General features: G+C 46.2%; 1 protein-coding gene, 2 long non-coding RNA genes and 2 pseudogenes across 6 annotated transcripts; 2 read left to right on the plus strand and 3 right to left on the minus strand.

Annotated features, from left to right (window-relative positions):
* Positions 1-3,276: 3,276 nt before the first annotated feature.
* Git (ARF GTPase-activating protein GIT1) lies at positions 3,277-363,187 on the minus strand. 4 transcript variants are annotated; one of them, XM_077664586.1, is made up of 18 exons: positions 362,786-363,061; positions 362,473-362,606; positions 358,858-358,973; positions 348,741-348,843; positions 317,640-317,726; positions 304,758-304,888; positions 287,980-288,074; positions 252,473-252,518; positions 223,925-223,973; positions 220,181-220,348; positions 160,512-160,614; positions 134,373-134,446; positions 122,799-122,955; positions 107,055-107,164; positions 72,799-72,857; positions 51,030-51,177; positions 6,397-6,637; positions 3,277-6,299 (listed from the first exon to the last, which is right to left on the minus strand). In XM_077664586.1, exons 1-17 carry the CDS (start codon positions 362,841-362,843, stop codon positions 6,419-6,421), a joined length of 1,857 nt encoding a protein of 618 aa, XP_077520712.1. In that variant the 5' UTR covers positions 362,844-363,061; the 3' UTR covers positions 3,277-6,299; positions 6,397-6,418. The 4 variants fall into 4 exon arrangements, with proteins under 4 accessions (XP_077520712.1, XP_077520711.1, XP_077520714.1 ...); XM_077664587.1 differs by lacking the exon at positions 3,277-6,299 and adding an exon at positions 36,330-36,395 and having other exon boundaries at positions 6,502-6,637; positions 362,786-363,063; XM_077664585.1 differs by having other exon boundaries at positions 3,277-6,637; positions 362,786-363,187.
* LOC144132276 (uncharacterized) lies at positions 18,502-33,788 on the plus strand. Its single transcript, XR_013314749.1, has 3 exons — positions 18,502-18,711; positions 27,523-27,658; positions 27,756-33,788. It is a non-coding gene; the product is annotated as an uncharacterized LOC144132276 (long non-coding RNA).
* On the minus strand, positions 167,243-169,385 carry LOC144133400 (uncharacterized; annotated as a pseudogene).
* LOC144133406 (uncharacterized) lies at positions 178,262-200,358 on the minus strand (annotated as a pseudogene).
* LOC144134568 (uncharacterized) lies at positions 336,147-339,609 on the plus strand. Its single transcript, XR_013315150.1, has 3 exons — positions 336,147-336,431; positions 337,183-337,276; positions 338,535-339,609. It is a non-coding gene; the product is annotated as an uncharacterized LOC144134568 (long non-coding RNA).
* Positions 363,188-562,701: the final 199,514 nt, after the last annotated feature.

A 562,701-nucleotide genomic window follows, 5' to 3' on the forward strand; every position in this document is an offset into this window, starting at 1 on the left:
CCTTGGCCACCTCGTAGGCACCCTGGATGAGCTGGCCACCTTCGAGACCACCGGACGCCCAGCGCTGCAGCTGACGGGCACTCGCCACCAGCCGAGAGAGGGCGACACCCAGTGTGCTGCTGCCACCTGCTGGCTGACCTCCAAACAGCGAGCTCATGCACAGCACCGCCTGCACAATCAGTCAGTACTACTGTAAACAACTCTGGCAAGATGAACCCGAAGGTGCGCTGGTCTATGCAGAGTGGGTTGTCCACTGTGCTTTCTTTTCGATTCAGAGCACTCCTTTCTCTTAACTCACAGCATGATCGTAGCAGCAGCGTAGTGGCAACAAAAGTCGAAACTTGCTTCCATAAACCACATGGAAATACCACTCAAGATTATTGACCAATTCAGATCCTTTTTCAAGTCTATTGGAAATATTTTTTCGCGTACATTACCAATCTCCTACGGAGCACTCCCACGTCTCAGCATGACCGGCCTGCCTTTATTTGTACAGATCAAAGACATTCAACATCTCAGCAACCATTCTAAATGAGCACGGTCCTTTCAAGGTGTCCGGAATCGTGGACAGCGCTTAATACAGAGATTCTGATAAGATGTGTGGTTGGTAGCCATGTTTTCGCCTCTTGCTTTAAATTACCCTTTTTGAACTCATCCTCAAATGCATACTCCTCATGGTGGGTGGAACAGCGCGAACAGACGAAGATGAGAAGAGAAGACACAGACAAGCGCTGACTCGCAACTAATGATTTTATTAAGAAGAACATACATTTTATATTAAAAAAACAAGTGATATATCAGGCATATAGCAATAGCATTGGCACTTTTCAATGGTTATCTCGCTGAATTCAATGGTTACATCATGAATTATCTAAAAAAGAAACTTCCTTATCAACAAGAACCAAGGAAGGCTGGCTCACACACTCCGCTTGTCTTTTCCGAATGAAATATGCCTCCATTATTTCCCTGGTTGTTTTTTCTTTATGACGAAACCAAATCTTTGTTTTGGTGACCAGGGGGCGGCATTTTTTCTTTTTCTCCTGTTTTCCACACTTTTGGCAGTGATCTTTCAGATGGGAATAACTCGAATCCGAGAGCAAATTCAAGTGTTCTCGCAACCGAATATTAATGCAACGGCCGGTTTGGCCTATGTAAACTTTCTTGCAAGAGAGTGGAAGCTCATAAACGACTGAACATGCGCAATCGACCAACCGTGACCTGTGCGCCACTTGGCAATGGAACGGGCTAGCTCTTTTTATATGTTCGTGGCGATTGCTAATGGCTCGGCATAGCCCACTCAACTTATACAGCGCCGAAAAAACGTCTACTTCGAAACGACCAGCCACATTTTTCAAAGTGTGCGCTATCTTGTGTGCATATGGAATAACAGCTAGATTCTTACGTGACCTTTCATTTTTTGGTTTCACAAATTCTGCCCTTACCAATCGCAAAAGTTTTTCACAAGTTGATGAAATAACAATGTCTGGAAAACCTGCGCCTTTTAGCCTACGTACTTGTGACAGCACACTATCTGTAACGCAATGGTGACATGAATGCTGAAGGCTAGAGCGAATGCAAGACATAGCAATTCCATTTTTTACAATCTTCGAGTGCCTAGATGAATAGTTTAAAACAGGTTTTTGGGACCTTGGTGAATACTCCCAACACACGTGGTCATTTTTGAAAAACAATTTGAGGCTTAAAAACATATTGAAGCTCTTTCGCGAGAATGCTAAGGGGTTGTCATTCACTTTTGAGGTTCCATCAAACGATGCTCTCCAGTTTTTAAGCCTCAAATGTGTGAGCCAGCCTTCCTTGATTCTTGTTGATAAGGAAGTTTCTTTTTTAGATAATTCATGATGTAACCATTGAATTCAGCGAGATAACCATTGAAAAGTGCCAATGCAATTGCTATGTGCCTGATATATCACGTGTTTTTTGAATATAAAATGTATGTTCTTCTTAATAAAATCATTAGTTGCGAGTCAGCGCTTGTCTGTGTCCTCTCTTCTCGTCTTCGTCTGTTCGCGCTGTTCCACCCACCATGAACTGTTACCAACTAGCCCAACTTTCCATCCTTCTTCAGTGCATACTCCTCATAAAAACGAGTGCCAAAAGAGGCTTAAGATTCCCAACACCTCTCTGGAACAAGCACGAGACATCATGTCTCAGCATGACCGGCCTGCCTTTATTTGTACAGATCAAAGACATTCAACATCTCAGTAACCAATTGCTTTCCCGTGATGCACCCTCACTAGTTAGTTACTTCAACTAACAATGGAATACGCCAGTGTCGCAGTGACGCGAGCACCACAGACGGTGTGATTGCTGAGCGTGCGTACAGGGAAGATGACTATCTTCAGCTGGGAAACTTGGCGGGAGCTGACCATCGAGTTTCTTACTGTACACCAGAGGGAAAGCTGGCAGCTCTTCACTTCATGCACCATGGACGTCCGAGGCATGCAGGGAAGACAGCATACCGAAATGACATCTAGTGGCTTGTTGGATTTTTTGTTCAATTTTGTTTTCATACTTTGTGCATGTGTAGTGCAGCTACGCAGGCAGTTCATTTGAGATCCGAAGCATCCCTAGGTGCTTGACTCAAAGTGAGCTGAGCAGTGTCTGGCACCTGCTAGGCCTAAATTCCGTTTGCCCCCTCACTGGGAGCCATTTAAGGAGCAAACTGGGTTTTGCTCATTGGGAACCTGTGCATTGAAATGTGAAGAGAACAAGGTTTTTTGTGAACTGAGAACTTAGGAGTCTGCTGCTGTGACCACTCTGCACGTATCTCATACCAGTCTCCGAGATATATTAAAAGCGCAAAGTACTTTGACAAGCGCAACTTACGTTAGCCGTACTCGCCAAGGATTGCGTTTGGTTCATTTCGAAGACTGGTGGCGGGCACACATTGCATGCAGGAATGACTTCCACTTCATAAATTAATTCACGCAAATACCTGCATGTTCCACTTATGAACACGGCCGTCACTTACTCGTGGTAGGAGAGGTTTGCGCTTCCAAATTGATGTTTTTTTTGGCAAAATTTGTAAACAAAGCACCAGGACATGCCGAGAGCCGGCACATAGTGCACACAAACTAGTTTCGCACAGAAAAGTGGGGGCTCGTACAAGTTTCTCATGGCACGAACCTATCCTATGCACGAACATAAAGCGCGTCCTGCTATAGCTGACTACACCAATGAAATGAAACGTTTGTTTTTCACAATATCAAAACAGAAGCTTAGTATTTTAAGAACTAACAATTTTTTGCAAGAATATTTCATCATCATCATCATTTATTATTCCTTAAGGGCCCTGGGTTGGGCATTACATAAGGGGGGGTAACAAGTACAGTAATCACGTGGTCATATAATTTTAAAGCGAAATAAAAACCAGAGAGGCAAGCAACGTTATACATTTTTATGAAACCATGGTTATTGAAAGAGAAAAATGAAAAAAAAAAAGACGAAAAGAACACCCATGCGATTGATTTTCGCATATCTTTACAAATCAATACAAAGGTTTACATGCACAATTATTACAAACACAGAAAAAAAAACATACAAGACAGAGCAGAAAATATGACATATACATGGGCGTAGGGAACAGCTACAAAGCAAAATTCGAGTTTGGTATCTGAGTAAACCTGGAAATGTTTGCTGATAAAAAGATTATTTGGCAAAGTGAGCTGATGTTAGCTGCCTGAATTTAGAGTTGTCACGTTCATGGACTACTGGTTCAGGAATCGAGTTCCATTCTTCAATGGCCAAAAGTAAGAAAGTCTTATTAAATGCGTTTGTCGAACCAGTAGAATTGAAAAGACGACGTGATGTTCGTACAGGTGGCACTAAAAGGAAGGTTTTCAGGTCAGGGCGATTATAATATAGATTTTGGAATAGGCACAGCCGTGAAATCTTCCTTCGATGCGCTAATGATTCAAGGTTAATGGATGATTTAATGGCACTAACACTAACCTGTCTATCATATTCGGAACAGATGAAGCGAGTCGCCCGATTCTGGATGCTTTCAAGTGATTCAATTAGATATTGCTGGCGAGGACTCCATGTTGCCTTGGCATATTCAAGTTTCGGTCTAATGTACAGCTCATAGGCAAGTTTTCTTATGGAACTGGAGAATAAAGAGAGGGAACGCTTAATGAAACCGAGTGTTTTGGATGTCTCTGCCGCTAATTTCGTGATGCGTTCAGGCCAGTTGAGTTTGTCGGTGATAACAGCACCTAAGTATCGGTATGATTCAACACGTGAAATGGCAGTCGAGTTTAACGAGTATGAATAGTTAAAGGTGGAATTCTTTCAGGATATTTGCATGCATTTGGATATGTTTAGATTCATCACCAGGGGGCCTATTCTCGACACGCATGGCCGCCGTTCGGTGCCATATTGTCTCTCTGGTTGGCTCATAGGGCGATCACACGCAAGTCACGAGTTTTGAAATATGTGGCGCGAAACCGTCGGGCTTCGAAATCGCTTTCTGCTGTGACGTCAAAATGACGTGTCCTTGAAGCACAGTTATACTTGGTGCCGGGTTGGTAAATTTAAGTGTCTGTGGAAGGGAAACGAAGCTACAGCTGGCAGAGAAGAAAGCACTTGGCTCGTTTTAGCAATTTTGAGAAAAAAAACTTCGTGCTGTGAAGGGTTGCTTCCTTGTATGTGATTGGCTGGAGGAATGTCACGCGAATCACGTGATACGCAAGCATAATTCAGTGAAGTCAAAATGACGTTTCGCGACGCAAAGGAAATGCTGCCATTGCTGAAAAATACTGCGTTTGGCCGCCGTAATTTGGGACGGCCGCAAGGTCGAATTATGACCACACTGATCACCGTAGTTTGGTAGGCGCTTATTTGAAGTAATAAACTGTTCAGAAGCATCTTTGTTTTGAATGTAGAAGCACTGAAACGGCGTTATAATGGTACCTCTAAAATAAGCAACCTTTTAGAGCATTAATTATCAGAGCGTAAATTTACACCCGCGCGAGGGCTCTAGCTGCTCTCCCGTTTCAAACACCTCTCTTGCCAAGAAATTATCGGCCCGCGCGGTCGCGGTTGCTACATTGCAGATATGGCGGCGTCCGTAGCTGTCGTTTGTTAGCGTGGACTGCGAGAAGCGAGGAATTTGTGAGTGCGCCTCAGTGTTTTCGAAGGACTGCACACGGTTTGTGAGTGTGACGGCCTGGCCAGTGATATATGGTGTGGTGGCTGTGCAAGAATCTTTGCGGCAAGAGGAAGCGCGTGAGCACCTTGGTCTGCCTTAAACATGGGATTGTAGGTGCTCCGGCCGTTAATCTGATCCAGTGTGTTTCAAGGCGCGATCGGTAGCTGTGGACGTCTGGTCACCAATTAGTTCAGTGTTTGCCTCTATTTACACACTGTCACTGACCTGTTATTCAATTGCGTGAGTGATGAGAGGGTAGCACAAAAGGTTGTCTGCCGGTTGATCAACATGCTTCCAGAATGTGTTCGGCTTGTCGGCAGCACTGTGCTCACCAGTGCATCAGTGTCTGTGTGCATAAGGGCAGTTTCTGAAGACAGCGGTGTCAGCAAGGCAGCGTACATGTGCTGGGTACATCGTCTCGAGCATCGATGAGGTAAGGGAAACAGCAACGAAAAATTGCTGTTGACTTTCTTCAGATGGCTGCATGCAAAGTTTATATTGATGGCAAAGTGGCAAAAACGACATTCTCCACCTCTTGCGACATACGATTTTTTTCCGAGAAAACTACGAAGTTTTTTGCAAAACTAAGGTTCATTTCTTTGTGTGGACACATTTGCCCATCACATATAAAAATTTCATTGAAAACAAAAAATGGTCATGGGACCTCGATTACAGTTCTTATCTGGACACGCCCATATGTATGTTGTTTCTGAAAAATAAACCATTTGTGAGTGGCACTCTGTCTCATTATCTTCTCTTATGTGTGTGTGTGTGGTTTTTGGTGCCTTTAAACTACAATGATCAATTAGCAACTAGCCCAACAAGAAGTTCTCTTTTCCTAAAGCACAGTAAAAGCAGCAGAGGCTAATGTCGAAACCAGATTGCTGTGCAGGGTGCCAACTAATATAATGTAATGCATCTCCACCACATGGCAGACGTATGATATACAGAGCATGATCAGAGGCGTTTCCTGACGTGATGCACCGCAGCAGCGCAGCCACTCCATGGTGGTGTGACTGGCGGGAAGAGCAGTTCACTGCCTGTGGACAGAGGCGCCGTCGCAGCCCCTTGGAGATTCTGCACATTGTACTGGATGCACTTCAGCCACAACTGCATCACCAAGATTCCACTGAAAAAATGAACGTATAAGCCCCCTGTTTGCGATCTTATATTTTGAAAAAAGTTTTAAAGTACAGAGGTTACATGCATCTCTATCTCGGCTCAACTAAGCTTCCAGCACTGGTGGTGCTACACGGGTGGAGGCGTGGCTGGGTATGCCTGGACCAGCTCCTTGGCTCCCTTGGCCACCTCGTAGGCACCCTGGATGAGCTGGCCACCTTCGAGACCACCGGACGCCCAGCGCTGCAGCTGACGGGCACTCGCCACCAGCCGAGAGAGGGCGACACCCAGTGTGCTGCTGCCACCTGCTGGCTGACCTCCAAACAGCGAGCTCATGCACAGCACCGCCTGCACAATCAGTCAGTACTACTGTAAACAACTCTGGCAAGATGAACCCGAAGGTGCGCTGGTCTATGCAGAGTGGGTTGTCCACTGTGCTTTCTTTTCGATTCAGAGCACTCCTTTCTCTTAACTCACAGCATGATCGTAGCAGCAGCGTAGTGGCAACAAAAGTCGAAACTTGCTTCCATAAACCACATGGAAATACCACTCAAAATTATTGACCAATTCAGATCCTTTTTCAAGTCTATTGGAAATATTTTTTCGCGTACATTACCAATCTCCTACGGAGCACTCCCACGTCTCAGCATGACCGGCCTGCCTTTATTTGTACAGATCTAAGACATTCAACATCTCAGCAACCATTCTAAATGAGCACGGTCCTTTCAAGGTGTCCGGAATCGTGGACAGCGCTTAATACAGAGATTCCGATAAGATGTGTGGTCGGTAGCCATGTTTTGGCCTCTTGCTTTAAATTACCCTTTCATACTCCTCATAAAAATGTCAAAAGAGGCTTAAGATTCCCAGTTGACCGTAGACACCTCTCTGGAACAAGCACGAGACATCACGTCTCAGCATGACCGGCCTGCCTTTATTTGTACAGATCAAAGATATCCAACATCTCAGCGACCATTTTAAACGAGCACGGTCCTTGGATCAGGGTGTCCTGAATCGTGGATAGCGCTTAATACAGAGATTCTGATAAGATGTGTGGTTGGTAGCCATGTTTTCGCCTCTTGCTTTAAATTACCCTTTTTGAACTCATCCTCAAATGCATACTCCTCATGGTGGGTGGAACAGCGCGAACAGACGAAGATGAGAAGAGAAGACACAGACAAGCGCTGACTCGCAACTAATGATTTTATTAAGAAGAACATACATTTTATATTAAAAAAACACGTGATATATCAGGCATATAGCAATAGCATTGGCACTTTTCAATGGTTATCTCGCTGAATTCAATGGTTACATCATGAATTATCTAAAAAAGAAACTTCCTTATCAACAAGAACCAAGGAAGGCTGGCTCACACACTCCGCTTGTCTTTTCCGAATGAAATATGCCTCCATTATTTCCCTGGTTGTTTTTTCTTTATGACGAAACCAAATCTTTGTTTTGGTGACCAGGGGGCGGCATTTTTTCTTTTTCTCCTGTTTTCCACACTTTTGGCAGTGATCTTTCAGATGGGAATAACTCGAATCCGAGAGCGAATTCAAGTGTTCTCGCAACCGAATATTAATGCAACGGCCAGTTTGGCCTATGTAAACTTTCTTGCAAGAGAGTGGAAGCTCATAAATGACTGAACATGCGCAATCGACCAACCGTGACCTGTGCGCCACTTGGCAATGGAACGGGCTAGCTCTTTTTATATGTTCGTGGCGATTGCTAATGGCTCGGCATAGCCCACTCAACTTATACAGCGCCGAAAAAACGTCTACTTCGAAACAACCAGCCACATTTTTCAAAGTGTGCGCTATCTTGTGTGCATATGGAATAACAGCTTCATCACCAGGGGGCCTATTCTCGACACGCATGGCCGCCGTTCGGTGCCATATTGTCTCTCTGGTTGGCTCATAGGGCGATCACACGCAAGTCACGAGTTTCAAATATGTGGCGCGAAACCGTCGGGCTTCGAAATCGCTTTCTGCTGTGACGTCAAAATGACGTGTCCTTGAAGCACAGTTATACTTGGTGCCGGGTTGGTAAATTTAAGTGTCTGTGGAAGGGAAACGAAGCTACAGCTGGCAGAGAAGAAAGCACTTGGCTTGTTTTAGCAATTTTGAGAAAAAAAACTTCGTGCTGTGAAGGGTTGCTTCCTTGTATGTGATTGGCTGGAGGAATGTCACGCGAATCACGTGATACGCAAGCATAATTCAGTGAAGTCAAAATGACGTTTCGCGACGCAAAGGAAATGCTGCCATTGCTGAAAAATACTGCGTTTGGCCGCCGTAATTTGGGACGGCCGCAAGGTCGAATTATGACCACACTGATCACCGTAGTTTGGTAGGCGCTTATTTGAAGTAATAAACTGTTCAGAAGCATCTTTGTTTTGAATGTAGAAGCACTGAAACGGCGTTATAATGGTACCTCTAAAATAAGCAACCTTTTAGAGCATTAATTATCAGAGCGTAAATTTACACCCGCGTGAGGGCTCTAGCTGCTCTCCCGTTTCAAACACCTCTCTTGCCAAAAAATTATCGGTCCGCGCGGTCGCGGTTGCTACATTGCAGATATGGCGGCGTCCGTAGCTGTCGTTTGTTAGCGTGGACTGCGAGAAGCGAGGAATTTGTGAGTGCGCCTCAGTGTTTTCGAAGGACTGCACACGGTTTGTGAGTGTGACGGCCTGGCCAGTGATATATGGTGTGGTGGCTGTGCAAGAATCTTTGCGGCAAGAGGAAGCGCGTGAGCACCTTGGTCTGCCTTAAACATGGGATTGTAGGTGCTCCGGCCGTTAATCTGATCCTGTGTGTTTCAAGGCGCGATCGGTAGCTGTGGACGTCTGGTCACCAATTAGTTCAGTGTTTGCCTCTATTTACACACTGTCACTGACCTGTTATTCAATTGCGTGAGTGATGAGAGGGTAGCACAAAAGGTTGTCTGCCGGTTGATCAACATGCTTCCAGAATGTGTTCGGCTTGTCGGCAGCACTGTGCTCACCAGTGCATCAGTGTCTGTGTGCATAAGGGCAGTTTCTGAAGACAGCGGTGTCAGCAAGGCAGCGTACATGTGCTGGGTACATCGTCTCGAGCATCGATGAGGTAAGGGAAACAGCAACGAAAAATTGCTGTTGACTTTCTTCAGATGGCTGCATGCAAAGTTTATATTGATGGCTGGTGGCTTTCTTCGGGTGTGTAATAACAAGTCTCTTATGTTCCTATCCCTTTTTGGTCACATGAAAATAGCTATGAATCTCATGGCACATTTATTTGTAGCCTATTAAGCGAGGAAGCCTTGTGCAAATAAAAACAGCATTTCACAATAGTCCTGTCTGTGAAGTAAAACACAGAACGAGTTTTCAGATTACTACAATATGCGGATGTCGGTGACTCGTAGGGCGTCTGCATGTCTATGGTTTTCTTTCGTTGCACACAAACACAATGGCTTGGCATCCGCATTTTGATAAATGCAGTTGCAAAAGCATTCGTGTAGTGAGATTTTAATGCAGTTAAATATTTTGAGGTAAAGTTAAGCTTGGGCCTTCCCCTACAATGTGCCTTGTAGCAGTTGCCTTCACTGCAACACAAGAAAAATAAATATGTAATAATTATTTATACCCATCAGTCTGGCCGTAGTCAAGCTGTTTTCACAGTTCTGTTTTACTTCCTCCATCATTTTGATAGAGATGACCAATAAAATATAACTGTTACATAAGCAGTTTCTATGGGTAGTAGTTTTACAGTCATAAGTTAAACTTTAGTTTGATAATTACAGCCCTGTGATGTCACGTATTTGAAAGTCTTTTCTCTTGTGTGTATGAAACTTGCATTGCACTCAAGCTCACGCACTAAAGACAGTGTTGATTGCCTTCCAGGTGACAGTGCGTATATTGTGCCTCTTCAATGCATCACTCCTATCCTAGGAAGTCATGTGCTGAGGAATGCTGCTGCAAGGTTCAACATCGTTCACCTCTCAGCTAGAGTGCTTCTCAAGCAAAGAATCATTCTTTGGAAGGGTTGCATTGGATGTCTTCACAGGTGTCAAGTGCTATACATATAGAACAAGATTCTTTTCAAAGGTAATCACAACTTGCGCTGTGCGACACAGTGCATGAATCCGCACTTGGCTGCAGGACTCACTGCCATAGTTTTCACATGTAGTCATGCTATGATCAGCCTATGTGAAAATTTTTTATGCTTCAAGTTTCATTGCACACAGCAAGAAAGCTGTTCAAGTCTATGATTTTTGTGCTGGTCTTTAAACAGGACCAAATTTTACTTTCAGTTTGTCACTAGATTGTGTAATGACAGGTGCGTTTGATGTGTAGACTAGGCTTTTCTCTAGTGCTGCAGTTCTTCACGTGACAGGAAGCGTCCAAGGAACTTTTCTCCTACCATTTGCAAACTGGCCGGATGTGTGCTTAAACACATGCTTTAACGCTACTGAAGAGTTGCCAATTCTTGACGTGCTGCATTGCTGTGTGCTCTCTTTATGCACAATGTGCATGTTGGTGCTTTAGTGCAGTGAAACAAAGGAAGTCACCAAAATGTTTTTCTCCTGCCACCAGAGCTTTGAACCAGTACTTCTCTTTGATTTCTGTTAAAAGTTTGTGCTCCATGACGTGATTACTGCTTCAGTGAAATTTCTTGAGATGCACAAAACATTGGGATGAGTATGCAGTCATTTATCACATCTTGCTGAGGGCGCAGTCTGATTTTGTAGGCAACTGTTCGTCCGATAGGAGGTCCCTAATGTGTCATTTGTGTGTGCTCACAGAGCAAAGCAAGCTTTGTCTCCCGACATTTCTTTGCCTCTGTGCCTGTTTTCTACTGTTGCCTTTAAATGCTATGTGTAGTGATACAGCAATCCACTAGTTTTCCTATGAGCAAAAAGTGAGGCAACTCTCTCATGTTTGCCATCTGCCAAGCTTGTATGAATAAAAGACAAGGCAGCCGTCTGCTGGTTCGACCAGTTTCGCTGTGTAACGCCCCGCTTTTACCAACCTTGTTGCTGGCACTTTGCTTCTTGGCTGCTGCTAATGCTGTTAGGCGAATTTGACAAAAATTCCAGACAATCTGTTCACCTTATGTTCCTTTGGTATGACTGGGGCATCAATGGACGCATTGCTATTTTTTGGTTCAACACAGGAATCTACTGGATTTGGCACTTCGTGAAATGGGCATTATCAATGCGCATATATACCACATCACACTTCTTTCACTCGTTGCAACTTGTCTGGTTGCCGGAGAAATCTGCCTCTGTGACCCTGATGTGTGCGGGCTTTTACCACTTTTGCTGTGTGGCAGCAGCAATTGGCTCATTACTGTCATTGCCATCACATGTCCTGCAGCAGTCATGAAATTTTCTCGTGTAACAAAAACAAATGTGTTTGTTGTGATACTTTGCAGAAAGGAAGTTTGTTCTACAGCTGACTTGCTCCGAAATTTTGCTTGAGCTTCAAAAGAAAATTGGCAGCAAAGCAATTATTTTTTTTTTTAGAACAAGCTAATATATCAGGGGGCTCAAATTTTGTGCAATATAACTTCCAGTGCACTCAATTTCCTCCAACATATTGCAGTTTTCTCTGCTTTTGTATTACAGATGATTTGTTTAGTCAATAAAATGCACCAGTTTCACTTACATCTATCCTGATCACCAGTTTATCGTCTACTTTACCCAGTACTCGAGCCTTCCCTTGCGATTAACTGTGTCAGTGTCATCAATGTCTAATCCAACCTCTGCATAAAATTATCTGTATATGTGTGGCTATGCTGATGTTCGGCAAAAAAAGATGCGAATGACTAAATGCACAAGAAAATTGAATTCAACCCTTTAGGGCACTTTGTACACAACTCATTTTTCTCAGGGTTTGCTTTAGTTGTCACTGATTTATTCATTTCAATCCAATTTAGCATCCATCAATTGGGTGCTTTTTATGGTTGCAGCACATTCTTTTCTGGCAGAATACAACAGCATAGCAACTGCTCCAGTATGTATGTTTGTAAACAATGCCTAGATCAAAATTGGAATGCTTGTTCTGCTTCGTATTTGGCATTTCTGTTTTGGTTTTTAATGGTGCGCCAGCTGTCTTCAATTGTAATGAATTGCAGGGTTGTAGTCAAAAGTCTTCAGGCCACATGGTCTGCTTTTGATCCCCGAAGTGCAACACTCATTGTCCTTGAAGCTTAAAGGGCCTTGAAAGGCTAATACAAGGGTTTTCCTCACCTTGGAGAAGTTAACAGCATGATGGGTGCCTTGAATACTTCACTACACAGCTAAAAAGTGAACCCTGTGGCGTAAAGTCTTCACGTAGGGGTGTACATGCACCGTATCGTTGCAATTCCTACTGCCGACTTCTCCTTTTAGCTGTGTATTGTATGGTGCTGCGAGGATAATTTATTTCGTGTTGAACAATGTCCCGTGTTTTATTAATTATCATGAATACATCCTATGTGGTGCACACATTTTTTAAAACACATCGAAAGCATTGGAAGTCAGTGGCTACCGTCACTGCCTAGATTGCTTTTTGTGCATCCTGGAGACTTTTATCTTAATAGTAACCTAACCACAACACTACCACTGGCTGTATTGGTGCCTCCCATATGTTGTCCTGTGGGCCACATCAAACTTGAATGTCTTGCCTATTTTCTGTCTAATCTTATGCTTGTGCTTTTCCTGCCTCCATTGCCGCAATCTCTGGCTGTATTAAATTCGAAAAAGCGGTTACCAATTTTATATGTTCCCCCACTCTTCTTTGTATGCCTTAAGGCATTCAGAGTATGGAAATAAATTAATTTCCTCCTTGTCTGTAGTGCTCGTAAGTTTACTGTCATGTTTTTGTTCTCCTTCAGCTCTTCGGCTCATGGTGCCACTTAGTTGTCTCTTTAAACACTGCGTGCAAGACCAGCTGGAATGCTTGACCCCAAAACACATGTTCAGGCTTTGTGTGACGTGTACTAGGTAATGAGTGTGCAGACATGCCCATTAAATTAACAGTTTCTTGCATGACACAAATGAAGCTGCCGCGGTGGCTCAGTGGTTATGGTGGTTGGCCGCTGACCCAAAAGACGCGGGTTCAATCCCGGCCGTAGCGGTAGAGGCACGTGTACTGTGTGATGCCAGTTCACGGCAAAGAACCAGAGGGGGTCGAAATTATCGAGGGCTCTCTACTACAGCATCTCTCATAGCTTGAGTCGCTTTGGGATCATAAACCCCATAAAACCAAGCAAATAAAGCAAGCATCTTGCACAGTGCATGTGTCTCATTGTAATATGGCGTCACCACAGATCTTTACTCTCTTCCTCTATGTTCCTCCCCTGCCCCTAATAACAGGTGAAGGAACTTTTCTGTATCCGACCTCTCCACCTTTTCTGGCATATATCTTTCTCTCTTACACAGAAGCTTGCTGTACTGTACTTGATCAGGCATCGAAAGGAGCTGCTTGATTTTATGGTAGGTGCACTGTAACTGTTATTCGACAACGAAGAAACTTCAAGACGGTGCATGCCTGACTCGTGTTGCTTGTGTGGATAGCAAGGGAGGTCAGGTGGCCTGTGAGTGCTTAAGAAAACAATTTTGCCCCACCTCACAGAATGTTGTGTGCACTTGCATCGCACATATAGTGTAGCTGCCTCTATGTGGTTGTGGTAAGTGCTACGCATTCAATTGAACAAGCCGAAAAATTTATGCCTTTCTAGGAAGGGAAAAGCAAGCAAAATTGCTGACAGCATATGTCATTTTTATGAAGTAATATATGTGCCACTTACAACACAAAAGTACAGTGGGCCAATTCTTTAACAGTACCGTGCGAGCGCCGACCAAACTGCTTGTCAGCGCCTTATCGCGGCGCGGAGCGGCAAAGCCAGCGAGAATAATCGCGCGCGCACAAGTTTGCCCACACAGTGATTGTCGTCTGCTGGGCTCTTCCCGTGATGGCGACACAACCCCGGCCGTGTTGTTCTCCTCCCCCCGGTTGATGACAGCGGCGTGATGAAGCAGTAAACGACAGGCTGGGCAAATCTTTGTTAACGTTTTAGGCATGCCGCTAGCTTTTACTCAGCCGCAAAATGCGCTACGAAGGCATCCTTGGTGACAACGCAACTACGGTTGTGCATAAAGTGTGGTCGCCCCGTCGAATGTTTTTTACTCGCTGTCTAGGAGCAAGAAGAATGCTCCCACGCATCCCGGAAGAAACGCGGCTGTGTATTGTTGCACTGGCGACAGCGAAAAAATCTCAAAGGGAGATAGCTAGGGAAGTTGGTGTGAGGAAGGCAACAGTTAATAGGATTATTCAGGCCTTCCGTGATGAAGGCCGCATTGGAGACGCACCCAGATGTTTAAACCGGAAGACAACACGAGAGCAAGATATGGCCATCGTTGCTGTAGCTGCTGCAGATCCTTTCATGACGGCGGGCCAGACAAAGGACATTGTCGGCTTGGACACAAGTGACGAGCTTGTGCGAAAACGGCTACGTGAAGCAGGCCTCACGAACAGATGTGCGGCCCAAAAACCATTGCTTTCGGCCACCAGCAAGGCAGAAAGGCTGCGGTTTGCGCACGGGCATCTGCAGTGGACAGTGGACGACTGGGGTCAAGTAGCATTCACTGACGAGTCGACGTTCTGCACTCAGTGGAACCAGAAGCAGAGAGTCTACCGTCCAGCCCTGTCAATGTATGCAGAGCTCAGTTTGTGTGTGATTGTAAACGATGCCCATGGTGGACCTTCTACTCAGTTTCATGTTATCTTCAAATGCGCAAAAACGCTTACTGCCTTTGCCACAAATGAATTGAGCAGCTTTGTTTCTCCGATGTAGCCTACGTTATGCCTTGAAATTGCACCGACAATATGGTATTACATTCAGATATTAAAACTGGCTGTTTTTGTTTTTGTAGGTATGACCCGTGCTACACCCAAGCCATAAAATCCAGCGGTCGCACGAGTGTCAACGTCTGGGGAGTCGTTACCAAGGACGGACTCGGGCCCATTTGTTGGATTGCCGGTCGTTTCTGCTCGGAGGCATATATTGAAATTATTGACAACATACTCCTTCCCCACGTGCTTGATGGACCTTTTAAGGACGGATGTTTTTACCTTCAACAAGACCTTTCTCCTATCCACACTTCCCGGTCTGTGAAGGCTCACCTAGAGCAAGTTGGTGTCATGACACTGCCATGGCCGCCGCAAGGGGCCGACCTCAACATAATAAAGAATGTGTGGGGAATAATGAAAAGAAACTTGTCAAGAATGGGCCTGCACCATGCGACTTCCGACGAGCTCCGGGAAGCCGTCAAGGGGGAATGGGAATTGCTGGAAGCCGACACGGACCTCGTACCAGCTCTATATGAGTCCCTACCTCGACGCATGGCTGGGGTTGTTCAGTCGGATGGAGCTTGCCTGGCTTACTGACCACGCACGAGTGCGCACATGAGCGCTGGAACGCACACGGCCGCCATCACATGGATGATGATGTGCCTCAATAAACAGTGGTTGTGCGTCAACATCCAACGAGGCGTCTTTATTCTTTATCGTAAAACGAAGCATTTGTCCTGTTTTGCTAGTTTTGTTCATGTTTTTCCAGGGTATGCGCAATCATGCGATAAATTCTGGCAAAAAAAAAAAAATGCAATATAGTTACTCGTGCCCCTGCTATTTCGGTTCGGTCAAGAATATGCGCACTCAGCAAACCATGAGAGGGGTTGTGTCCCATTAGTGGGAAGAGCCTAGTCGATGACCGTCGCGACGGAAGAAACGTTGTGCGCAATCGGTTATTCTCGCTGGTTTCGTCGCTCTGTGCCGTGATAAGGCGCTGACAAGCAGTTTGGTCGACGCTCGCGCGGTACTGTTAAAGAATTGGCGAGGTGTACATGCGTGCATACATGCATGCAGGCTTACGAAGCAAAATATGAGTACATCACTGAATGTTGTGAGGGTACACTCTATTCAATTTATGTTGTGTGTGTGTGTGTGTGTGGGGGGGGTTTCGCTTTGCTTAATGTTGTTTTTTATTAATGCCAGAAATGAGTCTTTTTTTTTTTCCCCCTGGCTTTGCACATTTAAGTTGATAATAAGGGATGCGCACTCGGTGCATTCTCCTTGACGAGATTTACTCCGATATTCCGCAATTTGCAGTTTTGTTTCATGCACGGGTGCATGCAAACCTGACGAACAACAGAGTCTGGGGCACCGCGTTGCCTAAAATGTACACACCGGCTTGCCTTGCCAAGCATGCATTTCAGCACTAAACACATCGTGGAGGCCTTTAAAGCGCACACAAATACAACTCCGCTGCACCCCGCTCTCCGTTAAAGCCGATACGTAGCGATTAAAACCTTTGGCACTCTTGCTGACCTGACGGTAGCTGACGTGGCGCCTAGGAAACAGTGGGTTTCCGCAGAGTTTACAACGCTAAGAAGAATGCGAGCGTTGTCCTCGGACAGGGACTCGTCATGTTTTAGGTCCAAGCGAAGTACTACATGCTGTCTTCCCGGCATTTCCACGGTGGATGAAGTGTGTCACATATAATAGGGAGTCTGAAATAAAAGTATCAACGAAAGAGGCTTGAAGACGACGAGGATGGCGATAAGAATGATGTGGACTAACCGAAGAATAAAGAAGATGAACTATTCGGCGAGGTGGGAAGAGATGATTGGCGGAGAAGAGAAGAAGAAGAGGACGACGACAAGGATTACTTAGACTAATGCCAAGGCTATAAAAGCGCGAGGGAGAGCGAGGCACGGGGGGAAGAACAGAGAAGCGGAGGCTCCGGCAGGTCAGGAACGCTTCAGCTGGAAGAGAGCGACGCCGACTACTGCTCCGGTGAGCTCGCGTTCTACAGCTTCGCACCGTGGACTTCCTGCCACTCCTGAGCCCGTTCCGGAGAGTCAACGGAAGATGCTACCATCTGCTACGGCCATGGGTGTCTCCAGCGCTGTTGCCACCTATTTGGGTGGTGCTCCCAATGCCAACATCACCAGCATCACTTCCACGGGCGCTTGGACCAGGAGCTTATACGACACAGCCAACGATGCCAGCTCGAGCACGTCAAACGCCACCTCGACGCCGGCTACTGGACACATGCAACGCCGCATCCGCATCGAACCAACCGTGAGCACGACACATGACACGAACGTACGACACACAGCGCCTGTGTCATACGTTCCTCTCTTCGTCCTGTGTTCGCGCTGTTCCCTTTTTAGTAGCAGTGTTCCCACGTCGTGTGTATTGATAGTCTTTGTGTTTTGTGTTAGTTTCGCTAGTTAGTTTTTGTGCTAGTGTTTGTGTCACGTAGGGTGTATTAAATGTGCGTCTGGGTGGGTGCACCTGTCGCGTAGTCCATTCTTTCGGTCCGGGTGTTCTCCGGTGAGATCCGTGACAAAGTTAGGTGGCGAGCCTGTGCCAGGATTCATTTCCTTTTTTCTTTGTCTCGGATCTTGCCGATCTCTCGACAGCAGAAAGTATGGATGTGGCAAAAACGTTAAAACTGGCTCTCAAGCTAGGGTAAAGCAAGGAAGAGGCGATGTGTCTCTATGAAGGAAAGGCAAAAAGGCAGAGAGAGGAAAGAGCGCAAACATGCGCAGACGCTCGCGAAGCAGAAGAGCGGGAGGAAAAAAGAGCTCGCGAGGCAGAAGAGTGAGAAGATAAAAGAGCTAGCAAGGCAGAAGAACAGGAGAAAAGAAGGACAGAACGGGAGAAGGAGTTTCTTTTGTGGAGACAGGCGCATGTCGCAGGAGGTCATGAGATCACGGACAATGACCAGCGTTCCTTAGCGGGTACAGAATCTCTTAGACTGTCAGAGTTTGTCCAAGAAAGCTGATGGCTCCTTTTGATGACAAAAAGAGATGATTTGGACGCATATCTGCAACGATTCGAGCTGATAGCTTTGGGGCAAGGCTGGGAGCATAGTGAATGGGCCACAGCATTGAGCATGTGTTTAGTCGGGGAGGCGCTGAATGTGTTTGGAAGGATGCCTGCCGCTGAATCCATGGGCTACGAAAAAGTCAAGAAGCCACTCCTCCAAAGATTCAGGCTTATGGCAGAGGGCTTTTGGGAGAGATTTCGCACCGCGAAACCTGAGAATTCTGAAACCGCTAAGCAGTTTTCCTGCAGGCTGACCAACTATTTCAACAGGTGGCTTGATTATTGCACGCAGCAGCAGCGGTAGGCAGTGGCTGGTCGACGCACAGCTAACTTCTTGTCCCCTGCTTTGCAGATCTGCAATCTGATCAACAGCCTGAAACAAGCATCACGTGGAAGTACCCCAGCCCTGCCCAACAGCACATCAGTCTACCGGACAATCAGCGACTACGTCACCGGACTGCCACTATAAGAAGAGGCACCATGTCAAGCCTGGCATTATTGCACGCAGCAGCAGCGGTAGGCAGTGGTTGATCGATGCACAGCTAACTTCTCGTCCCCTGCTTTGCAGGTTAGTATCGTGTGATTTCTTTTTGTGCGCTTGAGCTATTTCATACTACTGCTCCCGTTGCAGCCATTTGTGCTTTTGCCTTACACTATTTAAATGGAGAAGACATTTGCTTAGCATGCCAGGAAGCAATCACGGAAGATGCCCTTGTCCTGACTTGTTCCGAATGTGGATTCTCCTATCATGCTGGTAGTTTCTCGAAAGTGAGAGAGGCAGCGGTAAAAGCCAAACAGAGATTGAAAAAAAATGGCTGTGTCCTACTTGTAAAGCCTCTAATCTCAGAGGAGGTCAGAGCTCCGGGAAAACTAAGCCTGAGCAAGTACTGATGTGGGAGCCGACTATTATGAACAAGCGGATTGCCTTCCTCCTACCACTTCTTGGCAAAATAGAGGACCTGTTGTCTATGAAAGAAACTGTGAAAAACACTGAAAAAACAGTAGAGTTTTTATCCTCTAAGTATGATACCTTACTTACACTGGTGACTACCCAGGGACAGGAAATCTCCGAGTTAAAAGATAGAGTGCAGAAAGTTGAAACAGAAACATCAATCGAAGAAGTTAAAAAACTGAGGAAGGAACTTAATGACCTTGACCAATACAGCCGCCAACAAAACTTGGAGGTCCACGGTATTAAAACAAGTCAGGGCGAAAACTTGCTCGTGAAACTAAATAACGTAGCATGGAAGCTCAACATCGCAGAGCTAACCGCAAAAGATGTAGAAGCAGCACATAGGCTTCCTGCAAGGCACGAAAAAACTCCCACAATCATGATACGCTTTTCTTCGCATGCAACCAAGGAGCAGTGGACCGAGCAAAAGACAAATCTGGTAACTAAGGTTACCGGCGTTCGTTTCCTTCACAACCTAACTCCTCTGAATAAGAAATTGCTGTGGGTGACGAAATCGAAGGCACTCAAGCGTTCATTTAAGTTTGTCTGGCAAAATAATGGCAGAATCCTTGTGCGCAAGAAAGAAGGCGACAGCGCTATCCAGATCAGAAGTGAAGATGACCTAGTAAAAATGGTGTAAGCAGAGCGCATGCGCTCTGATTCTGTCTTTTCTTTTTCATGGCTGCTTACACCTCAAAGTGCTGTTATCACTGCGCTATCACTTTGCCAACATACTCAGGGAAACACAAGTGCAGAAAAAAACTGCATTGTTTTTTCATCTTAACACGAGAAGCTTGAGAAGCAAATATCCTGATGTTTGTGCGTACCTGGCAACGTTAAATCATGAATTTATGGTACTTGCATTTTCAGAAACTTGGTTCAATGATCAACAAGATGCGGTGAAGCTTGATTGCTATAATTATGAATCACTTGGTCGATGTAACCGACGCGGTGGTGGCGTGGCGCTTTACATTAGTAAACATCATAAGTACAGTATCATCCAAGAGTACTCTGCTATTACGGACAACTATGAATCTCTTGCAGTCAAGTGTCAAGCGTTTGCGAATAGCGGTTGTATACCGGCCATCTTCGGGATCCTTGTCTGCATTTTTTAATTTTTTCGAAGACCTTAGTGAGCACTTGTTATCCTTTAAGTCTGCAGTTGTCATTATGGGCGATTTTAATATTAATTTGCTTTTCTCTGATTTGTGTTCCAGTAAGTTTCAGGATTTAATACACTCAAACGGTCTAATTAATGTTATTAGCATACCCACTCGTGTAACTGAAGATAACCAGACACTAAATGATTTGTGTTTGACAAGCTGTCATGACAATGGCGTGCGCTCTGGAGTTCTGACAACAGACAGGCATCAGTGACCACATGCTTATATATTGCTTCCTGCCGGTGACATCACAAACTCAGCTACAGAAGGAGACTCCGCCCTGTAGACATGTCAGTGCAGCTGGAATAGCACGTTTTCATGATCGTTAAGTAGTTAAACTTGGGAAAATGTTTTAAATGTTGCACATCCTAACGATGCATACTGCCTGCATGCTTTCTGCATGTGTACTGCATACTGAATGCATGCTTTCTGACTGCGGTAACTCAACAATATTATGATGCTTTCCCTGCGAGAATTCTGAAAAAGCCTAGGCATGCAAGAAAGCCTTGGATCACTAACTATTTATTAAATAAGATAAATGCACGAAATGACTTGTTCAACTCGTTTATTAGGACTAGAGATATAAAAGCACTGTTAGAATATAAAAACTGCGAAATAAGTTAAGTGGTGAACTAAAAACGCTCGCATAGCGTATTACATGAACAAGTTTATGGCAGTGAATATTGCCCTCAAAAGGCATGGGCCTTGTTCAACTCAATTCTTTCACAGAAAAATGACACTATGGACCTCCTGCATGTTTGTAAACAAACGAGGTGGCGCTGCAGTCGCTAGCGAGCTCGTGGTAGGCAAAAGGTCGGGGAGTGGCGTCGCGTATAGGTGTTGAGCGCGGGTTTTCAAGGCTTGTAGGCGCGTTTACAGTTTCTGCGAATCATAGCAATGGTCGATACTTCCAACTTGGTAATTCGTTGAAGTACACGAGCTCGCGTTGGCCACGTGCGGCCTATAAAGAGAAATAGTTTGCCACTCTATTGTATATATGGTTAGTAGTAAACATGTAGAAAGCGTTCCTGCCATTTATTTATGCGCTAGGCATTGAATAAAACAAGTTTTGACACTCTGCACTATCCGGAATGATTTTACTTCGGGACAATAGTGAGGGAAAGTGCTGGCGTTGTTTCGTCAGAGCAGACGTGCGCTCATCATCTGTTGGCATGCGTGTCGCGCTGTGCGAAAAGTGGGGACAGCGTCGTGTCTCTGATCTCCTGTCTCGCTTAGCGCTGTTTTTAGCCGCATGACCACGCACCAGCCCAGCCGACTTGTCCTCTTGTTAAGCTGGTCGATTTGGTGAAAATTTTTTATTTCTAGAATTATTTCTTTCCTAGCCCTGAAGTCTAGTTTCGTGACGAGAAATTATAGCAAAATATTGAGTACAAATTTATAAATTACGCTTTTTAGAAGTGTGGTCGTCCAAAATTGTGAGGTAATTTATTTGATTTCAGTGCCGCATTTCTTTGACCAAAGCGAAAGCGAAGATGCCATAAACTTTAAGGTATGTTTTGTGACCTCTCACATTTTCTGCGACTGGATCACTCACCTTCTTAATTCGCATGAAAATCAAACGATTCCATTTGTCGCAAACTATTCCTGAGACGTTGAGGAGCGTAATAAATCTCGATTTTTTTCCCTACACGTGCAGTACTGTGTTAGTTATTTCTTGTAAGAAACGCTTTCATGTAACTATGCATGCATAAGTACTGTAATAGAAATAGAACTAATCGCGTCATCGTACAGAACAGGGCTTTATGTACATGCTGGCATAAAAAAACTGCCGCGCTATCTACTCAATTATTTGAGACCTTGGGGGGACTTGACGACGGTGTTAATTATAATTACCCAGAACTGCACCAGGTATAGCTATAAATAAAAGGAATTACTGAAACTAGCGTAGGAATTTCATATTTGCACCAAGTTTAGTTACATATCGCATGCATGAATAACGAAAACACTTTTCATTGTCACGTCCCCTCTCAATCTTGCCACGTGTCTGTTAGTAGCACGCCTGCGGCTGCTTCTTTCCAAACAAGCTTCACGATCATGTACTACCTCATGAAACATGACACATGCATGATGCAATGAAAAAGCATATGGCGTTTAGCACACTTAAGGTACGCTATTCTAAGCACACCAACGCGACCACGCAAGATTGACACAACTTACCAGGCTTCTTTCTACTCGAATGAAATAATTACGTCGTCATATCAAGAAACAGTTTCAAGTAGATATTAAATGTCATAAAACGCGCCATTAAAACATAGGGTGCTATTAACAAAAAAAAAACGCATTCCTTGGGTGTGAGTGAACCTGTCGGCGCCCCGTGCACTCCGGCTCAAGGTGATAAGTACGTGTGCAGCTGCATATGTCTTTTTTTTCTTTGAGCAATTATCAGCCTACTATCCTGAATGAACGCAGTAACTTACATGCCATTAAGTGCATTGAGTGGCAGGGCGTATCGACTCACAGACTTCGTGCTTTACTACCGTGGCCCAATGTCTGTTAGCCAGTTTCCGAATGCGGCATTTATGCGCGAGAAACCTATCGAGGCTAATTTAATATTTTTTATGCTACTGCGCGGATCCAGCAGTGACGCAGCTGGTCAATACATGCTGCTTCAGCAGTGCACAGGCTTGAAGCAGCCACCGGTAGCTGCGGCAGCTGCGGTAGGCACGGGCAAGCGGAACCTGTTTTGCCTACCATGCGAAAGTCGCTGCTAACATCAGCGCCACCGCATCTTCGTGACGTCGCGGGGTGAAGGAGGTCCATACCCCATGAGTTAGTAGTAGATGGCACAAGTCACGCCGGTGAGTCACTAGCAAATCTATTTAACAATCATTTTCTTACGGCTGGTGCATCTCGTAGCAGCGCGGTCACAGTTCATACTCAAATCTAAGTAATACTGAAAAGATTCAATTTTTTTGACCCGAACTATACCAGATGAAATTGAAGGAGTGATAAAACATATGAAAGATTCTTCTGCTTGTGGTTATGATGACATTGCTGTCCGACCAGTGAAAGCAGCATCTGACATTCATTGCGTGCCCCTGTCCCATATTTGCAACAACATAATGCGGCATGGTTTATTCCCAGACAGAATGAAAATTGCCCGCGTCTGCACAATACATAAGGGTGGAGCTAAGAACGTTCTCGCAAACTACAGCCCTATATCTGTATTACCTGTTTTTGCAAAGATACCCGAGTATGTAATAAATAATAGACTTTACAGATTCTTATCAAAGAAAAACATAATAGCGAAACAACAGTATGGTTTTCACAAACGAAGAAGAGTTCAATCTGCCTTGCTGAACATCGAAGAAAAAATAATAACTAACATAGAGAATAAGATGTACATGGTAGGCATATTTTTAGATTTTAGGGAAGCCTTTGACTCGATTAAACATGATATATTATATAATAAATTTTATAACTATGGCATTCATGGAATAGCGCTTGACTTAATTAAAAGTTATTTGCATAACCGTTACCAGTTTGTAAAAATCAATAGCTTCACATCAACGTCTAAACTGATACAGTATGGTGTCCCGCACGGATCTATCTTAGGCCCCCTTTTATTTATTCTCTATATTAATGACATTGTATGTATTTCTCGAACTCCCAATATTATTTTATATGCTGATGACGCAAATATCTTTTTTCTAGGAATTGACGTAACGAGCATATTAACAGAGGCAAATACAAGGCTTGAACAATTATCTATCTGGTTATATCATAATCAGCTAGTCCTCAAAAAAAAAAAACAATCTGGTATTTCGACCAAAAAGTAAGGCAGCAGATTGTTATCTAAAGCTGGAACTTCAGGAAGAAGTGATAATGAAAGTAAGCAAGCAGAAATTTCTAGGCATGACCTTTCACGAAAACCTTAACTGGACACCACACATGGATAGCATCTGCCCAATACATCGAAAAACTTGGGTATCTAAACACATTCAGGTACATACCGCCCACGTGGTTCAAACGGCAGTTATACTATCTACTCACGACTACACTGCTGCATATTGGTATGGGGCACGACTTCAAAGGGCAAACTTGAATGGCTTCATATCATGCAGAAGAAAGCGATTCGATTTATTGAAAAACTACCAGCACAAGACCATACTCAAGATTTTTTCAATGAAAACAAGATTCTTACATTTACTAACATATTTCGCCAGGAACTAGCACTAAGAATACCAAATAACGAAATCAAACGTGATCAACCAGGTTTTTTTCGCAACATATGAACACACTGACTGTGGCTACGAGTTCAGAAATGTAATGTTTACTTCAAACCTGAACAGAACATCTTATGGGAAGCAGTCGGTTAACTTTCAAATCCCTGCACTTTTAAACATGTTTCAGGAAATAGTTCAAATACATGGCTTGCACTGACGTCGTAGCTGGGAACCCTGGGATACTGTTCCGCCATGTTGGAGCAGTCGCAGCGGCCGTGGTTATAGTGAACTAGAATACTGGTCTAGTGGCGCGAACGGAGGCGCGTGGCAGCGGAGTGGCTGAAGCAAGACTCCTCTCCTCGCCGCAAGCGGCGCTGCCACGCCTTTTACTAGCTCCGCGCCTCTGCCGCCATGCTGGCCCGGCAGTAGGCACGGCTCAACACTTGCTTTTTCGCGCCTCACTGCTGGTGTCCTAGGTCCAAATTCTGCATCTGTTGACAAGCTTCATTTATTTCTGTCGCACCTAGCTATGTGCGTGGGAAAACCAGACTAATGGAATGAGAGGCTTTTATAAGCTAGTCGACAGCTACAGGAGTGCGTGTGACACTGTCTATAGCGTACGTTTTATAGTGTACGTGTTGTCACTGTTGGAGCACCTAATAGAACGTGTAAGTTTCAGTTACCTGATGACAAGTAGAGTGAGCCAGGATCCGGCTAGGCATCTTATCAGAATTGTGCGCCACTCTTTGTTCTGGCTGCAATACCCATGGATCCATGCGCCTGAGAAGACGTTCGTAGTTATACTGGAATCTGCCTTGCACTTAAGAACCTTTCCCACTCAGTTTCTAGGGGAGACCTCGAGCCTGGTACCCTCATTGCCATTTTGTACGCAGATGCTGGCCAGAAAATTAGCTGTCTCAGTGGCACGCAGGAGCTTGACGATAAATTCTAGATGCAGGCAACATGCAGATGCAGCAGGCGCAGCACTTAATAATAATAATAATAATAATAATAATAATAATAATAATAATAATAATAATAATAATAATAATAATAATAATAATAATAATAATAACGTTTTTGGGGAAAGGAAATGGCGCAGGCAGTATCCATCTCATATCGTTGGACACCTGAACCGCGTGTTGGATAAAGGAGGGAGTGAAAGAAGAAAGGAAGAAGGTGCGTAGTGGAGGGCTCCGGAATAATTTCGACCACCTGGGGATCTTTAACGTGCACACGGGCGTCTTAGCGTTTTGCCTCCATAAAAATGCACCCGCCGCGGTCTGGTTCGAACCCAGGAACTCTGGATCAGTAGCCGAGCGCCCTAACCACTGAGCCACCGCGGGGGGTAAAGCGCAGCACTTAAGTCTGAAAAATACCGCCGTACCATTCCACTTGCACTGTAGCATCAAGTGACAGGCGGCAAATATTCTAATGGAGAAGCTTGGGCGTGTTGGTGGTGGATCATCCTTAAAACACAGCGCTAACAATTCGAGGGCGCAGAGACAATGGGGCGATCGAAAGAAACGCGAACAGAGCGGAGCCTATATGCGCTCCGCGGTTCGCATTTCTTTTGATCGCGCTTTTATTTCGGTGGTATAGCTAAAGGACGCCAGACTCGTCCGTAATGTTTTCTAGGATGACTCTAATGTCTTTTTCTTACCACCGAGGTATAAGGGCGATCAAAATAAATTCTGACAGCGGAGCGTGTAGGTGCCGGGTTCTTCGCGTTTCTTTCCATCGCGATCGATAGTACACACGAGCACTCATGTGTGCGTCTCGTCTATGTGCGCTCGTATTGTTAGCGCTGCTTCGTATTGTTAGCTGCACGGTTATGTAGCAAAAAAAAAGATGGCGTCTTGAAGACCGGCTGTGAAGGCTGTCTGAATTTGCTTCTAATGACTAAAGAAGCGACAGCGAACCCAAGCCAGCCGAGTTCACTCGCATGAACGACAAGGGTGACTTTCGTCCCTCTGCAGGGCCCCCTCTACAAAGTGTAGCTGACCTGGAAAATACTTGCATGCATGGCATGCTTTAGCCTCCTGTAAAGCTACATGCAGGCAGTACCCTTGGTATTGTACAGGTGTTTAAGGCAAAAACAGAGCCTCTGGCTCGATCTCTGGCCCCTGTGAAAATTTGGCAGCCAAGCTCACTGCTGTTGTGCCTAGCTATCACTACTTTTTACATAACAAAACCGCCTTAACGACCGGAAGTAAAAAAGATTCTGAGTATCAGAAAATTAGTCGGTGCGTTTAAACCTGGAAAGGACCTTAGGGTGAAAGTCCATTGCACATAATTTCGGTTGGTTGCCCGAAGAATGTGCCTGCCAGGAAGCCAAGATTTGCTATAATTTTTATTTTACAAATATTTGCACTTACAGGCAAGCCTTGCCTAAAATTGGGGTGAAAATGTTTTTAACCGTGGGTAAATTTTTGTGAATAAAATGTGTTTCTGAAGCCGCTGAACCGCTTCAGGAAAAGTTATTTAGGAGATCACTCGTACAGTGCCCTCACAGATGAATCACTAGGGTAGCTCAATAGTTGCATGTAAACAAAATCAGCTCAGTAAGATATGCACCTAAGCAAATTACATCCACCAGCAAACTATTTCGCATTGCCCTTTGTCGGTAGCAGACGACATAGAGCGACGCGATTTTACATCATCGCCAAAATGCGCAAAGGGGAACGGTGAGGAAAAAAAAGGTGCCTAGGAGGTTACGTTGAAGTTAGTTGAAGCCAATGGCATGCAGGTTTCTTAACTAGGAGCGCATTATGCACCCTATCGTTATGACGATGCGGAGAAACATACACAAGCTCCTGAAGCAGCAGCGACGGCGCCGCTAGAAAAAGTTGCAGTGGCGTCATCTGGTGGCTTCTACGCCAAAGAGCACTCCTGCGCCCTCCCGTTCGCGCCACTAGACCAGTATTCTAGTTCACTATAGCCGTGGTGCACTTGATGCAATTCGCGCGTACGGTGTACTTCGACGGCGTTGCGATGGTTATCTGCGCTGTTGTTGGATGCTCCAACCGCACTTGTTGGGCGAAATCAACAAACACAAACTTTTTTCGTTTTTAAAGGTCATCGAGCATCAAGGTGACCGTACGAAAGCTTTATGCGCGAAGCGACGGGAGGTGTGGCTGGCTCGTATAAAACGTGCCGATCTCAACACCGAAGGGACGGGCATACGTGTTTGCGGCGCCCACTTCGTAAAAGGTAAGTCCGTTGCATATGCACAATGTTTATTTAGGTGCATGACGTACAAGCATAGCGGAAAATCTCATTTTAAACAAATTTTTCTTGCATTTTGTAGGCAGACCATCAAAACTGTGGGAGGAGACGGACCCGGACTGGGCCCCTACGCTTTTGCTTGGCCACAGCGCAAAACATGGTGATCCCGGTCGCCACGCTCGCGCGGCAAGACGACGGACCCAGAAACGCGCGGCTCAAGCGGAGTGTCAGGCTGAGGAGTCGGGAACAATGGAGGCTACGAATCCAAATTAACATTGGGCACATCTCTGCACAGGCGCACGTCACTGTCGATCTTGTCGCGCTACCGGACCGTCGAAAACGGCAACAGCGATGAGCTTGATCAGTTAATGCGGGCCATAATGCGCGACGCGACAGGCGAGACCTAAATTGTTGGTCGACAAATCTGTAGCGGGCGATAACAATCACTCCACGCATGACCGTTTCTTTTTTGCGCAATAACTTGTTGGGTTTCTAAACTAAGATAAACCAGCAACGGTTCCTTTCATATGCCCATAAAAATAGAATAACTCGTGATTTAATCTGAAGTCGTCCAGGTTCAGTACATATGAAGAAATGAATCACTAGCCTGACAGTTTGTAAACAGTTCTTTTTAAAACTTTACTGAGTGATTGCTTACACTCAGTCACTTGTGGATTTAATAACCGTTATTTCTTTACTCTAATCCTTACAAAGATCAATGTCCTGCGGCTTACCTCTCCAAGTAGAAGCACCTTGTCCCCTTGCAGCTGTTTTGCCGACAGTCCCTTCACAAAGCCGCTAGTGAAATAATTATGCGCCTCGGTGGACTTAAACGCCTACATTTCTTCAAGGGTCAGAAAGCTTGCAGAAAAAACAAGGTAATTGATGATGTCACCGTAACAAATCTCTGGAAATATGTCGACATCGCTTGTTGTGTCCGTTCCCGGCCGCAGCATGAACGGGTCGATATTATTGCTGAGACGCACTTTTTCCGCATACTGAACGCGCTCCGACCCCGTAAGATCTAAGCGGTAGGTAGCGTCTAAAGGGTGCTTACTGAGAAGCGGCAGCATGCCACACAAAAGGCAACAAAATTGCACGTGTTACCACTAGCGAGGAAACGCGTGCGACCCGCACTCCACCGACTCCGCACAGACTGCACCAACATGTCCGCCGCAGCGCGTGCCGCCGGACGTGACGTCACATGCAAACCATGTATAGTTTGTAATTCCACCTCAGTAAATAGTGTTAAAAGACATGTTAAAAATTTTTTATTAGATAAAACATAATTAACTACCCTGTTGAGATGTATGAGATGTATGACGCATTAATCATGACACACTAAATCACTTTAGGGCAGCCCTATCAAATTTTGACTGGAGTGTTGTGCAAAACAAGGACCCAGAAGATGCTTACAATGTCTTTATTACCATATTTAAATCCATATATGAACAAAGCTTTCCTCTCATAACCTCAAAGAAACCCCGCAAAGCTCGCAAACCATGGATAACCGCCGAATGCCTCAAAATGATAAAAACAAAAACAGACCTTTACAACCGTTTTATCCAAACCAGGTCACTAGATGACCTTCAACAATTTAAAACATACCGGAACAAAGTTACGTATGTTCTTCGACAGGCGAAAAAAGAGTACACGGAAAATCTTTTCAACCAAGACTTATTAAAAAGGAGCGATCTTGTGTGGAAAAACATCAACAAAATTTTAAATCGAGGTACAACTGTTCCTAGTGCACATGAAATTTTAGTCAACAATGAAACAGTGAGTGGGAAACGACTAGCAGATGATTATGTCTCAGGCAGACGTGAGCTACAATTTTATGAACATGAAGTGTCTTGACTCGCGGGTTGTTTGCAGTGCTTTCTTGTCTCCAACTGATGCGAACGAAATCAAAAATTGTCTTCTAGCTTTGCGTAGCAGCAAGTCGTGTGATATTGATGACCTAAAAATTTCACCAGTAAAATATGTCGCTGATGTAATTAGTCCTGTGTTAGAATGTATTTTCAATAGCTGTATTGAACACGCAGTGTTCCCTAAGAAAATGCAGTTTGCCAAGGTCACAGTTATTCACAAAGGTGGAGACAAAAACAGTCTGTCAAATTATCGTCCAATATCTATTCTACCTGTTTTTTCAAAGTGCTTTGAAAAGATCTTGTTCAAGCAGATATCTAGTTTTTGTGACAAAAATAACATAATAACGCCCAGTCAGCATGGGTTTAGGAAGAACCTTTCGATGGAAACCGCGCTGCTGACACAAAAAGAGCTAATTTTAGAGTCCTTCAAACAGAAACTTCTCACTCTTGGCATATTCATCGATTTTTAAAAAGCGTTTGACCGCATTAACCACAAAATAATGTTAACTAAGCTCGAGCATTACGGTTTCCACGGACAGTTTCTTGACATAATTCAGTCTTACTTAAGTGCTCGATTGCAACAAGTAAAAATAAACAATGATTTATCTGATATTAGACACATCATTTCTGGTGTCCCGCAAGGTAGCATCTTGGGACCATTGCTGTTTCTTCTTTATGTTAATGACATCGTCTGGATTAGTAATCTTCCAACCTTTGTGATTTACGCTGATGACACCACTTTATTCTTTAGAGCTGCACAGCTGCCAGATCTTGAGAAACAAGCCACAAAATGTTTACAGTCACTCCAAGAATGGTCTCAAAATAATTCATTAAACATAAACACTGCAAAATCGAAGGCCGTGCTTTTCCGGCCTCGTAACAAGTTGACAAATATGCCACCACTCTGTTTAAGGATCGGTAAGTCGCTCATCGAAACGGTCCCTGCGGTCAAAAGTTTAGGTGTTATTTTTAATGAGCATTTGAGTTGGAATGATCACGTTGACATGGTGATGAACAAGCTGTCAAAGGTTGTTGGTATTTTGTGTCGACTGAGATATTTCATGCCGAAGAGTATCAAGAAAATGTTGTACAGTGCACTTTTTTCCTCTGTTGTAAATTATTGTTTTTTGGTGTGGGGTACCACGTCTTTTACAAATATTAACCGCTTGTATCTTCTTCAAAAGAAAGCTGTTCGAAATATTATGAATGCTCCTCGACTAGAACACACCGAACCGTTTTTCAATGAACTTCGAATCATCCGTTTGCCACAGCTGTACGAAGTTTTACTTCTACAACGGTATAAAACCGGTGTTAATCACAATAATTGCAATATGCTAAATCTGTCAGGATTACAATGCAATGAGCCAAAGTACACTACACGTGCGACGCCCAAATGGTATGTGCCTAGGATGCGAACAAATTATGGTTATCAAATGTTGAGCTACACTCTCCCACATCAACTAAATAAGGAGTCCGAATTGATGTACAGCTAATCCCAAATATGTTACTTTTGTTCATTTTCTTTTTATCCCTGGAAGTGCTACCATGTTGTGTACCACTGCAATGCCCTTGTGGGGTGCGTCGGCCTCGTCAAGCCTTCCCAATGGCTTTTTGTCGGCGCACCCAACATCGTCATGATGTTAAATAAACATGATTGATTGATTGATTTGTTTTTTATTTGGTATTGTATTGTATCTTGTATTGTACCTTTGTATTGTATTCTACCTGCTCAGTGATTGATGTTTTAATAATGGTATCTTGTACCGCATCGCTCTATTTGTTTTGTAACTGTACAGTTATTGCTGCCTCATTATTCTTTCTTGTTCTTGGTGCGACCAGCCACTGTCTGTACAGATGCAATATTCCGTAGACGAGGCCTAGTCAGGCATGCAATAAACGCCTTTTGCTTTGTCGACCTTGGCAGTGCTTTATACCCATCTGTGATATTCGGTCCTGTACTGCACACTCAGTTCTGTCAAAATAAAATGAACAAACAAACAAAAAAGAGTTTTGAAGGGGTGCGTGACAAGCTGGTGACCGAGATGCTTTTAGCATGTTGCAGTCCAAAGCTAGCGCTATTCCTGAAAGAAAGTTGTGTTCATTGGAAGAGTTCGCCGACACTGCAGACCAATTCCTCTAGGCTCGAGGGCTAAAAAATTTGAGTAAGGCAAAGGAGGAAACCCAAAAGATCCTAGAGACAGATGCGGCAAAACCAAGAGCATATGACGGTGCGTCTAGGGCACCAGTAAGGTGTTTTCTCTGCGGCAAGGTGGGACACCGTGCAGTTGACTGTCGGACCAGTAGCGTTGCCCAAAAGACACAGGTTGTGTGTCAAGGTTGTAAGAGGAGGAGACACGATGTGGATGAGTGCCGATACAGAGCGCAGGACCGAGCTGCATGCACTGCCGACTCTCGGGCAGAACTTGACACACCACCTGAAGTTCCACAGCTAAAAGGGCAGCAAACACTGCTGGAAAATGAGGCGATGAGTGCAACACCCAAGTCGAAAGCAGCAATGCCGATGGTGGTTGGGCAAATAGGGGACCGTCCTATACTGATGCTTAGAGACAGCGGAGCCAACACAGTTTTGGTTCGGAGAAGCCTGGTGAAGGACGAGGATCTTACAGGGGAAGCGTCGGCCGTCACTCTTGTAGATAGTACAGTGAGGTACCTTCCTGAAGCCAGGATTGTAGTGTCCACGCCATATTATACTGAACAGGAAGTGGCGAAATGCGTACAGCAACCCATCTACGATCTCACCTTGGGAAACATTACGGGTGCAAGAAGTGTCGAAGAATCCGATCCCGAGTGGAGGATGCTCGGCGTTGAAGAACACCCAAAGGAGGAAAGGCCCTCGACAGCTCAGGCGGGTGATGGGGCAGTCAGTTTCTCGTCGGCAGTGGAGACAAGAGCTCAAAGGGCCGCCTGAGCAATGCCGCGTCCACTCTCTATTCCCGTTACGATGTGTCTGAGCGTAACACCGGGCAAAATTGCAATTAGGCAAAGAGAAGAACCAAGCTTGAAAGCCTGCTTCGAAAGAGTCGGGGAAAAAGTGAAAACAATGAGTCGTACGTCATTCAAATATCAATTGGTAAAGGGTCTTCTGCACAGGGAATGCATATTTAGCTCGGGAAGACGGGTCCAACAGCTGGTGTTATCGAAAGGTATACAGTAAAATCTCGTTACTACGAACATCAAATTAACGAAATTTTCAGATTTACGAATTTTTTTAAAATCCCCGCCAAAATGCCTATACTTTCAATGTAAAAAACTTTCAGTACTACGAATTTCAAATTACCGAATATTTCAGAATAACGTATGTAATTTAATCTCGCATTCGTCGCAAAACGCTTCGTTATTACGAAGTTTCGTACCAAATCCCTGAAGCTGACGCCTGTCATCATCATCCGAAGCAGCAGCTATGCACTGGGGAACCCGTTGCAACGGATACAGCCCCAGCGGCATCGGGATCAACGGTAGTGTCGCGTTGAATGAATATAGGCTAGGCGACGCAAGCTGCCGCCATTATCATCCATCCAGCGTGTGGTCGCATACTGCGCCGTAGTCTTAAGCCTATTCAGTGCAGTGTCACCACATCGACAGTGAACGGTAGGATCTGCAAAGTTATCGGCGCTGTGATTGTGTTGTGCATTAGCTTTGCTGACAATGAGTTCTCCTGGCCCCCGCGTTAAAAAGAAGCGACACCAGTTTTCGCTTAAAGAAAAAGCGGACATTCTGTCGCAGCTGCTGGAAAAAAGCAAGCGGACTTGTGCAGGGAGCTTGGCATTACACCGTCAACAATAGCAACGATGTTCCAAGATCGGGACAAGATCGTAAAACTACATCGAGTGTCGCAGCTGGCTCCCTCAAGAAAACGTCTGCGGCTGGGCAACTACCGTGGACAGCGACTTTCGAATTATGTGGATAGCGACAGCGCGGCGGCTACATCCGCGGAGCTCACCACCGAAGACATCGTGAATCAAGTGCGTGAGCAAGAAGAATGTAGTAGTGACAAAGACGATGCCAACACTGGATCAGCGCACGAAGAGGAAGAGATTGTTTCCAGCTCGGATGTCCTAGTCTTTCTAGAGAAGACCCAATCATTCCTCGGGCGCTGCAAAGATGTCCCCGATGACGTGCACAGGAAGGTCGAGGATGTGGAGACGTTCGTCCTGCAGCGTTTGTCGTCTACTCGCCAGAAGAAGATAAGACTTTTTCAAGCAATAAATTGTAGTTAAACTGTGCCCAGCGTTATCGTTTGTTATTTACTTACCAACACATAAATCTGCTGCAAAGGTACCTAATTTTAGTTCTTGTGATGCATTACTGACATGAAAATAATGGTTTTTCAGTACTACGATATTTCAAAATAACGATTGAAATTCGGCGGTCCCGTGAAGTTCGTTGTAACGAGATTCTACTGTATGAGAGATCGTGTTATGCTCAGGAAATGACGCCATTATGGCCGGACTCCAGGGTGTTCAAAAAACGGTGTCTAGGATCACTGAGGAGTTCTTCTGGCCAGGTGTCCAGAGTGACGTAAATGCTTTGTTTGCTCATGTGATGTGTGCCAGCGCACAGTTCCGAAGGGAAGAGTTGGTCCCGTACCTCTGGGCAAGATGCCAGCCATTGACCTACCATTGCAAAGAGTGGCTATTGACATTGTGGGGCCAATCTCTCCAATATACAGTATGTTAGGCGAGTTGGTTTTTAACTTCCATATCTACAGCGCTAAAGACGGGTATCCACCAGACCAGTATCTGCCAGAGGTGATAGATATGTGCTTACTCTGGTTGACGTTGCCACTTGTTATCCTGATGCTATTCCATTGAGGACTATTGACAGTATCCAAGTGGCGGAGGGTCTTGTGGAAATGTTCTCGCGTTATGGGTTCCCGAGGAAAATTTTGAGTGAGCGGTGCTCAAACTTCACGTCTGAACTAATGAATAGGTCAACCGGCTTTTGTCAGTAAGGCAGTTACTAACAACGCCGTACCATCCCATGTGTAATGGGCTTATCGAGCGGTTCAAAAGCACCCTCAAAAAATGATCAAGAAAATGTGCCAGAAGAGACCTATGATTGGGATAGATATCTCCCAGCTCTTTTGTTCGCTTACCGCGAAGTACCGCAAATCATCATCATCATTTATTGATCCCTTAAGGACCCTTCACAGGGTATTACATAACATGGGGGGGGGGGGGGGGGGGGGGGGGGCAACATACGTAGGAAAATACAAGAACAAAGTCATAGAGGTTGAAAAGAAAAGAACAAATCTAGTAAAACATATATATAAACATACAATGAGGGCAATTAGGACAACGAATACAATCAGTGACATCAAATGAGAACACCATTAAAACAGTTACAAAAAAAAAATCAATCGATCAGAGAAGGGGATTTACAAATGAGTGGCTCAAGCACATCAAACTATGGGCGAGAAAAGAAATATAGACTGTGGGGGTTGAATGGGGAGATAAGTACATTCTCCCCACTCAATCGCGGCTGACACGGTTCAAAGCCGCCCGGACCCCACCCCGTGATCGCGTACGCTACCGAGCGCACGCCAACCACGGTGGGCCTTGCTCTGAGGGAACAAAGGAACGACACATTGGCTGACACAAACAGACATTTATTGCTACAGAAACAATAACGCCAGCTAGCAACAAGGTATGCTAATGAATCGAGGTCGTCCGACTCACCAGCAAGGTTCCGAGCGAATGTTCGCCCGCGCTAGGGCAAGGGATATAAACTCCGCAGGCCGGACGGGATGAGTACGGGAGCCTGTCTCCCCGTCGCTTCTTCGCCCCGCCGGCGAAGAGCGGAGCCGCGAGCGACGCGTCCGCTCGCGGCGACCATCCCTGCCGAAACCCCTCTCTCCCGCGCGCGGGCTTTGGCAGTCTCCGCGCAGCGATGCTGGCGCCCTCTCTTGCCAGTTAATGTAACTCACAAGGAATTGCGCTCAGCCTCGAGGTGAGACCGCCGCTGCACGGTGCCTCGCGGGAAAGCAAACTCGGGGCTGCAGGGCAGGTCCCCACAAGACATATTTAATGTTCAAAGAAAGACAGTAACCGGTCTTTAAATTTGACAGGGTCACTTTCCATGACAGTAGAATCTGGCAATTCATTCCATTCCTGTACTGCGATTGGTAGAAATGACTTATTAAAAGCAGATCTTGATCCATGCAGGCGCTGTATACTTAAGCTATTGAATAAGCATCGAGATGAACATGCTGGTGGATGAAGAAAAGATTGGTGCAAATGCGTGAAATGATAGAACACCTTGTGAAAGAGGCATAGTCGTGATATCTTGCTGCGAAAGACCAATGAGGGGAGATCCAGTGATAATTTTATACTGCTGATACTGATTTTGTAGTCGTATTTTGAAGATATAAAGCGAGTGGCGCGGTTCTGCACAGATTCTAAAGAGTTGATGAGATAAGTCTGATGTGGACACCAGATTGCGCATGCCTATTCGAGTTTGGATCGCACGAAGGTTTCATATGCCAGTTTACGGACGGCCGGGGGCGACAACGATAATGTTCTTCGAATAAAGCCCAGTGTTATGGAGCACTCCGCGACCAGTTTAATTATATGCTCGGACCAATTTAGATTGCTTGAGATTAGGATACCGAGGTAACGATACGTTAGTACTTGTGAAATATTGACTGAGTTTAAAGAGTACACGTGGGTGATGTTAGAGCATTTGCGCGAAACTTGCATAAACTTGCATTTCGAGATATTAAGCTGCATCAGCCACTTATTGCACCAGTCATCTATTAAAATTACCTAAGTCATCCTGAAGCGTGGTCTGGTCGGTTTGAGATGAAATTCGGCAGTAGAGGACACAGTCATCTGCAAAGAGACGTATTGATGATGAAATTCCACAAGGAAGTTCGTTAATATAGATGAGAAAAAGAAGCGGGCCAAGGACTGAGCCCTGTGGAACACCAGAAAAAAACTTGGTTGAGGCCGAAGGATGCCCTCCTATGACGGTGAACTGAAAGCGGTCGGTGAGGAAGCATTTGATCATGATAAGATTAATGGGTCTAGGCTGAGAGAAGAAAGTTTACAGATGAGTCGCAAGTGAGGAACACGATCAAAAGCCTTAAAAAAGTCTAAGAATATAACATCAGTTTGAAAAAATGAATCAAGGTTTAAATGAAGATCAGTCGTGAATTCAAAAAGCTGCGACTCACAAGAAAGAGCACAGCGGAAACCGTGCTGATTAGCGAACAAGAATGTGTTGTTATCAAGGTGTACGGCAACATGAGAATAAATGATGTGTTCCATTAGTTTGCAGGCGATGCATGTTAAGATATTGGGCGATAATTTGATGGATCCGACCGGTTGCCACACTTAAATACAGGAGCTACTTTGATAATTTTCCAATCTGTTGGAAGAGCGCTTCGAGCGAGGGTCTGGGCAAATATTATCTGCAATATACGGCTGGTTGGGACATTGGTGGCTTTAAGTATTTTGGCAGAAATGCTATCAGGATCGGGGCTACTTGATAATTTCAGCTTGTTGATAAGCTTTTCTATACCTTCCGCAGTGACTATAATGGGTGGCATCCGTGAAAAACTGGTACCAGGAAATTTGGGAATATTATCTTTCGGCTCATGGGTAAAAACTGAAGAAAAGTACGAGTTCAGTACATCGGATCGATCGTCTGGCAGCACATGTGAACCATCCGAGTTAGAAAGTGATATGTTGTGCGTATGATGACTAATTTGGGAAAGAAGATTCCAAAACTTTTGGGGATTTTTGTTCATTATGTGCAGAAGATCCTCGTGGAAGAACTTCCTTTTGGACTGCTTCAGTAGGTGTGCATAGTCTTTAAGACACATGAAATATTTTTCCCACCTGACGACTGAGTTGGATTGCTTAGCAATGCGAAAAAGGCGTTTTTTCTTACGTGAAAGCCTCTTTAGGGAACCACTGAACCATGGCTTACCTGCATCGCCACGAATGGAAATGACTAGGACATGTGTTTCAATTAATGTCAAAAGTTAACGCTTGAATAATAACCAATTTTGGTTGACAGTTCTTAAAGATGCAAGCTGTTGGAAAATGTGGAAGAAGTTGTCCAGTTCGGCGTTTATAAGAGGGAAATTTGCCCTCTTATAATCACGGATAACTTTAGTGGAAGGGTAGCGAAGCCGCTTCGGCACTGCTACATTAAATAACATTAGGTTGTGATCGCTGAGACCGTTTATTGAAGACATTGAGTGGATCATTTCTGGATTCGAGACAAAAACCAGGTCAAGCGTGTTGCTGATCCTAGTTGGCATGTTAACTGTCTGGGTGAGATTAAACAAAAGTGCAAAATAAATGCATTCTTTGGATTGGGGATTTATCCCAAACAATGTCTGGGTAATTGAAATTGCCACAAAGTATAAAATTTGCTCTGGGAAAGCGGCTGTTTAAGTCAAGAAGTACCGAGTGCAGTTCATTGACGAAGGAAAGATCACAATCAGGTGCTCGATAGCACGCGATGAGTAAGATAGAGCTTCCGGGAAGGGATAAGTTTACGCTGAGGATTTCATGACGACTTTCAATATCAATAGTAAATGAAGGCATGGCTCGATTAACGAAAACTAGGATGCCACTGCCTTTCCGTCCCACCCTGTCACGCCTGTGTATTGTGAATGAGACACTATTCAGCAGCTTTTCGGATGAGATTTCAGGGGTTCGCCAAGTTTCCGTAAAAATAGCAATATCAGTGAGTTTATCTTCGAGGATGGCTTCGATGGAGTCCTTTTTGGGTAAGTAGCTACGGATGTTTGTGAGAACAGCTAATATTTCGTGGTGCGCAGCTGCGTGGACGCGGGATTGTACCAGCTGATACGATGCAGATTGAGGAGGCTTTGAACTATTCAGTGAACGCTATGATTTCAACTTGAGGACAGAATCTGACTCCGCATTGTAGGTGTACTGCTTTTTTCCCATGATCAACTTATCGAAGCGTATCTTAAAAGGTAAGCTGCTATCAAGGCCATACGAGTGTAGTTTTTCTCGAGCTGTATGTACACGGCCTGAATAATCTTCCCGAATTGAAAAAGTGGTTTCCTTTAGTTTAGATCCGGCGGAAAGAATGTTTGACTTGGTTTTAAAGCTGGATAGTTTAACAATAATGGGACGTTTTCTATCTTCGCGGAAGCGGCCAAGTCGGTGAGCTCGCTCAATATCTGAGCTCTGGATAGGTACTTCAAGGTGCTCAGAGCAGAAAGATATGACTTCCGATTCGGACTTTGCCCACGTTTCGTCACTGGAGTCAGGGATTCCGAAAAAAAGCAGATTGTTGCGGCGAAGGCAGTTCTCGGAATCGTCGCATTTCCCTGCGAGCACATTAACTTCGGCGGTCAGCTTTTCAATGACTGTGCTAGCAGTAGGTTGGTCGTCAGAATGGCCAGCTTCCACTTTTTTTTCTAGTATGTCAACACGGCTGGAAAGACTGCTTACAACAGATTCGATATTTATTTGGGCAGAACGTATGGGTTTTTCGCCCTTTGAGATGTTGTATGAGAGAACCATTAGAGGTCCACTTACAATACTCAAGGAGCTGTGGGCCAATAAAGAGATTGCGTCAGATCTCAAGACAACATACACATACGTTCTTGAGTTGCGGGGCAAGTTGGAGGAAACATGCAGGCTTGCTCATCAAGGCCTGGAAAGGGCGCGCGAACGCTATAAGGGCTACTATGACAAGAAAGCCACTCACAGAAATCTGAATCCGGGTGACAAGGTTCTCATCCTGCTACCCACGGATCATAATAAGTTACTGATGCAATGGAAGGGCCCGTACCTTGTGATGAGGAAGAAAAATGACATGGATAATGAATTATTGATAAATAACACTAAGAAGATTTTCCATGTAAATATGTTGAAAAAATGCGAAGAAAGAGGTCCTGTATGGTACGCACCCAAGGTAGCATGCTCGATAGTGGCTGAGGAGACGGATGATGTTGCCGAGGTGCCCAAATGCAGAGGGAAGGAATGTGTAGGACGGAATAAGGTACTAAAACCCCAATTTGAATGAAGACAGATGATCACAGCGTTACTCCAAATAAAGGGGGATGTGCTTTCGGATGTTCCAGGCAAAACGGAGGTCATATGTTGCAAATTAGATCTCTATACAGATAGAGTAAACTAAACAGCTTTAGCTATATCTGTGATGTATCTTTTTGTTGTTGTTGTTATTGTCGTTGTTGTTGTGATGTCCTTACATAAGGGAGTGTGTTGTAGACATTAAAATGTTTATTAAGGACGTCGTACGAACAACGGCAGTGGTGTGTTAATGTTCTGAATATGCAGTTTGGTGTGCTTTTGGTGTGCGCTGGACATCTGCGGTGTGTTGGGTGCCGGGCCCAGAATCGCCACAGAAGAAAGTCAGTTGGCTGGAAGGCTTGAAGATGAGGATGATGTGAGCAGTTTTTCATGGAAAATTTCTTGAGAGAGGGTGGTCCTCGTCACATATAATAGGGAGTCTGAAATAAAAGTATCAACGAAAGAGGTTTGAAGAAGACGAGGAGGGCAATAAGAATTACATGTATTAACCGAAGAATAAAGAAGGCGAAGAAGAAGCATTCATTGAGGTGGGAAGAGATGGTTGGTGGAGAAGAGAAGAAGAAGAGGACGACGACAAGGATTACGTGGACTAACGCCAAGGCTATAAAAGCACGAGGGAGAGCGAGGCACGGGGGGAAGAACAAAGAAGCGGAGGCTCCGGCAGGTCAGGAACACTTCGGCTGGAAGAGAGCAACGCCAGGTGCTGCTCCGGAGAGCTCGAGTTCTATGGCTTCGCATCGTGGACTTCCTGCCATTCCTGAGCCCGTTCCAGGGAGTCAACGGAGGACGCTACCACCTGCTACGGCCAGGGCTGTCTCCAGCGCTGTTGCCACCCATCCAGGTGGTGCCCCCGACGCCAACATCACTGGCATCACCTCCACGGGCGCTTGGTCCGGAAGCTTGTACGACGCAGCCAACGACGCCACCAGCGACGCCAACCCGAGAACGTCGAACGCCACCTCGACGCCGGCTACTGGACCCATGCAACGGCGCACCCGCACCGAACCAACCATGAACACAAATGCTGAGCGCTAACAGTAGAACGCTAGTAGTAGACGCTAGTAGCAGTGTTTCCGGGTCGTGCGTATTGATAGTCTGTGTTTTGTGTTAGTTTTGTTAGTTTTATGCGCTAGTGTTTGTGTTACGTAGGGTGTATTAAATGAGTGTCTGTCTGGGTGCACCTGCCGCCTAGTCCATTCTTTCGGTCCGAGTGTTCTCCGGGGAGATCCGTGACAAAGTGCCCTTCAAGAAACTTGCATAGACGGTGGCGCCAGCTTTCCCTCTAGGTAATATTTAGAAACTCTATGCTGATGACGTTTCGACGCGACGCTCTGCTCCTAACCATTGGGGCAAGGCCGTGGGGGAGAATGTTCTCTTGCATCTCGTCCTGTCAGGCCGTGGAGTATCTTCCCTGCCCTAGCGTGGGAGAACGTCCGCTCGTAACTGTGCCGGTGAATCGGATGACCTCGATTCGTTAGTGCATTTTCCTACTAGCTGGCGTTATTGCTGTAGCAATATATGCCTGTTTGTGTCAGCCAGAGTGTCATGCCATTGTTTCCCCAAGAGCAAGGTCCGCTGTGGTCGGCATGTGTTCGGTAGCGTATGCGATCATGGGTGGGGTCTGGTGGCATTGAACTGTGTCAGCTGCTTTTAAGTGGGGAGAACTTATTTATCACCCCTATTACAACGCCCCCAAGTTATGATACAAGGATTAAGTGTTTATGTGATAGCACGATGCTGTGTTGTGACGTCATCGCGGTCTTGGAAGAACCACGATTCCGTGCTGCGTTATCACGCCTCTCAGGCCTATATATTCCTGCGTGCTGTTGAATAAACGTTCTTTGTTCGTCGTCCACGTCTGGCGTCAGTCACATCATCTGGCGACGAGGCACTTCGGCCGAGAGCGGAACTGGCTCAGCACTGCGGAAGCAACGTTCTACGCGGAAAGACCAGGCAGAGCAGCCGGCATGTTCGTCGACCGTCGACTAAGCTGTACATGTTCAAGGAGCACGAAAGCGAACGGAGGTGTCAACTGAAGTCCAGTGGGAGTGCCGACAGAGGGAAGTGACTACATAGAACCCAACGTGTGATGACTACTGTCAAAATGCCTTCTTACGGGAAGATAGCGGAGTTTGATGCTAAAACTCAGAACTTGGAATCATATGTGGAACGTTTTAACTTTTTGTCGGCGCAAACGAAATCGCTGAGGGAAAAAAACTGTCTGTTATTCGCGCAGAAGCTTATGAGGTGCTGAAAAATCTGAGGGTTCCGAAAACGCCTGCCGAACAAACGTATGCTGAGGTAAAGCGGTTGCTTCAAACCCATTACTTTTCAAAAACCTCTGTTATTGCTGAACGTTGCAAGTTCAATCGCCGCATACAACTAGAACATGAAGTATGAACATGAAGGTGTGGAAGAGTTTATTAAACACTTGGCCAGGAAGTGCGAGTTTGGCACATTCTTGCAAGATGCGTTACGAGACAGATTGGTTGCAGGCTTTTGGAATGAGGAAAGCCAGCGCGCATTGTTCGCTGCAGAGAACTTAACACTTGAGGGGGCGTGCAAAATTGCATTGGACCGGGAACTGGTGGCAAAAGACGCCGCTGTAATGCAAACAAGAGAAACAAACTTATCATTGCATTCCTTGCAGGCTAAGAGTAAAAGAGCAAGGAACGAAAGAATGGCGAAGTCTCCTGACCAAGTGTCAGTGAAAGCCTCTTGCGAAAGATGTGGCAGGAAGCATGAATCGCAGAAGTGCTGGTACAAAAATTTTAAGTGCCATAAGTGTTTAAAAATCGGAAACTTGCAGAAAATGTGCCCTAAGCAAAGCTCCTGAATACAGTGGATGACACTGAGGACGAGGTAGAAGAGTTAGACATGTACCATTTTAAAAACTTGACGCGATCGAGTTACGAAGTAAATGTTCAAGTGGAAGGCAAGCCATTGAAATGCAGATTGACACTGGCGCGGCTGTTTCAATTGTTTTTGAGAGTGTGTACAATTCTGTCTCTCCGCACGTGAAGTGTGTGCCCACTAGCATGTCACTGCGCACATACACGGGAGAGCAGTTGTCTTTGAAAGGCCAGTGTGATGTATCAGTCGTCTACGGCAATCAGAACACGAATCTGCCCGTTTTCGTAGCGCACGATAATGGGAGGTGGCTGCCAGCATTGCTAGGTCACAACTGGCTTGAACGCCTTCAGTTAGAGTGGCAGCAGACCGGCCACATTTTGGGAGAAAGCCGCGTTGAAGCACTGCGCGAAAAATTTCCTTCGGTGTTCTCGGGCATCTTGGGGGAAGTACGTAATTTCGAGGCAAAGATGCTGCTAAAACAGAATGCTGCTCCGGTTTTCAGTCGCGCACGGTCAGTTCCCTTCGCACTGCGTGAAAGAGTAGAAAAACAACTCGGCCAAATGGTAGTGATGGGCAACGCCACTTGTAGTGGTGCAGAAGAAAGATGGCAGCCTGCGGTTATGCGGAGATTATAAAGTTACAGTAAACCCAGTGTTGAAAACCGAACACTACCCGCTACCAAGACCAGAGGACTTGTATTCAACACTAGCAGGTGGAAAGGTATTTTGTGTGCTCGACCTTTCTGCTGCATACCACTGCAGAAAGTGCTGCTCGCTCTAGAATTTGGAAAAAATAGCGCACCTTTAGACACGGACAGAGGCAGATATAAAGATACAGCGCTGACTTCAACTAGTGCTTTATTGCAGAGTGACACAGTATATATACGAAAAGTGGGCGGGAATACATGGGAAGCAGCTGCTATGTTTGCACGTGACAGAAAGATAACTGAGGTGAAAAGACACGAGGTGATAAAGTGCAACTGGGAGTGTATAAAAGGTAAGGGCTGGTAGAGGATGGCACCGAAAGGCAGTAACAGAATAACAAATGACAATGTGATAACAACATGAAAAAATAAGGAAAAAAATAGTAAAAGCCAAAAGGGCATTACAGGCAGAATGAAGATAAAATGCATTAAAAGGTCCAAACCAGACCGTTAAAAACAAAGACAATTAAAATTGACTAAAAGAGCCAAAAAAAGGGCATAAAACAGGAGGAAAATTCGATGCCAAAAGGGCCAATAAGATCAAAAGGTTGAACTCAGAACCCATCCAATAAAAACGTCGAGGATAGGATTCAGAACCCACCCAAAAAGACATCGTGGTTAGGGAAAGACTGCCTAATTACTCCAAGGAAACGTGGTTCAAATAATCTAATTCCCGTTTGGTTAGAGCTATCGATGGTGTGCTCGGCTGCTGCTGTTTGCCGTGCTCGGACTTTAGCTTACTGTATTCGTGTCAAGTTACTTCCTGATTGGATCAAGGCCCTCCTCGGAGGCTTTCAACCATCCCTTCAACATGGAACAAGAATATGAAGATCCTTCGGTCTGAGTGGCAACGACAAGCCCGCTTCTACCGCGAAGCTCTGTACCTGCAGCTTCACCGCCTCGACAGTTCCCCAAGAAAGAAGATGAAGTGGCGTGAGCTTTCAGCACTTGCCGACAGAACTGCAGAAGCCTTATGTCAGTACGAGCTCTGCTATCTACGAGCCAACACAGAGAAGCAGCGCTCCAGCTTCAACAACAAGGTGCACACGCTTGGAAACGTGGTGCCGCCGGACAAAGTGACCCGTGTTCTCAGCCTGGGCCCGAAATATGCTGTTGAACCCAAGAAGTCGCCCACAGAACTTCTAAGCATGGTGAGGCAAGTGGCAAATCGTGCTCCTGACTCTGAGACTTCTAACTGCTTGTCTGAAGGCGCTCAAGTTTTGCTGCGCTAAAGGCAAAAGGAAAAAACTGGACCTATTAATTATGTCGCTTCATTTCTAAGTAAGACTTTCTGACGGGCTAGTTGGCACATGTTCATTTCTGGAGGCTGTGCGCTAAAAAAGACGTTCACAGGAAAAAGGAGACAACAGGAAAGAAGCGCAATTTCAACTTTAATGACGACAAAGGAAGCCAGGTGCACTTATATATCACCTGTTACCCATAGATATGCTGCATGGGAGAGCGTCAACCTAATCACCAAACACGAGAAAGAGCAAAGGGGCATTTCTTAGTGAGATTAAAAACCTATGAAGGTGAACATATCAACACGTGCCGAGGTATGGGCTAACAACAATGCATTACAACATGAGAATACAGATCTGCATGAAAGATTATTATTTTTTTATTCACATTACTCCCAAAGGCCCTCCAGAGGAGGGTATTACATAAGGGGGGGGGGGGTGGGGTAATACACAGCACATTTTAGCAAGAAATGCAACAAAAAATGTTAATTAAAACATAAGGAATAACATAGGAAAAATGAACACAAAAATAGACAGCAAATTCTTACGCAATTCAGTCACAGCAAAAAAGCTCTCGGAATTTTTTAATGTCAGTTTCTGTGGGGATGACTGATGGCAAACTATTCCATTTAATGATAGTGCGGGGAATGAATAAATTGGCATAAGACGATGAATGACACTTTATGCGTTTAACTTTGAAAGAATGATCACGACGTGGAAAGGTGGCATGAGGTGACTGAAAAAAATCACTCAGAAGGGATGGGTGGTGATAAAGCTTATGAAAAAGCATTAAACGAGCAAGTTTACGGCAATGTAACAAATCTTCCAGTTCAGCACGTTTTTTTAATGCTGAAACGCTTGTGAAGGTTGAGTAGTCTGAAAATATGAAGTGAATAGCATGGTTCTGCAAGGATTCGATAATAGTGTTAATGTAGGCCTGATCAGGGCCCCAAATTATTAGAGTGCGTATAGAGGCGTGTCAGGCTGCGTATAAGGAGACCAAGTGAGCGGACGCTAGGGTGAGGTCGTATGGTGATGCCATGTTAAATCAAACTGAAGGTGCGCCCCAAGGTATGTTGTTGTTAGTTCTACAGTACTGTCATTAAGAATACAAGTGGCTGGAATGCAAGCTGTACGATGGGTGAAAGATATCTGTTTGGTTTAGAAACGTTTAATGGCATTAACCAAGATGAGCGCCATAAGCTTACTGCATTCAGGTCAGATTATGTTACGGTAAATTACGCAGTCATCAGCGAAAAGTCAGACTCTAGATGTTACACAGGCAGGTACATCAGAGGTTGTGAAGTGTTTTCTGAAAATTCTGAACGATGTGTGTGTTTGGACTTCTGACCCTTCATTCTAAAGTATACCTTAACTCTTTCGCTACCACGCCATAGGCGATCGTTCACATTTGGACGATCAAATCGCCTGCGCAAAAATTCGCATTCGGGAGTGTCGCGGACGTGCTGCGCCATCTAGTTTGTGTGCTCAGCAACTGTTCTTTTGATTGCAGTTTTGGTTTCAGTGTTTCGACATGAGGGGGCGCCATGAAAAATGAAACTTCGAACAGCCGCATCAGCTTCAGCCGGTGAACATGGTGTCTGCATCGCCGCGTGCTCCTCGAGAACGAAATCCGATACCAAGCACTTTGGCAGCTTCTGAGGCCATTTTTTTGCGACAGAAGCAGTGGTGAGGAGTCGAACAACGATGTACAAACATTGGATTCTAGTTCCTACAGCGAGACTTCACCGCAGAGGCCTAGAACATCAGCGCACACTTGCACCTAAGTTTAGCTTTCGTTCGCTCTGTGTTTTCTGCGCTGCATGTGGTTTGTAATTAATGACAGTGGTTTGTGTTTGTGCTTCGGGGTTTTCACGACATAAAGCCAAGACAGTTTACCAGATGCTCAAGATTGTGTCACGTTTCGACCAAGACGACAGCCAGGTGTCCATATTGGTGCATCGCTGTGGAGCTGCGCTCAGACATTAGCTCGACCTCTTGACTTCTTGATGTTCTTCACGGCAGAGGTGATGAAGACCCCGTGTAAAAACACTTATAAGTACGCATGGATGAAGGTTTTGGACAGACAAACTTATGCTCGGTGTGACGGCTTATGGGAAGAAGTGAATTCATTGGAGATGCTTAAGTTCATTGAAATCATCATATACATGGGAATTGTTGATGTGCCATGACTACATTTCTATTGGAATATAAGAATGATCTACTCTGGCCTTCTGCCATCAAAAATAATTTCCCGAAATCGGTTTTTCGCGTTGCTGGCTATTTTGCACGTAGCGGACCCGGAGGATTCAGTGGCGGCTACATCTATTATTGGAAAGACTTGGAAAGTGCCCTGGCTTTTGAAGTACATCAATGAAATGCCAGTAAATTTTTTTCAAGCAAAACGTGACCTCTCTGTTGATGAACGAATGGTGAAGTCCAAAGGAAGATCGGGAATTCGGCCGTGTATGAGAGATAAAGTGACGAAATGAGCTTATAAATTGTGGGTATTGGCAATGTTGGCGCTAACACGTTACAAGTAACGACGTTACCGGTAATGCGTTACTTTGTTCGGTAACTCTGTAACGTACTTGTTACCATTTCGGAACTGTAATGGGTAACGTACTTACATTAACATTTTTCGGTAACGTGAAGTGTCATGTTACTAGTTACTTTTTGTTCTAATTGTAACCCACTCTGCCCACTTTTTTTTAGAAAAAATGTGCAGAGCACCTAAAGTGATATGGTAAATAAAAAAATGTACAGGTGCTCTCGACGACGGAAACACCTGCCCTTGACGACGCACCCAGCTAACAAAAAAAGAAAAAAAAACAGAATGCCCATAAAGCACGAAACACGTGCACAAACACGCATTCACACACTTGCCTTCACCTACCTCACCTTCCCAAACCACTCACACACACAACTCTCTACAGAGTGGAAGCATGCAGAGCATTTTGAAACATCACATTTTTCAGAATTACCTTAAATTTGTTGAGAGTTAGCAATGTTTTCTTTGTGAAGTTAGAGTTGATGATGGAGTGTCATTTTGTGTTTAATGTCACGTTCAGAAAATGGCTTCACCACGTGCCATAGTACGGTGGAAACACTAGAGCACCTGCTTCTTCACTGTGCCGCTTAAGCCGCTCCTAGTCGCGATATGCTTGAGGTCTATAGGGCGCTGGGCATACTAGCAGACTCCCTCAAGATGCTATTGTGGCCCCAGGGCAGTGCGTGCACCCATGAGCGAACCTTGGTGAGCCTGTGTGCATTCCTCGAACAGACGAGCTTGACGTCCCGTCTGTTCTCTGCCAGGTAGTTACACGCAGTGACCGAACGTTTCGCGAGTGCTACCTTGGACGATTAACAACTGGATGCCCCACTCCAGTTGTACTCAATATAATGTTGTAAGGGTGTGTTGTTATTACTCCACCATGAACTAATCACGCGCACAACCTAGACACATTTCTTATTGTGTAAAGAGTTTGTGTATATTACCTCTCACCCTATCCTTTTTTTCTGTCCCCTCACCTCTTTCATTTCATTTCTCCATTCTGCCTGCTATGCTTTATTTCCACTGCCCCAGCTCAGGTGCTTCAGTATCAATGGCAGATGCCGGGGCTAGCAAAAATCTTTTCCTTCCTTTTAATTATTATTTTAATAAAAACCACTTACTTACCATGTGCCATAAAGTCAGAAGCCACAACATGTGTCTATACAGGGGCCTTTAGGCCACTATAACATCTGTTCCCGTGTTTTTTTGGGTGCCGTTTGTAGATGGCGTTTTAACATTGCTAAGCTCCTGCATATTTGTTCAAGGTATTCTCGTTAAATCAGGATTTTGCCTAAAATTTTGTTTGGGCTAGAAGTTTTATGTGAAATGCGAGCTTTATAAAATTGCTATCATAAGTTCTTAATTCAAAGACTAATTAAAATTAATGGCCATGAAGTAACGGCAAAGTAACGTGCGGTACTTTATTTCGGTAATGGTAACGATAACGTGTTACCTTTTTTTGTAGGTAACGTAGGGCGGTGACGCATTCCTTTTTTTTAGCGTAACGAGTAACGTATTTAGTTACTTTTTTTCGGTAACGCCTACAACACTCGGTATTGGCCGACTTTGAAACAGGGTACAGCCTTCAGTTTTCTGTCTACAATGGCAAACGTGAGGTAGCAGGACCGCATGGTCTATCTTTTGATGTAGTTAGCAAACTATGCGCAGAGAACCTTGACCAGGGCTATCATGTTTACATGGACAATTTTTACACGTCAACCAAACTCTTCGAGCACGTTGAGTGCAAAACTCTTGCGTGTGGCACAGCCCATAAAGATTGTTGCTGCTTCTCAACCGAGTTGAAGGACATCACGTAGGAGAGGACAGCCCAGCACGGAGACGTCCGGTTGCTTCGGGATGGCAACATTCTCTACATGCAATGGAAGGACCGGCGTGCTGTGAACCTTATGAGAACCAATTACACAGCCAACCAGTATGTTCCGGCCAAATGAAGGCAGAAAGAAGGAAACACGTGAACTGTGACAAAGCACACCGAAGAGACCATCCTGATGTTCCAAAGCACCTAATTTGATCACCTGGCTTCCAGGAAGCAGCTCATTCAACAAATCCCCAATGCTCCCATAGGATCCATTCGTGACCAACCGAAAAAAATGAAAAACATAGGAACTGCAAGCTCTGCTATCAAAGGAGGAAACATCAACAAAAATCAGACGTTATGTGCAGCACCTGTCAAGTCTACCTCTAATTCACATCACCACGTGATTGCTTTTTACAGTGGCACCACAGTCATGACCCCTGACTTGTACGGCCATGGAAAGTGCAATTATTTTTTTCTCAGAGCTGAAACTGGCAGGAATGACAGCTATAAACATGTCCTACGACCTACACTATGTATAGGAAGGATCGCAATGCAGGCGGTGGTGGTGTGTTCATACTTGTTCATAGCAGTTTAAGAAGTACGCTGGCTAACTTAGAGATCTGTGAAGCTGTCTGGTGCAGAATTCTGCTGGGCGATGATATCTCATTAGCAGTTGGCTCTTTTTCCAGGCCTCTGGGTTCTGCCAGTGCAGAGCCATTTTTTCAACTTAGTAACGACTTATTAGCTTTACACGCAACATACATTATTCTTGGTGGAGACCTTAATATGCCTAGTGTAGAATGGCCTTCTTTGCAATCAGTAATTCACAATACATCCCTATTATATACCGCTTTCCGTGAAGTGGTCAATGCCCACTCATTATTCCAGTTTGTTCAAACACCTACGAGACTTAGCTGGACCTCCTTTTCAGCACATGACCCCAGCCTAGTTTCATCTGCCATAACGCTGCCAGGCATAAGCGATCATGACGTCGTTCTAGCAAAATTATCTTGTAATGCAATGAAGCGGGGTTTTGGAGGGATATATGTATCGAGTGCTTCCACCTCGCTAGACAGTTGAAGTGAGCGCCTGTGGCGTCATCCTTCTTGTGTGTGCTCTTCTTGGCACAAAAATCTGTTTAGAAATACAGGTTTCCGCTCGCACCGACCACCCAGTAAAACAATTCCATAATAAACACATTCAAATATAGTTTTTCCCCAAGAATGATTGGAACAGTCTGCCTGCACAAATTGCTGCTTCCCCTCCCACATCTTTTTACAGTGCTTTGCAAAGCTCTGTTAATATGATTGTATTATGTTCAAATGACCATTAGTTAAAATCAGTGTGGCCATTTCTTGTCCTAGTGCATTGTGCTGTTTTTTTTTTCCTTCCCAAAGTAGCTGTGTTGCCAAAACAGTGCTGTATTTTGAGATGTTATTTTCTCCACGTCGGTCGTGTGTATGTTTGTCTTTCTGCAACGTTATTTTCATTTTTTAATTCATTTCAACAGAAAAAAAGGCAGACGCCGACCAAAGGTTTTTGTCATAACAGACGTTTCGGCTTCCATACGGTAGCCTTGTTCACTAAATTTTTATTGTGGAACCGCGACAATTAAATAGGTTTCAATAACTGTCCCAGGCATCTTGTGTATGTTGGCGGGAGATTGCCGATGTTACGATTAAGTCTTTTTTTCAGTGGTCTGGATCACCCAAGGACTCGATACTGGCGTGAAAGCCAGTTCATTTCCTTGGTGATGATAGAAGCCCCTTCCCAGCAGTTATCCTGACCTGCTGATGGCGATTCAGATGGTCTGATGGCCCTTGGCGATTCAGACTACTGAAAAAAAGAGTTAATCATAACGCTGGCAATCACCCGCCAACATACACAAGATGCCTGGGACGGTTATTGAAGCGTATTTAAGCGTCGCTCTTCTAGAATAAACTTCAGTGAACAAGACTTCCGTATGGAAGCCGAAACGTCTTGTTTTGACACAAACCTTTGGTCGGCGTCTTATTTTTTTTCTGTTGAAATGAATTACTTACTACCCGATCAGACGATATTTCGTCAGATCTTAGATTTCTTTTCATTTTTGCCTTTCGTCCCGTACTCTATAGGTTCTCTCAGTATATTGCATCATTTGTCTAAGTTACTGTATTCCGTCTGTTGCTTTTATGATGTTTTCCCCAGCAACAATGCCCAGTGGGGGTGCTGCAGGTATTTTGTATAAATAAATATAAATAAAAAATACCTGCAGGATGCCGTGGGTGCAGGGAAGAAAGGCGGCCTGTTTGCCCTCCTGGGCGCACGCCAGCAGCTCCTGGATGCAGCGGGTGATCCGTTCCGTCTGTGCCAGCACCTCCTGGTAGGTGGGCAGGCCTGGCTGCTGCTGCTGGGAGCTGCACAACAAATTTCCCACAATAACAATTTCCCATCCTGCAAATGATCAGCTGAAGCAGAAACAGCAGCTGCGTCAACCGAATCACGTACCCAAACAGCCTTCTTAACATCACACCAAGATTATTCCAGACCAGTTCCCACCGACATGTCGCAATTTTGCAGTGGATCAACAAACTATTTAAAGAACTCCGCACTGCCAGAGGCAGTGGGCAACAAAGCGCAAGAGCACATGATTTCTCAGAGATATTACAAGAGATAGCCCGACAGATGGTTCAGCTATCTATCACTTCTTACAAGTAAGTTTGCAACCATTCTCAGGCTGAAGCTTCAACCACTTCCTAACCCCGTGTGAGGCCTCCTTCCCACAAATTATGGATGCAGGAAGCCAGCATACGAGGGTGGAAGTACCTGCTCAAGGTAACGTGAAGGGAGAACAGGACACACTTCCCTTTTGTAACGTCGTTTTCACGCTGTGACCACGTTAATTCACCGCATTGGAAGGAAAAATCCAGAAAAACATAGACCTATCATAATGAAATTCTATGACAGCAGGGAAAAGGATAGCATTCTCAAGAATTGCAAGAAACTTAAGGGAAAATCTGTTCATGTCAGCAATGATTATGCAAAAGAAACTACCGACGTTCGAAAGAAATTATGGGAATCTGCCATTGTAGAAAGGGACAACAAGCAAAAGGTGTCTCTGGTCCATGATAGGCTTAAGATGGATGACTGTCTATATGCCTGGGATCACAGTCGGAACGAGCGTGTTCTTTGCCAAGAACGCCGTGATAAGGGCCGCCATAGCAATTGCAAAGTGTCAGGGGAAGCTTGCCATGACAAGGAGGGCATACGTTCTTGCTCTGCAAATACAGCATAGCTCAGAATCGTTTCGCTAAATGCCCGCAGTATTCTTAACAAGGTTTCTGAATTAGAATGTCTGTTGCTATCCGAGTGACCACACATCGTTTGCATTACAAAAACATGGCTCAACAGTGCTATTTCTTGTGACTGCATTATCCCTCCTAGCTACACAATGTTCAGGTGGGATCGGGACTCTCGTGGTGGTGGTGTGGCCATTATTGTTAAATCATCGCTGACAGCCTGTACGGTTACGTGTGACATGTCGGAATCGGTGTGGTGTAAAATCATGTTTTCTGGCATGTATTACCTCATAGGAGTCGTTTATAGGCCGCCAACTACTTCACCTGATTTTCTAGATGTGTTAAATACGTTTCTTTGCTCACATGTAAATAGGAACACCCGGCTAATAATGACTGGCGACATTAACTTGCCACATATTGATTGGGAACTTATTTCGCCTGGAAATACAGAAATTTCTAATGCGGAAAAATTATTGGGTATCACTGACAACACAGGCGCTAACTTCCGACTGAAAGAAACCTAGGCGACCAAGACGAACGTGGACCGTGAGGGGAACCAGGCGCATGCGCTCGGAAAGATAAAGAAAACCAGGTGAACGAGGAACAACGGACATGCACGACTCAGTTAATCTTTAAGAAGGCCAGCTCTCTTTTCGACAGGCCTTGTGCCGTTTTTGCGCTCCTCATATACCATGGATCATCGTTAATGACTCGCCCAAGTTTCCACCCTTGTGAATTGGGTATCACATTTTTTTCATAATTTAAGGCAAATAGTGAAAGAAAACATGCGTATAACGTCTCAATCGCAGTCATTGCTTGACCTGGTGTTCCTTTCCCATAAAGTAGGCGATTATGAAATGGCAGTCACAGATGGTATATCCGATCACAAGATGATTTTGCTGAATGTGCTTACTTGTAAACCACCACCTACAAAACCTGCTGTACGTGTTGAAATCAAAAACTATAAGGCCGATGATACATCTATTCTAGATTATTTAGAAAAGTGTCTCAACAAATTTGAAAATGTCTCTGAGGTCGAAACAGTTGAAGAATTGTGGCAGCGCTTTAAAACCATTATTAAGGTCTGCATAGATCAGTTTGTTCCAACCCGACTCAAGAACAAGAAAATGCGGAGTAATCCATGGATAACAAGAGATATTGTTCACGCGAAACGCGAATTAGAAAGGCTGCGCAGAGGAAAAGCAGATCCTAGGGACATACAGACAGTACGTCAGAGAATAAAGGCTTTGTTACTCAGTTCGAAGCAAACATTTTTTAACCGCACTCTAAGTGACTTTCTTAAGACTTCCCCAGAAAAGTTTTGGCATTTAGACCACAGAAAGGAAACAATAAAGCAAATGACGGTAGGAAACGATCTAGTAGAAGAAAAATGTGTTATCGCTGATGGATTCAATAAGTATTTTCAATCAGTATTCACGCAAAGTGATTGACCATTTCTGGTAGATGATGGGGTATCTTTCAGCGCAAGTTCCATGGACACTATCAACTTTACTCAGAAAGGCGTATTCCAGCAGTTGCTACAGTTAGATGATAAGAAGGCTACAGGGCCCGACGGGATACCTACTGGCTCTTTGAAAAGGTATGCCGAGTGGATATCATTTTATTTGGTAATTATTTTTCAGAAATCACTAAGCACCCATTCCATACCACAGGACCGGCGTTGTGCTGTAGTTATCCCCATATTTAAAAGTGGCAATCATACTCTAATGAACAACTACCATCCTGTATCCGTTACGTCAGTTTGCTGCAAGGTTATGGAACACGTCATAGCGAAACATATTATTTTCCTAGAATCAAATGGCCTCCTTGCTCATGCCAGCATGAGTTCCGACAGGGACTGGCACAATCACGTAGAAAATGGCACAATGGGGGAAAATGGCACAATCACGTAGAAAAAGTGTGTCCAGCGGCACAGAAGAAACTGGGTTTTTTAAGAGCGAAACTGGGAAGGGCGACAAAAAATGTTAAACTGCTGGCATACAGATCTCTTATACGACCATGCCTAGAATATGCGTTAGTAGCATGGGTGCCCCATCAAAAAGTAATGTGGGCCAAAATAGAGAAGGTGCAACGCCGGGCGGCGCGCTTTATTTGTTTGAAATATAGAAGGACAGACTCAGTTTCGGCGATGTTAAAGTCTTGCGGTCTTGAATTATTGGAAGATCGGTGCAAGAAGCAGAGACTAAAAATGTTATTTCAAATAATTCACGGTGAACTAAAAATTAATAAAGATTTGTACTTAAAACCTCCAGGCAGACTGAGCTCCTGATTAAATCATAGTGAAGCGATTCGACCGTACTTGTCCTGAACCAATGCCTTTTGTTGTTCGTTCTTCCCAGAGGCAATAGAGCTGTGGAACAAGCTGCCTGCAGCAATTGTTCGCAGTTCTGATGCCGCATTGTTTTCAGGTGCAATCAAGGACTTTTACTAAAATCTGTACTATATGGAATTGCACAGCTTATTTTGTGGGTGTGCGTGCGGCAGACGGCTGAACATTTGAATACGTGTCTTATAGTCTGTATATCCTATGCTGTGTTGTATCTGTAGGCCACTGTATTGCATGCACATATTTCTTTTTATATCTGGCTGCTTATTCTTGTATGAACGTGTTAATGTGTAACATCCCTCCCTGTAATGACCCTCAACTGAGGGTTGACAGTATTCCTAAATAAATAAAAAATAAATAAGCCAGCATACTCTGAAAACTATCCTCACCTGTCCTCACACCTCTGGGTTCGAGGACTTTAACACTCAGACCTGCAAAATTTCACTCTAGCAATTGAACAACATCACCTTGAAGCCATTTCTACCACTGAGTTTGTAGAAAACAGGAGTACACAGCCTTGCCAACGACTTCGTAAAAGGTTCCAATACACTGTAGCGCAGCAAAAGACGAGGACACAAGAGACGAACACCACGAGCGCTAACTTCCAACAAATTTTATTCTCCTGAAGCATCACATTTATACACCAGAAAACAGTAATCACACGTGCGAACAGTATCGATTTCTTAGAAAAACAAGCTCTTTATCTGAGAGGAGAATGGAAGGTGTGCTTACACACGAGCATCCTGACCTATTTATCTTTTCGGCTTCAATGATTTCGCACGTTAACCTTTCTCTACTTTTTCCTATTACAAGACTTTTATCAAAGAAAGGCTTACAGGGTTTTGACTTGCATGCGAGAATGTGGTCAACCAGCGATCCGCCTTGCCCGTTTCTGACGTTGCGAGCGTGTTCCATTAGGCGCTCGTTCAGACATCTCCCCGTCTGCCCGATATAGTGTTTCCTGCACGACAAGGGAATTTGATATACAACACCTTCATCGCACGTGACGTAGGGCTTCTGGTGCCTAGTTGCGTATCCGCGCGCTTTGTTGGGGTTGGTTTTTCCCAGTTTGCACAACGTTGCAAGTTTTTTCGGTGCCGAGAACACGACGGTCGCATTCGCTCGTTGACCAATTCTTTTTAAATTGTGGGAAATCTTGTGTAGATAAGGTAATACAACAAGGTTTTTCCGTTCACGAGGAACTGGGAAAAGGACGCAAAATGTGGCTCGTATCCTTACTTCAGCCTTTTAGACATATTAAATATCTTGTGTTAGAACTGAAAACTGCTCCAAGATGTATTATGAGGCAGTTTACAGTCTGGAAAACGCTCAGAAGCTCAACAGTTAAAAATTTTTTTTTCTTCCCACCAAGATGATTGTTGAACTGTACACCCACACTAGTGAAAACACCCAGAACACCAAGGAGGCTTGGTCTTGCTTTTACGGGGGTTTAACATACCAAAGCGAATCAGGCTATGAGGGACGCCGTAGTGAAGGACTCCGGAAATTTCAACCACCAGGGGTTCTGCAACGTGCACTGACATCAAACATTACATAGGCCTCTAGAGTTTTGCCTCCATTGAAATTTGACCACCGTAGCCGGGATTGAACCTGCGCCTTTCAGGTCGGCAGCTGAGCGCCATAACCATTGAGCCACTGCGGCACCACCAAAAAGTGCAATTAGCGAAAAATAAAAACATGCTGAATGGTTTTGTTTGAACGTCACCATCAGCCTGACTACACCCACTGCAGGGCTCTCTCCCACCTAACTTTCTGCCGCCCCCCTGCTATGCTTTGGCAATATTCAGCATTAAAAAATATGGTATGTAGGTTCGCCGTGTTCAAGTGGGACACATGTCCTGCTGCTGTACAAAGGGTTAATCAATAAACTTTTAAACTCCACTGCTAATATCCACTCTCTCTTCCAATTTCCTTTTGCGAACATGAAGAATTGAAACAGACAAGATAAATTGGTTAGCAACACATCAATGTGCTGATGCCACGCACGAGTCGAGTCACCTGCCAGCAACAAGTGACAGCACGCATGTGCAAGCGAGCATCATGTAGGGCAGGAGAGACAGCGCTCGTGATGAAAGGAAGCTTGAGGGTAGAAACCACCAAGTCATAAGGTTATTGACGACATTGCATGCTTCATAGACAGGTTTGCATGTTGATTTGCATTTGCACATCAAGAAAACAACCATCTTTCTTTTCTTTGACATACATATTTCTTTCCGCTAGTCAATAGTATGCTATACAGCAAGGCCCGTAGAATTGCAGCCTGCGGCCCACCAGCACTCAAAAGTTTCATCTTTCATTCTGAAAGCTCGTGCCACCATCACGAGCCACCTTCACCATCAGCCTTGTTGAAACCGGCCAAAAAGTTATGTCCTCTGACATTCTTTGCAGAAAGGAAAAAAGGCCTTAATATGTGCTACCTTCACAAGCGCACAAGGAACGAGGACAACCCTAGCTCTCTCTTTTTTGCCCTCCACACCTCCCCTTTCCTGCGCAACCTTCACTGCAGATCCACAGAAAGTTGTGTACAATTTCCACACCGGAGTGAAAATCTCTCGTGCGGGGATTGAAAGGCGATTACTCCTGACTGTGAGTCACTAAATTTCGTCTCGTACAAGGCACAAGCATTGAGGTGGTAATAAAAGGCACAGATGATGCATTTGCCAGTAGCCACAGCACATGTTGTTGTGGATTGCACTGCCGCAAGCACAAACCACACAATCCGGCTCCATGCGAGCAAAGACCCCCACAGCTTTTATTCGACAACATGGCACCATCTCAAGGGCGTAACACACACTACATTCTTCCTTGTACTATCCAAGAATCACAAGTCCGGATGCATTCTTTGTGGAAAACGAAGAATCAAGATAGCCCCCAGACTGCTGTTGAAAGAGTACAATGGCACAGCATAGAAAAGGGGATCGCAGTCAACCTTTTGTATACTCGGATACAACTTATGTCAGCAAGAGTGGCAGATCGGGCTAGTTGGTAATTCATTATACGATACAGCGCGAACAGAGACAAGGACGAAGAAAGACAAGACACCACAGCGCTGTGCTGTCTTGTCGTTCTTCGTCCTTGTCTCTGTTCGCTCTGTGTCGCATAACTTAAGTCAGTAGTGAAGCTCTGCCCACATTCAGGACCGGCACAGAATTCATCCATGACAAAAATGTAGTCCGTTGTTAAAACTTCTCATCACTTAAAAAGGAAGCTAATCACAAAAAAAAAGTTATAAGCTCTAGAATTTTGATACCTGGCTTGTTTAACAAAATCAAACATTGAAAAGCTGACTTCGTTCGCTTTTGTAGCAGAGTAATACAGTACGCCACGAACCGAACAGTGTTTACAACTAGTGCTTTTTAAGTTGTATCCTGCACTGCAGTAGAAGCTAGGCAGGAAATAGAAAGAAATGGGTGGCAGCAGTGGGCTACGTCATACTCCAAAAATTTTTTGCTGAACAAATTAGACAGAGTCCGCATCATTGCTACAATCCTTTTCCTGCCTAGCCTCTGCTCCGGAAAATCCAAAATTTTCATTCCCTCTTAGATCGAGACCTTTTGGTTAGAAAACAAGCCTTGGGGAGAAGACACAGATGTCCATCATCATGATCATCGGCCTGACTACGCCCACTGCAGGGCAAAGGCCTCTCCCATGTCTCTCCAATCAACCCTGTCCTTTGCCAGCTGCGCTCAACCAATTCCTCCAAACTTCCTAATCTCATCCGCCCAGCTAACCTTCTGCCGCCCCCTGCTACGCTTACTTTCTCTTGGAATCCACTCCGTTACCCTTGAGGACCAGCGGTTATCTTGCCTTCGCATTACATGCCCTGCCCAAGCCCATCTCTTCCTCTTGATTTCGATTAGGATGTCATTTACCCGTGTTTGTTGCCTCATCCACTTGGCCCGCTTCTGGTCTCTTAACGTTACACCTATCATTTTTCTTTCCATGGCTCGCTGCGTTGTCTTTTACTTAAAGGGACACTTAGGAGTATTTGAAGTTGGCTTGCATCGTTAGAATACCAGCTCCTGATCACAAAAACGCCACTCTTACTGGAAACAAAGCTCTTGTAAGGTAGAAAATAGCAAGAAACAAAATACAGGTATCGCCGCCACAGGCCAATCTCGCAAGTACAAGCGTCATGACGTCATAGGACAAGAGACGCCACCTTAAAGGAATTTTCCTTCCTACATGGATTTCACGAATCTCTGAGGCTGACAAAGGAAGGTTGCGTGGTTCCATATTGAAATAAGTTTTGTTTTGAAATCGATAGTGCCCTTTTATTACACAAGGAAGACAGACAAAAGACAACCTGACTGTTAGAAGCAAAGAAAACCGATGCTTGGTGGCGCCACAGGCGGCTAGGAGTTTCGTTTTTTTCTTGCGCTTCGCGTCTATGAGCTTTGCGTGCCCCCGGTTTTGTTATTGACGTGCCTCGATTTACAAGCGCTGAACAGCAGAGGAACTGCAAGTGCCTCTTCAAGTGCTAGTTAACCTTTGAAGAAGCCTGTTAAAGCTGGTCAGATGATTGCCACGGTCGATGAAAAACTATGATGGCACGATGGTCGGTGATCGTACAAGGCAGTTAGCAGTGTAAAGAGCCCTTGTGTCTTCGTACGCTTGCCCGACGAAACGTTCCCAGCTGTGTCAGTCAGCTTTGAACTACTTAACGGAAATCTTCAAGTGCTAGTTAACCTTTGAAGAAGCCTGTTAAAGCTGGTCAGATGATTGCCACAGTCGATGAAAAACTATGATGGCACGATGGTCGGTGATCGTACAAGGCAGTTAGCAGTGTAAAGAGCCCTTGTGTCTTCGTACGCTTGCCCGACGAAACGTTCCCAGCTGTGTCAGTCAGCTTCGAACTACTTAACGGAAATCGTTTATTTGGGATGGGAGACAAGGTACAAGGCAGTTAAGAAAAATTGCTGATGGCCTAGCTCTGTTAGGCCAGGATATACGAAGCGAAAGCGCGGAGACTTCTGCATTGGAAGAGTGCATTCACAAGATGCGCCTTTATTCATGGTTAATGCTTGAGCCGACGTGACGGAGTGGTAGCGTCTCTGCCTCAAACACCAAAGGCCCTGGTTCGATTCCGAGCCTCGGCACAGGTTTTTTTTTCTTTATTCAGTGAGTGTGCGGGGGGGTTTCAGTGGCTCCCATAGATGCCGCCACCGAATACATTGGTTAGCGGTTAAGCGCAGGCTCTGTTAAGGCGCGTTTATACTCCGGCGCAACGCGTGCGCTGCATGGCGACGTCACGTTGGCCAAAGCGAGACCCTCTATACTCCAACTGCGCTTGACCGCCGACGCGTTCGGCGGCTTCGGCGTACTCTGGCCGCACTGGCGGAGACTTGGAGCACGTTTCTATTTCACGCCGAGTGCACCAGCCGCTGCCGGCCCGGCCAGACCGGTTCGGCTGCACGGCGAGGTGCGCGTTGTGACCTCACGTGCCTCCTCGGAGCACCGCCACGGCGAAATCGCAAGGTCGCGGCCCTTAAAGCTTTCGCTTTAAAAGAGACTTGGAACATGCAGAGACCGTGACTCCGCTCTCCTCCAACTCGTTTGTTTGCGGCTCCATTTAATAGCTTCGGCAGTTGGGCGGAGCTGTTTTCTTCAAGCTCTCAGCTAATTTAATCCATTCACAGTACACATCTGAAGATGCATGCAAGTGGGCATGAGAACCCGATCTAGTGGACCCCGTACCTCCAGAAACGCGCGGAACCAGTTGAAGTGTCGTGCATCAGTTTCACTTTCAAGCCGCCAACTTTAAACGCAAGTGCCCTTGAACACCCATCCGTTTTTTGTGGCAAAAAAAAAAAAAATAACCTGGCCCTTGCAACCGTGAGAAACCTCCTCGATGCCGCCTGCCGCACCGTGCAACAGCACCTTTCAAGGAATCACAATCCATTGGCCCCAAAGCCTCGGCCAGCCTCCGATGGGCGCGACATGCCGACCTTGTCCTCTTCCCTCGCGACCCCCCGCACTGGGGTTAAGATATTAGCAACGGCTGCTCACTGAGGAAGGAAGAAACGACCCGCCGGCGCCTGACCTAACTGTGCTCCCTCAAAAGCATCGCACGCTCTGAGGGGCTGAGGTCGCTAAAATGCAGGCGGGAGCTTTTGCGAGAACTTCGTTGGCGGGTTTGGGAACGGGATTCATCGTAATGCTGGCAAGATGCGGTGCAAACGTAAACGAAGTGATGGTAGCGACCCCTGATAGATGCCTTCAACGTGCGGCGGTGGTAGCTTTAATTTCGGCTGCTGCTAGACCGCACCGCAAGGTGTCAGAAATCACGGAGTCTGCGTTTACGTCACGTTTCACGTCACTCTGTCCTGTGACGTCATAAGAGTCGCTGTTTTATCATAAGAGTGCGCCGAGTTTGAAGCGGAGGGCGGGAAAAACTTTTTAAACTTCGAATCCAAATTTATTTGAAATAAATGCATCTTTCACTCCCGGACAAGCGGCAAAAAAGCCATGAAATGCCGAACTATCAGATATTGCTAACGAAAAAAAAATTGGTAGAGCTCTCCTCACTGTCCCTTTAAGCTGACCTCTTCGAAATGACCAGCGCGGAAACAGACAAAGAGACAAGAAGAAAAAAACACTGACTAACAACCTGTTTACGCGAGCGCAGACCACAAGGACTGTGTCTGCTGGTCGCTATCAAGCGCCCCAAGGGAAGCATACAGCTGGCCTAAATCGCACAGCCAGCTGCTGCATCACTGCCCTGTCACATTTCAAGCGGCAGCGGCAGCGAGCGAAAAACGGCGTTACATAATAGATGGACAGTTAAAAGCTGTTCAATTGGACGTTTTGCGAACCAATCTACAACTTTCTCATTGGACTTTTTCGTCTATCTTTGTTCCTTGCGAAGTTGGTTAATTAATCTTGACTAATTATGCAATTAAACACAATACAAAAATAGTGTGAGTTGCTTCATACAATAGCCAGGAACATGAATTTGGTCGCGTCATCTTAGAGTGCCGTGGCATAGTTCAAAACCCTGGCTAAAGTTAGCTAGGACACCCTGTATATCTTCCAGTATTTTGACATAAGGCTCTTCTGCACCCTTTTTCAGCATGCCTGCATGACTGCTGAGGTTTCCACTGAGTCAAATGCTTTCTTGTAATCAATGAAGGCTATAAACAGGGATTGGTTATATTCTTTGCATATCTCTATCACCTGATTGATAGTGTGAATATGATCTATCGTGGAATATCTTTTACGAAAGCCTGCCTGAGCATTTGGCGATTACTTTAGTAAATAACCTTGTAGGCAACGGACAGACAGTAAGCTGATCAGTCTAATTTTTCAAGTCCTTCAGCAAAACTTGTTGTTGGGCTAGTTGGTAAGCCATGATCTCAGAAGAACCAGTGCAAAAAATAACAACGGACAAGAAACAAGGAGGCCGACCCGCTTCTGTCCGTGTCGGCCACCTTGTCTCTTGTCTGTTGTTCTTTTTTTGCGCTCGTTCTTCTGAGTTCAAATCCTCGGAGTCGCCTTTCTTATGAATTAAGATTTTGTTTGCATTCTTCCAAACTTCTGGTACACTCGAGGTCCCAAGGCATTGCGTATACAGGGTGGCTAGTTTTTCGAGTACAATCTCCCCTCCATCCTATAACAGATCTGCTGTTACCTGATCCTCACCAGCTGCTTTTCCCTTTTGCATTGCACAGGTATCCACAAATGGTCAATTAGATATCAAGGAATTTCAGGGGAGTGTTAAGGCATGCAGAATGAAGACAAAATTAAGCTTTGCTTGTTTCCTACAGCACATTCAGTGAGTAGCAATAATCGCAGTGTCATGCAAGGCATGCAGTTGGCCAGAAGTACTTGTTGCATTCCTCATCGCCACTTGAAGACGTTGAAATTCACAAACTGCATACACTCACTTTTATGGGAGGGTTTCACAATTTTCTCAACCTTTGTGACATTATTTGAGAAGCTATATAAGGCACGTCACCATACCGAACGCCACTTGGCCTGATCTATCATGTGTTTCACTTCTGCCACATATATTTCAATATTTTCTACGGTCCTTGTGGCAGTAGAAAATTCAGTGAAAGTTCAGTGCTGGAATGTCACTATCGACAGCTTCTAGGAAAGAAAATTTGAAGATAAAAAGCAGTGTTTTCAACCTCGATGGGAACAGCTGTATTTCTTCGCTGAGTCACGGGACAATGCGACGCGTTTAATCTGCCGTCAGGCTGCATCTGTGCCGAAGGAGTACATGTGACACCACTTCATGTCCTGTGCATTAACTGAAAAGATGCTTGATGACAAAGTAGATCAGTTAAAGGCACCATTCAGAAAACAGCAAGAACTTTCCAACCGTCCGGCAAAATAGCAAAAGAAACGTGAGAGCAAAGTTCATTATTTCCCATTAATTGCAAAATTTTCAGAACTGTTCAACAATGGGTTACATGTGAAAAACTGCTCATTTAAACTCACAGGCGTTGTCTGCCCCAGCATGAAAATAGACTACGAAATTGAAAAAGAACTCATGAACTTCGAAGCCTTTTCTCTCAGTATTGACGAAAGCGCTGACATTCTTCATTAGGGGTGTAGAAAAAAGAACTACTAGACATTGCCCCTATGAAAGGCACCACTGTATGAACTGATATCATTTCGGTGCTTGAAAGAGCTATTGCAGCGGGAGCGGCAACCGACAGCGCTCGATTACTCGCCAGAAGCAGGAGCGGTCTTGTGGAACGTTTGCGATGAAGCTTACACCAAGCACTGCCCAGCAAGACATTGATTATGGAGTCTGTCACAGACATTGTGCAGGGAACTTCATTCTTCCAGTAGCACTCAAGCGCCATCTGTTTACCTTTCTGTAACAAAAGGAAGAATATAATCACAAGGAGATAAACGTGCTGAGGAGATTTTTTTGACCTGCTTTTGTAGAAGAGAAATAAAAAAACTGCTGAGCTGTCAAATGAGAGGTGGTTTCGTTCACTTGCATTTCGCACAGGCATATGTGATCACTCACCTGAACATTTTGAATGTAACACTTAAGGGAGAACAAAAAATCGTAACGAAAATGAGTGAGAGTGTTACTCTGGCAGTGCCAGCTAGATAAGAGGTACTAGGACACATTGCCCAAGAATCTTGCGATGTTTCACAGATTTGCTCCACAATCCCGAGGAACAATCCAAACTTTGGTGTCAAGACATCCGCAGCCTCTCCAAACAATTTGAAATTTTCGCTGTACCCTTTGCTGATCGAGTCGATGATGTTCAGCCCAAGTTGAAAAGGGAGCTTATTGAACTTGAAGCAAGCACGACAGAAGTTTTACATGTTTTGATATAGGACAATTTTTCCAACTCTGCAGCACCAAGCAGCAAGAATCACTGCCATGTTCGGGAGCACATACTTTTGCGAGCACCTCTTCTTTTTATTCAAAGTGAACAGTTCTGTATTCTGTTTGTGTCACAGTCAAAACCATCATAATCGGCCTCACCTGATAGGTCAAAACACTGGAAGCGGATGTCAGTTCAGTCGAGATTGTGAGCAGCAGCAGGATGTCACTGCGTAGCGGTTGCTGCAGCGGAACGTCTATCAGCGCTATTGCTCTTTGCCAAGAAATGAAACGCGATCAGCACAAAAGAACAAACATTCAGCCGCAATTTTAGTTGGACATCGGGTCCCACTGCAAAGGGCTAATCAAAAGCTGCCTCATTTACCAAGTGGACTTTAATAAATACAAACAATAATTAACATACTCTTTTCTGCACTGTAAAGGCCGGAGGTGTACTTAAAAATAAAATAATGTACACAACAACGCATAGCTTTGCAGTGACAGAAGGCGGCCACTACAGCCGCTGATCACCAATGATAAATAAAAGGCAGCTAGCTTGTTCGCACAACACGCCGCTTTTCATTTATCTTGAGAAAAAGAAGCAGAGAGCAAAATTTCCTATGGCGTGCTGATGTTTCAGCACTGCCGTGCTGAAATATCAAGACGCCGTGACAACTTGTTATCTGCAACATCGCTGAACGTAAGTTGCTGCTGTGATCACACCATTGTGCAGATGGTAATTTATGTTTTTCGTTCCTTCTATGCAGACAATGCAAGTACCACAAGATGTTGCTGCTAGGTTTTTCATTTTCTTGATGTGTGTCTCTTCATGTATATATTAGGAGACTTCACACACGAAGTTTTCAGAGGTTTACCATGGTGTGAAGTTCACGCATGCCCACCGATGCCGAAAAACTGACTACCCAGCTAACTCGCGAACTTGGTGCATAGCTACACCACTGCAGCTATCGAGAACTATAAGGGATGCCGGAAAACCACGTCTGGCAGGCCAAACGTGTCGGTGTAGTGAGATGTTGGTGGCGAGTGACCATCCGTGCACATGATGAGTGGTTTCACGCTGCCAGACATTGCACATGATCACGATGCAGGACAGCTGAACAGCTAATAAGGAGTTCTAGAATAGGAAATGCATGCTTGCGCACAGTAAACACATGCATTTTGCATGACATTGTGTCTCGTCTGCACATACAACCGCAGACGAGACGAGACGATAACTCTGGTGCAATCTGGTTTGGATGAAGTGAACAATATGTGCAACAAACCAGTGCTCGTTAGGCCTAGGAGCTATGGTATCGTCCAACGAAATAAATAGGCCAAATTTATCGTGCACACAATTTTTTATAGGTAAGATAAGACGAAGTGAAAGCCCTGTACCCAGTTCATAGCGAGTTGACGTGCCCAAAAATGCAGTACCACCGGCAAGTTCACTCCAAGACGAGAGGCTCCGCTTTACACCGCTCTGCCATGTTGGCTGTTATCTCACTGGGGTCTTTAAGCATCTGCTATGGAGCGTACGCTATGTGTGTGATGCCACTGTTGTTTTTTTCGACAGTTCTCGCTGCATCCGAACCAGCACATCAGCTTCCAGCATTCCTGTCTGCCGTGGCAGATTGTGATGGTTTCGATTATGACAGAAACTCGGGCTCGGTAGCTGTGTGAAAGCACAGTTTACTAATTCGTTCCTCTGTGCAATGCAGGCACTTTCCGTCACCGTACAACTGATCTTTGCCGTTTTGCTGGCTGCTTCCACTGGATCTTCATCACACGTGTTCATGACCGACGATAAACATTGCACCAATCTCGGAATAACATCGTCACCGATACTGGATTTGCCTGCGCCGCCGCTGGAATATCGCCTCCCGGACATTGGATGGCTACCATCATCAACGACTTCGCCGGTTATAAAAGGGCCGCATCTGTCGCCGCCGCTCCATGGGCTCGGTAGCTGTGTGAAAACACAGTCTACTAATCCGTACTTCTTTGCAATGCAGGTTGGTAATAAGTTTTCGCTTTATGCTAAGAAAACCAGCAATTACTTGCTAATGCAGCTGCCGAGCCCGCAGTGCTGGCCAGTGTTGTTGTTGAATGCTTACGCACGATCTGTATACTTATACTCCTATCGGGTGATGTGGAGACGAATCCTGGGCCGAACAATTCAGAAACCATAATTTCCGAACTGCAGAAATTAACAGCTGGCCAAACTACTTTAATCTCCGACTTGCCGGACATTAAGACATAGCTCAGAACAACTGATTCAACTCTGGCCGATTTAAACAAGCACATGATTGCTCTGGAATCTCACTACGCTACTCTTTATGCAATTAATTCTGAAATGGACAGCCTTAAAACTTTAACTACCCAACTAAGCCAACAGATCGTGAGACTGGAAGCGTGTGTAGACGATGCTGAAAACCGCTCTCGCCGTAATAACCTAATATTTTACAATATTCCCGACACTAATCCATCTGAAAGTTTTGCAGATTCAGAGGAAACAGTCATTAGCCATTGTTCTCCGCATCTAGATTTCACCATGCTTCCTAATCAAATCGAGCGTGCTCATCGCCTTGGGCGGCACTCGACAGATCGCAACCGGCCAATCATCGTAAAATTCACGTCGTTCAAAACTAAAGACAGCATCCTCTCTAATGGAAAAAAACTTAAAGGGACAGACTACACCACTGGCGAATACTTTTCTCCTCTTGTTCGTCATGTTCGCAAACAGATAGTTCCCGTAACTTACTAATCCTGACTGAAACGTAGCTCAACACTGACATATCTGACAGCGAACTCCTCGTTGACTTGCCAAATTTCCGTGTTTATTGCAATGACTGCAAAGATAGGAGGGGAGGAGGCATACTTATTGCAACCAGGCAAGAACTGTCATGCATGCCCATCAACCTTTCATTAGACATCAAAATATTGTGGATTCTATTCAACTCTTCACCAAAGTCAGTTGTTGTTGGCGTTTGCTGTATACCCCCTAATAAAAGTTCAAATTTTGCGCACAAATTTAATAATGCATTAAATGAAATCAAAACTAAGCATCCTAACGCCGGCATTTTCGTCTTTGGTGACTTCAACTTTCCTAGCATTGATCCGTGTCCGTGTTCGTCTTGCACTGTGAATGTTAGCATGAAGTACCAACTCGCCCAGCAACTGATTTTAAGCAAATTGATTGGCAGAACCTAACTGCTACAGGTTTTCTTGAATTTGTTGATGTCTGCCTTAATTTCAATCTGGTACAAGTAATATCGGAGCCAACGCGTGTAACAGAAGACAGCGCTAATACCCTTGATCTAATATTAACCGATCATCCAGAATGTGTTCATTCCATCACGTATCATCCAGGTGTTAGCGATCACAAAATAATACATGCATGCCTCTCCATTAAACCGTTGCCCCGCACAACCAATAGATAAACCGTCCGATTATATGATCAGGGAAACCATGCTACTATTAATAACGAACTTCGCGCCTCCCTAGCCCTTGTTGAACCCAACTTTCATCAAAGAACGATTCATAAAAACTGGTTATTATTCAAAAGGGAAATTGAAGAATTGGTAGACAAATTTATTCCAAAAGTAGTCATACGAAACAGCCCGCGAAACCCATGGTTCAACAGTTGTCTAAAATGTCTGGAAAACAAAAAGAAACGCCTCTTCCGCTCAGCAAAATTGCATCCCAGTGAGAACGCTTGGAATAAATACTATGTGGCAGAAAAAGCGTACCTAAAAAAAAACTCGTGAAATCAAGCTTGCTTTCTTTCAGTCCGATTTGCCTAAAATGCTGACAGCTAACCCCCATAAATTCTGGCAAGTCATCAACCCACAGCACACGTGTAACATTTCCCTTGCCGATGCATCAGGTGAACCCATCTCAGATACAGATTGCGCCAATCTATTTAATCAGGCCTTTCCATCTGTGTTTACGAAAGAAGCTAGCATGTCACTTCCTTCAGAACCGACATATATTATGAAACCTATGCCTCCGCTTATATTCTCTCCAACAGGAATCTCATCATTAATAGAAAAAATGAAGCTTTCATCCTCCACCGGCATCGACAACATCAACACCAAAATACTAAAAAACACAAAAGATACACGTGCGTCTTTCTTGTCGTTATTCACGCAGTCACTCCTCACTGGCCAACTGCCCAAGGATTGGAAACATGGGAAGGTCGTTCCAGTCTACAAATCAGGTGACAAAAATTCACCCTTAAATTACCGCCCCATTTGCCTAACCACCGTACCCTGCAAAATCATGGAGCACGTCATCTATACCTATATCATGGCCTTCCTTGACTCTAACAACATTTTTCACCTGGCACAGCATGGATTTCGCTGGGGCTACTCCTGCGAGACCCAAATGGCAACTTTCTTATATGATCTGCACATAAACCTTGATTCCAATCAACAAACCGACGTCATATTTTTGGATTTTGCTAAAGCCTTCGATAAAGTACCCCATAAACGCTTACTGACAAAACTTTCCAGATTAAATTTGCACCCCTACATAATGAAATGAATTGAAGCCTTCCTATCTAATCGCTCCCAATTTGTTTCTGTTAACAATAAGAACTTTAACTCTCTTCCAGTAACTTCAGGTGTACCTCAGGGATCTGTACTTGGCCCGCTGCTTTTCCTAATATACATTAATGATTTGCCATCACAAGTCACCTCTAATATACGCATGTTTGCTGACAACTGTGCAATTTATTGTGCAGTTACTAAACCCGCTAACCAAGCATCTCTTCAAAGTGATCTTAATGCTGTCTAGAACTGGTGTAACCGATGGCTAATGGAACTCAACCCTCATAAGTGCAAGCTTTTATCTGTCCACTGCCATCATAATCCTCTTATTCGTTCCTATATAATCTCTGCTGTGTCCATAGAACCAGTTCAGTCCTAGAAGTATTTAGGCACTTCTAGTGATCTTTCTTGGAGTTCGTATGTCACTAACCCAATATCATCAGCTAACAGGACGTTAGGATTCTTAAGACGTCATCTTCATCACGTTCCTCAACATGCAAAGTTACTAGCATATAAATCGTTCTTTAGGTCAAAGTTGGAATTCGCATCACCAGTCTGGAATCCCCATCAAGCTTATCTCATTAATCCTCTTGAGTCCGTGCAAAATCGCGCGGCCAGGTTTATTACGCATCGTATGCTTATGACATTAGCGTTTCCGCCTTGAAAACGGCATCCGGTTTAGCGCCCTTATCACTCCGTCTTGGCACTTCCAGCTTATCTTTATTTGATAAGATCTTCAATAGCCCTATGCACACCGCTCCTTATATTCTCCCTCCCCCAGCACGCATTTCACTCCGCGCCAGTCATCATTTTCATGCGGCCCGTCCACTCTCGCGCACTGTGACCTTCGCCAATTCCTTTTTTCCCAGCACAGCTGCAGACTGGAACGGCCTTCCAGGCGACATTGCAACCATCACCTGTTCATCCAGTTCATTGAAAATGTAAAAAATTATGTACAATTGTAAGAATGCTTTTTTTATTATTAGTTCCCACCCCTTATGTAATACCCCAGTCATGCAGCCTTTAAGGAAATAAAATGAAATGAAATATGGACCCTGCTCTGCAGTCAGGGATGACACATGACCACCTCGGAGTGAATCGCCTATGCACAAGACCAAACACCGGGTATTGCATCCTTTGTCGAGCTAACATGCTTAGAACTGAAGGGCAATTGCTGCGAATAAAATCTCTTCTTGACAAGGCCAAATATCTTTGTTACCACACCACACGCATCCATCACCGTAATTTCACACCCACCAGAGATGTTGCACCATCCAATGGGTTGTTTCAACACTCTACTCTAGTTTTTCACGCAAGATGGCAATTCTTGAAGCACCACTGAAGTTAAGGTTCTGGCATAGTGCGCTCGCAGGATGCCGTTAGCCACAGGAACAGTGTATGCTAAAAAAAATACCACTTTGCATGGTTCTGCTGCATCTGTGGCAGATTTTTTTCAATAGGAGTGGCTCTGACGATATTGCATCGTTGGATTTTGATTCCGATGAAGCCATAGGATTCATTTTCTGTTTCTTGACTGTTTGCGTGTTCCTGGAGCCTGATGTCATGAATGATATAGCTCTGTAGTGCCTCGAAATCATATGAGTGAGATTTTCTGCCATCTGCCCAAAATAGAACACACTTCAGGCCATGTAGAAATCAGGGTACCTACCTTGGATTCATGCTCCGTAATAGCATAAAGCTGGTCGTGAAGGATGTGGATGTGCTCCGATTGGTCCTAAATCATTTGAAATGTCTTCCGAAATAGTTTACTATTGCAGAGAATTTCAAGCAATTTACTCTCAAACCTGTGTAGGGATATAATGAATTAGTGGCTATATCAAATGTTCCCAAATATCTTCAACAAACACATGCATATTTTAATTTATATATCGAGCGTGGTTTGCCATAAAACGTATATAGTGATCAGCCGAGCACCAAGCTGTGCTCGCTTGGATGGCAGGCTTTGCCTCATTACACGGGTGACTAGTGGTGATGCGGCAAGCGTTCACACCACGGTTCCTGCTTTGTGTCACATTTGCCAATAGCCCCCCAGAAGCTTCAGTGTCCCGGATCGGAGGTAGCGAAAACAACAATAGCTTTCTTCCTGGTATCTGGTTTTCTACGCAACATGGCCGTAATGCTAGGAAGCCACACTAACTGACGTTTGATCAGCCACCGCTGCATGCTGTGCTGCCTTGCATAGAAACCAACCTATCTGACCACTTGTTTTTATTTGTGGCCTCCGCAATCACGGCGAGTGGCTTCAAAAGAGGCTTTGAAAGGTATCTCCCAGTTGCCGTTCTTTCACTGATGAAATTTGACTTCTCCAACTTAGTTTTTGGTCAAATTTTAAATTATGGCTATATTGAGCTATTTCACAATTTTTTACCAACTTACAATGACGAGGTTTCACTACATTACCTTTTTGTCTTCATGTGAGCACATCACAAATGGTGTGGCGAATATACTTGTTGTGTTTCTGCAATTTTTTTTGCCGTCTTCAAAAATTTTCCAAGGTAAAACTGATAATTTCAAAAAGTCCATTTATCAAGCTATATTTTAATAAATTACATTTTACTTTGAAAATTTTTGCTCAGAGTAAAAATTTTTTTTATCAAAGTCAGTCTAAAAAACCACCCTTTTTCATGTAGTGTCAGAAAAAATTTCCAGCCCAAAAAATTTCTGAATTATAATTTCAAGCATTTTGGCTAGCTTGTAAACAAATTTGAAACATCTTGTAGATTCCAGAATGTTCTTAATATTTTCCTCCAAAAGATATTGTCTTGTCAATGCAATGTTATTCTTAATTTAAAACTTTTTTTGTTTGCCAAATTTTTTTTCAATAGTGACACGCAGAATTCGTGTTGAAACATTTTACTGCTATCGTTTTGATGCATATTGCATTTTTTACACCTCACATCATCTGCAGAAAAAAAATTGTCTGGAAGCCTGTCAAAACTGGTAACAATACACAGTGCAAGATTGATGCCATTAGTATGATTAGCCTCCCTTCCCCTCTTCCTTTTCTGACTTGATAGCAATACGAAATGGAGAGTTTTCTCGTACAACCACGCAGGGCCTGGTCCTGTCAATCTGCATAGTTTTGTCTGTTCTTCAAAAATGAGAGGAACAAACTTTTTTAAAGGATTTTGGCAACATGCACAAGAACCCCAGCTTCAATTGTCTTTTTTTTGCTGCATACAGCAAAGACAAGTTTGGAGAGTGTAGAATCATACCTGCAGTAAAGCTCATCATCCCGAGATAAAACTGTCCTTTGATGACATCTCACGAGGAATGAGCGTAACAAGTGTTAGTGGCTAGTGATTAGAAAGGACCAGAATCGCACTCAAGAAATATCTGAAAGCTTCGGTTACTTCAAAGACAGCAAGGCAGCAGCAAAGCGCTCAGTACAAATCCCTCAGAATAGGGGCGATGCAGAGGCCTATACAAGTCCCCTCTTTTGCAGTACTTGGAAGTACTAAAAGACCACTTTTAGAACTGCCCAATGCATTCTGGAAGGATACCCCTCCTTGTCCTTGTTAATGCTGTTCTGAACAGCGCTAATGAATAAAACATATCCTTAATACCTATTGAAAAAGGGCTTAAGCTTGGTGAAGGCCTTACATAATCTAAGATCGCAAAGGACTTCTTTAAAACAGCAACTGACTTTTGCCACGTGCAGCTTTCAGAGACAACTGCCCTCAAATGAATGCCCACCTTGTGCTTTTTTGCACTGAAGAAGACTCGAAGGTGGCCCCGCTTAGAAGATTCTATGCCCTTTCATTCCCAGCTTGAGATTTTATCTTAGAAGTTGTAGGCAAAGCTGACTACCTTAACCAATTTGTGTTTGATGCTTGGCCCCGGTGCTTTGCCGCTGTTCAAGGCACCCTCCATATATGGTGTTTGTGTGTCCTTTCTCATCCTATGTCATGTTGAGTACAGACCCCATTCTCCTGCTCCTGCCGCCGCCCCAACAATGTCACAGGATGGCAATGGTGTTCGACCACAGTTGCAAAAACTTTAGTTGGAGCTGACCATCAAAATGCTGCTCCATCTGCTCCACTGCAGAGTTGTGAAAGCACCCATCACGAGAGCAGCAAAAATTGTTGAGTGCATTGTCCATTTCTTTTGCCACTGTCAAGAAGCATGGCTGGCCATCATCGCAGCAGAAATCAGGGATGTGCCAGAAAAAGGAGAGAAGACTAATTCTCAGTCAGTAATTCTGCCTCATCACAACATTTTGGAAACGAGAAAAGGATCATCAAGTGGCACGAGATGCCCATAGACACAAGTGGCCTTGATGCGAAGCAAGTGCCAAACATAGTGAGCGACTATTGTGCTGGTCCTAGCTGGTAAAAGACCCAAACTGGACCAAGAACTGGACAGTGCTGAGGTAAAGGCATTGTGCAACCGTAAGGTTGGAACATGTGGTTTTCCATGTCCTGTGCCCAGTCTCCCTGTGACAGTTTAGCATGCCTAGGCTATCATACCCACCCGATTCACTTCAACAGCCACGCCAGACTCACCTGAAAATGCCCTCTCCATCCTGGTCCCTATGTGGATGGCCTGTTGTCACATGCCGGCTCTGCAAGAACAAACGCATCTTTCAAGCGGCTTCCACGCCAACTTTGCTCAAAATGGAGCTTCTCGCTCACAACTTTCTTCCCTCCATGCTACCATAAGGAGAATTAATGTTCACTTTTTTTTTATTCCTACAGTAAATACCAAATAAAATTAGACAATATCTTGCACTGAAACGAAAAAATAATGAGGGTATCCGGAACTCAGCAGTCTTGGCTTGATGGTTGAACGCTTCTGAAACAAGATGCAGGCAAGTTGTGCCGAGAGCGGTTTTGAAAGGCAGAAGTGGTTTGTTGGTGCACGATTCATAGCACCTTTAAAAGGTGCTATGAATCGTTTTAAACCTTTAAACCAGCAGACACAGCCACATTTAAAACAAGTTCGAATGTCTAAAGATCTTTGGCCATCGACTCGGGAGTTCGTGAAATCTAATGTGGTTTCTCTGTGTGAAAGTATTGGCTTGGACAGAATTGCTAAGGGTATTGGGCTTTGTAAAGGAAATAGCTTAAATGCGTTTTTTACCGCCAAAACATATAAGGAAGGAATACCGTCCAGATGTATCGTCAGTGAAAGAGGGGCTTGGCAGAGCCATTTTAGTTGTTTCCTGCTAAGACATCTTAATAGTTTAAAAGTCGAAGACCAATTTTCTTGCAGGAACTCTCTTGATGTTGTTAAATTTTTGCATGACAATAAGTCTTCAGGCTATATGTTTTCTATTGACGTTGTTGATCTGTTCTATTCTATCTCACGGAGTGAGTTGTTAGCAGCTGTACAGTTGTGCATTGAAAAGAATGGGGCGGTTCCCTTCCAGAACGATGCCGGTGTATCTGTTGCGAATTTCTTGGTAATGTTACAGTACTCCTTGTCTTGCACTGTGGTATCAATTGAAGACCATCTGTTGGTTCAGAAAAAAGGAATTTGCATTGGTTCTTGCGAGGCTCCTGTGCTATGTAACATCTTCCTTGCGCAGATACACAGGTCATTGGCGGAGACTTTTGACGAAGCCAAAGTGCTGAAAACCTTTAGATATGTTGACGATTTTTTAATTATTTTAAAGAACTTAACGAAGGGAATTGCGCTAAAAAAGACACGGACGAGAAAAGACAAGGACGGGCCGTGTCTTTCTTAGCGCAATTCCCTTCGTTAAGTATGTACGACCGACTCGCCCAACAACGTGCTCTCCTATGGAAGAAGTTTTATCTGGTTTTAAACCACTTGGAAAAGGTTTGGAATTCACCCATGAGCTTGCAGTTTTTAGACATTGACATTACCCTTAAAGACCAGAGCTTTTGCTGGATGTATCGCCCTTGCGCACAAAAAGAATTAGTGCCCTATGATTCCTCCCATTCAAAGACAGTAAAGCGTGCCACTGCTCAGATGTGCCTGGAAGCGTCGCTGAAGAAATCATGTTGTCATAAAGCAGAGGAAAGCTTTCAAACCCAGATTCGGAAGTTGGAAAAAGCAGGCTTTCCAACGTCGATTTTAAGCGGAGTAGCTGAAGCTTTGCTGCGAAAATTGAAGAAAGAACGTAGTAAAAAGGGTGACCAAGATGAGGGCACCAAAACCAAAAGTAGACCGGTTGTCATCCCGTGCACCTATAAGGTGGTGCGCAATTTGTAGCATGTGGCAACAAAATATAAGGTTCCTGTGGTTTTTTTGCCCCAAAGAAACTGGCTGCCTTGTGCGTTAAAGCTGATCACAACAAGGTAAACAAAAGTGAATGTAAAAAGAGACATGCAGCTCCACTTGTTAAATGTGCCGTGGGAGTCTTCTATCAGATTCCTCTCGCGTGCAGAAAGAAGTACATCGGACATGCCGGACATACCGATTAGCAGAACATAATCGGGATTTACAAAATGGCCCTTGTTCTCATCTGCCTCTTCATTGTAAAGCCTGCGGAGATGAAAGAAAGATTAAGTGTGTAGCAAGGGTGGAAGAAACGAAGGTTTTAAACAGAAGTAAGGACCAGACAGCCCGTGAACTGTTGGAGGCCTTCTATATAAAAAGCAACTGTAGTGATTGTGTTAGTGCCCCATCTATCACTATTTATAAGAACGAAACTGCTTTTTTAGATACACGGGGGTGAGATACCTGTGTGCCTCACCTATCTTTGTCCACTTTTTTTGTAAAACCCTCGCGTGCATGTTTGGTTTTTGCTACCGATCTTGAATGTTGTCCTTATATTCATTCATATTTGCGGTGAATAAACAGTTGAAAGTTGCGCCTGTCTCGTCTCACTTGGTGTGTGTCTTTTTCGGCGTTACAACCCATTTCTGGAAACATGCACCAACTAGCCCCCCAACAAGTATTATGCTGAGGATGAAAGCATCTTAGACTATTTGGAAATGTATTTAGACTCATTTGATGTGCAGGATGACGTCAACACATTGTGGACAAAGTTTAAACGCATTGTCAACTTTTGCCTGAAAAATTTCTTTCCCCATCGAATTAAAACTGTCACAAAGCAGAATCCTTGGATAAGTCGTGAAATTATCCAACTAAAGCGCGAGGTAAAACATAGAAAACGCAATCGATAAAAAAATCAAAATGAAATTTCGCGCCTTTCCTTGATGCTTAAACAGATGTTGATGACAGCGAAAGAACAGTACTTTTAAAAAAAACTAACAGAATTTATGAAAACTTCCCCACAGCGTTTTTGGCGTCACCTTTCACCCTCGTATAAACAAATGAGGTTTACTGAAGTGGATGGTCATGTTATTACTGATCAATCAGAAATTGCTAACAGGAGCAACACTTATTTGCATTCTGTGTTCAGCCAACCTACATCTTCGCCTGAGAATTCCCGTAGCGAAAACTGCATACTGCCGTCAGACATGGCAGACGTTACTTTGTCTGAGCAAGGCATATTTTCCCTCCTGCTTAATTTAGACACGAAAAAGTCTTCTGGTCCTGATTCTATTCCAAATGAGTTTCTTAGACGATATGCCGAATGGGTAGCTAAATATTTGCTCATCATAGTTAAGGCATCTCTAGAGTAGCATTCTTTACCAAATGATTGGCTGCAGGCTAGGATACTACCAATACACAAATCTGGAAACAAGCACATTTCCGGTAATTACAGGCCTATTTCTATCACTTGCGCCTGTTGCAAGATACTCGAGCATGTCTTGGCAAACTGCTTATCCGACTATCTTTAGGGCAACAACAAGCTAAATCCCAACCACCATGGTTTCAGACGGAGGTTGTCTACTGTTACCCAGCTTGTAGAAATGGTGCATGATTTTTCTAAAGTGACAAACAACAGGGATCAAGTGGATGCAGTTTGGCTGGACATGTCTAAAGCATTCGACCGTGTCCCACATGAAGAACTTATTGATAGGCTGTTCGAGCTTAGTATAAACAGGAATATTGTACGGTGGATACAGGCTTATCTAACAGAACCCAGTTCGTGGAATTAGATGGCGCTAAATCAGACGTCCTGTGGGTACCCTCGGGAGTCCCTCAGGGGTCTGTGCTGGGTCCCTTGTTATTTTTATGCTACGTCAATGATACTGCAGTTCCTATTCCGCCCCATGTTACAGTCCGGCTTTTTGTGGATGATTGTTTAATTTACTCTGTCATTTGAAACAAAGAAAGCCAGTTACTACTAAATTCGGCATTGAGCGCTATCGATCAATGGTGCACATTATCCAAAATGGAAATCAATTATGCAAAAACTTCATCTGTTACAATTTCCTATAAAACCAAAAATATATTTTCTTTTGATTATGAAATAGATGGGCACCATATAACTCGAGCCAACCATTTCAGATATCTAGGCGTCACTATAACTTCAAATCTAAACTGGCACACACACATCAATAACATATGCTCAAAGGTCGAAACCAAACCGTGGTTGATAGAAGAAAACTGACGCTTGCTTCCACAAAAGCAAAACTAACAGCCTATCTCACGCTGGTATGACCGACACTGGAATATGCGAGCGTCATATGGGATCCACATCAGAAAAACCAAATGGACAGGATCGAAAAGTTCAGAGAAGGGCGGCTGGGTTCATTTTGTTAAATGATAATACAGATTTACAGATTCAGTGACTGACATGCTTCGTGAACTAAACTGGCCTCAGCTTTCAAAGCGAAGGAAAGTTGCCAGGCTAAAAATGTTTTATTTGTTATATAATAGCCACTTCAACTTGCACACAGGCATCTACTTGAGACAGCGTTCCTCTAGAACTGTGAGACCTTTCACAAAGATCAGGTTACACCCATGACGGCCCGAATCAATTCCTTTAAATACTCCTTCTTCCCCAGAACCATAGCTGAATGGAATTCCTTGACCCAGGACTTTTTACAAGCAGACAATCTAAACCAATTTGAAACTTATCTGTCCCATTACTTAAACCTACAGAAACCATTTGCCATTGCTGTCACTCATTATGGCCTTCACCTGCGGTTCCGATCCTCGGTGGTCTGAAACCGAGCGTATCCTTATGAACACTTACCTATCTGACGCAGTTATGGCTTTATCTGCTGGCAAGATGATTGATGATTTCATATAAGCTTGTGTAAATTTTGTACTTGAGGCTGTGTGTACTTGTTGAGTTGTATGCATCCACCCTGTAACAGCCTTACAGCTGACAGTATCAATAAATAAAATAAATCAATCACCCCGGCCTGATGCTGATTGGTGCGACAAATGTATGTTGGTCGGACTAGGAGATGCATGAATGACAGGTTAAGACAGCACGCCATCAACACATCAAAAAATGCACGTGAGGGGAAAGATTTTGAAGGTAGTACGGAAAGCTGAGCAAGTTGGTTACTGTTATCCATGGTAAAACAGCGCGGAAAAAACACAAGGACGGAACAAACACGACGACACGAGCGCTGACTTTCAACTGGTGATTTATTACACACGTGTGTACATATACTATTCCCGCCAAACACTACACAGAACAAAAAATGTTCAAGAAACACTGCGTCATCACTGAACACATTAAATCTACCTTGCTGCAAATGCATGCTCCAAGCAGGTGATTTCGTGGTTAGCCAATGATAATGAGGGCTTGCTAATGCATGCTGCACCCCCCTTGTCAATATGATATGCCTCTACTAGTTCCCTTACTATCTGATCTTTATGTTTGAAGATGACGGATGTCTGATGAAGCAATGGAGCGCACGTGTGCTTAGGTTGCCTGCAGTGCAGCGCCAAATTCGAACTGGCTGCCCTGTCCAAAGAATTGTAATGCTCCCTCAGCCGTTCGTTAAGACATCGCCCAGTCTGGCCAACATATCACCCACCGCATGAAAGAGGGATCTTGTATACTACACCTTTGACACACTCAACCCTCCTCTCTGTTTGTGCTGTGGTACAACCACCACCAATCGTCCTTCCTAGTAGGGACTCTCGCTTCCGCTGCACAGCTCGGCAAATGTTGCTTAATTTTCTGCGAGACGAAAATACAACATCAACTAGAAATTTTCGCCCCACTTTCTTCAGACGATGTGATAATGCATGGACATAAGGGATGACAGCAATCTTCCGGCGATTCGTGACCTCATCTTCCTGAGGAGCACGCTTATGCTCCGATTTGATTTTGGCCAACAGCCTTTCACTGAGGAAGGTGTGCAAGGCCAGATTTCTAGGCTTAAGGACGCTGGTTTTCCTGAGGCAACTATCGGAAGGTTATGCGAAAGGCTGTTGGCCAAAATCAAACCGGAGCATAAGCGTGCTCCTCAGGAAAATGAGGTTACGAATCGCCGGAAGATTGCTGTCATCCCTTATGTCCGTGCATTTTCACACCGTCTGAAGAAAGTGGGGCGAAAATTTCTAGTTGATGTTGTATTTTCGTCTCGCAGAAAATTAAGCAACATTTGCCGAGCTGTGCAGCGGAAGCGAGAGTCCCTACTAGGAAGGACGATTGGTGGTGGTTGTACCACAGCACACACAGAGAGGAGGGTTGAGTGTGTCGAAGGTGTAGTATACAAGATCCCTCTTTCATGCGGTGGGTGATATGTTGGCCAGACTGGGCGATGTCTTAACGAACGGCTGAGGGAGCATTACAATTCTTTGGACAGGGCAGCCAGTTCGAATTTGGCGCTGCACTGCAGGCAACCTAAGCACACGTGCGCCCCATTGCTTCATCAGACATCCGTCATCTTCAAACATAAAGATCAGATAGTAAGGGAACTAGTAGAGGCATATCATATTGACAAGGGGGGTGCAGCATGCATTAGCAAGCCCTCATTATCATTGGCTAACCACGAAATCACCTGCTTGGAGCATGCATTTGCAGCAAGGTAGATTTAATGTGTTCAGTGATGACGCAGTGTTTCTTGAATATTTTTTGTTCTGTGTAGTGTTTGGCGGGAATAGTATATGTACACACGTGTGTAATAAATCACCAGTTGAAAGTCAGCGCTCGTGTCGTCGTGTTTGTTCCGTCCTTGTGTTTTTTCCGCGCTGTTTTACCATGTAATTTGAAGGTCTTCAGGCAAATCATTGTCTCACTTGCAAGGAGGATTGTTCCCCAGGGCTTGAGTGCACTGCTGTTACCAAGAGAAGCAAAGATTGCATCACAACGTGAAATCATAGAATCAGAACTGATATGTAGTCTGGGGGAGGCCTGCATTAGCTGTGCCTCAATTGCTCTTTCAAAAAAAAAAAGACACCTATTTACGAACGCGTACATGATGGCCACGGCTCGATCGGCATGCATAAAGTGTGGAAATGTTTGCAATAAAGAATTGTTGGAAGTTCAGCGCTCGTCCTTGTCTGTCTACTCCGTCCCCATCTTTTGTGCGCTGCTGTGCCTGTAATTATGTACCAACACACCCACTTTAATCAAGATGTCCACAGCAACTGCACAGCTACCATAGTCCTCCATAAAGTTAGCAATAAAATTCCTATAAGGAAGGGTGTCAGGCAGGGAGATATGACCTTGCCAATGCTATTCACCGCCTGTTTAGGAGAGGTATTCTGAGGGCTGAGTTGGGAACAGGTGGGGATAAGAGTTAATGAAGAATACCTAAATAATCTGCAATTAGCTGAAGACACTGCCTTGCTTAGGCACTCAGGAGATCAACTGCAAAGCATGATCATTGAGTTAGATGGGCACAGCAGAACGCTGGGTCTAAAAATTAACATGCAGAAAACCAAAGTAATGATCACAATTAATGTTCAGAGTTCACAATTGGTAGCGAGGTGCTAGAAACGGTAAATAACTACTCCTTAGGGCAGGTAGTGACCGCTGATCCGGATCACGAGAGGGAAATGTGTTGTGTTGGGTTTAATGATGCATAAGCAGCTAAGGCTATCATGTGCCAAGAAAATTGTTTTCTGCAGATTTTTACAAATACGTGAAAAAAATATGGTGGTGTAGTAAGCTTAAAAAGTTATTTCTTTCTACCTAGTACTGGCAGCAAAAAGATTTATAAATGGCTAACATTAAAAGTTTCAAAGAAGGTCCAGTAACCTCATCAGAAGTCCTTAGCTGGGCAAAGAACTGGAGGCTCCCAACCAATCAAATAAAAACCTCAGCCCTTTTCTCAGGAATGAGAAAGTGGCTGAGATGGATCAGGCGAAGCACTGGGTCATGATTTGCATATTTTCAAGAAAACCTGCTTCTGTTAGAAATCTAAAAACACAAGACATGTCCACAATTGCATTATCACCCATGAGCAGTGCTGGCTGAAAAAGGATGCATTGATTATAAAGTGGAGAAAAGCAATTTTTCCTTAGCTTTCCCAGTTTTGAGCATGAAAATAAAATGTGATTAACTGTAAGTTCACCTCCGCATGTACAAACTGGTTTGTCTCATGTTGCCAGAAGAAAGTTGTGTTTAATATGTGTGTGGCCTTATATGAAGATGGCAGATAATGACTTCCTTGGAACGTTTCTGGTGCACACGACTTCCAATGACCTAAAACTGGTTTTATTATATGTAGTTTATTATTTCATTGTTCCAAGCAGACTGCCATTTTTTTCTTGTCGTACAATGTACCATGTTCATGCAATCTTTATAGGGTATAATTACATTTTTAATTTGCTTGCCACAAGCTTGAGCAGCGCAGACATCTGCTCTCTCGTTTGCTTTTATTTGAAAATGACTCGGGGCCCAGGAGAGTTCAATGTTTTGTCCTAGAGTTATGGCTGTTATTATGTTGGGTATGAAGCAGCGGAAAGATTGCATTTCTAGAGTTAAGGATTGTAAGCACACTTAGCGAGTCTGTGCAAACAGCACTGTTTGCGAGGTTCTCATTTACAATTTTTTCTAAAGCTGCACAGATGGCGTAACAAACGACAGTGAAGATTGATGCACACCATGGTGGTGGTGGTAAACATTTATAATTTACAAGGAGGTGTTTGGGCAAAGGCCTCTCCCATGTCTCTCCAATTAACCCGGTCCTTTGCCAGCTATGACCACCGTATGCCCGCAAACTTCCCCCCACCTAACCTTCTGCCACCCCCTGCTACGCTTACTTTCTCTTGGAATCCACTCCGTAACCCTTAAGGTTATCTTGCCTTCACATTACATCCCGTGCCCAATCCCATTTCTTCCTCTTGATTTCGACTAGGATGTCATTAACCCGCGTTTGTTCCCTCACCCGCTCTGCCCGCTTCCAATCTCTTAACGTTACACCCATCATTTTTCTTTCCATGGCTCGCTGCGCTGTCCTTAACTTAAGCTGAACCCTTTTCGTTAGCCCCCATGTTTCTGCCCCGTAGGTGAGTGCCAGTAAGATACAGCTGTTGTACACTTGCCATAAATGCTCCACCCCATTCTTATTCTTCTTGTTATTTCCCTCTCACAAGCCCTAAGTAGACACATTCCTTTACCACTTCCAGCACCTCACCACCAATTGTGAACCGTTTAGAGCTCGAGAGGCTTCGACTTTCAAATTATTTATGTGTGGCAGGAATGTGAGTTTTTTTTGTCGAATGTTCCCAATTCTCTTGTACCACAGCGCTTCAAACGTAAGCATCTGTTTTTGAACCATCTGTATAAAAAGCTGTGAAAGTACCGTATTTATCCTCGCCATTGAAGCCCATGTATTTTCGACCTTGATGTAACGAACGCGTTGTGGCGGTTAACCTTGATGTAACGAACTTGCAAAGCTGATCAGTCATTACTTTTTGCACTTCTAAAAAAAATTCGGCCGAAGAAATGCACTAGATTAGCAACACTTGCTGTTGGGCTAGTTGGTTATCCATGAAGTCCGAAGGACCAGCGCACAAAAACAACGGACAGAGTAGAAGAAGGACGACGTAGACAGGTAGACAGAAGCGCTGAAATAACAACTTTTATTTCAGGAGAAGCAGGAAAAACTTTCCTATTTGTCACTGAGTTCCGGATTTTAGTCATGCTTCTCTGCCTTCTTTCCCAGCTCTTGGCTTTTTCCAAGGTTTTTGTATAAAGTTTGTCTACTTTCCCTTCTCGTCTTATGATCGCAACATAACACTTGGTTTTCATGGTACCTTTTAGTGTTTTTAGTGTTTTTAACTTTTTGCCGTGTTATCTGTTGGCCCTTCAACGTTTTATTATGTTTACGAGTTTTTCCCTTCCGGACTGTGTTCTTATCGACACGTTTTTGCCTGGTTCTTGTTGGCTGTTCTTCTTGGTAACCCTTTGGCGCTTGCGCCTGAATGAATGGCAGATAACAGTTGTGCAGGCAAACTTAATTCACCTGTTACGCCTTTACCTCTGTGATATCATTTGACTCATGTTTTTCTTAGATATGTAGATGACTGCTTCTGACTCATTCGGAAAGATGATTTGCTGGCCTTTTCGTCCCATTTAAATTCCATTGAAGAAGCGATTGATTTCACCGTCGAAGAAGAAATTAATGGCACGTTGCCCTTCCTGGACGTATTGGTAAAACGAAACAGTGGAAAGCTATCATTTAGCGTCTACAGGAAACCCACCCACACCGGAAGATACCTTAACTTCAAATCTGTGCACCCGGCTAATCAAAAGAAATCTGTTGCCACAACCTTGTTCAAACGCGCAGAACGCATATGCAGTTTTCCTGAAGATCGGGCAGTCGACTTTGGTACTGTACGGCAAGAACTCGCGCGAAACGAGTGCCCAGCTGCTTTTGTGGCACCCGTTGAAAAGCAGTTATCTTGCCCGACACGTGAAACTCCCGTGTTGTCCCCTCTGAAACGTGCCGCTGTTCCCTACACACCTGGAATAAGCGAAGCATTGGCGCGTATTCTGCGCACATTCCAAGTTCACGTTGCCCATGTCCCCACAAGAAAACTTCGGCATGCGCTGGTTAAAGTCAAAGACGTTCTCCCCAAAGAAAAGTACCGTGGCGTTGTTAACAGCGGCCCGTGTTCCGATTGTGACAGCGTCTACATCAGCGAGACTGGTGATTTTAATAGACGCCTAAAAGAACATTGTAATGATGTTAAAAACAAAAAAGTGAACTCTAATGCTATCGCCGAACACTCCGTATCAACTGGCCACGATATTGACTGGGGTAGGGCACACGTGCTGGCAACTGAAAAGAATCTGTACCGTCGCCTTCACCTCGAATCATTATTCATTCAAACGATTAATCGCACCCTCAATCGCAACACTGGAAATCTAACTCTTGTATACGCACGCTCCCTGCGCCCTCTCTTCAAACGTATTTAATCCTGATGCACTTTCTAATCCTTCTCATTGTGAACAAGGCTCCCAAACGGGAGCCGAAACGTCATTTTGTTGTTTTTGTTTTTTACTTTTGGTCGGCGTCCTCCTCCTTTTAAGTTTTATTATGACTCATGTTTATCACTTTGAAAATTCGTTCTTGTCTTGCTTTCTATGTCATGGAGCCTGATAAAGGCTTTATATATATGTACTTCCTGCTTCTCCTGAAATAAAAGTTGTTAGTTCAGCGCTTCTGTCTACGTCGTCCTTCTTCTACTCTGTCCGTTGTTTTTGTGCGCTGGTCCTTCGGACTAGATTAGCGAGCATTAGTACTGTAAGGAGCCAGCAGCTACGCAAACGGCTGAGATCGCCGCGACCTAGCAAAGTTAGTGATGATGATGATGATGGTGGCAGCTAGCGCCGCTCTGTGCCTAACGTAGCAGTCTTTTAAGGCTTTGCTTGTCTAGCATGACACCAGGTGGCATTTGTAGCGGCAGTTGATTTCTTTTGCAGCATTTTTTTTGGTATAGATTTGAGGACAAGCATTCTAATTTTCTTGATTTTCGCTTGTTTCAACGGCTTAGACACTTTCTGTGTTAGAATTAACTTTGAGAGCAAACGCTGATGGCCGGTTCTTTCAATGCCATGGTGGGGGAAGGGAGACGGACGCCGAGACGCCGCCGCGGCGTTGTATTTGCCATTTTGCATGTGTGTAGTCCTTCGTCTGCACGTGTGCGTGTGTCAACTGTTTTCTGGTGCTGGTTCGTCTGACTTGTGGAGGTGCTAAGCCAGCCTGTCTAGAGATGGGCAAAACGGCTCACTTGAGTGAGCGGCTCGGAACGGCTCAGCTCACTGAAATGAACCGGCTCATTTGAACGGCTCACTGGCTCACTCAAATCAGTAACGGTTATTGGGTTGCTGGGCGCTCGGCTACTGAGCTGGAGTTCCCGGGTTCGAACCCGACCGCGGCGGCTGCGTTTTTATGGAGGAAAAACGCTAAGGCGCCCGTGTGCTGTGCGATGTCAGTGCACGTTAAAGATCCCCAGGTGGTCAAAATTATTCCGGAGCCCTCCACTACGGCACCTATTCTTCCTTTCTTCTTTCACTCCCTCCTTTATCCCTTCCCTTACGGTGTTGTTCAGGTGTCCAACGATATATGAGACAGATACTGCGCCATTTCCTTTCACCCCAAAACCAATTATTATTATTATTATTGGGTCCCTCAGGAGCGAGCCGGATCTTTTGAGCCACTCCTGAACGAGTGAGCCGCGGTTCTTTCCTTTCCACTCCCTCTCCCCAGGCGCGGCGCAGAACGAGTGGTTCTGTAAAAGTGAGCGGCGGTTCTTTTGGGGAGCCGGCTCTCTCTCTTTCAGTGAGCCGTGCCGAGAACCGTTCAGTCAGAGTCAGGTCTTCCGGCAAAGTGCGTATTGCTGGGCGAGTTGGTTTAGAGCCGGCTCTTTTGGAGAGCCGGTTCCCTCTCGTTCACTGAGCCATGCCGAACCGTTCAGTCAGAGCCGGGTCTTCTGGCAAAGTGCGTATTGCTGGGCGAGTTGGTTGAGAGCCGGCTCTTTTGGAGAGCCGGTTCTCTCTCGTTCAGTGAGCCGTGCCGAACCGATCAGTCAGAGCCGGGCCTTCTGGCAAAGTGCACATTGCTGGGCAATTTGGCTGAGATATATTCTGCGCAAAACAGCGTTTGCAGAGTGCTGTATGTGTTGTCCGCCCTTTGTGTCCTACACTGTTGTGTCTTCCTTGTTCTCGTTCGTTGTCTGCGAGCGCTGTTTTCCTCATAACGTGTCTTCTGGCAAATCATTGGCAAAGGATGGCGCCGTTCGTTGACAGCTGCTGTTCGAGCGACGTCTCACGACTTACACCGATCATGCATCGTGAGCTGGTGCAACACTTCGAAGGTATTAGTAAAAATACCTATAACACGGTTTATATCGGTTTTTTCAAAGCCAAATAACTTAACTGCATAACAGAGGTTACAATGTAACCTGTGTTATGCAGTCTAGTTATTTGGCTTTGAAATAAAACTATATATATGCATTAGTAAAATAGCTGTGTAGTAAACTTAGGCATGGTCTTTTCCTTTTCTTCGTAGGGGCACAGGACCTCCCCAGGCAGTCTATGAAGATGGGTATGATTGAAGAATGTAGATCATAAGAGAGGAAATATATTTACATAAATGTACAAGGGCAAGCCAAGTTAGAGAAGTAGAGTCACACAGGCGGTCGAACTAACTAACTAAAAAAAAAAAAGAATTCTCACACAGAGAACACGCTCTACAAGACCTTACTTATCGACCCACAGGTTAAAGCCAGGTACTTGTAGAATTGCAAGCCACTGCAAGGAGCTAAACTAGACAAGACTGACTTGGGACTTCTAATGCATTTGCTAGCGTTTTTGTAGGTTTTACAAACAAAGAAGTCAGGGCGGTCATATTTCGAGGCCCGCCTTAAGCTTCATTAACCAATGAAGGTAGCCACAACCACTGAAGTTTGCAACCACCTCAAGCCCAGGGCTTGGCAAAAAGAAAAACTAACACATATCGAAAACATTCTGAAAGCCCTCTCCTAACGGGAACCCTTGCCCTTAACGCGTGATGCTCTTTTCCTTCCCCGCCGCTCCTGCACGTCACCTCTCGAAGGATGACGAGATTTTTTTCAGCTAACTGGCAAGACCACTAACCCACTGGCTCGTCGAGGAAATGTCAGATGGCGCAGGCCCACGACGCTTCGGTGCCATCAAGAATGCCAACAAAGGAAAGGGCCCTTCGCGGACCACGTGGCAGTTCGCATATTTCCACACAAGCGGCATCGAGATTCGCTGCCGTGGGATTGGAGCACTGGAACGAGCGGCGCCACGTGCTCATTGTGTGCACCACGCTTGCTTTCTTGGCGCGCTGGCGGATGTGTGCGCTTAACAAAGCTAGGAGCCTTCGGCCGTCAGAGCAATGCTGTCAACCTTTGTCAATGTTTGCGGGGGACAAGGGGGGACGGCACACCGTACCGTACACAGCCGAGGGACTGAGGGGCTGGTTGTGACTCTTGGGAGGAAGAGCGGGAATGCAGTTGCTTTCTCGCACTGCTAATAGATGGTGCGCAAATCGCACCTGGTCGAAGACTGGCTCTGATGGAACAGTTCGGCACGGCTCATTGAACTAGAGAGAACGGGCTCTCCAAAACAACCGCCTCTCACTTTTGCTGAGCCACGGCTCATTCGCTCTTTAAAAAGAGCGGCTCAAAAGATCCGGCTCGCTCTTGAGCATCCCATCTCTATGCTTGTCGGCGCGTACTCGTATGTCTCTGCTTGTAGCTGCGTCGTCGGTTGATCGTGATGGGTTCTACTGCCAGAAAACGAAAAGTTCTGTCTTTTGAAGACAAACTCGCAATTTTAAATGCAGTCTCCGCGGGCGAGAAGAAGGACATTGCCGACCGTTTCAGCATTCCAGTGAGCACCCTATCAACAATTTTGAGTGCAGAACACAGCATCAGAAACGTAGTGGCGTCCGGAACAAGCTCGAAGAAAAAAAGACTGAAGCTGTCCACATAAGCTGATGTGGACAAGGCAGTGTTCACGTGGTTTTTGGACACGCGAGCCAGAAATGTGCCCATTAGTGGCGCAATTTTACAACAGAAGGCAAAGGATTTTGCGTGTATCTTGGGCCATGACGATTTCAAGGCAAGCAACGGGTGGCTGCAGGGATTCAAGAGCCGGCATGGTGTCGTCAGAAGAGTAATCAGCGGCGAATCTGCCTCTGCAGACAGCGATGCTGCTGCTTCGTGGGTGGCTGACAAGCTGCCAGGAATTCTGAGTCGCTTCGAGGCGGCTGAAATCGACAATGCCGACGAGACAGCTCTATTTTATCAAATGCTTCCGGGCCGCACGCTAGCGTTAAAAGGCGATGAGCTGTGGCCGAAAGGAGAACAAGCTCCGCATAGCGATTCTGCTGTGCGCCAATCTTGACGGCACAGACGAGCGAGTCCCGCTACTTGTCGGCAAAAGTGCCCGTCCCAGGTGTTTTAAGGGAACGAAGCGTATGCCCGTGAAGTAAGTGGCAAATTCCAAAACGTAAATGACTCGGCCAATATTTTCAGAGTGCTTAAAGGAATTTAACCAGGACGTCAGGCGGCAAGGCCGTCAAGTTTGCCTACTGCTGGATATTTGCTCAACGCACCACGTCGAAGGCCTGCAGCTGTCGAACATCGAACTGCATTACTTCCCGGCCAACTGCCCGTCCCTAATACAACCCATAGACAAAGGGGTCATTAACAGTTTTAAATGCTGTTACCGGCGCCGACTAATCCTGAAGATACTTCTTGACATCTGTCTGGAACGGGAGATGAAGATTGACATTTATCAAGCAGTCGAGATGCTTGCTGCCTCCTGGCAAGAGGTCAGGGCAGAGGTTATCGCGAATTGCTTTTTAAAGACCAGAATAGCCAAAAACGCACAGGCTGGTGCCGACGACGAGGAGGAGGAAGACCTTTCTACTCCGTCCGATGTGGCCAAAGCGTGGGACGAGCTACACACTAACGGTGGTGTACCCGACGACGTTGAACTGAGTGACTTCTTGTTTGCCGACAACGTCACCGTGGCTACAGAAGAAATGACGGATGCAGCATTAGCTGAAAGCGTGCAAGATCCTGGCGGTGGTGATGATGGCGCCTGTGAGGCAGATCCGTGTGACGTGCCTACTGCAAAGAAGGTGATGAATGCAATGGACGTTTTGCGCCGTTTCATCAGCTCGTGCGACGATAAAGAAGCTTTACACGATTTAGCTTCCTCAGAGCGGCGTGTTGTGCCTTCACTCGTGCAGAAGAAGCAAGCGGAAATTACCTAAAAATTTATGTTCTTGTTTCATTGGGAGAACGGCTTCCTTTAAGTGCCGGTGGGATTCGGCTGCAGGCCTCTCCTGAGAGAGAAAAGGACGGCAACTGTTTTTTGTGGGGAAAACCTAAAACCATTTTTGTCTGCCCAACTACTAAGTTTGTTTAATATGAGTTGTACTTGTCTTTCACATGTTGATAAGCTGGATGATGTGCATGCAATTTGGAGGTCATCGACGTAAACCGAGTACATAATAGACTTTGGGATTACTTTGGCTAAGGAATTCATTTTTATGATGAAAGTAAGGCAGAAACTTGGGCTAGTTGGATATTGTTTGAACTCATATTTTCTAGCGCTTAGTGAACACAAGGGACAAGAACACAAATACACAGGACGTACGCTAGTCTTCAACTGTCGTTTAATCGAAAAAACATTCAATATAAGACATCTCAAATGCTGATATTCACACACGCGCAGTAGCAACGCCACGTTTCAAGAACAACAATTCTTTTTTTGATAGATAAACAGATGGGGTGCTGACACATTTTGAACCTTCTTTATCAATGCACATAGCTTCGAAAATTTCCCGTTCCGCTTGCGTTTTTAGTGTTCCTAGAATGCTTGTTTCATGCAAGATTGGTGTGCAGGGTACAGGGTCAGTGTCGCCAGGGTACCGTTCGATGAGACAGCGTTTGCAGTGCACCGCCAGATTCCCCCCCGCCGATATGGATTCTGTTGCCAAGCGGTGCTCTCTCAGCCTTTCATTAACGCATCTTCCTGATTGCCCGATATATGCTTTGCCACAAGTGAGCGGGATTTTATAGACAACACCCATTTTGCATGGTACGAACTTCCTTTGGTGGTTCTTAGTGCACATTGGCTTCCTTGCCTCGCTGTTCACGAGTGGGCACAAGCGCACTAGTTTCTTTGGGGCAGTCAAAACAAGATCGACGCCACACTTTTTTGCCACCTTTTTTAGACGGTGCGACATGTGATCATACGGCATAGCCACAAGCTGAGTCCGCCGCTGGGGATCGTCACGGTTATGTTGCTTCCCAGTTCTCACTTCCTTCAGCAGCTTTTCCGCAACAGATGTCAGAGTTTCCTCTGGAAACCCGGCGTTCTCTAGGCGAAGCTTTTGCAGTCTCACACTTTCTGTGATGCACTGCTCGCACGACTTATTGAGAGCAGCGCGGAAGGCATTCATGGCAATACCCCTTTTTACAAGTTTAGAGTGTGCCGATTGAACAGAATCCATATCGGTGGGGGGGAATCTCGCGGTGCACTGCAAACGCTGTCTCATCGAACGGCACCCTGGCGACCCTGACCCTGTACCCTGCACACCAATCTTGCATGAAACAAGCATTCTAGGAACACTAAAAACGCAATCGGAACGGGAAATTTTCGAAGCTATGTGCATTGATAAAGAAGGTTCAAAATGTGTCAGCACCCCATCTGTTCATCTATCAAAAAAAGAATTGTTGTTCTTGAAACGTGGCGTTGCTACTGCGCGTGTGTGAATATCAGCATTTGAGATGTCTTATATTGAATGTTTTTTCGATTAAACGACAGTTGAAGACTAGCGTACGTCCTGTGTATTTGTGTTCTTGTCCCTTGTGTTCACTAAGCGCTAGAAAATATGACTTACGATGAAAGGTGTAGCGCTTACAATGCATCCCTGAGGTACGCCGTTCTCCAGAGTGAAATTCTTCGAGAGGGTTGAACCAAGACGGACTTGAAATGTGCTGTACGACAAAAAATCTTTCAGGCAGTTTAACATTCTGCTGCGGATGCCCAAATCTGTCAGGTCGCGGAGAATCCCAATCCTCCAGGTGGTATCATAAGCTTTTTCCGTATCAAAGAAAACAGCCAGAAAGTGACGCCTATGTATGAATGCTTCTCGGACAGTGTTTTCAAGCCGAACAAGATGGTCCATTGTTGAACAAGCTTTTCTGAAGCAGCACTGGCGGAAGTCGAGCATTTCATGAGATTCAAGAATAAACATTAACCTAACGTTTGCAATGCTTTCGAAGGATTTGGAAAGGCAGCTGGTAAGGGCTATTGGCCTGTAACTAGTAGGAGAGATTGGGAGTTTTCCAGGTTTCAGGGATGGTACGATGACTGCCTTTTTCCGAGCCTCGGGCATTTTCCCCAACACCCAGATTTTGTTAAAATATTTCAAGACAGCTTTTATTGCAGGTTCAGACAAATAGGCTAGCATTTGATAATGTATCTTGTCAGGGCCTGGTGCAGTCTGTTTACCATTAGTGAGTACTGTGCAAACCTCATGAAGTGTAATGAAACTATTGTAGGGTTCGTTAGTGTAATCACTCGGAAGTCGTATTTCTGCTACGTATTTGTACTTTAAGAAAGAGTCAGTGTAATGTAGTGACCTAGAAACATGGGGGAAGTGCTTCCCAAGTACAGTAGCCAACGGGTAATTCGGACTTGTAGGATATTTCCAACTTCGATGAGGCACCGTCAGTCACCCCATAAAAGCGCATACATATTCGCGACGGATATTTCGAACTTTAAAGGTTCGAAAGTTCGATTTTTCAGACTAATTTCAGTCGCCTGCGGGCCAAAATCGGCCATCTTATCGGCTTTTTGCCGGTGCAAAAGGCGCCGTCTTGGATTGAGGTGGATTTACTCTGCCGTTGGATTGGCTTGACATACTTTCGGTACCTCATTTTTGCCAGTAGAGGTCCCTGCGATCTCTGACACTTTGAGGTAGCAGTCGTATTGTCATCGCCGTCAACTTGCTTTTGTCACCAACGTTGCCGCGGGCATTTATCGCTTGTCTCACACGTTGAAAATTGGTTGTTGGGGCTCGGTGGACACCTGAACCGCGCATTAAGGGGAGGGATAAAGGAGGGGCTGAGAGAGGAAAGTTAAAAAGAGGTACCGTAGTGAAGCTACGGTACCTCTTTCTAACTTCCAGAATAATTTTAACCACCAGGAGATCTTTAATGTGCACTGACACCGCACAGTCCACGGGCACCTTTGCGTTTTGCCTCCATCGAAACGCGGCCGCCGTGGTCTGGTTCGAACCCAGGTACTCCGGATCGGTAGCCGAGCGCCCTAACCACTGAGCCACCGCGGCGGGTCTCATACGTTCGTCATTAGTCGTTTCGTCACTTGTATTTCTCCAACCGCGTCAACCGAGTGGCGTCCGTCTTCACGAAGTTACATCCGTTTACCGTTTTGTGATTGCGTCCGGTGGTTCCCCCACTTTGAACGAAAAGTGCCTTGTCTTTGCGTGTGTTTGACAAGCGGTGTGGTGCGCACTCGGGCTGTGGACAACATGACCCCGCCAGTGCCGCCTGGTCCATCAAAGAAGCGTGTGAAGTATTCAACTAAACGCCGTGATCTTGCTGTCTAGCGTGTACAGTGAAAGCACAACTTAGGAGAAAATACAGGCGCAAATCATCACCAGCAAGAGAAATTTGGCGCAAGGTAAAATCAGTGACTTTTGCAAGGCGACTTCATCTCTATAAAGTGATTTTTTTTTGTACTTCACGGATTTTTCGGACTGCTCGATTATTCGGACCCTTTTTCAGGTCCCTTCGTGTCCGAAAAATTGGTGGGCGACTGTATGTCAGCCTGTTCATGAATACTTGTTTGCACATCAGGGGCTGTCAGGAAACGAACCGCAAAAAGGGAGAACTTGCCATCAAGTGTGCGGACTTGCTCCCACATAATTTTTGATGTAGTGGAACTGTTTATGGAAGATACATTAGCTTGTCATGAGGTTTTTTCGGCATTACGATACATCGAGCGTTGGCCCTCACCTTTTTAAAATTTGTTAGGTTTTCCTGTGTGAGGTATTGATAAAAATTCCCCAGGCTTTGTTTTGCTTCTTTTTTTGCTTCTCTACATTCCCGAGCATTGCATACCAGACCTTTTGATTCTTTTGCACCACTGCAAAAGTCTGGGGAATGGCTAGGTGAGCAGTGGCAATGATACATTTTTGTAGCATCTCATTTAATTTGTCAACATAAAGGCCGTCCGAAAATATTACCTCCAAAGCGGCGTTTTGTAGGAAGAGTGCCCAGTTGGCCATGGCAAACTTCCAATGCCGTGGTTTGGTTAAGGTGATTGATGGTGAGGATGTTAAGACTGATAATGACAGGAAGATCGGTCCACACAAACAGTATCAGTCCACACGAACTAAAAAGGGTTACAGAATATAATTATTTAGGATTAATATTCACTTCGGATTTGAGGTGGAACACGCACATCAATGAAGTATGTAGTAAGGCAAATAAAGTTCTGTGGGGACTCCGGCGCGGACTGTATAATGCAACTCCTGAAGTGAAAACCATAGCCTATGAGATGCTAATAAGGCCAATTATTGAATATTCTAAAATAATATGGGACGCACACACTGCAATTAACAGACATAAAATGGACAGCATTCAACGACTGGATTCAAGATTCATATTTAATAAATACCAGCGCAGGCAATCTCCTACTGAACTATGCAGGCGTGCAAACCTTCCACCCTTAGAACTAAGGACGAAGTTTGACCGATTAAAATTTTTATTTCTAATTATTCATAACCAGGTTAAGATTAGCTTACCTGAATTTTGTGTAATTTCTCCAGACCAACGCTCCAGACACAGGCACAGTTTATACATACAGCCACCGGTTACACGCAATGATACTTTCAAATACAGCTTTTTCCCAAGGGCGATTAGAGAATGGAATGAACTACCAGATTCAGTTGCCATATCATCATCTCTCAGTGCATTTACAGCTGGGTTCCCTTCCCTGACAAGATTGCGTCTATGTAGATTCTGTTTTCGGTGCGTATAATACGAGTGTCTTTTTTCCCTCACTTGTTCACTGTGTGCCACTTTTTTTTCATTTACTACCTCTGCTTTGCACTGTCGTTGTCTTTTTGTTGTTGACTTGGAGCGGGACTTTCCTTTTCTTTGTTGTATATATTTTTTCTCCACTCCTGTAAAAGCCCTTCTTGGGCTGACAGTATCAATAAACAAACAAACAAACAAACAAACAAACAAACAAACAAACAAACAAACAAGATGATCACTCCCATAAGGGTTGTAGTTGTATTAAAAGTGTTTCTAAACTGTGAAGTGTGACAGTTAGGTGAAGTTGGGTGTACATGAAACATACTGTTATGGTTTTAAAACGAAGGATGGTGACAGCAACTGCAGTGAAAGACTTGGTACTTTTTAAGAATGCTTGTTTTCTGTGGTCCTAGGTTATTCTCATTGAGACACAGTGCTACCGGAGAGAATGAGTTTAAAATATCTGTTACGCCAGTGTAGTTGTTTAAAAGTCTACGACAGTTCCAGTGAACTAGAAATGCCATTATTATAGACTAGTTGGGGATAAAGTTTAAAAACTAGGTTGGTGGTCTTTTGGACCTGTTATTATCCCTTCTTTTGCGCTTGACAGAGCTATGTCACCGCTGCAGCGGGGGCGAGGGAGGAGTTGTGTCCATCACCTCACGAGAGGTGCTGGAGGTGTGTGCGCTTCAGACCTCCCCTGACGGGGGGAAGTCCTGCGGGATGCCAACCCATGGACTCCTCTCTTTGGAGGTGGCAGAGCAGCCTTTGCTGTTCCTGCCTGGGGTGTGGATGGCCCTGCCATCGGCTCCGTGAAAGCGAAGTTGGATTTTGCTGTGAAGGAGAATGTGTTGGTAAGAGCAACTTGCCTTCTCACTTCTTTAAATGAAATGTTTTCCTTGGTCCTTATGCTGATTATTTCTTTTCCCTTTTTCTAGGACAGACACGCCCTGGAGTATGCAGCGTGGTCTCCTTCGCAGTTTGCACAGCGCAGGACTGCGTCACATTCCTCAGAATGGTGGTCCTTTGAAGCGCATTTTATGCAAGCTTTGAGCAGTTCTGTGAGCTGTGACCAAACCTCTGACAATTGAAGCATCTTCGTGCCTGACATTTCCTTTAACGCATCCTACTTCAATGCTTTCAGGTAATGTACTTGTGTCGAATGTGAGAACCAAGTGTTTTGTATCTATTTTTTTGTTGTCTTTCCGGATTCTTGATTCGGTACACATCTGTGACATTTTGGTACAAAGGCCTTCCAGCATTTCTTTTTCAGTTAGGTGTATGAAATCATTTTCAGATATGATGCCACAGACGGTGTTTAGGAGATTTGGATTTCTCCAATGAATACAATGTTTGTGATTTTTGAGTTCTGGACATTTTGTGATTTTGTTTGTGATTTTTGAGTTCTGGGCAGCAGCGGCAGCGACGGAAGGACGTGTGTTAATCTGCTGAATTTCTGCAACTTTGCAGTGTCCAAGGAACGCCGCTGTATTTTGCAAGCTCGTCTTCTGCAAGCAACTGCTGCAAATCAAGCTGAGGCGGGCTACAAGCGCATACGCAAGCCTTCTGATAGCTGGGTACAGCTGCACTTGGATTCACCGCCCCCAAGCCCGACGCCTTCTGACTGAACTTTCCTCTGGTGGTGTGCCGAGTGTCTCGCATCATTTTGGCAGCAGCGGCAGCGACGGAAGGACGTGTGTTAATCTGCTGAATTTCTGCAACTTTGCAGGTTGCTCAAAACTTTCTTGCTTTTATTAGCCTTGACCGAGCAGCTGTCGCTGCCTCGCTGCTGCCACTGTTCTCTGTAGTGTTGTGAAGTTCTTGATACGTTTCATGTAAACATGCCCCCAAATAATGAAAAAGAATGTTTGGCTTGCCATGGCGCTCTGCCTAGCACTGGTTTCTTGAGTTGTACCGAATGTGAGAACGACTATCATGTAGGGAAATGCTCCGGTGTAACTGCAGCTTTCTTCAAAACGAAGGAAGAATCGCTTCAGACAACATGGAAATGTCCAACATGCTCAACCGCAAGGCTGAGAGGAGCTAACGGCAGAAAATTGAGTACCGACTCTGACATTCTAATAGCTCTCGCCAGCATCAGTGCAAAGCTCGAGGCCTTAGGCCCACTGTCTGAAAAGGTTGATGGAATTGAATCCTCTGTTAATATGATGTCTTCAAAGTATGATGAAGTCCTTGAGGCACTGAAACGGCAAGATGAGGATATAAAGAAATTGAATAAGCGGGTTGACATGCTCGAGGAAAAAGACCACAGTGAAGAGGTGGCAAAGCTCCGCGAGGATTTAAATGAGCTAGAGTGGAGAAATAGGCGCCTCAACCTCGAAATTCATGGTCTTCCCGAGAAAGATGATGAAAACCTGCTCAATACTGTCAATGAAATTGCCCAGCAGATAAAGGTACCTGAGCTTACCGCAGAATCAATCGGGGCACTGCACTGGCTGCCCGCCAAACAAGGTAAAGCACCTGGAATAATTGTTCGTTTCCTCCGACAGAAAGACCGAGACTATTGGCTTTCACAGAGTAAAGCAGTGAAAAACATAAAAGATTCTGTGTTCATCACAGAAAATCTGACAAAGGGGAACAGAGAACTGTTGTACAAGACGAAACAATGGGCCAAAGTCTACAACTATAAGTTTGCCTGGCATCACAACGGCAAGATTTTGCTTCGCAAGGCAGAAGGTCTTTCCGCACAGGTCATACGGAGCGTAGACGATCTCTCAGAGCTTGAGTAATTCTTTTCCTCCATTCATAAAGAGTATTTAGAGGACCCTTATGCGTCATGTTTGAGCAATGTTTTAAACCAAATGACTTGTGTTCGCTTATCAAAGGAAGACCTGCATCAACCCTTACCTTCTTGCACCTGAATATGCAATCAGCCCGAAATAAGAGTGATGAATTTTGTGCATTTCTAGAACAATTTGACTTTGATTTCACAGTCATCATGATGACTGAAACGTGGTACAGTGACACCAGTGATGTGATGCATCTCAGTGGTTACAACCCATTAGTTATGAACCGTGAATGTAAGCGCGGCGGTGGTGTTTGTCTATATCTTAAATGTGGAAATGGCTATGAAATTATGAGTGACTTATCACTGTCTACTGATCATTATGAAGCTATTTGTGTAAAGAGTGGTAATTTTGTGTTCTCTGTCATGTATAGGCCACCCGAAGGTGACCTAAACAAGTTCTTTAGTTATTTAGATTTGGTGTTTTCCTCTGTAAATCAGTGTAACTACACAATGGTTCTTGGTGGTGACCTTAACATCGACATTCTCTCTTGCACCGTGAAACAAAAAGAGTTTTTAATGATCCTTGAGTCGCATTCATTTTACAACGTTGTAGGAACCCCTACACGCGTTACTGCAAATAGTGCAACGGCAATTGACTTATTTATTACTAATATTCTTGATAATAATATACTTAGTGGTACTATAACAGCAGCAATTAGTGATCATTTACCTATATTTCTGGTTGCCGATCAGAAACTTATACCCGCAAAAAATTGCATGCAAAGTTTTATCATTCAGGATGTTACAGAAAATACACTTCAGCTGTTTCGAAACGAAATAGCTATCACACGCTGGCATGACTTGCTATGTTACTCTTCGCCCAATGACGCATATGACCATTTTATTTCACTGTTTTCTTCCATATACAAGAAGTATTTTCCATATAAAGTAGTAAAGAAACCCAAACGTGCACGAAAGCCCTGGATGACTAATAAATTACTAAAAATGATAAAAGTTAAAACAAGGATGTATCACAATTTTCTTGAGAGTCGTGACCCTGAATTTCTAGAAGATTTTAGAAAATACCGGAACTTGTTAAATAAGTGTTTGAAGCGTGCAAAACGCGACTATTATGCACATCTATTTGACGGAATTACGGATTCTAGACAAGCAAGGAAGAAACTGAGTTCAATTCTACCTTCCAGGAATCAGACGAGAACTTTGGAATTAAAAATAGATGGCCAACAGTACGAGGGAAAAGCACTAGCAGAAAAATTCAATGATTATTTTCTCTCATTAGTCGAGAGTACTTACAACACTGACGCCCAGCGATATCTATCTGCCCCATTAGAACATTCCGTTTTTTTTAATCCTACTGACAAGTGTGAAGTCCTGAATTTATTCCATGCTTTGAAGAGAAGCAAATGCGAGGATATAGATGGAATAAAAATGCAGCCGGTTAGCTTTGTCATTGACCTTATTGCCCCATACCTAACCCATATTTACAACCTAGTTTTGTATACCGGTGTATTTCCAGAGAAACTTAAGACTGCTAAAGTGACAGTAGTGTACAAAAGTGGAGAATAAGATAACTTAGGGAATTATAGGCCAATATCAATATTACCAATATTTTCAAAACCACTAGAGAAAATCATCTTTATAAGACTCACAGGTTTCTTTGATGCTAACTCTGTTATTACATCATCGCAACATGGCTTCCGGACAGGTAGATCTATCTACTGAGACAGCTCTACTTCACCAAAAAGAATTAATTTTAGATAATATTGAAAGGAAGCTACTAACACTAGGACTATTTGTGGATTTCTCCAAGGCTTTTGACAGAATCAATCATAATATCCTACTAGACAAACTGTCTTGCTATGGTGTTCGTGGTATTTCTTTTAATTTGGTTCAAAGTTACTTGACAAATCGACATCAAGCAATATGTATAGGAAATGAAATGTCCTCATTACAAAAAAATTGGCATGGCGTACCTCAGGGGAGTATTCTCGGCCCACTGTTTTTCAATGCTTATATCAATGACCTTGTATCTCTAGATAGCACCATAAATTATGTTATATACGCCGACGACACCAGTACATTTTTTACAGGAAGCAATGCAAATGACCTTGTCAAATCCGCCAACCTATTCTTGGACAAACTATGTAAATGGTCAAGCGCTAATAACCTAAAGATAAACTGTTCCAAAACAAAAGCAGTTCTCTTTCAAGCTAAACAAACAAATGTTCGCATTAATCCACTGAAGTTCGATAATACTGAAATAGAATTTTCTTCATCAGCAAAATCCCTGGGTGTCGTTTTTGATGAAAACATGCTATGGGATTTTCACGCCGAAAACATACAAACTAAACTGTGCAAAGCATTAGGTATAATGAGAAAAGTACATTTTTTACCTGTCCCCCAAAAACTAATGCTTTATAACACGCTTTTTGCACCTCATCTATTATATTGTCATCTTGTTTGGGGTACTGGCACCAAGAAATCACTAAATAGATTGGTTACATTACAAAAAAATGCAGTTAGAGCCATTTCAAACTCTCCATATAATGCCCACACTTCCGACCTATTCCTTAAATACAAGATTACTAAAATTTCCACGCTTTATGAGCGCCAGTTGCTGGCATCTTTGAAATCTGAAATCCATAAAAATATAACAACATTACGAGCCGTTGCAAACTTGCAGATTAACATATCATCTCGCTCCACCCGCCACCATGAACATTGGCACGTTCCGCGATCACGTACTAACTACGGTCTCCAGATGATTCGAAACAGGCTGCCTAGTACACTTAACAAATATAAGCTAACGGAAGAGCAGCTGCGGGTTCTAAACAAGAAAAAATTATTCGATATTATTAACTAACCTGTACTGTTTAGATTTGAATGTATTTTTTAACTTATGCACTCATTCACTGTTTTTGCACTTATCTTGTTCGTATATTTTTTTCCATTTGTTCCTTGTTATTCTTCCCATCATATATATTTTATGTCCTTCTAAACTGTCGTGCTTGCTGCAATGTGGTTCGGGGAGACGGGGCCAGTCAAGCTGCCCTTGATGCAGCTTTTATCCAGTCACCCTCGCCACACATCGTACATGCCCTGTACTTGTTGTGGGAAATAAACTGAAACTGAACTGAAACTGAGTTCTAACAGCAAGTCTCCACTGGCCATTTTGGATATTTGTAGTCAGGGCCCAAGTTATCTGTTAGACATTTCGACACAAGGAATGGGGATAGAATTCTAGCTTGCCTTTCAGCTATTTAGCTGTGGAGTACATAGAATTTGGTGAATGCTGGCTTTTTTTTTTTTTCGGAAAAAAGTCTTCTACCCCGTTCTGCACTCTTTTCAATGTGTGATCGTGTTCGGATAGGAGTGGAGCCATAAAGATTATATATTTTCCGGCCATGGTGCCAGCCACCCACCATGGAGCCCTACAATGGGATGGGACAGGAACTTGCAAGCAAGTCCTGCCCACGCCAGCTGTACACCCCAACTATAACCCAATATGACGCAACTCAGGGTGGTTGGCCACACAAGGTTAACCCTCACCGCCAGGAAAACGGAAAAACCAAGAAGTGAGAAGGGGACAGGAGAGTTGTGAGAAAGGGGTAGGAAAGTGAAAGATAGAGGGGAGGACAGGAAAAGGCGACTGCCCATTTCCCCTGGTCGGGTCAGGCCAGACGTGCCGTGTACAGCTACAAAGCTGGGACCAAAGTGGTGCGTTGCCTTTGCCAAGGGGTCTTAAAGGTCCAAACACTTGGCATTGGCTCAACCACCAGGATCCCCTTTTCCCCAGACATGGCGATGCCAGGCACGGCTAGACGCAAGTGCTCGGGTCCGTGGTGACGCACTGTTCACCATCATCCCCCTGCGGGGATGTCCCTGCGGATGCTCGGGAACCCATGGTGTTGCCACTCACCAACGTCTGCAAGCTGCAGAATAACCAGAAGAGTAAGAATAGGGCGGAGTGCATATGGCACATTCTCTCAGATCATGAACGGCAGTTCAGTTCACCAATATCCCTCAAGAGAAAAGTGTACAACAGCAGTATCTTACCGGTACTCACCTATGGGGCAGAAACGTTGAGGCTAACAAAAAGGGCTCAGCTCAAGTTAAGAACAATGCAGCGAGCTATAGAAAGAAAATTATAGGGAGACCGGAAGCGGGCGGAGTGGGTGAGTGAAGAAATGCGGGTCAATGACACCCTAGTTGAAATCGAGAGAAAGAAATGGGCTCCGGCAATGCTTATACTGCGAAGGCAAGATAACTGCTGGTCTTTAAGGGTAATGGAGTGGATTCCAAGAGAAGGCAAACGTAGCAGGGGGCAGCAGAAAGTTAGCTGGGCGGATGAGATTAAGAAGTTTGCTGGCATACGGTGGGCATAGCTGGCAAAGGAGAGGGTTAATTGGATAGACCTGGGAGAGGCCTTTGCTCTGCAGTGGGCGTAGTCAGGTTGTTGATGATGATGACAACGACTATGCCACAGTCGCCTGCCTCTCTACCGATCTTCTTCCATCATTCACTTGAGCCAGCGGAGTTCGCAACCACACGTATTGCTCATCGCTATTGCACCTTCATTTGCATACACACATTTCCAATGCAGCGTGATTTTTCTTTGTCTTCATGCATGTCGGAGGACCCGTCAACAGCCTCCTTTCTCGGTGAATGTTCTCGGAGCGCAACCAACATCGCTCTATGGTCTGTGAAACAGCATGAAATGTACCTGACATGCGCACTTGTGAAAAGTTATGGATCCATTCCAAAAACTGGTGCTGCGGCTACCATGCCTTGATTCCCCTTTCCCGTCCAAAGTGGCCACACTTTCCAATTTTTGGACTGGCTTGCACATGGATGGAAGATGACGAAGAAAATCACATCGAAAGCATAGTGCAAGCGACTAGCAGTTCTACATGTGGGATATTAGGCTGCAGCGATGGCATAGTGACTTAATGCAGTGGCCAGCAGATCTGTTCGCGCCGCCGCAGGTTTGAATCCTACTTGTGGCCATAAAGTGTTTCATTTATTTTGTTCTTTATTTTATGTGTTGCATGGCCATGTCAAGTGGTTCCATAATGTCACACACACACACCAGTGACGAATCAGTGCCTGGCCATGTCATGTGACCCTGTGACATCGTCATCGTCACAACCATGAGTGAATTTTATGACCAACCAACCCATGTTTTTCCAGTGCACCTGCCAACTTCGCTATCTCATGTGGTCTCATGATGTCACACACACCCTGTTGACCAATCAGCACTCTGCCATGTCACGCGACCCTCTCAAGTCAACACTTCCTCAACCAATCAAGTCTCCATTAAAAAAGACTCAAGACCTGTACGTGCCTACTGATGGGGAGGCGGTTGAGGACTAAGCTTCCCGTCACTTCCGGAATGCCGGTTCCCCGCTTGCCAGACGCCACCAAACTCCGGAATTTTGAAGAAGAATACCGTGCGCAGCAGCGTTGAGACTACGACAAGCGACATGGCGTGCGTCAGCTTCCAATTTTTCTCAAGGGGGATGAAGTCTGGGGCACGGACCTGAAGAGCAAAGGGAATGTGCAGAGGCCCGCAGACGAGCCTCGGTCCTACATCGTGGACACTGGAGACGGCACAGTGTGGCTCAATCGGACGCACCTTGTTCCTTTTCCCAAGTCTGGGAGAGGAGGTGAAGACAACGAGGCATCAGGAGATGAAGACAGCGATTCATCTGTGCATACAGATGCAAGACAGATGTAGACGAGAAGTTCTCTGGGAGAATCACATGCAGCATGTGTGGACACCTCTTCGCACCATCACACAAGGAGTGGATGCTGTGTAATTCCGCCCAAGAGACTCTCATATATGTTTCAGGGGAGATGTTGTAGGCAGTAGCCTAGCCACTGCATGTGGCTAGGCCGAGAACGCGCCTGACTGCGCGATCATGTGAGGCACGCTGTGTCTGTCGCACGAGCTCGTTCTGGTCCCGGGCCAGTGTTCGCCTGCCCGGGCAATAAACTGGTCACTGGTCCGGCTTTCCTCAACTCAACACTCATGGCAGACTTTATTCAGAAAAAACACACATTTATACCTTTATGAATGCCAAATCATTGTCTAAAGCGCACATGCCAGCTACCTTCTTTCTTTTTTATACAACTTGATTGATATATCTCTTAGGCAGTCATCCCCTGAACCCTCAATGAAAAAATCCTCTGCCAGCTCACGTGCTGTCTGGTCACAACTACGCCTTAAGATTTTGGTTCTAGCCAGCAAAGGCCGGCATGGCTTACCAGACGTCACCAAAGAGCATGCGCCGCAATGTAAGGGCAAATGGGACCCTTTCAGATTCTTCATCGAAAGCTGGTGGTCCCCCAGTCGATTGTTTATACGACGGCCCGTTTGGCCCATGTATAGTTTTCCGCATGTCAGGGGGATCTCATATGCAACCCCCACTGAACACCCGCCAAACTTAGTGGCGTGATGCTTTGTGCATCTCGCACGCATCTTTCCACGGCGACAACCTGGGGGTACACAGAGGCCAACTTGCGCGGTGCAGGAAAAACCACCGGCCCACCGTAGCGATTGGCTGCATTCTTGAGGTTGTGGGACACCCTATGAATATAGGGGACAACCGCCGGTCTGATCATTGGTCGACCACCACCTTCATGGGGTGTTCCAGCCTTCAATCTTTGCAGAAGCTTCTCTGCCACAGCGACCATGACCGACAAAGGAAAGCCATCCTTCAGGAACCTACCAACCTGATTGTTGAGGCTGTCATTGACCGGGCGAACACGACTTTTGCAAGGCTTCCTTCAGGCACAACATGCCAATGGCATGTTTTACCACCTTAGAAACATCTTCATTCTCATCAGCCCGACTACACCCACTGCAGGGCACAGGCCTCTCTCATGCCTCTCCAATTAACCCTGTCCTTTGCCAGCTGCGCCCACCGTATGCCCGCAGACTTCGCAATCTAATCCGCCCACCTAACCTTCTGCCACCCCCTGCTACGCTTGCCTTCTCTTGGAGTCCTTGATACTAGTGAGTCGCACCGACCAAAAATTAAGATGAAATGACGTTTCGGCTCCCACATGGGAGCCTTGTTCACAATGAGGCAAAACGTTGCGGTGGTGCCTTTTTTATGCGGCGTATATGCGATCCCAGGCATCTCGCGTAGACAGGTGGCAAATTCCCGTCATTTCGATTGATAGTATGCGCTGTTGTTTGGATGATCAGCGACTCAAGATAGAGCCGTGATTTCCTGTCTCTTTCTTTGGCGACCACACGTGCCTTTGCCCAGTTGATAATGTGGCTTGCAGATACTGAATGCTCGGCAAGCGCATTTTGTTCTGCGCGCCGGTTCTTCACGTCATTCTTATGTTAACGTAATCTGCGTGCAAAATCTCCTGTTTCGCCTATGTATACTGATGGGCAGTCGGCACATGGAACCTGATAAACAACGCCAGGGAATCTTTCTTTCTTAAGCTCGTCCTTGACATTGACAAGTTGGCTTCTCAGTTTTTGAGATGGCACATGAGCAGTGTGCACACCATATGAACGTAAGATACGCGCAAGTGCACCACTGATGCCTGGGACGTATGGGAGAGCCGTTCGCTTTTCTGTGCTTTCGGCTGGCTGCATCCTAGGGCGGTCAAGTTTTCGCTGCATGGAGTCGATGATGTGCACCAGGCAACCACAGGTCGTCAAATCACGTCGTATGTGTTTTGATTCAGCCGCTTGGTCTTCCCGCCTGGAACATACTTTCATGCGTCGGAGGAGCGATGAAACAACCGAACGTTTTTGGCAATCTGGGTGAATTGACCTGTAACTGAGGTAACGGCCGGTATGTGTAGGTTTCCGGTAAACGCTGAAATGTAATCTAGAGGAATCTCTTGTGACAAAGAGATCCAAAAATGGGAGACGGCCATCGATTTCTTCTTCCACGGTGAACTGTATGGCTGGCTCTATGCTGTTCAGTTGTACAATAAAATCTTTCAATGCTTCCCTCTTCATCACGCAAAAGCAGTCATCCACGTACCTTAGGAAAACTTTGGGGGCAGGCGTGAATGCAGCGAGCGCGCGGCCTTCGATTTCTTCCATGGTCAGATTTGCGACTGTGACGGAGATGGAAGCTCCCATCGCAGCACCGTGGATCTGCTAGTAAGGGACGTTCTCAAAGGTGAAATAGGTGTTTGTCAGGCAAAAACGGAGAAGTCGAGTCAGGTCTGGAACGTCGATAAGGGTCCTTTCAGGTAGCGTTGGGTCGGATTCAAGGGCAGCAGTGCAGACTTTCACGAAAAGGTCCACTGGAACACTTGTGAAAAGGAATTTTACGTCGAAAGATACCATTATTTCACCGGTTTCCACTACCAGGTGTCGAACTTTTTCGATGAAGTCCATCCCGACCAGACGGGATTCCGTCAGACCCTTGACTACAAGCATTCTCTTGGAGTCCACTCCGTTGTCCTTAAGGACGAGCGGTTGTCTTGCCTTCGCATTGCATGCCCTGCCCAAGCACATTTCTTCTTCTTGATTTCGACTATGATCTCAAGAACCCGCGTTTCTTCCCTCGCCAACTCTGTTCGCATCTGGTCTCTTAACATCTTGGAATGTGCAGATCCGAATGGCAACTGGTTTTTTCGGGCTCATAGTGGGTAGATCCAACACGTGTTATCTGGTGTTCAGGTGAGGTTAATATCTAAAAACTGCAATTTATTATGACCAGGTAGTTCGTAGGTGAAGATTAAACCCATGCCGTGCTGTTTAAAGACCTATATAGTCTCTTGCACGGAGTCCGTGTGTGTCAAACCGGGTTGCTCTTTAAAAAAAATCAAATAGTCGTCCAGCTACCTAAAAACCTAAGAACTATCTTATCGTCTAAATAGCACACCAGAACATGATCAATATTGGCCAAGAAAATGTCAGTCGGAGTAGGTGCTGCACAAAACACGATAAAAATGTAATACCCCGCGAGGGGTCTTTAAGGTAATAAAATGAAATGAAATGAAATGAAAATGCCCTGACATTGAACATGTCCCTGGTTGTCAAACGTTACAAAAGTTGACTGAAGATAAAATTCAAAGAGCGTCATGAAATTGGCCTGGGTTAACCCGCTTCTGTTCTGAAATTCTATGACACCGTTATCTTCGATGCAAGACATAACGGCCCGAAATAGGGCATCGTGCGGTATAGAAAAGAATAGGTTTTCTATGTCAAACGAGACTGCGTAATCCAGAGATGAGGAACCCTGTAGGAATGAGACCACATCACTTGAGCTCTTTAGTATAAATGGGTCTTTTATAACCAAAGTCTTGAAACACTTCTGGAGAAAAGTGCATTTCACTTTGCCATGTACCCCTTCCGCTCCCAATGCGCCATAAGGGCTTATCATTTTTTTGCGCCTTCACAGTAAAAAAACAGTTCTAAGCTATTACACTTAGAGCTATTGAAAGATCTCGACAGTCTACCCAAAGCCTAGTCCTTACACAGTTCTGTTGCTTGAGCCTTTACCTTGGATATCTTCACCTTCTTGGGAATAAAGTTCTTTCTGACAGCTTCCGTAGCCTTGCCGTGATATATCCCCGATGGCAGAACGGCAAATCCTCCCTCTATGTCTGCCTGCAGAAGCACCAGCTCATGTTCTCTGAAAAAAGAGACAACTTCTTCGACGGCCCTTTCCAAATTTAACAATCTTCGGCCCGAGAAAACTTGAGGCCTGGTGGCAGTCCACAGCAGGCAGTCAACACCATCAAGTAAACACCTTTCACGGTCACTTGCTTTGCGCGCCACTTGCCGATTCAACGACAGCAACTCGTGTGCTGGCACGAGTTTGCTGTTTACTGTATCGATCTGCACATTCTAAACGGTAAAACGCGCCATAGGCATGTTGTACCTGAAGGAAGCCTTGCAAAAGTCGTGTTCGCCCGGTCAATGACAGCCTCAACAATCAGGTTGGTAGATTACTGAAGGATGGCTTTCCTTTGTCGGTCATGGTCGCTGTGGCAGAAAAGCTTCTGCAAAGATTGAAGGCTGGAACACCCCATGAAGGTGGTGGTCGACCAATGATCAGACCGGCGGTTGTCCCCTATATTCATAGGGTGTCCCACAACCTCAAGAATGCAGCCAATCGCTACGGTGTGCCGGTGGTTTTTTCTGCATCGCGCTGAGTACCCCCAGATCGTCACCATGGAAAGATGCGTGCGAGATGCACAAAGCATCACGCCACTAAGTTTGGCAGGTGTTCGGTGGGGGTTGTGTATGAGATCCCCCTGACATGCGGAAAAGTATACATGGGCCAAACGGGCCGTCGTATAAACGATCGACTGGGGGAGCACCAGCTTTCGATAAAGAATGGGAAAGGGTCCCATTTGCCCTTACATTGCGGTGCATGCTCTTTGGTGATGTCTGGTAATCCATGCCGCCCTTTGCTGGCTAGAACCAAAATCTTGAGGCGTAGTTGTGACCAGACAGCACGTGAGCTGGCAGAGGATTTTTTCGTTGAGGGTTCAGGGGATGACTGCCTAAGAGATATATCAATCAAGTTGTATAAAAAAGAAAAAAGGTTGCTGGCATGTGCGCTTTAGGCAATGATTTGGCACTCATAAAGGTGTTTTTTTTTTTTAATGAAGTCAGTCGCGAGTATGCGCCTGTCCTTGTGCTCTTCTCGTCCGTGTCTTTTCTATCGCATTTCCCTCGCTTAAGTGGTAAAACTTTACAGGTCCGAAGAGTGCTCGTGCATTCATATAACGTAAAAAGTTTGCCACGGAAGTTCACATTGCGACGTTCATTCTTGTCTATTTACTGCAAACTTCGGGACATAGGAATGAATGCAGAGCGATAGTCACGTTCGTTATAAGTGGACTTCAATGGACCTTAACCTTTTGAAACGGCAGCAACATCTAAGGCTATGTCTGCCTCGATAGTCGGCGCACAGCACTGTCCAATTCGAAAGCAGCAAGTTTAGAGAAATTTGGCGCTATTTTCAAGATGTTTATCAGGGTGGCACAGCTTATTTGGTTTGGTGCAGCTTGGCGTAATGGTGGGGTCACTGCCAATTAAGTGTCCTGTGCTAGCTGCGGCCACACTATCCTCACGAAATTCTTAATCTCATCCGCCCCCTTCTCTTGGAATCCACTCTGCTACCATTAAGGGCCATCTTGCCTTCACATTACATGCCCTGCCCACTGCTACTATAAGTGATGAGCACTGACCGGAAAGTCATAGATGCTAGTCTTGGCAGTTGCTGATGCCTTGGCCAGGTGGCGCCACTCACACATGGATTGTGGTCTTGGGCTGCGCTGCGCCTGGGGGGACGATGACCCTGCACACAGTGCGCAGCTTTGATTTGGTAACACTCCCGTTGACTAATCGGACAGCTAAACCAAGGGTGTTTGAAGCTGCTCTCATTGCATCCAGAAACTGACACATGAAACCCAGATAATGATACCAGTTGGAAATCTTGGCTCCAAAATGTCGCAGTGGCCACTTTATGGGGATGGATGGAAGAGAGGAGCTTTCCCTTTGAAGGTGGTAGTCGCTCCTTTTTTGTGCCAAAGCACTATTCCAATGGGGTAAGCCTTGTGATGTCTGTGCCAAGTGAAATAAATAAATAAAAAGAAATTAAATAAATATTGCTGTGTCTGGGAGCCCATGGTGGCGTGAACAGTTCAGCAGCGTTGGCCGCTGCGTGATGGTACTAGGCTGTTGCCACAGGTGATCACGCCTCGGGTTAACACACTCTCACAAAGCACCTCCTTCATCAACTAATACTGCTACCAAGCTGATATTCATGCTTTGAGCTATGTGGTGGTAGCGACAGAGAGGTATGCACTGCGTGCATTGGCATGGGCAACACTGTGGCAGAAACATGGACTACAGTAATAATGCGTTGGCGTTAGCTGTGGAAACCCGGCACTGGAGCATAGCCCGCCGGCGGACATTGGGGAACATGGCATTGACGATGAAAAAGTTGCAAGTTTGAGCTTGGCGCATGACAGTCTTAGCTGCTTATGTGCCGTTAAACCCAACACAACACACAAAAAGTTGGAAGACACACATAACTGGCTCCCTGGGTCGGTGGACACCTCAACTGCACTTTCAGGTAAGCGGTCCACATGCAAAAAACAGTGCTTTTGCACAATATTTCCTGCTTAGCAATGCTAAACTGCCAGCCATATTTTTAATATTTTGTTAATAGTCATATAAATCGGTCTATAAATAAGCCACTAAATTTGCCACATCAGCTCTTAGGAACGCACTTCAAAGATTGTGCACCCATTGTGTCCCTACCAGCTTCCAGATGCAATTCGAACGGTTGACCCAAACTAGGTTCCCCAAGTCGCTCCTCGCTAGCTTGGTGGAAAAATTTATGCGAGAGCTGTGCCAAATCCATTGCACTAACATCACCTCAGATCGGCCCAGAATAGCAGTCATTTCGTACATCCACAAAGTCAGCCATCGACTCGAGAAAACTGGGAGTTCGGGTAGCCTTTTTGGTGCCCAACAAATAAGGAGGCATCTGCAAGAAAGTTAATCAAGATGATCAGCCCCCCAAAAAAATGCATGATAGAGCACAGACTTCCTTTTTTTGAACCCAGGCATGACCTCGGTCGTCTACGAGATACTGCTATCATGTGGAGCATCCCATAATGGACAGACGGGAAGATGCATCAACATTGCAACTCGCTTGAGACTGGCACAGGCAGCAACCTGCCTGCTCACTGTAAGAAATGCTCCTGCCTGCCAGCCTTTGATAGGATAAAGATTTTAAGGTGATATCCCGAAAAACGCACACGAGAAATACATGAAGCATACCTGTCAGCAGTCTGTCCATAGACGTAATAACCAAAGAGAAAGCCTATCTTGAAAAGAAGAGATCTTTCTTCCTTAGAACATTTTTAGCCTGTAACCTAAACTTCTAACCACTTCTCTCTTTTACTTGACCTGCACTTCCGCATCATCATCTTCAGTGGTTGGTGCTGCTCCTGCTGCGTAAGGCCACCGCTGCTGCTACAGTAGGCCCCCCGCTAGTGAAGGAGTCCGCTGAAGCTGGGAGCCGGAAAGATGCTTTCCGCTTCTGAGGAGTGGCAGGGAAAGATGGCAGAGAAGGGCAGCCGACCGGTTGGGGCAGAGGAAGCACACCTGAAGGTCCAGTGGGCGGGGCATCCTCTGTGAAGGCTGGCTTCAAGCGGTCGATTGAAATGGTGTCAGTGCGCCCATGAATGTCGACGATGAAGAACTTCTATGTTCTTTCGAGTACACGGAAGGGGCCATCGTAGGGGTGCTGAAGCGACTTGCAGACAGTCTCGGTGAACAAAGACGTGCGTGCAAGTCGTGAGTTTAGATGAAACATGTGAAGATGGTCGAGACTGGCGTCGGAGATGTGGCGCTCTGAGATGCCGGCAAAAATAGTGGAGCTGCGTCACGTAATCGGTAGGGTAGGGACTTGTAGACGAATCGGGAGATTAGAAAAATTCAGCAGGAAGACGCAGGGGTGAGCCGAAGACAAGTTCTGCCGGAGTGCAACGAAGATCTTGTTTCAGTGTAGCACGGAGGCTGAGCAGAATCAGTGGTAGGGAGGCAGTGCAGTGGGTGGTGTCGTTGGGCTTTGAGGGATGTTTTTAGCGAACGAGGGAAGCGTTCGATCATACCGTTGGCGATGGGATGGTAAGCAGTAGTTCTAATTCGGGAAGTTCCAAGCCATAAGGTTATTAAAAAGTGAAGATTCAAACTGGGCGCCATGGTCAGTGGTGATGGTCGAGGGAACCCCGCACCGGGAGACCCAGCCGGTGACGAAGGTTCTGGCGATGGTGTCACTGGTGGCATCAGGCAGAGGGAACACTTCATGCCAGCGAGTAAACCGATCGATGCAAGTTAAGAAGATATGACTGTCCAGCAGAATGTGGCCAGGGACCCAAGATGTCGATGTGGATGCTGTCAAAACAGACTGACGGCGGAGGGAACGAGCCGAAGGGAGAGGTCGTGTGCCGCTGAGTTTTAGACTGCTGGCAAGCCAGGCAGGCACGGACCCAGGCGCGCGTGTCCTTGCTGATGCCGGGCCAGACGTAACGTTATGTGAGAAGATACTGCGTGGCACGAATTCCAGGATGGGACAGGCCGTGAAGGGCATCGAAGAGATGATGACGAAAGGCAGAGGGCACCAAAGGGCGTGGAGTGGTGGCTGAAGTGTTGCAGATGATGGGGACGGGGCATGAAGGAAGGAGAATTTCATGGAGAACCAGCGAACCAGGGTCCTTGCGAAGGTCCATAACTTCCGAGTCATGTTGCTGTGCTTTTGCAAGGGCGGCAAAATTGGATTCGGTGATGGAGCAGCAGAGGCAAGGGAAGCAGTAACACGTGACAGAGCATCCGCCGGGGCATTGTGACGAATTTCAAGGGGCGAGAATTTACCGCTCGCCGATTTGATGGCAAAAATAAGTGGTTTGTGGTCGGTGAATATGTGGAACTGCCAACATTCTAAGAGGTGCTTGAAATGCCGCAGTGACATGCACATGGCAAGAAGTTCATGGCCGAAAGTACTGTAGCGGCTTTCGGCAGCGGAAAGCTTGCGGGAGAGAAAAGATAGAGGGCTCCAGGGTGTAGCACAGCTCCAACGCCGGAGTCGAAGGCGTGGGTCATGAAGCGTAGGGGTGCATCAGGGCGCGGATGGGCAAGGAAAGTGAGGTCGGCTAGTTTCGCTTTGGTGGCCTGGAAAGAATCCAGAGCAGCTGAAGACCATGTCAGCTGTGCGGAGTTTGTCTTCTTGCCTTGAAGCATGTCCATCAGTGGTTTGAGGAGTGCAGTACAGTGAGGGATGAAGCGGCGATAAAAATTGATAAGGCCGAGAAATTCACGGAGCTTGCGGATAGAGGCAGGCTGAGGAGTCTTGAATGGCCTGGACTTTTGATGGGAGAGGCCGGATGCCGAAACTGTTGACACGGTGGCCAAGGAAGTCGAGCTCGGACTTGCCAAATTCATATTTTTTCTCTGTTGATGATCATGCCATAATCAGAGAAACATTAAAAAAGCTGCCGGAGGTGTTGCAAGTGCTGCTCCGTGTCACGGCTGAATACAAGGAGGTCATCGATGTAGGCCATGCAGAAAGGTAGACCCCGTATAACTGTATCCACGAAGCGTTGAAATGTCTGGCCAGAGTTACGGAGGCCAAATGGCATGCAGAGGTATTCGAAGAGGCCGAATGGCGTAATGATTGCAGTTTTGGGTACATCGGATGGTTCTACAAGGATTTGGTGGTAGGTCTTGACAAGATCGATTTTATAGAAAATTGTGGCGCCAATCCGCGATGTGAGGTAGGGGATAGTGGTCCGGAACAGTAGCATTGTTGAGGGCGCGGTAATCGCCACAGGGTCGCCAGTCCCGTGGTGATTTCTTCAGTACCATGTGTAGAGGGGACGCCCATGGGCTAGATGAAGGTCGGATAATGACGAGCTCCAGCATGTGTTCGAATTTGTTGCGGGCGATCTGTAAACGGTCTGGAGCAAGGCGACGGGCTCTAGCGTGTGTGGGAGGGCCAGTGGTCACAATGTGATCCGTGACCTGGTGTTTGACGGGCAATAAGAAGTCGGAAGAACAGAGCAGGGGAGGGTATTAATCCAGGAGGATCTCGTAGGCCAACTGGTGTGGGCTGGGTATACTGGCAAGCGGTTCTCAAAGACGGAGACCCTGAACAGACAGGTTTGTCGCAGTGTCAACGAGACACTTGCTGAGCATGTTGACCAGCAGGTTGTAGTGGCGCAAAAAATCAGCTCCAAGGATTGGGAAATGTACATCCGCGATGAGGAAAACCCATCGGAACACACGACGGAGGCCAAAATTGCGGGTGAGGTTTGCGGCTTGCAGTGACGGGCCAGTGCGGCGAGAAGGTGATGATGTAATGCTGCAGGGGAGGACGCTCATCTCTGCTCCAGTGTCGACGAGAAAACGGAGGCCTGAGATGTGGTCGCGAATGAAGAATAAGCGGCTGGTCTCCGGGGTGACACTACTTGCCGTTTCTAGTGGTGCCGTGAGAAGTTTCCCTGGAAGCGACAGGGAGGGGTACACCGGCAGCATTGCGGTGATAACAGCACTTGCTGGTTTGAAGAGGTGGATAGCACTACGTCGGCAAGGTGAGGTTTGGTGACGGGAAGGTGAGAGAGAGCGGGAGGTCGAAAGGGCGGTGATTTAGTCGGAGAGACGTGCGATCTGGGCATGGAAGTCGTCATGGAGGCTCTGAGGGTCCATGCGGGAGGGAAGAGATGATGGCGGTGTGGGAGGCTGCGAGACTGCGCCGAGAGAAATTGTGGAGTAGGAAAAGTCCATGATGGAGTCCGCCAGCTCAATGAGCTTCTCCAAAGACAACCCCTGGGCGGGCACAAGCACCAGGTGGACCGACGACAGCAAGCGCTAAAGAAGAAACTCATGCAGGAAGGCTTGGTCGAAGGTGGCAGCCTTGTTGCACACGAGCTGCTGGAGCCGCCGTAGCAACTGTGTTGGTTTTGTAGTCCCCCGGTTCTTCGGAGGAGATGAGCTGCTGCAGGCGGCGATGTTCCGAGACGGCTGTTCGCTTGATGAGCTCAGCAGCCAACGTGTCAAATGGGGCCGAGGCGGGCGGAGTTATGAGGAGGTCGCAGACTTCGGCGGCAATCTCAGGTGGTAGCGACGTAGCTACGTGATGAAATTTCTGCGCCTGGGTAGTGATGCGGCCAATAGTGAACTGGCTGTTGACTTGAGTGAGCCAGAGTTGAGGATTGGCCATCGAGAACTGGGGAAGGCGAAGGGACAGCGCAGTGACTGCGCTGGAGGGTCCGCCACCGGGCATGGCGGAGGCGTCGTCGGCGTTGGCCATGTTGGGAGCAGGTGTTCGGGCGGACATCTGGAGTCACCAGTTTGTCGCACCAATCAGTATGAGGCCGGCATGATGAAGGAAATGATTGATTTACTGGCTGAAATGCTAGAATGTATGACGGCATGAAGTCGAACAGTGCATGGCCCCGGCACAAGAGCGCTCAATTCGGCGTCATCATTTTCGGCGGCTGGTGCTGCTCCTGCTGCGTAAGGCTGCTGCTGCTGCTAAACACTCACTCAAAGACATCGCCACTGGGCGCACCGAAGATGATTGCTTGTTGCGGCAACCTAGGCAGGAGAAATGACGGATGCGTTCCCCCTGCAAAATGGCCATGCAGGGAAGAAAGTAGGCAACAAGGTAGGGACGGCCAATCAGCGCCCGAAACGGTGCTGATTCGCGTGATCAGATTCGTTTGTGTGGTTCTTCCAGTGCACCAAAACTGCGCGCTCATGACGTGCCGTTCGTTGTTTGTGCAGTGAAGCCTCCTCACACGCGATGCTGTCGCTTGTAAGGGGTGTGACGCAGTAGTGGTAGAGCTCCAGCGCTTGCCCACCTTGAACATTGCCGGGGAGGCCCTCACCAGTTTTGTTTGAGCAGTTCTGCTTCGATGCTCCCGACAGTATGGATGCAATAAAGCATATATGAAAATGTAAAAAAAAATAATGATCACTGTCAAGCCGCTCTGATCTCAAAAGCAAGTGACCGTTGTCCAGCCTTTCACCAAACAAATATACAGTGATGCAATTGGTTCTTGTTAGTTTTTCGGGATCATTTGTTAATTTGAACAATTTTTCAGTCCCCTCAAATTCAAATTAATGAGCTCTTACGGGCATTAGAAGATAGCCCGTTATACTTCGTGGCACGGACCAGGACATCTTTTTTTCCCAATTCTTGTTCTTAGTCCCACCATAGTATTAGGCATTAGAACAATCAATCCCTTCCAAGTCTTTCTAAAGTTGGTGATCTTTTTTTTTTCAGCAGAGCCCGGTGATAAGAATTATCGGTTACCCTATAACAATGGCATTTCCATGGTGCTTCAATATTGTTGTAAGTGCGTTTGACTCTACATCTTTAGCAATTCCTAAATAGTTCTTTCCAGCTTTGCCAGAGGCAGGATTGGCACTTGTTAAACACCCACACCCAAAATTCAGGGTAGAGCTTCGGTGGGTGCTGGCTCACTCTTGGAGGCTGCTGATTTGATTTGCTGGGCTCAGGACAGTTTCAATCCGGGCTTCGAGGGAGCAGGCGCCCACCTTTGCACAGCTCACGCAAATGCTCCGTTGGACTTACCCCACCCCTCCCTTACCCTCCCTGATCCCGCCATCCTGCTCTCCTCTATGCGCTGCCATCAACAAAGGGGACCAAACTCACTGTCTGTCCTCTGCTCTCTTCAAAAGATAAACGTTATTGGTGCACAGCATCTTGGCACACTGCATCTGAGGAACGCACAATGAAAAGCTAATGCTTTATAGAATAAGTTAATTCTCAATGACAAATTGAGAATTAACTTTTTTAGTTAGTTAAATGACAAAATAGATGCAGCGATGGCGTAGAGGTAGAGCATCCGCCTCACAAGCAAGAGGACCGGGGTTTGAATCCTGGTGCCATGCAATTCTCCACTGGGTTTCAAAAAAAAAATAATAAATCCGCGTGTCGACGGAATTGTATAACCAGGCCTGGAGTGCGGCCTGATCTCGGTGACCAGAACCGACAACGCACTCTCTCACCAGAGCAGGATTTGGCCACCCTGGTGTAGCACTTGGCCACAACCTTCTATGATCAAACCAATTAACCCTCGGCCCTCAGTCCCCAGCGGCTGCGGAGCAACTGACCACGGCGGCGGTCAGACCTGTGACGCAGTGGAGGGTGCTAAGAATCTCTGGCCATTGGAATCTGAACCTGGCAGTGTTTAACGCTAGAACTTTATCTAGTGAGGCTAGCCTAGCAGTGCTGTTCGAGGAACTAGCGGGAATTAAATGGGATGTGATAGGGCTTAGCGAAGTTAGGAGGACAGGTGAGGCGTATACAGTACTAAAGGACGGGCACATACTGTGCTATCACGGATTAGAGGATAGACGAGAACTAGGTGTGCGATTCCTCATTAATAAGGATATAGCTGGCAACGTAGAGGAGTTCTATAGTATTAACGAGAGGGTAGCAGCTATAGTAATTAGGCTGAATAGGAGGTACAAGCTGAAAGCGGTGCAGGCCTACGCACCCACATCCAGCCATGATGACCAGACCGTTGAAAGTTTCTATGAGGACATAGAATCGGCAATGAATAAAGTAAAATCACAGTACACTGTACTGATGGGCGACTTCAATGCGAAGGTGGGCAAGAAACAGGCTGACGACCACGCGGTAGGTGACTATGGGATAGGTTCTAGAAATAGCAGGGGAGAGTTATTAGTCGAATTCGCAGATAGAAATAATTTACAGATCATGAATACCTTCTTCCGCAAATAAGAAAACAGGAAGTGGACCTGGAAGAGCCCCAATGGTGAAACTAAAAATGAAATCGACTTCATACTATGTGCTAAACCTGGCATCATTCAGGATGTGGCCGTCCTCGGAAAGGTGCGTTGCAGCGACCACAAAATGGTAAGGTCTCGAATTAGATTAGACTTGAAGAGGAAACGGAAGAAGCTAGTGAAGAGGAAGACCTAATATTAATGAGTTAGCCGTAAGAGGGAAAGCACAGGAGTTTAGGATAGCGCTGCAAAACAGATATTCGGCTTTGAATGAGGAAGACGACCTTGATGTTCATAAAATGCACGATAATCTGACATTATAGATTACGGAGTGCGCAGTAGAAGTAGGCGGTAGGACAGTTCGACAAGATACCGGAAAGCATGAGGGCGTCTAACCCTACCGACAGAATAGAACTAACAGCGCTATCAAAGTTAATAAATAAGCGCAAGGTAGCCGACATAAGGAAGTTTAATATGGAGAGAATTGAGCATGCTCTAAAGAACGGAGGTAGCCTAAAAGCAGTGAAGAGGAAACTAGGCATAGGTAAAAACCAGATGTATGCATTAAGACACAAGCAGGGCAATGTCATTAGCAATATGGATAAGATAGTTAACGTAGCCAAAGAGTTCTACACAGACCTGTACTATAGCCAATGTAATCAGAGTGTTATTGAGAAAGAGAGTAGTGCACAGCAATGCGTCATCTCGCCAGTAACGAAAGATGAAGTAAAGAGAGCCTTAGGAGCAATGGAAAGGGGAAAAGCAGCTGGGGAGGATCAGTTAACAGCAGATCTGTTGAAGGATGGAGAGGACATCATGCTAGAAAAACTAGCCATCCTGTATACGCAATTGCTTATGACCTCGACTGTACCAGAAGCTTGGAAGAATGTAAACATTATCTTAATTCATAAGAAGGGAGACGCCAAGGACTTGAAAAATTACAGGCCGATCAGCTTACTATCCGTTGCCTACAAAGTATTCACTAAGGTAATCGCTAATAGAGTCGGGGCAACGTTAGACTTTAATCAACCAAATGAACAGGCAGGCTTTCGTAAAAGATATTCCACAATAGACCATATTCACACTATCAATCAGGTGATAGAGAAATGCACAGAATATAACCAACCTCTATATATAGCTTTCATTGATTACGAGAAAGCATTCGACTCAGTGGAAACCTCAGCAGTCACGCAGGCATTGAGGAAACAGGGTGTAGAAGAGCCTCATGTCAAAATACTGGAAGATACATATAGCAACTGCACAGCTACATAGTCCTTCATAAAGTCGGCAATAAAATTCCAATAAGGAAGGGCGTCAGGCAAGGAGACACGATCTCGCCAATGCTGTTCACCGCATGTTTACAGGAGGTATTCCGAGGCCTCCCAATTCCGAGGCCTGAATTGGGAACAGTTGGGAATAAGAATAAATGGAGAACACCTAAATAATCTGCGATTCGCTGATGACATTGCCTTGCTGAGTCACTCAGGAGGTGAACTGCAAATCATGATCAATGAGTTAGACAGGCAGAGCAGAACGATGGGTCTAAAAATTAACATGCAGAAAACCAAGGTAATGTTCAACAGCCTAGCAAGGGAACAACAGTTCACAATTGGCAGCGAGAGCCTGGAAGTTGTGGACGGAATACGTCTACTTAGGGCAGGTAGTGACAGCTGATCCGGATCATTAGAGGGAGATAACTAGAAGGTTAAGAATGGGGTGGATATGGCAAGTTCGCATATGGCAGGTTCTCGCAGATCATAAGTGGCAGTTTACCAATTTCCCTCAAGAGAAAAGTGTACAACAGCTTTATCTTACCGGTACTCACCTACGCGGCAGAAACGTGGAGGCTAACGAAAAAAGTTCAGCTTAAGTTAAGGACAACACAGCGAGCTATGGAAAGAAAAATGATAGGTGTAACGTTAAGAGACCGGAAGCGGGCAGAGTGGGTGAGGGAACAAACACGGGCTAATGACATACTAGTCGAAATCAAGTGAAAGAAATGGGCTTGGGCAGGGCATGTAATGCAAAGGCAAGATAACCGCTGGTCCTTAAGGGTAACGGAGTGGATTCCAAGAGAAAGTAAGCGTAGCAGGGGGCGGCAGAAGATTAGGTGGGTGGATGAGATTAAGAAGTTCGCAGGCATAGGGTGGGCGCAGCTGGAAAAGGAGAGGGTTAATTGGAGAGACATGGGAGAGGCCTTTGCCCTGCAGTGGGTGTAGTCAGGCTGATGATGATGATGATGGCATCATGGTACAAAATGCAGTTGAGCTCTCTTTATCTATTATTATCTATATTGTGAGCGCTTTGCGCGAACTTTCACCTCTTTCATCTGTATATCCCCATCATCATCATCGTCGCTTGCCTGGGCTCCGGGGAGCGCGCGCTGTGTGCCCGGCTGTTCCCGAATAAAAGACGCCTGTGCAAGCGGTGGCTCACAAGTGGTGGAGGTGCTATTCGTATCCCCTACCTCTCGCTTCGGACCCGTCTTTCGCTCTCCCTGGAGCTCCGATCAGGCCGTCCTTTGCGTCTGCAGCCCTCAGGTATGGAGGAAGGACTTTTTGGGGTGGGACTTTTTGGGTGGGACTTTTTGTTGTCGTCTTCTGCCCTCATCTCTTGCAATGACCGCCTCATCCAGATAGCAGATCCAGACTTCGCACCCTGGTCTGACTGTTCGCCACCACGTGTGGTCGCTGCTGTCGACTTCGCCCTGCCCCCTGGCCGTGAACAGCTCATCCTTGCAACTTTAGACTTCGCTTTTGACGGCGATGCCTTAGTCATGCCTTCGCCACGCTGGACCTCCCAAGGCATCGCTCTTGCCTCTTGCCTCTTGCCTCACATCTTTCGTCCGTGGTTGCGCAGTCATCACGGCGCTGAACACTACCAGCCAGTCCATGTTACTACCCAAAGGCACTACTATTGGTTTCCTGTTTGAGGGTAAACCTGTTCCTCTTGACACCGACCCGATTTCATGTGTTGTGCTACCAGCTGATACTCCCGCTCCGTGTTCTTCCTCTGCGTTCGCAGCCGCCATCAGCGCTGACCTTACGTCTGAGCAGTCGACAGCCTTACTAGAAGTTCTTATGACCCACCAGAACTCCTTTGATGTGTGCACGTCCACTTTAGGCCAGACTTCTGTAACGTCCCAACGCATAGAGACAGACAGCTCAGCTATTGTACAGCGCCGTCCGTACCGCGTTTCCGCATCTGAGCGCAAGAGCATTGAGGACCAGGTTGCAGACATGCTTTCGCGCCACATCATTCGACCGTCTACAAGCTCCTGGTCATCTCCTGTCGTTCTCGTTCGTAAAAAAGATGGCTAAATTCGTTTCTGCGTGGATTACTTTGCCCTTAACAAGATAACCCATAAAGATGTCTACCCGCTCCCTCGCATCGACGACGCGTTGGACTGCCTCCAAGGCGCTGAGTACTTTTCAAGCCTCGACCTCCGCTCGGGCTATTGGCAAATCCCCATGCACGAATCGGACAAGGAGAAGACCGCATTTGTTACCCCGGACGGTCTTTACGAATTCAATGTCATGCCTTTCGAACTGTGCAATGCCCCGGCCACATTTGATCGCACGATTGACACCGTGCTACGGGGCATGAAATGGAAGACCTGCCTTTGCTATCTGGATGACATTATCATCTTTTCGTCCGACTTCTCCCAGCACTTGCACCGTCTCAACGCAGTTCTCACGTGCCTTGCGAAAGCCGGTCTTCAATTAAATACCAAAAAGTGCCACTTTGCCAGCAAAAGCATCAAAGTACTCAGCCACATCGTTAATAAGGCCGGAATCTGACCTGATCCTGAAAAAATTGCCGCTGTCCTCAGTTTTCCTCGCCCCCAGCGCCTGAAAGAACTTCGCAGATTCCTGGGGTTAGCGTCCTACTTCCACCGTTTCATACGTAATTTTGCATCCATAGCGTCCCCCCTCCATATACTATTGACTTCTGAGACGCTTTATCTGTGGTCCACTGAATGCGAAGAGGCCTTCCAAGCCCTCAAGCAGGCGCTCACTTCAACGCCTGTGCTTCGCCATTTTGATGAGGCAGCCCCCACCATTCTCCATACCGACGCCAGTGGACAAGGCCTTGGCGCTGTTCTCTTACAACGCAACGAAGCCAACCAAGAGCAGGTTGTAGCATACGCCAGCCGTTCTCTTACTACAGCTGAGCGTAACTACACCATAATAGAGCAAGAGTGTCTCGCCGTTGTTTGGGCAATCCAGAAATTTCGCCCCTACTTGTACGGCCGTCACTTCACCATTGTCACCGATCATCACGCGCTCTGTTGGCTGTCGACACTGAAGAACTTGTCCGGCCGTTTGGGTCGCTGGGTGTTACGTCTTCAGGAGTACACCTTCACTATCACCTATAAATCCGGGAGAAAACACCTCGACGCTGACGCTCTGTCTCGATGCCCGTTACCTGACTCCCGGACTCACGCTGCAGCCCCCTCAACAATGTGCCCTTCACTTCAGGCGTCCGACCTCCCTCTGGATTGTGTACCCATTGTTGTTGCACCAGTCGACGTCCACGCCGATTTGCCCTCCCATCAGCTGGCTGATCCATACTGCCACACTATCATCGATCGTCTCCGAGGCCAATCAGCGGTACCCAACAGTCGCTCGTGCCGCCAGCTTCGCCAGTTCAGATTTCAGCACGGCACACTCTACCGCTACACCTACCACCCTACGGGTCACCGGTGGGTTCCCGTTGTGCCTCGCTTCCTTCATCTTCAAGTTTTGCAGGCTTACCACGACGACGCCTCTGCCGGTCATTTGGGTCACCTGAAGACGTATGACCGTATCAAGAGCCGATACTTCTGGCCTGGGCTCACTACTAGCGTCGCCAAATACATATCCTCCTGTGTGTCTTGCCAGCGTCGCAAGCGGTCAACATCCGTTCCTGCCGGCCTCCTACAGCCTCTTCCTTGCCCATCCGTGCCTTTCGACACCGTCACCATCGACTTGTTTGTTCCCTTTCCTGTTACGCCAGCTGGCCACCATTGGGTTGTCACCGCCATTGACCACCTGACGCGGTATGCTGAAACAGCCCCGCTTCACTCCGGTGCCGCTTCTGAAGTCGCAGACTTTTTCTTGCATGCGATAGTGTTGCGCCATGGTGCTCCTCGTGTCCTGATCAGCAACCGTGGGAAGACATTTTTGTCCCATGTGCTTGAAGAGGTCCTCCGCGCCACCAACACTGTCCACAAGACATGTTCTAGCTACCATCCTCAAACCAACGGTCTCATCGAGCGCTTTCACTGTACCCTGTCTGACATGATATCTATGTACACTCGGCCTGACCTTAAGAACTGGGACAACATTTTGCCCTTTGTCACCTCTGCCTACAATTCCGCAGTTCAACGCTCCACTGGCTACAGCCCTTTCTTCTTGGTTTATGGCCGTGTTCCATCCTCATTGTTCGATACCGCCTTCTTTTTTGCTCCCGCATCTCCATCTGCGTCTCTGGGCGAAGAGTTCACTTCTCGGATGGCATATTGTCGCCACCTTGCCCGCATCAACACCGAAGCCACTCAGCAAGACCGCAAACACCGCTATGACCTGCACCACCGTACGGTCTCCTTCCGACCCGGAGATGAGGTCCTCCTCTGGACACCCGTCCGCACGCCTGGACTGTGCGCAAAGTTTCTCCAGCGCTTTATCGGACCTTATCTTGTCGTCCAGCAAACATCTCCGGCCAACTACGCCGTTGTTCCCTCGCACCCCGTCATCGACCGCCGTCGCCACTCTCAAGAAGTGGTTCATGTATCGCGGATGAAACTCTACACCCGTCACCCCTCTTCTATTTAATCCGCGGCCAGGATGGCCGCTTTCCTGCTGGGGAACTATTTATGTGAGCGCTTTGCGCAAACTTTCACCTCTTTCATCTGTATATCCCCACCATCATCATCGTCGCTTGCCTGGGCTCCGGGGAGCGCGCGCTGTGTGCCCGGCTGTTCCCGAATAAAAGACCATCGTGCGCATTAGATATCCTGCATTTCCTGAAACAACAACCTGCAGGCTCCGCAGGAATCCTGGCCCAAGCATCCGTGGTTGGAAAGGCCCGTGTCTGGCGGCAGTAACTGCAGGCTCTCCCTACCTCATACAGACCATGTAGGAGCGCTTGACGCGGTGCCAATGCTTTCGCCAGCAATGATTACTTTCCTTTTAAAAGCAGCCAAGCGCTGCTGTCGCAATCCTGGTGTCATGCAAGGTGCGATAGTTCTGGGTGTCGATATGTCAGGTCAGCGCAGTGAAGTGGCGTTGAAATCGAAACTACCGACCTACAGCACTGCTAGATAGCGCCTCCTCTCACTGGAAGAGTGATGGTGATGGCGCTGAATTATAATGAAACTAGAACTGCGGATTCTGACCGAAAACTGTTCGGATCCACATATAATATGGGGTGGAAATTTGACATGCTAAACGTTGGAAAAAAAAAACACATATTACTCGGGTTTTTACGGTAAAAAGATATCGGTGTCAACAAGTGACACCGACAACTGCTGGCCACTTACAGCATTGCTAGGCAAATGAGGACACACCAGCACTTCTCACTAATTCTATGTGCATCCTGTAAAGTAAGCAATTGTCGATTTCAGGTCACTGTTGCTGGAGCTACACTGGATCGTCATTTGCAATAGCTAACACTTGTGAGGATGAATTTTTATGGCGCAAGGGCATCTGTGGCCAAAGAGCGCTATGGCACAAGGTTGTTCGTTCTACTCAAGGTGGGGGTCAAAGACTTGGGTCAAAGACTTATTTCCCCAGCATTTCACCCTAAAGAAGCCGAGAACCAGGCAGGGGAAAAGCTTGTACCCATTGTATCACCGGTGGGTACCCGGCGGCACTGGGGCTCAAACCCCGCACCTCCCGCATGCGAGGCGGATGCTCAGACGACTAGGCCCCTGCTGCGGTAAACTAACACTTGTGAATTTGCTCTTCACAATTGCCAAAATCACACTCGCGAGTCCTGCGGACACATTAGTCTACTCGTCGCAAAAGGGGGCTGGCATTGACTATTTTGAAGTGTGAAAATATGAAATGCTTTTTCAGAAGCACGCACATATTTTAAAGAGGATGTGAAGCCAACATTGACTGCCAAGTCACTGGGGTAGGGAACAAACGAGACTTTTTCTGTTGTGCCTCTCTAGCCTCAACGGCATGCCAATGCAAAACAAGTGCACACAAATTACATTACCTGAACATAGGAAAAGAAGTAAACGTCGAATTGCATCATCAAATGAACAACTCCCTCCTTAGTCACAACAATGCACTTCTGCAGACGCTGCAGCATGGCAGTCACGAGCAGCATATGAAGCTCTCCAATAGTGTTACGGAGAGGTTTCGTGATTAGAAAACTCATCACATTTGATTCATACTACAGCTCAAGGCATCTCGCTCTGCCTATGCCAGTCTGCACAGAGGTTATAACCTCTGTGCAGAGAAAGAAAGGCATGGTAGCATTCTCATAGTGCCCTGAAGAAAGGCTTTTAAAAAATACTGGTAATGCTTAAGTTTGTAGCTCACAATTCAACAAAAGCTATCAGAACGCACACACAACACACGCTTGGACGTACTAATAGCTATCAATGTGCTATATGCAAACATTCCACAGTTGCAGTAGCAGCCCACCTCGCTGCTGCTGTAGCGGCTGGTGGTATGTGGCCAAAGGCGAGTGTTGCTGGCTGCTGTCGGTGGCGGCCAGGGCAGCCCGCAGGGTCTCCACATCCAGCCGCAGGGCTGCCTGTTCCTGCTGTAGGTCACTCAGCCGCTGCCACAGTTGCCGGCCCTGCATCCATGGAGGGGATTCTGAGAGAGTGCTGTCTCTCTTCCAAGCCCACAAGGACGGGATTTGAAGGCGCAGGCTCCTTTGCCAAACCATGTAACCCAAGCAAGCTGAGCACCAGCCGGGCCATAGCTTGTACCCGTTTTGAGGAAACCGGTGGGTAACCAGCCGGCAGCGGGAGTCGAACCCACCACCTCCCGAAGACGAGGTGGGTGCTCTACCACGAGGCCACGGCTGCGGTTTAAAGACCCATTTTCCAAGCATCCCTAAAGCAACCCTTACTAGCCGGGCACCAGGCCAGGGGAAAGCTTGTACCCATTGTATACCTGTAGGTACCTGGCGGCACTGCGAATTTGCAAAACTCCCTGCCCAGAGTATGATGTGCACAATCTTGGATGTTCCGAATGGTCTCCCACACCATTACGAGCCGAGAGTGTGCCCTTGAGCACAAAGTGCTGATCACACATCACCCTGAGTGGCGCGCATCCCAAACAATGGAGGCACAGTCACCAGTTGTACTGGACACATCGCGAGCGGCCCGCACACTGTGATGTGTGTATACATCCTTGACACCTCAATCACTAGTCATACTGGCAGGTTGCACATGGCTACAAATAAATGTCCTCAGCCATGCTTCTGCAAATGACTTTGGTTGGTTTTAGATCATACAAACAATTTCCGCGGCCTCATGAAGCTTGTATCATTGATTGTATTGTAATGCATTTCGAGCCCACTGAATGATGTTGCTGATCATGCAACAGGGACAGCAGAGAGACAGGTGACAACATTCACCAGGCACTGCTTCCAACTTCTAGTAAAGGCGAAAAGCATACATATGAGAGCTGCCAAGGACTTGAATAATTACAGGCCGATCAGATTACTGTCCGTTCCCAACAAGATATTTAATAAGGTAATCGCTAATAGAGTCACGGCAACATTAAGCTTTAATCAACTAAATGATCAGACAGGATTTCGTAAAAGATATTCCACAAACAGATCATATTCGCACTATCAATCAGGTGGTAAGAGGAATGCACAGAATATAATCAACCCCTATATATAGCCTTTATTGATTACGAGAAAGCATTTGACTCAGTGGAAACCTCAGCAGTGATGCAGGCATTGCGGAACCAAGGTGTAGAAGAGCCTTGTGGAAAAATACTGGAAGATGTCCACAGCAACTGCACAGCTACCATAGACCTCCATAAAATCAGCAATAAAATTCCAATAAGGAAGGGCGTCAGGCAGGGAGACACGATCTCGCCAATGCTATTCACCGCCTGTTTACAGGAGGCATTCCGAGGCCTGAATTGGGAACAGTTAGGGATAAGAGTAAATGAAGAATACCTAAATATTCTGCGATTCCCTGATGACATTGCCTTGCTGAGGCACTCAGTAGGTCAACTGCAAATCATGATCATTGAGTTAGACAGGCAGAGCAGAACGATGGGTCTAAAAATTAACGTGCAGAAAATCAAAGTAATGGTCAACAGTCTAGGAAGGGAACAGCAGTTCACAATTAACAGCGAGGGGTTGGAAATGGTAAAGTCTACTTAGGGCAGGTAGTGACTGCTGATCTGGATTGTGAGAGGGAAATAATTAGAAGAATAATAATGGCGTGGAGCGCATATTGCAGGTTCTCTCACACCATGAACGGCAGTTTACTAATATCCCTCAAGAGAAAAGTATACAACAGCTGTATCTTACCAGCTGCATTTTCATTTTATCATCATCCTGTCAGATGCCATTCAGTCATGTTTCTTTGGCCCTGTACACCACGTGTCATGGCTTTTAATGTTCTTCTGGCACTCATCGTTTTTTAGCTACGTCGTGTTTTTAGTGCGGTCTTTTATCGCTTTCATGACCCTTTACATCAATCTCACGTTTGCTGCAGCTGATAGGTGGTTTGATGGTGTGAATATATATTACGTGTTTTTTTCAATAAACTAATCAGTTGTTAGTAGCGTGTTGTCCTGTCCACCTTTCTTGTGAATGTATGGTATTTTGCGCTAACGTTTGTACATAGAACTATGCACCGACTAGCCCAGCAACAAGTGCCATTTGAATATCTTACCAGTACTCACCTACAAAGCAGAAACGTGAAGGCTAACGGAAAGGGTTCAGCTAAAGTTAAGGACAGCGCAGCGAGCTATGGAAAAAAAAATGATAGGTGTAAAGTTAGGAGACTGCAGTGGGCAGAGTAGGTGAGGGAACAAATGCAGGTTATTGACGTCCCAGTCGAAATCAAAGGCAAGATAACCGCTGGTCCTTAAGGGTAACGGAGTGCATTCCAAGAGAAGGCAAGCATAGAAGGGGGCAGCAGAAGGTTAGGTGGGCCGATGAGATCAAGAAGCTTGCAGGCATAGAATGGGTGCAGCTGGCAAAGGACAGGGTTAATTGGAAAGACATGAGAGGGGCCTTTGCCCTGTAGTGGGTGTAGTCAAGTTGATGTATGTGTGTGTGTGTGTGGGTGTGTGTGCGCGTGCGTGTGTATACCTTTGCCCTGTGTCTTCCCCTTTTGGTTTGCTTTCTCCTGATGCACCCTCCCTGGTTAGTTACTTTAACTTGTTAACAAGGGAGGGCACTGGCGTCGCAGCGACATGAGCGCCACAGACGGCATGACCACTGCGCGCGAGCGGGAGAGCAGACTTTTTTCGACTGGGGAAGCTCGATGTGTGTGGACGTTCAGGCGCAGCGCTCCGCTCTATGCCAGCCAGGCGAGGCCTCGTGGGGAGAACGTTCCCCATCATCTCGTCCAGTCGGGCCATGAAGTATCCCCTTCCCTACCTAGCATGGCTGAACATTCGTTTGTAACCTTGCTGGTGAGTCGGACAAACTTGATTCCTTAGCGTGCTTTGTCACTAGCTGGCGTTAGTGTTGTAGCAATAAATGCCTGTTCGTGTCAGCCAGAGTGTCGTTCCTTTATTTCCCTCAGAGCAAGGCCCGCCATGATCGGCATGCGCTCGGTAGCGTACGCAACCATGGGGTGGGGTACGGGCAGTTTTCAACTGTGTCAGCCGCGATTAAATGGGGGCAAAACGTATTTATACCTCCTATTAATGCCTCACAACCTTTAAGAGACCGGAAGTGGGCAGAGTGGGTGAGAGAACAAATACATGTCAATGACATCTTAGTCAAAATCAAGAGGAAGAAATGGCCTTGGGCAGAGCATGTAATGCGAAGGCAAGATTAGCACTGGTCCTTGAGGGTAACGCAGTGGATTCCAGGAGAAGGCAAGTGTAGCAGGGAGTGGCCAAAAGTTAGGTGGGTGGATGAGATTAAGCTGGCAAAGGACAGGGCTAATTGGAGAGACATGGAGAGGCCTTTGCCCTGCAGTAGGCACAGTCAGGCTGATGATGATGATGAAGTTGATTTTGAAGAGTATATATTCTTTTTTGATGTTAAAGTTGTGTTCATCCTTCAGAATGCAGCTTGCTCTGAGAACTGCACCAACATTTCAGCACTGATATCATGCCCACAGATATTGCATACCTTCCTTCCTCAAGGTGTGTGCCTGGATGCAGCTCCCACTACGCCCTTCTAGGGACAAATCCAGTTTCCAGCAGCTCAGGCTGCGAAGCTGGTTTGTGTTCTCAATGCAAAGTGAAGAGATCAAGCTCGCACCAGAGTGTCTGAACATACGCACAGGTTCCACTGGCACTACTGCAAGTGACGTTTCAAAGAAAACTTCAGATGCCACTGCTGTCTTGCGCAAGTCCGGATTTTTCCGGCAGTCAAACTTTGCGAGAGAAAAGAGCCACAATGGGCTTCATAGATTCTTACTAGAAAGCATCTGACTCAGTCAAAACCTCAGCAGTCACAGGCATAAAACGGAATCAGGGTGTAGAAGAGCATTAAGTAAAAATACTGGGAGACATCTGTCACGACTGTGCAGCTACCATAGTCCTCCACAAAGTCAGCCATAAAATTCCAATAAGAAAGGGTGTCAGACAGGGAGACACCATAACACCAATGCTATTTACCGCCTGTTTACACGAGGCATTCAGAGGCATGAATTGGGAACAATTGCGGATAAGAGTTAATGGAGAATACTTAAGTAATTTGTGATTTGCTGATAACATTGCCTTGCTGACTCACTAAGGGGATGAATTGCAAAGCATGATCAATAACTTAGGCAGGCGGAGCAGAACATTTGGTGCAAAAATTAACATACAGAAAACCAAAGTAATACTCAACAGTCTAGCAAGGGAACAGCAGTTCACAATTGCTAGTGAGGTGCTGGAAGCGGTAAGGGAATATGTCTACTTAGGGCGGGTACTGACAGGTGATCCGGATCATAAGAGCGACTAGAAGAATGGGGTGGAGCACATATTGCAGGTTCTCTCAGATCATGAATGGCAGGTTACCAATATCCTTGAAGAGAAAAGTATACAACAACTTTTTCTTATCGGTACTCACCTACAGAGAGTACCGGTACCAATGGGGAGCCTCACGTGGAGGCCAACGAAAAGGGTTCAACCTAACTGAAGAAAATGCAGCGAGCTATGCAAAGGAAAATGATAGGTGTACCGCCAAGAAACAGGAAGCGGGCAGAGTGGGTCAGGGAACAAACGTGAGTTAATCACATCCTAGTCGAAATCAAAAAGGAGAAATGGGTTTGGGTAGAGCATGTAATGCGAAGGCAAGATAATCACTGGTCCTTATGCGCAACGGAGTGGATTCTAGGAGAAGGCAAGCGTAACAGGGGGTGGGCGAAAGTTAGGTGGGCGGATTAGATTGTGAAGTCTGCGGGCATACGGTGGGCGCAGCTGGCAAAGGACAGGGTTAACTGGAGAGACATGGGAGAGGCCTTTGTCCCGCAGTGGGTGTAGTCAGGATGATGATGATGATGAAGGCCAATGGCAGCCAAGATTCAGGAACAAGGATGCATGCATCATCATCATCACAAGCCTGACTACACCCACTGCTGGACAAAGGCCTCTCCCATGTCGCTTAAATTAACTCTGGCCTGTGCGAGCTGTGGCCACCCTATCTCTGCAAACTTCTTAATCTCATCCACCCACATAACTTTCTGTTGCCCCCTGCTACGCTTGCCTTCTCTTGGAATCTATTATGTTACCCTTAAGAACCAGCAGTTATCTTGCTCTTGTATAACATGCCCTGCCCCAGTGCATTTATTCCTCTTGATTTTCACTAGGATGTCATTAACCCACATTTGATGCCTGACCCACTCTGCCTTTTTCCTGTCTCTTAACCATTTTGTAGCGAGAGCTACACTAGGCTAGTCAGCAGCGCATTTCAGGCAGTCCGCGCTGGTCACTTCTGCGTATGCGCCGTAACCACGGCAATCAGCCGTGCCGAGTCGCAGGTATTCGCTGCGTGCCATCGCCTCGCCTGTCTCTGCACAGCGCCACACGTGACGTCATCACTTAGCTCTGCAACTCATTGCGCATGCGCGGTGCTCCGAGCCGCGCAGTACCGTGCCTCACACCGCATGCGCTATGCTTTTAGCGGCCACAGTGGAGGATATAATCCGCGGAGCGCCCACTCGCATTGGGAGAAGGGGCAATGGAAGAAGAAGACACGGCTGCTCGAAGGTGAAGATGCTTGGCGAGACGCTCTTCACGTACTTTGGGCGTCTCTGACATGCGCTTAGCTCTCCAGGCTTCATTCTTCTGTAGACGGGCAGCCTCACGCCAAGCAATGACTTCGGGGTCGGTAGAAGCAGCTTCCCGTAGGCTCTGAAGATGCCGCTTGCTATACACGCGGCCACCAGCTGCGTCTTCTTCTTCCATTGCGCCTTCTCCCAAGGTAAATGGCCGCTCTGTGGCTTGCGCCCTTCCTTTCCTAAAAATCATCGGGGTCTAGAACGTTGTCAATGCCAACGAACACAATGAACGCCGACAGCTTTCGCTTTCGACAGCTTTCGACAGCTGAGCTAATCCACATTTATTGTTTCTTTCCATAGCTTGCTGCGTTGTCCTTAACTTAAAGGGACTATGCAATAAATTAATCAAGGTTGCGTAAAGCAGAGGAGACATAGGCATTCCATGACTCGTCAACCCAGTGTAAGAATTTTTGAGCTAGCATCAATAACAACCAAGATATAAACGATTAAAAATTATGCTCCTCCTCTCCCCCTCAACTCGTACACGTGGAGTACCAGAAAAAAATTAAGAAAAGAGCTCTGAGACTAGGCCCCGCCCATAAATACGTCATCCGCTGACGTTCGGTTTGTGACTTCTGGTGACCCAGCGCCCCAGCAGCAGGGTCGGAAGCGTCTCTCCGGTCTCCCTCGCCTTCCTTGATTGTGGATTCTTTTGCTCGTCATCTGTTGTAGTTGTCACACTGGGCCAACAGTCGGTCGATTCAGTCTGCCTAAACTGTGTCGTCGTGATTTCTGGCTCTATGTCACAATGCGCTGACGAAAACAGTCAGTTGAGTTTCGGCGCCGGCGCCAGGTCTCCCATGAGATGGCAGGTGACCGATGGTCAACTCCCATGCCCCACTAGCGAGACGTGTGAGACCTCCCGCCGACTTGGCCCTTTCTCGTTTTCGCTCTTCTTTTGTCATAACTTTTTAAAATAAATCCCTATATAGTAAAACAATCTCCTCAACAATCGTGATTGTGAACCTAGATTGGGTGCCACCAAGTACTGAGCAGCACTGGTTGTTGGGTCAGAAAGGCATGGCACCAAAAATAAATCCGGTCGCTCTCAGGTAAACAAGGTAGAGATTATTTCAGGCTAAAAAATTTTAAAAAAGCACAAAATGCACAAGCACGCGAAATTGAACTTGGGACCTCCAGACTAAGAACCTACTACTACACCCACGATGCCACGGAGGACAGAGGTATTTGCTGCCTTCAAAAGAGCACATCTGAAGTGCGACACTCGCAATGGGTGTAAAGCAGGCGACACATGCGCGAAACCTTGGCCGGCGCACTGCACCGGTCGCCACTTGCGAACTACAGCCCCACTGCAAGCAGGGACACTCTGAGCTGCAAGCATCGATGCGCCGCTTGGCTCAAGCTCAAAGTGTACGCTTTGCCACCGTGCAGCAGTCATCGACTTTTGGTGTTGAAGTTCGAATCAGAAAAGACATAATAGCCATATTATCAGAAGGACCACCTAATATATACTCGAGCAGCGACAAAGCATGCTTGCCCAAGTAGCGAGCTTTCGGCAATGGCGCCGCCCGAAGTTGCGCCGGCCGACGCATTGCGCTGCTGCCTGGCTGCCCTGGTCGTCGCTAGGGCAATAGGTTCTCGTAGTCTAACGTTCGACGGAATACCGCCTGGTCAGGAAGAAGCATAATAACAGGGTGAAGTTTGGGGTCCCTGACCAAGTCACAAACGAAAATGACGTTTCGGGTCCCGTACGGGACCCTTGTTCACAATAAGACTGTCAAGGAAGAAGGCGGGATTATATATATATAGTCCTCAGGATTATTCCTAAACTTTTTGTGTAGATATGATGAAGCGAGCCTTGATTCCTGTTCAAGGTGTCTTTCGTCGTCTGGATGACTGATGATTCTAGATGCAGTCTTTTCAAATTATTCCTTTCTGTGGCTACACTCTCCGCCTCGTCCCAGGCTATCTCATGGCCAGTGGTCTGCACGCGCTCGGCGATAGCGTTCTTTGATGCGCGGTTGTTCCTTACGTCGCCTTGATGCGCCGGTAGTTCCTTACGCCGTTTCATAAGCATCTCTGCACGCCTGGCTGCCTTCAGCACGCACTTGCGCTTCAGCCTGAAGTGCAAATCCAACAGCGTTACCCCAAGGTCACTGAAGCTCCGTCGACCTTCATCATATCTACGCAAAAAGATTAGGAACAATCCTGAAGACTATATAATCCCGCCTTCTTCCTTAACAGTGTTATTGTGAACAAGGGTCCCGTACAGGACATTTTCGTTTTTTTGGGACTTGGTCAGTGACCCAAACTTCACCTTGTTATTATGCCAATAAGTTCTTTCGCATCAAAAGCGCAGCGAACGCTGCTTTGGAAGTCGCCTGCGCTACAAAAAAAGGTGCATTTTTTAATATCACTTTGCTGTCAACCGCATCATCTCACAATAAACTAAAGATATGGTCAATTTCCACAACGCCTTCGGCAGCGGAGCTAGCAGGCAGCTGCAGGCGTCAGGCAGTTCTGGCAAGGAATTTGCTCGTATCACAGTTGTTACTTCTACCAGCAACTTGGTATTGATCAACGATCCTCAAAAATGATAATTTTTCACATTTCTCTATCCCAACGTTTCTGATTTACATCAAAAACCATCTTAAGCTCATCTTTATGATCGTGGCCGATGGGATCCATGCTGGTCTTCCCGCCAGCTGGCTTGGTCTACTTCACGTTCACACCAGAAAAGACAAAAGAGCCATGCTATCAGAAAGGCTGCCTGCTATATTCGAGCAACGATAGCATGCCTGTGCAAGAGCCGAGCTTTCGGCAACACCGCCGACTGCGGGAGTGCCGGGCGACAAACTGCGTTGCTTCCTGGCTGCCCTGAATCACCGCTAAGCCTAGGTGGTTTCGCATCGATGCCGTAGATGAGGGCGCTTTGTAACTAGCCAGCCCCATAATAAAGGAACTACTCTATAGTCAGTTTGGCTTTCCTGCAAGCCTATCCCATAGTTAAATAAAGTTGTGCTCGATTTCCACAACGCCTTCAGCAGCGGATCTAGCAGACGTCAGGAGAGCCACACCAAGCAGCAGCAGCGGTAGAAGCAGCAATAGCAAGCGGCTATAGGACGAAATTTGCTTGTATCGTAGTTATCACTTAAACCAGCACCTTGGTATTGGCCAACGATCCTCAGAAATGATACATTTTTCACATTCACCCATCCCAGAGCTTCTTATGAACGTAAGACAACTTCATGTTTGGTGAATGTTCTTGCTCGGCAGCCGATCTTGCGAAAACCCGGTTGGCAGACTGGTTTTGTCTCCGTCGCCGCTCTCAAACCATGTCACACCGCAAAGACATCTGGTCGTCGGTTGAGCTGGTGTCGCAGTCGGCCTAGCGCGACAGCTTAGCCTGCCACAGACAAGCTCTGCTGACCGGGTTGGCCAATCTTTGGTGTCTTCGTCGGGTCGGCATCGGCGGTGTGTCGGGCTAGTGACCGGGCCTTTAGCAGTAATGGACCCAGAGCAATGCGTATTCATATCGGGCGGATGAAAAAGACACTGCGAGTGGCTGCGGAACTCCCGACAGAAAGAGGCGGCAGAGGTAAACTGAAACCATATGCACGAAAGCAATGACCTGGCTTGCACTTGCCCGAGGGGCTCGCGCGGCGGCACGAGCAGACCACTTTCACGGCTACCGGAAGTGTGCCCGTGACGTCGTGGCTGCCGTGGCTCCAGAAAATGACAGCATGTGGTGGCCTGCCAACGTCACGGAACTAGTGACGTCCATTTTCACGATTTTAGTTCCAAAATCAGTCACTACGAGAACATCAATCGGCTCTTGAATTTTAAGAAACACTGTTTTTAAAAATTGATAATAAATTGCCTGCTCAGTTCCGAAGGCTCATACTTAGTGTGGATGCTTGTTATCATTTCTAAGCATTGAAAACATTTACAAGCGACTTTTAATTCATTGCATAGTCCCTTTAAGCTGAACCCTTTTTGTTAAACTCTGCGTTTCTGCTCCATAGGTGAGTACCGGTAAGATACAGCCGTTATATACTTTTCCCTGGAGGTATACTGGTAAACTGCCATTCATGACAGAGAACCTGCTAAATACGCTCCACTTCATTTTTAATCTTCTAGTTATTTTTTTTTATTTATTCAATACTGCTAGCTCCCTTTAGCTGCAGTTGCACTGCATCGTACATTGCACTGCAACAAAGCGAAGAAAGAAGCGAGCATGGAATGAGCATGAACAAACACACTGCATTTCCTAAAAAAGAAAAGAAGAGGCATAAAATGATGAACACACTCTAAGCTTGTAAAAGATGCATGACAGCAGATATGAAAGACTCATGATTTGTCAAGTGAACCATGTCATGCGGAAGTCCGTTCCATTTGCATATCGTCTTTGAAAAAAAAAAAAAAAGGTAATCTTTCATTAGACACTGTGGCACCATGATTGTCAAGTTGTGTTTGCTGCATGTTGCACGTTATGTGTTATATTGCATGCAGGCATCAAAGTTCATCTTTGTTTGAATGCTGATAATACTATGCAGCATTTTTAGGTGATGCAGCTTGTGGCGGAATTCAAAAGTCTGAGTCCAGATCATCTCAGTAGACTGGTGATAAAAGCGCGTCTTCCATATGCGTTGTAGGTAAATTTAAGTGCTTTCTTTTGATTTCCTTCAATACGATTTATGTCTACTTTTCAGTGCGGGTCCTAAATGACGTCGGAGTGTTCCTGCAGTGGGCATACTAATGCAGTGTAAGCTGCTAACCTTGGTTTACTTCTGATGCTTGAGACGATTTCTTATCAGCCAAAGCCTGCTGGATGCCTTTGAAACTATATGCCCGATGTAGTATATGTACTATAGTAGGACGTTCTTGCGGGCTAGTTGGTTCATATCTCAAGAAATGTTAAAACTGCGTGAAAGACAAGGACATAAGCAACGAGGAACACACAAAACACCAGAGAACTAATAGCTGTACTGTTAATTTTGTATGTGTAATAAAGAAAACATTTCTTCCGTGTTGTTCACACTCCACCGGCCCGTTCGCTCAGATCCAACTCTCGTCGCCATTGTTACATCACGACACGCACGGCAAGTGAGCAACCAGGAAATGACAAGTGTTTATTTCATGAGCCGCGTTTTTGTAGCCTGCACTTCCACTATCGCCGCTGGACGGCGTCCGCCGTGGTGCCACCATTATCGCAGTGCGATCGCTACGCAGCAAGCTGTATGAATTAGTTGTGTTACGGTTGACAAACCACACCAAAATCCATGTTGGCTACTAGAAAAGAAGTTTCTGCTTTCTAAATAAAAACTCAAGTGCTTGAAGATGAACTGTTTCATAACCATAACTGTTCCATAACTGTTCCATTCCCTGAAGTACACAATAGTGAAACTGGCCTACAGTTAGTTACACAGACTTGATTTGTGAATAGGGATGACCCCTCAGGATCCAAATCATACTTGTGCAAGTGTGAACCTGTTTATTGCACAATCTGACGACATTGCAGCTGCAGTTCGGGAAGCATTTCTTTACATAAATACCTTGCAGGGCATGTATGTATCCCATCATTGCTGTTGCTGCTACATCAGCACCCACTACTCGAGTTGATCATGCTTCACCACTGTGTAATGATCAGCACTGGCGGCTCCTTGATGTGGATTAACAATCTGAACCATGGTCTGTGAACCAGCTTGGTGGCAAGGAGATCTGTGCTCCGTCTTGATTAAATATAGTTGAGAGTGAAACATGTCTGGATAGGCAGTGCTCTGGAGAAATAGCAACGATAGCCCAAAAACCTCCCGACGAAAGGACTCACCATGTGGTTGTCCTCATCGGATGCCACGCTGTCATAGAGGGGTTCATCGTCACTCAGCCGTCGCTCCTCCGAGCCTGGTACAAGTGAGCATGGCAAAGCACCATTATTGGAATGTGCAACGTAACAAACAGAACTCTTTCCTGTCCCCCACATAATAGCAGTAGGGGGTATTCATGGCACTACAGTAGTCTTTGGAGCTCCTACTGTATGGCAATTACATTTTGAGTGCCACTGCTGCTGTATATGAACAAGAGGCATATCTGGGTTCAGGCTTAGGCAGCAGCCATCTTCTCCCTTCTTCACCACCACTGTTCCTTCATCCTCTGCTGGGCTTCTTATTTGCTCTACTTCTGAAGGGCTCTTCACCAGCGGGGAGAAACCACTGGCTGGCAACATTTGTACGATGGCCTTCCTTAGCTGGGACAATCCCATCTCAAAGATCGCTTCTAGGCCCTTTCCAGCAGGAAAAGATTTAAAAACCTTTACTGAAATGTCTGCACTGAACAGGACTCCACGACTGCCACTTTCAAGTGGCGTAGCCTAGACGAAAAATACATTTCTTTGGCCCCTACAAATGCAGTGAAAGTAGCGTTTGGCTCAGTGTGCCCTTATTGAAGTCTTGTTGCAGCTGCTCACACGAACAAAAAAACAATTGCAAGGAACAGTTATCTTCACACATGGTATATTACCGGGATTTTCAGCGCAACGAAGACACACACAAGAAAGAGGACAACCCAGGTGCTTACTACAACTGTTTAATCAGGTGAAAGCAGTAGACATACAGAGCCCTCGCTGCTGAACCACACATGTACAAGGCAACAAGAAAACCAGCACCAATCTTATCACAGTAGGCATGAAAGAAATTTCCACTCAGCCTCATAAAGTGTCACTGACACAGCTCGAACCCGGATTTTCTGATGTAAAAGGCTTCCAGAGTTTCAGTCTGCTGTCTGCCCCTACCCAGAATGCTCATATTGCGGAACACTAGTGTGCAACTGGTGCAAGCCCTACACTGTTCGACAAGTCTCTCACCCTTATTATTTTCAATATCTTTTGCATGTTCCCCAAGTCGCTCATTCACGCGACGTCCCATCTGTCCAATATAAGACTGTCCGCAGGACAGCAGACTTTCATAGACAGTGGTGCACTTCGTAGATAGTGGTGCACTTGACGAAATGCTGCCTATGTCTTTTTTCAGAGCCGACCTTTTAGCTTTCGCAAGTTATGCGACGGATGTGTGTGTCTTCATTGCGCTGAAAATCCTGGTTATATCTCTCAAAACCAACTAGCTCAGCAGTTAACTCTCTTAATGTATATATCACACATGGTGGATACATATTTCAAGAACTGGAAATCTCAAAGCATTCGTCATTAGTGAATAGTGCTTATGGCATTTTAGTGGCACTGGTTTCAAGGATAATGAGGCAGACGCAGAATGCATGCAGCAAAATGCCAAAAGGTCAATACAATGCCTTCCCAAAACAAGACTGATATAAGCATCAACCTGACTCAACTTATCATGTCAGTACTGATATGGTGCAGCGCACAATGAGCAAACTGCTGACAAACCCAGCACCACCGATCTGAGTCATGCACTACTGTGCCAGACATGCTATGCCTGTTAGCCCAAAAACAGGATTGCTCTATTTCTTCATAACCCTCGGGCCGCCATCTGTCTCGTGACAAAAAGTTAGTTATGCTTTTTGATGCGTGGTTGCTGAAAATTGCGAGTGAATCACACTGTTGATGGTCTTGCAGTGCTGCATTTCTTCGACTAAAAGCAAAAGCATACAATGCGATAAACAAAGCAAACTTTAAGGTTGATTTTCTCAGCTTTCTCTGTGATATCATTAAGCAATTTCTAACAAATGGTTATTGCATATGAAGGTAGAAAAGTGCAATAAAGCTCTTGATGTTTCCAGGCAAGCATGCAATAGTTTTTGAAAGTTGTTTTCTAAAAACCGATTTCATGTTAATGTGTGTACTGGAGTTTACCTTTTATGTCCGAGGGTATTGGGCACCTAAAAAAAGAGCTGCTAGCTAGGGGTGTGCAAATACTTGAATATGAATCTAATAGCAAATTTTCGAATGATTCGATTTGCAATTGAATACCTAATATTTGGGTGACCGCGCCGATGCGAGATCTGCCATTACTCCTTCTCACAATTCTCAAGTGCAATCGTTGGTTTTCTGATCGTGCAACGCACATTTTCAATCTACAGCTGCCGCGCAGCAGGCAGAAATAAATTCTCAACAGCACAAACCTCAGAGCATTCGTGACGCAACCAAATCATGAACAGCCGAAAAAAAATGCACCACTTCACGTGGCCATTGCTAACGGCACAGGTCACGAGCGGCGGCAACCACAGCACAACACAAGCCACGGTAGGTGTGCACCTTTCATGACTTTATCGATCCCGCTGTAGGCATGCCTGAGACTAATTTTGCTGTGAACGCTGGTGCCTGTGAGGTCACTGTTAGCAACCATGAAAAGAGCAGAGTGTACTCCTATTCACCATTCAGATCACGAGGCAATTATGTAGAAATGTTTACTTTTCAGAAGAGACAGAAGCATGCCGCAACTAGAAAACAACAGCACCACTGTAACCTAACTGGTGGTGATGGTGATGTAAGTGCAAAAAGTTTCCCACTCCTCGTTGTACATGCGCCAATGCTGTCAGCGCTTCACAGTTCCGTGTGTCTATAGACGCTTTACAGTGCCGTACCATGGAGGCTGCCATCTTTGATCACGTGAGCACGCTGCCATTACACGCCTCCTGACTGCTGCGTCTGATGATTCGGTTCAGACAGGCAGTGTTTCGGCTGATACGAATGTAAAGGAACGGGAAAACGACGCCATGCTTTGTCCACAACTTCGAAGGACATGTGAGAACCCTAATTTGATCACTCAAGGCGTGAAAGCATAAAAGGACTTCATGTCGCTGCTCAGCTCTCCGCCTCCTCGAGCCAACAGATGGATCTCCTGAATGCTTGTCTTTGCATCTGCTAAAGGCTCTGCTGAATGTTTTTTTTTACTGTTACAGCATAAAATGACAAGCTTTAATGCCCCTATGGCAGCACAGGCCGTTGTCGTATTGTGTACATGCAAGCAGACACTGCTCTAAAGCGCTCACATGCTCATCGTAAGAATTTGTTTACAACCTGTTAATGGTGCATAAATGTAAAACATTTTCTATTGTTTTGTTAAACATAGAAAGGCGATAAAAATACACACACAAATTTTAACTATCATGGTAGCAGTACATGCATGCATGCATCAAGAAGTATTCACGAGATAGCATACAATCGTTTCCAAGGATTCCGTGATATAATTGTTATAACACGCACCACACGAAGTTCACAATTCTGTCAGCCTCACATATAAAACTGTGGTATTGCCACGTGCCGAACGCGCCGTGCGGCCTCCACACTTAGTAAAGACGACGACGAAGTGTTGGTTGGCTCCTGAGGCGCTCTGGCTCTGTGCTTTGGACCCTGGCTGTCTGATTAAAGCGCCTAGCCTTCTGTTCCCCCCTACGTCTACCTGCACGGCTCCTCAGGTCGTGACACTGGTGGAGGTGCGACCGATGATCCCTTCTCCTGCGGAAGACTCGACGCGCCCGCCTCTTGTGACCACCCCTGTCCATCGTGCCAGCCGGAGGATCCGAGGCCTATCCCCCGAGGTCGTGACGGCGAACCCTCGTGCCGCTCGTGAAGGCGAACCCTCTACTTTCACTCCCTTCCTGGCGACGCCACTGCCCGCCTTGACGATGACTTTACCTTCGACCAGCCCCACCTATCTGACCCTTCAGACCCCACAACACCTAAGCCCTTTCACGGTGGCCAGTTCGAGGATGCCGAGGACTGGTTGGCACACTATGAACGGGTTGCGACCTTCAACGGCTGGGACGACACAACCAAGCTGCGTAATGTGTATTTCAGCCTCAAAGACTCTGCCCGCACGTGGTTCGAGAACTGTGAGGCTACCTTGTCTACGTGGCCGGAGTTCCGACGTCAGCTCCCGACTACGTACGCCAACAGTGACCGCCGGGAGAGCGCGGAGCGCGCCCCGACGTCTCGAATTCAACTTCCAGACGAGAGTGTTGCAATGTACGTAGAGGATGTGACGCGTCGTTGCCATCGCGCCGATCCAGCCAGGAGTGAAGAAAAAAGCTGTGGCACCTGATGCGCGGCGTAAAAGACCAGCTCTTTTCCGGTCTCGTACGGAACCCGCCCAACACCGTCGCGGAGTTTCTGGTCGACGCCGCCCACATGAAGAAATTGCTGCAGCAGAGGGCCAATCAGTATGCCCGGCAACTGCGTCCAGTGCCGTCGCTGTCCACGTTGGACCGGTTCGACCACGATCCCGGGATGAACCCGAGCTCCCTTCGCGAACTAATTCGTTCCGTGGTCCGCGAGGAGCTGCAGCACCTTCATGGAACATTTGCCCCTCGCATCGATTCCGTCACCAGCGTCATCCGCGAGGAAGTTCAGCAGGCGCTCAGGGCACAAACCGCTGCGGTCGTGCCGGCGCCGCAACCAGCCCCATCCGTTCCCGCGCCGTACCCGGCCCCTGTTCAGCCAGTCACGTACGCGGATGTCGTGCGCCGCCCAGCCCCATTTCCTGAGCCTTCCCCTTACTCCCCTCCAGTGGACGCGGTGCACGCTGCTCAACCGCTCCCTTACTGGGCTGATCGGCGCCAGCCACCGCGGAAGACTGATCTCTGGCGCACTCCGGATCAACGCCCGCTGTGCTACCACTGTGGTGAAGCCGGCCATCTCTATCGGCGGTGCCCGTATCGCGAAATGGGTCTGCGCGGATTTGCTCTTGACAGTCCCCGTCCACGACCCGGAGAGCACCCTCAGGACATCGCCGAGTATGTCAACTGCCAGCGTAGTTCCCTGCCTCTTCCCCGCCGCCCGTCTCCGCACCGCGAGTCGCGCTCGCCTTCCCCACGCCGGTCTTCGCCTTCTGGGTCCCGTTATGCCTCAGAACAACGTGGTTCCTCGATCCCACATCGGGAAAACTAGCTCCGGTGACCTTTGGAGGCGAGGCCGCCGAACGCTGATCCGACACAAAGCTTTCACCGCCGCATCGCCGCACAGTTTTCCCTGTCTCTCCACCCGAATCGCCCCGACGTCGCAACCCCAGTCGTCGACCAGCTTCCGCCGCCGCACCGACTGAGTCCCTCCCCACAACCATCGACAGGCCGCGCTGAAGGCCGGATCTCCTTGGACATCCCTGTTCTCGTCGACACTAAGGAGGTCAGCGCGTTGGTTGATACGGGCGCAGATTACTCCATCCTTAGCGGACGGCTTGCGACGACCCTGAAAAAAGTGACGACACCGTGGGAAGGCCCCGACATATGTACGGCGGGGGGATATGTTGTCGCACCACTCGGTATGTGTGCGGCCCGTGTTACGGTTTGCGGCTGCACCTTCGTCTCCACTTTTCTTGTTCTGCGCGAATGTTCTCGCGATGTCATCATTGGCATCGACTTTCTTCGTGAGCACGGTGCTATAATAGACCTCCCGAATCGCTTGGTGATGTTTTCCACCAAATTGGCCACAGCAGAGCCGGCGCACCAGGGTTCTCAGTCCGCCCTGCGAGTCGCCGAGGATAACATTACGGTGCCTCCACGTGCCAGCATTCTCGCTAGAGTTACCTGTGATGAACCACATCGGGGACTCCGGGTTGTCGAGCCTAATGTCTCTCTCGTACTCACTAAGGGGATTGCGGTGGCACGAGGCCTTAGCTGCCTGCATGACGGTTGGACAGAGGTCCTTATTATTAACTTTTGCAATGAGCATCGACATCTATTCCGTGGCACAGCCATCGCTTACGTCGACCATGTCCAGGAAGTGACCGAATGTTTTGCTTGCGAGGAAGACACCACTGGAGGTGACGCAGAAATACTCGACGACGTCAACATAAATCCGGGCCTTTCATCCGCTGAAAAGGGGCAACTCCAGGACCTCTTGTGGGAGTTTCGTGCGTGTTTCACTTCGTCGTCTAAGGTGCGACAAACGTCGATAGTCAAACACCGCATCATCACGCCTGAAGGAGCTCGACCCATCCATCAGCAGCCCTATCGTGTGTCCCCTCGGGAGCGAGATGCTATACAAACACAGGTCAAAGAGATGTTCACGGACGGCGTCATCCAACCGTCAAGCAGCCCGTGGTCGTCTCCTGTCGTCCTGGTGAAGAAGAAAGACGGAACACTGCGATTCTGCGTCGACTATAGGAAACTTAACAGTTTGACAAAGAAAGACGTGTATCCGCTGCCCCGTATTGACGACTCCCTTGACCGTCTTCGCCAAGCCAAGTACTTCTCTTCGGTAGACCTCAGGCGCGGTTATTGGCAGATAGAAGTCGATGAGAGGGACCGTGAGAAAACCGCCTTCATCACACCGGACGGGCTCTACGAATTTCGCGTCCTCCCCTTCGGGCTCTGCTGCGCTCCTGCCACTTTCCAAAGAATGATGGACACCGTCCTCACAGGTCTGAAGTGGCAGACATGTCTTGTTTATCTTGACGATGTCATTATTTTTTCCGCAACGTTCACGGAACATCTGCACCGTCTCAGAACTGTCCTCGAAGCCGTTCGTTCCGCCAACCTCTCCCTCAAACCACAAAAATGTCACTTTGGATTCACCGAATTGAAGTTTCTTGGGCACGTCATTAGTGCTGATGGAATCCGAGCTGACCCAGAGAAGCTTGCTGCCGTTGCTGCCTTTCCGGTCCCCGTTCACAAAAAAGCAGTACGACGTTTCTTGGGCCTGTGCTCCTATTATCGTCGCTTCATTAGAAACTTCGCCCAGCTTGCCAGCCCTCTGACGCTCCTAACCCGGTATGATACATCATTTTCCTGGGGCAACAAACAGCAGACTGCCTTCAACAAATTACGACGCCGACTCCAATCGCCACCAATCCTAGCACATTTCGACGAAGATGCCGACACGGCGGTACATACGGATGCAAGCAACGTCGGTCTTGGCGCCGTTCCCGTCCAGCGGCAAGACGGTGTCGACAAAGTAATTGCCTACGCCAGCCGGGCACTGTCGCGCGCTGAGTTGAACTACTCTACCACCGAAAAAGAATGCTTAGCCGTAGTCTGGGCAGCAGCTAAGTTCCGCCCATATCTGTATGGCAGACCGTTTTGTGTCGTCACCGACCACCATTCGCTGTGCTGGCTAAAAAATTTAAAGGACCCTTGCGGCCGCCTCGCCCGTTGGGCATTACGCCTGCAGGAATTCGATTTCACCGTCACCTATAAGTCCGGCCGGAACCACACCGACGCTGATAGCCTGTCACCCGCTCCCGTCGAACCTCCTCCACAAGACACCATCGACGACGACAGCTTCCTTGGAGCCGTCAGCACGTCTGAGCTCGTCTCCAGACAGCGTGCCGATGCCGAGCTGCGTCTGCTCATAGAACATCTCGAAGGTGGGCACCCTGAGATACCACGGTACCTAGCTCGTGGGATATCATCGTTTTGTCTCCGGAGCGGGGTGCTTTATAAAAAGAACTCTACTTCCAGTCCGACAACTTACTTGCTCGTCATACCGTCTGATTTACGGGATGAAGTTCTCCTGGCCTGCCATGATGAACCAACTTCCGGCCACCTTGGTGTTACCCGCACCTTGTCCCGAATCCGGCAGAACTATTACTGGCCCCAGCTCACGTCAAGCGTTATGTCCGGACATGCCGGCAATGTCAGCGGCGGAAGAAACCGACGCTCAAGCCTCCCGGGCTGCTTCAGTGCATCGAGCCGCCACAAAAATCATTCGACAAAGTCGGCATGGACCTTTTGGGGCCATTTCCTCTTTCGTCGTCCGGCCACAAGTGGATCGTAGTCGCCACCGACTACTTGACCCGTTACGCTGAAACGAAGGTCCTTGCGAGAGGTACTGCCGCCGAAGTTGCCCTCTTCTTTATGCACGAAATCGTGCTTAGACACGGCGCCCCATCGATCATCATTACTGACCGAGGCAAGGCGCTGCAAGCCTGGCTCTTACGTGACGTCTTAACGCTTAGCCACACAGCTCATCGACCCACAAAAGCGTACCATCCCCAAACCAATGGTCTAACGGAACGGCTCAACAAAACATTAGCGGACATGATCTCGATGTACGTTGACATTGAACATAAAACGTGGGATGAGATCTTGCCGTATGTCACCTTCGCATATATTACAGCGACGCAGGAAACCACCCAGTTTACCCCGTTCCGTCTCGTCTATGGCAGGGAGGTCCGCATGATGTTGAATGCGATGCTCCCGTACGGCGATGAAGAGGTAACCCCCGAAGCAGGCAACTTCGTGGAAAACGCAGAGCAAGCCCGTCAGCTGGCCCGCTTGGACATCAAGAACCAGCAATCCGTCGATGCTCGACACTATAACCTTCGGCACAGGGACGTGCACTACGACCCGGGTGACAAGGTATGGGTGTGGACACCCTTGCGCCGCAAGGGGTTGTGCGAAAAGCTTATCAATCGGTATTTTGGCCCGTACAAAGTCCTGCGCCGCCTGAACAGCCTCAACTACGAAGTTGTCCCCGATGGAACTGTGGTCGCCGGCCGTCAGCGTCAACGGCCTGAAGTCGTCCATGTAGTGCGCCTAAAGCCGTACTATTCGCGTGACTGAGCGCTGTGTGCACGCTGTGTGTCGTCCCTTTACCTCCTTACCCCACGTGTGAACTTGACTCTCCTCACCTCTCAACTAGCGCCGGATGTATCATTCACCTCACCCCTATTTTTCGCTTGTTTTTCCCCTTCTTCTCTCCCTGTCCATAACCCATTCCACACCGAGACGGTGTTTGCTTTCGCGCGGATAATGTTACGTGCCGAACACACCGCGCGGCCTCCACGCTTAGTACAGACGACGACGAAGTGTTCGTTGGCTCCCGAGGCGCTCTGGCTCTGTGCTTTGGACCCTGGCTGTCTGATTAAAGCGCCTAGCCTTCTGTTCCCCCCGACGTCTACCTGCACGGCTCCTCAGGTCGTGACAGTATGCTCCACGCTCAATATGCGGACAAGAAAATGCTCGAGGTCTCGTTGGTGGTAAGCAATCAGCTTCACTCTGCTGATTCAAGTGCTGACCTGCGGAGTCACATTTAGTGACTGTCTCGCATGGACTGCGATGAAGTGACAACCACCCGGGACCGCAGCCGCAACGCAAATGATTTGTTCCGAATGTGGCCCACGAAAACAGCGCTCATACAAACTAAAGAGGAACACAAATTTTTCATACATTCTAAGATTTCACTATAAATTTATATCCGCAGATCACCCCACGGCAGTCCTCTATTTTTATCTATTCACGTTTTTGCTATTGTCAAAAGCAGTTCCCACTGGTTTTCTAAGGCAGTATTAACTTTTAGGTACGATCGATGGAAACACTTTAAAGGAATGATTTTGCTACACATCAGAAGAATGGGCCATTACCTTCAATAATTCCATAACAGTATCTTACAATTTTCCAATTTTTAAAATTTTTTTCGAGAATGTTGGACATGTTGCAGCGAAGTTCAACATTATCACTAAGACGACATGTAATACACGGACTGACGGTAAGCGTTGTCCGCTCACACGACTGTGCACAGCAGAATATTCAATAGCGTTATGTAGGAGCAAAAGTTGTCCTTTTCCGTTCCTAATTCGGCCTCGCTCCTTTCACTATAATGGCCGCACACATTAACTTATGAGCAATGGGGTCTCACTACACACGCAGATGCAACTGCACAGCAACTGAAAGCACGAAGTGACGATTTCAATGCCAGAAGAGCTTGGTCATGCGACTATGTTGTGCACTTACCTTCGCAAATTTTCCAACATCGAAACCTTTCTTTCTATATTGGCTATCTAGCGTTGGCGGATGTGTTTGTTGCGTTCGCCCATTCGGAAAGGCTGCATGGTGCAGGTCGGCTCCATGAAGCTTGCAAACGATTGCATCTTACACTTTTAACTTTCTGTAGCAGTTCTTACAATCCCCAACACAGCATGTATTTCCTCTGCCTTTCCACATCTTTGTAGAAAGAACACATTCGGCAGCCATCCGTGATATTTCCATAACTGTGTCGAGGCATACACGCCAGCGACTTACGAGGCCTGTAATGCCGCCGTGTTCAGAGTGCACCTGTGGCACCACCTGGTCTCAAACGGAAGAACTGCATGCTGTTTAGTTATGCTCAACGAACCAAAGGCGCAAAAGGATTGAATCGGTTTGGGTGCAGTGCCTGTCTCAGCAACATGACTGATCGCATGAAAAGTGAAATCTGGAAACATTTCGTCAAGGATAATCCGCAGAAAGCGACACGCAAGATGTGCAACGCCAAACTTCGGACGCCGTCGGGCACAACCGACACCGCTGGTGAACCACCTAAAGAACAAATATTACGCTTTGCACAGTGCGTTTTTGGTGGAAAGCAGGAAGCGAACAAGTTTCGGCAGTGCATCGCAGCCTTCTATTAAATGTAAGTTTGGCACGGCCAAAGAGTTGTCGCAGCGTCAAAGACGAAAAATCACGACGCGGATAGCTCGAACGCTGGCACTCGACCTTCAGCCATACGACTTTGTCGAAAGCCGAGGGTTTAAGCAGTTAATGCATGATGTGGAGCCACTGTACAAGGTCCCCTCTTGGACAACTTTTTCAAGAACAATCACCCCCGGCCTGTACAGGCACACTGTAAGCGCTCTCAAGCACCGAATTCATGCCAACCTGCAGGAAGGTGTACACTGTTTGTCGTTCACCCGTGACACATGGATGTTGAGGTCAAACCAGAGCTACATTAGTCTCACGTGCCATTACTTGACCTCGAACTTCGTAATCCGGGCGTTCGCACTGGGCAACTAGCGCGTGACTGACACTAACACTGCATGCACCATCTTAGCACACCTGGAATCAATGACGAGTGAATGGGATCTGCCACTGCAAGAGGTGCCTATTTTTGTTGTGACTGACAATGCTCGAAATTTCTGCGCAGCTCTTCAGGACTTTCAGTGTACCCCATGCAATGTTTGGGCCATACATTGCACATGGACATCAAGGATGCCAATGAAGAAACTGCAGGAGTGCCCGCCATTCTTAAGAAATGCCGTGCAATAGTGGGCCATTACAAGCACAGTGCCCAAGCTGCAGCAAGACTGCCAGCGGCGGATGGAGCTACCCCTCCTGAAGCTCATCCAGGATGTAGACACCAGGTGGAATAGCGAGCATGGCATGCTCTCACGTCTCCTTCAGCTTAAAGAGGCAGTTTGCCTTGAACTTGCTACCTCTGAGACAGTGGCATCCAACCTGACACCACAGGAACGGTGGCTGGACTGGCCAAGGCCCTTGAGCCAAATGCATCAGCAACAAAAGACCTGAGTGGATGGAAGTGCGCAACCTTGTCTTTGGTGATACCATTCCTTTACGGAATGCACATGGTGCTGAAGGACTGCGCTGCAGCGGATGACGGCACATCACTGTTCGCAAAAAATCTACAAAAAAGTGTGAAGGCAAGATTTCCTAGCCACAATGAGCAAAAAGAGTACATCATGGCAATGGCATATGTCTGTACTAAAGCTTTACAAGAAACAAGGCTTCTGGAACTTGCATGGAGTGAGCTCGTCAACCCCACCACCCAGAGACTGTGTTGAGCCCTCAACATCTACAGCACAAAAGCAGCGTAGTGCCAGCATATGGGACAAAATCGACAAACTTGCACTGTCCTCTGGGAAAAGACACAACCGCGAACCAGGTAACATTGATGAATTTCAGCGGTACCTTCGAGAGCCTTTTTTGCAGCAGGGGTGAGGACCCTTTTGCATACTGGAGGAAAACAGGCAAGCAGAACTTTCACGGTCTCTACAGAATGGCCATGAAATACCTGGCTATACCAGAAGAGCGGTGGATCAGGCTATTTGGTGCACATTTGTAATTTTTTGCAAGCGCTAAAAGAACACAGACAAAGAAGGAACAGACATGGAGGAGCGCTCGTCCATGTCTGTTCCTTCTGTGTCCGTGTTCTTTTAGTGCTTGCAAAAAACGGGCTATATTAGCAACGCAAGTTCCAAGTGAAAAACTATTTTCTACAGCTGGCAACATTGTCACGTCCAGGCAACAAAAGCTGTTGCCAGATCACGTGCAGCAGCTGCTTTTTTTTGCATGAGAACTTAAAATTATAAGCCCATCAGCACATGTTTGAATAAATTTGTTCCTATTCAATATTCGATTTGAGAGGTACTATTCACTATTCGCACACCCCTACTGATAGCTTTACTGCACATAACAGGGCTTTGTGAACATGCTAACATAGAAAACTTGAGCACATTCTAACTATGCAATTCCCTGGTTTTACAAGGGTGTTATTTATTTATTTATTTATTTAGCAAATACTGCCGGCCTGTGTTACAGGCCTTAGGCAGGAGTGGGGTACAAACATATTAATAAAAATAACAAGTACATTGCAAAAGAAGCAGATAGCGAACAGAGCAAAAACCAGTACATACAACATAAAATCGATTACAAAGACATAGAACATATAATGACATCGATCCTGGCAGCAAACGAAGGCATCGGACTTGGCCCAAAACAAGGATACATAAGAGCCCTATACATCCTTCAGAGCTTGTAAAAATAAATCCACCGATTCGCAATTGACAACATCAACAGGTAAACCATTCCACTTAATGATAGTATGGGGAAAGAACGAATAACTAAATACATTAGTTTTGCATGAAAACGCGGCAGCTTTCTTGGTATGGTAAGAGCGTGTAGGGTGTCGAGATGTGTGCTCAACTAAAATTCCTTCCTCTATTGTTAGTTTATTGTGATAATACAAGTAGAATAACTTTAATTTTTCTCGATGACGACGCATGGCCAGGTGTTCAAGTCCTGCGGTTTGCAGTAGGGCTGTTGGGGAAATATTCCAACTGTAACAATTAAAGATAAATCTAGCAGCTTTGCGTTGGACATTTTCTATTTTAAGTTTGTTACTTTCGGTCCAGGGATCCCACACTGCCGCAGCATATTCCAACATTGGCCGAACAAATGTTTTGTAAGCTAAAAGCTTTATTTCTTGTGTGGATTGTGCCAGCGTTCTTCTCAAGTAGTGCAGTTGTCTTAGAGCTTTTTTTTCTATATGCGATATGTGCTCGTTCCATCGAAGGTCTGAGGCTATCTGAATTCCTAAGTATTTAAAAGCGTTGACAACTCAGCAACTACACAGCTATATTAAAATAAAATGCAGTTATGAAATGTGCACAAAATATTGCACATGTGGGCTAATTTTGATTACAACAGTAGGATAACCATGCAGGCTAGTTGTGGATAAAACATAATCTAACAAGCAATGAAAACGGGAGCACATGAAGTATTCTGCTCCCATTTTAGTCGCTGGTTACATTGTTTGAATTAAGGTCACATTATTCATTCCGATCTAGGCTGATAAAATCTAAGGTTCGACGAAATCTCGTCTGGTCGGGTGAATACATTGGCAAAAATAATGAAGCGCCGACCAAAAGGTGTTGTCAAGATGGAAGGACGTTTCGACTTCCACACGGAAGTCTTGTGAACAAGACTTCCGTGGAAGTCGAAACGTCCTTCCATTTTGACAACACCTTTTGGTCGGCGCTTCATTATTTTCGCCTAGGCTGATAATATTGTACTGATAGCTACATTACGGTAGCATTTCGAGCCTTCAACGTGGCGCCGCCACCACGCTGTCACATGGTGCGGAGCAGCTTCCGGTGGCGTGGCGCCGTGGCTGATCACGTGCTTCGTCGCGTGGTTGGTCACGTGACCAAGTTCAACTTGGCCAGCTGTAGCTATCACGTCACTCCACGGTTAACCAAAGCTAAACCACCGCCATATTTTTTTTTTAAAACTTGAGATATGAATCTTTTAGAATACGATGCCAACATATAAAAATGAAAAAAAAAGCACAAAGATGGCCCCTTCACAAAAGGCCAACAGAAAACGGCACTGTAGCCAATGCGATCAAAGCACACACAAGCATTGGCTGCCATTTTGACCTCATTTCCTCTTTGTGTGGTGGCATGGGCATGTTCCAGGCTAGTGCAAGTTCTTCACATGTGGTTATTCACCCACATCAGGGCACCAATGTCATTATAGTACCGCCTTCAAGTGAAAAGTTGTGCTCGCTACAGAGCAGTCTTCAAACCGGCCGGGACTTGAGTGGACTGCACCCTCAAGCACCAAGTGCTGCGCGCGTATTGCCAAAGTTGCGATTGCTAACCGCACGGTACGTAACACGCGCAGTGAGCCTCGGTGCGCTGCCCGCGCACTGCCAAAGTCGCGATTGCTAACCGTGAGGTACGCACTGTGCTCAGTGAGGCGCGGTGCGTGCAGTGAGCTGTGGCCTCACAGCAATGAATAAATCCCGTCAGCCGTAAAGAGATACATGTGTGAATGCATTTTCCATGCTTCTGCATACCAATTTTGATCGCTTGGATGATACAGAATTTCGGATTATACGAATTTTTTCACAACCCCGTGAGATTCGTATCATAATATAATAATAATTGGTTTTTGGTGGAATGGAAATGGCGCAGTATCTGTCTCATATATCGTTGGACACCTGAACCGCGCCGTAAGGGAAGGGATAAAGGAGGGAGTGAAAGAAGATAGGAACGAATAGGTCCGTAGTGGAGGGCTCCGGAATAATTTCGACCACCTGGGGATCTTTAACGTGCACTGACATCGCACAGCACACCGGCGCCTTAGAGTTTTTCCTCCATAAAAACGCAGCCGCCGCGGTCGGGTTCGAACCCGGGAACTCCGGATCAGTAGTCGAGCGCCCTAACCACTGAGCCACCGCGGCGGGGCATTCGTATCACCGAGATTCTATATTTGGCTTTCAACATTTGGGTGTCAGCTTAGAATTGAGGCCAGACTAGATTCCAATAAATATTATGTATGTATGGAAGTATTTTCATTATTTATTGAATAATGAAAACACTTTTAATCTACCTTAAGGGTATGACGCAATAGCGTACATAATGTGTTAATTCCCGCACACCCGCATAAGATATTGATGTTTCACTGACGCACAAACTGCCTTTCTTGCTGCGTCAGTGAAACATCAATATCTTTGTACAAGGCGGAAAAACAGTTTTTTGAGCAATGCTTATCTTGTACGGCTTGATGTGTGAATATGTTCCTTGCGCAGGCGCTGGCTGTCTGTATATACATAAATGCATGCATGTGGTTCCTGCAAATTAGACCAGTTGTGAGTGGCGCTCTGTCCCGCTCTCTTCTCTCAAGCGTGTGTGTGTATGTAGTTTTGGCGCCTTTAAAGTACAATGATCAGTTACCAACTACCCAACACGAAGTTCTCTTAATGTAAGTATCAAGCGTCATTTTGAAGGCAGTGTATGTTAAAAGACTGCAAAACCTGCATTTGTTAAAGAGTAGCAATTTGGGCCTGTTGGTAGGTCATGATGAAGTTCTGGCAGCGCAGACACAAGGACACAGCAGAGAAGTGGACGGGATGAGCGCAAACTTTCAACAGATTTATTAAGGTATGCAGTACCTCATGGGAGCCGTCACGCATGCGCAAAGCCTCATTCGTAAGAACAGTGAAAATAAACTTAAACGACCGATTAAGGGAGCATGGCAATTCCCTAGGCTTGATTTTTACTGCCCCATTGTAAGGACTGGAAATGCCACCCTCTGCTGACAAACACTTCGATAATCGGTTGGCATGAAGGAAGGCTAGAACATGAGCTGTTTGAAGCGGCGAAGATCGCTTAATGTGACAGATGCATTAGCACACCCTCACTACTTGTGACCCAGAAAGAGCAGAGTTTTCTCATATGTTAAGAATCTGTTATATATTTTCATTGTCTCCACCCTACCCACTACTCTTGCCCTTTAAGTTTATTTTCACTGTTCTTACGAATGATGCTTTGTGCATTTGCCCGTGAGATACTGTGTACTTCAATAAATCTGTTGTAAGTTTGCGCTCGTCCTGCCCACTTCTCTGCTGTGTCCCTGTGTCTTCGCGCTACCAACACAATGTTGCATTTGTTAGTCAAGGTGGTTGCGTGACCCACACATGCAAGCAACACTTTCAGACATGTTTTTCTCATTCCATGGAGCACCCATGGAGGCAACCTTTCATTAACAGTTCGCAAGTGTGCTTTGAAGAAGAATCTGAAAAAGTATGCTTCATCAATTCGGGGCTATCTTTGTAAAACGCCAACCTAAATGTGTGTTGTGAAGCCAAACACACCCCCAAAAGGCACTCCATCCAGTGGATGTGTCCCCGAATCGCACAAGCTTAAGTTCTTGTGTAGTCCGACATGTGCTCACTAATACAGTCATTCAGACTAGACCGCCTAAGCATCAAACACCATGACAAGCGCATGAAAGAGAACCTTGCACTGTAGCAGACGGCACCGCAGACAATATCCCTCCAGCATCCACCAGCACCACCTATGTGTGTAATCATGGTGTTAGTCTTAAAAGAACGTCTTGCTGGGCAAGTTGGTAACTGTACATCTTTGGTTACAGGCGTAAAACAGACACATCACAAGGCAGAAAGACGGGACGGAGCGCCACTCACAACTGATTTATTCGAAACAACAGGAACAAATATATACCATCTTACACGCAAAGAATACTATCATCTTCAAGGTTGATATGATAGCGAACGAGCGAAAAAATTTTTCTCAGCCTTATACAAAGATATGGACTTAACGCTGATGCACATGCTTCCTTTGTTTGAAATAAAAGAAGCTTCGATTAATTCCCTGGCTTTTGCATCTTTGCTTTTTGAGACAATTCGCGCACCGAAAAAACATGGCTCACAAGAGCGTGACGGGCAGGACCTTATATGCTTAGGCAAATTTGGGCCTTCTTTATCTTTCTCAACGTTTCTTTCGTGTTCCCTGATTCGCTCGTTAATTCAGCGCCGAAGGAGTTGTATACGAAATTCCCCTCTAGTGTGGCCACTCCTATATAGGGCAAACTGGGTGCTGCGTTAATGAGCGAATCAGGGAACACGAAAGAAACGTTGAGCAAGATAAAGAAGACCCAAATATGCCTAAGCATATAAGGTCCTGCCCGTCGCACGCTTGTGAGCCATGTTTTTCCGGTGCGCGAATTCTCTTAAAAAGCAAAGATACAAAGCCAGAGAATTAATAGAAGCTTTTTTATTGCAAAGAAAGGAACCATGTGCGTTAGCGATACGTCCATATCTTTGTATAAGGCTGAGAAAAATTTTTTCACTCCTTCGCTATCATATCAACCATGAAGATGATAGTATTCTTTGCATGTAAGATGGTAGGTATATATTTGTGGCTGTTGCCTTCGAATAAATCACTCGTGAGGGGCACTCGGTGCCGTCTTTCTGCCTTGTGGTGTGTCTGTTTTGTGCCTGTAACCAAAGATGGTGTTAGTCATCTGCCACAGTTCGTTTATCGGGCTGTTTGTTCTTCAATACAAACCTTGTTCTTGCTTGAATTTGCGAGGGAATGTAGCGTGCGCGGCAGAAATGTCCGACTACACGAGAAGCTTTCGCAATTCAGGGAGACACCAAGTAGACAGAGCGCCTCTTGGGGCTTCACAACACACATTTATTGGGGCGTTTTAAGAGGGTACTTTCTCACAGCCTACTTCTTCGAAGCACTCGCCAACTGTCAACAGCCTTTACAGTACGCTGTGTCTCAAGGAGCAGCACCCCCACACGCACATGATGTTTTAAATATACACTGCCTTCGAAATGGCAATGCTAAGGTGCACTGTGAAATCAGAAAGCTGCCTTTTTTCTTCCATGTATTCCTATGGGCTTACTTTTCACCCCTCATCGTCTCAGCCGGCGACAGCAGTGCCAGCAAGCAGTGGACGACACGTTTCAGCCATTAATTAGCGTCCGTCACGCGAGTGGACCTTGTTAGGGCACACTGCTGTTTTGCGTGTAGTGTTTCTGGAGTCTGTGCCTGAGTGGTGCTTTGCTTGAATGTTCTTCCAACTGTGCCCCTTTCTGTTTGTTCTCACACCAAAAATAAAGAGTATAAAATCCCCGCTTGCGTCAAATCACATTAGCACAAGCCTGGTAAATAATCGGCTAGCTTGCTGAGACAATATTGCTGTGATGAGCCTCCTGGCTTCATCCAGGCGTGGCTCACACCATTGGAAGATGCCAGCAGTGCAGGCAGCAACACTGGCAGTATTGCAGCATTACTGCTTATTATAAAACCGTACAGCACATAACAATGCATAGTGTACTGCAACAGCTTTCCTGACAGCAACTAGTGCCATCTCCTGGCTGCCAGTAGCGTCGACTGCTTTTAAGCTTTGAGAAAACATGGGATGGCAAACTGACCTTAAATGCATTGATGGGTCGGAGCGAGAAAAAACAGAGCTGAAGAAATTTTTCCCGAAGGACAGATATTAAAAGGAGAAGAAATGGCAAATATTTTGAATGACTACTTTGTTAACAGAGATTCTACTAAAAACCAGACATCATACAAAACTTTAGGGCAGAAAAACTCTAGCACAATATTTTTTGAACCAACAGATGCAAATGAAGTGTGTTCTCTTTTTTTTGAGTTTAAATAATTCTCATAGTGTTGATGCTGACGGTATACAAATAAGACCCGTCAAGTATGTGATACGTGATATGTGATGACACGAGTGCTTTGGTGCCATCACGTTCTGAAGCTGAAGGAATTACTAAAGCAAATATTTTTTTGCGCAAATTGGACTCGTGGACTTCCAGCAATCAATTAAAACTTAATGCAAACACAACAAAGGTAGTAGTTTTTCGACCAAAAAATAAACAAATTTCGTTACAAGGAACCGTAATGTTTAGATCCGCAGCCATTGATGTGGTAGATACTGTCAAGGTGTTAGGGGTATATTTTATTTCAACTTTACAATGGAATGATCATGTAAACAGTCTAATCAGCAAACTGAGCTGCATAACTGGAATTTTAAATTGTAACCGCTATACTCTTCCAAAAAAAGTTAAACTAATGGTCTACGACGCTCTCTTTGTCTCACACCTAAACTACTCTCATTTAGTTTGGGGAACATTAACAAAAACTAATGTGTTGAAGCTTGAAAGGCTACAGAAAAAAATAGTACTGTAGAGCGGTTTATTGGCACGATGGAAGCGCCAGCTATGAAGACCTTGGCACAGGCAATCTACGAGGCAGAGAGGCGAGAGACCAGACACAAGCGGCAGTGTTCCATCCAGCACGAGCATCCAACCGGCGGCGCGAGCGCTTCGTCGTCGTTGGCTTCGGGGCTGGTTCATCTTCTTCATTCCAAGTGCCCCGGCGGAAAGAGGGAGCCATCCTGGCGACTCAAGGAGAGGAGACTACGAGGGGGCTATAATACGGCTTCAAGCGGCTGACGTGAACGACGTCGCGGCCACGGCGGCGATGGTCCGAAGAAGGTGTCACCGGTTCAATAATGTAGTTGACCGGTGACGTACGCTCCAAGATGCGGTAAGGGCCGATGTGCTTGGCCGAAAATTTGGACGTATTCGGAACAGAGAGCCAGACCAGTGAGCCAGTGGAGAAGTGAACCGCGGGCGTGTCTTGATCGGAAGCATGGGTACGGAGACCTTGACGTTCGGCGGTGAAGGAGCGAGCCAACTGGCGGCACTGCTCAGCATGGCGGGTGATGTCAGAGAGGGAAGCATAATCCGAGCTGTCGGGGTTGTAGGGAAGGATTGTATCCAACATACAAGAAGGTTCGCGTCCGAATAAAAGAAAGAATGGGGAAAAGCCGGTGGTTGCTTGAGAGGCGGTGTTATATGCATAGGTGACGAACGGAAGAACCTGATCCCAATTGGAGCTGTCGGAGTGAATGTACATGGCGATCATGTCCCCAAGAGTACGGTTGAAGCGTTCGGTGAGGCCGTTGGTTTGAGGGTGGTAAGCAGTACTGGTGCGGTGGACTGTGTGGCACGCAGCGAGAAGCTCGTAAAGAACTTCAGACAAGAAAACACGGCCGCGGTCACTGAGAAGTTCGCGAGGAGCGCCGTGACGCAGGACAAAGTGATGAAGAAGGAAGAAGGCTACATCGCGAGCAGTACCCGCAGGTAGGGCGACGGTCTCAGCATACCGAGTGAGGTGGTCCACGGCGACTATGATCCAGCGATTCCCAGCGGTCGCGAAGGGAAGTGGCCCATATAGGTCGATGCCCACACGATCAAAAGGGCGAGCCGGACACGGTATTGGCTGTAACGGGGCAGTCGAAGGGCGAGGTGTCGACTTCCGCTGCTGACAGGCCGTGCAGGAGCGAACGTAGCGACGAACGAAGTTGTACATGCCCCGCCAATAGTACCTCTGGTGTAGTCGCTCGTACGTTTTCAGCGAGCCAGCGTGAGCGCTCTGAGGATCGGCATGGTGGTGTTCACAAATCTCAGTGCGGAGATGTCGGGGAATCACGAGAAGCCACTTGCGGCCATCTGGACGATAGTTGCGCCGGTACAGAAGACCGTCGCGAAGGGCAAAATGGGAAGCCTGGCGACGAAGTGCTCGAGGGAAGGAGGCCGTAGAGGGTGCACGAAGTACGTCGAGCAACGATGAAATCCATGGATCTTGGCGTTGTTGATGGGGCATGTCCATGGTAGTGAGCGCTGCGAGTAGGGATGCAGATATTGGCGAAGAGGGCGCAGAAGAGGGCAGTGGGGAGCGGGACAAGGCGTCGGTGTCGGAGTGCTTGCGGCCCGATCGGTAAACTACGGTGATATCGAATTCCTGAAGACGGAGGGCCCAGCGGCCTAGGCGCCCTGAGGGATCTTTGAGTGAAGCCAACCAGCACAAAGCGTGATGATCGGTGACGACGGTGAACGGACGGCCATATAAGTATGGGCGGAATTTTGTTAGAGCCCACACTACGGTGAGACACTCCTTTTCCGTCACGGTGTAGTTCGACTCAGCCTTGGTGAGGGCACGGCTGGCGTACGCAACGACATATTCAGGAAATTCGGGCTTGCGCTGGGCAAGGACAGCCCCGAGGCCGATTCCGCTTGCGTCGGTGTGCACTTCAGTAGGGGCACTGGGGTCGTAGTGTCGAAGGATAAGTGATGAGGTGAGAAAACGACGGAGCGCAGCAAAAGCGTCGTCGCAGGCCGAGTCCCACGTAGACAGGTCGGCGGGACCATTAAGAAGTTTCGTCAGGGGCGCGATGATGGAGGCGAAATTGGGAACAAATCGCCGAAAATATGAGCAGAGACCCACAAATCGGCGCACTTGTTTTGTAGAAGTCGGTTTAGGGAAGTCAGCGACAGCACGGAGTTTGTCAGGATCGGGCAGGACGCCGTCTTTGGAGACGAGGTGGCCGAGTATTGTCAGCTGCCGGGCACCAAAGTGACATTTTTTGAGATTGAGTTGAAGGCCAGCATTGGTGAGGCAGCTCAGTATCTGGCGCAAGCGCTTGAGATGCGTCGGAAAATCGGGCGAAAACACGACAACATCATCTAAATAGCAGAGACAAACAGTCCACTTCAGGCCGCGCAAGATGTTGTCCATCATTCGTTCAAACGTTGCGGGAGCGTTACAGAGGCCGAATGGCATCACGTTGAACTCATAGAGTCCGTCAGGGGTGACGAACGCCGTTTTAGGACGGTCGGACTCAGCCATCGGGACTTGCCAATAGCCGGAACGGAGATCCAGGGAGGAGAAGAACTCGGCGCCTTGCAAGCAGTCAAGGGCGTCGTCAATACGTGGTAGCGGGTAGAAGTCTTTGCGCGTCATTTTGTTGAGCCGGCGATAGTCCACGCAAAATCGTATCGAGCCATCCTTCTTTTTAACCAGGACGACTGGGGACGACCAAGGACTGGCGGAAGGTTGAATAATGCCGCATGTCGTCAACTTGCTCAGTTATGACGTGGCGCTCGGGAGGCGACACACAGTAGGGGCGCTGACGGAGAGGAGCATGGATTCCGGTGTCAATGTGGTGCTCGACAGTGGTCGCACGGCCCAAAGAAGTCGACTGGTGGTCAAACGATGAGCGAAACTGGTTGAGCAGGGCAAGGAGCTGCGCGCGGTGAGCAGTGTCGAGAGCGCGGTCAATGCAGCGGTCGAAAATGTCCGATGACAAAGCTGGAGTAGCACCACGTGGGGTGAGGGCAGCGACTTCGGCACTGGAGGAGGCTTCAAGAGATCAAAGCAGCGGTTTCAAAATGGCCGAGGCACTCGCCACGGAGCAGGGAGAGCACGGAGAATGAGGTGTTAGAGACGAGGATGGCGGCAGCACCGTGGTGAATGTCGATGACGGCGAAGGCAAGACATAGGTGTCGGAGAGAGGCAAGTACAGGGGAAGGCATGAAGAGAACGGTGGCGTCAAAAACTGAGGCGGCGCAAACAGGGACAAGCACGGCACTGTCAGGGGAAATGTCAGTGTCCTCGGCGACAACAAGCTTAGCAGCACAACGAATCGGAGGCTCGTCGAGGAGCGCATCGCAGAGTGGAGAGAAGACGACGTGCGCACGGCCACAGTCAATGATGGCACTGTGCAGGGAGAGAAAATCCCATCCAAGGATGATGTCATGGGAGCTGGCACGGAGGACTAAAAATTCGACAACATACAAAACATCGGCGATGACGACGCGTGCTGTGCAAGCGGCAGAGGGATGAACGGTATCGGCGCTGGCGGTACGGAGTGAGAGTCCAGAAGATGGGGTTGTAACTTTGCGAAGCGAGCGGCAGAAGTTTTCGTGAATAACAGAAACGGTGGCCCCAGTGTCCACAAGCGCAAGTGTCTTGACTCCGTCGACAAAAACGTCAAGAAGGTTCGGTGGGGAAAGGCGAGGACTTAAGCAGGGCGATGAGTGCGCAGTTGGTAGCAGGGCGATGAGTGCGCAGTTGGTGCCCCCGGAACTGCGGCTGCTAGTTTTCCGAATCGGCGCGGACGTTGCGACGCCTCATGGGCGACAATGAGCGGCGGCGAGGCGAAGGCGAGCGGTGGGAAACGTAGGGCTGGCGACCGTGCTCGCGGTCAGGAGAGGTCTCCTGAGGTTGTGGTCCGAAACGTGGGCGAAAGGTACGGTCTGCATCAGGGTAGTCTGGTAGAGTGTGGACAGGCGCATGCAGAGTACGTCGACAGAGGCGCACGACGTGGCCCGGAAGACCGCAGGCGTAGCATATCGGTCTATTGTCAGCCGTGCGCCAAGGGTTGTAGGTAGGGGGCGTGAAGCGGCTCCGTGGAGCAGCAGGCGCAGGCACCACTTGAGGAACGTACGTATAAGCCTGCGGTCGCGGTGGTCGCGCGACAGCCTCGGCATACGTGAGAGGCACGGGAGTGGGGGCAGGCGGCACTTCAACTGGAGGACCGTAGCTCAACGGAGCAGCAACAGGCGGTGCCGGGGTCGGGAGAAGGCCGACCTGGGGATCCAAGGGGGCTGGTTGTGGAAGAGGAGGGAGGGCGTTAGCGACCGCCTGCGTGATGGCGTGCCGGATCTCAGCGCTGAGGGGGGTCGGTGTCTGATGTTGACGAGATAGGAGCGAGAGCTGCCGGCCGACCTCGTCCCGCACAAAGTCTTTGATGGTAGCAAGTAGATCTAGATTGATGGCCAGGCCGGAGATGGAGTCGGCAGGCGGAGGAGGCCGACGAGCGCAAAGACGTTGCTTGCGCAACTCTTCGAAACACTGGCAAAGGGTATACACCGAGGTAACGGTGGTGGGACTCTTCGCTAACAACAGCTGAAAAGCATCGTCATCGATACCCTTCATGATGTGTTTGATCTTGTCAGCCTCGGACATAGCCGGATCAACACGCTTGCAGAGGTCTACTACGTCTTCAATGTATCTGGTGAAAGTCTCATCCGTGTGCTGAGCTCGGACGCGCAGGCTCTGCTCAGTGCGCAGTTTCCGCACTGCAGGACGGCCGAAAACCTCCGCAAGGGTGCTCTTTAAAACGGCCCAAGTGGGAATGTCGGCCTCGTGGTTGCGGAACCAGAGGTTCGCGACATCGCTGAGGTAGAAGATGACGTTGGTAAGCTTGACGCGGTCGTCCCAGTTGTTGTAGCGGCTCACCCGTTTGTATGATTCCAGCCAATCTTCCACGTCCTGGTCGCTATGGCTGCAGAAGACAGCAGGGTCGCGCTTCCGGACGGCACCGGAGCAGATGACTGGCTGCGACGTGGCGGCGGGCTGTTGACTGGCCTTGGCAGTGGACATCGGGATGGTGCGGCTGCGAAGGTCCACGGTGATGGTGAAAAGGGGAACACAGCAACCTCCACCAAATGTAGAGCGGTTTATTGGCACGATGGAAGCGCCGGCTACGAAGACCTTGGCACAGGCAATCTACGAGGCAGAGAGCCGAGAGACCAGACACAAGCGGCAGTGTTCCATCCAGCACGAGCATTCAACAGGCGGCGCGAGCGCTTCGTCGTCGTTGGCTTCGGGGCTGGTTCATCTTCTTCATTCCAGGACGAATAATTGAAGACATTGAATACACAGCACCTTCTTCACATATCTTTGCTTCGCTTAATTTATTGAAAGTAAAAAATATATACGAATACAAATTATGCAGGCAGCATCGTTTAAGTGTCCAACGAGAGAGTACAGTTTTTACGGAAATGGCAGAATTAAGACCCAATTATCCCACCTACAGCACCAGAACTCCAGAACGATGGAAAGTCCCAAAATGTCGCACTGCCTATGGACAACAAACACTCCGGTATAATCTTCCACGATTATTGAATGCTGCAGAAAAAGAAGGTGCTGATATATTCAATATGTCTCTTCCAAATATGTACAAATATTTTGCTACTCATACTTTTTTTGTGAATGAATGCAACGGTCTAATCCTTATGTTCAATTACATTACATTGTTTCACTTTTGAAAAAAAAAAAATTTTTTTTCCAGGTGTCCAAATTTAGTGCTCTATTGAAACTCTAATTTAGGCTTATCTTATTGTCTGATGCGATACAGTGCTGTTTTTCTTTTCTTTTTGCAACAAAAAATGTGACTGTCTACTGCCCCACTCTGCTGCTGTATACACTGTAAGGGGGCGGAGGATTTTTCAAGCCGCAAATGCATGGCTTTTCCCTCCACCTCCTTCCACTTCTTTGTGGAGAATAAAACTTGCATGTATGTATGTATGTACTTATAAGGTGCTCCCTGTGCTGAATTTCCGCAGTGGATGAGCAAACTATCCTGGAATTGTGCGTTTTTTCTCTTCCGCCTTGTCACGTTTTCCCTACAAGAATAACTTCCCCTAAATATGGGCTGCTTCCGTGCTAACAAGTTTATGTAGAGATATTGCTGCCAATCTTTGCAGTTTGTTCATTTTTTTAAAGCTGCCGGCACACCGCTTCATCACTTCGTTTGTGATGCAAGACGCGACCAGATTTTTCTCGATTGATCGCTTCCAGGTAGAGCTGATTCTACGTTGTTCCACAATATTGTAGTAACTTTGCAAGCCATATCTTGAAAGTTCCCTATCAGCTTTAAATTGAGCACGGCCGAGAGCGGCACACATTCTGTTCAACGACCGCCGGGTACGCTTGTTGCCCCGCCGAGAGATCCAGTCCATTCTGGGTGCAAGTCAGCCTAAATAAAGAGTTTTGTTTAGACGCCATTTTAGCTGTCTTCCTGCTCTCCGGACTGCAGTCACCACTACATGACAGTACCTTTGCTTACTACAGAAACGGATCAACAAATACGTACTTCATGTCGCCTTCATATTAATCTAAACTTCCAACGTCTATTCGGTCCAACACTTTCATTTAATTCTTCTCCTTAGACACGTGCTATTAAGTGTTGGAATACACTTCCGGAGTGCACTGCTACCATATGTGACCCACCAATATTCAAAAACTAATTGAACACCTTTATGCAATCATGTACAATGCGTTCACGATACGCAAGTTGAGCCCGTGCAGTGCCACTAACTGTCGTTTACCATTTCTTTGCGTATCAATATGAGTGAGGCATTTTTCTTCTGCGTTTTAAAATTGCTTGCAGTCCAAAGTGCACAATATTGTTTACTTTTACACCATCTCTTGCCTCCAAAATACAGCAACCTCTTTCCTGACACTGAATGGCAAGAGCACAAGTTACACTGGCAAAGTATGTGATAAAACAATGCCAGCGCAAATGCAGATGAAGACTTGTACGAGTCGTTATACCAACTCAAGGCGCAAGGGTTCAAAAATGAGAATGTGCAAACCAGGCTGCTTGGCACCCAGGTGTCGCCGCTTGGCCTCTGAGAGAACGTCAATGAGCAAGGTCGCAAACTCTCGCGCTGTCAGGCGGGCAAGCTTCTGGCGAGCCTGCATGAGTGAAAAAGAGAAACAGTGCAAGAGAGCACCACCTATATTGCTGCATATGGTGTTGTCACTGTTGTGCACAGGGGGCACTGTCAATCACGTCACCTGTACATTAGCAACTGTCATCAGAACAAAGTGGCAGTTCTTGGTTTCCCGTGAATGTAGCTTCATCTCATCACTGGCCGCTATTGCGCCACTACAGTCACACAAACTGTAATTGCTGCATATCCAGCTTAACTAGCTATCAAAGGCGCATTTCTCACCTTCAATATTTTGAACCGCAATGCCAACTCATAAATTCTTAAAACTGGGCTCGCTTTCCAAGTTGACAACCTTCAATTTTGAAACGTAATCTTTCACCCTAAAACAAAAATTTTAAGTTCATTAGTTAAGCTGAGTGAACTAATTGACAACTGTAATTTAATTGAGCAATATCATGTATGTTATTTTAAAGACGAGACATGAGGATGCGAGTGAATATCGGGGCAAAAATCAAATAAGAAAGGGTGGGCAATAGAGGCGGCGTTCACTCCCGCTTTCTTTGACTGCTTCCTCTTAAGTGAGATCTGCCAGTTTAGCTAATGATAGGCAGCACTCCACAAATGGGTTTACATGCTTTTTTGGACAGGCGTGGAAAAACAGCCATGTGGGTGAAAAAAAGTTAGCCATGGCTAACGAATAGCTACCAAACGGCATTTCTTGGCTAGGAATGGCTTGATAGCCACTTCCAAGTGTAAATGTGCTAGTATTTTTTGCTTTCTGTTATAAAATTGTTTTCTTAGTTTTTTTTTTGTCACCATTTCAATATGTGAGTTTTGGACTCTTGTCAAGTTTGTGAATACAATATCTCAACAAACAACTGAAGATGAAAGAATAATTTTTTTTTCAGTACCAAGTCAAATATGTGGAGCACACAATGTTCTGAATTTTTGAAGCCGAATATTCGAAGCCTTCTGCGAAAGGGCGATGCATTAAGCAGCCTTATCAAAGCATCCGACACTAACCTTATAGTACTTAGCAAAACCTAATTACACTCACCCATTAACGCCTCTGAAGTTCAACCATACTTAACGGATTTCGATATAATTAGATGCGATCGCGTCACCCAGTGAGGAGGGGGTGTCCTAATCCCTCTCTTCACTCACGTTCCCCGCTAGAAATCTAATTTGTCAGATGTAATGCCACTCATCCAGATTTAATCCTTGGAGTTTGTTACTGCCCTCCAGCCACTAACAGTACTAACAGCACTGACAGGCCTCGGCTGTCTGCTCGTGGTGACCTGCGGGCCGGCAGCTTTGCGGACCAGGAGTCATGCAGCCACCTCCTTCATTGTGGCAGGTAGCACCTCATTGCTTTTTCCTTCCTCTCCCACCATCCTCTGAGGCCCATCACCACTTCGCGTGTCTCTTTGTCACTGATCGGGATGATCGCTCGGTGGCCCCGGGTAGTGTGACGAAGAAGACCAAGTTGGCAGTGGCCAGCGGCCATTAAATCATCTCATTGCCATTAGTCAGCCCGTCTCATTCTTCGGCTGGGCTTCACGCAACAATATCGCTGCATGAAAAAGGTGATTACACATCCATGAACACTGAACTGAGCAACTTCTGTAATTCATTTCTTTCCGAGTTCGAAGGACACTTAGTAGAAATAAACTGGTCCATTTTCAAAATTAAAATCCAAAAACTTGTAAAAAAGCACATCCTTCATCGCCGTGGTTTATGTCAGCTCTTAAGCAGCTAAAAAATAAAAAGCGATATTTCAGAACTAAAAAATTCACAAACAGCTCACACACATGGCAAAGGTACCGTTCGACACTAAAAGCTTCCGCATATTACTAATGAATTCAAAACGTTTCTATTTCTCATTGACACCTGCATCATTAATCCGCCACAATGCAAAACAGTTTTGGAGGACCCGAAACGCTCAAGAGCACCAGCTTCTCTGTCTCATCAAACGGGGTATTGCTTTATCTGACTGTGATGTAGCTGAGGCCCTGAACCGCACCTACAACTCAGTGTTTACTCATGAACCCGATACTAGCCTTCCATTTCAGATCATCCTAGCATGGCTTCTATCAAGTTTAAACCTCACGACATTGAAAAAATAACAGATCCATTAAAATCACGCCATCTGCTGGCATTGATGGCATCAACACAAAAGTTTTTAAAAACACTAAGCACGTAACAAGCAAAATTCTAGCACACAAGCAAAATTCAGCAGTCCCTCAAGACCGGAAAGTGGGCAATATCGTTCCAGTCCCCAAGAAAGGCACAGGTAACATTATCGTCCTTCTCTCTCACAAGCGTGTGCTCAAAAATCATGGAACATGTTATTTACTCTCATGTCATAAACTTCCAAGCACCCATCAGGTTTTTTCACCCTAATCAGGCCTGTCCTGCGACACACAACCAGCACGGTTTCTAAACGACATTAGTTACAACTTAGACTTAAATGTTCCTGTTGATGCACTTTTTTTAGATTTCGAAAAAGCTTTTTCCCCACAAGCGACCTTTACTAAAACTTTTGATATTAAACCTAAACACATCTGTATTTTATTGGATCAAAGATTTTTTGCCTGACCACGTGCAGTTTGTTTATGCTAACGATTACTCTTCCAGTTTCATCCCAGTCGTCTCCGGTGTGCCACAAGGTACCGTACTAAGCCCTCTTCTTTTTCTCATATTTATCAACTATCTACCCAACTGCAGTCTTTTCGCCGATGATTGCACTGTTTACCGCCCTATAGGTCTCTTTGATTTGGCTGCACTCACTGCACTAGTTCCGTGGAGTTTCGCGGCGGTGCCGCCAGCGTGCAGCGTCAGTTCAAGTGCAGCTTGGCAGTGACTGCTTCCAAAATGAATGGTCGAGTGCAGGCCTGGTCGTCTGCTAGCCCTGGCGTCGCCACCAAATTGCAGCCAGCAGCGTGCCGCCGACATCAATGGGTGCCAAAATCCCAAACTATGTTAAGTATTTTTCAAGCAAGAAATGCCAAGGTAGTGTTGCCATGAACCAGCCCCAGGAAATAGTCGTTTCATAAAAAAAAAGTGTCGTTGCATGACGGTTTACGAATATGCGCTGAAATGCCGCCCTTGAGGCTCGACTTGGCCGTTTAGGTTTAAAATTATGACGCCATGAACACTTCTTCACCTCCTCCTTTCAAGAAAGAACTGACATAGTTTAATTTAGAGACCACTGCCATATCTTCTTCGCTTCTCCTATCTACACATGGGCGCCGCCATATTGCTGCACTACACCTGCACTTCCACTTGGGAGAGTGCAAGTTAGCCAAGAACTCGTGCTGCACTAGTCTGGCACTTTTGCAAAACGAAGACGCAAGTGCCGCGGGCGCGTGCTGCACTGAAAAAACGAATGCGAAAGTGCTGCACTCCTTGAACTAGTGCAGAAATTGCAGCCAAATCGAAGAGACCTTATATTTAACCCTACTGACAACTTAGCTCTTCAGAACTATCTGGCCAAAGTTGAGGAATGGTGCCGAAATTGGCAAATGACTTATAAAACTGCTCTAATTACCTTCCACACATGGCAATATTATCGTTCCCATAACTACTTACTGAACGGATTCGCTATCTTTTCAGTCTCTTCTTTGAAATATTTAGGCATTCACATTTCCAGTGATCTCAAATGGTTCTCTCACATTACAAATATTGTCACGGCTTGCTTGACGTAGAGGCCGGCGGCGAGCACAGCTGTGATAGCCGGAGCACAAGAACACACGAACCAGAACACAGGTCCGCCAGCAGCAGCGTCATCTTCAGCACGCGGCCATCACACTTCAACTTTCTCTTCGCTATACTACCTCCCCCTATAAAGAAGCATCGTCCCGATGCTAACTCGAGAGCAAAAATCACGCGGCGGAAAACCACACAGGGGCCCAGAAATCTTGCTGGCCGATGTAGAAGGCAGTGGAAAATGCAGGCAATTATCGCGTGTAATACGGCTTAAGCCGGACAACGTGCACAATTTCAGGGCGGGAGGAACGGCAAGACGACGGTCGCAGTCCTTCGGGCAGCACCTCGTAGTTCAGCTCACCGATGCGGCGAAGAAACGTATACGGGCCAAAGTAGCGCTTCATGAGTTTCTCGAAGAGAACTCGACACCGTACCGGCGTCCATACATACCTTGTCACCAGGGCAAAAATAGCATCACGTCGACGGAGATAGTACCGACGAGCGCTGTATGCTGTTGGTGCTGGAGGCGGAGTCGAGCGAGTTGCCGAGCTTCCTCCGCGCGCTCGCAGACTAGACGGGCATCATCGACTACGTCGACAGACGGCTCGTGTGGCAACATAAAGTCAAGCAATGTGGTGACCTGTCTGCCATGCACCAGCTGGAATGGGGACATACCTGTCGTCTCCTGGACTGCGGTATTATACGCAAAGGTAACATAGGGTAGTACCTCGTCCCAACTGCGATGGACGACGTCCACATTCATGGCGATCATGTCAGCCATCGTCTTGTTCAGCCTCTCCGTCAGCCCATTGGTTTGTGGGTGGTACGCCGTAGTTCAGCAGTGGCTGGTGCACCTGAGACGGAGGATCTCCTGTGTGAGCTGTGCCAGAAACGCGGCACCCCGGTCAGTGATCAAAACGGCAGGGGTACCATGACGGAGCACAATGCACTCAATAAAAAACTGAGCGGTCTCAGCAGCCGTCGCAGAAGGAAGTGCTCGGGACTCGACGTATTGGGTTAGGTAGTCGGTGGCTATGATAATGTACTTGTTACCCAACTTCGACGTTGGAAATGGGCCGAGAAAATCCATTCCGATTGTGTGGAACGAAGCATGCGGTGGTTCTAGCGACTGGAGAAGACCAGCTGGTCGTGTAGAAAGTCTTTTCTGTCTTTGACACTCTCGAAAAGTTTTGACATAGTGACGGACGTACTTGGGAAGTTGCAGCCAATAATACTTCTCTCGAATACGTGCAAGTGTTCGGCTGTAGCCAAGGTGACCAGCAGTAGGATCATCGTGACAGGCTTCAGCCACCTCGTCGCGCAAGTCTTCTGGCACAACAAGGAGCCATGACTTCGGGCTGCTGTCGAAGTTCTGCTTGTACAAAACGCCGTGCAGAATCCGGAACGTCGGCAGAATACGCAGGAAAACGCGAGGCACCATGTCTTCGTGGCCTTCCAGGTGTGCAATCAGCTGACGAATCTGAGCATCATTGCGCTGCCGAGAAGCCATACCTGCCATGTCCAATGCCCCAAGGAAGCCGTTCTCGTCGTCATTATCGCCCCCTGGCGCCGGATTCACGGGGGCTCGAGACAAACAGTCAGCATCATGATGTTTGCGGCCGGATTTGTAGATGATGGTGACGTCGTATTCCTGTAGCCGCAGGCTCCACCGAGCAAGGCGGCCTGCAGGGTCCTTGAGATTGGCGAGCCAGCACAGGGAATGGTGGTCGGTAACGACGCGAAAAGGGCGACCGTACAGGTAGGGCCGGAATTTGGTGATCACCCAGATGACAGCGATACACTCTTTTTCAGTTGTTGAGTAATTGCCCTCCGCCTTCGAAAGAGCTCAGCTGGCATAGGCAATAACCCGCTCGGCGCCGTCCTGGATTTGCACAAGCACTGCCCCTAGTCCTTTGTTGCTGGCGTCCGTGTGGAGTTCAGTGTCAGCATCTTGATCGAAATGGCCTAGTATGGGAGGCGCTGCAAGGGCGTGCTTTAATTGGCGGAATGCTGATTGCTGCTCCTCGGTCCACTCAAAGGCGACGCTATCCTTCGTAAGGCGGTAAAGTGGTGCTGCGATCTGGGCTAAGTTGCGAACAAAACGTCTGAAGTACGCGCAGAGGCCGAGAAAGCTGTGGACAGTCTTCTTGTCCGATGATGGAGGGAAGGATTCTACGGCAGCAGTTTTCTCTGGATCTGGCTTCACACCCATTTGGCTGACGACATGGCCTAGGAACTTCAGCTCACTGTATGCGAAGCGGCACTTCGAAGGCTTGAGCGTGAGTCCGGTGGTTAGCAAAGCTTGAAGAACCGCTTCAAGGCGCACAAGATGGTCAGCGAAAGTGCTGGAGAAGATTACAACGTCATCCAGATACATGAGACACGTCTGCCACTTCAGTCCGGCAAGCACAGTATCCATGACTCGTTGAAATGTCATGGGCGCAGTACACAGGCCAAACGGCATGACCTTAAACTCATAGAGTCCATCCGGTGTTATAAATGCGGTCCTCTCGCGGTCGCGCTCATCCACTTTAATCTGCCAGTATCCCCTCTTCAAGTCGATGGACGAAAAATAGCGGGCATGACGGAGACGGTCGAGAGTGTCGTCGATGCGAGGTAGTGGATACACGTCCTTCTTGGTCACCTTATTGAGTCGCCTGCAGTCGACGCAAGATCGAAGGGTCCCGTCTTTTTTTCTTGACCAGTACTACAGGGGCGGCCCACGGACTGTTGGATGGCTGGATGATGTCGTCGTTAAGCATTTCGCGCACTTGCTCCTGTATGGCTTCCCTCTCCTTCAAGGAAACGTGGTACGGTGTTTGGCGAATCGGGGGCGTCACGGTATCAACAATAATTCTATGCTTGGCGACGGGCGTCAGGCGAACTCGGGATGCCGTCGCGAAACAGTTGTGGTGCCGATGCAAAAGCGAGAGAAGTTCGCGTCAGTGGGAAGGCTCAAGCATGGGATCGATGTCCAGGGGCAACGTTGTAATGTCACATGACCCGGGCGGGGCCTCCTCCTCGGGCAGCACAGCAGCTTCGCGACCGTCGCTAAGTTCGTCCAGTTGGGCTATAACTACCCATTTCGTCAGGTGCTGCGGCTCGTTCCTGAAGTTGGTCACTAAAATGTTGGCACGCCCACGTTGAACATTGGCGATCCCTCGCGCTACCCCAATGCCCCGCGAAAGTAGCATCTGGACACTTCCTTCGAGAATGCCTTCGCCACATGCGGTGGTATCGGCTCGGACCGGCAGGAAAACGGTCGACAAAGGCAGCAAGTGAACATGGTCGGCATCAACTTTTATGGCAGCGCGGGGGGGGGGGGACTTGAGGAGGTATTGGTGACGAAGAATGTGCGCGGAGGGTCAACTTGTTCCGCCCTACGTCGATTACAGCGCCATACTCACGGAGAAAGTCTATGCCAAGAATAACGTCCTTGGAGCAATTCTCCAGGATCATGAATGTGGCTGGGCACGTCTCACCTTGAATCTCAACGCGGGCAGTGCACTTGCCAACAGGGTTTACGAGGTGACCTCCTGCGGCACGTATGGGCGGGCCGTCACACTGCGTGGTAACCTTGCGAAGACGCCAAGAGAAGTTGCCGCTGAAGACCGAGTAATCTGCACCCGTGTCGACAAGTGCCGTTACTTCATGACCGTTGACTAAAATGTTTACATTGCTAGAGGCCACAGAACAGTCTTCGCTTCCAAGGGTGCCATTAGTTGAGCGGGGGCATTCCAACGTAGGCGGAGGTTCTTTACTGCGTGCAACACCGGCAACGCCACCTCCAGGCGTCGCAGTACTTAGTTTTCCCGACGTGGCGAAAGGCTCTCACGGCGAGATCCTTGAGTGGGCGACGACCGGGAGGTGCGAGATGAAGCTGACACTGGCGATTGAGAGCGTCGAAGGTAGTCCTGTATATCGCGGGGATGTTCACCGTGGCAGGGGCGCGGATCAGCCCGGTTGAAACCTCGGAGGCCGAGTTCACGGTACGGGCAGTAGCGGTATAAGTGGTCAGGTTCACCGCAGTGGAAACACAGCGGCCTCCTGTCTGCAGTCCTCCAGATGTCGGTTTTTCTGCGGCCCAGTGGTTCCAGGTCCAGGCGTGCATCAGACGGGGGCACGAACTCGTGGCATCGAGAGCCGGAATCGGCAGCGGCCTGGTACTGCCGATGTACGGGAGGTGGACGACGGACGGCGGCGGCGTAGCTCAGAGATGGTTGGTCGGCTGCAGCTACAATGGGTACGTCTTCGGACGCCAGCGCGTGTCGCAGTTCGTCCCGAACAGCCGTCGTGATGGAGACAGATGCAGGCTGGTCAGGAGCTGGGAACAGCCTTTTCAGCTCCTCTCGGACGATGTCGCGGATAATTTCGCGAATATCGGCAAGCCACCACTGCTCAGGCCGGACGAAGCAAGACTTGAGACAACAGGAAGGGCGCTTAGTCGCCGAAAGTGACTGGTTCTTGTCGCCTATGCGTGCTCGATGTTGGTAGCTTCAGCGACGAATTCGGCTACTGTGGTAGGAGGATTGCGGACAAGGCCTCCAAAGATGTCATTCCGGATACCCCTCGTCAAGGCCCGCACCTTCTTCTCTTCAGTAGCCAGAGGGTCAGCGCGGGCACTCAGACGCATTACGTCTTTGATGAAACTTCTCACGCTCTCGGTGGGAGCCTGGATACGAGCGTGGAGCAGATCTTCAGCATGCTGTTGCTGATGCTGGTTTGGAATTGTGCGTACCAGTTCGCTCTTGCATATCTCCCATGATGTTAGCGACGCCTCGAACCAGTATTTCGCTGTAGCATCTAAGGAGAAATACAGGTTCTGCAGATATTGGTCGGGTGTCCACCCATTATGCCGAGCTACCCGTTCATAGTGCTGGACCCAGTCTTCAACATCATCAAGTCCATCGCCCCGGAACGGAGTGACAGATCTTGGGGTGACAGGCACGTAGACGATCCTCGGCGCAATCGCTGGATCGGTTTGTTGTAACTGGGACGGCATGGTGGCGTTGGTCGTCCTAGACTTCCTCGATCCCGCGGGCAAGGATATTTTTTGGTGAGGGGGGGAAGGGATGAGAGGGCACAACGAATTTTAATGGCCGCCATCTTGGATTTGAGAAACCGAAACTGTGCCGCCATTTCATCCCCTGACGTCATACTCACATTGGCACGCAGCAGGTGGTTGTTTCTACAATACTATTGTAGATGGCACTACAAGTCTCAATGCGAGATGCGCTGTTTTCTAGTTGCAGCCACAGATGGCGCTTTGGTCTCAGGGTGGTAGGAGACCTCACGAAATCTCGAAACATGATGAGTAAGAGCGAACGCTCTTAACATTATATACACCTAATTTCACGCATTTAGAGGAACAGAGGATATCGAATAGATTTTGCGCTGTGCCAGAATGGAAAGTGGAAAGTGTGCATGGAAGTATAATGTGGGAATGGGTTCTAGAGTACGCAGGCGAAAGCTAGTCAGGCGCGCAACGTCCTACGGGACACTCAATATGTGGCAGCCACTGATTTTGGGAATGGAAGTGTCAAGGAGAAACTGGATCCACTACTGGCCATTTGTTTGTTCAAAAAAATCACCGAAGTTATCTCAGGAAAATATGGCCACCATTAGACTCCTACCATTGGCTCGTTGCTCTGGGAGCTTTTGTGATAAATTAGCCATCTTTGCACAAAGTTAATCTGGTACGTGTTCCGCAAAGAAGCATTAGTTGCACATTTCTTGTAATAATCGCACAAAGAGCTATACGCGCCGTGTGCATACAATGACCGCATGCTTTAAAACCACTACTGCGATAGTTCTCTCATGCTCACGCTCCACGTACACGAACTGCAGCTCTATGCATCTTTGAGTGCGCATTACCGCGGGCTGCATAGAAAAACCGATTAGCACTAGTTAGGGCTCAATTAGCTTCTTCGTGCACTTGTTTTGCAGTATTTGCAGTGGTTAAAAATATGCCGCAGAACTTCTAAGGTGACGCGACCAAATGCATATTACTGGCTAATGTATGGTGACACTCACACTACTCTTATATTGGGCTTAACTGCATAATTAGTCGAGATTAATTAACCAACTTCGCGAGCAATGACGATTGGCGAAAAAGGTCAATGAGAAAGTTGTAGAACGGTCCGCAAAACTTCCGTTTGAACAGTTTTTAACTCTTTGTCTATTACATATCAGCATTTTTGCACTCATTGCAAATGCCCGCGAAATACAAAAAGTACCACGTGACATGTCCGCTTGTGCGCCGTGATTGCAGTGCTCTCAAAGATTCCGCCCAACAAACAAACAGCTCATTTAGCCGGGTGTGCTGCTGCTTAAAAGGTGACAGGGCTGCGACGCACGCCTTGGCTGTGACGCATGCCCTGGCTGTGCGATTACGGGAGTGCAAGTGATAAGGACTGTGTCTGCTTGTCGCTATCATCAAGCGCCGCGAGGGAAATATACCACTAGCATAAATCGCACAGCCAGCTGCTGCATCACTGCCCTGTCGCCTTTTAAGGGGCCACACCTTAGGCTAAATGATGAGTTAGTTCCTATACGGACGTTTGAGAGCACTGCAATTTCGGTGCTCATGTGGGCATATCACGTGGCATTTTTTGTAAAAAATGGAGAGTTAAAAACTGTTCAAACGGAAGTTTTGTGGACTGTTCTACAGCTTTCTCATTGACCTTTTTCACCTGTCTCCGTTGCTCTCAAAGTTGGTCAATTAATATCTACTAATTACGCAATTAAACACAATACAAAAATAGTGACTTGCTTCATACAATAGCCAGCATCATGCATTTGGTCACGTAGTCTTAGAGGTTTTTCTTGGTGGGAACAGCCGAAAAGAACCAAAACGCAGACACAGAAAGGAACACACAGAACGCAGACAGAGTCAGCCTCGTCTACGTTCTGTGTGTTCCTTTCTGTGTCTGCGTTTTGGTTCTTTTCGGCTGTTCCCACCAAGAAGAATGAACCAACTAGCTCAATTTTCTACTCTTAGAGGGCCTCGGCGTATTTTTAAACTCTGGCTAAAGTTAGCTGGACACCCTGTACATGCAATTCGCAAAAAAATTTCTAAGCACTCTTATGTACGATTATCGCAGGTTTATGCACCTGTTTCAAACAGCCCAAAGAACACGTCTTTGACCCTGAATTATAAGCAGTGAATATGGACATTATGCTCAGAGCCAGAGCTGAGAGCAAATACTTAAACACTTTGCTTCAATGTTGAATACAGGTGAACTAAATGAAAAACTGGAAAACAAAATGCGCCAATGTTGAATAGATGTGAGCCAAATGAAAAACTAGTAAACAAAACGCATGGTTACTCTGGTTACACCGCCTCTCGTTCCTGTGTTTTGCTATGGCAGTAGCAGACGACAGCGCTCGATCAAAGCAAGAGTCGACTGCAGTGCTGTTAGTTCTCGTGACCTCCACAGGGGCCACCTTCCGCCGCTGGTCAGGATGGGAAGTTGCGAAACTGGTCAAGTTCTAGTAACGTTGCTACGGCCTCCATCATTAACATCCCGATTTCCTTCGTTGCTGTATAGATTTGTGTACAACTCTTCGGCCACTTCAATTATCATAACCATATTACGATTCACCTTGCCATCTTTGTCTCTTAACAGATACATCTGGTTTTTACCCATGACCTACGGTGCAGGCCGGGACACGTTTTTCTTATTTCTTTTCTTTTAGTCCCAGTATAATCTATGTCCCTATGTACTAGTGGTACGGGCAGGTGTCTAGAGTCTCACAATAATTTTTGTATAATGGGCGATTAGCCCGTCATACTGGGACACGTTTTGCTGGGCTGGGACACGTTTTTCTTGTTTCTTTTTTAAGTCCCAATATAATCTATGTATAATGGGCAACCTTCACGTGCGCTGCTGCGCCTGCACCAAAGATTTGCTTTTGCTTGTGCTGTTTTTATAATTTTCTAAAGCACCGCTGATCGTGGCTCTGTAACTCAGCCCCATGACGAGACCACAATGACCGGCTGCTGCGCGGGTGACGGCAAGTGACTACACGTGCATGAGCTCTCGACGTATGTACTACATATGTGCTGGAGTGGCCGCTAGCTGGGTTAGTGCACCAGTACACTGCAGCTGGGTGCCGAAGAGATCTAGTGGGTCACAGAACTGGAGAAAGTTTTAGCGTGACGTGCCTGTGAGTTGCGGCAAATGTTTCCGCATTGCAGCAGCTTCATGCACTATGGCGTACTGTTGCGTTCTGCTCTGAAAGTCAAGCAGGCAAATCTCGAAGAGTATTTCTTTTCATGAGTTCCCTGTGACAAAATTACGGAATGAATGGCTCAAGAACATTTCACAGCAAGCTGAAGGTAAGCCATGAACCTGCACCTGCTTTTAAGCGTGCTTAAAAGCCGTCTGCTCGTGCATTCCTTGCGACAGTGTCCGCGGTGATCAGCTCATGCTCTATAAGTAGAGTTTGCGCTGGGCTCAGTAGTGCCTGGAAAGTACATTTATCTGATTGCACTCCTTGCTTTTCAGGACCAGCGAAACGGCCCTGGATCCCAAGTGACCGGAGCAGAGTGTGCAGACTACACTTCAAACAGGAGGACTACAGGGACGACCTCAAATTATGAAGGTTAAAGACTGATGCCGTGCCCACAGTTTTTCCAGAATTCCCGGCCTACCTGCAGCTGTCACCAAAACAGCTATGACGCCCACTAAAATGGAAATGTGTTGCTCCAGCTCCTTCTGCAAGCAAACTTCTGCGTGTGAAGAAAAGCAAGTAAATTTTTTTCCATCATTTTTGCAGTGACCGTATTACCACATAAATAATGCACGCTGGTTTTAAATTCCATGCTATGTTGTTGTCCGTGAACTATGTAATAAAGTTCCTGTGTTGACTATATTGCAGGCAAAGTGGGTGTATGCCTGACAGGTACACACTTAGTGAACCTGATGCCGAAGCAGGCGCTCAAGAACCAACACTCTGAAAGAGAACAGCGAGCCCCTGCCTACTCAGTAGCCTGGCAGATCATATGTTTTTAAACAACCTTCACCACAAGCTCTGTTGGAGCCACTGTCAGCTATACTTTCATTGAGCCCGCACAAGCAGCCTCCTCTGGACCTCCTTCGCTTCCTGCCGTGGAGAAGAGCCACCAGCAAGTAGTTTCAGGGCAGCTCCACTGCGTAAGGCCCATGCAACACAAACTAGGCTCTCAGTTGCAAGAATTGCAAAGCTTTTCAAGCAGATTGCTACCCTACCCAGAAAATGTGGAAGGCTTGTAAGAAAAATGTGAAGCTGCTAGAGGATATTTCCTTGTTGCAAAAAGAGAAGAAACGAACAGAGGCAGTGTTGAAAAAAACGAACCTCACAGTCCTTCAGGTAGGGTATCCATTATCAGCTACATTATACATGGCCTCTGTTACGAAACTTGATGCTAGGAAATTTTTAACACTTCCAGGAGAAAATAGAACAGAATGAAGAAAAAGCGCTATTCATACAAGAACAGCTGGCTTTTATTAGTGTGGCAAAGGATTGCTGGCATGCTTTGGCATGCTAAATTGCCGTCATGCTATCAGCTTTGCAGGTCAACATTAAAACAATATATACCTAGGTGCGTGCACGGGGATCAAGCAGCGGCTCCATATGGAAGCGAGACGGCATTCTGAAGAGGTAATGTATTTGCAATAATAGTTAAGTTTATATGTTAATCTCTGCAGGCAGGGTCACTGATTGCAAGCCATCACGGTTCATGGCCTGGTCAAACTGATGAATTGACAACCCACCATCTATGCTTTGTGTTTGTTGGACTGGCCACTCACTACAGGTACATAAAACTTTCAGCTGTGGCCTTAGATTGGTAGATAATTGGTCTCAGGGCTTTAATGTATCAAATGAACACTTCTAAGGAACTGCATGTGTGTAAATGAAGACATTTTGTTCGAGCTCCTAAAAGTGCATGGTACCATGTCGGAGGCATTTTTTTGTAGCGATGGCTACATTACGGTAGCATTTCAAGCCTTCAGCGTGGCGGCGCCGCTACCTAGTGATCCCACAAGCATTCCAGTGCATTAGTACTGCCGCAAATCTTTGTACTGCTTGTTTGTTCATTTTTCAAAGCTTTATTGCTTTATTAGTGTTCATTTTTCAAAGCTTTATTGCTTTATTAGTGATGCAAAACGCAACCAGAATTATCTCGAAGGATCGCAGCCAGGCTCAAGTAATCCTATGTTGTTCCAGATTGTTGTGATAACTTTGCACGCTGTACCTCAAGTATAATAGAGAGAGACGGGCCCCAAAAGTACTGTACCCCAAAAGTTCGCTATCAGCATGCAGCAGGGCAGGCTTGTTGCTGCGCCATTGCCGAGTCACTGAGTTATTTGTGGACACAGGTCTGACCAATAAAAGGTTCCTTTCGGAAGCTGTTTTTGCTGTCTTCCAGACCGCCGGACTTTCGGCACTACTACGTGACAGTATGCAAGTGTGTGCGGCTGCAAGGTGCTACGCAGGTGCAAGGCACAGTGAATTTTGAGGCAACTTTATCAAAGATGCCAAGTTTTTTGCAGCGAACAGTGCAAGACATTGGCATGGCGCATTTTATCCCTGCCAACAAAACGGTCTTGCAGAGGGCACAGTTCAGAGAATCGATGACAGCCTTGAAGGACCATAGATGCCTAACTTTAGTTTCATGTTTTCTTCTCAGCAGTCATGCATAAGACATTAGTATACATGGATCAACGTGTGGTATGCGCCTATGACCACTAAATAATATACACTTAAATTTCTTCACTCATGCTCTTTCAGTTTCGGTTTCAACAACAAAACAATGGCTTAGATGTCAAAGGCGTATCGATCTTGTAAAAAGTTTTTGCACAAACAGACACAGCACAAGAAAGATGACAACAAACACAAAACTGCTAAACAAAAACTCTGTTGTCAGTTAACACGTGTTTGTATGCAGTTTTTCTCGCGATGTGCGTCTGTTTGCACGAAAACTTTTTACAACTTCGATATGCTCCAATGTGCACAAAAAGAAGCTTTACTGAATGCCAAAGTTGGGTTTAGGTCACAAAAGGCATGTAAAAAACTGGGATATAATCGCTGATAAATGGTTTGATGTAATTCCACCCCTTGAAGAATGCTTGCACAAGTGTTGTGGTGAATTAAAACGACAAATCTGTGATTATATTGCAATTTTTTCCATGCTTGATGTGACCCAAGCCCCCTTTTACATCACCTTTTAGTTGTTGAAACCGAAACAGCATTAAAGAAGCAATAAATTGTTTCATATACAACGAGGTGATCCATGTGCATCAACGCAAAGAAAAAGCCCCAATTTGGCGCTTGGCACTGCCTGTAGCTACGAAAGAAACCACATATATCCCCGGAAGGATGGGACAAGAAAACAGCCCTGTGGCAAAGCCACCACAACAATGCAGGATTGTACTCGGAGAGCCACCATCAGTGCAACAAGTGCACTGCTCAAAGAATTTGCCCCAGGCCAGCCAGTTTGGATCCCGTTCACACAAAAAACTTTTTTCTTGCCCCTGCTATGCTTTCCCTGTTAGAGTCAGAGTGCTGGCCCCTTTCTCAGTAGAAAATGCAGTTACCACTTCAACGCCACTACAAGGCAGTAGTGGTTACTTTCAGCAGTGAGAAATACTGAATTGCATGGATCCAGAATTAAGAACCTATCTGTATTAAAACTGAATGTGGCTGCTGTAACTAAGCATCAAGTAATGCTTTCCTGTTATTTTCACTCAACGAATGGTGCTTCCGTAATCACTGAATAATTCCTCTGTGATATTGGAGGGGAAGAGGCCACTTTTCCACTCCAGCCAAGAAATACAGGGGCCGAATAATGGAACGGTCAAATCACAAACTTGTCAAAAACGTATCAATTAGCCTCGCTCCTATTCGTCAGCCGCGGCTGGCGGCCACATTGCTTTTTTTTTTTTGCGTCATGGGTGGCTGCAGATTACGTCACGGATGTGGGAGAAGTGGTGACTTTGCACACCTAATTATGCAGGCGCAAATTGACTCTTTTTTGTGATTGCCTTCAGGAAGTCAATTTGACCGTTGCATTTGTGACAGAAAATGGCGGCGGTGCATATGGCGATACAATCAAGGCGGCTGCACCGGCGCAAGCAACGGCGATGAAGGGCGCACAAAGATGCGTTTGACTTGCCGGATGAGCTGTTTCAATGCGTTTTTTCACCGGATAAGCAGACTGCGGAGTGGCTGTGCGACAAAGTCGCTGATGAACTGGGAGGTGTGCATGTAAGTGCATTGTCAATACCAGCGGGTTTCATGCTGCTGCTGGTAATGAGGCGCATGTCAGCAACGCACAGCCAACACTGTGCAAATGCATGCGGCAGGTGTTGGAGGCAATCTGCAAAGTTAGCGTGCAGAAGGGGTGGGTTCCCGCGGTCACCTCTGTGTGAAACAGCTACATATAAACAAAACACGCTTAAGCTGGCAAAGCACTTTATTTTTCCCAGAAAATCGCACTTAGTGGCTGTCTTCTGTTTCCCAAGGGAAAAAGGAACAGACAACCACACATCACATACCGCAACACCTCACCCTTTGGCACTTTTGTCATGATCTAAGCGCCGAACAAGACAGACTTCAACAAGTTGTCATCGATATTGTACCGAGCGCTCCTTACAAGTTTGCTCGGCAATTTATGATTGAAAACGTCTTTATTGACTGCATATTCGTAGAACACGTGGGCGGGCCGCCTAGTCCGGTAGTCCACTGGTTATTGCTGCTGCGCTGGCCCTCCCCACCAGCCAGTGCTGATGGTCAGGATCATCGCTGAGCAGAATAGCGTCCCACTGCTCCTCTGAGGGGTTTGGAATGGGGTCAACTAAGGGATTAAATTGGCGTGCCCACAAGCTACCTCTCCACAGTGTGTGCACTGAGGAGAGTATAGTGTAGGGTACCAGTGGTGCAACTTATCTGGCATTGGGTATGTATTGGTTTGTAGTCTAGCTCCTAAGGGTGTTCTCTTTTAACTTATTGGGTGATTTATGTGCCGTTGGGTACTCCTGCCTGGCTGTTCTGTATGGTGCGAGATTGTCAGCGTACACTGCTAAAGCAGTTAGGTCGCAGCACCCTTCATGGTCATCAGGGGGAGGCGCCCGGTACAGAAGAGCTCGGGCATGCCTGAGAGCGGCTTCGTTTCCTCCTGGTAGTTCCAAGTGACTGGGAAACCAGATGACTGAGGCTTGTCGGGGTGGATGCTTAATCAGCAATGACAACCCTGACCTGTGAATTAATCCATTATTGAAGTTGCGACAGGCATTCTGGGAACCAGTGAGCACAACGGCGTTGGTGTTAGATGCTATAGCTAATGCAATAGCTGCTTCCTCTGCGTGAGTGGGGTTGGATGTTTTCATCGAGAAGCAGTTCACCATCGATCCCAAAGGCGTTGAGACCACAATAGTCATCACTCCATTCTTTGATCCTGCGGCGTCCACCTAAAGAGTGTTAGGTTGCTCGTCCCATTTCTTCAGCAGGGCTTCCCCTCTTGCTTTTCTCCTTTCGATGTTATATGCGGGATGCATATAACATCTCCTCAGATCGTCTCCTCAGATCGCGTAGTACCTCTTCCCTTTGGTCTATCGTACAGGGCAGATTAATAAGGATCTTTTCGAGCAGATATCTGCCTGGTTTTGTGAACGTGAGCCTATTGAGTTGTGAAAGCCATTGTGCTTCCAACATCTCTTTGAGGGTATTATGTACTCCTAGAGCCATGAGCTTCGCCGTTGGCGTGGAGTTTAGTAGCCCCAGTGCCGTCTTGTAGGCTTTCCTGACCAATTTTGCAATTTCCGACCTGGAGAGGTTAAGGAATGCCGTCCCGTACATTATCCGAGAGATGAAAGCTTGCACTAAGCGGATGGCGTCCCTTTCCTTCATGCCATGGTGCTTATTTCTGATAACATATATCATCCGGAGGATTTGCTCGGTGGATGTTGTAAGCTTCTTTACAGTGGTGGTGTTCTGTCGCAGCTGCGAGATATACTGCCTAGGATCTTGATCTCCGTGGGTTTCTGTACTGAGTGGTTGTCTATATACACCGTGAAGTTCTGCGCCAGGGGTGCCCTTGGGTTCTTCAGGATGAGCAACTCGAACTTTTCCGGCGCACACTGGAGGCCCCTCTCCCTGGCGTACTGGTCCACCGTGTCGACTGCTGCTTGAAGACGCTCCTCGATCTCGGCGTCACTCGCCGGGTTGCACCAGACATTGATATCATCCGCATACAATGTGTGTTTGAAGCCCGGGATTTCGAAGAGAAAGCCTGGTAGATCTTTCGTAGCCAAACTGAACAAGAGGGATGACAGTACCGCCCCTTGCAGAGTTCCTCTTGGGCCTAAAGTGATGGGATCTGATTTTATTCTACCTAAGTTAAGACACAAGAGACAAGCAGGGCAATGTCATTAGCAATATGGATAAGATAGTTAACGTAGCCGAACAGTTCTATACAAACCTGTAAAGTAGCCAATGTAATCAGAGCGCTAATGAGAAAGACAGCAGTGCACAGCGATGCGTCATCCCGCCAGTAACGAAAGATGAAGTAAAGAAAGCCTTAGAAGCAATGAAAAGGGGAAAATCAGCTGGGGAGGATCAGGTAACAGCAGATCTGTTGAAGGATGGAGGGGACATCGTGCTAGAAAAACTAGCCACCCTGTATACGCAATGCCTTATGACCTCGACTGTACCAGAAGCTTGGAAGAATGCAAACATTATCTTAATTCATAAGAAGGGAGACGCCAAGGACTTGAAAAATTACAGGCCGATCAGCTTACTATCCGTTGCCTACAAAGTATTTACTAAGGTAATCGCTAATAGAGTCAGGGCAACGTTAGACTTTAATCAACCAAATGATCAGGCAGGCTTTCGTAAAGGATATTCCACAATAGATCATATTCACACTATCAATCAGGTGATAGAGAAAAGTGCAGAATATAACCAACCTCTATATATAGCTTTCATTGATTACGAGTAAGCATTAGACTCAGTGGAAACCTCAGCAGTCATACAGGCATTGCGTAATCAGGGGGTAGAAGAGCCTTATGTCAAAATACTGGAAGATATATATAGCAACTGCACAGCTACTATAGTCCTCCATAAAGTCAGCAATAAAATTCCAATAAGGAAGGGCGTCAGGCAAAGAGACACGATCTCGCCAATGCTGTTCACCGCATGTTTACAGGAGGTATTTCGAGGCCTGAATTGGGAACAGTTGGGAATAAGAATAAATGAAGAATACCTAAATAATCTGCGATTTTCTGATGACATTGCCTTGCTGAGTCACTCAGGAGGTGAACTGCAAATCATGATCAATGAGTTAGACAGGCAGAGCAGATCGATGGGTCTAAAAATTAACATGCAGAAAACCAAGGTAATGTCCAACAGCCTAGCAAGGGAACAACAGTTCACAATTGGCAGCGAGAGCCTAGAAGCTGTGACGGAATACGTCTACTTAGGGCAGGTAGTGACAGCTGATCCGGATCATGAGAGGGAGATAACTAGAAGGATAAGAATGGGGTGGAGTGCATATGGCAAATTCTCGCAGATCATGTGTGGCAGTTTACCAATTTCACTCAAGAGGAAAGTGTACAACAGCTTAATCTTACCGTTACTCACCTACGGGGCAGAAACGGGGAGGCTAACGAAGTTGGCGTCAGTCCTGTCTTTTGTGTTCAAACGGAAGTTTTGTGGACTGTTCTACAGCTTTCTCATTGACCTTTTTCACCTGTCTCCGTTGCTCTCAAAGTTGGTCAATTAATATCTACTAATTACGCAATTAAACACAATACAAAAATAGTGACTTGCTTCATACAATAGCCAGCATCATGCATTTGGTCACGTAGTCTTAGAGGTTTTTCTTGGTGGGAACAGCCGAAAAGAACCAAAACGCAGACACAGAAAGGAACACACAGAACGCAGACAGAGTCAGCCTCGTCTACGTTCTGTGTGTTCCTTTCTGTGTCTGCGTTTTGGTTCTTTTCGGCTGTTCCCACCAAGAAGAATGAACCAACTAGCTCAATTTTCTACTCTTAGAGGGCCTCGGCGTATTTTTAAACTCTGGCTAAAGTTAGCTGGACACCCTGTACATGCAATTCGCAAAAAAATTTCTAAGCACTCTTATGTACGATTATCGCAGGTTTATGCACCTGTTTCAAACAGCCCAAAGAACACGTCTTTGACCCTGAATTATAAGCAGTGAATATGGACATTATGCTCAGAGCCAGAGCTGAGAGCAAATACTTAAACACTTTGCTTCAATGTTGAATACAGGTGAACTAAATGAAAAACTGGAAAACAAAATGCGCCAATGTTGAATAGATGTGAGCCAAATGAAAAACTAGTAAACAAAACGCATGGTTACTCTGGTTACACCGCCTCTCGTTCCTGTGTTTTGCTATGGCAGTAGCAGACGACAGCGCTCGATCAAAGCAAGAGTCGACTGCAGTGCTGTTAGTTCTCGTGACCTCCACAGGGGCCACCTTCCGCCGCTGGTCAGGATGGGAAGTTGCGAAACTGGTCAAGTTCTAGTAACGTTGCTACGGCCTCCATCATTAACATCCCGATTTCCTTCGTTGCTGTATAGATTTGTGTACAACTCTTCGGCCACTTCAATTATCATAACCATATTACGATTCACCTTGCCATCTTTGTCTCTTAACAGATACATCTGGTTTTTACCCATGACCTACGGTGCAGGCCGGGACACGTTTTTCTTATTTCTTTTCTTTTAGTCCCAGTATAATCTATGTCCCTATGTACTAGTGGTACGGGCAGGTGTCTAGAGTCTCACAATAATTTTTGTATAATGGGCGATTAGCCCGTCATACTGGGACACGTTTTGCTGGGCTGGGACACGTTTTTCTTGTTTCTTTTTTAAGTCCCAATATAATCTATGTATAATGGGCAACCTTCACGTGCGCTGCTGCGCCTGCACCAAAGATTTGCTTTTGCTTGTGCTGTTTTTATAATTTTCTAAAGCACCGCTGATCGTGGCTCTGTAACTCAGCCCCATGACGAGACCACAATGACCGGCTGCTGCGCGGGTGACGGCAAGTGACTACACGTGCATGAGCTCTCGACGTATGTACTACATATGTGCTGGAGTGGCCGCTAGCTGGGTTAGTGCACCAGTACACTGCAGCTGGGTGCCGAAGAGATCTAGTGGGTCACAGAACTGGAGAAAGTTTTAGCGTGACGTGCCTGTGAGTTGCGGCAAATGTTTCCGCATTGCAGCAGCTTCATGCACTATGGCGTACTGTTGCGTTCTGCTCTGAAAGTCAAGCAGGCAAATCTCGAAGAGTATTTCTTTTCATGAGTTCCCTGTGACAAAATTACGGAATGAATGGCTCAAGAACATTTCACAGCAAGCTGAAGGTAAGCCATGAACCTGCACCTGCTTTTAAGCGTGCTTAAAAGCCGTCTGCTCGTGCATTCCTTGCGACAGTGTCCGCGGTGATCAGCTCATGCTCTATAAGTAGAGTTTGCGCTGGGCTCAGTAGTGCCTGGAAAGTACATTTATCTGATTGCACTCCTTGCTTTTCAGGACCAGCGAAACGGCCCTGGATCCCAAGTGACCGGAGCAGAGTGTGCAGACTACACTTCAAACAGGAGGACTACAGGGACGACCTCAAATTATGAAGGTTAAAGACTGATGCCGTGCCCACAGTTTTTCCAGAATTCCCGGCCTACCTGCAGCTGTCACCAAAACAGCTATGACGCCCACTAAAATGGAAATGTGTTGCTCCAGCTCCTTCTGCAAGCAAACTTCTGCGTGTGAAGAAAAGCAAGTAAATTTTTTTCCATCATTTTTGCAGTGACCGTATTACCACATAAATAATGCACGCTGGTTTTAAATTCCATGCTATGTTGTTGTCCGTGAACTATGTAATAAAGTTCCTGTGTTGACTATATTGCAGGCAAAGTGGGTGTATGCCTGACAGGTACACACTTAGTGAACCTGATGCCGAAGCAGGCGCTCAAGAACCAACACTCTGAAAGAGAACAGCGAGCCCCTGCCTACTCAGTAGCCTGGCAGATCATATGTTTTTAAACAACCTTCACCACAAGCTCTGTTGGAGCCACTGTCAGCTATACTTTCATTGAGCCCGCACAAGCAGCCTCCTCTGGACCTCCTTCGCTTCCTGCCGTGGAGAAGAGCCACCAGCAAGTAGTTTCAGGGCAGCTCCACTGCGTAAGGCCCATGCAACACAAACTAGGCTCTCAGTTGCAAGAATTGCAAAGCTTTTCAAGCAGATTGCTACCCTACCCAGAAAATGTGGAAGGCTTGTAAGAAAAATGTGAAGCTGCTAGAGGATATTTCCTTGTTGCAAAAAGAGAAGAAACGAACAGAGGCAGTGTTGAAAAAAACGAACCTCACAGTCCTTCAGGTAGGGTATCCATTATCAGCTACATTATACATGGCCTCTGTTACGAAACTTGATGCTAGGAAATTTTTAACACTTCCAGGAGAAAATAGAACAGAATGAAGAAAAAGCGCTATTCATACAAGAACAGCTGGCTTTTATTAGTGTGGCAAAGGATTGCTGGCATGCTTTGGCATGCTAAATTGCCGTCATGCTATCAGCTTTGCAGGTCAACATTAAAACAATATATACCTAGGTGCGTGCACGGGGATCAAGCAGCGGCTCCATATGGAAGCGAGACGGCATTCTGAAGAGGTAATGTATTTGCAATAATAGTTAAGTTTATATGTTAATCTCTGCAGGCAGGGTCACTGATTGCAAGCCATCACGGTTCATGGCCTGGTCAAACTGATGAATTGACAACCCACCATCTATGCTTTGTGTTTGTTGGACTGGCCACTCACTACAGGTACATAAAACTTTCAGCTGTGGCCTTAGATTGGTAGATAATTGGTCTCAGGGCTTTAATGTATCAAATGAACACTTCTAAGGAACTGCATGTGTGTAAATGAAGACATTTTGTTCGAGCTCCTAAAAGTGCATGGTACCATGTCGGAGGCATTTTTTTGTAGCGATGGCTACATTACGGTAGCATTTCAAGCCTTCAGCGTGGCGGCGCCGCTACCTAGTGATCCCACAAGCATTCCAGTGCATTAGTACTGCCGCAAATCTTTGTACTGCTTGTTTGTTCATTTTTCAAAGCTTTATTGCTTTATTAGTGTTCATTTTTCAAAGCTTTATTGCTTTATTAGTGATGCAAAACGCAACCAGAATTATCTCGAAGGATCGCAGCCAGGCTCAAGTAATCCTATGTTGTTCCAGATTGTTGTGATAACTTTGCACGCTGTACCTCAAGTATAATAGAGAGAGACGGGCCCCAAAAGTACTGTACCCCAAAAGTTCGCTATCAGCATGCAGCAGGGCAGGCTTGTTGCTGCGCCATTGCCGAGTCACTGAGTTATTTGTGGACACAGGTCTGACCAATAAAAGGTTCCTTTCGGAAGCTGTTTTTGCTGTCTTCCAGACCGCCGGACTTTCGGCACTACTACGTGACAGTATGCAAGTGTGTGCGGCTGCAAGGTGCTACGCAGGTGCAAGGCACAGTGAATTTTGAGGCAACTTTATCAAAGATGCCAAGTTTTTTGCAGCGAACAGTGCAAGACATTGGCATGGCGCATTTTATCCCTGCCAACAAAACGGTCTTGCAGAGGGCACAGTTCAGAGAATCGATGACAGCCTTGAAGGACCATAGATGCCTAACTTTAGTTTCATGTTTTCTTCTCAGCAGTCATGCATAAGACATTAGTATACATGGATCAACGTGTGGTATGCGCCTATGACCACTAAATAATATACACTTAAATTTCTTCACTCATGCTCTTTCAGTTTCGGTTTCAACAACAAAACAATGGCTTAGATGTCAAAGGCGTATCGATCTTGTAAAAAGTTTTTGCACAAACAGACACAGCACAAGAAAGATGACAACAAACACAAAACTGCTAAACAAAAACTCTGTTGTCAGTTAACACGTGTTTGTATGCAGTTTTTCTCGCGATGTGCGTCTGTTTGCACGAAAACTTTTTACAACTTCGATATGCTCCAATGTGCACAAAAAGAAGCTTTACTGAATGCCAAAGTTGGGTTTAGGTCACAAAAGGCATGTAAAAAACTGGGATATAATCGCTGATAAATGGTTTGATGTAATTCCACCCCTTGAAGAATGCTTGCACAAGTGTTGTGGTGAATTAAAACGACAAATCTGTGATTATATTGCAATTTTTTCCATGCTTGATGTGACCCAAGCCCCCTTTTACATCACCTTTTAGTTGTTGAAACCGAAACAGCATTAAAGAAGCAATAAATTGTTTCATATACAACGAGGTGATCCATGTGCATCAACGCAAAGAAAAAGCCCCAATTTGGCGCTTGGCACTGCCTGTAGCTACGAAAGAAACCACATATATCCCCGGAAGGATGGGACAAGAAAACAGCCCTGTGGCAAAGCCACCACAACAATGCAGGATTGTACTCGGAGAGCCACCATCAGTGCAACAAGTGCACTGCTCAAAGAATTTGCCCCAGGCCAGCCAGTTTGGATCCCGTTCACACAAAAAACTTTTTTCTTGCCCCTGCTATGCTTTCCCTGTTAGAGTCAGAGTGCTGGCCCCTTTCTCAGTAGAAAATGCAGTTACCACTTCAACGCCACTACAAGGCAGTAGTGGTTACTTTCAGCAGTGAGAAATACTGAATTGCATGGATCCAGAATTAAGAACCTATCTGTATTAAAACTGAATGTGGCTGCTGTAACTAAGCATCAAGTAATGCTTTCCTGTTATTTTCACTCAACGAATGGTGCTTCCGTAATCACTGAATAATTCCTCTGTGATATTGGAGGGGAAGAGGCCACTTTTCCACTCCAGCCAAGAAATACAGGGGCCGAATAATGGAACGGTCAAATCACAAACTTGTCAAAAACGTATCAATTAGCCTCGCTCCTATTCGTCAGCCGCGGCTGGCGGCCACATTGCTTTTTTTTTTTTGCGTCATGGGTGGCTGCAGATTACGTCACGGATGTGGGAGAAGTGGTGACTTTGCACACCTAATTATGCAGGCGCAAATTGACTCTTTTTTGTGATTGCCTTCAGGAAGTCAATTTGACCGTTGCATTTGTGACAGAAAATGGCGGCGGTGCATATGGCGATACAATCAAGGCGGCTGCACCGGCGCAAGCAACGGCGATGAAGGGCGCACAAAGATGCGTTTGACTTGCCGGATGAGCTGTTTCAATGCGTTTTTTCACCGGATAAGCAGACTGCGGAGTGGCTGTGCGACAAAGTCGCTGATGAACTGGGAGGTGTGCATGTAAGTGCATTGTCAATACCAGCGGGTTTCATGCTGCTGCTGGTAATGAGGCGCATGTCAGCAACGCACAGCCAACACTGTGCAAATGCATGCGGCAGGTGTTGGAGGCAATCTGCAAAGTTAGCGTGCAGAAGGGGTGGGTTCCCGCGGTCACCTCTGTGTGAAACAGCTACATATAAACAAAACACGCTTAAGCTGGCAAAGCACTTTATTTTTCCCAGAAAATCGCACTTAGTGGCTGTCTTCTGTTTCCCAAGGGAAAAAGGAACAGACAACCACACATCACATACCGCAACACCTCACCCTTTGGCACTTTTGTCATGATCTAAGCGCCGAACAAGACAGACTTCAACAAGTTGTCATCGATATTGTACCGAGCGCTCCTTACAAGTTTGCTCGGCAATTTATGATTGAAAACGTCTTTATTGACTGCATATTCGTAGAACACGTGGGCGGGCCGCCTAGTCCGGTAGTCCACTGGTTATTGCTGCTGCGCTGGCCCTCCCCACCAGCCAGTGCTGATGGTCAGGATCATCGCTGAGCAGAATAGCGTCCCACTGCTCCTCTGAGGGGTTTGGAATGGGGTCAACTAAGGGATTAAATTGGCGTGCCCACAAGCTACCTCTCCACAGTGTGTGCACTGAGGAGAGTATAGTGTAGGGTACCAGTGGTGCAACTTATCTGGCATTGGGTATGTATTGGTTTGTAGTCTAGCTCCTAAGGGTGTTCTCTTTTAACTTATTGGGTGATTTATGTGCCGTTGGGTACTCCTGCCTGGCTGTTCTGTATGGTGCGAGATTGTCAGCGTACACTGCTAAAGCAGTTAGGTCGCAGCACCCTTCATGGTCATCAGGGGGAGGCGCCCGGTACAGAAGAGCTCGGGCATGCCTGAGAGCGGCTTCGTTTCCTCCTGGTAGTTCCAAGTGACTGGGAAACCAGATGACTGAGGCTTGTCGGGGTGGATGCTTAATCAGCAATGACAACCCTGACCTGTGAATTAATCCATTATTGAAGTTGCGACAGGCATTCTGGGAACCAGTGAGCACAACGGCGTTGGTGTTAGATGCTATAGCTAATGCAATAGCTGCTTCCTCTGCGTGAGTGGGGTTGGATGTTTTCATCGAGAAGCAGTTCACCATCGATCCCAAAGGCGTTGAGACCACAATAGTCATCACTCCATTCTTTGATCCTGCGGCGTCCACCTAAAGAGTGTTAGGTTGCTCGTCCCATTTCTTCAGCAGGGCTTCCCCTCTTGCTTTTCTCCTTTCGATGTTATATGCGGGATGCATATAACATCTCCTCAGATCGTCTCCTCAGATCGCGTAGTACCTCTTCCCTTTGGTCTATCGTACAGGGCAGATTAATAAGGATCTTTTCGAGCAGATATCTGCCTGGTTTTGTGAACGTGAGCCTATTGAGTTGTGAAAGCCATTGTGCTTCCAACATCTCTTTGAGGGTATTATGTACTCCTAGAGCCATGAGCTTCGCCGTTGGCGTGGAGTTTAGTAGCCCCAGTGCCGTCTTGTAGGCTTTCCTGACCAATTTTGCAATTTCCGACCTGGAGAGGTTAAGGAATGCCGTCCCGTACATTATCCGAGAGATGAAAGCTTGCACTAAGCGGATGGCGTCCCTTTCCTTCATGCCATGGTGCTTATTTCTGATAACATATATCATCCGGAGGATTTGCTCGGTGGATGTTGTAAGCTTCTTTACAGTGGTGGTGTTCTGTCGCAGCTGCGAGATATACTGCCTAGGATCTTGATCTCCGTGGGTTTCTGTACTGAGTGGTTGTCTATATACACCGTGAAGTTCTGCGCCAGGGGTGCCCTTGGGTTCTTCAGGATGAGCAACTCGAACTTTTCCGGCGCACACTGGAGGCCCCTCTCCCTGGCGTACTGGTCCACCGTGTCGACTGCTGCTTGAAGACGCTCCTCGATCTCGGCGTCACTCGCCGGGTTGCACCAGACATTGATATCATCCGCATACAATGTGTGTTTGAAGCCCGGGATTTCGAAGAGAAAGCCTGGTAGATCTTTCGTAGCCAAACTGAACAAGAGGGATGACAGTACCGCCCCTTGCAGAGTTCCTCTTGGGCCTAAAGTGATGGGATCTGATTTTATTCTACCTAAGTTAAGACACAAGAGACAAGCAGGGCAATGTCATTAGCAATATGGATAAGATAGTTAACGTAGCCGAACAGTTCTATACAAACCTGTAAAGTAGCCAATGTAATCAGAGCGCTAATGAGAAAGACAGCAGTGCACAGCGATGCGTCATCCCGCCAGTAACGAAAGATGAAGTAAAGAAAGCCTTAGAAGCAATGAAAAGGGGAAAATCAGCTGGGGAGGATCAGGTAACAGCAGATCTGTTGAAGGATGGAGGGGACATCGTGCTAGAAAAACTAGCCACCCTGTATACGCAATGCCTTATGACCTCGACTGTACCAGAAGCTTGGAAGAATGCAAACATTATCTTAATTCATAAGAAGGGAGACGCCAAGGACTTGAAAAATTACAGGCCGATCAGCTTACTATCCGTTGCCTACAAAGTATTTACTAAGGTAATCGCTAATAGAGTCAGGGCAACGTTAGACTTTAATCAACCAAATGATCAGGCAGGCTTTCGTAAAGGATATTCCACAATAGATCATATTCACACTATCAATCAGGTGATAGAGAAAAGTGCAGAATATAACCAACCTCTATATATAGCTTTCATTGATTACGAGTAAGCATTAGACTCAGTGGAAACCTCAGCAGTCATACAGGCATTGCGTAATCAGGGGGTAGAAGAGCCTTATGTCAAAATACTGGAAGATATATATAGCAACTGCACAGCTACTATAGTCCTCCATAAAGTCAGCAATAAAATTCCAATAAGGAAGGGCGTCAGGCAAAGAGACACGATCTCGCCAATGCTGTTCACCGCATGTTTACAGGAGGTATTTCGAGGCCTGAATTGGGAACAGTTGGGAATAAGAATAAATGAAGAATACCTAAATAATCTGCGATTTTCTGATGACATTGCCTTGCTGAGTCACTCAGGAGGTGAACTGCAAATCATGATCAATGAGTTAGACAGGCAGAGCAGATCGATGGGTCTAAAAATTAACATGCAGAAAACCAAGGTAATGTCCAACAGCCTAGCAAGGGAACAACAGTTCACAATTGGCAGCGAGAGCCTAGAAGCTGTGACGGAATACGTCTACTTAGGGCAGGTAGTGACAGCTGATCCGGATCATGAGAGGGAGATAACTAGAAGGATAAGAATGGGGTGGAGTGCATATGGCAAATTCTCGCAGATCATGTGTGGCAGTTTACCAATTTCACTCAAGAGGAAAGTGTACAACAGCTTAATCTTACCGTTACTCACCTACGGGGCAGAAACGGGGAGGCTAACGAAGTTGGCGTCAGTCCTGTCTTTTGTGTGCCTTCTGTGTCCCCGTTTCTTGCGCCATTACCAGTTTTTCTTTCAACATGAACCGACTCGCCCAAACTAGAGTTTTACTTAACGAAAAGGGTTCAGCTTAAGTTAAGGACAATGCAGCGAGCCATGGAAAGAAAAATGATAGGTGTAACGTTAAGAGACCGGAAGCGGGCAGAGTGGTTGAGGGAACAAACACGGGTTAATGACATCCTAGTTGAAATCAAGAGAAAGAAATGGGCTTGGGCAGGGCATGTAATGCAAAGGCAAGATAACCGCTGGTCCTTAAGGGTAACGGAGTGGATTCCAAGAGAAAGTAAGCGTAGCAGGGGGCGGCAGAAGGTTAGGTGGGCGGATGAGATTAAGAAGTTTGCAGGCAAAAGATGGATGCAGCTGGCAAAAGATAGGGTTAATTGGAGAGACATGGGAGAGGCCTTTGCCCTGCAGTAGGTGTAGTAAGGTTGATGATCATGATGATGAAGTTTGCAGTGGCTTGCCTGGCTGATGAGAAGCCTTCGTTAAAATTTTCCTGCGCACCTAGGTCAACCGCACAGTAGCTTGATTTTCAGACACCGCGTAAAAAACAATAACACGGTGTAGAATCGGCTACTTTCGTGCAATGCAGCTTGCTGACGTTTTACCTCCGTCAGCGCACCCCACCAGCATCAAAAGAATAGCACTTCAAACGCTTTTTGATTTGCTTAATATTTTCTAACTTTAAACCCAATGTTATGGCAAGATAAAATATTAGTTATTTTGATCGGTGCACATTTCTTAAGTCCTTTTACAGAAATTTAGTAGACGGTCGCTCACCATGCAAATAAACGCCCTCGGGAGCAGCCCTGTTGTAATTGGCTGATTTTGTGTTCATCAAGTGGCGACGTCTCATTGTTTCGTCATTTTGACATGTCAATAACATTTCATCAGATTTGTGATTGTTCCTTACCGAAACCTTCACCTTGTTTTTCTTGTTTAGAAAGAGGTTTCAGTTCCCGACCACTTTCCAGGCACACCTGCCACTCAGTAACTGGGACTAAGTCTGGGTAAAGCCCCTCCATGACGTTTCCTGCCGACCAGGTTACCATATTTACACGATTGTAAGTAGACTAGAATATAAGTCGACCCCCCCATATCAAATTTGAGAAAAAGGAAAAGACTTGGAGGTCGTTTAAGCTTGGCCTTTAATAATAGAATGCGATAGCATTATCCTGTGGCCGCCGCTTATCGCCAGCCACTATCGGCTGCCGTGCGCGGGCGTGCCCGTGGGCAATCCAAAACAAAAATGTATTAGTCACTGGACTCCTCATCCACACTTGCGCCATTGTCCTCACTAGCGCTGCCATCGTGATCACTGCTGCGGTCCCACAGCACGTTGTTCTAACGTCGTTGTGCAGCGAAATCGCCCAATTCGCAAACAGCTGCATCACGTCATCGCATGGAACAGCTGAAAATTTTGCCTCGCTGCAGCTGCCACATCTGTATCAGCCGTTTCGAACATCGAACTTGTGCCCCAGTGCGCAGCTGTTCGTTTCTTCAGCGCAAAGAATGACAGCAATCTTGAATGCAGCCGTGACTGAGTGCTGGTCACTTACCGAACCCCGAACACAAATGACTACAAAGCACTACATTAAACACTTGGAAACATGGCCGGCAGTAGTCAAATGCATCAGAGCCAAAGAGAAACTACGCATAAGTGGCGTCGGCTCTTCCGTCGGATACCGACAGTCCCCGGCGGCGCTGCCGTTCCGAGTGGGGGTACCGCCACGATTGGAACAACGGCCCTTCCATCAACTATCGACGCTCCTTTGAGTGCCCATTGAGCAGTTGAAATTGAAACAAAACCAAAAACTTGAAAGACTCCTATTAACAGTAGAACACGAATGTGTTATCAGGCTGCGGCCGCAATCTGCAGCCTCATGTGGGGAGTGCGGGGGGGGGGGGTTTGGTGCTTACTGATTGCCGCCATCGGCCGCCGCTCGCGAGGAAGGGATGCCAGTTCTGCGCATTGATAGAGCAGCTGCTCAAGGCCAGCACCAAGAAGAATGCGATAGAGCCGCACAGCGAAATTGCAACACCCTGTAGCATGCCTGATATCTCGTTTCTCGTCTTTATTTATGGTGTCATGCTTCGGTTTCGATTGTAAGCCGTAAGCAGTATAAGCAGTGTTGAACAGTTTGAACTCGCATTAAACATGTTTGAGCCATCGATCAGCAGCTTCAGAAAACGGCGGAACTGACGACGCCGTGGAGTGCGCCGGCAGCGAAGGTCAAGGCATGACATTCCCACATGCTGGAAATCTCGACTGATACATATGCTTTGTGTAGATGCATGCCTGTGCATATCTTTAGCGTAGGTGCATGTACAAATGGCAATAAAAAAAAAGGACATCACGTCGAAACCTTGTTGTGTACTCGCTGCTGCATAAAAGACGAACAACCAACTTTTTGTAACGCCTGTAAACATGATCGAATTCAAATCACTGGCGTGCTTACACAAGTCTCGCGAGGTAAAGCAGTTGTGTGTTCACTTATTTATAGTAATGTGCCTAACTGTACCTGAAGGCCTTTTAGAACTACAAAAGAATGCCAAACTGGATGAGTTGGAGTGGGTTCACCGCTGTACAACAGCGCGAAGAGACGAGACGACGGAGGAAGCTCTCATGTGTGCAATTCCTTCTGTCGCATCTTCGGGCTACGGTTCAACCACGAAACTTCTGCACTTAACCCCATACGTTTGTTTTTTTTTGCATGCTAAACACGCTTTTGAACAATAGTTATGGCTGCGTTTCGGAGCTCGCAGTGCTGCTCATCAAAACTAATGTGCTGTATTGAAATAACCAGCAGAGTTACTTGAGGCAGATATATGCACATGGCGGCTTCACGACTTTGCCATTCCGACTCAAGGAAAAATTTGCATGAATTCTGACGCCACTGCCGATTGTCAGCCATGGCCAGGTATTCATAAATGCTAATGTTTGCATTGCTCAAGTATATTAGGTTGATATGATCACTTTTTGTTCAATTAGGTGCAGCTGCATGAGGTGCCAGGAGGTGTAATCTTGTTTCATCATCTGCCAGCAATATACTCGTACTAACAGAAACGTGGCTATCAGACGACGTCACCGATCCAGAAGTTTTAGCTGATTTACCGAATTTTAACGTTTTTCGCAAAGACCGCAAGGGCTCTCGAGGAGACGGTGTTCTTATTGCCACTAGCCAGCTGTTGCCTTGTTCTGTTATTAACATCCAATCGGAGCTGAAATACTATGGGTAATCTGTCGTTCTGTACCACAAATCGTCATACTAGGTGTCTGCTACAGACCACCCTCCAGTAGTCCAACCTTTTCTTCACAGTTAAACGATAGTCGAAATCAAATAACTGGCAAATATCCCAACGCGTGCATCCTTCTTTTTGGTGATTTTAATTACCCATCAATCGACTGGCTGAACCTAACATCAACAGGCAACACCGAAATGACGAAGTTTGTTGACGTTTGTTTGAATTTCAATCTCACCCAGTTAGTAACTGAACCCACACGTGTCACACATGAATCCTCCAACATCCTGGACCGTATTCTAACTAATCATCCAGAAAGTTTATCATCGCTTACTTACCTCCGCGAAATTAGTGACCACAAAGTTTTACACGCTACTTTCACTGTCATCCCGGAATCGCGCCAAACATTCCATAATACAATTCGCCTTTATGACAGAGGGAATTACTACGAAGAAATTAATAATCATTTGATGGCGTTCTTTCCCAGCTTTGATACGGGTTTCAATGATCGATCACTTTAGGAAAATTGGCTTACTTTCAAAACTAAAATTGCCAAACTAACCACGAAGTTCATTCCCACCATCACATTTCGTGCCAGTCACAACAAACCATGGTTTTCAAAGATCTTGAAAACACTCGAAAACAAAAAGAAGAGACTTTTCCGTGCAGCAAAATGCAACCCGAGCGCATGCGCCTGGAACAAATATTACGCAGCTGAATCCACATACCTGCAATCTGTCCGCAATGCCAAACACAATTTTTTAAAAACTGACCTGCCCAAGATCCTAACAAATAATCAGAGGAAGTTCTGGAAAGTTCTAAATCCTCAACAGGCTCCGGTCATCACATTAGCTAACCCACTTGGCGAGATGACCAGTGGCATGGAATGTGCAAATATTTTTAACACCGCTTTCTCACCCGTCTTCACACACGAAACTGATATGCCACCTTCTACCGCAACTGCCAACACGAGTTTGCATATGCCTTGAATCTTGTTTTCTGTGCACGGCATTATATGTATTATTGAAAATATCAGGATGTCATCTTCTGCAGGTGCTGATAAAATCACCCCAAAGTTCCTCAAAAATACTCGCCATGCTTCCGCAGCATACCCATCCAAACTTTTTGCACAATCACTTTCCACAGGTAGCATACCCAGCGATTGGAAGGTGGGGAAGGTTGTTCCGGTCTTCAAATCAGGAAACAAAGAATCACCCCTTAACAACCGCCCCATCTCTTTAACAAGTGTGCCATGTAAAAACATGGAACATGTCATTTATTCCCACATAATGAACTTTCTTGACTCTATTAATTTTTTTCATCCTGCCCAACACGGCTTCCATAAGAACCTATCCTGCGATACACAATTGGCTATTTTCATCCATGACTTGCATGTGAACTTTGACTGTAACCTACAAACTGACGCAATATTCCTGGACTTCACGAAAGCTTTTGACAAGGTACCTCACAAACGCTTGCTACTAAAACTTTCATGGTTACACCTTCATTCTAACATATTACAGTGGATAAGCGAATTCCTGGCTAACCGTACCCAGTATGTTTACGTTAATAACCAAGCCTCTTGTTCTCTTCCCGTAACATCAGGTGTCCCGCAAGGATCAGTCCTTGGCCCGCTATTATTTTTAATATACATTAATGACCTACAAACGCATGTCTCTTGTAACGTCCGGTATTTTTGCCGATGACTGTGTCATCTATCGCACAATCAATAACGCCTCTGACCAGTTCGCCCTCCAGAATGACTTAATCAGCATACAGGACTGGTGTAACCAATGGCTCATGGAACTAAACCCCAATAAATGTAAACTCCTGTCATTTAACCGAAAACGTAATCCTCTCCTCTTCTCGTATAAAATCTCGCACATCACGGTAGAATTAACTCAGACTTATAAATACCTGGGCGTAACATTGTCCAATGATCTAACCTGGAATGTGCATGTGACAAAAGTCAAATCATCCGCTAACAGAATCCTTGGATTCTTAAAACGACATCTACGCCATGCGCCACAAAACGTAAAATTACTTGCCTACAAATCACTTGTCTGTTCTAAATTAGAATACGCCTCTGCTATTTGTAGCCCTAACCAAAATTATCTAATAAATTCCCTAGAATCAGTACAAAGTCGAGCCAAAAGATTCATATATTCGTGCTATTCATATAATGTTAGTATATCGTCATTAAAAGCAGAGGCAGGCTTAACATCTCTAGCTTGTAGACGTCGTATCACTAGTATGTGCTTGTTTCATAAATTTTATTACAGCTCACTTCGTCATCCACCCTACATCAATCCGCCGGCACGCATTTCCCCCCGCATTGGTCATCCCCTTCAAGTTGCCCGACCTCGTACGCGCACTGCTACATTTGCATCGTCATTCTTTCCGCGTTCAGCCACGAACTGGAACAGCCTTCCACACGACATCGCCGCAGTCACCTGTCCATCAACATTTGTGAATTGTTTGGAGGCTATATTTAACAGTGAATAATTCATGTACCTTACGCGTTTTCTTTGTTTATTAAATCTGTTTTATACATGTAACTCACCCCTTATGTAACACCACCAATCCCAGGGGCCTTTAAGGTAATAAACTGAAGTGAAGTGAAGTGAAATTAGAAAAAACAAAAAGGCACACACTGCGCAACGAGCTCAAAAGAGTTGAAGACTGTGTGCCTCAGTAAGGCAGTGCTGGAAGTGGCCTTAGCTCAGCATGGATGTGAACCAGCTGGAAACGGCAAAAAGTTTACAAACAGGTAAGAAAGTAATATAACGAAAAGAGAAATATTGACCCGATAAACACAATTTGTGCAGGGAGTTTCAGTATGCTGTGCACTGCTAGTTTGCCTGGTTAACGCGGAAGAGGCTGGAGGAGAACAACCGATGGATTCTACCAAGCTGTGTGCTGAGCGCTGTTCGAAAGAAAGACCATGACAAAACTGGTTTACATACAGGCTTCAAGCATTACACAGAATGCCCGAACTAGACAAAGCAAAAGGCACTAGCAGTAGATCGCTGTTCACCAAAGTGGGGGCCGCAGCGGAGCAAGCAAGATCGGGCAGCAGCCAGCCGACTCTCCGTGAATAGGGTCACTTCCGCCAGTTCTCCCTTTCCGACGTCCCCTCACTTGGCACTTCCAGAAGTGGCGAGGGTGTGTCGGCGGCGGGTTTTTGAGACGCGATTGCAATTCTTTTTGTCGACAGAATCGAGAAAAAATTTACACACATGATTTCCAGGGTCCCTTCTTCCCAACCACAGCGTTTCATGCAATTTGAAAACCGTTTCAGCTTCCCTTTATAACCATAATATTGCCACATGCTGATGACAATGGTGAGTAGAACTGACGAGCAGACTTTTGTTGGGAGCCTGTAAGGAACTGAACAACTCGGCGGCGGCAATAGCCACAAATATGCTCGATGGTCGTCTCGAAGAACCATCGCTCTAAACTGCACTCAATGTAAAGCTGGCTAAGAACCTTTGAGATAAAAAGCAGCTACAACACTTCTGTGTGGCTGCAATCATTCCAGATAAACCTGGTCGCATCTGGCATCACAAAGTGATAAAGACGCATGCCAACGGCTTTCAGCATGAACTAACGCTACCAAGCTTTGCAGCCATATTTACTCTCCCCCTCCTTTTATATTTGTGCAATTAAGGTAAATTAGTTATTTTCCCACTGTCCCGTCATTCCTAGTGATGCCTGTAACAACAGCTGCATGAAAAATAGGAATTTTGCTGCCAATAGAAAATTCTAAAATATTTTGCAGAATCGTGAGGAACCAGGGGCCTTAGTTATGGTTGCCACAGCTATTAACAGCAGGCCATTCCTGAATGCCACAGAGCTTCTGATGGCCCTTCAGCGCAGTCACTGATGATACGTAAAGCGGCTGCCCACGAGCGCTGCTGGGCTAACTTCGAGGGTGACAGAGGTGCCTGCAAGAGCATTTGCTTTGGCCAGTGTGAGCTTTGTGCACACCAGGTGGAAGCGCTCCTGGTGGCCTGCCAGACGTCTGCAATAGCTGGCAAGAAAATTGTTTATGTGGGTGCATTACACTTTCTGGGGCAGGAATGCATACTCAGAAGAGGCAGAACATTTTGACAGAATGTAAACCCTGCTCGGGCAAAATGAGGACGACTCTGGTGTACTCACTGTCAAGGCCACTCACATAACGACCACACAGGCAATGGAAATTCGGCAACACCACACAAATTCATGCTCACAAGGTCAGCAGAGCATGAACATATTGTGACTGGGATGGAAATTGGAACTACAGTCTGTTTGGTTTACTCTAGACAACCTCATTTTCACAGTTGTTGCGAATCTAGTACAGGTGCGAAAAATAGGTTCCACAAATATGTACCGCAGCGGTGGGTGAGTGGTTGAGCATCCGCCTCACATGCGGGAGGTGCGGGGTTCGATCCCCAGTGCCGCCGGATAACCACCGGTGATACAATAGATACAAGCTTTCCCCTGGTCTGGTGCTCAGCTTATTTAGGGTGACGTGCTTGGCAAATGGGTCTTTGATCCCACCTTGTAAAATGAAAAACTACCTTGTGCCATGGTGCTCTTTGGCCATAGATGCCCTTGCGCCATAAAAATCCATAATCATCACCATCAGGTTCCACAAATAATCTCAGCAAAATATCGGCTTATAGCGCATCAAAAGAAATAAAGTTTGTGAGGTCTGCAGCCATAAATGCAAAGTACAGCAATGTTGTCTTTTCTAGAAATGGCTTCTCATGAGTGGGTGATGCAAGGGAAAGGGTAGCCTTCACCGGAGCTTTTGTTTGCCAGAACCATGAGATGACCGCACAAAAGCCGCAGAGATTTGTGGTCCTATATTGCCAACAGCACCAATGCTATATCATCACCATGACACTTAGGGGGACCAGGTGGGGCGCATCTACATATAAACAATCCGGCATGCTCAAAACGAACACCATTCGCCTTCATGAAATCAGACGCGAAAGACCCAGACTTGACCATTCGCAAAGCCATGGCTCATCCTTGAGCTATGAGTGCACAACTTATTAAAGCCCACCTCACAGCACAAAGGGCTACAGGCACACGTCCCCGAAGACCACCATCTCATGTATATAGAGTGAACCTTTCCAGACTCTGCTATCCAGAAGTGTGTACCCTGTCTACCACACAGGCCACCACTTGGCCAGAACCACAATGCACCTAGGCCTGGCATGAGGGCACATTTTATGCTGACACTGCTGGCCCGGACTGGGACCTCGCAACAACTGCAGCTGCTAATGAAGAGCCGTTTTTAACAAGGTGATGGTTCGGGCTAGTGGGTAAGCGTTATATCCATAGCGCAGCAAGAAAACGGGACAAACACAAGTGCTGTTTTGTTGCTGCGCTATGGATCATAAATAGCCGTTGCAACTCCCCTACAGAGGCTGAAGGAATCAGCATGGTCTATCATGCCGCCCATCACACACACCCAGCACCACCAGGGGTTGGTGGGGAACGAGCCCTTTTCCCTTGGGACCCACTCAAACATGGATATAACACAACACTGTATCCTCCAGAAGCCTACAAACACACACAATCCCATATCCATACATGTCTCAGCAGAGTGGAGAGCTGGGCGAGTTGGTATATATTTGGAAGAATATGTGCATCTCCACTGTGTTTGGATCCTTTCCGCTGGTTTTATTCTTCCATGCCATCGGCCCACGGACTGTTGGATGGCTGGATGATGTCGTCGTTAAGCATTTCGCGCACTTGCTCCTGTATGGCTTCCCTCTCCTTCAAGGAAACGTGGTACGGTGTTTGGCGAATCGGGGGCGTCACGGTATCAACAATAATTCTATGCTTGGCGACGGGCGTCAGGCGAACTCGGGATGCCGTCGCGAAACAGTTGTGGTGCCGATGCAAAAGCGAGAGAAGTTCGCGTCAGTGGGAAGGCTCAAGCATGGGATCGATGTCCAGGGGCAACGTTGTAATGTCACATGACCCGGGCGGGGCCTCCTCCTCGGGCAGCACAGCAGCTTCGCGACCGTCGCTAAGTTCGTCCAGTTGGGCTATAACTACCCATTTCGTCAGGTGCTGCGGCTCGTTCCTGAAGTTGGTCACTAAAATGTTGGCACGCCCACGTTGAACATTGGCGATCCCTCGCGCTACCCCAATGCCCCGCGAAAGTAGCATCTGGACACTTCCTTCGAGAATGCCTTCGCCACATGCGGTGGTATCGGCTCGGACCGGCAGGAAAACGGTCGACAAAGGCAGCAAGTGAACATGGTCGGCATCAACTTTTATGGCAGCGCGGGGGGGGGGGGGACTTGAGGAGGTATTGGTGACGAAGAATGTGCGCGGAGGGTCAACTTGTTCCGCCCTACGTCGATTACAGCGCCATACTCACGGAGAAAGTCTATGCCAAGAATAACGTCCTTGGAGCAATTCTCCAGGATCATGAATGTGGCTGGGCACGTCTCACCTTGAATCTCAACGCGGGCAGTGCACTTGCCAACAGGGTTTACGAGGTGACCTCCTGCGGCACGTATGGGCGGGCCGTCACACTGCGTGGTAACCTTGCGAAGACGCCAAGAGAAGTTGCCGCTGAAGACCGAGTAATCTGCACCCGTGTCGACAAGTGCCGTTACTTCATGACCGTTGACTAAAATGTTTACATTGCTAGAGGCCACAGAACAGTCTTCGCTTCCAAGGGTGCCATTAGTTGAGCGGGGGCATTCCAACGTAGGCGGAGGTTCTTTACTGCGTGCAACACCGGCAACGCCACCTCCAGGCGTCGCAGTACTTAGTTTTCCCGACGTGGCGAAAGGCTCTCACGGCGAGATCCTTGAGTGGGCGACGACCGGGAGGTGCGAGATGAAGCTGACACTGGCGATTGAGAGCGTCGAAGGTAGTCCTGTATATCGCGGGGATGTTCACCGTGGCAGGGGCGCGGATCAGCCCGGTTGAAACCTCGGAGGCCGAGTTCACGGTACGGGCAGTAGCGGTATAAGTGGTCAGGTTCACCGCAGTGGAAACACAGCGGCCTCCTGTCTGCAGTCCTCCAGATGTCGGTTTTTCTGCGGCCCAGTGGTTCCAGGTCCAGGCGTGCATCAGACGGGGGCACGAACTCGTGGCATCGAGAGCCGGAATCGGCAGCGGCCTGGTACTGCCGATGTACGGGAGGTGGACGACGGACGGCGGCGGCGTAGCTCAGAGATGGTTGGTCGGCTGCAGCTACAATGGGTACGTCTTCGGACGCCAGCGCGTGTCGCAGTTCGTCCCGAACAGCCGTCGTGATGGAGACAGATGCAGGCTGGTCAGGAGCTGGGAACAGCCTTTTCAGCTCCTCTCGGACGATGTCGCGGATAATTTCGCGAATATCGGCAAGCCACCACTGCTCAGGCCGGACGAAGCAAGACTTGAGACAACAGGAAGGGCGCTTAGTCGCCGAAAGTGACTGGTTCTTGTCGCCTATGCGTGCTCGATGTTGGTAGCTTCAGCGACGAATTCGGCTACTGTGGTAGGAGGATTGCGGACAAGGCCTCCAAAGATGTCATTCCGGATACCCCTCGTCAAGGCCCGCACCTTCTTCTCTTCAGTAGCCAGAGGGTCAGCGCGGGCACTCAGACGCATTACGTCTTTGATGAAACTTCTCACGCTCTCGGTGGGAGCCTGGATACGAGCGTGGAGCAGATCTTCAGCATGCTGTTGCTGATGCTGGTTTGGAATTGTGCGTACCAGTTCGCTCTTGCATATCTCCCATGATGTTAGCGACGCCTCGAACCAGTATTTCGCTGTAGCATCTAAGGAGAAATACAGGTTCTGCAGATATTGGTCGGGTGTCCACCCATTATGCCGAGCTACCCGTTCATAGTGCTGGACCCAGTCTTCAACATCATCAAGTCCATCGCCCCGGAACGGAGTGACAGATCTTGGGGTGACAGGCACGTAGACGATCCTCGGCGCAATCGCTGGATCGGTTTGTTGTAACTGGGACGGCATGGTGGCGTTGGTCGTCCTAGACTTCCTCGATCCCGCGGGCAAGGATATTTTTTGGTGAGGGGGGGAAGGGATGAGAGGGCACAACGAATTTTAATGGCCGCCATCTTGGATTTGAGAAACCGAAACTGTGCCGCCATTTCATCCCCTGACGTCATACTCACATTGGCACGCAGCAGGTGGTTGTTTCTACAATACTATTGTAGATGGCACTACAAGTCTCAATGCGAGATGCGCTGTTTTCTAGTTGCAGCCACAGATGGCGCTTTGGTCTCAGGGTGGTAGGAGACCTCACGAAATCTCGAAACATGATGAGTAAGAGCGAACGCTCTTAACATTATATACACCTAATTTCACGCATTTAGAGGAACAGAGGATATCGAATAGATTTTGCGCTGTGCCAGAATGGAAAGTGGAAAGTGTGCATGGAAGTATAATGTGGGAATGGGTTCTAGAGTACGCAGGCGAAAGCTAGTCAGGCGCGCAACGTCCTACGGGACACTCAATATGTGGCAGCCACTGATTTTGGGAATGGAAGTGTCAAGGAGAAACTGGATCCACTACTGGCCATTTGTTTGTTCAAAAAAATCACCGAAGTTATCTCAGGAAAATATGGCCACCATTAGACTCCTACCATTGGCTCGTTGCTCTGGGAGCTTTTGTGATAAATTAGCCATCTTTGCACAAAGTTAATCTGGTACGTGTTCCGCAAAGAAGCATTAGTTGCACATTTCTTGTAATAATCGCACAAAGAGCTATACGCGCCGTGTGCATACAATGACCGCATGCTTTAAAACCACTACTGCGATAGTTCTCTCATGCTCACGCTCCACGTACACGAACTGCAGCTCTATGCATCTTTGAGTGCGCATTACCGCGGGCTGCATAGAAAAACCGATTAGCACTAGTTAGGGCTCAATTAGCTTCTTCGTGCACTTGTTTTGCAGTATTTGCAGTGGTTAAAAATATGCCGCAGAACTTCTAAGGTGACGCGACCAAATGCATATTACTGGCTAATGTATGGTGACACTCACACTACTCTTATATTGGGCTTAACTGCATAATTAGTCGAGATTAATTAACCAACTTCGCGAGCAATGACGATTGGCGAAAAAGGTCAATGAGAAAGTTGTAGAACGGTCCGCAAAACTTCCGTTTGAACAGTTTTTAACTCTTTGTCTATTACATATCAGCATTTTTGCACTCATTGCAAATGCCCGCGAAATACAAAAAGTACCACGTGACATGTCCGCTTGTGCGCCGTGATTGCAGTGCTCTCAAAGATTCCGCCCAACAAACAAACAGCTCATTTAGCCGGGTGTGCTGCTGCTTAAAAGGTGACAGGGCTGCGACGCACGCCTTGGCTGTGACGCATGCCCTGGCTGTGCGATTACGGGAGTGCAAGTGATAAGGACTGTGTCTGCTTGTCGCTATCATCAAGCGCCGCGAGGGAAATATACCACTAGCATAAATCGCACAGCCAGCTGCTGCATCACTGCCCTGTCGCCTTTTAAGGGGCCACACCTTAGGCTAAATGATGAGTTAGTTCCTATACGGACGTTTGAGAGCACTGCAATTTCGGTGCTCATGTGGGCATATCACGTGGCATTTTTTGTAAAAAATGGAGAGTTAAAAACTGTTCAAACGGAAGTTTTGTGGACTGTTCTACAGCTTTCTCATTGACCTTTTTCACCTGTCTCCGTTGCTCTCAAAGTTGGTCAATTAATATCTACTAATTACGCAATTAAACACAATACAAAAATAGTGACTTGCTTCATACAATAGCCAGCATCATGCATTTGGTCACGTAGTCTTAGAGGTTTTTCTTGGTGGGAACAGCCGAAAAGAACCAAAACGCAGACACAGAAAGGAACACACAGAACGCAGACAGAGTCAGCCTCGTCTACGTTCTGTGTGTTCCTTTCTGTGTCTGCGTTTTGGTTCTTTTCGGCTGTTCCCACCAAGAAGAATGAACCAACTAGCTCAATTTTCTACTCTTAGAGGGCCTCGGCGTATTTTTAAACTCTGGCTAAAGTTAGCTGGACACCCTGTACATGCAATTCGCAAAAAAATTTCTAAGCACTCTTATGTACGATTATCGCAGGTTTATGCACCTGTTTCAAACAGCCCAAAGAACACGTCTTTGACCCTGAATTATAAGCAGTGAATATGGACATTATGCTCAGAGCCAGAGCTGAGAGCAAATACTTAAACACTTTGCTTCAATGTTGAATACAGGTGAACTAAATGAAAAACTGGAAAACAAAATGCGCCAATGTTGAATAGATGTGAGCCAAATGAAAAACTAGTAAACAAAACGCATGGTTACTCTGGTTACACCGCCTCTCGTTCCTGTGTTTTGCTATGGCAGTAGCAGACGACAGCGCTCGATCAAAGCAAGAGTCGACTGCAGTGCTGTTAGTTCTCGTGACCTCCACAGGGGCCACCTTCCGCCGCTGGTCAGGATGGGAAGTTGCGAAACTGGTCAAGTTCTAGTAACGTTGCTACGGCCTCCATCATTAACATCCCGATTTCCTTCGTTGCTGTATAGATTTGTGTACAACTCTTCGGCCACTTCAATTATCATAACCATATTACGATTCACCTTGCCATCTTTGTCTCTTAACAGATACATCTGGTTTTTACCCATGACCTACGGTGCAGGCCGGGACACGTTTTTCTTATTTCTTTTCTTTTAGTCCCAGTATAATCTATGTCCCTATGTACTAGTGGTACGGGCAGGTGTCTAGAGTCTCACAATAATTTTTGTATAATGGGCGATTAGCCCGTCATACTGGGACACGTTTTGCTGGGCTGGGACACGTTTTTCTTGTTTCTTTTTTAAGTCCCAATATAATCTATGTATAATGGGCAACCTTCACGTGCGCTGCTGCGCCTGCACCAAAGATTTGCTTTTGCTTGTGCTGTTTTTATAATTTTCTAAAGCACCGCTGATCGTGGCTCTGTAACTCAGCCCCATGACGAGACCACAATGACCGGCTGCTGCGCGGGTGACGGCAAGTGACTACACGTGCATGAGCTCTCGACGTATGTACTACATATGTGCTGGAGTGGCCGCTAGCTGGGTTAGTGCACCAGTACACTGCAGCTGGGTGCCGAAGAGATCTAGTGGGTCACAGAACTGGAGAAAGTTTTAGCGTGACGTGCCTGTGAGTTGCGGCAAATGTTTCCGCATTGCAGCAGCTTCATGCACTATGGCGTACTGTTGCGTTCTGCTCTGAAAGTCAAGCAGGCAAATCTCGAAGAGTATTTCTTTTCATGAGTTCCCTGTGACAAAATTACGGAATTAATGGCTCAAGAACATTTCACAGCAAGCTGAAGGTAAGCCATGAACCTGCACCTGCTTTTAAGCGTGCTTAAAAGCCGTCTGCTCGTGCATTCCTTGCGACAGTGTCCGCGGTGATCAGCTCATGCTCTATAAGTAGAGTTTGCGCTGGGCTCAGTAGTGCCTGGAAAGTACATTTATCTGATTGCACTCCTTGCTTTTCAGGACCAGCGAAACGGCCCTGGATCCCAAGTGACCGGAGCAGAGTGTGCAGACTACACTTCAAACAGGAGGACTACAGGGACGACCTCAAATTATGAAGGTTAAAGACTGATGCCGTGCCCACAGTTTTTCCAGAATTCCCGGCCTACCTGCAGCTGTCACCAAAACAGCTATGACGCCCACTAAAATGGAAATGTGTTGCTCCAGCTCCTTCTGCAAGCAAACTTCTGCGTGTGAAGAAAAGCAAGTAAATTTTTTTCCATCATTTTTGCAGTGACCGTATTACCACATAAATAATGCACGCTGGTTTTAAATTCCATGCTATGTTGTTGTCCGTGAACTATGTAATAAAGTTCCTGTGTTGACTATATTGCAGGCAAAGTGGGTGTATGCCTGACAGGTACACACTTAGTGAACCTGATGCCGAAGCAGGCGCTCAAGAACCAACACTCTGAAAGAGAACAGCGAGCCCCTGCCTACTCAGTAGCCTGGCAGATCATATGTTTTTAAACAACCTTCACCACAAGCTCTGTTGGAGCCACTGTCAGCTATACTTTCATTGAGCCCGCACAAGCAGCCTCCTCTGGACCTCCTTCGCTTCCTGCCGTGGAGAAGAGCCACCAGCAAGTAGTTTCAGGGCAGCTCCACTGCGTAAGGCCCATGCAACACAAACTAGGCTCTCAGTTGCAAGAATTGCAAAGCTTTTCAAGCAGATTGCTACCCTACCCAGAAAATGTGGAAGGCTTGTAAGAAAAATGTGAAGCTGCTAGAGGATATTTCCTTGTTGCAAAAAGAGAAGAAACGAACAGAGGCAGTGTTGAAAAAAACGAACCTCACAGTCCTTCAGGTAGGGTATCCATTATCAGCTACATTATACATGGCCTCTGTTACGAAACTTGATGCTAGGAAATTTTTAACACTTCCAGGAGAAAATAGAACAGAATGAAGAAAAAGCGCTATTCATACAAGAACAGCTGGCTTTTATTAGTGTGGCAAAGGATTGCTGGCATGCTTTGGCATGCTAAATTGCCGTCATGCTATCAGCTTTGCAGGTCAACATTAAAACAATATATACCTAGGTGCGTGCACGGGGATCAAGCAGCGGCTCCATATGGAAGCGAGACGGCATTCTGAAGAGGTAATGTATTTGCAATAATAGTTAAGTTTATATGTTAATCTCTGCAGGCAGGGTCACTGATTGCAAGCCATCACGGTTCATGGCCTGGTCAAACTGATGAATTGACAACCCACCATCTATGCTTTGTGTTTGTTGGACTGGCCACTCACTACAGGTACATAAAACTTTCAGCTGTGGCCTTAGATTGGTAGATAATTGGTCTCAGGGCTTTAATGTATCAAATGAACACTTCTAAGGAACTGCATGTGTGTAAATGAAGACATTTTGTTCGAGCTCCTAAAAGTGCATGGTACCATGTCGGAGGCATTTTTTTGTAGCGATGGCTACATTACGGTAGCATTTCAAGCCTTCAGCGTGGCGGCGCCGCTACCTAGTGATCCCACAAGCATTCCAGTGCATTAGTACTGCCGCAAATCTTTGTACTGCTTGTTTGTTCATTTTTCAAAGCTTTATTGCTTTATTAGTGTTCATTTTTCAAAGCTTTATTGCTTTATTAGTGATGCAAAACGCAACCAGAATTATCTCGAAGGATCGCAGCCAGGCTCAAGTAATCCTATGTTGTTCCAGATTGTTGTGATAACTTTGCACGCTGTACCTCAAGTATAATAGAGAGAGACGGGCCCCAAAAGTACTGTACCCCAAAAGTTCGCTATCAGCATGCAGCAGGGCAGGCTTGTTGCTGCGCCATTGCCGAGTCACTGAGTTATTTGTGGACACAGGTCTGACCAATAAAAGGTTCCTTTCGGAAGCTGTTTTTGCTGTCTTCCAGACCGCCGGACTTTCGGCACTACTACGTGACAGTATGCAAGTGTGTGCGGCTGCAAGGTGCTACGCAGGTGCAAGGCACAGTGAATTTTGAGGCAACTTTATCAAAGATGCCAAGTTTTTTGCAGCGAACAGTGCAAGACATTGGCATGGCGCATTTTATCCCTGCCAACAAAACGGTCTTGCAGAGGGCACAGTTCAGAGAATCGATGACAGCCTTGAAGGACCATAGATGCCTAACTTTAGTTTCATGTTTTCTTCTCAGCAGTCATGCATAAGACATTAGTATACATGGATCAACGTGTGGTATGCGCCTATGACCACTAAATAATATACACTTAAATTTCTTCACTCATGCTCTTTCAGTTTCGGTTTCAACAACAAAACAATGGCTTAGATGTCAAAGGCGTATCGATCTTGTAAAAAGTTTTTGCACAAACAGACACAGCACAAGAAAGATGACAACAAACACAAAACTGCTAAACAAAAACTCTGTTGTCAGTTAACACGTGTTTGTATGCAGTTTTTCTCGCGATGTGCGTCTGTTTGCACGAAAACTTTTTACAACTTCGATATGCTCCAATGTGCACAAAAAGAAGCTTTACTGAATGCCAAAGTTGGGTTTAGGTCACAAAAGGCATGTAAAAAACTGGGATATAATCGCTGATAAATGGTTTGATGTAATTCCACCCCTTGAAGAATGCTTGCACAAGTGTTGTGGTGAATTAAAACGACAAATCTGTGATTATATTGCAATTTTTTCCATGCTTGATGTGACCCAAGCCCCCTTTTACATCACCTTTTAGTTGTTGAAACCGAAACAGCATTAAAGAAGCAATAAATTGTTTCATATACAACGAGGTGATCCATGTGCATCAACGCAAAGAAAAAGCCCCAATTTGGCGCTTGGCACTGCCTGTAGCTACGAAAGAAACCACATATATCCCCGGAAGGATGGGACAAGAAAACAGCCCTGTGGCAAAGCCACCACAACAATGCAGGATTGTACTCGGAGAGCCACCATCAGTGCAACAAGTGCACTGCTCAAAGAATTTGCCCCAGGCCAGCCAGTTTGGATCCCGTTCACACAAAAAACTTTTTTCTTGCCCCTGCTATGCTTTCCCTGTTAGAGTCAGAGTGCTGGCCCCTTTCTCAGTAGAAAATGCAGTTACCACTTCAACGCCACTACAAGGCAGTAGTGGTTACTTTCAGCAGTGAGAAATACTGAATTGCATGGATCCAGAATTAAGAACCTATCTGTATTAAAACTGAATGTGGCTGCTGTAACTAAGCATCAAGTAATGCTTTCCTGTTATTTTCACTCAACGAATGGTGCTTCCGTAATCACTGAATAATTCCTCTGTGATATTGGAGGGGAAGAGGCCACTTTTCCACTCCAGCCAAGAAATACAGGGGCCGAATAATGGAACGGTCAAATCACAAACTTGTCAAAAACGTATCAATTAGCCTCGCTCCTATTCGTCAGCCGCGGCTGGCGGCCACATTGCTTTTTTTTTTTTGCGTCATGGGTGGCTGCAGATTACGTCACGGATGTGGGAGAAGTGGTGACTTTGCACACCTAATTATGCAGGCGCAAATTGACTCTTTTTTGTGATTGCCTTCAGGAAGTCAATTTGACCGTTGCATTTGTGACAGAAAATGGCGGCGGTGCATATGGCGATACAATCAAGGCGGCTGCACCGGCGCAAGCAACGGCGATGAAGGGCGCACAAAGATGCGTTTGACTTGCCGGATGAGCTGTTTCAATGCGTTTTTTCACCGGATAAGCAGACTGCGGAGTGGCTGTGCGACAAAGTCGCTGATGAACTGGGAGGTGTGCATGTAAGTGCATTGTCAATACCAGCGGGTTTCATGCTGCTGCTGGTAATGAGGCGCATGTCAGCAACGCACAGCCAACACTGTGCAAATGCATGCGGCAGGTGTTGGAGGCAATCTGCAAAGTTAGCGTGCAGAAGGGGTGGGTTCCCGCGGTCACCTCTGTGTGAAACAGCTACATATAAACAAAACACGCTTAAGCTGGCAAAGCACTTTATTTTTCCCAGAAAATCGCACTTAGTGGCTGTCTTCTGTTTCCCAAGGGAAAAAGGAACAGACAACCACACATCACATACCGCAACACCTCACCCTTTGGCACTTTTGTCATGATCTAAGCGCCGAACAAGACAGACTTCAACAAGTTGTCATCGATATTGTACCGAGCGCTCCTTACAAGTTTGCTCGGCAATTTATGATTGAAAACGTCTTTATTGACTGCATATTCGTAGAACACGTGGGCGGGCCGCCTAGTCCGGTAGTCCACTGGTTATTGCTGCTGCGCTGGCCCTCCCCACCAGCCAGTGCTGATGGTCAGGATCATCGCTGAGCAGAATAGCGTCCCACTGCTCCTCTGAGGGGTTTGGAATGGGGTCAACTAAGGGATTAAATTGGCGTGCCCACAAGCTACCTCTCCACAGTGTGTGCACTGAGGAGAGTATAGTGTAGGGTACCAGTGGTGCAACTTATCTGGCATTGGGTATGTATTGGTTTGTAGTCTAGCTCCTAAGGGTGTTCTCTTTTAACTTATTGGGTGATTTATGTGCCGTTGGGTACTCCTGCCTGGCTGTTCTGTATGGTGCGAGATTGTCAGCGTACACTGCTAAAGCAGTTAGGTCGCAGCACCCTTCATGGTCATCAGGGGGAGGCGCCCGGTACAGAAGAGCTCGGGCATGCCTGAGAGCGGCTTCGTTTCCTCCTGGTAGTTCCAAGTGACTGGGAAACCAGATGACTGAGGCTTGTCGGGGTGGATGCTTAATCAGCAATGACAACCCTGACCTGTGAATTAATCCATTATTGAAGTTGCGACAGGCATTCTGGGAACCAGTGAGCACAACGGCGTTGGTGTTAGATGCTATAGCTAATGCAATAGCTGCTTCCTCTGCGTGAGTGGGGTTGGATGTTTTCATCGAGAAGCAGTTCACCATCGATCCCAAAGGCGTTGAGACCACAATAGTCATCACTCCATTCTTTGATCCTGCGGCGTCCACCTAAAGAGTGTTAGGTTGCTCGTCCCATTTCTTCAGCAGGGCTTCCCCTCTTGCTTTTCTCCTTTCGATGTTATATGCGGGATGCATATAACATCTCCTCAGATCGTCTCCTCAGATCGCGTAGTACCTCTTCCCTTTGGTCTATCGTACAGGGCAGATTAATAAGGATCTTTTCGAGCAGATATCTGCCTGGTTTTGTGAACGTGAGCCTATTGAGTTGTGAAAGCCATTGTGCTTCCAACATCTCTTTGAGGGTATTATGTACTCCTAGAGCCATGAGCTTCGCCGTTGGCGTGGAGTTTAGTAGCCCCAGTGCCGTCTTGTAGGCTTTCCTGACCAATTTTGCAATTTCCGACCTGGAGAGGTTAAGGAATGCCGTCCCGTACATTATCCGAGAGATGAAAGCTTGCACTAAGCGGATGGCGTCCCTTTCCTTCATGCCATGGTGCTTATTTCTGATAACATATATCATCCGGAGGATTTGCTCGGTGGATGTTGTAAGCTTCTTTACAGTGGTGGTGTTCTGTCGCAGCTGCGAGATATACTGCCTAGGATCTTGATCTCCGTGGGTTTCTGTACTGAGTGGTTGTCTATATACACCGTGAAGTTCTGCGCCAGGGGTGCCCTTGGGTTCTTCAGGATGAGCAACTCGAACTTTTCCGGCGCACACTGGAGGCCCCTCTCCCTGGCGTACTGGTCCACCGTGTCGACTGCTGCTTGAAGACGCTCCTCGATCTCGGCGTCACTCGCCGGGTTGCACCAGACATTGATATCATCCGCATACAATGTGTGTTTGAAGCCCGGGATTTCGAAGAGAAAGCCTGGTAGATCTTTCGTAGCCAAACTGAACAAGAGGGATGACAGTACCGCCCCTTGCAGAGTTCCTCTTGGGCCTAAAGTGATGGGATCTGATTTTATTCTACCTAAGTTAAGACACAAGAGACAAGCAGGGCAATGTCATTAGCAATATGGATAAGATAGTTAACGTAGCCGAACAGTTCTATACAAACCTGTAAAGTAGCCAATGTAATCAGAGCGCTAATGAGAAAGACAGCAGTGCACAGCGATGCGTCATCCCGCCAGTAACGAAAGATGAAGTAAAGAAAGCCTTAGAAGCAATGAAAAGGGGAAAATCAGCTGGGGAGGATCAGGTAACAGCAGATCTGTTGAAGGATGGAGGGGACATCGTGCTAGAAAAACTAGCCACCCTGTATACGCAATGCCTTATGACCTCGACTGTACCAGAAGCTTGGAAGAATGCAAACATTATCTTAATTCATAAGAAGGGAGACGCCAAGGACTTGAAAAATTACAGGCCGATCAGCTTACTATCCGTTGCCTACAAAGTATTTACTAAGGTAATCGCTAATAGAGTCAGGGCAACGTTAGACTTTAATCAACCAAATGATCAGGCAGGCTTTCGTAAAGGATATTCCACAATAGATCATATTCACACTATCAATCAGGTGATAGAGAAAAGTGCAGAATATAACCAACCTCTATATATAGCTTTCATTGATTACGAGTAAGCATTAGACTCAGTGGAAACCTCAGCAGTCATACAGGCATTGCGTAATCAGGGGGTAGAAGAGCCTTATGTCAAAATACTGGAAGATATATATAGCAACTGCACAGCTACTATAGTCCTCCATAAAGTCAGCAATAAAATTCCAATAAGGAAGGGCGTCAGGCAAAGAGACACGATCTCGCCAATGCTGTTCACCGCATGTTTACAGGAGGTATTTCGAGGCCTGAATTGGGAACAGTTGGGAATAAGAATAAATGAAGAATACCTAAATAATCTGCGATTTTCTGATGACATTGCCTTGCTGAGTCACTCAGGAGGTGAACTGCAAATCATGATCAATGAGTTAGACAGGCAGAGCAGATCGATGGGTCTAAAAATTAACATGCAGAAAACCAAGGTAATGTCCAACAGCCTAGCAAGGGAACAACAGTTCACAATTGGCAGCGAGAGCCTAGAAGCTGTGACGGAATACGTCTACTTAGGGCAGGTAGTGACAGCTGATCCGGATCATGAGAGGGAGATAACTAGAAGGATAAGAATGGGGTGGAGTGCATATGGCAAATTCTCGCAGATCATGTGTGGCAGTTTACCAATTTCACTCAAGAGGAAAGTGTACAACAGCTTAATCTTACCGTTACTCACCTACGGGGCAGAAACGGGGAGGCTAACGAAGTTGGCGTCAGTCCTGTCTTTTGTGTGCCTTCTGTGTCCCCGTTTCTTGCGCCATTACCAGTTTTTCTTTCAACATGAACCGACTCGCCCAAACTAGAGTTTTACTTAACGAAAAGGGTTCAGCTTAAGTTAAGGACAATGCAGCGAGCCATGGAAAGAAAAATGATAGGTGTAACGTTAAGAGACCGGAAGCGGGCAGAGTGGTTGAGGGAACAAACACGGGTTAATGACATCCTAGTTGAAATCAAGAGAAAGAAATGGGCTTGGGCAGGGCATGTAATGCAAAGGCAAGATAACCGCTGGTCCTTAAGGGTAACGGAGTGGATTCCAAGAGAAAGTAAGCGTAGCAGGGGGCGGCAGAAGGTTAGGTGGGCGGATGAGATTAAGAAGTTTGCAGGCAAAAGATGGATGCAGCTGGCAAAAGATAGGGTTAATTGGAGAGACATGGGAGAGGCCTTTGCCCTGCAGTAGGTGTAGTAAGGTTGATGATCATGATGATGAAGTTTGCAGTGGCTTGCCTGGCTGATGAGAAGCCTTCGTTAAAATTTTCCTGCGCACCTAGGTCAACCGCACAGTAGCTTGATTTTCAGACACCGCGTAAAAAACAATAACACGGTGTAGAATCGGCTACTTTCGTGCAATGCAGCTTGCTGACGTTTTACCTCCGTCAGCGCACCCCACCAGCATCAAAAGAATAGCACTTCAAACGCTTTTTGATTTGCTTAATATTTTCTAACTTTAAACCCAATGTTATGGCAAGATAAAATATTAGTTATTTTGATCGGTGCACATTTCTTAAGTCCTTTTACAGAAATTTAGTAGACGGTCGCTCACCATGCAAATAAACGCCCTCGGGAGCAGCCCTGTTGTAATTGGCTGATTTTGTGTTCATCAAGTGGCGACGTCTCATTGTTTCGTCATTTTGACATGTCAATAACATTTCATCAGATTTGTGATTGTTCCTTACCGAAACCTTCACCTTGTTTTTCTTGTTTAGAAAGAGGTTTCAGTTCCCGACCACTTTCCAGGCACACCTGCCACTCAGTAACTGGGACTAAGTCTGGGTAAAGCCCCTCCATGACGTTTCCTGCCGACCAGGTTACCATATTTACACGATTGTAAGTAGACTAGAATATAAGTCGACCCCCCCATATCAAATTTGAGAAAAAGGAAAAGACTTGGAGGTCGTTTAAGCTTGGCCTTTAATAATAGAATGCGATAGCATTATCCTGTGGCCGCCGCTTATCGCCAGCCACTATCGGCTGCCGTGCGCGGGCGTGCCCGTGGGCAATCCAAAACAAAAATGTATTAGTCACTGGACTCCTCATCCACACTTGCGCCATTGTCCTCACTAGCGCTGCCATCGTGATCACTGCTGCGGTCCCACAGCACGTTGTTCTAACGTCGTTGTGCAGCGAAATCGCCCAATTCGCAAACAGCTGCATCACGTCATCGCATGGAACAGCTGAAAATTTTGCCTCGCTGCAGCTGCCACATCTGTATCAGCCGTTTCGAACATCGAACTTGTGCCCCAGTGCGCAGCTGTTCGTTTCTTCAGCGCAAAGAATGACAGCAATCTTGAATGCAGCCGTGACTGAGTGCTGGTCACTTACCGAACCCCGAACACAAATGACTACAAAGCACTACATTAAACACTTGGAAACATGGCCGGCAGTAGTCAAATGCATCAGAGCCAAAGAGAAACTACGCATAAGTGGCGTCGGCTCTTCCGTCGGATACCGACAGTCCCCGGCGGCGCTGCCGTTCCGAGTGGGGGTACCGCCACGATTGGAACAACGGCCCTTCCATCAACTATCGACGCTCCTTTGAGTGCCCATTGAGCAGTTGAAATTGAAACAAAACCAAAAACTTGAAAGACTCCTATTAACAGTAGAACACGAATGTGTTATCAGGCTGCGGCCGCAATCTGCAGCCTCATGTGGGGAGTGCGGGGGGGGGGGTTTGGTGCTTACTGATTGCCGCCATCGGCCGCCGCTCGCGAGGAAGGGATGCCAGTTCTGCGCATTGATAGAGCAGCTGCTCAAGGCCAGCACCAAGAAGAATGCGATAGAGCCGCACAGCGAAATTGCAACACCCTGTAGCATGCCTGATATCTCGTTTCTCGTCTTTATTTATGGTGTCATGCTTCGGTTTCGATTGTAAGCCGTAAGCAGTATAAGCAGTGTTGAACAGTTTGAACTCGCATTAAACATGTTTGAGCCATCGATCAGCAGCTTCAGAAAACGGCGGAACTGACGACGCCGTGGAGTGCGCCGGCAGCGAAGGTCAAGGCATGACATTCCCACATGCTGGAAATCTCGACTGATACATATGCTTTGTGTAGATGCATGCCTGTGCATATCTTTAGCGTAGGTGCATGTACAAATGGCAATAAAAAAAAAGGACATCACGTCGAAACCTTGTTGTGTACTCGCTGCTGCATAAAAGACGAACAACCAACTTTTTGTAATGCCTGTAAACATGATCGAATTCAAATCACTGGCGTGCTTACACAAGTCTCGCGAGGTAAAGCAGTTGTGTGTTCACTTATTTATAGTAATGTGCCTAACTGTACCTGAAGGCCTTTTAGAACTACAAAAGAATGCCAAACTGGATGAGTTGGAGTGGGTTCACCGCTGTACAACAGCGCGAAGAGACGAGACGACGGAGGAAGCTCTCATGTGTGCAATTCCTTCTGTCGCATCTTCGGGCTACGGTTCAACCACGAAACTTCTGCACTTAACCCCATACGTTTGTTTTTTTTTGCATGCTAAACACGCTTTTGAACAATAGTTATGGCTGCGTTTCGGAGCTCGCAGTGCTGCTCATCAAAACTAATGTGCTGTATTGAAATAACCAGCAGAGTTACTTGAGGCAGATATATGCACATGGCGGCTTCACGACTTTGCCATTCCGACTCAAGGAAAAATTTGCATGAATTCTGACGCCACTGCCGATTGTCAGCCATGGCCAGGTATTCATAAATGCTAATGTTTGCATTGCTCAAGTATATTAGGTTGATATGATCACTTTTTGTTCAATTAGGTGCAGCTGCATGAGGTGCCAGGAGGTGTAATCTTGTTTCATCATCTGCCAGCAATATACTCGTACTAACAGAAACGTGGCTATCAGACGACGTCACCGATCCAGAAGTTTTAGCTGATTTACCGAATTTTAACGTTTTTCGCAAAGACCGCAAGGGCTCTCGAGGAGACGGTGTTCTTATTGCCACTAGCCAGCTGTTGCCTTGTTCTGTTATTAACATCCAATCGGAGCTGAAATACTATGGGTAATCTGTCGTTCTGTACCACAAATCGTCATACTAGGTGTCTGCTACAGACCACCCTCCAGTAGTCCAACCTTTTCTTCACAGTTAAACGATAGTCGAAATCAAATAACTGGCAAATATCCCAACGCGTGCATCCTTCTTTTTGGTGATTTTAATTACCCATCAATCGACTGGCTGAACCTAACATCAACAGGCAACACCGAAATGACGAAGTTTGTTGACGTTTGTTTGAATTTCAATCTCACCCAGTTAGTAACTGAACCCACACGTGTCACACATGAATCCTCCAACATCCTGGACCGTATTCTAACTAATCATCCAGAAAGTTTATCATCGCTTACTTACCTCCGCGAAATTAGTGACCACAAAGTTTTACACGCTACTTTCACTGTCATCCCGGAATCGCGCCAAACATTCCATAATACAATTCGCCTTTATGACAGAGGGAATTACTACGAAGAAATTAATAATCATTTGATGGCGTTCTTTCCCAGCTTTGATACGGGTTTCAATGATCGATCACTTTAGGAAAATTGGCTTACTTTCAAAACTAAAATTGCCAAACTAACCACGAAGTTCATTCCCACCATCACATTTCGTGCCAGTCACAACAAACCATGGTTTTCAAAGATCTTGAAAACACTCGAAAACAAAAAGAAGAGACTTTTCCGTGCAGCAAAATGCAACCCGAGCGCATGCGCCTGGAACAAATATTACGCAGCTGAATCCACATACCTGCAATCTGTCCGCAATGCCAAACACAATTTTTTAAAAACTGACCTGCCCAAGATCCTAACAAATAATCAGAGGAAGTTCTGGAAAGTTCTAAATCCTCAACAGGCTCCGGTCATCACATTAGCTAACCCACTTGGCGAGATGACCAGTGGCATGGAATGTGCAAATATTTTTAACACCGCTTTCTCACCCGTCTTCACACACGAAACTGATATGCCACCTTCTACCGCAACTGCCAACACGAGTTTGCATATGCCTTGAATCTTGTTTTCTGTGCACGGCATTATATGTATTATTGAAAATATCAGGATGTCATCTTCTGCAGGTGCTGATAAAATCACCCCAAAGTTCCTCAAAAATACTCGCCATGCTTCCGCAGCATACCCATCCAAACTTTTTGCACAATCACTTTCCACAGGTAGCATACCCAGCGATTGGAAGGTGGGGAAGGTTGTTCCGGTCTTCAAATCAGGAAACAAAGAATCACCCCTTAACAACCGCCCCATCTCTTTAACAAGTGTGCCATGTAAAAACATGGAACATGTCATTTATTCCCACATAATGAACTTTCTTGACTCTATTAATTTTTTTCATCCTGCCCAACACGGCTTCCATAAGAACCTATCCTGCGATACACAATTGGCTATTTTCATCCATGACTTGCATGTGAACTTTGACTGTAACCTACAAACTGACGCAATATTCCTGGACTTCACGAAAGCTTTTGACAAGGTACCTCACAAACGCTTGCTACTAAAACTTTCATGGTTACACCTTCATTCTAACATATTACAGTGGATAAGCGAATTCCTGGCTAACCGTACCCAGTATGTTTACGTTAATAACCAAGCCTCTTGTTCTCTTCCCGTAACATCAGGTGTCCCGCAAGGATCAGTCCTTGGCCCGCTATTATTTTTAATATACATTAATGACCTACAAACGCATGTCTCTTGTAACGTCCGGTATTTTTGCCGATGACTGTGTCATCTATCGCACAATCAATAACGCCTCTGACCAGTTCGCCCTCCAGAATGACTTAATCAGCATACAGGACTGGTGTAACCAATGGCTCATGGAACTAAACCCCAATAAATGTAAACTCCTGTCATTTAACCGAAAACGTAATCCTCTCCTCTTCTCGTATAAAATCTCGCACATCACGGTAGAATTAACTCAGACTTATAAATACCTGGGCGTAACATTGTCCAATGATCTAACCTGGAATGTGCATGTGACAAAAGTCAAATCATCCGCTAACAGAATCCTTGGATTCTTAAAACGACATCTACGCCATGCGCCACAAAACGTAAAATTACTTGCCTACAAATCACTTGTCTGTTCTAAATTAGAATACGCCTCTGCTATTTGTAGCCCTAACCAAAATTATCTAATAAATTCCCTAGAATCAGTACAAAGTCGAGCCAAAAGATTCATATATTCGTGCTATTCATATAATGTTAGTATATCGTCATTAAAAGCAGAGGCAGGCTTAACATCTCTAGCTTGTAGACGTCGTATCACTAGTATGTGCTTGTTTCATAAATTTTATTACAGCTCACTTCGTCATCCACCCTACATCAATCCGCCGGCACGCATTTCCCCCCGCATTGGTCATCCCCTTCAAGTTGCCCGACCTCGTACGCGCACTGCTACATTTGCATCGTCATTCTTTCCGCGTTCAGCCACGAACTGGAACAGCCTTCCACACGACATCGCCGCAGTCACCTGTCCATCAACATTTGTGAATTGTTTGGAGGCTATATTTAACAGTGAATAATTCATGTACCTTACGCGTTTTCTTTGTTTATTAAATCTGTTTTATACATGTAACTCACCCCTTATGTAACACCACCAATCCCAGGGGCCTTTAAGGTAATAAACTGAAGTGAAGTGAAGTGAAATTAGAAAAAACAAAAAGGCACACACTGCGCAACGAGCTCAAAAGAGTTGAAGACTGTGTGCCTCAGTAAGGCAGTGCTGGAAGTGGCCTTAGCTCAGCATGGATGTGAACCAGCTGGAAACGGCAAAAAGTTTACAAACAGGTAAGAAAGTAATATAACGAAAAGAGAAATATTGACCCGATAAACACAATTTGTGCAGGGAGTTTCAGTATGCTGTGCACTGCTAGTTTGCCTGGTTAACGCGGAAGAGGCTGGAGGAGAACAACCGATGGATTCTACCAAGCTGTGTGCTGAGCGCTGTTCGAAAGAAAGACCATGACAAAACTGGTTTACATACAGGCTTCAAGCATTACACAGAATGCCCGAACTAGACAAAGCAAAAGGCACTAGCAGTAGATCGCTGTTCACCAAAGTGGGGGCCGCAGCGGAGCAAGCAAGATCGGGCAGCAGCCAGCCGACTCTCCGTGAATAGGGTCACTTCCGCCAGTTCTCCCTTTCCGACGTCCCCTCACTTGGCACTTCCAGAAGTGGCGAGGGTGTGTCGGCGGCGGGTTTTTGAGACGCGATTGCAATTCTTTTTGTCGACAGAATCGAGAAAAAATTTACACACATGATTTCCAGGGTCCCTTCTTCCCAACCACAGCGTTTCATGCAATTTGAAAACCGTTTCAGCTTCCCTTTATAACCATAATATTGCCACATGCTGATGACAATGGTGAGTAGAACTGACGAGCAGACTTTTGTTGGGAGCCTGTAAGGAACTGAACAACTCGGCGGCGGCAATAGCCACAAATATGCTCGATGGTCGTCTCGAAGAACCATCGCTCTAAACTGCACTCAATGTAAAGCTGGCTAAGAACCTTTGAGATAAAAAGCAGCTACAACACTTCTGTGTGGCTGCAATCATTCCAGATAAACCTGGTCGCATCTGGCATCACAAAGTGATAAAGACGCATGCCAACGGCTTTCAGCATGAACTAACGCTACCAAGCTTTGCAGCCATATTTACTCTCCCCCTCCTTTTATATTTGTGCAATTAAGGTAAATTAGTTATTTTCCCACTGTCCCGTCATTCCTAGTGATGCCTGTAACAACAGCTGCATGAAAAATAGGAATTTTGCTGCCAATAGAAAATTCTAAAATATTTTGCAGAATCGTGAGGAACCAGGGGCCTTAGTTATGGTTGCCACAGCTATTAACAGCAGGCCATTCCTGAATGCCACAGAGCTTCTGATGGCCCTTCAGCGCAGTCACTGATGATACGTAAAGCGGCTGCCCACGAGCGCTGCTGGGCTAACTTCGAGGGTGACAGAGGTGCCTGCAAGAGCATTTGCTTTGGCCAGTGTGAGCTTTGTGCACACCAGGTGGAAGCGCTCCTGGTGGCCTGCCAGACGTCTGCAATAGCTGGCAAGAAAATTGTTTATGTGGGTGCATTACACTTTCTGGGGCAGGAATGCATACTCAGAAGAGGCAGAACATTTTGACAGAATGTAAACCCTGCTCGGGCAAAATGAGGACGACTCTGGTGTACTCACTGTCAAGGCCACTCACATAACGACCACACAGGCAATGGAAATTCGGCAACACCACACAAATTCATGCTCACAAGGTCAGCAGAGCATGAACATATTGTGACTGGGATGGAAATTGGAACTACAGTCTGTTTGGTTTACTCTAGACAACCTCATTTTCACAGTTGTTGCGAATCTAGTACAGGTGCGAAAAATAGGTTCCACAAATATGTACCGCAGCGGTGGGTGAGTGGTTGAGCATCCGCCTCACATGCGGGAGGTGCGGGGTTCGATCCCCAGTGCCGCCGGATAACCACCGGTGATACAATAGATACAAGCTTTCCCCTGGTCTGGTGCTCAGCTTATTTAGGGTGACGTGCTTGGCAAATGGGTCTTTGATCCCACCTTGTAAAATGAAAAACTACCTTGTGCCATGGTGCTCTTTGGCCATAGATGCCCTTGCGCCATAAAAATCCATAATCATCACCATCAGGTTCCACAAATAATCTCAGCAAAATATCGGCTTATAGCGCATCAAAAGAAATAAAGTTTGTGAGGTCTGCAGCCATAAATGCAAAGTACAGCAATGTTGTCTTTTCTAGAAATGGCTTCTCATGAGTGGGTGATGCAAGGGAAAGGGTAGCCTTCACCGGAGCTTTTGTTTGCCAGAACCATGAGATGACCGCACAAAAGCCGCAGAGATTTGTGGTCCTATATTGCCAACAGCACCAATGCTATATCATCACCATGACACTTAGGGGGACCAGGTGGGGCGCATCTACATATAAACAATCCGGCATGCTCAAAACGAACACCATTCGCCTTCATGAAATCAGACGCGAAAGACCCAGACTTGACCATTCGCAAAGCCATGGCTCATCCTTGAGCTATGAGTGCACAACTTATTAAAGCCCACCTCACAGCACAAAGGGCTACAGGCACACGTCCCCGAAGACCACCATCTCATGTATATAGAGTGAACCTTTCCAGACTCTGCTATCCAGAAGTGTGTACCCTGTCTACCACACAGGCCACCACTTGGCCAGAACCACAATGCACCTAGGCCTGGCATGAGGGCACATTTTATGCTGACACTGCTGGCCCGGACTGGGACCTCGCAACAACTGCAGCTGCTAATGAAGAGCCGTTTTTAACAAGGTGATGGTTCGGGCTAGTGGGTAAGCGTTATATCCATAGCGCAGCAAGAAAACGGGACAAACACAAGTGCTGTTTTGTTGCTGCGCTATGGATCATAAATAGCCGTTGCAACTCCCCTACAGAGGCTGAAGGAATCAGCATGGTCTATCATGCCGCCCATCACACACACCCAGCACCACCAGGGGTTGGTGGGGAACGAGCCCTTTTCCCTTGGGACCCACTCAAACATGGATATAACACAACACTGTATCCTCCAGAAGCCTACAAACACACACAATCCCATATCCATACATGTCTCAGCAGAGTGGAGAGCTGGGCGAGTTGGTATATATTTGGAAGAATATGTGCATCTCCACTGTGTTTGGATCCTTTCCGCTGGTTTTATTCTTCCATGCCATCGATCCAGAGTCCTTTCATCGGGAGATCGGCAAATCTACATAATATGGTGTCGGCCTGCCAGGCCAATCACAAATTTGAGGCTCTGACCAACTCGCAGCAAGTCCAGCCCCTTGACCAGGCAAAAGCAGCAGCATCAGCTGATGGACTCCCGAACTGGGAACCACACCAATCCCTCGCTCCTAAATGTGTCAATGAAACATTTTTCACCACCACAGCTAGGTCCCAGAATTAGCCCTTAACCAACGTGAAAAAACCCAAACCTGGTTTCGTGTGGAGGACAGCTCGGGGCTGACAGGCAGGAAGGGCACGGCTTGGCGGTCGGCCCCAACCAAGGTGGCCCCACCCCCAAGCCACAGGGTCTCACACTCCCGCCGGTCCACCTCATCATACAGGTCCCGTGCCAGCTCCACAAACAACACTTCTGGCAGCTGCAGAGAAGCAGTTCAATCTTGCAGCAGAAAACTTTACCAGTTGTATGAACACAGCGGAACAGCTCTCTCGGTGTCCACATGCTTCTATAGACGGAGTAAGGTCACTCAAGCTGCAATCCTTCCAGGAAATGCACATACGGCGACAATTTAAGGCATCAAGATGTGTTGCTTGTTGGGCAAGTCGGTGATCCATGAAAATAGAGCAGCGCGTAACAAAACGGGACGGGACACAAAGGAGAGAGACAGAACGATACGAGCGCTAACTATCAACTGTTTATTTCTTGCTGTCGCTACGTATAAATACATGAGCCACAACATTGTGGCTCATGTATTTATACGTAGCGACAGCAAAAAATAAACAGTTGATAGTTAGCGCTCGTGTCGTTCTGTGTCTCCTTTGTGTCCTGTTTTGTTTCGCGCTGCTCTATTTTCATGCATCAAGATGGCTACTGCACGGCACCTTCACCCAAGTTTCAGTTCAGCACCAATGCCCCGAAGCATTACCATACGAAATAACAGAGTGGTCATCTGCAGTGCTCATAAGGAAGTTCCTTAAGTGGTGCATTGAGCTAGCAATGAGAGAAAAGCCTCAATGTGAGAGCGCTCAAAAATAACATCTTTGAAATCTTGCTGCTGATTAGCATCTTCTGTTGATATCTACAAAGACCAAGAAAAAAAGGCACAGCCACAAAGCGAGCCCATTTTGTGCAGCAGAGGAGACAGGGAAAGCAGAGAAGCTGGCAATGGTGATGACGCGCAGGGATGGGACTGCGCAAAGTCCCTTAGGAACAATTTTTGGAGCAACTAAAATCGTGTTTTGGAGCAATATGGCTCAGGCAAATTTGCGTATTGGAGCAGTTTGGAGCAGCCAAAATTGCACTTTGGAGATTCTTCGAGCAAACTGAATTTAATTTTTGTGCAATTTGAAGCAGATAAAATTTCATTCTGAAGCAGTCTGTATATAATTGCCGGGGTTTTATGTGTCAAAACAACTTTATGATTATGAGGCATGTCGTAGTGAGAGTTCTTTAATGTGAACCGATATTGCACAATACATGTGCGAAGGTGAAGTGCCTCTATAGCACTTCACCTGTATAAAAATGCAAACCGCCTCGACTGGGATTGAACCTGCGTCTTTCGGGTCAGCAGGCGAGCACCTTAAGCACTGTACCATTGCAGCGGCTCTTGAAGCAGTTTGGAGCAGGCCTATCTAAATTTCGGTAGAATAATCGAACATGGAAGCACGCTTTGAACCCACCAAAAAAAAAATAAACCAACATGAACGCCGTAGTACACAGCTTAATTTTGAAGCATACACACCGCATACTGAAACCGCCCCGATGAATGCAAATTTTAGTAATAGACACTGTAAGTTTTTTAACAGTGGTACGTAGCCGGAAAAGTATATATAGTTGGATACAACTTAATTCTGCAGGGAAGCTCCGCCCACATTCAGAGCTGTCGCACACAATTTCTCCACGACAAAATGTAGTAAGGTTGTTAAAACTTTTCTTGTACCTCAACAAGTAGCCAATCAGAAAAAAAAATTATAAGCTGCAAAATTTTGATAAATGGCTCGGTTAATAAAGTCAAAGATTGAAAAGCTTAATTTCTATTACTGTTATGATTAGCTAGCGGATTATTACAAGACTCAGCGGACCGTGGCCCAGTGTGAATGACTGCTGCTTTTTAAGTTGTACTTTACTATAGTATGCAACAATGAATCTGAAAGTTCAAAATGCTGGCTAAGACATTTGTTTGTCAATTCATATTCCTTTCCTAACTCAACAGTGTTGGTTAAATGCCTGGACGGGCAAGGCGCAGGCTTTCCCGTACAACCGAAAACATTGGTGGCGCTACTATCGAACTATACATCGCCGCGCCGACGTAATGACGGGTGAAAATGCTCCCAAACGCACGATCCGATCGCTGCGGTAACGTAATTTGAGTCACCACACACCCAGAGATGCGGTATTCGACCATGGGCTGAAAAACGTAAAACTGTTCCAATCCATCTTTATTTTATATCCGGCATGCCCTCAGAATCAACATGGCTCAGCGCCCTATTAACACCGAGTTTTCCCGCAGCACTTTTAGCCCTGTAAGTTATGAAATGCCACGCACTTGGCCGCGCTGGCCCGCTCAATTCCATTCAGTTCCTCATTTTGTTCCTTGGGATCAGCAGCGACGACAGCCGCGAGTCGGGAGTGGCCGTGCGTGCGCCGTCGCTTGCTCGAACCGCCTAAAGGAGCATGAAAATAATTATAAACTGTGCGGAGGTGCCAACGCGCAAAATATAACAGCTGCATTTTCTTTTTGAAAAACGAATAATCCCACTGTTCGCAACCGCTGCCGGAGCACAGATGCCGAAGTCGTTCTGGCCATTCGGGCGCAAAGTGGCGAAATTTTCGTCTCTTCTCTGTAGTTGGTGCAGTTTGGAGCAAGAAGTTGTGTTTGTATCAAAATGGCGTAATTGGAGCAGCAAGAGTCCCACCCCTGCACGCGTCAGCAAAAGTAATGCACCTCACCCAGCAGAGAGTAGACGTTTTTAGTACAGGGCATTTCAGTTTCCACACCCAAAGCTGTTAAGGCACAGCGGCGGTCATCTTTGAAGTTAACATGGCTCAAATAAATCAGTTAGTAGTCAGCGCTTGGTCGTTCCTTCCATCCAGGTCCCTTTCATGCCACGTTAACTTCAAGCACCAACCAACTGGCCCTTCAAAGAACACTTCTGCACACATCTTGTTGATGAGAGTTTTGGCGGACCGTGGTTGCCGCTGCATCCAAGATATGAAAAATACTGTTGCAGAAGCTAAAAGCACACTGTCGGTGATGCGAAGGGAGCATTGCTTTTCATCAAAGGGTGCACAGGAGAGAGCGTAAAATTATACCCAAACATGATGAACACTCCTGAAAGAAAAAAAAAAACTGTGCACTTAAGGTAATCAGTGACATCTTAGCAGGATGTGGTCACAAGGTGGGATACAATGATAATGGCAGGGTACCACTGAAAATTGGCACTTGAGTTTGTTTTGAGCGATTTCCAATGACAAATTGAAATTATAAATCCTTGCAGGAAATACTAGTCTCCCAAAAGCTCAATTCAGTTCAGTTCAGTTTATTACCTTAAGGACCCCCGTGGGGGTATTACATAAGGGGTGGATAATAGAAAAAAAAATAAGTACAATGGTTGCCATGTGGGTTCAACATACAATATGATCTGTTAGTGCTTTGGAAAAGTTGGATGGGCAGGTGATAGCGGCGATGCTGTGGGAAAGGCCGTTCCAATCTAATGCTGCTCGGGGGAAGAAGGAGGCAGCGAACGTGGTCGTATGGGTCCGAGGCCGGGCAACTTGAAGAATGTGACCAGTGCGATGCGATATGCGAGCTGGTGATGTGATATAGCCTGCGTAACTGTGGGTGCTGTAATATGAGGCACAATATGAGGCACCATCTGTTTGAAATAATCTACAGGCACACAGAAGCAACATGTTTCACATCACAGGGGTGTGCTACCTCGGCCCGTCACTGCAAATGAATCCCAACCAGCATGTGAAACGGAATGAGACTCACCGCCTGCAGCTTGTGTTTGGCTGCCCGTGCATGCACTGACAAGTCCAAGCTGCAGAAAAAGGAACAAACACAAAATTAGCAGCGCAACACAGAATTCCTCCCCTGTACGATTTCTACGTGACTACAGCGCACAACTACACACAGCAAGTCGCAGTCCAGCACCGTGCCACTGGAATACCATTAGAGGTGGCGAAATTTTGTTCATTGGCACAGCGGTTACTTTCCTTAGTCTGTGGAGCAAAGGCAGCTGGAGTGGCTGAAAATAACACTTCCATCTCCACTTCTCCAGGTGGACATGGCTTCTGGTTCCATAACCTAGCTGGCCTCCAATATCTTCTCTCACTTGCAACTGCACCGTTGAGTAGGTGTGGCCTTTCAAGAGTTGGCTCGTAATGCGCAGAAGGTGGAACCAGTGAAAAAAGATGCAGGACAAGAAAAGGAGGCACAGCTGGACTTACACCTTCGGATGAAGAAGCCAGCATTTTTACGTTTTTCCTGCGCAAGCACACACTCTGAACAAGGTGATGGGAGGATGTTTAAGAAGATGAAAACTCACACTCCTTATTTGGAGATAAAAACTGAAGAACATCGCTTATGCAAATCTGCTTACCCTTTCTGACTAAAAATGCTTCCAGCAGCTCAGGCTCCCGACATGCTCACCAAGTTTCACCTCACCTGTATCACTGGTCAGGGGAAATCAAGTCATGAGCCTGAGCCGCTAGAAACGATTTTAATCAGAAAGAACAAGCAGACATGCAAAAGCGACCCTTCAGTTTCATCACCAAAGAGTTTTTTATCAGTTTTTATCAGTCAGTTTTTATCTTTGTAAATATCTTCCCATCAACTTGTTTGGAGTGCGTGCTTACGCAGGAAAAACATATATATGCTCGTTTCTTGATTGGAATAAATCAGTTGTAAGTCCAGCGGTGTTGTCTCTGTGTCACCTTTTCTTGCAAGCGTCCATTTTCGCTGGTTCAACCTTCTGTACTGTTGCTTTTAAGCGGTCAGTCCATGACACCTGCTAGGTGTATGCGCCTAAAGCCAGCACCTCCTTTACATTTAGGATACCTGGCACATCAGTAGAGAGTAGCCCTCTCCTGTTTACGCGTGCCGCCACCGTGCAGCAGTGCTGTGTTCTGACACTATGGTGCGTCCCGCCAGCACCCGTGGAGTCCATGTGGTATCCATTGATTGAAGAGTTTATTTTTGAGCGCGCCACGTGCTACTGTTTATCGCGTATCTTTTGCCACTTCGGTCTAATAACTGCAGCTGAAGCTTGCAACAAACATCATGCACTATGTACAGTCTTGGTCAAAAAACTTAAGGCCGCTGTGAACGGCCGGGGAGCGGCTGCGCTCCGCTATCGCGGTGTCGCCACCACAGCCGCTTGCTTGCGCAGAGAATAAAGAGAGCGAGAGAAGCATGTCTATCACTCTCAGGATTCCTTTGATAAGGGGGCTTGTGAAAAACTAGTGCAGCGTTCGTAATGCCAGCTGCCAGCTCGTCTTGCAGTCGTTGTGACAGGGCGCTTCGTGCGGCTAAATGTGGTGGCCTGGACGAGGTGCTTTCTGAGCAGCCGTGGAAGCTCATAAAACGGGATAAGGCATGAGATGGAAATGGTGGGGTGGGGTGGGCGGAGTCCATTTTTTTTCGTTTTTATTTTTGTATTCTGCTAGTCTACTTTGATGCACTTTCTTGTGAAGAACATCACGAAAATTTTGTGGATGGCTGCATCAATAAGACATGGGCATGGACAGTACTCGTTATGAGACGGCAGGATGAGCGCGTTACAGTCTCATGGCCGTGGTATATCTTGCACGATTCAAATGTCTCGTACGCGTGGTGTCCAATTAAGTGGGATGAACTTATGCTGGCGTCATGTGTGCTTGAAAGTGAGGCCTAACGACAATGAGGCAGCATGCACTAAGACATGAAAAGAGGCCAAGCAGTGGGCATTTTCCAAATTGCCGAGGTATGCTCTAACTCAATCGGCTACTCAGGCCAGACAAGTGTCCTCTAGTTCCAAAAAGTTCCAAAAGCGTGGAGCGCTCTGTCCCATAATCTGAAAAAGGTCATGAATAAAGCAAAGGTGAAGGTGGTGTTTTCAGCTCCGGAAAAGCTGCAACCGCGTTAACCCTCCTTCCAAGACAGCAAGAACATGCAGCAAAAAACATCGTAAACAATTCGTACCGTGTCAGAAGGAAGTAATTTATTCAATACCTTTAACTTGCGGAGACAAATATATTGGTCAGACGGGCAGATGTATTAATGACCGATTGCGGGAACATAATAAAGATGTGGAAAAGGGGGTAAAAGGACATATAGCAGCCCATATGGGAATTTGCAGTGCTTGTCAACCTGAATTTGAAAACTGCAAAATCATAAGAAGCCACTCGGATCAAATAACTAGGGAAGTGATGGAAGCCTTCAACATAAAATTTAATAATACACCTGCGTCAGTGCGCCATCTGTAGTTTTATCAGAAAAAGAAGTGGCGTACCTCTCAAGAAAAGGAAAAAGAAAACGGATGAATGTGTGAGTTATGTGCCTGGTTATCCGTTTCAAGCGCTTGTCAGTTGTTAAATCTGTTCACACAGCTAAATCCTTGTCACCTTCACATGCCTTCCACCTGTTGATTGTATTCGGTTTTTTGTTATTCATGGCATTGTATGTGTTATTCACGTGTCTTAGCGTTTTTATGGTTCTTTACACCATGGCTTGTCATCTGTTGAGATTTATCTTGTTTTATCTTCACCCCTTACGGTTTTATCGAGTTGACTGCCTCTGATTGTATCTGCTACTTCCTTCCTATATATATTGTTCACTTTCCGCTTAATAAAATCAGTTGTAAGTCAGCGCTCGTGTCGTCGGTTCTTCCCTTGGTCCCTGTCCTGTGTGCGCTGTTTTTTCTAGAATGACTACCTACTAACTCGCCCAGTCTTCCACATTGGCTTATTTAAAGAACTTCAACGTCGAACTCAGACGTGTGGTCATTCCTTAGTGAAGAAGTGTGGTCTACGTATTTGAAAAATTGTGGCGGAAGTCACAGGCCCTTTCCTAAGACAGCCTTTGTAGTAGACATTACTGCTTTTAGTCCTTTTTTAAAAGAACAATGAGTGAATTGCCCGTATATTACAATATGCAACTTGGCACAGCGCTAGGGAGCACTCAGAGGAGTCAGGTTTATATTTTATCTTTTATTTTCTCCGCGCTGCGAAACACGTTCAAAATGTATACCTAAAAACATAATGCGAACACTCTCCTCTTTGAATGTGTAAGATAAAATTGTAATAGAAAACTGCGATGATTAGGATAACTTTTGTACTATTATGCGCTGGTAGCTTCTCCCAGGAAACCGAATTTAGTCGCGCGAAGCGACCTGTGACGGCGGCGGCAAGACGAGCTGGCAGCTGGCATAACAAACGCCACACTAGTTTTTCACGAGCGCTGTTATCAAGGAGGCTTGAGAGTGAGAGACAGGCTTCCCTCGCTCTCCTCATCCTCGGCACAAGCGAGCGCCGGCGCGCGCCGGTGGTGGCAGCGCCGTGATAGCGGAGCGCAGCCGCTCCCCGGCCGTTCACAGCGGCCTTAAGTTTTTTGACCAAGACTGTACCTTTGTGCAAGAAGCAACGCTTATAGTCTTTTTTGTCAAATCCAGGATATGGCAGCCATTGCACCTGTTGGGGGCTATATATCTCGCGCAGTCAGTGAAAAATCTAAAGGATGGATTCACCTCCCACCCAGGCAGTTCTAATGATCCAAAGAAATAACGCCTTCAGATCGAAAACCTCTCCTGACGCCTATGCAGCAGTGCTTGAAGCCCAGAGTGAGAATATTCCTTAACTACAGCACATCCAACAGCACGAAGAAGACACACAAAAACCAACTCACCCAACATATTGCGTTGCCTGTGTTGAAATGTCAAAGCTCTCACCACAACCACAGGAAAGCTTTTGTGAAGCTCATATGCAAAAAATTCATGAAGCTTTGAGGTGTTTGCAGTGTCACTGGATTTCATCATTACCATCAGCCTTACTATGCCCACTGCAGGGCAAAGGCCTCTCCCATGTCTCTCGACTTAACCATGTCCTTTGCCAGCTGTGCCCACTGTATTCTAACTTCTTAATCTCATCCGCCAACCCAACTTTCTTCTGCTTTGCTACGCTTGGATTTTGTGGCTGCACACTTTGATCTCTGTTTTTTAGTGAAAAATTTTTTATGACTGCAGACACTAAAAACTGTGGTAACAAAGTTATGAATAGGGGAATGTCCTTCTTCCCCTATGCTCTCTTTAGTGTCAGTGATTGTCCATATGCACGGTATAACGAGCCTGCTCAGTTTCGTGCCCTTGACTATGATAAAGTAGTTTTTCCATTTTAGATCTTGACTAGCTGTGAACGTTTTGCATTTTTCGTCACAGCCAGGACCGCTACTAATATGAGTAAATAGTGTGATACTTATTACTGCTCCTAAAAAAAAAACAATGTTCTTTTTGCTTCTTTCTTGATAACTTTCTCAGCAGTATATGCATGAAACCATATTTCATGTTTCTTTGTTGTTACCACATAAAAATGTTACCACATTTTACCACATGTTACTCATTGTTACCAAACAAAAATGTGATTTCTGCTACATGTCCCGTTAGCTTACGATGGCACATGTCCCATTAGCTTACGATGTGCTCTTTTTTTCATCATCATCCTCATCCGCCTGACTACGCCCACTGCAGGGCAAAGGCCTCTCCCATGTCTCTCCAATTAACCCTATCCTTTGCCAGCTGCATCCACCCTTTGCCTGCAAACTTAATCTCATCCGCCCACCTAACCTTCTGCCGCCCCCTGCTACGCTTACTTTCTCTTGGAACCCACTCCGTTACCCTTAAGGACCAGCGGTTATCTTGCCTTCGCATTACATGCCCTGCCCAAGCCCATTTCTTTCTCTTGATTTCGACAAGGATGTCATTAACCCGTGGTTTGTTCCCTCAACCACTCTGCACGCTTCCGATCTCTCAACGTTACACCTACCATTTTTCTTTCCATGGCTCGCTGCGTTGTCCTTAACTTGAGCTGAACCCTTTTTGTTAGCCTCCACGTTTCTGCCCCATAGGCGAGTACCGGTAAGATGCAGCTGTTGTACACTTTTCTCCGGAGGGATATAGGTAAACCGCCATTCATGACTTGACAGAATTTGCCATATGCTCTCCAACCCATTCTTATCCTTACAGTTAATTCCCTCTCATGATCCGGGTCACTTGTCACTACCTGCCCTAAGCAGACGTATTCTCTGAACACTTCCAGCACCTCTCTACTAATTGCAAACTGCCGTTCCCTTGCTAGACTGTTGAACACTACTTTGGTTTTCTGCATGTTAATATTTAGACCCACCGTTCTGCCCTGCCTGTCTAACTCATTCATCATGCTTTGCAATTCGTCTCCCGAGCGAATCAGCAAGTTATAAACAAAAACGTAGCATATGGACGGGACGAAGGATGGCGAAGACAGGACGGTTGCTCAGCAAGGCAATGTCATCAGCTACTCGCAGATTATTTAGGTACTCTCCATTAACTCTTATACCCAACTGTTCCCAATTCAGGCCTCGGAATACCTCCTGTAAACAGGCTGTGGATAGCATTGGCGAGATTGTGTTTTCTGCCCCGTAGGTGAGTACTGGTATGATACAGCTGTTGTATAGTTTTATCTTGAGAGATATTGGCAAACTGCCACTCATGATCTGAGAGAGCGTGCCATATGCGCTCCAGCCCATTCTTATTCTTCTAGTTATTTCCCTCTTGTGATCGGGATCGGCGGCCACTACCTGCCCTAAGTAGACATATTCCTTTACCACTTCCAGCACCTCACTACCAACTGTGACCTGCTAGTACCTTGCGAGACTGTTGAACATTACTTTGGTTCTCTGCGTATTTTTTTTAAAAACAATGTTCTGCTCCACCTGCCTAGTCTTTGATCATGCTTTGCAATTCATCCCCTGAGTGAGCCAGCAAGGCAATGTCATCAGCGAATCGCAGATTATTTTGGTATTGTCCATTTACTCTTATTCCCAGCTGTTCCCATCCTAGGCCTTGGAATACCTCCTGTAAACAGGCGGTGAATAACATAGGCTAGATCGTGTCTCCCTGCCTCACACTCTTCCTTATTGGAACTTAATTGCTGACTTTATGGGAGACTATGGTAGCTGTGCAGTCGTTACAGATATCTCCCAGTATTTTCACGTAAGGCTCTTCTACACCTGATTCGCAATGCCTGCATTAATGCCGAAGTTTCCACTGAGTCAAATGCTTTTTCGTAATCAATAAGGGTCATATATAGTGGTTGGTTATATTCTGCGCATTTCTCTATAACCTTTAACAAGGTGAAAAGTTGGGCTGGTTGGTGCATGATCTTGTGGCAGGAGCAGCGCAGCATGAGACAATAAGGCTCTCTCTTTGTCTGGTGCTGCACTGCTCCTGCCACAAAATCTCTATAACCTGATTGATAGTGTGAATATGATTTATTGTGGAATATCCTTTACGAAAGCCTGCCTGATGATTTGGTTGATTGAAGTCTAAGGTTGGCCTGACTCTATTAGCGACTACCTTAGTAAATGCCTTGTAGGCAATGGACAGCAAGCTGATCGGTCTAGTTATTTAGGTCCTTGGCACCTCCTTTCTTATGAATTAGGATAATGTTACCGTTTTTCCAAGTTTCCGATATGCTCGAGATCAAAAGGCATCGCATATGTAGGGTAGCTAGTCTTTCAACAGATCTGCTGTTACCTGATCCTTACCAGCTGCTTTCCCCCTTTTGCACTGGTCCTAAGGCTTTCTTTACTTCCTCTTCTGTTCCTGACGGGATGACGCATAGCTGTTCTCTACTTTCTCTCCCATTAACGTTCTGATTACACTGGCTACTGTATAGATTTGTGTAGAACTCATCATCTACTTTAACTACCTTATCCATATATTTATCCATATTGCTATTGACATTGCCCTCTTTGTTTCTTAACGCATACATCTAATTTTTGCCTGTGCCTAGTTCCCTCTTGAACACTTCTAAGGGGGAAGCTGCTCTTGGAAAAAAACATTCTTGTTAACGAAGTCAGAATAATGAAATCTTCAAGAAACATGTATTTTTGTATGCTGATTCCAAATACGTAATTAAATTTTATCTAAAACAAGTCCTTCTGCATTTATGTAATATGTTATGTAACTTTTTGCTGAGAGCTTTCAATAAATTTTTGTGCAGGAAACTTGCTGGAACACATGCCATTGGGTTGTCTTGACATCAAGCTGTGAGAAAAAGTATTATCCTGCCTATCATAGAAATTGAGTTACAGGGTTTTGAATTTGCCACTTCGCAAACAGGAAGAAAAATTTGTATTGTGATGATTTGTGATATATTGTGTGTGTATTGTGTGTATTGTGATGTATTGTGATGATACCTTCTATAACAGGCAGGATGATAATTTTACCCTTATTGCATAGCTTGATGTCAAGAGAAACCAGTGGCGTGTAATTTAACAAGTTCCCTGCAGCAGATTTCCTTCAGCCCGAAATTATTAGCAACCTCCGTTGCTTCACAGGTCTGACCGCCGCCTTGGTCAGTCGCTCCGGAGCCGCTGGGGACTGAAGGCCGAGGGCTAATTGTTTTGTTCACAGAAGGTTGTGGCCAAGTACTACACCAGGGTGACCAAATCCTGTTCTGGTGAGGGAGTGCGTTGTCGGTTCTGGTCACCGAGATCAGGCTACACCCCAGGCCTGGATATGCAATTCCATCGACAGGCTGAGTTTCTTTTTTTTTTTTTTTCCAAAGCCGGTGGAGAATTGTGCGGCCCCGCAATTTGAACCCCGGTCCACTTGCGTGTGAGGCGGATTCTCCTACCTGTACGCCATTGCTGCGTCATATAAAACTATTGTTTGCATTGCTTCCTAAACTTTCTCATTTTATCTTTAAAACTTGACCCTATTTGAATATCACACTACTGAGCTGCACAAACCTTCATAATAACTATAATTTTGCCTGAGTTTAGTGCTGCAGACATCCTGAGAGGGACCGGTGCAATGCCCTCCTGAGGTGGAGCCCGCTAAGTGTAGCGTCAGAAGCTAGCGCCACCTCGCGGAAAGCCAGGAAAACATGGTGGCCCCGGGCGAACAATAGGAGAGCGTCCGACGTGCCAGTCGTCTCAAAGTATAGGAGGTGTTGCTAAAGTATACGGCCCGGGAATGCAGAGAAAACCGGCTGTGGCAGCTACAGCCCGCACAGACTCATTCCGTGGAAGTCAAGGAAGCCGCGCGTCCTTAGATATAGATTTAGCATAGCGCAATTGATTCGCTTCCGCGAGGAGCCTCTGCGTATGTGCAGATCGCCCTGAGGACGACACACAGCATCAAGCACCGGCCAGCTGTTTGCACCAGGCCGTCGAACCAGAATTTTTTAGGTTTCAGTTCTGGTTTGGGTTCAGTTCCAAGTTTGGCCTTGGAGTGACATTCAAAGGCAGTTCAAACCGGTTCAAATGGGTTCAGATAAAAAAAATTGTAAATGTAGATTGGTTTTTAATCAACCTTGTTATGCTGTTCCTTTTCTGTGACACATAGGTAAAAACAATAAAAGAGTGCAAAAATTGTTTTAGGCGAGATTTTTGATGTTGTCCGTTCAATTTACTGTCGGCAGGAAAAAGGTAAACCAATTTACAGCTAGAGGTGCAAAATAAAATGAACTCCAAATTAATGCAAATCGGCTTTGTGTACGCTGCCCATCTGGTGAGAGACATAAGGTGAAAACCTGGTGGGTTTTGCATGCACAAAACTCTCCAGCTTTAGCAGTTTTGGAGACCATGTCTCGTGAGTAATAGGTCTCCCCCGAGGCTTGTGTCATTCGGGAATTTCTCCTATGCAGAGTATTCGGCGGGCGCCGTCAGGACCACCGCATGCGTCACCTAGGTTACCGCATGGGAGCTGTCAGAGAGAGTAGCCAAGTTGCCAGTCACCCCACTTCCAACATGTAACTTCTGGGGTGGGGGAGAGGTAGAGAATGTACAAGCACCCCCTCAACAGAGCTAATAGTGGAAATTAAGGTTTTGGTCTACTGATGATGTCGCCCTTTTTTGCTCTGATAGAAAGAGCATGATAAAAAAAAAAAAGCAGGCTTGTATGGGTTGGGAGCACACTGTGTCTGCACGGGCACAAATTCACAACATATTTGTGGCGGCATTGCGTTCTGACACTGTTGCAAGTACTACACTGTGCGAGGAAGAAAGTACTGTTGGGGACAAAAGTCTCCAGCACACACAAAAAGCGATCTGGGCGCAGAGGTGCCAGGGCCATCCACACTCACCTCATTTAACCAGCATGTATCTGAGTCCGGTTCTCACCTCCGCTAGTGCCCCTTGAGCTAACTGATAAAAACAGAGCTACGAGCTTTTCTTGTGGCCCTTGCGTCCTGGAGACTTTTGACCACGATAGTACATATGCTGTACAAAATTTTTGCCAGTTTTTTGAAGTACTCTCAAAGGGGCCATATGCATTGATAGAATTTTTTGCTCCTTTGATAATCGGGTGAACCTGTTGTGCACTTTTTATCCACCAGATTGTTGTAGAGTTATTATTTTTTAGAAATGCAAACCATCTCTTCCTGCGCTCAATAGGTGCTGATTTGGACAGAATTTTGTGCTGATGCTTTCAGTTTCCTCACTCAGCCAGAGTGGATGGAAGGGTTTTAGGAAGGAAGCCGCTTGTCTTAAGACACCAACACCACAAAGTGCGACAATGAGAGGCATATATTGTGACAAAGAAGACGAAGCTGGCAGTGCCGTGGGGTGGAGCACTCGTGCTAGGCCAGCAACCATTAAATCATCTCACTGACATCAGTGAACCCGTCTCACTCTTCAGCTGGCTGTCACTTAACATTTGGTGTGAGGTGCGGAGTACATTCCCATCCTGGTCCTGGAGCTTTGGTGCATGCATCAGCCATGGTCGTTGGCCGTGAGTTCTTGGCCTGTGTTGCCCAGCCATGCCCCAGCCTTTTAGACCCGAACCAATCTCACCGTTGTTCCCTACACCCCGTCCACCACCCAGACTACTCAACACGACGAACTGAACTTGACGCAAGGTCCTGGTGTGCCGAACCCACCGAACCGAGACGCTGCCCCCATGTGACGACACCATTCCCCTGCCCATGCCCTCGGCGCGTCCTGGGGCTTCAGCCGTTGGCTCCTGGTGACTTGCGGCCCGGAAACTTCGCGGACCAGGATTCATTCACCATCACCTTCTTCGTGGCGACCAGCACCTCAACGCTTTCTCCTTCCTATCCCACCATCCTCTGAAGAAATCGGGATAATCACTAAGTATCAGTTCCAGAACAGCGTGACGAGGCCACCCGCTAGCGAATTGCATCTAATTTTTTTATACGTACAGAACCATTTTAGCGCATCAGCATAGTACAATATCTTTTCATTGCAGCTACATTTCACTGCAAGAGCATTTTTCTGTGCATAATCACAATCACGTGGCAGCAAGTGCATGCAATTCCTAATTCAGGAAAAAGGTCCCGAACCGGTTTGGAACGGTTCTAGTTAAGTTCCAAGATTGTGAACAAAATATGGGCTCGGTTCAGTTCCGGTTAAAAATGCGTGCTGAGTTCCAGTTCGACACCCTGGTTTGTGCCATCAGGGGCAATCAGCGGCTGCATAACGAATCGCAATATCTCTTTTGGCATGTGCACACCTCAGTTAGCGCAGCTGTAGACACCTGGCAGGTGCAGATCTTGGCGCCACACTTCTGTCTGTTGGAGCGAGCATGCGTAGACAGGCTGCAGCTTACGCGCAGGCATGCGGCGCGTTGCCATCTCACAGGAGGTATGCTGAACCGAAAACACAACCAGCAAGACTTCCTGGAATGTTATTCGCTCGATAATAATAATTCAAGATGTAATGTAGCTGCGAGGCTGCGCAGTACACCTGCTCAACAATGGCGTATTTTACTTCCAAGACATTCACTGACATTATAAAAAGTGGTGCTTATAACCCTTGCAAAACATTGTCTCTTTACCACTTGAACTGTCAGAGCCTAAAAAATAAATCGGAGGAAGTAGAAGCTGAATTACTTAAACCAACTTTAATTTTGAATTTATTGCTTTCACTGAAACTTGGTTTAGCTCATGTGTCGATGTTACAGAGTTTGCCGGTTACAAACCTATTTCAGTATTCCGAGACAGAAAGCGTGGTGATGGTGTATCTTTATATGTCCAAAATCGTTTGTCCTTTGATATATTGTCGAATTATTCACTGGTTTGTACTGACTTTGAAACTGTCTACATTGCTTCTCCAAGAATCACTATAATGGTTGTGTATCGCCCCCCTCAAGGTAATTCAGTCAACTTTTTTCAGTTCATTGATTCGTTTCTGAAATTTGCAAACATAAACAAGCTGCGTGTCATTGTGTTAGGTGACCTCAATATTAACTTTTTGGAGGACAACCTTTTGAAGATCAGTTTAAATGAAATTATGTTGTCTCATGATTGTGACAATGTTAATGAATTGCCTACTCGTATATCATTACACACTGAGACATTAATTGATTTGTGTTTTACTAATTTCCCACCCGACAGCTGATATCAGGTGTTTTTTCTTCTGGGATTAGTGATCACTTGCCTTTCTTCTCACTTTTTCCTGAGACGGCAAAATCGAATGCTCCGGTACATGCACAGAGAATTTATGATGAAAAGAACATCTCCAGATTTTGTCGCTTGATGTCTACAATTAATTGGGTAGATGTATATATCGTGAAGATGACTCGTCCTGTGCCTGAGATATATTTATTCAGAAACTGCTTGAATGTTACGACACTGCGTTTCCAACCCAAACTATAAAAAAACACAGAAAGGCTAGAAAAGAGTGGATGACAGACGCGCTTTTGAAACAAATAAAGCAAAAGAATAAAATGTTCTCTCATTTTTTTGGAAGCACTATGCCCGGATGATTTAACTAAGTTTAAGAAGTTTCGTAACAAATTAAATTCAGATTTAAAGAAGGCTAAATCTCTTTTCTGTATTAATAAGTTTTCGTCTATTTTGCACAACCCTAAAGTACTTTGGCAAGGTATTAACACCATCATAGGGAACAAGAAAAATAATCTTCCATCTGAGCCAAAAATCAATCGGGTGAATTATGGCGGTATGTCACTTGCAAATAAACTCAACGAACATTTTTTAGCTGCCGGAGCATACCAACCTTCAGTTAGCTGCCATTTAACTCGGACTGTAGACACTTATTTGCCCTCCTGCAGCACTGATTCTATATTTCTGTCCCCCACTTCAGCGGATGAAGTTGTTTCTATCATTAATGCTTTTAGAAACACGTGCTCACCTGGAGACGACGAAGTAGCTGTTTTTCCTATCAAATGTGCAGTTAATATTATCGCTGGTCCCCTTACGCATATTTGTAATAGAATTCTGCTTTCTGGTGTATTCCCTAGCAAACTAAAAGTCACACATGTTGCCGTGCTATTCAAAGGTGGCAACAAAAATGACCCGAACAATTATCGTCCCATTTCGGTATTGCCTCTTTTTTCAAAATTAGCTGAGCGTGTTCTCTTCAGGCGAATAAATAACTTCTTACAAACTAAGCACCTAATCTGTCCCTAACAGTACGGTTTTCAGGCCGGTAAATCAACCCAATCAGCTCTGTTAGATATTAAAAACTCTATAATTAACAATTTTGAGAATAGGCTTTTTTCTGTTGAAATTTTTCTTGATTTGTGCAAAGCCTTCGATTCTGTGAACCATTCAATACTACTTCATAAATTAGAGACTTATGGATCCGTGGAATTGCAAATGCAGTTTTGGAGAGTTACCTAACTGCACGTATCCAGTACACTCAGATTCATGATGCAAAATCTACTTTTGGTATGATAAATGTCGGGCTCAATTTTAGGACTAGTTTTATTCATTTTATACATTAGTGACATTGTCAACATTCCATTAACTCCTAATATTATGATATATACCAATGATACTAATGTCTCTTTTTCTGGCTCCAATCTTCAAGTACTTGAACAGCAATCTAATGCCTGGCTTAACGAGTTAATGATTTGGCTCTCTGTTAACCAACTTCAGTTAAACGCCAGCAAAACAAAGTTTATGCTCTTTCATCCTAAAAACAAACCTTTAGATCATCGCGCCAAACTAGCTTTTAATGGCGAACATCGAGCAAGTTTATGGTTGCCGCTTTCTAGGGGTGTATTTTTGCAGTGATATGGGGTGGACAGATCATGTAAACTGCATTAGACTAAAAATGGCCAGGTCTATTTGTGTTATCTATCGTATTAGGCATCTACTTCCACTACAGGTTAGAAGACAATTATACTTTGCCGTTGTTCATTCCCGTCTTGTATACAGCAATATGGTGTGGGGAACTTGCAACAAAAACCGATTCGTATAAATTGCTTTCTCTTCAGAAAAGAGCTCTACGCTCATTATGTTCAAGCCCAGTTGTCGAAAATAATCTTTTCGAAACATGTCATGTTCGCAATTTCTTTCATTCCTACAATTTGAGTTTGGCTGTTCACATTTTTTATAAAGTAAAGCATGATTTCAGGTCTTTCCAAAATGCTTATAATTCAAGAAATGTTACGTATGGTTTGCGTGCGGTCGCCTTATCCAGTGAAAGACCGAGAACAAACTATGGAAAACAAACTATAGATAATCAAATTGTAACATTGTGTAATGCTTATCAGTCTCTAATAAAAATCGCCGTAGAAAGTCATAGTATATCTGGTTTTAAGAAAGAACTGAAGATTCTTTTTCCTGTATAAATTCAGCTAACTTTGTATATTTTGTCCTGTGCGTTGCTTCCTTTACTGGCGAGTGTGCATATCGTGTTTTCTGCCAATTGCTGTTTATTATCTTTGTATCGTTTTTTCAGTGTTTGCTATTTCTATCGTATAACTTTTCTTGATTGTTTTGAAAGTGTCTTTTTTGTTTTTTGCCATGCGGCCACTGTTCGATGTATTATTCGGGGTGTAGGCCTCGTCAGGAGGTGTGCCTCGTCTTCCTCCTTTTGCCTCACCTCGAGGGCATATTGTATTATATGGCCAAATAAATATACTACTACTACTACTACTACCAAATACATATTCGGATCATATCAAATACTTTACTATTAGACCGAATATTCAATATTGTCACGCGTGAATGCGGTGATCACTGAACACAGGAACGCAGGATCCGACGAACGTCTGCACCACAGCTCAAGATCGCTGACACCTCCGTTTCCTCTTCTTCGAGACGGCGCGTGCTTCAGGTCAGCGCTAAGCGAAAATGCGGAATGCACTGTGTCACTGGCCCTCGGAAAAAAAAAGAGCATCGTCCCGATGCATAGCCGGTGTGTTGAAAAAAAAATGTTCACCAAGGGAAGTTCACGTGCTGTGCGGCCGTAAGTCCAGCTCTAGCGCTACCGCTCGTAGTAAAGCTTGAGGCGGACAACGTGTACCACCTCAGGGTGCTGGGAGTGCCGAGTCTTCTGAAAGCCGTCAGGAACGACCTCATAGTTCAGGTCTCCAAGTGGCCTGATGACTTTGTAAGGTCCTAAATACCGGCAGAGGAGCTTTTCGCTAAGTCCGCGTCGGCGAATGGCAAACCAGACCCACACACGGTCTCCTGATGAGTACCGAGCATCACGGCATCGGAGGTTATAGTGTTGGGCATCTCGGCATTGTTGGTCGAGAATCCTCACCCTGGCCAGTTGACGAGCCTCTTCAGCGAGGTGCAGGAAGGTGTGAAGATCCACATTCGGGTCGATGTCGTCCACATGCGGTAACATGGCGTCTAGCATCGTGGTCACGTCGCGGCCGTAAACGAGACAGAACGGTGGATGCCGTATTGTATGCAAAGGTGACGTATGGGAGCACTTCGTCCCAAGTTTTGTGCTGAACGTCGACATACATGGAGAGCATGTCACCTAGCGTTTTGTTTAAGCGTTCCGTTAAACCGTTCGTCTGAGGGTGGTAGGATGTCGTCCTTCGGTGGTCTGTATGACTGTGGAGTAAAATCTGCTGTAGGAGGTCAGCCATGAAAGCTGTACCCCTGTCGGTGATTAGGGGCTCCGGGGCACCGTGACGCAAAACTATCTGATGGATGAAAAATTTTGCTACATCAAGGGCTGTGGCACTTGGCAGAGCTGATGTTTCCGCGTATCGGGTCAGATAGTCAGTTGCCACGATGACCCACTTGTTTCCCGAATGAGAAAGAGGGAATGGGCCCAGCATGTCCATCCCGATCTGCTGGAAAGGCCGCGATGGTGGTGCTATAGGCTTCAAGAATCCAGCAGGTTTTGTTGAGGGCACTTTGCGACGCTGACAGCCTCGGCACGTTCTGACGTAGTGTGCAACGTCCAACTGAAGGCGGGGCCAGTAATACTTCTCTTTGATTCTTGCAAGCGTGCGAGCTACATCCAAATGTCCAGAAGTCGGTTCATCGTGTGAAGCTTGAAGGATTTCGTCTTTTAGGCTCGTCGGTATAACAATAAGGTATTGCTGATTGTTTTCGGCGAAATTTTTCTTTACGAGGACACCATGGCGAACGCAGAGAGACGCTACCGAGCGCTTGAAAGCCTTCGGGACAGTAGGGCGGGTCCCGTTAAGAAACTCAATGAGGTCCCGAAGTTCTGGGTCGGCGTATTGTTTGTCAGCAAGCCTCGTTGCACTGATCGCATTTAAGGTGATGTCGTCGTCGTAGTTGCCGTCCTCCGTAGGGGATTCGACGGGGGCACGCGAGAGGCAATCGGCATCCGAGTGTTTCCGGCCGGACTTGTACGCCACTGTCATGTCGTATTCTTGGAGGCGCAGACTCCATCTGACAAGGCGGGCTGATGGATCTTTGAGGGTCGCAAGCCAACACAAGGCATGATGGTCCGTAACTACAGTAAAACGTTTTCCATAACGGTAGGGTCGAAATTTCGACGTCGCCCACACGATCGCTAGACACTTTTTCTCAGTTGCCGAGTAGTTAGCTTCAGCTCGAGACAAAGAGCGGCTGGCGTAAGCGATGACTCGCTCTCGACTGCTGTGGATTTGAACCAGAACGGCACCCAGGCCTACGTTGCTTGCGTCAGTATGAAGCTCCGTATCTGCGTTTTCGTGGAAGTGAGCCAGAACTGGAGGTCCTTGCAGGTGGCGTTGAAGAATTTCAAATGCTTGTGCTTGAGGGGCATCCCACGTGAAAGGCGTGTCTGTCCTTGTCAAAAGCGTCAGGTTCTCGGCGATTTGAGAGAAATCTTTCACAAAGCGACGGTAGTAGGCACATAATTTTAGAAAGCGGCGGACTTCCTTTTGGTCCTGCGGTGGAGGGAAATTGGCAATAGCTTTGGTTTTGTCCGGGTCCGGCCGAACTCCCTCGCAACCGACGACGTGACCCAAGAACTTTAGCTCAGTGTAAGCAAAGTGGCATTTCTCATTTCTTAACGTTAGCCCAGAAGACATTATGGCCTGCAGCACAACTTCAAGGCGCCGAAGGTGCTCCTCGAACGTTGGGGCGAACACAACAACGTCATCAAGGTAGACGAGGCATGTCTGCCACTTCAGGTCTGCCAGAACTGTGTTCATCAGCCGTTGGAACGTCGCGGGTGCAGAGCACAAACCAAATGGCATTGCCTTAAACTCATAGAGCCCGTCCGGAGTAATAAATGCGGTTTTTTCTCGGTCCCGTTCATCTACCTCGATTTGCCAATATCCTGATTTGAGGTCCATGGATGAGAAATATTTTGCATAGCAGAGGCGATCGAGAGCATCGTCGATTCGAGGAAGGGGATAAGCATCTTTTTTAGTTCCTTTGTTTAGGCGACGGTAGTCCACACAAAACCGCAGTGTACCATCTTTTTTCTTCACGAGGACGACAGGTGCCGCCCAGGGACTACGAGAGGGCTGAATGACGTCGTCTCGAAGCATCTCCTTAACTTGACGGCTGATTGCGGCGCGTTCCGTGGAAGACACGCGGTAAGGTGACTGTCTGAGAGGGTGCACGGCATCATCTGTAATTATCCGATGCTTGGCCAAGTGTGTTCTGCCGACACGGGAAGAAGTCGAGAAGGTATCGCCGTAGCGCTGGAGGAGATTTTCTACTTGGCCTCTCTGCTGCGGCGAAAGTGCGGGGTTAATGTCGTACTGGAAGTCGGGAACACCGATGTGAACTTCTGTTGATGACACCATGGCAAGACTAGGCGCTCGTCGAATGTCGGCGATACCATGAACGTGGGCCACAGTAGTCCCAAGGCTAAGATGTTGGTGCTCACTGCCAAAATTCGTAAGCAGGACTCCGGTTTCTCCGTTTTCGAGGTAAACGACCCCTCTGGCGACAGCAAGGCAGCGGTCGAAAAGCATAATTGGTTTGCTTTCGACGACACCTTCAAACTTTCGCAGCGTCTTCGCGCCGACAGAGACCACAACGCTTGAACGGGGTGGAATGGTGACGTCATCAAGGATGGAAAGAGCCGCGGGACGTTCGAAAGCACTGTGGATTGCGTTCTCGGTGGAGAACGTCACTGACTTCGATTTAAGGTCAATGACTGCGCCATTTTCTGTCAAAAAATCCATTCCGAGGATTACGTCCCGGGAACACTGGTCGAGTACGACGAAGGTGGCCAGGTACGTGTCCTCTTCGATGGTTAATCATGATGTGCACGTGCCAGCTGGGGTGATCAAATGACCCCCGGCAGTACGAAGCTGTGGGCCCGTCCAAGGTGTGGTCGCCTTTTTCAGAGTCGCGGCAAAAGGTCCACTGATTACCGAGTAGTCGGCGCCGGTGTCCACATGTGCGGTGACGTCGGTACCATCGATTGGAATGTTCAGATCAGCAGTTGTAGTCGTAGGTGTACGGGAACGTCGTGGAGTCCGCTCACGGCTACGGTGCGGCACCAGGCGGTTTCATTGCGGCGAAGAATTGATGCGGCGAGGCGTGTTATCGGTCTGGTGATCATCGGTGCGTCGTATAAGTGGTCGGTCATGTTTGTGCAGCAGTGGAGGAATTTGGACATGTCGCAGGTGAGCAACCTCGCCCCCAAAGGTTGCCGCTTCTAGTTTTCCCGACGAGGTCTAGGAGACCTTCCACGCGAAATGTCGGCGGAAAAACGTCGCGGAGACGAGAAACGACGTGGAGACGGCGACCGGGCATAGCAGTGTGGTGCTTCGGGTGTCGCGGCCAGGTAATCGCTTATTTCTGGAGGCCATTGACCACGCTGCGGTCGGGGCGCATCGACACGATATCCCTGCAGACCTATACGTCGGTAACGACAGTTGCAGTAGAGGTGACCAGGCCCGCCGCAGTGATAGCACAGAGGGCGATAATCGGCGGTACGCCAGACGTCGCTCTTCCGAGGGAGAACCTGAGAAGGGTGAGGTGGGTGTGGTTGGCGGTGAATGTGGCCAGGTGTATCCGGGCGACTTGGAGGCGGCGGTGGACGGCGAACGGCTGCGGCGTATGTCATCATCTGGGGTGTTGTGTGCGGGTGAAGAGGGGCTGGTGGCGTGAGCGCCTGTTGGACCTCTTCACGAATAATGTCCGAAATGGAAGAAACTTGCGGCGACTCCGGGGCTGGAAAGAGCTTTTGAAGCTCTTTGCGTACGACGGTCCGAATGGTTTCCCGAAGGATGTCGTGGCTAGAAGCATCGACACCGCTGGTAGACATCAGCGACGGCGGACGCTCGTACTGTCTGGATCTCATGTCGAGCATCTTTTCCATCGTAGTGGCTTCGGAAACAAATTCGGCGACCGTTTTGGGTGGGCTTCGAGCTAACCCAGCGAAGATCTGCTCCTTGATGCCCCTCATAAGAAAACGCAGCTTTTTCTCTTCGGACATGTTGGGATCAGCCCGGCGGAAGAGCTTCGCCATGTCCTCGGAGTAAACGAGGACGGTCTCGTTTGGTAGTTGGACGCGTGTCTGGAGGAGCAGCTCGGAACGTTCTTTCCTGAGGACGGTGGTAAAAGCCTGCAAAAACTGAGTCTTGAAGGAGCCCCATGTTGTTATTGTGGCTTCTCGGTTCTCAAACCAAATACGAGCTGCACCCTCCAGTGAAAAAAACACATGCTGCAGCTTCGAGTCGTCAGCCCACCTGTTGTATTGGGCTATGCGCTCGAACTTCTCGAGCCAGTCCTCCGGGTCCTCACCTGGGAAACCTTGAAAGGTGGGTGGTTCGCGTGGCTGCTGCAGCACGACAGACGGCAAAGGGATGGCATCTGGCATGCTGACAGAGGTGTTTGTGGGCACTGATGGTCGCGCTGAGGTCAGTTTCCTGGCAGTCGGACGAGACTTCAGAGGCCCGAACTCTGGTTGCATTAACACGTCTTGGCGGGCTAGTTGGTTAAGCATCTTGAATAAACAGCGCGAACAAAGACGAGCACAAAAGACAAGAAAGCGAACGACACGGCGCTGACTAACAACTGAGGGTTTATTGCTGATCACACAAGTATAAATACATGGATGTCGGCAATGAGGGAAAGGTTTACAAAGTGCAAAAAAAAAACAAAAACAAAACATAAAAGTGACAACAGCAACATAAGCACGCTAGAAATCAGCAGAGATTATCAACCCCCAGGAGTGACAGCTCTTTTTGCAGAAGTGTTAGCGAAGGGGTACTTATACATGCATTTCCCTGCTTGAATATGTTGTATGCCTCGATAATTTCCCTCGCAGTTTTTTCCCGATTTTTGGCAATGACCTTGGTTTCATGATATAGCGGTACGCACTGTTTTTTCTCTTTCTTTGCCCATTCACAATCCCGGCAATGAATGCCGAGATGACCTGAAACTACTTTTGACACCTTATAGCTGTGTTCGCTCAGCCTTTTATTTATGCAACGTCCCGTCTGTCCAACGTACTGCCCTCCACAGGGCAGAGGGATGTTATAAACAACCCCCTTATCACAAGGGACGAAGCGTGACTGGTGCTTAGTTGTGCACTTCGCCACTTTTCCTTTGAACTCATTAACAGATCGGCACAAACCGGCTAGACGATCAGGCGCGGAACACACAACATCGACACCTGCTTTTTTTTTTTTTCCCACTTTTTTCAGGGAGTGTGAAATTCCATGTAGATATGGAATCACAGAGACACGTTTGCGGTTGTTGTCCGATCCCTAGCCGTCTCGTGTAGCTGGTTCTGACTTGCTCTTCTTTAGGGCCGACTCAGCTACTGACGTGATAAGTTCTAGTGGGTACCCTGCCGAAAGCAATCTTTTTACCTGGTGTGAAACGCTGGAATGCATTCTGTGGTGACAGGATTTTGTTAATGAGCTGTTCAAACAGGATCCTATGATACGCCTCTTAATGAGCTTTGAATGGCAAGAACCATAGGGAAGAAGGGGCTTGTTACCTCGGGGTTCGAAAGCCCAGCAAACGTGGCTAGGAGTGAAGTACAGGCTAAGGTCTAGAAACTTGATGTGGTTGTGAACAGGGGTTTCATAAGTGATCTCAAGGGGGAAGAGAGTGTCAGAAAAAATGGACAGACTACGAGACACCTCCGTTTCGAACTCCAGTCCAGAGTACTTGACAATAACAAGGTAGTCGTCAACAAATCTAAATGTTTTTACGACCTTGGTTTTCCCAAGGCGTTCGTTGAGAGCGCGGTCGCATCTGGCGAGATAAATGTCACTGAGTATGGGAGCGATACAGGAGCCTATGCATATGCCGTTTTTTTGAATGAAGATGGAAGAGTTCCACTCAGTGAAAGTTGATTGCAGGTACAAGGAAAGCAGATGCAGAAATCTTGCAGCAGATGCAGTCCTTGCAGCCGCCGGCTACTTTGATGGGTGGGCGTAACTTCGACTCTCAAGGTGTCAAGCGGGCTGGAGTCCCGGCTTCTTGGAGGGGTCCCGAGCATGGGGTGCACTACCCCGCACCTCCACCAAAATGTCAAGCGTGAATGCGGTGATCACTGAACACAGGAACGCAGGATCCGACGAACGTTTGCACCACAGCTCAAGATCGCTGACACCTCCGCTTCCTCTTCTTCGAGACGGCGCGTGCTTCAGGTCAGCGCTAAGCGAAAATGCGGAATGCACTGTGTCAATATCAAATATTCACACATGCTTTGTTTTCCTCTGTTTATGCACATGTACACTGCTCTGCTGTATTTAGTTATTTATTTATTCTTTATTTATGTGAGGGCGTAGCTATGGTGTAGAGGTAGAGCTGCCGCGTTACGTGCAAGAGGACCGGGGTTCGAATCCTGGTGCTTCACAATTCTCCACAGGGTTTAAAAAAGAAAACTCCACATGTCAATGGAATTGCATAACCAAGCCTAGGGTGCGGCCTCATCTCGCTGACCAGAGCCGACAACACATTCTCACAAAAGAGCAGGATTTGGCAACCCTGGTGTTGTACTTAGCCACAACCTTCTATGAAGAAACCAATTAACCCTTGGACCTCAGTCCCCAGCGGCTGCGGAGCAACTGACCAAGGCGGGGGTCAGACGTGTGACGCAGTGAAGGGTGCTAAGAATCTCTGGCTCCGGACAGGCCGTCACTGGAAGCTGAACCTGGCAACGCTTAAAGCTAGGACCTTATCCAGTGAGGCTAGCCTAGCAGTGCTGTTAACGGAAGTAGAGGCCATTTAAAGGGGATGTCAAAGGGCTTAGTGAAGTTAGGAGGACAGGTGAAACATATAGTGTTAAAGGGGGGGGCATGTGCTATGCTATCGTGGATTAGCGGACAGAAGAAAACAAGGTGTGGTATTCCTTATCAATCAGAATATAGCTGGCAACATAGAGGAATTTCACAGTATTAACGAGAGCATGGCAGCTATCATAATTAGGCTTAATGAGAGGTACAAACTGAAGGTGGTACAGGCCTACACGCCTACATCCAGCTATAATGACCAGATAGTATAAAACTTCTATGAAGACGTGGAATCGGCTATGACCAAAGTAAAAACAGTACACTGTACTGATGGGTGACTTCAATACCAAAGTAGGGAAGAAGCAGGCTGGAGACCCGGCAGTAGGCGACTATGACATAAGCTCTAGGAATAGGAGGGGGAGTTGTTAGTCGAGTTTGCAGAGACAAATAATTTACGCATCATGAATACCTTCTTCCGCAAATGACAGAACAAGAACTGGACGTGGAACAGCCCCGAAGTTAAGACTAAAAAGGAAATAGACTTCATACTGTGCACTCACCCTGGCATCGTGCAGGATGTGGAGGTCCTCGGTTAAGTGCGCTGTAGCTATCATAGGATGGCAAGGACGCGAATTAGCCTAGACACAAAGAGAGAACGGAAGAAACTAGTGAAACAGAAGCCTATTAAAAAGTTTGCGGTTAGAGGGAAAGTAGAAGAATTCAAGATATTGTTGCAGAACAAATACCCAGCTTTAACTATAGACAACAACCTTATCGTTCAAGCCGTGAACGATAATCTCACCTCTGTCATTACGGAATGCGCACTAGAAGGAAAGGGCCTTTAAGGTAATAAAGTGAAGTGAAATATGACAGGATACTGGCAAGCTATATCAGGACAAGAAATATCTGATTAAGAAATGCCAACGCATGAGGGTGTCTAACCCTACATGATAGAATAGAACTAGCAGAGCTTTCTAAGTTAATAAACGCAAGGTAGCCGACATAAGGAAGTCCAACAAAAAGAGAATCAAGCATGCTCTGAAGAATGGAGGTAGCCTGTAAGCAGTGAACAGGAAACTAAGCGTAGGTAAAAACCAGATGTATGCTTTAAGAGACAAAGAGGGAAATGTCATTAGCAATAAGGAAAACAAAGTTAATGTAGCCGAAGAATTCTAAACAAATCTATACAACAGCCAAAAATCGTTGGCATGTTAGCAGATGGCAAGCAGCGAGTCGCTGGGCCCAGAATAATGTGAGTTTTCTTTCTTTTTTGCCAACAAATAAGGCTTGGCGAAAAACGTAGTACATGAAGTGAAACTGAGCGCCAATGTGAAGCCCGTGACAGCGAAGGTTCGGCACCTGCATTTGGCACAACGAGAGCAAGTCTCTAACGAGTTAGCAAGACTGGAACAGGAAGGCATCATTGAGCGTGTGAACGCATCGCAGTGGGTGTCGCCGATAGTTTTAGTCAAGAAAAAGAATGGAAGCTTGGTCCGCCTCTGCGTAGATTTGCGGAAAGGAAACAAAGCAGTTGTGGCTGATGGATTCCTATTGCCTCATACTGAAGAACTCTTGAACGAGCTGAAAGGGGCAGCATGGTTTTCAAAATTGGGCTTGGCACCCGCATATTACTAAGAGGAGCTGGCTAAAGGCAGTCGAGAAATAACAACATTCGTGACGCGTGAAGGACTGTTCGGTTTCCACAGGGTATGCTTTGGCCTCGCCTCGGCCACTGCTGAATGCCGGTGAATGATGCAGGAGATAATCAAGGGTTGCAATGGAGTTCTGTTCTACATTGAAGATATCATTGTCTTCGACAGAATAAAAGGAGAACACATTGACCACCTGCGTGAGGTTTTGCGACGGATTGCTAAGGCCGGCCTGAAACTAAACAAGAAATGTGTGCTTGAAGTGCAAAAACTGTTATTCTTGGGCCACTATGTCAGTTCTGCAGGGCTCAGGCCCCTCAAGTCGAAAGTTGACGCAATTCTTCGCGCACAGCCACCAACTGATGTGGTTGGTCTGAGTTCTTTCTTGGGACCCCTGGGGTATCATCCTTGCTTTATTCCACATTATGCAAAGGAAGTGAAGCCATTGTAGCGGCTTCTTCACATGGGCCAGGAATTCTGCCGGGATAAGAGCGCCGAGGACAGTTTCTGCAAGGCCAAAACGCTGCTGGCATCGTGCGGGGCTGTGGCCATGTTCGACAGGGTGCTACCTGTACAGGTGACTGCTGATGCCTCAGCCTATGGGTTAGGGGCTGTGTTGCAACAAGTTTTTGATGGCGAGTCATGCACGGTGGAATTCAGGCCCAGGACCTTGACACCACAAGAACGCAGATATTCTACAGGAGAACAGGAAGCATTAGCATGCCTATGGGCTTGCGAGCATTGGCATGTGTATTTGTGGGGCCAAAGGTTCATTCTAAGGTCTGACCGTCAGGCACTAGTGACTTTGCTGTCCAGCAATGGCACAGGTTGGCGCCCCCTTCGAATAGAAAGGTGGTGTACAAGACTCATGCAGTATAACTTCACTGTACAGTACACAAAGGAAGAAGCCGACATCGTGGCTGATGGCACTGTCCCGGTTGCCCGTGCCATCAGTGGAAGGTGAGCCTTTGGAGGAAGTAGTTGCTGCAGTGTCAAGTGTTGTTATGAAAAGTCAACTACAGGAAGCAACAGATAATGACCCAGCGTTGCAGGAGGTGATGCAGTACATCATGTCTGGGTGGCCAGAAAAAAAGGAGCTCGCAGGAAAACTTGTTGTTCGCATGCATTCAGGGTGAACTTTCTGTTGTGGAGGGGTTGTTGTTTTGTGCAGAGCGAATAGTGCCTCCAGCAGATCTCACGTCCAAGTTTTTTGCAATTGCTCACGAATCTCATCCGGGCATTGCCAGGACAAAACATCGGCTGCGAGAGTTGTACTGGTGGCGCAGAATGATGACGATGTGGAAAATGCCATCAGGAGCTGCACAGTTTGCAAAGCAGCAGACAAGTCTGCAAAATCTATGACAGCCCCCCTGCAGCCAGTACAATGGCCAGAGAAGCCATGGCATAAGTTGGGAATAGATATTGTGGGGCCAATGGAACGAGCATCACCCGAATGCAGGTTTGCAGTAACAGTCGTGGATTATCACAGCTAGTGGCCTGAAGTTATTTTCTTTGTTTCATCTATAACTGCACAGTTGGCAGTAAAGGTCTTGCTAGAGCTTTCTTCAAGGGAAGGGTACCCAGGGAGTGTGGTCACAGATAATGGCCATCAATTCATGTCCACACATTTTCAGGAATTTTTACAGGCCAGGGGCATTGAGCATTGTGTGACGTTTTATTACCCTAAATGCAATGGCCAGGTCGAAGGGTTCAATCGCGTTCTGAAGGAGTACCTGCAGACTGCGTCACTGGAGCACAGGCCGTTGAGGGAAGCCATCCTGGAGTACTTGAGTGTCTACGGGGCTATACCACACACCACAACAGGGGTGTCTCCAGCGTTCTCGCTACACGGAAGGAGAACACGGAATCGGTCAGATGTGGTTGGCCTTCCAGGAGAAGGATTCTTTGATGAGCCAGTGGCGCACATGGCAGACTTGCGACAGCGGGTGAAAAGCTACATGGATGAAAAACAGGGTGCCAGAGGTTCCGCCATCAACGCAGGGGACTTTGTGAAGATACGGAGAGATATCGGCACGAGAGGTGTGCAGAAGTCTTTGCCACTGGCGGTGCAAGAAGAAGCGCATAAGTAGGAATTCACTTTTACCAGCGGACGGGAAGAAATGGAATGCGTCCAAGTTGACAGCAGTTGCCCGGGGAGGTCAACAAGATGCATGGCTGTTGGTTGAGAAAGTGAAGGGGCATCGTGCTGAAGCGTTTGGTTTGGAGACAGATGCGCCTTACTTCGAGTCTTCTGCAGACACTGCAGACACAGAAGTTACGCCAACTGCTGGTGCAGTGTGTGCAGTGCTTGGCGGGCAGCAGATAGAATACGCCCAACAGAAAGGAACCACTTTGCAGATGGAAAATGCGGCTGCAGAACTGCCGCGTAGGTTACAACGGACAATGCATTTCATTTGTTCTAAGGGGGAACGATGTTGCGCAGAGAGGGCGCTATTGTTATTTATCACAAGCACGACCTACATTCATCTGTATATAAACATCATCAACGGAATAAACGAGGGTCATTTAGTGGCACGCCGCTGCCCACGAACCTTGGCATCAGTCCTCGCCTTGACACCGATGCTTCGGTGCCACCACAGTAAGCATAGCACCAAGTTTTACCATCTGTGATGCTCCTTCACTCATTGATGCCCTGAGGCAATGAATCTTGTTTATAAAAAAAGAAAAAGAAAACACTGTTTAACTTCATCTTTTGTGGTGATTGACAGTGCCTCTCTCAGCAACATCAGCACATCATTTTCCTTTTTCCTTTCATGTGTCTTTTCATTCCAGAAGACAAAAAAGGGGCAAGGTTTAAGTGAGTATGGGGGTGAGGAACAGGGGTCACACCATTTTTGGTCAAGAACTATCGCACAAAGAGGGCTGTGTGAGCAGGGGCATTGTCATGGTGGAGGCATTGTGCCCCCTTCCCGCAGACAAAGAAGGAGGGTTTGCTGTATTTCCATCTGGGCTCGTTCATAAAAACGCATGTGAAGCTGTGTCCTCCGCTTTTAACTACCATCCAAAAGTAAAAATTTCAAAGATAAAAGCTGAAGCGAAGAAACTGTGCAATAGGCTGAACCTTGGGTCTGTTCTCAAAGGAATTACTGATTGTAAAAAGGACTTCCTTCAGGTATTCTTCAATGCAAAGACCCATAAAACTGTTGTTCCTTTCAGAGTTATTGTATCAAACAATGGTACATGGAAAAAATCTGTTGCCCTGTTGTTACAAGAAAAACTGAAGCTGTTATCCATTCAAGATCCCTTCCTTGTCCAAAATTCTGAGCAGGTTTTAGATTTTATCAAGTCACATGCGGAACATGGCCTATGTTTTTTCGGTTGACATAAAAGATCTATACTTTTTCATTCCACATGAGGCTTTCTTATCTTGTGTTGGAGATTGTATTGACCGGTACGGGCATATTGCCTTTCAAAATGCATCTGGCATCCCGATAAATGGTTTTCTAGACCTTTTAAAATTTTATCTTAAGTACACATTCATAGTGTGGGATGAAAAACCACACCTTCAGATAGAAGGCATTCGTATAGGCTCTTGCATAGCACCCATCCTTAGAGATTTGTTTTAGGCCCAGCTGGAGAGGTCTTTTGCAGATATAGTAAAAGATACCAATGTCATCTAAATTTTTAGGTACGTTGACAACTTTCTTATTGTACTTAACAGAAATGACGGTTACTTCAAGGATGATGCTCTTAATGCCCTCACTTCTTTCTGTAACCTTTTCCGACTTCTAGAACTAATGCTCGAACTTCCTGAAAAAGGGGTAATCAAATTCCTAGACATCAACATCATACTTCATCATGATCGGACATAGTGGTTGTTCAAACCTCGAGGCGAAAAACCATTGTTACTTTTTCATTCAGCCCACTCTTAAACTCGTAAAAAGATCTATTGCTCGCCTTTCATTTCTTAATTCTCTCATCAAGCCCTGCCCACACCTAGAGACCCTTCCACCCGTCAGTGGGATTTCGTACACCACTCCGACGGCACAGAATATGGAATGCTTGACGTGCCTCTTTTTGTACAGAGCTTTCTTCTTCTGGTCGATCCACGAACATAACCTGCTCACGGAAAAAACGACAGGAATGTCGAACCGGCCAGCCACTTTCTTCAGGCTGTTAGTCACTCGGTGTGCATAGGGCACCACTTGTGGCTGCCTTGATCCCGGCTTAGCATGGGATTTTTTCTTCTTGCCTTTCATTTTTTGAAGGAGGGTCTCAGCTACGCTGCAAACGACAGAACACGGGGAGCCAGCCTTTTGAAGCCTTTCGATCTGATTGTTGAAGCTAGCCTCAGCCATGTGAGCACAGGACTTGAGCAATGCAGACTCAAGGCAATGTGAAGCGACAGCCCTGGAGTGCGCTGATCCGTACGGAAGCAGTTCCTTTTTTGCTCGGGGGGAACACATCCAACACACTCGCCCTTCTGAAAACTTGACATTAATATCTGAAAACTACAAGCTGTTGTTTTTGTTTACAGTGCTATTAGAGCCAAAACAGATGAGATCTTTGGAATTTGAAGCCTTTCTTGCAGTCTTACGTTGACCTTATGAGACACAGCGATGGTGCCGTGCATAAGCTTGACAATTCTAGCAGGACCCAGATTCAGCACAGCTTGAGCCTTTTGAAAGCCATTTTTTTTGCATGTGCACTTGCCGCGTTTGTTGGGGACAGTGTTGGCAGCACAACCGAAGCAGGTGTGCAGATGTGCAGAGCGTATGCGCGCACGCACACACGCGCACACACACACACTGTATACTAGCGGTCATGCATTGGGAAAAGGAACCACAGTCCTGCATGTATTAGACCTCAGCCTCTAGGATGGATTAGCATTTTGGCACAGTTTCATCAATAGCAGCTTTAATTTCAAGAGATATAAGCCTTCCTTTTATCCAGCTCTGGGATATCTTTCTTAATGGCTTGTTCTTATCTTTTGCTCTCTGCGAAATCCTTTTTGTGCCACCGCTCTTTCGGTCATCCTGTCCTGATGCTGTTGCGTTTTTTTCGTCATGCACCCACCAGCCCAAGACAGCCTTTCCATCTGTTGAGCATGCAAGGAAGTTAGTTCCTTATCAGCGTTCACTTTTGTAATACCACATTTTTGATTACCCAGTGATAGATCGCACTGCAGTTTCAAAAATAAGTAAATGGGATGATTATCAGTGAAGTTCTCCTGAAACAGCCCCACCAGTTACCACAGCCAAGTGGCCTCAAATGGCGCCCTGACAGAGCACATATGCCAGTAAAGCATGAGCCCAAGGAACTGTGAAAGAAGGCCACACTCACCAGTCGGCCATCTCGGGAAGGATGAAGTGCTGCCCCAGGTGGTGTTCTGCACGAGAGAAGAGGGCTATGCGAGAATGATCACAGGTCCTGCTTTTGATGGCTTAACGAACATTAGAACCATGCACCTGGTATGAAAACCATAGGAAAAGAGGGAACCACTCATGACATTTGCAAACATCCATCCTCACATATGTCAAACAAATGAAGAATAAGCTTCGCTACACTGACCCTGACAAAAAAAAATTAGGAGGTCTAAAGTGTGTTTGGCAAAAGCCTGTGGCCACTGCACTGCCTATTTCCATGACTTTTTTTGTGCATGGCACCAACACTCGAATGGCCAGGCCTCCCTAGCCTTAGTCCCACGAGAAGCCTCAAGCCACCTTTGACGCATTCGTTCACTGATCTTCCGCCGTTTGATGTTGAGAGAATCCGCGTTCCTGCGCTTGTCCAAACCGCTTGGTGCGGAATCACTGGGCTGCTTGCGAGTCATCCGACTCACTCACCCGACTGCAACGACATGTCTGGCGAAGGAGCGCCATCATAGCGCGTACTCGTTCCACCTGCCGGTGCAGGTGACGTCACTGCTGCTATGTGCAGCTGTGCATGTGCTTCGGTGCCCCCAGCTCTCGCTGAGGGGCGAGGAAAGTGTGTGCCGGTGTGGGGGAGGGTGTTCCAGGATGTAACGGACAAACAGGATCTCGACCGGGAGTATGAGCCATTAAAGGCTTTCACCTTAAAAACCAAGTCAACTTCCTAATGCACCCCATCAAGGAGCAACTTTTGTTAGCCTTGTGCAGAACTCAGCATCTGAGGAGACCTCGGCGCTCAAGCAAGTTAAGCTTGCACTGGGCACCCCGACATCAACGACCCAAGAAGAACAAGACATGACCTGCGCTGTCGCAGTCCTGGGTCCCTCAATGACCTGAAAGAAAATCCAAGAGCCATGCACTGTTTACACTGCAGTGAGGCCAGTTACATCCTTCGATTGTGAACACCTTGACCTTCACCCCACCAGCGTTCATTTTACAACAGCAGTTCAAGGAATATCCCTTGCAGGGGAAGCTGAACAAAGCAACTTTCGGAGACAGTTGCTTTTCCAGAAGATGGCAATGCATTACTATGTTGCATCCACAATTATGGCACTGTAGATGAAGCAAAGTGATGGCAATGCATCGTTAAGCCAATTCTGGGACAAAAACCCTCACCGTTTTATTTCATCCTCGCAACAGGCAAACAGATACTGATATCAACCTATATATTGGCTCTAACAAGAAAATAGATACTGTTATCAACCTATACACTGGTTAAAATAACTTAGTGATAACACAATAATAACATAATAATAACAAGTAAATAGCCTGGGCATCATTTTCCACGAGAATATGTGTTGGAACTTGCATATCACCCACATTCATTCCAAACTCGCTCGCACAATCGGCCTGTTGTCGCGACTATGGTTTCTTTTGCCACAAAACATTAAATTTCCTCTATAATTCAATGTTCTTTTCCACGATGAGCTACCCGTTTCTGATTTGGGGCACTACCATGCAAACTAATATAACATTCTTTTTAGTCTACAGAAAAAAAACAATACGTGTCATTTAAAATACTAACTAATCCCACATAAAACCAATCTTTGATGAATTGAAGCTTCTACCCGTCACCGCATTGCCCAATTCAATACTTACTTCACGCTACTGCCACGGCATATCCAAAAATGACACATACTTCAAAGATCTTGCCTCATTAACATTGCGAAACAATGTGTACAACACGCGTAGCACTGACCGCTGGGTGGTAGTTCCTCGGACCCGAACAAATTATGGGCGACAAATGTTAAAATTTCTGGGAAATAGCGAAAAGACGAGGACAGCAAAGAAAGGAAATAACAGGAAATTAGCGCAAGTCGTCTTTTGCGCTATTTTCCCAGACGTATGCAACACCAACCGGCCTGTCGTGTTGAAATGTTAAAACCCTGTTTCATTCTATGTCCATGTCTTAAGCGCTTACGTTAATAATATAACGGTCTGCCAACTGTATGCCAACCACTCTAAGCTCGGAATGTATATTTTCCTCACTATGAAAGCAGATTGCATAAGTCGTTTTGTTTTTGTTTCCTTTGTGTTCTCCCAAATTTTCCTATTGTTTTCTGTTCATTCCTAATATAGTGATCATCACTGCTGTTTCTGTCAAGTATTTGCTAGTAGGGTGTAGGTCTCGTCAAGCGCCCGCAGTGTTGCAATGTACGTTGTGATGTTGAAATAAATTTGATTTGATTCGAAGTGATTATCGAAGGGCTACAGGTTTACTCCCTTAGTGGACACAGGAGCAGTAGGCACACCATCCTCCACTGAGCTCAAGAAAGCGGCGACCATTTGGAATGACCCGCAAATGCACACCACTTACTATGCCATCAGGACAATGCACTGCATGAGTAACAGTCAAAGGACATACTTAACCTATTAACCTTCATGGTCCTGCAGCAGTGTTCCAGTGACACTATCTCGGGCATGGACTTCTGAACGTTAAGTGATCCACTTCATCTCGCTTTCGACAAAAAAATCCAAACCCTCGAAGACAACATCATGTGCCACTGAGAGTCTTTGAAGTCCATCCGCTTCAAGCACCATGGTCTCGATAGCTGTCTAAGCTGCCGAAAGCATCAAAGGTATTGTTGAAAACACAGCCTTGAATACACAGAATGTGCTCGAGAAGTTATCTATCAGGTTCCATTATCCTGTGGAAAGATGTAGTTTGGCCGATGTTTCAATGAGAGGGCAGCTGAACACGTTCACAATCTGTCTACCAACTCAGGAGGTTAGCATTACACTCTAAGAAGTGCGAAGAAAGAGATTGCCACCCGTTTCTTGAAAGTACAAAGTTCCTCGCTACGGCTAAAACCAAAACAGAAGGGTAAATAATTGAGGCCTTCTTAATCACAAAGAATGTGAGCACACCGTCCATTCTACTTTCGTATAAAGAAATCTCGTTTTTAGAAAGTAACACTTGAAACTGTCCTTTTTAACCTTGCACCTTTACTCGTGTTACTTGTTGTTTCCATCCTTCATAGATTTTAGCCTGGTTTTAGCCTTTGTCATTTTCGCATCACCTTTACCTTTTTTTATTGTTGTTTCCATAATTCACTCTCGGTTTCACGGTTTTAGCCTTTGTCATTTTCGCGTCGCCTTTACCTTTTTTATTGCTGTTTCCATAATTCACTCTCGGTTTCACGGTTTTGGCCTCGTTGTTAATCTTGTTTTGTTTCATTCATATGGTTTCGATTTTATGCTTACTTTTTAGTGCTTGCACCATCATCTTTTACTGTTGTTACTGTTGCTTCCACGTCTCATCCCTTTTGCTTAGTAAGTTTTTGCTTGTAATACATGGTTCGGGCGTTTCCTTTTTCATTCTTTGAAATTTTAGTTTCACAGTCAGGGTTTTTATTTTCCTCTCTCCTTTTATCTAGGTATCAAGGGTGTTCAGGCAGCTACTTACTTGGAGTTCTTTAGATTGGTTCCCCAGATTGGCTCTACTAAACTGTTAAACTTATCTGCTGTGTTGGATCCTGGCTGTGTCATGTGGTGGGTTGGTGCCCATAAAAGGAATGCTCGAAGCGTTTTTCGAATAAAAGTTGGAAGTCTACGCTCTGTGTGTGTCCCTGTTTCTTTCATGCAGTTTAATCATGAACGAGAAGCACCAACTAGCCCGCCAGAAAACCCTTCTACAATATTCAGTTACTACTTAACCATGGCGTCACCACTGCCAACCTTCGCAATAGATAACGATTACCAAGAATATCAACATCTAACCGGGGGCATAACAGTTGTTTTGCAATTTGAAGTAATCGATATCTGGAATGCTATCACCCTTTTAGAACTATCTGCAAAGGATTCACTGACCCAAGAGCAGGAGCCCATCTTGGACATCAAGAAAACCTTCTTCACTGTTAAAGAGACAGTTTTAGATCTTGTCACTAGTTCCACCAATCAAGCATCAAACCGACACTGCCAAATACACTCAACCAAGGAGTGCAAGTGAAGCCTAAGAACATAAGTGAACAACGCTCTCCAGCCCCCTTGTCCCCAGGAAAAACAACACCACCAACTGAACAGCATCATGTGCTGACTGTTCAAGAGCACCAGACTGCAGGGCGTATTATTGTGCTACTCTCACTCACAACTAAATTCCATGAGATGTACATTTTGCATGCTAAAGGTGACATTTGGGCTCCTGCACAAAGGGGCATTTCACTTCACACTGGACCCTCTTTTTTTCTCTCTGCAGGGTCTTTCTACGCCAAACGTCCCAGACGTTGCGCTCGACCATCTCCAATTTGTTCAAAAAAATTCATGGAAACTTAACCTAATGTGCGTAATCAAAGCCTGAAATATTTTTGCCGAAAAAATTTACTCGTGACGTGAGGGCAGTTTGAATATTTAGAAAAGGTGAGAAACCAGGCACGGCTCAATAATTAATAAAAAATTCAGTTTTAGAAAACACTTCACAACTCTTTTCATTGACATTTGCGCACTTTCTGGTTTTCGATATAAATTCGGAGCATGAAGCTTTATAGGGCATAAATATTTTTTAAATATCGCAAGGAAGTATTAAAATATGCCATTTTTGTCGTTTTTTGTTTTAAATATCAACTTGCTCTCAGAAATTCAGAAATAGCCATTTTGTTTCTCTAGATGCCTAGTACCTATAACAAATGTTACAGGTGATGAAACTGTGTACATAAAAGTAAAAAAAATACTAAAGTTGCAAAAACTGCATTTTGAGCCAAAAACACTAGTTAATTTCACTCTGAGGTGGTCCAAGTAAAAATACAAACAATAGCGGGTTACATAGAACGGTTTATTGCCTTTCATTTCTGAAATATTTATCGAGGCTATTTTCGTTTAAAGCGAAAAAAGAATTTTTGAAGCTCTCGCGCTGCAAGCTACGTTGTCTCTTAACGCCTCTTCACCACACAACACGGCACCTGGCATGGCATGACACTTATGGCTAGAAACAACTTCAGTTTGCCATCGTTTGCTGTCGTGCATTTTTAGGGCTGTAGCTAAAGATAATATCGCATGACATTCGGCAGACGGTATGCAATGAACGAGATCGTTTTTGCTTTCGAAGTCCAAAGAGACCCGGTTTGGTTTGGTGAGGCGTAGCCAAGAGAAGAAAAACAAGGGTATTCAGCATGCTGTTTTGCATGGACCATGAGGAGGGATGACCAGCTAGCATGGCAGGCGCATCACAAGTGCTTTATTTATCTGAATAAGATCACGGATAGCGCGCGCCTTGGAGCGCACAGGAAGGTGCGAAGTGCTCACCGCTGCGGCGAGCAACGCGAGACGCGCTGGCGGTGAATGCGGCCCTCTTGCCCGCAGAAGCGTCGCTCGTATGAAAGAGGTCCGCCAGTATAGTGGATCGTTTTCGCTAGAGTAGCAATGCAGAAATTACACTGATTAAATAGAATACTACCAAGACATCACATAGGAAACAATCGGGCATGAGCCTCTGACGGCAATAAGGGTCAGGTAGTACGTGGTGCTGTTGCGCCGCGGATTGTTTCAACACTGAACTGTTCTGGTCATTTCCAAATCGTCGTCTCACAACCTCTATGCTGGTGCTTACGTCTGCCATGGCGTTGAAAAGAATGAATGACTGCAACAAAAGCACACCGAACAACTAGCTCACTTGGGCATGTGCCGCCCCGGCAGCATTATGAAAACCTTTTCCCATGAATACCTATTCCACTACTCAACGTTCCCATGCTTGCCTCCAGTGCAAAGCTTACTTAAAAACAAGAGCTCCACATTTCAGTAGTGTTGAAATCTGAGTCAGTTGGTACATGTTCAGGAGTAAAACCAGTCAAAAGACGGAACACAGCCAAGAGACAAGGCACACACACGACGACTGGACTAGCAACTGTGCTTTATAGAAGAAAACCGTCTCCCAGGAAAAGTGGCAATGTTTGCAGCTCAGTTAACAACAATAAAGATAAGCTATGATCTGACGCCGTTGCGAAAGGAAGCTAAGTTCCTTCTGCATGAGGTGGATAGAAGGACTGCTGATGCAATCATCTCCTTGAATAGTAATGAGGAACGCTTCGAGGATTTCCCGCTCAACTTTTCCCTTGCCTCTGCTGACAATACTAACATTGGAAAAAAGCGGGTAGCAACCGCATTCCCGGCAATGTCGAGGCAAGTTAGCACCGTCAGTAGGGGACAGAGAGTTGTGGTGTTCTCTTAGTCTGTCATTAATACATCGGCCTGTTTGCCCAATGTACACTTTTTCGCAGGTCAACGGAATTTTGTAAACCACACCTGTGGCACAGTTGACATAGCGGTTTTCATGCTGCATCGAACTAACCGGCCGATAAGTCCTGCCACGTGCAACACGTGAGCACAGGCATGAAAGCTTGCAGGGAGCTGAAGACACAACATTGACGCCCTGCTTTCCGGCGACCTTTTTGATGGTGTGGGCGACTTTATGCACATAAGGGAGATGAAGTGTGGCAAGTGCGCTGCACGCACTCGCGTGCATGGGGGGAGAGAAGACAACAAAGTAGGAGAATACAGATCGGCTCGACCGTATGCTACGTGTACTGTTTCATTGCTAATTATCATTACTACGATACAACATATTTTGGCGACGAGGATGCTGTTTCGATTCAGGACCTTCACGTGGCCTGCTCACCATCCGTCATGAGCTTTTCTGGGCTTCAGCCACCACCACCCTTCCTGCCGACTCCTGGTCGTCCTGCCCTTCCATGGGAGCAATGGGAGCTGGCGTTCCGGAATTACATGCAGGCCTCTGGTGCCTCTACTCTGGGCGCGGACAGGCGGAAGGCCATCCTGCTGAATTGCCTCGGACTGGAAGGTCAGCGCATTTTTTATACATTGGCGCCGCCGTCGTCCACTCCAGCGCCTACAGCTGCGGCTTCGCACTCCAGTGACGAGGCGCCTTGCCTTGACAAATTTGATGCGGTGATATCCATCCTGTCGGAGCATTACAAATCGTCCGTGAATGTAATCGCCGCACATCATCGCTTTCGCCGTCGAGTTCAGGCTCCAGGAGAGACAACCGATGAGTACGTCGCTGTCCTTCGCAGCCTTGTCGGCGACTGCAGGTTTGGGACCATGGCGGAGGACGATATGATCAGGGACCAGCTGGTGGAGAAGACCTCGAGTTGCCATCTGCGTGAGCGCCTACTCATAGAAGGCTCCTCCTTGACTCTGTCGCGCGCCATGCTCCTTGCTCGACAGTGTGAGCAAGCTTCCCGGGAAGCCAGGGAATTGGCTGAGGAGGACGCTCCAGTACATCGTGTGAGATGCGAGCGCGGATCGAGACAAACACCACCTCAGGCCCATTGCTGCAAGTGCCAAAGTCAACCATCACAACCTGCTGCTGCAATACCAGAGCACATGCGCTACCGCTGCGGTTCTACAACTCACCTAGCGAACAACCCTGCATGCCGAGCCCGCAACCGCAAGTGTCGTCGGTGCGGCAAGGTGGGCCATTTCGACTCTCTCTGCAAGTCGTCCGACCGTCCTGTTCAAGTTCAGCAAGTTGCAGATACTGCTGACACATCGTCGATGCCGGATGGCTCCAGCAGTGCGTCTATTCTCAATGTTGAAAGTAAAAAAAACGGAATTTTCGCCTCAGTCCTGATTGAAGGCAAGTTCATCCGCTTCCTGATTGACACCGGCTCATCTGTGTCAATTATTTCTGAAGATCTATACCACCGATTCTTCGCTAAATGTTTCCCGCTTAAATCAACTGCAGTTCAACTATTGGACTATTCTAAGTCTCGGATTATAGTCCAAGGGTGTTTTGTTGCCACAGCAAAGTTCCACGACCGTACCGCCTGCATCCTGTTGTACGTTGTCTCGGGAGGCACAACGCTGCTGGGCCTGGATTCCATTGCCGCTCTACAAATGAAGATCAAAGGTGCATCGTTGGAATGTCTTTCCAAGACACCTGATACGCCTCTGTTACCTCCTGAGCTACGTCCACACTTCGAACATCTCTTCTCCAAGGAACTCGGAGTTGCTCGTGGCTACGTGCACAAAGTCAGAGTACAGGATTCCGTTTCTCCTGTTGCTTGCAAGCTCCGACGGCTGCCGTTTGCCATTCGTCAGCAGGTGTCCGAGGAACTCCAGAAGCTTGAAGCTCAAGACATCATTAAACGGGTCGACGCTTCCATGTGGATTTCACCCATAGTCGTGGCTCGGAAAAAAGATGGCTCCATCCGAATGTGCGTCGATTTGCGTGAGCCGAACAAGGCTATTCATGATTTGAACAGCGCGAACTACAAGGGACAAGAAAAGAAGGGAAACAGGACAAGCGCTGACTCGCAACTAAAAGGTTTATTCAATGAAACCTTCTTATATGAAGAAACAATCAAAGGGAAAAAAACAACACAAAAAACTAAAAACCATGAAACGCAACATTCGTCAGGTGCTCCCGAGATAATTCATCTCCCTATCGCAAAGGAACACAGAAGGTTTGCTGACGCACTTCAGTTGATCCCCTGCGATGTGAAAAGCCTCGACAACTTCTCGTGTCGTCTGATCACTGTGGGTGTATAGCACACGGGTTTGATTGAATAATGCAGTGCATTTTTTCTTTCTCTTTTTCATGACTTTACATTCTAGACAATGTTTGACCAAATGCGAAAGGTCATCACCATTGTTTAAGTTGTTCCTGTGCTCTTGTAGGCGCTTGTTAAGGCAACGCCCTGTCTGACCAATGTAACGCGCTCCACAGGAAAGGGGTACACTGTATACGACACATGTTTTACAGGCCACAAACTTATCCCTGTGCGCAACGCCACATCCTTCTTTTTTCTCCTTGGCCTCTTTCTTTCTTTCAATGGCAGGGCATATCTGCTTGAGCTTGACGGGGGCTGTAAGGAACACGCCAACTTTGTACCTACTTGCTACGTTCTTTAGTCCGTGGGAGACGCGGTGAACATATGGCAAAACGGCAAATTTCTTCTTTTCAGGCTGGACGTCTGTCGTAAGCGGAGTGGCCAGACGCTTTAATGACTGAATTAAACGAGAACACGCCCCTGCTATCATCTGGTCTTGATATCCAGCAAACTTAAGACAGGGGCGACGCTGGACCCGATGCACACTCCTGATTTCTGCGCAAATAGCTTGCCTTGCCATCCTATGACATTTTTCTGTTGTACGTTGACAGGGATCTGGAAAAGAACCTGTCTGGCCTACATCTCAAGACTGTCAGATATGTCGATGACTATCTTATTTTTGTAGAACGTGGGCGTTTTCCGGCTCGAATGGTTGACATTCTAAAAGTGTTCAGGGAGTGTGGGTCGGGGTTACAGTTCACGTTTGAGGCACCAGTTAACGACGAACTGCAGTTTTTAGACGTGCGGCTGCATTTCGAGCAGAACCATGTTTGCTGGAAGTATAACCCGAGGTCGTCAAAGACACTTCTTAATTCTCACTCCGGTCATTCCAAATTGGTAAAAAATAGCATTATCAGTTCCTGCTTGCGAAGTGCTTTGACCAAGTCCTGTCATCACACCATTCAAGATAGCTTCCAGACCCAGTTGTCTAGGGTTAAGTTTGCTGGATATCAAGACCAGATGATAGCAGGGGCGTGTTCTCGTTTAATTCAGTCATTAAAGCGTCTGGCCACTCCGCTTACGACAGACGTCCAGCCTGAAAAGAAGAAATTTGCCGTTTTGCCATATGTTCACCGCGTCTCCCACGGACTAAAGAACGTAGCAAGTAGGTACAAAGTTGGCGTGTTCCTTACAGCCCCCGTCAAGCTCAAGCAGATATGCCCTGCCATTGAAAGAAAGAAAGAGGCCAAGGAGAAAAAAGAAGGATGTGGCGTTGCGCACAGGGATAAGTTTGTGGCCTGTAAAACATGTGTCGTATACAGTGTACCCCTTTCCTGTGGAGCGCGTTACATTGGTCAGACAGGGCATTGCCTTAACAAGCGCCTACAAGAGCACAGGAACAACTTAAACAATGGTGATGACCTTTCGCATTTGGTCAAACATTGTCTAGAATGTGAAGTCATGAAAAAGAAAAAAAATGCACTGCATTATTCAATCAAACCCGTGTGCTATACACCCACAGTGATCAGACGACACGAGAAGTTGTCGAGGCTTTTCACATCGCAGGGGATCAACTGAAGTGCGTCAGCAAACCTTCTGTGTTCCTTTGCGATAGGGAGATGAATTATCTCGGGAGCACCTGAAGAATGTTGCGTTTCATGGTTTTTAGTTTTTTGTGTTGTTTTTTTCCCTTTAATTGTTTCTTCATATAAGAAGGTTTCATTGAATAAACCTTTTAGTTGCGAGTCAGCGCTTGTCCTGTTTCCCTTCTTTTCTTGTCCCTTGTAGTTCGCGCTGTTCAAATCATGAATATCTACCAACTCGCCCAAATGAACGTTTTGCTGAACAAGGCTATTGTGGTCGACAGTTTTCCTTTGCCTCAAACGGAAGAACTTCTACATAGCTTGGCCGGGTCACAGCGCTTTTCGAAGTTGGACCGTGCCTCGGCTTACCATCAAGTACCACTTAGCCCTGAGAGTCGGGAATTGACCACATTCATTACCCATGATGGCCTCTTCCGCTTCAAACGAGTGTGTTTCGGCCTTGCTTCGGCGCCTTCGGCTTTTCAGAAGATGATGCACTTAATTTTAAAAGGGTGCAAAGGTGTCCTCTTCTACATCGACGACATCATAGTCCATGGCACCTCCCGACAGGAGCACCTGACCAACCTTCGTGCTGTTCTCGAGCGCCTGTCCCAAGCCGGATTCAAGCTCAACCACAAATGTGTCTTCGATGTTCCGAAGCTCACTTTCTTGGGGCATGTCAGCGGTGAAGGCCTGTTTCCGCTTTCTTCTGCCATCGAGGCGATTACGAAGGCTCCGACTCCATCTAACATCAGCGAGCTTCGCTCCCTCCTTGGACTTGCGGGTTTCTACTCCAAGTTTATCCCGCATTACTCCGACGTCGTTGAGCCTATGCGCGCCCTACTTCGAGGCAGCAACTCCGCCTTCACTTGGACTGCTGCTGCGCATTCAAGCTTCAAACTACTGAAGTCCATGTTGACGTCATGTGACGTGTTGCATTTTTTTGATCCTGCCCTTCCCGTGGTCGTAACGACTGACGCTTCCAGATATGGCCTTGGGGCAGTGCTTCAGCAAGACAACGGCCATTCCCTGCAAACTGTTGCGTTTGCCTCCCGTACCTTGACACCCCAAGAAAGAAAGTACTCTGTTGGTGAACGTGAGGCCCCAGCTTGAGGCCCCAGCTTGCGTTTGGGCGTGCGAACGGTGGCACGTGTATTTGTGGGGCCTGCCTTTTGTTCTATGCAGCGACCACAGTGCACTTGTCATTTTGCTGTCGACGAAAGGAACGGGCCATCGGCCGTTGCGAATTTCACGTTGGTCGGCTCGCCTGTTGTGCTACAACTACACTGTAGAGTACCGCAAAGGCAATGACAACTCTGTTGCGGATGCTCTGTCTCGCCTTCCCTTACCGACCACGTCGTGCAGTGAGCCCAGTGAGTTCGACGCCAGTGACGACGACTTCGTCTGCCTGCTATCGCCAGCCGTGACTCTACAAGAGCTTCAAGAGGCAACCATCAGCGACGCAGCAGTTGCTCAAGCCATTCAGTTTACATCGGCGACATGGCCGGACAAGAAATCCCTACCGGAGAACCTTAGGCCATACTATCTTCTGCGCTCGGAGCTGTCCGTCGTGCAAGGCGTCTTGTACCGAGGTGACAGGCTCGTCGTTCCCGAAAGTTTGCGACGACGCCTCATGGACATCGCGCACGAGTCACACCCCGGGATCAGCCGCACGAAAAGTCGACTGCGAGAGCTCTACTGGTGGCCGCGAATGGACGAGCACGTCGAAGAAATGGTACGGACATGCGTCGTGTGCCAGTCCTGTGACAAATCGGCTCGTCCGGTGGCAGCTCCTCTGCAACCTGTCGCCTTCCCAGAGAAACCTTGGGATAAGGTTGCCATTGATATCGTGGGGCCTTTCGACCAAGCTCCCAGTGGCTGCTGCTTCGCGATTACTCTCACGGATTATTACAGTAAGTGGCCAGAAGTTGTCTTCGCTGATGCCATCACAACTCAAACCGTTCAAGAATTCCTGCTTGGCCTCTTCGCTCGTGAGGGTTACCCTCAAGAGATTGTCTCTGACCACGGACCTCAATTTTCATCGATGGCTATGCAAACTTTCCTCCGCGAACGGGGGATACGCCATTGCTACTCTTCAGTGTACCATTCCCAAGCTAATGGACTCGTTGAACGATTCAATCGAGTGCTTAAGTCCTACATTCAGCTAGCTCTGTGCGAGCGACGCGACCTACGTACAGCGATTGTGGACTACCTCGGTGTCTACCGCTGTACGCCCCATGCCACGACAGGAATTGCACCAGCTGTCCTACTTCATGGCCGGTTGCCCCGCACAGGACTTAACGTCGTAGGACTGCCGGATCAGTCCTTCTCAATGGATCCGACAAAAGCGCTTAAGCTTTTGCGGCAGAGGCTTGACGAGAAGCAAGCGCAATACAAGCTTTATGCGGACCAGCGGAGTGGCGCCCAGTGTCGTGACTTTCAGATTGGCCAGTACGTGCGTGTCCGCAAACCAAATGTGCGAGGCAAACTGTCAGCTCGGTTTTCGGAGCCTCGGAAGGTTGTGGAGCAGCGTGGACCTGCATCTTTTCTGCTGGATGATGGGCGAGTGTGGCACTCGTCCAAGTTTTCTGCGGTTCGCCCAGAAGTAGTTCAGCAGCAACTGTCCTCCTCAGCTCCAGCGGCCCTTTTCGCTGATATTTCGCTGCCTATCGACGGCAACCGAATGCCGCCGCCCAGTCCACAGTCCGGAACAGTGGTCCAGGGTCCTTCTTCGGACGCGCCTTCAATCCAGATGATGCCAGCCGTTCCGCCCACTCCGGAATCGGCAGCCGCTCCTCAACCCTCGTGTAGTAAATCCACAGCGGCAACTGCGGCTTCACCTCCTGCGCCGCCTCGCCGAAGTACTCGCAAAAAGAAGCGGCCCGCATGGTTCAAAGACTATGACATCCGCTAGACATTTTGTTTTTTTAAGTGCGGCGGAAATGTGATAAAGATGAAGTGTGGCAAGTGCGCTGCACGCACTCGCGCGCATGGGGGGAGAGAAGACGACGAAGTAGGAGAATACAGATCGGCTCGACCGTATGCTACGTGTACTGTTTCATTGCTAATTATCATTACTACGATACAACACTTATCTTTAGATGTAGACTGTTGTTAACTGAGCTGCGCAAACTTTGCCACTTTTCCTGGGAGACTGTTTTCTTCTATAAAGCACAGTTGCTAGTCCAGTCGTCGTGTGTGTGCCTCGTCTCTTCGCTGTGTTCCGTCTTTTAACTGGTTTTACTCCTCCACATTTCGTCTGGCCAGTGTCGTGCTCTGCGGTGAAGAGGCATTAAGAGGCGACACAACCTGAGAGCTCAACTTCTTTTCTCGCTTCAAATAAAAATTGCCTCAATAAAAATTTCAGAAATGAAAGGCAATAAACTGTTCTACGTAACCCGCTATTGCTTCTATTTTTACTGGACCACCTCAGGGTGAAATTGACGCATGTTTTGGCTCAAAATGCACATTTTACAACTTCAGTATTTCTTTTTACTTTTATGTATGCAGTTTCATCGCCTGTAACATTTGTTATAGGCACTAGGCATCTAGAGAAAGAAAACAGCTATTTCCGAGAGGAAGTTGATAGAAATGGCAAATTTTGATACTTTTTTTTCAACAAATTAGAGAAATTGGAACGGCCCTGCAATTCAAGTCCCCGCTTGCAAAGCAGAGGAGAGTTGAAGTGGGACTCACAGACCCAGGGAGCCACTCGGATCGCAGTGAAGGTTGCTACATGTTTCCAACCGCATGGTCACCTCCGGTGGCTCAACAGTGTACATTCGTGACACGCAGTCAAAAAGCCAACAGCACCCCCGCCAACCTTGGGCTCATTTGCAACAAATGTGAACTAGGCTTAGCCTAGCTGCTAAGTCCTCGTGGTTGGTATGAGCATGCCACTGATCCATAACAAATGGCGCGTCAAAAGTGGTTGCGTGCTAGTCATGTTACAGTGAACTAGAATACTGAGTAGTGTGCTCACTGCGCCACGTCTCCATAGGCCGAGGTGAAGCCACCGGTGTCGACATTATTTAGTTTCCCGCTTGTCCGCTAGGTGCCACCGCCGTTCCGAACACTGTAGTCGCCGCAGTACAAGTAGGCGCAGTCATGCGCTTCGGAGTCGTTTTCTTTGGTCGTTGTTGTTTGTTGTGCTTACTTTGTGCTTGCTTTGGAGGATTCAGTGGCGTGCTTAGAACATTATTTCGTCTCTCACAAACCTGCAATGCAAGGTTTGGTTTGGTTTAAGGGGGTTTAACGTCCAAAAGTGACACGGGCTATGAGAGACGTCATAGTGAAGGGCTCCGAAAATTTCGACCACCTGGGGTTCTTTAACGTGCACTGACATCGCACAGTACACGGGCCTCTAGAACTTCGCCTGCATCGAAATTTGACTACCACCGCAGCCGGGATCGAACCCGCGTCTTTCTTGTCAGCAGCCGAGCGCCATAACCACTGAGCCACTGCGGCGGCGGCGGTAATGCAAGGATGTAGCATTTTGGATAGATTGAAAGTGTTCCGTAAAGGAAAAAAATGCCGGGTCGCCTGCAGAACCATTGGTCCGCGCCAAGTTTCGATACTGGCTATGCCTACAGCAAAGATGGACCGAGGGTAGTCTTGTTCAGCGTGTTGAGTTTCCAATTATAGTTTTGATAATCATAATTGCAGTTTTTAATCATAGTAAACTGCCTTTCATTTTTGGCTTGATGAAATGCTGAAGCGCACAGACAACAACATTGAGCGAGTGGACGAAGACGAAGACGACAACGAAGTTCTGGCTGTGTTCTGAGTGCCGCTCGTAGCTGTTACTTCGCTTGTGTACATAGCTGCAACTATTTTCTTTCCCGCAACATATTTGGTGGAGCTGCGGCTTTCCCCTACGCCTACCGACGATGGAGCTCCGTAGCGGCCGCCAGCTGCCTTCGCTCACCACGACCCAAGACGCCTCCCAGCAAACATCACCATCAGCCATGCCATCGCTCGTTCTTTCTTCACCTCGTGACCCTGGGACATTTTCTGGCACCGACAATGTTGACGTGGACGACTGGATCCACATGTATGAACGCGTGAGTACATACAACCACTGGGATCCGACCCTTATGCTCGCGAATGTCATCTTCAATCTAAAAGACAACCCCCAGTTGGTATGAAACTCACGAAAATGATTTGACCAGCTGGGAGGTCTGCAAGCAGAAACTGCACGAGCTGTTTGGATGGCAGCTCGGCCGAACAACTCAGCCGAACACTCTCCGCTAAGAGGGACCTTGCATCCCGAGCTCAAACTTCTACGGAATCCTATGTCTCCTACATTCAGGATGCGTTGGCCCTCTGCCACAAAATTGACAACAACATGCCCGAATCTAACAAAGTGGGTCACGTGTTGAAGGGAATCACCCAGGATGCCTTCAACCTGCTCGACTACAAGAACTGCACTACAGTCGACGGCACTATTCAGGAATGTCGCCGCTTCGAGGTAGCTAAAAGCAGGCGTACTAGCCAGCCGTACACACGCCTCTCCAACACGGCTGCGGCTTCCTCATGTGAAGACCTGCTACGCCGGCAAACTCTAGCGCCTCCAGAAAATGTGACCCGCATCATTCGGCACGAACTCGAAGCTATGTCCGCTGCGTCCCTGCATCTACGTGATGGCGACACCCACTTGCCCACCATCTCTATGGTACAAGCCGTCATCCGTCAAGAGCTTTCGAACCTTGGTCTCCAGCCCGTCAGCCCCGTACGTCCTTCATCACCACCAGAAATCACTGCGATTGACCCTGAACGACCTTCGTACTTCACTCCACGTCGACGTAACCCTAACGATTGGCGGACACCAGACGACAGGCCCATTTATTTCCTCTGCCACTGCATTAGCCACATCTCCTGTCACTGTCACAATTATTGATCCCGTCGTAGCACATACAGTCCTCTAAGCACTCACCGCAATGACGAACAGTCCAGCCACTTCATGCCCCCTCCAGCCCAGCAGAGTGCTACTGTCGACGGCCAGATTTCCCGCTCCAGCCACTCCCCGTTCCCCCTGCGTCGGCAGTCTCGTTTGCCCCTAAGCCGTTGCTCCTCTCCTGGCCCTTACGGACGCTCATAAGCGGAAAACTAGACGCTGCAGTGTCCGAAGGTGATCTTTTGTAAAACAGTGCGAACAACGTCGGACAAGACAAGAAGGACACGAGACGAGCGCTATCCCGTGTCCTTCTTGTTCTTGTCCGACATTGTCCGCGCTCTTTTACAAAAGATGCATATATACCAACTCACCCAACTGAACAATCTGGAGGTGATGCTGCAGTACAGCCCCAGTCCCAAAATCCTCACTTAGCCCTCCGCACACACCAAAATTTGCTCGCTATTTATGTCGATGGAGTCCCTGTGAGAGCCCTGATCGATACAGGCACGCACGTGTCTGTCATGAGTTCAACCCTACGACGTCGCCTCAGAAAAGTACTGACCTCTGCACCCACAGCCGTTCTCCGCGTTGTCGATGGCGGAACGCCTCCTGTGGTTGGACTATGCACAGCCCTTGTGACCATATCCGGCCGCCATACATCCGTTCTACTCTCTGTTCTGGACCAGTGCCCTCATGACATCATTCTTGGCATGATTTATTCACAAATAAAAATTGGGTCACTGACCAAGTCGAAAGATGAAAAATGACGTTTCGGGTCCCATACGGGACGGGACCCGAAACGTCAACGTGTCAACGTGAAGGACCCGCTGCCACGTGCCAAGTTCCCTGGCGTTGTTTATAGGATCCCTTGCAGCGACTGCCCCTCCGTCTACATTGGGGAAACCAGGAACTTCCAGCGGCGCATGAAGGAGCACCAGGGCGACGTCAGAAACAAGCGCGCAGCAAAAAATGCAGTTGCAGAGCACGTGCTGTCCACTGGCCACGAGATTGGCTGGGATGAGGTGGAAATCTTGGCGACGGAAAGAAACCTATCTGCAAGACTTCATCTAGAATCCCTAATCATCCAGACAACGGCCAACACGCTAAACAAGAATCAGGGCACGCTACATCCTATCTACGTGAAAAGATTGCAGAAGATTCTGAAGCATATATAACCATTCCTTCTTCTGTGACAGCCTCATTGTGAACAAGGGCCCCGTATGAGACCCGAAACGTCATTTTTCATCTTTTGACTTGGTCAGTGACCCAATTTTCATTTGTGAATAAATCATGCTTCGCCCTGACCAGACGGTGTTCCGTCGAACCTTGGACTATCATTCTTGGCCTCGACTTCCTGTCTTAGCATTCAGCCCTTATCAACTGCGCCACCAGTGTTGTCCAGCTTGACCTTTCCCTTTCCGCTGAGTCGCAGTCTCCAGTTGTACATCGTCTTTGTGCTGTCGACTTTGCCCATCTACCGCCTTAAGCCACAACTTACATTTCTTTCTCATCTGTTCCACCTGTCCCTGATGGTCCCTGCGTAGTCACTCCGGACCTTGACGTTGCCCTCACACGAAGTATTGCGCTTTCGCACGCTGTCTTTACAATGTCGGCAAACCGAGCATACCTTCCTGTTCTGAACTTTGGTTCATCTATCCAACCGCTCCCGCAAGGCATCTCACTCGCCACGCTGTGCCCTGCTGCCGAATGTGTCATATCAGTGGTAGACAGCTGCTTACCTTCCACTCATCAATGCCTGTTGCCTGCGGCCACATCAACAGAGAAACCCACGGACGACAACGCCAACATGATCTGTTCTGACCTACCGCCGATGCAAACTCACGATCTTAGGTGCCTCTTATCATCTTTTCGCAACATCTTCGATTTTGATGCCCATGTTTTGGCTCGTACCTCTGTGGTGATGCATCGCATAAACACGGGTGATGCCGCTCCTCTCCACAGACGTCCGTACCGCATGTCCAGCACTGAACGCACCGTCATAAATCAAGAGATGGACAAAATGTTCACCAAAGACATCATTGAGCCCTCGTCAAGCCCTTGGGCTTCCCCAGTTGTCCTGGTAAAAAAGAAGGAGGGCAGCTGGCGCTTGTGCATTGATTACCAGCACTTCAACCACATCACAAAAAAGGACGTATATCCTCTCCCGAGGATCGATGATACATTAGATTGCCTCCACGGAGCCAAATATTTCTCTTCAATTGATCTTCGATTGGGGTACTGGCAAATTGCCGTTGATGAAAAGGACCGCGAAAAGACCGCCTTCGTGACACCTGATGGCTTATACCAATTTAAAGTCATGCCATTCGGACTCTGTAACGCGCCGACTACCTTTGAACGAATGATGGACTCCCTTCTTCGTGGCTTTAAGTGGCCTACCTGCCTCTGTTACCTAGACGATGTTGTGGTTTTCTCGCCTACTTTTGCCACGCACCTCGAATGCCTCTCCAGTATTCTGACAGTGTTCCGTAACGCCGGACTCCAGCTGAACTCATCGAAATGCAAATTCGGTCGCCGTCAACTCACTATTCTTGGACACCTGGTTGACGCTTCTGGTGTCCGCCCACATCCAGTCAAAATTCAAGCCGTGAAGGACTTTCCTCTTCCTAGGTCGTCGAAAGATGTGCGCAGCTTTGTCGGATTGTGCTCGTATTTTCGCCGTTTTATCAAAGATTTAGCCGGCATCGCTCGCCCCCTCACCGATTTTCATAAGAACGTCACCCCCTTTATCTGGGGCCCTGCTCAAGAGAACTCATTTTCCTCCCTCGTTCATTTGCTAACCTCTCCGCCCATCTTAGCCCATTTTGACCCGTCGTCTCCTACAGAGGTTCGCACCGACGCCTCCAGATATGGAATCTGTGCCGTGCTAGCCCAACGTCAACAGGGTCGCGTCATCCCTTATGCCAGCTGCCTACTTTCCGCCGCAGAGCAAAATTACTCCATTACTGAGAGTGAGTGTCTCGCCCTTGTCTGGACTGTAGCTAAATTCAGACCGTATCTGTTCGGCCGCTCATTCACTGTTGTCACTGATCACCCCGCTCTCTGTTGGCTGTCTTCACTAAAAGATCCCACCGGTCGCCTTGGTCGCTGGGCTTGCGCCTCCAAGAATATTCATACTCCGTCGTGTACAAGTCCGGTCATCACTACCAGGACACTGACTGTTTATACCGATACCCTGTGGAGCCACCTGACCAGGAAGACGCTGAGACCCTGCCCGGGCTCTTAGCTATCACTGCTCTCACCGACATTGCCAACGAACAGCGCCACGACTCATCTTTACGACCTATCTTTGATGGCCTCTGCTCTGCAAACCGATCTCCGTCTCTGCAACTTTGTGTGCTCCAGAATGGCATTTTGTATCACCGCAACCTACGCTCCGAAGGTCCTCCGCTGCTGCTCGTCATACCCCAACATCTACGCTCTTCTGTCTTTGAAGAATTGCAAGATCTGCTGACAGCCGACCACCTTGGCATGTCCCACAAGTACGCTCGAGTGCGGCACCGCTTCTTTTGGCCTGGTCTGTATCGTTCCGTCAAGCGTTACGTTGCCGCTTGCGACCTGTGTCAACGTCGGAAAAGGCCCTCCACTTTGCCTGCCGATCTTCTACAACCCATCGACGTACCTCCGGAACCCTTTCACCGTGTTGGCCTCGACCTTCTTAGCCCTTTTCCCACGTCCCTCTTCGGCAACAAGTGGATCGCTGTAGCAACTGATTATACGACTCGGTACGCCATCATGTCGCCGATTTTCTTCTCCAAGACATCATGCTTCACCATGGTGCCCCTCGCAACCTGCTCACCGACCGCGGTCATTATTTTCTGTACCGAGTGATTAATGACATTCTTCGTTCGTGTGCCACGCAGCAACAGCTCGCGACAGCTTACGATCCACAAACCAATGGGCTCATGGAACGGTTCAACCGCACGCCCACCGACATGTTAGCAATGTACATCTCGCCAGACCACCGAGATTGGGACACAGCCTTGCCTTATGTGATGTTTGCGTATAACTCTTCATGGCATGACACAACAGGTTATTACCCTTTCTACCTTTTGTTTCGTAGGCACCCCATCTTGCCTTTGGACACACTCATGCCGCCTTCTTCAGTCCCCACCACTGCTTACGCTCAGGACGCCATCGCCCAGGCTACGCTGGCGTGCCAAATAGCCCGTAGTTGGCTCCGTGCCTCTCAAGCTTCCTAGAAGTCCGCCTACGACCGCCGTCACCCGGCCGTCGAATATAAGCCCAGATCACTCGTCATTCTCTGGACGCCGTCACACAGCATCAGTCTCCGAGAAGCTCCTTTCTCACTACCGTGGCCCTTACCGTGTGATGCGCCGTGTCACCGACGTGAACTATGACACTGCTCCTCTTGCATCCTCGCCATCGTCTCCCGGCCCCACCACGGACGTCGTCCATGTATGCCGCCTAAAACCTTATCATGGCGCTCATACGTCGCCACTCCAACGTCGAGACGGCGTTTCATCAGCCGGGGGCCCTGAAGCGGGTAGACGACATTGAGCGAGTGAACGAGTGGACGAAGACAACAACGAAGTTCTGGCTGTGTTCTGAGTGCCGCTCGTAGCTGTTACTTCGCTTGTGTACATGGCTGTAAATAATTCTTTCCCGCAACAATGCATTTCTCAAAAAAACTGTGAAGCTTTCACCTCCTTGATTGATGCGGAAGATAATGACGCTGCTGAGATATCTGAACATCGCATGCCAGCAGGAATAATAGTGAAGTTGCTGGTGGATCAAGCTGGAGCGTGTCGTGATCATAGTTAGCATGTAGCTAAGAGTGACTCACGACTGGTCTTTCACATCGCAGGCTATGTAGCATGAACATGTGTTGTAAAGGCAAAGAGTGAAAGCGGCATTGCACTCCTAACTATGCCAGCCACTGATGACAGTTTTCAACTTGCAAGGCACGCAAAATACTGCGACAAGGTATACAACTCACCTACCCTTCCACACAACTGTATGATTCTGTGCTGAAGCTTGAGAACCTTTTTACAGAATGCTGCAGCCAAAGCCAACTCCATTCAGAGAGCATCTTTGATGTGCTGGATGTGGTCAGGGCAAGGCTGTGTAAAGAGATTGGTTGCCATCTTCTTCACGCCGAAATTCTGTCCAAGTTAATTTAAAAATTTTACATGGTAGTCAGGCTTCACTTTTTTGTGAAAGGAGTGGACACTGAGAGGCCTGGCAGACGTGAACAGGCCAAGCACTTGAAGCTGAGCCGTAAGTAGCTGAACCACTGCGATACTAGCTTTCTCTGTGCACTTATCTCAAACAATATAAATAAATTTGTCTTTGCCGCATTTGAAGATGAAGGGCTTGGTGTACAGTTTAATTTCAAAGTTTCAAACAACTCGAGTTCGATTCCGGCCAGGGCGGTCGAATTTCAATGGAGGTGAAATTCTAGAGGCCCGTGTACTGCGCGATGTCAGTGCACGTTAGAAACCCAGGTGGTCGAAATTTCCAGAGCCCTTCACAAAGGCGTCCCTTATAGCCTGAGTCGCTTTGGGACGTTAAACCACAATAAACCATAAACTATTTTTTCAAATCTGCTGAACACCTTTAGGCTGATGCTATGGCAGAGGATCCGAGTTACAGCATGCAAGTTCAAAGGAATGGGTGGGTACAGGCAATTCGAAAAGAGCGAACGAGTCGCAAAATGAAATGCATGGTAGTGGATCGGCAGAGTTAAATTGGCGAGCATTGATCTGAAGCAATATTTGTCTGCTTTAAAGTTGGGAATAAAGCGACACGCCATAGCAGAACTTGTGTGCTCAAAGCATATGCTTGCGTTGGTCAGATGACGCAGTGTGTCGAGTCCGCAATTTCAGCTGATGAGTTCTTAGAATCACAAAGTAGCGGCCGCAGTGCACCTGTGCTCCACGCGCTGGACTCTGCTCTGCCTTCACGTGAATGATGATATTATTAGACCTTCATCCGCTAATGTTGAACAACACACATGATGCAAACTAGTTTAGTCCACGCAGGCAAGATCTTTTGGCAGTAACATGGATTTGGCAGCAGGGCAGCGCACGGAGCAGAGCGTGATTTCTTTTCACCTTGCATTTCACAGGCGAAACGTTCGACCACTGACCAGGTGCCTGCGATACAGCTACATCAAGATAAAGCGGCGTCGTCCTGATGCAGCTTTGAAGGTGTCCAATGATCTTTTGGCTCAGGAGGTGGACAGATTGAAGGCTCAGGTCCGTGATAATTCTCTCAGGATAACAGCTCAGGATCAGTATTCGAGGAACAAAAACGTTGAAGTGAAGGGAATTCCGGTTGAAAAAGGCGAGAACCTTCTGAACGTTCTTGGAAAGGTGGGCGTAGCGTTGCGTGAGCCCATAGGTGAGCAGGACATTGAGGTTTGCCATCGTGTTCCTGTACGGAACAGCGGAACGGATGGGACAGATGGGTCGGATCAGAACATTGTTGTGGTCTTTAACCGGCGGTCTAAACGGGATGCAGTTCTTGAAAAAGCACGAAAGACGAGGTTCACTACAACTGAGCTGGGATTTGCCGCTGAGCAACCCGTGTTTGTGAACGAGCATCTGGCCCCTCAACTAAAGAAGCTACTTGGAATGACTGTGGCGAAGAAAAAGGAAATGAAATGGCGCTATGCATGGGTGCGGGGAGGCAAAATCTTTGCTCGTAAGACAGAAAACTCCCGTGTGCTTCGCATAACATGCGAAGCTGACCTGGAAAAGATGATGTAGTTCTTTCCTATCTGCCGGCGCGGCCATTCTTGTTCCTTTTGCTCTGATGATTATATCAGGTGACGTTCGCTGCCCAGGCGGCGGTGCCTACACCTCATTCTTACATTATAACACGCAATCGGCTAGGAACAAGCATGACGAACTGATGTTGTTTCTTGCTGACTTTGGTTTCAAATTTGACATCATCATGCTCACAGAAACGTGGTACGAATCTGAAGAGGAAGTACTTTGCCTGCCTGGTTTTCGAACCTTTTTTTTAAATAGATCATATCGCCGTGGTGGGGGTGTTTTGCAACTTGTATCCGAGCACATGTCATGCCGCTTACTCACCGAGTTTTCGATAGTAACGCCAGATTATGAAGCCTTATCCTTACAGTATCAGAAATCTGTATTTGTTGTGCTATACCGCCCACCGGATGGTAAACTGGACGCATTTTTTGCTTTTCTTGAGAGCGTACTGAGTTTTGTGTCATTAAATAGCCTGCACATTACAATTGGGGGTGACCGTAACATTAACCTATTGCAAAATACAATTCAGTCACAAGAATTACAGGTAATGTTGGATTCATTTGGTTGCAAAAACGTTATAAATGAGCCAACACGCATCAGGCACTCTTCAGAAAGTCTTCTGGATTTATTCATAACTAACAGCATTGAAGACACGGTACATTCTGGTGTTGTCTCAGCAGCCGTGAGTGACCACTTACCAATTTATATGTTTTGTAAACACGGTGAGATTATGAAAAAAAGTGTGAATCATTCTGAGTCATTCATTGTTCAAGAGATAAATCCGAGAACATTAAATAAATTTAGGGAAGAAATTCAAAAAGTAAATTGGAACCCTGTCTTAGAATGTGTAGATGCTAACAAAGCCTACAACATTCTCATTTCTATCCTTACTGCAGCCTACAGAACCTGCTTTAGATTCAAAATGATAAAGAAATCCAAGAAGATACGTAAGCCCTGGCTTACGAATAATTGTCTCAACATGATAAGAAAAAAATATGCGTTGTATTCTGTATTTCTGCACACAAAAAACTATGCAGACCTTCTTGCTTATAAAAAACACAGAAACTTCGTGACAAAGTTTTTACGGAATGCTAAAAACTGCTATTTTGAAAACCTCTTGGGGAAACCGGGTGCTCGTGGTAATGAAATCTGGCGCGAAATGAACAAACTATTACAAAGGGGAAGCCATCAAAATGAAGAACTTGAAATAATACTTAATAATGAAGCATTTAAAGGACAAAATTTGGCGAACAAGTTTAATGAATATTTCATAAATCTTGTTGATAGCGTCCACGATGAAACTGCCACGAGCTTCCTGAACAAGCAGATTACAAACAGTGCTTTCTTTGAGCCGGCATCTCCTGAGGAAATATTCTCAGTATTTTTGTCACTGAAAAATAGTAAAGCACGTGATATAGATGGACTTCAGATAGGACCTATCAAGTTTGTACTCGAACTCCTGGTACCAGTTTTCACCCATCTGTTTAATATTTGTTTGTCTACAGGTGTTTTTCCAGACAAAATGAAGCTAGCAAAGGTTTCGGTGTTGTACAAGTCTGGAGACAGAAATGACTTATCCAATTACCGACCAGTAGCAATATTACCTGTAATATCAAAAGGTTTGGAAAAAGTTATTTGCAATAGAGTGACAATGTTTTGTAATAAGTTTTCTATTATAACGCCTCAGCAGTATGGTTTTCGAAAGCAGGTGTCAACCGAACTGGCTCTACTGACGCAAAAGGAGTACATACTTGATGGATTTGAAGAAAGGAAGGTAACCCTTGGTATATTTGTAGATTTTTCGAAGGCGTTCCACAGGATTAATCATGCTACTTTACTATGTAAATTAGCACGTTATGGATTTCGGGGAATAATTCTAAAATTACTAAAATCATATCTAGAACAAAGAAAACAGTGCGTCGCTCTTACCGGTGAATATTCATCTTTGCTTACTGTGAAAGCAGGGGTTCCGCAGGGCAGTATACTGGGACCGATCTTATTCAATCTTTATATTAATGATTTAATAGGCATTAGTGATCAAGCATATTTTGTTATCTATGCAGACGACACTAGCATTTTCTTTCAGTCCAAGGAGATTAAGGAACTCGCAAGTTTAGCCAATACCACCCTCGATAGGTTGTCTCAATGGAGCACAGTAAATTCCTTAAAAATAAACGCAGCGAAAACCAAATGTATTTTATTTGCGCCGGTGCAAAAGCAAATAAATCGTAGCTTGGATATCTATTTTGACAATTCTAAAATAGAGCTCGCGAAACAGGTTAAAACACTAGGAGTCATTTTTAGCGAAAATTTAACTTGGGACGCTCATGTTGGCCTTGTAGCTAAAGAGTTGGCGATGGCATGCGGAATGATTTGTAGATTGCGACAGGTGATTCCACCGAAACTCAAGCTTCTTGTATATAATGCTTTATTTCTCCCGCATATAAACTACTGTAAGCTTGTTTGGGGGACAACATCTGCTACACACATCCAAAAATTACTTTTAATACAGAAAAAAGCTATCCGCCATATTGCAAATGCCCCATACGATTCCCATACGCGGGATTTATTTCAATCATTTAATGTCTTGACTGTCACGCATGCATACATATTTAACCTGTTCTTAACATATAAGAGCAGCTTCACGCTGCCAATCAAACAGGGGCAAGGGCCTTGTCAAGCTGCTTGTAGCAGCTTTTTTGCTCTTGTCCCAGCATTCCTTTGTTACACGCGGAAGAATGCTGAATAAAGATTTGATTTGATTGATTTTATCCCGTATACGCCTGGACCGCTTTCTCTGCCTTCCTACAGTGAACACGACAGCAGCACCGCCACGGCGCCGCTGCCGTTTTGCGACAGCGGCGGCTTTACTCCAGCTCAGCCAGTGAGCATACTACCCCTAGTCTAGTTCACTGTGGTCATGTGAAGCAGTGGGACCAGCCATGAAATTTGTGCTTCCTGACAGTGTGAGCGTGCTAGAACAGAGCTTCTTTTGGCCGCTTCTATGATTTAAATGCACCTCACATAAGCATGCACCATGTGTGTGTTGCAAAATAAACTAAATGCAAAGAAAGCCCCTACCAGGTCTCAACTGGGTGAGCTTTGTGGAATTATGTGGGAACAGCCTTCTGCCCCTGCACTCCCACTCCGCAGATGCAGCGTTCCTGCCCGCTAACCGCGGAGGGGTTCGAGCTCGAGGGAACAAACGTAGGAACGACAAAGCGTAAACAGTCATAAGCTATTTATTACATTTGCAAATAATACACACAGTGGGCCAGCTAGCTACAAAACATCAACGAGGCATTCCTCAGAAATAGAAGGCAACGTAAGAAGGGCTTCCAACTTACCGGCTGGGGCAGGGGCGCGACTTCGGAAGTATCGGCGGCGAACGTTTGTATGCGCCGACAATGGCAGCCGGGATTTCCCGTGCGTGCCGCATTCATAGGGCAAAGCCATTCCCGAGCATTTGCTGGAGAAGATGCCGAGAGCGCGCATTTGCTGCGTTCAATTCAGAGCCTGGAACCAGAAGTTCAGCGGCAAGGCACGATGGATCTCCATGCGCCTGCTACGGAAGGTGACGAGAGCGTGAGGTGTAACCACTTGTGACGCTGGCCGGATCCACGGAAATCCGCGTAACCTACGAGGTGGCGCTCCCGTCACTGCTTCCGGTTCTCCCCTGAGAAGGACTTCCCTCCTCACCCAGTCGGTGCTGTCCTGACGCACAATGATAGAGATGGTCGGCCGCGTCGAAACGGAGGGGGGAACAGGTTTTCTACAGCTTTTAGTCCACTGGTGCCTTGGGCGCACCCTGACTCAACATGCAAGTGGCGGCACTTTGTTTTAGATTAACAATACCATCATTGGGAAGGCATTTGAAAAAAACTACTGCATGGGGTGGGCAGGCAACACACCTTCTTAGGCATGAAGTACAAGAAATGGGCATGTAATGCGAAGGCAAGAGGGCAGGTGGGCAGAAGTAGAGTTATCCACCAGTTGGCACATGAGATGAAGCAGTTTACAGGGACAAGGTGACCACAGCTGGCAAAGGACAGTGCCTTTGGCCTGCAGTGGGCTGACCTTTAGGCATTGTTATCATTAGCTTCACTTTGACAGCATGTATTCACTCAGTTACAAGTGTAGCGCCCATCTTGTCCTCAACTGCTCCGTCTCGACGGTACATTAAAAGAGAATACATACTTGGCCAAGTAACTACAAAAGAGCTCTCTTATCAGCTGTCACCGCACCCCCCTTAGCTCTCCATGCTCCTTAGATTTCCTGTAAGAACTGCTTCCGGAAAACAAGCCCGACGCAAGTGACGTGGCGGCACGTGACACTCCTGTCGATGCAGTGGTGACAGTGCTTTAGTCATCGGTGAACAATGAAGAGTGGGGCACGTCGAGTTGAAGAATTCTTGCACGCTGACAATGCAGTCATGACAAACGAAGAATTCACCGACGAGACGGTCATGGCAGCTGTCACCGGCAAGGACAGCAACGAATAGAGGAACTTTTTCAAGTTGCAATATAATAATAAAGGCTCGTAATTTTACCTACATTCATTCAGAAATCTGTATAATTCGAACTGGTGCTCTTGAAGTCTATCATTTAGGCAACGGCCTGTTTGTCCTAGGTAGCATTGTTGCAGAGCAGGGGAATGTTGTACACAACACCCTTCTGACATTTCGCAGGTTTCGTTCGGTGCTTCTTGGTGCAGGCGTTCTTCTTGCTGTCGTTGACGACTCTGCAGAGCCTGCCCAACTTTATCGGTGCTGTCAATACTACCGAGGCACCGTTTCTTTCCGCTACTTTTTTGAGGCAGTGAGGCATGTCGTGTATGTACGGAACGGCCATTCTTCGGTTGTTTGGCATGCTCTTTTCAATGTCCTTAGGGCAAACCCCCTTAATAAATCTTTCATGTTTTTATCACTTCTGCATTCCAGCCTTACCATTTTTAGTAACGTCCGTGCCTTTTTGTAACACGTGGCTTTTTTAGGTGTTCCATTGTCACACTCCGATGAGACTGCAACTGTAGGCGGCACCAGCGGCACAAGTAAAGGAGAATGGACGATAAAATCTTGTAAAAATACGTCATTTCCAAAGTAAAATTCAGTTGCAAATCTAGAGTTCGTCCCGCCTAGATTCCATCTGTGTGCGTTTTTTCTTGTGCACTGTGTGCATTGTACGTCGAAATATAGCAATCAACTAGCCCATTTAGGAGCCTTGGCAGTTACTAATTCTTGTACAGTGGGCCCTCTTATCCCTTCTTCTGTGTGTCAGAACCTTTCCACCTCCTACGTCAACTTGATTGCCCTGAGTGTGTGTCGTGCAAGGGTGTTTATCAATTGACAGTTTATCACGTGAACATTACAGTTCGTGCATCAACGGCGTTTATCTGCTTCCCACGTTGACCTTCGTGTTGTGTGCACCGACGGCAGTTTTTTCTGTGAAAAAACTTTTGAAGAGGGGGGGTGCACACCAAATCATCGTAGATTTTTTAACGCGGTGAGCCGACAGTGCTGCCTCGGACAGCGGAGCGGTGCACGTGCCTGCCCAGCGTGGCGCATGTGCACGTGCGAAGGGTGTGTGCGAGGCGACGGCGACAAAGAGCGTGGCGAGTACGAGGAGCGGAGAGCTGACGTGTCACAAAACTGAGGTGTTAAGGAAGACAGCGCAGCAGAGATCGTGTCATTGAAGCGTGGAGGTGGCAGCCGTCGGACGTTAGGTCCGTGCTGCCGTGACCTCCCTTGCATCACCGACGTAAGCTTATGTGGAGGTGCCAGCCGATGGACCGACGGTCCGTGCTGCCAAAAGGCACTCTTGGATAGCCTACTTGAAATCTCCGTCGTTTCGCGACGCCGTAGACGAGACCTGGCTACGGTTTTTCCTGCTACTGCCAAGTTCTTCGGGCTGCTGACGTGAATCCACCGGCATCTCCCTGTGTTCCTCTCCGTTCCTACTACCACCTGGCTCCGTTCCGCCGCTTCCTTCGATGCATCGCCAGCGACACGTCACACTACATCGACCCGCGTTTGCCCTCTCTGCAAGGCATCCCCGCTTCACCTGGGACGCTCAGTACCTGGTGAACTCTCTTTTTTATTCTTTAGTGCAGGGTTCATACACAATATTTGGCAGAAAATTCAAGGACATTTCAAGGACATTTCAAGGATGCAAAAAGGCAAAATTCAAGGAGTGTTAGCGTAATTTTATTTCCTCACGACTTAGGAAAGGAGCCCTATTTTCGCATTAATTTCTCTTTCAAGAGCTGTTATCTCCGCTTCTTTTTCTTTGGCTGTTCGACGCAAACTGTTGGCCTTGACAAGACAAGTCAGGTCATTTCTTGCTTCGGCGTCATTCGAAAAGTGATCCGCTGGCTCCTGCAAGCACTTAGAGTTTTTTCAGGCCTTGTCTTCTTCTCTTGCATGCTCTGTAGCTCTCGCTCGAGATATTTTCTCTTCAAGGTTACCTGCTGCACTACAGCTTGCTTCTTCTGTTCGTCCATGTATAATGCATACATATGCCTGGCTTGGCGCACTGATGACTTCAGTTCTTTCAACAATAGAACGTTAGCAGCCCACCGTGTGTTTTCACGGCCTCACAGATGACTCGTTGTGAGATATACGAGAACTCTGCCATATTTTCGACCGCGATGTGCTTGTTTACACTGAAACCTCTTTCTACTGAAGCCTGCCCATGGCTAAGCAAGAGAAGGACCTTCAGTACTACCCATAACATCGAGAACGGCGGGTCATGCTTCAAAAGGTGCACGAAGAGAACGTCAAGGCGTTCATGGTCTCTTTCATAATTTTGGAGTTCATGCCGTTTTTCTTGGCAGAACTGAATGTACTGTGCACACACAATATCTCTCTTGTGCTCAGAAAGAAGCTTGCTGTCACACAACAGTTAAGAACAACTTTAAGCTTCCCAAGGCACTTTCATCGTCCACAAAATCTCGGCTTCGATCACGGAATCATGGTTTCTGCAGTCTTCGTCAATTGTCGCAGCCCGAGAGGAAGTTGCCATGCTTTCATGCTGACAAGCAGCCTCGGACGTCAGATTTTCCGCTTGCATGAAACATGCGACGGATGAGCAGCCCTCACCTGCTGCAGCTTTAGATCAGTGCTTCGCGCCTTTCTGGTAGCTCTTCCAAGGCAGATTCTCCCATCGTTGCAAGGTCGACCGTCTTCTGACATAATGCGCACTTTGCTCGATAAGGATCGCTTGGCTCTGGTCTCACCCAGTGACGATAGTCCGTATGTTGCAGCCACGCGGGCTGAAACTTGCACTTCCCGCCTGGCATCTTGTCAAAGTAGACGCACAACGCAAACGCGAACTTCACTGAAATGGCGCGCATGAGGCTGACAGACACGACTGTAGTGCTTAAAAGAGCACTTTCTAGTGTGCCGAGCGCGGGTGTCGCAGTAGCACCGAGAGTGATGCCTGCCGCCGCCGGCCGCCTGGTGCGCTGCACTACGGGACTGTGCCGGACCATGCTGAGACATGGGCGGACTTCAGGCGAGGCACGACGCAGTCTCCCCATTTGCCCGACGATCTGCCTCTTTTATGTTCGTCCAAATCCGCGATGCGTTCAGGGCCTGCGGACGCGCTGGGTAATGAGACGAGCCGTTTCTTTCGGCGTTTGTCTGGGAAATCGCGGTTTTGCGACCTGTTTGAAGTCTCTTTAGACAGACGAGCGCACACATAGATGCAAAACACCCACTCACAAGAAGAAAAGACTCCAACAAAAGCGGCAGCAAGGCGTGAAATGAACTGCGCACTGCAATCGACGCGTAGCAATCAACGCATCGCAAACGAACGCGAGTCGAACGCCGCAAGGTTTAGCATGGTGCCGACAGGCATCGCCGTCTGGTGGCCCGTGGCAGCAGGCATCACTGCCTATGCCACCGTCTCGCGTTGGAGACGCTTGGTGGACGGCACACTAGAGCATATTCTAGGCACTACACGCCAACCGATCGAGCGATATGCCTCGCATTGGATTGGATTCGATTTTCAATGCATATTGGTTGCTAGACGACGTAGGGGCTGTGGGATTTAAAACCGAAACTTTTTGATGTTGCCCTTTAGTCAACAAAGCTCGTTTTCATGGACATGCGTAAGCGAAAGGGTCTTTAAAATAAGCGTGACTTGCGGAGGTAAGTCGTTAATTTTCTCTAGCGGAACAAATCCAATGGGATTTTCAAGGATTACAATGAGCAAACGGGTATTCAAATAGTTTCAAGGGCCTTTGAACTTTTATTGTCAATATCAAGGATATTCAAGGATTTCAAGGGGCTGTGCGAACCCTGGTAGTGTTGCACGCGTGTTGTTTGTGTGTGTTTCTTGGTGTTTCCTTTTCTTATTGACCCCTTTTCCTTTAAATTATAAATACGGATTCGTTTTGTTTTGTTTGATCTTTTTTTTTTCAACATTGTTATTGAGCTTCAAGGTTTACACAGACAAGAACGACACATACAGACAGGGCGCATACAGACTTTGCACCCTGTCTGTACATGTTGTTTTTGTCTGTGTAAACTGAGTAGCGCAATAACAATGTCGAAGATTATAAACCAACTAGGCCCATTTGAAGCTCTTTTTGATCTCTTTGTTTTCTTCGAACCTGCACGCGCCAGCGTTCCCCTTCGGAAAGTCGGGGATGCGTTACCAATTCGCGACACATTTAAAGGCTAATAATATTCAACAGCTGTGAGCAGTGGAGCGCCGCTGATAGAAGACACCATCATCCCTTCCTGTGCTTTTATGACGGGAATGCAGAACTGGTTGTGCAGTTGCGCCAATGGTGAAGGTGCTTGGTGAGCGCCATTTTACTGAAGGCAAGCTGGGGAGGAGAAAAATACTCCGCTCTTCCACTTGTTGCCAGTCTCAAATGGCAGAGGAGCCTTTATATTCAGACTTTTGCAGTTTTAAGGATTTTCATCCCTTTATCAATGCTGTTACCGGTGAAAAATCATCAGGACAGCACAAATAACAAAAGAAATTAAATGGCCAGTAGGAGTCTTCCACAAATGGGAATGTCCTCGCACCAATTACAAACCATCGGATATATTCAACCCATTTCAGGAATGATAGGTGCACAGAAGAAAGTCCAGTACCGATGTTGAGCCTTAGGCAAGCACAGGACAAGTGATTTTTCTACTCTACCGCATTGCTGCGCATTGTTTAACAAGCTGTTTTCCTTACTGTGAAATTACTGAGACCATGTCGTAACAGTGATGGTAAATTTACCTCAGTTTTATGTTAAATTTGACATGCTTAATTATCAGTGGTATGGCCGCGATGCAGCATGAAGAATAACGCATTGTGGGTAGGTCCGCAAACGGGAACTCGGTTTGTACATTGCAACAGCAATAACATCACAATATGGGCACTGCAAAATAATGGCCACCCCTTGAAGTTATCCTCCAATTCGAAGGCTTCCAGCGGATGTGTGTATGATGAGCAATCTCGAAAAAAGTAATTATAGAGGATCACGAAATAGCAATACCCTGGCTGCCACCGTGACCTCCGACTTCGATCAGGATGAGATGCAAAAATGCTCTTCAGCGCACATTCAATACCCCGAGAGGGACGAGGCAAATCAGCAGCCCATGGCATAGCCCAGCAGGTAAAAAGCAGCGTGACGTATGATTTATGTCCACCGAGACAAGATTGCAAACCTCGTAACAGTGAACGATAAACATGTCACTTGACCTGCTCAACTTAAAATTCTTTCATGCGATATGAAGGCACCTCACAGGCACCATCGGGAGATATATATATAAACATGAAACAAGCCGTACTGTGCAATGATCAGTGCGCGATGTAGGTGTGCTGCGGAAAGCCGTAGTGGACAAACATAACATAACCTCATCAGAGTGGCTGTTCGCGCGAGTTGGTTTGCCATGATGGAACATATAGCGCTAAGAAACCAAGACGAAAAATGAAAGAGACACCACGAGAGCTCGTGGTATCTCTTTAATTGTTCGTCCTGGTTTCTTAGCGCTATACGTTCCATCATAACATAGCGTGCATAGCACGAACGGTAGCTATGCATCTGGTTCCTCCACTGTACACTTGTGTGCACAGTTGCAATTGGAGTTACAATTCATAATTGGAAATATGTGCTCCTCAAGACTTGGGGTCAAGCTTCTGCACAGGTCATCGCGGCTGCACAGGTCATCGCAGTCATCGCGGCGGGCAATACAAAGAAGAATTATACGATACATCGGGAATCATGAACGCTTAGCACATACCGGCCCGCTTTTCGTAACCTATAAGGTCATTCCTGTCTTTTCATTATATGATTTCCGAATTTTGCGTACATACTTCTCTTTGACTAATTCATTTTGTGACTTTTTAATTGTCACCACTTCACTACAACCCCACGAACCAGCCGTATCCACATGAAACACAGAAAACTGGCACGTTCCCCGTTTCCGAACAAATTATAAGAACCAGTCATTGAAACATAACCTCCCCTCACTGTTAAACAAGTATAAATTTAACGCTAAGACCACAAGAAACAACTTGCGGGAACAATTTCTAAATGCATTGTAAAAACCTAAATGTTTGTCCAGCTTTTGATCACATTGTGTTTCTTTATCAAATACTGATACAAATACAAATTACGTCACCTACCATAGTTGGCTTTTGAACATGTAATATGCTCACTTCTATACAGAGTCAATTCTTGTATTGTATACACATGCCGTGTTTTCCTTGTACATAACATTGTATATAATATTGTTTTCTTGCCATATTGCAATTATGTATCTGCACAGCTTTACCTTGTTATGGTCTCTTGGGCCTCGTCAAGCTGTCCCGAGCAGCTTTTTGCCCAAGAGCTCCTACCATGTATATATGTAGTGAAATAAATGAATTTGATTTGATTTGATTATGCCTTCGGAGTTGCCCAACACTCTTTCCCTTCTCCCTCCTTTTCTCTTTCAGGCAAAGCCATTCTTACTGTGGATTCCTCTAACTCCTCACCTCTCCTACGACTTTCACGTTCGGATTCTTCCTTGCACCAAGTGCGTTCTGCATTTCTCTTTTCTCGACACTTATCCTGCTCCTGTTTAATCCACGAGAACAGTTCTTTACCTTTGAAGCTGAAGCTCCTTCCCTGCTCTACCAGTTTGTCAAACTCGTCCTCTGCCATCGTGCTCAGGAAACAGTGGACATCTAACCATTAGCACAGCCCTCTCTTCACCCTCTTGTCGGGTCCCTTTGGAGCCTCAGCCCTGAAACGTGGCTGACCGGCCCTGTCGCGGACGCCAATTAATGTCAACTACCACTCGTCGACCGGCTGCCTGGCGCAAGCCGTTGAGGCACAGCGGCCATTTCACGCTTCCCTGTGGCATAAAAGTGAATGTTGGACAACATTTATTTATTAAGCTCGGTCAGCCCGTGCGTAGTGCACGTGTGTTGGTGCATCGGTCATAGAGAAGGAACTCAATGGGTTGAAGGTTTAAAATAGTCTTTACTTGATGGCAAGGAACAACACAAAAAGGTAAATACGAACAGGGGGAGTAGTAGAAACAACAATACAAAACATGAAACGCGACAAGCAGGAGATGCGCAATATAAAAGTTAATCCGTCCAACTAGGACCAGAACAATAGAGGCACACACAACGTATTAGATGTAGGAATACCACAACGCTACATAGACAAGAAAAGGAAAAGTCCGCCCGACAGTGCGCATACGGGAGCCAAGGAGACTACTCCAGTTCGAGCAGCTGTAGGCGCGGCGATGGCTTGAAGGCAGCGGGCCTTGTGAAATGGAACACGTGCCTCGGCGCGGTAATTCAGCCCTCATTGCCCGCAGACACACCACCCAATCTCTTTCACTGCCTGTCTTCTCCCGACTGTCCTCAGCTCCCCGCCACCCGGACGGGCTGGTAGACAGCACACTTTTTCCCTCACATTATCAGGACGCTTTCTCCTTGTTTATCAGCACGGTAACACGGTAGAGGGGATGCAGTAACGTGCAAAGCTTCCCCGGAGCCCACCAGAGAGCCGCTCCTTACAAGATGGCAGGAAGGAGCACAGAAAACTTACGTCTTCCATGGCAGCCATCGCCGAGTCGGCCAGGCCTGCACGCTCGAGTTTCGACAACCAGCGCATCCACACCACCGTCCTTGAAATCACCATGCTTCCTTAGAATTCCAATGTTACTTTCGTTTGCCGAGCTCTGAGAGAGACCTCAATGGATGCCCCGCAAGGAGCCGTGCTGCAACCCTGCTGCTGCTCTATGTGAACACTCTCCTCTGCTCTCACCCAATGGGCTGGTCTCTGACAACTGCTGATCTCTTACTTGGATTATGTGGTTTGTTGGCTCAGGAACAGAGCAAAACACCAAGCTGCCACGCAGCGTTCACAAGCACCACAGTGGCCGCTACATTACACCCATATGCACAGCCCAAGACAGCGCCAGTGCTGGCTTTTAGGTTGGATTCATACGGGGCACCACCAGCAAAGTAAGATGGTGGCGTTTATATGGTTTTCTGACAAGAAATACTTGGCTGTGGCGGAAATTTCACTTTGGGCAACAATTAAGAAAATTTTCACAAGTACCCAACCTCACAATATATTCGTGGTTATGTTATGTTTTTCCAACGTGGTAATTTCACAACACACCTTACTGTTTGGAAACATGAACAATCTGAATTATGAACTCTGACCTGGATTGCGCCCGCTGAGGTGGTAGGCCAACCGATCTGTGACCTCGTACTGGCTCTCAATGAGGCGGGCCTCCAAGTCCGTGTGACCAGCTTCCCTGGACGAGAACACGCAAGCAAAGGTCACAGGGCAGCAACCTGACTGGAGCAAACCTTTCCTTCAGTGAACAGCGAGAGGAACCCTTTAATGAAAGAAAACCACTGGCATACTACTTTGCATGGGGAAGGGAATTTGGGAGATAAAGGCACTAGGAGAGCAGAGCAGGAAAGGTAAAATAAATGTAATAAAGAGGGGAAAGATAAAATGCGGCCATTAAAAGCGTAATCGGCAAGTAATGATGTAGCATATGAAACATGAAGTGTATAGTCCGACAAATGGGCTGACAAAGGTTGCTGCGTGAAGAAGACATGAGGGTAACATGCAAGGTGAAACTAGAGGTTGTCGAGGCGCGTCCAATGCCATCTAAATATGCAAACACAAAGTTCATTGCATGTTTCTGTTGCCTAAGGCAGGCTAAGGGACCCAAACCCTGTCCATTGTTAGATGCACTGGAAAGCATCTCCATGCAATGTTCATAGTATGCACGAGACAAGAAGGTGACATGACGAGAGCACGTTGTGTCGCCTTCTCGTCTCGTGCTCCCATTGTGCGCTGCTACATGAGGGTGGAAAACCAACAATCCCAATCTGCTGTTGGAGCATACGCAAGGCGCTCAAGCAGGATGTGTTCCACAGTTGCCACAAGGCAGATTGTGCACTTGACCAAATCGGTATCACAAGCCATTTCTAAATGCAGCTTTCAGGCAAAGAGAGAACTGCTCTGCAGTTCAGAGGTAGCAGTGCTCAATGGCTACAACAGTTAAAGGTGCAGGCATGCAGCAAGCCTGCTCCTTTCTCTCCCATGACTCTCTGGGGGGGTTCCAGGTTGAGATTGCTTTCAGACGAGCCAAGCCTCCAGAATGGTCTCATAGGTGGCAACCAGAGCAAGGCTCAGGTCACCATCCTGCTCTCAGGGCTGAGATGGGGGAGCCCAAGGGGCAGGTAATGTGGTTGGCGTCCTCGCAAAATGTGAAGAGACGAGAGCAGGCAAAGACATCCAGAAGAGCATATCTGTTTGGTTGAGACGTATGGTAGGCAGTAATCAACTTATGTGTCGTGGAGTGCCAATGGGGAATGTCATCGACAGCTTTGGAAAGAAAATATTAAGAGTTGTGCACAAGCTAACACAATCCATGGCAGTCCATCTATTGCTGGAGGTATTTAAAGAGATGGTAGATGGGTTAGATAGGATGTGGACAAGGCCCACTAGGGGCTATGGTACAGTCTGGCACTCGTCGCACGCATCAACGTAGTGGGAAAGAGGGTGATAGAGGTGGTGCCGAAAGAATCAATGCTAAAAAGACAGCAGTGCAAAGGGCACAATGAGAAGGAGGTCGAGGCAGCATCCCACCATCATCCTTGAGGACAAAGCACCACATTGAATAATCACATGTGAAGGAGAGAAGTGGTCGACAAAGGTGCATTCCCTAGTGCAGACCATGGTCCAGTTTTTGGCCTATGTCACATCACATTCTACTTCCAGCCTGTCACGTCCACAGCTTTGTGTTTCTGGCAACATACCTCCAACCTTTGGCCATCATGTTAATGAACATAGCACTACACCTAATCTGCCTGTCGCCATCTGCAAAGGTGAGAGCAGGTGCAAATAAGTGGATTAGGAATGCAATATTCACCAACACGGTGGCAAAAGACGGCAGCAGACCACTGACAGATCGCAAGTAGAATGAATCCACCTTATTGAAAAGCAGCTTTCTTCACCAATGTGGAGACCGTCGCTGCAGAGAGAGATAGAGAGAAACAGAAACAAAGGGGAAGGGAAGAGGATGTGCACAGAAATTTTATAGCCCTGAATACAACCCCAAAAGTGCATTCACAACTTTCCTCTGAGATTTTACACTACCATGTAATAGTACTGCAGCCAGTGAGGTCTCTGTATCGTTGCGTGCAGCAGACGAGACACGACCAGAGGCTCCGAGCAAAGGGACCAGAAGAACCGCCTCTTTATTGAACGGCCACGTATACATGCACTGGTGTGCTCTCTCACCAACATGTTACGAGCATGACTGTCATCGCGTACATCACAGGGTCGTAGATACGAGGCCCGCGCTGCACCAGATACAATACAGTCTCGCAAAAGATTGATGGACATAAATAGAGCAGAAATGGCCCAGAGAGAAATGTGCCTGTCCCATGACCACACCGAGACTGCGCTGGAAGGAAGCCCTTTAGGAACCACCACGTCTGAATCAGGATGACCACAGCCCAAGATGTGATCACATGATGTGTGAAAGAGGCTCGCATGGCACAAGAGTGAAAACATTGTGAAGGGCATCCATTGTAAAGACCTCTAAACTGATACAACTTGTCAGGTGCAGTGAAGACTGATCCAATCTTTGGGCAACCCTATCAAGATGACAAGAATCGATGCCACGAGGATCCTTTTCCATCACAAGTACAGTACGAGGTATCAGTAACGTCCTTAGCAACCACTTGTGCCCCCTCAGCCTGTATAACATGTCACTCGGAGTGGGACACACACAGCATGATGGCTGGCAGGGAATGGGACTTGATGGGTATTTCACAACTGACATGGTAAGGGAAGGCGCTGACTTGCAACTGAAATCTTTATGCGTAAGAAACAAAAATGCAAACGTACAACTGACCCATGTCAACATTTACAGTCAAGACATTTACATTTACATTTGACATTTACATGTCAACGTTTACAGCTGACACATTTGTCCAGAAGCCTTACTATTCCATTGTTTCCCTTGCCAATGAATCGTGCTTTCTGCCTATCATGATGCCCTCTTGATACAACGGCCTGCATGCATTGGTGTCATCTTTATCTCTGACGTTTCAGCAGTGTTTTGCCATGCAACCTAAGATGAGGACACGTGCAACGTTGTAATCATGCTCCTTTAATCTTTCACTGAGACATCGGCCCACTTGGCCGATATGACTTCTTGACAAGAAATGAAACAATCACCGTCATCAGCGCTGTGTTGTGTCCTCTCTATTGTGTATCGTCAATTGTGCTGTAGTTATGGGATAGGAGGGGCATCACTGTGCGTTACAGCAAGAGCTTCTCCCAGATTGATGTGCATCTTATGTCATGCTCATGAATGCCTCCGTCAAAGGACACGTCAGTCGAGGCCCAAACAAGGACGGCGTAATGCAGATATATGGCAACGGTCAATTGGCGAAAGCGTGGCCACTGATATTCCAGACAGGGGCATTTATTCTAACATTCAACGGAATACCGTCTGGTCAGGATTAGGTCCCTGACCAAGTCTAAAACAAACGAAAATTAGGTTTCAGGTCCCTTGTTCATAATGAGACTGTCTTGGAAAAAGACGAGACTGCAGACAAGGCTGTCCTTAACAAAAGCACTGAAGTTTGGGCCAGTTGGTAATGATTCACCTTGAGAAAACGAAGCAGCACGAAAAAACGGGGACGAAAAAGACACACATACGACAGAACGAATGCTGCACTTCTGATTTTTATTGAGAATACCAAAGCTTAAGTACAGCGCTACTATCACCTCGTGGCAATCAACCACAATGATTCAAAAACGCCATTTCATTATCAAGAAGAAACAAGGAAGCGGTGCTGACACACTGACCACCTGCTTTTCTGATGTTATATGCTTCAATAATCTCTCTTTCCATCCGATCTCTTCCACGCCCAAGAATTTTAGCTTTTCCGAAATATGGGTTTACACTTACAATCCCGGCAGTGGATAGCAAGATGGCCACTCTTCCCTTCTTTCACCAGATTATAATGCTCCCTAGCTCTCTCATTAAAACAGCGTCCCGTTTGACCAATGTACACTCTATTGCAAGTGAGCGGAATGCTGTACACTACCTTAGTAGTGCAACGGGTGAAAACAAGTTGGTGGTTTATAGTGCAACTCGGCCTTTTCTTACTAACCATCATTGGGCAAACTTTTGATAGCTTGCTTGGGGCGGAGAAGAGCACGTTAACACCGTATCTGCTTCCAACTTTCTTAGGATTATGAGAAACTCTGTGAAGATATGGAAATACTTGAGTTGGCAGCCTCTGGTCTTGCTTATCCGTCTTTTTGATGCACTTTTTCCTTTGTAGCAGCGTCTCTGCAACAGCTGACAATAAATCTGGAGGAAAGCCGGACATGCGCAATCGCTCAGTTTGCATTTGGACACTTTCAAACATTTGATGCGGACATGACTTTTCCAAAGCGGAATTGAGGCAATTCTTGGCTATTGCTCTTTTGATTGTTTTTGAATGAGTGCACTACTGTAAGGGAGGAGTGCCTTTTGTGACCTAGGATTGTACATCCAGCATATATGCCCGTCCAAGAAATGAATTCTCAGGTCAAGGAACTGTATACAGTTTCCACTAGGGAGTTCAAAGGTAAACTTTAAGCCTTTTGCAACCGTTTTGAACGATGCGAGAACATCAGCAACAGCTGACTATATTTTATTAAATCTACAATTTATTCAAAACACCCGCTCTCTTTAAAAACTTAAAAACCTGTGAAATGTCAACAAGTGTATGTTCGCCTAAGAGCCAAGTTGGATGGAATGGTACATGTTCATTGTAAAAAACTGCTAAATGCTTTTTCCACAGTGAAGTTTTCTGCATGAAAATAAAATGTGGTTTACTGTTAGTACAGCTACGCATAATTCACAATGGGGCTTGTCTTATTTTGTCAGTAGGAAATTATGTGTGAGGTGTGTGTGTCCTATACGAAGACAGCAGATAATCACTTCCTGGTGGGTGTAGGACTTCCATTCACCTAAAACTGGTTTTACAACATGTAGTTTGTTATTTATTTCGTTGCTCCATGCAGAGTGCCATTTTTGTCTTATGCTACCATGAACAAAGTTAATGCAATCTGTAAACGGTATAGTATTTACTATTCATTTCATTATCTTCTTGTCACAAGCTTGAGAAGCACACAAGTCTGTTTTCTCGTTGCGTTCAATCCCAATATGGTTCAGGACCCAGCAGAATTTTATGTTTTGTCCTTGGGCTGTGGCTGATATAGTGTTGTGTATGATGGGCCCAAGTATAGGAGTGATTGCATTTCTAGAGCGGAGAACAGTAAGTAAGCTTAAGGAGTCTGTGTAAATAGTACTGTTTGTGAGATTCTCCTTTACTATTTGTTGAATGGGTACACTGTAACATTCGGCAGTGAAGATTGATGCACACTGTGGAAGCCTTACTATTTCACTGCAATTCCCTTACTGCGCTTCAAACGCACACATCTGTTTTTGAGCCATCTGTATAAAAAGCAGTGCATCTTCCCTCGAGTACAAGAAATTCTTGTATTGGCATGCAATGGTGACACAAGTGGTCAACCACTATCCGCACATCAGAAGAGGCAGAGACAAGAGTAGTCTGCGCCCACAAGAGATGTCCTCTGGGGGCTGCGTCAGCTAATTTTCTAAACTGCACGTGGCATAAGTGCTGATCATCCAGGAGTGTGGAAGGAGGTTATCACAGGGGTCATGTGGACGGAGGGGACCACCATCCCAGTTAGCCTCCAGCCGGCAATGTGTTGGGAACAGTTTTCAACTTCTCAAAGCACTGACAGTGCAGTCTTTACAGACAAGCATCGCTCTGAGCAGTCATGGTGGCACAAGCTGCCATGACGGCCAACTGGGCTGACCAGCCCCTCAGCTGTGTAATGGCCCATACACAGCACCTTGACAGCACTGATCTTTCTACACGCATTAACAGGGTGCCAGTGCTGTCCCCAGTCACAATGGAAGCAAAGCAGAGAGGATGCTGCATTAGCTTGCCGCTTGGCTGCTGTCACCCTGCTGGGAGCATTCATTTCCCTCATGCTGCTAATGTTGCCATGTAATTTGCTTACCGTATGCATATTTAGAGGTAACATAATCAGAGTACCCCTCTCTGGTACAAAAAACCATTTTTGAAATACTGAGTACAAGCACAGCAGAAACCAGGAAACCAAAACTGAAACTGGGTTCTGGCCAAATTATGATGTCACGACATAGTAACCTATGAAGTCACGGACAGTGTTCCAAAACTTATCATCTGCGTGTTGATTGGCTAAACTGACGACTGTAATTGACAGAATGCATCACTATTTGTCTCAAGTGGCCAAAAACAAAAGTGAAAGTTTGTCCTTTCAGCAAAAGCAGAGAACACATGCCCGTAGGAACTGAGGGCATGAAACAGAGCATTCATTTCTGCTGCAACAAGATGGCCACTTGGCGCAGTGCTGCCGGTAAGGTGAACAAACATCCAGGGCAATGCCTGAGACCAGAATCCACCTCTGCTCAACTCCATTCACGTCAACAATCAGCAGAGTCTCTGCAGCAGAGGCTCTTCCTTTCATCCCTCTGAACAATGGCTGCAAGTATGGAGATCTCGATCTAGAAATGTTCTTTTGCGCAAATAAAACGACACACGAGAAAGGCGACACACACACACAAGCGCAAACTGTCAACTGGCTTTATTGGCGGAAGGCCACACCTTATAAAGGCCGAAGAATGGGGTGATATACCATGAAAAAAGAAAAAAGAAAGAGATAACAAAACAAGGTGCGAAAAAGCCACTAAAGCAGAACGCATGCGCGGGCAGACATGCGTAAGACATGAAAAGAAACATTTGTGAAAATTAACAGTTAGCCGCTTTAAAAAAGGCGATCTCCGCCGCGAACAGAGATAAAAAGAAGGTTCGCTGATGCACTTGCCACCAAGTTTCTTTATATGACAGGCTTCTAGGCTAATCCGTGGCGTCTTATCTCTACTCTTGCCAAGAACCTTCGTCTCTTCAAACCGGGCCACACATTCTTCACAGTTACTAACGTGCGCAACCAAATGCACGTATTTGTCCTCTCGGTTTTCTAAATTTAGGGCGTGTTCCCCCAGACGCATTAATAACTCATCATGGCTAATGTCCCTTAACACTGATAAATGCCAGTTAATGACATTTAGCCGTAAACGGTCTAATTACCTTTTCACTTACTCGCTTAACAACAGTCCAGTCACTCTTGCGTCATCGTACAAGTACCTTGGCGTTCACTTTTTATCTAATCTCTCATGGAAAACCCACATAGAAAAAATTGCTGCCAAAGCTAGCCGTACATTAGGTTATTTAAAGCGTAACCTCAGAGGTGCGCCTTCTTCCACAGGCCAGCTCGCATATCAGACATTCGTCCGCCCTCAAATTGAATACGCATCTTCCATTTGGTCACCTCACCAACAGTACCTAATTAATTCCCTAGAGCGCGTACAAAATCGTGCCGCTCGCTTCATTTCTCGCAACTATTGCCGACATTCCAGTATAACTAACATTAAGGCTTCGTTATCCCTTCCATCCTTAGAATCTCGCAGAACAATAGCACTTATCTGCCTCTTCCATAAAATTGTTTACAGCCATCATTCCTTCACACTACCCCATACAAAACCGGCCCGCATATCTCACCGATTGCATAATCACCTCAGTTTTAAGCGCCTTTCGGGAAGGACCACTGCATTCAACTCATCAGCCCTGCCCCGTGCAATCATTTATTGGAATAGTCTTCCTGATAACATTGTTCACATCTCAGATCATGTTATTTTCAAAGAAAAAATAAGTAGCATTTTCTTCTGAAGTGTGTTCTGTAGTGCGTTTTTCAATTTAGTTCTATTTTCTGGTTGGTTGCTTGTTCTTTGTATAACGATGTTAAAATAACCATGTTCTACTTGCTTCTTTTTCCCACCCCAGTTATGTAACCCCCCTCACATAATACTCCAGTCAGAGCCCGTGAGTTATTTGAATAAATAAATAAATAAAAGACGGTCATTCAGACAACGTCCAGTTTGGCCGACATAAAACTTTCCACAAGACATAGGAATGGAGTAAACCACTCCAGTGGAACACCGAACGAACGGTTTCTGGTGCTTCTTCAGACACCCACGTTTTTTTGCGTCACAAATGCGTGGGCAGAGCTTTCCCAATTTGTTGGGAGCCGAGAACACGACAGGTACACCGTGTCTGCTTGCAACTTTTTTGAGGTTGTGCGAAATTTTGTGGATATACGGCACGACCTCAGGCCTAGGGGCCTTTTGTTGAGTTTCAGCAATTTTTGGCCCTGCTCCACGTTTGGACTTCTGTAGAATGGCCTCGGCAACGGCAGTCAGAACCGACCAGGGGAACCCTGCAGCCAAAAGCCGGCTTATCTGATGATTAAAACTGTCAAACATTTGATGTGGACACGATTTTTGGAGAGAAGATTCCATACAAAGCGAAGCAATTCCTCGTTTTATAGTCTTGGAGTGCGCCGAGTCATACGGCAACAACTTCTTTTTTGCACGTGGATAATAGCCCCAGCAGACGTGTCCTTCAGAGAACGTTAATCTGAGGTCTAAAAACTGTAAAACCGAAACGTCGGGCAGTTCATGGGTAAAAGTCAAACCAAGACCATGTCCGTTAAAAGTATCTAAAACTTCACCTACTATAGAGGGGTAGGTGAAGGTCTTCTGCTTTTTTAAAAGTACTAAAAAATCGTCTACATACCTAAATACCTTTAAAACTGTCCCGCTCTCCTTAAAAGTCTGCTCCAGCCGCTTATCTACCTTAGCTAAAAAAAAAAATATCGCACAGGATAGGAGCTACGCAAGACCCTATACAGATGCCATTTCGCTGCAAGAAAGGCTGGTCGTTAAAAACAATAAAAGTAGCATTCAAGTAAAACTGCAAAAGTGCTAAAAAGCCAGTTGACAGTTTGCGCTTGTGTGTGTGTGTCGCCTTTCTCGTGTGTCGTTTTATTTGCGCAAAAGAACATTTCTAGATCGAGATGAACAACCAACTCGCCCAACAGGAAGTTTTAATGAAGTATGGAGATGGCCATGCACTTACTTTTGAAATTAGGTTTTTCAGCAGAACAGAGTTGGTGAACATTTAGCATTCTAACGACGTGAAAAACGAGGACTAGGCAAGATACTCACCAAGTGCTGACTATAAACTAAATTTTTATTAGGAAAGACTCATGCTTATAAAGCTTTAAACTCAGTGTGCGCAGATGCGCAAGGCATAAAAAACACACACACACACACACAAAAAACAAAACCAGTCAAACTGCACACTTGCATTAACCTCCTCTGGCTGCAATAGTTCCGTCAGGACAACCATTTCGATCAAGTGTACCGCTGCCGAAGGTATTTCCCGACACAGTTGATTTCTGTGCCTGTGGACACCGTCGATGCACCCGTACTCCAGTGAACGTACAGTATTAATTATTTCCTTTGTCACAGTCACGGCAATGAATGGCAACACTGAAAAAAGTGGCCTTCAGCGACCGTTCGTGTTCTGCGAGAGAACCACCTTCCCATCTGCCCAAAGTAAACTATTCAACACGAGAGCGGTACTTTGTACACAACCCTGCGTTACACGGCACGTATCTGCTGGTGTGTTTGACCTTCCTGCATTGACTCATCCAGCTTCTTCCCGACTGCGGCATGTATCTTACCGACCCTGTGCTCAGCTGTGAAAACCTGGCCGCAACTTTCTTGAGACGATGAGAGATACAGGATAGGAGCGATCTTCCTCCTTTTGTTACCGGAACCTTCTCAGGCCTTTGTGCAACCAACCCTCTTTCATCCACACCAGGAGCCTTTCCGCCAGACTCCTTAAGCCTTGCAACCTGTGTGTAGAAGCTGTCTTTAACAAGGTGTGGGCAAGACTTCTTCAGTGACGATCCATGCCATCCTCAGCAAGCCTCGAGTGACCAGAATTTTCAGCACAACTTCATTCAGAGAAAGCCCAGAAACTGGATTTGCTGACTCTTGGGCATTTTCTTTGAAAAGCTTCAGCAGGTCTGCTGATGTTCTCATGTCACTGCCTTCCCCAGTGAAAACCAGGAAGTCGTCTGCCAAGAAATGTTTCACTAACAGGTGGGGCAACCCTCAACCCTCAAGAAAACCGTCAACGGAGACACCATTGGAATTCACAAACGCAGCCTCGTCGTTGGCCTCGGTTATGCACTGTTTCACTGCCCTCATCAGGCTGTCATATGGCAGCGAGTAGAGACATCGATGCTCAGCACGGAGAAGGTGCCTGGATATTTTTTGCATGAGGTAATCAACAATGCTACTCAAACATGGGATCAGGACAGGGTCCCCAATCGTGAGAGACGAGTTGTTTCTGAAAAAATCCAGAAACCCCCTGCTGCCACATCAGACGTTAGAAGACGATGGCACAGAACGGAATACCTGCTGGCTTGTGTGATTCAGCAGTGAAAAACCGCTCCAGCTGGAACCCATCAGTCACCTGCACCCCTCAGACTGCATTCACTCAATAGAGTGAGGTCAAGGCTTTGTTCACTTCCACTTCTCGGAACCACACCGAAAAACCCTGGTTTGTCTGGAAGACAGGTAATCAACCAAAGGTCTCAGAGTGGCCTGGCCCCATCTGCTGTGCCTATCACAACTTTTGCACAGTCAAGAGTGCAGAGGTGCTTGTCAGCTTTTGGAGCTAGACTTGAGATGTGGTGAGCCAGGGGCTTCCATTGTTGGCTCTAGGCAAAACTTTGGCCCCACTTCCAATGTGGGATCCAACCGCTCTTCCAGAACCAACAGCTGTGTTGTCCCTCTTGCTGGGTTTGGCAACGGCAGTCTTCCAGACCGTCTTTATCCAGTCTGCCAGACCACCATGACCTCCATCAGTTCCACAGGCGGGTCTGCCTCCACCATTCAGATGACAAAATTCCCAGCAGTGCTCGGCACAAGGAAACCGCAATAAGGGTGGTTAACATTACTGGGTTACTGCAGAAAAGCGTTCAAGACAGAAAGAAGCCCAACAAACAGGAACATTTAGCCTTCTGAAGGTGCACTATCAAACACGCCAACAGATGTGTCTGTGCTACAGAGGGGTTGTGTACAAACTACCACCCTCGCTACCACCTACAGCATAAAAAACCAACTAGCCCAAGAAAAGACGATTCTGACCTATATTTCAAGTACATCGGGCTCTGTCTCTTCTCTTTCCCATCCTTCTGTCTTGGTTAGTCTCGCTGCCGTCGCCATCTACAAATCACGATCTCTTTCGTTCTGCCTCAGGCACAAGTTCCTCCCGGATGACGTTAAGGCGATTCTAGGAGGGTTCGCCCCCTCGTCAAGCCATGGGATACGCCTCATGAAGATACTTCGCTCCGAGTGGCGAAGACAAGCAAGGATCTACAAAAATGACCTGTATGTGTTGCTACGCACCACCACACCAGAACGTCAAGCCGACAGGGATTTCCAGGCATACCTTCGCATCGCCTCACAAACGACAGAGTTCATGTGGCAGCAAGCGTTGCAGTATCTTCGGAACACAGCCCCGGAGAAGCCTCGCACGGTTCGAAGGGACGTCACTACTATTGGAGATGTCCATCTACCTGAGCACGTGAAGAATGTCCTGGCATTGGGCCCCAAGTTCGCCGTAGAACCTCGGAAGACGGCACCGGAGTTGCTTGCCATGGTCCATCAGGTCGTGAGGAAGGCACCAGACAGTGAACGGAGCAGATGCGTTTCGGAAGGAGTGGACGTGCTTCTTCGTCGGGATTCGACAAGAAAACATCTACCTGTGCGGCAGGTGACATCCTTCTTATGCGAGAACCAGCTGCGTGTTCTTCCGGAGGATAAAGAAGGTGGCCTTGTTGTGTGCTCCAGGGAAATGTTCGGACTGAAAGCCCTTGACGCCATCAGAGGAGTGTTCCGTGAAGATTCTAAGGTACGCTTACCAAAATTGAAACAAACAGCCAAAACATTGTGTGAGAGGCTGAACCTGACCCGTTTAGGCCGAAGCATTGACAGCTCCGAAATCAATAGCCTTCATTTCATGTTTTCCGCTAAGACGCACAAGCTCGGTTGCCCTTTCAGAGTAATCGTGTCAGAAACAGGTTCATGACAGAAAGCAATTTCCCAATTCCTGCAAGACAAGCTGAAGACCATCCCTTTTGATGATCCTTTCCAGATTAAAAGCTCGGTAGATGTCATAGGGTTTCTGGAAGGCCAGAATCACAAGAACTTGCAAGCATGTTCTATAGATATTAAGGACTTGTATTACTCTCTTCCGCAGAAGGAGTTACTTTCATACCTTGAAAATAGCATCGACAAATTTGGCTCTGTAGCTTTCCAGAATGCAGTTGGGATGAGTGTCAAGTCGTTTTTAGAAATGCTTACTTTCTACCTTGGATCCACTTACGTAACTTGGAATAACGAAATATATTTGCAAAAACAAGGTGTATGCATAGGTTCCTGCTTGGCACCCATCCTCAGTGACATTTTTTTAGGCCGTAAAAGGTGTTTAGATATGTAGATGATTATTTAATTATTTTTGATGATAGCAATGATTCTTTCCAGGCAGATGTAACGCAAGCATTGTTAGTCTTTCAGAGATTGTTCGAGCCACTCGAGTTAACGCATGAGCTGCCGACTAACGACACCATCCGGTTCCTAGATTTAAGTATCACGTGTACGAGAGATCATATCTGCTGGACATACGATCCATGAGGCAAAAAAAGTGTCCTACCGTTCAACTCGGCACATTCTAAACTAGTAAAACGTTCCATTATTAACCTGTGTTTGACAAATGCTTTGCAAAAATCCTGTCCACATACCATGGAGCGCAGTTTTTATCAAGAGACTGCAAGGTTGAAAGAAAGTGGTTATTCGGAGCAGATCATCATCTCGGTGGCTGAAAGAATCTACAGGGAAGTGAAGAGTAAAAGCAAGGGAAGTATGAAAGCTTCGGCTGAGAGTCAACAAAAACGAAACCTGGTTGTAGTACCCTATTTGCACAGCATCTCCCACAATTTGAAACGAATAGGCAAAAAAGTGAAGTTGAGAGTATTGTTTGCAGCCCCGGAAAAGCTGTCAAAGCTTTGCAAGCTTACTCAGACGTGTAGTACACCACGTGTGCAGTGCTCCAAAAAACACCGGTCTCCGTTTGTACCTTGTACCAAGGGTGTGGTGTATCAGATTCCGTTAAGCTGCGGGAAAGTCTATATAGGACAATCGGGCCGATGCCTTAACGACCGACTCCGAGAACACAACAATAATTATGACAATCTGCGCAAGAGAAACATACGAGAAGGAAATCTCGCTGTACACTGCAGCGAATGCAATAAGTGCATACCACGGTTCCAGGACACTACGATTTTAGGTAGAAGCAGCGATCAGACCACGAGGGAGATTATCGAGGCAAAAGCCATCCAACAGAAAGGGGACATGTGCGTCAGCGCTGTGTCCTTAGTACTCCTGGATAAAGAACTTGGATTCTTGCACGCCACAGGCGCGCACCTGTAAATTTCAATACTCTTTAAATAATGGGTCTTATGCTGTTTTAGTTAATGTGTTTTTATACCGTTTCAGCCGTTTTTTTGTCAATATATTTTCTTTTTTTCTTTTCTTTTTTTTGTGACAACGAGAGCTCATATACAGCTTCACCCTGCTTTTGCATTTTGGTATCATAGTTTTTTGGTAGTTTTTTCGAATGTTGTTCCTTCGCTGTTGTTGATCATGACACCCTTTAGGTGGTTTAGGCGGCATGTGTCTTTCAGTGTTTTCCATTCATGTTTTTTCAGGGTTTTTTATCTAGAGTATCAGTGATTTTAGATGGCACATGTAGTAGGACGTTTTGACATCTTCCGAGTCACATGTTAAAAATTTTTGTATAAAAGTCGCTTATTTTTCCAATAAAGCTCAGTTGAAAGTCAGCGCTGTGTTTCGTTCCCTTTTCTGTCCGTCCGTGTTTCGTGTGCGCTGCAAACACCTACAGCATGAAAAACCAACTAGCCCAAGAAAAGACGATTCTGATTATGGGAAGGTGTGCCAAAGTTCGTCTCAGAGAGCACGAGCAGCGCTGGAGGCCACTTGTTCTAATCTTGTCAAGCATTGCCGCAAAGAAAATGCTAATACCATATGCTCACCGGAGCAGGGGGGCATCGATGTTGACCACAGGCACAGAAATCAACTATGCCAGGAAATAGCGGAAGCATATCTCATCACCACATTGCACACCCTGTGTGTCGCCACACATTAAGTGGCATTAAACCCAATCAGGCTGGATTGTCCTGACGGAACTATTGCAACTTCATGAGGTTAATGCAAGCATGTGGTTTGACTTGTTTGGTTGCTTTCTATGTTTTTTTTTATGCCTTGTATGCCTGCATGTGCTGGGCTTAAAGGGTTTATAAGCATGAGTCTTTCCTACTAATAATTCGGTTGATAGTGAGTGCTTCGTACTTTGCTTGGTCCTTGCTGTTCAAAACTAGGTTTCAACTCGATCAGATAAGAACAGTTTATGAATGATATAGTCCAGGCCATCTTTATCCGTCCACCAACTCCCTTCAATCACCAGGGATTAAGGGGCTCGGAGGAGGAACAATAACACGGGAACTGCAGCCGTCAATGTCTGGCAGTTGTTTTTACTGCACGGGCATGCAAATATGTTTCATATCCGGTTCATACTCGACACCAGAAACTGATAACTGGGAATTTCCAAACAGCATTTTTCAGCAATACAACAGCACAAATTTGGCTGTGGCAAAACCACAATATTCTGGCAAATTATCCCAAGATTGAGTTTAAAGTTTCAGGAAAACAGTCAAAGGCATCTTCTCTACTTCCTTCTGCATCGTTTATCGCTTGGACCGATCACATTCGGACAATGCTAGACTTGGACATTGTGTCAAATTCCACAAGTGGGCTTTCCCACACCTGGAACCTGATGACAGGTAAGGCTAATCTCGCCCGCATAAACAAGACGGCCGACCACCTAATTGGTACAATCACAACGCAAAAGCGAGTTTATTTTTTGCTTGCTTATTTCATCATTCCATAATGCACTACATACCTAAAGCCTATACCGTGACACTTGCTCTGTCACCTCCATGACTCTTCTAGCGTTAATTACACCACCTAGCTTTGGTCAACTATGACATGCCCACTAGCAGAATTTTGCATGAAGGGGCGAGTCGAGGTGTCGCAGCTGCTGGGCCAGCGACTGTGCAAACAGTGCACTGTAGCTCTACTCGCACCTCTTATGTGCGCGAAACGGCATGCGTGACATTGACTGGAGGGTCTCTGTTGGAAAGCATAAAAATTAATGTTCTGAATTCATAGTGCTGTGGCACCGGAAGGACAAGGACGTAGGCAAAGTGACGACAACACAAATGCTCGTACCAACTCATCCAAATTAATGTTCTGGTCTGAGTCACGTTGAACTATTAGAAACAGCATGAGAGAAGATGTGGACAGCGATAAGGAATACTTACAGATAAGATGGGCGCTCACTATCAACTCATTTATTCAACCAAGAAGGGACATATAGGTACAGCCATCACCCATGCACAACATCTGTCACACGATCAAGCGATAAACCTACATTTTTTTCCGTGCAGTCATTGCTGATTAGCAGCACACACCACAGTTCTACACACACAAAAAAAGCAAAACAATATAAAACCGGCCTGTATAGCAACGAACAGTCGTATATCTCTTGGCCAGGCTGTATCAATAAAGGCGGAAACAAAAAAACAGGTAAATCCATTCATAATAAAGCTATGTAAAAAAAGAAAAAAGGCAGTCCCAGTAAAACTGTAATCAAGACGCATGAAAAACACTCAAAACATGGCAGGGATCACCTTCCATAAGAAAGAGAGAGACTACACGTGTCTGTCCAGAAATCACAACTCTCTATCAAAGAGTGAAGCCGAGGGTGTCCCGCTTTGGAAATTGGAAAAGCTTACATAATCTCCCATTCCAGCTCATCTTCTACATATGCAGACACAGGCTCTTTGCTGTTTATTCTAGGCTACAGGAAGGTTTTATACCTTTTTTTTTTCCTGTCTAGAACTGTGGTGTGTGCTGTTAATAAGCAATGACTGTATGGAAAAATATAGGTTTATCGCTTGATCGTTTGAAAATTAAGAGACGCCAACCAGTGAAAAAAGGTTCGTTCTTGACGTTCAGGCTTCCACACAGAAGCCTTGTTCACAATGATTGTGAACAAGACTTCCGTGTGGAAGCCGAAACGTCAAGAAAAAACCTTTTTTCACTGGTCGGCGTCTTATTTTTCAAATGTACGCTCCTGGCCAGATGGGATTCCGTCACACGCTCAACTTCATTGCTTGATCGCGTGACAGATGATCTGCATGGGTGGTGGTTGCACCTAGAAAATATGTTCCATCCACAGAGAAGACATTGGCTTCCAGAAACGGGTTTATTTACAGTCGACAAAGACAGCGGGCACACACACGTCTGATGCATAGGTCAGCCAGTACAGCCTTCACGGCCTTATTACAGGCACAGGAGGAGGTCGCACCGAATACCCCCAGAGACGTGGCCCGAAACGCGAGCGTTGCAACCGGCATCGCATAGAACACTCAGTAGCGTTGCACAGAATGTGTGCACAGACCGCAATTCGCGGATGCAGCAGGTTTATCGCTTGATCGTGTGAAAGATTAGCATGGGTGATGGCTGTACCTATAAAAAAATGTCCCTTCTTGGCTCAATAAATGAGCTGGTAGTCAGCATCCATATTGTCTGCGAGTGTTCCTTATCACTGACGTCTCCTTTTATGAAGAGGCCACAAAATAGCCTGGCCGCGTAGTTTCAGTTTCTGAGCTTCGCCACAAGTGGCTGTGCACTGCTGGTCATTTCTCCACGAAGCCCCCAGTGCATGTCTAGGCTGGATGCCAAAAGCAGCCTTTGCGTGAGCAGTAGTGGGACACAGACCTGGCACAGTCGGCAGGTGTGAGTCCGCGGGAGTCCCTGGCAGTCGGGTCGGCCCCATACACCAGCAGCAGCTCCACCTGATAGGCCTGGCCACTGCGGGCAGCGACGTGCAGGGCTGTGCTGCCTTTGTCCTTGTCACGAGCGAAAAAGAAAAGAGGGATGAGTAAAACAATGGACCCATGGAAAGGCACGTTAATTGGCACTTGAGAGAAAGAGAAGAGGGAAGAAAAGAGAGTGCAGTGGTATTTTTGCAAGAGATGGAGAAGACGATGACGAAACTGAAAAAAAGGCGGAAGTGAAAGAATATGAAGTGGGCATATAAAAGGAGGGGTAGCAACCTGGACAGGAAGAGGAACATTGCAGGTGCAGACACTGGGCACAGCCGTCAGCCGCTGCAGGAGGTGTCCGATCATGAGGCCTACTGATCAGGCGTGGTCCCCACCAGCTGATGCCCCGGTCCCGTGGATCACGACGCCGACACAGTCTTTGGAACGTGGGCCCTGTGTCAACGCCTCCGGAACGGCGACTCAGCCAGCGGCTGTTGCCACCTCCCAGACCTCGTCACTGGTACAAGGACGCTCCAACGCCAACAACCAGCTAAGGTGACGTGGCAGCACCGACTACTTTCACCTAATCCTCCTCAACGCTCCACTCGTAGAACAGCGGTGTCTCTTAAAAACAAGGTACCACCTGAGTTTTTGTCCGTACTCCACGTCCGAGATAGCGTGCGAACCGCCAGCATTTGGTAGCAAGACTGTATAAGTGCGACTTTGTGGTCTATGCGTGAGGAACATTAGTGCTGTAGGACTGCGGTGTTTTCTGTAGCGTTATCATGGTGTATGTGTAGTGCGCTGTATTGTTTGTTGTTTAGTCATGTATAAAGTGCAGCGTTTTGAGTTTCCCCTCCGAAGCCTTCTCTCTGCTTTATAATAAAGCCTTGCACGCACACAGAACGCTTACCATTCTACACCGTAAACACACTTTTGTGTGACAATATTCGGCAATCAATCCAGAAAGAAAAACAGTAGCGCCGAAAAAACACAGACACAGTAGAAGAACGATGTAGGACGAGCGCTAACTTCATCTAACTTTCTTCCTTGAAAGGCGAGCAAATATACAGAAAAAACTAGGCATGCGCCGCGGACAGAAATCTGATGTGCAATCAACAAAACCGTTCAAAATATACAATCTCAGCTTTCGCAAGGTTCACAGACGTATCGCTGACACACTCTTTTCCTCTTTTTCTGATATGGTACGCCTCTAAAACCTCTCGTGCCCTACTATCACCGCTCCTGCCCAGAATCTTTACCTCATCAAGTCGTGGTTCAGACTTTTTACATTGTTTGCAATTTTCCCCCGCTGAATGTTCCGCCGCTCGGTGACACACCTTGCACTCTGCGCAGTGTTTGGGTAGACGCGCTCCTCCTGCTTCCTTGAGCGAGCGCGCATGCTCAGCTGCACAGTCATTGATGCACCTGCCCGTTTGGCCCACATAGGCCTTCCCGCAGGTCAGTGGTATCTCATAGACCACACCGGTGCAGCACTTCACAAAGTGTTTTCTACGTTTCTTGCTGCAACCATTCCTCTTTCCATCGCTGGCTACTCGTGCGCAGAGCTGAGCAAGCTTCCGTGGAGCCGAATACACGACTGGCACGCCATGCCTATTTGCCACCTTTTTTTACGTTGTGGGCGACCCTGTGCACATACGGCACAACTTCTGGTCTCGCAGCTGGCTTCTTACGCTCCGAAGGCCGCTTAAACATGGCGCCCTTGACTTTTTGTAGGAGGCCCTCTGCCACGCCTGTGATAACCGAGCTTGGGAACCCGGCCCCCACCAATCGAGCCACTTGCTTATCAAAGCTCCCTTGCATATTATGCTGACACGACTTCACGAGTACCGATTCTAGGCAAAGATTAGCAATAGCGCGCTTCACTGTCTTTGAATGAGCCGATGCATACGGTAGCAGCTCCTTCTTAGCTCGAGGAGCATACTGCCAACATACGTGTTCTTCTCCAAAGGTAAGCCTTAGGTCTAAAAATTTTATACAACGCTGCAAGGGCATCTCATGCGTGAAAACCAATCCCTTTCCGTTCTCTTTAAAAATCTCTAAAGCATTGCTTAAAGCATCAGTGTAAGACACGTCGTTCAGTTTTTTAAAAACTATCAAAAAATCGTCAACATATCTAAACACTTTTGATATCCCCTTCCCGTTTAAACTTTGTTCTAGGGCGCGGTCAATATAAGCTAAAAATATGTTAGTAAGAACCGGGGCTACGCAAGATCCGATGCAGATCCCTTTCTTTTGTCGATAAAACCTGTCGTTAAACGATACAAACGTCATGGTGAGGTAAAACTCTAGCATTCTCATAAAATTAGCTACCGACATGCCTGAGGCATTCTGGAACCCAACTGCACCGGCACACTCTATGGAATCTTTTACAGAGGTAAAGAGCGCATCGTAAGGCACGGAGTAATACAGGTCCTCCACATCTATCGAGCAAGCATATCCAATGGAAGGTTCTTCCTGAAGAAAGCTAACAACATCAACTGAGCTTTTTATAGCAAACGGATCATGACTATGAAGAGAATTAAGATGCTTCTGCAGGTATTTGCTCAAAACATGCTGCCACGTACCATTCTCACTCACTACTGTTCTAAACGGCACCGATGGTTTGTGCGTTTTGGCAGTAAAAATATAGTGAGAGCATTGCTCCTGGTGCTAACAATCTCATTGGCCAACCTGTTCTACTTTGAGTCCCTGCACATCATGGCCGCCTTGCCTTTCACTCTCGTCAGTGAGACGGCCAGTGAGACGACTAATCTGGTTTTAGTGAGGAAGAGTCCTGTACGAAATCCAGCATTCATGGGACATGAAGCAAGTGTGGTCCTTGTCGACAACACGGTGCGTCAGTTCCCAGAGGCCAGGATCATGGTGTCGACTTCATATTATAAAGGATGGCTATCAGCGACGTGCGTAGAGGACCCACTGTATGACTTGATTATGGGAAATTTTGCTGGGACACGAAGTGTTGATGATACCGAAGTGAACTGGAAGATGCCAGCACGGACAGGGGAAAACGATACAGAGGTTGCCAGTGGTGAGCCTTTGTTTGACAGACAAGGGCCAACCGGATCAAACGCTAAACAGGAAGAAAGGAGAGGGCGTATGAAGGAGCTCTCTTCGGCTGTGCAAACTAGATCGACGACACCTGGACCATAAATGCAGTTGAAGCAGTTGAGTGTACCAATATTCCTTGCAAAAGAACAAAGAGAGGTGCGTGACTGCTTCAACAGAGTTGGTAATGTGCTGCAAAGAAAGGGGAACCGCACAACCCATCAGTTCCTGCTTTAAGATGCCTAATTTTATAGACGATGTGTCTTTAATACAGGAAGAGAAATCGCGCAGTTAGTAGTTCCAAACAATTTGAGACCAGAGGTGTTACGCTTGGGCCATGACTCGATTTCAGCTGGACACCAGGGTGTGAAGAACACCGCATATAGGATAATGGAAGAATTCTTTTGACCAGGGATTCAAAGTGAAATTAAACGATATGTCAAGTCATGCGACATCTGCCAACAAACAATACAGAAGGAAAGAGTGGGTCGAGTACCTTTGGGGACCATGCCCATCGCTGACCATGCATTTTCGAGAGTAGCTGTGGACATTTTTGGACCCATAACACGGGCGTCCAATAAAGGAGATCGTTACATACTCATTCTAATGGATATGGCAATGAGGTTCCCAGATGTGGTGCCTTTGAAGACGATTGATACGGTGCAGGCGGCAGAAGCTTTGCTTGAGATGTTCTTGCATTATGGGGTGCCAAATGAGATCCTTAGTGATCGGGTATCCAACTTTACGTCTGAAGTTATGAATGAGATCGATCGCCTGCTGGCTGTTAAGCACTTACTCACTTTACTGTATCATCCCATGGCGAATGGTATGGTAAAAAAGGTTCAATGGTACCATCAAGTCCATGCTGAGGAAGATGTGCCAAGAAAAGCCAAAGGACTGGGATAGGTATTTGCCTGCACTCACGTATTGTGAAGTTTCGCAGAACAGCCTCGGTTTTTTCCCCTTTGAAATGTATGGACGAAGAGTGCGTGGTCGCTTCACAATCCTCAAAGAGATTTGGAGCAGCAAACAGTTGGAAGAGGATTTAAAAATTACGTACAGCTACGTGCTTGAGTTGAGAGAAAGATCCAAGAGACTTGAAAAATCACGCATCAGAACTTAGAGCAAGCTAAGGAGCGATATACGAAGATATATGACAAAAACGCAAAAGCGCGGTCACTGAAGCCTCGCAACCAGGTGTTAATACTGCTTCCTACTGAACACAACAAGCTACTGACGCAGTGGAAGGGGCCGTTTTTAATGACACAACAAAGGAATGACGTTGATTATGAACTCCTGGTTAACAACCAGAAGAAATTATTTCACGTAAACATGCACAAGAAATATGAAGAGCGAAGATGTGGGGCGGGAATGGCATGCAGTGTGATTCATGAAGAGAAAGATGTAGACGATCTCCCCACAATGGGCTGGGAGAAGGTGACCATAAATTCAGACTTGGATGGGGAGAAGATCTTGGAGATAAAGGAACTATTTCAGCGGTATGAAGACATTTTTTTAGACCGTCCCGGGCACACTAATGTTATCAGTTGTAGAGCGCAACTCTCTACGGATCAACCTGTTAACATCAAGCAGTATCCATTACCGCTTGCTGTACAAGACACAGTGGAAAAGGAAGTAAAAGAAATGTTGGAGCTTAGCGTGGTTGAGAGATCAAATTCACTGTACAACGCTCCTCTAGTGGTTGTGAAGAAACCGGACAGTTCAAACCGACTGTGTGTTGACTTTCGGCCATGTTTTGGTAGCGGATACCGAACCTATTCTGAGACCAGATGTTGTCTTCGCTAAAGTTGCAAACAAGAAGTTCTATTCAAAGCTGGATCTAGCTAAGGGCAGATACCCATGGAGGAGTCGTCAAAAAAAAAAACTGTGTTCTCTTGCGGGAGTGGGCTGTACCATTTCAAGTTTGTGGCCTTTGGTTTGCAGCTGTATTTAGAAAGCTAATGAGGAAGGTGCTGCAAGGCCTTGAGAATGTAGAACATTATATCGACGACATCTTAGTGGTGACTCACTCGTGGCTCGAGCCCTTGGAAACTTTAGAAAGACTATTTGACATCCGGATGGCTAACCTAACAATTAAGCCAACCAAATACGAGATAGGGTCTGAAGCTGTGGCATTTCTGGGCCATACCATTAGACTGGGTCACGTTGCTGCAAAGGAAGATATCCTGGACAAAATCCAAGCAGCTTAACCACCAAGAACTATGAAGGAAGTACAATCGTTTCTTGGGTTTACTGGTTTTTATAGAGAGTTTATACCTAATTACGCGGACGTTGCAGAGCCACTAGTGTCATTAACAAAAAAGGAGCAAGTAATAAGGTAAAATGGATGTCTGTGCATGAGCCAGCCTTCACAAGGTTAAAACAACATATGATGCAACCACCGGTGTTGCTGGCTCCAGACATGGAAAAAACATTCGTTTTGTGGACCGATGCTTCGGAAAGAGCTCTCAGAGCTGTACTGTTGCAGGAACAAGATGGGCTTTTGCAGCCAGTGTCTTATGCCAGCAAATAAAGCAGAGCAGAATTACTCCACTGTAGAAAAAGAATGTCTTGCTTTGATATATATAAGGGAAACCATTCCGAGTGCAGACTGATAACCAGCCGCTCGAATATTTGAATAAAAGCAAGAGGCAGAGTGACGAGATGGAGTCTGTCACTACAGGAGTGTGATTTTAGCATTAAAGGAAGAGAAAATGTTGGTGCCTATTTTATGACAAGAATGTCACAAGACAAGGTGCCGAGTTGAGAGATTGAGTACAACTAGCAAATGTGGCTTTACTTTATTAGCTCGCGTTACTTTGGGTTTCGTGCATACATTAACATTTTGTATGCTGTTGCTGGAGATGTGATGGTGGCCGGAGTACAGAAGTAAGGAAGTGACATTTGTTTTTATACAGTGCCTTAATGCGGTGGTCAGTACAACAGTTGTGGTGGTGAAAACATTGGTGAACATGTGTGATTTTGTAATGTGCTATGTGAAATGGCGAGGTGTTGTGTGGTGTTGGTTTTGTGTGCTTCAAGGACAGGAGGAAGCAGTTTTTTTGAAAAAAAAAACTCTTAAACGAGGGGGGGGGGGGGGGGGGGGCATTGTCACGAGCGAAAAAGAAAAGAGGGATGAGTAAAACACTGCACCCAAGGAAAGGCATGTAGCGCCCCTCACGCCGTGCTTGGCTCGCACGCGGCGCCGGACAAGAAAGAGGAAGTTGGGCTAGGCCGCCGCAGCGCAAATAAAACAGTTCGAACCTCAACGCTGTCAGAGCTGGTTCTTCCTCGCCTTAGCTCCAACAGATCTGGCGACCTGGCTTCGAACACGCAACCCTATCCTCCAACATGGATTCCGCTGGCTCTTCCGCCCTGCCTACTGGTGGCGACACACCCCCGAATGCTCAGCCTATCAGTGCTTCGGTGGCCGCGTTCAAGCCAGTATGCCTGCCGCCATTTCGGCCCAATAGCCCCCGCGCCTGGCTCCTACAGGTTGAGGCGCATTTCCAGCTGTGAAGTATCACCAGCCTAGAGACCAAGTTCCTCCAGCTGGTGTCCACCCTGCCTCCTGACGTCGCTGAGGGGTTAGTGGACGTCATCAGCTCACCGGACACAGCTCGCCCCTTCGACATGAAAGCGGCTCTCATCGACCGCAAGTCCGTGTCCGAGTGCACCAAGCTCCAGCACCTCCTCAGCGCCACAGAGCTTGGTGATAGCCGCCCTTCAAAGCTCCTCCGTAGCACGCACCAGCTCCTCAAAGACTTTGCTGCTCAGCCCGACTCCCTTCTGAGTGAGTTGTTCATTCAGCATCTTCCCCGGAGCATGGTCCTCGTCCTCGCAGCTGCGGGTGATATCTCATTGGACAAGCTCGCCAAACTCACTCCCTGCTCCAAGCAATCAACAACTCCCCCATTCGCATGTATGGCCAACGGTCCCTGACGCTTAACCTCGGATTGCGCCACACGTTTCGCTGGATCTTCATTATCGCTGACGTCTCGCAAGCTGTTCTCGGTGCGGACTTCCTGAACCTAGCCGGCGACGCAAGCTCATCACCTCATAGATCTCAGCGCGCACCTCTTCGTCAACAGCGTACTCTCCACCACTGCGGCGACGGGGCTTCGCGCTCTCACAACGCCGCATACCAGAGAGTCACCGGTGAAGCACTCGATCACTCACCACATCGTGACTTCAGGACGTCCGGTGTTTGCTCGCCCTCACCGTTTGTCGGGAGAACACCTCGCTATCGCTCGCCATGAGTTCCAACACATGCTGGAACTCTGCATAGTAAGCCCTTCCTCCAGCAACTGGGCATCACCACTTCACACGGTGCCAAAGAAAGATCCGGGCAATTGGAGACCATATGGAGATTACTGCGCCCTCAACACCCGCACTTTAGCAGACCACTATCCACTTCCTCACATAAAGGACTTCACATCAAATCTGGCTGGGTGCACGATCTTCTCTAAAGTTGACTTAGTGAAGGCTTATCATCAAATTCCTGTGGAGCCCGTTGATATTCCGAAGACAGCCATTACCACACCGTTCGGCCTCTTTCAGTACGTGCGGATGCCTTTTGGCTTGCGCAACACTGCACAGACCTTTCAGCGAGCTATCAACAAGGTTATGCGAGGCCTCGACTTCAAGTTTGCTTACATCGATGATCTCCTCATAGCAAGTTCATCCGGTTCTGAGCATGAAGCTCATCTGTGCGCCCTCTTCCACCGGCTGTGTGGACGATCTGGCTGGGTGTACGATATTCTCTAAAATTGACTTAGTGAAATTCCTTTGGAGCACACTGATATTCCGAAGACTGCTATTACCACACCGTGCGGCCTCTTTGAGCATGTGCAGATGCCTTTTGGCTTGCGCAACGTCGAACACTTTTTAGAGAAATAGCAACGAGGTTACGCGAGGCCTCGACTTCGTGTTCGCTTACATCGATGATCTCCTCGTAGCAAGTTCATCCGGTTCTGAGCATGAAGCTCATCTGCGCGCCCTCTTTCACCGACTGTATGAAGATGGGCTCGTCATCAACCCGAATAAGTGCCTCTTTGGCATAGTCACAATAGAGTTCCTCGGCCACCTTGTCGCTCCACAGGGCATTTGGCCTCTCAACAGCAAAGTCAAAGCCATTCAAGATTTTCCCGCCCCCACGTCGCTCAAAAAGCTCAGAGAATTCTTGGGCCTCCTGAACTTTCATTGCCAATTTCTTCCGAAGTGCACCTCTTTCCTGAAGCCTCTGACCGATCTTTTTGGCTACGAAAAAAATTCTGCTGTGCCATTTGAGTGGACTGAGGACGCTGCCGCTACTTTTGCTGCTGCCAAGAAGGCGCTCGCAGACGCCACTGCGCCTCATCACCGACACCTCGAGCACTGCCGTCGGCGCAGTTCTCAAGCAGCACGTCTCTAGTTGGCAGCCCCTCGGTTTTTTCTCCCAAAAGCTGAAGCCACCCGACACTAAATACAGCACCTTCAGTCAAGAATTGCTCGCTGTGTTCGTCACTTTCTAGCACTTACGCCACTTTCTGGAGGGCCGGGACTTTCACGTCATCACGGACCACAAGCCCTTGATGTTTGCCTTCCAAAGGAACCACAGCACCTACACTGCACGCGAGATCCGCCACCTGAGTTTTATCTCAGAGTTTACAGTGGATCTCCGTCACGTCCATGGCCCGGAGAATGCTGCTGCTGATGCGCTTTCCCGTGTTAGTGCCATGGCGTCCGAATCACCAGTGGACATGGAAGAGCTAGCGGCTGCACAGCGCAATAATCCAAAGCTGCATCGTCTTCGCTCCTCATCTACGTCCCTGTCCTTCACCTAATGTCCACTGCCGTTATCCCCCAGTTCATTACATGCGAGACATTCACTGGCGTCTCGCACCCCCGCATACCTTTGGCTTTCCGTCACGCCATTTTTGAACTACTGCATCGCCTGAGCCACCCTGGTATTCATGCTATGCAGAAGCTGGTCACATCTCGTTTTCTTTGGCCAAGCATCAATGCCGACGTCCGTAACTGGGCACGAACCTGCCTTCATTGCCAGCGCATCAAAGTTCATCGGCATAAAGTCACGCCGGCCTTTTCGGCCGCCCGATGCGCGGTTTTGCCACATTCACATAGACATTGTTGGACTGCTCCCGCTATCACGTGGGGCCTCTTATCTGCTCACATGTGTGGATCATTTCACCCGCTGGCCCGAGGCGTTGCCCATGCTGATACTACGGACGACACCGTTGCTGCGGCCTTCATGGCCTCTCGCTTCGGCTGCCCATCTGTCATCACCACAGACCGCAGCCACCAGTTTAATCGGCCCTGTTTACTGCCCTTGCCGATATTCTGGGCGTCCGCCCCATCCGTACAATTGCCTGCCATCCTTCGGCCAATGACATGGTGGAACGTCTGCATTGGCAACTGAAGGCTGCCCTTACCACTTATCAGCCAAGGGAGCGCTGGTCCGACCACCTTCCCCCCGTCTTCTTGGCATTTGCTCAGCCCTAAAGGCCGACCTCGGCAGCTCTTCTGCTGAGCTAGTCTACAGTGTTCCCTTGCGTCTCCGTGGGGAATTCTTCTCATTATCCTCCCCTCCATTAATCCATGATGCTTCCACCTACATCCGAGACCTGCGCAACACACTTTGACACATTGCCCTTATCATCCCTGCCACCCGTCACCCTCTGTCCGTGTTCTTCAGCCGGGACCTGACCTCCTGCACCCTTGCCTTCATCACCACATCCGTTCACCCCTCACGCCTACGATGGACCGTTCCGCGTCCTACACCGTGCGCAGAAGACCTTCACGCTAGACGTCAACGGCCGCGAAGACGTCGTGGCTGCTGAGCGCCTCAAACCAGCCTACACTGCCTGTCGGCTCTACACTCGCTCTCGCTTCCACTGTGCCACCATTGTGCGCAGCTTTCTCCAAGCACATCCGCTGGGCAAATCCTGTGGCTTTGCTTTACAGGGGGAGGGAGCCCTGTAGCGCCCCTCGTAGTGCCATGGCTCGCAGGCCATGGCACGCAGCGCAGGACAAGAAAGAGGAAGTTGGGCTAGGCCGCCAAAGTGCGAGCAGCGCAAATAAAACAGTTTGAACCTCAACGCTGTCGGAGCTGGTTCTTCCTTGCCTTAGCTTCGACAGGCACGTTAATTGGCACATGGCACTTGAGAGAAAGCGAAGAGGGAAGAAATGAGTGTGGCAGTGGTATTTTTGGAAGAGATGGAGAAGATGACAAAACCGAAAAACGAGGCGGAAGTAACAGAAAATGAAGTGGACGTATAAAAGGAGGGGTGGCAATGTGGACAGGAGGAGGAACGTACTAGGTGCAGACTTTGGCTGTGCTGTGTGTGTGTCTATGCTCTCTGTGTGCGCACACTCACAGCTGCCGAGTCCACAATGCTTTGGTGGGAAGAGGAGCACATTTCAGAGAAGCGCGGCATGGCATGTGCAAACAACTACTGACAATGCCTGTGGAGCCCTTTTTGTAAAGGTCCTCCACAAGGAGAGCCACAGGTGCTGCTGCAATGAGCAAAATAAGGAATTTGAGAATGCTATCTCCTACTCTGCTAACACGGCAACCAGTGACACCTCTGTGCAAGGTGAACTGTCTTTCGAGAACTTGCAGGCAAACCATCCCGCCAAGTTTTTCTGCACTAGCATTGAATGAAGGCTAAAAACTGGAAAAGACCAAAAAATGAAATGCAGCACTCACAAGCAAACTTTTCGACATGGACCCCCCAGGTCACTTCCAAACAACACACGTTTTATTCTTCCAGAAACTGGAAAGGTAGGGGGCTAAAAGCATGACGAGGCCCATGAGACCCAATACTATATTGCAATAGTGCAGGGTACAAAACTATGTACAAAAAGACAGCTCACATGGACTTTTCACTGCACACATAACATATAAAACAGAAAAATATTTCACTCTAGTCACGAAAATCAAGAACTTCAATGTGCAATTCAATACAGAAATATCATTCTCAAAACAAAATAAATTTGAAAACAAGGAAACTACCACAGATGACGATCGATACCGTATTTACATGATTATAAGTTGACTGGAATGTAAGTCGACCCCCCCACATCACATTTCTGAAAAAAAAAAAAAAAATTGGAGGTTGTTTACATTTGGCGTTCAATATTAGAATGTGATAGCACTATCCTGGAGTCTCCACTTATCGCCAGCTGCTATTGGTTGCCGCGCACAGGAGCGCCCATGGGCACATTCCAAAACGAAAATGTAATGGTGACTGGACTACTGATCCACACTTGCGCCCATGTCCTCACTAGCGCTGCCAACGTGACGTGATTGCTGCTGCGGTCCCACAGCTCGTCGTTCTAACATCATCGTGCAGCGAAATCCCGCACTTCGCAAACAGCCACATCACGACATCGCAGGGAACAGCTGAAAATTTTGCCTCGCTGCAACTGCCACACCTGTATCACCCGTTGCGAACGTCAAACTTGCGGCCCGGCGCGGAGTTCGTTTCTTCGGCGCAAAGAGTGACAGCCATCTTGAATGTAGCTGTGAACGAGCGCCAGTCACTTATCGGACCCGGAGCGCAAATGAGAAAGCACTACATTAAATACTTGTGAAACGCGGCCGGCAGTAGTCAAATGCGTCAGAGCCAAAGAGAAACTACGTGTGAGCAGTGTCGGGCTCTTTCGTCGGCTACCGACACTCCTCGGCGCCGCTGCAGTTCTGAGTGGGGGTGCCACCGTGATTGGAACAGCGGCCTTTCCATCAACTATCGAAACTCCCTAAAGCGCCGAGTGCGTGGTTGAAAGTAAAAAGAAAGAGTAGAAAGCAAATGCGTCATTGGGCCGCCACCGCTTATCAGCAGACGCATTCTGCAGCCACATGTGGGGAGTGGGCTGGTGCTGGTTTGCTGCTTATCAACAGCCACCATCGGCCGCTGCCGCTGCCGCGATGCAACGAAGCTGTGCAGCAAAAATGCAACCACACTGTAGCATGCCTGATATCTTGTTTGTCTTGCCTTTATTTATGGTGTGATGCTTTGGTTTCGATTGTAAGTCGACCTCCCTACTTCTGATTTTCAAATTTTGAAAAATAAGGCGACTTACAATCTGTAAATACGGTAAATAATGAGCAAATTGCAAAGACTCAACCCATCAGCAAAATAATATTTATTGGGCACAACAGGCACGTAGAATGTGCAAAAATGTGGGATCCCTTATTTATCTGTACTTGTTGCGCTTATATTAGGATTTGGAATGTGCCGTTCTAAGGACACTATAGCGTTGGTTATTTGTGGAGCAGAGCAGCAGGCTGCCTATAACAATGTCCGATCTATGCACACAGTGTTTAGGACAACCTGACTTCAATCAACCAAACGGTCAGGCGCAAAGGGTATTCTACAACAGACCACATCCATGTTACCACTTTTAAATCTAGTAATAAACATAGCCACCAACTGGCCTTGTGAAATGGCAGCACAGCAGAGCACAATGCCTAGCTGAATGTTACCAAGAAAGGCAGCATGGGCTGTCACAGCGCTGCTGTGCTGCGCAGAGATGCTGTTGCAGAGTTAACAGCTTCACCTGCCAGCTACAGTCTCCGGTATTAAACTGGTGCTCATAACTGTGACATCCCAGTTTTCATCATTGCCATATGCCTACTCCAATGCTTTGCGTTGAGCCTTGGCATCTAATCAAATCAAAACAGCAAAGTAATCATAAGCACAGCCAGATCAGAAAAGCCTGCTCTGGCTGCTGCCGACTGCAACGACCTTTAGTCCCTACTCACCGGGTGAAGGTGGGATGGCAGCGCCCCCTGGGCAAGCAGGCGCAGGCTGGTCTCCAGGTTGGCCGTGCGCACGCTGGCATGCAGTTGCTGCACCAAACATGCATCCACACTCAGACAAGGCCCACTTGTGAGGCACAGGGACTTCGGTATACCACTGGATTGCAACAGAAGGTTCAGCGACCATCTGGTTTTACCAAGCAGGCCTCCTTTTGGTCAGGATGGAATGCGTAGCCACAAGAATGTTTTTCAAGACTCTTTAAAGGCAGCTCATCCAGAGTGCCTCAAATGGCTGCCTAACAGACAGACACCCCCACAGCCCACACGCTGCCAACAACCCTCACAGGAACTGTTGCGGCAAGGGGAAGAGACGCAACGAACAAACACGGGCTCCAACAGCTCATGCTATTTTGTTGTCGATGCAACTGAGCTTGAAAATGCTGGAGAACCTTGGCCACAAAAGTCACAAGAGAAGGTTTGTTGTCGACACGCTCGAGTGACACAACCTGCTGCTTCTCACCAGTACTGACCGTGAAATGCCTATGTGTTTGGTCCAGAAACAAGACCTGACTGCACCAACTGAGCCTGCCTTATCCCTGCAAACTTGCTAATCTCATCCGGGCACCTTACTTTCACCGCCCCCTGCAGAGCTTCTGCTGTGTTGAGTTTTATGGCACATAGGCGACTAAGGCCATCATGCACCACGCGCAAGGTATAAAAAATTGTCTTTTGCAGGATTTTATATTTAAATAAAATGTAAAACAACGGTAGTGTGAAGGACCTAAAATATGATTTCATACCACCTAGTGAAGGTAAAGGGCACAAAAATTTGGTAAAAGCTTCAAAGAAGGTCAGGTAACCTCAGTGGCCATCCTTGACAGGGCAAGGATGTCAAGGCTCTTGACCAATGAAATATACACCTCAGCCTTGTTATCAGGAATGAGAAAGTGGCTGAGGTGTATCAAAGAAAAGTGAGGCATTCACAATTTATTAAGACAACCAGCCTCTCATAAAAAGTTAAAAACATAAGAAATGTCAACAATCGCACTATCACTCAAGAGCAGTGCTGGGTGCATTGACATAAAATTGACTAAAATACTTCTTAGTTTTTCTAGCTTTGAGCATGCAAAAAATATGGTTTAGTGTGAGCTCGTCTCTGCACCTTTCACAAACAGGTTTGTCTTCTTTTGTCAGTAAGTAGTCATGAGTCACCTAAAATCACCTAAAATCCAATTTCAAACAGCGCTAGACAACAGGACCAGAAAGAGGAGGAGCGCCGTGTTTGTCTCCTCCTCTTTCTGGTCCTGTTGTCTAGCACTGTTTGAAATTGTATTGTTACCATGGAACACCAACTCGCCCAGTCTGCTACGCTTCACCTAAAATCACTCACCTAAAAATCACACCTAAAATCAACTGCTTTTGTAACATACGTGCGACCCATGCTTGAATCCACATGTGCGATGTGGGACCCATGGCAGACAACACTGAGCAATAACTGCAACGGTAGACGTGCGTACTAGTTGGTGGTTCATACTTGGTTTAAACAGTGCAAAAGATGCGGACGCAGAAGGGCCACACAAGACACACACAGCGCTGACTCTCAACTATGTTTATTCATGAAATTTACATGAATATATATAGATGTCTTGATGCGCGACAGGTGTGAAAGAGACACACACCTTCTCTTGCCCTATCTGGAAAAGAACGAGCGTACTTGGATAAGCGCGCGAAACGCGATTAGCATTCATTTCTTCTTTCCCTTTTGTGCACTGTATTTGTTTCGCACCTGTCGCGCATCGAGCCATCTATATATATTCATGTAAATCTCATGAACATAGCTGAGAGTAAGCGCTGCGTGTGTCTTGTGCGTCCCTTCTGCGTCCACGTCTTTTGCGCTGTTTAAACCAAGACTGAGCAATAAGCTTGAAAAAATGCAAAACATGGCTGCAAGGTTCGCCCTTTGTCGATACTCCAGAGGTGATAGCTGTACCGACATGAAAAACGAATTAGAGTGGGAAAGTCGTTCTGCTCGAAGAAGAAGCGCCTTAAACTGCTGTATCAAATATTTCAGGATGAAACCAGCATTCAAAAGGAAAAATATTTACACAGGCCCCATTACGTCTCTTCTCGTATTGATCACTGCTTTATGATTTTGGAATACCATACCAGAACTATTCATTTTTTGTATGTTCTATCAGTGAATGGAATCGCCTTTCAGGTCAGCAAGTATGAATGAAGATGTGTTTTTTTCATCATTGTAACCCCCCTGCTGTAGCGCCTTCGGGCTAAGCAGGGTAAAAATTGAATAAAGAGTCAGGTGTAGAGCCACTGAGCTCAAGACCACCACGCAGCAGGCCGAAACATGTGTTCCCACGAAACATGTGGTCGCACCAAATGCCCGCGCTGAGGAGCTGGCCAGGCACACATCGCGTGAGTTATAGCGCGCCGGCATGTCTCGCCTCGGTCCCGTTGAAGGATCCCGGCCTCGGGAAACCCTAAACGGCCCTTTCACCCGCAGCGCTTTCTGGGGAAACGCTTCCTTTTCTTTTGTTTGTGCAGGTGTGTACCGACTCCGCGTATTCACCGTGGGGGAAAACGGCGCCCCTTCTGGGCGACGCGCGGGAAGCCGGGAACACGGATTGTGCCTGGTCAGTGTTAGTGGCGCGCTTTCCGAACGCTGGTCTTTAGGTTTCCTTTTCTTCAGTCAACGGGCTGCTTCGGCGGCAACATGTCATAGTGCCAGAGGTGCGGAAAGATATATACCTCAGCTACGCTAATTTCCTGAACTTGCAGTCAACGGCGGCCATGTGTTGTTGTTTCTGCTGGCCGACGCCGTTTCGAGGAAAAGAGGGCAAATGACGGTTCTGTTTGTGTCCGTGTGCGTGTATTTCTGCCTCGATTCGTCAGCGCGGTCCGACTTCATGAGGGGGAAGATGCTGTGATCTGATGTGTTGCACTTTCCTTGTTTTGTGCCTCACCTCAGTCACATGGGTCTCGCCTAAATACCCGGCCACAGGCGACTGCTACGTCACGAGGGGGCCGGCCCAATCACCAGTGAGCTGAGGGGTTAAGAGGAGTTGTTGGCGGCAGTCTAGGGGTTCTCGCCAGGAGCTTTTGACCGGGAGAGCTCTGGCAGCTCCACTCTGTTGTTGCTCTCCCTTTGCTCTATTCTGTCTTTAATGTATCGTCCATGCTAATCTCATATGTATAAACTTTCTTTGTTTTTCCAACGAAAATCGTCATCATCCTTCGCGCTACTGCCAATCAGGAGACCGGGCCGTAACGGCAACGAGACGGCCTGACCTCGCTACGCAACAGCAAGCGAGAAGAAAAGAAAAAATTTCAACTATCAGGTGTGTGTGTCCTATGCGAAGACGACATAAGATTATTTCAATGAAACGTGCCTGGTGTCTGCATGATTTCTATTCCTCTAAGGTGGGCTTTATGAAGTGTAGTTTGTTGCTCACTTCATTGTCCCCACCCATTCTGCCATTCGTTCTTCATCTTGTTATGCATCAACTACATACAGTCTATATAAGGTATTTTCACATTTTTTATTTCACCACTCCAAGCTCGTATAGCTGCTGAGTCTGCTCTCTCGTTACCCTCTATGCCGACGTGGCTTGGGACCCAGCAGAACCTTATAAAATGCCCTTGTGTTGCGACTTTTTTATGTTGTGTATAACGCTGCCTACTAATGGGCCTGTCACACTAGGCCAACAGTCGGCCGACTCGGTCTGCCAAAACCATGTCGCCGTGATGTCTGGCTCTATGTCACACTGCGCCGACGAAAAGTCGGCCGACAGTCGGCGTCGGCGCCATGTCTCCCACAAGGCGGCAGTTGGCCGATGGTCCGCCAACTCCCATGTCACACTAGCGAGACAGCGTGCGAGACCTCCCGCCGACTTGACCCTTTCTCGTTCTCACTCTTTTGTCATTTCCTGCTATGCGAAATTCATGGGCCGGGACGCTTCATTTTTAACTCTTTTAAATAAATCCCACCATAGTAAAACACTCTTTAACAATCGTGGTTATGAACCTAGGCTGAGGGCAGCCCAGTACTGAGCAGCACTTATTTCTGGGTCAGAAAGGCATGGCTCGAAAAAAAAAATCCAGTCACTCGCGGGTAAACAGGACGGGAGAGATTATTTAAGGCTAAAATAATAAAAAGAAAAAAGAAATTCTCGTTGACGCGGATTCGAACTAGGAACCTCTGGAATGCGCACCCACTGCCATACCCACGACGCCATGGAGAACAGAGCAATTTTCGTCCTTCAGAGGCGCTGATAAGAAGCACTCCGCAGTGTTACACTCGCGACAGAAGTAAAGCAGGCGACCCATGTGCGAAAACTTGGCCGGCGCGATGCACCGGACGCTGCTTGCGCATTGCAGCCCCACTGCAAGCAGGGACACACGGAGCAGCAAGCATCGTTGCGCCGCTCGACTCAAGCACTTTGCCACCCGCAGCGGTCTGATTACTGCGTGTTGAAGTTCGCACCAGAAAAGACAAAATAGCCATATTATCAGAAAGACCGCCTGCTATACACGAGCAGCGACAAAGCATGCTTGCGCTAGTAGCGAGCTTTCGGCAACGGCACCGCCCGCGGTCCCGCCAGGCGACGAACTGTGCTGCTGCCTGGCGCAGCGGACGCCGCTTCGCAAGTAGCCTGCGCTATATCTCTTAATATCGGTTGGCTGTTAACAGTATAATCGCACCATGAACTAAAATTATGGTCAATTTCCGCGACACCTTCGGCTGCGGAGCTAGCGGACCGCTGCGGGCGACAGGCGAGCCGGACCACAACGGCGGGCCAGCGGCAGCTTGCGGGGCGATTCTGGCGAGAAATTTTGCTCTTATCAAAGTTCTTGCTTTTACCAGCAACTCGGTGTTGATCAACGATACTCAGAAATGATACATGTCACATTTTTCAGTCTCAGCTTTTATTGCTTACGTCAAAAACAATCTTAAGCTGAAAACGAAACAAAAAACAAGAAAAAAAAACGAAACAGCCATGCTATCAGAAAGGCCGCATGCTATATTCGAGCAACGACACCATGCCTGCGCAACAGCCGCGCTTTCGGCAACGACGACGCCTGCGGGAGCGCCAGGGCAACGAACTGCGCTGCTTCCCGGCTGCCGTACTCGTCGCTAAGCCTAGCTGGTTTCGCATCGATGCCGCAGCTCAGGGAGGTTTGGAACTAGCCAGCGCAGTAATAAAGGAACTCCTCTAGTCACACCAACCTGTCCGATAATAAAATAAAGTTATGCTCGACTTCCGCGACGGCGTCAGCAGCGGATCTAGCAGACGTCAGGCGAGCCGCACGAAGCAGCAGCAGGCGGCTATAGGATGAAATTTGCTTGTATCGTAGTTATCACTTCAACCAGCACCTTGGCATTGGCCAACGATCCTCAGTAATGATACCTTTTGTGGACATTCATCTATCCCAGAGCTTGTTATGAACATAAACAAACAGTACTATAGCGAAATCGTGTTCGTGTCTCGTGAATGTTTTTGCTCAGCGACCGATCTCGCGACGACACGGTCGGCAGACCGGTTTTGTCGGCGTCGCGGGCGTCAAAGCATGTCACACTACGAGGACATCTGGTCGTCGGACGAGTTGGTGTCGTTGTCGGCCTAGTGTGACAGCTTGGTCTGCAAACAGACAAGGTCGGCCGACAGGGTTGGCCGATCTTTGGTGTCTTTGTCGGGTCGGCGGCGTGTCGGGCTAGTGTGACAGGGCCCTAAGGGTGCAACTGCATTTCTTGACTGTAGCGCTGACACTAGGCTCGGGGAATCGGTGTAGATTGCACTGTTGTCAATGTTCTCATGTAATATTTTCTCCCGAGCCATACATACTGCATAACATTTGGCAGTAAAGATTGATACATAACTTGGCAATCTTACTATTTTTTCCCATTTCCCCTGCACTATTGCACTTCCAACGTGTTTTGTTGTTTTCGAGCCAACTGTGTAAAATTCCATGTAGCTTGCATATTTTTCTTTTAAAGCCAAGTACTCTTGTAGTAATTGTTCATCGGGTGTATGTCTTTTATAAAACTGTATGCGTGAGGTCACACGCAGCGGGAAGGCAGTACCATGGCGGCAATTGACCGTGTCAGGGGGCGGTTTCAGGTAGGACATCTAGTATTCCAAGTTCATGACATGCGTCTTCAAAGCCCAATAACAAAGTTCTGACTGATTGTGGTTTGTTACTGAACAGTCTTTTAGATGTGCAGTTGGTAACTATGGGGTAACAAAGGTGTTTTGGTAAGGATCTTATTTTTTGTAAATATGCAGAGGTAAGCATTGCTCTTCTGTTTGCAAGAAATGGTTCATTTGTTTCTACATAAAGACTGTTTATGAGGGATGTTCTGTATGCACCAGTTGATAGACGCAGACCCAGGTTTTGTACAGGATCCAGTTTTTTGAGGTATGACGGTCTGGGAACGAAAACATCTTCGACGGAAGTCCGTCAGGTTGGGTTCTTGAGATAGTTGAGAGAAAACTGATGCCAACCAATATTTTTAACTTTACCCAACGTTTCGGGACCAACTCGGTCGGTCCCTTCTTCAGGGGTGGCTAAAGTGTGCCACCAGCAGCAGCGGGTTGCTGCCTTCACTCTCCCTTTGTTAGCACGTGGTGCAGTCCACTAACGTACGTGGAGGGGAGGGTTCCTAGAGTCCTATTCATCGCCATGATGTGCCATGACTCCACATGCCACCTCTTGAACAGATTTGGTTCCACGGCCAACACGCTCACCTCCTCGAAGGCTATCCGGTGGTCGGCATGCTCGCAGTGTTCAGCGAGGGGGTTGGATTCTGAATTCATTAGCCGGATGTCATTTTTGTGTTGCCTTATTCTTTGGTGGAGGTTTTTTGTTTCGCCGATGTATGAAGCCGGACACTCTGAGCATGGGATTTTGTACACGACACCCGGTTGTTTTTCTCAAGGGACGCAGTCTTTCTGTCATGGTAAGAAGCGGCTTACTGTCGAAACAGGTTTGTGAGCCACGTGGATTCCATGTTTTCCGAGAATGTGTGTGAGTGCCTCGCTGGTTCCCATCACATATGGAAGGACAACGCGCGTGCGTTTCGTTGTTTCACTGTTGGCTGGTCCCCCTGTCCTCCGAGCTTGATGGCGACCAATGCATTCAATAAAGCCACGTATGTAGCCATTCTTCTATAGGTCGGCGAGAACAGTGGCTTCTGCTTTTTTTCCTGCTTCGGAGGAGCATATTGACTTTGCTCTTCTCAGGAAGAGAGGAGGCAACGGATCCCTTCTGGCTAGTAGGATGGTTGGAATTAAAATTTAGGTAGCGGCCGGTATGGCTTGGCTTCCTATAGACACCGAACTTTAGATCTGCCCCTTTTCTTTTTATGAAGACGTCCAGGAATGGCAAAGTGTTGTTCACTTCTCGTTCCATTGTGAACTGAATAGAAGGTTCAACTGAGTTGAGGTGTGCAAGGTAGCCTTCGACCTGCGATGTCTTCAGAATGCAGAAACAGTCGTCAATGGAACGAATGAAAACTTTTGGTTTCTCTTAGAACAACATCAGTGCTTTCTCTTCGATGGCCTCCATCGTCAGGTTGGCAGCAGTCACCGAGATCGCGGCGCCCATGGCAGTGCCGCTGGTCTGCTTATAAAATTCTCCTTTGAAGGAAAAAGCTGTGCTGCTTAGGCAAAACTACACAAGCCGGCACAGTTCTTCTGGGTTCAGGTTTGTCCTCTGGGTTCAGCGTCCGCATCGACGGCTTGCTTCGCTGCGGACACGGCAAAGGAACGCTGGTGAAGAGCGAGACCACGTCGAATGAAACGATGAACTCGTCCGCTTCCAGTTTACATGGGAAAGACGTTCGACGAAGTGGCTGGAGTTACGCACCTGCGTTGATGAGTTGCCTGTCAGGGGCGATAGGACTCGGTGGAGGTAGGCCGAGTGTGCCTTAAGCGGTGAGGTGGTGAAGTCGCCAATGGGGCGTAGCGGAACGCCAGGTTTATGAGTTTTTGGCAGTCCGTAAAAGGCCGGTGCTGAGCCGTTCCAGCAGATCAAGCGTAAGTAGAGGTGTTTTGATTCTGGGTGGCGCTTGAAGGTGGATGTTAAAAGTTTGTTCATTCTGGTCTGAAGCTGCGAGGTTGGATCCTTTCTTAATTTTTCGTAAGCTGCGCCGTCGAGGAGTGTTTTGACTTTTTCTTCGTAATCCTGTTGGTCGAGCACCACCGTCGCACTTCCTTTGTCTGCCGGGAGGACGATAATGTTTTGGTCGCTGAGAAGATCTCGGAGAGCTGAAATTTCTCCTTTCGAGATGTTCTGTGGCTGGTGGCCGGGAATCTTGGACGGAACCCTGATAGTCCGCGCAGTTCACAGATGCCTAGGAATATAATTCAATGACCCTACCGCGCATTTAGACTCTTTGTCTGGTTCGATGGCGTGAATCGAGCATGACTGGCTCAAGAAAATCGCCGGGGAAACACCGTGGTTGCGTTCTACTAGCTCTGCTAGTTCTATTCCGTCTGTAGAGTTAGACGTCCTCATGCTTTGGAGTTTCATAATCAGCTCTTTCGTCATCTGAGATAGCTTGCCAGTATCCTGGTGAACCGTCCTACCGCCTACTTCTATAGCGCACTCCGTAATGATAGCTGTCAGATTATCCTTCATTCTATGAACATTAAGATTGTCTTCCTCAGTTAAAGCTGAAAATCTGTTCTGCACCGATATCCTGAATTCCTCCATTTTCCCTCCCACCATTAACTCGTTAATGGACTTCCTCTTCACTAGCTTCTTCCATTCCTCTTCAAGTTTAAGCAAATTCGGGACCTTACCATTCTGTGGTCGCTACAACGCACCTTTCCGAGGACGTCCACATCCTGAACGATGCCAGGTTAAGCGCATACTATGAAGTGGATTTCATTTTTAGTCTCACCATTGAGGCTCTTCCAGGTCCACTTCCTGTTCTCTCGTTTGCAGAAGAAGATATTCATGGCCCGTAAATTATTTGTATCTGCGAATTCGACTAATAACTTGTCCTGTGTCCTTCGTTCCGGTGTCGTTTTGTTAGTGTGTAGCGCGTTATTCAAACCAAAATAATACCTCTTCCCTGCTATTTCTAGAATCTATCCCATAGTTGCCTACCGCCTGGTCGTCAGCCTGCTTCTTGCCTACCTTCACATTGAAGTAGCCCATCCGTACAGTATACTGTGTTTTTACTTTATTCATTGCCGATTCAACGTCTTCACAGAAGCTTTCAAAGGTCTGGTCATCATGACTGTATGTATAGGCGCGTAGGCCTGCCACACCTTCAGCGTGTACCTCTTATTGAACCTAATTACAATAGCTGCCACCCTCTCGTTTATACTATAGAACTGAAGTCTAGAGTTGGACGAAAACTCATCTGGTCGGGGAAAATCATAATAAAACTTAAAAGGAGGACGCCGACCAAAAGTAAAACACAATAAACAACAAAATGATGTTTCGGCTCCCGTACGGGAGCCTTGTTCACAATGAGAAGGATTAGGAAGCGCATCAGGATTAAATACGTTTGAAAAGAGGGCGCAGGGAGCGTGCGTATACAGGAGTTAGATTTCCAGTGTTGCGATTGAGGGTACGATTAGTCGGTTGAATGAATAATGATTCGAGGTGAAGGCGACGGTACCGATTCTTTTCTGTTGCCAGCACGTGTGCCCTACCCCAGTAAATATCGTGGCCAGTTGATACGAAGTGTTCGGCGATAGCATTAGAGTTCACTTTTTGTTTTTAACATCATTACAATGTTCTTTTAGGCGTCTTTTAAAATCACCAGTCTCGCCGATGTAGACACTGTCACAATCGGAACACGGAACGCTGTAAACAACGCCAGGGTACTTTCCTTAGGGGAAAACGTCTTTGACGTTAACCAGCACATGCCGTAGTTTCTTTGTGGGGACATGGGCAACGTGAACTTGGAATGTGCGCAGAATGCGCGCCAAGGCTTCGCTTATTCCGGGTGTGTAAGAAACAGCAGCATGTTTCAGAGGGGACAATACGGGAGTTTCACATGTCGGGCAAGATAACTGCTTTTCAACGGATGCCACAAAAGCAGCTGGGTACTCGCGTGCAAGTTCTTGCCGTACAGTACCAAAGTCGACTGCCCGATCTTCAGGAAAACTGCATATGCGTTCTGCACATTTGAACAAGGTTGTGGCAACAGATTTCTTTTGATTAGCCGGGTGCACAGATTTGAAGTTAAGGTATCTTCCGGTGTGGATGGGTTTCCTGTAAACGCTGAATGATAGCTTTCCACTGTTTCGTTTTACCAATACGTCCAGGAAGGGCAAAGCGCCATTCATTTCTTCTTCGACGGTGAAATCAATCGCTTCTTCAATGGAATTTGAATGGGACGAAAAGGCCAGCAAATCATCTTTCCGATTGAGGCAGAAGCAGCCATCTACATATCTAAGGAAAATTCTTGGCGGTGATGGGAATGTTTCAAGGGCACGGCGCTCAACAAATTCCATAGTCAGACTCGCGACAGTCACTGAGATAGAGGCGCCCATTGGTGTGCCCTGAAGTTGTGGGTAAAAAGAGCCTTGGAAGACGAAACAAGTGTTGTCCAGGCAGAACTGTAAGAGCCTGCGGAGATCTGGAATCTCAATGGGGTCCTTTGTGGTAAACAATTGTCAACTTCAAGGGCAGCAGAACACACTTGTACGGCGAGGTCAACGGGAACGCATGTGAAAAGCGACGACGTCAAACGAAACCATGTGCTCGTCATCGTCCGGTGATACGTCGCTTACCTTCTTGATGAAGTCAGTCAAGTTGCGTACATGTGTTGAGTCGAGACCGACAAGTGGCCTGAGGATCCGGTGAAGGTAGCTGGATAAACTGTGAAGAGGAGAACGACTGTAGTCGACGATGGGACGCATCGGCATACCAGGTTTGTGCTCCTTTGGAAGCCCGTAGAGAGCAGGGGCGGAACCATTCGTGCACAACAGTTTGAAGTGCTTTGTGGGAAGGAGGAACGAATTTGAACACATCAGAAAACAGTTTTTGTAAAGCGCGCTGCACCTTTGCGGTCGGGTCCTTGTCAGGACGGGAGTAGGTGGCGTCATCTTGCAGTAGGCTTTGCATTCTACTTATGTAGTCATTGCGGTCCAGAAGAACTGTCCTGTTTCCTTTGTCTGCTGGAAGTATAACCAGATCCATGTTATTGCGAAGGCTCCTGACAGCTTCATGATGTTCAGTGGTCAGTGGGGACGTGTGATGCTGCGGGTGGTTTGACCACTGAACAGTTCTGCCTGGACAACACTTATTTCGTCTTCCAAGGCTCTTTTTACCGACAACTTCAGGGCACACCAATGGGTGCCTCTATCTCAGTGACTGCCGCGAATCTGACTATGGAATTTGTTGAGCGCCGTGCCCTTGAAACATTCCCATCACCGCCAAGAATTTTCCTTAGATATGTAGATGACTGCTTCTGCCTCATTCGGAAAGATGATTTGCTGGCCTTTTCGTCCCATTTAAATTCCACTGAAGAAGCGATTGATTTCACCGTCGAAGAAGAAATGAATGGCGCGTTGCCCTTCCTGGACGTATTGGTAAAACGAAACAGTGGAAAGCTATCATTCAGCGTTTACAGGAAACCCACCCACACCGGAAGATACCTTAACTTCAAATCTGTGCACCCGGCTAATCAAAAGAAATTTGTTGCCACAACCTTGTTCAAACGCGCAGAACGCATATGCAGTTTTCCTGAAGATCGGGCAGTCGACTTTGGTACTGTACGGCAAGAACTCGCGTGCAACGAGTACCCAGCTGCTTTCGTGGCATCCGCTGAAAAGAAGTTATCTTGCCTGACACGTGAAACTACCGTGTTGTCCCCTCTGAAACGTGCCGCTGTTCCCTGTGCCGCTGTTCCCTACACACCCGGAATAAGCGAAGCCTTAGCGCGCATTCTGCGCACATTCCAAGTTCACGTTGCCCATGTCTCCACAAGGTAACTACGGCATGTGCTGGTTAACGTCAAAGATGTTTTCCCCTAAGGAAAGTACCCTGGCGTTGTTTACAGCGTCCCGTGTTCCGATTGTGGCAGCGGCTACATCGGCAAGACTGGTAATTTTAAAAGACGCCTAAAAGAACATTGTAATGATGTTAAAAACAAAAAAGTGAACTCTAATGCTATCGCCGAACACTCTGTATCAACTGGCCACGATATTGACTGGGGTAGGGCACACGTGCTGGCAACAGAAAAGAATCTGTACCGTCGCCTTCACCTCGAATCATTATTCATTCAACCGACTAATCGCACCCTCAATCGCAACACTGGAAATCTAACTCCTGTATATGCACGCTCCCTGCGCCCTCTTTTCAAACGTATTTAATCCTGATGCACTTCCTAATCCTTCTCATTGTGAACAAGGCTCCCGTACGGGAGCCGAAACGTCATTTTGTTGTTTTTTGTTTTTTTAACTTTTGGTCAGCGTCCTCCTTTTAAGTTTTATTACACTATAGAACTGTTCTACATTGCCAGCTATATCCTGATTATTAATTAATCCCACACCTAGTTCTCGTCTATCCGCTAATCCACGATAGCACAGTATGTGCCCGCCCTTTTGTACTGTATAGGCCTCACCTGTCCTCCTAACTTCACTAAGCCCTATGACATCTCCATTTAATGCTCGCTAGTTTCTCTAGCAGCACTGCTAGGCTAGCCTCACTAGATAAGGTTCGAGCGTTAAACGTTCCCAGGTTGACGTTCTAATGGCGGCCTGTCCAGAGCCAGGTATTCTTAGCACCCTCCGCTGCGTCCCAGGTCTGACCGCCGCCGTGGCCAGTTGCTCCGCAGCCGCTGGGGACTGAGGGCTGAGGGTTAATAGGTTTGATCACAGAAGGTTGTGGCCAAGTACTACACTAGGGTGGCCAAGTCCTGTTCTGGTGAGGGAGTGCGTTGTTGGTTCTGGTCACCGAGGTCAGGCAGCACCCCAGGCCTGCTAATGCAATTCCATCGACATGCGGCGTTTTTTTTTTTTTTAACCCAGTGGAGAATTGTGCGGCACCATCGGTCCTCTTGCACGCGAGGCGGACGCTCTACCTCTCCGCCATCACTGCCATAGCTCATGCTAAACACAAGAGCACCAAGTGACTAAAGTGTTCTGCGGAGTAGCCAGTAGCTACTGCCATGGCGGAATGGTTTTTTCTTTATTACAAACCCGGTGGATTAACTCAAGGCTAGGCCAGTGTGTTTTTTTCTGAAGGCAGTTCCTAGCAGCTAAACACTCAGAACATGCATGAATAGTGGCTTTTTGGCCTGAACCGAATTCGAAAGGAATGGTAATTTTCTTCAAGTACTTTTGGCACACAAAAAAAGGCTGCATGATATAAAAAGCATAAGAAGACGAAGTGTCCCTGCTAAGGTGGCTGCACATCGCTCCAGTGAAAAATCTCGCCATCCTTGTAAATACGTTCCTTATATCAAGAGAATTGACTTCACACCATCTGAGGAAGCTCCCGAGGCTCATGCGCCGTCTGACTGGGTGGCAGTAAGCAAATGTGTTTCAGTCATCCCGGCAGCTGGACTGTGTTCCGAGGCTAGGCCTAGAGCCACCAGTGACGCGCTGGCAGAGGTGGCTTTGCCGGCGTCGGTCCCTGCTCCCGGTCCACCAGCGGCAGCACACATCCCGCCTTCTCCAAATGCACCTCAGCCCGTGAGCGATCTGCCACCTGGGCGGAACTCGGCAATGGCTGCCCAGCCTACACTGCTGGATGCACCGTCAACGGTGCAGCATGAAGAAGAGAGCTCTCCAATGGACCTCTCTTCAGCACCTCCATCCGTGCCAGTACGGGCTTCCCGCAGTTCTCAAAAGCGCCCATTAGGGGACACTGCACAGGATTCGTCTTCTGCCAACTGCAGCTCACAAGGCAAGCGTTCCTGCCCAGCGTATGCCAACCAGGTGGCTGTGCCGACATCGAGATCGGTATCGTATAAAGTGGCCATTAACGCTCTGGCAGCCAAAAGCCTGACAGACATTCTGAACAGGATTCTTCAGGCGAACCTGGACGAGTGTCTTGGGACCAAAGGTTTTCGTGGCTTCACGTCTAGAACGAAATCTAATACCATCGCTGTGTGGCTCCCGACTTTGGCTGCTGTCGAACGTCTGCAAACGCTCAAGTGCATATCGATTACAAGCGAGACCTCGGCGCCGGTCCAGGTGTACCTAGTAGAAGGTTTGGACCTACAACGCTGTGTTGTTTACATCGTCGACGTTGCCGAAGGCCAGACGACCCTCCAGCGTGAGCTGTACTGTCCAACCCATCGTGTCATCCAAGCGCGGTATATGGGAAAGGGGCGCTCGTGCATCGTCACACTACAGGGCCCACCAACTTTCCCAGAATGACTTTACTACTATGGCTGTATTCTGCGGCCTCGCCCTTACAAACCGAGTGCTGTCTATTGCTACAGCTGTTTCAGACCTGGCCACATGCACCGATCATGCCCTTTTGCAACACAAGATGAGGCTCGGCCACAAGGCACACCGTCTTACAGGTGCGGACTTTGCAAGGCTGACGATCACGAGATCACCTCTCCAATTTGCCCCACAAAACAGAAAGCAACTGAGAAGGTTCGGCATGGGATCCGTAAGCAAGTGGCTCCGAATGAAAACAGAGCCCCGACACAGACATCCAACAGGTTTGCGGCTCTTCAGTGGGATGAAGATGACTGGCCGGAGCTTTCCGAGCCCAATCCACCTGCAGCCCCTGCCAAACAGTCGTACAGTGATAAAGTGCGCAAGGATCGCCGTCGCCTTCAAGCTACACAAAAAGCACAGCATACTGAAACCTCTGCATGAGGACATGGCAGCAGTTGACGACCAAATTGCACGCCTTTTAGCCGAGGTGTCTAAGCTACGGCAACGCCGTGAACTGCTTGCTCGCCGTAGACAACCAGCGGAATCCCACTCCATGCCAATCAATGCTGCAGCGCCTTCGACCACGTCCAGCCCTCATGCGTTTTTCGCAGGCTCTACCAGGTCTTCTGCAGCACTACAGGATAACTCAACAACATCCTTACTCCGATTTATGGCAAGCCGGTTATCTAACCTGACACCAGTTCTATTACAACGCTTGGAAGCCTAATCGAAAATGGCGAGTACACGTTGTGGTGTGCTCCAATGGAAGTGCAGAGGCCTCTCCACAAAGCTGGGAGAGCTCAAATCTCGACTTCGCATGAACAAGCTCCAGGTGTGGGCCCTGCTACTGCAGGAGACCAATGCCTTGCCATTCATTCCGGGCTTTAATGGATACGTCTCCTTCAATGAACGACCGTCGTGTGCACACTGCTGCCCCTCCGGGAAAGGCGGCAGTGTACGCTGATGCGCGTTTTCTTCAAGTTCGCCTCTCTCTAGAAAACTAGTGCACCTCATATCAAGAGGTAGTCGCAGTGGCTGTCAAGCTTCCCAAGGCAACTGTTGTGGTCGTGTCATACTATGTAAGACCCGCCGGTGGAGCTCCCTCCTGCATTAATCTGGGGTGGTTATTAACTCTAGGACAACAGCACCCGGGGTGGCCTATTTTAGTCGGTGGTGACATTAACGCCCCTCATCCGGACTGGGGGTCCCCGTGGCAGGCGTATGCGGGACGCATTCGCGGATGCGCTGTTTGTTTTACTCAACCATCCAGATTCAGCAACACGGACTGTGCGCCATGCTCGCAGTCCAACATATGCTCCGGAACTTACGTGACTCCATCGTGGCACCTGGAGCCAGACTGCTGGGGTGGTGACCACCATTCTATGATCATCGGTCTCCATCCATCAAGGGCCCGCCGATTACGCCGTAGGTGTTCTGTGGTCAATTGGGACACGTTTCGCACCACCATCGAAGATCTCTCCCTGCAATCATCTACACTACTTGTGGACTGCTTACAAACTGCGCTGAATAAGGCTACTGCTGTCACCTGGACGGATGTGAATCGCCCAGCGCCGGATGTTGGTCTGCTTAACCTGTGGGCTGCTCGCCGACAAGCGGAGATGGCAGCTTCCCGAGACCAGACTTCTGCGCAAGCACGGACAAGGCTGAATTACCTTACTGCCAAGGCTCGCAGATATGAATGCGATCTCTCGCGACGGCAGTGGCATGCGTGGCGTGAGCAGTTCTCGACAGTCATCGAATGCTACTCTCTGGCGAACGTTTCGTGCAATGGAACATGGTTCCCGTCGTCTTGACGCAGAGGCCACAGTATGCTTCGCAGCTAACTTAGCTCCGGATGATTTCGCCAAAGAGGCAGCGCAGAAGTTTTTCCCCAAGTATGATGTGCTGCCTCCAAGGGTCATAGGAGCCCCCTTGGCTGCCATTCCAGCATGTGTCGATAAGCTCCCACCTACAGCCGACGCCGAAGGAATTGCAAGCCCATTTTCAATGCCCGAGTTGCTTGCAGCAATAGACGAGGCCCGTCGGAAGACTGTGCCCGGTCCGGACTCCATTCCGTACGAGGTTTACAAGAACTTAAGTTCCGCTGTACTGCCTCAACTCCTCGCCACCATTAACAAGGTATGGATAGAAGGCGTCGTACCAGAAATCTGGAAATCGGCTTGTGATCCCCATACCAAAGCCAGGGAAGCCGCCAACAGACCTCGGAAATTTCCGGCCTGTATCGCTTACGCCAACATTATGCAAGCTTACCGAAAAAATGCTTGCCACACGACTGTCGTGGTGGCTTGAGCACCATGGTTTCTACCATCCCGCCCAAATTGGCTTTCGTACGTCCATAGGTACAGAAGATGAACTGGCTGTCTTGGCGTCACCAGTTCTGGCCTCAACTCGCAGCCACAATGTACGTACTGTACTGGCCATGGACGTTGAAAAGGCGTACGATAATATCAGTCATGCTGCCATCCTGGAATCGCTTGACATGCTGCATTTCCCCGTTAGAGTGCGCAATTTTGTTAAATCCTTCCTTGAATGCCGACACTTTGCCATACGCCTCAGTGGTGAGGCCGTCGGATCATTTCTGCCTCTTCGTGGCGTTCCCCAAGGATCGGTGTTATCACCAACATTATTTAATATTGCTTTCATCCCCCTTGCTTGGCGCTTACATGATGTCTCTGAGATTAAGTTCTTATTGTATGCTGATGACATAACGGTGTGGAGCACTCACAACGACCTGATGACTCAAGCAGCAGGCCTACAATCGGCAATAGATATTACGTGGACTTTTGCTTCAATTGGTCTGCAGCTTTCAGTGAGCAAAACCACGTTCGTGTCAGTCGCCAACCGCTGGGGGCGCCGTAAACTGGCTGCAACACCAATTCGTCTCCATCTATCCGAAACTCCAATTCAAGAACGTTCGACCGCAAAAATCTTGGGCTTGACAATACACGAGTCAGGAACAGGTACTGCTTGGCTTTCTCGGGCTAAAAAGCAAGCAATTCAGGCGTTGGGTCTGATTAGACGCATTGCTCCTAAAACAGGCGGAGCCCGCTCTCATGTTGCACGACAGCTGGTGCGGGCGGTTGTGCAACCGCGCCTTGTTTACCAAGCTCAATTCCAGCATTTGACGAGGGCTCAATGGGATCGCCTAGAAGCTGTTAATCGAGAGGCAATGAGGGTCATCACTTGCCTTCCCTGCATTACCCCGATCGTGGCGCTCCAAGAACATGCGCAGCTGAATACACCAGATGAGCTGATGCAGTAACGACACGATGCTCGCCGCCTAAAGTTAAGCCTTACACACACGTGTGCACTCAGGGCATATGCTTCATCGCACTCCATTCTACAGCCCCGCCCGGCAGTTCTTCCTCCCTGGCGTTTTGTGCAGCTAAGCGATAACAAGCCAACTGATCTACGTCGGCCATCATCTACCCGTGCGGCATCGTCGTTTCGCGACCGAATTACAGAGCAAGACGCTAATCTGCCGCATGGCTCCATCGTTATGTAAGTTGACGGAAGCATCCAGGCCTGCAAAACAACAACGGCAGTTTACTGTCCTTGCAAGCCTGCTCTGAACAAAACGCCAAGGTGTCGCCTTTCAGAACCTCCTTCCTCCTTCTGTGCGAAGATGCTTGCGGTTCAAGAGGCACTTTGCTCTGTGGCCGCCGTTCCCATGCTACCCACGGCCCGCATTGTCATTCGCACCAATGCCCTTCACGTCACATGCCTACTGCGACGAGTCAGTTGCACCCCAGAAATCTGCCAAGACATCCATCGTCAAGCGGCACGCATCCCGCAGCAAATTCGGATTGAGTGGGTCCTGCATGACCTCCTGAGCTCTGTGGGGACCTGCCCTGCAGCCCCCTGTGGTTGCTTTCCCGCGAGGCACCGTGCAGAGGCAGTCTCACCTCGAGGATGAACGCATTCCCTTGTCAGTTACACTAACTGGCAAGAGAGGGCGCCAGCATCGCTGCACGGGTAGGGAGCCTACATGTCGCGCCCCCTCCCGGCTTAGGGTGGTGACTTCCTTTGACACACCACATGCCGCCTCCCGCTAAGACCCATGTTGCCAGCGCGTGTGTTGTCATGGTTACGGGAAGACGCCGCGCCATCTTGTTCCCCGCCGTGCATAGGCGCGCATTAGCTGCTGCAGTAGTTGCGTCTTCATCGCCGTTCATCGTTGAGTGGGACAGTCATATGTTGTCGGTTGTTGCACTAAGTGCGCCAGGAAGCTTACGCAGCAGCAATGCCCGGGTGTTGCGTTCCGGAGTGCTCGAACCACTGCAGGAAGGGCACACGGATGTTTCGTTTCCCGGCTGACTCCAACCGAAGAAAACGTTGGCTGGCACAAGTAAAGCGAGACTGCTGGGAACCCACTGCTGCTTCTCGCATATGTTCTGTGAGTACCGTACTTTTTCTCTTTTGTTACCTGCTCGCTTGCCATGTTTGGTGTACTGTGCTTCACGTTTACGATAATTAAATTACGGCCGCCTCGAACGGCTTGCGCGGCGTGGGTTTGATAACAGGCTACGCATTGCGGGCGTGGGTGCAATCTTCTCGTTAGTTTTTAGATGCGCTGGCGGCGTGTCTCGAGCACCAAGGGCGAGAAGCAACGGTTCGCATTCGCCATCGCTGACTGTAATTCTCACGCGAGTGCACTCACGATATATTGGCGCCCGCTTCCTTGTTTGCGCTGTAATACATGCGCCAAGACTCATGTCAGAGAACATGACTGAGGTAGTGAAAATAAATTTCTACATCTCTCTGACATTGTACGCGTTCGCTGTTTTGTGAGCGCTGTGGTCGGAGGAACGTATTTTCAGTCAGGTCTGGTTATCTAGGCTCCATTCTGCTGTACGACGCTATTCGGTAGAAAAAGATTGGAAACCCAAGATCAGACTAAAAGAACACATTTTGTATATGCCCGGTTACTGGCATGCATATGAAGCCTTTAGGAAGCCCTTATCTAGTTTTTTTAGCTTGGCACTATAGCCTGGTAAAAGACTGCATGTGAAAACATTACAGCAGGTAGAAACAGCTCTGTAGTTGTAACGCTAGTCATGTTCCGGTTTGCAGCATTTGTCACAGTTATGTGCAGGTATGAATATACTTCTTGATGCTTATGAAGTACTTGCTGCCATTCATTTCAGGCACATTTTGAAGAAACAAGTTTCGAGCAAAACAGACAGGATGGCTTAAAGAAGCTAAGGCCAGATGCGGTTCCCACACTTTTTACTTATCGAGGTAAGCTTCTAATTTTGATCCATCTCTTAAATACAACTCTGCCTCATTCATATGAGATGTTTGCAAAGAAATTTGTCTACACGTATACGGTAGTGCTGTGGTTGCTTTGTGCAAGCTCAAAAATGTGCGCTCATCTGCTTTTAGAAGGCTGCAAAGAAAGGTTCATCACCATCAGCATTTCAAGGTCCATAGCAGGACGAAGCCTATCCTACTGACTTCCCTTTAACCGGTTCCTGTGCCATCTGTGGCCACATTATCCACACAAACTTCTTGGTCTATTGATATGGCTTTTATATCCAAGCCTTCCTACAGCGCATGTTTGCATCAGCATCTAGATCCCTAGCTAGAAATTTGTTGGGATCCATGCAATTCATTTCTTGTAAAACTAAATCGCGGGCATAAAAAAATTATGTATATTGCACGTTATTGTAGGATCATGCATTCGAACAGCACCTTCAAACATAAAATCACCTTAAGCCGTGTTTTAACGGCTTCTGCATTACCTCTGGCTCATTTTTCACTGTAGATTGAAAAAAAATGAATGAATGACAATTGAAATCTTCCGTGTAAGCCATAAAGGTATAAAGTATGGCAGTAAACAAAACTTTTGCCACCTAACTCTCTGCCTACCCCTACTATATTTGCTTTTCTTGAACACCCACTGCTTCTCTAAGGGACTACTGTTTATCTTCTCTACACATTACATGCACTCATATATATGATACTAAGATCCAAAACGTAACACACAGATATAGCCTTGTATTCAAAAGCACAAGGCCACCTATAGTGTGTTTATACTTTGTATAGCATCGTTTTTTCTTTATAATTCACCCGACGCCTGCGAGAAAGGGGGCGTCTAGAATCAAACAAATATCCTGTAGCAGACTGCATTCTGTGCTGTCTCATTTGTTCTATGTCACCTGGCACAGAAGCTAAAATGGCAAAATTCAGGACGATTAGTAATTCTAGTTGCATCAATGGTACCTCAGCTGCTAACACAACCTGCTGTTGAGCACAATTTTGCACGACTGAATCATTGCCAGTCGTAGCATGCTTTCCGACGCTGTTAAATATGCACTGGCGGTAAGAAATCTAAAGCCCCCAGTACAGCTTCGGGATCTTAAAACCCAACTGATATTACTACTCCTGAAGTTTATTTGGAAGTTTTATGCAGGTACTAGGTTGCTCTTCTGTAAATGCAGAATTTCTGCAGTTCTTGAGTGTAGTGCTACCCTATTGACTGAATTTCTTATTTCAGCCATCCCGAAACACCGGAAGCCTCCGAAGAAGCGGTCTTGCTTTCGTCCGGCTACGCCAACGCAAAGCCCAGTACTTGACCCCACTGGAAATGAACCATGTGGTAGTGCTGCTCTAGAGCCTGTCTTCGCATCAACAGCCGAACAAACACAAGACTCGGCTGTGAGTGACAGCATGAGTTCCCAGGACACTGTCAGTCCACTACAATGTGCTCAGGTGCCAGGGTATGATCTACCTTTAACAACCACCTTGCTGCCGCCCAAAGCTGTCGACACTGTTATCGATGCAGACAGCGTTGCCCATTCCTTTCTGAGAACAGATAAAGCCAGTGGGGAAGATTCCACTGATGCAAGTCGACTTCCTCTGCCCGCAGTGCGTGCCACTAGTGTGTTCATCAAAGGTGAAGTTTTTAGGAGCAAGTGTTGGAACTAGATGCAAATGTGTAAACCACTGTTTCAAGTCTTTTGTGAAGTGCGCAACAGTCTTATTTTTGTGGCTGGAGCATCACTACCATGCCTTGCATTATTTAGGGGCTGTAAAACATACGCTCCCACAGAGTTGCCGTGGTGTTTCTCATTATCATTTGGGTTGTTTGCATTACTAGTCCTGCTAATTTAGCCCATTTATTGTGTCCTCTGTACTGCACTCATGCAATTTGTTCATGGCTATCAGTATATTTTGTTTTATGTAGAAGTGTTCATTGAGCAACGAAGCTGCTTTACTTCGGTCAATGTTTAAAAATAATAAGCCTGTTTGCAATTACACCATTAGTGTGCGCACCAGATATGTTTCACAGGAGTGACTGATATGTGTACAAAAATTTCACTGGTTTCACAGATGCTGATAATGGAAGAATGTAATTTCATATGCACTTTAGCTGGCTGCGGATGCTTATATATTCTGTCAGTTTGCTTGAGAAAGAATATGAGCACCTCCCCTTTAATTGACAGTTGCCAGAAGTGTGTCGGCAATAAAAGAAGCTTCTTGAATGTTTACACGAAGGCGTCTGAAAATGTCATTTGGTTTCTTGATTTTAGGTTTTCTCACTTGTCCCATTGTTTGTATTGCTCCTCTTTCTCTGATTCCATTCCAGCGAAGTCTCATGTTACACTCTGAACATTTGAGCTTCCTACTGAACACCCTGTGTAAGTTAGTTTCTCAGCACACGTGGAAAAATGGTAGGCAATGTGAAATGAAGCACTGCTTTAATGTTAACTCAATGGCAATCTGTACAAAACTAAGACGCTTACAACACTCGATCTTAATTTGTTAACATCAGCCTCAAGATTCCCTAAATTTTTTTAAGTATGTTTATACCTTTTGCTGAAGCTACAGTGTGCTAGTATGGGGTTGCATAGCTCATTGCGTAGAGCATGTGTAATTGCTCACAGAAGAGCAAAATGCACAAACTAATGGTACATTGCACACGCAAATGCCATTGTGATGTCGGTAATAGAACTACTGGGGCACTTAAGTCTTTTCGCGTGCTGTGAATGCATAAGCATTAGGTGCTACTGTTTTGCTTCTGTTGCGTGGTTTTATTTTGAACCTACATAGACCAGCGTTAGCTCGGTTTACCGTTCCATTTTCGATTCTACTCATCGAGACCTTTCAACGATATATGACGATGCTATAGCATTAGGTTCAATTTTAAATCAAATAACTAATTAATGGTAATTAAGACCTGCGATTACTCCGGTGGAATTATACTCGACATAAGCTATCCAACGATATTTAGCTTGATGATGGAGCATAACGATTGATTTTTAATCACGGTTATCTAATTAATGGTCGGTAAGACAAGATTAGTTCAGTGCAATTGTACTCAACATAAGCTATCCAGCGACTTAGTGATGTAGCGTAAATTTCAATTACATTACAATTAACTAATTACCGGTAATTAATTGAGACCTACAATTAGTCCGGTGCAATTATACTCGACATAAGCTATCCAACGATAGAACACTTGCGGCGATTATGCCCGACATAAGCTACACAGCCACTACGGCCACATTCTGTACAGGCCGCGCATTAACCAAGTAATTGATAAGCATTAAAAAGTGGGCCTGCGTAATCTTTTGATTACCGTCATAACATTAAATTCTGAACGCCCAACACCTAAGCTCGGTTAGTGCTCATCGTGAGGAGGAACCCTTTTTACGTAATTGATAAGCGCTGCCTTTTGGCGCGATGACGCGCGCAGAGGAGAGACCCGTTCGGAGTGTAATGCACCGTCGCTGAGAACTGCTCTATGTCGTCGGAACGGCGTCATCTGTTGGTACTAACTTCGAAAGAAACGCCGATAAACTAGAATATAAACTAATGTTGTAGATCGCCCCAGCGACCACGCCACTGAAAGCCGGGGATGCTCTCTTCAAGGGGAACAACATGGCTGCCCGTCATGTTTAGCGGCCGTTTTCGGCAACACTGGGAGAGATGTCACCACCCTAAGCCAGGCGGCATGTAGGCTCCCTATGCACGGGAGACTGCCAAAGCCCGCGCGCGAGAGAGGGGGCATGGGGCGCTTCGGCTGGGATCGTCAGCGCGAGCGGACGTGTCGCTCGCGGCTCCACTGTTCGCCGGCGGGGCGAGGAAGCAACGGGGAGACCCGCTCCCATATATCATCCCGTCCGGCCTTCGGAGTATATATCCCTTGCCCTAGCGCGGGCGAACATTCGCTCGGAACCTTGCTGGTGAGTCGGACGACCTTGATTCATTAGCGTACCTTGTTGCTAGCTGGCGTTATTGTTGCTGTAGCAATAAATGCCTGTTTGTGTCAGCCAATTGTGTTGTTCTTTTGTTCCCTCAGAGCAAGGCCCGCTGTGGCTGGCGTGCGCTTGGTAGCGTACGCGATCACGGGGTGGGGTCCGGGCGGCTTTGAACAGTGTCAGCCGCGACTGAGTAGGAAGAACTTGTATATATCTCCCCAGTCAACCCCACATCTAGCAGCCCAACGTGGGGCCCGCTCTTGGAACATTGGACGACTGTCGGTTCGGTTCGAGGAACGCTCTCTGTCCGGACTTGACAAGTGCTAGGCCTAGAGTGAATTTTGATCGCTAGGACCTGCAGCATGCTTTCTTGAGTGCGAGGTGTATTGTGCTGCAGCATGTTTGAACTTTTCGACATGCTCAGCACACTTTTAATTAAGATTTCCCTGGAGTTTCTTCATGAGAATCACTTGGTCCGCATCGAGGGAGTGCGAGGCCTAGAGCCCGCGGAGTTGCCGAGCCCGAAGCGAGTGAATACGGAAGCCGCGTGGGTGGTCCGAGTTTCTGTATATATTTTCTCTACTGTCTCTTTTTCGACTCTGGGAGTCGCGGCTCCGGGAGCCGGGTGGCCTGGGGCCACGGGTGCCGCTACGAGCTCGCTGGTATTGCAGCTCGGCACCGGGCGCTCTGACACCGTCCGATACGGTGGGCGCCGACCGCTCAGAAGCTGCTTTGTGCAGTGAGTGGGGTAGGACCACCCCACAAAGCTGATGTCTCCTCGCGGTTGCGCACACGTAACCCGTTTCGGGTCTTTGTTGTGTTCACGGTTGTTGTCGGAGTGGTAGTTAGGCCTAATGCTTTTTGGAGCTGCCTGCACCACGTCAGAAGAGGCACGACCACCGGACCGCGGTGTTGAGAGGGGGTGCACTTTGCTGCCCGCCCGTTTTTTTGTAACCTCGCACGAACTGAGCAGTCTCGTTCAACTCAAGAAATGGCTTTGTTCACTCGAACTTTGCGTTTGCACAGCCGCCGACACGTTTTGCTAGCGAGTTAGGCATTGTGCCACGAGGCCCTTGCGGATGCCGTTTCCCCTCCAGTGACCTACGTTAAAGGAACGCCGAGAGCGTTTCGGCAATTTTGCAGATCCAGTGGAGCCACCCAGGCTTGCTGTCCGGCGCACATCGTCTCGCTGCCACTTGCTGCGACGGAGCGGCCTGTATCCTGTTTGCCGCATCCAGCCAGGGCAGCTGTGGCGAGACCAGTCAGCAGTCACCTCCGGCTGCTGCTGCCCTGGCGACTACTGCAGAATCCTGGCCTGCAGTTTTCCCACCGGCCTTCTATTCGCAGGCCTGCGGACACGGTAGTCTGCGGTCCATGCGAGTCGCCCCAGCGGAGACCTTCACGCCGCCTTCGGAACACCGCGGAAGTCAGCGTGGACGCTGTCGGCGTGACCTCCGCTGCAAGACGTGCCTCAAGGACATGAAGACCAGGAGACTCCTCCATAGCATGTACTTTCAGGCGAGTGGATCTATTTAAGGTTGAGGGGATGTGGGGACCTACCCTGCAGCCCCCTGTGTTTGCTTTCCCGCGAGGCACCGTGCAGCAGCAGTCTCACCCCGACGATAAGCGCATTCCCTTGTCAGTTACATTAACTGGCAAGAGAGGGCGCCAGCGTCGCTGCAGACTGCTGAAGCCCGCGCGCGGGAGAGTTGACATGGGGGTCTTCGGCTGGGATCGTCGACGTGAGCGGACGTATCGCTCGCGGCTCCGCTCTTCGCCGGCGGGGCGAGGAAGCGGCGGAGAGACTGGCTCCCGTACTCGTCCCGCCCAGGGGCGCGGAGGATTCCTTGCCCTAGCGCGGGCGAACATTCGCTCGGAACCTTGCTTGTGAGTCGGCCGACCTTGATTCATCAGCGTACCTTGTTGCTAGCTGGCGTTATTGTTGCTGTAGCAATAAATGCCTGTTTGTGTCAGCCAATGTGTCGTTCCTTTGTTCCCTCAAAGCAAGGCCCGCCGTGGTTGGTGTGCACTCGGTAGTGTACGCGATCACGGGGTGGGGTCCGGGCGGCTTTGAACCGTGTCAGCCGCGATTGAGTGGGGAGAACGTATTTATCTCCCCAAGTCAACCCCACAGCGCACAAAGCCGCGCAGATTCTGCGTCCCGCCTTTCAACCCCAACCTCGTCTTTGCCTCGAGTCCTCACTCTGGATGACACCACCCTCCTTTTACCAAGAAAGGTACACCTCCGGTGCCACACACGTGCTCTAATCCCTCCGTGTGCGGTAACCCTGCCCCGTGGGCTTACCCGTGCAGAAGAGGTTGTGCTTCGGAGGATACGGGTCGGGGTTGCCCTAACTCCAGCTGTGACACGCAAGTGGCCGCATTTCAAAGATTTATATCCCCGTCCCCGGTGTCTAGTCTGCAAGAACAGAGACTGTGAGGCGGATTTCCACTACCTGTTGTGGGACTGCCCGGCACTGAAGCCGACGAGGATTTGGCACCTGGCAGCAGTGGGACTCTCACCAGACAATCCGGATTGCTATATTGCCTGGACACAGGGTCCATATCATCGTTCACTTCTTGATTTCATCAAATCAGTCCACCTTTCTTCATTTATTTAAGCATCTCACTCATCTCCCACTTCATAGTTTTTATGCCCTGAGGCAATAAACATCACTTCAAGAAAAATAAAAGCATTTTCAAACTCAGCCACTACATGGAAAAAAGAGCATTGAAATGGCCATCAGACCTCTAACCAGTGCCTCTGGGACCTCCAACTGCTGCTTTTAATTGCAATTGCGCCATTGCACAGCTACAGTGGCGACGACTCCATGCCACCTGCTAGGCATGCGCACCGAGAATTACAGTATAAGTACCTAGATCTGTGCGTTTTTTTCCCGTGGGCCACTCGTGCCTCTATTGGCCAAACACAATCACATGGTTGAAAAAAAAATGAGTCACAAAAAGTGAACCTAGGTAAATAATTTCATTGCAGGAACATGCTACCTTTACTGGACAAGCTTTGCGATTACCGTAGCCTGTGCTGGCCAAAAAGCACTGCATTTTTTTTTAGTTGTGGTTCCCCACGAGATGGCATCACGTCGTGCACACAACTCAAAGCAACAAGCGTGTAACAATGCAGTCAAAGGGAGAGCAGTCTGAAGCCATTGCAGATCAAAAGTGTAACGGGGGAATCCATCCTGTCTCCACACTTGTGTGCTGCCCGACTGACCAGCGACAAAACTGAACTGCAAACGGTCCAGCAGTTTCGGATTCCGGCACAGCACACGCCCTGAAGATTCTCGGAATCAGAAGTTTGCCCTTGCGCTACCTACGCTCATCCAAGAAAGTGATCGCCAGCGCAAATGAGCCGGGTAAACGGCATGCAATTCAAATTTTCTTCAGCAGAACTGATCTACATACGAATTAACTTTTTTTGATGCATGAAGCCCTATGCGCCCTGCTGGGAACGGGCACCGGCATGGGGCGCATTTTACCTGGCGCTCGTTGACAACTACTTTACACTATGTCAACCCCTTGGGATCGTTGTGTTTTCTTAAAGAGAAGTAACCCTCTAGAGATGGCACACTATTCAAAGACGCTGTTAGGGGTGGGAGGTGTTTCGATGGCAGTGCGTCCACTAGCCACTGCCTTGACTACGGCCAGGCTGCAGACTTTGAAAGAGGGATCTGCACCTGCTTTGCAGTGACTTCTCTGCAGGCTCTAGCAGTCCGCAAGCCGTACCAGTGCTGGGGCTCGGGTAGACCACTGGACGGGCTTGGGTTTACCCGAAACCCTGAGTCGGGCCTGGGCTTGTGCCATGTACGGGTGTTTTCACTGAACTTAGTATGCTATCATGGGGCTAACAAATGGCAGGTCATGACAGTGTTCAACTATTTCTAGAGTGCAAACTTCCTGTTTTGGCACTGGCTTTTCAGCCCCTAGTGCATCACACTCCCACAGCACCTGCCTTGGCTCTCATGTTTCCTGATAATCATAGCATTATTTCTTCGCTTTCATGGTGTTACTCCCTCTGGGCCTCGGAGGCTGAATTCTAAGCTCATAACACCCGTATAGTGTGGTTTCTCTCCTTTCGGCCTGTGTGTTCATGCTAAGTACTTTTCATAATGTATGGCACAATATTTATGAGGTTTTTCTCTTTTCTCTCCTGCCTGTCAAGTCCTGCCTTTATTCTGTGCCCTATAATTCTACAAAAGCTTTCGAGGCTAATTATCTGTCTAAGATACGACAGCGTTAACACTCAAGTTTCAGCGAGGCATGGGGCCTGTAGAAGCTGGCATCTTCATTGCATAATGTATCTGAGCCCTGCGCTTCACTTTTGCTGGATGCTAAGAGGCAAGCGACAGTGGGAGACGCAGCTGTTCGACAGACACAAGCGGACACCTCGCTGGCTTGTGGTCTCGCCTGAATTCCTGCGTGATGGCAGCAAACTGATTGCAATGTTACAAGCAGTTTGATACACACTTGCAGAAATTAAATTCGAAACAGGGAGGCAGAAAACAGGCTTCAGTTGATTATTTTCAGCAGTTTCTAAATATTACCTAGAGGGAAAGCTGACGCCACCGTCTATGCGAGTTTCTGAAGGAGCCAGGAAAGAGCACTTCATCCACCGTGGGATTGCCGGGAAGACGGCAAGGCGCACTTGGCTTGGACCTAAAACATGACTACGACTGCAGAACTACAAATTTCGGAAAATTATATGTCGCAAGGAAGCGTTGCTTTGCAATCAATATGGCCTTTAATAAAATATGTTTACTGTACATTCCAATAAATGAGCAGAAAAGCAAACGATAACCGAATTTGATCACTGATCATGGCTACAGCGGGCTTTCTCTGTGGAAAAATTATTTTCTACAGAGAAAATAATTTTTGGAAAATACTGAACATAAAAGTGCAAAAAGATGAGGACACAGTATAAGACAGACAACACGACCGCTCGTGTTGTCTGTCTTATTCTGTGTCCTTGCCTTTTTGCGCTTTCACGTTCAGTATGAAAAACCAACTCACCCAAACGTGGCCACTATTGAATTTTGAAAAATAGTGGAAAATAATTTTTGCGTTTAAGAGAAACTTTTCACAGCCAATATTCTTTCAAAAAAATTGTTAGCGCTTAAAATACTACGCTTTAGAAGCTTGTTTTGGTATTGTGAAAAATAGAAACCTTTCATTGGTGTAGTCTGCTACTGCAGGACGCACCCCCTGTCCGTGCATAGGATATGTTGGCGCCGTGAGAATCTTGCCCGAGCCCCGCTTTTCTACTATGAGAAAACTACCATAAAAACCGGAATATAGGTCGAATATTTTTTCAAAAAACCATGGCGGAAAAACTACCGAACTCTTGCAACAATGGGTGGCTGAAGTCAACAGCCTCCATCACCATCAGCAGCAGCGCGGCGTGGCGACATTAGCGACGTGCTCGCCCACCATTTTGCGTTTCCGTTGTTGCGAAGTTATTTTGGTTAAAGGCTGCTTTTTCATATATTGTTTCAAAATGAGCAGAAGCCGACGGCAATTCACCGTTGCTTTTGAGAAAAACGCGAGTGAGTACACGGAAGCTCACAGCAACCAGGCGGCCCCACATGAATTTGGAGTATCCGATAAGAGCATTCAGTACTGGCGGAGGCAGAAGCTGCGTATTACAACTTGCAGCAACCAGAAGAAAATATCACTTTGTGGGCGGACCGCAGCATATCCAGAATTGGAAGGAAAGGTTGTGCTGCGTGCAAGATCACTGCCTGAGACTGCCGAATGCATCCGCGTGAATGCGGTAGAGGTCGTGCGTGCCTCTGGACTCACGATGCAATTCAAGGGCTCGCCATCCTGGGTGCGGCGATTCATGAAGAGGAAGGGCTTTGCTCTACGGCGCCATACTTCTGTGTGCCAGAAACAAACACGCGGTCGATGGGCACGCAATACTGTTACATAATTGGCCGGGTGTACATACAAGCAGCATTTAAATGAAAATAAATACTGTCACCATTGTGCAACCTGTTGAGTCGCATTTGTTACAAGGTAAGGGTGTCTTTCGGTACTTTTCCCCAGAAAAAGATTTTTTTCATTTTTAGGATTGGTTAATTAGGGGGTCGACCTATATTCCGGTCCGACCTATAGTCCGGTTTTTAGGGTAGTTTGCACGCACAGTGCCTGTTCTCAGCATGTCCTGGCACTGCGCTTATAGATTTTGCCAAAAAAAAACATGATTTAGGAAGCGCAAACCTCTCCTACCACAAGTAAGTGACGGCCGTGTTCAAGCTGGCTAGTGGAACATGCGGGTATTTGCGTGAATTAATTCATGAAGTGGAGGTTGCTCCTGCATGGAATGCTTGGCCACCGCTAGTCTTCGAAATGAACCAAACGCAATCCTTGGCGGTACAGTTAGCTTAAGTTGCGCTTGTCGAAGTGCTTTAAGCTTTTAAATTGTCTCCGAGACTCCAACGAGAAATGTGCAGAGTGGTCACCGCAGCAGACTGTTGCGTTGTCAGTTCACGCAGTTCAATGCACAGGTAGCACAGGTTCCCGCTGAGCTAAACCCATCTTGCTGCGTAAATGGCTCCCAGTGAGGGGGAAAACTGAATTTAGGCCTAGCAGGCACCAGACACTGTGCTCAGCACACTTCGAGACAAGCGCCTTCGGATGCTTCGGATCTCAAATGAACTGCCTGCGTAGCTGCGCTACACAACCACAAAGTGCACGAAACATCAGTAAAAACTACAATCATGAAAACGAAACTGAACAACCAAGGGATCGAATGCGTAGCACAGTCAACAAGCCACTGAATGTCAATCCAGTTTGCTGTCTTCCCAGCATGCTTCGGGCGTCCATGGTGGATGAAGCGAAAAGCCGCCAGCTTTCCCTCTAGGGTACAATAAGGAACTCTATGGTAGAAGGTACCGGGCCCGGGCCAGTAATTACAGCCTGCAGTGCTCTAGGCTAGGGTGCTACGCATATCAAGCACTAGGCATTATTAATCACCATCACTCTGAAGGTCTGTTGCTTCACCGATTTACAGCAAAATTGGCCTCACACAGCACCTCAGATCTTCCAATTATCCAGGCTGGTGCGTGCTGCCACTTGGAATTATCCCGTAAAATTTAGATTAGAAATTATAGGACCGCTGAAATTCTTGGGATTATCGAGGCTTTCTTGCAGCAACGTCTCTTGGTCTGCATCAGCCTAAACGCAGGCAGAACAAACCATGCTGTGGTGGCCAATGACACAAAAATAGCTTGAGGCAAGGTTGACAAGATACCAAGTTTTATAAATGTGCGCATTGAAAAGATGCTAGGCCAAGTTGCACAGAGTCGGTGCTGGGCTTTCACAGCAGCGATGCAATTCACTGCAGGCAATCATGTTAGATTCAGTGATTGGAAAACTGTTTGATAGCATCCCTGATGTGTTGCTGATTACTGCCCTTGATTTTCGCTTGCACTTTATACGGCCCCAAGCAAAAGAAATGAAAATGTTTTCTCCCAACCCACCTTGCTGAGGTCCTCCTGGGTGGGCTGTTCTCCTTCCTTGGCCACCCTGTGCACAAAGGCCAGGTTCTGGTGCTTGGCACGGATGAACTCGGATTTAACTGGGCTGCAGCAGCAAGGACAGAATGCAAATGCACATGGATCCATCACTGAGGACAGAAGCACATAGAATTAGCATCGTCATACAATAGTAAGCAACCAACCAGAAAATAGAACTAAACTGAAAAACACACTTCAGAACAAAAGGCTCCTTATTTTTTTCCTTGAAAATAACATGATCTGAGATGTGAACAACGCTGTCAGGAAGACTATTCCAAAAAATGTTTGCACGGGGCAGGGCTGATAAGTTGAATGTGGTGGTCCTTCCCAAAAGGCGTTTATAACAGAGGTGATTATGCAATCGGTGAGATGTGTGGGCTAGTTGTGCAAGAGGTAGGGTGAAGGAATGATGGCTGTAAACAATATTATGGAAGCGACAGATAAGTGCTGTTGTTCTGCGAGATTCTAAGGATGGAAGAGACAGCGACCCCTTAATGTTAGTTACGCTGGAATGTTGGCAATAGTTGCGAGCAATGAAGCGAGCGGCACGATTTTGTACGCGCTCTAAAGAATGAATTATAGGGACACTGAGGAGAACTCTATCATGATAATTTTTTTTTTGTTAGCAAAATCTGATAGTTCGGCATTTCATGGCTTTGTTGCCGCTTGTCTGCGAGTGAAAGGTGCATTTATTTCAAAGAAATTTGGATTCCAAGTTGAAAAAGTTTTTCCCGCCGCTCCGATTCAAACTCGAGAACTCTTATCACGTCACGGAGAACTCTTATGACGTCACAGGACAGAGTGACATGAAATGTGACGTAAACGCAGACTCCGTGATTTCTAGCGCTAGCGGACCGGTCTAGCAGCTGCCGAAATAAAAGCTACCGCCGCCGCACGTTGAAGGCATCTATCGGGGGTCGCCACCGTCGCTTTATTTACGTTTGTACCGGCGTCTTGCCAGCGTTACAATGGATCCCGTTCCCAAACCCCACAACGAAGTTCTCGCAAAAGCTTCAGCCTGCATTTCAGCGACCTCAGCCCCAGAGAGCGTGCGATGCTTCTGAGGGAGCACGGTTAGGTTAGGCACCAGCTGGTCGTTTCCCCCTTCCTCAGTGAGCAGCCGTTGCTAATCAGATATCATATCCCCAGTGCTGGCAGCCACGACGGGCCAGGACAAGGTCGGCGCGTTGCGCCCATCGGAGGTGGCTGGGGCTTTGGGGCCAATGGATTGTGATTCCTTGAATGGCGCGGTTGCACGGCGCAGCAGGCGGCGTCGAGGTCTCCCACGGTTGCAAGGGCCAGGTTATTTATTTATTTCTTTTGCCACAAAAAACGGATGGGTGCTCAAGGGCGTTTCGTTTAAAATTGGCGGCTTGAAACTAAAGCCGATGCACGACGCTTCACCGGCTTCAGCTGGATCCAACCGGTCCACTGGATCGGGCTCTCTCGCCCACTTGCATGTACCTTCAGGTGTGTACTGTGAATGGATTAAATTAGCCGAGAGCTCGAAAAGAACAACTCCGCCTAACTGCTGAAGCTATTGAATTACGTCACAACGCGCACCTCACCGCGGAGCCGAATCGGCCTGGCCTGACCGGCGAAACTAGCGCACTCGGCGCGAAATAGAGACATGCTCGAAGCACTACGCCAGTGCGGTCAGTGTGCGCCGAAGCCGATGAACGCGTCGGCGGTCAAGCGCAGTTGGAGTATAGAGGGTCTCGCTTTGGCCGACGTGACGTCGCCGTGCAGAACATGCGCGCGCGTTACACCGGCGTATAAACGCGCCTTAACAGAGCCTGCACTTAAACACTAACCAACGTATTCAGTGGCGGCATCTATGGGAGCCACTGAAACCCCCCCCCAACTCACTGAATAAAAAAAAAATGCTGCGCCGAAGCTCTGAATCGAACCAGGGCCCTTGGCTTTTGAGGCAGAGACGTTACCACTCCGCCACAAAGGCTCAAGGTTAACTATCAATAAACGCGCTTCTAGTGAATGCACTCTTCCGATGCAGAAGTCTCCGCGCTTTCGCTGCATATATCCTGGCCTAACAGAGCTAGGCCATCAGCAATTTTTCTTAACTGCCTTGCATCTTGTCTCCCGTCCCTAATAAATGATTTCCGTTAAGTAGTTTGAAGTTCACTGGCACAGCCGGGACTGTTTCGCCGGGCGAGCGTGCAAAGACACAAGTGGTCTTTATACTGCGAACTGCCTTGTACGATCACCGACCATCGTGCCATCATAGTTTTTCATTGGCCGTGGCGATCATCTGACCAGCCTTAACAAGCTCCTTCAAAGGTTAACTAGCACTTGAAGCGGCACTTGGAGTTCCTCTGCTGTTCGGCGCTTGTAAATCGAGGCACATCAAAACAAAACCATGGGGGCACGCAAAGCTCCTAGACGCAAAGCGCCATAAAAAATCGAAACTCTCCTGGCCGCCAGTGGCACCGCCAAGCATCAGTTTTCTTTGCTTCCAACATTCAGGTTGTCTTTTGTCGGTCTTCCTTGTGTGATAAAAGTGCACCATCGGTTTTAAAGCAAAACTTGCTTCAATACTGAACTGTGCAACCTTCCTTTGTCAGCCTCAGAGATTCGCGACCTCCATGTAGGAAGGAAAATTCCTCCAAGGTGGCGTCTCTTGTCCTTTGACGTCACCACGCTTGTACTTGCGAGATCGGCCTGTGGTGGCAATACCTGTATTTTGGTTCTTGCTATTTTCTACCTTACAAGAGCTTTGCTTTCAGTAAGAGTGGGGTTTTTGTGATCAGGAGCTGGTATTCTATCGATACAAGCCGACTTTAATTTCTCCTCAGTGTCCCTTTAAGTACAGTAGTCCACAACAGTAGTACTTATAACGAAATCGCTTTACTCGGAATATCGCTTTATTCAAAATTTCCTCCAGTCCCAACCCAAACGCATGCATTTTAAGCCACATTACTCGAAGCGCACAAAGAGCTTGACCCGCTTAGAACGAAGTGGCGAGCGGTGGCGGCGGCGGCGACCCTTTTTCGCATGCAGTGTCAAATTAATACCGCCGACGAATTAGTCTCATGCAGGCGCAGAACAGGCCACAAAAGTACCAAACCTACGGCCGATGACCTGCCTAGTAACGTGTACCAAGCGAGTGACGAGTGCCCCCAGCTGTTTACAGCAGAGCGAACGGTACCTGCCAAATTCCACGGTGCAGCGCGCTCAAATCGGTCGCAATCGCATCGCTGGTGTCCCCTGTGATAGAATTCAAATGAAAATAAAGTTTTCGTGACGCTTTGCGATGCCAGAAAATTGCGGTCTCTTGGATGCCAAAAAATGACCAAAATACCGCGGGCAGACTTGCGCCGTAGCATTCCATGGGGTGCGCTCCACGAGCAAAATTTTATGGCTCCAAAGAGCACTTCTGGCGCTGAAACGTGACAGAAAGCACAAAAGAAGTGCCCCTCCGATTATGAGCCCATTCACACTTGCGAGTCGCGAGCGAGCTGAGCTTTCGGCAATGAACTGAGCTGCTCCCTACCTGCCGTTGTCGTTCCTAAGCCTAACCGTTTCACATCAGCCAAAGCAGACAAACTCTAGAAAGCGCGCGAACGTCATTCAACGGAGTTTTCGCTTCAAACAAAAAGGCAACCCACAGGTAGCGCTTGCATGTGTGAACAACGGTGTTGTCGAGCTGCTGCCTGATTGCATGCCCTTTGCCGTGTTCGACGCGAGGAGCTACTTAAACTTTCGGAAAGCCAGTCTAGAAATTTGCTTGCCACTCAAATAATCAGCCTCCATCGCACTAAAGCATCGCCCCTAGATACGTTGCACTTTTGACGGTGCAAATAGACCGATAACTTACCGAAAACACGAAAAATCCGAGCATCACCAGCGGCGAGCGAGGCTGTCAACATGGCGGGTCAACGCAACTATGGTGTTTCCCCGGCGATTTTCTCAAGCCGGTCATGCTCGATTCGCGCCATCCGGCTAGACAAACGGTCTAAATGTGTGGTAGAATCGTTGGAATTTTGTTCCTAGACATCTGTCAATGGCGCGGACGCGACGCTGCGCGAACACCGCCACTCGAATTGTAGAATTAGCACAGTGTCGTTGACAACAGTGCGCCGAAAAACTCTGGTCGAAAAACTGTCGTTTTGCAAACTTCACAGCTGCACACCAGGGGGAAAAAATGCCCAGTAATCATGCAAAGCCCCTACTGCAGAACCGTTCAATTTTCACGATCGCGCTGCGTACCCACAATAAGCGGCTAATAGTTTTTTGAGCACAACAAAAACAACCTCAGACTCGAGCCACAACATTTCCATGACCCCCCTCATAAAAGCGGCCACTGCCTTCTAAATACCCCGAAATACTCCCACAAAAGCAGCCACTGCCTTCGTGATTTGAAATACCCTGAAGGTTGAATGCATGGGCGGCGGCCGGGGCCTCGTGCAATGCTTGGCCAGATTAGAGCAGGGGTTGCAAGCGCCCGGTAAGAACTTGGAACAGCCAAAGCTCACTGCCTTTTTCGCACCTGAATAATGTTTTGCTTCACTGAATACACTGTATTCTGACTTCCTCGCAGTAGCGGCGCAATTAAAGTTCGACTGCTTTAGATTTTCTCGGGTGGTCGCTTATATCGAATTATTGCTTATAACGAATTTTTTCGCCATCCCCCTGATTTCGTTATAACGAGGGATTACTGTAGTCTTGTTAGGGTGACCAAATGAGAGATGCGTATTCAAGTTGAGGGCGGACAAAGGTTTGATATGCGAGCTGCAGTGTGGAAGAAGGTGTAGTCCTGAGGTTGCATTTTAAATAACGTAATGTACAGCTAGCTTTGGCAATAATTTTTTCTACATGAGTTTTCCATGAGAGATTAGGTAAAAAAATGGACGCCAAGGTACTTGTATGATGACGCAAGAGTGACTGGTCAGTGGTTAAGCGAGTAAGTGAAAAGGTAATTAGACCGCTTATGGCTAAATGTCATTAATTGGCATTTATCAGTGTTAAGAGACATTTGTCATGATGCACACCAGTTATTAACAAGGTGTAGATCTTCTTGAAGAGCGATGTGGTCATTAACAGAGCGGATTTTGCGATAAATAACACAATCGTCAACAATCTAAATGTCGAGGTAATGCTTAACAGTAGATCATTGATGTAAATCAGAAACAATAATGGCGTACCTTGCGGTACGCCTGATGTTACATCAATTAAAGGGGATGAATAGTTATCAATAGAAGTGAATTGTTTACGAAATTATAAAAAGTTTCTTATCCAAGAAATTGTTAAAGAATCAAGGCACAAGGATGAGAGTTTTGCTATTAAACAGTGTGGAACGCAGTCGAAGGCTTTAGCATAGTCTATGAATATGCAGTCGATTTGAAGATTTTTGTCCATACCGTTAAGCAGCTCATTAGTAAACTAAAGTAGAGTCTCACATGATAACCCTGAGCGAGTATGACGCTGGAATGAGCCACAGTATGTTTCAAAATTTTTTAATTTATCCCATCAACACCACATGAATTTAATTTTAGATTATTAATCAATGACATGACGCCATCAACAGTAACGTCTATTGGGCTCATGTAGTCATAGTCATAATCTGGTGTCAATGGAATATTGGAATAGTCTCCCTTCATGAACACATTGGCGAAGAAGTTATTGGAAGTCTGAGGGCGTTTGTCTTGAGCATTGGGATCTCCAGCCCCATCAATCAATGTAAAATCTGCAGAATTTTCGGAAGGTGATAATGTTTTCCAAAATTTTTTTGGATTGTGCTTGAGGGATTGCAGATCATGAGCCATGCATGATCTTATGCCTAGCTTTATGTAGAGCCGCATAGTATTCTTTATCAGCGTTTTTATGTTTTTCCCATGATACGGGTGTCCTCAGCTGTTTAGCTGTATTGAAAAGTGGGTTTTTTTGTTCATCGGCGTACGAAGGTTCCTGTGGTACCGCAGATGGTAACATTGCTCTTGTTCCTGTCTCGGTCCTGGAGAGGTTTTTTTGCCGTCTCCAGTTGCATGAATTTTGCCTTTGAACTACCACAAAATGACTCGCTCTAGTTCTTAGATCTCAGATTGTTTTTTAACATGGCAATTTCAAGCAGAACAGCGTGCAGTTTGACAGGGACAACGAGGGAGACACGACACAGACGAGCGCTGACTTGCAACTGATGCTTATTGCTTGGAACGAGGCATATATACAGTTCCAACAAAAAGAAGAAAACAAAACAACCATTCATAGATTCACAGTCATTCATACATGCCGCACTGAACAAAGGAGATAACTGAGATCCTCATTTCCCCCTCGCTAAAAATGCCAGTTCTTTGGAACAAATCGATAAAGAGGGGGCTGCTGACACAGGCGTCTTTTGACCGCGATGTGCGCTGCTTCAGTTATTTCACGTGTTAGTTGGTTACTGTTTGCTTAACACTTGTGTGCGAGTGAAGTCAGGGTGGCAAATTTTGCTGTCACAGTCTCTACAGTGGATGCCGAGATGCCCTTTTACAGTATTATGCACATTGCTATCGTGCTCCATCAAGCGTTCCTGAGCCCCCCCCCCCCTCCATCTCCACGTTTGACCCTCATAAAACTTGCCACATGACAAGGGAATGGTGTAAACTACACCTTCTTCACAGGAGACGAATTGATTTTCATATTTGATATCGAACAAATCGGGGTTAACCATTTTGCACATCTTCCCAAGCTTATGCGGAGCAGAAAAAATGACTTTGACACGTGCTCTATTTGCTTTTTTTAGTCTGTGGGAGAAATGATGAATGTAAGGCACAACAGTGGTTTTTTCCTTTTCCTTTCGCGTCAATGAATCTGCCCGTTCCCCTTTTCTGTTTTTGCTCAAAGTACTGAAAATAGAGTCTGACACTGACACTAGTAGCTGCTTGGGATAACCAGCCTTCACGAGCCAAGCAGTTTGGTGAAGGAAGCTATCCTGCACGGAGTGCATGCAAGGTTTGTTAAGCGCATTGTGAAAGCATTATTCAGCCACGGCACGTTTGACCAGCTTAGAATGAGATGACGTAAAAGGGAGCAGTGGCTTACTAGTTCGTGGCTCGTGAGGCGAACACGTGTGATGGTGCATTAATCTGAGTTTTGATATCTAAAAATCGGACAACATTTTCTGGCACTTCAGTACTAAGTATGAGAAGATGGAGGCACTGAACAAAGGTAGCTTTGATCTGCGTAAAGACTGCGTCAAATTTTTCCACACTAGTGTCTATAAGAACAAGTCATCAACATAGCGAAAGCACTGTACAACCTTAGAACCTATCAATTTTTCTTGAAGCCGTCTACCCTTTTGTGCTAACAACAAGTCACTAAGCACAGGAGCAATGCATGACCCGATGCAAACTCCTCGTTTTTGCAGGTAAAACTCACCGTCCCAAGAAATGAAAGTAGAAGTTAAATACACGTGAAGTAGTCCTAAAAAGCTCGCGACGGAAATGCCGTTCTTGTTTTGGAATTCAATTAATCCTTGCTGGTAAATACATTCTTCTATGCACGCGAAAAGCTCATCATGCAGTAGTGAATAATATAAGTCCTTAACGTCAAAGGAGCATGTCATCAGTTCATCGCTCTTGTTAGTTTCTAAAAACTGGATTACATCCTGCGAATTTTTTACCTGGTACGGATCGTCCAACGAGAGCGAACTTACAATCTTCTTTAGAAAAATTTTCTGCCAAGTGCCTCTCTCAGATACGATCACACGAAATGGACACTCTGGTCTGTGGGTCGTTGCGCTAAAAAACACTTGTAAACTAAGTCCTTTACTTTTATCGGCTCCTTTCGTTAACATTTCATGGTTAAGCTTTTTGCACACTTTCTTGGCATTTTTAGCGAGGGGGAAATGAGGATCTCAGTTATCTCCTTTGTTCAGTGCGGCATGTATGAATGACTGTGAATCTATGAATGGTTGTTTTGTTTTCTTCTTTTTGTTGGAACTGTATATATGCCTCGTTCCAAGCAATAAGCATCAGTTGCAAGTCAGCGCTCGTCTGTGTCGTGTCTCCCTCGTTGTCCCTGTCAAACTGCACGCTGTTCTGCTTAAAATGATTTACCAATTCGCCCAAGCATCCGTTTTAACATGGCAAGCCACATATGTTGGTCCTATACGGCACGTACAAAAATACCCCTTTACCATATCATTCCTCACATTCAAAAACTTGTGAAGCGTGGTATCGTCTCTTCGTCATTTAGATCCACACTGTCCAAGTCGTGTTTTCACCAAGTGGAATCGGTTTTCGAACATCAGATCAAACGCCTCAAGAATGCAGGCTATCTTGTTTCGGTGCTTACGACTGCTGCGGAAGGCCTGCTTAAGCAGCTACGCAAGCGATAAAAGACAGGACCTGTTTCCAGTGCTGCTATGGAAGCTAGGCAGAAAAAGAAATATGTGGTGGTGCCTTACGTTCACCGCGTGTCGCATAACCTAAAGAGGATAGCAAGCAAATTTGGTGGGAAAGTCCTTTTCAAGGCACCTAAAAAGCTGCCAAGCCTTTGTGCACTGGCCACAACAAACTGGCTTGCAGCATCAAGCATGTAACCAAGTTCGTTGCGTGCAAAGTTGGTGTTGTTTACGAAGTCCCTCTGAGCTGTGGCCGAGTCTATATAGGGCAGACCGGTCGCTCCCTCAATGAATGCCTAAGGGAACATGCTGCTTCTTTTAGATCATCTCAACCTAACAACTTGCCTAAGCATTGTTTGAGCTGCAAATGTCATCCACTTTTTGGAAAAACAAAAGTTCTTGGCCTTTCTGAAGGACAACTTGCAAAGGAGCTTCTTGAGGCGTCATTTATTCATAGGTTAGGAAGCGATAAGTATGTGAGTGATGTGTCTATTGTTCTGTTGCGAAAGGAATCTACGTTTCTAAATGCTGCGTAATTTCTTGGGTTTTGCTGCTTGAAGGTGGAAGAGGCGCTTCCTGTTACATTCCATGCAATTTTATAACGTCGTTTAGCCCCACATTATCTTGGTTCAGATTGTCTTTATCCTGCCCCCTCATCTTAATCAGTGGTTAGCTGGGCTTGCGCATTCAGTTACTCGAGGTCGTAATTCTGCTTCCGTTTCTTTCAGTTGCAAGTTAGCACTCATCCTGTGTCCCTCTCTTGTCCTCGTTTGCCTCTGCGCTAAGCCAACCTGCAAATCATGAATCACCAACTGGCCTAACACTCCACTTTGCTAAACTAAAGCACTTTTGGCAGTTTGGTTATACATCATGGAATCGCAGCGCTAGCAGACAAGGACACAAGGAGGACACAAACACACTTGCGCTGACACACACACTGTCCTCCCTGTGTCCTTGTCTGCTAGCGCTGCGATTCCATGATGTTCGATCAACACCAACTCGCCCAGCAACATACCCTGCATTGGTTATACAGTTACCAGACACGTCAGCCAGGCTTCAGACGGTGGGAAAGAGTGTGGTGTACATGCTTACTTTTCTCCCTTGGCATGTTGCCAGTACCACTGAAGACACTCCCCAAACAAGCGGGGACCAGTGAATGTAATCATGGCTCAAAGTTTGCGCATCTGCCTTCATTCTGCAGCTGCTCTGCAAAGCTTCTCTTCAACTACTAAACAGGAAAAGCATCTTTTTCAATGTTGCCACACAGATTTCAGATCATTCCAGTTACTAAACTGCGGCCAATTTTCACAGCCCAGAAAAGCAAGTTACCTGCTTAACACAGCTGCAAACAACTAGGCAGTCTGCAGCAATGCAGAGGATGGTTCTGAATACTTGCTACCCAAAAAGCTGTGTACCATGCTTAAATAGAGCACCTTCTTATCCACTGCAGCCACCCCTGAAATGCTTCATTTCACTGAGGGCACAATTTCGCCCACTGCAAGTCCGCACCACATGGTTCCATCAGCCCTGAGCAGTTCATTGCTGAGCACAATATTTGCCCAAAGTAAAATTTCAGCATGCGAAGCTGGCCTCTGTCACAGGAGTGGGTACTGCGCATAGAACTGTGGGCAGAATGTGCGCATGGTTTCCTTGCTCCTATGTAAATGAAGCTCACTCTTTCACTGGCAAGCTGTGTTCGCAAGCAAAGGCTAGCCACAGACCAAAGCGACCACCTACTGGAGGCTGTCTCTGGCACAAGGCTTGCGTCGCCCGGCCGCCTTTCCACCACCCGGCTCCAGGAGCTGGTGCTCCCAGATGGCGTTGGCACCGCTCACGTGCAGGGTGTGCACCATCTGCACACAGGACTTCTCAAACACTCTGCCTACACCACACAACCATTTCGTTGACTGCAAGAGAGGCACACCCATCGTAGGCTTTTCTCTTTTGTTCCACTGCTCCCTCATCCACGAAAAAGGGCAAGTGCACTGCGAGTCCACACTGGATCAATTGAAGCAAGGCAGTGAAAATATAGCATGGAATGTGACTGCAGCACCACTGAAAGGCACAAGGGTTCAAGTGTATGAAAAATTATTTAAAAACCAAACTGCCTCTTTTCTGCTGGTAACTGATAAGACTTTCTTCCTCACCATTACTGAACATCCAGCAAGCTGCCTGACTCAATTGTGAGAAAACAGCGCATAACAACGTTGTTCTGCACTGTTCCCTCACAAACGAGTAACCAACATGTCCAAGCTGCTGTCTCTGACTCAGTGGTTACTATAACTAATCCTGAAAAATTTTGCCCTGTAATTACTGACTCTCATCATTCTGTTGCAACCGTTATATTGTCTACAGCTACAGACCTTCTCAAGTCATTCCAGTTGTCATTCTTGTTGCCTTATTCATTATACTGCCCATGACCACTGAGCCACCACAGCGGCTTGCTTACACAAATCTCAAAAATTTTAAAGCTGCGAGGCTGCCATGTGGCAAGTAGGCAGAGGTTCATATTTACCCATTTTTTCCACTTGCATTTTAAACCTTTAAGAGCCTCATTATGCACTGTGTTGATCATGCACTGGCCATGACAGTAAACGGTATTGCTTTGAAATCCCAGACTGGTCGACTGGCATGGCAGCTTGGTGCAACTGATTAGTGGTGACAACACAGTGGAAGACGAAACGGAGTCCCATCCATGTTAGCACCAAGTGCACGCAACCATGGCCCCCTCCCTACAATGCGATCACATCATATTCTCAAGGCAGAGCTCAAGTGTCCCCAGAATTTTTTTCAAAAATGAATAAAGGTGGTCTGAACAGCAGAAAAAAGGGCAAGGCCTGGTTCAAACATGCACAGACAACAGTGACACCGATGGGAACTTCCAGGAAATGGTTATGTGCGGAGGATGCTTTCTGGCATTCCTGTCCCATTATTTCCACCTGCTGAATAAGTCGCACCTTTTGCTATCTTGCATGCATATTTAGGTATGAAAAATCTCCATGATCTGCAACATCTAGGCTTCAAAGCAGTAATCAGGCACAGAAAAACCATCCACCTAAATGCGCACAATTCGACATGGCCCCATCAACTGTGTTCATAAAGCAATAGTGCAGTTCCACTCATTGCTGTACTGTTTTTATGGTGCTAATTGTTTGCCTGGTACACGGTCGTCCACTTCTACCTTGAACACCGCTCTGCGTGGCCAGAGCTCAACGGAGCGCCTCTCACGGGCGCCTGGGGAACTAGCGCGCAAGCGCAGTGACAGCTGTAGGTGGGGCCTCCGGTGCGTCGTCTGCTTAATCGCGGCGGCTCTGCCAAGGCGCGCTTGCTTTGCAGTAAAGCTAACTTTGCCCTTGCTATGTGCACGAAATTAGAGAGTGCGGCAGAGCTCCTGAGAGGCGCACCAACTGCTCTTGGTTCTGTGCAGCCCAAGGTATATCGGGTGCAGTTGCTTTTCGTGCTTTATTTTTTTTTATGCGCTCACAAAAGTAAAGGCTGTCACGGGCAAAACTTGCTCAATGCCTGAGCCAAGTCTCCAAGCTGTGATGAGACTTCCACAACTTCGTTGTTCAGCTGCTTCGTGCCGAGCAGCTGGAATATTCTCGCGACTCGCACTATTGTTTTCATCAGCTCAGTTGGGCGCCGGAAAGTAAGTGATGAATTCATGATGGGGCCTAACTTTAGAGCTTTCAATTCACAAAACGTTCGATTCGTTACTAACCTGAAAGCAAGCATGTGAAGAACTTGGGAATTTAAAAGAAAGTCTCATAGCATACGGGTGTTAGCCGCTCCACGGCCTTCATGCGCTAGGGAATTTAACTCGCCTATGCGCCGCCCTAAGCTGCTGCTCATTTCCAACAGTTTTCTTCGTGCTATTCATGCAAACAGATAAAAAAATGTTCTAATTGAATGTCTAGTTAAGTTCATACCAGGTAATCGGTACACCCAAGAATAAGCGTGGAGTAATTTTAACACGTTGTAGGATGGCGATGAGCATATATTACCACTCCGAAGGTAGTAATAATGGCCCCCGCAATCCCCGGACTTAAACTTGTGGGGAGAAATCAAAGTAGCATTGTGCTCCCGCAGCCTACATGGCTTGTCGTCAGACAACCTTGGGTCTGCCGTGCAAGAGCACTGGGAGGAACTCGGGGCAAACGCTGAGCTCTGCGACGCACTTTATGGATCTTTTCCAGATAGGATGAGGGCAGTGATTGAAGTTGGCGGAGATGCCACCTCCTTCTAGGCGATTCGTAGCAGTGCCAAAGTCATCGCAACAGTGTATGTGCTTTCGTTTTATGCCAGCTGTTAAACACTGTCAAAGCCATTCTTCTTTACCTGCCTAATTTAATTAAAAAAACCCATTTCTAACTGACCCTATCCATTTTTTGCCTTTAGAGTTTCTCATTTTCTGTCCACATGAACAATAACGTATATTTTGTACGTTAAAAGAGTAGAAAACTGAGCTAGTTGGTTCATTCTTCTTGGTGGGAACAGCCGAAAAAAACCAAAACGCAGACACAGAAAGGAAAAAAAGCGCGGATTTTCCAATAAAAATTTTAGTTGACAGTCAGCCTCGTCTACGTTCTGTGTGTTCCTTTCTGTGTCTGCGTTTTGGTTTTTTTCGGCTGTTCCCACCAAGAAGAAATATTTTGTACTCCATCAATTTTTCTGAATTTTTGCCAGTTCCCCAGGCGCCCGTGAGAGGCGCTCCGCGGAGCGCTGGCCACGCAGAGCGGTGTTCAAGGTAGAAGTGGACGACCGTGTACCTCTCTAATTCTTATCCTCGAAAACGCCATGTTGAAGAATAACACATTCCGGTCCACAGTTTGAATGACTAATGACAGGGAATGCATGTTCACATTCCGAAGCAGCTCCACATGAGCGACAGGAGGCACTCTCCGACGCTCAAGCAAGGTTACAAATCATACAACATGGCGTAGGGAGCCTAGCTTTGGGAGCACATGGCAATACCCCAAATCAGGGGGACAGGGTGATATGGGATGGGCGTGATTCGAGAGCAGAGAGGCTAGCAGTGAGAAAAAAAGGGGGGCTTCACCCTACAGTGGAAAGCAGTGGGGCTGATTTATTACAAGCACTGGGGTTCAGGGACAGTGAAGGAAAAGTAGACTTCAAGGGGGTAGAAGCAACCAAGCGAATGTTATACGATTGGTGGCTAAAATCCAGACGAGTAAAATTTCACGTCATGGCTAGGTGGCTTGAACCACCGCCCGATTTAAATGGATCCATCCATCTATCCATGACCCCCTGCGTAGGTTTTCGCCGCCATGGAAATGGGATTCGAACCCGCGTCCTTGAACGGGTGGTACGTAAAACAGAGGGACTGCATACGTTGAGCTGTGCAGGGGCCCAGGCCGCCTTGTGCAGGTGGCGGACCCGCGACACGTGGGGTCCAAGGCTTCGGTGCACGCTGCAGCACTCGTCGCACAGCAGCAAGCCTCGATTCAGGGACCCCCACTGTGGCTCTGCAACGACAAGGAACATAGCTGACACGCTGTCGATCGCCAGCCATCGACGGATAAATCTGAGCACAATGCACCAGTTCATGCCTAAGCGAGCGCGACGTATGCATCGGCGATAATCGATGCAGATGTCGCAAATCAGAGGTCGCGAATACTGCAGAGACGCCGACAGGCGCACCCACCCAGAGCGCCGCAGTCTCCGCACACTTCCGCAACCATGCGCAGCTTTCCTCGCGACATAGGAGCCACACGAGACACCAGCCAAGGCGCCAGACACGCAGCCAAGGCAGACCAGACGCCGGCGGAAGCGGGCGGCTAGCAACGATGAAAACAAGGGGCCTCTTCGATTTACCGCGCTCGGCCAGTACGCTGGCTGATCATCTCGTTCTATGAACTACAGGGAAAGCTGGCGGCGCTGCACCTGAACCACCATGGGCGCTCAAAGCATCATGGGGCGATGAACTACTTGATGCGGAACAGTCGCTTTTTTTTTTTTTTCAGGAACACAGAGTGGCGTTACTAGGATGTCCCAATCCGTAACCACGGAGCGCCCTGCGCGCAGACGACTTCAGCGTAAACGTAGTGCGCAAAATTCATAGTAGAGAAAACGCAACAGCACACGACGCCCATAAAAGGTTTCTGTTTTCCGAAACGCCATTAAAAAACTTCTTCAAGTATTTGTGCGACAATATTTTTTTAACTAACATATTTCTTACTTGGCCAATAGGAGAGCAAGTAATTGATTATTTTGGGCAAACTTTATATTTACATGTTTTTTTTTGCTCGTTTCTTGCAATTTATAGAAAAAATATTGAATGCTCGGACATTCTTGATTGTCGAACGTTTGTTCTTCATTATTTTTTGGCCAAAAGTTGTGGTTCTGCAGTGCAACGCCTCCTGAAGAACATGCCTGAAACAGCAGGGTTAATCTGCCCGCCGTAGAGCGCGCGTCCGCCGTATGGCGGCGCTGTTTTAAACAAACAGGCAATGGAACGGACAATGGAACCATGGGGGAAGAAAGAGACGCAAGCGCCAGGGCCAAGTTAATTCAGATATAGGTTTCATTAACATGCAAGGTGGCAGGAATAGACTGAAATGGGAGGAAATAGAAGAACAGTTAAGACAGGAGGAATTAATGGTATATGGTTTAGCGGAAACACATCTTAGAGACATGGAGCAACCACCCTGTAACCCAGACTACGCATGGGAATATTGCAATAGAACAGAGGGCAGCAGAAATGGAGGTGGAATTGGGGCATTCATTCATAAAAGTATGAATTTTCAAAGGGTTAGACTGGGATGCAGGGAACATTTATGGCTAAAAGGAACAGTGGCAGGCAAGCAAACACTCCTTGGCTTTGTATACCTGTGGACAGGGGTTAATGCCAAAGAGGAAAACAGGAAAATGTTAAAATGTATTGCAAGCGACATTGATGAGCTAGGAGGACAGGGCGAGATAATTATACTAGGTGACATGAATGCACACATAGAAGACCTGGATGGGTACACGGATTCGACAGGAAGCATGCTGCAGGACATGTGTGACAGGCATGATTTAGTTGTATGCAACAGCACCGAGAAGTGTGAAGGGCTCATAACATGGGAGGCGGGGAGTCTACACTCGACGATAGATTATGCACTAATGTCACAGAGGATGTATAACAGATTAGGGGTAATGAGCATAGATGAAGATGGTTCCAGAAGTCTAGGTAGTGACCACAAGCGTATCAAGTTGAGCTTCAGAATAAAAAGCAATGTAGGACTGAAGCAAGATGAACAATCAGGGGGAAATTTTTACTCAGAAAAGCAATTGGAAGTAGCAGCCAAACAAATAGAGAAAGTAATTTTTGAGGATAGTGAAACAGAATGGACTTATACCAAATTAACTCGATTACTGGAGCTAGAGCTAGCTAAGGTGCGAGTAAAGCTAAAAGGGAAAAGATGCAAACCCAAGAGTTGGTGGGATGAGGAGGTCAAGAGGGCAATAGAAAAGCGCAAGGAAGCATCCAGGGAACACAGATATTCCAAGAAGAGGGGGGAACCAAAACCCGAAGTAGACAGAAAATGGGATACCTTCATAAAGTGTAGAAGGGACGCATCCTATTTGATTAATGAGAAAATTAGAAGAAAGGGTGCCCAATGGATGTCAAAAGTAAATAAAAAGAATAGAAAAGCAGCCCCAAAATTCTGGAAACATCTAAATGCAATGAGTAATAAAACTAGGCTAGAAGAAAGGTTTATTGTTACAGATGAGGGTATTCGACTAGAACGGGATGAAGCAATAAAACACATAGGAACAAGGATGACGGAAAAATTTTCAGCAAAGCACGTGGTACATAATTTATCGAAGGAGGATAGACCGGTTACAGCAATAGCTTCACTTGAGCAAGGAGAGTGGGAAAGGGCAGAGAAGAAGGTTCCTAGTGGCACATCAACAGGACCAGATGGTATCCCGATTATGTTGATAAAGAAGTTAGGACCAAAATCCAAGCAAACATTAATACAGGTAGTGAACAAAATGATAATGGATGAGAAAGTCCCCGATGAATGGCGATTAAGTAGAATGAACATGATATATAAGAGAAAGGGGGACAAAGCAGACGTAAGTAACTATCGCCCCATAACAGTGACATCTGTGGTTTACAGGGTGGTGATGCAAATTATAAAGGATAGACTGCAGGCTTGGGTGGAGAACGAGGGGGTGTTAGGGGAACTACAGAATGTGTTCCGGAAACAAAGGAGGTTGGAGGACAATCTATTTTCATTGACACAGTGTATAGAAATTGCGGAAAAGGAACATAGGCCCTTATTGCTAGCATTTCTGGATATTAGGGGAGCCTATGACAACGTTACTCAGGAGCATTTGTGGGACATATTGGGCACATTGGATGTGGAAAATGGAGTAATTAATCTTTTAAAAGATATATATAGAGGTAACAGAGTGCTCATAAAATGGGAAAAAAATGTATCAGGGCCTGTAGAGATACAGCGGGGGCTTAGACAAGGATGTCCTCTGTCCCCTTTGTTGTTCATGTTGTACCTGCAAGGTTTGGAGGCCAAGTTAGAGGGGAGCGGACTAGGCTTCAACCTATCTTTTTTCAAGCAAGGGGAATTGATTAAACAGAAATTACCGGGACTAATATACGCGGACGATATAGTGATAATGGCTGACAACAAGGAAGACCTGCAGAAGTTGTTAGACATATGCAGTACAGAGGGAGATAGATTAGGCTTCAAGTATAGTAAGGAAAAATCTGCAGTCATGATATTTGATGAAGAGGGCGGCGAGCATAGAATACAGGAGTTCGTGCTAAATGTAGTGAATGAGTACAAGTATCTTGGGGTGTGGATAAATAACAGTGCTGAATATCTGACAGAGCATGAAAAATATGTAATGAATAAAGCTAGTAGGAATGCAGCTGTCATGAAAAATAAGGCACTGTGGAATTACAATAGGTATGAGGTGGTAAGAGGGATCTGGAAAGGGGTGATGGTCCCTAGCCTGACCTTCGGGAATGCGGTCCTGTGTATGAGGCCAGATGTTCAAGCAAGGCTGGAAATTAGGCAACGGGGAGTAGGGAGGTTAGCTTTGGGAGCACATGGCAATACACCAAATCAGGGGGTACAGGGTGATATGGGATGGGCGTCTTTCGATCGAGAGCAGAGAGGCTAGCAGTAAGATAGCATCTGAGGAACGATTGAGAAAGATGGAGGAAAAGCGGTGGGCTAGGAAAGTTCTCAGATACCTGTATATAAAGAATGTTGACACGAAATGGAGAAAGCGAACTAGAAAATTGACAAGCAAATATCTGGACAGCAGTAAGGGGGCAAATCAGCAATTATCGGTTAAGAAAAAGGTTAAAGGAACAGAGAGAGCTTTGTGGAAAACAGGGATGCTGCCGAAATCGGCACTGGAAACATACCGGACCTTTAAACAGGAAATTGTCAAAGAAAATATCTATGATAATGGTAGGGGAAGTTCTTTGTTGTTTGAGGCCAGGACTGGAGTTTTGCGGACTAAGACGTATAGAGTCAGGTACCAGGAGACTACTTTGTGCTTTGCGTGCGGAGAGGAGGAGGAAACGGCTGAACACTTTATACTTTTCTGTAAAGGGCTTCACCCTGCAGTGGAAGGCAGCGGGGCTGACTTACCCAAGGCATTGGGGTTTAGGGATAGTGAAGGGAAAGTGGATTTTAAGAGGTTAGAAGTAACCAAGCGAAGGTTATCTGATTGGTGGCTAAAAGCAAGACAGGAGTAAAATTTCACAAGACATGGCTAGGTGGCTTCAGCCACCGCCCGATGTAAAGGGTTCAGCCGTATCCATCCATCCACCCATCCATCCAGGCTTAGGTGGAGAACGAGACAAGCGATTGCGGGTCGGTAGACTGGAAACGCTGATTGGCCCAAAAAAAATGACGGCACGCCTGCAACGCCATGGTCACGTGACTTTTAATGACGTCATCTCCGGTTGAGAACAGACACATTTTCCTTAGAGTTTTCTCGGAATTCCCCACGTTTGTGACAGCCTGCGCGGGATAAAGAAGCGCATCTTTACCTCCACCTCACCCAGTTCGACCACTTTGCCGAGCGGGGTGCAATTGAAGAACCCTTGCCTAAATGCTCCCGCCATTCACGTTTACCTCCCCCCCCCCTCGACACTTTCCCGAACTCGGATGTTTTGTCGCGTTTTTTATTTTTATTTTGTGTGTTTGTGTTTGCATGCACAGTGCACGTGTCTCTGCTTAAGCTAACTGCGCCGCTGATTCCGCATTGCCGAAGAGGCTCCAGGGAAGTGTCCTGCCATGTCTGCGCTTTATTCTGTTTTTTTTACTCGTTTTGCCAGGGGCACGCGAATACACGCATCTCCGCGAATCCGCCACCGTCTGTTTCTGTACTCGCCGCCGCTCTGCCTTGAGGGGCGACCATTCTCCCCTCCCGCTCCGCGTTTTCCTTTTTTTCTTTCTCTTTTTTTTCTGCACGCTCCCAGCGGCTTTTCGGTGGACAGGGTGCGACAGCGCGTTTTCTTTTTCTATTTATTACTCTTTCTCCCTTTTCTAGTATTTTTCTTTCCTGTCCATCTTCTTTCCAGCGCCCGATTGCTTGTTGCTATTTTCATGTGGCGGACATGTGTGCCAATTACAACTCCTCAAGAACGGGAGGAAGATCGCTGTAACTTCTGTCTTGAGAAAGGACAGGCTCTGTCCGAAACGTCGACTCAAAATAAATCTGTCTAAATGAAGCGTCTCTCAACTTCGCATATATATATATATATATATATATATATATATATATATATATATATATATATATATATATATATATATATATATATATATATATATATATATATACATATATATATATATATATATATTTAGTTACCCTTGATGTAGTGTCTCTGTACACAAACATACCGCATTATGATGGCATCCGAGCTCTGGTCGCATCCTATGGAAAACACATAAACGCTGATGCTCCTAGCCAAAGTACCATCGCTGCACTTACTGATCTGGTCCTCAAGCTCCACTTTTTTTAATTCAACAACTCATTTTACCTACAAACGAGTGGTACCGCTATAGGAACGAGGAGGAGGAGGAGGAGGAACAACTATATTTACGTCATGGCCTAATGGCATCATGACCTAAAGGCGCCGTGACGGGGGCCAAGGCGGCAACTCAGCGGAGGGTCTGAGGCCTTTGTCGCTCAAGAGCCGCCGAGACCTGCTGGACGGCCCAGATTTGCACGTCACGGTCAGAGCATTCCGCCGCAGCCGCGAGTCGCGGCGGAATCGATATGCTTTTAGAAGCCTCGTCGGGGAATTTTGTGCAGTCCCATAGGATGTGCGTCAGAGTTGCTTTCTCCCGCTGGCCCTTTCCCGCTGGCGGTTGGCGACTCGTCGGATGAGGCGTATTGCGTTGGTAATCTTGGCTGTAAGGCGGGAAATGGTCTCGCCGTTGCCCCGTCGCTTGTCTATAATCATGCCAAGCACCCGGATTTTGTCGACCTCAGGGATCACTTGACCGTTCCTCGTGACGATCTTGATGGCCTCGTAATCCCTCGGTTCGCTTTTGTTACGTCTGACGTACTTTGGTGGTAACACCTGGAGTTCTGACTTGGCCGGTGAGCAGATCAATCCGGATCCGTTTAGCTGGTCTTCGATCGCGTCGACGGCTTCTTGCAGGGTGGTCTCAATGTGACCATCGCTGCCTCCCGGAACCCACGGCGCTGAGGTTCTTGAGTGCTCTATTCGAGATGTTATCTGGGCCGACCGCTGACCTGCTGTTTAGTTGGTGCAGGGCCGCTCGAACCTCCTCGACTCGAAGGGAACGAAAATGGCGCCAAAGGATGCCAACATATATATGCATAGCATTGAATCGGAGTTTATCCGCTCATACCCAACAAAAATGGCTTTTTACAAACGCTTCCTAGACAACATATTGATGGTATGGACGAAAACAGAGGACCAATTCATCCACTTTATTCCAGCATCTAACAACGTGCATCCAAACATCTGTTTCACACACCCTTACTCCACCAGTGAAATTAATTTCTTGGGCGTCTCAATTCAAATGGAGAAGGGTACCTTGATCACCAGTGTCTATAGAAAGCCCACGGATAGACAACAGTACCTTCATTAGAAGAGCTGCCACCCACGCCACTGCAAAACTTCAATTCCATATTCCCAAGCCATCAGATTCAAACGGATCTGCTCACGACCAGAAGACTTCGAAGAAAATTCTAGCCGCATGCGGGAGGTTCTGAGGGACCAATGCTATCCGGCCTCCATTATTGATGATGCCGTTACGAAAGCGGAAGCAACAGATCGTAATGAAATGTTTGGGGATCCCCCATCAGCAACTGCAAATGAACACCGCTCTAATCTCGTCTTAACCTTCGCAAACAACCTTCCTAATGTCAAGAAAACTAAAAAAAAAACATTTCAACATAATCGAACAAAACTATCGACTGTCAAAAATGTTTCCAACAGTTCTACAGGTTACCTACAGACTACCAAAAAACATGCAGAATTATGTAGTTCACTCTACTGTCAATAAGTAAAAGCCTGTGGTTTGCCTACCTTGCAGGAAGAATCGCTGTCAAGTTTGCCAGCACATGCGGACAACACTAGCTCAAAGCACACACTCTAATTTCAAACACTCCGTCCGTGAAAACTTGAACTTTGACAGTAGTAACGTAGTATGCATGTTCGAGTGTGGCGATTGTCAGATGCAATACATTGGCCAAACAGAGAATTCCTTCCGAATTAGATTCAACAACCACCGCGCGCACACCAGATCTCTTTCTCTCCTCCCCCTGTGGAAACATCTTTCCCAGGAAGGTCACGAGTTTCACAAACTAAATGTTACGCTGCTACAGAGCGGCTTCCAAAATACCCGTGAGCGTGAGCAACGAGAGTCATACTTTATATATAAGTTTAACACTGTGCAGGCCGGTAGAAATGAAAACCCTGGTCCTCTCTCCACACTTCAGAGATCATAGTCCTAGCCCTACTGAAATTCACAGCACCCCGACTGCATCGCCCGAGGTCATGCCAATTTGCGTGCTTGCTTCCACATGCCGCCCTTCTCCTCCCCCTGCCATTCTTTCTTGCTCATGACCTGAGAAAACAGTTCTGAGAGCAAAGCATATTGCCTATTTTCCCCTCAACTTTTTATATCTTTTATATATTTAGTTTATTTCTTTTTTCCTGCTTTGCAGATAATAAAGCGTGATGCTCCATATAGGGCAGTAACCCATTGAAATAACGCTCACTTGGGCGATTTCGCGCCTTCGTTCCCCATTTTCTTTCTGTTACTCTCCCCTCTCTCTCAGTTTTTAGGAAGGAGCCCTCTTTTTGTCTCTGCGACGGAAGGCGGGCGGATGCACCTTCGACGAAACCTTCGCGTTTCGTAACTTCACTTAATTGAGGTCTCCTTCGTTTTAAAATTGCGTTCGTGGCGGGAGGCGTTCCGGAAAGACGCTGGCCTCCGACGCCGCGCGAATGCAGAAGCATCTATAGCTTTGCGCCGGGATGCAGAAAACTCAGGCGCCAGACGCCTCTAAGTAGGTAGAAAACAGTGCCTTCCACTGGTTCCATGGTATTCGTGGCTGATCCCGGGTTTTCAGGAATGTACGAGGGGGCGTAAGATCCCGTGAACCTCATAGTAACGGTTTACCTCGTCGGCACGTTGTTGTATTGTAGATGAAAGATCGAACGACACACCGGAGCGAGCGATGTCATGCTGACGCCAAGTTTCCTCCGACCCCCCCCCCCCCCCCCCCCACCTCTACTTTTCCTGCGTCACGTATACGCGTTGTCAAGCAACATGCATGTGTGGCTGAAACTGAAATTCTGAAGAAGAGAAACTGAAAGTAAGAGAATTGAATTTGAAAATAAGAGAAGAGAAACTGAAACTGCCGCACAGTTCATGACCTGATGGACACAACAGTATCACGTATTACTTAACGTCTTCATAAAACCAATGTTTGTTCGTCTATAACATTAGCAGCATTAGCATATGTTTGCTATTAATGACACCCAGGTAATGAACATGATTTACCAACTTAAGTAGTGTTGGTTCTGGTGTAACGCACGAATAATTTATAGACATGCCTTTGTGTATACGCCAGAAATTAAATTGTGAAGCAAGCCTTGAAACTGCCTGTGCATTTCTCATAAAAAAAGGAAAAAAATTATCTTGCTTTCATAGCATGCGTGCCATCTATATCAGATGTGATTGTAATCTTGAGCTATAACTTGAAATTACCCATGCTGGCTGCCATGAAAATTCACTTTTTTATTGTTCAACAAAACTCATAACTCATTTATGTCACGAAAGGAATGAAATGATTCCCTTATGTCTCATTGCTTTGGTACAGTCATGGTTCATTTTGCAATGTAAAGTCTGATTTAGGAATATTTTGTTAATTGTTGCATGGTTGATAATAATAATAATTGGTTTTGGGGCGAAAGGAAATGGCGCAGTATCTGTCTTATATATCGTTGGACACCTGAACCGCGCCGTAAGGGAAGGGTAAAGGAAGGAGTGAAAGAAGAAAGGAAGAGAGAGGTGCCGTAGTGGAGGGCTCCGGAATAATTTCGACCACCTGGGGATCTTTAACGTGCACTGACATCGCACAGCACACGGGCGCCTTAGCGTGTGCTGTGCGATGTCAGTGCACGTTAAAGATCCCCAGGTGGTCGAAATTATTCCGGTTGTTTCGAAATTCAGCACATCCGCCAGTGTTGCATTCCCGCGTGGATTTCTTTTTTGTTAATTGAGTACAGGTGAATAGACACCGGATTCTTCGCCGATCGCCCAGTGTGGGTATGTGCCATCTTTTGATAGGCTAACAACAACAGCAACATTGGCCAGGCTATCAGCTTCCGCAAGTTAGGTTCACGCAAGCTCCGCTTCAGGTTGATCTGATCTCCTTGCAAAGAGTTGCTGATACGCAGGCTGACCCCGTCTTCTATTACGACCATATTTACCCGTTCCATGCGAAACATATGCCCGCAAATACCCTAAATGGTCTTCTTTCTGAACAGCTACACAATTTTGCTCATCATACTGTTCTCTCCACTGATGCCTCCGGCAGCTGTGAGAAGGCGGCGATTGGGATATATTCGCAGGATCTGGCTTGGAGCTATTCCGTTCGTATCCGTGATTATACTTCTAAATTCTTCGTAGAGTTTTTGGCTATTGGTTTGGTTCTTCTCAAAATTCTCAGACATGCAGCACGGGTTCTTATTCTTGCAGACTGCCTTTCAGTTTTAGGCTCTCTCCAAAACTCCGGAAAATCTTTATTGAATCGGCCGCTTAGGATTTTTGTTCCGTGCACAGTGCGTGAGATCCGCTTTGTCCTTGTTTCTGCAGGCATTCGGGTGTCTATTTTAACGAGGTGGCTGATTTATTGGCAAGGTCAGATCTCAGCACTCCTGTAATCTTAATATATCCCGTCCATCACCTCATTCTGTTGGAAACTTCACGTTTCCAGTGGTTCCAACATATTTCAGCCAGCTTGAGTGATTCGTTGCTCAATACCGTGGATTTTCCCCACTTAAAGTACCCATGGGATGTCCGTTGGTGTAAATCAAAGCTCTTTGAGGTGTCAATGACGCTTCTGTGATGCAGAATCCCTCACTTAAATTTGTACTTACGCAGATACGGGTTCCCTGCGACAAACCTTTGTGTCTCATGTGGGAAAGTTGAAACATTAAACCATTTTCTCCTCTCTTACCGGCGGTTTTTCAAGGAAATCAGTATTTGGAGGTCCCTCTTCCAGTCTCTTCCAGTTCTCTCGTTCGGTGCGAGCGCCAAGGAATTCCCGTTAAGCTGTGTTTGTGGCTACCTTCATGATTACATAAGTGCAACTGACCGGTTACCTTGTTAGCTGTATACAAAATTCTGTCTCATGTCCGAAATGCTTGGTTCTATTCCTGGTAATTCATATTTCTTAAATTTAATTGAATTTTCCTATCTTTATCTTGATTCAGTCTTCTACGCCGCCGCCTCACGTCTTTTTTCCCGTGCAAATACTTCATTGGCAAATCTCCACTGTACCTTGGCCAATCCCCCCGCGTGGGTATGTGCCATATTTACTGAGGTGAAGAAGAAGAGTGTGGACTACAAACACTATCTGTAATTGTGCTCTGTGTGTTTTTTTTTGTCTGTTTGCAATGTAAGCCATTACTAGGTGGAAAGGCATGCACGTAATGGGCATACCCTGTGCACATGAATGCGGAAAGCTGGCCATGGTTGTCCAAGCATTGCCAACAAAGCAACGGGACGTTCAAGAAACAGGATAGGGTTGTGACCACTCACATGCAATGATTTTCATACAATTTGAAAATGTGGCAATTTACAGCAGTCCCGTGGTTATATTGTTGCAAAACAAGCCAGCTCACTTAGGCGGAAACATTTTTAGAGGCTGCCAAAAAGGAACATGTCAAAAAGTTACACATAGCATCCTGTTTCATTAATGATGTTTGTATGTGTGGTAAACGACATGAACAAGCATCTCTTTGTTGGTTAACTGCTTTGCTATCCACGCACTGTCATGCAGTACATACCAAATCACAGTCCAGTGACTGCAGAGCGGTCTGCAACCAGTAATTTGCAACTATACTATGCAGCAAGCTTCTTTGCACGGTATTTGTTACATTTAACGAACGATGAGATGGAATTGGTATGGCTATTTCTACACAGTGCATTTCCTAAAGCTTCCTTTCTGCCATACTGTACTTTTTAACCAAAAAGCTTCCTACTGTGACGTTCCTTGTGGAGTGTGACTTTCCTTGTGTGTGCTACGAGGTTCCGCGTTCGACGGCGCGGCGTAGACGGAGACCCAGATGACAGCGGCATCATCAATTACCCAGCCATGCTCTTTGAGAGTGACGACCAGAACGAAGGGGTTTAAGCCCAACCGGACCCAACCGGACCCGCCGCCGCCGGCGCGGGGAAACGGGCTTTATCCCCCCCAATTGCCGTGGCGGTTCCAGGAGAGGCCTCCCGAGCACATCCCAGGACAAGGGACCACTTTCCCGGCCGGTGACCCGCGGGAACTGTCAGCGATCCAGAGCGCGCCTTACCTTGAGGAGCGAGTGTCAGTTGATGGATGGAGAGCGGAGGCCGGTGACCCGCGGGAACTGTCAGCGGGCCAGAGCGCGCCTTACCACAGCCGACGCTATGCGCTACCTCGAAGACAACCTTCTTTCCCTCGGACTCAACACGTGAGGGGGGCGAGACCATAAGTGCGGTGGTATGTTTGTGCGCCCAAGTGAAAGCCCTAGCCCCCCTCCTTCCCCTCCGGCGTGGGCGTCCTCACCCTAGGGAGTGTGGAGAAGAGGATATAAAAATCGACAAGCAGTACGGAAGAGGGACGCTCAGGACGACATCGTTCGCCAAGAGGGCCTTCAGCGCCGAAGCCCGACGGCGTGCAGCTTCTGCCAGCAACCGCTCGAGCCCAACTCCGGAAAAAAAGACGAACTGCGCAACAAGAACACGGACGAAAGGGAGGCAGACACACACTAACGCAGGTTAGTGCGTTAGTGTGTGTCTGCCTCCCTTTCGTCCGTGTTCTTGTTGCGCAGTTCGTCTTTTTTGCATTATGATCAACCAACTAGCCCGACAAGTCCTGTTCCAACTCCGGAGCCACTCCATCGCCACCATGAAGTCGTCGGCACGTAAGCTCGGACGCCCCAGCCTCTGAATCTTAATCATGTATAATTATTGAATATATCTGTTTGTTTAAACTGAGCCATACGGTGTCTCTTTGCCTCTCCGTCCCGTGTGGACCTGTGCATTATGGGGGTCATCACACTGGTGTCAGAAGTGGGGTCTCAAAAGCAAATGTCCTCTGAATGCTGTGACATTCATGACTTCAAAATTGTAATCAAAAGGGAATCACGGGACTGATTGTGGGACTTTTACCCCCATTTGAGAGGCTTGAGGCACTGGAGGGCTTGAGAAAAAAAAATGTCTGTATCTGAGGGAGCTCCCACTCCACAGCCGTCGCTCGGAGCAAGCATGCTGGCATCAGGAAGCGTCATTCCGACGTTTACGGGAGATAAGACAGGGGTTCCAATCTGCGATTTCTTTTCCATGCTAGAAGAGATTGGGAAAATGGGGGGATGGTCCGATGCTCAAATGCTGGGAATGGCGAGGTGTAAGATGGCAGGAGCTGCTCATGATTTTGCATGGCGAGACGAAAAAGTAAAATCCACAAAATCATTTGCGGAATTTAAGAAGCTCGCGTTTGAGCATTTCGACACTGAACCACGTCACGTGCGGGTACAGAGGTTCCGTGACGCCGGACAGATGGTAGGGGAGGACGTGCGAACATTTGCGTCGCGGCTTCCGCGCCTAGCACGCGATACGTTAAGCAGGGAGGAGGAAGGAGACCAGCTAAGGAAGAAATACGCGGAGGATCTACTTAAAGAGGAAATGACCGCTTTGTTCGTGGCTGGTCTGCAAGACCCCGTGCGCCGGTTCGTGCTCTCGCGCAAGCCGAGCAATTTCGACCAAGCCGTGGAGGCCGCATTGGATGAGGAACGAAATGAGGCGTTAACGACAGCCGCAGCGAGAGTACGCGTCATAGAGAGAGCGGTGCTCAACCCTGAGGTTGCTCTCTTGACAGAGCGGTTAGATCGCTTAGAACAGCTGCTATCTCAGCAGGTAGAACGCGAGGTTGAAGCGCGCGCTCAACAGCGCCCATTCGCTGGAAACCGGAGACCGCCACAAAGCTACAGGCGCGGTATGCGAGATTTTGAAGAAATCGTATGCTTCGCTTGCCAGGGTCGCGGACACATCGCCAGGTTCTGCCAAAACGTGCGCCGTGGGGAGCCACAAAGAGAAGCAGGCGAGACACGCCCTAAGCAAGCCTACAGCGGGGCTCCAGATACCGAGACAAAAAACTAGATAGTCCTCCCCAGCCTGAGGAGCGTGGGGAGGGAGCAGTGGATGATGAGGTGGTGGTAGTTTGTGTGGCCGACGAGGCATGCCCTGTTGTGCGTTGCAAGTTAAATGGTTGTTGCATGGAATTGTTGATAGATACGGGGTCAAAGGTGACATTGCTTAAGGAGAGCAGTTTGAACACGCTTCGAAGGAAGGGGGACCGCGAGGTGTTGGAAGCGTCTGGTGGTATGGCAACCAAATTTGTAGGCATAACGGGGGATCCTCTTGGCATAAGTGGACTCTACCGGTTACACTTCTCTCTCGGCGGAATTGCATTGGAGCACCCCTGCTACGTATGCCCGGACACGGTGTCTCTGCCAAACGGAGTGTCAGGTATATTAAGGCAGGATTTTTTGAGAAAAGGGAAGGTAGTAGTCTCATTCTCTGAGGAAGAGGTTAATGCGGGCGGATCAAAAGTTCCGTTTTTGAACAGGAGAGGGGCTGAGATTCGCATTACCGATATTGACACCCGTCAAACAGTGGAGTCATTGGAGAAGGTATATTCGCGGGTTGCCGTCAGGCTGGTCGATGAGGCGGTCGTCCTTCCTTGGTCGGAGCACATTTTGTACGCGTTTGTGCCTTCAGATGTAGAGAGCGGCGCCGTGGGAGTGCTTGAGCCGGTCGACTCTCTCAGCAATGGCCTGAAGGCAGCCGCGTGCCTCGTGACAGTTAATGACGCCCACAGAGTGCCCCTACGGGTGGTTAACTGTAGCCAGCAGCCACTGAGCCTTCCCAAGAACAAAACATTGGCTTTCTTCACCTCTGCGATAGAGAAACGTGAGCCCACCGATACGGTACTCGCAACTGTAGAGCATGCTAGTCCTTCGGCTGCTCCAAAGGTGTCGTTCGATCTTTCTCACGTAAAATCCAGGGAGAGGGAGGCTCTGGCTGGTTTGCTGAACGACTACTCGGAGGTATTCGCCGCGTCCAACCTGGATTTGGGCTGTTGTGGCGTTATAAAGCACAGGATAGAAACCGGCACTTCATCGCCCGTTTACCAGCGTGCGTACAGGATTCCTTACTCCCAACGTGAGGAGATGGAGCGGCAGGTGCAGGACCTGATTGATCGCGGCATTGTCGAACACTCAAAGTCACCCTGGGGAGCACCACAGTACTGGTGGAAAAGCCAGATGGCTCGTATCGATTGGTAGTGGACTACCGCAAACTAAATGCCGTAACTCGCATCGATCCATACCCCATCCCCAATATACAGGAGACGCTTTCTCAGCTGGGCTCTGCCAGGCACTTCACGGTAGTGGACATGGCGGCGGGATTCTGGCAGATAGCAATGGATCCGGCAGATGCCGAGAAAACGGCATTCAACACGCCCTCAGGGCACTATGAATGGAAAAGAATGCCGATGGGTCTGGCCAACAGCCCTGCTGTCTGGCAGAGAACCGCTGATGTTATCCTGGCAGGTCTTCTGGGGAGGCTGTGCTTCGTGTATATGGATGACATTATCATACACAGTGACAGTTTTGAGAACCATTTGAGCGATATTGAGCAGGTTTTGGTGCGACTAAGAGGAGCGGGTCTCAAGCTGAAGCCCTCTAAGTGCCAATTCCTCAAAAACGAGGTGAAATACCTCGGGCACGTTGTTTCAGCTGACGGCGTGCAACCGGACCCTGAGAAACTAAGGTGTGTCTCGGATTTTCCATCCCCGACTAGCGTCCGCCAGGTCCGGCAGTTTCTCGGCCTGATCGGTTACTACCGAAGGCACATACAGGAGTTCGCCAAGCTCGCCAAGCCGCTCACCGCCTTAACAGCCAAAAATGTCGCCTTTCGCTGGGACGAAAACGCGGAGAATGCTTTTGGGGCCCTAAAAAGGAAGCTAATGAGTGCACCGCTGTTGCGCCACCCGGATTTTAATTTGCCCTTCGTTATGGCCACAGATGCGTCAAAGTTCGCAGTTGGTGCCGTGCTATCTCAGGTTATCGAGGGCAAAGAACATCCCGTTGCTTTTGCTAGCCGACAGCTGAGCCCCACAGAGCAAAAGTACGGAGCTACGGAAAGGGAGTGCCTCGCCGTTGTCTGGGCAGTAAAGCACTTCAGATGCTACCTTTACGGCCGCAAATTCAAGCTAGTCACAGACTGCCATCCTCTGAAATGGGTGATGAGTGTCAGGGACCCTAGCTCGCGACTCGCTAGATGGAATCTACACCTGCAGGAATACTGCTTTGAAGTTGAGCACAAGTCAGGAAAGACGCATCTGAATGCTGATGCACTCAGCCGCACAGCTGCCGTGGCAGCTATAGATGAGTTTGTCCCCGTAGTCGACCCCGCCGAATTACGCACAGAGCAGTGCAAAGATCCTGACCTGAAGCGAATAATCGAAAGCTTAGAGGGCGCACAGTCTCACCCCGAACAGCTAGGTTATTTCATTGGCAAAGACGGCACCTAGTGTCGGCGCACGAGGCCAACCAGGAAAGGGAGACCAGAGAAAACCGCTTGGGAGAGAGTCGTCATACCTCGGTCGTGGACAGAAAGGGTTCTTCGCGCGTTTCACGATGCGCCATGCGCCGGTCATTTTGGCGTAGCGAAGACACGCAGGCGTGTGGAGCGTTTGTACTTTTGGAGTGGCATGCGACAGGATGTTAGAGACTACTGTGCGAAGTGTCATTCCTGTCTCGAAAGAAAAACACCCAAGGGACGAAGACCAGCTCCAATTCAGCCGTTCCCTGAGGTTTCGGCTCCCTTCGAGCGGACAGGTATGGATATAATGGGCCCATTGCCCACGACCACTTCCGGAAACAAGTACATTTTAGTATTTGTCGATCACCTTTCAAAATACGCCGAAGCGGTAGCACTCCCAGATCAGAAGGCAGACACGGTTGCAAGAGCATTTGTCGAACAGATCGTGCTCCGACATGGACCCCCGAGGCAACTCTTGACAGATCGGGGAACGAACTTCGTGTCGCAGCTAATGAGGAGAGTTTGCGAGCTGCTTAAGATCGCTAAGAAGCAGACAACACCGTACCATCCGGCTTGCAACGGCGCGGTGGAGCGACTGAACCAAACCGTGGCCGGGTTCCTGTCGCATTTTGTTTCGCGCGACCAGCGGGACTGGGACTTGTGGCTCCCGTATGCAATGTTTGCCTACAATTCCGCAGCACACGAGAGCACGGGCGAATCGCCATTCTTTCTTCTCTACGGCCGAGACCCGGACCAGCCTAGTGAAGTGCCAGAGGGCCCCCGTCGTGTCCCATACGCTTCACTGGACGACTATAAGGTGGAGCTAGAATCGCGCTTGCAAGTGGCGAGGGACATCGCAAAGGAGGCCTTAAAGAAAGCGGTGAAGCGCAGGAAGGAGGTGCACGATCGCAGTGCTAGAGACGCGCCGTTTGATGTGGGGGACAGCATGTACATTGAAAACTGCCAAAGGCAGATTGGGCTAGCTCGTAAGTTCCAGACGAAGTGGAGAGGACCGTGCGAGGTTGTCGAGAAGCTTTCTCCGGTAAACTTCAGAGTCCGAGACGTGAACTGGCGCTTGATAAGGATACACGCAAATCGCCTCAAGTCGGCACCGGTTCAGTATTCACGAAATGAGGAAAGGGAAAGCGCGGATTTTGATGGGGACAGAAGTAAAGCGGAGCGCGCAGATAGTTCGCAAGAAACGCCCTCTCCTGCATTTGTTCGGCAGGCGCCAGAGGTGACGGCCGGAATGCCACCGGATTTACTTCATGCATTGCTAGAAGAAGAAGCGCGCGAGGTTGCCGCGCAGATAACGCCAGGAGAGGCTCCTGCCACGAGCCCTCGCGAGTCCCAAAGCAGACAATGGGTCACAGACTTACTTAGTATGACTCATGAAGGCCGATATCCGCTGCGAAATCGGAAAGCTAAGTCGGACTAATGGCGTAAACAGAGCGGAGTTGTGAACTGGTTAGAATTGTGTAATGCCACAGCTCATAACATTGCTATGTGCTTATGTGTTAAGTTATCGGAGTTGGTAGTTAAACCTTTCTGTCATTAAGTAACACCTTCACAGGAGAGCATGCGGAGCGCATGCAGAACCTGCCCTACTTCCTTTCGTTATCTATATTTTTGTCTGTGCCGTGATCGTGCTAGAAGTGGGAACTCCTTTGTAACTGTGGTAAATTTATTTCGTCCAGTTTGGACTAGAAAGGAGAGGCTTGGGTGCTGAGTTTCATGTTTATCTGTAAAAGAAGATCAGTGCTGCCCCTGGAGACGCCAGTTATGACAGCGGAGGCATATGGTGTTGTGCAGTGGTGTTGAGTGCAGCGAAAAGTGTTTTGTCGGACGCACTGTGCGAGGCGATTCAGAAAGACAAGGGGAGCTGCATGGACTCAAATGTTCGGAGAACATTCTTCTGGAGGGTGAGCGAGTGTGACGTTCCTTGTGGAGTGTGACTTTCCTTGTGTGTGCTACGAGGTTCCGCGTTCGACGGCGCGGCGTAGACGGAGACCCAGATGACAGCGGCATCATCAATTACCCAGCCATGCTCTTTGAGAGTGACGACCAGAACGAAGGGGTTTAAGCCCAACCGGACCCAACCGGACCCGCCGCCGCCGGCGGGGGGAAACGGGCTTTATCCCCCCCAATTGCCGTGGCGGTTCCAGGAGAGGCCTCCCGAGCACATCCCAGGACAAGGGACCACTTTCCCGGCCGGTGACCCGCGGGAACTGTCAGCGATCCAGAGCGCGCCTTACCTTGAGGAGCGAGTGTCAGTTGATGGATGGAGAACGGAGGCCGGTGACCCGCGGGAACTGTCAGCGGGCCAGAGCGCGCCTTACCACAGCCGACGCTATGCGCTACCTCGAAGACAACCTTCTTTCCCTCGGACTCAACACGTGAGGGGGGCGAGACCATAAGTGCGGTGGTATGTTTGTGCGCCCAAGTGAAAGCCCAAGCCCCCCTCCTTCCCCTCCGGCGTGGGCGTCCTCACCCTAGGGAGTGTGGAGAAGAGGATATAAAAATCGACAAGCAGTACGGAAGAGGGATGCTCAGGACGACATCGTTCGCCAAGAGGGCCTTCAGCGCCGAAGCCCGACGGCGTGCAGCTTCTGCCAGCAACCGCTCGAGCCCAACTCCGGAGCCACTCCATCGCCACCATGAAGTCGTCGGCACGTAAGCTCGGACGCCCCAGCCTCTGAATCTTAATCATGTATAATTATTGAATATATCTGTTTGTTTAAACTGAGCCATACGGTGTCTCTTTGCCTCTCCGTCCCGTGTGGACCTCCGCATTATGGGGATCATCACACTACAGAGTCATTTAAATTGTTACGTATAAAGATGTTTGTAGCAGGTGTGTGAGCCCGAACAAAAAATTGTTTTAATTTTCCTTAATTCTTCAGTATTCCTGATTATCACGACATGCGCATCTATATGTTGGTACAACTTTTTTCAGGCATCACAACTGATGCACCGATGTGTTTGGTACTAATTCATCTTCAGACCTTTCATGTCTGTTGGGTAAAAAAAATACGAAATAACAGTTGGCTGCGTTAGTTTTCGCTGAGATAACTAGCATCACACAGCATGCTCTTGAAATTCCTCTAGCTGTCTGTAATTGGCTTCATTGTATAGCTTCATACTTATTTATTTAAACTCTGCACACTGCTCTTTTCACCGCACATGGCGATATGGCACGCGGAGCCCCGTGGGAATGGGCGAGGAGGATTCAGAGGTCGGCTGCTACTTCCCTGAATCCAAACACAGCTATGGGCACCTGCAAGTCACGGTTAATTTCAAAAAGGCAGCTTTCCCTGCTTCCTTTCGTCGTCTTGTCCGTCGTGCGTCGCGTGTCGCGGCGAACCCGACAAAGGGGAGGCCATCAACCCCCCTTCCCCTCCCCCTCCCCTCCTGAAGCAGAGGAAAGATCCCGCAAATAGTTTCCTAGAGAGGTCCTTTTTTTCCGTGGGGTCAACGAGGGGTCAAACGACAGGCCCAAGCAGTGTGAGGCAACGTTCTCTGTTCATTCTAGAGACGCAAGCTTACACTGCAAAATGAAACCTTGTCTTTCTCTTCCAAATGCAATTTCATTTCATTTTAAAAAAATGCAAGTTACATACTAGAGAGAAGCAAGGGCTAAAGGCTGCTAAAAAGCAGCTAGACTGGGCCCAAGCGCCTCTGAAATGGCAGTACACGACAAACGCACTTCAAGCAAAAAAAAAATGTTTACATGTACGTATAAAAAAGCATTAAAAAATGTTTACGTGCTCTTAACGCAGCGCTATCCAGGTTCTTTTATTGATGGCGCCATAAGCAGAGCTTCAAATCTGAACCGTAGTCTAATACTGCAGGGGCACCGAAGAGATAACCGAAATGATTACACTACAAACCTTATTCTCACATTTAACAGTAACGCACCGAACATAAACAGAATTCTTAACAAGCAATTTAATATTCTCCAGCAAAGTCAACGACTATCGAAAATATTTACATGCACACCCCGCGTGATTTACAGGCGTGTCAAAAACATTCAGAACCATCTAGTCCACTCCAAGGAACACAAAACCCCAAAATATGGATGCCAGCCCTGTGGTAAAGGTCGCTGCAAAGTTTGCATGCACATGAAGACTACGTGTTCCGCGACTAGTAAGAGGTCAGTTTTCCAGCATTCAATCAACGGCAAGTTTGACGGCGACTCATCGAACATTATTTACCTTCTTGAATGCACTGTGTGTAACCAGCAATATATAGGAGAGACAAACACTGCATTCCGCATTCGATTTAACAACCACCGAGCACACACCAAGTCTCTCCCTAATCTTCCCCTATCCAAGCATGTAAACTCAGAAGGACACCCATTTGACCAACTAAAAGTAACAATTATTCAAGGGGGCTTCAAAAAGAGGCGAGAACGGGAACAACGTGAATTCTATTTTATCCACAGGTATACTTTCTTTTATTCACGACCTCCAAACAAAATAATACTGCAGCTCTCGTTAATTGGCTAACTCAGATATACTCTTTATAACTCCTAGTGTATATCCCAGGCAATCATACCCCTCCTTACACTATCCTGCCTCGTGCAGTATTGATAAGCTTTGACGTTCTTTCCTTACTTTTTTCCGACAATTTGAAATCTTTGTACACAGCTAGCCCAGCCCTCCTCCACTACAAACAAGTATTCCCGACGAAGTCGGTTCACCGACCCGCCCAGGGAGAGGGATGCACTGTTCAGTGAAACCCAGACCCCCTGAGTAAGTTCTTAGACATGTGCTCGTTAACGTAGCCCACTCATTCCTTAACGTTCTAGCCCTCGCCTCACCGGAAATTAGTGAGACCCCCAAAAGGCGCCTGGTTTGGCCTGTTCGTCGCTGCCAGTGTCATTTGCGCAGCGCCGCCTCTTTGGCCACCCATCTGCAGCGGCGCCCATCTTTGTGTTTGTGCATTTTATTTGTGTCTTGTTTGCAGGTTTTGCTTTCGTACGCCTGTGGTTGCCGCGCTGCCCATGTCCCCCGCACCGTCTTCTTCTCCCTTTCTCTCGTTTCGCCATCTCCTTTTTTACCCCGTCCTTCCTTACTATAATAGTTCCCCCCTTTTTTTTCTTTTTTTTCTATTTTTTGCTTCCTCCCCCAATCTTGTCCCTGTCTTCTCCCCGCACCCCTATCTTTATTTTTTTACTTTATTGTTCAATTTTTTGAACTGTTGTTGCTATTTGCTTGTTACACTCCTTTTCCCCTCCTCTGCAGCTCACAAACTTAAAACGTTCATTTGACGCGAGACCACTACAGTTCTGAAGAAGACCTCACCGCGGTCGAAACGTTGATAAATAAATGTGTCGCTGTAGAAGTGCCCACTTCTCTTAAATCTCTCTCTCTCTCTCTCTCTATATATATATATATATATATATATATATATATATATATATATATATATATATATATATATATATATATATATATATTTATTTATAATATGTAGATGTTAGATGTTAAAAAGCATCGGGCCCAGAATGCTGCCTTGAGGCACACTATTTCGTACCGCCAGAAAAGAAGACTGATGGTTGTGGATATAGACAGATTGTTTTCGATTTTGCAGGTATGATTTCATGAGGTCTAAAGGTGTTCCACTAACTCCGTTTTGAGAAAGTTTATGAGTTAAAATTTGATGGTTTAGGGAATCGAAAGCCTTACTAAAATCAATAAAGAGTCCGAAAGTGAGAATACCTGCTTCAGTGTTTTGCAGGATACATTCCTTAAGTGATAACAAAGCCGTTTCCGTCGACTTTCCCCTTCGGAAGCCAAATTGAGCATAAGACAGGATTTGTTTTGCATTAAAAAAGTTCACTACACGTGAAAATATTACTTTTTCCAAGCCCTTTGAAAAGACTGGAATCACAGATATTGGTCTATAATTGGACACTACATCTTTATCTCCCCCTTTAAACACAACTGTCACTCTTGCTTTCTTCATTTCTTCCGGGTAAACTCCCGTTTCAATTAACAAATTGAAGATGTATGCAAGCACAGGTGCAATATATGATAGTACATATTTGACTGGTTTTATCTGAATATTGTCAACATCTAAGGCTTTGCTATTATTCGAATTCATAAAGGTCTCACTGGTGGGCTCAAGGAAAAGGCTTTCGAAAGGGCTAAAAGATGAAGGAACTTCAGGTAGATGCATCATAGGTAAATGGGTAGTTAAAAAATTGCTGTTTAAATGGCCAGCAATAGCCTGACCGGATAATTCAGAGCCCTTATAGATTATTCGTTGAGCTGGCGCATTTTTCGTATTGCGACGTAACAAGTTATCTACAACTTTCCACACAGTGTCTGAATTTTTTTATTCTAACATCAGAGAACAGTTTTTGATGATACACAATCTTAGCACTCTTAAGCTCAGTATTTAGATTATTTCGTTTTTTTAATAAGAGATTCTAGACAGCGATTATTTAAAAAGGCATGGTACTTGTTTTTGCTCTTTATCATTCTTCTGAGCTCTGGCGTGATCCATGGTTCTCTTATTCGTTTAGACTGCTTAATGTGCTTTATATATTTCTACAAAAACCTTGATAAACGCTGAATATGCATTATTTGAGTCTGATATAGAATAACTAGGACTCTCGCCCAAAACCATTTTAGCTTATCTGTGTACCTCCAACCTTTTTTATTTGCGTGTAACTCAAGCCCCTCTTCTTTGTTATTGTTGCCGCTATTGTTTCTCAAGTACCATCTTGATATTAGCAGTTCCTAATTCAAGCCTTCTGCAGGGTTTGAAGGACCTATTTAATTGGAAATGAGGAGAACACGTGCACAGAGTGGAAAGCGTGTGATCTGCCAGGAAACACTGAGGCGGCCCCGAGAAGGGCCTTTATTAAGGTTGACAGCCGTTTTGTGCCTCTTCACTTGGCAGCGACGACACAGCGTGTGCGGTCCCCATGGTTTTGCCCCAGCTGTCGAAGCAATCCTCGGGCACGACCTTCGACATCTGATGTTTTTATTAAAAAAAAAAAAACATGGACCAAAGTCGTGCTGTATGCAGTGCGACCGCCATGTGGTTCCACTGACGGCGAACAATCATCCACCTAGCCCGGCTCACTGGACAGATTCAGGAAACGACTGAAAAGAACAAAAGTAACGAGCAAAAAAGTTAGAACGCAAAGAAACGAAGGCGCTCTGCGCTAATGCTGTAGCGAGGTCTATGTAAATTTTCACGGCTGGCGTAGATTTCTACAAATCGCGGGTAGTCGCTACGGAAATAAACAAAGGCGCACTGGAGCGGGGGAAGTCTGCAGCTACAAGCACGAGTTTTTTGTCTCTACCGCCGATTTCCACACCGCGCGATCGTCATAACTTTTCTTGGACTTGCTGTTGAAGCTGACAGCGGTCATAAAAATTAAGGCCGCCGACTGTAGTGACAGAGGCTTGCCATTGAAAGGAACAAAGCCGTGCACTTTGTCAACCAGGCAACGAGGCCTAGCGCGAGTTTTAGAGCCGACTTGGACAAAGCGCGACACTGCGCGCACTTCTAACGCTTGCCGACGCAAAGAAACAAAGGCGCGCTGCGCTGGGATAACGCCGTAGCGAGGTCTAATATGTAAATTTTCACGGCTGCCGTCGATTTCGACAAAGCGCGAGAAGTCTCTAAGGAATTAAACAAAGCTGCACTGCACTGGGTGAATGCTGGACACTTAGGCCAGGCGCGATTTCCACAATGCGCGAGTCGGAACTTCTGGACTTACCGTTGCAGCTGATAGCGATCCTAAAAGGCAGATTGTAGTGGCAGAATTATCGTGGCCACTTTTACCCTTGACTTGCCACTGCAAAGGAACAAAGGCGCACTGGGGTCGATGCCCCGGAGTCTCGCCACGTGGTATCGGTCCGCGGCAAATAAGGACAGCATCGGCTCGCCAGAAGCATCCAGGAAACGGTGCTGCAAAAAAAGTTATGTTACAAGCGCCGCAATTTGACGAGTTCTGCACGAGAAAACTTGCGAAAACGTTGTTCAACCATTACCTCGTGATTGAGAACGTGCACGCCCGACAAGCGCTTCATCGTGGCTGTCAGATGGCGACGCCGGCGGTCCTCAAACCGCACCTTATGTGGGTCGTCGTAATGGAGTTGCAAAATTTTGAACACCAGCACGACACTAGCCACGTGCTCCTGCAGCAGGAAAACGAGGTCCTGGAATGCGCAAGGCATGTAGGTAAGCGGTACAGCACTTCATGAAGCGAAATTTGAGATAAAATGCGTACCTTTATGTCGCTGGCGATTTCTTGCGGGTCAGCGCCTTTTGGGGGTCGTCGCAATGTCGTGGAAGCAAGAACTGTACAGAAATTTCAGCTGGCTGTCGCCGACGAGCGCACCACGCAAAAAAAGCCATACCTGGACAGCTCCCGAAACGCGCGCGTCACCGCCTACGCTCACGAAGAGAATGCCCGCAGACCACGCACGCCCGGCGGCGGCCGGCCGGCCCTAGCGATTCCCTAGGCACTCTAGGGAAGAAGCGTTTGCGGGTCGGTGGGCTGGAAACGCCGATTGGTCGGTGGAATGCATGTCTGCGTGACGTTTTTTCGCTTCGCCCTCGTTCTCAACCGGATGTGGGGTCGCCGCGCCTCTCTCGGCCTGTCCCTAGAGTGCCTAGGGAATCGCTAGGGCCGGCCGGCCGGCCGCCGGGCGTGCGTGGTCTGCGGGCATTCTCTTCGTGAACGTAGGGAGCGGCGCGCGCGTTTCGGAAGTAGGGTGCCTCGATGCCCGCGCTTCCGCACCCTATTCGGAAGCTGTCCAGGTATGACTTTTTTTTTGCGTGGTGCGCTCGTCGGCGCAACCAGCTGAAATTTCTGTACAGTTCTTGCTTCCACGACATTGCGACGACCCCCAAAAGGCGCTGACCCGCGATAAATCGCCAGCGACATAAAGGTACGCATTTTATCTCAAATTTCGCTTCATGAAGTGCTGTACCGCTTACCTACATGCCTTGCGCATTCCAGGACCTCGTTTTCCTGCTGCAGGAGCACGTCGTGCTGGTGTTCAAAATTTTGCAACTCCATTACGACGACCCACATAAGGTGCGGTTTGAGGACCGCCGGCGTCGCCATCTGAACCGCCGTCTGACAGCCACGATGAAGCGCTTGTCGGGCGTGCACGTTCTCAATCACGAGGTAAGGGTTGAACAACGTTTTCGCAAGTTTTCTCGTGCAGAACTCGCCAAATTGCGGCGCTTGTAACGTAACTTTTTTTGCAGCATCGTTTCGTAGATGCTTCTGGCGAGCCGATGCTGTCCTTATTTGCCGCGGACCGATACCACGTGGCGAGACGCCAGGGCATCGACCCCAGTGCGCCTTTGTTCCTTTGCTGTGGCAAGTCCAGGGTAAAAGTGGCCACGATAATTCTGCCACTACAATCTGCCCTTTAGGATCGCTATCAGCTGTAACGGTAAGTCCAGAAGTTCCGGCTCGCGCATTGTGGAAATCGCGCCTGGCCTAAGTGTCCAGCATTCACCCAGTGCAGTGCAGCTTTGTTTAATTCCTTAGACTTCTCGCGCTTTGTCGAAATCGACGGCAGCCGTGAAAATTTACATATTAGACCTCGCTACAGCATTATCCCAGCGCAGCGCGCCTTTGTTTTTTTGCGTCGGCAAGCGTTAGAAGCGCGCGCCGTCTCGCGCTTTGTCTAAGTCGGATCTAAAACTCGCGCTAGGCCTCGTTGCCTGGTTGACAAAGTGCACGGCTTTGTTCCCTTCAATGGCAAGCCTCTGTCACTACAGTCGGCGGCCTTAATTTTTATGATCGCTGTCAGCTTCAACAGCAAGTCCAATAAAAGTTATGACGATCGCGTGGTGTGGAAATCGGCGGTAGAGACAGAAAACTCGTGCTTGTAGCTGCAGACTTACCCAGCTCCAGTGCGCCTTTGTTTATTTCCGTAGCAACTACCCGCGCTTTGTAGAAATCGACGCCAGCCGTGAAATTTTACATATTAGACCTCGCTACAGCATTAGCGCAGAGCGCCTTCGTTTCTTTGCGTTCTAACTTGTTTGCTCGTTACTTTTGTTCTTTTCAGTCGTTTCCTGAATCTGTCCAAAGAGCCGGGCAAGGTGGATGTTTGTTCGCCGTCAGTGGAACCACGTGGCGATCGCACTGCATACAGCACGACTTTGGTCCATGTGTTTTTTAAATAAAAACATCAGATGTCGAAGGTCGTGCCCGAGGATTGCTTCGACAGCTGGGGCAAAACCATGGGGACCGCACACGCTGTGTCGTCGCTGCCAAGTGAAGAGGCACAAAACGGCTGTCAACCTTAATAAAGGCCCTTCTCGGGGCCGCCTCAGTGTTTCCTGGCAGATCACACGCTTTCCACCCTGTGCACGTGTTGAATTAGGAACTGCTAATATCAAGATGGTACTTGATAAACAATAGCGGCTACAATAACAAAGATGAAGAGGGGCTGGAGTTACACGCAAATAAAAAAGGTTGGAGGTACCCAGATAGGCTGAAATGGTTTTGGGCGGGAGTCCTAGTTATTCTATATAGGACTCAAATAATGCATATTCAGCGTTTATCAAGGTTTTTGTATAAATATATAAAGAACAATAAGCAGTCTAAACGAATAAGAGAACCATGGATCACGCCAGAGCTCAGAAGTATGATAAAGAGCAAAAACAAGTACCATGCCTCTTTAAATAATCGCTCTCTTGAATCTCTTATTAAAAAAAAAACAAGAAATAATCTAAATGCTGAGCTTAAGCGTGCTAAGACTGTGTATCATCAAAAACTGTTCTCTGATGTTAGAATGAAAAAGTCAGACACTGTGTGGAAAGTTGTAGATAACTTGTTACGTCGCAATACGAAAAATGCACCAGCTCAACGAATAATCTATAAGGGCTCTGAATTATCCGGTCAGGCAGCAATTTTTTAACCACCCAATTACCTATGATGCATCTACATGAAGTTCCTTCATCTTGTAGCCCTTTCGAAAGCCTTTTCCTTGAGCCCACCAATGAGACCTTTATGAACTTGAATAATAGCAAAGCCTTAGATGTTGACAATATTCAGATAAAACCAGTCAAATATGTACTATCATATATTGCACCTGTGCTTGCATACATCTTCAATTTGTTAATTGAAACGGGAGTTTACCCGGAAGAAATGAAGAAAGCAAGAGTGACAGATGTGTTTAAAGGGGGAGATAAAGATGTTGTGTCCAATTATAGACCAATATCTGTGATTCCAGTCTTTTCAAAGGGCTTGGAAAAAGTAATCTTTTCCCGTGTAGTGAACTTTTTTAATGCAAAACAAATCCTGTCTGATGCTCAATTTGGCTTCCGAAGGGGAAAGTCGACGGAAACGGCTTTGTTATCACTTAAGGAATGTATCCTGCAAAACACTGAAGCAGGTATTCTCACTGTGGGACTCTTCATTGATTTTAGTAAGGCTTTCCATTCCCTAAACCATCAAATTTAACTCATAAACTTTCTCAAAACTGAGTTCGTGGAACACCTTTAGACGTCATGAAATCATACCTGCAAAATCGAAAACAATCTGTCTATATCCACAACCATCAGTCTTCTTTTTTGGCGGTACGAAATGGTGTGCCTCAAAGCAGCATTCTGGGCCCGATGCTTTTTAACATCTATATAAATGGCATTGGTCATATTTATGACAAAGCGAAATTTATTATATACGCCGATGATAGCAGTTTACTAATCCCTGGTCACGACATAAACAAGTTAATTGAAGAGTGCAACGTAATCCGTACGAAACTAGAGAACTGGTCCTCTTCTAATTGCCTACAAATAAACCCTACAAAGACTAAGGTAATGATTTTCCGTGCAAGGAACAAGCCAGTCGAACTACAACGCGCTCCTAAATACGCAGGTCAAGAAATTCAAATTGTAGACAGCCACAAAATCCTTGAAGTTACTTTCTCGTCGCATCTCAGGTGGGATCGACATGTGGAAAATATTTGCAAAAAGCTCTCTTGAGTAGCAGTTGTTCTAACACGATGTCGATGGCTCCTTCCCACTCACGCGAAAATTCAAATTTATCATGCTCTTTTCGGTTCCGTAACTCTGTTTGGGCAACACCACAAAAACAAATCTGATAAAAATACAGGTTCTTCAGAAGAAAATCATCCGCTACATTGCAAACCTTCCTTATCTGTCTCTCCAACGCAAACTGCTTTTAGAAATTATAACATAATTCTTTTTGAACATATATATGTTTTTCGTATTTTGAGGTTCTTTTACCATTCTTCTCCTGCTTATAGAGATTTCTTAATACGTACTACACATTTAAGGACCGCTTCGAATCGACTCTACACCTGAAATACCGATCTCTAGTGTATTCCATATTTTCGAATTAATTATAAACTACAAACGCTTGAACACAATTTACCGACCACTCCTAATAAGTACAAAGTTTTGGCTAGTGTTAAACCAAGCGAGTTAAAAATGTATTTTGTTAATATATAGCCAGGTTGCATTTTATGTTCCTCTGTTGTCTGCCGGTGCCATGTATGCCTATTGAGTGTTTCTTTTCTCTTTATTTTTCTCGGGTCTTCTTTTTGTTTTCATGCGTCTGTAAACTATTGTTAGTGAACATACATGCTCATTGTTTTCATTGCAGTTCAAAAAATTGAACAAAAAAGTAAAAAAATAAAGATAGGAGTGTGGGGAGCAGACAGGGATAGATTGGGGGAGGAAGCAAAAAAATAGAAAGAAAAGAAAAAAAGGGGGGGGGGAACTTTCTAGTAATGAAGGACGAGGTAAAAAAAGGAGATGGCGAAACGAGAGAAAGGGAGAGGAAGACGGTGCCCGCGATATGGGCAGCGCGGCAACCACAGGCGTACGAAACCAAAACGTGCAAACAAGACACAAACAAAATGCACAAACACAAAGATGGGCGCCGCTGCAGATGCGTGGCCAAAGAGGCGCCGCTGCGCAAATGACACTGGCAGCGACGAACAGGCCAAACCAGGCGCCTTTTGGGGGTCTCACTAATTTCCGGTGAGCCGAGGGCTAGAACGTTAAGGAGTGGGCTACATTAACGAGCACATGTCTAAGAACTTACCCACGGGGTCCGGGTTTCACTGAACGGTGCACCCCTCTCCGTGGGTGGGTCTAGAGTCACTAATGGTCGTTGAACCGACCTCGCCGGGAATACTTGTTTTTAGGGGAGGTGGGCTGGGCTAGCTGTGTGCAATGATTTCAAATTGTCGGAAAATGTAAGGAAAGAATGTCAAAAGCTTATCAATACTGCACGAGGCAGGATAGTGTAAGTAAGGAGGGGTATGATTGCCTGGGATATACACTAGGAGTTAATATGCCGGAGTTAGCCAATTAACGAGAAGTGTAGTGTGATGACCCCCCATTTTGCGCAGGTCCACACGGGACGGAGAGGCAAAGAGACACCGTATGGCTCAGTTTAAACAAACAGATATATTCAATAATTACACATGATTAAGATTATACATCAGAGGCTAGGGCGTCCGAGCTTACGTGCCGACGACTTCATGGGGACGATGGAGGGGCTCCGGAGTTGAGCTCGACCGGTTGCTGGCAGACGCTGCAAGCCGTCGGGCTTCGGCGCTGAAGGCCCCCTTGGCAAACGATGTCGTCCTGAGCGTCCCTTCTTCGGTACTGCTTGTCGATTTTTATATCCTCTTCTCCCCACACTCCCTAGGGTGAGGACGCCCACGCCGGAGGGGGGGGGGCTAGGGCTTTCACTTGGGCGCACAAACACACCACCGCACTTATGGTCTCATCCCCCTCACGTGTTGAGTCCGAGGGAAATAAGGTTGTCTTCGAGGTAGCGCATAGCGTCGGCTGTGGTAAGGCGCGCTCTGGCCCGCTGACAGTTCCCGCGGGTCACCGGCCTCCGTCCTCCATCAAATGACACTCGCCCGTCAAGGCCGGAACGCGAGGTCACTAAAAGGCCGGGAAAGTGGTCCCTTGTCCTGGGATGTGCTCGGGAGGGTTGATTGATGAGACCCGCCGTCTTGCCACGGGGCCAGTCCTGCCGAAACGAGGCCGTCCTGGAACGGCCACGGCAATTGGGGAAGATAACGCCCGTCTCCCAGCGGCGGCGGCGGCGGCGTTCGACTCGTGCCGACACTATGGAAAGGGGGTCCGGTTGGGCTTAAACCCCTTCGTTCTGGTCGTCACTCTCAACGAGTATGGCTCGGTAATTGATGATGCCGCTGTCATCTGGGTCGTCTCCGTGCGGTCCACGGCGGCAGGCCCAAAAGCAATCTCACTCAAGTTGCTTGCAGCCATATACAGTAGAAACATGAAATGGGGTCCGGTTGTGCTTTCGCCGCCACTGGGGGCTCCGTCTACGCCGCGCCGTCGAACGGGGACCCTCGTAGCACACAAAAGGAACGTCACACTCGCTCACCCTCCAGAAGAATGTTCTCCGAACATTTGAGTCCATGCAGCTCCCCTTGTCTTTCTGAATAGCCTCGCACAGTGCGTCCGACAAAACACTTTTCGCTGCACTCAACACCACTGCACAACACCATATGCTTCCGCTGTCATAACTGGCGTCTCCAGGGGCAGCACTGATCTTCTTTTACAGATAAACATGAAACTCAGCACCCAAGCCTCTCCTTTCTAGTCCAAACTGGACGAAATAAATTTACCACAGTTACAAAGGAGCTCCCACTTCTAGCACGATCACGGCACAGACAAAAATATAGATAACGAAAGGAAGTAGGGCAGGTTCTGCATGCGCTCCGCATGCTCTCCTGTGAAGGTGTTACTTAATGACAGAAAGGTTTAGAACTCAGTTCAGAACTCCGCTCTGTTTACGCCATTAGTCCGACTTAGCTTTCCGATTTCGCAGCGGATATCGGCCTTCATGAGTCATACCAAGTAAGTATGTGACCCTTTGTCTGCTTTGAGACTCGCGAGGGCTCGTGGCAGGAGCCTCTCCTGGCGTTATCTGCGCGGCAACCTCGCGCGCTTCTTCTTCTAGCAATGCATGAAGTAAATCCGGTGGCATTCCGGCCGTCACCTCTGGCGCCTGCCGAACAAATGCAGGAGAGGGCGTTTCTTGCGAACTATCTGCGCGCTCCGCTTCACTTCTGTCCCCATCAAAATCCGCGCTTTCCCTTTCCTCATTTCGTGAATACTGAACCGGTGCCGACTTGAGGCGATTTGCGTGTATCCTTATCAAGCGCCGGTTCACGTCTCGGACTCTGAAGTTTACCGGAGAAAGCTTCTCGACAACCTCGCACGGCCCTCTCCACTTCGTCTGGAACTTACGAGCTAGCCCAATCTGCCTTTGGCAGTTTTCAATGTACACGCTGTCCCCCACATCAAACGGCGCGTCTCTATAGCACTGCGATCGTGCACCTCCTTCCTGCGCTTCGCCGCTTTCTTTAAGGCCTCCTTTGCGATGTCCCTCGCCACTTGCAATCGCGATTCTAGCTCAACCTTATAGTCGTTCAGTGAAGCGTATGGGACAGGACGGGGGCCCTCTGGCACATCACTAGGCTGGTCCGGGTCTCGGCCGTAGAGAAGAAAGAATGGCGATTCGCCCGTGCTCTCGTGTGCTGCGGAATTGTAGGCAAACATTGCATACGGGAGCCACAAGTCCCAGTCCCGCTGGTCGCGCGAAACAAAATGCGACAGGAACCCGGCCACGGTTTGGTTCAGTCGCTCCACCCCGCCGTTGCAAGCCGGATGGTACGGTGTTGTCTGCTTCTTAGCGATCTTAAGCAGCTCGCAAACTCTCCTCATTAGCTGCGACACGAAGTTCGTTCCCCGATCTGTCAAGAGTTGCCTCGGGGGTCCATGTCGGAGCACGATCTGTTCGACAAATGCTCTTGCAACCGTGTCTGCCTTCTGATCTGGGAGTGCTACCGCTTCCGCGTATTTTGAAAGGTGATCGACAAATACTAAAATGTACTTGTTTCCGGAAGTGGTCGTGGGCAATGGGCCCATTATGTCCATACCTGTCCGCTCGAAGGGAGCCGAAACCTCAGGGAACGGCTGAATTGGAGCTGGTCTTCGTCCCTTGGGTGTTTTTCTTTCGAGACAGGAAGGACACTTTGCACAGTAGTCTCTAACATCCTGTCGCATGCCACTCCAAAAGTACAAACGCTCCACACGCCTGCGTGTCCTCGCTACGCCAAAATGACCGGCGCATGGCGCATCGTGAAACGCGCGAAGAACCGTTTCTGTCCAAGACCGAGGTATGACGACTCTCTCCCAAGCGGTTTTCTCTGGTCTCCCTTTCCTGGTTGGCCTCGTGCGCCGACACAGGGTGCCGTCTTTGCCAATGAAATAACCTAGCTGTTCGGGGTGAGACGGTGCGCCCTCTAAGCTTTCGATTATTCGCTTCAGGTCAGGATCTTTGCACTGCTCTGTGCGTAATTCGGCGGGGTCGACTACGGGGACAAACTCATCTATAGCTGCCACGGCAGCTGTGCGGCTGAGTGCATCAGCATTCAGATGTGTCTTTCCTGACTTGTGCTCAACTTCAAAGCAGTATTCCTGCAGGTGTAGATTCCATCTAGCGAGTCGCGAGCTAGGGTCCCTGACACTCATCACCCATTTCAGAGGATGGCAGTCTGTGACTAGCTTGAATTTGCGGCCGTAAAGTTAGCATCTGAAGTGCTTTACTGCCCAGACAACAGCGAGGGACTCCCTTTCCGTAGCTCCGTACTTTTTCTCTGTGGGGCTCAGCTGTCGGCTAGCAAAAGCAACGGGATGTTCTTTGCCCTCGATAACCTGATATAGCACGGCACCAACTGCGAACTTTGACGCATCTGTGGCCATAACAAAGGGCAAATTAAAATCCGCGTGGCGCAACAGCGGTGCACTCATTAGCTTCCTTTTCAGGGCCCCAAAAGCATCCTCCGCGTTTTCGTCCCAGCGAAAGGCGACATTTTTGGTGTTTAAGGCGGTGAGCGGCTTACCGAGCTTGGCGAACTCCTCTATGTGCCTTCGGTAGTAACCGATCAGGCCGAGAAACTGCCGGACCTGGCGGACGCTAGTCGGGGATGGAAAATCCGAGACACACCTTAGTTTCTCTGGGTCCGGTCGCACGCCGTCAGCTGAAACAACGTACCCGAGGTATTTCACCTCGTTTTTGAGGAATTGGCACTTAGAGGGCTTCAGCTTGAGACCCGCTCCTCTTAGTCGCACCAAAACCTGCTCAATATCGCTCAAATGGTTCTCAAAACTGTCACTGTATATGATTATGTCATCCATATACACGAAGCACAGCCTCCCCAGAAGACCTGCCAGGATAACATCAGCGGTTCTCTGCCAGACAGCAGGGCTGTTGGCCAGACCCATCGGCATTCTTTTCCATTCATAGTGCCCTGAGGGCGTGTTGAAGGCCGTTTTCTCGGCATCTGCCGGATCCATTGCTATCTGCCAGAATCCCGCCGCCATGTCCACTACCGTGAAGTACCTGGCAGAGCCCAGCTGAGAAAGCGTCTCCTGTATATTGGGGATGGGGTATGGATCGATGCGAGTTACGGCATTTAGTTTGCGGTAGTCCACTACCAATCGATACGAGCCATCTGGCTTTTCCACCAATAGTGCTGGTGCTCCCCAGGGTGACTTTGAGTGTTCGACAATGCCGCGATCAATCAGGTCCTGCACCTGCCGCTCCATCTCCTCACATTGGGAGTAAGGAATCCTGTACGCACGCTGGTAAACGGGCGATGAAGTGCCGGTTTCTATCCTGTGCTTTATAACGCCACAGCAGCCCAAATCCAGGTTGGATGAGGCGAATACCTCCGAGTAGTCGTTCAGCAAACCAGCCAGAGCCTCCCTCTCCCTGGATTTTACGTGAGAAAGATCGAACGACACCTTTGGAGCAGCCGAAGGACTAGCATGCTCTACAGTTGCGAGTACCGTATCGGTGGGCTCACGTTTCTCTATCGCAGAGGTGAAGAAAGCCAATGTTTTGTTCTTGGGAAGGCTCAGTGGCTGCTGGCTACAGTTAACCACCCGTAGGGGCACTCTGTGGGCGTCATTAACTGTCACGAGGCACGCGGCTGCCTTCAGGCCATTGCTGAGAGAGTCGACCGGCTCAAGCACTCCCACGGCGCCGCTCTCTACATCTGAAGGCACAAACGCGTACAAAATGTGCTCCGACCAAGGAAGGACGACCGCCTCATCGACCAGCCTGACGGCAACCCGCGAATATACCTTCTCCAATGATCCCACTGTTTGATGGGTGTCAATATCGGTAATGCGAATCTCAGCCCCTCTCCTGTTCAAAAACGGAACTTTTGAGCCGCCCGCATTAACCTCTTCCTCAGAGGATGAGACTACTACCTTCCCTTTTCTCAAAAAATCCTGCCCTAATGTACCTGACACTCCGTTTGGCAGAGACACCGTGTCCGGGCATACGTAGCAGGGGTGCTCCAATGCAATTCCGCCGAGAGAGAAGTGTAACCGGTAGAGTCCACTTATGCCAAGAGGATCCCCCGTTATGCCTACAAATTTGGTTGCCATACCACCAGACGCTTCCAACACCTCGCGGTCCCCCTTCCTTCGAAGCGTGTTAAAACTGCTCTCCTTAAGCAATGTCACCTTTGACCCCGTATCTATCAACAATTCCATTCAACAACCATTTAACTTGCAACGCACAACAGGGCATGCCTCATCGGCCACACAAACTACCACCACCTCATCATCCACTACTCCCTCCCCACGCTCCTCAGGCTGGGGAGTACTATCTAGTTTTTTGTCTCGGTATCTGGAGCCCCGCTGTAGGCTTGCTTAGGGCGTGTCTCGCCTACTTCTCTTTGTGGCTCCCCACGGCGCACGTTTTGGCAGAACCTGGCGATGTGTCCGCGAACCTGGCAAGCGAAGCATACGATTTCTTCAAAATCTCGCATACCGCGCCTGTAGCTTTGTGGCGGTCTCCGGTTTCCAGCAAATGGGCGCTGTTGAGCTCGCGCTTCAACCTGGCGTTCCACCTGCTGAGATAGCAGCTGTTCTAAGCGATCTAACCGCTCTGTCAAGAGAGCAACCTCAGGGTTGAGCACCGCTCTCTCTATGACGCGTACTCTCGCTGCGGCTGTCGTTAACGCCTCATTTCGTTCCTCATCCAATGCGGCCTCCACGGCTTGGTCGAAATTGCTCGGCTTGCGCGAGAGCACGAACCGGCGCACGGGGTCTTGCAGACCAGCCACGAACAAAGCGGTCATTTCCTCTTTAAGTATATCCTCCGCGTATTTCTTCTTTAGCTGGTCTCCTTCCTCCTCCCTGCTTAACGTATCGCGCGCTAAGCGCTGAAGCCGCGACGCAAACGTTCGCACGTCCTCCCCTACCATCTGTCCGGCGTCACGGAACCTCTGTACCCGTTCAGTGTCGAAATGCTCAAACGCGAGCTTCTTAAATTCCGCAAATGATTTTGAGGATTTTACTTTTTCGTCTCGCCATGCAAAATCATGAGCAGCTCCTGCCATCTTACACCTCGCCATTCCCAGCATTTGAGCATCGGACCATCCCCCCATTTTCCCAACCTCTTCTAGCATGGAAAAGAAATCGCAGATTGGAACCCCTGTCTTATCTCCTGTAAACGTCGGAATGACGCTTCCTAATGCCAGCATGCTTGCTCCGAGCGACGGCTGTGGAGTGGGAGCTCCCTCAGATACAGACATTTTTTTTTTCACTCAAGCCCTCCGGTGCCTCAAGCCTCTCAAATGGGGGTAAGAGTCCCACAATCAGTCCCGTGATTCCCTTTTGATTACAATTTTGAAGTCATGAATGTCGCAGCATTCAGAGGACATTTGCTTTTGAGACCCCACTTCTGACACCACTGTGATGACCCCCCATTTTGCGCAGGTCCACACGGGACGGAGAGGCAAAGAGACACCGCATGGCTCAGTTTAAACAAACAGATATATTCAATAATTACACATGATTAAGGTTATACATCAGAGGCTGGGGCGTCCGAGCTTACGTGCCGACGACTTCATGGGGACGATGGAGGGGCTCCGGAGTTGAGCACGACCGGTTGCTGGCAGAAGCTGCACGCCGTCGGGCTTCGGCGCTGAAGGCCCCCTTGGCGAACGATGTCGTCGTGAGCGTCCCTTCTTCGGTACTGCTTGTCGATTTTTATATCCTCTTCTCCCCACACTCCCTAGGGTGAGGACGCCCACGCCGGAGGGGAAGGAGGGGGGCTAGGGCTTTCACTTGGGCGCACAAACATACCACCGCACTTATGGTCTCGCCCCCCTCACGTGTTGAGTCCGAGGGAAAGAAGGTTGTCTTCAAGGTAGCGCATAGCGTCGGCTGTGGTAAGGCGCGCTCTGGCCCGCTGACAGTTGCCGCGGGTCACCGGCCTCCGTTCTCCATCAAATGACACTCGCCCCTCAAGGCCGGAACGCGAGGTCACTAAAAGGCCGGGAAAGTGGTCCCTTGTCCTGGGATGTGCTCGGGAGGGTTGATTGATGAGGCCCGCCGTCTTGCCACGGGGCCAGGCCTGCCGAAACGAGGCCGCCCTGGAACGGCCACGGCAATTGGGGAAGATAACGCCCGTCTCCCAGCGGCGGCGGTGGCGGCGGCGGCGTTCGACTCGTGCCGACACTATGGAAAGGGGGTCCGGTTGGGCTTAAACCCCTTCGTTCTGGTCGTCACTCTCAACGAGTATGGCTCGGTAATTGATGATGCCGCTGTCATCTGGGTCGTCTCCGTGCGGTCCACGGCGGCAGGCCCAAAAGCAATCTCACTCAAGTTGCTTGCAGCCATATACAGTAGAAACATGAAATGGGGTCCGGTTGTGCTTTCGCCGCCACTGGGGGCTCCGTCTACGCCGCGCCGTCGAACGGGGACCCTCGTAGCACACACAAGGAACGTCACAGTAGTATTATTTTGTTTGCAGGTCGTGAATAAAAGAAAGGGTACCAGGCTTTTCGTTAAGGCCTTCCTGAATAGTATTAAACTTGTGGATAAATTATGATTCACGTTGTTCACGTTCTGGCCTGTTTTTGAAGCCCCCTTGAATAATTGTTACTTTTAGTTGGTCAAATGGGTGTCCTGCGTTTACATGCTTGGATAGGGGAAGATTGGGGAGAGACTTGGTGTGTGCTCGGTGGTTGGTTAATCGAATGCGGAATGCAGTGTTTGTCTGTCCTATGTATTGCTGGTTACACAAAGTGCATTCAAGAAGGTAAATAATGTTTGATCAGTCTCCAGTCAAAGTTACCGTTGATTGAATGCTGGAAAACTGACCTCGTACTAGTTGCGGAACACGTAGTCTGCATGTGCTTGCAAACTTTGCAGCGACCCTTACCACAGGGCTGGCATCCATATTTTGGGGTTTTGTGTTCCTTGGAGTGGACTAGATGGTTCTGAATGTTTTGGCACGCCTGTAAATCACGCGGGGTGCGCATGTAAATATTTTCGATAGTCGTTGACTTTGCTGGAGAATATTAAAGTGCTTATGAAGAATTCTGTTTATGTTCGGTGCGTTACTGTTAATTGTGAGGATAAGGTTTGTAGTGTAATCATTTCGGTTATCTCTTCGGTGCCCCTGGAGTATTAGACTACGGTTCAGATTTGAAGCTCTGCTTATGGCGTCATCAATAAAAGAACGTGGATAGCGCTGCGTTAAGAGCACGTAAACATTTTTTAATGCTTTTTATACGTATATGTAAACATTTTTTTTGCTTGAAGTGCGTTTGTCGTGTACTGCCAGTTCAGAGGCACTTGGGCCCAGTCAAGCTGCTTTTTAGCAGCTTTTAGCCCTTGCATCTCTGTAGTATGTAACTTGCATTTTGTAAAAATGAAATGAAATTGCATTTGGAAGAGAAAGACAAGGTTTCATTTTGCAGTGTAAGCTTTCGTCTCTAGAATGAACAGAGAACGTTGCCTCACACTGCTTGGGCCTGTCGTTTGACCCCTCGTTCACCGCAGGGAAAAAAAGGACCTCTCTAGGAAACTATTTGTGGGATCTTTCCTCTGCTACAGGAGGGGAGGGGGAGGGGAAGGGGTTGATGGCCTCCCCTTTGTCGGGTTCGCCGCGACACGCGACGCACGACGGACAAGACGACGAAAGGAAGCAGGGAAAGCTGCCTTTTTGAAATTAACCGTGACTTGCAGGTGCCTATAGCTGTGTTTGGATTCCAGGGAAGTAGCAGCCGACCTCTGAATCCTCCTCGCCCATTCCCACGGGGCTCCGCGTGCCATGTCGCCATGTGCGGTGAAAAGAGCAGTGTGCAGAGTTTAAATTAAACAAGTATGAAGCTATACATTGAAGCCAATTACAGACAGCTAGAGGAATTTCAAGAGCATGCGGTGTGATGCTAGTTATCTCAGTGAAAACTAATGCAGCCAACTATTATTTCGTATTTTTTTTTACCCAACAGACATGAAAGGTCTGAAGATGAATTAGTACCAAACACATCGGTACATCAGTTGTAATGCCTGAAAAAAGTTGTACCAACATATAGATGCCCATGTCGTGATAATCAGGAATACTGAAGAATTAAAGAAAATTAAAACATTTTTTTTGTTCAGGCTCACACACCTGCTACAAACATCTTTATACGTAGCAATTTAAATGACTCTGTAGGATGCTTTTTGGGTAAAAAGTACCGTATGGCAGAAAGGCGTCTTTAGGAAATGCACTGTGTAGAAATAGCAATACCAATTTCATCTCATCGTTCGATAAATATAACAAATACCGTGCAAAGAAGCTTGCTGCATAGTATAGTTGCAAGTGACTGGTTGCAGACCGCTCTGCAGTCACTGAACTGTGATAGTGTATGTACTGCATGACAGTGCGTGGATAGCAAAGCATGCAGTTAACCAACAAAGAGATGCTTGTTCATATCGTTTACCACACATATAAACAACATCAATGAAACAGGATGCTATGTGTAATTTTTTGACATGTTCCTTTTTGGCAGCCTCTAAAAATGTTTCCGCCTAAATGAGCTGGCTTGTTTTGCAACAATATAACCACGGGACTGCTGTAAATTGCCACATTTTCAAATTGTATGAAAATCATTGCATGTGAGGGGTCACAACCCTATCCTGTTTCTTGAAGGTCCCGTTGCTTTGTTGGCAATGCTTGGACAACCATGGCCAGCTTTCCGCATTCATGTGCACAGGGTATGTCCATTACGTGCATGCCTTTCCACCTAGTAATGGCTTACATTGCAAACAGACAAAAAAAAACACATAGAGCAAAAGTACAGATAGTATTTGTAGTCCACACTCTTCTTATTCACCTCAGTAAATATGGCACATACCCACGCGGGGGGATTGGCCAAGGTACAGTGGAGATTTGCCAATGAAGTATTTGCACGGGAAAAAAGACGTGAGGCGGCGGCGTAGAAGACTGAATCAAGATAAAGATAGGAAAATTCAATTAAATTTAGGAAATATGAATTACCAGGAATAGAACCAAGCATTTCGGACATGAGACAGAATTTTGTATACAGCTAACAAGGTAACCGATGAGTTGCACTTATGTAATCATGAAGGTAGCCACAAACACTGCTTAACGGGAATTCCTTGGCGCTCGCACCGAACGAGAGAAGAACTGGAAGAGACTGGAAGAGGGACCTCCAAATACTGATTTCCTTGAACAACCGCCGGCAAGAGAGGAGAAAATGGTCTAATGTTTCAACTTGCCCACATGAGACACAAAGGTTTGTCGCAGGGAACACGTATCTGCGTAAGTACAAAATTAAGTGAGGGATTCTGCATCGCAGAAGCGTCATTGACACCTCAAAACGCCTTGATTTACACCACCGGACATCCCATGGGTACTTTAAGTGGTGAAAATCCACGGTATTGAGCAACGGATCACTCAAGCTGGCTGAAATATGTTGGAACCACTGGAAACGTGAAGTTTCCAACAGAATGAGGTGAGGGACGGGATAGATTAAGATTACAGGAGCGCTGAGAGCTGACCTTGCCAACAAATCAGCCACCTCGTTAAAATAGACACCCGAATGCCTGCAGGTACCTGGACAAAGCGGATCTCACGCACTGTGCACGGAACAAAAAACCTAAGCGGCCGATTCAATAAAGATTTTCCGGAGTTCTGGAGAGAGCCTAAAACTGAAAGGCAGTCTGCAAGAATAAGAACCCGTGCTACTTGTCTGGGAATTTTGAGAAGAACCAAACCAATAGCCAAAAACTCTACGAAGAATTTAGAAGTATAATCAGGGATACGAACGGAATAGCTCCAGGCCAGATCGTGCGAATATATCCAAATCGCCGCCTTCTGACAGCTGCCGGAGGCATCAGTGGAGAGAACAGTATGATGAGGAAAATTGTGTAGGTGTTCAGAAAGAAGACCATTTAGGATATTTGCGGGTGTATGTTTCGCATGGAACGGGTAAATATGGTCGTAATAGAAGACGGGGTCAGCCTGCGTATCAGCAACTCGTTGCAAGGAGATCAGATCAACCTGAAGCGGAGCTTGCGTGAACCTAACTTGCGGAAGCTGATAGCCTGGCCAATGTTGCTGTTGTTGTTAGCCTATCAAAAGATCGCACATACCCACACTGGGCGATCGGCGAAGAATCCGGTGGCTATTCATCTGTACGCAATTAACAAAAAAGAAAACCACGCGGGAACTCAACACTGGCGGATGTGCTGAATTTCAGGAACAAACCATGGAACAAGTAACAAAATATTCCTAAATCGAGATTTTACATTGCATAATGAACCATGACTGTAGCAAAGCAATGAGACATAAGTGAAGCATTTCATTCCTTTCGTGACATAAACGAGTTATGAGGTTTGTTGAACAATTAAAAAAGTGATTTTTCATGGCAGCCAGCATGGGTCATTTCAAGTTATAGCTCAAGATTACAATCACATCTGATATAGATGCCTCGCATGCTATGAAAGCAAGGTAATTTTTTTTTCCTTTTTATGAGAAATGCACATGCAGTTTCAAGGCTTGCTTCACAATTTAATTTCTGGCGTATACAGAAAGGCATGTCTATAAATTATTCGTGCGTTACACCAGAACCAACACTACTTAAGTTGGAAAATCAAGTTCATTACCTGGGTGTCATTAATAGCAAAAATATGATAATGCTGCTAATGTTATAGAAGAACAAACAGAGGTTTTATGAAGACGTTAAATAATACAGGATACTGTTGTGTCCATCAGGTAGGCAGTTTCAAGGCTTGCTTCACAATTTAATTTCTGGCGTATACACAAAGGCATGTCTATAAATTATTCGTGCGTTACACCAGAACCAACACTACTTAAGTTGGTAGATCATGTTCATTACCTGGGTGTCATTAATAGCAAACATATGCTAATGCTGCTAATGTTATAGACGAACAAACAGTGGTTTTATGAAGACGTTAAGCAATACGTGATACTGTTGTGTCCATCAGGAAATTAACTATGCGGCAGTTTCAGTTTCTCTTCTCTTATTTTCAAATTCAATTCTCTTACTTTCAGTTTCTCTTCTTCAGAGTTTCAGTTTCAGTCACATGCATGTTGCTTGACACCGCGTATACGTGACAAAGGAAAAGTAGGGGGGGGGGGGGGGGTTCGGAGGAACCTTGGCGTCAGCATGACATCGCTCGCTCCGGTGTGTCGTTCGATCTGGCATCTACAATACAACAACGTGCCGGCGAGGTAAATCTTTACTATGTGTTTCACGGGATCTTACGTCCCCTTGTACATTCCTGAAAACTCCGGATCAGCCACCAATACCATGGAACCAGTGGAAGGCACCTACTTAGAGGCGTCTGGCGCCTGAGTTTCCTGCATCCCGGCGCAAAGCTATAGATGCTTCTGCATTCGCGCGGCGTCGGAGGTCAGCGTCTTTCCGGAACGCCTCCCGCCACGAACGCAATTTTAAAACGAAGGAGACCTCAATTAAGTGAAGTTACGAAACGCGAAGGTTTCGTCGAAGGAGCCTCAGCCCGCCTTCCGTCGCGGAGACAAAAAGAGGGCTCCTTCCTAAAAACTTAGAGAGAGGGGAGAGTAACAGAAAGAAAATGGGGAACGAAGGCGCGAAATCGCCCAAGTGAGCGTTATTTCAATGGGTTACTGCCCTATATGGAGGATCACGCTCTATTATCTGCAAAGCAGGAAAAAATAAATAAATAAAATATATAAAAGATATAAAAAGTTGAGGGGGGAATAGGCAATATGCTTTGCTCTCATAACTGTTTTCTCTGGTAATGAGCAAGAAAGACTGGCAGGGGGAGGAGAAGGGCGGCATGTGGAAGAGAGCACGCAAATTAGCATGACCTCAGGCGATGCAGTCCGGGTGCTGTGAATTTCAGTAGGGCTAGGACTATGATCTCTGAAGTGTGGAGAGAGTACCAGGGTTTTCATTTATACCGGCCTGCACAGTATTAAACTGATATATAAAGTATGACTCTCGTTGCTCACGCTCACGGGCATTTTGGAAGCCGCTCTGTAGCAGCGTAACTTTTAGTTTGTGAAACTTGTGACCTTCCTGGGAAAGATGTTTCGACAGGGGGAGGAGAGAAAGAGATCTGGTGTGCGCGCGGTGGTTGTTGAATCTAATTCGGAAGGAATTCTCGGTTTGGCCAATGTATTGCATCTGACAATCGCCACACTCGAGCATGCATACTACGTTACTACTGTCACAGGTCAAGTTTTCACGGATGGAGTGTTTGAAGTTAGAGTGTGTGCTTTGAGCTAGTGTTGTTGTCCGCATGTGCTGGCAAACTTGACAGCGATTCTTCCTGCAAGGTAGGCAAACCACAGGGTTTTACTTATTGACAGTAGAGTGAACTACATAATTCTGCATGTTTTTTGGTAGTCTGTAGGTAACCTGTAGAACTGTTGGAAAAATTTTTGACAGTCGATCGTTTTGTTCGATTATGTTGAAATGTTTTTTTTAGAGTTTTGTTGACATTAGGAAGGTTGTTTGCGAAGTTTAAGACGAGATTATAGCGGTGTTCATTTGCGGTTGCTAATGGGGGATCCCCAAACATTTCATTATTATCTGTTGCTTTCGCTTTCGTAACGGCATCATCAATAATGGAGGCCGGATAGCATTGGTCCCTCAGAACCTCCCGCATACGGCTAGAATTTTTTTCGAAGTTTTCTGGTCGTGAGCAGATCCGTTTGAATCTGATGGCTTGGGAATATGGAATTGAAGTTTTGCAGTGGCGTGGGTGGCAGCTCTTCTAATGAAGGTACTGTTGCCTATCCGTGGGCTTTCTATAGACACTGGTGATTAAGGTACCCTTCTCCATTCGAATTGAGACGTCCAAGAAATTAATTTGACTGGTGGAGTAAGGGTGTGTGAAACAGATGTTTGGATGTATGTTGTTAAAGGCTGAAATAAACTGGATGAATTGGTCCTCTGTTTTCGTCCATACCATGAATATGTTGTCTAGGAAGCGTTTGTAAAAAGCCATTTTTGTTGGATATGAGCGGATAAACTCCGATTCAATGCTATGCATATATATGTTGGCATAGTTTGGGGCCATTTTCGTTCCTATAGCGGTACCACTCGTTTGTAGGTAAAAGGAGTTGTTGAATTAAAAAAAGTGGAGCTTGAGGACCAGATCAGTAAGTGCAGCGATGGTACTTTGGCTAGGAGCATCATCGTTTTTGTGTTTTCCATAGGATGCGACCAGAATCGGATGCCATCATCATGCGGTATGTTTGTGTACAGAGACACTACATCAAGGGTAACTAAATATATATATGCAAAGTTGAGAGACGCTTCATTTAGGCAGATTTATTTGGAGTCGACATTTCGGACAGAGCCTGTCCTTTCTCAAGACTGAAGTTACAGCGATCTTCCTCCCGTTCTTGAGGAGTTGTAATTGGCACACATGTCCGCCACATGAAAATAGCAACAAGCAATCGGGTGCTGGAAAGAAGATGGACAGAAAAGAAAAATACTAGAAAAGGGAGAAAGAGTAATAAATAGAAAAAGAAAACGCGCTGTCGCACCCTGTCCACCGAAAAGCCGCTGGGAGCGTGCAGAACCAAAAGAGAAAGAATTAAAGGAAAACAAGGAGCGGGAGGGGAGAATGGTCGCCCCTCAAGGCAGAGCGGCGGCGAGTACAGAAACAGATGGTGGCGGATTCGCGGAGATGCGTGTACTCGCGTGCCCCTGGCCAAAACGAGTAAAAAAAAAACAGAATAAAGCGCAGACATGGCAGGACACTTCCCTGGAGCCTCTTCGGCAGGAATAGTCAATGTGGAATCAGCGGCGCTGTTTGCTTAAGTAGAGACATGTGCACTGTGCGTGCAAACACAAAAAATAAAAATAAAACAGGCGACAAAACATCCGAGTTCGGGAAAGTGTCGGGGGGGGGGGGGAGGCGGGGGGTAAACGTGAATGGCGGGAGCATTTAGGCAAGGGTTCTTCAACTGCACCCCGCTCGGCAAAGTGGTCGAACTGGGTGGGGTGGAGGTAAAGATGCGCTTCTTTATCCCGCGCACGCTGTCACAAACGTGGGGAATTCTGAGAAAACTCTAAGGAAAATGTGTCTGTCACCAACCAAACATGACGTCATTAAAAGTCACGTGACCATGACGTTGAGGCTTGACGTCACTTTTTTTTTGGGGGCCAATCAGCGTTTCCAGCCTACCGACCCGCAATCGCTTGTCTCCTCACGCCTTACCACGATGTACGCCAGCTGCGTCGTGACACCTCCCCTCTTCTTCTCCATTCTTTCCCCCCCATTTTTTTTTGCCAGCTCGAAAAAAAAAACATGTTTTCCCCTTAGGCTGGCTCAGGACGCCGCACTTCTCTCTAGTGCGAGAATGCACTAAATGTTCCCCTCGAGATACACTCCGAAAAGGAATACAGGCATGCAAGTACATGAACGCAAGATACACTGCTACACACCACACCGTACGCCACAGGATCGCAAATTTAAAATGAAGGCAGAGTATACAAGAAGCATGCATGAAAATAAGCAGAAAAGCAACAACAGTCCACCGAGGCGAGCCTCGAACATCGCTGCTCTCATGCTCCGTGCTCAGGGGTTGCTTCTGCTTGACCAGTTCGTTATAGTCCTTCACTGTTAACAAGCAGTCAATTTCGCTCGCCAACTCCTCGGTCACTGCGCACAAGATGGCATCATGTGGGCTCCCCCGATCGATCCTTAGCGGCACATGCGCGAGCTCAGCCTCAATATGGTGTCCGAAGGCCCCCTTCAATGCTACCTTCCCTCGTGAATCTACCCTTTCCTCCGGCAGCAGTGACCTCCTGACCACCGTGATATCCGTGCCCGTATCCAATCGCGCCAAGATTTCTGATTCGCCCGAACACAGAGGAACATCGCCTACATGTGTCGCCGCCAACTGAGTGCTCGCTTTTGGCTCCTGACCCTGGCACCGAATTTCAGCGCTGCGAGGCTACTTCTATCACTCTGGCGGTAATCTTCCTAGCCTCTGTCTCTAGGCATTCTCGGGCCATATGCCCTAAACGGCCACAGCGGTAGCAAGGGGGTGACGCAGCCTTCTTTCCTCTTTCCTGCTCCCATTCCCTGCCGGCAGAATGCCCCTCCGTGGCACCGTAACGAACACTTACACCTCTGTTTTCTATTTCTTCTTCAGTTTCTTGACACTCAATAGCCATGTGACCTGGTCGGCCACAACGGTAACACTGGCGCATCGTCGTATGTGCTTTAAATGGCGCGTTCTTCACCGCTATCGGTTCTTGCCCGTGGAGTGGCGATGCCCCAGCCATCTCCTCTCTTCTACGTCCTTCATCACTGGCCATACCCATGCGTGGAACGCTAGCTCCCGATGGTTTCCCCCGGCTGCTCTCCACAGCCTCGACTACTTCTGTAAGTCCGTCTATTTTCAGCCAGCTTTTGTTCTCCTGAAGTGCTATCTGACGCAGCGCGTCATTGGGCAGGACCTCTTTCAGTTTATCCACCACTACCAGCTCCATCAGCTCCTCCATTTCGGTCACTTTTCTACTGCTGGTGTAATATGAGTAGTAACTGCGAAGCCGGTAGCGGAACTGGCGCCACGATTCCTGTGGTCCTTTCTTAGCCGTGTCAAACATTCTTTTATACTCCGCCGGCTTAGTCTCAGTTCCCTCAAAATTACTTGCTTTAGCTGTTTGTATTCAAGAATTTCTTTTGTCCCATTTTGCATGGCCATTGATCGCATGCGGTCAGTGAGGTAAGGAATCAGGGTGATGGATTGCACGCTTTCCGGTACACTGAAGGAGTGGAACAGCATCTCCACGGAATCAAACCACCCCGGAATAAGTGACTCCTCTTTCGGCATTCGGGGCAGTATGCTGCTCAGCATTTTGGAGTATTTTACTGCTTCTTTCCATTCTGATAGATCAGCTGTGCCTTGTCTGCGTAATTTCTCTGTCTCGAATTCAATTTTCGCCCTCTCTGGCCTCATCTTCTCAATTTCCATTTAGATTTGCATATTGCGTACAGGTTCACCCCTTTGCGTGCTTGCCTCGCTCACTCCCCCAGTCGTGCTATCATCCATCTCTGGCGACAGTAGCTTACTCTTTCCCCTCGTGAGTATAAAGCAACAAAAGCTGTGAGCAGCGCTGTTCGCTCACCGTTTTCTTTCGTCGTCTTGTCTTCAAAGATCGTCGATCAGTCCAAGTTCCAGGGTTCTCTCACAATCACTTTCGTTTTAACATGCCACCAGTCCTGGTACGAATCGCCGCCACACTGTCAAGTCCCGCTGCAATTGAGTCCGTCCTCCCTTGCTCTGTTCGGGTCCACGATTGTTCCCCACACCTACATCGGTGTCGGAGTTGCGAAGACCGGTGAAGATCCGTCTGCTGTCTCTTGTTCTTGTGCTGGCGTTCTTCTTTCTTGCTGTTCGTTTTTCCACTCTTCTTCGCCACCCAAGGACAAGCGTTGCTGGTGAGCTGACTAGCTCGACGTCTTCTCAACTTGCGTTGCCTCTGTCTTCCTCGTTCCCGTCGCAAAGCAGCGGTCCCTTAATCCTGTCGGCTGCGCCAGTCACGATATTTGATTTTCCCCCTCTCTCTTGTGCGATGTTGTTGCATCCAGATGTTAACGTGGAGTGGTAGAGGGCGGGTCTCGTGAGTGTCCCGGGGGACGTACTTCGCGACTGGTGAGTTTGAGACAGGCGTGCAGGTCTTCCGACGTTGGCACTTAGAAAGGCTTTCCTCAAAATTACTTATTTATTACAATATTTACAACTTATTTACATATGCCGACAGATTTCGGCCTCTCCACTTTAACTAAAAAAAGACAAAACTCCAACACTCTCGCTACTCCGGACCACCGTCGGCCACCACACGGCCAACCCGCCCGGCCGCCGCTCAAGCAACTCGCTTCTCCAACTCTGCGACCCCGGGACCACCACCGGCCGCACACGACCGATCTGTCCGGCTGCCACCAACCAACCTCCCGCGCTCTCCTTAGCGCGCACCCATCTCCTTGTCCTCCCACCAAAACTACACCCTCAGCCAATAGGTGACTTTCCCGCCACATTTCGGACGCAACATATCACAACACAAAAGAAAAGCACACAATATAAAACACCCGCCTCGCAACACAAAAGAACAGCACAAAATATCGAACACACGGCTCGCTGCAAGCTGCCGTGGCTAACTAGAAAAATGCCACAACGAACGGGGAGAAACCATTTATGACGCATGCGTCCAGTTAGCCTCTCTGGCCTAGGGTGCCCGGATGCCCGCTCGCCTCCGGCGCTGGCCCATCGAGCAAGCTGCTGTGGTTAACTAGAAACATGCCACAACGAGCGGAAGAAAAACCATTTACGACACATGCGTCCTGTTAGCCGCACTGGCCTAGGGTGCCCGCTCGCCTCCGGCGCTGGCCCATCGAGCAAGCGGCCGTGGCTAACTAGAAACATGCCACAACGAGCGGAGAGAAACCCTTTACGACACATGCGTCTGATCGGACCATTCCCCCTCGCTTAGGCCGAGGCTCCCGACACTCGCGCGCGACGCCGCCCTGAGAGCCTCTCCCTTTTGTCGGCGCGTTCCCCTGCTCCCCTTCGGCGGCCCTCCTCACGCCTTACCACGACGTACGCCAGCTGCGTCGTGGCACCCCGCATGCGAGTTTATACGTCATTCTGTTTGCTTCGGTCATCGTCGAGGTAGGTTGCCAGATTGATGAGCCAGCTCGAACCAGATGCAGCGCCAGAGGATGCAAGGCAGGCCATGGCGGGTTTGAAACCCCTGATGTGAGCTGGCAGGAACCAAGGAACCCACCGCAAACGGCCCCTGTGACTGCAGCCTGGAAAACGAACGGTTGTGAGCGCATCGTCGCTGGCGCGGTGTCATGCCCAAATGGCGAAGCCCCTGATGCGAGTTTACGATAAAGGAAATTACGATGCAATAACTGAAGACCTTAACATGTTTTTTTCAGAGTACCAATCCACATTCGACACTCACTCTGTTCACGAACAGTGGTTGATATTCAAAAATAAGTTAAATATGCTCTCTAATATGTTTATCCCCAGGGTATCTTTCCAAAATAACCGCAATAAACCATGGTTTACTAAGCATCTAAAACGTCTAGAAAACAAGAAGAAACGCCTGTTTCGTACAGCCAAACACACTGATAATCAAGCCACTTGGGAAAAATACCTTGCATCTGAGAAGTCATACTTACTTGCAGTTCGTAGCGCCAGGCGCTCATTTTATCACACTGACTTACCGAAGCTACTAATCAGCAATCCTAGACAATTCTGGCAGGTTTTAAATCCTAAGCACACTCATGATATTACACTGTCTAACGACTTGCACGAAGCGGTTACTGACCATGAATGCGCAGAAATATTTAATAACGCCTTTGTATCTGTTTTCACGAGTGAATTTGACATGCCTTCACAGTTACCATCGCTCAACACAGAAGCCATCATGCCAGCTATCACATTCTTCACAGATGGTATCGCTTCCATAATTATAACATGAAACTCTCATCATCAGCTGGTATGGACATGATTAATACAAAACTGCTTAAAAATGTGAAATCAACATGTGCAGCCTATTTATCTTTGATCTTTTCGCAATCGCTCTCTTCAGGGATCATTCCAGATGACTGGAAAACGGGGAAGGTCGTTCCAGTCCACAAATCAGGTAACAGAGACTCCCCCATGAATTATCGCCCCATTTCACTAACTAGCGTACCTTGCAAAATCATGGAACATGTCATCTACTCTCAAATTATAAATTTCTTAGACTCAAATGATTTCTTCCATTCTTCACAACATGGGTTTCGTAAGGGCCTCTCTTGTGAAACCCAATTAGCGTTGTTCCTTCACGACTTGAACACTAATCTTGACCGTAACAAACAGACTGATGCCATATTTCTCGATTTTGTGAAAGCTTTTGATAAAATTCCCCACCGTCGTTTACTAGTAAAACTTGCACAGCTGAACTTACATCCTAACATACTACAGTGGATTGAGCAGTTTCTCACTAATCGTTCTCAATCAGTGTTTGCTAACGGCCACCTGTCTAACAGCCTCCCGGTTACTTCGGGCGTTCCGCAAGGATCTGTACTCGGTCCATTACTCTTTTTAATATATATTAATGATTTACCTGACCACGTTTCCTGTAGTATTCGAATGTTTGCTGACGACCGTGTTATTTACCGCACTATTAATAACTCTCGTGATCAACTTAGTCTTCAAACCGATCTTAACAGCGTACTTAATTGGTGTAACAACTGGCTCATGTCCCTAAATCCTAATAAATGCAAACTCTTATCCTTCTCTCGTCGCCATAGCCCGCATCGCTTCCAATATTCCATTTCTAACACCTCGATTGATTCAGTATCATCTTATAAGTATCTAGGAGTCACCTTGTCTTATAATTTATCTTGGCGCACCCATATTGGCAACATCATTTCAGCATCGAATAAAACACTGTTTTCTCAAGCGCCATCTCCGCCTTGCCCCTCAACACGTAAAATTACTCGCATATAAATCGCTCATCAGACCAAAATTAGAATATGCCTCTGCCATATGGAGCCCGCACCAAACTTATTTATTTAAAGCATTAGAAGCTGTCCAAAACCGTGCCACTCGATTCATCCACTCTTCATACTCATATGACGTCAGCATTTCTTCATTGAAAGCATTATCAGGACTACCGCCCCTTTCGTTCCGTCGTCGCATTTCAAGTCTCACCCTTTATCACAAATTATTTCATTCATCCCTCAATCGGTCACCGTATATCCTAACTACCGCACGCATATCTCACCGCAGCAGTCATCCCCAACAAGTTGCCCGGCCGCCATCGCATACTGCCACCTTTTCTGCTTCATTTTTCTTTCGAGCAGCAACGGACTGGAACGGCCTACCCCGTGACATCGTCAACATCGCTTCATCCTCTACATTTCAAGAACATGTAACCGATCACCTTCAGTGCTAAATAATATTCGCTGTTTTGTTTGCTCATTTCATTAAAATCCCACCCCTTATGTAATACCCCCGATACAAGGGGGCCTTTAAGGTAAATAAACTGAACTGAACTGAATGTGTCATGTTGTTTGCTTCGGTCATCGTCGAGGTAGGTTGCCAGATTGATGAGCCAGCTCGAACCAGATGCAGCGGCAGAGGATCCAAGGCAAGCCATGGCGGGATTGAAACCCCTGATGTGAGTAGGCAGGAACCAAAAAACCCACCGCAAAAGGCCCATGTGACTGCAGCCTGGAAAACGAACGGGTGTGAGCGCATCGTCCCTGGCGCGGTGCCAAGCCCAAACAGCTAAGTCCGTGATGCGCGTTTATGTGTCATGTTGTTGGCTTCGGTCATCATCGAGGTAGGTTGCCAGATTGATGAGCCAGCTCGAACCAGATGCAGCGCCAGAGGATCCAAGGCAGGCCATGGCGGGTTTGAAACCCCTGATGTGAGCTGCAGGAACCAAGGAACCCACCGCAAACGGCCCATGTGACTGCAGCCTGGAAAACGAACGGTTGTGAGCGCATCGTCCCTGGCGCGGTGCCATGCCCAAACAGCGAAGCCCCTGGTGCGCGTTTATGTGTTATGTTGTTTGCTTCGGTCATCGTCGAGGTAGATTGCCAGATTGATGAGCCAGCTCGAACCAGATGCAGCGCCAGAGGATCCAAGGCAGGCCATGGCGGGTTTGAAACCCCTGGTGTGAGGTGGCAGGAACCAAGAAACCCACCGCAAACGGCCCCTGTGACTGCAGCCTGGAAAACGAACGGGGGTGAGCGCATCGTCGCTGGCGCGGTGTCATGCCCAAATGGCGAAGCTCCAGATGCGCGTTTATATGCCATTCTGTTTGCATCGGTCATCGTCGAGGTAGATTGCCAGATTGATGAGCGGGCTCGAACCAGATGCAGTGGCATAGGATTCAAGGCAGGCCATGGCAGGATTGAAACCCCTGATGTGAGCTGGCAGGAACCAACAAAACCCACCGCAAACGGTCCCTGTGACTGCAGCCTGGAAAACGAACGGGTGTGAGCGCATCGTCCCTGGCGCGGTGCCATGTCCAAACAGCGAAGCCCCTGATTCGCGTTTATGTGTCATGCTGTTTGCTTCGGTCATCGTCGAGGTAGGTTGCCAGATTGTTGAGCCGGCTTGAACCAGATGCAGCGGCAGAGGACCCAAGGCAGGCCATGGCGGGATTGAAACCCCTGATGTGAGATGGCAGGAACCAAGGAACCCACCGCAAACGGCCCATGTGACTGCAGCCTGGAAAACGAACGGTTGTGAGCGCATCGTCGCTTGCGCGGTGTCATGCCCAAATGGCGAAGCCCCTGATTCGAGTTTATGTGTCATGTTGTTTGCTTCGGTCATCGTCGAGGTAGGCTGCCAGATGGATGAGCAAGCTCGAACAAGATGCAGCGGCAGAGGATCCAAGGCAGGCCATGGCGGGATTGAAACCCCTCATGTGAGCTGGCAGGAACCAAGGAACCCACCGCAAACGGCCCATGTGACTGCAGCCTGGAAAACGAACGGTTGTGAGCGCATCGTCGCTGGCGCGGTGACATGCCCAAATGGCGAAGCCCCGCATGCGAGTTTATATGTCATTCTGTTTGCTTCGGTCATCGTCGAGGTAGGTTGCCAGATTGATGAGCCAGCTCGAACCAGATGCAGCGCCAGAGGATCCAAGGCAGGCCATGGCGGGTTTCAAACCCCTGATGTGAGCTGGCAGGAACCAAGGAACCCACCGCAAACGGCCCATGTGACTGTAGCCTGGAAAAGAAACGGTTGTGAGCGCATCGTCGGTGGCGTGGTGTCATGCCCAAACAGCGAAGCCCCTGATGCGCGTTTATGTGTTATGTTGTTTGCTTCGGTCATCGTCGAGGTAGTTTGTCAGATTGATGAGCCAGCTCGAAGTAGATGCAGCGCCAGAGGATTCAGGGCAGGCCATGGCGGGATTGAAACCTCTGGTGTGAGCTGGCAGGAACCAAGAAACCCACCGCAAACGGCCCCTGTGACTGCAGCCTGGAAAACGAACGGGGGTGAGCGCATCGTCGCTGGCGTGGTGTCATGCCCAAATGGCGAAGCCCCTGATGCGAGTTTATATACCATTCTGTTTGCTCCGGTCATCGTCGAGGTAGGTTGCCAGATTGATGAGCCAGCTCGAGCCAGATGCAGCGCCAGAGGATCCAATGCAGGCCATGGCGGGATTGAAACCCCTGGTGTGAGCTGGCAGGAACCAAGACACCCACCGCAAACGGCCCCTGTAACTGCAACCTGGAAAACGAACGGTTGTGAGCGCATCGTCGGTGGCGTTGGTGTCATGCCCAAAGAGCGAAGTCCCTGATGCGCGTTTATATTCCATTCTGTTTGCTTCGGTCATCGTCGAGGTAGATTGCCAGATTGATGAGCCGGCACAAACCAGGTGCAGCGCCAGAGGATCCAAGGCAGGCCATGGCAGGTTTGAAAGCCCTGATGTGAGCTGGCAGGAACCAAGGAACCCACCGCAAACGGCCCAAGTGACTGCAGCCTGGAAAACGAACGGTTGTGAGCGCATCGTCCCTGGCGCGGTGCCATGTCCAAACAGCGAAGCCCCTGATGCGCGTTTATGTGTCATGCTGTTTGCTTCGGTCATCGTCGTGGTAGGTCCAGATTGTTGAGCCGGCTTGAACCAGATGCAGCACCAGAGGACCCAAGGCAGGCCATGGCGGGTTTGAAACCCCTGATGTGAGCTGGCAGGAACCAAGGAACCCACCGCAAACGGCCCATGTGACTGCAGCCTGGAAAACGAACGGTTGTGAGCGCATCGTCGCTAGCGCGGTGTCATGCCCAAACAGCGAAGTCCCTGATGCGCGTTTATATTCCATTCTGTTTGCTTCGGTCATCGTCGAGGTAGATTGCCAGATTGATGAGCCGGCTCTAACCAGATGCAGCGCCAGAGGATCCAAGGCAGGCCATGGCGGGTTTGAAACCCCTGATGTGAGCTGGCAGGAACCAAGGAACCCACCGCAAACGGCCCATGTGACTGCAGCCTGGAAAACGAACGGTTGTGAGCGCATCGTCCCTGGTGCGGTGCCATGCCCAAAAAGCGAAGCCCCTGATGCGCGTTTATGTGTTATGTTGTTTGCTTCGGTCATCGTCGAGGTAGGTTGCCAGATTGATGAGCCAGCTCGAACCAGATGCAGCGCTAGAGGATCCAAGGCAGGCCATGGCGGGTTTGAAACCCCTGATGTGAGCTGGCAGGAACCAAGGAACGCACCGCAAACGGCCCATTTGACTGTAGCCTGGAAAACGAAGTGCTGTGAGCGCATCGTCGGTGGCGTGGTGTCATGTCCAAACAGCGAAGCCCCTGATGCGCGTTTATGTGTCATGCTGTTTGCGTCGGTCATCGTCGAGGTAGGTTGCCAGATTGTTGAGCCGGCTTGAACCAGAAGCAGCGCCAGAGGACCCAAGGCAATCGGGATTGATACCCCTGATGAGAGCTGGCAGGAACCAAGAAAACCACCGCAAACGGCAAATGTGACTGCAGCCTGGAAAACGAACGGGTGTGAGCGCATCGTCGCTGGCGAGGTGTCATGCCCAAATGGCGAAGCCCCTGATGCGAGTTTATGTGTCATGTTGTTTGCTTCGGTCATCGTTGAGGTAGATAGCCAGATTAATGAGCCGGCTCGAACCAGATGCAGCGCCAGAGGATCCAAGGCAGGCCATGGCGGGTTTGAAACCCCTGATGTGAGCTGCCAGGAACCAAGGAACCCACCGCAAACGGCCCATGTGACTGCAGCCTGGAAAACGAACGGTTGTGAGCGCATCGTCGATGGCGCGGTGTCATGCCCAAATGGCGAAGCCCCGCATGCGAGTTTATATGTCATTCTGTTTGCTTCGGTCATCGTCGAGGTAGGTTGCCAGATTGATGAGCCAGCTCGAACCAGATGCAGCGCCAGAGGATCCAAGGCACGCCATGGCGGGTTTGAAACCCTTGATGTGAGCTGGCAGGAACCAAGGAACGCACCGCAAACTGCCCATGTGACTGTAGCCTGGAAAACGAACGGTTGTGAGCGTATCGTAGCTGGCGCGGTGTCATGCCCAAATGGCGAAGCCGCGCATGCGAGTTTATATGTCATTCTGTTTGCTTCGGTCATCGTCGAGGTAGGTTGCCAGATTGATGAGCCAGCTCGAACCAGATGCAGCGGCAGAGGATCCAAGGCAGGCCATGGCGGGTTTCAAACCCCTGATGTGAGCTGGCAGGAACCAAGAAACCCACCGCAAACGGCCCCTGTGACTGCAGCCTGGAAAACGAACGGGGGTGAGCGCATCGTCGCTGGCGTGGTGTCATGCCCAAATGGCGAAGCCCCTGATGCGAGTTTATATACCATTCTGTTTGCTCCGGTCATCGTCGAGGTAGGTTGCCAGATTGATGAGCCAGCTCGAACCAGATGCAGCGCCAGAGGATCCAATGCAGGCCATGGCGGGATTGAAACCCCTGGTGTGAGCTGGCAGCAACCAAGACACCCACCGCAAACGGCCCCTGTGACTGCAGCCTGGAAAACGAACGGTTGTGAGCGCATCGTCGGTGGCGTGGTGTCATGCCCAAACAGCGAAGTCCCTGATGCGCGGTTATGTGTTATGTTGCTTGCTTCGGTCATCGTCGGGGTAGGTTGCCAGATTGATGAGCCAGCTAGAAGCAGATGCAGCGCCAGAGGATTCAAGGCAGGCCATGGCGGGATTGAAACCCGTGGTGTGAGCTGGCAGGAACCAAGAAACCCACCGCAAACGGCCCCTGTGACTGCAGCCTGGAAAACGAACGGTTGTGAGCGCATCGTCGCTGGCGCGGTGTCATGCCCAAATGGCGAAGCCCCCGATGCGAGTTTATGTGTCATGTTGTTTGCATCGGTCATCGTCGAGGTAGATAGCCAGATTGATGAGCCGGCTCGAACCAGATGCAGCGCCTGAGGATTCAAGGCAGGCCATGGCGGGATTGAATCCCCTGGTGTGAGCTGGCAGAAAACAAGGAACCCACCGCAAACGGCCCATGTGACTGCAGCCTGGAAAACGAACGGTTGTGAGCGCATCGTCGCTGGCGCCGTGTCATGCCCAAACAGCGAAGCCACTGATGAGCGTTTATATACCATTCTGTTTGCTTCGGTCATCGTCGAGGTAGACTTCCTGATTGATGAGCCGGCTCGAACCAGATGCAGCGCCAGAGGATCCAAGGCAGGCCATGGCGGGATTGAAACCCCTAATGTGAGGTGGCAGGAACCAAGGAACCCTCCGCAAACGGCCCATGTGACTGCGGCCTGGAAAACGAACGGTTGTGAGCGCATCGTCGCTGGCGCCGTGTCATGCCCAAATGGCGAAGCCCCTGATGCGAGTTTATATGCCATTCTCTTTGCTCCGGTCATCGTAGAGGTAGGTGTCCAGATTGATGAGCCAGCTCGAACCAGGTGCAGCGCCAGAGGATCCAAGGCAGGCCATGGCGGGATTAAAACCCCTGGTGTGAGCTGGCAGGAACCAAGAATCCCACCGCAAACGGCCCCGGTGACTGCAGCCTGGAAAACGAACGGTTGTGAGCGCATCGTCGCTGGCGCAATGTCATGCCCAAATGGCGAAGCCCCTGATGCGAGTTTATATGCCATTCTGTTTGCTCCGGTCATCGTCGAGGTAGGTGTCCAGATTGATGAGCCAGCTCGAACCAGATGCAGCGCCAGAGGATCCAAGGCAGGCCATGGCGGGATTGAAACCCCTGATGTGAGCTGGCAGGAACCAAGGAACCCACCGCAAACGGCCCATGTGACTGCAGCCTGGAAAACGAACGGTTGTGAGCGCATCGTCTCTGGCGCGATGCCATGCCCAAACAGCGAAGCCCCTGATGCGCGTTTATGTGTTATGTTGTTTGCTTCGGTCATCGTCGAGGTAGGTTGCCAGATTGATGGGCCAGCTCGAAGCAGATGCAGCGCCTGAGGATCCAAGGCAGGCCATGGAGGGATTGAAACCCCTGATATGAGCTGGCAGGAAACAAGGAACCCACCGCAAACGGCCCATGTGACTGCAGCCTGGAAAACGAACTGTTGTGAGCGCATCGTCGCTGGCGCCATGTCATGCCCAAATGGCGAAGCCCCTGATGCGAGTTTATATGCCATTCTGTTTGCTTCGGTCATCGTCGAGGTAGATTTCCAGATTGATGAGCCGGCTCGAACCAGATGCAGCGCCAGAGGATCCAAGGCAGGCCATGGCGGGTTTGAAACCCGTGATGTGAGCTGGCAGGAACCAAAGAATCGACCGCAAACGGCCCATGTGACAGCAGCCTGGAAAACGAACGGTTGTGAGCGCATCGTCGGTGGCGTGGTGTCATGCCCAAACAGCGAAGTCCCTGATGCGCGTTTGTGTGTTATGTTGTTTGCTTCGGTCATCGTCGAGGTAGGTTGCCAGATTGATGAGCCAGCTCGAAGCAGATGCAGCGCCTGAGGATCCAAGGCAGGCCATGGCGGGATTGAAACCCCTGGTGTGAGCTGGCAGGAACCAAGAAACCCACCGCAAACGGCCCCTGTGACTGCAGCCTGGAAAACGAACGGGGGTGAGCGCATCGTCGCTGGCGCGGTGTCATTCACAAATGGCGAAGCCCCTGATGCGAGTTTATATGCCATTCTGTTTGCTCCGGTCATCGTCGAGGTAGATTTCCAGATTCATGAGCCTTCTCGAACCAGATGCAGCGCCAGATGATCCAAGGCAGGCCATGGCGGGTTTGAAACCCGTTATGTGAGCTGGCAGGAACCAAAGAACCCACCACAAACGGCCCCTGTGACTGCAGCCTGGAAAACGAACGGTTGTGAGCGCATCGTCGGTGGCGTGGAGTAATGCACAAACAGCGAAGTCCCTGATGCGCGTTTATGTGTTATGTTGTTTGCTTCGGTCATCGTCGAGGTAGGTTGCCAGATTGATGAGCCAGCTCGAAGCAGATGCAGCGCCTGAGGATCCAAGGCAGGCCATGGCGGGATTGAAACCCCTGATGTGAGCTGGCAGGAAACAAGGAACCCACCGCAAACGGCCCATGTGACTGCAGCCTGGAAAACGAACGGTTGTGAGCGCGTCGTCCTTGGCGCGGTGCCATGCCCAAACAGAGAAGTCCCTTATGCGCGTTTATGTGTTATGTTGTTTGCTTCGGTCATCGTCGAGGTAGGTTGCCAGATTGATGAGCCAGCTAGAAGCAGATGCAGCGCCAGAGGATTCAAGGCCGGCCATGGCGGGATTGAAACCCCTGGTGTGAGCTGGCAGGAACCAAGAAACCCACCGCAAACGGCCCATGTGACTGCAGCCTGGAAAACGAACGGTTGTGAGCGCATCGTCGGTGGCGCGGTGTCATGCCCAAATGGCGAAGCCCCTGATGCGACTTTATATGCCATTCTGTTTGCTCCGGTCATCGTCGAGGTAGGTTGCCAGATTGATGAGCCAGCTCGAACCAGATGCAGCGCCAGAGGATCCAAGGCAGGCCATGGCGGTTTTGAAACTACTGATGTGAGCTGGCAGGAACCAAGGAACCCACCGCAAACGGCCCATGTGACTGCAGCCTGGAAAACGAACGGTTGTGAGCGCATCGACGGTGGCGCGGTGTCATGCCCAAATGGCGAAGCCCCTGATGCGAGTTTATATGCCATTCTGTTTGCTTCGGTCATCGTCGAGGTAGATTGCCAGATTGATGAGCCGGCACGAACCAGATGCAGCGGCATCGGATTCAAGGCAGGCCAAGGCGGGTTTGAAACCCCTGATGTAACCTGGCAGGAACCAAGGAACCCACCGCAAACGGCCCTTGTGACTGCAGCCTGGAAAACGAACGGTTGTGAGCGCGTCGTCCTTGGCGCGGTGTCATGCCCAAATGGCGAAGCCCCTGATGCGAGTTTATATGCCATTCTGTTTGCTTCGGTCATCGTCGAGGTAGATTGGCAGATTGATGAGCCGGCACGAACCAGGTGCAGCGGCATCGGATTCAAGGCAGGCCAAGGCGGGTTTGAAACCCCTGATGTGATCTGGCAGGAACCAAGGAACCCACCGCAAACGGCCCATGTGACTGCAGCCTGGAAAACGAACGGTTGTGAGCGCATCGTCGCTGGCGCCGTGTCATGCCCAAACAGCGAAGCCCCTGATGCGCGTTTATATGCCATTCTGTTTGCTTCGGTCATCGTCGAGGTAGATTTCCAGATTGATGAGCCGGCTCGAACCAGATGCAGCGCCAGAGGATCCAAGGCAGGCCATGGCGGGTTTGAAACCCGTGATGTGAGCTGGCAGGAACCAAGGAACCCACCGAAAACGGCCCATGTGACTGCAGCCTGGAAAACGAACGGTTGTGAGCGCGTCGTCCTTGGCGCGGTGCCATGCCCAAACAGCGAAGCCCCTGATGCGCGTTTATGTGTTATGTTGTTTGCTTCGGTCATCATCGAGGTAGGTTGTCAGATTGATGAGCCGGCACGAACAAGATGCAGCGGCATCGGATTCAAGGCAGGCCAAGGCGGGTTTGAAACCCCTGATGTGATCTGGCAGGAACCAAGGAACCCACCGAAAACGGCCCATGTGACTGCAGCCTGGAAAACGAACGGGGGTGAGCGCATCGTCGCTGGCGCGGTGTCATGCCCAAATGGCGAAGCCCCTGATCCCAGTTTATATGCCATTCTGTTTGCTCCGGTCATCGTCGAGGTAGGTTGCCAGTTTGATGAGCCAGCTAGAACCAGATGCAGCGCCAGGGGATCCAAGGCAGGCCATGGCGGTTTTGAAACTACTGATGTGAGCTGGCAGGAACCAAGAATCCCACCGCAAACGGCCCCGGTGACTGCAGCTTGGAAAACGAACGGTTGTGGGCGCATCGTCGCTGGCGCGGTGTCATGCCCAAATGGCTAAGCCCCTGATGCGCGTTTATGTGTCATGGTGTTTGTTTCGGTCATCGTCGAGGTAGGTTGCCAGATTTATGAGTCGGCTTGAACCAGATAGAGCTGCAGAGGACCTAAGGCAGGCCATGGCGGGATTGAAACCCCTGATGTGAGCTGGCAGGCACCAAGAAACCCACAGCAAACGGCCCATGTGACTGCAGCCTGGAAAACGAACGGGTGTGAGCGCATCGTCGCTGGCGCGGTGTCATTCCCAAATGGCGAAGCCCCTGATGCGCGTTTATGTGCCATGCTGTTTGCTTCGCTCAACGTCGAGGCAGGTTGCGAGATTGATGAGCCGGCTTGAACCAGATGCATCGGCAGAGGATCCAAGGCAGGCCATGGCGGGTTTGAAACCCCTGATGTGAGCTGGCAGGAACCAAGGAACCCACCGCAAACGGTCCATGTGACTGCAGGCTGGAAAACGAACGGGTGTGAGCGCATCGTTGCTGGCGCGGTGTCATGCCCAAATGGCGAAGCCCCTGATGCGCGTTTATGTGTCATGGTGTTTGCTTCGGTCATCGTCGAGGTAGGTTGCCAGATTGATGAGTTGGCTTGAACCAGATGCAGCGGCAGAGGAATCAAGCCAGGCCATGGCGGGATTGAAACCCCTGATGTGAACAGGATAGATAAGCGGGCGAGTTGGTGATACATAATGCAAAAAAAACAGCGCGAACAAACGGGGACTAGACGAAGAATGCACAGGAACAAGCGCTGACTCTCAACTAAAGTTTAATCACAGGAAGCACACTTATAAAAGGAAACAGAAAACGAAAAAAACACAAAATCAGAACGCATGTGTTACTATGTGATGTCTAGATATGCAACCTCACAGTCACGCAGGAGCAGGGATGGTTGGCTGACACATAATCTTGGTTTCTTTGTCATGTTATACGCCTCGATAATTTCCCTGGTCAACTGGTCGGGGTGTTTGTACAAAATGTCAGTAAAATGCAAGGACGGAAAACATGATTGACACTCTCGGCAATGATCAACTAGATTAGTGGAGCGATTAGATTCTAATGAATTGAGATGTTCTCCGAGTCGTGTGTTAATACAACGTCCCGTTTGCCCAATGTATATCTGACCACAGGATAGGGGGATTTTATAAACTACCCCTTTGGAGCACGGCACAAATCTTTTAGCGTGCTTAACACCACAGGACGCTACAGATTTCTTGGGGTTGCGGGACTTATTTTCTACTGCTGAACAAATTTTACTGAGCTTATTCGGGGCCGAAAAAACCACATTAACTTCATACCTATGGGCCACATTTTTAAGACCATGAGACAGGCGATGCACATAGGGAAGGACTGCGAACTTTTTCCGTTTCTGTTCTTTCTGTGAAGACGGCAGCAATGTCGGCGCTTTAAGCTTTTTAATTACTTTATTGCAACCCAAAGTGATAAGCTCAGCTGGATATCCTGCTTCCTTTAGTCTCTTAGCCTGATTATCATCTGTAGCGTCCTGTGGTGTTAAGCACGCTAAAAGTTTTGTGCCGTGCTCCAAAGGGGTAGTTTATAAAATCCCCCTACCCTGTGGTCAGATATACATTGGGCAAACGGGACGTTGTATTAACACACGACTCGGAGAACATCTCAATTCATTAGAATCTAATCGCTCCACTAATCTAGTTGATCATTGCCGAGAGTGTCAATCATGTTTTCCGTCCTTGCATTTTACTGACATTTTGTACAAACACCCCGACCAGTTGACCAGGGAAATTATCGAGGCGTATAACATGACAAAGAAACCAAGATTATGTGTCAGCCAACCATCCCTACTCCTGCGTGACTGTGAGGTTGTATATCTGGACATCACATAGTAACACATGCGTTCTGATTTTGTGTTTTTTCGTTTTCTGTTTCCTTTTATAAGTGTGCTTCCTGTGATTAAACTTTAGTTGAGAGTCAGCGCTTGTTCCTGTGCATTCTTCGTCTAGTCCCCGTTTGTTCGCGCTGTTTTTTTTTCACCCTGATGTGAGCTGGCAGGAACCAAGAAACCCACCGCAAACGGCCCCTGTGACTGCAGTCTGGAAAACGAACGGGTGTGAACGCATCGCCGCTGGCGCGGTGTCATGCCCAAATGGCGAAGCCCCTGATGCGCGTTTTTGTGTCATGGTGTTTGCTTCGGTCATCGCCGAGGTAGGTTTCCAGATTGATCAGCCGGCTTGAACCAGATAGAGCGGCAGAGGATCCAAGGCATACCATGGCGGGATTGAAACCCCTGATGTGAGCTGGCAGGAACCAAGAAATCCACCGCAAACGGTCCATGTGACAGCAGCGTGGAAAACGAACGGGTGTGAGCGCATTGTCGCTGGCGCGGTGTCATGCCCAAATGGCGAAGCCCCTGATGCGCGTTTATGTGTCATGCTGTTTGCTTCGGTCATCGTCGAGGCAGGTTGCCGGACTGATGAGCCGGCTCGAACCAGATGCAGCGGCAGAGGGCCCAAGGCAGGCCATGGCGGGATTGCAACCCCTGATGTGAGCTGGCAGGAACCAAGGAACCCACCGCAAACGGCCCTTGTGACTGCATCCTGGAAAACGAACGGTTCTGAGCGCATCGTCGCTGGCGCGGTGTCATGCCCAAATGGCCAAGCCCCTGATGCGCGTTTATGTGTCATGCTGTTTGCTTCGGTCATCGTCGAGGCAGGTTCCGAGATTGATGAGCCAGCTCGAAGCAGATGCATCGGCAGAGGATCCAAGGCAGGCCATGGCGGGTTGAAAACCCCTGATGTGAGCTGGGAGGAGCCAAGGAACCCAACGGAAGCGGCGCAAGTGACTGCAGCCTGGAAAACGAATGGTTGTGAGCGCATCATCGCTGGCGCGGTGTCATGCCCAAATGGCGATGCCCCTGATGCGAGTTTATGTGTTGTGACGTTGCTTGTGTGTGCTACGAGGGTCCGTGTTCGACGGCGCGGCGTAGACAGAGCCCCCAGTGGCGGCAAAAGCACTCAAGGGAAAGCAATTCAGCTGGAAGAGAGGAGATCGGTGACAGCCGGTCTCGTTTTGGAAGCAGCCAGCACACATGTTTCGACTGTATATGGCTGCAAGCAACTTGAGTGGGATTGCTTTCGGGCCTGCCGCCATGGACCGCACGGAGAAGACCCAGGTGACAGCTGCGTCCAATTACCGAGCCATACTCGTTGAGAGTGAACGACCAAACCGAAGGGGTTTAAGCACAACCTGACCCCCTTTCCATAGTGTCGGCACGTGTCGAACGCCGCCGCCGCCGCCGCGGGGAGACGGGCGTTATCTTCCCCAATTGCCGTGACCGTGCCGGGGACAAAGGGCCTGGTGTCGGCGGGCCTGGCCCCGTGACAAGACGGCGGGCATCATCACCAACACTCCCGAGCACATCCTAGGACAAGGGACCACTTTCCCGGCCTTTTAGTGACCTCGCGTTCCGGCCTTGAGTGGCGAGTGTCATTTGATGGGGAACGGAGGTCGGTGACCCGCGGGAACCGTCAGCGGGCCAGAGACCGTCTACCACAGCCGAAGCTGCCTCGACGACAACCTTCTTTCCCTGGGACTCAACACTTGACGGGGGCGAGACCATAAGTGCGGTGGTGTGTTTGTGCGCCCAAGTGAAAGCCCTGGGCCTCTCCCACTCCCGCGTGGGTGTCCTTAACCGTGGGAATGTGGGGAATAAGATGGATATAAAAATCGACAAGGAGTACGGAAGAAGGAACGCTCAGGACGACATCGTTCGCCAAGGGGGCCTTCAGCGCCGAAGCCCGACGGCGTGCAGCTTCTGCCAGCAACCGTTCGAGCTCAACTCCGGAGCCCCTCCATCGTCCCCATGAAGTCGTCGGCACGTAAACTCGGACACCCCAGCCTATGATGTATAATCATAATCATGTGTAATTATTGAATATATCTGTTTGTTTAAACTGAGCCATACGGTGTCTCTTTGCCTCTCCGTCCTGTGTGGACCTGCGCATTATGGGGGGGTCGTCACACTGGTGTCAGAAGTGGGGTCTCAAAAGCAAATGTCCTCTGAATGCTGCTACATTCATGACTTCAAAATTGTAATCAAAAGAGAATCACGGGACTGATTGTGGGACTTTTACCCCCATTTGAGAGGCTTGAGGCACCGGAGGGCTTGAGCGAAAAAAAAATGTCTGTATCTGAGGGAGCTCCCACTCCACAGCCATCGCACGGAGCAAGCATGCTGGCATTAGGAAGCGTCATTCCGACGTTTACGGGAGATAAGACAGGGGTTCCAATCTGCGATTTCTTTTCCATGCTAGAAGAGATTGGGAAAATGGGGGATGGTCCGATGCTCAAATGCTGGGAATGGCGAGGTGTAAGATGGCAGGAGCTGCTCATGATTTTGCATGGCGAGACGAAAAAGTAAAATCCACATAATCATTTGCGGAATTTAAGAAGCTCGCGTTTGAGCATTTCGACACTGAACCACGTCACATGCGGGTACAGAGGTTCCGTGACGCCGGACAGATGGTAGGGGAGGACGTGCAAACGTTTGCGTCGCGGCTTCAGCGCCTAGCACGCGATACGTTAAGCAGGTAGGAGGAAGGAGACCAGCTAAAGAAGAAATACGCGGAGGATCTACTTAAAGAGGAAATGACCGCTTTTTTCGTGGCTGGTCTGCAAGACCCCGTGCGCCGGTTCGTGCTCTCGCGCAAGCGGAGCAATTTCGACGAAGCCGTGGCGGCCGCATTGGATGAGGAACGAAATGAGGCGTTAACGACAGCCGCAGCGAGAGTACGCGTCATAGAGAGAGCGGTGCTCAACCCTGAGGTTGCTCTCTTGACAGAGCGGTTAGATCGCTTAGAACAGCTGCTATCTCAGCAGGTGGAACGCCAGGTTGAAGCGCGCGCTCAACAGCGCCCATTCGCTGGAAACCGGAGACCGCCACAAAGCTACAGGCGCGGTATGCGAGATTTTGAAGAAATCGTATGCTTCGCTTGCCAGGGTCGCGGACACATCGCCAGGTTCTGCCAAAACGTGCGCCGTGGGGAGCCACAAAGAGAACCAGGCGAGACACGCCCTAAGCAAGCCTACAGTGGGGCTCCAGATACCGAGAAAAAAAAACTAGATAGTCCTCCCCATCCTGAGGAGCGTGGGGAGGGAGCAGTGGATGATGAGGTGGTGGTGGTTTGTGTGGCCGACGAAGCATGCCCTGTTGTGCGTTGCAAGTTAAATGGTTGTTGCATGGAATTGTTGATAGATACGGGGTCAAAGGTGACATTGCTTAAGGAGAGCAGTTTTAACACGCTTCGAAGAAAGGGGAACCGCGAGGTGTTGGAAGCGTCCTGTGGTATGGCAACCAAATTTGTAGGCATAACGGGGGATCCTCTTGGCATAAGTGGATTCTACCGGTTACACTTCTCTCTCGGCGGAATTGCATTGGAGCACCCCTGCTACGTATGCCCGGACACGGTGTCTCTGCCAAACGGAGTGTCAGGTATATTAGGGCAGGATTTTTTGAGAAAAGGGAAGGTAGTAGTTTCATTCTCTGAAGAAGAGGTTAATGCGGGCGGCTCAAAAGTTCCGTTTTTGAACAGGAGAGGGGCTGAGATTCCCATTACCGATATTGACACCCGTCAAACAGTGGGATCATTGGAGAAGGTATATTCGCGGGTTGCCGTCTGGCTGGTCGATGAGGCGGTCGCCCTTCTTTGGTCGGAGCACATTTTGTACGCGTGTGTGCCTTCAGATGTAGAGAGCGGCGCCGTGGGAGTGCTTGAGCCGGTTGACTCTCTAAGCAATGGCCTGAAGGAAGCCTCGTGCCTCGTGACAGTTAATGACGCCCACAGAGTGCCCCTACGGGTGGTTAACTGTAGCCAGCAGCCACTGAGCCTTCCCAAGAACAAAACATTGGCTTTCTTCACCTCTGCGATAAAGAAACGTGAGCCCACAGATACGGTACTCGCAACTGTAGAGCATGCTAGTCCTTCGGCTGCTCCAAAGGCGTCGTTCGATCTTTCTCACGTAAAATCCAGGGAGAGGGAAGCTCTGGCTGGTTTGCTGAACGACTACTCGGAGGTATTCGCCGCGTCCAACCTGGATTTGGGCTGCTGTGGCGTTATAAAGGACAGGATAGAAACCGGCACTTCATCGCCCGTTTACCAGCGTGCGTACAGGATTCCTTACTCCCAACGTGAGGAGATGGAGCGGCAGGTGCAGGACCTGATTGATCGCGGCATTGTCGAACACTCAAAGTCACCCTGGGGAGCACCATCACTATTGGTGGAAAAGCCAGATGGCTCGTATCGATTGGTAGTGGACTACCGCAAACTAAATGCCGTAACTCGCATCGATCCATACCCCATCCCCAATATACAGGAGACGCTACTCAGCTGGGCTCTGCCAGGTACTTCGCGGTAGTGGACATGGCGGCGGGAATCTGGCAGATAGCAATGGATCCGGCAGATGCCGAGAAAACGGCATTCAACACGCCCTCAGGGCACTATGAATGGAAAAGAATGCCGATGGGTCTGGCCAACAGCCCTGCTGTCTGGCAGAGAACCGCTGATGTTATCCTGGCAGGTCTTCTGGGGAGGCTGTGCTTAGTGTATATGGATGACGTAATCATATACAGTGACAGTTTTGAGAACCATTTGCGCGATATTGAGCAGGTTTTGGTGCGACTAAGAGGAGCGGGTCTCAAGCTGAAGCCCTCTAAGTGCCAATTCCTCAAAAACGAGGTGAAATACCTCGGGCACGTTGTTTCAGCTGATGGCGTGCGACCGGACCCTGAGAAACTAAGGTGTGTCTCGGATTTTCCATCCCCGACTAGCGTCCGCCAGGTCCGGCAGTTTCTCGGCCTGATCGGTTACTACCGAAGGCACATAGAGGAGTTCGCCAAGCTCGCTAAGCCGCTCACCGCTTTAACAGCCAAAAATGTCGCCTTTCGAAGGGACGAAAACGCGGAGGATGCTTTTGGGGCCCTGAAAATGAAGCTAATGAGTGCACCGCTGTTGCGCCACCCGGATTTTAATTTCCCTTCGTTATGGCCACAGATGCGTCAAAGTTCGCAGTTGGTGCCGTGCTATCTCAGGTTATCGAGGGCAAAGAACATCCCGTTGCTTTTGCTAGCCGACAGCTGAGCCCCACAGAGCAAAAGTACGGAGCTACGGAAAGGGAGTGCCTCGCCGTTGTCTGGGCAGTAAAGCACTTCAGATGCTACCTTTACGGCCGCAAATTCAAGCTAGTCACAGACTGCCATCCTCTGAAATGGGTGATGAGTGTCAGGGCCCCTAGCTCGCGACTCGCTAGATGGAATCTACACCTGCAAGAATACTGCTTTGAAGTGGAGCACAAGTCAGGAAGGACACATCTGAATGCTGATGCACTCAGCCGCACAGCTGCCGTGGCAGCTATAGATGAGTTTGTCCCCGTAGTCGAACCCGCCGAATTACGCACAGAGCAGTGTAAAGATCCTGACATGAAGCGAATAATCGAAAGCTTAGAGGGCGCACCGCCTCACCCCGAACAGCTAGGTTATTTCATTGGCAAAGACGGCACCCTGTGTCGGCGCACGAGGCCAACCAGGAAAGGGAGACCAGAGAAAACCGCTTGGGAGAGAGTCGTCATACCTCGGTCGTGGACAGAAAGGGTCCTTCGCGCGTTTCACGATGCGCCATGCGCCGGTCATTTTGGCGTAGCGAAGACACGCAGGCATGTGGAGCGTTTGTACTTTTGGAGTGGCATGCGACAGGATGTTAGAGACTACTGTGCGAAGTGTCATTCCTGTCTCGAAAGAAAAACACCCAAGGGACGAAGACCAGCTCCAATTCAGCCGTTCCCTGAGGTTTCGGCTCCCTTCGAGCGGACAGGTATGGACATAATGGGCCCATTGCCCACGACCACTTCCGGAAACAGGTACATTTTAGTATTTGTCGATCACCTTTCAAAACACGCGGAAGCGGTAGCACTCCCAGATCAGAAGGCAGACACGGTTGCAAGAGCATTTGTCGAACAGATCGTGCTCCGACATGGACCCCCGAGGCAACTCTTGACAGATCGGGGAACGAACTTCGTGTCGCAGCTAATGAGGAGAGTTTGCGAGCTGCTTAAGATCGCTAAGAAGCAGACAACACCGTACCATCCGGCTTGCAACGGCGCGGTGGAGCGACTGAACCAAACCGTGGCCGGGTTCCTGTCGCATTTTGTTTCGCGCGACCAGCGGGACTGGGACTTGTGGCTCCCGTATGCAATGTTTGCCTACAATTCCGCAGCACACGAGAGCACGGGCGAATCGCCATTCTTTCTTCTCTACGGCCGAGACTCGGACCAGCCTGGTGAAGTGCCAGAGGGCCCCCGTCGTGTCCCGTACGCTTCACTGAACGACTATAAGGTTTAGCTAGAATCGCGCTTGCAAGTGGCGAGGGACATCGCAAAGGAGGCCTTAAAGACAGCGGCGAAGCGCAGGAAGGAGGTGCACGATCGCAGTGCTAGAGACGCGCCGTTTGATGTGGGGGACAGCATGTACCTTGAAAACTGCGAAAGGCAGATTGGGCTAGCTCGTAAGTTCCAGACGAAGTAGAGAGGACCGTGCGAGGTTGTCGAGAAGCTTTCTCCGGTAAACTTCAGAGTCCGAGACGTGAACTGGCGCTTGATAAGGATACACGCAAATCGCCTCAAGTCGGCACCGGTTCAGTATTCACGAAATGAGGAAAGGGAAAGCGCGGATTTTGATGGGGACAGAAGTAAAGCGGAGCGCGCAGATAGTTCGCAAGAAACGCCCTCTCCTACATTTGTTCGGCAGGCGCCAGAGGTGACGGCCGGAATGCCACTGGATTTACTTCATGCATTGCTAGAAGAAGAAGCGCGCGAGGTTGCCGCGCAGATAACGCCAGGAGAGGCTCCTGCCACGAGCCCTCGCGAGTCTCAAAGCAGACAAAAGGTCACAAACTTACTTGGTATGACTCATGAAGGCCGATATCCGCTGCGAAATCTGAAAGCTAAGTCGGAATAATGGCGTAAACAGAGCGGAGTTGTCAACTGGTTAGAATTGTGTAATGCCGCAGCTCATAACATTGCTATGTGCTTATGTGTTAAAATAACGGAGTTGGTAGTTAAACCTTTCTGTCATTAAGTAACACCTTCACAGGACAGCATGCGGAGCGCATGCAGAACCTGCCCTACTTCCTTTCGTTATCTATATTTTTGTCTGTGCCGTGATCGTGCTAGAAGTGGGAGCACCTTTGTAACTGTGGTAAATTTATTTCGTCCAGTTTGGACTAGAAAGGAGAGGCTTGGGTGCTGAGTTTCATGTTTATCTGTAAAAGAAGATCAGTGCTGCCCCTGGAGACGCCAGTTATGACAGCGGAGGCATATGGTGTTGTGCAGTGGTGTTGAGTGCAGCGAAAAGTGTTTTGTCGGACGCACTGTGCGAGGCGATTCCGAAAGAAAAGGGGAGCTGCATGGACTCAAATGTTCTGAGAACATTCTTCTGGAGGGTCAGCGAGTGTGACGTTCCTTGTGTGTGCTACGAGGGTCCGCGTTCGACGGCGCGGCGTAGACGGAGCCCCCAGTGGCGGCAAAAGCACTCAAGGGAAAGCAATTCAGCTGGAAGAGAGGAGATCGGCGACAGCCGGTCTCGTTTTGGAAGCAGCCAGCACACATGTTTCGACTGTATATGGCTGCAAGCAACTTGAGTGGGACTGCTTTCGGGCTTGCCGCCATGGACCGCACGGAGAAGACCCAGGTGACAGCTGCGTTCAATTACCGAGCCATACTCGTTGAGAGTGAACGACCAAAACGAATGGGTTTAAGCACAACCGGACTCCCTTTCCATAGTGTCGGCACGTGTCGAACGCTGCCGCCGCCGCCGCGGGGAGACGGGCGTTATCTTCCCCAATTGCCGTGACCGTGCCGGTGACAAAGGGCCTCGTTTCGGCGGGCCTGGCCCCGTGACAAGACGGCGGTCGTCATCACCAACACTCCCGAGCACATCCTAGGACAAGGGACCACTTTCCCGGCCTTTTAGTGACCTCGCGTTCCGGCCTTGAGTGGCGAGTGTCATTTGATGGGGAACGGAGGTCGGTGACCAGCGGGAACCGTCAGCGGGCCAGAGACCGTCTACCACAGCCGACGCTGCCTCGACGACAACCTTCTTTCCCTCGGACTCAACACGTGACGGGGGCGAGACCATAAGTGCGGTGGTGTGTTTGTGCGCCCAAGTGAAAGCCCTAGGCCCCTCCCACTCCGGCGTGGGCGTCCTCAACCGAGGGAATGTGGGGAATAAGAAGGATATAAAAATCGACTAGGAGTACGGAAGAAGGAACGCTCAGGACGACATCGTTCGCCAAGGGGGCCTTCAGCGCCGAAGCCCGACGGCGTGCAGCTTCTGCCAGCAACCGTTCGAGCTCAACTCCGGAGCCCCTCCATCGTCCCCATGAAGTCGTCGGCACGTAACCTCGGACACCCCAGCCTCTGATGTATAATCATAATCATGTATAATTATTGAATATATCTGTTTGTTTAAACTGAGCCATACGCTGTCTCTTTGCCTCTCCGTCCCGTGTGGACCTGCGCATTATGGGGGGTCGTCACAGTGTCATGTTTGCTTCGGTCATCGTCGAGGTAGGTTGCCAGATTGATGAGCCAGCTTGAACCAGGTGCAGCGGCAGAGGATCCCAGGCAGGCCATGGCGGGATTGCAACCCCTGATGTGTGCTGGCAGGAACCAAGGAACCCACCGCAAACGGCCCATGTGACTGCAGCCTGGAAAACGAACGGTTGTGAGCGCATCGTCGGTAGCGCGGTGTCATGCCCAAATGGCGAAGCCCCTGATGCGCGTTTATGTGTCATGCTGTTTGCTTCGGTCATCATCGAGGTAGGTTGCCAGATTGATGAGCCAGCTCGAACCAGATGCAGCGGCAGAGGATCCAAGGCAGGCCATGGCGGGTTTGAAACCCCTGATGTGAGCTGGCAGGAACCAAGGAACCCAACGGAAACGGCTCATGTGACTGCAGCCTGGAAAACGAACGGTTGTGAGCGCATCGTCGCTGGCGCGGTGTCATGGCCAAATGGCGAAGCCCCTGATGCGAGTTTATGCGTCATGTTGTTTGCTTCGGTCATCGTCGAGGTAGGTTGCCAGATTGATGAGCCAGCTCGAACCAGATGCATCGGCAGAGGATCCAAGGCAGGCGATGGCGGGATTGAAACCCCTGATGTGAGCTGGCAGGAACCAAGGAACCCACCGCAAACGGCCCATGTGACTGCAGCCTGGAAAACGAACAGTTGTGAGCGTGACATGGTTTACGCAAAACGCGTACAGGCGCTAAGAGACGAAGACAAGCACACTCAAGACAGGACAGGCGGCTGTCCTGTCTTGAGAGTGCTTGTCTTCGTCTTTTAGCGCCTGTACGCGTTTTGCGTAAACCATGTCAAGCTACAACCAACCAGGTCAAATGAAAGTCTAGTTGTGAGCGCATCGTCGCTGGCGCGGTGTCATGCCCAAATGGCGAAGCCCCTGATGCGAGTTTATTTGCCATGCTGTTTGCTTCGGTCATCGTCGAGGCAGGTTGCCAGATTGATGAGCCGGCTTGAACCAGATGCATCGGCAGAGGATCCAAGGTAGGCGATGGCGGGATTGAAACCCCTGATGTGAGCTGGCAGGAACAAAGGAACCCACCGCAAACGGCCCATGTGACTTCAGACTCGAAAACGAACGGTTGTGACCGCATCGTCGCTGGCGCGGTGTCATGCCCAAATGGCGAAGCCCCTGATGCGTGTTTATGTGTCATGCTGTTTGCTTCTGTCATCGTCGAGGCAGGTTGCCAGATTGATGAGCCGGCTCGAACCAGATGCATCGGCAGAGGATCCAAGGCAGGTCATGGCGGGTTTGAAACCCCTGATGTGAGCTGACAGGAACCAAGGAACCCACCGCAAACGGCCCATGTGACTGCATCCTGGAAAACGAATGGTTGTGAGCGCATCGTCGCTGACGCGGTGTCATGCCCAAATGGCGAAGCCCCTGATGCGCGTTTATGTGTCATGCTGTTTGCTTCGGTCATCGTCGAGGCAGGTTGCCAGATTGAGGAGCCGGCTCGAACATGGCCAGGATTCTGGTTCATCCGCTCCTAGTTCACAACGCCGCCACCACGGGCCGAATGAAGTTGAGCTCCTCCTCCTTCTCTTACATTCTTCCTCCCGGTTTGAGAGAGAGACGCTAGTAAGCTTCGCCCATTGTCCGCTTTGTGTGTCCTCCCCTCAAGCCAAGCTCCTCGGAAGGGGGGCACCCTTCGCGTTTCTGTTTTTTTTTTCCACCCAGCGTGTTCGAAACGGGCTGACTGTGAGGCTCCCCTAGTCTGTTCCTTTACTGCGGTGCAAGAAAAGAAAGAAGTCGGGTTGGGGTTGAAGCGGTGTACACGCCCCGTCTTTATCCGACTTTGAGGGGCCATTTGTCAAAAACTACTGGCGGTATATATGCACATCACACAAGATATGGCTAAACGTTCCAGAATTGTGCCAAGGCCCAGCTATCACTCAGTGAGTCCAGAGCATAATGCGTGGAATAGAATTTTTTTAGCGCTGCACCCAACTTCTCCCCGTGGGACGGTCTGTGTCTTCATGGTAAATGGTGTTTTGCTGTACAGAAAATCTGATGACTGGTGACAGAACAGAACAAGCGGCCGTATAAACATCAGTAAGAACCTTGTGTTGCGCATTTGTTTACACGTCAGTGTTTTTATTTTTTCGACAGAGGTTGCAGTTATAACCTGACTCACCATAATTCTCAAGTTTTTTCGCAACGGTGAAAAAATTACGGACAACAGTTAAGTCTACTGACGAGCTGTGAAGGAGAAAGGTTGCAGCGTGGTGTTCGGCTGCGGCGATGGCGTGCTGCTCTAATGCAATGGCCAGCCAAGCTGATCAGTTCACGCCGCCCGAATGGAAGTTGATGAAGGCGACAATACCCAAACCCAGCTCGAGCCCCTGTGCTTCCTTTTTTCGAGTTGAGTTGAGTTGTCGACAGAAGGACGAAAGGAAAAGCACGGGCTTGCTTACTGGCTCAATGCGCAGCCACGCCCAGCTGCCTGCGTGCTGATAGTAGGAGTTGAAAGATGGGAGTAAAGAGACAGAATAAAAGCGCGCGCAATAGCCCGTAGGCCACGGGCCAATCCCGGAGGCAGTGCAATACCGGGCTGACCTGTGCCAGAGTGCGTTACGCCAAGCACTCCGCCATACTTTCAAAAATATGGGTAACACCCAAGCCTCAAGGGCCCATATGAGATATTAAGCCAGGTATGTGAATGGCATCCCCCTTCGAAAGCGGACCGGGGATAGAGCCACACCCGAATACTCGATCCTGTGCTTCCTTGCTATCGCTCCCCTTTATATTTCTCCTCGATATCATTTCCCTTTCTCATCCGCCGGCTGCAGCTCGGGTGGTTAAGATATTAGATAGCAATTGCCACGGCCGGCAACATTATTTTCATTCACTTTTGATGCGAAAGCTTCACTATGCTACCTCGTAACGATTTCGCGGTGCTTACGGTTTTGACCTTCAAGTGGGCCAGAGGTCAGTCCTCAGACGGCGTGGTTCGAGTGTCCACCGATATATGTGAGACAGTTACTGCGCCATTTCCTTTCCTCAAAACCAATTTTAGAAACTAACCTTGAAAGTAAAAATTGAAAATTGGTGTTTTGAGAAAGGAAATGGCGCAGTATCTGTCTTTCATATCGGCTGACACCTGAACCGCGCCGTAAAGGGAAAATGGAGGGAGTGAAAAAAAAAAGAAGAAAAAGGTGCCGTAGTGGAGGGTTCTGGAATAGTTTAGACCACCTGGGGATGTTTAGCGTGCACTGACATCGCGCCCTATCCACTGAGCCAATGCGGCGGGTTCCCTTCGTGGGTGCGGAACCCACTTCGGAAAGTATTTTATTTACGAAACTTAATTTTTCTTTTTCTGATTAGGTCACGTGGTTTTTCCAAACCTCTGGGGAGGACAACGCCTGATTTTCCTCCTTATGAGCTGCTATGCTTTCGCAAAAATGAAAATATGCTGCCTTCTACTTACGAACGGCGCTGATCATTTTACCTAGGCTGCTTGCACACAACATATGTTTCCTGCATTTATACACAAGTATGGTGACAGGTTGCTCAGCGTACAAATTATTGAATAATACCATTTAAACGTGTAACCATTTTCGGGATGCGCTTGTATAGGAATTGTACCTGCATGCACGTGACTTTCTGGCGCCCTAGTTCACTGCCTTTTTCTGCATGTGTGTGTGTGTGTGTGTGTGTTGGGCTGAGTGTGTGGGTGTGCGCGCGCGCGCCACGGTAGAGTCCATTGCATGCAGTGGCGCAAAAACGCGGAGCTCCCACTTGGCTTGTCGCAAGTTTGGCTTGGTTAGGAGGGCGAGGGCTGGCTCAGGATGTGAAGCTTTTAAGTTCCATGGCTGATCACCGGCCTGTCTTATGACGTAGGGATAATGTAAACAGGAAATTCGAGAATGTAACATGCAACCAGATCCCTCGGATTTTTTTTTTCATCACGTTACTCCGCATGAACATGTCCAGATATCGAGAACCACACGCTCGAGACAACACAGGCTTTTTGCGCGCGTGGTTTTCTTCCACCGGCCTTGAGGAAACGCGCGCGCCCATTTTCATACGACAGTAATTCATGTCCCCATAAAAAAAGACATGCTATGCTTGATGAATCGTTTATCTTCAAGACAGTCACGTTTCCATGCCCGCCCCCCAAGTCGCCACGTGCTCGTCGGCCATGGCGGCCTCGTCGACGGCGACGTGCGCAAGCAGTCATATCGGAAAAGAGCGGGCTTTCTGCGCACCTATTCGCTCGCGTCAGCCGCCGCCTCATCAACCGTCGTCGGACGACGTGCGAAAATTATCTGGTAGGTCCACATTGGTGGCGGCGCTCACCATCGGGTGAAAATCGCCGGCCTCACGCCGTAAAAACGTCTCATGCATCCCGGCATTAAACGCTGTGGCTGAGCGGGGTTAAGATACTAGATTACGATACCTGGTGACATGACCAAGCGCCGTCACATGTCCGAGATGGGAGGTGCACTAGCGGGTGGCTGTTGGCTGGTTATACGGTCGAGTGCTCATTGCTCGCCGGGCTAAATGTTGCGTCATGAGACCATGCGAAATAGCCTGAAATTTCGAATACAAAATATGCAGAGGACACCAAGCCGCAGAAAAGACCTGTTAATGCTATAGCATCATACCAACAAGGCGGAGCTAAGTGTTCCCCAAATTTCTTAATTTCAGCGCGATTTCTTTTCTTTGTTCAAAAGTACTGCTCATAGTGCTGCCGCAATGAGGAGTTGTGTAGTCAAGTCATCAATGTTGTACTTTGCGATCGTTATGGAGCGCTTGGATTTTGATGTAGGCGAAATGCTAGTGGTCCGTGTACTGTTCGATTTCAGTGCATGTTAAAGAACCTCAGCTGGTCGAAATTTCCGGAGTCTTTCACTACGGCGTTCCTCATAGCCTGAGTCGCTTTGGGACGATAAACCATAAACCAAAACGCATGGAAATATTATACGGCTTATGGCAAAGCGTGATGAAGGAGATTCCACAATTATTTTTGGGTGTGAAATAACTATGAGGGATCGGAAAGCAAGCATTGCTTTTTCACGTTGTAAGAACTCGCTCAGCGGCAGCTGGAGCTTTGATGCGCCAAACATACCTTTTCACGTATTTGAAAGCACTGCCTGACAAATGTTTCAAAGACGATTAGAGATCATATAAAGGCAGCAATGCGTCCCACCCGGTCCTCTTCGTTCCTTCTGTTGTTTTTCGTAACTGATCTAAATTGGGATCCAAGTGGAGACACATTACTTATGTTAAAGCTGAAATTTTCTAACGTACCCTGACGCCCGGATCTACATGACGTTACCCACCAGCATGGTGACGTGACTCGATTACGACCGACGCTGAATACCCCCGGGAATTCGGTCCCCTCGCCGTCAACTGTGAATGCTGAGGCGGCCGCAGATAGAACATGCCATCGCAAATGAGAATCTCCAAAAGGAGGCCATATTAGGTTCAGGAGTGAAGTTGAAAATAGCGAAAATTAAATGTAGCAATGCGTACATTCAGTTTAACTTCTTCAGCCTACCGAATTTCCTAACCTGTTGAGTATTTTGCTCAATTCTTTGTTCCTGTCCTTTTGTGCAAGTTGCAAAAAAAAAATAACGGTGCTTTAGCTTTGGTTAAACCTGGAGTGACGCAATAGCTACAGCTGCCCGAGTGGAACTTGGTCACGTGACCAAACACGTGACCAACAACGTGATCAGCCGCACCACGTGACCAACCACGTGACAGGGTGGCGGCACATCTACAGGGTGTCAACGCAGCCACAGGGTGGCGGTGCCGCCACCACCACGGCGCCGCCACGTTGAAGGCTCGAAATGCTGCCGTAATAATCGCTACAAAAACTCGTACAAAAAATCAAAGCGGGAGTTTACTTGACATGACAGAATACATTTATTATCGCATCACATCATGGCGCAGAAAAAGTCTAAACGATACATTTCGACAGTTTGCTAGAAATACACAATGCACTTATGCACAGAACCAGCTTGAGAAAGTGTCGGTAGTAAATATTAAGTATGGCAAAACTTTACACTTTCTACATAGACGTGTACCACTTGCAACCGCCACACATCACTAGGCTGGTTGTGAGGAAAGGAGAGGTGCAACATTCGCGCTACAATGAGGTCAGCCACATGAACCGCGCCGTTTCGCAGGGAACATAGGCAGCCAGAGGTGCACTGCGAAGGCATTTCAAGCGTGCACTGCAGTAATTATAAAACACAATTGGCCTAATCTTGATGAAACCCAAAAAACACAAAACAACACAGCGTGGAGCGATACAAAAAATATAGACATATCATACATGAATACAGATACAGCGTGTAAATATTGCACATCAAGGAAGATTATCACAAATATGACGAAGAACGAAGAACATTTACTGCACATATAAGTCGCCACAAGCACAAACAAAGCATTTCACTCTCGTTTAGTCGTACCAGCGAGAATGCGAGTTTTAGCATTGAGGGAAGAGACATAGTAAACCGTTCAAGCTGCAAGTGTGCACATACTGCACTACAAAAATTTTTGATGAATATTTCATTAAAAAAGTAAGAAATGATAAAAACTGAGGCATACAGACTTGTGGAACATCGCGAGCAGGCAATTGCTAATTGCAGGCAATTTTTGCTAATAGAAGTCAAGTCGACTGCTGAAAACATCGTCAGTAAAGCAGCTGAATGGGCTAGTTGGTTTTGCATCTTGGTGAAAAAACAGCGCACAAGCAGACACAGACAGAAAGAAGGGGACAAGCGCTTGTCCCCTTCTTTCTGTCTGTGTCTGCTTGTGCGCTGTTTTTTCACCAAGATGAAAACATCGTTTTTCTCTTTCTTTGCGAAGCATTTCACGCAGTTTGGGAACTGATTTTACTTTCGTTGAAATGCCAGCAGCTTTCAATTCGGTCCGCAGTTCAACCGCGTCCATATCCTCGATGCAAGCGGGAGGTGTATCCTCGCGCTCCATTTCAGGAGCGCTTCGAGCCCTATTTGTGCGACTCTCTTCAATCATACCCTCAACCCAGTATGAACGATCGTGTTTTTTGTACGCTCGACTTGTTGTTACGTGCGCGCTATTCTCAAGGCGTTTTGCCAGCTTCAGCGCATCGGCGGCCGCATTCCATTTATTGGATCTTGCATGATGCAAATGCTTCAGAATATCATTCTTTTTCTCAATGCCTTCGCTCGAAAACCACCCCAAACACTTGAATTCTTTATGCTTATTTGAGGCATGACAGACAAGAATATGCATATATGGCGTCATTCTTTCAGCCCCGTAACCCTTATGCCCTCGTTCTCCAAGTTCTATGTACATTTTATGGAATTTGGCTATTTCTTGCTCGATGCTTTCGCCGGTCGTGTTATGTTCAAAATGATCAAAAATGCGACTAAGCATTTTCCAAAGTGAGATGATTTTTTTTTTCTGTTTCCGGGCTGAGTTTTCCAGTGAGCCTCTCTGGCAGCATTTCGAGCAGGCGCTCGCAGGAGTCTCCTTGAATACAGGTGAAATTTTTTCCTTTTCTTTCGTCCTGCCACAGTTCAAATTTTACACCACAGCTATTAATTGCCTGTACAATTGCTTCCACGTGAGTGCTCTTGGCGGTTAAGTTCGCAACTTTATCGCGGTTGTCTTTGTCCATTGCTTCGACAATCAATCCATCAACCAGGCGATTAACGACTCTAATGCGCATGTGTAAAATGTCTGGAACCACAAATGCAGGTTCAATGTTGAATAGGGGAACGAGTTTCATTCCGAATTCTTCAACAATGCCGTCCTCCCTCATGTTTTTTAGAGTGCGCAGAAGAGGCGGCTTATTACACTCCTCTGTGTTCGCCCCAGCTCTGCTTCGTTCCTTTAAATTAATACGACAGAAAGGACATGGGTGCCTAGAAGACGCTGACTGCAATCCTTGAACCATGACCAAGAGTTTTAGATCTGAGCCCAGACAGACTATGACGGGAACTTCCTGTCCTTCCAAGCTGACACTGCCCCTTTTCACAACACTGTTAACTTCGTCTATCAAATCCTTCAAACTTTCTCTAATCTGAAAATAGTTTTCAGGGACTTAGACTACTGCGAGCAGGCGATGTAAGGTATGGCTCTGCAGCCTCCGGCTGCTGTCAATCAGGAGAAAAGATAGAGTTGTCCAGCTTGTTCGTGTGCTGACTACACAGCCATCTCCTTCTATTTTGACCAAAATTGGCTGTGACCTGAGCTGTTCTCCTGTCATACCTCTATTCACTGCGTACTCCGCAACGGCAGTTTCAAGTTCGTGCACAAAAGACACCTGAGCGCCAGCTGCTTCTCCTAGGGTTTTAAACACAGCAGTGCTTTCGTCTAGTTTTTGCCTGTATGAATTGATGACACGGAGCGAGGGTAAATTAGGGACAGCTGAAGACATTTTTTCCCAAAAAACATTGCTTACAAAGTGGTTGTCTAAGAGCGCGGTGATTGCACGGACGCTTTTCTTCTCGGGGGAAGAAAGATCCTGATAGTCAGTTTTACCATTACTGCGGTATTCTTTTTTGATTCCTCGCTCCACGGAGATTCCGTCAATGTCAGAAAAAGTAATTTTGTGCAGTAGCCCTCGAAGGTCTTTTACAACCAACTGGCATAAGTCCAAGCCATAGCTTTCCAAAATTTCTTCTAGCCCTTGAACTATCACGCTGCCTACAGAATGCAGCTTTCTTCTATCGGTGCTTTTCGAACCTTCCCCGACCCTTTTTCCGCAGTTGTTGAGTAAGCGGCAGTTTTTTGCCTGTGATGACAGGCTTTTGTTTTCTTTTTGCAGCTGAAGGCATTTTGCCTCAAAATCCTGAATGGACTTACGCAGTTCAGAAAGAGACCGTTCTGATACACCCTCCATTCGCTTCACTTCTTCTTGTAAAGCTTGAATAATGATGTCCTTGATACTGTTATTTGAATTTTGAACAGAACTTTCCTTATCGAAGGGAATTTTTACATGGCGCTCTTTTTTAAGGAACCCCTCTTTTGCTCGGCCATTAATTTTTCTGTACTGAGTATCTACCGAGGAGCAGAGGCTTCTAAATCTTGTCTCTACTGCAACCTTTAAACTCTCTGGGATGGACATGCCAAGTGGAATAAAAGATGTTATTGTCTCAAAATAAGATTTCTCCAAAACCGTTTTGTTGCTAAAGATTTCCAGAACTGTCTTATTTGTCAATGTAAATGAAATTGCACATTCAGAAATCTCTAAGCGCAAAGCTCCCGAACTCATTTTTAAGAAATTCTAAACAACACAAATTGAAATGCAAGAATCAATACTATATCGAAAAAAAAACAAAGTTCCAAAACGTTTGCTGGCAACATATATGTGAAAGGCGGAAGGCTCACTATTTCTGTGGGTTAGGTTCTGCATGCAACAACCTTCGACACAAGGAACATTTGCAGACATTCCCAAGGATCTAAAGCGGCTGTTTGGGCTTGTTGGTCAGTGAACATGGTAAAAGAATGCAGCGCAAAAAAAAACAAGGACGAACAGAAGTGGACAGGACAGGGCGCTGACTACCAACACATTTATTCAGAAATATGAGCAGCTTATATAACGCAGTCCAACACCCACGTGACCAAGAAAATAGCAAACGCGTTCAACTATCTAATACAAAAAAAAGAAGTACACAATATCAAAGTGATACATATCTGGGTAACGCAAAGTCAGCCAAGAACCGATAAAACCGAGAGGACCACGACGAACCGTAAGGTGCAGCATGGAAAATGAACAGTCAGCGACCTTTGCCGCCAATGCAGCACGAGGCAAAACGAAGACGACAATAACAAAATAGTCACCGAACAATAAGTAAAGGTCGAAGCTAAAAGCAGGGTCGGGGCCAAACGCATAACAAAACAATACAAAACGCAACGCAAAAGCTGAGTCAACCGTTCACAGTCAAACTGAATCAAAAAAGTTGAAAGTTCTCTAGAACAAGAATTAAAAGCAGACGCGAATAAAAAAGACGTGTTTATAGTGGGCCTAGAAAACTGGACTCCTTGTCTGTAAGTAAAATTGAAGGCGTGCTGACGCACATGTCTCCAGCTTTGGCTATCATCCTTGCCTCAATGATGACCCTTTCATTTTCTGTCCGCGCCCCTGCTCTGACAACCGTGCGCTTGTAACATGGTTCGCAGCCTTTGCAAGACTTGCAATGGTCGTCCAGGTGCCCGCCGCTTTTGTTACGGACCCTACGGCGGTGTTCAAACAATCTCTCGTTGAGACACCTGCCGGTTTGCCCAATATACACGCGTCCACACTTCAAGGGAATCTCGTAAATGACACAAGTAGCACAATGTGTGAGTGGTTCTACATGTCTAATAGGGCAAACCTTTTTCTTTTGCTTTGACAGCAGTGTACACACTCGTGACAATTTGCACGGGGCTGAGAAGACAAGGTATACGTTGTTTCTTTTTGCAACCTTCTTTAAATTGTGAGACAACTTGTGAAGATACGGGATGACGGCCAAAGGAGGTCGTTTGGCCTGTTCTAGTTTGCCTGCGTCTTTGCCTTGCACTTTCAATTTCTGGAGAAGAGTCTCTGAAACGCTACTCACTAGTGTTGGTGAGTAGCCAGCACTGTAAAGACGTTGGACTTGGTTGTTAACACTGCTCTGCATCGTATGGGGACAGCTTTTTGTGAGCGCTGCCTGGATGGCAGAAGAAACAATGCCTCGCTTGATCAATTTCGAGTGAGCGCTGTCATGCGGAAGAAGACCTTTCTTAGAGCGAGGGTTGTACGTCCAACAGAGGTGGGTTTGTTCAAAACTAAAAAGTACGTCCAAAAACTGAACATCCTTGCCTCTCGGCGGTTCACAGGTAAAGTTCAGACCCCCAAAATGGGACTTGAAAAGGGCGACAATTTCAAGAATGACACGCTCCAACGAACCAGGTGGGCAACTTCTGAGGACGATCATAAAATCATCCAAATACCGGAAGACCGAATGGACCACTTCACCCGGGAGAACCTGGCTAATGCGCTTATCGGCTTCCGCCAGGTAGATATCACACAGGACTGGCGCGATTGATGACCCGATGCATACGCCATTCTTTTGCACGAAGTACTGACCGCTGTACTGAACAACAGTAGATTCAAGGTAGAACTGAAGAAGGCGAAGGAACTTGTCGCTGCTCACACCCGAGCTGTTCTGGAAACGCACTTCACCCGACTGTTGGATCACGTCGCGCACCGCTGCGTATAGACCACCGTGCGGAACGGAATAAAACAAGTCTTCAACGTCAATTGTAAAGCCAGTCGTAGCGTCTGAACTGCCTTTGAATCGCTGTAACACCTCTGACCAGTTCCTTACCAGAAAAGGGTCATCTAAAGGTAGGCCATTCAAGTGGCGTTGTAGGTAGGCACCAACTTCAGCCTGCCACGTACCTTTTTCCGAGATGATGGTCCTCAGAGGGCAGTCAGGCTTATGGGTTTTGCCTGTGAAGAAGACTTCCAAGAAGCAGTCTCGGGCCTTTTCTGCCGATGATCTTATTCTGTCGAGCTGGAAACTTGTCAGTAGCTTCAAAGCCAAAGTTTTCTGTCTGCTGGGGCGGAATTGAACCTTCTTGAAATTCTTTTCGAGCGCTACCTCAGCCTTCTCCTTGTACAAGTGGTCAGGGAGGATGACAAATCCGCCTTCTTTGTCGCTTTGCAGAGCCATAAGTTTACCCTCCTTGAGGCGTTTAGCAATGGACACGATGGGAGGCTTAGCATGCGTGAGCGAGGCCCCACAGCGACGTAGAACATCGACGCCATCCCCAATGACTCGTGCCTTGTCTTGCTCTGGTACTCGTTGTGCCAACTGCCGCACCATAGCCAGGAGCTGGTACTTGTTTGAAGGTGGTTGAAAGCTGAATTTGGGACCCTTCTGTAGGACCTTCAAGTCCTGAGACGAGATGCAAGCACCTCCGAGAACGGTGACGTTGGTCGTAGACGACTTCACTTCCTTCTTCCTTACTGGAAGGCGCAGACGGTACTGGTGCCATAGGAATTCAGCCGATTGTGCAGCGAGCTTTTTGTACTCATAATATCTGCAGCTCACCCCCGCCGAATGTGGCCTCTGGGGCGCGAACACACCTAGCCAGTCTTGGAAAAGACGCACTTGTCTCCAGAGTTCTGACTTCAGAATCTTGCACATACGCCGAACATGCCCCCAAGACGGCTCCACAGGGCCGAACAACACTCGCACTTCGAACGGCACAATTTTCTTTTTGATATGGAACGAGAGGATCCTGGCCTTGCAAGTAGAAATAGCTATGAGGTTCACGCAGGTTATGGCTGCATTTTGCTTGCTCATGGATGAAAGAAAAGAGCCCAATGTAGAAGAAATCTGATGAACTAAAGCGGCTGTTTGGGCTTGTTGGTCAGTGAACATGGTAAAAGAATGCAGCGCGAAAAAAACAAGGACGAACAGAAGGGGACAGGACAGGGCGCTGACTACCAACACATTTATTCAGAAAGATGAGCAGCTTATATAACGCAGTCCAACACCCACGTGACCAAGAAAATAGCAAACGCGTTCAACTATCTAATACAAAAAAACAAAACGAAGTACACAATATCAAAGTGATACATATCTGGGTAACGCAAAGTCAGCCAAGAACCGATAAAACCGAGAGGACCACGACGAACCGTAAGGTGCACGCATGGAAAATGAACAGTCAGCGACCTTTGCCGCCAATGCAGCACGAGGCAAAACGAAGACGACAATAACAAAATAGTCACCGAACAATAAGTAAAGGTCGAAGCTAAAAGCAGGGTCGGGGCCAAACGCATAACAAAACAATACAAAACGCAACGCAAAAGCTGAGTCAACCGTTCACAGTCAAACTGAGTCAAAAAAGTTGAAAGTTCTCTAGAACAAGAATTAAAAGCAGACGTGAATAAAAAAGACGTGTTTATAGTGGGCCTAGAAAACTGGACTCCTTGTCTGTAAGTAAAATTGAAGGCGTGCTGACGCACTTGTCTCCAGCTGTGGCTATCATCCTTGCCTCAATGATGACCCTTTCATTTTCTGTCCGCGCCCCTGCTCTGACAACCGTGCGCGTGTAACATGGTTCGCAGCCTTTGCAAGACTTGCAATGGTCGTCCAGGTGCCCGCCGCTTTTGTTACGGACCCTACGGCGGTGTTCAAACAATCTCTCGTTGAGACACCTGCCGGTTTGCCCAATATACACGCGTCCACACTTCAAGGGAATCTCGTAAATTACACAAGTAGCACAATGTGTGAGTGGTTCTACATGTCTAATAGGGCAAACCTTTTTCTTTTGCTTTGTCAGCAGTGTACACACTCGTGACAATTTGCACGGGGCTGAGAAGACAAGGTTTACGTTGTTTCTTTTTGCAACCTTCTGTCTCACAATTTAAAGAAGGTTGCAAAAAGAACCAACGTAAACCTTGTCTTCTCAGCCCCGTGCAAATTGTCACGAGTGTGTACACTGCTGACAAAGCAAAAGAAAAAGGTTTGCCCTATTAGACATGTAGAACCACTCACACATTGTGCTACTTGTGTCATTTACGGGATTCCCTTGAAGTGTGGACGCGTGTATATTGGGCAAACCGGCAGGTGTCTCAACGAGAGATTGTTTGAACACCGCCGTAGGGTCCGTAACAAAAGCGGCGGGCACCTGGACGATCATTGCAAGTCTTGCAAAGGCTGCGAACCATGTTACACGCGCACGGTTGTCAGAGCACGGGCGCGGACAGAAAATGAAAGGGTCATCATTGAGGCAAGGATGATAGCCAAAGCTGGAGACAAGTGCGTCAGCACGCCTTCAATTTTACTTACAGACAAGGAGTCCAGTTTTCTAGGCCCACTATAAACACGTCTTTTTTATTCACGTCTGCTTTTAATTCTTGTTCTAGAGAACTTTCAACTTTTTTGACTCAGTTTGACTGTGAACGGTTGACTCAGCTTTTGCGTTGCGTTTTGTATTGTTTTGTTATGCGTTTGGCCCCGACCCTGCTTTTAGCTTCGACCTTTACTTATTGTTCGGTGACTATTTTGTTATTGTCGTCTTCGTTTTGCCTCGTGCTGCATTGGCGGCAAAGGTCGCTGACTGTTCATTTTCCATGCGTGCACCTTACGGTTCGTCGTGGTCCTCTCGGTTTTATCGGTTCTTGGCTGACTTTGCGTTACCCAGATATGTATCACTTTGATATTGTGTACTTCGTTTTGCTTTTTTTTTGCATTAGATAGTTGAACGCGTTTGCTATTTTCTTGGTCACGTGGGTGTTGGACTGCGTTATATAAGCTGCTCATCTTTCTGAATAAATGTGTTGGTAGTCAGCGCCCTGTCCTGTCCACTTCTGTTCGTCCTTGTTTTTTTCGCGCTGCATTCTTTTACCATGTTCACTGACCAACAAGCCCAAACAGCCGCTTTAGTTCATCAGATTTCTTCTACATTGGGCTCTTTTCTTTCATCCATGAGCAAGCAAAATGCAGCCATAACCTGCGTGAACCTCATAGCTATTTCTACTTGCAAGGCCAGGATCCTCTCGTTCCATATCAAAAAGAAAATTGTGCCGTTCGAAGTGCGAGTGTTGTTCGGCCCTGTGGAGCCGTCTTGGGGGCATGTTCGGCGTATGTGCAAGATTCTGAAGTCAGAACTCTGGAGACAAGTGCGTCTTTTCCAAGACTGGCTAGGTGTGTTCGCGCCCCAGAGGCCACATTCGACGGGGGTGAGCTGCAGATATTATGAGTACAAAAAGCTCGCTGCACAATCGGCTGAATTCCTATGGCACCAGTACCGTCTGCGCCTTCCAGTAAGGAAGAAGGAAGTGAAGTCGTCTACGACCAACGTCACCGTTCTCGAGGTGCTTGCATCTCGTCTCAGGACTTGAAGGTCCTACAGAAGGGTCCCAAATTCAGCTTTCAACCACCTTCAAACAAGTACCAGCTCCTGGCTATGGTGCGGAAGTTGGCACAACGAGTACCAGAGCAAGACAAGGCACGAGTCATTGGGGATGGCGTCGATGTTCTACGTCGCTGTGGGGCCTCGCTCACGCATGCTAAGCCTCCCATCGTGTCCATTGCTAAACGCCTCAAGGAGGGTAACCTTATGGCTCTGCAAAGCGACAAAGAAGGCGGAATTGTCATCCTCCCTGACCACTTGTACAAGGAGAAGGCTGAGGTAGCGCTCGAAAAGAATTTCAAGAAGGTTCAATTCCGCCCCAGCAGACAGAAAACATTGGCCTTGAAGCTACTGACAAGTTTCCAGCTCGACAGAATAAGATCATCGGCAGAAAAGGCCCGAGACTGCTTCTTGGAAGTCTTCTTCACAGGCAAAACCCATAAGCCTGACTGCCCTCTGAGGACCATCATCTCGGAAAAAGGTACGTGGCAGGCTGAAGTTGGTGCCTACCTACAACGCCACTTGAATGGCCTACCTTTAGATGACCCTTTTCTGGTAAGGAACTCGTCAGAGGGGTTACAGCGATTCAAAGGCAGTTCAGACGCTACGACTGGCTTTACAATTGACGTTGAAGACTTGTTTTACTCCGTTCCGCACGGTGGTCTATACGCAGCGGTGCGCGACGTGATCCAACAGTCGGGTGAAGTGCGTTTCCAGAACAGCTCGGGTGTGAGCAGCGACAATTTCCTTCGCCTTCTTCAGTTCTACCTTGAATCTACTGTTGTTCAGTACAGCGGTCAGTAATTCGTGCAAAAGAATGGCGTATGCATCGGGTCATCAATCGCGCCAGTCCTGTGTGATATCTACCTGGCGGCAGCCGATAAGCGCATTAGCCAGGTTCTCCCGGGTGAAGTGGTCCATTCGGTCTTCCGGTATGTGGATGATTTTATGATCGTCCTCAGAAGTTGTCCACCTGGTTCGTTGGAGCGTGTCATTCTTGAAATTGTCGCCCTTTTCAAGTCCCATTTTGGGGGTCTGAACTTTACCTGTGAACCGCCGAGAGGCAAGGATGTTCAGTTTTTGGACGTACTTTTTAGTTTTGAACAAACCCACCTCTGTTGGACGTACAACCCTCGCTCTAAGAAAGGTCTTCTTCCGCATGACAGCGCTCACTCGAAATTGATCAAGCGAGGCATTGTTTCTTCTGCCATCCAGGCAGCGCTCACAAAAAGCTGTCCCCATACGATGCAGAGCAGTGTTAACAACCAAGTCCAACGTCTTTACAGTGCTGGCTACTCACCAACACTAGTGAGTAGCGTTTCAGAGACTCTTCTCCAGAAATTGAAAGTGCAAGGCAAAGACGCAGGCAAACTAGAACAGGCCAAACGACCTCCTTTGGCCGTCATCCCGTATCTTCACAAGTTGTCTCACAATTTAAAGAAGGTTGCAAAAAGAAACAACGTAAACCTTGTCTTCTCAGCCCCGTGCAAATTGTCACGAGTGTGTACACTGCCGACAAAGCAAAAGAAAAAGGTTTGCCCTATTAGACATGTAGAACCACTCACACATTGTGCTACTTGTGTCATTTACGAGATTCCCTTGAAGTGTGGACGCGTGTATATTGGGCAAACCGGCAGGTGTCTCAACGAGAGATTGTTTGAACACCGCCGTAGGGTCCGTAACAAAAGCGGCGGGCACCTGGACGACCATTGCAAGTCTTGCAAAGGCTGCGAACCATGTTACACGCGCACGGTTGTCAGAGCACGGGCGCGGACAGAAAATGAAAGGGTCATCATTGAGGCAAGGATGATAGCCAAAGCTGGAGACAAGTGCGTCAGCACGCCTTCAATTTTACTTACAGACAAGGAGTCCAGTTTTCTAGGCCCACTATAAACACGTCTTTTTTATTCACGTCTGCTTTTAATTCTTGTTCTAGAGAACTTTCAACTTTTTTGATTCAGTTTGACTGTGAACGGTTGACTCAGCTTTTGCGTTGCGTTTTGTATTGTTTTGTTATGCGTTTGGCCCCGACCCTGCTTTTAGCTTCGACCTTTACTTATTGTTCGGTGACTATTTTGTTATTGTCGTCTTCGTTTTGCCTCGTGCTGCATTGGCGGCAAAGGTCGCTGACTGTTCATTTTCCATGCGTGCACCTTACGGTTCGTCGTGGTCCTCTCGGTTTTATCGGTTCTTGGCTGACTTTGCGTTACCCAGATATGTATCACTTTGATATTGTGTACTTCGTTTTGTTTTTTTTTGTATTAGATAGTTGAACGCGTTTGCTATTTTCTTGGTCACGTGGGTGTTGGACTGCGTTATATAAGCTGCTCATCTTTCTGAATAAATGTGTTGGTAGTCAGCGCCCTGTACTGTCCACTTCTGTTCGTCCTTGTTTTTTTCGCGCTGCATTCTTTTACCATGTTTCCCAAGGATAGCCGTTTGGAAAGAGCTTGCAAGCTTTCTGTCGTGTCACAGCAGCCTTCACACGCACTGGGAACTCAATTGCCGCTACACTGCCAAGTTTCGTTTCTCGAGTATGCCACCCAAAGGGAAGATTCAGCTTTGAAAAGTCTGACTCATTGCAAACAATCCAACCCCTTTCGAGCGGCCTTCCTTTCCTACTGAAAACCCATCTAAAGATGTCCAGGTCTATGTTCACCTTGACAAGCCCGCTGGATCGACGGCTGTTGGAAAGTTTCTTTTGCACAGCGTAAATTAATTCCTCAGCAGCAGCTTCCTGTCGTTGTGGCGATGGCTTGCTTGGGTGCCTAAATTCCCGGAGACAGGCGCCGTTCAGATTTTTTCTTGGTTCAACGGAGCAATGCCACTTGGAATATCCTTTCTATTTTATAAGGTATCCCTTGCTCTGTAAAAAAAAAGATGGCATGGTGAAACATTTAGCGCAAGAAAACTCACACACGCCGAGGAACGACAAAACGAAGCACAAGTGAACCAAAGAAAAGACAAAGGAAAGATATGCCACTACGAAATGAAGAGCCAATGAACTTGAATGGTAATTTATGCAAATGTTAACATATCCATTTGTGATGAAATGAGTGCCTTAGAGGACTTAAGTTACTGGGGATTGAAGGGTTTGCTTCATATCTCGACCGCGTTATCTACCTTTCTGGACTCAGGCTGCCCGCTTAGAGCGAAAAATATATTTATGAAAAATGCTTTGTCTCTGGCATCATCACTAAGTTTGGAAGTCGAGTGTTCAAAACTGGCGGTAGTAGTAGTAGCAGTAGAAAACATTTATTCATAGAAAGGTAGGATAAAGAGGCGGGAAAAAACAGATTTTGGGTGGAGTCCTTATTTCAGGACCCCAATGTCCACCGCAGTTGCTCTTGCTTGGGATATCAGGCTACGCTGGGTCACCAAATCGGAGCTGAGCAGGGCAGACTCCCACTGTTCCTCGGATTGATGTTTGTCTAGTTCGGGGGGCTTTCTACCAGATCAGCCCCATGTTACAAGGTATGTTGTTGGAATTCCGCCACACCAGGGGCAGATTCCGTCGTATCTATCGGGAAACATGATATGGTATTTGTGTAGGTTTGGGAAGGTGTTCGTCTGTAGTTGTCGCCAGCCCCTCGCCTCTGCCGCCGTTAGCTTCGAGTGTGGTGGGGGATAGACTTGCCTTTGCGTTCGGAGAAGGAGGAGGCGTTCGCCGTACATAGAGGGAAGAGGGGTGACGTCGGGGAGGTTAGTCGCTCGGTTGGTGTATCTCGAGCTAGACTGTCCGCGGCCTCGTTTCCCTCGAGCCCCTCGTGCCCAGGAGCCCAAGTGATTTGGTGCTTGCATGTGGAATTTTTAACATGTGGGGTAGTCAGAATGGGAGCGATGGAGTGTGGAAGTCTGCCAGTGAGGAAGAGCCGACACGCCGACTGGGAGTCTGTAACAATTTTTAGTCCGTTTCGCGTGGTATCGCCGTGCTGGATGGCGAGACCGATTGCGGCCGTTTCTGCTACTGTGGGAGAGCAGTTGCGTAGAGAGGCGCTGGCGATTTCCTTGAAGTTGGTGTCCAAAACTACCGCCACCGCGTTCGTGGAATTGGGGTACATGGCTGCGTCGACGTATACAGCATTTCGTGCCTGTCGGTGTGTGCGGCGCCGGTAGTCCACTCGCGCCTTTCGTCGTCCCTTTTGTGAGTCCGAGTGAAAACTGGCGGTATACCAATTTCGGAGACATTTTGTTATAGGAAGTCTCCCTGACTGCCACGCTTTGGGGCCTCCTACTGTGCAATTTTACCAATTTCTCTAACACATTTTAGTCAATGAAAACCTAAAAACCTAAAGAAAACGTGATCAAGACACCTCTTAAGTTTATATTCCTCGCAGCTTATTTATATGCAAGCTAACAACATTTTTTCAAACATCAATAAACAAATGCAAAAGAAAAAGGTTTGAATTTTTCTGGGCTCTCTTATACAGATAACAGCAGTAACACATACCAGGTGTTACAGAGAAGACTAAGTCATCATCAAAATTAAGCTTTCTCGGATTAGCTCAGCTAACAAAGCGAAAGTCGTCGGCGTTCATTGTGTTCATTGGTGTTGGCCTTGACAACTTTCTTGGTGATTTTGTGGAAAGGAAGGGCGCATATAACTGGCCACCTGTGTAAGTGGGCGCCTCAATAGCGCTTTGAGGTACGTGATGGTGGTGAGAGAAAGATGTGGGCTGCATGCATTAGCGCTGACAACGTTGTGGCAGACACGCGGCACTGCAGCAATAGGCCGCAGCCTGACCAACCTGTCGCGATCAGCCATTAATTCAAATGCCACCTGCCAGGGTGGCAGGTTGGGCGCACTGCTCATCCAGTGTGCGGAACGCACTCAACGCTACAGACGCTAAGCCGCGTCTGCTTGCACGATACATCACAGCTCTCGCTCTCTAACAAGGTTCAGCAGTAGTTGAGCAACAGCTAATATTTTTTTATCCAGCTGATACTCGGCTAGATAACGTGGCCAGGCAGCAGCCGCTGCACGGCTGTGGAGCCCCTGCGCAGAGACGGTGAAGACTAGGCTTGGCGGCGCGGCGAAGTCACTTGCTGGGTTGCTATGGCAGCGGCGCAGCAAGGACGTTCAAGATCAAACGTGAGGTGACGGCGAAATCGCTCCGACGAAAGCAGGAAAAGCTTTCGCTTTTAAAATATGGATTTTGCGGCATAGTATACCAGTGCCCGCAAACTGTAGCTAACCGGTAGTTACCCAGTAGTTAACAGGCAGTAAACCGGGAGGAAGCTGGTTTACTAATTCTGATATTAACTTTTAACTATTAGTTAGGCGCCTAGTTGCAGTTAGAGGTAGGTTACTAATATCCGTATCAGTTTTTAGAATTTCGAAAACGCGATTACCCTCATCGCAGTGGCTCGACAAAATTTGGCTACATCATGCGATGGCTCAGTGGTTAAGGTGCTCATCTGCTGAGCCGGAGTACCCGGGTTGGCACTCAACCGCAGCGGCTGCGCTTCTATGGAGGCGAAACGCAAAAGGCACCCATGCGCTGTGCAATATCACTGCACTTTGAAGATCCCTAGTTGGTCGAAATTATTCTGGAGCCCTCCACAACGGCACCTATTTGTTCCTTTCTTCTTTAACTCCCTCCTTCATCTCTTCCCTTACGGTGCAATTCGGGTGCCCGCCGAGATAGGCGGGACAGTTACTGTGTCATTTCCTCTCCTCAAAAGCCAATTTTCAAGATCCAGTTAGCACCAAAATACATGCGCTTTCGAAAGCATGCAAGCAAAGAAACCTTTCCAGTGCGCGTAACTAGTCGAAACAGCCAAATTTTGTCGATCAATATGGCCAAAGGTAACCATGTTTTGGAAATTATAAAAACTTATATGGCCACTATTGACTGGCGTAACTACACCTCCATGACAAATTCTTCAGAAGCAAAAAATTTTGTCGATGTCTGTCTTAACTTCAACCTTACTCAGCTAATATTAGAGCCAACGCGCATTGCGCAGAATTCCGCCAACACTCTAGATCTGATATTAACCAACAGCCCTGATAGCGCAACAAGTATTACATACCTAAGGGAAATAAGTGATCATAAAGTCATTCATGCTACCTTCAGTTTTACACCCATGCTTCGTCAAGTTTCCAGGAAAACAATTCGTCTTTATGATAGAGGTGATTTTCAAGCAATAAATGAAGAACTAACTGCTTTTTTTACAACTTATGAAACCGATTTTCACACAGTCTCTTAACGAAAATTGGACGATTTTCAGGGACAAAGTTCACGAACTAACAAACAAGTACATTCCGGTAGCTAGTTTCCGTGCTAACCAGCAAAAACCGTGGTTTACTACGGCCCTGAAACGCCTGGAAAACAAGAAAAAGCGTCACTATCGGGCAGCAAAGCGGAACCCAAGCCAAGCATCATGGAAAAAGTACTACACTGCCGAAGCTGATTACCTTGCTGCTATCCGCAACGCAAAACACACCTTTTTCCACTCTGACTTGCCAAAATTGCTAATACACAACCCTAAAAAATTCTGGCACGTAGTAAACCCGAAGAATACACGTACAATTGTTCTTACTAACGATATGAGTCAAACCATCAGCGATTGTGAATGAGCTGACGTTTTCAATAGAGCCTTTTCAACTGTTTTTGCGAAAGAGTGTGATTTACCTGCTAACGCCTTCATAAGTTCCTTCACAGCGTCAACCATGGATCCAGTTTCTTTCTTCGCAGATGGTATATCATCTCGTATCGAAAACATCAAGCTAACGTCATCAGCCGGGATCGATGAAATTAACTCGAAATTTCTGAAAAATACTAAGCACATTTCCGCGGCCTACTTATCACTATTGTACTCTCAGTCTCTCTCTTCAGGTAACATACCGCATGACTGGAAAGTGGGAAAGGTCGTCCCAATCTTCAAGTCCGGTACCAAAAACTCGCCCTTAAATTATCGACCCATTTCCCTAACAAGCATTCCTTGTAAAATCATGGAGCATGTAATTTATTCTCAAGTCATGAACTTTCTCGATTCCAACAATTTCTTTCATTCATCACAACATGGCTTCCGTAAAAACCTTTCCTGTGAGACACAACTGGCTACATTTGTTCATGACTTACATGCTAACCTTGACTGCAACCAATAGATTGATGCTATTTTTTTAGATTACGCAAAAGCCTTTGACAAAGTACCACACCAGAGATTACTACTTAAGCTCTCTTACCTAAATATTCACCCTAGCATTCTAAACTGGATTAAGGAATTTTTAACAAATCGAACCCAATTAGTCATAGTTAATAACGAATTTTCTGATTACATTCCAGTAACCTCAGGCGTCCCCCAAGGATCAGTGCTCGGACCGTTAGTATTCTTAATATACATTAATGACTTGCCCCTTCACGTATCATGTCACATTCGTATGTTCGCAGATGATTGCGTCATTTATCGTACTATTAATAACTCTTCCCACCAAGAAGCCCTCCAGACTGACCTAACTAACGTTCAGAAATAGAGTGACCTGTGGACGATGACACTTAACCCTCAGAAATGCAAGATTGTATCCTTCACCCGTCGCACTAAACCATTTATTTTTTCGTACAATATAGCTCAAATCCCAATAGAAGCAGTTAACTCATTTAAGTACTTAGGAGTTACGCTATCTCATGATTTATCTTGGCGCACACATATTTCTAATGTAATATCATCCGCGAATAAAACACTAGGCTTTTTGTAACGCCACTTACGTCACGCTCCCCAACAAGTTAAACTCCTGGCTTACCAATCGCTAATCAGACCGAAACTAGAATATGCATCCCCCATATGGAATCCACATCAAATATACCCCATAAATGCCCTCGAATCCGTCCAGAACCGTGCCACTAGATTCATCCACAATACCTATTCATTCCAAGTCAGCGTGTCGTCTTTAAAAGCAGAATCCGCCTTATCAACCCTTGTTATTCGTCGCCGCATTGCCAGCCTAAACCTGTTTCATAAGTTCTTTTACACCACCCACGGTTACGCAGGCTATATCACATCACCAGCTCGCATATCGCATCGCACTGGTCACATTCTTCAAGTTGCCCGGCCTCGGACCCATACGACCACGTTCGCTGCCTCCATCTTCCCCCGAGCAGCATTAGATTGGAACGGCCTTTCCCACAGCATCGCCGCTATCACCTGCCAATCCAACTTTTCCAAAGCACTAACAGATCATATTGTATGTTGAACCCACATGGCAACCATTGTACTTATTTTTTTTGTATAATCCACCTCTTATGTAATACCCCCACGGGGGTCCTTAAGGTAATAAACTGAACTGAACTGGACGCGTATCACATGGACACTTGTAAAACCGATGTGTTCAGATCTAGCTCGTTTCGGACTAAAACAGCTTGCCTCGTTGTATTAAGCACGAATACATGCTTTTCGCGCAGTTATGAGAAAAAGTTTTAACGCGTATCACACGGACACATGCAAAACCGATGTGTTCGGATCTAGCTCGTTTCGGTCTAAACCAGCTTGCCTCGTTGCATTAAGCACGAACACATGCTTTTCGCGCAGTTATGAGAGAAAACGTTTTGACGCGTATCACACGGACACTTGTAAAACCGATGTGTTCAGAGCTAGCTCGTTTCGGTCTGAAAAAGTTTGTCTCGTATTAAGCACGAATACATGCTTTTCGCGCAGTTATGAGAGAAAAAGTTTTGACGCCAATCACAGGAACACCTGTAAAACCGGTGTGTTCAGATCTAGCTCATTTCGCTGTAATACAGTTTGTCTCGATGTTTTAAGCGCAAATACATGCTTTTCGCGCAGTTATAAGAGCAAAAGTTTTGACGCCTATCACACGGACACTTGTGAAAGCGATGTGTTCAGATCTAGCTCGTTTCGGTCTAAAACAGCTTGTCTCGTTGTATTAAGCACGAATACATGCTTTTCGCGCAGTTATGAGAGAAAAAGGTTTGACGCGTATCACACGGACACTTGTAAAACCTATGTGTTCAGATCTAGCTCGTTTCGGTCTAAAACAGCTTGCCTCGTTGTATTAAGCACGAATACATGCTTTTCGCGCAGTTATGAGAGAAAAGTTTTGACGCCTATCACATGGACACTTGTAAAACAGATGTTCTCAGATCTAGCTCGTTTCGGTCTAAAACAGCTTGTCTCGTTGTATTAAGCACGAATGCATGCTTTTCGCGCAGTTATGAGAGAAAAAGGTTTGACGCGTATCACACGGACACTTGTAAAACCGATGTGTTCAGATCTAGCTCGTTTCGGTCTAAAACAGTTTGTCTCGTTGTTTTAAACACAAATAAATGCTTTTCGCGCAGTTATAAAAGAAAAAGTTTTGACGCGTATTACAAGGACACTTGTAAAACCGATGTGTTCAGATCTAGCTCGTTTCGGTCTAAAACAGCTTGTCTCGTTGTATTAAGCACGAATACATGCTTTTCGCGCAGTTATGAGAGAAAAAGGTTTGACGCGTATCACACGGACACTTGCAAAACCGATGTGTTCAGATCTAGCTCGTTTCGGTCTAAAACAGCTTCCCTCGTTGTATTAATCACGAACACATGCTTTTCGCGCAGTTATGAGAGAAAATGTTTTGACGCGTATCACACGGACACTTGTAAAACCGATGTGTTCAGAGCTAGCTCGTTTCGGTCTGAAAAAGTTTGTCTCGTATTAAGCACGAATACATGCTTTTCGCGCAGTTATGAGAGGTGACGAAAGTTCTGATTAAGAAGCGCCAAAACATGAAGGCATCTAACACTACCGATAGAATAGAGCTAACGGAGCTATCAAAGTTAATAAATACGCGCAAGGTAGCCGACATAAGGAAGTTTAATATGGAGAGAATCGAGCATGCTATAAAGACCGGAGGTAGCCTAAAAACAGTGAAGAGGAAACTAGGCATAGGTAAAAACCAGATGTATGCATTAAGAGACAAGCAGGGCAATGTCATTAGCAATATGGATAAGATAGTTAACGTAGCCGAAGAATTCTACACAGACCTGTACAGTAGCCAATGTAATCGGAGCGCTAATGAGAACAGCAGTGCACAGCAATGCGTCATCCCGCCAGTAACGAAAGATGAAGTAAAGAAAGCCTTAGAAGCAATGAAAAGGGGAAAAGCAGCTGGGGAGGATCAGGTAACAGCAGATCTGTTGAAGGATGGAGGGGACATCGTGCTAGAAAAACTAGCCACCCTGTATACGCAATGCCTTATGACCTCGACTGTACCAGAAGCTTGGAAGAATGCAAACATTATCTTAATTCATAAGTAGGGAGACGCCAAGGACTTGAAAAATTACAGGCCGATCAGCTTACTATCAGTTGCCTACAAAGTATTTACTAAGGTAATCGCTAATAGAGTCAGGGCAACGTTAGACTTTAATCAACCAAATGATCAGGCAGGCTTTCGTAAAGGATATTCCACAATAGATCATATTCACACTATCAATCAGGTGATAGAGAAATGCGCAGAATATAACCAACCTCTCTATATAGCTTTCATTGATTACGAGAAAGCATTCGACTCAGTGGAAACCTCAGCAGTCATACAGGCATTGCGTAATCAGGGGGTAGAAGAGCCTTATGTCAAAATACTGGAAGATATAAATAGCAACTGCACAGCTACTATAGTCCTCCATAAAGTCAGCAATAAAATTCCAATAAGGAAGGGTGTCAGGCAAGGAGACACGATCTCGCCAATGCTGTTCACCGCATGTTTGCAGGAGGTTTTTCGAGGCCTGATATTGGGAACAGTTGGGAATAAGAATAAATGGAGAATACCTAAATAATCTGCGATTTGCTGATGACATTGCCTTGCTGAGTCACTCAGGAGGTGAACTGCAAATCATGATCAACGAGTTAGACAGGCAGAGCAGATCGATGGGTCTAAAAATTAACATGCAGAAAACCAAGGTAATGTTCAACAGCCTAGCAAGGGAACAGCAGTTCACAGTTGGCAGGGAGAGCCTAGAAATTGTCCCGGAATACCTCTACTTAGGGCAGGTAGTGACAGCTGATCCGGATCATGATAGGGAGATAACTAGAAGGATAAGAATGGGGTGGAGCGCATATGGCAAATTCTCGCAGATCATGAGTGGCAGTTTACCAATTTCCCTCAAGAGGAAAGTATACAACAGCATAATCTTACCGGTACTCACCTACGGGGCAGAAACGTGGAGGCTAACGAAAAGAGTTCAGCTTAAGTTAAGGACAACGCAGCGAGCCATGGAAAGAAAAATGATAGGTGTAACGTTAAGAGATCGGAAGCGGGCAGAGTGGGTGAGGGAACAAACACGGGTTAATGACATCCTAGTCGAAATCAAGAGAAAGAAATGGGCTTGGGCAGGGCATGTAATGCGAAGGCAGGATAACCGCTGGTCTTTAAGGGTAACGGAGTGGGTTCCAAGAGAAAGTAAGCGTAGCAGGGGGCGGCAGAAGGTTAGGTGGGCGGATGAGATTAGAAGTTTGCAGGCAAAGGGTGGATGCAGCTGGCAAAGGATAGGGTTAATTGGAGAGACATGGGAGAGGCCTTTGCCCTGCAGTGGGTGTAGTAAAGGCTGATGATGATGATGATGATGATGATGATGATGATGATGATGAGAGAAAAAGTTTTGACGCCAATCACAGGAACACTTGTAAAACCGGTGTGTTCAGATCTAGCTCATTTCGCTCTAATACAGTTTGTCTCAATGTTTTAAGCGCAAATACATGCTTTTCGCGCAGTTATGAGAGCAAAAGTTTTGACGCCTATCACACGGACGCTTGTGAAAGCGATGTGTTCAGATCTAGCTCGTTTCGGTCTAAAACAGCTTGTGTCGTTGTGTTAAGCACGAATGCATGCTTTTCGCGCAGTTATGAGAGAAAAAGGTTTGACGCGTATCACACGGACACTTGTAAAACCGATGTGTTCAGATCTAGCTCGTTTCGGTCTAAAACAGTTTGTCTCGTTGTTTTAAACACGAATAAATGCTTTTCGCGCAGTTATAAAAGAAAAAGTTTTGACGCGCATCACAAGGACACTTATAAAACCGATGTGTTCAGATCTAGCTCGTTTCGGTCTAAAACAGTTTGTCTCGTTGTATTAAGCACGAATACATGCTTTTCGCGCAGTTATGAGAAAAAAATTTTGACGCGTATCACATGGACACTTGTAAAACCGATGTTCTCAGATCTAGCTCGTTTCGGTCTAAAACAGCTTGTCTCGTTGTATTAAGCACGAATGCATGCTTTTCGCGCAGTTATGAGAGAAAAGGTTTTGACGCGTATCACACGGACACTTGTAAAACCGATGTGTACAGATCTAGCTCGTTTCGGTCTAAAACAGTTTGTCCCGTTGTATTAAGCACGAATACATGCTTTTCGCGCAGTTCATGGACACTTGTAAAACCGTTGTGTTCAGATCTAGCTCGTTTCGGTCTAAAACAGCTTGCATCGATGTATTAAGCACGAATACATGCTTTTCGCGCATTTATGAGAAAAAGTTTTGACGCGTATCACACGGACACTTGCAAAACCGATGTGTTCAGATCTAGCTCGTTTCGGTCTAAAACAGCTTGCCTCGTTGTATTAAGCACGAACACATGCTTTTCGCGCAGTTATGAGAGAAAAGGTTTTGACGCGTATCACACGGACACTTGTAAAACCGATGTGTTCAGATCTAGCTCGTTTCGGTCTAAAACAGTTTGTCCCGTTGTATTAAGCACGAATACATGCTCTTCGCGCAGTTATGAGAGAAAAACTTTTGACGCGTATCACATGGGCACTTGTAAAACCGATGTGTTCAGATCTAGCTCGTTTCGGTCTAAAACAGCTTGCATCGTTGTATTAAGCACAAATCCATGCTTTTCGCACAGTTATGAGAAAACGTTTTGACGCGTATCACACGGACACTCGCAAAACCGATGTGTTCAGATCTAGCTCCTTTCGGTCCAAAGCAGCTTCCCTCGTTGTATTAAGCACGAACACATGCTTTTCGCGCAGTTATGAGAGAAAAAGTTTTGACGCGTATCACACGGACACTTGTAAAACCGATGTGTTCAGAGCTTGCTCGTTTCGGTCTGAAAAAGTTTGTCTCGTATTAAGCACGAATACATGCTTTTCGCGCAGTTATGAGAGAAAAAGTTTTGACGCCAATCACAGGAACACTTGTAAAACCGGTGTGTTCAGATCTAGCTCATTTCGCTCTAATACAGTTTGTCTCGTTGTTTTAAGCGCAAATACATGCTTTTCTCGCAGTTATGAGAGCAAAAGTTTTGACGCCTATCACACGGACACTTGTAAAACCGATGTGTTCACATCTAGCTCATTTCGGTCTAAAACAGCTTGCTTCGTTGTATTAAGCACGAATACATGCTTTTAGCGCAGTTATGAGAGAAAAAGTTTTGACGCGTATCACACGGACACTTGTAAAACCGATGTTCTCAGATCTAGCTCGTTTCGGTCTAAAACAGCTTGTCTCGTTGTTTTAAACACGAATAAATGCTTTTCGCGCAGTTATAAAAGAAAAAGATTTGACGCGTATCACAAGGACACTTGTAAAACCGATGTGTTCAGATCTAGCTCGTTTCGGTCTAAAACAGCTTGTGTCGTTGTATTAAGCACGAATACATGCTTTTCGCGCAGTTATGAGAGAAAAAGGTTTGACGCGTATCACACGGACACTTGTAAAACCGATGTGTTCAGATCTAGCTCGTTTCGGTCTAAAACAGCTTGTCTCGTTGTATTAAGCACGAATACATGCTTTTCGCGCAGTTATGAGAGAAAAAGGTTTGACGCGTATCACATGGACACTTGTAAAACCCATGTGTTCAGATCTAGCTCGTTTCGGTCTAAAACAGCTTGCCTCGTTGTATTAAGCACGAATACATGCTTTTCGCGCAGTTATGAGAGAAAAGTTTTGACGCGTATCACATGGACACTTGTAAAACCGATGTTCTCAGGTCTAGCTCGTTTCGGTCTGAAACAGCTTGTCTCGCTGTATTAAGCACGAATGCATGCTTTTCGCGCAGTTATGAGAGAAAAAGGTTTGACGCGTATCACACGGACACTTGTAAAACCGATGTGTTCAGATCTAGCTCGTTTCGGTCTAAAACAGTTTGTCTCGTTGTTTTAAACACGAATAAATGCTTTTCGCGCAGTTACAAAATAAAAAGTTTTGACGCGTATCACAAGGACACTTGTAAAACCGATGTGTTCAGATCTAGCTCGTTTCGGTCTAAAACAGTTTGTCTCGTTGTATTAAGCACGAATACATGCTTTTCGCGCAGTTATGAGAGAAAAGTTTTGACGCGTATCACATGGACACTTGTAAAACCGATGTTCTCAGATCTAGCTCGTTTCGGTCTAAAACAGCTTGTCTCGTTGTATTAAGCACGAATGCATGCCTTTCGCGCAGTTATGAGAGAAAAGGTTTTGACGCGTATCACACGGACACTTGTAAAACCGATGTGTTCAGATCTAGCTCGTTTCGGTCTAAAACAGTTTGTCCCGTTGTATTAAGCACGAATACATGCTCTTCGCGCAGTTATGAGAGAAAAACTTTTGACGCGTATCACATGGGCACTTGTAAAACCGATGTGTTCAGATCTAGCTCGTTTCGGTCTAAAACAGCTTGCATCGTTGTATTAAGCACAAATACATGCTTTTCGCACAGTTATGAGAAAACGTTTTGGCGCGTATCACACGGACACTCGCAAAACCGATGTGTTCAGATCTAGCTCCTTTCGGTCCAAAGCAGCTTCCCTCGTTGTATTAAGCACGAACACATGCTTTTCGCGCAGTTATGAGAGAAAAAGTTTTGACGCGTATCACACGGACACTTGTAAAACCGATGTGTTCAGAGCTTGCTCGTTTCGGTCTGAAAAAGTTTGTCTCGTATTAAGCACGAATACATGCTTTTCGCGCAGTTATGAGAGAAAAAGTTTTGACGCCAATCACAGGAACACTTGTAAAACCGGTGTGTTCAGATCTAGCTCATTTCGCTCTAATACAGTTTGTCTTGTTGTTTTAAGCGCAAATACATGCTTTTCTCGCAGTTATGAGAGCAAAAGTTTTGACGCGTATCACACGGACACTTGTAAAACCGATGCGTTCAGATCTAGCTCGTTTCGGTCTAAAACAGCTTATCTCGTTGTTTTATGCCCGAGTACATGCTTTTCGCGCAGTTATCAGAGAAAAAGTTTTGACGCGCATCACACGGACAATTGTAGAACATATGTGTTCAGATCTCGCTCGTTGCGTTCTAAAACAGCTTATCTCGTTGTTTTAAGCGCAAATACACGCTTTTTGCGCAGTTATGAGAGCAAAAGTTTTGACGCCTATAACACGGACACTTGTAAAACCGATGTTCTCAGATCTAGCTCGTTTCGGTCTAAAACAGCTTGTCTCGTTGTTTTAAACACGAGTACATGCTTTTCGCGCAGTTATGAGAGAAAAACTTTTGACGCGTATCACATGGACACTTGTAAAACCGATGTGTTCAGATCTAGCTCGTTTCGGTCTAAAACAGCTGGCTTCGTTGTATTAAGCACGAACACATGCTTTTCGCGCAGTTATGAGAGAAAACGTTTTGACGCGTATCACACGGACACTTGTAAAACCGATGTGTTCAGATCTAGCTCGTTTCGGTCTAAAACAGCTTGTCTCGTTGTTTTAAACACGAGTACATGCTTTTCTCGCAGTTATGAGAGCAAAAGTTTTGACGCCTATCACACGGACACTTGTAAAACCGATGTGTTCACATCTAGCTCATTTCGGTCTAAAACAGCTTGCTTCGTTGTATTAAGCACGAATACATGCTTTTAGCGCAGATATGAGAGAAAAAGTTTTGACGCGTATCACACGGACACTTGTAAAACCGATGTGTTCGGAGCTAGCTCATTTCGCTCTAATACAGTTTGTCTCGTTGTTTTAAGCGCAAATACATGCTTTTCTCGCAGTTATGAGAGCAAAAGTTTTGACGCCTATCACACGGACACTTGTAAAACCGATGTGTTCACATCAAGCTCATTTCGGTCTAAAACAGCTTGCTTCGTTGTATTAAGCACGAATACATGCTTTTAGCGCAGTTATGAGAGAAAAAGTTTTGACGCGTATCACACGGACACTTGTAAAACCGATGTTCTCAGATCTAGCTCGTTTCGGTCTAAAACAGCTTGTCTCGTTGTTTTAAACACGAATAAATGCTTTTCGCGCAGTTATAAAAGAAAAAGATTTGACGCGTATCACAAGGACACTTGTAAAACCGATGTGTTCAGATCTAGCTCGTTTCGGTCTAAAACAGCTTGTGTCGTTGTATTAAGCACGAATACATGCTTTTCGCGCAGTTATGAGAGAAAAAGGTTTGACGCGTATCACACGGACACTTGTAAAACCGATGTGTTCAGATCTAGCTCGTTTCGGTCTAAAACAGCTTGTCTCGTTGTATTAAGCACGAATACATGCTTTTCGCGCAGTTATGAGAGAAGAAGGTTGACGCGTATCACATGGACACTTGTAAAACCCATGTGTTCAGATCTAGCTCGTTTCGGTCTAAAACAGCTTGCCTCGTTGTATTAAGCACGAATACATGCTTTTCGCGCCGTTATGAGAGAAAAGTTTTGACGCGTATCACATGGACACTTGTAAAACCGATGTTCTCAGGTCTAGCTCGTTTCGGTCTAAAACAGCTTGTCTCGTTGTATTAAGCACGAATGCATGCTTTTCGCGCAGTTATGAGAGAAAAAGGTTTGACGCGTATCACACGGACACTTGTAAAACCGATGTGTTCAGATCTAGCTCGTTTCGGTCTAAAACAGTTTGTCTCGTTGTATTAAGCACGAATACATGCTTTTCGCGCAGTTATGAGAGAAAAGTTTTGACGCGTATCACATGGACACTTGTAAAACCGATGTACTCAGATCTAGCTCGTTTCGGTCTAAAACAGCTTGTCTCGTTGTATTAAGCACGAATGCATGCCTTTCGCGCAGTTATGTGAGAAAAGGTTTTGACGCGTATCACACGGACACTTGTAAAACCGATGTGTTCAGATCTAGCTCGTTTCGGTCTAAAACAGTTTGTCCCGTTGTATTAAGCACGAATACATGCTCTTCGCGCAGTTATGAGAGAAAAACTTTTCACGCGTATCACATGGACACTTGTAAAACCGATGTGTTCAGATCTAGCTCGTTTCGGTCTAAAACTGCTTGCATCGTTGTATTAAGCACAAATACATGCTTTTCGCACAGTTATGAGAAAACGTTTTGACGCGTATCACACGGACACTTGCAAAACCGATGTGTTCAGATCTAGCTCCTTTCGGTCCAAAGCAGCTTCCCTCGTTGTATTAAGCACGAACACATGCTTTTCGCGCAGTTATGAGAGAAAAAGTTTTGACGCGTATCACACGGACACTTGTAAAACCGATGTGTTCAGAGCTAGCTCGTTTCGGTCTGAAAAAGTTTGTCTCGTATTAAGCACGAATACATGCTTTTCGCGCATGTATGAGAGAAAAAGTTTTGACGCCAATCACAGGAACACTTGTAAAACCGGTGTGTTCAGATCTAGCTCATTTCGCTCTAATACAGTTTGTGTCGTTGTTTTAAGCGCAAATACATGCTTTTCTCGCAGTTATGAGAGCAAAAGTTTTGACGCGTATCACACGGACACTTGTAAAACCGATGCGTTCAGATCTAGCTCGTTTCGGTCTAAAACAGCTTATCTCGTTGTTTTATGCCCGAGTACATGCTTTTCGCGCAGTTATCAGAGAAAAAGTTTTGACGCGCATCACACGGACAATTGTAGAAAATATGTGTTCAGATCTCGCTCGTTTCGTTCTAAAACAGCTTATCTCGTTGTTTTAAGCGCAAATACATGCTTTTTGCGCAGTTATGAGAGCAAAAGTTTTGACGCCTATAACACGGACACTTGTAAAACCGATGTTCTCAGATCTAGCTCGTTTCGGTATAAAACAGCTTGTCTCGTTGTTTTAAACACGAGTACATGCTTTTCGCGCAGTTATGAGAGAAAACGTTTTGACGCGTATCACACGGACACTTGTAAAACCGATGTGTTCAGAGCTAGCTCGTTTCGGTCTGAAAAATTTGTCTCGTATTAAGCACGAATACATGCTTTTCGCGCAGTTATGAGGGAAAAAGTTTTGACGCCAATCACAGGAACACTTGTAAAACCGGTGTGTTCAGATCTAGCTCATTTCGCTCTAATACAGTTTGTCTCGTTGTTTTAAGCGCAAATACATGCTTTTCTCGCGGTTATGAGAGCAAAAGTTTTGACGCCTATCACACGGACACTTGTAAAACCGATGTGTTCACATCTGGCTCATTTCGGTCTAAAACAACTTGCCTCGTTGTATTAAGCACGAATACATGCTTTTTGCGCAGAACGAAAAGAAAAAGTGCTGACGCCTATGACATGAACACTTGTAAAACCGATGTGTTAATATCTAGTTCGTCTCGGTCTAAAACAGCTTGTCTCGTTGTATTAAGCACGAATACATGCTTTTAGCGCAGTTATGAGAGAAAAAGTTTTGACGCGTATCACACGGACACTTGTAAAATCTATGTGTTCAGATCTAGCTCGTTTCGGTCTAAAACAGCTTGCCTCGTTGTATTAAGCACGAATACATGCTTTTCGCGCAGTTTTTAGATAAAGGTTTTGACGCGTATCACTAGGACACTTGTAAAACCGATGTTCTCAGGTCTAGCTCGTTTCGGTCTAAAACAGCTTGTCTCGTTGTATTAAGCACGAATGCATGCTTTTCGCGCAGTTATGAGAGAAAAAGGTTTGACGCGTATCACACGGACACTTGTAAAACCGATGTGTTCAGATCTAGCTCGTTTCGGTCTAAAACAGTTTGTCCCGTTTTATTAAGCACGAATACATGCTTTTCGCGCAGTTATGAGGGAAAAAGTTTTGACGCCAATCACAGGAACACTTGCAAAACCGATGTGTTCACATCTAGCTCATTTCGGTCTAAAACAGCTTGCCTCGTTGTATTAAGCACAAATACATGCTTTTTGCGCAGAACGAAAAGAAAAAGTGCTGACGCCTATGACATGAACACTAGTAAAACCGATGTGTTCAGATCTAGTTCGTCTCGGTCTAAAACAGCTTGTCTCGTTGTATTAAGCACGAATACATGCTTTTAGCGCAGTTAAGAGAGAAAAAGTTTTGACGCGTATCACACGGACACTTGTAAAACCGATGCGTTCAGATCTAGCTCGTTTCGGTCTAAAACAGCTTATCTCGTTGTTTTATGCACGAGTATATGCTTTTCGCGCAGTTATTAGAGAAAAAGTTTTGACGCGCATCACACGGACACTTGTAAAACCTATGTGTTCAGATCTTGCTCGTTTCGTTCTAAAACAGCTTATCTCGTTGTTTTAAGCGCAAATACATGCTTTTCGCGCAGTTATGAGAGCAAAAGTTTTGACGCCTATAACACGGACACTTGTAAAACCGATGTTCTCAGATCTAGCTCGTTTCGGTCTAAAACAGCTTGTCTCGTTGTTTTAAACACGAATAAATGCTTTTCGCGCAGTTATAAAAGAAAAAGTTTTGAAGCGTATCACAAGGACACTTGTAAAACCTATTTGTTCAGATCTAGATCGTTTCGGTCTAAAACAGTTTGTCTCGTTGTATTAAGCACGAATACATGCTTTTCGCGCAGTTATGAGAGAAAAGTTTTGACGCGTATCACATGGACACTTGTAAAGCCTATGTTCTCAGATCTAGCTCGTTTCGGTCTAAAACAGCTTGTCTCGTTGTATTAAGCACGAATGCATGCTTTTCGCGCAGTTATGAGAGAAAAGGTTTTGACGCGTATCACACGGACACTTGTAAACCCGATGTGTTCAGATCTAGATCGTTTCGGTCTAAAACAGTTTGCCCCGCTGTATTAAGCACGAATACATGCTTTTCGCGCAGTTATGAGAGAAAAACTTTTGACGCGTATCACATGGACACTTGTAAAACCGATGTGTTCAGATCTAGCTCGTTTCGGTCTAAAACAGCTTGCCTCGTTGTATTAAGCACGAATACATGCTTTTCGCGCAGTTATGAGAAAAAGTTTTGACGCGTATCACACGGACACTTGCAAAACCGATGTGTTCAGATCTAGCTCGTTTCGGTCTAAAACAGCTTGCCTCGTTGTATTAGGCACGAACACATGCTTTTCGCGCAGTTTTGAGAGAAAAAGTTTTGACGCGCATCACACGGACACTTGTAAAACCTATGTGTTCAGATCTCGCTCGTTTCGTTCTAAAACAGCTTATCTCGTTGTTTTAAGCGCAAATACATGCTTTTCGCGCAGTTATGAGAGCAAAAGTTTTGACGCCTATAACACGGACACTTGTAAAACCGATGTTCTCAGATCTAGCTCGTTTCGGTCTAAAACAGCTTGCCTCGTTGTATTAAGCACAAATACATGCTTTTTGCGCAGAACGAAAAGAAAAAGTGCTGACGCCTATGACTTGAACACTAGTAAAACCGATGTGTTCTGATCTAGTTCGTCTCGGTCTAAAACAGCTTGTCTCGTTGTATTAAGCACGAATACATGCTTTTAGCGCAGTTAAGAGAGAAAAAGTTTTGACGCGTATCACACGGACACTTGTAAAACCGATGCGTTCAGATCTAGCTCGTTTCGGTCTAAAACAGCTTATCTCGTTGTTTTATGCACGAGTATATGCTTTTCGCGCAGTTATTAGAGAAAAAGTTTTGACGCGCATCACACGGACACTTGTAAAACCTATGTGTTCAGATCTTGCTCGTTTCGTTCTAAAACAGCTTATCTCGTTGTTTTAAGCGCAAATACATGCTTTTCGCGCAGTTATGAGAGCAAAAGTTTTGACGCCTATAACACGGACACTTGTAAAACCGATGTTCTCAGATCTAGCTCGTTTCGGTCTAAAACAACTTGTCTCGTTGTTTTAAACACGAATAAATGCTTTTCGCGCAGTTATAAAAGAAAAAGTTTTGAAGCGTATCACAAGGACACTTGTAAAACCTATTTGTTCAGATCTAGATCGTTTCGGTCTGAAACAGTTTGTCTCGTTGTATTAAGCACGAATACATGCTTTTCGCGCAGGTATGAGAGAAAAGTTTTGACGCGTATCACATGGACACTTGTAAAACCGATGTTCTCAGATCTAGCTCGTTTCGGTCTAAAACAGCTTGTCTCGTTGTATTAAGCACGAATGCATGCTTTTCCGCAGTTATGAGAGAAAGGGTTTTGACGCGTATCACACGGACACTTGTAAACCCGATGTGTTCAGATCTAGATCGTTTCGGTCTAAAACAGTTTGCCCCGCTGTATTAAGCACGAATACATGCTTTTCGCGCAGTTATGAGAAAAAAACTTTTGACGCGTATCACATGGACACTTGTAAAACCGATGTGTTCAGATCTAGCTCGTTTCGGTCTAAAACAGCTTTCCTCGTTGTATTAGGCACGAATACATGCTTTTCGCGCAGTTATGAGAAAAAGTTTTGACGCGTATCACACGGACACTTGCAAAACCGATGTGTTCAGATCTAGCTCGTTTCGGTCTAAAACAGCTTGCCTTGTTGTATTAAGCACGAACACATGCTTTTCGCGCAGTTATGAGAGAAAAAGTTTTGACGCGCATCACACGGACACTTGTAAAACCTATGTGTTCAGATCTCGCTCGTTTCGTTCTAAAACAGCTTATCTCGTTGTTTTAAGCGCAAATACATGCTTTTCGCGCAGTCATGAGAGCAAAAGTTTTGACGCCTATAACACGGACACTTGTAAAACCGATGTTCTCAGATCTAGCTCGTTTCGGTCTAAAAGAGCTTGTCTCGTTGTTTTAAACACGAATAAATGCTTTTCGCGCAGTTATAAAAGAAACAGTTTTGAAGCGTATCACAAGGACACTTGTAAAACCGATGTGTTCAGATCTAGATCGTTTCGGTCTAAAACAGTTTGTCTCGTTGTATTAAGCACGAATACATGCTTTTCGCGCAGTTATGAGAGAAAAGTTTTGACGCGTATCACATGGACACTTGTAAAACCGATGTTCTCAGATCTAGCTCGTTTCGGTCTAAAACAGCTTGTCTCGTTGTATTAAGCACGAATGCATGCTTTTCGCGCAGTTATGAGAGAAAAGGTTTTGACGCGTATCACACGGACACTTGTAAAACCGATGTGTTCAGATCTAGATCGTTTCGGTCTAAAACAGTTTGTCCCGCTGTATTAAGCACGAATACATGCTTTTCGCGCAGTTATGAGAGAAAAACTTTTGACGCGTATCACATGGACACTTGTAAAACCGATGTGTTCAAATCTAGCTCGTTTCGGTCTAAAACAGCTTGCCTCGTTGTATTAAGCACGAATACATGCTTTTCGCGCAGTTATGAGAAAAAGTTTTGACACGTATCACACGGACACTTGTAAAACCTATGTGTTCAGATCTCGCTCGTTTCGTTCTAAAACAGCTTATCTCGTTGTTTTAAGCGCAAATACATGCTTTTCGCGCAGTTATGAGAGCAAAAGTTTTGACGCCTATAACACGGACACTTGTAAAACCGATGTTCTCAGATCTAGCTCGTTTCGGTCTAAAACAGCTTGCCTCGTTGTATTAAGCACAAATACATGCTTTTTGCGCAGAACGAAAAGAAAAAGTGCTGACGCCTATGACTTGAACACTAGTAAAACCGATGTGTTCTGATCTAGTTCGTCTCGGTCTAAAACAGCTTGTCTCGTTGTATTAAGCACGAATACATGCTTTTAGCGCAGTTAAGAGAGAAAAAGTTTTGACGCGTATCACACGGACACTTGTAAAACCGATGCGTTCAGATCTAGCTCGTTTCGGTCTAAAACAGCTTATCTCGTTGTTTTATGCACGAGTATATGCTTTTCGCGCAGTTATTAGAGAAAAAGTTTTGACGCGCATCACACGGACACTTGTAAAACCTATGTGTTCAGATCTTGCTCGTTTCGTTCTAAAACAGCTTATCTCGTTGTTTTAAGCGCAAATACATGCTTTTCGCGCAGTTATGAGAGCAAAAGTTTTGACGCCTATAACACGGACACTTGTAAAACCGATGTTCTCAGATCTAGCTCGTTTCGGTCTAAAACAACTTGTCTCGTTGTTTTAAACACGAATAAATGCTTTTCGCGCAGTTATAAAAGAAAAAGTTTTGAAGCGTATCACAAGGACACTTGTAAAACCTATTTGTTCAGATCTAGATCGTTTCGGTCTGAAACAGTTTGTCTCGTTGTATTAAGCACGAATACATGCTTTTCGCGCAGGTATGAGAGAAAAGTTTTGACGCGTATCACATGGACACTTGTAAAACCGATGTTCTCAGATCTAGCTCGTTTCGGTCTAAAACAGCTTGTCTCGTTGTATTAAGCACGAATGCATGCTTTTCCGCAGTTATGAGAGAAAAGGTTTTGACGCGTATCACACGGACACTTGTAAACCCGATGTGTTCAGATCTAGATCGTTTCGGTCTAAAACAGTTTGCCCCGCTGTATTAAGCACGAATACATGCTTTTCGCGCAGTTATGAGAGAAAAACTTTTGACGCGTATCACATGGACACTTGTAAAACCGATGTGTTCAGATCTAGCTCGTTTCGGTCTAAAACAGCTTTCCTCGTTGTATTAGGCACGAATACATGCTTTTCGCGCAGTTATGAGAAAAAGTTTTGACGCGTATCACACGGACACTTGCAAAACCGATGTGTTCAGATCTAGCTCGTTTCGGTCTAAAACAGCTTGCCTTGTTGTATTAAGCACGAACACATGCTTTTCGCGCAGTTATGAGAGAAAAAGTTTTGACGCGCATCACACGGACACTTGTAAAACCTATGTGTTCAGATCTCGCTCGTTTCGTTCTAAAACAGCTTATCTCGTTGTTTTAAGCGCAAATACATGCTTTTCGCGCAGTCATGAGAGCAAAAGTTTTGACGCCTATAACACGGACACTTGTAAAACCGATGTTCTCAGATCTAGCTCGTTTCGGTCTAAAAGAGCTTGTCTCGTTGTTTTAAACACGAATAAATGCTTTTCGCGCAGTTATAAAAGAAACAGTTTTGAAGCGTATCACAAGGACATTGTAAAACCGATGTGTTCAGATCTAGATCGTTTCGGTCTAAAACAGTTTGTCTCGTTGTATTAAGCACGAATACATGCTTTTCGCGCAGTTATGAGAGAAAAGTTTTGACGCGTATCACATGGACACTTGTAAAACCGATGTTCTCAGATCTAGCTCGTTTCGGTCTAAAACAGCTTGTCTCGTTGTATTAAGCACGAATGCATGCTTTTCGCGCAGTTATGAGAGAAAAGGTTTTGACGCGTATCACACGGACACTTGTAAAACCGATGTGTTCAGATCTAGATCGTTTCGGTCTAAAACAGTTTGTCCCGCTGTATTAAGCACGAATACATGCTTTTCGCGCAGTTATGAGAGAAAAACTTTTGACGCGTATCACATGGACACTTGTAAAACCGATGTGTTCAAATCTAGCTCGTTTCGGTCTAAAACAGCTTGCCTCGTTGTATTAAGCACGAATACATGCTTTTCGCGCAGTTATGAGAAAAAGTTTTGACACGTATCACACGGACACTTGCAAAACCGATGTGTTCAGATCTAGCTCGTTTCGGTCTAAAACAGCTTGCCTCGTTGTATTAAGCACGAACACATGCTTTTCGCGCAGTTATGAGAGAAAACGTTTTGACGCGTATCACACGGACACTTGTAAAACCGATGTGTTCAGAGCTAGCTCGTTTCGGTCTGAAAAAGTTTGTCTCGTATTAAGCACGAATACATGCTTTTCGCGCAGTTATGAGGGAAAAAGTTTTGACGCCAATCACAGGAACACTTGTAAAACCGGTGTGTTCAGATCTAGCTCATTTCGCTCTAATACAGTTTGTCTCGTTGTTTTAAGCGCAAATACATGCTTTTCTCGCGGTTATGAGAGCAAAAGTTTTGACGCCTATCACACGGACACTTGTAAAACCGATGTGTTCACATCTGGCTTATTTCGGTCTAAAACAACTTGCCTCGTTGTTTTAAACACGAATAAATGCTTTTCGCGCAGTTATAAAAGAAAAAGTTTTGACGCGTATCACAAGGACACTTGTAAAACCGATGTGTTCAGATCTAGCTCGTTTCGGTCTAAAACAGTTTGTCCCGTTGTATTAAGCACGAACACATGCTTTTCGCGCAGTTATGAGAGAAAACGTTTTGACGCGTATCACACGGACACTTGTAAAACCGATGTGTTCAGATCTAGCTCGTTTCGGTCTAAAACAGTTTGTCCCGTTGCATTAAGCACGGATACATGCTTTTCGCGCAGTTATGGGAGAAAAACTTTTGACGCGTATCACATGGACACTTGTAAAACCGATGTGTTCAGATCTAGCTCGTTTTGGTCTAAGACAGCTTGCCTCGTTGTATTAAGAACAAATACATGCTTTTCGCGCAGTTATGAGGAAAAGTTTTGACGCCTATCACACGGACAGTTGCAAAACCGATGTGTTCAGATCTAGCTCGTTTCGGTCTAAAACAGCATCCCTCGATGTATTAAGCACGAACACATGCTTTTTGCGCAGTTATGAGAGAAAAAGTTTTGACGCGTATCACACGGACACTTGTAAAACCGATGTGTTCAGAGCTAGCTCGTTTCGGTCTGAAAAAGTTTGTCTCGTATTAAGCACGAATACATGCTTTTCGCGCTGTTATGAGAGAAAAAGTTTTGACGCCAATCACAGGAACACTTGTAAAACCGGTGTGTTCACATCTAGCTCATTTCGGTCTAAAACAGCTTGCCTCGTTGTATTAGGCACGAATACATGCTTTTTGCGCAGAACGAGAAGAAAAAGTGCTGACGCCTATGACATGAACACTTGTAAAACCGATGTGTTCAGATCTAGTTCGTCTCGGTCTAAAACAGCTTATCTCGTTGTTTTATGCACGAGCACATGCTTTTCGCGCCGTTATTAGAGAAAAAGTTTTGACGCGCATCACACGGACACTTGTAAAACCTGTGTGTTCAGATCTCGCTCGTTTCGTTCTAAAACAGCTTATCTCGTTGTAATAAGCACGAATACATGCTTTTCGCGCAGTTATGAGAGAAAAACTTTTGACGCGTATCACATGGACACTTGTAAAACCGATGTGTTCAGATCTAGCTCGTTTCGGTCTAAGACAGCTTGTCTCGTTGTATTAAGCACAAATACATGCTTTTCGCGCAGTTATGAGAAAAAGTTTTGACGCCTATCACACGGACACTTGTAAAACCGATGTGTTCACATCTGGCTCATTTCGCTCTAAAACAACTTGCCTCGTTGTATTAAGGACGAATACATGCATTTTGCGCAGAACGAAAAGAAAAAGTGCTGACGCCTATGACATGAACACTTGTAAAACCGATGTGTTCAGATCTAGTTCGTCTCGGTCTAAAACAGCTTGTCTCGTTGTATTAAGCACGAATACATGCTTTTCGCGCAGTTTTTAGAAAAAGGTTTGACGCGTATCACACGGACACTTGTAAAACCGATGTGTTCAGATCTAGCTCGTTTCGGTCTAAAACAGTTTGTCTAGTTGTTTTAATCACGAATAAATGCTTTTCGCGCAGTTATAAAAGAAAAAGTTTTGACGCGTATCACAAGGACACTTGTAAAACCGATGTGTTCAGATCTAGCTCGTTTCGGTCTAAAACAGTTTGTCCCGTTGTATTAAGCACGAACACATGCTTTTCGCGCAGTTATGAGAGAAAACGTTTTGACGCGTATCACACGGACACTTGTAAAACCGATGTGTTCAGATCTAGCTCGTTTCGGTCTAAAACAGTTTGTCCCGTTGCATTAAGCACGGATACATGCTTTTCGCGCAGTTATGGGAGAAAAACTTTTGACGCGTATCACATGGACACTTGTAAAACCGATGTGTTCAGATCTAGCTCGTTTCGGTCTAAGACAGCTTGCCTCGTTGTATTAAGCACAAATACATGCTTTTCGCGCAGTTATGAGAAAAAGTTTTGACGCCTATCACACGGACAGTTGCAAAACCGATGTGTTCAGATCTAGCTCGTTTCGGTCTAAAACAGCTTCCCTCGATGTATTAAGCACGAACACATGCTTTTCGCGCAGTTATGAGAGAAAACGTTTTGACGCGTATCACACGGACACTTGTAAAACCGATGTGTTCAGAGCTAGCTCGTTTCGGTCTGAAAAAGTTTGTATCGTATTAAGCACGAATACATGCTTTTCGCGCAGTTATGAGAGAAAAAGTTTTGACGCCAATCACAGGAACACTTGTAAAACCGGTGTGTTCACATCTAGCTCATTTCGGTCTAAAACAGCTTGCCTCGTTGTATTAAGCACGAATACATGCTTTTCGCGCAGTTATGAGAAAAAGTGCTGACAACTATGACATGAACACTTGTAAAACCGATGTGTTCAGATCTAGTTCGTCTCGGTCTAAAACAGCTTATCTCGTTGTTTTATGCACGAGTACATGCTTTTCGCGCAGTTATTAGAGAAAAAGTTTTGACGCGCATCACACGGACACTTGTAAAACCTATGTGTTCAGATCTCGCTCGTTTCGTTCTAAAACAGCTTATCTCGTTGTTTTAAGCACAAATACATGCTTTTCGCGCAGTTATGAGAGCAAAAGTTTTGAAGCCTATAACACGGACACTTGTAAAACCGATGTTCTCAGATCTAGCTCGTTTCGGTCTAAAACAGCTTGTCTCGTTGTTTTAAACACGAATACATGCTTTTCGCGCAGTTATGAGAGAAAAGTTTTGACGCGTATCACATGGACACTTGTAAAACCGATGTTCTCAGATCTAGCTCGTTTCGGTCTAAAACAGATTGTCTCGTTGTATTAAGCACGAATGCATGCTTTTCGCGCAGTTATGAGAGAAAAGGTTTTGACGCGTATCACAAGGACACTTGTAAAACAGATGTGTTCAGATCTAGATCGTTTCGGTCTAAAACAGTTTGTCCCGCTGTATTAAGCACGAATACATGCTTTTCGCGCAGTTATGAGAGAAAAAGTTTTGACGCGTATCACACGGACACTTGTAAATCCGATGTGTTCAGAGCTAGCTCGTTTCGGTCTGAAAAAGTTTGTCTCGTATTAAGCACGAATACATGCTTTTCGCGCAGTTACGAGAAAAAGTTTTGACGCGTATCACACGGACACTTGCAAAACCGATGTGTTCAGATCTAGCTCGTTTCGGTCTAAAACAGCTTGCCTCGTTGTATTAAGCACGAACACATGCTTTTCGCGCAGTTATGAGAGAAAAAGTTTTGACGCGTATCACACGGACACTTGTAAACCGATGTGTTCAGAGCTAGCTCGTTTCGGTCTGAAAAAGTTTGTCTTGTATTAAGCACGAATACATGCTTTTCGCGCAGTTACGAGAGAAAAAGTTTTGACGCCAATCGCAGGAACACTTGTAAAACCGGTGTGTTCAGATCTAGCTCATTTCGCTCTAATACAGTTTGTCTCGTTGTTTTAGGCGCAAATACATGCTTTTCTCGCAGTTATGAGAGCAAAAGTGTTGATGCCTATCACACGGACACTTGTAAAACCGATGTGTTCACATCTAGCTCATTTCGGTCTAAAACAGCTTGCCTCGTTGTATTAAGCACGAATACATGCTTTTTGCGCAGAACGAAAAGAAAAAGTGCTGAAGCCTATGACATGAACACTTGTAAAACCGATGTGTTCAGATCTAGTTCGCCTCGGTCTAAAACAGCTTGTCTCGTTGTATTAAGCACGAATACATGCTTTTAGCGCAGTTATGAGAGAAAAAGTTTTGACGCGTATCACACGGACACTTGTAAAACCGATGCGTTCAGATCTAGCTCGTTTCGGTCTAAAACAGCTTATCTCGTTGTTTTATGCACGAGTACATGCTTTTCGCGCAGTTATAAGAGAAAAAGTTTTGACGCGCATCACACGGACACTTGTAAAACCTATGTGTTCAGATCTCGCTCGTTTCGTTCTAAAACAGCTTATCTCGTTGTTTTAAGCGCAAATACATGCTTGCTTTTCGCGCAGTTATGAGAGCAAAAGCTTTGACGCCTATAACACGGACACTTGTAAAACCAATGTTCTCAGATCTAGCTTGTTTCGGTCTAAAACAGCTTGTCTCGTTGTTTTAAACACGAATAAATGCTTTTCGCGCAGTTATAAAAGAAAAAGTTTTGACGCGTATCACAAGGACACTTGTAAAACCTATGTGTTCAGATCTAGCTCGTTTCGGTCTAAAACAGCTTGCCTCGTTGTATTAAGCACGAATACATGCTTTTCGCGCAGTTATGAGAGAAATGTTTTGACGCGTATCACATGGACACTTGTAAAACCGATGTTCTCAGGTCTAGCTCGTTTCGGTCTAAAACAGCTTGTCTCGTTGTATTAAGCACGAATACATGCTTTTCGCGCAGTTATGAGAGAAAAGTTTTGACGCGTATCACATGGACACTTGTAAAACCGATGTTCTCAGATCTAACTCGTTTCGGTCTAAAACAGCTTGCCTCGTTGTATTAAGCACAAATACATGCTTTTCGCGCAGTTATGAGAAAAAGTTTTGACGCCTATCACACGGACACTTGCAAAACCGATGTGTTCAGATCTAGCTCGTTTCGGTCTAAAACAGCTTCCCTCGATGTAGTAAGCACGAACACATGCTTTTCGCGCTGTTATGAGAGAAAAAGTTTTGGCGCGTATCACACGGACACTTGTAAAACCGATGTGTTCAGAGCTAGCTCGTTTCGGTCTGAAAAAGTTTGTCTCGTATTAAGCACGAATACATGCTTTTCGCGCAGTTATGAGAGAAAAAGTTTTGACGCCAATCACAGGAACACTTGTAAAACCGGTGTGTTAAGATCTAGCTCATTTCGCTCTAATACAGATTGTCTCGTTGTTTTAAGCGCATATACATGCTTTTCTCGCAGTTATGAGAGCAAAAGTTTTGACGCCTATCACACGGACACTTGTAAAACCGATGTGTTCACATCTAGCTCATTTCGGTCTAAAACAGCTTGCCTCGTTGTATTAAGCACGAATACATGCTTTTTGCGCAGAACGAAAAGAAAAAGTGCTGACGCCTATGACATGAACACTTGTAAAACCGATGTGTTCAGATCTAGTTCGTCTCGTTCTAAAACAGCTTGTCTCGTTGTATTAGGTACGAATACATGCTTTTAGCGCAGTTATGAGAGAAAAGGTTTTGACGCGTATCACACGGACACTTGTAAAACCGATGCGTTCAGATCTAGCTCGTTTCGGTCTAAAACAGCTTATCTCGTTGTTTTATGCACGAGTACATGCTTTTCGCGCAGTTATTAGCGAAAAAGTTTTGACGCGCATCACACGGACACTTGTAAAGCCTATGTGTTCAGATCTCGCTCGTTTCGTTCTAAAACAGCTTATCTCGTTGTTTTAAGCGCAAATACATGCTTTTCGCGCCGTTATGAAAGCAAAAGTTTTGACGCCTATAACACGGACACTTGTAAAACCGATGTTCTCAGATCTAGCTCGTTTCTGTCTAAAACAGCTTGTCTCGTTGTTTTAAACACGAATAAATGCTTTTCGCGCAGTTATAAAAGAAAAAGTTTTGAAGCGTATCACAAGGACACTTGTAAAACCGATGTGTTCAGATATAGCTCGTTTCGGTCTAAAACAGTTGGTCTCGTTGTATTAAGCACGAATACATGCTTTTCGCGCAGTTATGAGGGAAAAGGTTTGACGCGTTTCACATGGACACTTGTAAAACCGATGTTCTCAGATCTAGCTCGTTTCGGTCTAAAACAGCTTGTCTCGTTGTATTAAGCACGAATGCATGCTTTTCGCGCAGTTATGAGAGAAAAGGTTTTGACGCGTATCACACGGACACTTGTAAAACCGATGTGTTCAGATCTAGATCGTTTCGGTCTAAAACAGTTTGTCCCGCTGTATTAAGCACGAATACATGCTTTTCGCGCCGTTATGAGAGAAAAACTTTTGACGCGTATCACATGGACACTTGTAAAACCGATGTGTTCAGATCTAGCTCGTTTCGGTCTAAAACAGCTTGCCTCGTTGTATTAAGCACGAATACATGCTTTTCGCGCAGTTATGAGAAAAAGTTTTGACGCGTATCACACGGACACTTGCAAAACCGATGTGTTCAGATCTAGCTCGTTTCGGTCTAAAACAGCTTGCCTCGTTGTATTAAGCACGAACACATGCTTTTTGCGCAGTTATGAGAGAAAAAGTTTTGACGCGTATCACACGGACACTTGTAAAACCGATGTGTTCAGAGCTAGCTCGTTTCGGTCTGAAAAAGTTTGTCTCGTATTAAGCACGAATACATGCTTTTCGCGCAGTTATGAGAGAAAAAGTTTTGACGCCAATCACAGGAATACTTGTAAAACCGGTATGTTAAGATCTAGCTCATTTCGCTCTAATACAGTTTGTCTCGTTGTTTTAAGCGCAAATACATGCTTTTCTCGCAGTTATGAGAGCAAAAGTTTTGACGCCTATCACACGGACACTTGTAAAACCGATGTGTTCACATCAAGCTTATTTCGGTCTAAAACAGCTTGCCTCGTTGTATTAAGCACGAATACATGCTTTTTGCGCAGAACGAAAAGAAAAAGTGCTGACGCCTATGACATGAACACTTGTAAAACCGATGTGTTCAGATCTAGTTCGTCTCGTTCTAAAACAGCTTGTCTCGTTGTATTAAGCACGAATAAATGCTTTTAGCGCAGTTATGAGAGAAAAAGTTTTGACGCGTATCACACGGACACTTGTAAAACCGATGCGTTCAGATCTAGCTCGTTTCGGTCTAAAACAGCTTATCTCGTTGTTTTATGCACGAGTACATGCTTTTCGCGCAGTTATTAGAGAAAAAGTTTGACGGGCATCACACGGACACTTGTAAAACCTATGTGTTCAGATCTCGCTCGTTTCGTTCTAAAACAGCTTATCTCGTTGTTTTAAGCGCAAATACATGCTTTTCGCGCAGTTATGAGAGCAAAAGTTTTGACGCCTATAACACGGACACTTGTAAAACCGATGTTCTCAGATCTAGCTCGTTTCGGTCTAAAACAGCTTGTCTCGTTGTTTTAAACACGAATAAATGCTTTTCGCGCAGTTATAAAAGAAAAAGTTTTGAAGCGTATCACAAGGACACTTGTAAAACCGATGTGTTCAGATCTAGCTCGTTTCGGTCTAAAACAGTTGGTCTCGTTGTATTAAGCACGAATACATGCTTTTCGCGCAGTTATGAGGGAAAAGGTTTGACGCGTATCACATGGACACTTGTAAAACCGATGTTCTCAGATCTAGCTCGTTTCGGTCTAAAACAGCTTGTCTCGTTGTATTAAGCACGAATGCATGCTTTTCGCGCAGTTATGAGAGAAAAGGTTTTGACGCGTATCACACGGACACTTGTAAAACCGATATGTTCAGATCTAGATCGTTTCGGTCTAAAACAGTTTGTCCCGCTGTATTAAGCACGAATACATGCTTTTCGCGCAGTTATGAGAGAAAAACTTTTGACGCGTATTACATGGACACTTGTAAAACCGATGTGTTGAGATCTAGCTCGTTTCGGTCTAAAACAGCTTGCCTCGTTGTATTAAGCACGAATGCATGCTTTTCGCGCAGTTATGAGAAAACGTTTTGACGCGTATCACACGGACACTTGCAAAACCGATGTGTTCAGATCTAGCTCGTTTCGGTCTAAAACAGCTTGCCTCGTTGTATTAAGCACGAACACATGCTTTTCGCGCAGGTATGAGAGAAAAAGTTTTGACGAGTATCACACGGACACTTGTAAAACCGATGTGTTCAGGTCTAGCTTATTTCGTTCTAAAACAGCTTGTCTCCTTGTTTTAAGCGCAAATACATGATTTTCGCGCAGTTATGAGAGCAAAAGTTTTTACGGCTATCACACGGGCACTTGTAAAACCGATGTGTTCAGATCTAGCTCGTTTAGGTCTAAAACAGCTTGTCTCGTTGTATTAAGCACGAATACATGCTTTTCGCGCACTTATAAGAGAAAAAGTTTTGACGCGCATCACAAGGACACTTGTAAAACCGATGTGTTCAGATCTAGCTCGTTTCGGTCTAAAACAGCTTGTCTCGTTGTATTAAGCACGAATACATGCTTTTTGCGCACTACTGAGAGAAAAAGTTTTGACGCTATCACATGGACACTTGTAAAACCGATGTTCTCAGGTCTAGCTCGTTTCGGTCTAAAACAGCTTGTCTCGTTGTATTAAGCACGAATACATGCTTTTCGCGCAGTTATGAGAGAAAAGTTTTGACGCGTATCACATGGACACTTGTAAAACCGATGTTCTCAGATCTAACTCGTTTCGGTCTAAAACAGCTTGCCTCGTTGTATTAAGCACAAATACATGCTTTTCGCGCAGTTATGAGAAAAAGTTTTGAAGCCTATCACACGGACACTTGCAAAACCGATGTGTTCAGATCTAGCTCGTTTCGGTCTAAAACAGCTTCCCTCGATGTAGTAAGCACGAACACATGCTTTTCGCGCTGTTATGAGAGAAAAAGTTTTGACGCGTATCACACGGACACTTGTAAAACCGATGTGTTCAGAGCTAGCTCGTTTCGGTCTGAAAAAGTTTGTCTCGTATTAAGCACGAATACATGCTTTTCGCGCAGTTATGAGAGAAAAAGTTTTGACGCCAATCACAGGAACACTTGTAAAACCGGTGTGTTAAGATCTAGCTCATTTCGCTCTAATACAGATTGTCTCCTTGTTTTAAGCGCATATACATGCTTTTCTCGCAGTTATGAGAGCAAAAGTTTTGACGCCTATCACACGGACACTTGTAAAACCGATGTGTTCACATCTAGCTCATTTCGGTCTAAAACAGCTTGCCTCGTTGTATTAAGCACGAATACATGCTTTTTGCGCAGAACGAAAAGAAAAAGTGCTGACGCCTATGACATGAACACTTGTAAAACCGATGTGTTCAGATCTAGTTCGTCTCGTTCTAAAACAGCTTGTCTCGTTGTATTAAGCACGAATACATGCTTTTAGCGCAGTTATGAGAGAAAAGGTTTTGACGCGTATCACACGGACACTTGTAAAACCGATGCGTTCAGATCTAGCTCGTTTCGGTCTAAAACAGCTTATCTCGTTGTTTTATGCACGAGTACATGCTTTTCGCGCAGTTATTAGCGAAAAAGTTTTGACGCGCATCACACGGACACTTGTAAAACCTATGTGTTCAGATCTCGCTCGTTTCGTTCTAAAACAGCTTATCTCGTTGTTTTAAGCGCAAATACATGCTTTTCGCGCAGTTATGAGAGCAAAAGTTTTGACGCCAATCACAGGAACACTTGTAAAACCGGTGTGTTCAGATCTAGCTCATTTCGCTCTAATACAGTTTGTCTCGTTGTTTTAAGCGCAAATACATGCTTTTCTCGCAGTTACGAGAGCAAAAGTGTTGACGCCTATCACAGGGACACTTGTAAAACCGATGTGTTCACATCTAGCTCATTTCGGTCTAAAACAGCTTGCCTCGTTGTATTAAGCACGAATACATGCTTTTTGCGCAGAACGAAAAGAAAAAGTGCTGAAGCCTATGACATGAACACTTGTAAAACCGATGTGTTCAGATCTAGTTCGCCTCGGTCTAAAACAGCTTGTCTCGTTGTATTAAGCACGAATACATGCTTTTAGCGCAGTTATGAGAGAAAAAGTTTTGACGCGTATCACACGGACACTTGTAAAACCGATGCGTTCAGATCTAGCTCGTTTCGGTCTAAAACAGCTTATCTCGTTGTTTTATGCACGAGTACATGCTTTTCGCGCAGTTATAAGAGAAAAAGTTTTGACGCGCATCACACGGACACTTGTAAAACCTATGTGTTCAGATCTAGCTCGTTTCGGTCTAAAACAGCTTGCCTCGTTGTATTAAGCACGAATACATGCTTTTCGCGCAGTTATGAGAGAAATGTTTTGACGCGTATCACATGGACACTTGTAAAACCGATGTTCTAAGGTCTAGCTCGTTTCGGTCTAAAACAGCTTGTCTCGTTGTATTAAGCACGAATACATGCTTTTCGCGCAGTTATGAGAGAAAAGTTTTGACGCGTATCACATGGACACTTGTAAAACCGATGTTCTCAGATCTAACTCGTTTCGGTCTAAAACAGCTTGCCTCGTTGTATTAAGCACAAATACATGCTTTTCGCGCAGTTATGAGAAAAAGTTTTGACGCCTTTCACACGGACACTTGCAAAACCGATGTGTTCAGATCTAGCTCGTTTCGGTCTAAAACAGCTTCCCTCGATGTAGTAAGCACGAACACATGCTTTTCGCGCTGTTATGAGAGAAAAAGTTTTGGCGCGTATCACACGGACACTTGTAAAACCGATGTGTTCAGAGCTAGCTCGTTTCGGTCTGAAAAAGTTTGTCTCGTATTAAGCACGAATACATGCTTTTCGCGCAGTTATGAGAGAAAAAGTTTTGACGCCAATCACAGGAACACTTGTAAAACCGGTGTGTTATGATCTAGCTCATTTCGCTCTAATACAGATTGTCTCGTTGTTTTAAGCGCATATACATGCTTTTCTCGCAGTTATGAGAGCAAAAGTTTTGACGCCTATCACACGGACACTTGTAAAACCGATGTGTTCACATCAAGCTCATTTCGGTCTAAAACAGCTTGCCTCGTTGTATTAAGCACGAATACATGCTTTTTGCGCAGAACGAAAAGAAAAAGTGCTGACGCCTATGACATGAACACTTGTAAAACCGATGTGTTCAGATCTAGTTCGTCTCGTTCTAAAACAGCTTGTCTCGTTGTATTAAGTACGAATACATGCTTTTAGCGCAGTTATGAGAGAAAAGGTTTTGACGCGTATCACACGGACACTTGTAAAACCGATGCGTTCAGATCTAGCTCGTTTCGGTCTAAAACAGCTTATCTCGTTGTTTTATGCACGAGTACATGCTTTTCGCGCAGTTATTAGCGAAAAAGTTTTGACGCGCATCACACGGACACTTGTAAAGCCTATGTGTTCAGATCTCGCTCGTTTCGTTCTAAAACAGCTTATCTCGTTGTTTTAAGCGCAAATACATGCTTTTCGCGCCGTTATGAAAGCAAAAGTTTTGACGCCTATAACACGGACACTTGTAAAACCGATGTTCTCAGATCTAGCTCGTTTCTGTCTAAAACAGCTTGTCTCGTTGTTTTAAACACGAATAAATGCTTTTCGCGCAGTTATAAAAGAAAAAGTTTTGAAGCGTATCACAAGGACACTTGTAAAACCGATGTGTTCAGATATAGCTCGTTTCGGTCTAAAACAGTTGGTCTCGTTGTATTAAGCACGAATACATGCTTTTCGCGCAGTTATGAGGGAAAAGGTTTGACGCGTATCACATGGACACTTGTAAAACCGATGTTCTCAGATCTAGCTCGTTTCGGTCTAAAACAGCTTGTCCCGCTGTATTAAGCACGAATACATGCTTTTCGCGCAGTTATGAGAGAAAAACTTTTGACGCGTATCACATGGACACTTGTAAAACCGATGTGTTCAGATCTAGCTCGTTTCGGTCTAAAACAGCTTGCCTCGTTGTATTAAGCACGAATACATGCTTTTCGCGCAGTTATGAGAAAAAGTTTTGACGCGTATCACACGGACACTTGCAAAACCGATGTGTTCAGATCTAGCTCGTTTCGGTCTAAAACAGCTTGCCTCGTTGTATTAAGCACGAACACATGCTTTTTGCGCAGTTATGAGAGAAAAAGTTTTGACGCGTATCACACGGACACTTGTAAAACCGATGTGTTCAGAGCTAGCTCGTTTCGGTCTGAAAAAGTTTGTCTCGTATTAAGCACGAATACATGCTTTTCGCGCAGTTATGAGAGAAAAAGTTTTGACGCCAATCACAGGAACACTTGTAAAACCGGTATGTTAAGATCTAGCTCATTTCGCTCTAATACAGTTTGTCTCGTTGTTTTAAGCGCAAATACAAGCTTTTCTCGCAGTTATGAGAGCAAAAGTTTTGACGCCTATCACACGGACACTTGTAAAACCGATGTGTTCACATCTAGCTTATTTCGGTCTAAAACAGCTTGCCTCGTTGTATTAAGCACGAATACATGCTTTTTGCGCAGAACGAAAAGAAAAAGTGCTGACGCCTATGACATGAACACTTGTAAAACCGATGTGTTCAGATCTAGTTCGTCTCGTTCTAAAACAGCTTGTCTCGTTGTATTAAGCACGAATACATGCTTTTAGCGCAGTTATGAGAGAAAAAGTTTTGACGCGTATCACACGGACACTTGTAAAACCGATGCGTTCAGATCTAGCTCGTTTCGGTCTAAAACAGCTTATCTCGTTGTTTTATGCACGAGTACATGCTTTTCGCGCAGTTATTAGAGAAAAAGTTTGACGCGCATCACACGGACACTTGTAAAACCTATGTGTTCAGATCTCGCTTGTTTCGTTCTAAAACAGCTTATCTCGTTGTTTTAAGCGCAAATACATGCTTTTCGCGCAGTTATGAGAGCAAAAGTTTTGACGCCACACGGACACTTGTAAAACCGATGTTCTCAGATCTAGCTCGTTTCGGTCTAAAACAGCTTGTCTCGTTGTTTTAAACACGAATAAATGCTTTTCGCGCAGTTATAAAAGAAAAAGTTTTGAAGCGTATCACAAGGACACTTGTAAAACCGATGTGTTCAGATCTAGCTCGTTTCGGTCTAAAACAGTTGGTCTCGTTGTATTAAGCACGAATACATGCTTTTCGCGCAGTTATGAGGGAAAAGGTTTGACGCGTATCACATGGACACTTGTAAAACCGATGTTCTCAGATCTAGCTCGTTTCGGTCTAAAACAGCTTGTCTCGTTGTATTAAGCACGAATGCATGCTTTTCGCGCAGTTATGAGAGAAAAGGTTTTGACGCGTATCACACGGACACTTGTAAAACCGATATGTTCAGATCTAGATCGTTTCGGTCTAAAACAGTTTGTCCCGCTGTATTAAGCACGAATACATGCTTTTCGCGCAGTTATGAGAGAAAAACTTTTGACGCGTATTACATGGACACTTGTAAAACCGATGTGTTGAGATCTAGCTCGTTTCGGTCTAAAACAGCTTGCCTCGTTGTATTAAGCACGAATGCATGCTTTTCGCGCAGTTATGAGAAAACGTTTTGACGCGTATCACACGGACACTTGCAAAACCGATGTGTTCAGATCTAGCTCGTTTCGGTCTAAAACAGCTTGCCTCGTTGTATTAAGCACGAACACATGCTTTTCGCGCAGTTATGAGAGAAAAAGTTTTGACGAGTATCACACGGACACTTGTAAAACCGATGTGTTCAGATCTAGCTTATTTCGTTCTAAAACAGCTTGTCTCCTTGTTTTAAGCGCAAATACATGATTTTCGCGCAGTTATGAGAGCAAAAGTTTTGACGGCTATCACACGGGCACTTGTAAAACCGATGTGTTCAGATCTAGCTCGTTTAGGTCTAAAACAGCTTGTCTCGTTGTATTAAGCACGAATACATGCTTTTCGCGCACTTATAAGAGAAAAAGTTTTGACGCGCATCACAAGGACACTTGTAAAACCGATGTGTTCAGATCTAGCTCGTTTCGGTCTAAAACAGCTGGTCTCGTTGTATTAAGCACGAATACATGCTTTTTGCGCACTACTGAGAGAAAAAGTTTTGACGCTATCACATGGACACTTGTAAAACCGATGTTCTCAGGTCTAGCTCGTTTCGGTCTAAAACAGCTTGTCTCGTTGTATTAAGCACGAATACATGCTTTTCGCGCAGTTATGAGAGAAAAGTTTTGACGCGTATCACATGGACACTTGTAAAACCGATGTTCTCAGATCTAACTCGTTTCGGTCTAAAACAGCTTGCCTCGTTGTATTAAGCACAAATACATGCTTTTCGCGCAGTTATGAGAAAAAGTTTTGACGCCTATCACACGGACACTTGCAAAACCGATGTGTTCAGATCTAGCTCGTTTCGGTCTAAAACAGCTTCCGTCGATGTAGTAAGCACGAACACATGCTTTTCGCGCTGTTATGAGAGAAAACGTTTTGACGCGTATCACACGGACACTTGTAAAACCGATGTGTTCAGAGCTAGCTCGTTTCGGTCTGAAAAAGTTTGTCTCGTATTAAGCACGAATACATGCTTTTCGCGCAGTTATGAGAGAAAAAGTTTTGACGCCAATCACAGGAACACTTGTAAAACCGGTGTGTTAAGATCTAGCTCATTTCGCTCTAATACAGATTGTCTCCTTGTTTTAAGCGCATATACATGCTTTTCTCGCAGTTATGAGAGCGAAAGTTTTGACGCCTATCACACGGACACTTGTAAAACCGATGTGTTCACATCTAGCTCATTTCGGTCTAAAACAGCTTGCCTCGTTGTATTAAGCACGAATACATGCTTTTTGCGCAGAACGAAAAGAAAAAGTGCTGACGCCTATGACATGAACACTTGTAAAACCGATGTGTTCAGATCTAGTTCGTCTCGTTCTAAAACAGCTTGTCTCGTTGTATTAAGCACGAATACATGCTTTTAGCGCAGTTATGAGAGAAAAGGTTTTGACGCGTATCACACGGACACTTGTAAAACCGATGCGTTCAGATCTAGCTCGTTTCGGTCTAAAACAGCTTATCTCGTTGTTTTATGCACGAGTACATGCTTTTCGCGCAGTTATTAGCGAAAAAGTTTTGACGCGCATCACACGGACACTTGTAAAACCTATGTGTTCAGATCTCGCTCGTTTCGTTCTAAAACAGCTTATCTCGTTGTTTTAAGCGCAAATACATGCTTTTCGCGCCGTTATGAAAGCAAAAGTTTTGACGCCTATAACACGGACACTTGTAAAACCGATGTGTTCAGATATAGCTCGTTTCGGTCTAAAACAGTTGGTCTCGTTGTATTAAGCACGAATACATGCTTTTCGCGCAGTTATGAGGGAAAAGGTTTGACGCGTATCACATGGACACTTGTAAAACCGATGTTCTCAGATCTAGCTCGTTTCGGTCTAAAACAGCTTGTCTCGTTGTATTAAGCACGAATGCATGCTTTTCGCGCAGTTATGAGAGAAAAGGTTTTGACGCGTATCACACGGACACTTGTAAAACCGATGTGTTCAGATCTAGATCGTTTCGGTCTAAAACAGTTTGTCCCGCTGTATTAAGCACGAATACATGCTTTTCGCGCAGTTATGAGAGAAAAATTTTTTGACGCGTATCACATGGACACTTGTAAAACCGATGTGTTCAGATCTAGATCGTTTCGGTCTAAAACAGCTTGCCTCGTTGTATTAAACACGAATACATGCTTTTCGCGCAGTTATGAGAAAAAGTTTTGACGCGTATCACACGGACACTTCCAAAACCGATGTGTTCACATCTAGCTCGTTTCGGTCTAAAACAGCTTGCCTCGTTGTATTAAGCACGAACACATGCTTTTTGCGCAGTTATGAGAGAAAAAGTTTTGACGCGTATCACACGGACACTTGTAAAACCGATGTGTTCAGAGCTAGCTCGTTTCGGTCTGAAAAAGTTTGTCTCGTATTAAGCACGAATACATGCTTTTCGCGCAGTTATGAGAGAAAAAGTTTTGACGCCAATCACAGGAACACTTGTAAAACCGGTATGTTAAGATCTAGCTCATTTTGCTCTAATACAGTTTGTCTCGTTGTTTTAAGCGCAAATACATGCTTTTCTCGCAGTTATGAGAGCAAAAGTTTTGACGCCTATCACACGGACACTTGTAAAACCGATGTGTTCACATCTAGCTTATTTCGGTCTAAAACAGCTTGCCTCGTTGTATTAAGCACGAATACATGCTTTTTGCGCAGAACGAAAAGAAAAAGTGCTGACGCCTATGACATGAACACTTGTAAAACCGATGTGTTCAGATCTAGTTCGTCTCGTTCTAAAACAGCTTGTCTCGTTGTATTAAGCACGAATACATGCTTTTAGCGCAGTTATGAGAGAAAAAGTTTTGACGCGTATCACACGGACACTTGTAAAACCGATGCGTTCAGATCTAGCTCGTTTTGGTCTAAAACAGCTTATCTCGTTGTTTTATGCACGAGTACATGCTTTTCGCGCAGTTATTAGAGAAAAAGTTTGACGCGCATCACACGGACACTTGTAAAACCTATGTGTTCAGATCTCGCTCGTTTCGTTCTAAAACCGCTTATCTCGTTGTTTTAAGCGCAAATACATGCTGTTCGCGCAGTTATGAGAGCAAAAGTTTTGACGCCTATAACACGGACACTTGTAAAACCGATGTTCTCAGATCTAGCTCGTTTCGGTCTAAAACAACTTGTGTCGTTATTTTAAACACGAATAAATGCTTTTCGCGCAGTTATAAAAGAAAAAGTTTTGAAGCGTATCACAAGGACACTTGTAAAACCGATGTGTTCAGATCTAGCTCGTTTCGGTCTAAAACAGTTGGTCTCGTTGTATTAAGCACGAATACATGCTTTTCGCGCAGTTATGAGGGAAAAGGTTTGACGCGTATCACATGGACACTTGTAAAACCGATGTTCTCAGATCTAGCTCGTTTCGGTCTAAAACAGCTTGTCTCGTTGTATTAAGCACGAATGCATGCTTTTCGCGCAGTTATGAGAGAAAAGGTTTTGACGCGTATCACACGGACACTTGTAAAACCGATATGTTCAGATCTAGATCGTTTCGGTCTAAAACAGTTTGTCCCGCTGTATTAAGCACGAATACATGCTTTTCGCGCAGTTATGAGAGAAAAACTTTTGACGCGTATTACATGGACACTTGTAAAACCGATGTGTTGAGATCTAGCTCGTTTCGGTCTAAAACAGCTTGCCTCGTTGTATTAAGCACGAATGCATGCTTTTCGCGCAGTTATGAGAAAACGTTTTGACGCGTATCACACGGACACTTGCAAAACCGATGTGTTCAGATCTAGCTCGTTTCGGTCTAAAACAGCTTGCCTCGTTGTATTAAGCACGAACACATGCTTTTCGCGCAGTTATGAGAGAAAAAGTTTTGACGAGTATCACACGGACACTTGTAAAACCGATGTGTTCAGATCTAGCTTATTTCGTTCTAAAACAGCTTGTCTCCTTGTTTTAAGCGCAAATACATGATTTTCGCGCAGTTATGAGAGCAAAAGTTTTGACGGCTATCACACGGGCACTTGTAAAACCGATGCGTTCAGATCTAGCTCGTTTAGGTCGAAAACAGCTTGTCTCGTTGTATTAAGCACGAATACATGCTTTTCGCGCACTTATAAGAGAAAAAGTTTTGACGCGCATGACAAGGACACTTGTAAAACCGATGTTTTCAGATCTAGCTCGTTTCGGTCTAAAACAGCTTGTCTCGTTGTATTAAGCACGAATACATGCTTTTTGCGCACTACTGAGAGAAAAAGTTTTGACGCTATCACATGGACACTTGTAAAACCGATGTTTTCAGATCTAGCTCGTTTCGGTCTAAAACAGCTTGTCTCGTTGTTTTAAACACAAATAAATGCTTTTCGCGCAGTTATAAACAAAAAGATTTGACGCGTATCACAAGGACACTTGTAAACCTGATGTATTCAGATCTAGCTCGTTTCGGTCTAAAACAGTTTGTCTCGTTGTATTAGGCACGAATACATGCTTTTCGCGCAGTTATGAGAGAAAAACTTTTGACGCGTATCACATGGACACTTGTAAAACCGATGTGTTCAGATCTAGCTCTTTCGGTTTAAAACAGCTTGTCTCGTTGTTTTATGCACGAATACATGCTTTTCGCGCAGTTATTAGTGAAAAAGTTTTGACTCGTATCACACGGCCAATTGTAAAACCGATGTGTTCAGATCTAGCTCGTTTCGGTCTAAAACACCTTGCCTCGTTGTATTAAGCATGAATACATGCTTTTCGCGCAGTTATGAGAGAAAAAGTTTTGACGCGTATCACACGGACACATGTAAAACCGATGTGTTCAGAGCTTAGCTCGTTTCGGTCTAAAACAGTTTGTCTCGTATTAAGGACGAATACATGCTTTTCGCGCAGTTATGACAGAAAAAGTTTTGACGCGTATCACACGTACACTTGTAAAACCGATGTGTTCAGATCTAGCTCGTTTCGTTCTTAAACAGCTTGTCTCGTTGTTTTAAGCGCAAATACATGCTTTTCGCGCAGTTATGAGAGCAAAAGTTTTGACGCCTATCACACGAACACTTGTAAAACCGATGTGTTCAGATCTAGCTCGCCTCGGTCTAAAACAGCTTGTCTCGTTGTATTAAGCACGAATACATGCTTTTTGCGCACTACTGAGAGAAAAAGTTTTGACGCTATCACATGGACACTTGTAATACCGATGTGTTAAGATCTAGCTCGTTTCGGTCTAAAACAGCTTGCCTCGTTGCATTAAGCACGAATACATGCTTTTCGCGCAGTAATGAGAAAAAGTTTTAACGCGTATCACACGGACACTTGTGAAAGCGATGTGTTCATATCTAGCTCGTTTCGGTCTAAAACAGCTTGTCTCGTTGTATTATGCACGAATACATGCTTTTCGCGCCGTTATGGGAGAAAAAGTTTTGACGCGTATCACACCGACACTTGTAAAACCGATGTGTTCAGATCTAGCTCGTTTCGGTCTAAAACAGCTTGTCTCGTTGTATTCAGCACGAATACATGCTTTGTGCGCAGAACTAAGAGAAAAAGTGCTGACGCCTATGGCATGAACACTTGTAAAACCGATGTGTTCAGATCTCGCTCGTGTCGGTCTGAAACAGCTTGTCTCGTTGTATTAAGCACGAATACATGCTTTGCGCGCTGTTATGAGAAAAAGTTTTGAAAGGTATCACACGGACACTTGTAAAATCGATGTGTTCTAATCTAGCTCGTTTCGTTCTAAAACAGCTTGTCTCGTTGATTAAACGCAAATACATGCTTTTCGCGCAGTTATAAGAGAAACGTTTTGACGTGTATCACACGACCACTTGTAAAACCGATGTGTTCAGATCTAGCTCGTTTCGGTCTAAAACAGCTTGTCTCGTAGTTTTTTCACGAATACATGCTTTTCGCGCAGTTATTAGAGAAAAGTTTTGACGCGCATCACACGGACACTTGTAAAACCTATGTGCAGTTCTCGCTCGTTTCGTTCCAAAACAGCTTGTCTCGTTGTTTTAAGCGCAAATACATGCTTTTAGCGCAGTTATGAGAGAAAAAGTTTTGACGCGTATCACACGGACACTTGTAAAACCGATGTGTTCAGAGCTAGCTCATTTCGTTCTAAAGCAGCTTGTCTCGTTGTTTTAAGCGCAAATACATGCTTTTCGCGCAGTTATGAGAGCCAAAGTTTTGACGGCTATCACACGGACACTTGTAAAACCGATGTGTTCAGATCTAGCTCGTTTCGGTATAAAACAGCTTGTCTCATTGTATTAAGCACTAATACATGCTTTTTGCGTAGAACGAAAAGAAAAAATGCCGACGCCTATGACATGAACACTTGTAAAAGCGATGTGTTCAGATCTAGCTCATGTCGGTCCAAAACAGCTTGTCTCGTTCTATTAAGCACGAATACATGCTTTGCGCGCACTTGAAAAAGTGAAAAAGTTTTGACGCGTATCACAAGGACACTTGTAAAACCGATGTATTCAGATCTAGCTCGTTTCGGTCTAAAACAGTTTGTCTTGTTGTATTAAGCACGAATACATGCTTTCGCGCAGTTATGAGAAAAAGTTTTGACGCCTATCACACGGACACTTGCAAAACCGATGTGTTCAGATCTAGCTCGTTTCGGTCTAAAACAGCTTCCCTCGATGTATTAAGCACGAACACATGCTTTTCGCGCAGTTATGAGAGAAAAAGTTTTGACGCGTATCACACGGACACTTGTAAAACCGATGTGTTCAGAGCTAGCTCGTTTCGGTCTGAAAAAGCTTGTCTCGTATTAAGCACGAATACATGCTTTTCGCGCAGTTATGAGAGAAAAAGTTTTGACGCCAATCACAGGAACACTTGTAAAACCGGTGTGTTCAGATCTAGCTCATTTCGCTCTAATACAGTTTGTCTCGTTGTTTTAAGCGCAAATACATTCTTTTCTCGCAGTTATGAGAGCAAAAGTTTTGACGCCTATCACACGGACACTTGTAAAACCGATGTGTTCACATCTAGCTCATTTCGGTCTAAAACAGCTTGCCTCGTTGTATTAAGCACGAATACATGCTTTTTGCGCAGAACGAAAAGAAAAAGTGCTGACGCCTATGACATGAACACTTGTAAAACCAATGTGTTCAGATCTAGTTCGTCTCGGTCTAAAACAGCTTATCTCGTTGTTTTATGCACGAGTACATGCTTTTCGCGCAGTTATTAGAGAAAAAGTTTTGACGCGCATCACACGGACACTTGTAAAACCTATGTGTTCAGATCTCGCTCGTTTCGTTCTAAAACAGCTTATCTCGTTGTTTTAAGCGCAAATACATGCTTTTCGCGCCGTTATGAGAGCAAAAGTTTTGAAGCCTATAACACGGACACTTGTAAAACCGATGTTCTCAGATCTAGCTCGTTTCGGTCTAAAACAGCTTGTCTCGTTGTTTTAAACACGAATACATGCTTTTCGCGCAGTTATGAGAGAAAAGTTTTGACGCGTATCACACGGACACTTGTAAAACCGATGTGTTCAGATCTAGATCGTTTCGGTCTAAAACAGTTTGTCCCGCTGTATTAAGCACGAATACATGCTTTTCGCGCAGTTATGAGAGAAAAACTTTTGACGCGTATCACATGAACACTTGTAAAACCGATGTTCTCAGATCTAACTCGTTTCGGTCTAAAACAACTTGTCTCGTCGTATTAAGCACGAATGCATGCTTTTCGCGCAGTTATGAGAGAAAAGGTTTTGACGCGTATCACATGGACACTTGTAAAACCGATGTGTTCAGATCTAGCTCGTTTCGGTCTAAAACAGCTTCCCTCGATGTAGTAAGCACGAACACATGCTTTTTGCGCAGTTATGAGAGAAAAAGTTTTGACGCGTATCACACGGACACTTGTAAAACCGATGTGTTCAGAGCTAGCTCGTTTCGGTCTGAAAAAGTTTGTCTCGTAATAAGCACGAATACATGCTTTTCGCGCAGTTACGAGAGAAAAAGTTTTGACGCCAATCACAGGAACACTTGTAAAACCGGTGTGTTCAGATCTAGCTCATTTTGCTCTAATACAGTTTGTCTCGTTGTTTTAAGCGCAAATACATGCTTTTCTCGCAGTTATGAGAGCAAAAGTGTTGACGCCTATCACACGGACACTTGTAAAACCGATGTGTTCACATCTAGCTCATTTCGTTCTAAAACAGCTTGCCTCGTTGTATTAAGCACGAATACATGCTTTTTGCGCAGAACGAAAAGAAAAAGTGCTGAAGCCTATGACATGAACACTTCTAAAACCGATGTGTTCAGATCTAGTTCGTCTCGGTCTAAAACAGCTTGTCTCGTTGTATTAAGCACGAATAGATGCTTTTAGCGCAGTTATGAGAGAAAAAGTTTTGACGCGTATCACACGGACACTTGTAAAACCGATGCGTTCAGATCTAGCTCGTTTCGGTCTAAAACAGCTTATCTCGTTGTTTTAAGCGCAAATACATGCTTTTCGCGCCGTTATGAAAGCAAAAGTTTTGACGCCTATAACACGGACACTTGTAAAACCGATGTTCTCAGATCTAGCTCGTTTCGGTCTAAAACAGCTTGTCTCGTTGTTTTAAACACGAATAAATGCTTTTCGCGCAGTTATAAAAGAAAAAGTTTTGAAGCGTATCACAAGGACACTTGAAAAACCGATGTGTTCAGATATAGCTCGTTTCGGTCTAAAACAGTTGGTCTCGTTGTATTAAGCACGAATACATGCTTTTCGCGCAGTTATGAGGGAAAAGGTTTGACGCGTATCACATGGACACTTGTAAAACCGATGTTCTCAGATCTAGCTCGTTTCGGTCTAAAACAGCTTGTCTCGTTGTATTAAGCACGAATGCATGCTTTTCGCGCAGTTATGAGAGAAAAGGTTTTGACGCGTATCACACGGACACTTGTAAAACCGATGTGTTCAGATCTAGATCGTTTCGGTCTAAAACAGTTTGTCCCGCTGTATTAAGCACGAATACATGCTTTTCGCGCAGTTATGAGAGAAAAACTTTTGACGCGTATCACATGGACACTTGTAAAACCGATGTGTTCAGATCTAGCTCGTTTCGGTCTAAAACAGCTTGCCTCGTTGTATTAAGCACGAATACATGCTTTTCGCGCAGTTATGAGAAAAAGTTTTGACGCGTATCACACGGACACTTGCAAAACCGATGTGTTCAGATCTAGCTCGTTTCGGTCTAAAACAGCTTGCCTCGTTGTATTAAGCACGAACACATGCTTTTCGCGCAGTTATGAGAGAAAAAGTTTTGACGAGTATCACACGGACACTTGTAAAACCGATGTGTTCAGATCTAGCTCATTTCGTTCTAAAACAGCTTGTCTCGTTGTTTTTAGCGCAAATACAAGATTTTCGCGCAGTTATGAGAGCAAAAGTGTTGACGCCTATCACACGGACACTTGTAAAACCGATGTGTTCAGATCTAGCTCGTTTCGGTCTAAAACAGCTTGTCTCGTTGTATTAAGCACGAATACATGCCTTTTGCGCACTACTGAGAGAAAAAGTTTTGACGCTATCACATGGACACTTGTAAAACCGATGTTTTCAGATCTAGCTCGTTTCGGTCTAAAACAGCTTGTCACGTTGTTTTAAACACAAATAAATGCTTTTCGCGCAGTTTTAAACAAAAAGATTTGACGCGTATCACAAGGACACTTGTAAACCTGATGTATTCAGATCTAGCTCGTTTCGGTCTAAAACAGTTTGTCTCGTTGTATTAAGCACGAATACATGCTTTTCGCGCAGTTATGAGAGAAAAACTTTTGACGCGTATCACATGGACACTTGTAAAACCGATGTGTTCAGATCTAGCTCTTTCGGTCTAAAACAGCTTGTCTCGTTGTTTTATGCACGAATACATGCTTTTCGCGCAGTTATTAGAGAAAAAGTTTTGACTCGTATCACACGGACAATTGTAAAACCGATGTGTTCAGATCTAGCTCGTTTCGGTCTAAAACAGCTTGCCTCGTTGTATTAAGCACGAATACATGCTTTTCGCGCAGTTATGAGAGAAAAAGTTTTGACGCGTATCACACGGATACTTGTAAAACCGAGGTTTTCAGAGCTTAGCTCGTTTCGGTCTAAAACAGTTTGTCTCGTATTAAGGACGAATACATGCTTTTCGCGCAGTTATGACAGAAAAAGTTTTGACGCGTATCACACGTACACTTGTAAACCCGATGTGTTCAGGTCTAGCTCGTTTCGTTCTTAAACAGCTTGTCTCGTTGTTTTAAGCGCAAATACATGCTTTTCGCGCAGTTATGAGAGCAAAAGTTTTGACGCCTATCACACGAACACTTGTAAAACCGATGTGTTCAGATCTAGCTCGCCTCGGTCTAAAACAGCTTGTCTCGTTGTATTAAGCACGAATACATGCTTTTTGCGCACTACTGAGAGAAAAAGTTTGGACGCTATCACATGGACACTTGTAATACCGATGTGTTCAGATCTAGCTCGTTTCGGTCTAAAACAGCTTGCCTCGTTGTATTAAGCACGAATACATGCTTTTCGCGCAGTAATGAGAAAAAGTTTTAACGCGTATCACACGGACACTTGTGAAAGCGATGTGTTCAGATCTAGCTCGTTTCGGTCTAAAACAGCTTGTCTCGTTGTATTATGCAGGAATACATGCTTTTCGCGCCGTTATGGGAGAAAAAGTTTTGACGCGTATCACACGTACACTTGTAAAATCGAAGTGTCCAGACCTAATTCGTTTTGGTCTAAAGCAGCTTGTCTCGTTGTATAAAGCACGAATACGTGCTTTTAGCGCAGTTATGAGAAACATTTGACACGTATCACACGGACACTTGTAAAATCGATGTGTTCTGATCTAGTTCGTTTCGGTCTACAACAGCTTGTCTCGTTGTATTAAGCACGAATTCATGCTTTTCGCGCAGTTATGAGAGAAAAAGTTTTGACGCGCATCACACCGACACTTGTAAAACCGATGTGTTCAGATCTAGCTCGTTTCGGTCTAAAACAGCTTGTCTCGTTGTATTAAGCACGAATACATGCTTTTTGCGCAGAACTAAGAGAAAAAGTGCTGACGCCTATGGCATGAACACTTGTAAAACCGATGTGTTCAGATCTCGCTCGTGTCGGTCTGAAACAGCTTGTCTCGTTGTATTAAGCACGAATACATGCTTTGCGCGCAGTTATGAGAAAAAGTTTTGAAAGGTATCACACGGACACTTGTAAAATCGATGTGTTCTAATCTAGCTCGTTTCGTTCTAAAACAGCTTGTCTCGTTGATTAAACGCAAATACATGCTTTTCGCGCAGTTATAAGAGAAACGTTTTGACGTGTATCACACGACCACTTGTAAAACCGATGTGTTCAGATTTAGCTCGTTTCGGTCTAAAACAGCTTGTCTCGTAGTTTTATGCACGAATACATGCTTTTCGCGCAGTTATTAGAGAAAAGTTTTGACGCGCATCACACGGACACTTGCAAAACCGATGTGTTCAGATCTAGCTCTTTCGGTCTAAAACAGCTTGTCTCGTTGTTTTATGCACGAATACATGCTTTTCGCGCAGTTATTAGAGAAAAAGTTTTGACTCGTATCACACGGACAATTGTAAAACCGATGTGTTCAGATCTAGCTCGTTTCGGTCAAAAACAGCTTGCCTCGTTGTATTAAGCACGAATACATGCTTTTCGCGCAGTTATGAGAGAAAAAGTTTTGACGCGTATCACACGGACACTTGTAAAACCGATGTGTTCAGAGCTTAGCTCGTTTCGGTCTACAACAGTTTGTGTCGTATTAAGGACGAATACATGCTTTTCGCGCAGTTATGACAGAAAAAGTTTTGACGCGTATCACACGTACACTTGTAAACCCGATGTGTTCAGGTCTAGCTCGTTTCTTTCTTAAACAGCTTGTCTCGTTGTTTTAAGCGCAAATACATGCTTTTCGCGCAGTTATGAGAGCAAAAGTTTTGACGCCTATCACACGAACACTTGTAAAACCGATGTGTTCAGATCTAGCTCGCCTCGGTCTAAAACAGCTTGTCTCGTTGTATTAAGCACGAATACATGCTTTTTGCGCACTACTGAGAGAAAAAGTTTGGACGCTATCACATGGACACTTGTAATACCGATGTGTTCAGATCTAGCTCGTTTCGGTCTAAAACAGCTTGCCTCGTTGTATTAAGCACGAATACATGCTTTTCGCGCAGTAATGAGAAAAAGTTTTAACGCGTATCACACGGACACTTGTGAAAGCGATGTGTTCAGATCTAGCTCGTTTCGGTCTTAAACAGCTTGTCTTGTTGTATTATGCAGGAATACATGCTTTTCGCGCCGTTATGGGAGAAAAAGTTTTGACGCGTATCACACGTACACTTGTAAAATCGAAGTGTCCAGATCTAATTTGTTTTGGTCTAAAGCAGCTTGTCTCGTTGTATAAAGCACGAATACGTGCTTTTAGCGCAGTTATGAGAAAAACATTTGACACGTATCACACGGACACTTGTGAAATCGATGTGTTCTGATCTAGTTCGTTGCGGTCTAAAACAGCTTGTCTCGTTGTATTAAGCACGAATTCATGCTTTTCGCGCAGTTATCAGAGAAAAAGTTTTGACGCGCATCACACCGACACTTGTAAAACCGATGTGTTCTGATCTAGCTCGTTTCGGTCTAAAACAGCTTGTCTCGTTGTATTAAGCACGAATACATGCTTTTTGCGCAGAACTAAGAGAAAAAGTGCTGACGCCTATGGCATGAACACTTGTAAAACCGATGTGTTCAGATCTCGCTCGTGTCGGTCTGAAACAGCTTGTCTCGTTGTATTAAGCACGAATACATGCTTTGCGCGCAGTTATGAGAAAAAGTTTTGAAAGGTATCACACGGACACTTGTAAAATCGATGTGTTCTAATCTAGCTCATTTCGTTCTAAAACAGCTTGTCTCGTTGATTAAACGCAAATACATGCTTTTCGCGCAGTTATAAGAGAAACGTTTTGACGTGTATCACACGACCACTTGTAAAACCGATGTGTTCAGACTTAGCTCGTTTCGGTCTAAAACAGCTTGTCTCGTAGTTTTATGCACGAATACATGCTTTTCGCGCAGTTATTAGAGAAAAGTTTTGACGCGCATCACACGGACACTTGTAAAACCTATGTGTTCAGTTCTCGCTCGTTTCGTTCTAAAACAGCTTGTCTCGTTGTTTTAAGCGCAAATACATGCTTTTAGCGCAGTTATGAGAGAAAAAGTTTTGACGCGTATCACACGGACACTTGTAAAACCGATGTGTTCAGAGCTAGCTCATTTCGTTCTAAAGCAGCTTGTCTCGTTGTTTTAAGCGCAAATACATGCTTTTTGCGCAGTTATGACAGCCAAAGTTTTGACGGCTATCACACGGACACTTGTAAAACCGATGTGTTCAGATCTAGCTCGTTTCGGTCTAAAACAGCTTGTCTCGTTGTATTAAGCACTAATACATGCTTTTTGCGTAGAATGAAAAGAAAAAATGCCGACGCCTATGACATGAACACTTGTAAAAGCGATGTGTTCAGATCTAGCTCATGTCGGTCCAAAACAGCTTGTCTCGTTGTATTAAGCACGAATACATGCTTTGCGCGCACTTATAAGAGAAAAAGTTTTGACGCGTATCACAAGGACACTTGTAAAACCGATGTATTCAGATCTAGCTCGTTTCGGTCTAATACAGTTTGTCTCGTTGTATTAAGCACGAATACATGCTTTTCGCGCAGTTATGAGAGAAAAACTTGTGACGTGTATCACATGGACACTTGTAAAACCGATGTGTTCAGATCTAGCTCTTTCGGTCTAAAACAGCTTGTCTCGTTGTTTTATGAACGAATATATACTTTTCGCGCAGTTATTAGAGAAAAAGTTTTGACGCCTATCACACGGACACTTGCAAAACCGATGTGTTCAGATCTAGCTCGTTTCGGTCTAAAACAGCTTCCCTCGATGTATTAAGCACGAACACATGCTTTTCGCGCAGTTATGAGAGATAAAGTTTTGACGCGTATCACACGGACACTTGTAAAACCGATGTGTTCAGAGCTAGCTCGTTTCGGTCTGAAAAAGCTTGTCTCGTATTAAGCACGAATACATGCTTTTCGCGCAGTTATGAGAGAAAACGTTTTGACGCCAATCACAGGAACACTTGTAAAACCGGTGTGTTCAGATCTAGCTCATTTCGCTCTAATACAGTTTGTCTCGTTGTTTTAAGCGCAAATACATGCTTTTCTCGCAGTTATGAGAGCAAAAGTTTTGACGCCTATCACACGGACACTTGTAAAACCGATGTGTTCACATCTAGCTCATTTCGGTCTAAAACAGCTTGCCTCGTTGTATTAAGCACGAATACATGCTTTTTGCGCAGAACGAAAAGAAAAAGTGCTGACGCCTATGAGATGAACACTTGTAAAACCGATGTGTTCAGATCTAGTTCGTCTCGGTCTAAAACAGCTTATCTCGTTGTTTTATGCACGAGTACATGCTTTTCGCGCAGTTATTAGAGAAAAAGTTTTGACGCGCATCACACGGACACTTGTAAAACCTATGTGTACAGATCTCGCTCGTTTCGTTCTAAAACAGCTTATCTCGTTGTTTTAAGCGCAAATACATGCTTTTGGCGCAGTTATGAGAGCAAAAGTTTTGAAGCCTATAACACGGACACTTGTAAAACCGATGTTCTCAGATATAGCTCGTTTCGGTCTAAAACAGCTTGTCTCGTTTTAAACACGAATACATGCTTTTCGCGCAGTTATGAGAGAAAAGTTTTGACGCGTATCACACGGACACTTGTAAAACCGATGTGTTCAGATCTAGATCGTTTCGGTCTAAAACAGTTTGTCCCGCTGTATTAAGCACGAATACATGCTTTTCGCGCAGTTATGAGAGAAAAAGTTTTGACGCGTATCACACGGACACTTGTAAAACCGATGTGTTCAGAGCTAGCTCGTTTCGGTCTGAAAAAGTTTGTCTCGTATTAAGCACGAATACATGCTTTTCGCGCAGTTATGAGAGAAAAAGTTTTGACGCCAATCACAGGAACACTTGTAAAACCGGTGTGTTAAGATCTAGCTCATTTCGCTCTAATACAGATTGTCTCGTTGTTTTAAGCGCAAATACATGCTTTTCTCGCAGTTATGAGAGCAAAAGTTTTGACGCCTATCACACGGACACTTGTAAAACCGATGTGTTCACATCTAGCTCATTTCGGTCTAAAACAGCTTGCCTCGTTGTATTAAGCACGAATACATGCTTTTTGCGCAGAACGAAAAGAAAAAGTGCTGACGCCTATGACATGAACACTTGTAAAACCGATGTGTTCAGATCTAGTTCGTCTCGTTCTAAAACAGCTTGTCTCGTTGTATTAAGCACGAATACATGCTTTTAGCGCAGTTATGAGAGAAAAAGTTTTGACGCGTATCACACGGACACTTGTAAAACCGATGCGTTCAGATCTAGCTCGTTTCGGTCTAAAACAGCTTATCTCGTTGATTTATGCACGAGTACATGCTTTTCGCGCAGTTATTAGCGAAAAAGTTTTGACGCGCATCACACGGACACTTGTAAAACCTATGTGTTCAGATCTCGCTCGTTTCGTTCTAAAACAGCTTATCTCGTTGTTTTAAGCGCAAATACATGCTTTTCGCGCCGTTATGAAAGCAAAAGTTTTGACGCCTATAACACGGACACTTGTAAAACCGATGTTCTCAGATCTAGCTCGTTTCGGTCTAAAACAGCTTGTCTCGTTGTTTTAAACACGAATAAATGCTTTTCGCGCAGTTATAAAAGAAAAAGTTTTGAAGCGTATCACAAGGACACTTGTAAAACCGATGTGTTCAGATATAGCTCGTTTCGGTCTAAAACAGTTGGTCTCGTTGTATTAAGCACGAATACATGCTTTTCGCGCAGTTATGAGGGAAAAGGTTTGACGCGTATCACATGGACACTTGTAAAACCGATGTTCTCAGATCTAGCTCGTTTCGGTCTAAAACAGCTTGTCTCGTTGTATTAAGCACGAATGCATGCTTTTCGCGCAGTTATGAGAGAAAAGGTTTTGACGCGTATCACACGGACACTTGTAAAACCGATATGTTCAGATCTAGATCGTTTCGGTCTAAAACAGTTTGTCCCGCTGTATTAAGCACGAATACATGCTTTTCGCGCAGTTATGAGAGAAAAAATTTTGACGCGTATCACATGGACACTTGTAAAACCGATGTGTTCAGATCTAGCTCGTTTCGGTCTAAAACAGCTTGCCTCGTTGTATTTAGCACGAATACATGCTTTTCGCGCAGTTATGAGAAAAAGTTTTGACGCGTATCACACGGACACTTGCAAAACCGATGTGTTCAGATCTAGCTCGTTTCGGTCTAAAACAGCTTGCCTCGTTGTATTAAACACGAACACATGCTTTTCGCGCAGTTATGAGAAAAAGTTTTGACGCGTATCACACGGACACTTGCAAAACCGATGTGTTCAGATCTAGCTCGTTTCAGTCTAAAACAGCTTGCCTCGTTGTATTAAGCACGAACACATGCTTTTCGCGCAGTTATGAGAGAAAAACTTTTGACGCGTATCACATGGACACTTGTAAAACCGATGTCTTCAGATCTAGCTCTTTCGGTCTAAAACAGCTTGTCTCGTTGTTTTATGCACGAATACATGCTTTTCGCGCACTTATAAGAGAAAACGTTTTGACGCGCATCACAAGGACACTTGTAAAACCGATGTGTTCAGATCTAGCTCGTTTCGGTCTAAAACAGCTTGTCTCGTTGTATTAAGCACGAATACATGCTTTTTGCGCACTACTGAGAGAAAAAGTTTTGACGCTAACATGGACACTTGTAAAACCGATGTTTTCAGATCTAGCTCGTTTGGTTTAAAACAGCTTGTCTCGTTGTTTTAAACACAAATAAATGCTTTTCGCGCAGTTTTAAACAAAAAGATTTGACGCGTATCACAAGGACACTTGTAAACCTGATGTATTCAGATCTAGCTCGTTTCGGTCTAAAACAGTTTGTCTCGTTGTATTAAGCACGAATACATGCTTTTCGCGCAGTTATGAGAGAAAAACTTTTGACGCGTATCACATGGACACTTGTAAAACCGATGTCTTCAGATCTAGCTCTTTCGGTCTAAAACAGCTTGTCTCGTTGTTTTATGCACGAATACATGCTTTTCGCGCAGTTATTAGAGAAAAAGTTTTGACTCGTATCACACGGACAATTGTAAAACCGATGTGTTCAGATCTAGCTCGTTTCGGTCTAAAACAGCTTGCCTCGATGTAGTAAGCACGAACACATGCTTTTTGCGCAGTTAAGAGAGAAAAAGTTTTGACGCGTATCACACGGACACTTGTAAAACCGATGTGTTCAGAGCTAGCTCGTTTCGGTCTGAAAAAGTTTGTCTCGTATTAAGCACGAATACATGCTTTTCGCGCAGTTACGAGAGAAAAAGTTTTGACGCCAATCACAGGAACACTTGTAAAACCGGTGCGTTCAGATCTAGCTCATTTCGCTCTAATACAGATTGTTTCGTTGTTTTAAGCGCAAATACATGCTTTTCTCGCAGTTATGAGAGCAAAAGTGTTGACGCCTATCACACGGACACTTGTAAAACCGATGTGTTCACAACTAGCTCATTTCGGTCTAAAACAGCTTGCCTCGTTGTATTAAGCACGAATACATGCTTTTTGCGCAGAACGAAAAGAAAAAGTGCTGAAGCCTATGACATGAACACTTGTAAAACCGATGTGTTCAGATCTAGTTCGTCTCGGTCTAAAACAGCTTGTCTCGTTGTATTAAGCACGAATACATGCTTTTAGCGCAGTTATGAGAGAAAAAGTTTTGACGCGTATCACACGGACAGTTGTAAAACCGATGCGTTCAGATCTAGCTCGTTTCGGTCTAAAACAGCTTATCTCGTTGTTTTATGCACGAGTACATGCTTTTCGCGCAGTTATAAGAGAAAAAGTTTTGACGCGCATCACACGGACACTTGTAAAACCTATGTGTTCAGATCTCGCTCGTTTCGTTCTAAAACAGCTTATCTCGTTGTTTTAAGCGCAAATACATGCTTTTCGCGCAGTTATGAGAGCAAAAGCTTTGACGCCTATAACACGGACACTTGTAAAACCGATGTTCTCAGATCTAGCTTGTTTCGGTCTAAAACAGCTTGTCTCGTTGTTTTAAACACGAATAAATGCTTTTCGCGCAGTTATAAAAGAAAAAGTTTTGACGCGTATCACAAGGACACTTGTAAAACCTATGTGTTCAGATCTAGCTCGTTTCGGTCTAAAACAGCTTGCCTCGTTGTATTAAGCACGAATACATGCTTTTCGCGCAGTTATGAGAGAAATGTTTTGACGCGTATCACATGGACACTTGTAAAACCGATGTTCTCAGGTCTAGCTCGTTTCGGTCTAAAACAGCTTGTCTCGTTGTATTAAGCACGAATACATGCTTTTCGGGCAGTTATGAGAGAAAAGTTTTGACGCGTATCACATGGACACTTGTAAAACCGATGTTCTCAGATCTAACTCGTTTCGGTCTAAAACAGCTTGCCTCGTTGTATTAAGCACAAATACATGCTTTTCGCGCAGTTATGAGAAAAAGTTTTGACGCCTATCACACGGACACTTGCAAAACCGATGTGTTCAGATCTAGCTCGTTTCGGTCTAAAACAGCTTCCCTCGATGTAGTAAGCACGAACACATGCTTTTCGCGCAGTTATGAGAGAAAAAGTTTTGACGCGTATCACACGGACACTTGTAAAACCGATGTGTTCAGAGCTAGCTCGTTTCGGTCTGAAAAAGTTTGTCTCGTATTAAGCACGAATACATGCTTTTCGCGCAGTTACGAGAGAAAAAGTTTTGACGCCAATCACAGGAACACTTGTAAAACCGGTGCGTTCAGATCTAGCTCATTTCGCTCTAATACAGATTGTCTCGTTGTTTTAAGCGCAAATACATGCTTTTCTCGCAGTTATGAGAGCAAAAGTGTTGACGCCTATCACACGGACACTTGTAAAACCGATGTGTTCACAACTAGCTCATTTCGGTCTAAAACAGCTTGCCTCGTTGTATTAAGCACGAATACATGCTTTTTGCGCAGAACGAAAAGAAAAAGTGCTGAAGCCTATGACATGAACACTTGTAAAACCGATGTGTTCAGATCTAGTTCGTCTCGGTCTAAAACAGCTTGTCTCGTTGTATTAAGCACGAATACATGCTTTTAGCGCAGTTATGAGAGAAAAAGTTTTGACGCGTATCACACGGACACTTGTAAAACCGATGCGTTCAGATCTAGCTCGTTTCGGTCTAAAACAGCTTATCTCGTTGTTTTATGCACGAGTACATGCTTTTCGCGCAGTTATAAGAGAAAAAGTTTTGACGCGCATCACACGGACACTTGTAAAACCTATGTGTTCAGATCTCGCTCGTTTCGTTCTAAAACAGCTTATCTCGTTGTTTTAAGCGCAAATACATGCTTTTCGCGCAGTTATGAGAGCAAAAGCTTTGACGCCTATAACACGGACACTTGTAAAACCGATGTTCTCAGATCTAGCTTGTTTCGGTCTAAAACAGCTTGTCTCGTTGTTTTAAACACGAATAAATGCTTTTCGCGCAGTTATAAAAGAAAAAGTTTTGACGCGTATCACAAGGACACTTGTAAAACCTATGTGTTCAGATCTAGCTCGTTTCGGTCTAAAACAGCTTGCCTCGTTGTATTAAGCACGAATACATGCTTTTCGCGCAGTTATGAGAGAAATGTTTTGACGCGTATCACATGGACACTTGTAAAACCGATGTTCTCAGGTCTAGCTCGTTTCGGTCTAAAACAGCTTGTCTCGTTGTATTAAGCACGAATACATGCTTTTCGCGCAGTTATGAGAGAAAAGTTTTGACGCGTATCACACGGACACTTGTAAAACCGATGTTCTCAGATCTAACTCGTTTCGGTCTAAAACAGCTTGCCTCGTTGTATTAAGCACAAATACATGCTTTTCGCGCAGTTATGAGAAAAAGTTTTGACGCCTATCACACGGACACTTGCAAAACCGATGTGTTCAGATCTAGCTCGTTTCGGTCTAAAACAGCTTCCCTCGATGTAGTATGCACGAACACATGCTTTTCGCGCAGTTATGAGAGAAAAAGTTTTGACGCGTATCACACGGACACTTGTAAAACCGATGTGTTCAGAGCTAGCTCGTTTTGGTCTGAAAAAGTTTGTCTCGTATTAAGCACGAATACATGCTTTTCGCGCAGTTATGAGAGAAAAAGTTTTGACGCCAATCACTGGAACACTTGTAAAACCGGTGTGTTAAGATCTAGCTCATTTCGCTCTAATACAGTTTGTCTCGTTGTTTTAAGCGCAAATACATGCTTTTCTCGCAGTTATGAGAGCAAAAGTTTTGACGCCTATCACACGGACACTTGTAAAACCGATGTGTTCACATCTAGCTCGTCTCGTTCTAAAACAGCTTGTCTCGTTGTATTAAGCACGAATACATGCTTTTAGCGCAGTTATGAGAGAAAAAGTTTTGACGCGTATCACACGGACACTTGTAAAACCGATGCGTTCAGATCTAGCTCGTTTCGGTCTAAAACAGCTTATCTCTTTGTTTTATGCACGAGTACATGCTTTTCGCGCAGTTATTAGAGAAAAAGTTTTGACGCGCATCACACGGACACTTGTAAAACCGATGTGTTCAGAGCTAGCTCATTTCGTTCTAAAGCAGCTTGTCTCGTTGTTTTAAGCGCAAATACATGCTTTTCGCGCAGTTATGAGAGCCAAAGTTTTGACGGCTATCACACGGACACTTGTAAAACCGATGTGTTCAGATCTAGCTCGTTTCGGTCTAAAACAGCTTGTCTCGTTGTATTAAGCACTAATACATGCTTTTTGCGTAGAACGAAAAGAAAAAATGCCGACGCCTATGACATGAACACTTGTAAAAGCGATGTGTTCAGATCTAGCTCGTGTCGGTCCAAAACAGCTTGTCTCGTTGTATTAAGCACGAATACATGCTTTGCGCGCACTTATAAGAGAAAAAGTTTTGACGCGTATCCCAAGGACACTTGTAAAACCGATGTATTTAGATCTAGCTCGTTTCGGTCTAAAACAGTTTGTCTCGTTGTATTAAGCACGAATACATGCTTTTCGCGCAGTTATGAGAGAAAAACTTTTGACGTGTATCACATGAACACTTGTAAAACCGATGTGTTCAGATCTAGCTCTTTCGGTCTAAAACAGCTTGTCTCGTTGTTTTATGCACGAATACATACTTTTCGCGCAGTTATTAGAGAAAATGTTTTGACGCGTATCACACGTACACTTGTAAAACCGATGTGTTCAGATCTAGCTTGTTTCGTTCTAAAACAGCTTGTCTCTTTGTTTTATGCGCAAATACATGCTTTTCGCGCAGTTATGAGAACAAACGTTTTGACGCCTATCACACGGACACTTGTAAAACCGATGTGTTCAGATCTAGCTCATTTCGGTCTAAAACAGCTTGTCTCGTTGTATTAAGCACGAATACATGCTTTTCGCGCACTTATAAGGAAAAAGTTTTGAGGCGTATCACGCGGACACTTGTAAAACCGATGTGTTCAGATCTAGCTCGTTTCAGAATAAAACAGCTTGTCTCGTTGTATTAAGCACTAATACATACTTTTTGCGCAGAACGAAAAGAAAAAGTGCTGACGCCTATGACATGAACACTTGTAAAAGCGATGTGTTCAGATCTAGCTCGTGTAGGTCTAAAACAGCTTGTCTCGTTGTATTAGGCACGAATACATGCTTTGCGCGCAGTTATGAGAAAAAGTTTTGACGCGTATCACACGGACACTTGTAAAACCGATGTGTTCAGATCTAGGTCGCTTCGGTCTAAAACAGCTTGTCTCGTTGTTTTATGCACGAATACATGCTTTTCGCGCAGTTATGAGAGCAAAAGTTTTGACGCCTATAACACGGACACTTGTAAAACCGATGAGTTCAGATCTAGCTCGTTTCGCTCTAAAACAGCTTGTCTCGTTGTTTTAAACACGAATAAATGCTTTTCGCGCAGTTACAAAAGAAAAAGTTTTGACGCATATCACAAGGACACTTGTAAAACCGATGTGTTCAGATCTAGCTCGTTTCGGTCTAAAACAGTTTGTCTCGCTGTATTAAGCAGGAATACATGCTTTTCGCGCAGTTATGAGAGAAAAGTTTTGACGTGTATCACAAGGACACTTGTAAAACCGATGTTCTCAGATCTAGCTCGTTTCGGTCTAAAACAGCTCGTCTCGTTGTATTAAGCACGAATGCATGCTTTTCGCGCAGTTATGAGAGAAAAGGTTTTGACGCGTATCACACGGACACTTGTAAAACCGATGTGTTCAGATCTAGCTCGTTTCGGTCTAAAACAGTTTGTCCCGTTGTATTAAGCAAGAATACATGCTTTTCCCGCGGTTATGAGAGAAAAATTTTGACGCGTATCACATGGACACTTGTAAAACCGATGTGTTCAGATCTAGCTCGTTTCGGTCTAAAACAGCTTGCCTCGTTGTATTAAGCACGAATACATGCTTTTCGCGCAGTTATGAGAAAAAGTTTTGACGCGTATCACACGGACACTTGCAAAACCGATGTCTTCAGATCTAGCTCGTTTCGGTCTAAAACAGCTTGCCTCGTTGTATTAAGCACGAACACATGCTTTTCGCGCAGTAATGAGAGAAAAAGTTTTGACGCGTATCACACGGACACTTGTAAAACCGATATTCTCAGATCTAGCTCGTTTCGGTCTAAAACAGCTTGTCTCGTTGTATTAAGCACGAATGCATGCTTTTCGCGCAGTTATGAGAGAAAAGGTTTTGACGCGTATCACACGGACACTTGTAAAACCGATGTGTTCAGATCTAGCTCGTTTCGGTCTAAAACAGTTTGTCCCGTTGTATTAAGCAAGAATACATGCTTTTCGCGCGGTTATGAGAGAAAAACTTTTGACGCGTATCACATGGACACTTGTAAAACCGATGTGTTCAGATCTAGCTCGTTTCGGTCTAAAACAGCTTGCCTCGTTGTATTAAGCACGAATACATGCTTTTCGCGCAGTTATGAGAAAAAGTTTTGACGCGTATCACACGGACACTTGCAAAACCGATGTCTTCAGATCTAGCTCGTTTCGGTCTAAAACAGCTTGCCTCGTTGTATTAAGCACGAACACATGCTTTTCGCGCAGTAATGAGAGAAAAAGTTTTGACGCGTATCACACGGACACTTGTAAAACCTACGTGTTCAGAGCTAGCTTGTTTCGGTCTGAAAAAGTTTGTCTCGTATTAAGCACGAATACATGCTTTTCGTGCAGTTATGAGAGAAAAAGTTTTGACGCCAATCACAGGAACACTTGTAAAACCGGTGTATTCAGATCTAGCTCATTTCGCTCTAATACAGTTTGTCTTGTTGTTTTAAGCGCAAATACATGCTTTTCGCGCAGTTATGAGAGCAAAAGTTTTGACGCCTATCACACGGACACTTGTGAAAGCGATGTGTTCAGATCTAGCTCGTTTCGGTGTAAAACAGCTTGTCTCGTTGTATTAAGCACGAATACATGCTTTTCGCGCAGTTATGAGAAAAAGTTTTGACGCGTATCACACGGACACTTGCAAAACCGATGTGTTCAGATCTAGCTCGTTTCGGTCTAAAACAGCTTGCTTCGTTGTATTAAACACGAACACATGCTTTTCGCGCAGTTATGAGAGAAAACGTTTTGACGCGTATCACACGGACACTTGTAAAACCGATGTGTTCAGATCTAGCTCGTTTCGGTCTAAAACAGCTTGTCTCGTTGTATTAAGCACGAATACATGCTTTTATCGCAGTTTTGAGAGCAAAAGTTTTGACGCCTATCACACGGACACTTGTAAAACCGATGTGTTCACATCTAGCTCATTTCGGTCTAAAACTGCTTGCCTCGTTGTATTAAGCACGAATACATGCTTTTTGCGCAGAACGAAAAGAAAAAGTGCTGACGCCTATGACATGAACACTTGTAAAACCGATGTGTTCAGATCTAGTTCGTCTCGGTATAAAACAGCTTGTCTCGTTGTATTAAGCACGAATACATGCATTTAGCGCAGTTATGAGAGAAAAAGTTTTGACGCGTATCACACGGACACTTGTAAAACCGATGCGTTCAGATCTAGCTCGTTTCGGTCTAAAACAGTTTATCTCGTTGTTTTTATGCACGAGTACATGCTTTTCGCGCAGTTATTAGAGAAAAAGTTTTGACGCGCATCACACGGACACTTGTAAAACCTATGTGTTCAGATCTCGCTCGTTTCGTTCTAAAACAGCTTATCTAGTTGTTTTAAGCGCAAATACATGCTTTTCGCGCAGTTATGAGAGCAAAAGTTTTGACGCCTATAACACGGACACTTGTAAAACCGATGTTCTCAGATCTAGCTCGTTTCGGTCTAAAACAGCTTGTCTCGTTGTTTTAAACACGAATAAATGCTTCTCGCGCAGTTATAAAATAAAAAGTTTTGAAGCGTATCACAAGGACACTTGTAAATCGATGTGTTCATATCTAGCTCGTTTCGGTCTAAAACAGCTTGTCTCGTTGTATTAAGCACGAATGCATGCTTTTCGCGCAGTTATGAGAGAAAAAGTTTTGACGCCAATCACAGGAACACTAGTAAAACCGGTGTGTTCAGATCTAGCTCATTTCGCTCTAATACAGTTTGTCTCGTTGTTTTAAGCGCAAATACATGCTTTTCTCGCAGTTATGAGAGCAAAAGTTTTGACGCCTATCACACGGACACTTGTAAAACCGATGTGTTCACATCTAGCTCATTTCGGTCTAAAACAGCTTGCCTCGTTGTATTAAGCACGAATACATGCTTTTTGCGCAGAACGAAAAGAAAAAGTGCTGACGCCTATGACATGAACACTTGTAAAACCGATGTGTTCAGATCTAGTTCGTCTCGGTCTAAAACAACTTGTCTCGTTGTATTAGGCACGAATACATGCTTTTAGCGCAGTTATGAGATAAAAAGTTTTGACGCGTATCACACGGACACTTGTAAAACCGATGCGTTCAGGTCTAGCTCGTCTCGGTCTAAAACAGCTTATATCGTTGTTTTATGCACGAGTACATGCTTTTCGCGCAGTTATCAGAGAAAAAGTTTTGACGCGCATCACTCGGACACTTGTAAAACCTATGTGTTCAGATCTCGCTCGTTTCGTTCTAAAACAGCTTATATCGTTGTTTTAAGCGCAAATACATGCTTTTCGCGCAGTTATGAGAGCAAAAGTTTTGACGCCTATAACACGGACACTTGTAAAACCGATGTGTTCAGAGCTAGCTCATTTCGTTCTAAAGCAGCTTGTCTCGTTGTTTTAAGCGCAAATACATGCTTTTCGCGCAGTTATGAGAGCCAAAGTTTTGACGGCTATCACACGGACACTTGTAAAACCGATGTGTTCAGATCTAGCTCGTTTCGCTCTAAAACAGCTTGTCTCGTTGTTTTAAACACGAATAAATGCTTCTCGCGCAGGTATAAAAGAAAAAGTTTTGAAGCATATCACAAGGACACTTGTAAATCGATGTGTTCATATCTAGCTCGTTTCGGTCTAAAACAGCTTGTCTCGTTGTATTAAGCACGAATGCATGCTTTTCGCGCAGTTATGAGAGAAAAGGTTTTGACGCGTATCACACGGACACTTGTAAAACCGATGTGTTCAGATCTAGCTCATTTCGTTCTAAAACAGCTTGTCTCGTTGTTTTAAGCGCAAATACATGATTTTCGCGCAGTTATGAGAGCAAAAGTTTTGACGGCTATCACACGGGCACTTGTAAAACCGATGTGTTCAGATCTAGCTCGTTTCGGTCTAAAACAGCTTGTCTCGTTGTATTAAGCACGAATACATGCTTTTCGCGCACTTATAAGAGAAAAAGTTTTGACGCGCATCACAAGGACACTTGTAAAACCGATGTGTTCAGATCTAGCTCGTTTCGGTCTAAAACAGCTTGTCTCGTTGTATTAAGCACGAATACATGCTTTTTGCGCACTACTGAGAGAAAAAGTTTTGACGCTATCACATGGACACTTGTAAAACCGATGTTTTCAGATCTAGCTCGTTTCGGTCTAAAACAGCTTGTCTCGTTGTTTTAAACACGAATACATGCTTTTCGCGCAGTTATGAGAGCAAAACTTTTGACGCCTATCACACGAACACTTGTAAAACCGATGTGTTCAGATCTAGCTCGCCTCGGTCTAAAACAGCTTGTCTCGTTGTATTATGCACGAATACATGCTTTTCGCGCCGTTATGGGAGAAAAAGTTTTGACGCGTATCACACGTACACTTGTAAAATCGATGTGTCCAGATCTAATTCGTTTTGGTCTAAAGCAGCTTGTCTCGTTGTATAAAGCACGAATACGTGCTTTTAGCGCAGTTATGAGAAAAACGTTTGACACGTATCACACGGACACTTGTAAAATCGATGTGTTCTGATCTAGTTCGTTTCGGTCTAAAACAGCTTGTCTCGTTGTATTAAGCACGAATTCATGCTTTTCGCGCAGTTATGAGCGAAAAACTTTTGACGCGCATCACACCGACACTTGTAAAACCGATGTGTTCAGATCTAGCTCGTTTCGGTCTAAAACAGCTTGTCTCGTTGTATTAAGCACGAATACATGCTTTTTGCGCAGAACTAAGAGAAAAAGTGCTGACGCCTATGGCATGAACACTTGTAAAACCGATGTGTTCAGATCTCGCTCGTGTCGGTCTGAAACAGCTTGTCTCGTAATAAGCACGAATACATGCTTTTCGCGCAGTTATGAGAAAAAGTTTTGAAAGGTATCACACGGACACTTGTAAAATCGATGTGTTCTAATCTAGCTCGTTTCGTTCTAAAACAGCTTGTCTCGTTGATTAAACGCAAATACATGCTTTTCGCGCAGTTATAAGAGAAAAGTTTTGACGTGTATCACACGACCACTTGTAAAACCGATGTGTTCAGATCTAGCTCGTTTCGGTCTAAAACAGCATGACCCGTTGTATTAAGCACGAATACATGCTTTGCGCGCAGTTATGAGAAAACGTTTTGACACGTATCACACGGACACTTGCAAAATCGATGTGTTCAGATCTAGTTCGTTTCGGTCTAAAACAGCTTGTTTTGTTGTATTAAGCACGAATACATGCTTTTAGCGCAGTTATGAGAGAAAAAGTTTTGACGCGTATAACACGGACACTTGTAAAACCGATGTGTTCAGATCTAGCTCTTTCGGTCTAAAACAGCTTGTCTCGTAGTTTTATGCACGAAACATGCTTTTCGCGCAGTTATTAAAGAAAAGTTTTGACGCGCATCACACGGACACTTGTAAAACCTATGTGTTCAGTTCTCGCTCGTTTCGTTCTAAAACAACTTGTCTCGTTGTTTTAAGCGCAAATACATGCTTTTAGCGCAGTTATGAGAGAAAAAGTTTTGACGCGTATCACACGGACACTTGTAAAACCGATGTGTTCAGAGCTAGCTCATTTCGTTCTAAAGCAGCTTGTCTCGTTGTTTTAAGCGCAAATACATGCTTTTCGCGCAGTTATGAGAGCCAAAGTTTTGACGGCTATCACACGGACACTTGTAAAACCGATGTGTTCAGATCTAGCTCGTTTCGCTCTAAAACAGCTTGTCTCGTTGTATTAAGCACTAATACATGCTTTTTGCGTAGAACGAAAAGAAAAAATGCCGACGCCTATGACATGAACACTTGTAAAAGCGATGTGTTCAGATCTAGCTCGTGTCGGTCCAAAACAGCTTGCTTCGTTGTATTAAGCACGAACACATGCTTTTCGCGCAGTTATGAGAGAAAAAGTTTTGACGCCAATCACAGGAACATTTGTAAAACCGGTGTGTTCAGATCTAGCTCATTTCGCTCTAATCCAGTTTGTCTCGTTGTTTTAAGCGCAAATACATGCTTTTATCGCAGTTTTGAGAGCAAAAGTTTTGACGCCTATCACACGGACACTTGTAAAACCGATGTGTTCACATCTAGCTCATTTCGGTCTAAAACTGCTTGCCTCGTTGTATTAAGCACGAATACATGCTTTTTGCGCAGAACGAAAAGAAAAAGTGCTGACGCCTATGACATGAACACTTGTAAAACCGATGTGTTCAGATCTAGTTCGTCTCGGTATAAAACAGCTTGTCTCGTTGTATTAAGCACGAATACATGCATTTAGCGCAGTTATGAGAGAAAAAGTTTTGACGCGTATCACACGGACACTTGTAAAACCGATGCGTTCAGATCTAGCTCGTTTCGGTCTAAAACAGTTTATCTCGTTGTTTTTATGCACGAGTACATGCTTTTCGCGCAGTTATTAGAGAAAAAGTTTTGACGCGCATCACACGGACACTTGTAAAACCTATGTGTTCAGATCTCGCTCGTTTCGTTCTAAAACAGCTTATCTAGTTGTTTTAAGCGCAAATACATGCTTTTCGCGCAGTTATGAGAGCAAAAGTTTTGACGCCTATAACACGGACACTTGTAAAACCGATGTTCTCAGATCTAGCTCGTTTCGGTCTAAAACAGCTTGTCTCGTTGTTTTAAACACGAATAAATGCTTCTCGCGCAGTTATAAAATAAAAAGTTTTGAAGCGTATCACAAGGACACTTGTAAATCGATGTGTTCATATCTAGCTCGTTTCGGTCTAAAACAGCTTGTCTCGTTGTATTAAGCACGAATGCATGCTTTTCGCGCAGTTATGAGAGAAAAAGTTTTGACGCCAATCACAGGAACACTAGTAAAACCGGTGTGTTCAGATCTAGCTCATTTCGCTCTAATACAGTTTGTCTCGTTGTTTTAAGCGCAAATACATGCTTTTCTCGCAGTTATGAGAGCAAAAGTTTTGACGCCTATCACACGGACACTTGTAAAACCGATGTGTTCACATCTAGCTCATTTCGGTCTAAAACAGCTTGCCTCGTTGTATTAAGCACGAATACATGCTTTTTGCGCAGAACGAAAAGAAAAAGTGCTGACGCCTATGACATGAACACTTGTAAAACCGATGTGTTCAGATCTAGTTCGTCTCGGTCTAAAACAACTTGTCTCGTTGTATTAGGCACGAATACATGCTTTTAGCGCAGTTATGAGATAAAAAGTTTTGACGCGTATCACACGGACACTTGTAAAACCGATGCGTTCAGGTCTAGCTCGTCTCGGTCTAAAACAGCTTATATCGTTGTTTTATGCACGAGTACATGCTTTTCGCGCAGTTATTAGAGAAAAAGTTTTGACGCGCATCACTCGGACACTTGTAAAACCTATGTGTTCAGATCTCGCTCGTTTCGTTCTAAAACAGCTTATATCGTTGTTTTAAGCGCAAATACATGCTTTTCGCGCAGTTATGAGAGCAAAAGTTTTGACGCCTATAACACGGACACTTGTAAAACCGATGTTCTCAGATCTAGCTCGTTTCGGTCTAAAACAGCTTGTCTCGTTGTTTTAAACACGAATAAATGCTTCTCGCGCAGGTATAAAAGAAAAAGTTTTGAAGCATATCACAAGGACACTTGTAAATCGATGTGTTCATATCTAGCTCGTTTCGGTCTAAAACAGCTTGTCTCGTTGTATTAAGCACGAATGCATGCTTTTCGCGCAGTTATGAGAGAAAAGGTTTTGACGCGTATCACACGGACACTTGTAAAACCGATGTGTTCAGATCTAGCTCATTTCGTTCTAAAACAGCTTGTCTCGTTGTTTTAAGCGCAAATACATGATTTTCGCGCAGTTATGAGAGCAAAAGTTTTGACGGCTATCACACGGGCACTTGTAAAACCGATGTGTTCAGATCTAGCTCGTTTCGGTCTAAAACAGCTTGTCTCTTTGTATTAAGCACGAATACATGCTTTTCGCGCACTTATAAGAGAAAAAGTTTTGACGCGCATCACAAGGACACTTGTAAAACCGATGTGTTCAGATCTAGCTCGTTTCGGTCTAAAACAGCTTGTCTCGTTGTATTAAGCACGAATACATGCTTTTTGCGCACTACTGAGAGAAAAAGTTTTGACGCTATCACATGGACACTTGTAAAACCGATGTTTTCAGATCTAGCTCGTTTCGGTCTAAAACAGCTTGTCTCGTTGTTTTAAACACGAATACATGCTTTTCGCGCAGTTATGAGAGCAAAACTTTTGACGCCTATCACACGAACACTTGTAAAACCGATGTGTTCAGATCTAGCTCGCCTCGGTCTAAAACAGCTTGTCTCGTTGTATTATGCACGAATACATGCTTTTCGCGCCGTTATGGGAGAAAAAGTTTTGACGCGTATCACACGTACACTTGTAAAATCGATGTGTCCAGATCTAATTCGTTTTGGTCTAAAGCAGCTTGTCTCGTTGTATAAAGCACGAATACGTGCTTTTAGCGCAGTTATGAGAAAAACGTTTGACACGTATCACACGGACACTTGTAAAATCGATGTGTTCTGATCTAGTTCGTTTCGGTCTAAAACAGCTTGTCTCGTTGTATTAAGCACGAATTCATGCTTTTCGCGCAGTTATGAGCGAAAAACTTTTGACGCGCATCACACCGACACTTGTAAAACCGATGTGTTCAGATCTAGCTCGTTTCGGTCTAAAACAGCTTGTCTCGTTGTATTAAGCACGAATACATGCTTTTTGCGCAGAACTAAGAGAAAAAGTGCTGACGCCTATGGCATGAACACTTGTAAAACCGATGTGTTCAGATCTCGCTCGTGTCGGTCTGAAACAGCTTGTCTCGTAATAAGCACGAATACATGCTTTTCGCGCAGTTATGAGAAAAAGTTTTGAAAGGTATCACACGGACACTTGTAAAATCGATGTGTTCTAATCTAGCTCGTTTCGTTCTAAAACAGCTTGTCTCGTTGATTAAACGCAAATACATGCTTTTCGCGCAGTTATAAGAGAAAAGTTTTGACGTGTATCACACGACCACTTGTAAAACCGATGTGTTCAGATCTAGCTCGTTTCGGTCTAAAACAGCATGACCCGTTGTATTAAGCACGAATACATGCTTTGCGCGCAGTTATGAGAAAACGTTTTGACACGTATCACACGGACACTTGCAAAATCGATGTGTTCAGATCTAGTTCGTTTCGGTCTAAAACAGCTTGTTTTGTTGTATTAAGCACGAATACATGCTTTTAGCGCAGTTATGAGAGAAAAAGTTTTGACGCGTATAACACGGACACTTGTAAAACCGATGTGTTCAGATCTAGCTCTTTCGGTCTAAAACAGCTTGTCTCGTAGTTTTATGCACGAAACATGCTTTTCGCGCAGTTATTAAAGAAAAGTTTTGACGCGCATCACACGGACACTTGTAAAACCTATGTGTTCAGTTCTCGCTCGTTTCGTTCTAAAACAACTTGTCTCGTTGTTTTAAGCGCAAATACATGCTTTTAGCGCAGTTATGAGAGAAAAAGTTTTGACGCGTATCACACGGACACTTGTAAAACCGATGTGTTCAGAGCTAGCTCATTTCGTTCTAAAGCAGCTTGTCTCGTTGTTTTAAGCGCAAATACATGCTTTTCGCGCAGTTATGAGAGCCAAAGTTTTGACGGCTATCACACGGACACTTGTAAAACCGATGTGTTCAGATCTAGCTCGTTTCGCTCTAAAACAGCTTGTCTCGTTGTATTAAGCACTAATACATGCTTTTTGCGTAGAACGAAAAGAAAAAATGCCGACGCCTATGACATGAACCCTTGTAAAAGCGATGTGTTCAGATCTAGCTCGTGTCGGTCCAAAACAGTTTGCCTCGTTGTATTAAGCACGAATACATGCTTTTCGCGCAGTTATGAGAGAAAAAGTTTTGACGCGTATCACACGGACACTTCTAAAACCGATGTGTTCAGAGCTTAGCTCGTTGCGGTCTAAAACAATTTGTCTCGTATTAAGGACGAATACATGCTTTTCGCGCAGTTATGACACAAAAAGTTTTGACGCGTATCACACGTACACTTGTAAAACCGATGTGTTCAGATCTAGCTCGTTTCGTTCTTAAACAGCTTGTCTCGTTGTTTTAAGCGCAAATACATGCTTTTTGCGCAGTTATGAGAGCAAAAGTTTGACGCCTATCACACGAACACTTGTAAAACCGATGTGTTCAGATCTAGCTCGTTTCGGTCTAAAACAGCTTGTCTCGTTGTATTATGCACGAATACATGCTTTTCGCGCCGTTATGGGAGAAAAAGTTTTGACGCGTATCACACGTACACTTGTAAAATCGATGTGTCCAGATCTAATTCGTTTTGGTCTAAAGCAGCTTGTCTCGTTGTATAAAGCACGAATACGTGCTTTTAGCGCCGTTATGAGAAAAACTTTTGACACGTATCACACGGACACTTGTAAAATCGATGTGTTCTGATCTAGTTCGTTTCGGTCTAAAACAGCTTGTCTCGTTGTATTAAGCACGAATTCATGCTTTTCGCGCAGTTATGAGAGAAAAGGTTTTGACGCGTATCACACGGACACTTGTAAAACCGATGTGTTCAGATCTAGCTCATTTCGTTCTAAAACAGCTTGTCTCGTTGTTTTAAGCGCAAATACATGCTTTTCGCGCAGTTATGAGAGCAAAACTTTTGACGCCTATCACACGAACACTTGTAAAACCGATGTGTTCAGATCTAGCTCGCCTCGGTCTAAAACAGCTTGTCTCGTTGTATTAAGCACGAATACATGCTTTTTGCGCACTACTGAGAGAAAAAGTTTTGACGCTATCACATGGACACTTGTAATACCGATGTGTTCAGATCTAGCTCGTTTCGGTCTAAAACAGCTTGCCTCGTTGTATTAAGCACGAATACATGCTTTTCGCGCAGTAATGAGAAAAAGTTTTAACGCGTATCACACGGACACTTGTGAAAGCGATGTGTTCAGATCTAGCTCGTTTCGGTCTAAAACAGTTTGTCTCGTTGTATTATGCACGAATACATGCTTTTCGCGCCGTTATGGGAGAAAAAGTTTTGACGCGTATCACACGTACACTTGTAAAATCGATGTGTCCAGATCTAATTCGTTTTGGTCTAAAGCAGCTTGTCTCGTTGTATAAAGCACGAATACGTGCTTTTAGCGCAGTTATGAGAAAAACGTTTGACACGTATCACACGGACACTTGTAAAATCGATGTGTTCTGATCTAGTTCGTTTCGGTCTAAAACAGCTTGTCTCGTTGTATTAAGCACGAATTCATGCTTTTCGCGCAGTTATGAGCGAAAAACTTTTGACGCGCATCACACCGACACTTGTAAAACCGATGTGTTCAGATCTAGCTCGTTTCGGTCTAAAACAGCTTGTCTCGTTGTATTAAGCACGAATACATGCTTTTTGCGCAGAACTAAGAGAAAAAGTGCTGACGCCTATGGCATGAACACTTGTAAAACCGATGTGTTCAGATCTCGCTCGTGTCGGTCTGAAACAGCTTGTCTCGTAATAAGCACGAATACATGCTTTTCGCGCAGTTATGAGAAAAAGTTTTGAAAGGTATCACACGGACACTTGTAAAATCGATGTGTTCTAATCTAGTTCGTTTCGTTCTAAAACAGCTTGTCTCGTTGATTAAACGCAAATACATGCTTTTCGCGCAGTTATAAGAGAAAAGTTTTGACGTGTATCACACGACCACTTGTAAAACCGATGTGTTGAGATCTAGCTCGTTTCGGTCTAAAACAGCATGACCCGTTGTATTAAGCACGAATACATGCTTTGCGCGCAGTTATGAGAAAACGTTTTGACACGTATCACACGGACACTTGCAAAATCGATGTGTTCAGATCTAGTTCGTTTCGGTCTAAAACAGCTTGTTTTGTTGTATTAAGCACGAATACATGCTTTTAGCGCAGTTATGAGAGAAAAAGTTTTGACGCGTATAACACGGACACTTGTAAAACCGATGTGTTCAGATCTAGCTCTTTCGGTCTAAAACAGCTTGTCTCGTAGTTTTATGCACGAAACATGCTTTTCGCGCAGTTATTAAAGAAAAGTTTTGACGCGCATCACACGGACACTTGTAAAACCTATGTGTTCAGTTCTCGCTCGTTTCGTTCTAAAACAACTTGTCTCGTTGTTTTAAGCGCAAATACATGCTTTTAGCGCAGTTATGAGAGAAAAAGTTTTGACGCGTATCACACGGACACTTGTAAAGCCGATGTGTTCAGAGCTAGCTCATTTCGTTCTAAAGCAGCTTGTCTCGTTGTTTTAAGCGCAAATACATGCTTTTCGCGCAGTTATGAGAGCCAAAGTTTTGACGGCTATCACACGGACACTTGTAAAACCGATGTGTTCAGATCTAGCTCGTTTCGCTCTAAAACAGCTTGTCTCGTTGTATTAAGCACTAATACATGCTTTTTGCGTAGAACGAAAAGAAAAAATGCCGACGCCTATGACATGAACACTTGTAAAAGCGATGTGTTCAGATCTAGCTCGTGTCGGTCCAAAACAGTTTGCCTCGTTGTATTAAGCACGAATACATGCTTTTCGCGCAGTTATGAGAGAAAAAGTTTTGACGCGTATCACACGGACACTTCTAAAACCGATGTGTTCAGAGCTTAGCTCGTTGCGGTCTAAAACAATTTGTCTCGTATTAAGGACGAATACATGCTTTTCGCGCAGTTATGACACAAAAAGTTTTGACGCGTATCACACGTACACTTGTAAAACCGATGTGTTCAGATCTAGCTCGTTTCGTTCTTAAACAGCTTGTCTCGTTGTTTTAAGCGCAAATACATGCTTTTTGCGCAGTTATGAGAGCAAAAGTTTGACGCCTATCACACGAACACTTGTAAAACCGATGTGTTCAGATCTAGCTCGTTTCGGTCTAAAACAGCTTGTCTCGTTGTATTATGCACGAATACATGCTTTTCGCGCCGTTATGGGAGAAAAAGTTTTGACGCGTATCACACGTACACTTGTAAAATCGATGTGTCCAGATCTAATTCGTTTTGGTCTAAAGCAGCTTGTCTCGTTGTATAAAGCACGAATACGTGCTTTTAGCGCCGTTATGAGAAAAACTTTTGACACGTATCACACGGACACTTGTAAAATCGATGTGTTCTGATCTAGTTCGTTTCGGTCTAAAACAGCTTGTCTCGTTGTATTAAGCACGAATTCATGCTTTTCGCGCAGTTATGAGAGAAAAGGTTTTGACGCGTATCACACGGACACTTGTAAAACCGATGTGTTCAGATCTAGCTCATTTCGTTCTAAAACAGCTTGTCTCGTTGTTTTAAGCGCAAATACATGATTTTCGCGCAGTTATGAGAGCAAAAGTTTTGACGGCTATCACACGGGCACTTGTAAAACCGATGTGTTCAGATCTAGCTCGTTTCGGTCTAAAACAGCTTGTCTCGTTGTATTAAGCACGAATACATGCTTTTCGCGCACTTATAAGAGAAAAAGTTTTGACGCGCATCACAAGGACACTTGTAAAACCGATGTGTTCAGATATAGCTCGTTTCGGTCTAAAACAGCTTGTCTCGTTGTATTAAACACGAATACATGCTTTTTGCGCACTACTGAGAGAAAAAGTTTTGACGCTATCACATGGACACTTGTAAAACCGATGTTTTCAGATCTAGCTCGTTTCGGTCTAAAACTGCTTGTCTCGTTGTTTTAAACACGAATACATGCTTTTCGCGCAGTTATGAGAGCAAAACTTTTGACGCCTATCACACGAACACTTGTAAAACCGATGTGTTCAGATCTAGCTCGCCTCGGTCTAAAACAGCTTGTCTCGTTGTATTAAGCACGAATACATGCTTTTTGCGCACTACTGAGAGAAAAAGTTTTGACGCTATCACATGGACACTTGTAATACCGATGTGTTCAGATCTAGCTCGTTTCGGTCTAAAACAGCTTGCCTCGTTGTATTAAGCACGAATACATGCTTTTCACGCAGTAATGAGAAAAAGTTTTAACGCGTATCACACGGACACTTGTGAAAGCGATGTGTTCAGATCTAGCTCGTTTCGGTCTAAAACAGTTTGTCTCGTTGTATTATGCACGAATACATGCTTTTCGCGCCGTTATGGGAGAAAAAGTTTTGACGCGTATCACACGTACACTTGTAAAATCGATGTGTCCAGATCTAATTCGTTTTGGTCTAAAGCAGCTTGTCTCGTTGTATAAAGCACGAATACGTGCTTTTAGCGCAGTTATGAGAAAAACGTTTGACACGTATCACACGGACACTTGTAAAATCGATGTGTTCTGATCTAGTTCGTTTCGGTCTAAAACAGCTTATCTAGTTGTTTTAAGCGCAAATACATGCTTTTCGCGCAGTTATGAGAGCAAAAGTTTTGACGCCTATAACACGGACACTTGTAAAACCGATGTTCTCAGATCTAGCTCGTTTCGGTCTAAAACAGCTTGTCTCGTTGTTTTAAACACGAATAAATGCTTCTCGCGCAGTTATAAAATAAAAAGTTTTGAAGCGTATCACAAGGACACTTGTAAAACGGATGTGTTCAGATCTAGCTCGTTTCGGTCTAAAACAGCTTGCCTCGTTGTATTAAGCACAAATACATGCTTTTCGCGCAGTTATGAGAAAAAGTTTTGACGCCTATCACACGGACACTTGCAAAACCGATGTGCTCAGATCTAGCTCGTTTCGGTCTAAAACAGCTTCCCTCGATGTATTAAGCTCGAACACATGCTTTTCGCGCAGTTATGAGAGAAAAAGTTTTGACGCCAATCACAGGAACACTTGCAAAACCGATGTGCTCAGATCTAGCTCGTTTCGGTCTAAAACAGCTTCCCTCGATGTATTAAGCTCGAACACATGCTTTTCGCGCAGTTATGAGAGCAAAAGTTTTGACGCCTATCACACGGACACTTGTAAAACCGATGTGTTCACATCTAGCTCATTTCGGTCTAAAACAGCTTGCCTCGTTGTATTAAGCACGAATACATGCTTTTTGCGCAGAACGAAAAGAAAAAGTGCTGACGCCTATGACATGAACACTTGTAAAACCGATGTGTTCAGATCTAGTTCGTCTCGGTCTAAAACAACTTGTCTCGTTGTATTAGGCACGAATACATGCTTTTAGCGCAGTTATGAGATAAAAAGTTTTGACGCGTATCACACGGACACTTGTAAAACCGATGCGTTCAGGTCTAGCTCGTTTCGGTCTAAAACAGCTTATCTCGTTGTTTTATGCACGAGTACATGCTTTTCGCGCAGTTATTAGAGAAAAAGTTTTGACGCGCATCACTCGGACACTTGTAAAACCTATGTGTTCAGATCTCGCTCGTTTCGTTCTAAAACAGCTTATATCGTTGTTTTAAGCGCAAATACATGCTTTTCGCGCAGTTATGAGAGCAAAAGTTTTGACGGCTATCACACGGGCACTTGTAAAACCGATGTGTTCAGATCTAGCTCGTTTCGGTCTAAAACAGCTTGTCTCGTTGTATTAAGCACGAATACATGCTTTTCGCGCACTTATAAGAGAAAAAGTTTTGACGCGCATCACAAGGACACTTGTAAAATCGATGTGTTCAGATCTAGCTCGTTTCGGTCTAAAACAGCTTGTCTCGTTGTAATAAGCACGAATACATGCTTTTTGCGCACTACTGAGAGAAAAAGTTTTGACGCTATCACATGGACACTTGTAAAACCGATGTTTTCAGATCTAGCTCGTTTCGGTCTAAAACAGCTTGTCTCGTTGTTTTAAACACGAATACATGCTTTTCGGGCAGTTATGAGAGCAAAACTTTTGACGCCTATCACACGAACACTTGTAAAACCGATGTGTTCAGATCTAGCTCGCCTCGGTCTAAAACAGCTTGTCTCGTTGTATTAAGCACGAATACATGCTTTTTGCGCACTACTGAGAGAAAAAGTTTTGACGCTATCACATGGACACTTGTAATACCGATGTGTTCAGATCTAGCTCGTTTCGGTCTAAAACAGCTTGCCTCGTTGTATTAAGCACGAATACATGCTTTTCGCGCAGTAATGAGAAAAAGTTTTAACGCGTATCACACGCACACTTGTGAAAGCGATGTGTTCAGATCTAGCTCGTTTCGGTCTAAAACAGTTTGTCTCGTTGTATTATGCACGAATACATGCTTTTCGCGCCGTTATGGGAGAAAAAGTTTTGACGCGTATCACACGTACACTTGTAAAATCGATGTGTCCAGATCTAATTCGTTTTGGTCTAAAGCAGCTTGTCTCGTTGTATAAAGCACGAATACGTGCTTTTAGCGCAGTTATGAGAAAAACGTTTGACACGTATCACACGGACACTTGTAAAATCGATGTGTTCTGATCTAGTTCGTTTCGGTCTAAAACAGCTTGTCTCGTTGTATTAAGCACGAATTCATGCTTTTCGCGCAGTTATGAGCGAAAAACTTTTGACGCGCATCACACCGACACTTGTAAAACCGATGTGTTCAGATCTAGCTCGTTTCGGTCTAAAACAGCTTGTCTCGTTGTATTAAGCACGAATACATGCTTTTTGCGCAGAACTAAGAGATAAAGTGCTGACGCCTATGGCATGAACACTTGTAAAACCGATGTGTTCAGATCTCGCTCGTGTCGGTCTGAAACAGCTTGTCTCGTAATAAGCACGAATACATGCTTTTCGCGCAGTTATGAGAAAAAGTTTTGAAAGGTATCACACGGACACTTGTAAAATCGATGTGTTCTAATCTAGCTCGTTTCGTTCTAAAACAGCTTGTCTCGTTGATTAAACGCAAATACATGCTTTTCGCGCAGTTATAAGAGAAACGTTTTGACGTGTATCACACGACCACTTGTAAAACCGATGTGTTCAGATCTAGCTCGTTTTGGTCTAAAACAGCATGACCCGTTGTATTAAGCACGAATACATGCTTTGCGCGCAGTTATGAGAAAACGTTTTGACACGTATCACACGGACACTTGCAAAATCGATGTGTTCAGATCTAGTTCGTTTCGGTCTAAAACAGCTTGTTTTGTTGTATTAAGCACGAATACATGCTTTTAGCGCAGTTATGAGAGAAAAAGTTTTGACGCGTATAACACGGACACTTGTAAAACCGATGTGTTCAGATCTAGCTCTTTCGGTCTAAAACAGCTTGTCTCGTAGTTTTATGCACGAAACATGCTTTTCGCGCAGTTATTAAAGAAAAGTTTTGACGCGCATCACACGGACACTTGTAAAACCTATGTGTTCAGTTCTCGCTTGTTTCGTTCTAAAACAACTTGTCTCGTTGTTTTAGGCGCAAATACATGCTTTTAGCGCAGTTATGAGAGAAAAAGTTTTGACGCGTATCACACGGACACTTGTAAAACCGATGTGTTCAGAGCTAGCTCATTTCGTTCTAAAGCAGCTTGTCTCGTTGTTTTAAGCGCAAATACATGCTTTTCGCGCAGTTATGAGAGCCAAAGTTTTGACGGCTATCACACGGACACTTGTAAAACCGATGTGTTCAGATCTAGCTCGTTTCGCTCTAAAACAGCTTGTCTCGTTGTATTAAGCACTAATACATGCTTTTTGCGTAGAACGAAAAGAAAAAATGCCGACGCCTATGACATGAACACTTGTAAAAGCGATGTGCTCAGATCTAGCTCGTGTCGGTCCAAAACAGCTTGCCTCGTTGTATTAAGCACGAATACATGCTTTTCGCGCAGTTATGAGAGAAAAAGTTTTGACGCGTATCACACGGACACTTCTAAAACCGATGTGTTCAGAACTTAGGTCGTTGCGGTCTAAAACAATTTGTCTCGTATTAAGGACGAATACATGCTTTTCGCGCAGTTATGACACAAAAAGTTTTGACGCGTATCACACGTACACTTGTAAAACCGATGTGTTCAGATCTAGCTCGTTTCGTTCTTAAACAGCTTCTCTCGTTGTTTTAGGCGCAAATACATGCTTTTTGCGCAGTTATGAGAGCAAAAGTTTGACGCCTATCACACGAACACTTGTAAAACCGATGTGTTCAGATCTAGCTCGTTTCGGTCTAAAACAGCTTGTCTCGTTGTATTATGCACGAATACATGCTTTTCGCGCCGTTATGGGAGAAAAAGTTTTGACGCGTATCACACGTACACTTGTAAAATCGATGTGTCCAGATCTAATTCGTTTTGGTCTAAAGCAGCTTGTCTCGTTGTATAAAGCACGAATACGTGCTTTTAGCGCCGTTATGAGAAAAACTTTTGACACGTATCACACGGACACTTGTAAAATCGATGTGTTCTGATCTAGTTCGTTTCGGTCTAAAACAGCTTGTCTCGTTGTATTAAGCACGAATTCATGCTTTTCGCGCAGTTATGAGAGAAAAAGTTTTGACGCGCATCACACCGACACTTGTAAAACCGATGTGTTCAGATCTAGCTCGTTTCGGTCTAAAACAGCTTGTCTCGTTGTATTAAGCACGAATACATGCTTTTTGCGCAGAACTAAGAGAAAAAGTGCTGACGCCTATGGCATGAACACTTGTAAAACCGATGTGTTCAGATCTCGCTAGTGTCGGTCTGAAACAGCTTGTCTCGTTGTATTAGGCACGAATACATGCTTTTCGCGCAGTTATGAGAAAAAGTTTTGAAAGGTATAACACGGACACTTGTAAAATCGATGTGTTCTAATCTAGCTCGTTTCGTTCTAAAACAGCTTGTCTCGTTGATTAAACGCAAATACATGCTTTTCGCGCAGTTATAAGAGAAACGTTTTGACGTGTATCACACGACCACTTGTAAAACCGATGTGTTCAGATCTAGCTCGTTTCGGTCTAAAACAGCTTGTCCCGTTGTATTAAGCACGAATACATGCTTTGCGCGCAGTTATGAGAAAACGTTTTGACACGTATCAAACGGACACTTGTAAAATCGATGTGTTCAGATCTAGTTTGTTTCGGTCTAAAACAGCTTGTTTTGTTGTATTAAGCACGAATACATGCTTTTAGCGCAGTTCTGAGAGAAAAAGTTTTGACGCGTATAACACGGACACTTGTAAAACCGATGTGTTCAGATCTAGCTCTTTCGGTCTAAAACAGCTTGTCTCGTAGTTTTATGCACGAATACATGCTTTTCGCGCAGTTAATAGAGAAATGTTTTGACGCGCATCACACGGACACTTGTAAAACCTATGTGTTCAGTTCTCGCTCGTTTCGTTCTAAAACAGCTTGTCTCGTTGTTTTAAGCGCAAATACATGCTTTTAGCGCAGTTATGAGAGAAAAAGTTTTGACGCGTATCACACGGACACTTGTAAAACCGATGTGTTCAGAGCTAGCTCATTTCGTTCTAAAGCAGCTTGTCTCGTTGTTTTAAGCGCAAATACATGCTTTTCGCGCAGTTATGAGAGCCAAAGTTTTGACGGCTATCACACGGACACTTGTAAAACCGATGTGTTCAGATCTAGCTCGTTTCGGTCTAAAACAGCTTGTCTCGTTGTATTAAGCACTAATACATGCTTTTTGCGTAGAACGAAAAGAAAAAATGCCGACGCCTATGACATGAACACTTGTAAAAGCGATGTGTTCAGATCTAGCTCGTGTCGGTCCAAAACAGCTTGTCTCGTTGTATTAAGCACGAATACATGCTTTGCGCGCACTTATAAGAGAAAAAGTTTTGACGCGTATCACAAGGACACTTGTAAAACCGATGTATTCAGATCTAGCTCGTTTCGGTCTAAAACAGTTTGTCTCGTTGTATTAAGCACGAATACATGCTTTTCGCGCAGTTATGAGAGAAAAACTTTTGACGTGTATCACATGAACACTTGTAAAACCGATGTGTTCAGATCTAGCTCTTTCGGTCTAAAACAGCTTGTCTCGTTGTTTTATGCACGAATACATACTTTTCGCGCAGTTATTAGAGAAAATGTTTTGACGCGTATCACACGTACACTTGTAAAGCCGATGTGTTCAGATCTAGCTCATTTCGGTCTAAAACAGCTTGTCTCGTTGTATTAAGCACGAATACATGCTTTTCGCGCACTTATAAGGAAAAAGTTTTGAGGCGTATCACGCGGACACTTGTAAAACCGATGTGTTCAGATCTAGCTCGTTTCAGAATAAAACAGCTTGTCTCGTTGTATTAAGCACTAATACATGCTTTTTGCGCAGAACGAAAAGAAAAAGTGCTGACGCCTATGACATGAACACTTGTAAAAGCGATGTGTTCAGATCTAGCTCGTGTAGGTCTAAAACAGCTTGTCTCGTTGTATTAGGCACGAATACATGCTTTGCGCGCAGTTATGAGAAAAAGTTTTGACGCGTATCACACGGACACTTGTAAAACCGATGTGTTCAGATCTAGGTCGCTTCGGTCTAAAACAGCTTGTCTCGTTGTTTTATGCACGAATACACGCTTTTCGCGCAGTTATGAGAGCAAAAGTTTTGACGCCTATAACACGGACACTTGTAAAACCGATGAGTTCAGATCTAGCTCGTTTCGCTCTAAAACAGCTTGTCTCGTTGTTTTAAACACGAATAAATGCTTTTCGCGCAGTTTCAAAAGAAAAAGTTTTGACGCATATCACAAGGACACTTGTAAAACCGATGTGTTCAGATCTAGCTCGTTTCGGTCTAAAACAATTTGTCTCGCTGTATTAAGCAGGAATACATGCTTTTCGCGCAGTTATGAGAGAAAAGTTTTTACGTGTATCACAAGGACACTTGTAAAACCGATGTTCTCAGATCTAGCTCGTTTCGGTCTAAAACAGCTCGTCTCGTTGTATTAAGCACGAATGCATGCTTTTCGCGCAGTTATGAGAGAAAAGGTTTTGACGCGTATCACACGGACACTTGTAAAACCGATGTGTTCAGATCTAGCTCGTTTCGGTCTAAAACAGTTTGTCCCGTTGTATTAAGCAAGAATACATGCTTTTCGCGCGGTTATGAGAGAAAAATTTTGACGCGTATCACATGGACACTTGTAAAACCGATGTATTCAGATCTAGCTCGTTTCGGTCTAAAACAGCTTGCCTCGTTGTATTAAGCACGAATACATGCTTTTCGCGCAGTTATGAGAAAAAGTTTTGACGCGTATCACACGGACAATTGCAAAACCGATGTCTTCAGATCTAGCTCGTTTCGGTCTAAAACAGCTTGCCTCGTTGTATAAAGCACGAACACATGCTTTTCGCGCCGTAATGAGAGAAAAAGTTTTGACGCGTATCACACGGACACTTGTAAAACCGATGTTCTCAGATCTAGCTCGTTTCGGTCTAAAACAGCTTGTCTCGTTGTATTAAGCACGAATGCATGCTTTTCGCGCAGTTATGAGAGAGAAGGTTTTGACGCGTATCACACGGACACTTGTAAAACCGATGTGTTCAGATCTAGCTCGTTTCGGTCTAAAACAGTTTGTCCCGTTGTATTAAGCAAGAATACATGCTTTTCGCGCGGTTATGAGAGAAAAACTTTTGACGCGTATCACATGGACACTTGTAAAACCGATGTGTTCAGATCTAGCTCGTTTCGGTCTAAAACAGCTTGCCTCGTTGTATTAAGCAAGAATACATGCTTTTCGCGCAGTTATGAGAAAAAGTTTTGACGCGTATCACACGGACACTTGCAAAACCGATGTCTTCAGATCTAGCTCGTTTCGGTCTAAAACAGCTTGCCTCGTTGTATTAAGCACGAACACATGCTTTTCGCGCAGTAATGAGAGAAAAAGTTTTGACGCGTATCACACGGACACTTGTAAAACCTACGTGTTCAGAGCTAGCTTGTTTCGGTCTGAAAAAGTTTGTCTCGTATTAAGCACGAATACATGCTTTTCGCGCAGTTATGAGAGAAAAAGTTTTGACGCCAATCACAGGAACACTTGTAAAACCGGTGTATTCAGATCTAGCTCATTTCGCTCTAATACAGTTTGTCTTGTTGTTTTAAGCGCAAATACATGCTTTTCGCGCAGTTATGAGAGCAAAAGTTTTGACGCGTATCACATGGACACTTGTAAAACGGATGTGTTCAGATCTAGCTCGTTTCGGTCTAAAACAGCTTGCCTCGTTGTATTAAGCACTAATACATGCTTTTCGCGCAGTTATGAGAGAAAAAGTTTTGACGCCAATCACAGGAACACTTGTAAAACCGGTGTGTTCAGATCTAGCTCATTTCGCTCTAATACAGTTTGTCTCGTTGTTTTAAGCGCAAATACATGCTTTTCTCGCAGTTATGAGAGCAAAAGTTTTGACGCCTATCACACGGACACTTGTAAAACCGATGCGTTCAGGTCTAGCACGTTTCGGTCTAAAACAGCTTATCTCGTTGTTTTATGCACGAGTACATGCTTTTCGCGCAGTTATTAGAGAAAAAGTTTTGACGCGCATCACTCGGACACTTGTAAAACCTATGTGTTCAGATCTCGCTCGTTTCGTTCTAAAACAGCTTATATCGTTGTTTTAAGCGCAAATACATGCTTTTCGCGCAGTTATGAGAGCAAAAGTTTTGACGCCTATAACACGGACACTTGTAAAACCGATGTTCTCAGATCTAGCTCGTTTCGGTCTAAAACAGCTTGTCTCGTTGTTTTAAACACGAATAAATGCTTCTCGCGCAGTTATAAAAGAAAAAGTTTTGAAGCATATCACAAGGACACTTGTAAATCGATGTGTTCAGATCTAGCTCGTTTCGGTCTAAAACAGCTTGTCTCGTTGTATTAAGCACGAATGCATGCTTTTCGCGCAGTTATGAAAGAAAAGGTTTTGACGCGTATCACACGGACACTTGTAAAACCGATGTGTTCAGATCTAGCTCATTTCGTTCTAAAACAGCTTGTCTCGTTGTTTTAAGCGCAAATACATGATTTTCGCGCAGTTATGAGAGCAAAAGTTTTGACGGCTATCACACGGGCACTTGTAAAACCGATGTGTTCAGATCTAGCTCGTTTCGGTCTAAAACAGCTTGTCTCGTTGTATTAAGCACGAATACATGCTTTTCGCGCACTTATAAGAGAAAAAGTTTTGACGCGCATCACAAGGACACTTGTAAAACCGATGTGTTCAGATCTAGCTCGTTTCGGTCTAAAACAGCTTGTCTCGTTGTATTAAGCACGAATACATGCTTTTTGCGCACTACTGAGAGAAAAAGTTTTGACGCTATCACATGGACACTTGTAAAACCGATGTTTTCAGATCTAGCTCGTTTCGGTCTAAAACAGCTTGTCTCGTTGTTTTAAACACGAATACATGCTTTTCGCGCAGTTATGAGAGCAAAACTTTTGACGCCTATCACACGAACACTTGTAAAACCGATGTGTTCAGATCTAGCTCGCCTCGGTCTAAAACAGCTTGTCTCGTTGTATTAAGCACGAATACATGCTTTTTGCGCACTACTGAGAGAAAAAGTTTTGACGCTATCACATGGACACTTGTAATACCGATGTGTTCAGATCTAGCTCGTTTCGGTCTAAAACAGCTTGCCTCGTTGTATTAAGCACGAATACATGCTTTTCGCGCAGTAATGAGAAAAAGTTTTAACGCGTATCACACGGACACTTGTGAAAGCGATGTGTTCAGATCTAGCTCGTTTCGGTCTAAAACAGTTTGTCTCGTTGTATTATGCACGAATACATGCTTTTCGCGCCGTTATGGGAGAAAAAGTTTTGACGCGTATCACACGTACACTTGTAAAATCGATGTGTCCAGATCTAATTCGTTTTGGTCTAAAGCAGCTTGTCTCGTTGTATAAAGCACGAATACGTGCTTTTAGCGCAGTTATGAGAAAAACTTTTGACACGTATCACACGGACACTTGTAAAATCGATGTGTTCTGATCTAGTTCGTTTCGGTCTAAAACAGCTTGTCTCGTTGTATTAAGCACGAATTCATGCTTTTCGCGCAGTTATGAGCGAAAAAGTTTTGACGCGCATCACACCGACACTTGTAAAACCGATGTGTTCAGATCTAGCTCGTTTCGGTCTAAAACAGCTTGTCTCGTTGTATTAGGCACGAATACATGCTTTTTGCGCAGAACTAAGAGAAAAAGTGCTGACGCCTATGGCATGAACACTTGTAAAACCGATGTGTTCAGATCTCGCTCGTGTCGGTCTGAAACAGCTTGTCTCGTTGTATTAAGCACGAATACATGCTTTTCGCGCAGTTATGAGAAAAAGTTTTGAAAGGTATCACACGGACACTTGTAAAATCGATGTGTTCTAATCTAGCTCGTTTCGTTCTAAAACAGCTTGTCTCGTTGATTTATGCACGAATACATGCTTTTCGCGCAGTTAATAGAGAAATGTTTTGACGCGCATCACACGGACACTTGTAAAACCTATGTGTTCAGTTCTCGCTCGTTTCGTTCTAAACAGCTTGTCTCGTTGTTTTAAGCGCAAATACATGCTTTTAGCGCAGTTATGAGAGAAAAAGTTTTGACGCGTATCACACGGACACTTGTAAAACCGATGTGTTCAGAGCTAGCTCATTTCGTTCTAAAGCAGCTTGTCTCGTTGTTTTAAGCGCAAATACATGCTTTTCGCGCAGTTATGAGAGCCAAAGTTTTGACGGCTATCACACGGACACTTGTAAAACCGTTGTGTTAAGATCTAGCTCGTTTCGGTGTAAAACAGCTTGTCTCGTTGTATTAAGCACTAATACATGCTTTTTGCGTAGAACGAAAAGAAAAAATGCCGACGCCTATGACATGAACACTTGTAAAAGCGATGTGTTCAGATCTAGCTCGTGTCGGTCCAAAACAGCTTGTCTCGTTGTATTAAGCACGAATACATGCTTTGCGCGCACTTATAAGAGAAAAAGTTTTGACGCGTATCACAAGGACACTTGTAAAACCGATGTATTCAGATCTAGCTCGTTTCGGTCTAAAACAGTTTGTCTCGTTGTATTAAGCACGAATACATGCTTTTCGCGCAGTTATGAGAGAAAAACTTTTGACGTGTATCACATGAACACTTGTAAAACCGATGTGTTCAGATCTAGCTCTTTCGGTCTAAAACAGCTTGTCTCGTTGTTTTATGCACGAATACATACTTTTCGCGCAGTTATTAGAGAAAATGTTTTGACGCGTATCACACGTACACTTGTAAAACCGATGTGTTCAGATATAGCTTGTTTCGTTCTAAAACAGCTTGTCTCTTTGTTTTATGCGCAAATACATGCTTTTCGCGCAGTTATGAGAACAAACGTTTTGACGCCTATCACACGGACACTTGTAAAACCGATGTGTTCAGATCTAGCTCATTTCGGTCTAAAACAGCTTGTCTCGTTGTATTAAGCACGAATACATGCTTTTCGCGCACTTATAAGGAAAAAGTTTTGAGGCGTATCACGCGGACACTTGTAAAACCGATGTGTTCAGATCTAGCTCGTTTCAGAATAAAACAGCTTGTCTCGTTGTATTAAGCACTAATACATGCTTTTTGCGCAGAACGAAAAGAAAAAGTGCTGACGCCTATGACATGAACACTTGTAAAAGCGATGTGTTCAGATCTAGCTCGTGTAGGTCTAAAACAGCTTGTCTCGTTGTATTAGGCACGAATACATGCTTTGCGCGCAGTTATGAGAAAAAGTTTTGACGCGTATCACACGGACACTTGTAAAACCGATGTGTTCAGATCTAGGTCGCTTCGGTCTAAAACAGCTTGTCTCGTTGTTTTATGCACGAATACATGCTTTTCGCGCAGTTATGAGAACAAAAGTTTTGACGCCTATAACACGGACACTTGTAAAACCGATGAGTTCAGATCTAGCTCGTTTCGCTCTAAAACAGCTTGTCTCGTTGTTTTAAACACGAATAAATGCTTTTCGCGCAGTTACAAAAGAAAAAGTTTTGACGCATATCACAAGGACACTTGTAAAACCGATGTGTTCAGATCTACCTCGTTTCGGTCTAAAACAGTTTGTCTCGTTGTATTAAGCAGGAATACATGCTTTTCGCGGTTATGAGAGAAAAGTTTTGACGTGTATCACAAGGACACTTGTAAAACCGATGTTCTCAGATCTAGCTCGTTTCGGTCTAAAACAGCTTGTCTCGTTGTATTAAGCACGAATGCATGCTTTTCGCGCAGTTATGAGAGAAAAGGTTTTGACGCGTATCACACGGACACTTGTAAAACCGATGTGTTCAGATCTAGCTCGTTTCGGTCTAAAACAGTTTGTCCCGTTGTATTAAGCAAGAACACATGCTTTTCGCGCGGTTATGAGAGAAAAACTTTTGACGCGTATCACATGGACACTTGTAAAACCGATGTGTTCAGATCTAGCTCGTTTCGGTCTAAAACAGCTTGCCTCGTTGTATTAAGCACGAATACATGCTTTTCGCGCAGTTATGAGAAAAAGTCTTGACGCGTATCACACGGACACTTGCAAAACCGATGTCTTCAGATCTAGCTCGTTTCGGTCTAAAACAGCTTGCCTCGTTGTATTAAGCACGAACACATGCTTTTCGCGCAGTAATGAGAGAAAAAGTTTTGACGCGTATCACACGGACACTTGTAAAACCTACGTGTTCAGAGCTAGCTTGTTTCGGTCTGAAAAAGTTTGTCTCGTATTAAGCACGAATACATGCTTTTCGCGCAGTTATGAGAGAAAAAGTTTTGACGCCAATCACAGGAACACTTGTAAAACCGGTGTATTAAGATCTAGCTCATTTCGCTCTAATACAGTTTGTCTTGTTGTTTTAAGCGCAAATACATGCTTTTCGCGCAGTTATGAGAGCAAAAGTTTTGACGCCTATCACACGGACACTTGTGAAAGCGATGTGTTCAGATCTAGCTCGTTTCGGTGTAAAACAGCTTGTTTCGTTGTATTAAGCACGAATACATGCTTTTCGCGCAGTTATGAGAAAAAGTTTTGACGCGTATCACACGGACACTTGCAAAACCGATGTGTTCAGATCTAGCTCCATTCGGTCTAAAACAGCTTGCTCAGTTGTATTAAGCACGAACACATGCTTTTCGCGCAGTTATGAGAGAAAACGTTTTGACGCGTATCACACGGACACTTGTAAAACCGATGTGTTCAGATCTAGCTCGTTTCGGTCTAAAACAGCTTGTCTCGTTGTATTAAGCACGAATACATGCTTTTCGCGCAGTCATGAGAGAAAAAGGTTTGACGCGTATCACACGGACACTTGTAAAACGGATGTGTTCAGATCTAGCTCGTTTCGGTCTAAAACAGCTTCCCTCGATGTATTAAGCACGAACACATGCTTTTCGCGCAGTTATGAGAGAAAAAGTTTTGACGCGTATCACACGGACACTTGCAAAACCGATGTGTTCAGATCTAGCTCGTTTCGGTCTAAAACAGCTTGCTTCGTTGTATTAAGCACGAACACATGCTTTCGCGCAGTTATGAGAGCAAAAGTTTTGACGCCTATCACACGGACACTTGTAAAACCGATGTGTTCACATCTAGCTCATTTCGGTCTAAAACAGCTTGCCTCGTTGTATTAAGCACGAATACATGCTTTTTGCGCAGAACGAAAAGAAAAAGTGCTGACGCCTATGACATGAACACTTGTAAAACCGATGTGTTCAGATCTACTTCGTCTCGGTCTAAAGCAGCTTGTCTCGTTGTTTTAAGCGCAAATACATGCTTTTCGCGCAGTTATGAGAGCCAAAGTTTTGACGGCTATCACACGGACACTTGTAAAACCGATGTGTTCAGATCTAGCTCGTTTCGGTCTAAAACAGCTTGTCTCGTTGTATTAAGCACTAATACATGCTTTTTGCGTAGAACGAAAAGAAAAAATGCCGACGCCTATGACATGAACACTTGTAAAAGCGATGTGTTCAGATCTAGCTCGTGTCGGTCCAAAACAGCTTGTCTCGTTGTATTAAGCACGAATACATGCTTTGCGCGCACTTATAAGAGAAAAAGTTTTGACGCGTATCACAAGGACACTTGTAAAACCGATGTGTTCAGATCTAGCTCTTTCGGTCTAAAACAGCTTGTCTCGTTGTTTTATGCACGAATACATACTTTTCGCGCAGTTATTAGAGAAAATGTTTTGACGCGTATCACACGTACACTTGTAAAACCGATGTGTTCAGATCTAGCTTGTTTCGTTCTAAAACAGCTTGTCTCTTTGTTTTATGCGCAAATACATGCTTTTCGCGCAGTTATGAGAACAAACGTTTTGACGCCTATCACACGGACACTTGTAAAACCGATATGTTCAGATCTAGCTCATTTCGGTCTAAAACAGCTTGTCTCGTTGTATTAAGCACGAATACATGCTTTTCGCGCACTTATAAGGAAAAAGTTTTGAGGCGTATCACGCGGACACTTGTAAAACCGATGTGTTCAGATCTAGCTCGTTTCAGAATAAAACAGCTTGTCTCGTTGTATTAAGCACTAATACATGCTTTTTGCGCAGAACGAAAAGAAAAAGTGCTGACGCCTATGACATGAACACTTGTAAAAGCGATGTGTTCAGATCTAGCTCGTGTAGGTCTAAAACAGCTTGTCTCGTTGTATTAGGCACGAATACATGCTTTGCGCGCAGTTATGAGAAAAAGTTTTGAAGCGTATCACACGGACACTTGTAAAACCGATGTGTTCAGATCTAGGTCGCTTCGGTCTAAAACAGCTTGTCTCGTTGTTTTATGCACGAATACATGCTTTTCGCGCAGTTATGAGAGCAAAAGTTTTGACGCCTATAACACGGACACTTGTAAAACCGATGAGTTCAGATCTAGCTCATTTCGCTCTAATACAGTTTGTCTTGTTGTTTTAAGCGCAAATACATGCTTTTCGCGCAGTTATGAGAGCAAAAGTTTTGACGCCTATCACACGGACACTTGTGAAAGCGATGTGTTCAGATCTAGCTCGTTTCGGTGTAAAACAGCTTGTCTCGTTGTATTAAGCACGAATACATGCTTTTCGCGCAGTTATGAGAAAAAGTTTTGACGCGTATCACACGGACACTTGCAAAACCGATGTGTTCAGATCTAGCTCGTTTCGGTCTAAAACAGCTTGCTCAGTTGTATTAAGCACGAACACATGCTTTTCGCGCAGTTATGAGAGAAAACGTTTTGACGCGTATCACACGGACACTTGTAAAACCGATGTGTTCAGATCTAGCTCGTTTCGGTCTAAAACAGCTTGTCTCGTTGTATTAGGCTCGAATACATGCTTTTCGCGCAGTCATGAGAGAAAAAGGTTTGACGCGTATCACACGGACACTTGTAAAACGGATGTGTTCAGATCTAGCTCGTTTCGGTCTAAAACAGCTTCCCTCGATGTATTAAGCACGAACACATGCTTTTCGCGCAGTTATGAGAGAAAAAGTTTTGACGCGTATCACACGGACACTTGCAAAACCTATGTGTTCAGATCTAGCTCGTTTCGGTCTAAAACAGCTTGCTTCGTTGTATTAAGCACGAACACATGCTTTTCGCGCAGTTATGAGAGAAAAAGTTTTGACGCCAATCACAGGAACATTTGTAAAACCGGTGTGTTCAGATCTAGCTCATTTCGCACTAATCCAGTTTGTCTCGTTGTTTTAAGCGCAAATACATGCTTTTATCGCAGTTATGAGAGCAAAAGTTTTGACGCCTATCACACGGACACTTGTAAAACCGATGTGTTCACATCTAGCTCATTTCGGTCTAAAACAGCTTGCCTCGTTGTATTAAGCACGAATACATGCTTTTTGCGCAGAACGAAAAGAAAAAGTGCTGACGCCTATGACATGAACACTTGTAAAACCGATGTGTTCAGATCTAGCTCGCTTCGTTCTAAAGCAGCTTGTTTCGTTGTTTTAAGCAAGAATACATGCTTTTCGCGCAGTTATAAGAGAAAAAGTTTTGACGCGTATCACACGGACACTTGTAAAACCGATGTGTTCAGATTTAAATCGTTCCGGTCTAAAATAGCTTGTTTCGTTGTTTTAAGCAAGAATACATGCTTTTCGCGCAGTTATAGGAGAAAAAGATTTGACGCGTATCACACGGACACTTGTAAAACCGATGTGTTCAGATTAAGCTCGTTTCGGTCTAAAGGTCTAAAACAGTTTGTTTCGTTGTATTAAGCACGAATACATGCACTTCGCGGAGTTACAAGAGAAAAAGTTTTTACGCATATCACATGGACACTTGCAAAACCGATGTGTTCAGATTTAGCTCGTTTCGGTCTAAAACAGCTTGTTTCGTTGTATTAAGCACGAATACATGCTTTTCGCGCAGTTATAAGAGAAAAAGTTTTGACGCATATCCCACGGACACTTGTAAAACCGATGTGTTCAGATTTAACTCGTTCCTGTCTAAAACAGCTTGTTTCGTTGTTTTATACAAGAATACATGCTTTTCGCGCAGTTATAGGAGAAAATTTTTGACTCGTATCACACACTTGTAAAACCGATGTGTTCAGATTAAGCTCGTTTCGGTCTAAAGGTCTAAAACAGCTTGTTTCGTTGTATTAAGCACGAATACATGCTTTTCGCGCAGTTAAAAGAGAAAAAAGTTTTGAGTCGTATCACACAGACACTTGTAAAACCGATAAGTTCAGATTTATTTCGTTTCGGTCTAAAACAGGTTGTTTCGTTGTTTTAAGCAAGAATACATGCTTTTCGCGCAGTTACAGGAGAAAACGTTTTGACTCGTATCACACAGACACTTGTAAAACCGATGTGTCCAGATTTAACTCGTTTTGGTGTAAAACAGCTTGTTTCGTTGTTTTAAGCAAGAATACATGCTTTTCGCGCAGGTACAGGAGAAAAAGTTTTGACACGTATCACATGGATACTTGTAAAATGATGTCTTCAGATTTATCTCGTTAAACAGCTTGTTTCGTTGTATTATGCACGAATACATGCTTTTCGCGCAGTTATAAGATAAAAAGTTTTGATAGGTATCACACGGACACTTGTAAAACCGATGTGTTCAGACTTAACTCGTTCCTGTCTAAAACAACTTGTTTCGTGGTTTTAAACAAGAATACATGCTTTTCGCGCAGTTATAGGAGAAAAAGTTTTGACTCGTATCACACACTTGTAAAACCGATGTGTTGAGATTAGCTCGTTTCGGTCTAAAGGTCTAAAACAGCTTGTTTCGTTGTATTAAGCACGAATACATGCTTTTCACGCAGTTACAAGAGAACAAAGTTTTGAGTCGTATCACACACACTTGTAAAACCTATATGTTCAGATTTAATTCGTTTCGGTCTAAAACAGGTTGTTTCGTTGTTTTAAGCAAGAATACATGCTTTTCGCGCAGTTACAGGAGAAAAAGTTTTGACTCGTATCACACAGACACTTGTAAAACCGATGTGTTTAGATTTAACTCGTTTCGGTCTGAAACAGCTTGTTTCGTTGTTTTAAGCAATAATACATGCTTTTCGCGCACGTACAGGAGAAAAAGTTTTGACGCGTATCACATGGACACTTGTAAAACCGATCTGTTCAGATTTAGCTCGTTTCGGTCTAAAACAGCTTGTTTCGTTGTTTTAAGCAAGAATACATGCTTTTCGCGCAGTTACAGGAGAAAACGTTTTGACGCGTATCAAATGGAACCTTGTAAAACCGATGTCTTCAGATTTAGCTCGTTTCGGGCTAAAACAACTTGTTTCGTTGTATTAAGCACGAATACATGCTTTTCGCGCAGTTAGAGAAAGAGTTTTGATAGGTATCACACGGACACTTTTAAAACCGATGTGTTCAGATTTAGCTCGTTTCGGTCTAAAACAGCTTGTTTCGTTGTTTTAAGCAAGAATACATGCTTTTCGCGCAGTTACAGGAGAAAAAGTTTTGACGCGTATAGCGTGGACACTTGTAAAACCGATGTGTTCAGATTTAACTCGTTCCGGTCTAAAACAGCTTGTTTCGTTGTTTTAAACATGAATACATGCTTTTCGCGCAGTTATAGGAGAAAAAGTTTTGACTCGTATCACACAGACACTTGTAAAACCGATGTGTTCAGATTTAACACGTTTCGGTCTAAAACAGGTTGTTTCGTTGTTTTAAGCAAGAATACAACCTTCTCGCGCAGTTACAGGACAAAAAGTTTTGACTCGTATCACACAGACACTTGTAAAACCGATGTGTTCAGATTTAACTTGTTTTGGTTTAAAACAGCTTGTTTCGTTGTTTTAAGCAAGAATACATGCTTTTCGCGCAGGTACAGGAGAAAAAGATTTGACGCGTATCACATGGACACTTGTAAAACCGATGTCTTCAGATTTAGCTCGTTTCGGTCTAAAACAGCTTGTTTCGTTGTTTTAAGCAAGAATACATGCTTTTCGCGCAGTTATAGGAGAAAACGATTTGACGCGTATCACACGGACACTTGTAAAACCGATGTGTTCAGATTAAGCTCGTTTCGGTCTAAAGGTCTAAAACAGCTTGTTTCGTTGTATTAAGCACGAATACATGCATTTCGCGCAGTTACAAGAGAAAAAGTTTTTACGCATATCACATGGACACTTGTAAAACCGATGTGTTCAGATTTAACTCGTTCCTGTCCAAAACAGCTTGTTTCGTTGTTTTAAACAAGATTACATGCTTTTCGCGCAGTTATAGGAGAAAACGTTTTGACTCGTATCACACACTTGTAAAAGCGATGTGTTCAGATTAAGCTCGTTTCAGTCTAAAGGTCTAAAACAGCTTGTTTCGTTGTATTAAACACGAATACATGCTTTTCGCGCAGTTACAAGAGAAAAACGTTTTGAGTCGTATCACACAGACACTTGTAAAACCTATATGTTCAGATTTAATTCGTTTCGGTCTAAAACAGCTTGTTTCGTTGCATTAAGCACGAATACATGCTTTTCGCGCAGCTATAAGATAAAAAGTTTTGATAGCTATCACACGGACACTTGTAAAACTGATGTGTTCAGATCTAGCTCGTTTCGTTCTAAAACAGCTTGTTTCGTTGTTTTAAGCAAGAATACAGGCTTTACGCGCAGTTATAACAGAAAAAGTTTTGACGAGTATCACACGCACACTTGTAAAACCGATGTGTTCAGATTTAGCTCGTTTCGGTCTAAAACAGCTTGTTTCGTTGTTTTAAGCAAGAATACATGTTTTTCGCGCAGTTACAGGAGAAAAAGTTTTGACGCGTATCAAATGGAACCTTGTAAAACCGATGTCTTCAGATTTAGCTCGTTTCGGTCTAAAACAGCTTGTTTCGTTGTATTAAGCACGAATACATGCTTTTCGCGCAGTTAGAGAAAGAGTTTTGATAGGTATCACACGGACACTTTTAAAACCGATGTGTTCAGATTTAGCTCGTTTCGGTCTAAAACAGCTTGTTTCGTTGTTTTAAGCAAGAATACATGCTTTTCGCGCAGTTACAGGAGAAAAAGTTTTGACGCGTATAGCGTGGACACTTGTAAAACCGATGTGTTCAGATTTAACTCGTTCCGGTGTAAAACAGCTTGTTTCGTTGTTTTAAACATGAATACATGCTTTTCGCGCAGTTATAGGATAAAAAGTTTTGACTCGTATCACACAGACACTTGTAAAACCTATATGTTCAGATTTAATTCGTTTCGGTCTAAAACAGGTTGTTTCGTTGTTTTAAGCAAGAATACATGCTTTTCGCGCAGTTACAGGAGAAAAAGTTTTGACTCGTATCACACAGACACTTGTAAAACCGATGTGTTTAGATTTAACTCGTTTCGGTCTGAAACAGCTTGTTTCGTTGTTTTAAGCAATAATACATGCTTTTCGCGCACGTACAGGAGAAAAAGTTTTGACGCGTATCACATGGACACTTGTAAAACCGATCTGTTCAGATTTAGCTCGTTTCGGTCTAAAACAGCTTGTTTCGTTGTTTTAAGCAAGAATACATGCTTTTCGCGCAGTTACAGGAGAAAGCGTTTTGACGCGTATCAAATGGAACCTTGTAAAACCGATGTCTTCAGATTTAGCTCGTTTCGGGCTAAAACAACTTGTTTCGTTGTATTAAGCACGAATACATGCTTTTCGCGCAGTTAGAGAAAGTTTTGATAGGTATCACACGGACACTTTTAAAACCGATGTGTTCAGATTTAGCTCGTTTCGGTCTAAAACAGCTTGTTTCGTTGTTTTAAGCAAGAATACATGCTTTTCGCGCAGTTACAGGAGAAAAAGTTTTGACGCGTATAGCGTGGACACTTGTAAAACCGATGTGTTCAGATTTAACTCGTTCCGGTCTAAAACAGCTTGTTTCGTTGTTTTAAACATGAATACATGCTTTTCGCGCAGTTATAGGAGAAAAAGTTTTGACTCGTATCACACGGACACTTGTAAAACCGATGTGTTCAGATTAAGCTCGTTTCGGTCTAAAGGTCTAAAACAGCTTGTTTCGTTGTATTAAGCACGAATACATGCATTTCGCGCAGTTACAAGAGAAAAAGTTTTTACGCATATCACATGGACACTTGTAAAACCGATGTGTTCAGATTTAACTCGTTCCTGTCCAAAACAGCTTGTTTCGTTGTTTTAAACAAGATTACATGCTTTTCGCGCAGTTATAGGAGAAAACGTTTTGACTCGTATCACACACTTGTAAAAGCGATGTGTTCAGATTAAGCTCGTTTCAGTCTAAAGGTCTAAAACAGCTTGTTTCGTTGTATTAAGCACGAATACATGCTTTTCGCGCAGTTACAAGAGAAAAAAGTTTTGAGTCGTATCACACAGACACTTGTAAAACCTATATGTTCAGATTTAATTCGTTTCGGTCTAAAACAGCTTGTTTCGTTGCATTAAGCACGAATACATGCTTTTCGCGCAGCTATAAGATAAAAAGTTTTGATAGGTATCACACGGACAGTTGTAAAACCGATGTGTTCAGATCTAGCTCGTTTCGTTCTAAAACAGCTTGTTTCGTTGTTTTAAGCAAGAATACAGGCTTTACGCGCAGTTATAACAGAAAAAGTTTTGACGAGTATCACACGCACACTTGTAAAACCGATGTGTTCAGATTTAGCTCGTTTCGGCCTAAAACAGCTTGTTTCGTTGTTTTAAGCAAGAATACATGCTTTTCGCGCAGTTACAGGAGAAAAAGTTTTGACGCGTATCAAATGGAACCTTGTAAAACCGATGTCTTCAGATTTAGCTCGTTTCGGTCTAAAACAGCTTGTTTCGTTGTATTAAGCACGAATACATGCTTTTCGCGCAGTTATAAGAGAAAAAGTTTTGATAGGTATCACACGGACACTTTTAAAACCGATGTGTTCAGATTTAGCTCGTTTCGGTCTAAAACAGCTTGTTTCGTTGTTTTAAGCAAGAATACATGCTTTTCGCGCAGTTACAGGAGAAAAAGTTTTGACGCGTACAGCGTGGACACTTGTAAAACCGATGTGCTCAGATTTAACTCGTTCCGGTCTAAAACAGCTTGTTTCGTTGTTTTAAACATGAATACATGCTTTTCGCGCAGTTATAGGAGAAAAAGTTTTGACTCGTATCACACAGACACTTGTAAAACCGATGTGTTCAGATTTAACTCGTTTCGGTCTAAAACAGGTTGTTTCGTTGTTTTAAGCAAGAATACATCCTTCTCGCGCAGTTACAGGACAAAAAGTTTTGACTCGTATCACACAGACACTTGTAAAACCGATGTGTTCAGATTTAACTTGTTTTGGTTTAAAACAGCTTGTTTCGTTGTTTTAAGCAAGAATACATGCTTTTCGCGCAGTTATAGGAGAAAAAGTTTTGACGCTAATCACACGGACACTTGTAAAACGGATGTGTTCAGATTTAACTCGTTTCGGTCTTAAACAGCTTGTTTCGTTGTATTAAGCAAGAATACATGCTTTTCGCGCAGTTACAAGCGAAAACGTTTTGACGCGTATCACATGGACACTTGTAAACCGATATGTTCAGATTTAGCTCGTTTCAGGCTAAAACACCGTGTTTCGTTGTTTTAAACACGAATACATGCTTTTCGTGCAGTTATAGGAGAAAATGTTTTGACGCGTATCACATGAACACTTGTAAAACCGATGTGTTCAGATTTAGCTCGTTTCGGTCTAAAACAGCTTGTTTCGTTGTGTTAAGCAAGAATGCATGCTTTTCGCGCAGTTATAGGAGAAAAAAGTTTTGAGTCCTATCACACAGACACTTGTAAAACCGATGTGTTCAGATTTAATTCGTTTCGGTCTAAAACAGGTTGTTTCGTTGTTTTAAGCAAGAATACATGCTTTTCGCGCAGGTACAGGAGAAAAAGTTTTGACGCGTATCACATGGACACTTGTAAAACCGATGTCTTCAGATTTAGCTCGTTTCGGTCTAAAACAGCTTGTTTCGTTGTAATAAGCACGAATACATGCTTTTCGTGCAGTTATAAGATAAAAAGTTTTGATAGGTATCACATGGACACTTGTAAAACCGATGTGTTCAGATTAAGCTCGTTTCGGTCTAAAGGTCTAAAACAGCTTGTTTCGTTGTATTAAGAACGAATACATGCTTTTCGCGCAGTTAAAAGAGAAAAAAGTTTTGAGTCGTATCACACAGACACTTGTAAAACCGATAAGTTCAGATTTAATTCGTTTCGGTCTAAAACAGGTTGTTTCGTTGTTTTAAGCAATACATGCTTTTCGCGCAGTTACAGGAGAAAACGTTTTGACTCGTATCACACAGACACTTGTAAAACCGATGTGTCCAGATTTAACTCGTTTTGGTGTAAACAGCTTGTTTCGTTGTTTTAAGCAAGAATACATGCTTTTCGCACAGGTACAGGAGAAAAAGTTTTCACGCGTATCACATGGACACTTGTAAAATGATGTCTTCAGATTTAGCTCGTTAAACAGCTTGTTTCGTTGTATTAAGCACGAATACATGCTTTTCGCGCAGTTATAAGATAAAAAGTTTTGATAGGTATCACACGGACACTTGTAAAACCGATGTGTTCAGACTTAACTCGTTCCTGTCTAAAACAACTTGTTTCGTGGTTTTAAACAAGAATACATGCTTTTCGCGCAGTTATAGGAGAAAAAGTTTTGACTCGTATCACACACTTGTAAAACCGATGTGTTCAGATTAAGCTCGTTTCGGTCTAAAGGTCTAAAACAGCTTGTTTCGTTGTACTAAGCACGAATACATGCTTTTCACGCAGTTACAAGAGAAAAAAGTTTTGAGTCGTATCACACAGACACTTGTAACACCGATATGTTCAGATTTAATTCGTTTCGGTTAAAACAGGTTGTTTCGTTGTTTTAAGCAAGAATACATGCTTTTCGCGCAGTTACAGGAGAAAAAGTTTTGACGTATCACACAGACACTTGTAAAACCGATGTGTTCAGATTTAACTCGTTTCGGTCTAAAACAGCTTGTTTCGTTGTTTTAAGCAAGAATACATGCTTTTCGCGCAGGTACAGGAGAAAAAGTTTTGACGCGTATCACATGGACACTTGTAAAACCGATGTCTTCAGATTTAGCTCGTTTCGGTCTAAAACAGCTTGTTTCGTTGTATTAAGCACGAATACATGCTTTTCGCGCAGTTATAAAAGAGAAAGGTTTGACGCGTATCACAAGGACACTTGTAAAAACCGATGTGTCCAGATTTAGCTCGTTTCGGTCTAAAACAGCTTGTCTCTCTGTATTAAGCACGAATACATGCTTTTCGCGCAGTTTTTAGAGAAAAAGTTTTGACGCTTATCACATGAACACTTGTAAAACCGATGTGTTCATTCTAGAGGCCCGCGTACTATGCGATGTCAGTCCATGTTAAAAAAACCCAGGTGGTCGAAATTTCCGGAGCCCTTCACTACAGTGTCTCTCTTAGCCTGAGTCGCTTTGGGACGTTAAACCCCCATAAACCAAAACACGATGTGTTCAGATCTAGCCCGTTTCGCTCTAGAACAGCTTGTCTCTCTGTATTAAGCACGAATACATGCTTTTCCCGCAGTTCTGAGAAAGAGTTTTGACGCGTATCACACGAACACTTGTAAAACTGATGTGTTCAGATCTAGCTCTTCTCGCTCTTAAACAGCTTGTCTCATATTAGGGATGAATGCATGCTTTTCGCGCAGTTCTGAGATTAAGTTTTGTCGCAAATCACACGAACTCACTTCGAACCGATGTGTTCAAATCTGGCTCGTTTCGCTTTAAAACAACTTGCCCTGTTGTATTAAGCATAAACACATTTCTTGCGCAGTTCTGAGAAAAAGTTTTGACGCGTATCACACCACTACCTCTTGCTGGGCTGGTTGGTGTAACATTGTGTAACAAGATAAAAAACAGCGCTAATTTTGACACAAACCACACAAAGACCAGACAGGCTTGTATCACACGAGCACCTGTAAGACCGATGTGTTTAGATCTAGCTCGTTTCGCTCTTAAACAGCTTCTCTCATTGTATTAAGCACGAATACATGCTTTTCGTGCAGTTCTGAGAGAATGTTTTGATGCGTATCACACGAACACTTGTAAAACCGATGTCCAGATTTAGCTCGTTTCAGTCTAAAACAGCTTGCATCTCTGTATTAAGCACGAATACATGCTTTTCGCGCAGTTTTTAGAGAAAACGTTTTTACGCTTATCACATGAATACTTGTAAAACCGATGTGTTCATTCTAGAGGCCCGCGTAGTATGCAATGTCAGTCCATGTTAAAGAACCCCAGTTGGTCGAAATTTCCAGAGCCCTTCGCTACAGTGTCTCTCTTAGCCTGAGTCGCTTTGGGACGTTAAACCCCCATAAACCAAAACACGATGTGTTCAGATCTAGCCCGTTTCGCTCTAGAACAGCTTGTCTCTCTGTATTAAGCACGAATACATGCTTTTCGTGCAGTTCTGAGAGAAAAAGTTTTGACGCCTATCACACAAACATTGGTAAAACCGATATGATCAGATCTAGCTCATTTCGCTCTAAAACAGCTTGTCTGGTTGTATTAAGCACGAATACATGCTTTTCGCCCAGTTATGAGAAAAAGTTGTATTAAGCACGAATACATGCTTTTCGCGCAGTTCTGAGAAAAAGTTTTGACACGTATAACACGAGCACTTGTAAAACCCATGAGTTCAAATCTAGCTCGTTAGATCTAAAACAGCTTATCTTGTATTAAGCACGAATACATGCTTTTCGCGCAGTTCGGAGAAAAAGTTTTGAGGCGTATCGTACGAACACTTGTAACACCGATGTGTTCAGATTAAGCTCGTTTCGGTCTAAAATAGCTTGTCTCGTTGTATTAAGCACGAATACATGCTTTTCGCGCAGTTATGAGACAAGAAATTTTGATGCGTATCACACGGACACTTGTAGAACCGATGTGTTCAGATCTGACTCGTTTCGGTCTAAAACAGCTTGTCTCGTTGTATTAAGCCCGAATACATGCTTTTCGCGCAGTTATGAGAGAAAAAGTTTTGACGCGTATCACACGGACACGTAAAACCGATGTGTTCAGATCTAGCTCGTTTCGGTCTAAAACAGCTTTTCTCGATGTTTTAAGCAAGAATACATGCTTTTCGCGCAGTTATGAGAAAAAGTTTTGACGCGTATAACACGAACACTTGTAAAACCGGTGTGTTCCGATCTAGCTCGTTTCGCTCTAATACAGTTTTTCTCGTTGTTTTAAGCGCAAATACATGCTTTTCTCACAGTTTGAGAGCAAAAGTTTTGACGCCTATCACACGGACACTTGTAAAACCGATGTGTTCAGATCTAGCTCGTTTCGGTCTAAAACAGCTCGTCTCGTATTAATCACGAATACATGCTTTTCGCGCAGTTAAGAGAGAAAGTTTTGACGCGTATAACACGGACACTTCTAAAACGGATGTGTTCAGATTTAACTCGTTTCGGTCTTAAACAGCTTGTTTCGTTGTATTAAGCAAGAATACATGCTTTTCGCACAGTTACAAGAGAAAAAGTTTTGACGCATATCCCACGGACACTTGTAAAACCGATGTGTTCAGATTTAACTCGTTCCTGTCTAAAACAGCTTGTATCGTTGTTTTATACAAGAATACATGCTTTTCGCGCAGTTATAGGAGAAAAAGTTTTGACTCGTATCACACACTTGTAAAACCGATGTGTTCAGATTAAGCTCGTTTCAGTCTAAAGGTCTAAAACAGCTTATTTCGTTGTATTAAGCACGAATACATGCTTTTCGAGCAGATAAAAGAGAAAAAAGTTTTGAGTCGTATCACACAGACACTTGTAAAACCGATAAGTTCAGATTTAATTCGTTTCGGTCTAAAACAGGTTGTTTCGTTGTATTAAGCACGAATACATGCTTTTCGCGCAGCTATAAGATAAAAAGTTTTGATAGGTATCACACGGACACTTGTAAAACCGATGTGTTCAGATCTAGCTCGTTTCGTTCTAAAACAGCTTGTTTCGTTGTTTTAAGCAAGAATACAGGCTTTACGCGCAGTTATAACAGAAAGAGTTTTGACGAGTATCACACGCACACTTGTAAAACCGATGTGTTCAGATTTAGCTCGTTTCGGTCTAAAACAGCTTGTTTCGTTGTTTTAAGCAAGAATACATGCTTTTCGCGCAGTTACAGGAGAAAACGTTTTGACGCGTATAGCGTGGACACTTGTAAAACCGATGTGCTCAGATTTAACTCGTTCCGGTCTAAAACAGCTTGTTTCGTTGTTTTAAACATGAATACATGCTTTTCGCGCAGTTATAGGAGAAAAAGTTTTGACTCGTATCACACAGACACTTGTAAAACCGATGTGTTCAGATTTAGCTCGTTTCGGTCTAAAACAGCTTGTTTCGTTGTTTTAAGCAATACATAATTTTCGCGCAGTTACAGGAGAAAAAGTTTTGACGCGTATAACATGGACACTTGTAAAACCGATGTGTTCAGATTTAACTCGTTCCGGTTTAAAACAGCTTGTTTCGCTGTTTTAAACAAGAATACATGCTTTTCGCGCAGTTATAAGAAAAAAGTTTTGACGCTAATCACACGGACACTTGTAAAACGGATGTGTTCAGATTTAACTCGTTTCGGTCTTAAACAGCTTGTTTCGTTGTATTAAGCAAGAATACATGCTTTTCGCGCAGTTACAAGAGAAAACGTTTTGACGCGTATCACATGGACACTTGTAAACCGATATGTTCAGATTTAGCTCGTTTCAGGCTAAAACACCGTGTTTCGTTGTTTTAAACACGAATACATGCTTTTCGTGCAGTTATAGGAGAAAATGTTTTGACGCGTATCACATGAACACTTGTAAAACCGATGTGTTCAGATTTAGCTCGTTTCGGTCTAAAACAGCTTGTTTCGTTGTGTTAAGCAAGCATGCTTTTCGCGCAGTTATAGGAGAAAAAAGTTTTGAGTCCTATCACACAGACACTTGTAAAACCGATGTGTTCAGATTTAATTCGTTTCGGTCTAAAACAGGTTGTTTCGTTGTTTTAAGCAAGAATACATGCTTTTCGCGCAGGTACAGGAGAAAAAGTTTTGACGCGTATCACATGGACACTTGTAAAACCGATGTCTTCAGATTTAGCTCGTTTCGGTCTAAAACAGCTTGTTTCGTTGTAATAAGCACGAATACATGCTTTTCGTGCAGTTATAAGATAAAAAGTTTTGATAGGTATCACATGGACACTTGTAAAACCGATGTGTTCAGATCTAGCTCGCTTCGTTCTAAAGCAGCTTGTTTCGTTGTTTTAAGCAAGAATACATGCTTTTCTCGCAGTTATAAAAGAAAAAATTTTGACGCGTAGCACACGGACACTTGTAAAACCGATGTGTTCAGATTAAGCTCGTTTCGGTCTAAAGGTCTAAAACAGTTTGTTTCGTTGTATTAAGCACGAATACATGCATTTCGCGGAGTTACAAGAGAAAAAGTTTTTACGCATATCACATGGACACTTGCAAAACCGATGTGTTCAGATTTAGCTCGTTTCGGTCTAAAACAGCTTGTTTCGTTGTATTAAGCACGAATACATGCTTTTCGAGCAGTTATAAGAGAAAAAGTTTTGACGCATATCCCACGGACACTTGTAAAACCGATGTGTTCAGATTTAACTCGTTCCTGTCTAAAACAGCTTGTTTCGTTGTTTTATACAAGAATACATGCTTTTCGCGCAGTTATAGGAGAAAAAGTTTTGACTCGTATCGCACACTTGTAAAACCGATGTGTTCAGATTAAGCTCGTTTCGGTCTAAAGGTCTAAAACAGCTTGTTTCGTTGTATTAAGCACGAATACATGCTTTTCGCGCAGTTAAAAGAGAAAAAAGTTTTGAGTCGTATCACACAGACACTTGTAAAACCGATAAGTTCAGATTTAATTCGTTTCGGTCTAAAACAGGTTGTTTCGTTGTTTTAAGCAATACATGCTTTTCGCGCAGTTACAGGAGAAAACGTTTTGACTCGTATCACACAGACACTTGTAAAACCGATGTGTCCAGATTTAACTCGTTTTGGTGTAAAACAGCTTGTTTCGTTGTTTTAAGCAAGAATACATGCTTTTCGTGCAGGTACAGGAGAAAAAGTTTTGACGCGTATCACATGGACACTTGTAAAATGATGTCTTCAGATTTAGCTCGTTAAACAGCTTGTTTCGTTGTATTAAGCACGAATACATGCTTTTCGCGCAGTTATAAGATAAAAAGTTTTGATAGGTATCACACGGACACTTGTAAAACCGATGTGTTCAGACTTAACTCGTTCCTGTCTAATACAACTTGTTTCGTGGTTTTAAACAAGAATACATGCTTTTCGCGCAGTTATAGGAGAAAAAGTTTTGACTCGTATCACACACTTGTAAAACCGATGTGTTCAGATTAAGCTCGTTTCGGTCTAAAGGTCTAAAACAGCTTGTTTCGTTGCATTAAGCACGAATACATGCTTTTCACGCAGTTACAAGAGAAAAAAGTTTTGACGCGTATAACACGAGCACTTGTAAAACCGATGTGTTCAGATCTACCTCGTTTTGATCTAAAAGCGCTTCTCTCGTTGTATTAAGCACGAATACATGCAGCTCTGATTGTTTTGACGCATATCACACGAACACTTGTAAAACCGATGTGTCCAGATTTAGCTCGTTTCAGTCTAAAACAGCTTGCATCTCTGTATTAAGCACGAATACATGCTTTTCGCGCAGTTTTTAGAGAAAACGTTTTTACGCTTATCACATGAATACTTGTAAAACCGATGTGTTCATTCTAGAGGCCCGCGTACTATGCGATGTCAGTCCATGTTAAAGAAACCCAGGTGGTCGAAATTTCCGGAGCCCTTCACTACAGTGTCTCTCTTAGCCTGAGTCGCTTTGGGACGTTAAACCCCCATAAACCAAAACACGATGTGTTCAGATCTAGCCCGTTTCGCTCTAGAAAAGCTTGTCTCTCTGTATTAAGCACGAATACATGCTTTTCCCGCAGTTCTGAGAAAGAGTTTTGACGCGTATCACACGAACACTTGTAAAACTGATGTGTTCAGATCTATCTCTTCTCGCTCTTAAACAGCTTGTCTCATATTAAGGATGAATGCATGCTTTTCGCGCAGTTCTGAGATTAAGTTTTGTCGCAAATCACACGAACACACTTCGAACCGATGTGTTCAAATCTGGCTCGTTCCGCTTTAAAACAACTTGCCCTGTTGTATTAAGCATAAACACATTTCTTGCGCAGTTCTGAGAAAAAGTTTTGACGCGTATCACACCACTACCTCTTGCTGGGCTGGTTGGTGTAACATTGTGTAACAAGATAAAAAACAGCACTAATTTTGACACAAACCACACAAAGACCAGACAGGCTTGTATCACACGAGCGCCTGTAAGACCGATGTGTTTAGATCTAGCTCGTTTCGCTCTTAAACAGCTTCTCTCATTGTATTAAGCACGAATACATGCTTTTCGTGCAGTTCTGAGAGAAAGTTTTGATGCGTATCACACGAACACTTGTAAAACCGATGTCCAGATTTAGCTCGTTTCAGTCTAAAACAGCTTGCATCTCTGTATTAAGCACGAATACATGCTTTTCGCGCAGTTTTTAGAGAAAACGTTTTTACGCTTATCACATGAATACTTGTAAAACCGATGTGTTCATTCTAGAGGCCCGCGTAGTATGCAATGTCAGTCCATGTTAAAGAACCCCAGTTGGTCGAAATTTCCAGAGCCCTTCGCTACAGTGTCTCTCTTAGCCTGAGTCGCTTTGGGACGTTAAACCCCCATAAACCAAAACACGATGTGTTCAGATCTAGCCCGTTTCGCTCTAGAACAGCTTGTCTCTCTGTATTATGCACGAATACATGCTTTTCGTGCAGTTCTGAGAGAAAAAGTTTTGACGCCTATCACACAAACATTGGTAAAACCGATATGATCAGATCTAGCTCATTTCGCTCTAAAACAGCTTGTCTGGTTGTATTAAGCACGAATACATGCTTTTCGCCCAGTTATGAGAAAAAGTTGTATTAAGCACGAATACATCCTTTTCGCGCAATTCTGAGAAAAAGTTTTGACACGTATAACACGAGCACTTGTAAAACCCATGAGTTCAAATCTAGCTCGTTAGCTCTAAAACAGCTTCTCTTGTATTAAGCACGAATACATGCTTTTCGCGCAGTTCGGAGAAAAAGTTTTGAGGCGTATCGTACGAACACTTGTAACACCGATGTGTTCAGATTAAGCTCGTTTCGGTCTAAAATAGCTTGTCTCGTTGTATTAAGCACGAATACATGCTTTTCGCGCAGTTATGAGACAAGAAATTTTGATGCGTATCACACGGACACTTGTAGAACCGATGTGTTCAGATCTGACTCGTTTCGGTCTAAAACAGCTTGTCTCGTTGTATTAAGCCCGAATACATGCTTTTCGCGCAGTTATGAGAGAAAAAGTTTTGACGCGTATCACACGGACACGTAAAACCGATGTGTTCAGATCAAGCTCGTTTCGGTCTAAAACAGCTTTTCTCGACGTTTTAAGCAAGAATACATGCTTTTCGCGCAGTTATGAGAAAAAGTTTTGACGCGTATCACACGAACACTTGTAATACCGGTGTGTTCCGATCTAGCTCGTTTCGCTCTAATACAGTTTTTCTCGTTGTTTTAAGCGCAAATACATGCTTTTCGCACAGTTTGAGAGCAAAAGTTTTGACGCCTATCACACGGACACTTGTAAAACCGATGTGTTCAGATCTAGCTCGCTTCGGTCTAACACAGCTCGTCTCGTATTAATCACGAATACATGCTTTTCGCGCAGTTAAGAGAGAAAGTTTTGACGCGTATAACACGGACACTTCTAAAACCGATGTGTTCAGATCTAGCTCCTTTCGTTCTACAACAGCTTGTCTCGTTGTATTAAGCACGAATACATGCTTTTAGCGCAGTTATGGGAGAAAAAGTTTTTACGCGTATCACACGTACACTTGTAAAACCGATGTGTTCAGATCTAGCTCGTTTCGGTCTAAAACAGCTTGTCTCGTTGTTTTAAACACGAATACATGCTTTTCGCGCAGTTATAGAAGAAAACGTTTTAGGACACTTGTAAAACCGATGTGTTCAGATCTAGCTCGTTTCGGTCTAAAACAGTTTGTCTCGTGGTATTAAGCACGAATACATGCTTTTCGCGCAGTTATGAGAGAAAAAGTGTTGGCGCATATCACATGGACATTGTATAACCAATGTGTTCAGATCTAGCTCGTTTCGTTCTAAAACCTCTGCTCTCGTTGTATTAAGCACGAATACATGCTTTTCGCGCACTTCTGAGGGATTAAGTTTTGTCGCAAATCACAAGAATACTTGTAAAATAGATGTATTCAGATCCAGCTCGTTTCGCTCTTAAACAGCTCGTCTCGTTGTAGTAAGCACGAATACATGCTTTTTGCGCAGTTCTGAGAGAAAAGGTTTTGACACGTATCACTTGAACACTTGGAAAACCGATGTGTTTAGATCTAGCTCGTTTCGCTCTAAAACAGCTTCTCTCATTGTATTAAGCACGAATACATGCTTTTCGCGCAGTTCTGAGAAAAAGTTTTGACGCGTATAACACGAGCACTTGTAAAACCGATGTGTTCAGATCTACCTCGTTTCAGTCTAAAACAGCTTGCATCTCTGTATTAAGCACGAATACATGCTTTTCGCGCAGTTTTTAGAGAAAACGTTTTTACGCTTATCACATGAATACTTGTAAAACCGATGTGTTCATTCTAGAGGCCCGCGTAGTATGCAATGTCAGTCCATGTTAAAGAACCCCAGTTGGTCGAAATTTCCAGAGCCCTTCGCTACAGTGTCTCTCTTAGCCTGAGTCGCTTTGGGACGTTAAACCCCCATAAACCAAAACACGATGTGTTCAGATCTAGCCCGTTTCGCTCTAGAACAGCTTGTCTCTCTGTATTAAGCACGAATACATGCTTTTCGTGCAGTTCTGAGAGAAAAAGTTTTGACGCCTATCACACAAACATTGGTAAAACCGATATGATCAGATCTAGCTTATTTCGCTCTAAAACAGCTTGTCTGGTTGTATTAAGCACGAATACATGCTTTTTGCCCAGTTATGAGAAAAAGTTGCATTAAGCACGAATACATGCTTTTCGCGCCGTTCTGAGAAAAAGTTTTGACACGTATAACACGAGCACTTGTAAAACCCATGAGTTCAAATCTAGCTCGTTAGCTCTAAAACAGCTTCTCTTGTATTAAGCACGAATACATGCTTTTCGCGCAGTTCGGAGAAAAAGTTTTGAGGCGTATCGTACGAACACTTGTAACACCGATGTGTTCAGATCTAGCTTGTTTCGCTCTAAAACAGCTTCTCTCGTTGTATTAAGCACAAATACATGCTTTTCGCCCAGTTCTGAGAAAAAGTTTTGACGCGTATAACACGAGCACTTGTAAAACTGATGCGTTTAAATCTAGCTCGTTTCGCTCTAGAACAGCTTCTTTCATTGTATTAAGCACGAATACATGCTTTTCGCGCAGTTCTGAGAAAAAGTTTTGACGCGTATAACACGAGCACTTGTAAAACCGATGTGTTCAGATCTAGCTCCTTTCGCTCCAAAACAGCTTCTCTCGCATTAAGCACGAATACATGCTTTTCACACAGTTCTGAGAAAAAGTTTTGACGCGTATAACACGAGCACTTGTAAAACTGATGCGTTTAAATCTAGCTCGTTTCGCTCTAGAACAGCTTCTTTCATTGTATTAAGCACGAATACATGCTTTTCGCGCAGTTCTGAGAAAAAGTTTTGACGCGTATAACACAAGCACTTGTAAAACCGATGTGTTCCGATCTAGCTCCTTTCGCTCCAAAACAGCTTCTCTCGCATTAAGCACGAATACATGCTTTTCACACAGTTCTGAGAGAAAAGGTTTTACCGCGTATCACACGAACACTTGTAAAACTGATGTGTTCAGATCTAGCTCTTCTCGCTCTTAAACAGCTTGTCTCGTATTAAGGATGATTGCATGCTTTTCGCGCAGTTCTGAGATTAAGTTTTGTCGCAAATCACACGAACACTCTTAAAACCGATGTGCTCAAATCTGGCTCGTTTCGCTTTAAAACAACTTGCCCTGTTGTATTAAGCATAAATATGTTTCTTGCCCAGTTCTGAGAAAAGGTTTTGATGCGTATCACACCACTACCTCTTGCTGGGCTAGTTGGTGTAACATTGTGTGACAAGATAAAAAACAGCGCTAATTTTGACACAAACCACACAAAGACCAGACAGGCTTGTATCACACGAGCACCAGTAAAACCGATGTGTTTAGATCTAGCTCATTTCGCTCTTAAACAGCTTCTCTCATTGTATTAAGCACGAATACATGCTTTTCACGCAGTTCTGATAAAGTTTTGACGGGTATAACACGAGCACTTATAAAACCGATGTGTTGAGATCTAGTTCGTTTAGTTCTAAAACAGCTTCTCTCATTGTATTAAGCAAGAATACGTGCTTTTTGCGCAGTTCTGAGATTAGGTTTTGTCGCAAATCACACGAACACTCTTAAAACCGATGTGCTCAAATCTGGCTTGTTTCTCTTTAAAATAACTTGTCCTGTTGTATTAAGCACAAATACGTGTTTTGCACAGTTCTGAGAAAAAGTTTTGATGCGTATCACACCACTACCTCTTGCTGGCATAGTTGGTGTAACATTGCGTAACAAGATAAAAAACAGCGCTAATTTTCACACATAACAGCGCTAATTTTGAGCCTGTCTGGTGATACCAGACAGGCTCGCATCACACGAGCACCTGTAAAACTGCTGTGTTTAGATCTAGCTCGTTTCACTCTTAAACAGCTTGTCTCATTGTATTAAGCACGAATACATGCTTTTCGTGCAGTTCTGAGAGAAAGTTTTGACGCGTATCACACGAACACTTGTAAAACCAATGTGTTCAGATCTAGCTCGTTTCGTTCTAAAACCGCTGTTCTCGTTGTATTAAGCACGAATACATGCTTTTCGCGCACTTCTGAGAGATTTAAGTTTTGTCGCAAATCACAAGAAGACTTGTAAACCCGATGTCTTCAGATCTAGCTCGTTTCGCTCTTAAACAGCTCGTCTCTTTGTATTAAGCACGAATAAATGCTTTTTGCGCAGTTCTGAGAGAAAAAGTTTTGACGCATATCACACGAACACTTGTAAAACCGATGTGTTCATATCTAGCTCGTTTCGCTCTAAAACAGCTTCTCTCGTATTAACCACGAATACATGATTTTCGCGCAGTTCTGAGATAAAAAGTTTTGAAGCCTATCACACAAACACTTGTAAAACCGGTGTGTTCAGATCTAGCTCGTTTCGCTCTAATACAGTTCGTCTCTGTATTAAGCATGAACATATGCTTTTCGCACAGTTTTGAGAGACAGTGACGTCCATAAGCTTCTTTACGAAGTGGGTGGAGTCCTTTACATACATCATTGTTCTTCCAACCAGAGGGCGAAGCACTTAATGCAAGTATCTGGAGAGCGAAGTCGAGAGTTGGACGAAAACTCGTCTGGTCGGGGACGATCATAATAAAACTTAAAAGGAGGACGTTGACCAAAAGTAAAAAAAAAAAACAAAATAACGTTTCAGCTCCCGTACGGGAGCCTTGTTCACAATAAGAAGGATTAGAAAGTGCATCAGGATTAAATACGTTTGAAAAGAGGGCGCAGGGAGCGTGCGTATACAGGAGTTAGATTTCCAGTGTTGCGATTGAGGGTGTTGCGATTAACATTCCAGATCTCCGCAGGCTCTTACAGTTCTGCCTGGACAACACTTATTTCGTCTTCCAAGGCTCTTTTTACCGACAACTTCAGGGCCCACCAATGGGCGCCTCTATCTCAGTGACTGTTGCGAATCTGACTATGGAATTTGTTGAGCGCCGTGCCCTTGAAACATCCCCATCACCGCCAAGAATCTTTCTTAGATATGTAGATGACTGCTTCTGCCTCATTCGGAAAGATGATTTGCTGGCCTTTTCGTCCCATTTAAATTCCATTGAAGAAGCGATTGATTTCACCGTCGAAGAAGAAATTAATGGCGCGTTGCCCTTCCTGGACGTATTAGTAAAACGAAACAGTGGAAAGCTATCATTCAGCGTCTACAGGAAACCCACCCACACCGGAAGATACCTTAACTTCAAATCTGTGCACCCGGCTAATCAAAAGAAATCTGTTGCCACAACCTTGTTCAAACGCGCAGAATGCATATGCAGTTTTCCTGAAGATCGGGCAGTCGACTTTGGTACTGTACGGCAAGAACTCGCGCGAAACGAGTACCCAGCTGCTTTTGTGGCATCCGCTGAAAAGCAGTTATCTTGCCCGACACGTGAAACTCCCGTGTTGTCCCCTCTGAAACGTGCCGCCGTTCCCTACACACCTGGAATAAGCGAAGCCTTGGCGCGTATTCTGCGCACATTCCAAGTTCACGTTGCCCATGTCCCCACAAGGAAACTTCGGCATGCGCTGGTTAACGTCAAAGACGTTCTCCCCAAAGAAAAGTACCCTGGCGTTGTTTACAGCGTCCCCTGCTCTGATTGTGACAGCGTCTACATCGGCGAGACTGGTGATTTTAATAGACGCCTAAAAGAACATTGTAATGACGTTAAAAACAAAAAAGTGAACTCTAATGCTATCACCGAACACTCCGTATCAACTGGCCACGATATTGACTGGGGTAGGGCACACGTGCTGGCAACTGAAAAGAATCTGTACCGTCGCCTTCACCTCGAATCATTATTCATTCAAACGACTAATCGCACCCTCAATTGCAACACTGGAAATCTAACTCCTGTATACGCACGCTCCCTGCGCCCTCTTTTCAAACGTATTTAATCCTGATGCACTTTCTAATCCTTCTCATTGTGAACAAAGCTCCCGTACGGGAGCCGAAACGTCATTTTGTTGTTTTTTTTTTACTTTTGGTCGGCGTCCTCCTTTTAAGTCTTATTATCTGGAAAGCGCGTAAAGTCTAGGATGTAGTCCAATTGGTTGAGGATGACGGTTCAAGTTCCCCTTGTTAGCAGGCAGGATGACAATGTCTTTGTTGTCCTGGAGCCTTTTCAAGGCATACATTTCAGGGGAAGTTACCGTTTGTTTTCTTCCCGCAACGCTTCGAAAGGACCCCAATGGCACGCCAACGAGCAACTTCTCTCTTACCAGGGTCAACCTTGCAGACTGCCTGCTCCACAGCGCAGGCCATTCTTCCCCCATTAGGCTGGGCGCCGGTATTGAAATAAGGACTTCGGCTTAGGAGGCTCATTTCTGCCGGGTACAGGTAGTGGGAGGATAGGTTGTGTATACTTCTATACTTCCTTTGAAAGCGAAACTTCAGATATATCAAGCATTATTTAACTCTCATCTAAATTATTGTACTTTAGTATGGGGCACAACAACTAAAAGAAATTTAAACAGGCTTCTAGTAATACAAAAGCGAATAATTCGTCATATTGCAAATATGGAACCAATGGCCACTACAACAAGTACCTTCAGGTCATTTGAAATACTTCGTATTGAGGATATTTATGAATTCCGACTATTGAAAACGTTTTACTTTTCCTCCCTTACTACAATAAACCAACTAATGTCATTAGCATCACTGCAGCGCCGCGAGGCTAACGTACCCACAAGAAATAAAGATTTGTGGGAAATCCCACAGTTCCGAACTTTTTATAAGTATCAAGCGTTATCACATAACCTCCCACTTATACTAAACAAAAATACTCACACTTTAGGTTTGAATAGAAGAGGTTTGAGGTCTTGTTTTTTGTAATTGCTCTCCCTTGGTAATACTTTGTTTTGGTATACTGTGTTTTGTTGCGCCTTATGTTTTTTTTTGTTCTGTTCTTGTGGGTTTTTTTCATGCAAATCAATTGTACAATGTTTTTTTTTTGCCACGTTTCTTGAAATGTCTTTTTTGTGTACTTTGTTTGATGTCTGACTTGTGTTATTTACCTGGTATAATTTCAGTGCTCCGAATTTTGTACAAAACTTGTAATTACTGTTGCAAATTAGAGGTAAATGTTTGTTTTAATTATAATGTGTTTTTACTTATACTGCTATGTAACGGTCTTCTTGGCCTTAGTCAAGCTGCATGAGCAGCTTTTAGCCAAGGAGACCCTCCAGGCACTTTCTGGAAAATAAACATTGAATTGAATTGAATCCCAAATGCAGCACAAGAAACGACGCTTTTATCCAGCAACGAACCGAACTTGGCTTCTTGAGCTCTGCTTCTCTCTTGACGGGACATGGCAGCAGTGCTGTTGGCGTGAAGCAGGATGCTGGGAAAGTCGCTGTTGAGGCAATCGTCCAGCATGCGCTGCGCGATGAAAACATCAATTTCCAGGCACTTGATGGCGCATCTGGTATCTATTATACAGGCTTGCAAGTAGACGCTTCTTAGCTTGCGTAATCACTCGCCTTCCAAAAGGCGTGCAACCCGAAGTGGCAGTCTAAGGGACTTGGGAATCAGGCCATGGTTCTTGCAGTGCAAATTGATGTGCAGATGGCACAGAAAAGATGCCAAACTAGTCTTGAGGTTGACAACATTCCGGATCTTCGTTATCACGGCTTGCCCATATTTTCCGCGGAGAGCAACATAGTCGAGTGCTTGACGGAATCCCGTCTGGCTAGGAGGGAACGCAATAACAGAAAAGAGAAGCACTCGCCAAAAAAAGAGAAAAGGAAAAACAATTCACGTTTTGGGGCCCATACGGGTGCCTTGTTCACAATGGCAGTGGATGGACGAAGGTGGTGACTTATGTACAGTGCACGTGGCGTAAATCTCGGGAAGATTACCCCACGTTCAGTTCAAAACATGTGGTGTCGTTTGGATGTGAAGTGATTCTAGAAGTAAGCGGGATGATAAATACTTCTCCGTCGTGATGACTGAGGCGTTGCTCCTATCGATGGCATGTGATGCAGCTTAATAGTGTTCAGCCAAGGCACTTTCTTTCGTGTAGACTTTGGCGACGTGATTTTGATGTTGTTTTCAGTGCCTGATAAAATTGCTTGATTTGCCGATGTATGCAGCTTTGCAGTCCTTGCAAAGAATTTTGTACAGCACTCCGGGGGATCTGTTTTCTTCAACCCGGTCTTTAACTCTGGCAAGTTTTTGCTTCCGCTTACTTGGTGGCACGTGGGCGATATGGACATTGTAGTCCTTAGAGACCCTGGCTAGGGCCTCGCTCACTCGTGGAGCATAGGGCATGCTTCCTCGCTTGCTTTTCTCAGTGGCAGTTGTTTCCACGTTTCGACGTGAACCGCGGCGTTCTGTAGCCATTATCATAGTTATCGCGTACCCATTGTTGGCAAGATCCTTCCTCATGATTTTTAGTTCGGATCTGAGTGTCCTCGGGCTTGAACAAAGGCGGAAAGCGCGGCCCAAAAGTGCGGATGCAACGGAGCGTTTTATGCGCAACAGGGTGTATCGAATGGAAACTCAGGTACCGACGAGTGTGAGTGGGCTTATGGTATACGCACGTTCCGAACCCATAGCTTGTTCTTTGCACATGTATATCCAGGAAGGGAATGGCGTCATTCTTGTCTTCTTCTTTGGTGAATTGTATTGTCAGCTGAAAGGAGTTCAGGTGCTCAAGGAAACGGCTTGCATCCTATCGGTGAATCACACAGAAACGGCATCGACGTACCGGAGAAACAGTTTAGGGGTTGGATGAAATGAACGAAGTGCTTCTGCTTCAATGCATTCTAGAGCAATGTTTGCGCACACGACAGACGGAAGCACCAATGGCTGTATCAAACAGCTGTTTGTAGTGCTGCTTTCTGAAGACAAAATATGTGTTGTGCAAGTAGAATTCAAGCTGATGACAAAGGTCAACAACCTCAAAAGGCGTACGGGAAGGGAGCGAGGCATCGTTTTCTAAAAGGCGTTTGCAGGATGAAATGCGAAGTCTACCGTGACTAACGCAAACATTGACTTCACGACGAAAGAGACTAGGACATCCTCGTCTTCTACAGTGACGTCCCTAAGCTTCTTGACGAAGCGGGAGGAGTCCTTTACATAACGTCGTTGTTCTTCCAACCAGAGGACAAAGCACTTGATGCTAGTATCCGGTGAGCGCATGCAGTGGAGAGCGCATAAAGTCTACGATAGGGCGTAGTGGTATGTCCGGTTTGTGCACCTTAGGAAGGCCGTAGAAAGCAGGTGACGAACCGCTGTGGCAGAGCAGCCGAAAATAGAGGTGCTTGATTTCTGGTGGGATGAAATTGAAGACTTCAGAAAGTAAGTAGTCTTTGAAGCTGGGTCTCTACCTTTTTTGTGGGGTCACGTTTCACTTTTTCGTACGTCGTCTCATCCTGGAGAAGCGTCGTCATTTTTAGGATGTAGTCAAATTGGTTGAGGACGACGGCTGAATTCCCCTTGTCAGCAGGCAGGATGACAATGTCTTTGTTCTCTTGGAGCCTTTTCAAGGCATACATTTCAGGGGAAGTTACCGTTTGTTTTCTTCCCGCAACGCTTCGAAAGGACCACAATGGCACGCCAACGAGCAACTTCTCTCTTACCAGGGTCAACCTTGCAGACTGCCTGCTCCACAGCGCAGGCCATTCTTTCCCCATTAGGCTGGGCGCCGGTATTGAAATTAAGACCTCGGCTTAGGAGGCTCATTTCTGCTAGGTCCAGGCGGTGGGAAGATAAGTTGTGTATCCCAAATGCAGCACGAGAAACGCTTTTATCCAGCAACGAACAGAACTTCGCTTCGAGTTCTGCTTCTCTCTTGATGGGACATGGCAGCAGCGCTGTTGGCGTGAAGCAGGACGCTGGGAAAATCGCTGTTGAGGCAATCGTCCAGCATGCGTTGTGCGAAGAAAACATCATTTTCCAGGCGCTTGATGGCGCATCTGGTATCCAAACGACACTACATGTTTTGAACCGAATGCAGGGTAATCTTCCTGAGATTTACGCACGCTCATTACGCCACCTGCACCGTACTTATGTTACCACCTTCGTCCATCCGCTGCCATTGTGAACAAGGGGCCCGTACGGGCCCCGAAACGTCAATTGTTTTTCTTTTTCTCTTTTTTGGCGAGTGCTCCTCTTTTCTGTTATTATGATTGCTCATGCTTCAACTGAACTAAATACTCTCTCGGCATTCCTGAAAGCTATAATTTACACTTCGTTGCATTCTACACATTAAGTCTGAGGTTCCACTAATTATTTACAGACTGTCTCATTGTTGAGAGTGGACGCAAGCATGGAATGCACTGCAGGAAAGGTCTCCTAGCATAGCTCATAGCTGCTGATAGTCGAAATCGAGTCTTGAGGAGCGTCCCACATCAGCTACAGTGCACTCAGCTTTCTTTTCCATTTCTTGTTTATGGTGACCCGCACGATCAGCACTCGCCAGGTGCCGAAGAGGAGACAGTGCCAACACGCGCTATACAGAACGCTGGGACATTTGCTGTGGCTGAACACCTCTGTCACCACCTCCGCAGACTACCATTTCAAAGAGCAGCAAATTAGAGCTGTTTACTGGCTGTGCTGATGGATGGCGCCACAGAACAGGTTCCTGCGCATTACGTAATGATGGCATCTGGCGTGGCGCCGTCACCTTGCTTATCAAGTGCCACCAGGACTGCGCCTCTTGGGAGCTTAAAGCATTTCAATCTTAAACCAATGACAAAATGTCGCTTTGTTGTGGTTCATCTTTTATTGATTTCTCAAATTAGTGCAAGACATCCTTCTAGCTTCCTCTTAGATCCCACATGCAGTCTTTCATTTCCTCTTTACATGCTCACTGGAAGAAGTGGAGTTTTTTTAATGTCTATTTTTTTTTTGTTCTCTGCATCCGCCGCTTCATGAGGACCTACCAGCTAGCACTCCCTCCCATCAGTTTGGGCAAGAAGGCCTTTTCACTCTAGATAACCATTTTCCACTTAATGCACTACGGCAGAGGCATCACTGACCTAGAAGCACATTGGAAGAAAAATGGAAGAACATCTGCTGAGGCAGGCTTAAAGAGAACCCAGGCTAATCCTTTCCACACGTAAGTGGACTGCCATGAGTGAAGAACACGAGATTGACAGACTGGGTGAGTTGGCAGTTTTCCAGTCATTTCAAACACAGGACTACGGAATACAGGAAAAAGATCAAAAGCATATATGTGACAATAATTTTTTTAACAGTCCTAAAGTTCTTTATGACTACATGATAGTCTTCCTCAGCAAAAAGTTCTCTGGATAGCACAAAAAAACTCTTTATCCGACTGC

The sequence above is a fragment of the Amblyomma americanum genome, chromosome 5 (assembly GCF_052857255.1).
Source record: "Amblyomma americanum isolate KBUSLIRL-KWMA chromosome 5, ASM5285725v1, whole genome shotgun sequence".
Classification (NCBI taxonomy): domain Eukaryota; kingdom Metazoa; phylum Arthropoda; class Arachnida; order Ixodida; family Ixodidae; genus Amblyomma; species Amblyomma americanum.

Bases quoted from the DNA above. Each gene is read 5' to 3' on its own strand.
- Git (XM_077664585.1), bottom strand. From the start codon at position 362,843: ATGTCGCGAGGAAAGCTGCGCATGGTTGCGGAAGTGTGCGGAGACTGC. The intron at 252,519-287,979 runs GTCAGAGTTCAT...TCTCTCGTGCAG, and splicing joins CCTCAGCGGGCGCAATCCAG to AACACCACCTGGGGCAGCAC. The intron at 51,178-72,798 runs GTGAGTCTGGCG...TTTGTTGTGCAG, and splicing joins GATGGAGAGGGCATTTTCAG to CTCCCAGCAGCAGCAGCCAG.